Raw genomic sequence first — 576,716 nt, 5'->3', positions numbered from 1 at the left:
TATCTAGGGTGCGGGTCCTCTTCACAGAGTCCGACATGTTGCTCTGCCATGTTTCTCCAGTAGCCCAGAACAGACAAAACAAACACTGGCTCTAGCGAGGGCCGTTCTGGTTTTTACGTTACCTGAAGGCCACCGTAGTTCAGTTTATGCCTTCGACCTTCCTTCTTTTGTGATATTGATATTTTTGTTTAATGTACAGAAAAAAATAATTCATTCCTCCTCCATCCATTCATCCATTCACTTCACTCAATAAAGGGCTCTTGGATCCTTGTGTTTAATGTGTACATCAGCTAGAAGCTCTAAGGTCCAGTCAACCTTATACTCAGATTATGAAGTCTGTTTTTCAAATAGTGTGTGAAAAGTATTTTTAAACTAATGACTCCTCTCCAACACCCTAAAGATAACAGTTGCACTTCATGTGCTTTTCTGAATTTCAGAAGAAATCTGATTAAGATTGTGAAACAGGATGCTGACAGAAAGCAGAAGCATGTAATGTAGACCTGCGAAATGACCCTATCAATTCAAATAAAATGGTAGGAAAAGATATATTCTTACTTCAGATCTCTTTTGCTCTCAGGGATTGATCAAGGCAGCCTAGTTTATACCTCAAGCAAACATGAGCTCAACCCACATGGAGAGATATACATTATACAGCAGGATCATTGGTGGACATGAGTAGTTGTAGCTCCACTCCCTCTCAGGTAGTTGTCTCAACAACCCACAATTCATGCCTTTAATTGTTTGGGTACTTAGCACTTACTTTCTTTTTGGAGTTTCCCAAAGGACAGAGACTCTTTAATGTGGCATAAGTCTTAGCAAGAAATTCAGTAGCAGATTCTTTAGAGCAGCTTTTGCAGATAAGTTGATAATAAGGCATCTAACACTGAGGACACTGAGGTTATGTCCTTTGTATTTTTTATGGGAAACTGAGGGCTTAAGAATCCTTCCTTCGAGCTGGGTCCACCTTGTATCACCTACACTCGACAGGAGCTTCTTCAGCTGAGGCCTCCTGCACCAGATGGACTGGATCTCGATGTCGACTTGTCGGAGATCAGGAGCAAGACTAGAGAGAGGAAGAGAGGCCGCAGAGGAGGGGTCCGGGCCAGGAACAATCGGTGGGGGTACAAACCCGTGCTGCCCTCTGTTATTATGGGGAATGTGCGCTCCTTGGTTAATAGGGCGGATGAGTTGACAGGGTACTTGAAGTGTGATCGCCTATACCGACAAAGCAGCCTACTGTGTTTTACGGAGATTTGGCTGTCTGACAGGATACCAGAGTCTCATGTGAAAATGGAATGTTTTTCACTACACAGGATGGACAGAGACCCAGCTAGGACCGGCAAAAAACAGGGTGGAGGTGTTTGCCTTTACATTAATGATCGGTGGTGTCATCCTGGTCATGTTACGGTGAAGGAGAGAGTATGTGACGCGAACATTGAGCTGCTTGTGGTGAGTTGCCGACCCTACTACTTGCCCAGGGAGTTTTCTCATGTGATTGTCCAAGCAGTTTACATTCCCCCATCGGGTAACGCAATGCTGGCTACAGAGACAATATCGAGAGTCACCTGCAACACTCCTCTCCAGACGCGCTGGTTATTATCAACGGGGATTTGAATCACTGCTCTCTCTCTGCCACCCTACCCTCTTTTAAACAAATGGTGTTATGCCCTATTAGGGGCGATAAAACTATTGATCTGTCTTATACGAACATTAAGGAGAGTTTCGTTTCGAAGTTGCTTCCCCCTCTTGGACAATCGGATCATAACCTGATATCTCTGACATCCAGATATTCTTCTGTGGTTCGGAAGCAGCCGATTACGCACAAGACTGTGCATGTGTGGTCTGAGGACGTGTGTGAAACGCTCAGAGGGTGCTTTGATTGCACCGACTGGACTGTGTTTTTTGATGACGATGATGATCTGGACAGTATCTCTGACAAAGTTACCAGTTATATTGATTTCTGTGTCGAGTCTGTTATCCCATGTAAACGATTAAAGATGTTCCCTAATAATAAACCCCTGGTGACAAGTGAGGTTAAAGGGACTATTTGTAACTTTCAGAAATGCTTGTTAACAGCGACACCTGATCTTAATGATTTTAGACCTATAGCCCTGACATCACACAGAATGAAATGTTTTGAAAGGGTTACTCTGGGTCACATGAGTGGACAAGTCAGAGCCACAGGAAGGATGTGGAAGTAGATGATGCACTACTTTTTATGTTTCACAGTATTTACAGCCACCTTGAAATAACTGCCATCTCTGTTAGGATTATGTTTTTTGATTTTTCTAGTGCTTTTAATACTATTCAACCACACAATTTAGCTAACAAGCTGATGGATTTTAAACACCTCAACACAACCATCGCCTTGGTTTTAGATTATATTTTATCTAGACCTCAGTATGTTAGGCATGATAAAAAATGGTCTGACAGCATTTGAACTAAAACAGGAGCCCCATGAGGCCCAGTTTGATCTCCTTTTTTATTTACACTCTACACCGCTGACTACAGGCAGAGTCAGGCGTCTTGTCAAATCCAAAAATGTTCAGACGACACTGCTCTAGTGGGTCTACTTAACCAAGGCAGTGACCTGGCCTACAAAACAGAGGTTGAATCATTTGTCAACTGGTGTGATAAAAACTTTTTAAAACTGAATGTTGGGAAGAGCAAAGAGCTGATTATTGATTTTAGAAGGAAGAAGGAGGAGGTCTCCCAAGTGGTAATCAAGGGTCAGCCGATTGAGATTGTCCAGTCCTATAAATACCTACGTGTCTACCTGGACAGTAAATTAAACTGGAAAAAGAACACTGATGTTGTATTCAAGAAGGCCCAGTCGAGACTCTTCTTCTTGAGAAAACTTAGATCTTTTAATGTCAGCAAGACCGTTCTTCATGTTTTCTATCAAGGTATTTTAGCTAGTGTTCTTTTTCATGCCGTGCTCTGCTGGGGGGGCAGCATCACTGTGGATGATAAAAACAGGATCAATAAGTTGATCAGAAAGGCAGGCTCAGTGATTGGTCTTGCACCAGACTCACTGGAGGTCACTGTAGAAAAGAGGACAAGGGACAAACTTCAAACATACATGGTGTTTTTAACGGACTCAGAAGCTCATTCAGTGAGCGACTAGTGATGCCTCAGTGCTCTACTGAACCATTCAGGAGGTCTTTTGTTCCAGCAGCGGTCCGATTTTATAATGAACATTTTAGACATGGCCTAGATCCATGGTACCTCTCAACTGTTGATTATGTATCAAAGGTCTTCTTATGATGTTATTTATTTATTGGTGTATTGTAAATACTGTGTTTTTGTTGTTTGTTTGTTGTTGTCTGACTTGGTGGCAATCAAATTTCCCCACGGGGATAGATAAAGCTGTCTATCTATCTATCTATCTATCTATCTATCTATCTATCTATCTATCTATCTCATACTGTGGCTAAGGTTTGAATACACAGTGTGATTGCTGTGGAAACACTTGTTTAAGAAACAAAAGTGGAAAACACACTTAAGGTTTAAGTTAATATTGTTTTTGCCTTCCAATTAAAGTAAGAAATTACTTCCTTCTATTTTAAAATGGTTTCTGGGTGTGTTTATTATCTCAGAGGTATATAGCCTACATAGACTGCGGTGCTTATACATTGTGCTAAAGGGTTAGTACACTCAATCATTTGCTATTTTGTGGTTTCCTAATATTTAGTTACATCCAGGATGAGGTGTCTATAGTGACCCAAGATAAATAATGTTGAGTAAATCAGAGTTACCTTACAGAAGTTAATTGGAGAAAAGAACTCAGGGCCCCGTCTACATACATGGAGGGTAGACGGGCTAGACTAGCCTACTTCTCGTTTAAGAAGGATAAAGAGTAATTTAATGTGAGTAGACTCTGATGACTCATCAACTTTGGCTCCTGTTTTATACTGTATGTACAAAAAATAGGATTTTTTTTTAAATTGGCACAAGAGACTGGCATGAAAAGTTCAGAAACATTTTTCATTTATTTTTCATGATGTCATTGCAGGTCTCAAGACAACAATGGAGAGAAATACTACTGCACCTTTCTATCACATCAATACAACAGATGTATCAGATGCAAATGGCTCTTTGGTTGGGTGAATTGTGGAAACATTTCAGCCAAAGCCATACCGATCGATGTGTATTTATTTATTTGATTGATAATAAAGTACTGCCAGTAGTGTTTGGGGGAAAGTTTTGTGCTCGTGCAAAATGACAAGTAGTTTAGAATCTATCAGTTCCTGATGATAGAGGACATTTAGTTCCTCTACATTTCAGCGGAAATCTGATTACGAAAGTGTAACATGTGATTGCCCCACCATTTTTTCCACCTAAAAACTGATTAGAGATCTTTAGGCCCATGTTTGTTGTGTTCAACAAATAAATTATATAAATAAACAATAATTATTCTCAATAATAATCATTGAAAAAAGTGGACTTGCAGAACAACTGGAATTTGTCATGAGAATTTCTGAGAATTCATGATTTTTTGTCATGAATTACTGCGTGCTACATATGGTCCCGCCTCGATGACGCTGACGTCATATCAGGAGTCTTATTAGTAGCATGAGGCTTTACTGGTGCTGCAGACACATCCTCAAACGACTGATGATCATTGAGAAAGGTAACTGTTATCCTTAGAACAACAATATGGCAATATTCAATTTAATTAAGGTAATATATATACATATATATATATATATATATAGATGCAAATGATATATATATATATATATATATATACACACATATATATATATATATACGTATATATATATATACATATGTTTATACTAGCCTACTTCTCGTTTAAGAAGGATAAAGTGGTTTGATGTGAGTAGACTCTGATGACATTTTGATGACAACTTTGGCTCCTGTTTTATATGTGCAAAAAAAAGAGGACGTTTTTTAAATAAGCAGAAGAGACTAGCGTGAAAAGTTCAGAAACATTTTTCATTAATTTTTCATGATGTCATTGCAGGTCTCAAGACAACAATGGAGAAAATAACTACTGCTCCTTTCCATCATATCAATACAACAAATGTATCTCATGCAAATGGCTCTTTGTATGACGACGACGAGTATGATAAGTATGCAGAGCTGAAATACTCTGTCCGCATCATATCCTTCGTTGTTTACTGTCTGGCCTTTGTCCTTGGTGTGCTCGGGAATGGAGTGGTTATCTGGGTGACCGGGTTCAAGATGAAGAAAACCGTTAACACAGTTTGGTTCCTCAACCTGGCTGTGGCCGACTTCCTCTTCACAGCGTTCCTGCCCCTGAGTGTGACCTACATGGCTTTTGATAAACAATGGGCTTTTAAAAAGTTCATGTACAAAATTGTTTTCCCTTTAATTGTCCTGAACGTGTTTGCCAGTGTCTACATTCTGGTGGTGATCAGTGTGGACAGATGTGTGTCTGTGGTGTGGCCCGTCTGGGCCCGGAACCACAGAAGTGTACGCAAGGCGTCCTGTGTGAGTCTGGGTGTTTGGGTACTGGCTCTGATTTCCAGCATTCCATTCTTCATCAACAGAAACACTGAGCTTTTTTTTGAGGACTTGGCCATGGACATCACCCTCCTCCTCCTGGGATTTGTTGTCCCCTTCACTGTCATTGTCTCCTGTTATGCTGTGATAATCCATCGTATCAGAAGAAACCGCACCTTGGCCAGCCAGTTAAGTCGCCCCTTTAAGATCATCGCCGCAGTTATCACCACTTTTTTCCTGTGCTGGGCTCCCTTTCACATCATTCATTTAATTGACATGGTCAATTTCACGCTTAATAATCGTACATTACGTCTTGTCTTCACTATTGGTGATCCTATAGCAACCAGCCTGGCCTTTCTCAACAGTGGCTTGAACCCACTGCTGTATGTGTTCATGGGACAAGATTTCAAAGACAGAGTTCGAAAATCCATCCTGAATGTTTTGGAGAATGCCTTCCAGGAGGAGGTTTCTCACTCTCACACCTACAAAACGTCTACGGTCATCAGCAGAAGCAAAGATAAGTCAGTTAGTGACACTGTGGTATGAAGTTATCCATGATATGAAGAAACAAATACTGTAACTGTAAATGATTTCCACACCTGTAAATGTAAAGAACAGATCTACCTACATGGTTACTATGAGCTAATTATGTTCCTGAGGTTTTCCATTATTTCTTAACGCTTAGACAACACACAGTTAAACCACAGGAAAGGAATGGCCTGCTAATTCTTTGTATGACTGTGGTTATGAATATTGTCATATGTATGAACCTGTCTATCAAAGCTTGATTCTAATGTATTTCATTTTAGTTTTATTTGAAACTTGTTTTTACTCTTCAATGAATCTGTAAATGATAATAATGCAATCCTTATTTTCCATTATTAAAATATTATTTGGACCACCCATAAGACATACTGCTACATGATTGCACATCATTTCACTAGTGATACATATATATAATCATATAATGTATGTCTCACGCACACAACTCATCTGATAACACTTCATGATAATTTATCCAAACTATCAAGTTGCAAATCACAGAATTATGATTTGATCAACAGTCATTGATGGTCTTTCCATTTATCATTATAGACTGTTTTCATAATGTTAATTGACCAGCAGAGGGAACTGTTTTACATCTTAAAGTATATTTCAAGTCAACGTGGCTGACGCAGGTCATTTAATAGTGCCTGTTTGCATTAAAGAACAGTGTGTAGGGTTTATGGGGATGTGTTCGCAGAAATGGAATATAATATTCATAACTATGTTTATATCTAGGGTGCGGGTCCTCTTCACAGAGTCCGACATGTTGCTCTGCCATGTTTCTCCAGTAGCCCAGAACAGACAAAACAAACACTGGCTCTAGCGAGGGCCGTTCTGGTTTTTATGTTACCGGAAGGCCACCGTAGTTCAGTTTATGCCTTCGACCTTCCTTCTTTTGTGATATTGATATTTTTGTTTAATGTACATGTGTTGGAAAAATACAATCATGTGCACATTCCTAAGGTCATGACAGGTGACACTCATTGCCCTTAAGGCCTATTTCTGTTTCGGTGTCGGTCACCTAGTCAACGAACTTGTAGAGCCTATTTGAGGACAAGTAACCCTAAAAAGGACAGAACTGTCAGTCAGAAAGACAATGTGAGATATATGACTGTGAGCCTGCAAGCAAGGGTATAAATGTCACGAAACGGAGAGCCTCTGTGCTCTCAGCCTTGAACATTTATGTTGATGGTTGTTTGCCCACTTGCAAGTGTTTATTAAACCTTTAAAAGACTTTCTCTTGATTTTCGAGTCCTTCTTTACAGAAATTGCCTCCACAATTTGGTGTCAGAAGTGGGATCCTCGACGTGGACGACAACGTACTCAGTGCTGAAGGGGTAAAGCGCCAAACCCTGTACCTCCCCTAGCAAATAGGGTAGAGAAGTGGGACCCCGAGGCCTGAGGACGTGGTCAATTCACAGCAGGAGCTCTGTGAGAGAGTGAGACTCAAATCAGAGGTTTTCTTTTGGGTAAGAGATATTCCGCTGTGATCCTTAGAATTGATAATCAATATTTTCCTGTTTATGTTGGTTTGTCCTCAGGAAAGACCAGGTAGGAATTAAGAGGGTTCTGTATAACTGACGAGTTACTGGGGCAGATCCGGGATCGCCGGAGAATCGCTTACGGCCGTAACAAAGGAAATCCTAGGTAAAGAGATGGGTACCCAAAATAGTAAAATAGGAAATAGGACTAGTGTAAAACTTGGCCCGGAACCAGGTCCTGATAGTAGCATAGATAAAGGAGCCTCAAATGTGCAATATATGTTAAAAAACTATAGGCCGGGCACGGCTTGTGAATTCTAATCAGTCTGTGCAGTGTCTTAAGTATACAGGTGATCCTGACTTGGACTCGGCTCCAACAGCGGCCCCTCGCCGTTCGTTGAGAGAAGAGGCTTCCTCAAGCTCTGGTTCTTCAAGTCTGGCGTCCTCAAATGTAAAAAGCCCCTATCCAGTGCTTCCTTTATCACCATCAGCACCATCTCCACTACCTGTGACACCACCTTCTTATACTCCTACCCCGAATCAAGTGATGACACCAGCGCAGCCGCAAACCAGCACTTCTGCAGGAGGAGGAAACAGCAGCTTTTGCGACGACCAGCTACTGCAGAATCTTGAAGATAGTATGAACACTATACGTCAACGCCTTCAAGAACCTCCACCTATGCTACAGCTGCCACTGGTAGAGGTTGCGGATGGGTATGGGGGTACACAGACTTTGTTCAGACCATGGACCATGTCGGACATGAAGGAGGTGGCACAGAGTCTTCCACAAGTGACTGAGGTGGGAGGAGAAGACTATGGCACATGCAGAATGACTGATAACGGAGAAGCGGAAAAGAAAAGAAAGGAAAGAAAAAAAAAGAAAAAGAAATTATCAGCGATGAACTTCTGTTGATGCAGTTCCAAACATATGAGGGACTGCAACGAGGACGTGGCAGAGACCACACTGATGGTTGCTATAACTGCGGCACATTTGATCGCTGGGCTGGAGACTGTCCTCACAAGAGACTAAGGGAGGGGTCGGATTGATTGACTGTGGAGCCGGGGACAAGCAGTGATCAGACTTCCAATACAGCAACTAGTAAGAACACCTTTACACAAACACAAATGCAGATAAACACACCACAGCAACAGATTTAGCTTTTACAAGATGCCATATGATGCATACAGAGTGATGCCAGAGCTAACATTAAAGGTCAAAGGTCGAGACCTTGTATGTGTGTTTTGGGAATTACTTTGGCTGCTAGTGAAGCAGGGACTGAGATTGTTAGGCAGGAAAAAGAAAAGGCACAATTAGTACGACACAGTTCAGAGGAGTTGTTGTATGTATACCAGTTGACACTTACGGACACAGACCCAGGCTCTATAAATAGATATCTGCTTGACCAAGTGCAGACATATACAACTTGCATGCACACACATGCACAGACTCAGAGGATAGACTCTGCACTCCACTGCACAGCGCATGTCTCATAAGTGATGTTCTGGGAACATAAACAACTGGGTTGTTTTGGTCAGATTGCATGTGTGCTGTAGGGGTAACTATGCCAGATGAATTGCAACGGGCAGTTTTCCATGTTCACAAATTCCAGTCCTTATGTTTTATTAGCAAAGGCTCCAGATAAACAATGGGAGGACTTGGGACCATGGGTCAGGCGATGTAGAGAAGACCACCGGTGGCAGATCACAGAAACACCAGAGGTGTATTACAGTCCAGGATTTAAAACTTATAAGCGTCGCTGTCAAACAAATTTTCATGCCCGACGGGGTGTGCAGCTCGTGCCAGACGAACATATACACATTCTTATAAAGATATGTCTAATTAGATTCATCAGAGCTAGCTGATACTCCACACACATTATTGGCACAAAGTAAATACGATGTGTGGCTAATAAGAGTAACATCACCAGTGTGCGTGCACCAATATTTCCGGTAAAAAAGATCAGAGATGCTGGCCAGCCAGAGGAGTGGAGATTTGTACAAGACCTGCAGGCAGTAAATTTAGCAGTGCATGCTCGAGCACCCAATGTTCCTAATCCACATACTATTCTGTCGCAAGTTCCATCAACAAGCAAGTGGTTTTCAGTTGTTGATTTAGCTAACGCATTTTTCAGTATTCCTGTGCATGAAGGGTAACAATACTGGTTTGCGTTTTCTTTTAAAGGAAAAACTTGGACATGGACTAGATTGCCAATGGGTTTCACTGAAAGTCCATCAATTTATAATACGGCTTTAAAGGAAAATTTGGACAGTCTAATATTACCCGGCCGCAGTACATTATTGCAATATGTGGACGATTTGATGATTTCTTCGTCAATCAAACAGGCCTGTGAAATTGATACGAAAGCGCTGATGCAACATTTGGCAGACAATGATCACAAATGTAGCATAAATAAATTACAATGGGTTCAAGAGAAAGTGACTTTTCTGGGACATGTGATCACAGCAGAGGGCAAATCCCTCTCTCCCAAGCGTGTTACCGCTATTCAGCATATTCCAAGACCTATAACTAAAAAACAAGTTATGTCTTTTTTTAGGTATGACGTCATACTGTAGGCAATGGCTTCCTCATTATGCAGAATTGGAGGCTCCGTTGTCTAACATTGTGCATGGTAAAGGCCTGACAGCTCATCAAAGAGTGACATGGACTGACGAAGCAGACAAAGCTTTTGTTGTTTTGAAAACAGCTTTTCAGACTACACCGACCTTAGGACTACCTGACATGACTAAAACGTTTACACAGACTGTTGACTAGAAGAATGGTTATGTTACACCACTCACACACACGGTTTGGTGTAGAAGAGAGAGTTCAACTTTTATTAATTCACCGGCAGAACTGGCAAAACAAAACTAGCTGTCGAGCAGCACCGGGCACACACACTTCACAGAACCAGGGCTCCGTCTAACAACCGAAACTTCTTCTTCTTCGCTGGTAGTCATTTACGACAGAGAGTTTCACCCTGCCCCCTGCTGGCGGGTGTAATTATACATATTTAAACAAAAGACTGAATATCACAGCATATTACTGAATGACATATTAGATAAATGTAACTAGGAATAGATATATAAAAAATGATATATATCTCAGGTGCTACAATCCTCCCCTGCCAAATGAATGTTGTCCTCAACATTAGCATTCAATTTCAGTGCAACTCTGACTATAGGATGTAATACCAATACAACTACGTCATTAAGACAACACTTTACATTTAACATGTCATATAATGGCAATGGCTTTCACTGAAAGTTAGCAAGACGTAAATGTTCTTCAGTGCATTTGAACAGATTTTACCTTAAGTGTACATTACTATTGTATAACATGTGATCTCATCACACTGCTCTTAAATAACACCACAGTGTTTAAACTTAAGAATAGTCTTAACTCTGAGCAGTTGTAACAATATACAGTACTAAATTGATACTTTGAAACAAAAACATTTCTGTCACTTCGCTATACACTTCACATCATACACACATGTACCAAAAACATTCCATATGCATTACTTAAATATGCCATATCTTAATCCAAACTATATAGTTTATGACTAAACTTCTTTTCAGTTGCATATCCCATATGAGTAACGTTTTGAAAATATAAGCAATTTACTAAATGCATCTTTTTTTCCTCTTTTTGTTTAAACCAGGTAAGTGTAAACAACAATTAAATCACAGTAGATAACTTCACATTACTTTCAGACTCTTTTCTTCTGTATACTTTGTTTATCTCAGTCCTCATTGTCCCATGACATCCATACTGGACAGTAACTACTCAGTTCACAAACAGTCCATGTTACTGTATCTGTTCTTCCAGAATAATCTGCAACAGTCCATAATGAATTAACCCATTAAACCCATTAGCAGTCTTTCAGTAATATCCTGCGGGAACAAGAGCAGGATAAACCAGTTGTGTTCCAAACATCTGTGGAGGTAGCCAGGGCACACTGTATTGTCCATATACTGGTAACAGTGCATTTACATACAGCGGGTTAGTGTGAAGCCCCACCACACGACGAGTAGGCTGACCTAATGATTCATAGGTCAATGTCTCTTTCGGTCGTCTTTCCCTCTGTGACCTGCGTGGCTGTGTGTCAGAAGGCTCTGACTCCTGTTCGCTGGTCAGGTCTTCAGACTGAACAGTTTCTGCGACCTCTTGAGTGTCATGTCCAGCTGTGACATCTCCGGTAAAGTCATTGTCCACAAGCATTTGCGCTGGAGCATCCATTCTGAACTCCTCCGCTTCAGCGTCAAGTTCAGGCTGAGGTACTGTTTCAGGAGTAATGGGAGGTGCAACATTTTGCTCTGCAGACTGATGGTGATGGTGCCTCAGTCTATGAGCCCAGTAATATTCCTCCTCATCTGAACTCTCTGAGTCCTCTGATGTCTCATTTGGTGTATTCTCTTTGTGTCGCTTTCTTTGTCGAGTATGAGAATTTTGTCCTCCCAATATGAGCGCAGTTTTCCTGGTCCGCCACGCTCTGACATATTTCTCACAAGGACCCTGTCTCCTGGAGAAAGCACTGAACTTTGTCTCTTTTGGTCATAATACGTTTTTCCTCTTGCTGTAGTCTTTTGGATGGTTTTTGATGCAATGTCATATGCTTCTTTCATCTGCTGCTGCCATTTTTGAGCATATTCCTGGTGTGAATTACATCCTTCCTCATCATTTATTCCAAAGATCAAGTCAATAGGCAAACGGGGATTTCTGCCAAAAAGCAAGTAGAAAGGAGAATATCCAGTTGCTTCACTGGTTGTGCAGTTGTAAGCATGTACGACTTTACTCACATAGTCACTCCAATTCCCCTTTTTCTCCACATCCAAGGTCCGCAGCATTGACAACAAGGTGCGATTAAATCTTTCAGCTGGGTTCCCTTGTGGATGATAGGGAGTTGTTTTTGAGTTGGCCATGCCAGAGTATTTTTGCAGCCGTCTGAATAGGTGGTTCTCAAATTCTTTGCCTTGATCGTGATGTATTTTAGCAGGGAAACCGAATTTGAGAGAAAAATCATTGAAGATCTTTTCGGCTGCTGTCTTGCCTGATTTGTTACGGGTTGGGTAGGCTTGTGCAAACTTAGTGAAGTTGTCAATAATCACTAAAATATACTCATACCCTCCCCTGCTTTTTTCAAGGTGAAGATAGTCTATAGAAACCATTTCGAACGGTGCTGTTGCAGGTACATGACACATAGGGGCTCTGCTATGCACGGCAGGTTTTTTCTGGATGTTGCACTTACAAACTTGGGTAATAAAAAACTCAACGTCTTTTTGCATCCCAGGCCAATAAAACCTCTGCCTAGCAAGGTGTAAGACACGTTCTACCCCCAAGTGTCCCATTTCACAGTGAAAGTACTTGTACACAAGCTCTTTGTACTTTTCTGGAAGCACAATTGAACTACATTAGTTCATTATTACAGGACATCATCAAGTTAGTGCCTGTGAGCTGTCAGGAGAGAGGGACCGCTGGCAAGCTGCTGCCGCGCCTCCTCAGTGATTTGTTTGTTTATTTGTTTATTTGATTGTTTTTGCTTCAACTCGTCTGCTGCATAGTGCTGAGACTGTCTGCTTCTTGGCAGAAGTAGTGCAAGAGTTTGGTTGTTCATGTGTGTTTGGCGCTACTGTGTTTTACTTTACATCCGGTAGCTTGGAGCTAATTTCGCCGGTAAAGGGGCTCACCTGTATGGGACTGTCGGGTCTCCCCTGTGCTTACTGTGGCTGGATTCCCTGATCTGGCACACGCCTGGTCGAAGCTGTCTGCTGCCTATCCTGCCTGCTTTCCTGGGTTCCAAGTGATCCTGTGGTTCAGAGCACAGTGTGGTCTCGCCCACTGGCTAACCAGCTAACCTGCTAACCAGCTGCACGTCTCAGCGGCGTGTTTTGGTCTCCTCGCCCGGGTGTAGCCTGCAGCTCTGCGGCTATAGCCAACACACTCAACCGCTCCACCTCTACCTGGCTGGCTTCGTAGCCTCATCATCATCATCTGGATTACAAAACTCTTGGATTACAGACAACTCTCCACTTCATCATGTTGGGCATCAAACTCCTCATCTGGATCGCTCTGTGTTTCACTGTCACAAGCGGCACCCTGCCGCTGAAATACTCTGCAACGGAGCTGCTGTCTCTCCGATCCCACTACACGATCCCTCCAGCTCTGCTTCCACATCGGGACATCCTCAAACGACCCAGATACATGCATCGTGGATCAAGACGGAACTTTCAGTCCACCAAGCACTACTACTACAACAACAACAACAACAACAACAACAACAACAACAACAACAACAACAACAACACAAGCATTCCCTCCTCCTGGTCCACTAAGCCCCGCCCCCTTCGCACTGTACAGTCACCGTCCCCCCTCATTCCACCTTTGAATGCTTAGCCATACAACTCACAGGCTCCACACCCATCATCATTATCACCATCTACAGACCCCCAAAGCCCTCTGCCCTCTTTCTCACTGAACTGTCAGCATTATTAACCTCTGTGTGTGCCATGTCCCCTACTGTCATCCTTCTAGGAGACTTCAACATCCACATTGACAATTCTTCTGGTTTTACAAATGATTTCACCTCACTCCTTGAATGTCTAGATATCACCCAATATGTCAATTTCCCAACCCATAACAAAGGACACATACTTGATCTAATCTGCTGCACTGGTATCACCCCTCATAACCTCACTAATGCTGACCTCCCCATCTCTGACCACAAAGTCATTCTGTTTGAAATCTACGCCCCCCTATCCAAAATAAAAGAGCAACGGACCATCTCCTTCAGAAACATCAAGCATATCAACCCCACAGATCTCATCACCCTTATTAACTCCTCCCCCAGTCCTCCCCCATCCTCCTCCCCTGCTGAACTGGTGAATCACTACAACAACTGTCTCTCCTCTTCCCTGGATACCCTGGCTCCCGTGAAAACCCGCACAGTCTCCTTCACCCACACCGCTCCCTGGTACACCCCTGACCTCCGCCATCTCAAAACCACCGGCCGTCAACTAGAGCGGTTATACAAAAAGACTGGACTTTCAGTGCACATCCAACTCTGCACAGAACACCTCCACCGTTACAAGAACGCTCTCTCCACCGCCAAATCCTCCTACTACTCCAACCTCATCAGTACCGGTCAAGGTAACACCAGAACCCTCTTCTCAACAGTAAACCACCTTCTTCAGCCTCCGAGAACCCTCCCCCAAAATACCTCCACTGATCACTGCACTGCCTTTCTGGAATTCTTTGAAAACAAAATCAACACCATCCACCAACAGCTGGCCTCATCCTGCGCCTCCCCATGTGACCCACCCTGAATGGCAACCTCCTGCCAACCACTCATCAGCACCCTCCTTAACTTCACACCCACAATGGAATTAACCATCACTGAGCTCATCCATAAAGCCAAACCCACTACCTGTCAGCTCGATCCCCTCCCCACCATCCTCGTCAAAGCCTGTCTGCCCTCCATCTCCCCCATGATCACAAGAATAATTAACTCCTCCCTCACCACTGGTACTGTATCCCCCACCCTCAAAACTGCTGCAATTACACCAACCCTCAAAAAACCCGGTGCTGACCCAGCTGATCTGAACAACTACAGGCCCATCTCCAACCTCACCTTCATCTCCAAAACCCTTGAGAGAGTGGTCGCCGCCCAACTTCAGTCCCACCTCAACTCAAACAACCTCCATGAACCCTTCCAATCTGGTTTCCGCCCCAAACACAGTACTGAAACAGCCCTGGTCAAAATCACCAACGAATCTCCTCCGTGCAGCTGACTCTGGATTGCTTACCATCCTCATCCTCCTCGATCTCACTGCTGCCTTTGACACCATCTCCCACCAACTACTCATCACACATCTGACTGATATTGGTATCACTGGTGTTGCACTCACATGGTTCTCCTCATACCTCACCGACAGACAACAATTTGTAAAACTGGACAATCACAGATCAAGGTGTTCCGCTGTTTCACTGGGTGTCCCCCAGGGGTCAGTATTGGGTCCACTCCTGTTTATCATTTACCTCCTTCCTCTCGGCACTATCCTCCGTCATCACAATGTCCTATTCCACTGTTATGCCGACGACACACAGGTCTACATTTCAACTACACCCACTGCTGTCCTCCCACCCGCCTCCCTCACCGCCTGCCTATAACACATCAGGAGCTGGATGAGCAGGAACTTTTTAAAACTAAACAGCAATAAAACCGAGGCCCTGCTCATCGGCTCCAAAAACAACATCTCCAAATCTCAACCCACCACTGCTCAAAACCTCACCATTGATGGCTTTTCAGTACCATTCTCAAACCACGTCAAGAGCCTTGGGGTCACCCTGGACAGCACCCTCTCCTTTACATCCCACATAAAAAACGTCACCCGGACTGCCTTCTTCCACCTCCGCAACATCTCCAGACTCCGCCCATCCCTGACCCACTCCAGCATTGAAATCCTGGTTCACGCTTTTGTCACATCCCGAATCGACTATTGCAACGCTGTCCTATCTGGCATTCCCATCAAACTACTCAACAGACTCCAAATCATTCAGAACTCTGCCGCCCGGATCATCACCTGCACCAAATCCTCCGACCACATCACCCCCATCCTCATCCAGCTGCACTGGCTCCCTGTTAAATCCCGGATTGACTACAAAAACCTCCTGCTCACCTACAAAGCCCTCCATAACCTCGCCCCCACCTACCTCACAGACCTCCAGGAGTACGCCCCCTCCCGTTCCCTCCGCTCATCATCAGCCAGACTTCTGACTACCCCCACCTCACGCCTCAGCACCATGGGAGCCAGGGCATTCAGCTGCTCTGCTCCCAGGCTCTGGAACTCACTCCCCCCACACATCCGGCAGTCTGAAAATATCACATCATTCAAATCCCTCCTCAAAACCCACCTGTTTAAACTGGCATACTCTCTCTAGCACTCATCATCACCCATCTTATGTGTCTGTACAAATATGTCTCTGTCATGTCCTGTTGTTTTTATATTGTTTTATCTGTCTATGTTTTAATTAATTCTTGTAAGGTGTCCTTGGGTGTCCAGAAAGGCGCCACCAAATAAAATGTATTATTATTATTATTATTATTATTACAATTTGATTACAGGTTGCCGTTTTGCGCTTCAACAGACCCTCTTCAGAAACATACAGTCTTTTCCATTCATGTAGCAGTTGCTTAGTTTTTGCTGCTTCCATATGCATGATCCTCTTGTCTGGTTTTTCCCCGGACCTTTTCGACTGGAGTACATGGGATATGACAGGGTATTGCAACTGTGCCTGTAGTAACTCTTGCTGTGTTACTTTTATGTCTGGCTGATTATCTGCAGCTAACTCCTGAACATGTGGGCTGCATGTAATGGCTGAAACCCAGTCCACTTCGTGTTGTTTTTGTGTTGCATTGAATATTACACTTAAAACTTCAGGGGAGCACTGCTCTGTGCACTCGCTCATATAAGAGTCCATACTCACAGGTGTGCGGGACAGGAAATCTGCGTCTGTATTTGTTTTTCCTGGACGGTACTTCAGTGTTATGTTGAAGTCGGCAAGCTCACACACCCAGCGATGTCCGGTCGCATTCAGTTTAGCTGTGCTCAAAACATAAGTAACAGGGTTGTTATCACTGTATACTGTTACAGAGGGAGTATAAAACAAATAATCCCTAAACCTGTCTGTAACAGCCCACTTGAGTGCTAAAAACTCAAGCTTTCCTGAATGCAAGTGGTAGTTTTTTTCTGCTGGTGTCAATGTTCGTGAGCCGTACCCAATAACTCTGAGTTTGCCTTCTTGCCTCTGGTACAAGACTCCTCCCAGTCCTTGTTCTGAAGCATCAACATGGAGAATGAAGGGATCTTCAAACTTTGGATAAGCTATTACAGGTGGGTTAGTCAGGACATCAACTAGATAGTTCAAGGCTTTCTGGTGAGTGTCACTCCACACTATTTTCTGATGTGGGGGGAGCTGTCCTGCCCCTGCTGACCTGGGGTTACATCTGTTGAGAGTAGTTCATACAGGCATTTTGCATGACGAGAGAAATCTTGCACATAGCTTCTGTAGTAGGATCCCAGGAAACCCAGAAGTTTGCGCAACTCTTTAATGTTTGTAGGGGGTTTTGTCTTAAGCGCTTGCACAGCTGCGATTTCTTTACTGTCCATCTTGTAGCCTTCAGCTGAAATCACTCTTCCAACATAGCGTACCTCATTTTTGAATAGGTTACATTTGTCTGGCCTCAGCTTAATTCCCCAAGCTTGCTGTTGTTTGAGGACAGACCTCACATCCTCAACATGCTGTGTGAATGTTTTACTGTAAGACATCATCCAAGTATGGAATACATGTTTTGTCTCTGAGACCTTCCAGGCTCTCTTCCATACTGCGCTGGAAATCTGAAGGTGCGTTTGTGAGGCCAAATGGAATCCTGTTCCATTCGTACAGCCCCCATGGGGTTGAGAAGGCTGTGAATTTCTTTGAGTCCTCACTGACACTCCCTTGATGATAAGCTTTGCCTTGGTCCAGCACGCTGAACCAAGCATTTCCACCAAGGCCATCAAGTATCTCCTGTATGCGTGGTATGGGGTGCCTGTCTGGGATTGTCTTTTTGTTAAGACCCCTGTAGTCAATACAAAGCCTTAGGCTCCCATCTTTTTTTCTCACGCAGACCACTGAAGCAGCATATGGGGAGGTGGATTTGCGGATGAAGCCTTTGCTTAACAAGTCCTGGATGTGGTTCTTTACCTCCTCATACAATGGGCGAGGTATGGCATTATATGTTCTGGCTACTGGGATCTCATCAGTTAGCTTAATGTCCATTTTTAAGTTTTTAATGTAACCTACATCATCTTTGTGTCTGGCAAATGCTCCTGATTCCTCCCTGAGCATTTGTTTGACCACCGCTTGTTGTTCACTGGTCAAGTGGTCTACCTTGACAGGTGGATCCAGCAGTTTGTCCTGGGGATCATCTTGAGATGATTCTGTGGTGGAGCATGGTGGAGCCTGAGAATTTTCAACAACTACAGAATTAACCTGGTGTTCTTCTGAGTACACTGGGTAACAGTCTGTTATTCTCTGCATGCTTCCTATCACAGCTTTACTTGGCATTGTGATGTCATGTTGCGTGGTATTTCTCACATAAATGTTCACTTTACGTGAGGAACAGGAAACATTTATCAGTTGACAGGTGATTTTGAGGCCTTCATCCAATGACAAGTTCTCCTCAGGTTCAAAGAGCATTTCAGTTTTCACTTTGAGATTGGTTTTGACAGGACAGGTAATACACTTTATTTCCCCCCTTGGAACTACAACAGATGTGCGTCCTGTGAGGACAGGGTAAGTAACATTCTCATTTGTAGCTCACTGAATGAGGTTAAGCAATGTTTCTGCCTTTACTGACCCTAGTCTGAGTGAATTTCTGAGCAAAGCTACTCTTTCACTAGACTGAACCTGGTCCTCTCTGTTTATCAACATCTCCTCAATGGCATTAAATCCTATTATGGGCCTCTGCACTATGTCCCTGCTCACTAGTACTGGAACTAGTATCTCATCAGATCTTGCTGCTTTAGCTTTAGGATCACACAGACTGAAACTAACTGGCACCCATCCCTGAAAGGGGATTTCTGTGCCATTTGCAGCCCTTGAGTCCAGCAGTTCATCATCACTTAGCAGGTCACTGATGGGACGGATTCTTGCATCAGGTAAGTTTTGTGACTTCCATGTCTCACTCATGATGGACACTTGTGCTCCTGTGTCCCACAGGGCTTGAGTCTTGACACTGTTCATTCTGCACCAGACAAGACACTTTTTGCCTACCAGTTGTGCTACTTGCTTGCGTTTTGTACAAGGGTTGTGTGAGTGAGAGGGTTGGTCTCCTTTAAGTTTCACATTTGACTTTAAAGGTGCTGATGGGTGATGAGAGGGCAGTTTTTTTTCTTTTCCCCTTCACTGTGTACAGGGTTACAGGCTCTGTTTGAGGGTTCTGCTTTGGGTGATTTTGGGACTTTAATTCCGAGGTCATGGCACGTCCCTCCATCACAACCTCTGGTAGTTTCCCGACGGCTTCTGTCTTTCCCCTACTCTGCACCCTCTTGCCCAATGTGTGTCACTGCCGCACTTAAAACAATGATTGCAGTCCTTTTTGTCCTGCTGACATGCTACACATTGTCTCCTTGGCCTATTAAAAGCATCAGCTGGAGCTTTGGTATGGCCGTCATCAACAGTATTTCTTCCCCGCTGGACAGTTTGCACAAGGGATGCTACTTGACCTGTGAGCTCCCTTATTGCTGTGTTGCTCTCCTCCATCTTTGTAAATAGGGAGTTGTCTTTAATGGGTTTGTTAGCTTTAGCTGAGACTGGGGTTGTCAAAGTGTCATTTTCATCCTCACTCCTCTCTACTGTGCTCAGACTTGCTTTATGAGTGGCTTTAATTGTAGCTTTATTCTTTTGGGCTCTCTCATTTTCATACAACTGTGCTAGCTGCATTTTTTGAAGGAGCAGCTCATCACTACTGTTCCCATCCTGCAGATAAATCCTCATTTCTGCTCTTATGTTATCATTTGACAAGCCTGTCATGATGGACTGAGAACATTGGCTATGAACTAGCTCTTTGTTATATTTCAGGCCAGACTGGGAACGTTCAGATGCAAACAGGATCTTTTGCTGCAGGTCAAGTACTCGGACCAGAAAATCAAGTGCAGTTTCACCAGGTCCCTGTACAGCTTTTGTCAGTTGTTGGTACACTACTGTTGCATCCTTTTCTGCATAGTGTGTTCCTAATATTTGTCTGAGAGTGGCTCCATTTTCCCCTCTAAATAGCTCCTCAGTTTCAAGTCAGGATTCACAGCACGTATGAAAACCTCCATAATTTCCTCTTCTGGAAAGCCCTTCCTTAGACCACTTTCAATCTGGTGTTCAAGGCTGCTAAAGCTCAAAGTGTCTCTTGATGTTGACTCACCAACATGTCCGTTTATCCTGAAGTCCTTTCTGAATCCATTGGAAGCCAGAAAGCTGTTGCTGATGGAGTCTCTGTCTCTGCTTTGCGTCCCCTCGTCCCGCGCTGTCTCCCGCGCGACCAGCTGCTTCGGCGCCGGTATGAGCGGTGCGCGGTCTCCCTGCCGGCGTCCCGACGCAGGCTGTGCGGAGCGAGCCGCCTCCTCCTCCTCCCCCTCGTCGGCCGCAGGTGAAGAGAAGAGTAGCGCCGCTCCCGCGACGTCGGTCTCCGCTGGGTCCTCTCGCAGAGCTTCCAGTACATCATTCAGTTCCAAAAGCACAGACATGCCTTCATCTTCCCTCTCCAGAAAGTCCTCACGTTCACAAAACTCCACAATGTGCTTCACCATTGCACGGCGGGTTTTGTTTTTAATGTCCTCAGAGTCTTTGCCAGCAATGTTGCAGTACTCACGGCGTCGTGCTAGCTATACTTCAACTGTTCTCTGTAGCTAACGTTAGCTCACTTAGTTGACCTGCTGCTCTCACACGTGTCCAACGTCACCGTGTTCTTCCAGAGTTAACAAGTCCTTGAGCGAGGATACACCAGTGTATCCTGCACGGAAGTCTTTTACCGACCGACACGCCCCCTTATTGGATATCAGTCGCTGATTGGACGCCGCTGCTGATAGACACGCCCCCTTATTGGATATCAGTTACTGATTGGATGCTGCGCCGATCAGACTGATCTGATAACTTTACCTCTCAACATCACTGAGTTTTATACCGGAATGAAAACAGATCACAGATTAAACGTTTTATATTTTAGTTGTCTTCTGATTCACCATCTAGTTATAATCTGTGTTAACTGAAGCTCTGAGCAGCAGCAGAAGGACCTGCAGCATCTCTGCTTCACACAGCGTCAGTGAAGCAGCCTGACACTGAGAGGGGTTTATAACACCTGATGAACTGATTCAAAATAACTTTCCGTATTTTTTAGAATGATTTGTCTTTTTATGATCTGTTATTTCCCCTGTTAACTTTTATTAATGAAACTATTAAAGTCAGAGAGAGAAGGAGAGTCTGTCTGTCTGTCAGCAACAAACACCTTTTACATCATTTATCCTCATTTCCATTCAGTCACATGAGGCTGATGATTCCTGAACGTCGGGTTTGATATGAGTTATATCATTTACATTTTCCCTTTAGCCTAATAAATAATGTCCAGTGTTCAAAAAACACCACAGTCATATTCTGGGTTATGAAATAATTAACTCACAATCAGAATATCAATAACTACAGATGCTAATAATGAATAAATAATATAAAGTTATTGTGCCAGTAGAGATGTTTCCTGGGCCTCTAAGTAGTCCACAGTAGAAATACAGGCTGCAGCTTGCACTTGTCTTTATTAGTATTAGTACAGTTCAGACACAAACAGCTGTTAAAGTTGACTGACAGCTGATCCAGATGTGATCAGCTGTTGCTGTCATCAGAAACGGACGTTGCTTCACGTGACGCTTCAGAGGAATCGACCGTCTCATGTCTCTTAAATCGTATTTCCTCGTTTCCTCTCCCCTCGCATGGTTTCCTTGCGTCTCTCCATGCTTCCCTGGTGGGAGGGACTAAGACGCAAGGATGAGACGCAAGTGAGGGAAACAGGGATGCAATTAAGAGCTTTGGCATGCACCCCTGGGGAGGAGAGAGGAAACGAGGAAATACGATTTAAGAGACATGGGACGGTCGTTTCCTCTGAAGCGTCACGTGAAGCGACGTCCGTTTCTGATGACAGCAACAGCTGATCACATCTGGATCAGCTGTCAGTCAACTTTAACAGCTGTTTGTGTCTGAACTGTACTAGTACTAATAAAGACAAGTGCAAGCTGCAGCCTGTATTTCTACTGTGGACTACTTAGAATAACTTAGAGGACCAGGAACCATCTCTACTGGAACAATAACTTTATATTATTTATTCATTATTAGCATCTGTAGTTATTGATATTCTGATTGTGAGTTAATTGTTTCATAACCCAGAATATGACTATGGTGTTTTTTGAACACTGGACATTATTTATTAGGCTAAAGGGAAAATGTAAATGATATAACTCATATCAAACCCGACGTTCAGGAATGATCAGCCTCATGTGACTGAATGGAAATGAGGATAAATGATGTAAAAGGTGTTTGTTGCTGACAGACAGACAGACTCTCCTTCTCTCGCTGACTTTAATAGTTTCATTAATAAAAGTTAACGGGGGAAATAACAGATCATAAAAAGACAAATCATTCTAAAAAATGCGGAAAGTTATTTTAAGTCAGTTTGTCGGGTGTTATAAAGCCCTCTCAGTGACAGGCTGCTTCACTGACGATGTGTGAAGCAGAGATACTGCAGGTCCTTCTGCTGCTGCTCAGAGCTTCAGTTAACACAGATTTTAACTAGATGGTGAATCAGAAGACAACTAAACTATAAAACGTTTAATCTGTGATCTGTTTTCATTCCGGTATAAAACTCAGTGATGTTGAGAGGTAAAGTTATCAGATCAGTCTGATCAGCAGCGTCCAATCAGTAACTGATATCCAATAAGGGGGCGTGTCTATCAGCAGCAGCGTCCAATCAGTAACTGATATCCAATAAGGGGGCGTGTCGGTCGGTAAAAGACTTCCGTGCAGGATACACTGGTGTATCCTCGCTCATAGCTCCTCCGGCAAGCCTCCTCGATCCTCGATCCTCGCTCCTCGATGCACAAATAAGGGCTTTGGGACGGTCTTCAAAATGGCGCACCAGAACAACTTCCGGTTCAAGCGAGGATCGAGGAGCGAGGAAACGAAAATTAAGGCTGTTTTCGAAACCGCATACTATACTAGTAGTACGTACTGATTTGGCCAAAATGTAGTATGCAGTATGCGAACAAAAGCAAAATCTCCAGTATGCCAAAAATACCCGGATGACGTACTGATTTGGAAAAATTCTCCAGTATGCATCAGACCAGTCTACCTCGCCTACTGTATCCCACAATGCAATGCGCTGCGACAGTCACTTTTTGGAAATTTTTGTAATGGCGGAAATGACGGACGTCAACATCCTGGTGACAGCGGTGGACAGGGAGGAATATAAATGTAAAAATAGCATATTATTTTTAATATAATATAAATGTAAAAATAGCATATTATTTTTCTAATTTAATGTAAGGACAGCAATTCATAAGTGCTACTGTCTATCTGTAACGAACGTAATCTGTCCTACTAACGTTAACTTTACCCATAGCAAAGCCGTAACTTTTAAGTTTTTTTTAAGCTTTCCAAAACCGGAAGCCCGCGAAACTCGGCCTCGCGTACTACAAAATAAACCGATTTACGTTCCATACTGCATACTACTGAGGATGCGCAGTATGCAGTATGTACTGCATACTGCATACTGCGCTCCTCAGTAGTATGCAGTATGCGGTTTCGAAAACAGCCTAAGAGCTTTGGAACGCACCCCAGGGCTCCGTCTAACAACAGAAACTTCTTCTTCTTCTTCGCTGGTAGTCATTTACGACAGAGAGTTTCACCCTGCCCCCTGCTGGCGGGTGTAATTATACATATTTAAACAAAAGACTGAATATCACAGCATATTACTGAATGACATATTAGATAAATGTAACTAGGAATAGATATATAAAAAATGATATATCTCTCAGGTGCTACAGTTACATGACACCTGTGCTGCTTCAGGAACATGGAGGTAAACAAAGGCCGATAGCTTATTTTTCATCTAAGCTAGATGCAGTGGCAGCTGGACTCCCCAGGTGTCTTAGGGCAGTTGCAGCAGCAGAGAAGCTGTGCTTACATCGCGTGATTTTGTAGGATACCAAGATTTAATTCTCTTGGTACCTCATGCAGTTTCTATTATATTACTTGAACAGAAGACTGCTCATCTATCTGCAGCCAGATGGTTAAGGTATCACACTGTATTGTTGGATATGCCTAATATCACAGTAAAAAGATGTACTGTTCTTAATCCAGCAACTCTTTTTCCCACAGCAGAGGAGGGAGAACCACATGATTGTGTTGCAACAATAACTGAAGTTTGCTCTCACGAGAGGATCGGCCTCACGTGATCCAGCCACAGGCAAGGTTTTGGCAGGGTTTGCTGTTTTTTCACCATACAACACTGAATCACTTCCTTCTAGTTTTTTCTGCACAGGCAGCTGCACTTAAGGCTCTCACGCAAGCATGTAAGTATGCAGAAGGGCGGATAGTTAATATCTATACTGATAGTCGCTATGCTTTTGGTGTTGCCCATGATTTTGGCACACTGTGGAAACACAGACAATTTCGTACATCAACAGGTAAACCTTTTGCACATTATCAGCTAGTGGCTGCTTTACTTGATGCTATTCTGTTACCTGAACAAATTGCCATTTGTAAGTGTGAGGCTCATGCTAATACTTCTGATCCTGTTTCACAGGGAAATGCCAGAGCGGATGTGGCTGCTAAGGAAGCAGCTACTCTACCTCTTATTTCACCTCAACTTGTTTCTACTTCTCTGACTGTTGTCTTAACACCTTCTGCTGATTTACAGGAGTCACAAATAAGGGCCACACAAGTAGGGAAGGTTCTGTGGAAAAAGTCTAATGCTTGCTTCAGGAACGGTGTTTGGTATGGGCCTGATGACAAACCTTGATTATCAAGATGTCTGTTTCCGTATTATGCTGAGTGGACGCATGGGCGTGACCATGCGTCCAAAGGGAGGATGTAGGCAGATATACAAAGATACTGGTTTACTAAGGGGTTTTCATCATACGCACAGACTTTTTGTAAGAAATGTCTCGTTTGTGCTACACACAATGTTGGCAGAGGTCAACAAATGCCTATTAGTGCACATCCCCCACCGAACGGCCCTTTTGATCACTTGCAAATGGATTTTATTGAATTAACATTAAGTGAAGGCAAGAAATATTATTTGGTAATCATTGACATGTTTTCTAAATGGGTTGAAGCTTTTCCCACTTCTAGGGTAGATGCCAGTGCTGTTGCCAAGGCTTTGGTAAGGAAGTTATTCCCAGATGGGGAATACCATGTAAAATCTCAAGTGACAATGGCACACACTAGGTGAGTATGGTTTCATATGAGAACACACTGTGCATATCCAGTAGAGAAACAAAACCGTACAGGGCAAAGTGTTACAAGGAAACAGGTCCCAGCGGGACTAAGGCTCTTTCCCCTAGTGTTGATGTACAGACGTAGGCAAAATTGTTGGTACCCTTCCGTTAAAGAAAGAAAAACCCACAATGGTCACTGAAATAACTTGAAACTGACAAAAGTAATAATAAATAAAAAATTACTGAAAATTAACTAATGAAAATCAGACATTGTTTTTGAATTGTGGTTCAACAGAATCATTTTAAAAAACAAACTAATGAAACTGGCCTGGACAAAAATGATGGTACCCCTAGAAAAGATGTAAAATAATGTGACCATAGGGACATGTTAAACTAAGGTGTGTCCTGTAAATAGCATCACAGGTATCTTCAAACTTGTAATCAGTCAGTCTGCCTATTTAAAGGGTGAAAAGTAGTCACTGTGCTGTTTGGTATCATGGTGTGTACCACACTGAACATGGACCACAGAAAGCTAAGGAGAGAGTTGTCTCAGGAGATCAGAAAGAACATTATAGACCTTCATGTTAAAGGTAAAGGCTATAAGACCATCTCCAAGCAGCCTGATGTTCCTGTGACTACAGCTGCACATATTATTCAGAAGTTTAAGGTCCATGGGACTGTAGCCAACCTCCCTGGACGTGGCCGCAAGAGGAAAATTGATGACATATTGAAGAGACGGATAATACGAATGGTAACCAAAGAGCCTAGAACAACTCCCAAAGAGATTAGAGGTGAACTCCAAGGTCAAGGTACATCAGTGTCAGATTGCACCATCCGTCGCTGTTTGAGCCAAAGTGGACTTAATGGAAGACGACCGAGGAGGACGCAAATCATAAAAAAGCGAGACTGGAATTTTCCAAAATGTATATTGACAAGCCACAAAGCTTCTGGGAGAATGTCCTTTGGACAGATGAGACAAAACTGGAGCTTTTTGGCAAGTCACATCAACTCTATGTTCACAGACGCAAAAATGAAGCATCCAAAGAAAAGAACACTGTACCTAATGTGAAACATGGAGGAGGCTCGGTTATGTTATGGGGCTGCTTTGTTGCATCTGGCACAGGGTGTCTTGAATCTGTGCAGGGTGCAATGAAATCTCAAGACTATCAAGGCATTCTGGAGTGAAATGTGCTGCCCAGTGTCAGAAAGCTTGGTCTCAGTTGCAGGTCATGGGTCCTCAAACAGGATAATGACCCAAAACACAGCTAAAAACACCCAAGAATGGCTAAGAACAAAACATTGGACTATTCTGTAGTGGCCTTCTATGAGCCCTGATCTAAATCCTATTGAACATCTGTGGAAGGAGCTGAAACATGCAGTCTGGAGAAGGCACCCTTCAAACCTGAGACAGCTGGAGCAGTTTGCTCATGAAGAGTGGGCCAACATACCTGTCGACAGGTGCAGAAGTCTCATTGAGAGTTACAGAAATCACTTGATTGCAGTGATTGCCTCAAAAGGTTGTGCAACAAAATATTAAGTTAAGGGTACCATCATTTTTGTCTAGGCCAGTTTCATTAGTTTGTTTTTTTAAATGATTCTGCTGAACCATAATTCAAAAACAATGTCTGATTTTCATTAGTTCATTTTCAGTGAATTTTTATTTATTATTACTTTTGTCAGTTTCAAGTTATTTCAGTGACCATTGTGGGTTTTTCTTTCTTTAACGGAAGGGTACCAACAATTTTGCCTACGTCTGTATATGAGGGCAAGGGTCAGACGTAAATATGGACTCAACGCTTTTGAGATATTGTTCGGGAGACCTTTGAACACGGGGATTGGGCCCCAGCAAAGGTTGTTACCTAGTGCGTTTCATGTGAAGATGAAATGCTGCGTTACTGTGCAAACCTTATCACTGTGCTTTTGGATGTTCAAACAGGTGAAAGACGCTCTACCACATGAGGCAGAAGACCAATTACACAACCTGAAACCAGGTGACTCGTGGTGAAGGACCACAGGAGGAGAGGTTGGAGATCTCCCAGGTGGCAGGGTCCTTACCAGGTGTTACTCATCACGGCATCTGCAGTACAAATTGCAGAGAGAGCCACTTGGGTACAGGCTAGTCACTGTAAGAGGGCACCGGAACTGTTGGATCACCTCACCCCCACTGTGCATTAATATCTTTACAGACTATACCACCAAAAGCCACGCAGAGATGTCATCAGACAAGCCGTGTCATCCATTCAGACGGCTTGGGTGTGGCTTGCGTGGAGGAGTCAGCTTTTTGCTTATCATTAGCTTAATCGTGGTGCCTCCTATCTTGTGGAGCCTGGACAGAGACAACACGGTAACTGAAGGTACAACAATACCCTTCCTACATGCTCACAATCATACACCCAGTGGAAGCCATGGGGTTTCGATGCTGACTCACTGAGAGATGTGAGTCCACAACATCATAATTCCTGGTGGTCTTTCCTGAGATTTTTGAGCACAGGGGCACCAGGCACCGGGCTCATATTGGCGTTATATCGGCCTTTGGGTAATTTGAATCCATTGTTTAGTCTAACTGCAACCCATAACGGTTGTACAAGAGAAGCTGTTGAGTTTACAGGTCATATTAATGTCCGAAAATCTATTAATTGGGTAACTATTAAAGAAGGATGCAAAAGAGCAGCAGAAGCATATCTTGATGCTATGTATTACAACAATCCACCAGAGACAGCAATTAAGTGTTGGAAGATGCTTTGTGAAGAGAGTTTTGATCCACAACTTCCGTTAGAGATTAGGAATGTAACACCAGTAGAAGTACCAACAGACATTCAGATACAGGATAATGTAACATGTGTATACAATAATGGTATGGGACAGTACATGGAACAATCGCAATGCCAAATATATGTAACAGGTCAAATGGATGTAAAATGTATGCAAAGGGGGGTTGGACTATGGGTGTAGATGATACCACAGACTGAAATTTAACCATAAACATTGGGGATACAGACATTATTGCTAGCAATAGTTTAAGATATCATGTAGGACGTGGAATTGGATCCATGTATTCTAACTACTGGCAGTGTGGGAGTTCTACATATGAAATGTTAGCTCAGTTTCACACCATGCAGTCATATCATTGGCATATTTCTTTGGGGGAAAAATGGGGACTTGGTATTTTTCCATGGTATGGTGTAACATTTCTGGCAGATCACATTGATAATATAACATATACATTGTCAATGTTCGCAAATGAGACTATTAGGGGGTTTGAACTGTTATCAAGTAATGATAAATCACACAGGCTTACTTTACTCAAACATGAAATGGCACTAGATTTTCTTATGGCCAGGACTGGAGGACTCTGTGTAACCTTAAATTTGACAGATGAAGCATGTGTAACACTTATTCCTGATAACTCAGATAACATTACAAGTGTAATAACTGCTCTGGAGAAAATAAGAGATGCATTTGGACCATCTGACTCAGCAAGATACAGTTTCAATGCATGGTTGCAAGACAAATTAGGGCCATGGGGTGCAGTATTAGTATAGGTGATGATTCCACTACTGACTTATTTGGTGTTATTCTTTGTTTCTGTACCTGTGCTTTGACCTGTATGAGAGCATTGCGATACAGATGGATTGGGAGTGTAGTAGGTGGACAAATACAACAGTATGTGCATTTAAGACTTAATAATTTTGACTTGTATCCAATGACGGGCTGGACCCCACCGTATTACAACGACGATGATGTTGTTTGATTTTATCTTTCTATATGTTAGTTTGCTTATTCATATTTAGAATGTCGATATATATTTATATTTTCGTTGTTTGATTAATATGTATGTGTTAGAGTTGACGATGACCTATATGTATGTTTGTAATTTTCTTTGTTTTATGTGAGCATTGAATGCTCAAAGGGAGGAATTGTGTTGGAAAAATACAATCATGTGCACATTCCTAAGGTCATGACAGGTGACACTCATTGCCCTTAAGGCCTATTTCTGTTTCGGTGTCGGTCACCTAGTCAACGAACTTGTAGAGCCTATTTGAGGACAAGTAACCCTAAAAAGGACAGAACTGTCAGTCAGAAAGACAATGTGAGATATATGACTGTGAGCCTGCAAGCAAGGGTATAAATGTCACGAAACGGAGAGCCTCTGTGCTCTCAGCCTTGAACATTTATGTTGATGGTTGTTTGCCCACTTGCAAGTGTTTATTAAACCTTTAAAAGACTTTCTCTTGATTTTCGAGTCCTTCTTTACAGAAATTGCCTCCACAGTACAGAAAAAAATAATTCATTCATCCTCCATCCATTCATCCATTCCCTTCACTCAATAAAGGACTCTTGGATCCTTGTGTTTAATGTGTACATCAGCTAGAAGCTCTAAGGTCCAGTCAACCTAATACTCAGATTATGAAGTCTTTTTTTCAAATAGTGTATGAAAAGATTTTTTTTTTTTGAACTAATGACCCCTCTCCAACACCCTAAAAATAACAGTTGCACTTCATGTGCTTTTCTGAATTTCAGAGGAAATCTGATTAAGAGTGTGAAACAGGATGCTGACAGAAAGCAACATGCATGTAATGTAGACCTGCGAAATGACCCTATCAACTCAAATAAAATGGTAGGAAAAGATATATTCTTACTTCAGATCTCTTTTGCTTGCAGGGATTGATCAAGGCAGCCTAGTTTATACCTCAAGCAAACATGAGCTCAACCCACATGGAGAGATATACATTATACAGCAGGATCATTGGTGGACATTAGTAGTTGTAGCTCCACTCCCTCTCAAGTAGTTGTCTCAACAACCCACAATTCATGCCTTTAATTGTTTGGGTACTTAGCACTTACTTTCTTTTTGGAGTTTCCAAAAGGACAGAGACTCTTTAATGTGGCATAAGTCTTAGCAAGAAATTCAGTTGCAGATTCTTGAGAGCAGCTTTTGCAGATAAGTTGATAATAAGGCAGCTAACACTGAGGACACTGAGGTTATGTCCTTTGTATTTTTTATGGGAATCTAAGGGCTTAAGAATCCTTCTACATTTAAAAAGCATTAATAGACAAACATTAAACGTGTGGGAGGATTGTTACATGTGGTCCAGCCTCATGATGTCACATTTCATGAGACTTCATAAGGAGTCACAGTTAGACCATGCAGGGTCACTGGCGCTGCGGACACATCCTCATCTGACTGATCAACTTTGACGAAGGTACTGTGATATGTTAGCCTTTGAATTTAATTTAATCGAAAAAAATAGACTTTGAATAAAGACATCTGAAGTTGGCCATATCTACCCTGACAAACATTTTACCTGGAATTTAATAACAAAGGTATTAATTGAAATGACTGAATAAAGCGGGCCGACATATTTCGAAGAGTTTATTTATTTTCTAAGAGGAGAAAGACTTTTATATATATTAATATATATATATAAAAACACAGTTCAATTTAAGGCCATATCTACAAATCGTATCACATCATTATATCATTAGGGACTGTTGTTGACATCTATGTAAGGAAATAAAAGGAAAAAAAGGTTCATACTTTTTCTTCATGTTGCCATTGCAGGTCTCAAGACAATAATGGAGATGACCAATGCCTCTTCCTATCACATCAATACAACAGATGTATCTAGAAATAATGGCTCTACAAATATTGACAAGTATGCGGAGCTGAGAAAGTCTCTCCACACCTTGTCCCTCGTTGTTTACTGTCTGGCCTTTGTCCTTGGTGTGCTCGGGAATGGAGTGGTTATCTGGGTGACCGGGTTCAAGATGAAGAAAACCGTTAACACAGTTTGGTTCCTCAACCTGGCTGTGGCCGACTTCCTCTTCACAGCGTTCCTGCCTCTGAGTGTGACCTACATCGCTTTGGATTTCCACTGGCCTTTTGGCAAGTTCATGTGCAAACTTGTCACCACTATAAACTCCCTGAACATCTTTGCCAGTGTCTACATTCTGGTTGTGATCAGTGTGGACAGATGTGTGTCTGTGGTGTGGCCCGTCTGGGCCCAGAACCACCGGAGTGTACGCAAGGCTTCCTGTGTGAGTCTGGGTGTTTGGGTACTGGCTCTGATTCTCAGCATTCCGTTCTTCATCTTCAGGGACACTGAGCCGTCATCTAACAATGACGACATCATCATCTGCTTCACCAATTATGCTCTTTCTGATGACTATAAAACACCGTCTGTGATTCAGCTGGGACAGCTTCGTCATGAGGCCATGACCATGACCCGCTTCCTCCTGGGATTTGTTGTCCCCTTCACTGTCATTGTCTCCTGTTATGCTGTGATAATCCATCGTATCAGAAGAAACCGCACCCTGGCCAGCCAGTCAAGTCGCCCCTTTAAGATCATCGCCGCAGCTATCACCACTTTTTTCCTGTGCTGGGCTCCATATCACATCATTCATTTAATTGAGATGGTGAATTTCAGGCCTACTAATCGTAGTATAACATTGCGCCATGTCACCACTATTGGTGGTCCTTTAGCAAATAACCTGGCTTTTTTCAACAGTGTCCTGAACCCACTGCTGTATGTGTTCATGGGACAAGATTTCAAGGATAAAGTCTGCAAATCCATCCTGACTGTATTGGAGACTGCCTTCCGGGAAGAAGTTTCTGGCTCTCACACCGACACAAAGTCAGCGGACACGAGTCGGAGCAGAGAGATGTCAGCTCTTAATACTGAAGTTTAAGTCTGTCCATGACATGAAGAAACAAATGCTGCAACTGCACAAATGTTTTTTCATAAATGTAGCTGAATATAAGAATAACTTGTATTGCTTTTATCAATATATGCTGTGTTTGTATATGTAGAGAGAATATAGACTGTAAATGGCCTTATGGAACAGATTTTACTGAATATAGAATCTACATGGTGAAATATGTTTTCACACTGCAAGTTCATTTTGTACAGCATTGTCTCAACACACAACTTGCCTCTCACACCCACCTCAACCCAACTTTCTCTGCCATTAAGACGTGAGAAAAATTGGGCACAACGATAATCCCCACAGAAACCATCTTTTGGTTTATCTACACCATTTTGGGATGTATATTTTGCATCATTTCCTCTTTTGGTATGTGTAGTCATTTTCACATGGCCAACCACCCTGAAATGTTCATTTCTCATGGTGCACTGGGTACCTGAAAACCACTGATTGACATTGATCAACACTGTATGTGGCAACACCATAGAAACCTACTCAACTAAGTTTTGACTGATACATACCTACCGCATTCTTTGATAAACATGTTATTGTATATTTTTACTGTATGTAAGTCTAAACTTATGGTAATTGCTATGAGCTTGTTATGTTCCAAAAGCAGCATCCGTTTTTACTTGGATCAGTTTGATCTTTTGTTTTTTGTTTGCTACAAATTTGAGATACTTGTACTTTACTTGAGTATTTCTCAGAGCTAAATGTTGTTTTTACTCCATTACATTTGTCTGACAGCTTTACTTTTCATATTACATTTTTCAACAAATTCTCCTACTTCTTAAGCTAAATAATTTAAAAATCCTCTTGGATCAGCTGGAAAAATGCATCATCTCAACGCTGACAACAGGGCTGTTTATAAAGTAGCTAAAATATGAAACAACTTTTAGCATCATTTTATTGTGTATACAAGTTTTTTTAATAATCATCTATCATTTTTTGTATCAGTGTTATGATGTTGTTTTATACAAAATCCTACTATAATAAGATGTATTTGTGGAAAAACTTGACTCCAGTCAACTAGAATTGTGAGTGGGACCAAAGACCATAGCCTGCTACAGAGTAAATTAATTAATTAATTTAATTAATACATTCTGTAATATCCAGTAATTCAATAAAGCTCTGCATTAAATTGATAGTTAAAATCTTCGTCGTCAAGGGGTCTTAAAATTAAATAAAGAGTTAAATGCGTGCTGTATGGGGTAAGGTTTTCTCTTTTGTATTGTGCGTAAATACGTCATACACGTTTGCACCGTGCGTCATGATGTCATAGCTACACCATTTTAATATGCTCTGGGAGGGATCGGATAGCTCCGGCCTGCAGCGAAAAATAGTCATCCGCCACCGAGCAGTACCAACGGATTCCTGCATATAACATTCCCTGTAGAGATGTACCAGATTGTGTGGTAAGTTATGTCTTCATCGAGATATGGCGGCCAGGGAATCAAGCATCAAGACCGAGCCGTTTCATTTTCCCGCCGAGAAAGTGTGTGTGAAGCTGAAATATCTTGCACGGTCATTGCAACACAAGGAAACAAAGCCATCAGCACCAATAGGAAGTCCCTGGATGCTGTGACCCCATGCTCTCATGAGGAAGCAGACACTAAACAGACACAAAATGGCCGCCATATTGCTGTTAATTTTTTTTAAAACTATCAGAATTAGATCCAGCATGCTAGAAAACATAATTTGACACCGATATCACTCAAATCAACCAAGTAGATGAGTTTCTATGAGAGAAACCATTATCAGCAGGTCAATTTGGCGGCCATCGTGAAAAATGGCGGCCATCTTGGATTTTCAAGTGGCCAGTCGTTTATATTTGCTAAGTGACCCCTCGGCAATCATCATGCCAAATTTGGTGCTTGTATCACTATTTGCATGATTTTTCCACTATCCGCTCCACTAACAGGAGCTTCGTCTGAACTGTTTCCGACCTGGAAGCGAGAGACAACACATCAGGAATACTCAGAGTTCCTCTGGCATCGCTGGATAACCACCAAACTCCGTGATTATGCCCACGTGATGCCCTCGTGCTCGCGGACACATGCCTGTGGACTGGTAACATCTCTGGAGAACCACAGAACTACAAGAACGGTACCAACCATCCTGCTGAATATTGCTGTGTGCACAGTGTGTGTTTGGTCACTGAGATAAGTTACAGGCAAGCCAATTGATTTTGGCTTGATGTTGAAAATATAGGCGCCGCCCCCTTGAGCTGGCGACTCTGCTACCTGTGCGTCGGTGTTCTATGTTTTATGTGTTTTCTAACGTTTTTAAAGCCTTATGATTCATGATCACCAGCGGGATCAAACTCTGACGACGTGATTATGGCTGCACTAAATAGTCGCACTGTGATTTGCCTTCTGTGGCTTTAGGCAATAACTTTTTGGAGAGCCGCTCAAATATTTCAAGGTCAGGAGCGAGCTGGGTCCACCTTGTATCACCTACACTCGGCAAGAGCTTCTTCAGCTGAGGCCTCCTGCACCAGATGAACTGGATCTCGATGTCGACTTGTGACTTGTCTATTCATTTGTTGATTTTCAATGAAACCCTTTATACCCATTTCTTTTAGTGTATTTTATTTGGGAAAACTTTAAAGGAGGGTAAAAGGAAAAACACAAACCAATATTTCAGTTTCCTTAATTGTTTGTTAATATAGAGGCATTTGTTCATTATTGAAGAGGCATTTGTTCATTATTATTATTAAGAAGGCATTTTATTTTATATTATTATGTGGATGGGAACTGTTTTTCAGTCTTCTGACTCAGTACCGCCACAAAGTCAACGTGGCTGACGCAGGTCATTTAATAGTGCCTGTTTGTATTAAAGAACAGTGTGTAGGGTTTATGGGGATGTGTTCACAGAAATGGAATATAATATTCATAACTATGTTTATATCTAGGGTGCACGTCCTCTTCACAGAGTCCGACATGTTGCTCTGCCATGTTTCTCCAGTAGCCCAGAACAGACAAAACAAACACTGGCTCTAGCGAGGGCCTTTCTGTTTTTTATGTTACCTGAAGGCCACCGTAGTTCAGTTTATGCCTTCGACCTTCCTTCTTTTGTGATATTGATATTTTTGTTTAATGTACGGAAAAAAATAATTCATTCATCCTCCATCCATTCATCCATTCCCTTCACTCAATAAATGGCAAAATGGCTCTTGGATCTTTGTGTGTAATTTGCACACTACTTAGAAGCTCTAAGGTCCAGTCAACCTTATACTCAGATTATGAAGTCTTTTTTTCAAATAGTGTATGAAAAGATTTTTTTTTTTTAACTAATGACCCCTCTCCAACACCCTAAAGATAACAGTTGCACTTCATGTGCTTCTCTGAATTCTAAAGGAAATCTGATTAAGAGTGTGAAACAGGATGCTGACAGAAAGCAGAAGCATGTAATGTAGACCTGCAAAATGACCCTATCAACTCAAATAAAATGGTAGGAAAAGATATATTCTTACTTCAGATCTCTTTTGCTTGCAGGGATTGATCAAGGCAGCCTAGTTTATACCTCAAGCAAACATGAGCTCAACCCACATGGAGAGATATACATTATACAGCAGGATCATTGGTGAACATGAGTAGTTGTAGCTCTACTCCCTCTCAGGCATAAGTCTTAGCAAGAAATTCAGTAGCAGATTCTTGAGAGCAGCTTTTGCAGATAAGTTGATAATAAGGCAGCTAACACTGAGGACACTGAGGTTATGTCCTTTGTATTTTTTATGGGAATCTAAGGGCTTAAGAATCCTTCTACATTTAAAAAGCATTAATAGACAAACATTAAACGTGTGGGAGGAGTGTTACATGTGGTCCAGCCTCATGACGTCACATTTCATGAGACTTCATAAGGAGTCACAGTTAGACCATGCAGGGTCACTGGCGCTGCGGACACATCCTCATCTGACTGATCAACTTTGACGAAGGTACTGTGATATGTTAGCCTTTGAATTTAATTTAATCGAAAAAATTAGTCTTTGAATAAAGACATCTGATGTTGGCCATATCTACCCTGACAAACATCTTACCTGGAATTTAATAAAAAAGGCATTAATTCAAATGATTGAATAAAGCGGGCCGACATATTTCGAAGAGTTTATTTATTTTCTAAGAGGAGAAAGACTTTTATATATATTAATATATATATATATATATATATATATATATATATATATATATATATATATATATAAACATAGTTCAATTTAAGTCAATATCTACAAATCGTATCACATCATTATATCATTAGGGACTGTTGTTGACATCTATGTAAGGAAATAAAAGGAAAAAAAGGTTCATATTGTTTCTTCATGTTGCCATTGCAGGTCTCAAGACAATGATGGAGATGACCAATACCTCTTCCTATCACATCAATACAACAGATGTATCTAGAAATAATGGCTCTACAAATATTTACAAGTATGCAGAGCTGAAAAAGTCTCTCCACACCTTGTCCCTCGTTGTTTACTGTCTGGCCTTTGTCCTTGGTGTGCTCGGGAATGGAGTGGTTATCTGGGTGACCGGGTTCAAGATGAAGAAAACCGTTAACACAGTTTGGTTCCTCAACCTGGCTGTGGCCGACTTCCTCTTCACAGCGTTCCTGCCTCTGAGTGTGACCTACATCGCTTTGAATCTCCACTGGCCTTTCGGCAAGTTCATGTGCAAACTTGTCACCACTATAAACTCCCTGAACATGTTTGCCAGTGTCTACATTCTGATGGTGATCAGTGTGGACAGATGTGTGTCTGTAGTGTGGCCCGTCTGGGCCCAGAACCACCGGAGTGTACGCAAGGCTTCCTGTGTGAGTCTGGGTGTTTGGGTACTGGCTCTGATTCTCAGCACTCCATACTTCATCTTCAGGGACACTGGGCTGAAACCCAGTAAGGACGCCATCATCTGCTTCAACAACTTTGCTCTTTCTGATGACGATGAAACACCGTCTGTGATTCAGCTGGGACAGTTTCGTCATGAGGCCATGACCATGACCCGCTTCCTCCTGGGATTTGTTGTCCCCTTCACTGTCATTGTCTCCTGTTATGCTGTGATAATCCATCGTATCGGAAGAAACCGCACCTTGGCCAGCCAGTCGAGTCGCCCCTTTAAGATCATCGCCGCAGTTATCACCACTTTTTTCCTGTGCTGGGCTCCGTATCACATCATTAAATTAATTGAGATGGTGAATTCCAGGCCTACTAATCGTAGTATAACATTGTACCATGTCACCATTATTGGTGGTCCTTTAGCAAATAACCTGGCTTTTTTCAACAGTGTCCTGAACCCACTGCTGTATGTGTTCATGGGACAAGATTTCAAGGATAAAGTCTGCAAATCCATCCTGACTGTATTGGAGACTGCCTTCCGGGAAGAAGTTTCTCAGTCTCACACCGACACAAAGTCTACGGTCATCAGCAGAAGCAAAAATAAGTTAGTTAGTGACACTGTGGTATGAAGTTATCCATGATATGAATAAACAAATACTGTAACTGTAAATGATTTCCACACCTGTAAATGTAAAGAACAGATCTACCTACATGGTTACTATGAGCTAATTATGTTCCTGAGGTATTCTGTTATTTCTTAACGCTTAGACAACATACAGTTAAACCACAGGAAAGGAATGGCCTGCTTATTCTTTGTATGAATGTGGTTATGAATATTGTCATATGTATGAACCTGTCTATCAAAGCTTGATTCTAATGTATTTCATTTTAGTTTTATTTGAAACTTGTTTTTACTTTTCAATGAATCTGTAAATGATAATAATGCAATCCTTATTTTCCATTATTAAAATATTATTTGGACCACCCATAAGACATACTGCTACATGATTGCACATCATTTCTCTTGTGATACATATATATAATAATATAATGTATGTCTCACGCACACAACTCATCTTATAACACCTCATGATAATTTACTCAAACTATCAAGTTGCAAATCACAGAATTATGATTTGATCAACAGTTATTGATGGTCTTTCCATTTATCATTATAGACTGTTTTCATAATGTTAATTGACCAGCAGAGGGAACTGTTTTACATCTTAAAGTATATTTCAAGTCAACGTGGCTGACGCAGGTCATTTAATAGTGCCTGTTTGCATTAAGAACAGTGTGTAGGGTTTATGGGGATGTGTTCACAGAAATGGAATATAATATTCATAACTATGTTTATATCTAGGGTGCGGGTCCTCTTCACAGAGTCCGACATGTTGCTCTGCCATGTTTCTCCAGTAGCCCAGAACAGACAAAACAAACACTGGCTCTAGCGAGGGCCGTTCTGGTTTTTACGTTACCTGAAGGCCAACGTAGTTCAGTTTATGCCTTCGACCTTCCTTCTTTTGTGATATTGATATTTTTGTTTAATGTACGGAAAAAAATAATTCATTCATCCTCCATCCATTCATCCATTCACTTCACTCAATAAAGGGCTCTTGGATCCTTGTGTTTAATGTGTACATCAGCTAGAAGCTCTAAGGTCCAGTCAACCTTATACTCAGATTATGAAGTCTTTTTTTCAAATAGTGTATGAAAAGATTTTTTTTTTTTTAACTAATGACCCCTCTCCAACACCCTAAAAATAACAGTTGCACTTCATGTGCTTCTCTGAATTTCACGGAAATCTGATTAAGAGTGTGAAACAGGATGCTGACAGAAAGCAACATGCATGTAATGTAGACCTGCGAAATGACCCTATCAATTCAAATAAAATGGTAGGAAAAGATATATTCTTACTTCAGATCTCTTTTGCTTGCAGGGATTGATCAAGGCAGCCTAGTTTATACCTCAAGCAAACATGAGCTCAACCCACATGGAGAGATATACATTATACAGCAGGATCCTTGGTGGACATGAGTAGTTGTAGCTCCACTCCCTCTCAAGTAGTTGTCTCAACAACCCACAATTCATGCCTTTAATTGTTTGGGTGCTTAGCACTTACTTTCTTTTTGGAGTTTCCAAAAGGACAGAGACTCTTTAATGTGGTATAAGTCTTAGCAAGAAATTCAGTTGCAGATTCTTGAGAGCAGCTTTTGCAGATAAGGTGATAATAAGGCAGCTAACACTGAGGACACTGAGGTTATGTCCTTTGTATTTTTTATGGGAATCTGAGGGCTTTAGAATCCTTCTACATTTAAAAAGCATTAAAAGACAAACATTAAACGTGTGGGAGGAGTGTTACATGTGGTCCAGCCTCATGACGTCACATTTCATGAGACTTCAAAAGGAGTCACAGTTAGACCATGCAGGGTCACTGGCGCTGCGGACACATCCTCATCTGACTGATCAACTTTGACGAAGGTACTGTGATATGTTAGCCTTTGAATTTAATTTAATCGAAAAAATTAGACTTTGAATAAAGACATCTGATGTTGGCCATATCTACCCTGACAAACATCTTACCTGGAATTTAATAAAAAAGGCATTAATTCAAATGATTGAATAAAGCGGGCCGACATATTTCGAAGAGTTTATTTATTTTCTAAGAGGAGAAAGACTTTTATATATATTACAGTTTTTCTCGATTGTTTACACACATTTTCTGAAAGCATGCCTCATACTCTCAGAACTCTACACACAAATCAAAAAACACACACACAATGGGCAAAACCCCTCAATTCTCCTGCAAAATGAAACTTTACATTCAAAACAATGTTATTTCTTCTCAAAATGGTATTTTGTTTTCAAATGACACACACACACCATCATATGAATAGACATTTATAAGAACCAGTTGAACACTGATGTGCTCAATGTAAAACACTATGATGAATGGAAAACACTTCTTCTCCATTCATCAAATGACTTAGGCCTTTTTTGGTTCAGTGTTACACTTACTACAGACAGTACATACATAAGTGTGTTGTAAAATATTTTAGAATATTGTTTTTATACTCAGAACACACAAATACACGGTAACAAATATATTTTATTTTCCCCACAAAAACAATGTACACAGTGTACATCCCAACCAACACAAAGTTGCACATACAGTGGTCTACATACAAAACAACAGAAGAATTTACTGTATACAGTTACAGTAAAAAAAAACGAAAAAAAAACTATGCTGCATCCTCTCTTCTGTTTCGGTCTGGCCACAGCACCTCATCCACATCACAAGCAATGTTTGCCCTTTTATGCTAAAGCTCTGATTGCTAATTGTAACACTGTGTGACAGGTGTTTGCCCATGTGATGAGTCAGTGTGCATAGTAGGGCAATTGACTTTAGAATTTTGATTGACAGTGTGTTCCTTGTGAAAACGAGATTTTCTTCATGAAAATTGTGCCAAATGCAGAGAATTGTGTGTAGTCTTTTGAAAAAAAGTGTGTTTTAGAACTGCAATTTGAGTGTAAAGCAAGAATTGTGCTTGTAGTTTAACAGAATTGGTTCAGGGGGTTGGTGCATGAGTTACATGTTGTGGTCATTGTGTGTCAAGTACCAGTATTTGTGTGTAAACAATTGAGAAAAACTGTAATATATATATATAAAAACACAGTTCAATTTAAGGCCATATCTACATATCGTATCACATCATTATATCATTAGGGACTGTTGTTGACATCTATTTAGGAAATAAAAGGAAAAAAAGGTTCATATTGTTTCTTCATGTTGCCATTGCAGGTCTCAAGACAATAATGGAGATGACCAATGCCTCTTCCTATCACATCAATACAACAGATGTATCTAGAAATAATGGCTCTACAAATATTGACAAGTATGCGGAGCTGAGAAAGTCTCTCCACACCTTGTCCCTCGTTGTTTACTGTCTGGCCTTTGTCCTTGGTGTGCTCGGGAATGGAGTGGTTATCTGGGTGACCGGGTTCAAGATGAAGAAAACCATTAACACAGTTTGGTTCCTCAACCTGGCTGTGGCCGACTTCCTCTTCACAGCGTTCCTGCCTCTGAGTGTGACCCACATAGCTTTGAATCTCCACTGGCCTTTCGGCAAGTTCATGTGCAAACTTGTCACCACTATAAACTCCCTGAACATCTTTGCCAGTGTCTACATTCTGGTTGTGATCAGTGTGGACAGATGTGTGTCTGTGGTGTGGCCCGTCTGGGCCCAGAACCACCGGAGTGTACGCAAGGCGTCCTGTGTGAGTCTGGGTGTTTTGGTACTGGCTCTGATCCTCAGCATTCCGTTCTTCATCTTCAGGGACACTGAGCCGTCATCTAACAATGACGATATCATCATCTGCTTCACCAACTATGCTCTTTCTGATGACGATGAAACATCGTCTGTGAATCAGCTGGGACAGCTTCGTCATGAGGCCATGACCATGACCCGCTTCCTCCTGGGATTTGTTGTCCCCTTCACTGTCATTGTCTCCTGTTATGCTGTGATAATCCATCGTATCAGAAGAAACCGCACCCTGGCCAGCCAGTCAAGTCGCCCCTTTAAGATCATCGCCGCAGTCATCACCACCTTTTTCCTGTGCTGGGCTCCGTATCACATCATTCATTTAATTGAGATGGTGAATTTAAGGCCTACTAATCGTAGTATAACATTGCGCCATGTCACCATTATTGGTGGTCCTTTAGCAAATAACCTGGCTTTTTTCAACAGTGTCCTGAACCCACTGCTGTATGTGTTCATGGGACAAGATTTCAAGGATAAAGTCTGCAAATCCATCCTGACTGTATTGGAGACTGCCTTCCGGGAAGAAGTTTCTGGCTCTCACACCGACACAAAGTCAGCGGACACGAGTCGGAGCAGAGAGATGTCAGCTCTTAATACTGAAGTTTAAGTCTGTCCATGACATGAAGAAACAAATGCTGCAACTGCACAAATGTTTTTTCATAAATGTAGCTGAATATAAGAATAACTTGTATTGCTTTTATCAATATATGCTGTGTTTGTATATGTAGAGAGAATATAGACTGTAAATGGCCTTATGGAACAGATTTTACTGAATATAGAATCTACATGGTGAAATATGTTTTCACACTGCAAGTTCATTTTGTACAGCATTGTCTCAACACACAACTTGCCTCTCACACCCACCTCAACCCAACTTTCTCTGCCATTAAGACGTGAGAAAAATTGGGCACAACGATAATCCCCACAGAAACCATCTTTTGGTTTATCTACACCATTTTGGGATGTATATTTTGCATCATTTCCTCTTTTGGTATGTGTAGTAATTTTCACATGGCCAACCACCCTGAAATGTTCATTTCTCATGGTGCACTGCAAAGCCACTGATTCACATTGATCAACACTGTATGTGGCATCATCATAGAAACCTACTCAACTAAGTTTTGACTGATACATACCTACCGCATTCTTTGATAAACATGTTATTGTATATTTTTACTGTATGTAAGCCTAAACTTATGGTAGTTGCTATGAGCGTGTTTGGTTCCAAAAGCAGCATCCGTTTTTTTCCTGGCTTAGTTTGATCTTTTGGTTTTTGTTTGCTACAAATTTGAGATACTTGTACTTTACTTTACTCTCAGAGGCATATATTGTTTTTACTCCATTACATTTTTCTGACAGTTTTACTTTTCATATTATATTTTTTCAACAAATTCTCCTACTTCTTAAGCTAAATAATTTAAAAATCCTCTTGGATCAGCTGGAAAAATGCATCATCTCAACGCTGACAACAGGGCTGTTTATAAAGTAGCTAAAATATTAAACAACTTTTAGCATCATTTTATTGTGTATACAAGTTTTTTTAATAATCATCTAGCATTTCTTGTATCAGTGTTATGATGTTGTTTTATACAAAATCTTACTATAATAAAGATGTATTTGTGGAAAACCTTTTTTTGTGAGTGGGACCCGGGGCCATAGCCTGCTACAGAGTAAATTAATTAATTAATTTAATTAATAAATTTTGTAATATCCAGGAATTCAATAAAGCTCTGCATTAAATTGATAGTTAAAATCTTCGTCGTCAAGGGGTCTTAAAATTAAATAAAGAGTTAAATGCGTGCTGTATGGGGTAAGGTTTTCTCTTTTGTATTATGCGGAAATACGTCATACACGTTTGCACCGTGCGTCACGATGTCATAGCTACACCATTTTAATATGCTCTGGGAGGGATCGGATAGCTCCGGCCTGCAGCGAAAAATAGTCATCTGCCACCGAGCAGTATTAACGGATTCCTGTATATAACATTCCCTGTAGAGATGTACCAGATTGTGTGGTAAGTTATGTCTACATCGAGATATAGCGGCCAGGGAATCAAGCATCAAGACCGAGCCGTTTCATTTTTCCGTCGAGAAAGTGTGTGTGAAGCTGAAATATCTTGCACGGTCATTGCAACACAAGGAAACAAAGCCATCAGCACCAATAGGAAGTCGCTGGATGCTGTGACCCCATGCTCTCATGAGGAAGCAGACACTAAACAGACACAAAAGGGCCGCCATATTGCTGTTAAAAATTGTTTAAAACTATCAGAATTAGATCCAGCATGCTGAAGTGCTCAAGTCGTTTATATTTGCTTAGTGACCCCTCGGCAATCATCAAGCCAAATTTGGTGCATGATTTTTCCACTATCCGCTCCACTAACAGCAGCAAAGGGGATAGTGCAAAAAACAAGATGCATCAACTAACACAGTAAAAAAAAGAGCTAAACAAAGTGTAACAAAATTTGAACCATTTAAATAGAAGGAAGTATAAAAATAGGAGCAGTATATACAGTATTGACAATAAACAGACTATTTACAAAATTTCACAAGTGGAAAATGATATTGCACAGTGAGAATTACACCTGAGTAGTAGCTACTGACACTTGGTGTTCAGTAAAGGGCAGTTCTTGTCAGTTTTTGGTGTGTATGTGGTCTACTGGGAGCAGTGCTGGTTGTGGAGTCTAATATGGTCCAATATGGTGTAAAATTCTAGTATTAAGTCAAAAACTATCCTATTTTCTCGAGGTAGGACCACCTTTATCTACAGACCTGATGGCTCGTGGTAATCAAGTTTGCTGCTATGTTACAAATAGATGTTGGTCTGGATGCTCTGCAGCTCTTCAGCAGGTAAATGGTTGAACAGTTCATCGGAGGAATTGAGGGAAATAAGAAGTAACGCTGTAGTAGTGCTGGTCTTTTTAACATGACAGCTGATAGAAGCAGTGACAGTTAACCTGCAGCAGTAAGATGGCATTTACACCTCTAACCTTTATATTCCTGCAGGAGAAGGAATAGTTCATAGCCATCCACAGATGGCAAGAAAGTAAATACAGGGAACATTTTGGGAGACAGGGATTTACTGTTGTCTGTCCCAACATGTTACCTTGTACCACACCAACAACAGCAGCCAAATCTAACCTGTTAGAACATTAGAGAGCTGTTTGTGACTTCTTCTCACCACTAGGTGGTATATTGATTCTACAGAAGCATCTGGGTGCTGGATATAAAGCAGACTTTAATTTAAAGTGAGATCCTCTGCAATGTCAACCGTCTGTGCCGTTCTTAACTGCGTATTGGTTTAGGATGAATGAAGACAGGCGGTCTGTTTGAGATTAATATTTGAAGAATGTCTGTCAATGAATATATCCAATGCATTTTATTGAAATATAAGCTTAACGCCTGTACTGGGGAAGGTGTCAGGTCCATATAAGCTGTTGACATATGGGGTCAGAGATAGCCAATAAAGCATGAAGGAAAAGAGACATGAGCATCGGTCGATGATGGCTGTACCTCTTGATATTGAGAAGAACTCTGGGATTAAGTTTTAATATAACTGGAGTATATTGCTGATTACAGTCAAACTCCAAGATTCCCTGAGGATAACAAGAAAATTAGTTTCTAGAAAAATAAGGGAAGATTTAAGGACTAGTGGTAATACTCATTTGTGGGGTATAAAGTTTAAGTTTACATAAATAGAGCTCCTTAGATCTGGCTGCAAACAGCTTTAAAAAAAAAACGTTCCTGCGTTGTAAATGAGCATGCAGATACTGATGAGTTTATATGCTCCGTGGACAACAGTACCATGCAAAAAGTTTCAAATAAAAAGCATAATTTGTCCACTGACAAGGAACACAGAAACCTCAATATAATGATATAAGGGGTCCTTATGAATGTATACTTCAATATACTGAATAAAGACTTTTTTTTATACATGTCAATGTAGAGATGAGTCAACCTCTATGCAGAGGTTTCTCCTATTTACATACAGCTATTAGCTGCCTTCAGGGATCTAATTTCCCCTCAGGAATCAAATTCTTCTTGTTGTCTTGCATGCATATGCACTGTGGGGTATACTTTTTAAACCAAAAGTGCAACCAACCTGTGTCATCCGTTGGGCGTTTAAGCCACTCACCCTTGTGAGTCTCCTATAATCACCTCTTTGTTCTGACACTCACTCGGCTGGCAGCAGTTGGCAGCTACTGTCTGCCTCTCTGTTTTATTGTCTGTGAGACGCAGCTGCCAGGATTAAAACTTCACTCTCATCCATCACTCTTCCTCTCTTTCATCACCCTCTCCAAGGACATTCTCGTAGTTTTCCTTTTAAGCCAGAGCTGCAACAAAAGAAGAACGTTAGAAGGAAAAATGATTCTTATTTTAGCTTTTTGAAGACTTTTTTGTTGGATAATGGAAAGGTGAAATGCAAATGCATTCAACTATTCAACTACAGTAGATTCAAATGATTCATTTACTGTATTATTTCCTTAAACCCATATGGCACAATATTACAGACACAAAAGAAATATTTTTTTGACATGATCAGAATCAGCATCATCTTTATGGACCAAGTATGTGAACACTAACAAGGAAATTGACTCTGTTTTTTGTTGCTCTCAGTGTACAAACAGAAATATACATGCAGCTGAAACAAGGAGAACAAAGCGGACCTATAACATTTGACTATGCACAGATATGAATAAAAAGTATATATACAGCGGGTAAAATAAGTATTGAACACGTCACCATTTTTCTCAGTAAATATATTTCCAAAGGTGCTATTGACATGAAATTTTCACCAGATACTGTTAACAACCCAAGTAATCTATACATACAAAGAAACCAAAACAAATTAATTCAGAAATTAAGTTATGTGTAATAATGTGAAATGACACAGGGAAAAAGTATTGAACACATGAAGAAAAGGAGGTGCAAAAAGGTATGAAAGCCAAGACAACAGTTGAAATCTATCAGTAATTAGAAAGCAATCCGGCCCTTTGTCAGTGCAAATTAATATCAGATGGTTCAGTCCCAACTGATGGCCTATAAAAAGGTGTCTCATTACCAAGGTGTCACACAAGAAACATCTCATGATGGGTAAAAGCAAAGAGCTCTCTCAAGACCTTCGCAACCTTATTGTTGCAAAACATACTGATGACATTGGTTACAGACGCATTTCTAAACTTCTGAATGTTCCAGTAAGCACTGTTGGGGCCATAATCTGGAAGTGGAAAGAACATCATTTCACCATAAACTGGCAACAACCAGGTGCTCCTCGCAAGATTTCTGACAGAGGAGTGAAAATAATTATCAGAAGAGTTGTCCAAGAGCCAAGGACCACTTGTGGAGAGCTTCAGAAAGACCTGGAATTAGCAGGTACAATTGTTTCAAAGAAATCAATAAGTAATGCACTCAACCGCCATGGCCTGTATGCACGCTCACCACGCAAGACTCCATTGCTGAAGAAAAAGCATGTTGAAGCTTGTTTAAAGTTTGCTGCACAACATTTGGACAAGCCTGTGAAATACTGGGAGAATATAGTCTGGTCAGATGAGAGCAAAATTGAACTCTTTGGATGCCATAATACACACCATGTTTGGAGGACAAATGGCACTGCACATCACCCTAAAAACACCATACCAACAGTGAAGTTTGGTGGTGGGAACATCATGGTGTGGGGCTGCTTTTCAGCATCTGGTACTGGCAAACTTCACATAATTGAAGGAAGGATGAATGGAAAAATGTACCGAGACATTCTTGATAAAAATCTGCTGCCATCTACCAGGATGATGAAGATGAAACGAGGGTGGACATTTCAGCAAGACAATGATCCCAAACACACAGCCAAGGAAACTCTCAATTGGTTTCAGAGAAAGAAAATAAAGCTGCTAGAATGGCCCAGCCAATCACCTGACTTGAATCCAATTGAAAATCTATGGAAAGAACTGAAGATCAGAGTTCATAGAAGAGGCCGACGGAACCTTCAAGATTTGAAGACTGTTTCTGTGGAAGAATGGGCCAAAATCACCCCTGAGCAATGCATACGACTAGTTTCTCCATACAGGAGGCGTCTTGAAGCTGTCACTACCAACAAAGGCTTTTGTACAAAGTATTAAATAAATATCAGTAAGCGTGTTCAATACTTTTTCCCTGTGTCATTTCACATTATTACACATAAATTAATTTCTGAACTTATTTATTTTTTTTTTTTTGTATGTATGTATAGATAACTTGGGTTGTTACCAACATTTGATGAAAATGTCATGTCAATAGCATCTTTGGAAATATATTAACTGAGAAAAATGGTGACGTGTTCAATACTTATTTTACCCGCTGTATATATATATATATATATAGAGAGAGAGAGAGAGAAACCAACAACAACAGGACAACAGTGCATGCCTGAATGGAATTTTTATTTTTATTTTTAGTAGTAAATCTAGTGAGTAGTTAGAATCCTGATCCACACTCTCTACCAATATTGGTGGCGGTAAAGCACCAATGGTAAAGTTGTTTGCCAAACGCCATAAAACTCCAACAAAGAAGAAGAAGAACAAGAAGAAAAACTGGATATAGAATAGGCAAGCACCCAACTGGGAAATGCACATATTGTAATCAACCAGAAACTGTCGAACATGTACTGATACACTGCAGGAATTACAGTATCCAGAGGAATCACCTTTTACAGTCACTAAAGAAGGCAAAACATCAGGACTTTTCATTGTCAGGTCTATTATTCAGTTTTTAAGAGAAACTGATTTAGTTAAACAAATCTAGAGTTTTCATCATTATTATTATTATTATTATTATTTATTATTATTATTATTATTTATTATTTTATTTTATTTTATTTTATTTTATTTTATTTTATTGTCAGGTCTATTGGGGAACACGGCAGATAACATATATACTGGGAAATTATTCAGTTTTTAAGAGAAACTGATTTAGTTAAACAAATCTAGAGTTTTCATCATTATTATTATTATTATTTATTATTATTATTATTATTATTTATTATTTTATTTTATTTTATTTTATTTTATTTTATTTTATTTTATTTTATTTTATTGTCAGGTCTATTGGGGAACACAGCAGATAACATATATACTGGGAAATTATTCAGTTTTTAAGAGAAACTGATTTAGTTAAACAAATCTAGAGTTTTCCTCATTATTATTATAATTATAATTATTATTATTATTATTTTTAATTTATTTATGTATTTTTTTTTAAAAAAAAAAAAATTTTTATTATTATTATTTATTTATTTATTTATTTATTTTTTCCTGCCAATCTACTGCTCCACACTCCAGTCCAGTAGGTGACGGTAATGCACGAATAAACTGGTTTGCCAACCATCAATAAACACCAAAGAACAAAAAGAAGAAGAGGAGGAGGAGGAGGAAAAATAAGAAAGAAGAAGAAGGATGTTGAAGGTACACAAACAAACTTGTGCGGTTGTTGGCTGCAAGAACCAACACAGAAGTCTCCATCTCCCACCGCAGGATACGAAGTTCAAGTGGATCCACTTCATCTATGATGGAAATGTGCCTCTAAACGTGACATCCAGACCGTATGTGTGCGCAAACCATTTCACCTGGAACTGCTATACAAACGCGGGCCAGTATAAAACCGGATTTGCTAATACTTTGAGGCTCAAGGAAGGAGCAGTACCGACCATCAGAGACCCGACTACAAACCCTGAAGCTGTAAGCTTTACCATATAATGAATGTACAGTAGCTGCTGGCAGAACTACACATCTGAGATGAAGTTGTAACCTGTTAACTGTTTCCTCCTTACAGCAGGCCAGCACATCACTACATATCAATACAAAGAAGGATGCTGCCTGCCAGACCGACACAACACCGACACGTCATGTTAGAACACAACTGTCTTCCAGGACTCTGGGGCCTTACTACAGGAGTACAGGTGTGTAGCCTAGTATAAACAAGGTATAGTTCTGTTTGTACACTGAGAGCAACAACAAACAGAGTCAATTTCCTTGTTAGTGTTCACATACTTGGTCCATAAAGATGATGCTGATTCTGATCATGTCAAAAAAAATATTTTCTTTTTATTATTATTTTCTTTTGTGTCCTTAATATTGTGCCATATGGGTTTAAGGAAATAATACAGTAAATGAATCATTAAAATCTACTGTAGTTGAATATGATCATTACAAGTTGGACATCATTGTGAAGGTAAATAAACAGGCTTTCCAACCATGTAAAATACAATGGCAATTAGCATTGTATCAACAGAGAAATAATCTTTTTTTTCCGAGTTTATTAGGAAAACTGGCAAATTTTAATAACAAGCTGTTGCAGCCTTTAGTAGCTGTGTTGATAGTGTAAGATTTCTATGTGTCTTATGTCAGGTTAAAATTCTGTTCCAGGTGTCCAGGCTACTGTGCCCTGCAAAGACTCTGGTGTTGGCCCATCGAAGAGACCTCGTCTGGAGATGGAGATGGAGGAGGAGGAGGAGGAGGAGATGGAGGAGGAAGATGAGGAGTTGTTTGAGGGCAGCTCTTCAAAGGTGGATTCAGAAAAGCAGGATCCTACCTATGATCCTGCGGAGTCAGACACAGATTTAACAGAGTCGACAGACATGCCGTGAGTTACTCAATTATCCCACGTAGAATTTATTACAGGACTGTTGTTTGACTGCATTACTTTTAGCTAGGAATAGATAGATAGATAGATGGATAGATAGATAGATAGATAGATAGATAGATAGATAGATAGATAGATAGATAGATAGATGGATAGATAGATAGATAGATAGATAGATAGATAGATCAAGTCATATCATGACTCATAACATGTAGCTCTTTTTTGTTTCTCTGACAGTAGTGAAGCACCCAGTCCCGACCATAAGATCAAGAAGTTTATAGTGTATGAGAGCTGCATTATGGAGCTGTTCGAGGTGTGTCCTGTGTGCGTGCGGGCGTGTGATGTTCAGACCCGAAGGATCGGTACATTCATATCAGTGGAACAGCTGTGCCCCTATTGTCAGTACTCCCGACAATGGAATAGCCAACCCATTCTGGGAAGCACTCCAGCCGGGAACCTCCAGCTTTCCGCAGCAGTGTATCTCAGTGGAGCATCTTTCTTCAAAGTTGAGAAGGTAAATGAAGAACACTCTTTGACTCGTTGAATATGGCGTGTAATGTTGTTGAATTTGTAGCACCTTATTCAGATCAAATTATAGGAAATGCTACTACATATACCTTTCTGTTGTCAATTTTGTCAACCATTAGATCTTCAAAGCAATGGAGCTGCAGATGTTCCAGTATGACACCTTTCGTCGCCATACGAGAATGTTCATCGAGCCAGCTGTTGTGAACAAGTGGAAAACATCCCAAGATGTGACGGTACAGCGGCTCAGTGAAGAGGACAAAGTGGTAGTTGGAGGTGACATGAAGGCTGTCTCTCCAGGTACTTCTACTTTGAGGTTGTCATAAAAACATATGTCACACACTACAATCAATATATGTATAATACCATCCACTGACTCACGCAAAGATCATAACAATGTTTTCACAGGGCGCTCTGCAAAGTTTGGTTGCTACACCATGATGGACCTCAAGACCAACATGGTTGTTGATATCCAGTTGGTTCACGTGAGTGAGTTGAAATTAAATGTTAACAAGTTTTTACATTTAGTTTTTTTTACAATGTTTGTCCATGTAACACTTTAATAATTATAATAATTGACGTCCAAATCTGTATTTGAATGCATTGCGTTTTTTAAATATATATATCTATATATCTATATCTATATAGATATATATACAGTATAGGAGAAATAGTAATCCCACATTATTCATTATACATCAGCATTGATTACAACATAACCAGGCCAACAAAGCCAGGTCCTTTATTTTATATGCTGGCATAGGCTACAGTCTATTTATTTATTCATTTATTTATAGGCCTACATATTAGAGAATTAGTTTTATTGGTCACTGATGTGATAATTGCACATTTTGCCGCCGTTTTCACTTCAATAAAAAGGAAAATCCTTGAAGTCTGATTTTTGTCCTCATCTCTCATTAAACAATAATAGCAAAGCAAAGTACAATATGTGTTATGTTGTCGTTGTCTCCCCTCCCACTGCCATTTTAACACAAAAGCTTACCATTTTATACTCAGCCTACAGTTAGCCACACAGCCCTAATATATATATTTATAATTTTTTTGTTTTTTGTTTGTTTGGACAGAGCAATGAGGTCGGTGCAGGTTACCACAGGGAAAAAGAAGGTATGAAGAGGAGCCTGACATTGTTGGAGGAACGTGGTGTGACTCTGGATAGCATCGTCATTAAGCGTCATCCAAAAATACAGAAATTCCTGAGGGAAAGCAACATCACCCATTACTGTGACATCTCGCACATGGAGAAAGGTATATTTCCTTATGTTTATGTGCATGTTTAAAGAGGGGAAACGCACAAAAGCATGTGTTGACTGTATGGGTAATCAATGTTGACCTTCAGAAAACACATTGTAGCAATGGCCGGTCCACACACACGGCAGCTGTTAAATCAAATGCATTAGACACATAGCAATAGTCTGTATGATTGTACATGTAGTCTGAGTAACGTGAGAAACACGTTGTTTCCTTACAGTTATAGCGTAATGCAGTGAGACATTGTGTGTTTACAGTTGATTAACACATTTTAATTTTGATATGCTGCACTGCATTTGTAGGAATTTCGAAGCAACTGGAGGAGATCGCCAAGATGAAGGACTGTGAAAAACTACAGAAGTGGTTACCGTCTATCAAAAAACACATTTACTGGACTGCAGCATCATCTACCACCGGACCAGAGAGAGTGGCGAAGTGGACCTCCCACCTGAACCATGTGCTGGATATTCACACACATGAGGACCCCATCTACCCCCAGTGCCTGCATCCACTGCGCAAAACCACGGACCCAAATAAATGGCTGGCAGCAGGTGTGTTGGTCATATACAGACCAAAACTTAATCACACGACTCCTCTTATTTTAATTATCAATAACAAACATTCTATATTTTATGAAAGATTAGTGTACTCATTCATTTAATTAGGTTTTTCTTAAAATAATACTGTATTATGAGGTAAAATAAACATTTGTTTCCTCCTTTTTAAGGAACTCTTGCTTTCTACAAGCTGGAAAAGGTGATGACGAACAAGAAGATCTTAAAAGACGTCGCAAATCTGAGCCCCCACCCACAGACATCATCTTTGGAGGCTTTCCACCGCGCCATTCCTCGTTTTGCTCCTAAAAGCGTTAGGTTTCCATTTGTTGGATTGCTGTGCAGGTAAATTAAGCTTTAGTTATTTAGAACTTATAAAAATGTGTACAGTCTGCTATTATCTACATTTCTGATTTTCTCTTTACTCTACTTCAAGACTCTACCTGGCTGCCCTATACTACAATGAAAATGCTGACAAGGAAGCAGAAGGCACAGAGAAACCAGCGAAGACGTTCCGTAAGTGTTACATTCCTTTATTTTCCAAACAAAAACCTATGTAAAGTACATGTTGTATTTAGTATTGCACTTCAGATTTGTAACACCTTCAGTAAACAATATATACAGTACAAATTTAAACCTGGGAAAAATACAAACCCACATGTAAAAATGATAAAAAGGTAGACCAAATCTTTCTTTTTGTCAAATATTGCACAGGATATGTGGATGACTTGATGGACCTCATCTTTGACAAAGTCTTTGTGGACCCGACACCATACTTGAATGAGGTTTTGAAGATCCCCATCCCAGAGGACAATGAGGAGGACATCGGTGTCCCGGTTCAGTGAACGGCGATCTGAACCCTTCATAGCTGCCTTGGGTGTCAGGAAACTCCCTGACCAGCTCACAAAGCTTCGATAGTCCAGACACCGATACCAGATAAGGGCCGTAATAATTAGACAAGATATTTAGTCATGTAAACACCTATCTATGGTGTGTCTCCAACTCTTTTGTTAATATGTGTTCAGTGGATCATTGGGAATTACTTTTTCTATTTATTTTTACATTATTCTCAATGATCGATGCATGAGTTGTCATGTTATCATCATATGTTGTGACAAAACACTACAACTCTGCGTAGAGCAACTACTGATGAATGTGATGACAATAAATGCTTTACAGTATCTGTAAAATGTTTAATGAGTAATGTTTCATGAGCACTGTATTTGGTGACAAAAAACATTCGCAATGTACTCAATTATGTTCTGAATTTGGGGCATTCAACTATAATTTGGGGTGTGTTAATGGGGTATCGTGACCATTTTAATGTCTCGCTCACTCAAATAATGTAGGCAAGACTGCATCAAATCTTACATATTTATTTTCATGGACAGCACATTTAATCATACAGTTTTAACTACTGTTTGATTACACTGTATAGCCTAACCCAGTTTTACTTAAAGCAGCAGTGAGTAGACTTCAAACATCTTGTAGTGTACTGTTTAGCTGTAAAATGAGAAAGTTTGCTCCGGCTGTTGGGCGATGCTTGGTATTTCCTCAACTGATCTCATCATGGCTGCTTGGTCACAAACTTTCTTATTTTACAGCTAAACAGTACACTACAAGATGTTTCTGAAAACATTTAATGTGAGAAAGAGGCATTACAGAACAGAATAATAATTAATATTTGATCAGCACTGCGTAGTTTGACAGTTTGATCTGAGTTTGCGAGTGATTGACAGCTGCTCCAGCTCGGTTCTGATTGGTTGTTTACCTCCGGTCTGTGAAATCTTGCTGATGACATTAGGAGCACCAGAGGACACAGAGGCACATGATATTTTTTTTTCCGATTACCTGTCTCATGCACTACTGTCAGGATATAGTGACTGTTTAATAAGAATAACTTTTTAAAATTGCTCCATTTCTACCCACTGCAGCTTTAAGAAGTGCATGCCACTTTCTTATACTGACAATTCAATTTTTAATACAAAAAAAATCTAATATAAAATAATGGGCTTTAATAAGCTCAGAAAAATCGTCAAAGGAAAACAATTGGTTGGATTTGCATTAATCATAATGCAGCTCTGTTCATACATCCAGGCACATAGTGAAACATAACCCCACTTTGCTGTACAATAAACTAATAACTTTCCAGCCAGGTTTCCTTCAATGTGACACATACTGATTGGCATATCTAGAATCACACATTTGGTTAATGTGGATGATTTAATCAGAGACGGTTGCATAACAGTTGGTCTTGTCAGGCTTGTTTTTGCTCTCACAGCCACGAGGTTGTGTTTCCAGCTCTGTGTCTGTTATTGTGTGTTCCTTCCTGGCGCGTGAGGTTGAACACCTGCTGTGATTGGTGGATTCTGGACCAATCACAGCGCTCCGCACTGGTAACGGTTGGGGTTGGTTAGGAGGGTTTTTTTGCGCGAAGGTGCAGATGTTGGCGGTCTGAACACAGAAGAAGAAGAAGAAGAAGAAGGTCTGCTGCTTTTCAAGCTGAGGCACTTGACGGTGAGAACAAAGCTTTTATGCTAATGTTTAGCCAGGCTTTCACACCTTTCACACAAAGCCTTGTAGAGTTAAAGGTACATTTGGACTCTTGAAGTCTGTTCAGCACCACATAAGTCAGTTTATAGTATTTATTAGAGGACTTTGTTGGCCTCGGTGCAGAAACAGTAATGTTACTTCAAAATTCAAAAAAGCTCATTCAAACGCTGTATTTTAGGCACAACATCTTTCCATAACGTTTCACTATAAACCAATTAATTTAACTTTGTTTGTTTTGAGTCGATATTATGTAATAATGCAAGTTTAGTAAACTAACCTTAGTGGTCAGGAACTTCATTTTTTTCTTGTTCTTCACCATCATTATCATGTTTAATTACTTTTTCAAAGTGAGTGTTTGTGCCTTATTCCAAGTGTTTAATGAAGTCTCGTGCAGCATTTCTATCAACCCCGCCCCCGCCATTTTTGCAACAACACATGCTGCAGAAATGCATGTGTGCACTCTGGGGCACCCATGCATTTCTGTGTGTGTGCACTCTGGGGCACCCATGCATGGGTGCCCCAGAGTGCACACATACATTTGTGTGTGTTTGCACAAATGCATGGGTGCACTCTGGAGCAGTGGGGCACCCACAAACATCACCTTTTTTATCCCACTCCTCGTGATTAACTCGAAGCAGGGTCTTCTTGCCTTCATGCTGGAGACCCTTCCACTGTGTGTGACTATGAACATGTTGTACTTTTAGTTGAGGCATCAGTGAGGTGGAGAACTCGTTTGCCTGACAAGTCATGTCATGTATAGCTGCTGGCAATCGATTATGTAACGATATAACTGTATATTGTGCAACTATACAGTACCCACTGCTGTGTATATTTTAGGAGATTACTAATTGCATCCATGTGTCCTCAAATTAAACAAAATACATGGAGTAATGAGGTTATCCACTAACCCAGGGGTCAGCAACCTTTACTATCAAAAGAGCCGTTTTAGGCAAAAAAAAAAAGAAATCTGTCTGTCAAAAAACATTTGAGCATTGTGATGAAGGTAACACAGTTTATAGTCTAAGTATATAGTATATATAAGTATAAGTCTAATGCAGTGAGGGCCAAAGTGTAAATGTACTACGGAGTATTAGGGCCACATTGAGGGAAAAAACAGCTGAGATTTACAGAATAAAGTCAGAATATTACGAGAAAAAAGTTGTAATATTACGAGAATAAAGTCATAACTTTACAAGAAAAAAAGTCGTAATATTACGAGAATAAAGTCATAACTTTACAAGAAAAAAAGTCGTAATATTACGAGAATAAAGTCATAACTCTACGAGAAAAAAGAAAATAACATAAAATTACTACTTTATAATATTATGACTTTATTCTCATAATATTACGACTTTTTTTCCTCGTAAATCTATGACTTTATTCTCAGATTTATTTATTTTTCCTCAATGTGGCCCTAATACTCCGTCGTACCATATACCTACAACAATGATAAATAAAAATGAAAATGTAAACAAAAAACAGTTATTCATTTCCATTTTTAAAGATCCACAGGGAGCCACTGGAGAGGGGCTAAAGAGCCGCATGTGGCTCCGGAGTCGCAGGTTGCAGACCCCTGTACTAGCCTTACTATGCCTGAAACAATGTGTGTTTTGATTCTATAAGCCAAAGCAGCAGGGGAACTAGAAAACCTAACTGTTTTTTTAAAAGGCATGTTCGCATGCTTGACCGATTATCTAAAACATGAGCTGTCAGCTCCAGCACTGCTGAGAGGACATGAGCATGCTGCAAAAGTAGCATTCTTTCATATGTGGACTGTTGACTAAAGTGAAATAATTTAAGCTTATCCAATTTGTAAAATTAGACATGTATTGCTTGATAGTAATCTCTTTTTCCATGTTTTCTTTTAGTGGTATCAAAGAGGCAACATATCTGCTGAAATGGAAAGCTGTGGAGGTAGGTTTAAACTTCGCAAACAGTCATGTAGATGAGTAGTCTTGGTGTGCAATTTTACATTTAAAAAAAAAAAAAAAAAAAAGTTAAATTAAAAACTTTATACATCATTAACGCCAAATTCACACCAGCGAAGTGCGGCCTGCAGCGAGCTGCCATGCAATGTCTATGAAAAGCTGCAACAACCGCTCCTGAGCTCAGTGAGCTGCGGCGGTTGATTCTGCGGCGCAGTGTGGCATAGCTGGGAAAAGTTGAACTTTCAGTGGCAAAGTGTGGCCAGAGAGGACCCACAGCCAATCAGTAAACAGATTCTGTGACTCCTGTGACATGTTGACCTATGTTACAAAGAATTTCTTCCCGCCTGAAAAACATGAACATGCCTCCCGGCGGCAGAAACAATTAGCCGCACTTCACTGCTGCCTGGTGTGAATTTGGCATAAATGTCTTTTAAAATTCCAATGAACAAAAAAGAAAAGAAACAACAGCATAAAACAGCTAACCAGGAGTGCTTCTCACCAGAAAAGTATTGCAAAGCAAAGTTGTTATGTCATTAAGACCTCTGAAACCACCTGCAAGACTCAAACACGTTATTCAGTTCAATACAAGTAACTGGAGTCCTTTGATGTGGTTGGTAAAACAAGTTGCACAAGTAATCTGTAAAGCAGCACTCCTACATTGACTTAAAAACAGTCTTTGTTTTGTCACATCTTGTTTTCATTTCCCCTTCATTGGAAATGCAAAATGCTGCCACACAGCAGGGATAATTGTTCTCCTCTGACCTCTCTGGCAAAGCAGTGACCCCTTAAAAAAAGCAGTAGGAGGCCGGCTTGACCTCCTTTAATTATCCTCAGCCAGACAATGAATCTCAATGGAAGCATTATCTAGTGAAGTGCTGATATAGTTGATCAACAGTTTTGATAATCAGTTAATTATTTGTCCTTCATCAAGTAAAAATGGTTGATTAATTAAAATGTTGCTATGTTGTGACCTTGATCACACATCTGCAGACATCCTAGTGAAGGAGCTGAACAAGCGTGCTTCCGGTCAGGCTTTTGAGGTCATCCTGAGCCCCACAACCCCTGACGCCAAGACAGAATTTCCATTGTCCCCTCTCAAGAAAAAGGCACCATCGCTGGATGAGATCAAGAGGAAACTGGATGCTGCAGAGGAGAGACGCAAGGTATTGTCCGAAATAACGAATTGCTAACAGCAAACACTTTGAATACCACTAACTGAGCTGTAAAGCCTTGCACATAGATTTAGGATTCAGGTTCTTACTGCAGCACTTCTCTTTTGTCATTTTGTCAGAGCCACGAGGCTGACGTGCTCAAACACTTGGCTGAGAAACGAGAGCACGAGAAGGAGGTCATCCAGAAGGCCTTAGAAGAAGACAGCAAGTTTAGCAAGGTGACACAGGAGAAGCTCAATCAGAAGATGGAGGCGAACAAAGAGAACCGCACTGCGTTGCTGGCGGCTCGCACTGAGAAATTCAAGGAGATGGTAAAGCAGCTCCTGATGGCACATTAACCTATGTCCTGTTTAATGTTGAAATAATGAAAACTACAATATTGTGATGCTTCTGCTTTTAAACACCAACAGGGCAAGAAGATTGAAGTGAAGAAGAACAAGGACGCGATGACAGAAATGGAAAATTAATTTGTTCATGATCTGGAAAACAGTTTTTACACCTCCTAAGATAAGCTTTATTTTTTAAAACTGACACTTCTGCGATGTTGTTTGTTGTGTTGGTTTTGATTATGCTGTTAAATAGTTGTACACGGTGCTAGATGTGTGGATATAGTCAGATTATTCTTCGCTTGTAGTTTTCTTATTGGCAGCTGATTAGACTTGTTTTTGTGGTACAAAATATATTTTTTCATTAAGAGGCATTCCACTGTAACAAATTGGTCATAATACTTCATAGTGTTAAAATGCATCATATAATATTGTTCTGTTTTGTTGTTTGAATATACTGTACGATCCCAAGGTTTAAACATTAAAGTCTATAACCACAATTCCCTCTATTTTTCTGTCGTGATGTGGGGGGGGAGTTGAACACATTTGTGCCTCATGAATGTTGAAGATGAATGATTATATTTCTGTGTCATGTGATGTAGATTGACATAACTGGGGGGATACAGAGTAGTCATGTGGCAAATAATGTATTACACTTAATACTTTGACACTGCTGACACCTAGTGGCAGCCAGGTAATCTTAGTGATAGTTTTGTTTGTTTATTTGTTATCTTTTGTACAATTTGGGATTTTTAAAAGTGAGATGTGCTTGAATAGTAGCTTGTTTGTGAGTAAATTCCTGGTCTGTGTTTGTACAGATATAGCCACACACAAAGAATTATTTTTAAAAGATAGAAGTTTTTGCAGAGGCAACTTTTGAATGAAAAGTACTGCCTGATTTAAATAGCTGTTGTCATGTTTGGCACAGACAGTTCAGCTAAGACTGCATTTGGACCAAGAGTTTTGGGAAACATAGTGCATCGTTAAAAAAAAAGCTACTGGCAGTATCCTAATCAATGCAGCCCAAGCTGACAAAACATGTCATGATGTTTCTTGCTCTCTAAATCAATCACAAACCTTACAATTATTTGAATAAACCAGGGAAAAGATCACTTTTTAGTTTACCTTGCCGTAACCCACATATGAATGCAGTATATAATATATAATATGCAATATGGCCTACTGCAATTTTCAAAGCGCAGTATTTGTTAAAATCGTTATATCTGTTAAAGGCAAAATGTGTGTCAAAATACCTTTTTAAATTAAATATTGTGGTGCTGCAGAGATGTTCTGGCCTACACATATATATATACTACAGAAAAATCACATCATGAGCTGCAAAGTTTTGGGTAATAGTCAGAAACCTTGTCTTATGGGTTTTGTCCACACTTGCTTGCATCTTTCCCAGGCTTGCAGTCCATGTCCTGTCACCCATGTTGGAAATGTCACTTAGTGCCAAGGGGCATTTGCTCAATGTTGAGTTCAGAGAGGCTGCGTGTGTATTTGTGCTCAGGGAATTTTCTAAAGCTGCTCAACCTGTGTGATTGTTTAATTCATAGAGCATGTAGAGTAAATTGGGTACCAGGATTTTCTTTTATTGACTTACATTTCACTGATATGGCATTGTCTGTTTATGTATTAGAAAATGCAATTACATTTTTATTCAGTGAAATAGTTTGTATTGTCATCAAAGTCTCATTTAATTTGAAGGATTGAAGTGGTTGAATTCCAGAGGTTTTACGCTGCATCATTCGAAAGATACTGATAATTTGCATACTAAGTCACGCACAGCTGCAGTCATAGATCAACTATGTTCCTCAGCTTACATTAAAGAGGACCTATTGTGCTTATTTTCAGGTGCATGCTTGTATTTTGGGCTTTCTACTAGAACATGTTTAAATGCTTTATTGTTCAAAAAACGCTTTATTTTTCTCTGGCTGTGCTGCAGCACCTCTTTTCACCCTCTGAAACGCTCTGTTTGAGCTGCTGCCCCTCCCCTCCCGAAAAGCCCAGTCTTCTCTGATTGGTCAGCTGGCCCACTGTTGTGATTGGTCAACTGAACCAAACTCTTCCGACTTCCCACTCAAGCTCCGCTCTGACTAGCTGTGTTTGAGGGCGTGCCAAACTTACTGCTAGGCAGGTATTAAGCAAATGTGTTACTTGGTGACATCACCACGTTACGGAAGAAAAGGCAGGACTTCAATCAAGGTGTTTCAGGCAGTTCAGGAGCAGTGTTTCTGTGGGGGAGAGTAACTCCTTTTGGCCTGAAATTTGGGCTTTGTAACTTTGCAGACATTTTACATGCACAAAAAACTATATAACACATTAAAGGAAAGGGAAAATACACAAAAGCACAATAGGTCCTCTTTAATAACAAATAAAAAAATCTTACTGTGCTTAAATTTGGACTGCAGTAGAAACTCTGAAATCGTTACATATCACAACTTACTTTCACTGGCGTTTAGATTGTTTTCGCACAGTATAATAATGTTTGTAGAAGCATGTCATATCTACACAAAGTTGGTTGTGTTTGGACTGAGTCTGTTGCTATGCGACACACAGTGCTGCACAATCCCATCTTTGTCAAGTGTTGGGAAGAAACTACATCAGGCCAGAAAGCTGCTCGTCCCATAGTGCAGAGTTCCTCGACCGACAATACAGGGGACAATGGTTGGCTCCAGTCCAACATCCCTGTTTTGGCCTGTGCTGCATTTCTTTGGAATCTTGCTCGTGATTATGACTTCTCCTGGCTTCACCAATGTATCATCTGCTTCAATTAAATCAGCTCTATTCCATAATATGAATCACGCTCTGAGCTTCTGTTGACACTTTTTGCACTCCGAAGTTGGCCTTTTCTCAGGTTCTCTATCATCCTACAGTGGATAAATACCCCAAACATATTCAATGTTATTGTAGATGCCCCCTGAATCTGTCTCTGTTGGGAATATACACTTCAGGATGGTTTGAAACTGGAAACAATGAAGATCTTTCAGAAACACTGAGTCTAACAAAGGAAACGTTGTTCCTGAACGCCACACAACGGAAAGGCACAGGCAATACAACTGATGTGACCACACAAGTCAAGCAGACCTGTTTTGGTAACCAAATGAGACCCAGTATCAACTTAGAAGCCAAAATACTGACCAACAGATGTTGTCCAATTTAAGAACGTATATCACATCATGCTTCAATTCTAGCTGTGTTACGATACCAAGCATGAGTAACTATCTTACTCTTATTTGTATGTATAGGAACTTTAAATTTGTATGTGTCACATGAGTCACTGTCCAATTCATTATATACAGGCGTTGCATCTCAGATAGTTCTCAAGGTTTATGGAAAAAATATACATGTTGAAAAGAATACTATATGTGCAATTCCTCTTCAACCTTTGTTAAATCCATTTGACCTTTTTCCCTTTTATTTTCATGTAGCAGCCTAATAGACACACCATGATACATACAGGTGAGATATGCCATGTAAGCTTAACTACATTTATTCAAGTACTTAAGTACAACTTTGACATACTTGTGCTTTACTTGAGTATGTCCATTTCATGCTACTTTATACTTCTACTCTATACTCAGAGGGATAATTCAGATGGAAATATTGTATTTCTTACTCCACTATTTTTAATTGACACTTTTAGTTACTAGTTACATTTTAGATGGCTAGATCTGTTTCTTCCTATTTGTCTTCCTATAGGCACATTACTCTGAAGTGGATACTGTGTGTTTTCTTGTGGTTTTAATGTTTGCGTGTATGTTGCAAACTGCTACTTGATACTGCATTTTTGTTATATGTGTTTAAATGTTATATGTTTTAAATGTTTGTGTGTATGTTATCTGAGATACTGTATGTTTTGTTTGCATGTTTTACATTTATGTTTGTGTTTATTTTGTTTGAAACACTCGGTTGCTGCTGTCTCAGCCAAGGCTCTCTTAAAATAGAGATTTTCTAATCTCAATGATACTTACCTGGTTAAAGGGACTGTTTGTAAGAATCAGAAATTGGTTGAAACAGTTACATCTGTGGCTGTTAAGTCAACGAAAGTCAGTGTCCTGTTGCTCGCGCTCGTGAATGTGAGCAAGTATCCGTCAAAACAGTGAGGCAACACATCAGCTAAAACCACAATATCACTCTATATTTCACCTGTTTGGCAGTAATGTCAGCTGACCAGACGAAGGTCTCTCCATGAATCACTGCTGATCCTAGTGTAGGCTTTTCCTGCTCCAGGCTCCCGACCGCGGTCGGAGGGAACAGTGAAGACACCGGCACCCGGTCGGAGACGATGACGTTTCTCGCTGCGGAGCCCCATCACTTCACAAGACAAGGAAAACCTCTGTTGGTCTGGAGGAGCTGCAGCATTTATTTCTGCACAAACGTCCACTGTACATTCACTAGATTAAAGAGATAAACTAACTCTTCTGCAGTGTGTAGTGTGCGCGCATGCACGTGAGGTTGAGCGAACTGAGTGAAGGCAAGCGTGTGGAGGAGCAGAAGAGCAGAGGAGCAGAGTACAGCAGAGACTCCGGCCCTGGAGACCAAAGCTACGGTCTCCCCAGCGTCCTCCGACCGCGGCCAACACTGTTTTGCAAGACGGGCTTCATTAGATAGAACTTTGCGGTTTTGGTGCTTCCGTGTAGTTTGTGTTGGAGTCTGAGTCTGAACAGCGTAGCCACACGCGAGCGCGCATGGGACACCGACCCGGATTGATTTATACCTGTAAGAAGTTACAAACAGTCCCTTTAAATAAAGGTTTAGTAATAAATCTTACATAAGAAAACATGTGATATGCTTATATGATATGATGCAGTGCTATCCTACTAATCTACCCACTCTGAGAACACTTGATTTACAATATGCTGAAAGGTTATCATGGAACTTTTTTACCCAATGATGCCAAAAATGTTCTGCCTATTGCAGGTTTAATATTAAAATAGAGCCTACAGCCTATAGTGAGTTAAAAATAAGGTTATCATATATTAATAACTTCTAGTTCAATAAGACTAGTAACATTACGTAACTTCTATAAAAAGGTATACATGTTTGAAAAAAAAAAAAACAATCATGTGGTAGAAATGCCTCATGGGAGTGCCATACATTCAGACAGTTCAGTGGAAGAATTTCAGTGGAGAGCTGGTGGGCTGATCGGCCAGGCGGCAGCTGTGATTGGTCGTTGGCCGAAGGAAGGAACAGCACGCTGCTCGCTGATTGGCCGACAGACCAGCTCGTCACTCCGGTCCTGTCTCCTCCTCCAAGCAGCAGCTGCGCGGTGAGAGCAGAGCAGAGCGAGGAGCCGCCAGGCGCTGCTCTCCGTCACGGTTACATCGTCTCTGTCTCTCTCCACCTCTTCAAACTATGTTCTCTACATCCTGCACGGCTCTAAACCATTCAACCTCTAAACTCAAGGCTCTGGATTGATTCTCCCATCTGCAGGTACGTCTATTGCATTAGTCTGCTTCATTTCATCTCGAAAAATCCATGCCATTTTTTTTTTTTTCTCGGTAAAATGATGAAATGCGTTCAAGAAGATGCGCCTCAGACAGTTAATCATGAATGTGCAGCGGTGCTTTCTTAATTCAACACAGGTTTATGATGCACATGGAGCAATAAGCCTCGAAATGCAAATGTATGTCTGTATTAAAACAGACGCGTCTATCAGGTGCAGCTTCAGTGGGAATTCACTGCAACAGGCCCATTATTATTATTATAGGCCCCGTGTTTTAATTCATATACAATATTTGAAACATCCTTCCTGCTTTATATAGTCGAGCATTTTTCTTTTTTCTCCACCCATAAATATTTGAAAGGCTTTCGCAGCCCTTGCTGTAAACGGAGGGTGTGGACGTCGGATGGGGGGTTATGTTACGTAATGTCTTCCCATTCATCACTCCACGCCTTTTCCTCCCTGAACCTCGGCCTGTGTTCATCCCACACAGCCTGATCTCTGCTCTCTGCCTCCTCAACAAGTGAAGGCCAACACGAGCCACAAAACATCTGGAGATGGCACATAAAACTGCATTTTAACCCCTGGTCCCAGTATAGGTAGAGGGCGCTCATATTATTAGTTGTAGCCCCAAAAACCAAAAAGTACAGTGTGTTTATTTGTTTTGCACAATTTAAGACTATACAACATAACAACAAAATAAATGAATAATATACAGTGCAGGAAGAGGCAAAAAAACCCCACTGGGTTTATCTGAAGCCTCCACCTAGAGACAAGATTAATATAAAGAAATAATATGACTACATAATAGTGATAACAAACAATTAGGATTATATAATAACAACAATACAGTAAGTGTGTGTGTGTTGCGTGGAAGTGTATGGTAAGTGTTTGTGAGGAGGATATTTATTTAAATATCTATAAAGACTTCTTCAAACAACATTGTGAGTGGGAAAAAAATAAAAAAACATAAAAACAGATACATGGACAACATGGGGGAAAAGCAATTACAAGACAGCAATTAAATGTCCTTTTAAGCGACTTTTGAAACATTTGACAGATGAACAGTTTATTGATAGATGTGAAAAGCTACTCCATAATCGGTTCCCCTAAATCTTATCAAAAATTGACCTCTACTAGTGAGACATTCAGGAGGATGGAGTGTAGGCCAGTGATTCTCAAAGTGGGGACCGTGAAATAATTAGCTATAAATTATAAAGTGGTGCTATATCATGAAAAAGTGTATATCTACAGATGGGGACCATTTCCACCAATAAAAGAAGCATAGTGTGTTCACTACTCCCACCCACATTAGCTATGGGCCAATAGAAACTCTGATATGATTGTGACACAAAGTTCATTATTATTTTTTTTAAATTGAAGCACTTTACTGAAAGTCAGCTTTAGACTGGTGAGTTTTAAAGGTCCCATATTGTAAAAAGTGAGATTTTCATGTCTTTTTATATTATAAAGGAGGTTTAAGTGCTTTATAAATACTGTTAAACTATCAAAACGCTCAATATACGGAGAAATACACACAGCCGGTATTCATTAATTGTGCGTTTGAAACAAGGCGTTAGGATTTCTGTCCATTTGTGATGTCACAAATATAAAATATATAGATCATTACACGGTTTTAAACATAAACATTCTAAATGTGTCACAGTTTATTTTCCTGTTGCAGTGTATGTAAATAACATCAGCTGACAGGTAGTAAACATGGACCCAAACTGTTGCTTAGCAACGCAATTCCGTTGCAATTCCGTTGCAATGCGCTGAAACGGAGCGTTTCAGACAGAGGGTAAATACAGGTATATTCTGGCAGACAGTATGAGGAAAGTAAAGGGTTTTTTGAACATTACAGCATGTAAACATGTTCTAGTAGAAACACAAAATACAAGTATGAACCTGAAAATTAGCATGATATGAGACCTTTAAAGGAACAGAGTGTAACATTTTGGGGGATCTATTGGCAGAAATGAATATGATATTATTAAGTATGTTTTCTTTAGTGTATAATCACCTGAAAATAAGAATCATGGTGTTTTCATTACCTCAGAATGAGCCGTTTATATCTACATACGGAGTGAGTACTCATCACAGAGCCGCCCGCCATATTTCTACAGTAGTCGAGAACGGACAAACCAGACACTGGCTCTAGATAGGGCCATCTGCGTTTTTCATGTTTCTGCGTCAGCCACCGTAGTTCTCAAACTCGCTTGGCACACGGGAGAAGTTTCAGTGGTTTCAATCTGCAACCTCACTGCTAGATGCCGCCAAATCTTACATACTGCACCTTTAAGTGATTTAGTAGGACTATGACAGTCTTGCTGAAAGCTTTAAGATCAGTTATTTGAAGTGTAGGCTATAAATGCTGTCAAGCTGAGTCCAAATGTAGTTTGAATAAAATATTAACATTCAATAACGTTCCAAAATTCCCCACTGTGAGACTAATAAAGGATTATCTCATCTTATCTTCACATGATATAGATTGAAATGTGTTTTCTGTTTATCATATGAAACAGGTCTGTAGTATCTAGGTTGGAAAGTTTCGGAATACAAGTAGTTCCAATGCTATCCAAGAGTACAGATGGTAGTAAGCATAATCGGTGTTACGATTATGAGGGGGTCCTTGGAAAATGTTCTCCCCTGTGTAGGCTATATACTGTAGTTCAGCTTACTAGCCTACTAAATCTTTAGGCCTTTGTTTGTTGCAACACACATGCATCCAGATCATCAACAGGTCAGGTCCCAGTCATTTTCCAGTGTTATAATTTTGCAACTCTTTGAATGGAAATGGCTTTGAAGCAAAAGTCAGGCCTTTTGTCAACTGTCTTCTACCATTTATATTATAATACTTACCTTTAACAACTCTGGGTGTCTTAAACTGGATTAGCCAAAAACAGACACCTGTCAGGTAGGGGTGTACATAAATACAGAATATTGCAATGTTATATTATGTGATACTGTATCGATTCTCAAAAACACTGTATTGATTTTTAATTAATAGTTTACATGCAAAGATGAACTCAGGCAACACTTTATTTCATTTGCAAAGAGATGCACCCTCTCAGTGTGTGTGCCCTCTCAAAGTAGGGCTCTGATGTGGGATGATGCAGGGACTTTGATGAATGCAAATGCAGATCCCGCTGCTCTGATTGCATAAAAATAACTTTTTTACTCCGATTTTATGCATATGGGGGGGTGTTATTTATACTATGACAGTTTTCTTTCTGATGTAAAAATGTATCACCTTGCTTAAAGTATTGCAATGTATCGCAATATATTGAATCATAACCCCTTTATCGTATCGTCTCGCCAGATTCTTGCCAATACACAGCCCTACTGTTAGGTTATTTTATCCATTAATATATATATATATTTTTTTTGATTATCGCATCACCATCCACTCTGTTTTGCATTAAAAACTATTCTCAAATCCTTCCTACACCTCTTAAATATAGATACTTTAACAAATATTGACACTGTGTCCAGTTCTACACTTTTCAGGAAGTAATCGCCAATACTGAGAATTGAAAAAAGAAGGCGTCATTGGCAGAATTTATGACCACAAAAGGTCGGCTAAGGTCAGAGCTTTATTGCACCTGAGGGGATCCTGCGGTGTGCAACAGTCCTTCAGAGTGATGCGTTATGTTGTAGAGCGGATTAAAGGCTTGGGGACACCTTCAGAGACTCCAATCAGACGGTCGGCCTAACAAACACAACTACTGCCACCACTAATAATACTCATATCCAACAATTTGAGAAGAATCCATGATGTATGATCAATCATAAAACATCAGGCTAATTCACTTATTCAAATGAAAACACTTAAAGCTGCACTGATCGATACGTTATTGTACAATGGGCCAAAATGACTGATATGAATGGGGTCAAGCGCACAGGATTATCACTCAACACTGCAATTAATCTCTATGGAGCCTTTTAGTCTATCTATGGCTTATTCTTTTGGTTCTCTGGCACGTAACTCCACTTTCATCAACCTCCATTCCAGCTGCAGCAGGCAGCTGCTTTCAGCAATAAACCACTACCTGCCCAGCAGACACAGTTAGCGACTAACTGGTGAACAAAGCGGAGCGTTTCAGCTAAAGAGAGATATTTTTCTCCTGAGTTGGTAGAGACCAAAACGGAGCTAAAAAGAGAGAGAATACTAGCGTTAAAACAGTATGCTGGTATCAAGGTATACCGTGGTGTGAAAGTCGACAGTTATCATACCGTGTACATTTGCTGATCTATGGTATTGAAAAAACTGACATAAGTAAGTGTTTGTGAGTTAAAGGTACAGACAGGAGCAGCCTGGCTGCGCTGCACCTACAGTTAATGTTTAATTAATAATCTTTGGACATTATTTTAAGATCAGTTAATGTGCTGATTACTTTTGGAATAATTAATTAATAATAATAATAATAAAGAAAACAGTAAAAATGCTCCCAGAGTCACAAGTGACACCTTCAAATGACTTGTTTTGTTCGAACAACTGTACAAAAATAAAATAGAATCAATTTAGAATCATATAAAAGCGAAAACCAGCAAACTCTAGAACCAGACACTATTTGATGTTTTTGCTTGATAACTGAATAAATGATTCACTGATTATTTGTCTGTTCATTGACCAAACTACTAATCCACTACTCTTTGCTTTGTGGTAGTAGTAGTAGTAGTAATGCAGGAACTCACACACGTGCAGATGCACACAAACAGGCCTGGAGACGACAGTAGCTCAAAGCCAGACAGATATTGACTAACTGACTGTTCGCTCATTCTCCCCCCCGCCCCCACACTCCCTCCCCTCTGGCCTCCAGTTTGCCATGGCAACGGTGGTGATGGAGCAGATCGGTCGGCTGTTTATCAACGCGCAGCAGCTGCGTCAGATCCCTCAGCTGCTGGAGTCGGCCTTCCCCACGCTGCCTTGCACTGTGAAGGTGTCCGACGTTCCCTGGGTGTTCCGCGAGCGCCACATCCTCACCGGCTACCGGCAGCCGGACCAAAGCTGGCGCTACTACTTCCTCACCCTCTTCCAGAGGCACAACGAGAGCCTCAATGTGTGGACCCACCTGCTGGCCGCCTTCATCATCTTGGTGAAGTGGCAGGAGATCTCGGAGACGGTGGACTTTTTGCGAGACCCTCACGCTCAGCCCCTCTTCATCCTCCTCCTGTCAGCCTTCACCTACCTCTCCTTCAGCGCTCTCGCTCACCTCCTCTCTGCCAAGTCCGAGCTCTCCTACTACAGCTTCTACTTCCTCGACTACGTGGGGGTCGCGGTCTACCAGTACGGCAGCGCCCTGGCGCACTACTACTATGCCATCGAGAAAGATTGGCACACTAGAGTGCAAGGGGTCTTTTTACCCGCTGCGGCATTCTTGGCCTGGCTCACTTGCTTCGGGTGCTGCTACGGTAAATATGCGAGCCACGAGCTGCCAAAGTTCGCCATCAAGCTCTGCCAGGTGGTGCCCTCAGCCTTGGCTTACTGTTTAGACATAAGCCCCGTGGTCCACCGCATCTACAGCTGCTACCAGGAGGGCTGCTCCGACCCAGTCGTGGCGTACCACTTCTACCACGTGCTCTTTTTCCTAATCAGCGCCTATTTCTTCTGCTGCCCGCACCCAGAGAGCTTGTTCCCTGGGAAGTGTGACTTCATCGGGCAGGGCCACCAGATCTTCCACATATTCGTGGTGGTGTGCACCCTGATGCAGGTCGAAGCGCTGAAAACAGACTTCATGGAGCGCCGTCCCTTCTACGAGCGCCTCCACGGCGACCTCGCGCACGACGCCGTCGCGCTCTTCATCTTCACTGCCTGCTGCAGTGCTCTTACCGCTTTTTACGTGCGCAATCGTGTCCGTGCTTCTCTGCACGAGAAGCAGGAGTAAGAGTTGAGTAAAAAAAAAAAGAAAAAAAAAAAGAAAGTCTTATTTATTTTACTCTGTATTGACCATTCATTGAAATAATTCAAATGTTTTTTGTCAATGAAAGTTATCGGTTTGTGATAGTGACTTTTCATTATTTCTTCTCTATGTGATCTGCCAAACAGTGAGCTAAAAAAAAAACGTGATTAAGGGTGTGTTTTTGTGACTTACAATGAAGAAAAGGGAATCTTGTAATTTGTCTGTAGCGATACAGGTAGAACTTAAGCACTGCAAAGAGTCCCTGCATCTCGACTCTGCTCTGTTTTTAATCCGTTTTTAGTCATCGTCTTAAAAAATGTGGTTTTACTTCACCGTACAAAAATACACTTTGTGTCAAGGTGAGCAGAAAAATGAAGAGACTCGTTTCTTAAGATGCCTTTTACCCAGTGGTATTAAGAATAATCTGACTGTCTTAATCAAATTTTAGCATTTCAAATCATGCAAGCATTTGTTTTATTTATTAATATACAACACTTTGTATATTTCAGTCAGATACCAATTCCAATCCAAATTTAAATTTCTGGTTTTGACACGTTAATTATGTCCCTCTCTTTAGGGATCAAAGCAGGGATTTTTTTTTTATTTATTTATCAAGGCGCTAACATTGTGCCACACTAATATTTTAACACATTCTGGGAAAGTTGAGAACCCAATTTGAAAACCAAATATCGTACCTCTTATTAAAAAAAAATAAAAAAAGAAGGCGATCTTCTTTCTTCGGGTGATAACATTCTGTTGAATTATTATGTTTAAAATGAGGCTGGCACTCAGTATTGGCTAAGAGATGGATGGAAAGATTACTGATGTCTCTTTGTTGTTGTGACAATGTTAATCTTTTTTTATTCAAAGGGCTGGAAACTTCAGCTTTTGCCTTTTTCACATCCCATGATGTCAAAGCTTTTGCGCTCATTGTTTTCATTGATCAGATTTGAGACACAAAAGCCGCGTCTGACTGGTGTTCTGCTTTTGGTATGTTTTCGTTTTTGTATGATGAATATGTACGTGCCTCTATGCATGTCTTTTTTGGTATATACTGTGGATATTAAGTGTGTGAATGTCTATGAAAGCTTAGCCTTGCACTTCTTTCCTACCCTGTAAATAAGCTGTATTTCTCTAGAAAGTTGTTTGCATCCCATTTTCTCTCTCCACCTAACAGCACTCCGAGCTGAATGCATCGTTTCTCTGGTGGAATACAGCACATTCCTGTTCTGATGCATCCGTTCAGAGCGCCCGTTGTGTTCGGTGTCCTGCTGCCTATCAGACTTTTAAACGGCTATGAATACATAATTTCATACCGCTGCGCTGTTACACTGAAGAGTGTTTTTTTTCCTCTTAGTTTCATGACTTTTGTTATATCACACAGATATGGCTCACTGATAATGTTGCTTAGATTTTTACCTCACAAAATCTTTAAATGTCAGAAATGATCTATATTCATTACAGCACTCTCTGTTCACGATGGTGTTTAATGTGCCAATGAATCTGTTATTGCTTCAGTGATGGTACTACTGAGAGATGAATTCAGAGACAGAAGTTGATTCAAATGATGTCTTGACCTGACTGCGAACGTTACCGGTGAGATTTAACCTCAACGCCCCTAAATATGAACCTTCCTCTAACTGTCGACTTTGGCGTTACCGACCTGGTCTCATCATGCACTGCCTGAAATCAACACTGTATATACTGTAGCTGACAACACTGGCTATGTTTACATGCATGGAGGTATCTGCTGTTAATGTGGTTATTCTGGTTTTGTGTTGGCGTTTTGTTTTCATTAATTACCCGGAGAAACCTGTGCAAGGCACCTCCCCTTGTTGTGCATGGTTATAAATCGGTTGGCAACAACATTGAGGCTCATGCACAGGGGCTAATTTTGTACATGTGGTCTAATGCTTCATCGAAAGGCTTCATCACAGGCTGATGATTTCCAATTTGGCAAATGAAGCCTGTAAGTCTCTCACCAGGCCCGTCTGTGACATGAATTTATTGTCCCGACCACCAAAAGAACCAAAAATATCAATACTTTCTTTCCCATGTGTTGGAGATAACCTGGCTTTGTTCAATCAGGAAGGGAGCAGCAAGTATTTTTTTGCTAAATAGATTGTCGCAACGTGATACTCTGCCACAGATTATCAAAGTTGCATGCCAATGAAACCTGCCTAAGATTTGAACTGGAATACGGCTAGCAGCACTCTTTACTGTATAAGTGAATATGTGTGTAAACGTAGCCTCTGATGCCACCCAAGGTTTCCATTTATGAAAGCAGGGTGAGAGGGACCAGAATGTCTTCTGCCTCTAAAAAAAAAAAAAAAACTATGTGTGACTGACTGTACTAATATTCTGTTGTATTTAAGAAAATAAAGTGTTACAGTAACTTCAAATTCTCCTTTTTTATTTTTTCACAGGTTAAAGTGGAAGCAGGCAGATTATTTTTGGCATCATTGAGCAAAAAATCCATAATAACCTTTAAGCATATTGTAATTCAAGTGTTCTGAGAGAAAACTAGACTTCTGCACCTCCTCATGGCTCTGTTTTCAGGCTTTAGAAAATCCAGCCCGTGACGGGAGACTTTGGTTAATCACAGGTCATTTCAGAGAGAGAGAGCGTTCCCAATGGCTGTTCATTCAACGGAGGCAGCTGTCAATCACTTGTGAACTCCAAACGGTCAAACTAGGCAGTGCTGATCAAATATGAATCAATATTCTGTTACTGTAATGCCTATTTCTCATGGCATTATAGTAACAGAATATTGATTCATATTTGATCAGCATAATAATTTGACTCTTATTAGCAACTGAAAACCTCAAAGTTTAACCACTGCTGGATGTTGGGAGTTTAAATTAGGGCGGCACAATTAATCAAAATTTTTATCAAAATCGCAATATGGCTTACAGCAATTTTCAAATCGCAGGAGGCGCAATATTTTTGAAAGGCGAAATGTGTGTCAAAATACCATTTTTTTAAAATTAAATATTGTGCTGCAGAGATGTCCTGGCCTACACATCATATAGACTTAAGAAAACATCTTTGTTGGATAGAGATCACCGCAAAAATCACACCATAATCATTTCAATGTTTTGCAATGAAAATGAGAGTAATTGTGTAAAAATGATCATTCCCTCTAATATCAGAAATCATATTGCAATTACAATATCAGTCAAAAATAATCGTAATTGGATATTTTTTCAAAATTGCTCAGCCCTAGTTTAAATGGCACTGAATTCATAACATTTAAATATTTTACTCTGAAACTCGTCTGTATGAATTTATGTGGTATGAATTCCCCACGTTGAAATGACCTCAGCGTTGTGAGATTATATTCACGTCAGTCATGTGATCCAAGAAACTTTGTGAATTTAGGAAGAAGAATTTTTTTTTTTTAAATTGCAAAACTTTAAATGAAAGAGGGGAATTTAAATCATAAATAAAATCAATGGTATATCAAGATTAAGTATTTTGATGGTGGTTTTTGGCCTTTGTTACCTTCAACTCAGTGGAGCTTCATTGGGATTGTATTTCACATTTGGTCATTCGGGTCTATGCAGCATTCGCAAATTAAGTGAAATTTTAAATGAATTTGGTGAGATTGAAGTTTTATGAAGGCTCATTTTGAGTGCATGTCATCATAAATCCTGCATTTTATTCCCCAAATCACAAATGATTTATGCTGAGATACAAGATTGAACTGGAGACTGCAGACCTATTTGGCCTCTCTTTTCACTTTGCAGAAAATAAAGCTGTTCTGAAGGCAGATCTTTTTAACCCATACCCTCACCAGTGATGTTATATGGTCGCCAAAATATACGACAGGCAGTTCATTTTACTCTCAGACCCGGCTACTGGCAGAGTAATGGCCCAGGACTACAGGTTATGAGGTGGTAAATGTGTATAACGGACAGTAAAACAGGTCCACTGTCTAATGTAGCTATTTCTCAGACCTGTAATATTAGTAGTCATTCTTCTTCAACACCACCAGAGGGCAGCCTTGTTGTTCTGTAGGACTGATGCAGTTTGACAGCGAAGGAAAAAACTACAGCATGTTGAGAGGATTGTCTCATCTCAGTTAAAACTGACTCTGGAGAGGTATTTTGAGGTAAAAATGTATTCTATAAAAGCAAGAGATATATCGTCTTGGTTTTGCAAGAGGAACTAATAACAGTACTTTTGATCACAAGAGTAATTAATGATATAGAAGAAGTTAGTCACAAAGATATTATAGAGACATTTTTGGTAAAGGCATTTTCCTAATGTTGATTGTTGAACATAAAAAAACAGTTTATAACATCCTGTAAATCTGTTTAGAGGGAAAAGGGTTTTAGATGTACAATAAGTTCAACGGTAGCCTATTCATTAAAGCTGCAGTGGGTAGAAATGGAGCAAATATGATTAAAAAAGTCATTTTTATAAAACACTATATCCTGACAGTAGTGCATGAGACATGTAATCGGAAAAGAATCATGTGCCTCGGTGTCCTACGGTGCGCCTAATGTCATCTGCAAGATTTCACAGACTGAAGGAAAACAACCAATCAGAGCTGATCTGGAGTCTGCCATCTATGAGCAGCTGTCAATCACTCGCGAGCTGCGATCAAAAACTCAAACTAGGCAGCGTTGATCAAATATGAATCAATATTCTGTTACTGTAATGCTTATTTCTCGCCTCAAATGTCTTCAGAAACATCTTGTAGTGTACTGTTTAGCTGTAAAATTAGAAAGTTTGTGACCTGACAGCCATGTTGAAATCAGTTGAGGAAATACCAACTGGAGCAAACTTTCTAATTTTACAGCTAAACAGTACACTACAAGATGTTTCTGAAGACATTTGAGGTGAGATAAAGGCATTCCAGTAACAGAATATTGATTCATATTTGATCAGCGCTGCCTAGTTTGACCGTTTGATCGGAGTTAGCGAGTGATTGACAGCTGCCTCCATTGAATGAACAGCCAATAGGAATGCTCTCTTTCTCTCTGAAATGACCTGTGATTGGCCAAAGACTCCCGTCACAGGCTAGATTTTCTAAAGCCTGCAAACAGAGCCATGAAGAGGTGCAGAAGTCTAGTTATCTCTCAGAACACTTATATGCTGAAAGGTTATTAAAGTGGCAGTAGGCAGAATATTTTTGGCATCATTGGGCAAAAATCCATAATAACCTTTCAGCATATTGTGATTCACGTGTTCTGAGAGAAAACTAGACATGTGCACCTCCTCTTGGCTCGGTTTTCAGGCTTTAGAAAATCTAGCCCGTGACGGGAGATTTTGACCAATCACGGGTCATTTTATTGAGAAAGCGTTCCTATTGGCTGTGCTCCGGTCATGTGACCGGAACTTGGCGTTCCTTCACCAGATTTCATAATGGTGGCGGCATCACAAACTTTCTCATTTTACAGCTAAACAGTACACTAAAAGATGATTCTGAAAACATTTAAGGCGAGAAATAGGCATTAACGTCACATAATACTGATTCATATTTGATCAGCGCTGCCTAGTTTGACCGTTTGATCGGCGTTCGCAAGTGATTGACAGCCGGCTATCATAGACGGCAGCTGGACAGCAGACCTCAGATCAGCTCTGACTGGTAGTTTTCCTCCGGTAAGTGAAATCTTGCAGATGCCGTTAGAAGCACCGGAGGACACAGAGGCACAGGATTTTTTTCAGGTTACCTGTTTCATGTACTACTGTCAGGATATAGCGACCGTTTTATAAAAATTACTTTTTTTAATCATATATGCTCCAATATCGCCTACTTCAGCTTTAAAGATTTTTTGCCCAATGATGCCAAAAACATTCTGCCTACTGCAGGTTTAATGAGCATAAATCAGTCATTGAATAACAGTGGATAAGCAAGTGCTAATATTTAAATTAGATCATATGTTTATCAAAATTGGCATGGAGAAAGCCATTATGGCACTGTTGGCCTGTCTACTGCTGCAATTTGATGAATGTACCATTGTGTTGTTCCCACTGTCTTGGGTTACAGCGGCAAAAATGCAAGACAGATGGCTTCTCTGTATGCCGTACAGTACATGAGTCAAATATAGATACAGACAATTAATTCCTTCTTGGGCAAAGAGCTGTACATCGTATCTAGGATAACTCTCACAAGATTTATTTCAGCCCACAAAAACACTGTTTACAAGAATGAATCTTGCCATTAGGGGGCACAAACGATCTTCCCCGAACATATATTACTGATGCATCACAGCTCCTTAAAATGAACTTGCAGGTCAATCACGACAGTTCTTCATAAATGCATTTCAGTGATAGTGATGCCCTGCTGTGTGTAACATATCGGAATATTCATTATAAGCCACCTGCAGCCTGGATTACTAAACAACATACTGTTTGCCATTTCCTTTGTAAACATTTGTAGACTAAGAACAATATTACATGATTACATCTAATGTTATTCATGCAGATGTTCTTCTTGGAACAATAGCCGGAGCGGCGTCTTCCCCACACTGCAGCTTCGTGGGTGGCACATTATTGTTTGTATGTATGCACATGTATGCATGCCCTGTATGTGTGGAAGGACTTGCTGGTGTTAATGCGCACTTTTTGTTTACACGTGTCTATTTATTTGTTCCTATGTTAGTCTAAATATGTGGAAGTTTGTGTGGGTTTACATAGCATCGTGCCTTTCTGTTGATATTTGTCAGGAGCTTTGCTTATGATGATTAAGCTGGCTCGTACACTATGCATTCATATAAGGTAACTGTCTCATCAAGCTTCGCCTTCTGTCCTCTCTCCTACACACACACAAACACATACAGAATATTTCTACCCTGAGTAAGTGGAAATTAATATGCTGCACTAATTAGAATATCTCTCAAGTACATTTAACTGCAATGGAGAAGAATCATTGAAATTTAAGGCAGAAATGGGCTCCTGATGTACCTATCCTAGATGTGATTAATTCACAGTATTACACACTCAGACGGTCTTAAATCAAATGGCAGAGATAGTGATAATTGCCTTACAGCCTGCTTCCTGTCCTCTAACTATCAATTGCTTCTCCAGACTCCATCAATTTTCATGCGCCTGTTTCTTGGGCAGCTCGCCGTCCGTCTCCTCTCAGCTTCACTCCTCTCCCTCTTGTGTTATTGGTTCTCTCTCACTGCCGAGTTGTGCTGCAAAACTGTTGCTCCTCTCCACTCGTTTTTAAACGCTTCATTTGCTTTGTATGATTTGTATCAAGGTTGCCGAGGCAATATTGGGTAGCCTTGGTCTCCTATCGTGTTTTGTAATTAAAGGTTTGACTTGCTAGAGAGAACGGCTTTGTTCAGAGTTATTAAACCGCCTCCTCTTTTTGCCAGGTGACAGACAGCCAACTTCTTTTTCCATCTGCCTTTTTTTTTTTTTTGATGAACCTCTTCTGTGCTGCCAGGTATTTTGTTCCCACATCCTTTGTTATTGTGGCATTTTCATATGGTCTCTCGCTTTTGTTATTAAGTGGAGAAAAGCTTTTGGGAAAATCACTGTTATGAGGGATGTAATCGTATGAGGAACTGAACAAAGCCTTATCACACTGTAAATTAGAAATGAATCAAAATGGAAAAATTCTCCAGTCCCTGTAACGTACTCATAACTAATAATGGTATCGAGTCGTGCTCGTGAAAGTAGATAAACAGCAGGACTAGAAATATTTCTTCCACTAAAACCTAATTTTCTATTTGATACAGTAGTAAATCTCATTACAGTATAAACAATGGTCTATTTGAAGTATGAAAGGTGTATTGAAAAGACTTTGAGATGTTCATTTGGTCCTTTTAGGTCTAAAATGGTCAATTGGCCAGATAATATTTAGTGCTGTCTTTACACATATAGGCCTACACCGGATTCACCTAACGTCATGCACGGGTTTGAAAAATCTGTTATCTATGGGCGTTTTTATTGGAATTTAATAGTTGTAATCCACAGAAGACAATCCACAAATTTATACCATGATCTACAAATATTTCACTATCCACAAACATGTGTTTTTGTATTTGTGTTGTGTAAAGTCACATCCACACTCTGTGAATATGTATTTTAATTCCACATAGCAATAGGTTTACATGTAAAGTGATGTCTACACATTTGTGCATCCATGTGTACATGTGGAATGATATTTGCGCATTTGTGGATCACTTCCACATGTGGGTTTGTGGGCCTGGTGACGTTTGTAACTTCCCTCCTGTTTGTTTGGAGATTTATGTCCAATTTGTACTGCAGCAGATCTGAAGATATAATAATTGTAATTCACAGAAGACAATCCACAAATATGTACCATGATCTTTGTTTTTGTGTAGACTTATAGGGATAGTTTGAGGAAATTTGCTTTCTCCCCAGCACCTCTAAAACGAATCAACACATTATCCTCTTGAACCCTAGGCCTCTGGCTCAGGCCCCTGCTTGAAAATGACCCAAAAGAAATGTGAGTGTATTTCTGCAACTACAGGGTCTATTTGAATAATCTTGGTATCATAATAAAGGTAACGTTTGTGAGGTTTCTAAAGTAGTGTAAGCATCCGTACGTACAAGTACGTTACTGGGTATATGTAAATGAAAATGGAACACCGTATAAATGAAAGATTTCATTTCCACCTAATCAAATTGTACAATTTTAGAGTGAATATCCCTCTAGAATGATGCATTTGCAGCCCAAAACCCCTAGTAAACCATATCACAACATCAGAGCATTACCTGTGCATGGGATGATGCTAATAAAGTGAAGCAGAGCAAAGTTGGAGAGGTTTTAGTAGAGGCATGTTAAGGAGGAATCTTCAAATTGGACATTTGGGTACCATCTGTGCTATTTGAAATTTTCTCAGATAACTGTAAAACTCATTTAATTTAATTTACATGTCACTATAGATATTAATTCCATCTAAATACAACTGTTTTTGGCTTTGTTTTGAAAAATCAATCAATCAATCAGACCTCTATACATGTTTTCATTCAAAGAAAACCATAACTCATTGGCCTATTTGACCATCTCATGCCTGTATTGAAGGCCAAAGCCTTTAAGATGAATGCAGTACCACGATTCATCCACCAGATGAAGACATAGACTGTGTTTGCACACAGGAAGGCTGAGGATAGGCTGTTTGATGCTGGAGGAAGGCAGACTGCAAAATGCTCCTCCATGCAAATGAATACAGACATCTGGAATTTAATAAAAAATTAACCAGAGACATTGGTGTAGCCACAAGCAGCGCTGTTATGCCCTCAAACACAACTTTTGAACACAGAACAGCAAAGGTAAGACATCATTTACGGTTATGGCTGTATAAAAGTGGATTTTCTTTTTCCTTTTCTTTGGCTGCTGCTTCAGTGAGACTATAATACTGTTGGAATCTGTGGAGTCTCCGCTTTCATAATGGCATATCGCCTGTGTTAGCACCGCTATGCGTACATGCACCGTTAGTGTGTTTTTGCTGTGTGCTCATTTAGTTGCTTGGTGTTGGAATTGTTTCGTTTTGGTAAAAAATGGTTATCATGAGCTTTTAGCCGAGTTTCTTCGCGTTATGTGTTTAGCCTATGCAGGATGAATATGTTGCTACGTGTTGAACATGTCCTTATCTGGTGTTTTGTCGCCATGTGCGCAACTGCTCCCGGTACAGCGGTGACTGCAGGTTTTATGGGGGGCAGGAAGTCACTGTTTGCGACCAAGAAGTGTGGCACATAACTCCCTGTAGAGAGAGGTATTGATCTGCTCTTCTAACGCTCAGCAAGAAAGTGAATAACGAGATTATTTCCCAAAAAGTCAAACAATTCCTTTTGATCTACACAAGAACAATGAGAGATTTTTCAAAACCCTCACAGCTACAGAAAACCTGGCCTTCTGTGGTTTTTGTATGTCTATACTTCAAATTAGAAACACTTCACATGTTATATTCTGTACTTGTCACTTGAATCTCCTCTTTTATATTGCTTTCTGCATTGTGTCGATTGCCATTGCCATTGTTGCATTTAGCAACTAAAATGGGTATTGTACTTTACAGTGTTCGGTTTATTCTGTCATTCCCACAGCAGTGTTTCTCATCAGTTATCATACTGTGTATTGTTAAGCAGAGGACGACTCTGCAGTAGACAGATAAAGGCGAAAAGAAACAGAAGCATGAAATATGAATAACAGGGTAGATGATGCAGACTGTCTAGGCATGTAAATTGCGAGGCTCCAGCCAATCAATGGTTGTTTTACAATATTAATATGGTCCTTCATAAGTTACACTGTGAGTGTGTGCTTTGTAAAACCGTTAATGAGGCACTGGCTCATTGTATAGTCTAATGTTAATGTTACTTATAAAGTATCATGAGAGACTCAGCATCTGTCTTCATAATCTCATGTCCTTGCTGGCATTGATATATGCTGTAGCGCTCGTACTACAGCGCTGTCAGAATTTTCTACAAACGTAATAGATTCAGTCTGTTCCAAAGAGACATTTCTTACCTCTTCTTCATCTCTGCCGTAGCCTTGATGCTACTTGCTTCACCAATCAGCTCGCCCGTTGATCGGCCCTATTCATCATGAGCTGCTTGTGGAGATACTGGAGGCTGGCGGAGGTGAGGAGGAAGCACGTATGCCCTATCTGAAGGTCTCTCTCTCTTGCCAAAGCCCGTAGCCGCTCAAGGATAATGAATTCCCTCTTTCTGCCCCTTAACCTCTCTGTATACAGAAGGGTTACACACTCCCAACACATTATACCCAGATAACCAGAAAGAGGGAAACTTTAAGAAGCCTGGACATTGTGTTTTTCTCACAGCAGGCTGCAGCTTTGGGGGGTAGATAGACTTGTTTCGTGGCTTCTGTTGTTTGAATAACCTTTTGCTCACTTAGAGTCGAGACATGACATCCAGTACTCCATTCTTCTGCAGCACTATTCCTTTTCTATAAACTAAACCTTGCTTTGAAATATGATATTGGCTATAGTGTCAACAGTACAATACTGTGTTAACACAGGAAAATAAAGTATAGACTACTCGCTTGATTTTTTGAGTGTTTCGATGTAACTATTCTCCCACAATGCAATGCACCAAGGAAGCAGATGGTCTGTTCTTAACTGGAAAAAAAATTAAAGGAATAGTTCGACATTCTAGGAAATATGCTTATTCGCATTTTTGCTGAGCAACCCGATATCACGCCAAAGCGTGTAATAGACCTGGCTGTCCACCAGAGGATAGCATGTCAGTGTCACGTTTTGCCTCGCCGAGGCGTGAATATTACACCCGTATATGAAGGTGCAGTACCAGCAGGGGGCAACAAAACCACTCGCTTAGGTTTAGGCAACAAAACCACTTAACGCAGTGCCGGCTCTTGCCCTTTTGGCGCCCTAAGCGAAATTTGGCTTGGAGCCCCCACACCCAACCTCCCCACCGCTGCCAACACCCCAGAACCCTAACCCTAGCCCCGTAAATCGCAACACACATCAGACATCACAATGATTTTCAGAAATTAGGATTTTTACTGTATTTATTATGATATAAATAAACAATTGGTCTCTGATATTGTTGGCTTAAAGTCAGTGTCACTACAATTTACACTTTTAAGAAATAAGTGCGGTCAGGCAGATGAAAAAGTGTGAGGAAAGAGTTACAGGGTTGAAAAGTGTATTTCTTTCTTTCTTTATTTGTTCATTTGTTACCTCAATGCAGCCATATAGGCGGTGGCCTAGAGCGCCCCCCATAAGGTGGCGCTCTAGGCAACTGCCTATATGGCCTAAGCCTTAAGCCGTCCCTGCATGATTGGGCATAAAATAAGTACGTAAACTAAATAAAATATGTATGGAAACAACGTAAATAACATAAATAATTATGAAATAACATAAATATTAAAATCACATCACAAACATCACTAAAAAACACGTCACTAATGTAGCTTACAAAACAAAACATTGACGTCGAACACCGGTCTCCTATTGAAAGTCCTATGTTTGTGAACCATCAACCTCCCCTCCCACCTGCCATAAGCGATCTTTCTCTCTTCTTATTCTACGTCTCTAGCTCTGAGCGTAGCATATTTGGGCTGATGCATTTACATTGCAGTCGGTATAGACCTTAAATGACACGCCAAAAGCAAGAATGGCGTTCTTATGGCACGCTTTTGCCTTGAGCATTATCATGTCATTCACACACCATTTTCATGCATCCAGGCTGTGCTGAGAGTTAGATGAAAAAATCGATACCACTCTCATAAGAGTATAATGAGCCTATATTGCACATACTGTACACAGTCAGTGTGCCGTATGGAATTGGCACAGAGGATTTGCATAACTTGTATGACTGATTTAAACATTGAATAAATTATCGCATTGATGGTTATGTGCTCGTCAAAATGTCAAGCCCCTGATCCTCTTACCCAATGTATCTTTTCCTTTATTCACATTGTGCCTCACAGAGAAGTCTTTATGTTCCAATTCTGAAAATCCATCACCTGGTTAAGAGTCCCCTCCTCCTCCTCCTCCGCCGCCGCCACAGTATGAGTTTTCTCAAAAGACGCCAGATGGCTCGGGATCCTTTTGTTGAGGCCTATCTGTACACTTCCTTTGCTCATCTCTGTTCCTTGATACACACTATTCAATTACCCGTGCACCTGCAGCGCTAGATTCGATTTTCCAACAGAAGTGTTTGAACAACCTTTTCATGCTTGCTGCTATAGAAAAAGAGAAGCCATTTTGAGTTTCCCTACAATCACTAGTTTTAATATCTTTACAGTATATTGGAAGTTGGTATTGAAGAGTTGTCTTATGATGGAGCGGTTCAAATAACTTCCTGCTCCGAGTGAATGTTTAAAGTCTTTAGCGAGACAGAACAATGTTCTTACAGCAGATATACGGAGTTATCTATTTTCAGTTTTCAGTTGTAACTCTGAGTGTAATTCTTGGATTATGCAATTGGATGGGCTCAGTTATTGTTGTGACTTTTTCGGGGATTACATCCACACTGAGGATTAGTACAGACATTGTTAAATTGAATTTTGGGGAGGTACAGAGATGATAAAGAGAAATGGTGCTATATGGTGTATTGGCTCAGCATTGCTGAATAGACTTGCTCTTCTTCAAAGAGCACAAGACCTGAAAGCCGCTTGAAACTGGCAACCCTCTCTGATCCCTTTTCTACAGTCTAAACCGGCTTATTCAGCAACAGTTGAGCATCCAAGTTGTGCACAAAATGCAGAGGAAAGGCTGTCACAGCAATATGAATTGTGTGTACAGAGGCTGCAATAATGGTACAAAAAGTAATGTTAATATCAAGTGAAACTAATCACCAAACTGTTTTCTTTTTTTTTTTTTTCATAAATCTGTAAACAGTGAGAATAAAAATGCCCAAGGCTAACTCCAACCAGAGGCAATATGAACATAACACTACCTCCTTTAAAAAGAGATCTTACTGCTGTCAAATATGCTCTGATGAAGCCTTTAAACCATAAACACATCAGAAGTTTTGTCAATTAGTTGTAGATAAAATTCAACAAGATGATCAAGATATTTAACCCCCCGAGGGCCATCATATTTATATTTTTATATAACCCTTTATATGTTACTTGCCCAGCAGAGAGACAGATAAAGTTTGAGACTAGCTGGTGAACACAGTGGAGCATTTAGCAGTTAAAGATTCTGATATTTCCCACAGGAGAACAAAACAGAGCTTAAGGAGAGTGAATATTGGAGTTCAATTGTTCAGGTAGACAGAAATGTGGCTTGAAATAAATGCTAATGTTATGCCGCTAATGGATGTCTAACTATTTGAAACATTTTCACCATAATGTTAATATGTCAATGGTGTGTTTACATCTTGTTTCGCTTGTTACGCAAGTGGTCTAAAAAACAATTAATGCAGCTTTAAAGGTGCTATTGATATCGTTGATAACATTCAGCCTCTAGATGTCGCATTCTTCCTCCCCCGTTCCATTGCATTCACTTCACAACAAGTCGTTGCCAGGCACTTAACGTCAATGTCAGCCATTTATCCCTTTCTCCTACACTAACTGACGACCCAGAGATACCACGTGATACCAACGTTGTCTTACTATTGGCTCACAAGCCTTAGAAGTCAGATATCTTCCACAGAGATAAACAAAACATTAATTTTGGACCCGCCAATTTAAAAAAAAAATGTATGAATTCACAATCATAATAATTTTTTTTCAGGAAAAGCCATACTTTTAGGCATATATGTATTTATTAATTTTTTAAATATTCGTCTACATAAAAATGTTATCAATAAGACCTTTAAGGTTTCAGTTGTATGCTCTGCTGTGCTTTGTACCTGGATTATTTTTGTTGTCGGGGCATTCTTTTTGAAAATGACCACAAATACTGAAAAATCGACACAGATTACATGTTTGTATAACCTGCAATTATTTAGAGTCAATGAAACCTCTGCTAGCCTCCCTCAGGCAGAACAGCGGGGGGGTAAGTAATCTTGTAGTGATTGCCCATCATTGAACTGAACTCACTTCCTTTCATCATATTCAGATCGCAAATCAGGGTCATTTTGTAGCAATTACAAAGCCTTAGTTCAGGTTTTCTTTCAACTGTGCTTGTTTATTTTTCAACCTCGGTGATATATGGTCATTACTTATATCAATTATCGGAGAGTAACATGTAATCATCCTGAAATAGCCATAATCATTCAGGGATTGTTAAGCACAAGTGGTTTTGTACACAGATTGATATTGGTTTGTTAATTCAAAACAATACCTTTGTTAACTGGCCCACAATAACCTAAACCCCTAAGTCCCTGTTTACTTGTAACACCTCCCTTTTCTTATCTGTGGAGGAGGTGAGTTGGGAGTATTAACAAAAGGACTGTGAAGATATATAAAAAGAAGAGACACCCCCCCCCCCCCCTCCCCATGCCCATCACTCTGAAACAATGCATATAATGTGATGAGTGTATCTTGACAAAATCTAAATAGAAGTGTCTGAGGGAAAACAAGAAACGGGTGGAGGCAATCGCTGTGGCGTGGAGCTCCAGGCGCCATGAATCGACACAGGCTGATAGATGGCGCCCGGGCTGACAGCGCCGGCACAGTAACTAAATCACAGAGAGGAGGAGCAGGGCTGATAAAAACTCTGGGACTGTCACACTGTTTCTGATTAAGCTTCTCTTTCAGCCTCTCCTTTGTGAGAGAGCAGTACTTTTTTAACTTGGTTTGAGAGAGTTTTTAGAGATGCTGGACGGAGGTGACGAACTTCCTTCTCATCCCAATTAACCTGAGCTCTAAGCCTGCACTAGGAGTTTCTAGCATGATGTGCATTTAATGGGTTTCCCATACAATCTGAGTGAATCTTGATTTTATGCTTGATTTTTAAGCCTGAATTTGGACAGATACCTAAAGGAACATTGTTGTGTAATTATTAGTTTTTTTATAGACATGACCACCTAATCTCAGGAGTCTAATTACCAATTAGACCTGTTGAAAACATGCCAAAGATATTAATTTATTTATCTATTCAGGACTGTGAAAAACAAAATGCTGTATACTTGCTGATACATGAGCATAATGCAGTCTGGCTGCATACTATTAGTAGTCAATTTGAAGATTAGTTATGGTGCTATTTAGAATTTATTGCAGCACATTCAAGTCCAAATAAATCAGAATGTAGATTTTATGAAAGATTGATGTCATGCTCACTTCAAATAAATGCCTATGCTATGAAGATAACAGTGGTTTGCATTTCGGTGGAAACTCGAGAGTCCTCTAAACGAATATGCCCTTGAAAGGGACCACAATGTATTTCAAGCTGTGTGAAAAGCAACCCTTTGTGGCTTAACGAAGCACACACACCCACGTGCACTCGTGAGTCATCTCCCTCTGCTACGGATGACAGTTGGCTCAGCAACTTATATGAAGCAGCAAATAAGTAAACTTACTGTCCTGAAACCAGTCTTGGCAACAACATATTTCAGTTACGCAGCTGTTTATTTAAAGTAGTTCATATCTTCATGTATTATTTCCCCAAAAAAAAAAGTTTTACCAATCCCTCCCTATATAAAGACGTATAAGGTATGTATAATAAAGCAAATGGATATATTTGTGTTTATTCTTAAATATGCAAGTAATGTGATGATTGCTAAATGTATTATGTTTAAAATACAAAACTAATAGTTACAGAATTCTCTTAAGGAGAAACAAAACAAAAACTGTTTTTATGCGGCCCATGTTTTACATTAGGAGAGAATCTTTAGTGAGATGATGAAATTACATTAATTTTCAAGAAATAAACATGAAGTGCAACTTTATCCTCTTTAAAGGGGCAAATTTTACATGATCAGATTACTCGTCATGGGTAGTCCTACTCAAGGCCCTTACACTCCGGGGGCGTGACGAATAAACGTCACGCAAATGAGAAATACTCTCCTGCAAATATTATATGTGTAGGGCTTTTATTGTGAAAGGTAAGAACATAAAGAGTGGATCTGGTCTGTGTTGCCTTTGTCAAGGTTGAAAGGAGTAGTAAAGGTTGCCGTCTTGGTTCAGACTACGGAGCCTCCATGTTGTTGTTTCATAAATATAGGCGCGACTCAATCCGTTCCACACAATGGGATTGGTTGATACCCCTATAGTTCGGAAAAATCAACCTTGTTCCGGAAGAAAATTACGTCACTTTTTCGCTGAATAATATTCACGTTCTGTGTGACAGTACTCAAAAAACAACAGTTAGAAAAATATATTGACAAGCGAATTAATCGCACAAAAAATAAACGCTGCCGGTGTGTGACAGCCTTCAGTCTATGGAAACAGTTGTAAAATCTCTTTAGTGATTTCTGAAGGGAGCTTTTCATCAGGGTTATTTTTTCCAACAACCCTGATGATGTCATGGTGATGTCCTCACAGTTATCTCGGCTTGGACTTGGACATTGTTTTTTAAACAAAAGGTCTGTTTTACAAACTGGACATGTAGAGTTTGAAAGGCGCTGATGTTTAACAGGTGGTGCGTGTCTACCAAAACCTGCTATCACATTGCATTATGGGAAGTGCAGGATCCAGTGCTTTTGGAGCTTGACCCAAACTAGAGACTACAATTAATTTATCTCGGCCTCTGCTGCTTGGACTTTGACTATTAATCATTTTTAAACTGTCTCTCGCAAGTCCCCCTTTGGAATAGTAACACCAAATCACTGGAATACTCCTTTAGTCATCCAGCTGTAAGGAAATAAAGTCAGAGGTTCAATAAAATGCTACCGCTATGGCAACAACTATTTGTCAATAGTATTTTTGTGAATAACATTTGGACATTGTAAAACATTTGTAATTGTAGTGTAGTTCAGACTGTGCTATCACACAAATGGCCACTGCCCAAAAATCTCAAACGATAACATATATATCAGCACAGATGGGAATGCAGTTGGAACACATATACAGAGAATATAAACATATTAAAACCAAGTGAATGAGAGGAAGAACAGATGCTGTATTAATTTACTCGCTGTTAATCCAATACTCTGCGGCAAGCCACACACTTCCTCCCCCTCAGCGTGAAGGTCTGCTGACATGGAATTGGTATTCTTCTGCAGGCACAACTTTCTGGGGTAAATATTTATAGAGGGGAATGGCATGAGGTGATAAGGAGTAGGGGTCCATTAATGATAACACATGGGGAATTTAAACAGAATATTTAATCAAGCGCTAGTTTGTATCTCTGGGACAATAACATTTCAAAGCTTTTAAAGGCCCACCTTAAAGCATTCTGGCAAAGGTCAAGGGGGATTTCTACAAACTTTTATTCCTGGAGCAGCGAGGGGGCTGCTTTCACAGCCTTGTAATAATCATAGACGAAAACATGGCACATTTGTTGTCCCAGAATACAGCGCACTGTGGGCTGCCAGCCGAATATAAAATGCTATCTGAACACACACAACATTCAAAACAAAAAAAACTTGCAGCTGCACATTCTGATATGGATATATCACAGACAGGGCTGGAAATGATGTTTTCCTCCTAAATGTCTGCTTCCCTTTTCCTTCAAAACAACAAAACACTTTCTGTTTGAACCCTCAGTGGCGACCACAATGTGAGAAAAAACCCACCAAAAAAGGACATGGCAAAAAACTTGCGATTGACATCATTCTACGCTGCAGTGGTTTCAAAAACGCTGTCTCTGCTATTAATCCATCCTCCATTCAATGCTCAACACGGGAATAATTGTTCACTGCCATGTCAATACCGTTTTCATTTTACACACGCTAATAATTTTTCAGTCTTCACAAGGTGTGACAGGAAACACAGAGCCGAAGTTTGAAGGTGCAACAGGAATCAATACATCATTCAGATAACAAGCCCCCAAGCACCCATATTCATGGCTGAATAAGCCTGGAGTTTCACTTCTAATGTAACAGCTAAATGCAAAATTGGAATGGCAATGTGAATGAGTATCCAAATGACTGACTCTCAGTAGGTCACGGTTTAGGGCCTCGATCTGCATTGGAAAAAAAAAAGTATGTAAAAATGACACGTCTTTCAAAACTTGGAATATAATGTTGACTAAACTAAATGGCTTTGTATTCAACAATATGTTTGTCTGTGTTTGGATATATGATAGAAATATATTATGCAGAAACAAACCCACAGTCTGCCCTACAGAGACAGAGAGAGAGAGCAGAGAAAGCCGAGGCACTGAAGCTGAGAGAAAGAGGCTGACTGCAAACTGCATAACAGATAGAAAGCTTGTGATTTCATGTCGTTTTGTGCATTTTCAGGCTGATTGTTTTACCTAACAAATGAAGCTGCACTCTGCCATTGAAGAATATTCATAGGATTCAATGGAAAGAAAAAAGTTTATTTCGATTATTTTACAGTCCATTGGAATTAAATGTACCTCTGTTTCCAGATGTCTGTCTATCTACTATAACAAGTTATATCATAAAATAATATAATTAATTACGTTTTTATTTAGTATATGTGATTTAAAGGTAGCTTAACCTCACCAAATCATATGAATTCAGTCAAATTTCAGTCACTGCCAGTGGGAAACCTCCAGGTCTGAGAAGTGAAGCCAATGTTGAAGTGCCTTAAACGTGTATTCTCTCTAATAGCCAGCAGGGGGCGACTCCTCTGGTTGCAAAAACAAATCTGATTGTATGAAAGTCTATGAGAAAATGACCCTACTTCTCACTTGATTTAATACCTCAGAAAACATTGTTAACATGAGTTTATGGTCTCAATCGTTAGTTTCAAACCTTCTTCAATACAGCATGATGTTCATTTAATAAATTATGGTCTCATTTAGAGTTAAATAGACCATAAAGCAGGGCATGCTAAGTACAAGTAGGCCTATAAGCCAAGTATACTTAGACTTTTCTGTATACTTGTCAGTATGAGCCAAGTTTGTTAAGTATATCTCTGATAAGTACATAAAAAGTAAACTGAAAGTACTCTTATTTTAAGTTTAAAAGAAGTATACTAATAGCACACTTGACTTAACTTCTTTTTCGTAAGGATATTTCTTAACTCAATTTTGACAAAATATGTAGTTACTGTGTTTTGCCCATGTTCTTTATGATATAAACATCTGTGAATAAGGACAGTAAAATACAACATTTAAGAGTCTCTCATCTGTGGAGAAATGTGATCATTTCAGCAGCAAAAGAATACAACAGCGTAAAACCAGAGCTGTCAATTCTAGTGCATGTTAGATTATTATCAGGATCTACAAAAGTGAACTGATTGAGGACAACAAGAAAGAGTTTATTTAACCAGGAAAACGTTGAGTGTGAGACAGTATGAGCTTTAAAAAAAAAAAAAATTCAAAAGAGCTGCTTGGCAGCAAGGAGCTTACTGTGACAGATGGCTGAGGGAGGTAAGGGAATAGAGGAGAGCAACAGATCAGACCTGACTCGGGATTGAAAGATCGGAGGAAGAGAGTTTTTGGAACTCGGGATGAAAAATGGGTGATAAGAGGAGGGATCGCAGGACTGACTCCAAGCATGAATCATATAACTTTAATGACAGTTTGGAGTGTCCTGAGACACGCAAGTCTTTCTAGCGGTTTCAACGAGTTTCCACGAATATGAGTCATTTTATTAAGACGCTTAGTGAAGTACATTGTTGTGAAGCATTGAGTTCTCATGTTGAGCCTTGTGGCGATCAAAATGTGCTGCTTCATATCTTGAACCTAGGGGTCATTCTTATTTGCATGCAATTAAGAATTGCTTTAGTCGTGCAAAGAACGCGGCTGCTTGAAATCGCATAAGCTCACAGACGACTTGCCGCAAATATGATGGGTGGACCAGGCAACACGGAGCTTTCTGCTGGCTTAATTAACCCTGATCAAGCTTGCATTGTGTTCTTGTTAGTATAAATGGCACTGCTAGGGAGAATCCTGCAAGTACAAATGAGCCTGTGAAAGCTTCATGATGTGTGGGGGATTGGAGCGTAGCAATGCATAGTTATTAGTGTGCAAGTGAAAATGTCAAGAGAGAAAGAGTGAAAATGGGAGAATGTGCCACTTTGACAGTAAATGCTTGCATAGATACAACAATCCTTGAATTGTTTTAAGTTTGGAACAGCATGTTCAGTAATACATGCTGATTTTAAATGATTTTCCTCTAATAGATCTCTTGGTTTAGGGGGTGGCGGCACTCTCTCTCATTCTTGGCATGGTGCTCCTGACCCACGAGCCAGGCTTAATGAGTTTACTGCTTCATCTGTTTCTCAACATTCAACACTTAACACCATCTGTTGTGCTCGAGTACAACCCACCCGCAAGTCCAAGCCTCGCCACCTGATTCTCAAGCCATGTTAAGCTGCTCCGCCGTCCTCTTATCCTCTCGCTCCTCCCGAGGGAGTCTGTGTTTTTAGACTCCACGTTGGTGGATAGAAGGTTTCCAATCTTTCTGGTTCTCTTTTGGTATTCAATCTTGTCTTTTTTTTCCTCTCTACTCCCTCTCTGATGATCTCCGCAGCCTCCCCGAGCTTTATCTTTTTAGATAGGAGCAACTATCTGCATCATCTTCCTCCCTCTGTAAATTGTTTTTTTCCACACCTCCGCTGACTTGTTGTAAGCCATCAGTATGATTTAGTGAGTGATGCTTTGCAGATTCTAGTATCTCTGTAGTGAATCAAAGGGAGACTAACAAGGAGGGCAGCAATTTGAATATGTTTTTCTCCACTAAAATATGAGGTGATGTTCTAGTTTTAAGGGAAAGAAAGAAAGGAAGCAAGAATGGCAAGTGCAACAAGTTTGAAAACTGCGCTGTACCAAAGAACATAAATATAACCCCTTAAAGCTTCAATAGGCAGACATTTTTTTGGCATCATTGGGCAAAAATTCCATAATAACCTTTCAGCATATTGTGATTCAAGTGTTCTGAGAGAAAACTAGACTTCTGCACCTCCTCATGGCTCTGTTTTCAGGCTTTAAAAAATGTATTCTATGACGGGAGACTTTGGCCAATCACAGGTCATTTCAGAGAGAGAACGTTCCACGTATTTAGCGTTCCTATTGGCTGTGCTCCGGCTGTTGGGCGGTGCTTGGTATGTCCTCAACTAATCTCAACATGACTGCCGGGTCACAAACTTTCTCATTTTACAGCTAAACAGTACACTACAAGATGATTCTGAAAACATTTGAGGAGATAAATAGGCATTACAGTATCAGAATATTGATTCATATTTGATCAGCGCTGCTTAGTTTCACTGTTTGATTGGAGTTGGCAAGTGATTGACAGCTGCTCAGAGACGGAAGGCTCCAGCTCAGCTCTGATTGGTTGTTTTCCTCCGGTCTGTGAAATCTTGCAGATGCCATGTTTTGCCATGAAGCACATGTTTTTTTCAGATTACCTGTCTCATGCACTACTGTCAGGATATAGTGATCGTTTTATAAAAATAACTTTTTTTTTAATCACATTTGCTCCAATTCTACCCACTGCTGCTTTAATATGAAATCACCAGTGTATTTATAGAGTTAATCTGGACCAAAAGATACAGCAGTTACCTTGATGCACAGAATGAACGTTTTCAAATGGCTTGTAAATCACCGAGGCATTTATTGTAGAAGCAAGCTGTTATATGTGTATTGTTAATTTGTCTTGATTTTGTCATTTCAATCATGTTATGAACATTCTTTTCCCATTCTGGAGAGGATGCCCGAGCTCAGTCATCAGAGAGAGAGTGCAGTATCTTCTTATTTATTCTTTTAATTATCTCATCCATGGATCTGTTTGACCCCTTCTAATGCTGTAATTACTTAAATGACTTAATGAATGTACATTAAAGAGGGGGGTTTAGATGTTGTATGGGGACATTATGAAGAAAGAAAACAGCGTGCTGTAACCTCCACTAACCTTTCGGCTCCACTCCAATTTAAATCCAACTGTATAAAAAATCTGCTTTAGCGGGAGCTGAAATATATGCAGCGTAGTGGAGAGATGTTTGACGAGGCACTGGCTTTGATGTACATGCAAATATTTTTGTTTGAACACCTCCTACAGCTCCTGAAATTTAGGAAGGTGGCATTCCCCGTATAGGAGCTCTGCTATTTGAATAATGCAATAACATGCTGTCCAACCCAAAGATGCCATAATATGAATTTATAATGAGACGAGTGCCAGGGCCACTTGGTTTGAAATCTTAATACAGGAGGCACATGTAACAAAAGTCTCGCATCAGCACCAAAATTCAAAACAGAAAACAGGAAGCTGCTATCACTCACACTATGATTGACAGGTCTTTGAATACAGGGACTAGACAGCAACAGTAGAACACATCTAAATCTATTATTAGTAATGTTGAAGAGAGATGCATTAACAGGCCTAGAGATGTTTTAGATGGGAGTGGGTTACTGTTTTGGGGGAGGTCAGGAGTTTCCGTGTGAGGTGCTACTGTTTGTTTACACAATGCAAATTATATCAATGACAATCCAACCACTGAAATATCTCAACTGTTGGACTGATTGCCATGACATCTGGTACAGACATCAATTATGCCGAGAGAATGAACGCTAATTATTCAACCTATAATTATGTGATGCCCTGACTTTTTCCCTAGCGCCACTATGAGGCTGGCATTTGTGATTTTAAATGAAATGTCCCAAAAAACGATTGGATGGGTTGCACTGTCAATTATATTTCAAAGGAAACTTTTTTTCTCGCTTGTTTTTGACGTATCACAAAACGTTTCTAATCATAGTCTGCGTAGGTAAGAGGGATGGGTCAACACGTTTGTGAAACCAAACGTCAATGTTCACTTATTTGAATTTACGTCTGTAATTTAAATAACGCAACAAGTATGCTTATTTTCAGCCAAACCATGATGTTTGTACTAAACCTAACCAAGTAGTTTTGCTGCCTAAATATAACCAAGTATTTTTTGTTGCGGTTTTGTTTTGTTTCAGTATTACAACTTTAATCCCGGTGTTTAAAACAGCGACCATAATCTGGGAGAAATGACGTTGAAACGTGTCTAGAAGGTACTGTAAACCACAAATTGTGAAAACTGGGAAAAACATGCAAAAACTCTTGTAAGACTAGCTGCATGATGACCTATCCTAACCATAACCATTCAAGGTCAATGACTAACCTTAACCATCTTGCGAGAGTTTCCCAAATTGTGGGCTATACCTTCTAAACACAACCGTAATTGAGAATGCTGTTTAGTTGTAATTTTGTAGGAGACAGGGTTGGAAATGACGAATACATCTACATCTAGAAAGTCTTGGCAGTGGCAAGAAATAAATCCACTTCAGTTTTTATCTTGCAAACATGTCTAGGGAGAAATATTCCAAACTGAAGTTTCTCTTACTATCTTTTTCCAAAGATTTCAACCATATTCTTCAGCAAATTGAACTTGCTCAGATGTCACCATGTGACCTAAGTTTGGAACTTCAATCATGTCGTGATAACAAGTGGTATATGGGGGTCTCCGGTTCTTGCATTGCGTGTGTTGTTTCACATTGTGCACTGGAAATTGAGATGTTACAGAGAGCTTTAGAAGTCTGGCTTGCTTTTCTATCCACATTTTTACCTCATGCTGGAGTGCAGAGTTCAGTCACGTACACCTGGCTTTAAATAGTTCAGACCAGCATGGCGTCCGTTTTTGTTTCCCTTTCGCAGCTAAATGGAGATCTGCCACTGCTGTTACACCGAGACTCACTTTGCTCCTCTCTGTTTTTTTATGCGTTCACTTTCAAAGCTGTCATTTTGTTCTTCCGTAATTACTCCCGACAACAACCTGCATACATTAGCATAATTTCCTTGCAAAGCATTTAAGTGCCTCTTGTTAGCGTTGTGCAGCACTGCCGTAGCAAAGCAGAGGTCATCCTTTTCTCACAAGTGGTCTGTGTTTCCTACCTGCTATAGTCTGAGCTAGAGTTTACTCATGTTTAAGTATCACTTCATTTGGAAGATTTAAAGAATAGGGCTGGTAGTATTTCATCCTTTTGTTATAATCAACAAATCCTATGAGAAGACCAAAACCAACAAATTGACCTTTGTCTGTGTATCCAAACCAGAGATCTTCACTGTGACATAACCTTTGCATTGTGTGACATTTTAGTGCATATATTAAGGGCAGTTTATTCCTTTCAGCTCAACAAAGGCAGTGTACACATGGAATTGCATCTCTGAGCATGCTCAGTGTCGTCTGCACAACACAGGGCTATAGTCTCCAGGGATGAAAATCAAGTTGTTTCAGAATAAACTGCTCTGACCGTAATGATGGAATATGTCAACCAATACAACAGTATGGATTGTTGTATGTGTTTTTAATAGTTTTTGACTGTTGACTACTGATATTATATGACACATGAAACTGAGTTCACACAGTTGGCTCAGCACGGTCAGCTCAAACACAGCCCACTACAAAAGAACAAATCATTTTAGAGAAGCAATAGCTAGTTTACAGAGTGCACTATTTCCTGGCCTGTTGTATGACCAGTTTAGCACTTAAAAAATGCATTACACCCACTCGTAACACTTTGCTGTAGCATTTAAATTAGTCACATTGCACACATTCATACAGAGGATATATTAAAGCTGCAGTGGGTAGAAATGGAGCAAATATTATTAAAATATAAGTTATGTTTATAAAACGGTCACTATATCCTGACAGTAGTGCATGAGACAGGTAATCTGAAAAAAATCATGTGCCTCTGTGTCCTCCGGTTTCGTCCGGTGTTCCTAATGGCATCTGCAAGATTTCACAGACCGGAGGAAAATAACCAATCAGAGCTGAGCTGGAGCTTGCCGTCTCTGAGCAGCTATCAATCACTCGCAAACTACGATCAAACGGTTAAACTAGGCAACGCTGATCAAATATGAATCAATATTCTGTTACTGTAATGCCTATTTGTCGCGTAAAATGTTTCCAGAAACATCTTGTAGTGTACTGTTTAGCTGTAAAATGACTAAAACTAAAAAGAAAATATGACCTCTCAAGTAATATTTTATTGTCTTAAGCAACCCCTACTCATAGAAAATGTGTAACCCAGAGGCTATATGACTTGCCATTAAGAGAGGATTCTTCTCCTTCAGATAGCTTAGACTGAAATGAGAAGAAAAACTTGGAGCAACTCCTCATGACATACGGGAGGAAGGGCTTCAACACACACACACACAAACACACACGCACACAAAAGCTCAAACAATGCTGTTTAATTCAATTTCAAATATTACACAGACTCTACTATATTCTAAAGTAAAACCACACAAAATCTGTCCGGATGTTTCTCCCGTATGTCACAGATGCCAGTTCTCAGAAGCTATAGTTTTTTTAATGCATGCTAAAATTCCTCCCTTTTGCTCTGGCATTTTTAGTCATCACTTCTAATTCAGAACCAGATCCTTTACTTATCATCCTTGACTCGATGGTGAACCTTTATATTTATTTCCTTTTTCCTCATTACAGCAAAAAAGAAAAAAAAGAAAAATCTCACATACTGAAAGTGACTACTCACAAGGTCACGAGGATTACAATATGGCTGGAAGATTTTAATCAACACCTTACATTCAGAGAAGATGCTTCTATCAAATATGCTTTCTATCAAAAATAATGTGATAGAGTTTGACAAAGCCTTGTTAAGCACCTTGCAGCTGGAAATTAGAAGATAACCTTCATTTTACACATTTGTTATACAGTATGTGAAAGAATGTTAGTGGGTGGGTCCAGGTGACATGGTGAGAATATATATTGTATTGTTATTACTGTTCCTATGTTTTTCATAAACTGACTGAATGTTCTTTGGCATTATAACTGTCAGACTGAGTCACAGCTGAATCATTTTTAACTGTATGAGTCAAACTGCTCAATAGAAAACATATTTGTACAACATATTTCTGTGGCATATGTTATATCAGACTCGGTCAAAACCGAGTACATGGCTGGACCGTGAATGGTCAGTCCATGAATTTGTGGCTAAAGTGTTACACAAATAGTGAGTGGTCATGTCTATAATGTTAAATCCAGCGCTACATGTCCACCAGGTCCGGCGAGGACACTAGGGGACGCGCTGCTCCACTTAACTGGCCGTTCAAGCGACATTCATTGAATGCACCTGATTGGTCCCTGGTTTTCGGCTTGTTGTTTCAAACAGGAAACAACAAGGCGGCCTGCTCGTGAACTTTCTGTTATTCTGTCTAAACAATCCACAAACTTCTAAAAACGTTTTAAGCGAGAAATAAGCTATGCCACTGCTGAATCTTATTTCATTTTAGAACTAGGTCCCCTAGTATGACAGCTTGATCCAGGTTTTGTGACCCGGACACGTCGCGCTGGATGGGCTCATTTGCATAAAGGACTGCCTTTTCATTTTGAAAGCGCAACGGCCAATGAGGCCGACCAATCGTATAACTTCATCACTCAGTCACTCAGTCAGTGACAGACTTATGCATTTGTAGGGCTGGCCCTCTGTGGCCACACCAGCATTATCATTTAAATAGTATCAAATAGTACTATTCAGCAATGGTAGTACTTAATGAGCTGGAAATGTTTTTCAAACCATACTGTATCTGTGCTTCAGTTTCTTTAGTTGATCTCACTACTTCAAGATGCAGTGATTACATGACCAGAAAACCAGTTTTGGTTCAGATAGGGTGGCCCATTATATGCAAATCTCTCCACATGACACGTGGAACGAGGACAATGGAAACTTGCTGGCTTGGAAGCACACGGGACACATTGTGACCGACTTATTGAGTCTATCTTCAGCCAAAAGAAAAAAAATGGTAAAAAGAAAAAGAAGCACCAAACATACTGAGTGAAGAGGAATACATGTGATTGCCAGGAACTGTAGGAAGGAAGCCATTGTGTCCACACGTCCAGTCTCAAGGCTGCTTAAGTGTCTTTATGTCAAGTGTTTACGCTTTTATAACGAAATCGAGTGCAGTTTCCTTGAACTAATGCGGTTATTTCAACAATCATTTTGAAATTTTCACAGCTCTATTATGTACCTCCGAGTTGCAGGCTCTATTTTTTTGAAAAGCCGTTTCTTTTTAATATCAACCAGGTTGTGGATTCAGGTGGTGGGTCAGACACAAATCACTGAAGCGCTACTTATTACAGACAGTAAGGAAAGCAATTTTAGCTCGGGTGGCAAAAGAAGGATTGATAGACTTAAAAAAGATGAGGGATAGGGAAGAAGGTCATGTGTTGAGGAAATTGGGAAGAAATTGAAGGGGTGAAAGTGGCGAGGCAGATTCAAAGAAATGTTGAGAGATGGTTTGATGTGCTCTGCTGACAGAAAAGTCTCCTTTAAAGAGAGGGAAGTAGAGTGGCATGGTGTTGAGGGACATCTTTTAACTGGAGGAGTGTGAATCTGAGACGGAAAGCTTGGTTTAAACCTCCGTGACAGCAGGTATCCATCCTGCTGAAGCATCATTGACCCAAGCACTAAAACTCCACTAGCTCCAGGGAAGCTGTTTATTTCAGTCATTGTAGAGGGAAGTGGGACAGTGTTTTTGTTCCTACAAGAGATCTGCAGTAACTGATTGAGTATCATAAACAAAATTGCTGCTTATTTTCCAATTTCCAGTAACTTCCTGTGTGGCACGATGTTCGGTTAAGATAATTAAGGTATTCACATTGTGTTACAGAAAAAGTTTCCTGTCCAAACAGTGTTCACAGATGTAAAGCCAGCTGTTGTAGGGACTAAATGTGCATAGTCTCTGTTTTAAAGGTAGAAAAATCAAAGACAAGCTGCAAAAAACTTTCCACAGTATACTGTATCGTGCATCAACCCCCAGACTATCAGCAGTCACCCACACCTCAGTGACTCAGATGAAAAAACTAAAAAAACACTAGGAGCAATATACTTCCATTAGCAGGTGTTTACTTTTATAAGACCATATGTGACATTCCTCCCAGGTAGTTAAGCATCCTTTGAGCCATAATGGCAGTGCATCCTCTGAAGGAATGCTAACACATCCTGCTATGCGACATTTAACAGATTAAAAGCCAAAACAAATGTGACCTTTGGGAGGATTATTACATTTAGAGGCAGACAAGCTGAAGTTATGCCAGGCCTTTCTTCACACTTTGATTTTTGGTTATTACACTGTCACTGAGCACTCATCTTGTTTACTGCTCCTACTTGTGCCGCTGTTTTCTAAGGCCATGTCATTTCAGAGTGTTTTTCACAGCTCAGACTGCGATAATACATTAGGTTATAAAAAATATATATTTTCATGGTTGCATATTATGTGGCACATTTGTGCAGCGTGGCCCTAAGGGGGGTCTGCCCATTGTTCCGAAAGACCATTATTCCGAAACCCCAATAGTCCGAAAAAAGGCCCATTGGACCGAAAGCCCATTTGTCCTCTTATCCCGAAAACAAACGTCCGTTGTTCCGAAGGCCCGTTGCTCCGAAATTACACACTCTCCTTGCAACAAACAAAAGCACGCAACTTATTATTATGCAGAATAACGCCATCGGACCATTTTGATTTTTGTTTCCTAATGCATGACCTGCCCTACTCTGCCTCAGATTGGTTGGCTAGGTTTAGGCATTGGTTAAGGTCAGATTGTGCCTTCAAATGAAACTCGTGAGCTTGTGTTTACAACATGGGAAGTCGTGTAAACTATATGCTTGGCGTTCAAGTGGTTAAGTCGTGAGAACACCGCTGCCAAGCAATGGCCACATTAACGTTAGAGGCCACAGAGGCTAACAATTTAGCAAGCTAGCAAGTGGGTAACATCAATATCAACATTTTCCTCTGCCATATTATAAAATTACGAAGAAAAACAATATACGCCTAAAATTACGATATATTAACTTATGCACCGAAAAATTTACTTCGTCAACAAACACGTCACAACTCGTGAACTTTCACTTTCAGAAACTTTCCACTTGGTGGAATACCACAAGAGGGGGGCGTTCATATGGACTCTATAATAATCCGCTAGTTTAGCTGTAGACATTAAAAGCTATTCTGACCGCCTTTTCCAAGCAGATTCACACCATTTTACAGTTAATTATTGGCCTTTGTGAGCATGTTAACATGCTGAGGTTAGCTTTGAATTCATACCAGCATGGCTGTAGACCACTTATGTATAGTTACCTTTACGGTGTGATGAAACTCAATTCAGAAGTTCATAGACTTTTCATTAAATAGTCAAGAAGACAAAAGGTTGAGCACTCACTCCACTCTGCTTAGCTACCAGGCCGAGGGATAATTCATGTTCTACCAAGCTTGCTTTCAGCTCTGTTCCCTTCAGAAAGCTCTCATTATGACAAACAGATCGCGCTGTAGTTCAGAAGAGGACACTTTTTTTCTCCAAATTTACTGTGGAAAGGAACTTAAAGCAAGTTGACTTTAGCACACTGTACTCTCTGTTGCATCATTCAGCAGCTGAAAGCTGACTGCTTTTGCAAAGCGTTTATCGTGTTAGCTTTGACTTCAGCATAGTGGTGCTTTGAAAACGGTAGAGTGGTGTGTTAAATGCTTCATTTAAGGGTGGATGCCCCATAATTACCTCAAAATAAATAGCTGCCCATTCCACAGGTCTCTGTTGCCAGGGTGAGCTCAGTAAAGAACATTTTGTGCAACCCTCTCATTCCCTGAATCCACTGTTTGACCATAAAAAGACATGCCTGCCAATGCACGTTAACCTTTAGCATTTTAAAAGGACATTTGCTTGGAAGAAAAATGTTAAGAGGAAAATGAAATATTGTCACCTGTTCATGCAGGAAAAAATGTTATATTTGGTACAATTAGGATGCAAAATCATTGACTTTATGTTAAAGAACAAAGACTTCAAAAGAGTCTCTGAAAAGATGCAGTGAATTGCTATTTTTGTATTTGTTGGCAGCTCTTACCAGGCAACAGATGTAGGGTGAATCATTTTACCCTCCAGATGGTTCAAATCCTTCATTATATGTTTTAAAACCTGCTATCTCCTTTTGCACAATCTTCACCTCTACCCATCAAAGAAGTTCAATTATGTTTACAGTGCTTTAAATAAAACATTAGCTCCTCAATTAAGTTTGCATATAGACCTGTCGTATTTGAAAGGTATCTGAACAAAGAAATCCTTCAAGTCTTTTCTGGCACACACCACAGTAAAGATATGAAGTTATATCAAGTTAACTTTTACCTAAAAGAAAATAGTCTTTTTTTTTTGCATGCACTTACATGCACTCATTTGAGCCATTAGATACAAGTGCTGCATAAGCACAGACGATACTCGCATGTCTGAAGCAAAATGTGATTTTGAAATAACTGCATTCGCTGCAGCATCTGTATCCAATCCAGCTGTTGAGTGCCGGTAATCCAATAATGCTCGCACATATTCCTCCTCAGTGAGTCTTGTTTCATGTGGAAAACCACAAGTCGACAGATTGTATATCAGCGAACATCCACACAAACAGTTTTATAAGTCTGGGGTCTGACTCAGGTCTGTATTTGCATAATGAAATCCTTTGTTTATTATTAACTCGCGCATTCATTTCACCAAGGACCATTAAACAAGTACAAAGTAGTTAAAAAATGTGGAAGCTATGGTGCGGAATATAAAATTAAAATGCAAATGTGGCTCAATCCTGATATCTAGTCCTCCGTGGACCAATATAACAGCAGCCAAACAGGTAGCGTGTACTTGGGCTTTGACGTTTCTCCACGGCGACAGGCGGGCGGCAGAGGACCCAGAGGAACGAAGCCAAAGGAAGATGCGGATGATGACACTTGATTTCCTTTCATGAACGAGACTCAGGTGGGCACTGAAGAGAGCGTGAGGAGGAGTGGCATGCTGTATCGTTATTAGCTTCCTGCACAGATTTTTTGAACAGCTACTTGTGAACTTGTTGTGAACACAGACAAACAGGCAAAATTAAAGGTCAGGTCACTGAGGATTTGCTTGTTCACTGCATACATATTTATCAGGTTGCGTGTGTGTGTTTCCTCCACCACGTGTTCATGCACGTACACACGGACAAGGATTTAGTTTATCCTCCTCCTCATCATGTGCGTGCGATGTGCCTGTCACCTCCCTGCTAGCTCTGCCCATTCATTGTCTCCCAGAAGTCTTAATGTTATAAATCAGTAACTGCAGCGGCTATCGCAAGAGTGGGGCGATAAGTCTGAATTTGTGGTAGAATTATCTTTCCCCAGCTACAAAGTGATGTACTGTTGTTTCTGGGCAAGTTGCCAAGACAACGTGACTAGAGTTGAAGTGTGAGGCGAGCTTACATAACCACAAATCTGAGTCTGAGCTGTGTCAATACCATGTAGCCTAGTAACCCCAAGAAGACCTGAGCCAAAATTGAACTACAGTCCGTTTGATCTTTTCCCTGTAATGTTATGGGAGTCTTTTTTTGTAAAGACTGAATTTCCCCCAGAAGAAAAAATACTGTAGGCTAGACATGTTGCAAACAGGTCTTATTATCATGTGGAAACTAAGAATGTGTTAAGCTCATTTGGAGCAGAAAATGTGATGTTAAAAGTGAAATTAATTGCTGTTACATATAACATTTAAGAACAGAGGAACAGGTTTAATATTCAACTGTTCTTTGCCAAAAGATTCTCAGAGGGGTTGACTCTTTTTGGATGGAAATTGAAGACTTTAATGATAATTGATCTCCGCCCTCCTTGGAGTCCTGAGCTATCTACAACAAAGACTAGCAAATTACAGAATATCTGATTACAAGTAAAAACATTCAACCTGAATAATATCCCAAGTAGGTTTGATTTAATTTTAGTTTCATCTCCATATGATTTTTTTCTGAATTGAAAATTTGTGTAAGTTACATGACTAAACAGTTTAAGTTGGTGTGAATCCACTAAATGCTAATGTTAGAATGCTCACAATGACAATGCAAACATGCTGATTTCAGCATTTTCACCATTTTACTTTAGTATGTTAGTATGCTAGCATTTGCTCCCAGTTCAGGCTGATGGGAATATCACATTGGGTAACCTTTTAGGTCTGAAAAGTGAAGCCAATGCGGAAGTTCCTCACACTTGCATTCTTTTTAATAGCCAGCAGGGGGCGACTCCTCTGGTTGCAAAAATAAGTCTGATTGTATAGAAGTCTATGAGAAAATGAGCCTACTTCTCACTTGATTTATTACCTCAGTAAACATTATAAATATGAGTTTATGGTCTCAATCGCTAGTTTCAAGTCTTCTTCAATACAGCATGATATTCATTTAGTAAATTTTGGTTCCATTTAGAGTCAAATAGACCATAAAGCAGGGCATGCTTTAGGGCGTGGCTACCATGTGATTGACTGGTCGCTACCACGGCGTTGTCCGGTCTGGAGGTTGTCCGCTTTTTCGTCTTAGAACTTTAACCCTTTCACAGTGTGTTTGCAAGAACAACATGGCGACGGCCAAAATACCAAACTCGAGGCTTCAAAATGGCAGTCCACAAACCAATGGGTGACATCACTGTGACTACATCCACTACTTATACTGCAGTCTATGGAATGGTATGTTAGTGTTATTATTTTTGCAGGTGTCTGTTTGGTGATAAACCAAAATATTGGACAGATTCATATTTTGACCAGATGATGGCGCTGGATGAAAAGTCAGGGATCACCAAAGCTACTACAATTCATCCTGAGGGGGACATGAAAGTCTGTACCAAATTCCATGGCAATCCCTTCAATAATTTGTCAAGACATTTCTCTCAAAACTGCATATATCAACCTCATGGCGGCGCTAGATGGAAAGTCAGGGGATGACCAAAGTCATTAGGATTTATCCTCAGGAACCACAAATGTCTGTGTAAAAGTCAGTGGCAATCCATTAAAAACTGGTTGACATCATTTCAGGTAGGCCAACTGACCAACATTTCCATCCCTAGAGCCAGATTAGGCTAGTGTGGCAAGAAATTTAGGCTGCTGGTGCCTTGTGAATAAGATGTCCCTGATCCCAGCCTGAACTGACCCCTTTTCCTTCATTTTTAAGACCACCCACTCTCTGTCTACGATATGCACATTTTGAAACTCAAAACTGTTTCTGACCCGATCTGCTGGCTCTTATGTTGTGCCATGCCTTTGAGGAGGGTTGTATAGTTCTGCCAACAGATCTGTACACTCCTCACTGCACTTCACTGCATATGTTGCTCTGCTGATGTTTAAGTAGGCCGTCCTTTGGGTGAACTAAGTGTTGCCTGTGTGTGTTGCCAGGTTTGTAAAATACCAGAATGTTGTGGTTTGCGCAAATCCTCCGCTGCTTTTCAAAGACGCCCGCCACATAAGGGATGTTTGGGTTTCAACAAAGGCCCACTCAGGGTAACCACAGGTTCTCAAAGCCTGTTGGAAGCCTGTTCCCTAGTGTTAGCCTCAGTGTTTGTTGATATTTTCTGTGCTCAGCGGTGCAAGGTTCAAACCCCGGCCAATTTATGCTCAAGTGGATGGTGAGAATCAAACAGGAAGTGCTGGGTTGTGTAGGTGGTCTCTCTGTACCTCAACTTAAAGGCTCCCTCTTTCTTGAGGGGAGATTGCACAGTCCGTGAATGCCAAATTGTTGTTATTTAAGTGCACCTTTGTGAGAATGACGTCATCAACCGCTGTGTTGATGTGTTTTCTAAAGCCACCTGCAGGTTTTGATATTTTTTTAATACCCAAGTACATGAGTGAACCAGTGGCGTGGAGCTTCCCATCTGTATGTATGACAGTTTGTTGGAGCAGAGCCCTCTTCTTCTATGTTTTGAACAAGAACATGTAGTACAGGGGTTCGCCGGGGGTGAATGTAGATGATGGTACAGGATACAACTGATTAATTTCTGTTTCTTAAGTGAAGTGATAATCTGTAGGAATTATCTTCTTTTTTTATTTTAGTCAAGTGAAGTCAGTTTTATATAGTCCAACAGCACAAATCACAAATTTGCCTCAAAGGGCGTCAAATAGCGAGGCTTTATCACGGCCGTCGGAGTTTGATACCGCCACACAAAGCACCCTTTAGTGCAGGTATAAAATGCACCGGGCGTTACATTTGCTGTAATGTAAACCCATCCACGGCAACAGTAAATGCTCAGAGAAAGTGCGCCGGGAGTGTGGTGACGTAGTTTAAAGAGCGAAAAGAGACACAACGGGCGGGCAGAAGGTGAGGTGGATGGGTCCAAGCCGACGTTTGGGTGTGTCCCCAGCTCAACAAACACATTTGTGTTCGTGAACTGTAGGTCACGTTAAAATCAGCTGTTCGTCCGTGTCTCGTGTTCACAATGTTCAGTGTCATTTTCACTGTACAAATGTAGTAGTTTTAATATATCTCTTTCCTAAACCTAGCTATAGTGATTTTGTTGCCTCAATCTAAAGTGACGCCAAGGGTAACTATAGTGGTTTTAATGCCAAAAATAGCGTGACACTAAGGGGCGTGACCAAGGGGCGTGACCAAGGGACGTGACAAAGCGGCGGTATTTGACAAGTTGGGATGAGAACGTGTTGGCGCAGCATATGACATCCTCTAGCCTTAAACCCTTGAATACGATAAGGAAAAACTACCCCCCAAAAAACCCTTTACGACCAGGATGGTCACTTTCAGGTCCTCCTCTCCTGTGTTTGACAGGGCTGGTTTGAGCTGACCTCTGTGTCAGGGATGTTGTTTCACTAAATTGTCTGACTCCTGTGGCTGTGATCAGTTCTCTTTCAGTAATGTCTTATTAAAGCTGCTCTGCCACAGGGAGTATTCATTTTAGACCTTCCCCACCACTTGTCCAGGACATTGAGACAAGCATTCATTTCCTCCCTGCGGTGAGCAGTGAGAGGGCATATTACTGACCTGTGACAGTGACAGCATGCTCAATCAATGGCAAAGATCAGGTGCAAATAAAGACTCTGCAAAAACAGCTTTAACATTTTGACTGTGTGTTGTTGCGGATGACAACTAATCGTCTCGGAAAAATCCTAAATATGAAATACTGCCAATAGTCTCATAGTGTATATATTATTTCTACAATATAAAATACACATAGTGTGTGTAATATGATATACCAGTGGCTCTCCACAGCAAGGATCATGTGTGGAAAAGCCAAAAGATCAGAGGAGGAATTCAAATTCTATTTCCAAAGGGATTTTCACTGTGCAAAATGCAACTCCTTCAACATCCCCCCCCCCCCCTCCACATTGTCATCTCCCCTCAAGCCCGACAAATCTGCTCCAAAATCCTCCCAAACATTGGACTCACAGTCCCCGGCACTGTTGCCATGGAGGCCACCTCAATATCAAGTTTCCCTCCTCCTAATATGGTTACAGGCCTTATGAACAGCACATTTCATTATGCCCCCCCCCCCCCACCCCAAACCAGATTAAAGCTCTTTTGCCCTGGAACAACTGAGGGCCTCAACCAGCTGTAGTTTTTCACAGGGCAGAGCTGTTTGGATGTTCTGAGATGATACTACATCTTTATTGGACCATCATGTTTATCCAGTCTTTGTGAGCAGGGAAACGTATATTTCCATGTCTGTGAAATTACACTCGCCTAAATCCCTTCAGCGCTGAATATTGGCACTTTATTTTTAGTCCAGCTCGGTCTGTTCTCCTGCTTCATATGAGCCAACAACATTGTTACTCATAACAGCAGATTTACAACCAACAGCACTTACATTTAGAGACTATTATCACCAGCGTGAACCATTACATACCCTCTATCATGACTTTCCCCCCGTCATGCTTAACGCCCTCCTCTTGCTCCCTCTCCCTGCTTTGCCTCAGCTAACACCAACAAACATAAAGCTCGCAGAAACAAAAGCTTAACTGTCAAACACTGCCAAAATGAGCTCCCACACACTAAACAATGTCTTAGACTGTGTGTGCTGCACATTGCTGTATGGCTATGCATATGCAGGGTTGGCATTCCAGTAGGCGGGTAAAGTACAATCTACCGTAGTAGGCGGCTCTTATGGAATTCAAATGTTTCGTACCTCAAAGATTAAAGAGGGAGCTGATAATTCCAGTTTAGAGAGACGTTCAGATTAAGCCTCTTCCGTCTCTTTCCCAGTGGCTCTTTGCATTTTAGTGGGCGCTGGAGCCTGCAGAAAAACACAGGGTGAAGAGAGCTCAGCTGCCACTAACAGGACTCGTACTAGGTGTGAAATTCACAGTGGAAGACTTCTTGCGTGCGAAAAAACTTAATCATCATCCTTTTTATTGTGTGCACTTTTCTTTCCTCTAGTGTCCAGCTGATATTATTTCTTGGCTTCTAGCAGCACAGCTGAAGGAGACAGCTTTTACCGCTGGCCTCTCATTTGATATTCTTTGAGTCTGCAGAGAATTGCTAATCAATAAGCCTATCAAGCCTCTTATCTTTCAAGGTCACCGGCATCTAAAATAGACCACATCTCATACCCGCATCTTCCATATTTCATCACCGTGATTTTAATAGCATTTCTCAAATTTGAAGAAGGTGAAGTTCACAGGATGCAGTGTGCCGTGATAATCTGTATTCCTGCAGTATCCCCCGACTGCCATTGTAGATAGTTATCAAACATTTTGATACTTGTGAGTGAGACACTAAATCCCGACCAAATGAACCAGGGTCATTTATATTTTATTCAGATTTTAATGACTCGTGAGCTGAGGGATCCTCTTCTGAACGTTTTGATGAATATTCCATGTCAGTGGATACATAATATATCCCATTAATGATTTTTTAGCATAGCTCAACATGAGGGAAAAATGTATATCTTGCTGTTCTCCAAATCTCACCTGCTGAGATAGCTTGCACACCAAAGGGATCTTTTGGTGAGAAATAGATGGATGTGAAGAGGTGTAGAGTTACAATGTACACGGAGAGCCTCTCCCGTTTGATTTCTCTGTGTTATCAAGCAGCAGGGGGAGCTAGTAGGCCAGAAACTGAGTTGGGGAAGTTGGTTTTCTTGTGAACTCGGAGCAGCAGCTGAGGGTTTTCTTCTCAGATGTGGTGTGTGAGCTCTTCAGCGACACAAACACAGTTCCCTTTTTTTTGCTTTTTAAGTGCGCGCAGTGCACACAAAATACTAGAGGAAGAAAAAAAAAAATCAATTCCACCACAATTCCTCCTCTTTCGCTTTGACAGAAAAAGTGTGAGCTTGCCAGTGTGCCCACCTCTCTGTACGCTCATCAAATTTGGTGTCACACTTTTTAAATAGTGCTTGCTTTATGTTGCATAAGGAATAAGCCAAATAATAGGCCACGGCTCTGCCTTTGCTGTCACGAAACTGGGAATTCAGCAGCCGAACAATATAGCTGAGCAGTCCATTTCAGAGTGATCTCAAAAAATAAGCCACTGTCTGAAAATATGAAAAAAACATTCTTCACTTTGCCAGCAAAGATAAACACCTGACTCGACGGGTGGCTTTTGCATAGTCTATTGTTATGCTTGTCTTTTTAAAGGTTAGTGCAAAAGCTCTCATTAAAGTGCCTCAGTACTAACGCACCTTTTATGACAAGCAGCTCACATTTGGTTTGATTCTCCTCCTTTTTGCCTCGTGTTCTCTCTAGATCCCCCATGCAAAGAGCTACGTTGATGAAAATGTGCTGCCTGTCTCTGGACATACTCCACATTGTTCCTCTCACATTCAAGTGTCTGTCGTTTATCGCTCTTTTCTCTCTCTCAAAGACTTTCCTCGGGAACTTAACTGACTATAAATTATGTGTAGCCTAATGTGTTTTTAATGTTTAGGGCAATCGGAGCCTTTTAAAATTATTCTAAAGGAGTCTGCAGGGGAGATTTGAATGCTGTTATCGAAAGTTGGTCAAATGTGGTGAGTTCAAAGAGAGGTTTTGGTTTACAGAGTGCCTCTTTTTATGCTAATTGGTCCCTGTGAATATATCCTTTTAAAGAAACATTGGATCGATGTAAAATAGTTGGAAAGAGCCGCTAATGCACTGTAAATTTTATAATCCATTATCATTGATGGGGGCTGCAAAGAAGGCAAAAAATTTTGGATGGGAATTTCAGAAAGTATTACCATGCTACGTGTGTAAACTTGAACTACACAGACCACCAATAACATAATACTTTATAGGCTACTCGTAGTAAAGTAACACTTGACATCAGACAATATCTTAAAGGGGTACTCCCGGAATTTAAAGGTACAGTGTGTAATATTTCAGGGGATCTATTGGCAGAAATATAATATAATAGGAATATAATATTCATAACTATGTTTCCATTAGTGTATAATCACTGGAAACTGAGAATTGTTAACTTATAATGAGCCCTTTATGTCTTCATAGGGAGTGGGTCCTCTTTACGGAGTCCGCCATGTTGCTCCGCCATGTTTCTACAGTAGCCCAGAACGAACAAACCAATCGCTGGCTCTAGAGAGAGCCTTATGCATTTTTATATTACCTGAAGGCCACCGTAGTTCTCCAACACGCTTGTGAAACCGTGGTACCACCAGCCGCCGTCTGACTTCCGTTGCTCCTAAAGTTGTCATTATGGTAAGGATGGCCTCTTGGAAAGGGAGGAGAGAGCGGAGGGGTATTCAGTTGGTTGCAATCTGCAACCACACCACTAGATGCCGCCAAATCCTACACACTGTACCTTTTAAAAGGGTCATATCATGTGAAACTCACTTTTTCAGTGCTTGTGTGCATACATTTGTGTATCTGGAGTACCTACAAACCCACAAACTGGAATAAGACAACCCAGTCAATTTTTTTGTGGGCTGTCTAGATCAGAAAACATGTGATTCAAAATGCCATTCAGATCTGGCTCCCTTTCCTATGTCACATGCAGGCTCATTAGAATATATCACCCACAACTTGAGAACTACCTTTGCAAAGGTGCACCGTATTTTTCCAATCAGAGCAGACTGGGCTTTTTCTGGAGGGGGTCCTAAAGAGACAGAGGGTTAATATAAGTATATCCAGACAGACAGTATGAGAACATGAACATTTAAGCATGTAAACATGTTTTAGTAGAAACCCCAAATGAACCTGAAAATGAACATGATATGTCCCCTTTAGTATTACACCTCCATAAAGTTGGGGGGCTCACGAGAGGGCTTTTAGTCTCTAATAGGGGTCAAGCTCCAACAAACTGGATCCTTCATGTCCCATAATGCAAATCAAGAGTATTATATGCCTCTTTTATTAACCCCTCTGAAAACTCGTGCCTCATGTTTGTAACACATATGTTTCCGGTTATAAATTTCAAGTTCGAGTCTCAAGCCCAAAACAAGATAATCCCGCTGACATCACTATGACATAACCAGGGTTATTTTTTTCTAACTTTGGAAATCTCCCTACTTAGCCACAGCAGACATTGCACATCTGTTTTCACAGGCTGGTAATCCTCGTGACAAATAAGCTGAACCTTATGTGTCTTCAGCATGTAATTATTCTATTTGCCAATACCATGCGATTGACATGCTAAGATTTGTGATGATGCTGCACACTATAAACAAACTCATAAATCATTGGGAAAGTATTTCCTGGTTTAGCTCAAGGAGGGTTAAAAGAGGAGAAGTCACGGCATCATATTGTGTCATATCATTGGGGTACAACACATGAAATCTGGTCTGCACTTGCCGAAAGGGTCAATAGCTGGCGCACGATCATAGAACATATGGACGATTGATTTGTTTCGCTGAGGCGTCCGCAGTCGGCCTTGGGTCGTGTCAAATAAAGGGAAGTTGTCAATAGTAGCCTACTTTATGGATGAGAATTACAATTCTGCAATTATTGAAAAGATCTTTAATAAAAGTTAATTAATGCTTTTGATTTGAAAACATCCGAAAACATCTATCCGAGCGTACCCACCATCGACACCATCCCTTTACTTCTAGCGCTGTCTGCCTACAACATCGCAGCTCCAGTTACCCTGCGTATGTGCCATACCCAATAGCTCCCATGGGGTCGGAGACCGTGTCTTAGCCTTCATTTAATAGCCTTGGTTCAGCTAAAAGAAATTCCAGTCACTTTTTTCAGTGTGTGTCAGGGCATGTAGCATTATCATCAGTTTGTTTTGGTCGTGGTGTTTAAAATCACATTGTGTGAATGCACTCAGGGTTTTGGCCATCTGGATCCTAAGCACCACCGAGCTCCTTAGTGCCTTTGGTTTCCGTTGCTGAACCATCCCTGAGCAGCTATTGACAACCGAGAATGGCAGCTTTATGAGCCAGGAAGTTTGTTCCTTTCTTCTCGTGGAGGTAAAGAGAAAAGAATAGATATCATAATGAGATGTGCTTCATTAAAAAGGAGGCTAATGGCTGCTCTTTAACGCTGAGCCTGGGCTGCCTCTGCAGACATCAGTGCTCTACACTGATTGCCACTGCAGCCTCAGCATCACTTAACTTCACATTAAATCGGCCTGTGCTCTGTCTGCTTTGAACTGGGGCAGGAAGGAGAAGCCAGTCAGCAGATTAATGAAGGCAAAAGGACCTATTCTCTTTTCCTTCCAGAGTGACAAGAAATTAGAGACGTTTTAACGTCTAGAGAGAATAGAGGGTGAGCTCACGGAGGCTTTTGTGGAGGGAACGGAGAGAGCAAAGGGGAGGGAATTACTTTAATCCTCATGACTTCATGATTTCTCCTCGTTGCTCTTTCACTCCACAGCTTTGTCGAACATTTCTTTATATATCAGGAAGACTCGTCATTAGGTTTTATAGCGATTGTTATGTGATGAACTCCCCCCCACAGGTAGTTGTATTGAATGCAACAGCATGTGTCACTGTATAAATTGCACACATAAAGCATCCATTTTGGAGGCAACAGGCTCATAAAAAAGCTAATATTCCCCGCATGTTAACTCCAACTCAAGGCTCAAATCAAACCTCTTAACTGAGGGCAACAAAATGAGAAATGATCCGTGGAATCAATTGAAGACTTCAAAACTCCGAAATGAAGTTAGCTTATTCTTTGAAAAGATGGCAATATTTATTTTTAGGAAATTCTCCACAGTGCCCAGGCTATTATTCAAGCCCTAACAGAACAAAAGGAAAGAATACCGAGCCACTTTTCTTATCCATGATTATTTTCTCACACACCTTGGGGTAGATTTGACAGGAATGGAGAAACTCGCTCGATGATAGCACCTAAATCCCTCCAGACACCATTGTCTGTCTCATTCACACAGATAGCCACGGTTTCAATATTGCTTAGTGGGTTTTAGGTTTTTATCAGTGGTTGGAACACTGCTCTATTCACTGTGTATTTATATTTTCAGCATGAGGTGATGATCTATGTTAGATAGTGGTGCTTTATTGTTTCTAGGTTTCACACATCATACTGGTTTGAGCATCAAACAGATGTACTGTATTTCAGTGAAGTCAAAAGTCTCTTAAACCTGCAGTGGGCAGAACATTTTTGGCATCATTGGGCAAAAATTCCATAACAACCTTACAGCGTATTGTGATTCAAGTGCTCTGAGAGATAACTGGACTTCTGCACCTCCTCATGGCTCTGTTTTCAGGCTTTAAAAGATCTAGCCCGTGACTTGAGACTTTGGCCAATCACAGGTCATTTCAGAGAGAGAGCGTTCCTATTGGCTGTTCATTCAACGTTGGCAGCTGTCAATCACTCGCAAACTCCGATCAAACGGTCAAACTAGGCAGCGCTGTTCAAATATGAATTAATATTCTGTTACTGTAATGCCTATTTCTCACCCGAAATGTTTTCAGAAACATCTTGTAGTATACTGTTTAGCTGTAAAATGAGAAAGTATGCTCCGGCTGGTTGGCGGTGCTTGGTATTTCCTCAACTGATCTCAACATGGCTGCCGGGTCACAAACTTTCTCATATGAGACTGTTTTTCCTTACCAAATCTCTGCCTATATTTCAATTTTGTAGGAAAGATTTTTGTTTTGAAAAATGAACAAACAAGTATAGAAATTCATGGCAGCACAAGCACACAGTGAACAGATCTAAGGATGTACTTTTTGCTTAAAGCCAACTCAGCGATCTTTCTGAATGCCCTTGAGCCTGACAGCAGGCATAACAACCCCCTCTATCACACAGTGGTGTTTGGTTTATGCCCAATGTAAAGGACAGAGGAGTTATTGCCGTGCACACCTCCTGTATTGACTTGTGGCCTCCCACTGGGGGGGATGCTGGAGAATCACTGTTCAGCCACTTGTCTGGTGAATATTAATGTCGAAAAGGCCGGAAAGCAAATGTTTGGTAACACAAAGGAAGAAGAGCTATGACATATTAATCAAGTGTCATTGTGACAAATGCCTTTTTCTCAAAAGTGGATGGTGAAAGTAATTATATTCAAATGAGCTTATCATTCACGGCTCGGGAGATCAGCACCATAGCTTGTTCCTGCTTCACATGGCTTCTCTGCTGTGAAATTCCCAAAACCTCTTTCTTGCACGCAAATGAGGCTGCGGCTCCAAAGATGCTATAGCATAAAGTCTCTCTCAAGTGGTTGATGAAAAGAAACGCTGTGCTGCACTCTTTGTAGATCTGTCCAAGGCTTTTGACACTGTTGATCATAATATTTTGTTAGGTAAGCTGCTTTTCACTTCTGCTTACACCTCCTTCAAATCATATCTTTTGGGTTGAGTTCAGACTGTTGCTAATGGTTTCAAATCTCCAGATGGTTGATAAACGTGTACCACAGGGAGCAATATTAGGCCTATTGCTTTTTAGCATGTACATAGGCTACATTCATTATTCAACTGAACATGACATTGTTATTTTTTATGCTGATGATACCATCTTGTATGCCATCGGCGCAAACCATGGCCTTAACCAGATTACAGTCTGCATTTGACGATCTCCAGCTTCTTCTGGACTTTAAAAAGTTATATGTATGTGTGTGATGACTGCTTTGTGTGACTTAATTGTCTTGTTGTGATGTTGTATTCATGAACTTTTTTTTATCAAGTTTATCTTGTAAAAGAGATCTTGATCTCAATGAGACTTTTCAATTAAATAAAACTATAAAAATGCAACTCCTCTTTTTCATAATGCTGAATATTGCCTCGGCTGCTCCGGTCACATGTCGATGTGTCCTTGAGCAAGACACTTAACCCCAAATTGCTCCCGAAGGCTGAGCCATCGGTGTGTGAATGAGTATTTAGATCCTGATGGGTAAAGTTGGCTCCTTGCATGGCAGCCTCTGCCATCAGTGTATGAAAGTGTGTGTGAATGGGTGAATGCTGACATGTAGTGTAAAATGCTTTGAGTGGTCGGAAGACTAGAAAAGCGCTATATAAATGCAAGTCCATCTACCATTTACTTTCGGAGGTTGTAGTGGGCTCAGTTTTAAAGCTAGAGTGGAGATACTAGTATCATATAAAACCTAAGGAATCCATTGGTACCAACCATGTCATACCATGCCTCCAAACTTTAGCAACATTTTGGCAAGGAAAAATTGTCATGGCCATTTTCAAAGGGGTCCCTTAACCTCCAAAATGGATTCTATGGGTACGCACAAGTCTCCCCTTTACAGACATGCCTGCTTTATGATAATCACATGCAGTTTGGGGCAAGTCATAGTCAAGTCAGCACACTGACACACTGACAGCTGGTGTTGCCTGTTGGGCTTGAGTTTGCCATCTTATGATTTGAGCATATGTTTTATGCTAAATACAGTAACTATGGCGTTGATTGATTAACAATAATACATACATTTGCATAAAGCAATCATATTTTCACACTCACATGCTGATTAATTTTTCTCCATTTAAGGTACATTTTGTATATACATACACACACACAGAGAGAGTTAGAAGAGTTTGGCTGTAAAGTGCTAATATGTGCAAGTGTTAGTGTTATAGTTGGCAGCATAAAAGTGAAATAGTTCACATGTAGCGCTGTGATCCAAATACTCCAGAAAATAGTATGTAAATGAGGTCTTCATCCAGGCTAACAGTGCAGTAATGAGCGTTACTACCCACTGCAGAATGTAACACTTCCTGAAGCGTGGGTCACTGTGTGCTTTCGCCGTGGTGGAACTGTTAGAACACGGCTCAGCTGTCACAGGATTTGTGGAAACTTGCTCTGATGTGGTCCACAGTGATGTTGACATAAGGAAATAGCACAAAGAACTGCACAGACACAAACAAACACATGCAGACACCCACACAGCTGTGGGTACACAAGTGATATGAAACTGTCTAGGACCATACATGAATATGGAGAGAGAGAAAGAGAGAGAGAGCGGCGTGGAGGGACACTGCCTGTGGGGATCTGTTTTTCTGTTTGCAGAGCAGTTGAACAGCCTTTCCATGCAATCTTTTTTACATTATTCCACCAATTGTTATCAAGCATGTCCTTGGGCAACACATTGGGCTGGTTAACTACCCAATATAGGGCATAGTATACACGCTGACAGCACAATGCTTTTGCTTTAACAATGCTGCAACAATGAATATGCTAACAACTCCCTTTCTGGAAACAACAAAAACACTTGTTCAACTGAAAAAGCAATTCCTCAGGATGGCTTGTGTGCGTGTGAATGGCCCGGGCTGTGTGATAATCTGCCCTGTGGAAGAAAAAGCTATTTTTACACAGCTTTCCCAACCAACATGTCCGTAGCTTGCATACACCTCCTGACCCTACTCTATAACAACAAGAACGTTAATATCAATTTGCGTCACTTCATAACAATCTGCCATTATTTAACATGAAATTCTTTATGTTCCCCTTGCTATGAGCCCGGATTAAAGCTCTAACGACCACTCCCTTCTCTCATTAGAAAGCTCGCCCAGATACACTTTTCATCTGTGCCTGTCACACACTCCGACTCGCCTGTCAACCAAATGAAGATAGAGGGACCCTTGGAAAGGCTTTGTTGTTTTGCTTCAGTATTTGGGTTGTTTTGTTGCGTATGAGGCACACTGTTTTGATTCTCTCCATCATGGACTTCAGTCCCTTTCTCACAAATCTGAGTGTATGTTTGTGTGTGTGTGTGTGTGGAAGCTTGAGTGAATTGGTACATTTTTCTTAGATAATCAGGTGCACCGAGAAGCCACGTTGATGCAAATAATTGGTGACTTGACATTTTAGCAGTTGCATCCTCATTCCCAGGACACGTGAAATAAGCTATAATTTCCAGTGTAATAGAGAAATTGCTGTATATGGTAATTAAAGCTGCAGTGGGTAGAATTGGAGAAAATTATATATTCTTTTAATATTTTTTATAAAACGGTCACTATATCTTGACAGTAGTGCATGAGACAGGTAATCTGAAAAAAAATCATATGCCTTGGTGTCCTCCGGTGTTCCCAATGGCATCTGCAAGATTTCACAGATCGGAGGAAAACAACCAATCAGAGCCGAGCTGGAGCCTACCGTCTCTGAGCAGCTGTCAATCACTTGCCAACTCAAATCAAACAGTCAAACTAGGCAGCGTTGATCGAATATGAATCAATATTCTGTTACTCTAATGCCTATTTCTTGCCTCAAATGTTTTTTTAGAAACATCTTGTAGTGTACTGTTTAGCTGTAAAATAAGAAAGTTTGTGACCCGGCAGCCATGTTGACATAAGTTGAGGAAATACCAAGAACCGCCCACCAGCCGGAGCAAACTTTCTCATTTTACAGCTAAACAGTACACTACAAGATGTTACTCAAAACATTTGAGGTGAGAAATAGGCATTGCAGTAACAGAATACTGATTCATATTTGACCGTTTGATCTAAGTTTGCGAGTGATTGACAGCTGCTACCGTTGAATGAACAGCCAAGAGGAACGCTCTCTCTGAAATGACCTGTGATTGGTCAAAGTCTCCCATCCGGACTAGATTTTTTTAAAGCCCGAAAACAGAGCCATGAGAAGGTGCAGAAGTCTAGTTTTCTAGCAGAGCACTTGAATTACAATATACTGAAAGGATATCATGGAATTTTTTGCCCAATGATGCCAAAAACATTCTGCCTAGTGCAGGTTTATCTACAATATATGATGTGTCTCTATACTCAGTGCTGCTAATGATCTTATAAAAAACGGACAAAATGACAAGTCTCATTAAACATGCGGACGCTGCAGGTTTTTTTTGCTAAAATTCTTTCCTTTTCTTGGGTTTTGATGGCTTTATTATATTTTAGCCTCCACAATCAGATTTGCTCTGCAGGCCTAAGCATCACAAACTCAAAAACAAACATCCCTCTGAGGCGTCAGCTGTGCGTGATTTTCCGGATAACGATCAGACTTTGTAAGTGCTGAGTTACCATCCAAATGCATTGTCTTCTTGTGTTTGTGCATACAAAGGAAAATGTGTGTATTTATGGCATCTCCTCTGACATGGTTTTTAATAATTCAGTGATTGCCTTATGTAAATTATCCCGTGGAATCCGCTCTTCTCAACAGGAGGAACTATTTGAAAGATGAAGCCGCTACAGGCATTTTAAGATGAACAACAATTTCAGTGCAAGAACAATATGCAGAGGTGTTAAAATATTCAGCATAGCCCGCAAACAGTCTTTTGGCTGTCCCTGGGTTATTGTGCACTGAAATATGCAGTTGGTATTGGCGAAGGAGCAACTGCATAATGCTAACTCTAAGTACTTGGATGTAATGTCTTTACAGGAAATGCTAATATTGTCCAATAACTACCAGTGTACATTGATATTCTTTTTTCCAGAACATTTATGGAGGGAAAATGGGGACATAGAGTATACACTTATACCACATATCCCCACAAGCTTCCCCACACAAGAGGGTGTTTTCGTTATCTATTTTGCTTTGCTGGGTTTTGTAATGAATCACAATTCAAAGAGCTCTGCCTTGAATCAATACAAAGCGCCACGCCAGCACTATCTGTGCCTTATTACAATATGGTTAGAGCCATTGGAAATGAGTTCCCTGCAAGCGTCCCACTAGTTCTTTAAAAATGCATAGGATTAAGAGGGAATGGTGTGCTGCAGTATCAATCAAGCTCAACCAAGTGAGTAAAAGGACAGAGGGGATAGAAAATTTGACGCTTGACAGTTTTCCACCGAAGGTACTTTCTGAATACTTTGTGCCTCACTTTCTTTCTTATAGAAGCAGACAAAGTGTCAGTTCTGTTTGGGGTGTTGGCGGTAATGGTTGGTGGGTGGCAAGGTCATTATTTAATGCTATTGCAGCATATTCAGTCTCAATTTGACCAAGTGTGGGCTGAAATGTACATGTAGAAATGGAAATTAATGCTTTTGACCAGATTAAGGGCATCGAGACGTTACAGCAGGGTGGGTGTTATCTTCATGTATGAAAGGAATTTAAATTCAGCTAAATCTGTTTACATCAGAAAAAAAGGTGGTGGGCTTTTAAATAGGGGCTACATTTTTTTTTTTCATCCCGTCAGTACACTTGGCCAGTGGCTGAGACAGCACAGCTACTCATGATGAAAGCAAAATCCCCGGTGGATTCACGTCAGTGATGTGGAAATGCTCAAATGTGCTTCCTGTGTTATCTGCAGTACCAGCTGACACCTAGCACATAAAAATGTGGTCATGTAGCCCTTCAGAATCAGGAGCTTTGTGTGTGAGAAAAAACAGAGAAGCTTATTACACGTCTATACCACTTGATAGTCAGAGACTACAAACATGTGGGTGACTTGAAAGAAATCCAGAGCCTTTCAGCAACAGATGAAAATATTCACTTTTGATCGTTTGATGAAATTAGGTTATTTCTAGGATGTATACCCAAAAGGTTTGCACATAACCACTAGTAGAGTTGAAACAGCGTGATGATGACTTAAGCCATGAGAATAGTCAGCCCAGTCGTACAACATTTTGTGAAATAGCCATGAAAGTTAGTGTATTGATTCGTGTACATAGATGAGAATTTCCCACTTTTTTTGTGATGGTCAAAACAAAATCAATTCTTCTGTAATCCACGTAATTATGAACCGGGAAGTATAAAGAGCGATGAACGCCCAGTACGGAGGACGTTGAGGTGGATTGATGGGTCAAAAAACACCGGACTTTTGCATAGGAGACCGTTGTTCATACCCCGGGTGAAACCAGACGTTAACGTTGATTTATTTGTCACGTAACTTCCGTACTTAGTTACTACTACTTAGTTACTTAGTTAGTATTACTTAGTTACTACTACTAGTACTAGTTACTCCACTTCCTGAGTTATTTTAACTTAAACCGCAACCTTTTCCTAAACCTAACTAAGTAGTTTGCTGCCTAAACCTAGTTTATCTTTTCCTGAACCTAACTGAGTAGTTTTATTTTAAAAAGACTGTAGCCGACACGTCCGTCACATGTTGCCGGACATTCGTAGGTAAATACACAACAAAATACGTTGTTGAATGTCGTGCTGAGCGTCATGAAAAAAAGGGAAATTCGTGTCTATGTACTGGAATCAAATAGATTAAATTTTGAGACTATTTCACAAACTGCCGTGAGACTGTGTTGGAATAGTAGAGCAAAAGAGAACTGAAATTATGTTAATTTTGTGGTAAACCCTTTCACTTTACAAAGTGAATGTGTCTGCAGGGACGTAGAAGTTATTTGACTTCTGTGAAACCTAAAAACTCACAATATGTTGTGAGAGATTTAGAAGTCGGTTTTTGTAAGTCAGTTTTTAGAGATGCTTGCTTTCATAGAGATGTGCCGTCACTGACCCACCCACCACTGTTGTTTTTATTTACCTTCCAGGCTTAAGGCCGAGGAAATATATCTACCTCACTCATTTATTCAGCTGGGATTCCCTCTGTGAATAATCATGACATTTTCCTAAAGGTTAGAAGTAGGGAAGCCGTAACAGGCTTTAAAAACAGTCTGCCCACTACTGTCCATCTGTCTTGCAGAAGAGATCCAGGAATCTGACAAAAAAAAGCCTCACAGAAAAGAAAGGCCCATTAGAAATTCATTTTTATTCCCACTTTCTATTCACCTCACTTCTGCAGCCACTGAATATATTCAGGGCAGAGCATGTATTTTCATATGCAAAGCTAGTAACAGTTAATGTCACATGTAAAGATAAAATTTAATATAATGATGAATAATGACTTGATGATGTGAATGCTTGAGGTGGCAGGAAGATTGTAATCTGGGTCACTGGAAGCAGGAACATGCTCGTATCACCACCTGGATGGAGGGATGTGTTAATGATGATAACATTTCTCAGCACCTTATTAAATCACTTTACTGGAATATGCAGATGTGGCAAAAATCTTAAACTTACGCTCATTTCTCTGACATTTATTATATCGTTTTTACAATGTGTGGATAACCAACCATGATGTAGGGATGTTAGGTTGACTAAGCTCATATTTTTCACTCTTATCCAGTGATTCTTGTTTCCGCTTTCACTCCACGGAGCTGTGCAGTGTTCATCCATCTTTGACCCCGAACTCCCCGACTGTTCAGTAGTAGTAGTAGTAGTAGTAGTGGGTGAAGAAAGAGAGAGCATTATTGGTTCAATATACAAAGATTTATGGTTATTTTGAGGATTTATTGCAGCCACTTTTTGGCGATAATTGTGTATCTCCAGCATAAATACAAATATTTTAATTTATTATTTACGCATGAGGATTAAAAACATAAAAATCCATGTCAGTAGGGGCCGGAATCAAATAGTGCAACTACTAACTAATTAATACAAAATAAAAAATCATTATTATTGAAAGAAAAATTACAAAAAGCCTCATATAAGAGAAATAAAAGACTGAGCAGATGAGATTGATCCGTACAACAGAAGGACAATGACTCAGTACAGTTATAATACTGAAATTAAGAATAAAGTAGAACAAAAAAAAAACAAAAACAGTTCTGGGCGAAGTAGTACAACAGATGGAATGATTAACAGATTAGACTGATTGAGATGGCAACAAGGATAAAATGACTGAAATATCTAAAGAAAAGAAGAGCCAAAGACTACAATACATAGGCAAGATGATAACTGTGTATGTGTTAAATATGTACTGAATGAATATTTATAGCTACTCCAGTCTATTTTGTTCTCCACGGCAGACTTTTTAAAATGTTTTTGCTCAGAAACTCAGAATAATATACCAAAAATACACACCTAGAGTAAATGCCAGCCCAAAACAGGCAAATTCACATAGTGAGTTATACTTTTGGAGAGACAAACTGTGATAAGTCTGACATTATATCTAGGTTTAAGCTGAAAGGAAGGGTTTGAAACAGAGACTAACAGAGTAACATATTGCCTTAAAAACCCTGTCTTTCAACTCTTAACAGCACAACTCTACATACCAATCAGTCTTTCATTTTTCTCCTCTATTTCTACACTCAGGTTATATTTAATTTCCCCCAAAGTGCAAGCAGTAACTCGTGTTCCCTGGGAGTGAATAAAAAGCAGAAATAGCTGTATTGAGAAATGTTCACTCTCGCAAAGTAGGTTTGGTTTTGTGGAGCACGGTTTGGCTCTTATTTGAGATGCAGCTCTTTGTGTTCCAAACCACTTTTATTTTGCTGGCTTCAGGTGTGTGTGAGCGGGAACCTCAAAATTTCACTTTCATTCACTGGAAACCCATTCGGTGACTGTTGTGCAGCCAAACAGCCTATTAATAGTTCCCGTTGCACTGGCCTCTAGTGGTGGGATCAGACAACCCCGCACTGCTTCAGTGTTGTTCTCACACTCACAGGATGACTTGTGGTGTGTGTGTGTGTGTGTGTGTGTGTGCTCACAGGTGGAAGAAAGCCATGACTCCTAACGCAGTGAAGTTAAAACTAGAGAATTATTTGGCAGGCGAGCATATCTCCGTGGCAGCAGCAGAGGAAGATTAGATGTTTTTACCTCAGAAGGCACGTATCACACACACAAATAAAGATTGTGATAAAAAAACAAGACAAATTTGTACATAAATATAGTTTTAGTCAGTGATGGATTATAACTAAATACATTTACTCAACTTAAACCTGCAGTCGGAAGAATGTTTTTGGCATCATTGGGCAACAAATCCATAATAACCTTTCAACGTATTGTAATTCAAGTGTTCTGAGAGATAACTAGACTTCTGTTTTCAGACTTTAAAAAATCTTGCCCGTGACGGGAGACTTTGGCCAATCAAAGGTCATTTCAGAGAGAGAGAAAGAGAGTTCCTATTGGCTGTTCATTCAACGGCGGCAGCTGTCAATGGTAATCAGGTACATCTAATACAGGTAATGTGATGGAATTTTCCATCAATTCCTCTCTTATTGGTAGAAAGGTCAGAGTGTTTGTCAGAGTGTCCCTCTGTTGACATTCTTGGGTTGGAGTCCTGTCTAGAGGAGCCACCGTTATCTGTATAGCTGTGTCTGTATTGGAGACCGTAGAGCCAGTCGCTAGGGCAATCAGGGTCAGAGATGCCAGAGGAACGGAGTAAGTCAAAACATGATAAGGGGTAAGACACTGAGCACCGGGGAGGAAGGGCAGAGTTGTGAGGCCTTCACGCAGAGAGCATCTATTGTGGAGACCTGACAATTCTCCTTGATCAAGCTTCAATAAACCTTCTTTTGTAAGACATCATCAGCTCCGGACCTCTTCCTTCCAAAGATAACTTGTATATCAATTATTCCATCACAGGTAACAGGTACATTTTACTTTACATATGTTTTACTTTGCATGCTTGATACTTCTTCCACCACTGGGTTTGGTGTAAGTGATGAAGTTGTTATTGAGTTATTGTGTTTTTGGCTATTGCAGCAAATGACCCATAATAGTGTTTTGTCTTGCTGTAATCAGAGTTTGAATCCTATATGTCCCTAGTCCGCTGTTGTTCACATCTTATGTAATGAGTAAATAATTGCACTTTCAGAAGGAATTCACTCTCAGTACGTACAGCGGTGAGGTCGTCTGTCCATGTTTGTACAGGACGATGTGTGCTCGAGTGTCAGACAGGAGAGCGCTGGTTCTCTCTATCTCTGTAAACTCACTTTAATACCTGGTGTCTTCAGTGCTCCTTGGGACAGGATGGCAAACAGTGCCACAGATAGGAGGGAAGGATAATTAATTTTCTCGGTCCCATCTGGCAAGATTTTATTTTCAGCCATGGGGATTCTCACCAGAAATGCAACTAAAGGATGAGTTATCATCCCACCGCCCACTACTGCATAATATAGAATTTGAAAACAAAAAAAAAAAGTCCTTAGTCGCCTTATATAAATGTTTACATGACTGATTTTTTACAGTTTGCATTTGTGGAATTTCAGATGACAGTTCTCACAGACCAAAACATAGTGATGTAGGCTACAACTGCAATATCTCAGAGTAAAGAGGATGACTAATGTCAATCTATTTTAGAGAATAAATAATTCATTAGTTTTTACATTTTTAGTTTGTTCTTATTAATTTGTTGTCTAAATTGTTATTTGCATCATTTACTTTCATTTTGAAATTATATAACTGTAATACAATACAAATATTTCTCTTCTGTTTAATTTACTGCCCATATGGGTCATTTCATGAGCCTCGGCGCAGCTGGAGTTCATGAACTCTGTCACAGCTCAGGTTTGGCTTCTTTGAAAAACTTCAGTGATTCAGTCTGATAACACGTTGCCTACTGGTAAGCCTGGTAAGCCAAGCAAAGACTGTCACTGCAGGGCCTTGATCCATGCGCCATAAAACCATAAGTTGACAGCTCATTGCTGTAATGATGCTGTGTGACACATTAATGTCTGTGGGGTCTGTTTACTTCCAGGCTGCAACCTGCCAATAGGAAATATTCACACTGTTATGGCGCCCTGAGATAGAGAGGATTTAGTGTGAGAGGCGAGCGTGAATGGCTATGAGGAATGTTTGATTGACAGTGAGTGCTAACGACATCTAAGGGCCATCTGTATTACTCTGGCACCGACCATCTTACATGCCTGTATCTTACTGAACCTGACCTCTATTGGTTCTGGTGTGATTGGGCTTTTAATTCAGCTGGCGGCTGTGCAGCACACCGGTGGTCAGACCATGAGTTACAGGAACAAATGGCTAACCACATAATGAAACCTCATCTTCATGCCACTTAAACAGAGTCTGCTCCACTACGTTGGACACATGTTTTCTTTAAAGATAAGTGACATGCACGTGAAAGTTTGTATTAATACTGTTGTTCCTGCCCATGTTTGGCTTAATTATGAATTTCATGTTAACCAATAGAGATATATTGATTTTTTAAAGATTTTAAAGATTTGCAATATGTGTCAGAAAGCTTATAAGGGATATCTAAGACATTTGGAAACCGGGATGGAGCTATTTCCTGCAATGAACTGGTGATACCACAGTATGGCAGAAGGTGATTCAATTCCAGACAAAAACATGAAATCCTGTAATTTACCAGAACAGCAGCCCACCGTGAGACCTCATCCACTCTCACCTTATGCCATACTCTGCCATCAGATGGTGAATTGTTCTTTCACCAACCCCAAAAAGCCTCGCAATGTCACTGACAGAGAAACAAGCAAGCAAAAAACTTCCGCAGGCAGCATATGAGCGCCCAACTGTCCCAGAATAGTGTTGTGTACAGACATGTTCAGGCAATGAGCCCCTTCCTCCAAATTATTGAAAAGAAAAGGGTCAACCTCTGTGTCCGTGTATGCCTCTAATTGAAACACACTGCCAGTCAGAGCGTCCACACAAAAAAGTAAATAGTCCTGACTGCGCCTCATTTCTCCAGCGATCTCTTGACTGGAGGGCGCCATATCTAGTGAGCCTGGCAGTGTGGGAGCAAGACATGTATAGTCAATCTATGCACTCTGATGTCAATCAAACAATAGGCGAAAAGTTGACCCCATGACACACTTTAAATGACAGCCGACTCATTTGCATAAAGAAGAAGAAATGCATAAAGAAATGTGTAAAGAAAATAATACAAAAATAAATAAGTTTGAGGAAATAAATAGGGAGAAAATGCAATAAATAAATAAAATAAATAATATATTTTTTTAATTAAATAGGAAAGTAAATAAATAAGGAAATTAATACAAAGGTAAATAAATAAAGAAGTGAATTTAAACAGAAATATCAATTTATGTCACATTTTATCAATTCAATTAATTGTTTCATTTATTTAAAATATTATTTTTGGTACATTTAATGGCATATTATTTTATTTCTCAAGTTGTTTATTATTGTTTTTATTTTAATAGCTTCCATCCTCCATAGTTTCTATGTCATGATCTATTTCTTGGCTTAGAGCAGTGAAAAATTATATAGAAGTATTTCCCAAAACGTTCTTTAATACAATCAAACTAAGATGTCTTAAAATGTTCAGATGTAGCCTGCGAGCTTCAGAGAAAATCTGTCCAGCTTAGTATTTTATTTTCATAGAACGCCAGTATTCAGTACTGACAGATAATGACACTTACAACATGTGCTGCTTACTGTGTACATTTGCCATATTGATTGTGCTTGGTAGCCTATGTACACTGCGTAGTTTTATTTTCCCATGCCAGGTGGTTGAATTGGCAGAGGAAATATAGCAGCAATGCCAACATCATAAAACATTACATATCTCCCCTTTCCTTCGATAACACATTACTGGATTTGCGAACCCAGAAAGCACATTTATCTCTTAAGATTGTTGAGATCACCGAAGCAACCAACCTGCCAGATAACAGTAATTATTACAACCACAACGTCAACAAGGAAAATTCACACGGCTTTGGATGAATAAACAGCATAATCATTGGATTTTAAAGCCGCTTGGAGATGTATAGTAATAAACTAGGGACATATCCTTGGCAGGGGACATATCGTAGGTCATGCGTCCATAATCTCCTTTTGTCTTTTGTGCAGCTCCTCTCTCCTCTTACCTGAAATCCACAAATTAGCAGATAAGTGCGGGGACATTGTGAGCCACAGATTCTGGCAGAATGACGGTATTAGCAGCTGCCGTTATCTTGAAGTTCAATAAAGCATTGACAAGAGGTTTTCCATAAGTTATCTAGGGAGAGGCAGCGGAGCACAACAGGGGACATCAAGGGTGACAATGTTCGTCCCAGGTTTTCATTAAGATCTCTGCAGAAAAGCTACGCTTTGCATGGAATATAAGCTGCCTCCCTCCCGTCCTATCATGTACTGAAGCGTGCACCTCCCACTGCTTTTAGATTAACTTTGTATTCCCTCTTTCACTGTTGAAGCAAAGCCTTCATATCATCCCACCTGGCATGTCGTTAACTCCTTCGGCTGATAAATGCAATTCACAGCTTCCAGTCTTCCTAATTCAGCAATGCTGCACAAGTGCACAAGCTACGCCGAGTGAATAAATTAGATTCGGTATCGCAAAGTGGTGCAGAAGAAGAGAAACTTGAGAGCAGAGGTTCGTGGAATAGACTTCAGATCAGTGCTTATCTCATCTTGGATCCTCCTCACTGTGTTCTGTTTCTGTGTTTCCAAAAGATTTGGGTTTCATAGACATTTCCATTATTCTGTTCTCTTTGTTTTATAGTCTGTAGAGAGAGAGGCAGACCTCTTGATGATACAAAGCCACTGTTGTATCTACATGACTCAGATATTGGTGCTCGTCTCTTCTGCTGTACTCAGACGGAACCCCCTACATCATCTAAAATACAGAAATGATACGCTTGGATGATGAGGACTGGAATGAATCATAAAATAAAATAAATGAGGACAAATTAAAGAGATAAAAAAGGGAGCCCTTTACCTTATGGAATCAAATACATAGGATGCAATTAATTTAATGGCATGTTTCATGTCTCTGAATACATTTCTAATAGAAAAAAATGAAAAATCATTCCTCATCCAAAGAGCTGCCGTCGTTCTGCATCCTTGGGACTCAATACTGATCTGTATGACACATACACTGTAATGGAAGATATCCATCTACAGTATGTGATTCTCTATTAAATGTCATTTTCAATTAAAAGTGTGCCACTGAACATTACAACCCCCTCTTCTCATTAATGCTCTCATCCTTCTGCCTTTTCATCACCTTAAGGCCGAGGATGATTCTCGTATATTAACACTTAACGTGCAAACTATTAGGGGGCTTTTACATTAAAAGCTCCGGCTTACCGAGGTGAAAGAGCGACGGATCTTTACACTCTGCCATTTGTTCAACTGGGTAAAGTCCTCTGTCACCGATAATTAGACCTCAGAGAGCCGTATAAAGACCTGCAGAAGGGAATGATTGAACAGATTGCCAGGACCCCTGAAAGTGTTTGTGTGATGCCAGAGGGGTGTGTGTGTGCAGACAGACTGGCAGACGGGAAAAGCGGGAAGAGAGGAAGCCATTATCCAATATGAATCTTCATTTTTCTACCGCCAGCCTTCTGTCCGTATTCCACTCCAATGAATATCCCGCTGTTAAAACAATTAGACTGAGAGACAAAACACTGGTTTCAAAGGCATTACTCATGCTTGGCTGTAACATATTTTCCACTGTTTCGCTGCATATTTCATATAGACAAAGTCTTTAATTATGTACTTACACAGTTCACATGAAGAATCTATACCATATTGCACAAAACTGAACTGATAGTACTGTACACATCATACTAGTACAGTAGACAAAGCGTCTGCAAAGTGTAAGGAATTGTAAACAAACCTCTGTTGTCTCAGCATGATTGCTCAGGTCAATGCGAGGCTATCAGTCCTACTGAGTCCTGCGTTTCGGCCCTTCTCCTCCTAATGACAGCAGCTAGAGACTCTGCCCCCCCGATGACACGGGATGTGATGCGAGACTCCTGTTGCTTTATTGGACAGGTCCTATTTGTCTCAGAAAAGGGCAGTGGCTTAGCTGGAGATATGGCAAACATCAGATCAGGATTAGCACTAAACCTACTTTTGTCCAAAGATTTACCTTTGTATACTTTACATACTGTTTTACAAACTGTTACACCTCTGTGTGTGGTTATATATTATATATATATATATATATATATATATATATATATAGGGGCTGTCAATCTATTAAATGTACCTGTCAAAATGTACCTTAAAGGGAGATTTGTTAAGTATTTAATACTCTTATCAACATGGAAGTGGGCAAATATGCTGCTTTATGCAAATGTATGTGTATATGTATTACTTGAAATCAATTAACAACACAAAACAATGACAAATATTGTCCAGAAACTCTCACAGGTACTGCATTTAGCACAGAAAATATGCTCAAATCATAATACAAGCCCAACAGGCAACTACAGCTGTCAGTGTGTCAGTGTGCTGACTTGATTATGACTTAATTATGACCAAACTGCATGCATAAAATGGGCATGTCTGTAAAGGGGAGACTCGTGGGTACCCATAGAATCCATTTTAATTCACATATCTTGAGGTCAGAGGTCAAGGGACCCCTTTGAAAATGGCCATGACAGTTTTTCCTCGCCAAAATTTAGCGGAAGTTTGGAGCGTTATTTAGCCTCCTTCCCGAAAAGCTAGTCTGACACGGTTGGTACCAATGGAATCCTTAGGTTTTCTAGTTTAATATGATGTATGTATCTAGCTTTAAAACTGAGCCTGGTACAACCTCTGGAAGATTCATTGCATTAATGTGTTAAAGAAATTAGTGACGTTAAAACGAATTTATGTTATTATTGCGTTAACTTTAAAAGCCCTAATTTTTACTTATGTTTATATTTAAGCCCTTTTAAAGGGACTATTTGTAACTTTCAGAAATGCTTCTTAACAGCGACACCTGTGGCCGTGAAATCAACGAAAGTCAGCGTCGGGATCGCGCTTGCTCGCTCTCAATATACCTGAACGAGCATCACTCAAAACAGTGAGGCGACACACGTCAGCTAAAACCACAATATCACTCTATATTTCAGCTGCTTGGCAGTAATGTTAGCTGACCAGACGAAGGTCTCTCCATGAACATGATTTAGATCTGATCCTAGTGTTGGCTTTTCCTGCCTAAGTGCAGGCTGAAGCAACGGGGCTCTGCAGCGTGTCTCCCTGCTCTCTCCGCCCGCAGCCGGAGAGAGCAGAGGAGACACCGGCACCCGGTCGGTAACGAGAAGAAAACGTAAATCTCTGTAGAGCTCCGTCACTTCACAAGACACGGAAAACCTCTGTTGGTCTGGAGGAGTTGCAGTAGTTATTTCTGCACAAAGGTCCCCTGTACATTCACTAGATATTCTCAGAGCTAAACTAACTCTTCTGCAGTGTGGAGTGAACGCGCGTTCACGTCTAGAGGTGGAGCGAGCTGAGCTGTCGGAGTGAAGGCAAGCAGGCAGAGGAGGAGGGTACAGCGGCTACACGCGAATGCGCATATGTGAGCGCGCATGTGTGACGACCCGCTACTTTTATGCGCGTACAAAGTTACAAATAGTCCCTTTAACTGTGCCTTTTTATGCCTTAGATTATCATTTTGCTTTTACTTTTACCTGTGTGATTTCCCCTTTTATATATACATATTTTATGAGCATTGTTGAAGGAACCTGAGACCAAAGCTTTTCATTGCCAGTGACTGCATGCTTTTGACAAATGAAAAATAAAGAACCTTGAACCCTGAGATGTCTCCTGTATAGTACAGAAGAACATATCATTTCAAACTGAATAATTAAGGCTTTTTAAGTAGTTTGGTAAATTATTTTATATTTAAAAGAAAGACAGCAGTATCATATTTTCAAGAGCTCAAACTGTAACTATGAACCGCTTTACGATCTGGACAGAAACACTTTCCTGTAAAAAAGCAATTATCTCACTGCATAACTGCCATATATTAACATATAAAGAGGAAAATGAAAGGAAGACCTACGCTGGGGGAGAAACCAGTGTGAGGCCAATAGTTTGCAGTCTTGAAGTGCGTGTAAACAGGCAGCTGTGGGAGCACAATGGGAAACGATGGAAAAGTAATTTCATCTTCTGTCCCTTCTACCAGCAGTGCCACCGCAGCTCTGAGTGCCCCCTGGCACATTGATTCAGAGATGAAGGGGGAGCCTCGGCAGCGGCGCGATCCTAAACGCGATGACACAGGACTCTGTGGCTGATTCTTTGGACAGGTGCATGCTGGGTGATTTATGTGCGCGTCCTTTCGCAGGTCCCCAGGAGCAAATATTGACTGTTTATTTCTCCAAGCTCAAGGCAACAGGGAGGCAGCAATTTCTTTATTTTTGGACCTTAGATAAATTGAACCCCGCAAGATGCAAACGCACCTGACAGGGAGAATTTTTTTTTTTCAACCTACCCATCCCCCCACCTCTGCAAATGGAGAGGCAACTTAATAGCGGACATTATTGATTTGTCATTCCTCTTCTCAGACATCTACACAACAGGGACATTTCAATTACATAGGGGCTTTCCGATTGCTTCTCCATTCGGGTCCCCACCAGGACGGGCTACCTGCTGTTGATCAATGACAGACACCGACCAGTAGTCCTGTGTGTTATAATTCATGTATATGTTTGTGCATGAAATGACAACTTAAGGGACACTGAGGCAGAAATAGGGGATTGTGAGATAGTGAATCCAACCACCCAAATTCAGTATTTTTTTTTTTACATTTAATTCAAGTTCTGTGTGACAGCAAGCTTGACACAAGGACGTGGTCAAGGTTAAGCTAACAGGACATTTTTGCGATCAATGCCCTCATAGCAGAAAGAGAAAAATATCTGCCCTTTAAGGATATATAGGCTACTCAGAATCTAAAGATGCTGAACACACCATGTTCAATCCGGAGGGTCCTGTTTTTCCCTCTTTAATTTGCCCTTTACTGGGAAATGGACTGCACAGGTTTTTCTCAGCAAACTCCGCTCCCGGGGGAAATTGTGTTTAACGTTATCGGTGGGAGATACACCGGCTCAGTCAGCCAGAACAAACAATTATTGTACAGAGGGCAGAGCCGGGGTGTCCGGATGGAACCGGCCCGCATGCTTATATTACTGAATCCAAAAGTAATAGAATGAGGATTATACATGACTGAATAATGAGGATCAGAGGAGAGAGCTGCTCCCTTATTCAATATTACATATTAATATTTCACCTCTTTTCATTCTCTTTCACACCTGCGTGCGTGTGTGTGTGTCTTTTTTCGTGATTCAACATCTATTACTCTTTTGGATTTATAGACATTCACTGGCATGAATATTGTAAGTAAAGAGAAACTACATAACTGAACAGAGCAGTGTATTTCTCCTCTGGGCTCTGAGAACACGTGCGTTTTACCTACTGCGCTGGGGTGAAAAAGTCAAAGACAAACTGCGGTTGGCATTGAAAAGCCAGACGTGCATTGTTCACTCAGTGGTCTGCCCACTTTGATTTTAACAAATGGCTGCATTATGTTATTTTGGTACAAATCTTCCCATAAATCCATATACTTGCAGAGGAACAAGAAGATTTTCACAAACATGGTACAGAGGAAAATGCATCAAATACACTATAATAATGTTTTCTTGGCAACAAAGCTTGATTTTTCTTCTTTTATGCAGCTTTTTTTGGGGTTAATACTCCTCATGTTAATCAACAGGGAAGCAACAGACTAAATGATGCTCTTGATCATTAATATTCTTTGGTGTAATCCATGTAGACAAGGCAGTGCTCTGAAACTCTGATGTTTTCTGTTTTTTTTTAATTATAATTAACCAGGAGTGCTCATTAGAAAACAGAGAGTCATCTGGGAACCGTCACGGGTCTTTCCTCAAGGCCAAACGGAGGTAAAACGTCATGTGAGTCTTGATGAGTCACTAGCAAAACATAGAAACCCTGCAGAGGTTTTGGCAAGACGCAACGAGTTTACAGCTGGGCTACATGAGGACAGTAGAGAGTGCTTTTAGTGAAGAGGTTAAAACTGCAGAAGATTTGTGTTATAAGTTGGTGCCGGGGTATATTTTTATTTGAGTGAGTCACGCTATGAATTAAAGTTTGGATGCCTGTCCTCATTTAGGCCCAATATGCTACTAATAAGCATTGGCGGTTTAGTTATTTTTGATTCAGAACTGAATTTTGTTCATCATATAAAAAGTCTGGGTCATTCCTGCATCCCTCATGTTGGCAAAATTAGCATTTATAAGAAGTATTGAGTATTTATGAATGTGTCGGTCGATAATAAAGGTGCTCGCAGTAGCTGTCGCAGAAACTGCTTTATTTTTAATCGGCGGCAGCAGCGGGGCGCAACACAGATAATGACTGATAATTTTAGACTGACGCCCGATACCATTTTTTCTCCATTGATCTGTGTGTTCCCTGCTGGTGAAGACAGTGTATAATTCAGGGGATACAGTAAATACAGCTCTTATTGTTTCCCTCGCTGTGGTTTCTGTGGTTGTCATGGTCACAATCCGAGCTGCGGCGGCGAGTTGAAAAAGTTTAAACGTATTAGGCTAATGTATACCGGCATGTTGAGCTTCAAGCTCCATTCTTGACCTCAGAAATAGTAGTTTGAAAAAGTTATATATCCATTAGATTTCTTCTCGAGCTTTCAGCCACATCTCATGGCCTTCATCAGCGTACAGAGTCTGCTCAGTAATGAGACTGTAAAAGTCTTAATACTTCATTAATCAGTGGTGGAAGAAGTATTAAGACTTTTACTTAAGTAAAAGTCACAAAATTACAGTAAAAAATACTTTGTTATAAGAAAAAGTCCTGCGTTCAAAGTCTTACTCAGGTAAAAGTACCAAAATATTAGCATCAAAATATACTTAAAGTGCCGAAAGTAAAAAGTACTCATTATGCAGAATGGCCCATTTCAGAATAATATATATTATGTTATTGAATTATGATTGGCATGTATACATCACTTTAATGTTGTAAAAGTGGAGCTAATTTTAAGTACTTTATATACTGCTTATACATCATAATGTGTTAGTTGATTTATTCTTTTTGATTTTCTATTAATAATCTGAATATGCAAAGTAACTAAATCGGTCAAATAAAGGTAGTGGAGTAAAAAGTACAGTATTTGTTTTCAAAATGGAGTAGAGTAAAAGTAACATAAAATGTAAATACTCAAGTAAAGTGCAAGTACCTCATCACAGTACTTAAGTACAGTACTTGAGTAAATATACTTAGTTACATTCCACCGCTGTCATTAATAAATATGAGAACACATTCTTTGTTAAGCAATATAAGCAATAAATATTATTAATTTATTACACGGCTTTGTTGAATACTCGATCATGATTGGTCAATCCCAGCGTTCTACGGTGTGTTATTTCTTTATAGCAGATCGTTGCTATGGGCGCAGTTCTGATGTTGGACTCTGGCGGACAGTTTTTGTGTGAAATTATTGATTTCTTAAGTAAGTAGCTGTGTGATAATGTACAGCTAGCGGGTCATTGTTGTGTAATAAACCCCATGCAGGGTGAATGCACTGAATGCCTTCAGTGCGTTTTACTTGAGTCCTCCTGGCAGAGTCACATTAGCTTCCACTACATCTTAGAATCCAGTTTAATATCTCTTTAATTATATTTAAAGCCTTTAATGGTAACTTCCTAATACAACTCCATCAACAGCAGCACCACTTCTCTGAGTCCCTTTACTAAAAGACATTAAATGTTCTGCAGTCTGGTTTATATCCTGCTTTTATTGAGCGATTTTATTATTCTACTTTATTGTGTGTATTCGTAAAGCACTTTGTAACTGTGGTTTTAAGTGCTCTATAAATAAATTCTACCTTTTTTTACTTACTTCTGATTATAGATTTAGCTTTTCTTTTTCATGCCCCTCCAAAAAAAACCAGAACGTTTGGAAAGCTTTCTGTCTATTTTCCAGGAATGAGGCCTATTTGAAGGAGGCGGATGCTGACTAAACAGATACACAGCCAATCGCTGTTGAGAGATCACTCACAGAAATACACAGCAGTGACAGATACCATCTGGCCTACAGAGAGCAGTGCACAGACACAACATCCTACAGAGTGTTTTACCTGCTTTCTGTTCTCCTCTTTTCCTCCTCTCATCCTATCCACTTATGTAGCTTCTGAGGCGGCTACATCAAGAACCTGCAGATAATGCATCTACAGCCAATGTTGGAAGGGAAATTTGACACACAGAGCACTCTTCTCTTGGCTGTCTCTCATCCGCCTGAGTTGTATTTTGTATGTTTTGTATTTTTTTGCATCATTCCTGAGCTTTCAATCAAGCTGAAACCAACTGCAGACTGATTGACTCATTAACACCAGATAATACAACACTGATGTCAGTATTAGGTTTTCCAGTGATTTTCAAATCACTATCACTCTTCTCCTAAGATCCCTAGATTTCTCACCATAAAATAAGTTTGATGATTAAAACAATATTTACATTTGTTGTATTTTTATGATGGTATTCTCACATATTTGTTAGATTATGTGGTAATATCTTGAGTATAGCAACAATTTGTTTCCAAGAACAAAATGGGATGGAATGAAGCACAGGGTTTTGCATCCCATGTGAAACCAACTATGTGTAGTTGTCTTTGTTTTTTTTGTTTTTTTTTAATCATGCTTTTTATTGTTTATGTGTAGTTGTCTTTGTGCTCACAAGCATTAAGTTTCTCTTTTGGAACATCGTTATTTTAAGGCAAAACACAATGTTTTTCCCTAAACTTAAAGGAACAGTGTGTAGCATTTAGGGGGATCTACTTGCAGAAATGGAATATAATATTAATAAGTATGTTTTATTTAGTGTATAATCACCTGAAAAACAATAATTATTGGTGTTTTGTTACCTAAGAATGAGCCCTTCATATCTACATAGAGAGCGGGTCCTCTCCACAGAGTCCGCCATGTTGCTACAGTAGCCCAGAACGGACAAACCAAACTCTGTTAACTTTTCCTGCTTGGATCAGAGTCGATAACGTTAATCGCTCCCGTCGCCACCTCTCTCTCTCTCTCTCTCTCTCTCTCTCTCTCTCTCTCTCTTGCATCACCACTCATTTCCCACGTACACACACACTCTAAGCACTCTACTCTTACAACAACTGGCTTTAGAGAAGGCCATTCGCCTTTTTTTGCGTCGGAGACCATAGCAGTCCTATGCTTGGCACACGGGAGAAGTTGTAATCTGCAACCTCACCGCTTGATTCCGCTAGATCCTACACACTGTTCCTTTAACTAAATGGTTTTGTTGCCTAAACCTAAAGAAGCCTTTTTGTTTGTGTTCAAAATGCAACTTTTGAATTTCATTCAGTTTTACAACATGTTAGATCATGTTACTTTTAAGTTTTGCTTTCACTTTCACAACGTCGTAGGCCCCGAATGACCCACATCTATGGTGCTTATAGCGGTTGATAACGCCTGTTTAATGGCCTGATAACAGTTGAATTGGGTGCGCATCTAGGAACAAAGCATTCAGCTTTGTTGATTGGCATCATTTTTCTTGGACAATCAGTTGTAACGCCCAGTGATCTTTTGCACTCAATGCCATACTTATTAAAAGCCGCTATGCAATCAGTACTGCTCTAATTCAGGATGTGGGTCTACGTATCTGATTAATCCACTTAATTAGTGCATGGTCTGCATAGTTTATGCTTTGTTTATGAAATCTGAAACTATTTTGCCGGGTGAAAAGTTGATTTACTGCAGTAATGGCAATGTAAAGGCAGACTATCTATCTACAAAAGTAACACAGAAGCGTTGAGGTTTGGACAGGGGTGTCCTTCTGTACATTCAGGGGCGTAAATATATAGACAGTGCCCATGGGGAAGGGGTTAGGGGGCATAGAGCTAATAAAAAAAAATAGCCTATAACGTATTCAACTGTAAAATCCGACACAATTTTGGTAAATTATATATTCGCCTAGTTGTGTGCGTGTATGTATTTGGTTGTGATTTATTATTATCATTATTGTTGTTATTGGGTATATATGTGCTTCTATCTTGCAAAGTTAGTGTGTATGGGATATCATGTTTTATCGTGGGATGTGATACATACACACACTGTGTTGCCAACTTGGCGACTTTCTCGCTAGACATGACGACTTTTCAGACCCTTTTAGTGACTTGCTACTCAGAGTAAACTCTCCTCTGGCAGCAGCGTCTCTCCCTGTGTGCATGCAGGCAGTTACTATGGTTACGGGCATCAGTGACGCCAGGTCATTTTGTCGCGGCTTCACCCTGAATGTTTTGAGTGTAGGCCAGAAAATAATGTTTAATGTGAGCCGATGCGAAGAGAGACAAAAAAACTTAATGTGTGTGAATGGGGGAAGTGTAACTGTCACCAGTTACAGTAGAGGAGAGCATTCATATATTTTATATCACAATTCATAATTCATCAGAATTGAATATCTAACCATTTTACCAACCTTGACAAACTTTGTTTTCTATACTGCTTTCTGCAGACACATGTATAACTCATTACAAGGTCACGCGCTGAGGACAGTTTACTTTCCATCAGAGTAAAATAATAGAGCAAGGTTAGTGTGCAAGACACCGCTGTAGAATTAAGAAATAAAACATATGCAATTACCACAGCAAGAGGGGAAAACAAGCAGAACTGGTGAAGTCCTGTGTTCATGGTCAAACCCTTGTGTTTGTGTTTTTTAAAAAGAAAACTTTTTTGTGTGAAGCAGGAGATTGTCCCCCGGTGGCTTCCTGTGAGCCAAGGAGAGCTGAAGTTAGATAAGCCCAATGACTCCCACACTTCAAAGCGGACTCATTTGAATATTAAATCATACCACATCATTAATTAAAAATAGTGAGGAACTGCATGGGCATGAGTTTTCAGCAGCAGATGTTAAAGATGACGGCGAATGCAAGGCCACAGACAGAGAAGCACAGACACATAAAAAGAGGGAAAGAGAGACAGAGAGAGAAGGGGGGGTAGGAAAAACATAAACACGATAAACACTAATTAGCTACTCTAATTGAAGTGCACTCTTAAAGTAATTACCAGGCAGAGGAAGCAGTATTTACATTCATAAATAATTCTGACAGCACGGGGAGCCACTGAAGGAGGAGAGTCCCTCGTCTTCCCTTTGGGTCCTGGGAGGATGGGCCTCGCACTCTGTGAATCTGTCAGTCATCGACAATATCAACGATTAGATTTTACTGCTAATGGTTTAAGTACAACAGTTGATTTGTAGCCATTAAATCAGTGAATGCCTGTCCTGAAAAACAAAAATTCTTACACAAGCAGTTATTCGAATTATGGATCAATGTTGTCTCAAAATCATCGTCGGAGAAAATCATACATCCTCGTGGAGTTATCTCTTCATCATTAACTGGGACCTTATTCTTGTACATGTCTTAAGCCTGAAAACCATGGTCATCTCTAAGGTATCGACGGCTGCTTCCCACTGTTTATTGTTTTTTTTCCCGTTTGTACCCGCAACTGAACTTTTTAAATTTGGTGGAAGTGTTCTTTGGGCTTGCACAAATGTGTTGAAATTGTCAAACCATTTGGCTGAAGAGTGAGTTTTTCTTATCATACTATATCTAGTCTTTGGGCACATCTGACTATTTTTTTATTTTGCAATATACTCCATTAAATATTTATATTTTTGAATGTAAACTAAAAACCCATCTATTTAGTCTATGCAGTGTTTTACAATTTTAATGGTTTTATAATTTAAACTATTTTATATTCTATTTTAATCATTTTGTTTTATCAACGTTTTACTACTTTGAGTGACATTTGATCATTATGACATTTGTCAATTTATTTGTAAAGCACTTTGAAGTGCATTTGATTTGTTCAAGATTGATTGATTTATTATATTTTCAGAAAAAATAGTCGTCCCATGTGCCCAAATGCTAGATATAGTATGATAAGAAAATGGTTGTAACTCATAAACTACAAGGAGCGCAATGAAGCATTTGGTATCTATGAGCTCATAACAAGTTGAATAGCAAAGGTATGCACACATATGCAGTGTAAAAAAAAATCATATGGAAAACATTTAACAAATACAATGTTAGCATTTTTCAGAAGTCCTGACTATTTATAAAAGTGTGATTTTTCATGTGATCTCAAAAATGTCAAGACTTTTGTTTAATCAGAACAAATGTTGTGGCATTTTTCCTTATCATACTAAATAGTCGTTGGGCACAAATGGGTTAATAAGATAATAAGATAAGGCTCTTTGGCCACAGAGGCCGGGGTAATGAGTTCAACGCATGTTTCTGTCTTCTTCTAATAAGCCCATTCATTTACACAGTATAATCACCATCAACAGCCCCAAAGAGGGAAAGGTAAAGATTATATTTTACTGCCTTTTCCACTTCAGAGTCTTTAATAGGATATAGAAATAAATATCAGAAATGCAGAGAGGAAAAAGTAAAACATTTCAGTCTGGTTCGTACGACTGCACATGATGACAGCACCTCCCACCACAGACAGACCGAGAGACACACACACACACACAAACACACGCTGAAACTCTCCTGGAGACATAATTTCACATATGCAATGTCCAGCTTGGATGGAAATTATTACTGTTAAATGAGGAGAGCCGGAAAAGCCGGAGATGACACATCAATCAAATGGCAGCACGGAGTCTTTGTCTCACACATCTTCCTGTCAGTTAGTCAGCCCACCAAGACCCTGTGGATCTCAAAGTGCTTTTGTCATGAAGGAATATCGTTTTATGTGCCACACACGGTGGAGAGATGGATATATTTTGACTGTAGCATTGTTATTTATAGAGGTGATATAGCGGCAGAGAGAACTTGGATACATCTAGCCACTGGTTGCCACACAGTATCAAAGACATATTTCTGTGTTTTTAGCTATGACCTTTTCAGGATTGCTTAATATTGGGTTAGAAAGAGAATCTAATTAGAAAGTTAAAAATGTATTCAGGTCTTTTTTTTTGTAAAGGGTGAACTGCTGCAACGCAACCGCGTATAAATGCTATGGTAAGAGTTAGTGACGTTGTATAAAAAGCGAGAAAGACTGCTTATGATTGGTGAGGAGGTGGATGAGTCCAACAAACATTGGATATTTAACCAGAAGACCCATGTTCAAGACCGTTGTTGACTGAGGTTTTGTTTTATAAGTTATGTTAGTGAGGTTTGCCACGTCACAATTGTCACATGTTTTTTATTGACGTTTGAGATGTGTTTTTTGTAGCTGTGTTTCGTTGTTTCCATACGTATTTTACTTACTTTACTTATTTGAAGTCCAACCATGACGTTTTCCCTTCCCCTAAGTTAGTGGTTTTCCTGCCTAAACCTAACTGTGGACTTAATGGTAATGGTAGATGGACTTACATTTATATAGTGCTTATAGTCTTCTATGCTACATGTCAGCATTCAACCATTCACACACACACACATTCATACACTGATGGCAGAGGTTGCCAACATCAGGATCTAATCTAAATACTCATTCACACATCAATGGCACAGGCTTTGGGAGTAATTTGGGGTTAAGTAACTTGCTCAAGGACACTTCGACATGTGGACTGGAGGAGCCGGGGATCCAACTGACGACCTTCTGATTGATGGGCGACCCGCGCTACCTCTGAGCCACAGCCGGACGTTTGCGAGGCATAGAAATGACACGCGAAAAGCGGTGTATAAATGACGTACAAAAAGGCTAAAATGCATACTTGACAAGCGGAATGTCCGTGTAATGATGTGGTATTTATACGCCTTCTTGTGAGACCCTGGTTGACGTTTACTGTTGCCATGTTGGGTTTACATTGTAGTTAAAAGCCCGGTGCGTCTCATACAGGCACCAAAGAGTGCCTTGCATGGCCGTATCCAACACCGATAGCCGTGACAAAGCGTCAGTATTTGACGCCCTGGGAATGAGAACGGGCTGATCCATCCCTCATTAGCTGAGATATTTAAGTCTGGACCAACATCAACATGCATGCAGTTCCTGTCATGTAGACGTCTCTAAAACACTGGAGAAAGCAATTAGAAAGAAAACTAGAGACAGGGATTTATCCACAGTCCTGCAGACACCTTTTCTCTGTATTGTCTCCGCGTTAATTGGCCCCCAACTAAGTACCGTGATCTTTATAATTTCTTGAGAGACTTTGGATGTCTTGACTTACGTATTAATGAACTGGTTGTGAAGTTGAAAAAAACAATTCAATTGAACTGATTTACAAACTCTGGCTGTCTGCCTCCTTCAGTTAATTTGTGTTTGCCTTCTCCCCTCGTATATATGACCAAATTAAATCGTCTAATATGAATTGTTCTCATAGCTCCGGCAAATAGCACAATGTCTCCTCGACGGGGTTGTCCTACAGGAAATATCCTTCTATTAAGTTGTCACTTATAAGTGAGCAAGAACCGCAGGGGGGGAACGTTTTCTTAATCACAAAAGTGTATGCATCGGTCGATTCACACAGAGAAAAAGCACACGGAAGATGGTGTCCCGCTGAGGAACTAAGAGTCTGAGACATGCCATTACACATTCCTGGCTGTGCTCACACAGGGAATTGTAAAACAAAGCGTTTGAATTTACAGATTTTCATTCATTCAGAGGAGACGAGCTTTGGATGACCTCGCTAAATTATTAAATTTAAAAAGCTGACACATTCTGAGTATAAAGTTGCTTTAACTTTGAAATAAAAGGTACATTAATCGATAAACTGAAGAGATGTCCTTAATTTTTCTTCTTATGAATCGCACAAAGAAGAATTCACTGCAGGCTTTTCATCGGTCTGAGTTAATATTTAACGTATTACAAGTCTTGAAATGGTTTCTAATTAGCTCCTCTAGACTAACTAGCTAAACAAAGGGCAGCAATACAAAAAAGAATTAATTGCAAAGGACGTTTCAGCAATGTAAGGAGTGGAGATAATGATTAGCTAATGAGGGATTCTTCAAATGTCTGAGGAGGAAATTAATTTCACTCAGTGACAACTTGAAATCTAAAGCTGCACTTTGGTGAAGTAGAAAGACCACAGAGGGAGCGAGAGGAGAATTAACCTGCAGTCAAATAACGCTGACAGATTGCGACCTATATGCACATTATATCTATATATACCAAGGCTTAGTTAAGCACAGAGGGAAGAGGGAGCAATCTCAGGCTGCTAACAGTGATTTGGGTGCTCGTACTAAAAGTTTTATGAAGCATGAATTTCATTTTCTAATCTATTTGATATATTACCCCCTGTGGATCTCTGTGAATATGCGCACTGTGCGCCGGTGTTTGTTGTTTTAGCACATTTACTACAGCAGCCGTTTTAGACTCACAGGTTTTTAGGTTGATTAAGTGGCTATTTTTCTTCTTTTAGGGAGCTATTGGTTTCAGTTCATTTCAACAGGATACTATGGACAATTGACCCTTGCTTAGGACTCACCATCACTCTTCCCTGCGCTTTATGAGCATCCCACTGCTTTTTGCACTGGCAATGAACGTCTATCTTAATGCAGAATATTGTGTACGAATATATGAGGACATCAGTGGGCAACCTGCTGGTCTGAAAATTGAAGCCAATGTGGATGTCTTAAACTTGCATTCTTTCTAATAGCCAGCAGGGGGCGACTCCTCCGGTTGCAAAAACAAGTCTGATTGTATAGAAGTCTATGAGAAAATGAGCCTACTTCTCACTTGATTTATTACCTCAGTAATCATTGTAAACATGAGTTTATGGTCTCAATCGCTAGTTTCAAGTCTTATTCAATACAGCATGATGTTCATTTAGTAAATTATGGTCCCATTTAGAGTCAAATAGATCATAAAGCAGGGTATGCTTTAGGGCGTGGCTACCTTGTGATTGACAGGTGCTACCACGGCGTTGTCCGACCGAGTTGTCTGTGTTTTCGTCTTACAACTTTAACCCTTTCACAGTGTGTTTTCAGCTCATGAAAGTTAATTATAACATTTTTTGTCGCCTAAAAATGTCTTATTCAGCGTCCGGTTGTGCTTAGCTCCACCCTCTTGTGTCACTTCTGGTTGCAAAAAAACAAGATGGTGACGGCCAAAATGCCGAACTGGAGGCTTCAAAACGGCAATCCACAAACCAATGGGTGACGTCACGGTGACTACGTCCACTTCTTATATACAGTCTATGGAGGGCATACATACATAGCAGTTGAAGTGAAAAAGCTATAGTGGCCATAGTAGTTATGATGGAAGAAAAGGAGGAAGTTAGGTGATGTTATTATAGAGAGACAAATTCCTTAGAGGGGGGAGGTCAGGCTGGATGGATGGGTCAACAAACCACGGCAGATTCAGGTTTGTTTCCCATTTACAACTGACAGTCAACATTGTCTTTTTTAAGCATCACCATGATCATTTTATAACCCTTCAACCATAACGATGAAGGTCCCCTAACCTTTGCAACTTATTCATAGTTTTGTTTTTATTGGATAGTTGACAGTGAAGAGGTACAAACAGGAAATGGCAGGAGAGAGGGAGATAGTATGACCTGCAACAAAGGCACCATGTCAAAAGTACTTCTTACTTTAACCCAAACGACCTTTCCCTTAACCTAACCAAGTGTTTTCTTTTTGTTCATAAACCCAACCAAACTTTAACCATAGTGCTTAAAACTGATAACTGACTGTTTTATTTTTCAACAGTGATTTGTAACATTTTTAGGAGGAACAGACAAATGATGTCTTTCTGCTGATAGGAGCTTCAGATCAGCTTCTATGTGTCGTCCTAGACCAGTGTTTCCCAAACTTTTTTCTGGGGACCCACTTTTTAAAAAAATAAGCAACCATTGCAACCCAATTCAAAAACAAGAGGCCTCATCTATAAATAGTGAGAAGAGCGAATATGTGCGTAAATGAACATTCCTGTTTTTACTTCCTTTTCTGCATCACCTTAAATCAGACTTTTTGAAAAGAGATATACGATATATAAATCACAACTTTGTTTCAGTAAATGTTATTTTAAACATACTTTATAAATGAGACCAAATAAATGCATTTAGGTGGAGTTAACAGGCTCTCGTTCTTTTTCTCTCATCAGTAAAACAACCATAATGTACGCCAGCCTTTCATATTAGATTCAATGTTATAAGTATGCTACAATTATCAGAACAATACCAACATTCAGGATCCCTCATGTGGCTCAAAAGTGTACTGCAGATATAAATGTTAAATAAAAGACTATGGAAGAAATTCTGCAAATTTATTTGGCGACCCTAATTAAATATTTTGCGACTGAGGGCAAGACTGTTCTATAAACAAACAATGTATTTTATCGTTTAATTACAGTCTGGTGAACTCTCTAAAGGTGTGGTCACTTCCACCCCGTGAATATTTGCTCCGTCTACACTTCACTTCTATCAAAGCCCGCCTGACGGACCAATTCAAGCACGCCTTTCCTGTGTTGGTGCAATCTCCAACTGGTTCTGACAGACTCAAGGTTGATTGTGCAGATGTGAATAGTTGGCTGTGTTTTAAAAGTGGAAAAGTCATTATTCTAGCATAGATTTTTGATATAACATAACCTTGGTACAGGATCCAATAAGACATTCTGCACTACATACCAGGAGGCTGTTCTTTGAAAATGATGTCTCCGCAGGAATTCTTTTATGTTTTCAATCTTGAGAATAGGTCTTTAAAAATAAAAATAACAGCATGCTAATCAAAGGCGAAAATAAAATAATAACGTGAACACAGTATGTTCTGTCAGCATACAGCCACTAACGAGACATATTTATAGATCTCAACATTTGACAACTTAAACATATTAGAGGGAGGACATAATACGGGATCCAGCCTTGTCTTTTCATTTTAATGCAATTTGGTGTCTCAATCAGAGGAAATGCACTAAAACATCAAGTGAATGTTTCACTCAGATGAGAAAAGTAAAAGCTGCTTTTAATCAGTTCCCTCCACAGCAGCTCTGTGACGGTTTCATTACAAAAAAAAAAAATCTTCTTTTTTAAACATTATTTTTATACTTCTGGCAATCATTCCTCAGTTATGATAACATTTTATTTATCAGACTTATTTCTGATTTATGGGGATGCAGCAACAGACAGAGAAGCAACATGAGAAATCAGTCAGATGTTATGTCACTTATTCCAAATTGAAAACTAAAGAAAAACAATAAAGTTACTTCCCAAACAATATTGAAATAAGTCAATATAAAACTGCCATTAGATTTTTTTAGAGCTATATTTCCCCGCTCAATGTTGACATATGCTGAACTGTAGTTCAGTCAGCCAAGACGGATGGATTTTCAGCGTGTAGTCTCTGACCTCGTCAGTCCCCCTAAAAATACATTAAGATCAGCACTGAGGAGATTAGGGAATGAGAATAATTGAACTTTCTTTATATACATAAAACAGGTAAGCAGAATTTTGTATGTGAGGGCCGGGCACAAGACTAGCGGCAGCATAAACTATAGAAGAGAAGCTCATTAGTTTAAGTATAGACAATACAAAGAACAGTAATACAAGCTGGCACATAAACAAAGAATTTAGCTGAATACAAAGTTATGTGGGGAAAAAGCCAAGTTGAGTCTCTGTGACTCCATATGCTGTATTTGGGAGAATTACAACAGACAGATTTGGTCAAAATCAGTGCAGCAGAGGCCAAGATACCCTTAGTGTGAATTAAGAAAAAAACGTATGTATAATGCAACCATGCCCACGCCCACTTAGGAGACAGGAATACTATTTCAAACCATTGGAGGAGCTTAAAATACGTGATCTTTGTATAATAAAGTATCTTTGATGCAACTCAATAGTGTCTTTCATTAGATTGTTCCTGCCTGAAAAATGGCAATGTCTTTCAAACACTAATCCCTTGTTTGTAATGTAGGCTTTTGTAATTCTCCCAGACAACAATCTTGAAACACTAAATCAATAAACTCACTCATGATACTCAAACACGAGTGTTCATATGTCACAAAAAGGAGACACTCTCAGTGTCATCTGCTAACAACAGCTAGTGAGTGGAGTCACCGGTCAACAAAAGGTAATAAGTGGAATTGATTTGTCACACATACTGTAGAGATGCCAAGATAAGAAATACATTGCAATGCTCATTGGCATTGATATTTCACAACAATGTTGTATATCAACAGAATTAAAGTATAAAAATGCACCATTAAAAAAAAAGTCGACCATTACAAAAAAGTAGAGCCGAGACATCACCCAGCAGCAGATCTGTGGGGGAGAAATCAAACATCCAGCAGCCTCAGCAGCCTTACAACTACACACAATATGGTGTGTGGAAAGAACAACCTCAAGGATTTCCAGGATCAAGAGAAGCCCTTTTGTGCGCACTGACGGCATCAGTGACATAAGTTAGCTATGACGAGCCCCATTGAAAACTATGAAGGAGATCATAGGGTTGCCTTTTCAAGGCTGTATATAACAAATGGCACCATTTTTAATAAAGTAAGTTCTTCTTGAACAGAGGTGTTTTTCCAAGTTGGTAATAAGAATCCCGCAAGGGCCGATTATCTGCTCAACATGCTGGGGTACCTGCCCTCTTTATATATCACACTCAGTGTCATGCAGTACATAGCCTGTATACTGTACACAGGCAATATCACACACAATATCAAAATATCAAAGCTGCTATTTATTGTTTTGCTGTTTTGTGCCTTCATGTATTCTACTGTGTTATGATAATGATTTGATGACCTTGTGAAGCTGCAGTTAACTTATTCAGTTGCCCCAGTCAGTGAAAGTGTGTGTCACATTGTACAAAATGGACAAAAACAAGTCTCAGTGGGTCCTGCCCTCAAGTGTTAAACTGAATTGTAAATACAGAGTAAAAGAAATCGGAAATGGAAAACACAGACATTTAAATATGTATAAAGAAATCACAGATATTAAGCAATCAAATGATGAGAAATGAAGGTAAGAATACCTCTATTCAGTAAAAAAAGAAGGTAGAAGGTAAAAATCTTTTATGTGCAAGGCAGGTTGCTCGCCGTGAATACATTTGCAATTACAGTAAAATAGGTAATTTGTTGCACAATGGCTGCGGGAGAGGAAATCGCAAATGACTGCAAGATAAGGCAAATTGGATTAAAAATTAGTTTAAAAATTGTAATATTTTTGATGACACCATTTGTTGAATAAGATTTAAAACATCCGTCGGCTGATGCAATTTAGTACAACCTGAAATACATAATTGGTTTTTGTGCCTTATGAAATACAATCTCAAATATGCAGGAAATTTATAATCCTATAAAAGAAATAACAAAAAAGTACTGCAAATTGATAACTCCTCCAAGTATCTCACTTGTCAAACATATCTGGATTTGTTTATCGGCATAAATAACTCAAGCTCAAACCCGTCATACACCAGTGGTGTATGCTTTTAACTGAACTTCTCCGTCTGCACACCCTCTGCACACACAACTTAATCTTCTCCAAGGCTGTAGTGTATCCCACCAGTCATCTTAGCCCCCATGCAGGGCATGTGATTGAACTCTCCTGGGCGCATGCGAGGAGCAAGAGGCATGGAGCGCCAAGGTCCAGAAGCCACCCTGCAGCCTCCAGACAAGCAGGGCGCAGGTTAATGAAAACATCAAACAGCTTCCCTGTGGAGCCAAGATGAATAGAAAGCTGCCACGATGATCACGGCCCCCCCTCAGGATGCAGGCCTACAAAAAATGATCCGAACAAACAATAATCTGTTATTCAAGTAAACAAAAACAGCACATTTGTAGAGGACATATAGTACACCATACTTCATCTTCTTTATGCTCTCACACCAAATGGAAATGTACCTGATGAATTCATTTCCCACCTAGCTTTTGAAGGCAAAAGATTACTTTCTCCCTTAGAGGAAGAAATGTTTGGTGGGCTCTTCATGCAAATATATAAATAAATATCTGCCTCTTCTGAATTTCCGGTCCATTATCTTCAGCATCTCATTTTCAAGAGAGCGCTCTCATTTCTACGAAAGCTCAAAAAATGAAAGAAAATATTATCTGAATTACTTTCTTTTTTCTGTGCAGTTTTAATAGTGGTCCTAAAATGTCATACATGCACTTAGTGTATATTACATAAAGCATTTTTAACAAATGGAATCCAATGAATAAAAGCTATTGAACGTCCTCCCACCATATCGGTCCCACTTAATGGTGAGTGTATTGTCAGTATAGTTTGTACTGTGTATGTGTGCAGAGATGAACATTATGTCAAGTGCTGTACAGTATATGCTTTATGATGAGGAGTGCTGTGTGTGGCAGTCTTACAGACTGATTATCTCAGCATACAATTCTATATTGATGAATACATTTACAAAACAGCATTGTTTTTGTGTTTAAAATCGCGCTGCAATTCGAAAAATCTTTATATTCCAAATTTTATTTTCTATCTTTGCATAAAACAAACAAAAACAAACTGTCTGTCTTGTGATGGCTGACAAAAATTACAACTATTGTACACTACATATATGTGATGTAAGGTGCAAGACGTGTGCTTCCTCTGACTAAATGGGTACTCTGTTAAAGCCAAAGTTAGATATCAGCGAGGATATTTTGACTTATTTTGACAAAAGCAAAAAAAAAGAAAATCTCATTTGGTCTCATTTGACCATCCTTATGTTGGACTTGATCTATCAAAATGCAGTATTCTACATAGTTCACAAGAAATATGTGTCGCATTGTCTACCTACAAAGTTCAAATATAAGGCATGTAACCAAAGCAGCATTTAAAGCACTTAAGATAAAGATAACTATAATAAATCAGACATCTAAACAGTTTCACTTCATGGTCACACTAAAGCTGCAGTTGGTAACTTTTATAAAAAAAATACTTTTTATCATATTTGTTCAAATTGTCACTATATCCTGACAGTGGTACGTGAGAATCTGGTTCCTCTGCCTCCTTTTATTGTTCCTAATGGCATTTGCAAGACTACAGCGCGCCCAAAGAAAGACCAATCAGGAGTCTCTAATGCAGTTGTCAATCAGTGCTCATGAACTCTGATCAAATGGTCAAACTACGCAGCGCAGATCAAATATGAATCAATATTCTGTTTATGTAATGCCTATTTCTCTCCTCAAATGTTTTCAGAAACATATTTTTGTGTACAGTTTAGTTGTAAAAATTAGAAAGCTTGCTCCGGCCGGTGGGCGGTGCTTGGTTTTGTCTCAACTGCTTTCAACATGGCGGCCGGGTCACAAACTTTCTCATTCAGCTTTCTTTTTTTCTCAACAGCTAAACAGTACACTAGAAGATGTTTCTGAAAACATTTAAGGTGAGAAATAAGCATTACAGTAACAGATTAGTGATTCATATTTGATCAGTGCTGCAAAGTTTGACCGTTTGATCGGAATTCACGAGCAGTGATTGACAGCTGCGTTAGAGAGTCCTCGGCTCTGATTGTTTCACAGATTATAGCTGCTTCATGTACTTCTGTCAGGATATAGTGACAGTTTGAGCAAATGTGATAAAAAGTTATTTTTATAAAAGTTACCAACTGCAGCTTTAATCCCAAGGGGGTGAAAACATCAATAATGTCGACAATGATAATATGAATATTTGACCAGATGGTGAAATTATATGAGAAGCGGCCATGCTGACCATGGCATTAAAACCTCACAGCCTTAAAACATTTTTCACAGAAGACTTTTTGTAAATGTCACAGAAGAAAAGCACAGGTGTAATAAAACCAATGATAGCTGAATTCCATGTAGCTGCTTCAGTTTCAGGGTCCTGGTATTGTGCATGCTGCTGGCTCAATGTCACACTGTCATGGCTTACTGGGACACTTGAGGAGGATACAGACATCACTAATGTGATTATTAACATTTGTGCTTTTACTGTGACAAGTCAAAATGTGTACTGTGAATAAAGTCTACTGTGTTAATTGGCGATTATAAAAACAATTCATACGGTAGATTATAAACTAAATGTCTGATTTGTCAAGAAAAATCCAGATGTAATGTAACTCTAAAAGTGTGATGTCTGATTCATTAAAGTGATCATTATTTGTGCTTTGGTTATATAACATTGTATACAGAACTTCGTAGATGTCTTTTTTTTAGTGAGTTGTTCATCTTTTTTATGATACAGTCGAAGAAAGGTTTTATTTGTTGAGTTTAATGAGGGGTGACATAAAATCTGATCTCCATCTTCAAGTGACTCTCAAACTTTGTCAGATCAAGTATTCAAACTAACACAACCCTTTCATTTTTTAACAGTTAATATAAAATGCAGTTTGCATTAACATAACATTTTCTATACATTTAAAAAAAAAACTCTTCAACCTCTCTGCTGATATTCTCTCTATAAACATTCATCTAAAGAATGATCATTACTGTGAAGATAACTTTTTATGTATTTTTCCTCTTAATTTTTGTGCCAACCTACGCTATTTCAGACTCGGCAGTGAGGCAAGGTCACTTTGCAAGATTGTTATTAGGCAGACTCTGTAGAAGCACAGAAACAGCCATCGCTGATGCTCACAGGGACATTATTAAAGCTCAGATCATCACTTTCACCTTGTGGTTGCACCTTTGGGACAATTTCCCGCTGCCCTCTGTGGTTATTGGTCACTGCAGATTGTATCATTTCATTCGACTAAGTGGAAGTCAATCTGGAAAGCCTACTTTGGACCCCTTTGGCTACGGAGGAATGGGGAGTTATGTGAGCACAAAAATCCCTCTGTAACACATAAATCAACTCTGCAAGACACCTCGCTTTTTCTTAATTATTCCTATTAGCAGCTGAAGCGTCTGAGGCATGTATCACTGTCTTTGGAATCGACTCAGCAGATTGACCAGGATGTGAGGAGTGACTTCTACTAGCACGTGTGTTATCAGGAGGGAGAGGAGAAAGAGGATAATATTCATCCACGTCTTCCTTTGGTAAACCTGAGCATTAAGCGTTCTCTGTAATCCTTGTAATTAAGAGGAGTTTGCTATGAATAAAGAATAAAAGGTTCTCAATAACCTTCTTCCAAAGCCGTCCTCTACATGTCAATAGGAAGCATTAATACAGACGAAGCAGGTGCACCTGATACACCTCGGATAATATTGGTTTTAAGGAGGGAGAGGACAAGAAGTGCATGACAACTCTTTCTCTCTCCGCTGGTCAATGATCCTTACTCATGTGGAGCATGGCAATCAATAGGAACACAGAAGCTTCAGTTTCCAGTAGCGCAAAACTGATTCCAAGATTTATCTGGTTAATTAGCTGGAAGAAGAAAAAAAAATACTATAAAAGATGCAATCATCCCGTCCTCATCCTCGTTCTCCCCTTCACATTTTCTCTCCATTACATCAAAAGACTTCATAATTGCCTTCGAGCTCTCTGTGTGGAGAATACAAATAAACACTGGATAATGATGAAAAAAAGACAGGAAAACATGACCAGAGTCTCCTTAATAACAGTCACAAATTGGGTTGTTTATTTAATAGAAGGATTATGATTAAAATCAAGTGGTAATAGCATTATGAAATAGTTTTTGTGGCTGGATAGAAGAGGCAATTAGATGAGCGTTTTCTATGCATATAGTATCTTGTGATGTTAAAACTATTGTTGGAATTTATTATTTGTGGATTTATCTTATAATTTCATTGCCAGATATGCCAACGCAGCTGACACAGAACGTTGTAGGATCCTCCCTCTTAACTGTAGAATCATAATGCAAATAAATAAGCAAAACAATGCTTCTCCAACTAAACTAAATCCGATGTAATAATGCAATCAGGCCTTAAGATTGCAGATCGATTGCCTCCACATGGCTCTCAACATGGCATTGTTTGCTGCTATAATAATGCTCTGAATCCTGTATGTAGAGCCTTTAAGGATTTAGGATTGAAAGACTTCTTGAATCCTTATTGAGAGTGAAACAGCCAACTATATGACAGCTGAGCAAACTCCATCTGTTGACAAAGATCATTTTAAGTTCGGGAAAAATAAGAGGAGCTTGGTGTCCAATTGACCCCCGTAGTTACTGTTGTTAAGTCGGACAAGCTTGACAAAAAGAAACATATTTCAACATACCAAATCAGACAAAATCATGCAGGTTTACCAGAAAGGCTTCGCCTTGCTGCTCCACCGGTCCCCGCTGGGAGCCAACACTGCCACCACGCTGCTGGAGGCCCAGGCCGTAATGCTTGGCCTACTGGAGGGAAGGGAGGCACGTGGGGAACCAGAACCAGGTCGGGGCAGATTGTTAGACCCTGCTGCTGAAGTAAAATGAGAGAAAGGGACTTTGGTGCTTGGAAATACTACCGCTATTGTCCACAGGGACCACCTTTGAACAGACATAGAATATGAAAGTATAACCCCGCTATAACCCAATAGGAAAGGGAAAAGTTGGTTCCAAGCTTGCTCAACTGTTATTGGAGCACAGAGCGAAAAGGGGCGGGACTTAGGAAGGGTCGATTATCTTGTCAAATGTCTTCATTCGTGTGTTGTGTGATCAATCTACCAACCAGTTTACTCACAGTTTGCCACAGCTGAAAGCACTTTAAAGTCTCCCTTTGGAGTTCCTGACCACTAGTAGCGCTATGGAGCAATCTTTGTACGCAAAGTCCCCGTTTTGTTTGTATCGTGCACAAAAGGGGGGTACCACGAAGCAAGATTAGTGGGTTAGCGAGGTATGTTTAGCCTAAAGTCAAAGTTTTCTATGTCAGGAAGGTGGCTCTCTTTCAATTAACTTGGCTAGATCGCCATGATAACTTAAGCTGCATGCCTAACCTAGTTATGTTCAGAGTTTCAGAATGAAAACAGCTCTATAAAGTGTCTTTCATTAATCAACTCCTTCGGAAATAGCGTCACTCTTCTTGCCAAAGGCCGTGGACGGAGGTGACAGAACTGTAAGAGGTCCTCTTTCGAGGGAGAGAGAGAGTTTAAAGACCGAATGATTCCGTTGTTTTTTTCTGACGATATTGAGCGATACAGATTCTGAGCTGAGGGAATGCGTTAAATATGCAAACTCGTTGAGCCGTAACGTTAACGTTAGTAATCATTCTTCAGAGACTTTGAGCTCTGTCCATGCAATCCACAGTGGTTGAATGTTGAAGCTCGTTCAATCCACCACGGCTATACACCCAAATTAAACTCTTAACCTTAAATACGACAGTCTGATTAACCGGTGTTTAGACAGTCTCTTAGTAAACAGCAGCTTCACAGTCTGCATCCAAAGCTCGTTTTGATCAGCCTGACTGCAGTGGCACACATCTCTGCGTCATGACAGGCCTCTCTGGAGGAGTGTTTGCATCTCTTATAGCACCAAGGTGACTTCTGCTGTGCGCTGCTATGCTGAATGCAACCCCGTGATAAGATAAGAGAGGGGCATAGAGTTACTGCCCCAGAGATACAAGCTAAAGAGGAACCAGCTTAGTAAGCACAGCACTTCGGTCCTATCTAATGCCTGTGTGAGAATTTACTGTGGTGTCAGTCTATTCATAGGTTTGAGACCGTTTCCTCAGGTCTATCTGAGAATTGCATCGCAAACAGCAGTATAATGTAATGTCAGTCAAAAGTGTAGGTTTGGTTAGAAAACTTCACAATTTCACATTTTTTTGCTGCAGCATTATGCACAGATATGCACAGTGAATTCATTTTAAAATATTTGGTGACTAAACACTCTTTTTCAAGGTTATTGTAGGCAGTATAACATAATTTTAAAGCACTTAGATTGTCTGAGTTGGTGGTTTCTATATTGCTAAGTGCTTTTGGGTTAGAAACTAGAGTTAAGAGGGATAAAGACAAGTCTGTTTCTTGTCGCTGTCAAGTTGAAGCATAGTAAGGGACTGTATGAAAATGACTGGGACGTTATTAATATTATCTCCCGACACTCAGATCAGTTCTCCCACACAGCACGGGGATCAGCTGGTCATCTCACTGTTATAATATAATGCCAGCCGATTAGACTCTTGTCAGGCTATTAAATAGGCGTTATTGGTTGCTATAAGCACCATAGATGTGGGTCAGTAGGGGCCTACCAATATTAGGTTTTATCATCTGTTCAGATGATAGATCACCGAAATCAGGTATAAAAGAACAAAACAGCGACCTCTAGCGATAATGCTGCCAGGTCAGAATGTGTTGTGTTTTATTTATTATTATGTTTATAACAACATGATCAGAAATTGTCTGTGTGGCCGATCAAAATGTATTCATACAATATTTCTTCATCTAAAACACATGTCACATGTCATGAGTCATGGTGGACACTACACGCTTGGCACACAGAAGAGGTTTAAATTGGTTCCAATCTGCAACCTCACCACTAGATGTCACTAAATCCTACATACTGTTCCTTTAATGGAACAATAATGTAGCCACTGATGTGCACATTAGAAGTGAAATGGAGACACAGAAATAGAAATTCCCTGCGTTCTCTCAAAACTGACACTACCTTACCTTCAGCGAAAAGAAAATTACAATGCCCTCCCCCTTTTTCTGACCCCTATACTCCCCCATTTGTAATGTTCATAAACTCCCTAACAGCAGTAAAGTGCCCACAAACAAGTGCAAAATGTAGTTCTGTTGTATAATCAACTGTTCAAGTACATCAACTATTGTTTATGCTTTGCAAAGTACCACTCAGTACGTCAGTGAACGATTTCACACATTGTATTCAGCACTGAGATAGTGTGCTCCTCTGTGGCATGGTGTGACACTGATGATGTAACACATGAAGACTCAAGAGATGTTTTATATTAAAGATGGTATTTTGCTCACTAATTTGGTATGTAAGAAGGAAATCACTGTTTCAAACCACAAACTAGAGAGACGGCAAGAAGACAGTGAATCCATGAACGATAAATCAATGTCGTGTGGGGAGTTTACATTTAACATTGAACCCAAACGCAGAGTTACAGACAGGACAGGTAGTTTTTAAATAAAAGCGAGCTTTAATAAATCAAGCTGAAATAATCCGAACAACAGAAAAAACACCAGGCATCAAGAAAAAACAAAAATGCAGGGAGGGGAACAAAGTACAAAAGAACAAATAGAAACAAACAACAAAAACCAAACAGAGGACAAAACCAAAAATCACAAACCAGGGAAACACGAGGAACACCAGGATCAGGGCAGGAGGTAACAAGTAACACGGAGGACAAGGTAGACAGGGCTGGAGAGACAATCGAACCGACCAGGACAGAGGGGAACACACAGGCTTAAATACAAGACATGATTACACACAGGTGAAACAAATCAGGGCGGGGCAGACAATCAACAAAAGGCGGGAAAACAAACAAAGGTGGGAAGTAAAACCAGACAAGACACAGGAGGAGTGAATTACAAAATAAAACAGGAAACAGGAATGAGAATATAAAAGAAACCAAAACACAAACCAAAATCACATAAACATAACTAATAACAAAGACTGGCACAGCCAGAACATGACAATCAAGGGTATAGGGAGGTTTGATGTTTCATCTTCTCTCATCTCCTCCCACTCATTTGACTCTTCTCCCAATACATTTACTACAGGAAATTGAAAGGCCAAAAGCAAGAGTGTTGCCATGCTTGTACAGCAGCGTGCTAATGCTCAGAAAACAGTTTGAATTATGAAAGGGCTGAAGGGGTTTTCATCTGTGGACCCCCCTGGATGCCCCTGAAATCAAAACTGAAGGACCACAGCTCACTCACATTGCTGTCATTGTACTGAAGGGCAGCATTCCTCACAGTAAAGTTTGATTTTGTTGCTGCTGTGGCTGGAAGTAATTTTCAGCGGCGCAGCAGGAGGTGATTGGTACAATGGCCGAACAGAACATGTTAGCCTCTGCCTGACAGCTAGAGTATTGCTCGAAATTGCCAGCAAGTAGAGCACAACTGTGTCAGAGGGTAAGGTGCAGTGTGGCGGCAGTCAATAAGCCAGCTGTCTCTCGGACTGAACCAGAACATCCTTTTAGGATGAAACATTTTGTTCATGTCGTGAGCGTCTTGTTTTTTGGGATGGAAAGAAATGGCAAAGTTTGTACCAGTTGGAGTTGAGTTGGTCTGTGTAAGTGTAGATTGATATTAGCATAACAGACTGCACTGACAGCCTGTTATTAATTCATTTAATTGAAGAAAAGCAGGCCACCCAGGTGCTTAAGTGTAAATCAATTGTGATTGAAGTAAGGCTGTCAATCAATTAAAAATGTAATCGCGATGATTGTTCATAGTTAATCGCGATTAAACATGAATTAATCTCACATTTTTTATCTGTTCAAAATGTACCTTAAAGGGAGATTTGTCAAGTATTTAATACTCATATCAACATGGGAGTGGGCATATATTCTTGCTTTGTGCAAATGTATGTATATGTTTATTACTAGAAATCAATTAACAAAACAAAACAATGACAAATATTGTCCAGAAACCCTCACAGGTACTGCATTTAGCATAAAAAAAATGCTCAAATTATAACATGGCAAACTGAAGCCCAACAGGCAACAACAGCTGTCAGTGTGTCAGTGTGCTGACTTGACTATGACTTGCCCCAAAACTGCATGTGATTATCATAAAGTGGGCATTTCTGTAAAGGGGAGACTCGTTGGTACCCATAGAACCCATTTTCATTCACATATCTTGAGGTCAGAGGTCAAGGGACCCCTTTGAAAATAGCCAGTTGGACAGTTTTTCCTTGCCTAAATTTAGCGAGACAAGCTAGAATAACATGGTTGGTATCAATGGATTCCTTATGTTTTCTAATTTCATATTATAGCAGTATCTTCATCTTAGATTTAAAACTGAGCCTGGTACCACTTCTGAAAGATCGATTGCGTTAACGTGTTAAAGAAATTAGTGGCGTTAAAAACGAATTTGCTTTAACACTTTATCATCACATCAACTTTGACAGCCTTACTTTGAAGGATTTGTTGAAATTGTAACCACCATACAGTATAGTCCTGAGGATTGTGTTTCACTACCAACAAAACAACTGAAATAAATGAGTTACCACAAAAAAGTGTGATTTTTCAGTCGTATGTCTCACACTGTAAGTCAAATTACTATATTGTGATGCTCAAAACAAGATGCTTCTTTTGTAATAAGAAGAAAGAGCAAAAGGTTAGCTGTTAGACGCACTGTGACTGAAACTGTCTGTGGCCCAGCAGCACAGTGTACGCTTTTAAAAACGCATTAATGTAACTCTTAAAGTAATGACTGTCTCGGTCTGCATCTGTTTGCTCGTCTGTCTGTCTGTGAGAGGTGTTATCCCAGACACCTCAGTCATTTTAAGATACGGTGGGAGCGTGATGCATTTCCCCACTTTTTTTTTCTGGCATTTTCATCAAGATTACAATGACGAGCCCAAGGAAGCCGCTTTTACACATAGAGTATAACCAATGTGACATATTTGTTAGTGGTGTTACCTCCAGAGGGGCTCTGCATCAGTCATGAAGGATGACATGTTTACTTTTACCAGACGAGAGTTTTGAGAGCAAAGAGAGCTGGAAAGGAAACTGTGTTATACAAAAGTCTATTTTATATCGACCTCACAGTATTTCCACCTGTTCAGACTTTAGCATTCAGTTGGATGCCAATCTACAATTATATTTGAAAGGTTCACACATTTCTTGTCTTTTCCTTAAACCTTCAGTAGGGAGATTTTTTTGGCATTATTGGGCAAAACATTCCATAATAACCTTTCAGCATATTGTAATTCAAGTGCTCTGAGAGAAAGCTAGATATCTGCACCTCCTCATGGCTCTGTTTTCAGGCTTTAGAAAATCTAGCTCTTGACGGGGGACTTTGGCCAATCACAGGTCATTTCAGAAAGAGAGCGTTCCTATTGGCTGTTCATTCAACGGACGCAGCTGTCAATCACTCCTAAACTCTGATCAAACGGTCAAACTAGGCAGCGCTGATCAAATATTAATCAATATTCTGTTATTGTAATGCCTATTTCTCGCCTCAAATGTTTCCAGAAACATCTTGTAGTGTACTGTTTAGCTGTAAAATGAGAAAGTTTGTGACGGCTGGTGGGCGGTGCTTGGTATTTCCTAAACTGATCTCAACATAGCTGCAAGTCACAATCTTTCTCATTTTACAGCTTAACAGTACACTACAAGATGTTTCTGAAAACATTTGAGGTATAGTGATGGGCATTACAGTAACAGAATATTGATTTATATTTGATCAACACTGCCTAGTTTGACCATTTGATCGGAGATTGCGAGTGATTGACAGCTGCTCAGAGACGACAAGGATCCTGCTCGGCTGTGATTGGTTGTTTTCCTCCGGTCTGTGAAATCTTGCAGATGCCATTAGGAGCACCGGAGGACACAGAGGCACATGATTTTTTTCAGATTACCTGTCTCATGCACTACTGTCAGGATATAGTGACCGTTTTATAAAACTAACTTTTTTTAATCCTATTTCCTACATTTCTACCCACTGCAGCTTTAATACGAGAAAAACATATTTACAATACACGTCTTGACAAAAGACACACGCATGCAATCCACTAATAATTGCAGTGTCAGAACCCAACAATTGTGGTTCTGATTAAACAAACACAAGCGAGGTGCAGTCAAATGAAAGCTTGCATAGGTTGCCCTTCAGAAAAATACTTGAAAGTGTGATAATGACAAGCCTTTTGAGTTATTAGTGGATTTTATATAGTAAGTGCTCCGTGTCATAAAAGCCATTACCTATGTTGATCTCCTCCCAATGAACAAACAAACACCATGAAAGCAAACTTTCCAACCCCTTGATGTCGAGATTCTGTTTATGCGATGCGGTGGGTGAATAATTTCCTCATTCGTCAACCTCTTATTTACACAAACAAAACAGACGCACGGAGCTGCACAGCTGCGAAGCCTTTGCAAATCAACAAGTTGAATATTGGAATATTAGTTTTATTGTTCCTCAGAGCGGACTCAGTTTGGTATGCACAGGTGTTTACTGTGCACCAGTGAGAATTAAATGAGTTGTTTCACTCGCTTTATCTGGATTAAATATTTATCATGTGCACATTTGGAGGAACTACAAGACACACGAGAGTCAGCAGCCGACAGACACATTCTCTTTAAACGGCATTACTAACTAATTACTGCAGATACGCAACCGCTTTGCCTCGAATCATATTTCTTTGACTCAACACAAATGGTACAAACACGTGTATCAAATCAGAGATCAAGTCTATCTCCGACATATTCAACATAAAAGGGCGTGTAAATGCATTAGTGCTTCGCTCCACCACTCCTTTAGTGATTCTTCTCAGTTTCTCTAGTTAATTATTGATCTGAGCAGTGTTTAGAGCTGTGAATAATTAACAGGCCAGTGTTGTGGCTGTCAGAGCGAGAGCGATCACAGCAACATGTCAAAACAATATTGAGAGAAGTCTTAAATTATGCAGTGCTGCAATCGCGCTCATTTAGGTGTCCTCTGACCAATTTCTGCTGTATCAGTAAAGAGCTGCGAGCAAATGCTTCACACAACACAACACAGGACATGCGGTAACATAAGTGTCTTACATTAAATTGTGTTGCCTTTGAAAAGGGTGCACTGACACACACACATATGCCTCAGTCCACATTTTAATACGTGAATATAATTGACAACTTCCTTTCAATGTTCCTACCGTAACTGTTGAGTCTGCAAAGCCAATTATTATAGACTATTTTCCATTTTCAGGGATTGTTTTTTCTATCTTCTATCCAAAGGATTTTGGTTGTGTTTCATTGTTTCCCACACTATTAAGAAAATACAATATATTGATATAATATAATTACTAGTATAATTGATTTGAAAAATGTTCTAAATTGCCAGGCAGAAAATGTAGTTTTTTCAATTCAATATACCTCAAAATACATCCACCATCAGCACTAACACATGCAGATAATTAGAATTACTGCCTTGCGCTTGTATGCCCCTGCCAATCAGTCAAGTTTCAGTTTACATCCATGTCTGTCCAAAATGTCATCACTTCATTTTATCCTGTTATACATTTGTGTGAAATTGTCATAATTAGCATATAAGTTCTTGAGTTATGGCCAAAAATGTGTTTTGTGAGGTCACAGTGACCTTGACCTTTGACCACCAAAATCGAATCAGTTCATCCTTAAGTCACCGTGTATGACACAGTGGTGTTTAGGTATGCATGCTTTCTCTATGCCAGCCCTAACTGTTCAAAATATTAAATATACAAGACAAGGCTTTTTATTCTGACTTTCTAACATGTCTTTTTATTTGCGAGCAGGAGCTTCACAGTTTTGGCCACAAGCCCATCCACCTTCCAGAGTTGACAAATACAGCTAACACACTGTTAACCTCACTAAAGATAAAAACGATCCACAACACAACCTTGGTCTTCAACATTCAACAGGTTTTAGGAAAGGCAAGGCAAATGTATTTATATAGCACATTTCATACCCAAAGACAACCCGATGTGTTTTACAGATTACACAAGAAACAAATGATTAAAACAATAAAAGTAAGCAAGCAAATACACACAGAGGAGTAAAACAATAAAAAGAAAAGAACAAACAAACAGATAAACACACACAGAATAAAAACAATAATACAAACTAACAAAAAAATTGTATTTAAAAGGAAATGAATAAAAGAAGTGGTAAACAGGTAGATCTTTAGCTTGGATTTGAATGTAGTCAGCATTGTTTCAAGTCTCTTCTGGCAATTTGTTCCCCATTTGAGCAGCACAGTAAAGGCAGATTCACCATGTTTAGTTTTGACTCTGGGAACAACCAGTAAATCCAGAACCAGCTGGCCTGAGAGGTCTGCAAGGTCCGCACTCTGTCAGGAGATCTAGTATCTGGGATCAAGTATCTTGGACCTAAACGGTTCAGTGATTTATGGACAAGCAGTAGAATTTTGAAGTTGATTCTGTGAGAAACTGGTAGCCAATGTAGTGATCTGAGAAGCAGTTAATATTAATAGTTAGAGTTACAGTTAATATACTGAGCCTTTGTGGTCCTAGTTATAGTGAACCAAACTCAATCCAGCCCCGACAAATGAAGTTTAAAGTTTACAGTTCTTGTAGCTTACAACAGTACCTTTGCTCATTACTGTGGTGATCCACATACGTAAATGAGAATATATAAGACAAAGTGGGGATGACTGTCAGACACTTTATGTCATTTCTATACGCTAACCTTATACTGAAATCTTTTAATTTAAGACAGCTTCTTGATGCACACAAAGAATTTGCTTCAAGTCATGTTTTAAAATAATTTGCGGAGCGCGCACACTGTAAGAAAGCTCAAGGCATTACTGACTGATCTAATCTGAGCACACAGGGAAACAATATGCTGCCATGTAATTAATGGGTTTTCTTATAGCAGTATAAGTAGATTAATAGTCCTGAATAGAGTTAAAGCAACAGCATACTGAAGTGAAGGAAACCAGAGTTCCTGACTATTTGAGCTGATTTAAGGAGCTAAACAGGCGGCATTGTGTTTGTACCAAAAAGCATATGAATGACACAGTAATTTGTGAGTCATTTCATATGCAATAGCAACACTTTTGTTGCTTTTGGCGTCTCATGTGTACGTCATGTAGTCTGTACTGACTGCAATACAAACGCATCAGCGTAAATATGCTACGCTCAGAGCGTACTGACGTAGAATAAAAGGCGAGTTTGAGATTCGTGTTGTTGAGTTATTTCAAAGTTAGTGATGTTTTTGACATGTACTTATGTTACGTTGTTTATGTAAGTTTTTTACTTAATTAAGTACTTATTTTAAGCCCAACCACGATGTTTTTCCTAAACCTAACTAAGTGGATTTGTTGCCTAAACATAACCACAAACATTTCCCGGTAACGACATGGCATTAAATGACACTTCCCATAAGATTGGCTTGGTCTTTATTATGACAGAAGAAATTCTGTTTCTGACTCATACTGTAAATGAATACAGGACTTTAAAGGTATGCCGGAAAAGAGAAGATACTCTACAAGAATATCTGATTGATGAACTTGCTTCCTAAAAGGGAAGTATTCTCATTGTACATCTATATTTCAGTGCAGATAATACCCGTTATATTTCTGACATATTATTGAATGGTGTTCTTGTTTCATACCACAGAGTTTTCTCTCAGGCGAGTACAATTCATAGTGACAAACTGATCTATCTCTCATTTCACGTACAACCAGAACACTGAACACTTTGACGCTGATCATTTATATGAACGTCAGTGGCTGTAAGTCTGACGCGCTGCAGCTATCGGCGGTGACAGTCTCGAGGCAGCGTCATCCTAAAATGGAAATCAGACAGCTCTGAGAGCCGTCATCCTGCTTCGCTCCTCTCACAGACAACATTTAATCACACAGCAGATTGTTCTCGCTGTTCACTGTAAATACGTCTTAGAGTAGTTACCATTTTCCACCTTGTAATTACAGTGAAAAAGATGTAAACCTTACTGAACATAATAATTTTCCACAACACAGTTAGATTTAAAAGCATTTTTGTGTTGTATCTTCTTTTTCTTTTATTACTATCCATTATTTTTCTGATTCAACATAAAACTTTATTAAGTGTCTCCCAGTGAAGAATTAACGAGTTTGATGAGTTGAGAATATTGTTTTGACATGTTGTTGATGTTTAGTTGATGAGAATACAAAGAAAGTCCATTATCTAAACTGTGCACCAACACTTCCAGCATTGGTTGATGCATCATGAGTAATCATCAGTGTTGCCTACACGAGTCAAGTAAAATCAAGTAAACAGACCTACACTCAGTAAGTGGTGTTTTAGAGGGCACTTCTTGGCATTTACTTTTTCCCGCTACCTCCTTCCCTCGTGTTGTGTGTGCTCGTCTTCTTTCTGCAGGGCTCCTGAGTAGGTTGCACATAGAAAGTCTTATGCCAGATTTATTTTTTAGATGTCTTTTATTAGCAGCCTAATGATTCCCCTCAGCTCACCAACATTAAACAGTGTTTGTCTTTTGGGAGTTTTATTTTAGCACCTGGCATTGCCTGTCATCAGACCTGGCTCCAAGTATGTACAGTACAAGAAATTCAAGTATATGGTAAGACAAAATATTAAGATCAAATTGTTCTAACACAACCATGTTAGGCTGCTTAACTTACATACATGTTCATATTTTAAAGAGCATGTTTCACTTAAAGTTAAAATATAAGGTAAAAAGATTTTTTAGGATGAGGACTAATTGATGCACTTGGTAAACTTAGCGCTAAATGTTTCCAAATCCAATAAAGAGCAAGATAGAGTTGCTGTCTGTTGTGTCGGTGATACCTACTTTGATTTATAGTAATAGCTGCAATTTATTTCTAGTATTACATAATTGTTATTCTTTGATTACCTGACTTTATTTGACTCATGAAGTGCTTCTTACAGCTGTTCTCTGTATTTCTATGGCAGTTTTCTCTCAGCAGAAGCTAATCTGGAGGGAATAAATGGCAAAGAGTGAGAGCTGTACATCCAGCGTGTATACGGCATCCCCCATGGATATATAGGAAGACGAATAAACATATGGTTCCCAGCGGTTTCCTGGTGCCAAGCCTGCTGGTAGCTGGCTGCACAGATGTCTGAGCGTGGGGAGCGGGAGCGAGGCAAAGAGACCATCAGCCCAACCACCTAACTCGACACACTGACATATGGACTGCCTGTCAATTGCAATTATTAATTTGATATTTCCCAGCCCCATGAGCGTGGCACAACATGCTGCCCAGAGTCAGTATAATCAAATTACCGGAGCATAAGTAATGGCTGGCCATACACCACTGCTTCCCCTGACTCAACTTTTAATTCTGCCGTGCTGGCTCTGTGGGTAAAAAATAGGATATATTTGAATTGATAACTGCAGACAGTCCTCCAGAGGGGCGTGTTCATTGCTTGCTTGGTGGGGTGGACACACATTGTTTTGGGTGCAGTAACCATTGCTTTAGGGGTGGATTTTGCAGTTGAATAAAGTTTAGGGTGAGAATGATATTCTGAGTCCACTTAATTCTCTGGCCTTCTAATATCCAGGAAAAATTACACACCTACAGCATTGTATTACTTTTCATTTGTTTCTTTGTTTCTCTTCATATAATACCCTGCAGAATAAAGTGTTCAATAAGAACAGGAAACTTCATTGTAGCAGCACTTTTTAAAGCAAAGTGACATGATTCATAAAATGTCAATAACTAGAATTAAATAAAGAATGAAGAAACAAAAGGGCTAAAGAAGAATAAAACAGACAAAGACTGAAAATATACAAAACAAGTGAGACTAGCCAGGTGAACTTCACCTGCTTCAGCCCATCTTCCTGACTGTAGGTAGTGTGCCCTACTCAACCCGGTCTCACGGGAGGGAGTATAAACAACATTACACGGACATTCCGTGTATCATGAGTACACATTTTAGCCTTTTCGCGTGTCATTTGTACGCCACGCCAACGTCCGCAGTTAGGTTTAGGCAAGAAAACCTATTAGTTAGGTTGAGGAAAAATATCATAGTTGGGCTTAAAATAAGTACGTAAACTTAGTAAAATACATACGGATATAACACAACACAACTATGAAACACACCTCACAAACGTCACTGACAATCGCCATGTGACTCAATAACGTAACTTACAAAACAAAACGGCAGTCTCGAACACCTGTCTCTTGGTTAAAAGTCTTTGGAACCACCATAAGCGATCTATCTCGCTTTTTAGACTACACCACTAACTCTTACCGTAGCATATATTTGCAGATGCATTTACGTTGCAGTCAATGCAGGATACATGCCGCACAAATGACACGTTGAAAAATAAATACCTTGCGCATTATCGTGGCATTCATATGCCTTTTTGTGCGAACGGGCTGCCCTAGTATATGAGGGCATGTGTAAGGGTTTGTGGGTCTTAATCACATTTTTGCGTTCTTATTAACCGTATTCTCAATCTTTCCTCTCCCATAGTTTTGCAGAAGGATTTAATGGTTGATTCTAGCAGCTTAAGCCCCTCCGGGTATAGGGTCTCCATTGTTTTATCCTTCAAATCAGTCCAACAACTATTATTCAATTAGTACTACAACTCAAAAACTACCTTCCTCAACCCCTTTCAGTAATTACAGAACAACTCTGCTCACAGGTGATCCCTGCGCTTACTGCTCGGCACCCCATTGCTGGCATTTGGACGATGATCATTACTTGAATGAGTTAATGCAGGTATTTCACCTACGCTCTCACATGTTAGCCTTGTTCCGCTAGATTAATCCCAATCAATATTAATTAATGCAAATCAATGCAGTGCAATCTTTCTCACCCTCGGAGGAGTGGACCAAACTAATGAAATTAATGAAGTGCAGTGTTTGAGACTTCGGCCATCACCCTCTGGTGTTGTGCAACATCTGCTTAGTTTTTGGGCACAGGGCAGGACTAACAGTATAGTACACAGCTGTGCTTTGGGAGGGCTTCTTTCTCGTGATTAATGGTCCTGTTTCCCCTTTGAGGGTACACTCTCCCAACTAGAGGACAAATATTTATTGTACTAAGCCATATGCTTTTTGATGGAATTTAAATAAAGCTCAACAAGGAAGAACACTAATCAGAGCCAACAGATTAGCAGGAGACTACACCAAACAGGCAGTTCTTCTTGAGTCTCTAATACACATTTGACTGCCAAGGACATTACATCCTCAAGGGAAATACCCCCCTTAAAATTCTTGCCTGCCTAGAATTTCATTTTCCTGCTATAAGGTTTATCAATAAGTTGTTCAAGCATGCCCTGCTCTGCAAATGGAGTGATGATTACTTGTGCAGACTTCTAATTGCCTTGTAAATGAGAGCAGAATTACCAATACATCAACTCGAATCCAATGAACTGTTTGTTGGCTCAGAACCACGGAGTCTAGACAACCCAAATAATACAAAACTTCTGGAAAGGTCTAGCTGCAAGGTTAGAAATCCTATTTGACAGAGACAGTGATTAGATCACAACAGTTCAATATCAGCCCTTGTCTTTTCTTGTTAGTTAAGTTTCCTTTGATAGGATGTCAGCATTGGTCGCTCAAAAACACACGAAGCCTGTGACATCCTAACATATTGTTCGATTGTGAGTGTGAATAACACCCTGACAAGGTGCCAGACCCTCTTCACAGCTTCTGTTTCCGTTCATGGCACTTGACAGTAGCATCTGTCGCCATGTGTGGTACACTATAGGCCTACTGTACATTATTATACTGTGAGCGGATTCTTCTATTGTCTTACCATAAGGGACAATGTACATGTTCAAATTATGAATTTAAACAATCTATTCCTGTTCCTGCAGTTATCAGACAGATAGATAGGTAGTCTTAAAACATTAAGAACAATTACACAAAATTAATAGGAATATATAGATAAAAGCTAAGAATAAAAAATAAAAATAAAAACCCCAATTCTAAGGAAGCACAGTTATCCCAAATTAAAAGCTTGATTCATTTCAACTATATAGAACATCTTAAACATGAAAGATGAGTTTAAAAATCTAAACGATCTAATCTAAAAGATATAATAATTTAAAAAAAGATGAGTAAAAAGATTAAAGAAAAAAAGATAAATAATTTAATGGACTTGTAGTTAAGACATGTATCAGATTTTCATCGAGTTAGAAATGGTCCCACGTTGGTCTTAAAATGAAAGATTCTGCCGTATCACCTTGTCTAGGTTTATTTCACAACAATGACCAGTTAGCTGTACATTATCCCTTACATATATAACCAGTTTCAGGGGATTTTTGTGTTGTTTTATTTATTTTTTTGTAGAGGTGACATTCATTTCACTTGAGATAATTGTTTCATGTGGTGTGTTTTTATTGTTCACAAGGTACTACTTTGTATTTCGCTTAGTATTTCATTTGTATTTAACACACTTTAAACAATGCAACAGCTGGAACAACAGGGAAGTTGGAAATTAAAGAAATTACATGTCATGTTTTGTTACCAATGATCTGAAAATTTGTGTTGACTTTGTTCGTTTAATCTTTTTTTTTTTTGCCTCATAAAGATGTTCAAACGATAGAATTAAAGTTACCTGGTGGAGTTTTTGACCACTTGTAGCACTGTGGGAGTAATGTTCCCCATTTGTTTGCACTTGCACAAGGACACAGATGCACACACGAAAGCATGCGTGCCATGTGATCCACATCCTGCCATAGGTTTCACGCTACATAAAAGCATCCGAGCAAGGGTTAAATCAGCAGCAACTGGACTTGGTTTGGACTCTTGAAGACGTTTAACTTCTCATCCAAGAAGCTCCTTCAGTTCCCCTACTATTTAGCTAAAACTGAAGAAGCTTCTTGGATGAGAAGTGAAACGTCTTCAAGAATCTAAATTAAGTCCAGTTGCTGCTGATTTAACCCTTACTGGGATACAATGACCTGGATGACTGAGAACCTTCACAAACATATATAAAAGCAGTGAAGAAGAAGACTGCTAGCAAGCAAACATGGATGTAAAGAATGCATGATTTAAAATATTCAAAGAAAATTGGTTTTGCAAATGTTTTATGAGGAAGGAAATGCACCGGTGCTGTAATTTATCGATACAATGTTCACATCCTTTTTGTAAAATAATTAGTGAACTGTTTGTCATAACTTTTTTTTATTTGTCAACAAATATAATTAATTAAACATTAGTTAAACGTTTTCTGAATCTAACATTTCCAGGAGAATTAAATGTTCAGACTGTTGTATGTGTAGATAATAAAATAATTATTTGCCTTTAAGCTTTTTGGGCGTGATCTAGGCTATTGTAATCTAAGGTTCCAAAATGATGAATAGTTTTAAGTCAAAAACTTTCACATTCCCTTGGTGGAGGAAGACCCCCAAATCCAATATCTCCTCTTTTATTCACTGTAGAAATTCAGAACGTAGCCTAACAATGATCGCTGATATGCATGCCAGCATTTGAATAAAGAGTACTGGCACTTATTTTTTTCCCCTTCAAGCACTGAATGCAACCAAACATGTTTGTTAGACTTCAAGGACACACACAATAGTAAGAAACACTGAATGTAAACAGAAAGTTATTTGTTTACAAGAAATTTCCACAGTGTACCTTTATGTGGACCATCATCTCTTTCCAGGGCTGATGAATGAGTGAATGAGCGGGTAAAGTGAGTGAACAACAACAATCTCCTCTGCATGGTTATTGGAAATCTCTGCACAAACAGCAGAGGCAAGAAGGACTCATGCTTTCATCCGAACAACACTGCCTCCCAGATTCCTGGCAAGTCCAAATCCATGTGACAGTTTACTGCATTTCAACGCCTCCCACTCAAAATAAACAATAAGAAGAAATAGGAAAGCAAGCTCCCATAACATATTCAGTACGGATGGAGTCGGTTTTGTGTTGGCAATCCTTAAAAAATAGCTTCGCTGCAGCTGCGGGGCTTTCTTAAGTTTTACTTGAGTCATTCTTGTTTCTTTCTTTTATCAGTGGGACTTAAAGTCCTGCAAGTACAACGTACATACAACACTGCAAATAATGTCAGTAAACTCCAATGTGTGCTCCGATGTGTCTGCAATTCATTATTCTGATGCGATTCATCCGTCTTAGTCAGAGTGAACCCGGATTTGCCGTCTCCGAAGCACCTGGGAAGGGGGGGCCTCTTTTTAATGGGGGTGACATTTGTCATCGGCTGATGTGATTGATTAAGCTGATGAGCTCTCATTGAACGCTGTTCCTCAACCCATATGGGCTTCAATCTGGGCGTGGTTTCTTCCTCTTTACCTGCACCATCTGCTGCGCCGTGTCTGGTCCCCTGCACAAGTGTAAGACTTGAATTATTGAGATGGGGACATGTTGTTCTCCAGACACTGGTACCTGATGATAGCGTGCCATGTAAGCTTGGGTTGTTTACAACCAAGCTCAACTAGATTACTAAAATAGAAACATGCAAGCTGAAGCTCTTCTGTTTTTGATTATGCTGTTGTGATATATATTTTTTTCTATCCTATAGACTATGTAAAGTATCAATAGTTTTTTTTTTTTTACCATATAGTCTTCACTTCTAAAGCTAGTGTGTCTGTGAACTGATTACTAATGGAATTAAACGCTCTTTGTGTCCCTGCTGATTTTCATTCGACCACTATCACTGTTTGAACAACAGGGCTGCTGTTTTACATGGATGTTTGGACGCAGGGGGGACAGGAGAGTGGAGGACGCCATGCTGCGACAGTAAAACACCTTTGGGAAATTTTGTCAGACAAGGGGACAGCTAAAAGGGTCTCGATTCCTGTAATAGTTTGTGCCAGCCACTTCAAACAGTAAATAACTGTTCAGGCGGAGGCTTGAAGTGTTTGCAGTCCAGGCAAGCCTCTGTGGCGAGCATCATCATATTATCTGCTGCCGGGAAAACAGAATTTTCAGAGAGATGTTTTCTCTCTCGTCCTTTCGTATTTCATGAATTGAATGTCACTATTCATTTGCATTTAGCTTTGATATGGTCCTTGAAACAATTACTGAGCCTTTTCAGAAAAATATAAATTACAAGGAGAAGCACATATATAACTTCAAACAGAGCTACATCAATGACTTGATGATCTGCCTCCGGGGAGAAAATTGGCCATATAGTACAATATATGTGACGCTACGGGCAGTACAGTGTATTTTCAACCCGTGTCTTCACATGTGGTAAATGTGAGATATGGTAATTGTAGCGTTTGATTTGTCTCTGATGGCAGAATCTCCACAACCTTTATTGTGACAAGCTTCTATAGATAGTAGAAGATAATGGAGAACTGTGGGGAGGCTCAGATGAGATCAGTGAAGTAGGAAGTCAGCCGGAGATGAAGCGAAAAACGAACCCTTATTGTCACTCAGTGTGGAAAATGGATGGTAAATTGATTGCTTTTTACTTACACTGCTGTTCAAAAGTTTGTAATCAATATTGATGTTTTTCTTTTCCTTCGATAATAGCTATTTCAACAGAAATAAAAAAAGTATAATTCAGACACAAAATGTATTATTTACATTTGAAATAGTTTTGGCCCTAAAAGAAGACTAATTAAATGATTACAACTTCCATTTAGTCGATTTCCCAACCGTGTTGCATATCTGGAGAATTTTACCCCCAGAATACCTTCCATTTTGAATTTGTTTTCTAGTCCAGAAAAGCGTAAGTGACCCTTGATCATTATTGAACCACAACAGTGCAATTGGGCTCAAAATATTTTGGGGAGTCGTTTTTAAGGCTTTCTGCAGTCTACTCAGTGATTAGTCTGAATACTGTGATTTGTCAGTCTATAGTATGTTCATCTGATATTCCCTGATCCAGTTCCAGTAGTGCTAACCTTCTATTTCTATTGTGAAGTTTGAAGAATAGCTTTGCTAAAGCATCACGTTGCCTGTTAATTCCAGCTCGTTAAAGGCATCATTGTGTCCTTGACATTGAAAAAGGAACCTGTTCCTATTTAAATCTGAACACAGTTTGATGCTAAACTTCCAGCTTCTTTTACCAGTGGTGGTTTCTTCCATTCTTACTGAACTTATGCTCAAAGGGATCTTTGTCTCTTTCTGCCCTTTCAATTGTCAGTCTGGTTGTACAGCCAGTGTACAGCGTTTTGTTCTACAAAACATTACTTTTATTGCAAATTCTTCATACAAAATAACATCTATTTGTAAAGAGGACTTTCTACGCCCTAAAAGAATGAAATACTATTCAAAAATACGGAGTAGTCCTTTTGACCATGACCAAATCAAGCTTTTGTGGCAGGCGATTCCAAACGTCATCACGCCGACTCGTCTGCCTTCAGCTTCGTTTTGTATACTTGCATTCATGCGACCGTGGTGTAGTTCATTTATAATCTAACGTTAGCTTTTTACTTCTGGCGATTGCATTTACACTTCAAAAATCATAAAAGTGGTGTTCATTTGTGGAGATTATCTTGCTGAACAAAACGTGTAAGTATCATAAATGTTTGTTTGCCACATATCTTATTTTCTGCAATAATCCAAAACCCAATGGAAAAATCCCATCGCCTTTTTGTCGAGGGAACTAGAGAGATGCTAACTTCCTGGTTGGCCTACAAATATACGGCATCCCTGCAGCGCTCTATACTGCTCTTTTATTTTCTACCTTAGCGGAGAAAGCAGAAGCAACTTGGGGGTTCAGTGTCTTGCTCAAGGACACTGTGACATGCGGAGCCAGGGATTTAACTGCCAACCCTGTGATTAGTGGACGAACCACTCCGACTCCTGGGCCACAGCCACCCAATATACTGTACATACCTGCAGGAGGAGGCCGATGATTGATTCATCAAGCCTGCAAAATCAATAGTAACCTGCTCGAGTTGCCTCTCATCGCATCAAAGCAATAAAAGCAGTAAGCCTCATCTGACTCAGATGTAAACAACATAAATGTGAGGAAGATGGAATGGTAGGATCGGGGGAATACACAGGAAAACCGAATAAAAAGTGTTACAAACTTATTTTTTTAAAAACTAGATGTTTATGCCAGTGTTTTAGCACCAAGGAAATCTTAGGCATACAACAATACATTTCCAGGGCTTCACCTGAATGCATTTGTATAGGCTGGGCTGATCAATTGCAGGTGCTAGAACAAAAACACTGCGCAATATATCACTCTGCACAAACTGATTAACTTCCCTCCTTTGAACGACACACTCCACAGGAATGATAATTTACAAGTAGTGTGGTGCGTGAGAAAGAAGAAGGGAAGAAAAGAAGACCTCCTAATGAGGAGTTTTCTTGTCGTGATTTTAATTCATTGCAAGTGAAAGAATACTAAAGATCAAGATGAAATCCGATCATGTCTTTTTACAACTCTCCATTCTGGTTATTACCGTTGTTTCTTGTCGAAAGGAGACAGGCTTTGTAGGAAAGAAAACAGTTATCCTGGATGAAGGGGAATGATGAGGCAAAGTTAATCACTATCCATTGATTTTACTGACACGATCCAGCACAACTAAGCTGGCTTTCCATTCAGATAGAAAAGCAAATCAGTACAAAAAAACTGTCATATATTAGTATATAAGTTAGTTTGTGGTAAATCATAGCTAAGAGGAGAAACAAACTTTAAAGTGAATTTAAATGTTTGTGTCTATATTAGGGCTATCAATCGATAAAAATATTTAATCGGGATTAATCGCAAATTAATCACACAGTTTTTATCTGTTCAAAATGTACCTTAAAGGGAGATTTGTCAAGTATTTAATACTCTTATCAACCTGAGAGAGGGCAAATATGCTTGTTTCTGCAAATGTATGTATATATTTTTTATTGGAAATAAATTTACAACACAAAACAATGACAAATATTGTCCAGAAAATCTCACAGGTACTGCATTTAGCATAACAAATATGCTCAAATACACTACATTCTAAAAATCGCAAGTTGCATCATCAGAAGTTAGTTACATTAAAACAAATTTGCATTAACGCGTTATTATTGAGTTACATTTGACAGCCCTAGTCTATATGTATTACTAAACAATGACTGAATTACATTTCTCTTATAATACATACAAGGAGCCCCGAAGCAAAACCACACAGTCCTTTCCAGTTGTTGCTGTGCTATAAATTGTTTCCCTTTTGGAAAACAAAGTGCTTTTGTATCTTCACAGCTTGGCAGACTGTGCAGATCCTCTCCTGGAGTCGAGGCAAAGGGCAACATGTGAAGATGAATCACTGCGGCTGGGTCTACAGAGAAGCAGGCCAGCGCCGAGGTCAAAGAAACACCAGCTGCTACACAGAGTTGTCAGTTCCAAACCAGTAGAGCTGTTGGGGTGCATCCCAGTGTTTGTGACACATACAGTACTCATGCATGGGATTCTGCTCTGCCTTTATCTTCAAATCAGATGCAGACGTTGATTGTTGCCATGGAAACAGTGATGTGATGAGAGAGATACTTTTTTGAAGGTGTTTTTAATTACTTTTGATAACAGTCTATATACTCTGTCCTTACTTCACAGAGTGTGTAACATAACAATGTGCACATAGGTGTGAAGGGATTTATGTGTGAATGTTTTTTTTTATTCGTTTTATTTTCTAATTAGTGCAAGAGGCTTTTATTTTTTTCTCCACGGAGCAGCTGGAGGAGGCCGATCAAATGCAAAAAGATATGCACTTGAAGTCTTACTGTGGCATTTTCAAATATTCCACCAAATTACCCCAAGATGATGGTTAATGGCAGATGATCCTTTGAAGTGGAACAAAAGATAAGCCACTGATCCATGTCAAAGCCCCGTCCCCAAAAACACAAGAGCGCAGCTGAGATGCATTTTTTTTATAATATATATATATATTGCTACTGGCTCTTAAACAACATCCCCCTTAATATTTAATTTGTTGTCGGTTGACACTCTAAAAAACGCTATAAACAACAAAGGGAGCAACTACATTTGTGTGATTTCTTGTGCCTTAGTCATTCTAATCTCTAGGTAAGTAAGACAAGGCTATATCTCACCCAGTGAACTCCAGTGCTCTCATCCCTTCACATTTTCTTAGCCTTGCTGGTTGCTTGTGCTCACCCTATTCTTCCTTAATTCCAATAAATGCTTTGTGCAGTAATGAGGCAAATTCAGAGCTCCCCTGTTTCCTTTCATTTGCTGAGAGATCACAAAGCCAATGCATCACACGGGGGTTTCTAGCGCCCTCCCAGCTGGCCATGGCTAAATGGTGTTTTTGCTCTGCTGAACACTAATCCTTCTGTCAGATAAGGCCCATTATAGCAGGGGTGTAGCCAGCCCGGTTCAGTTTGAACAGACATTGAACCCATCTGAAGCAGACAGCACAGTCCTGCAGGGGACAGCAGTTCAATGCCGCTGCCGTGTTTGTGCATTTACAAAAACGGCGCGTGTCTTTCTTGTAACACAGCGGGTCGTCCCTTGCTCTCAATATTCAAAGGCGAGGATGGATTCATTACGGAACCTCGCTGGCAGAACAAAAAAGTGCTCAAAAAGAAGCTTTAAAGCACCCGCTGATGTTCCCACACCTGTCTGATATAATATGCGAGGCAGAATCAGATCCAATCACTGTTTATTATTTAACTTAAAACAGTGAAGTTGCTCATATTTCACGATAGACAGACGGAAATCAGGAGATAGAGGGAGTTTATACTGTAATGCATCAGCTGTTAGGCTGTTCTGACAGCACGTGGCCCATTATATGAGCTGTTATCCTCTACATCTGTACATTAGATTTTATTGCAAAATGAAGGTTGCTCTCGTGAAACTCATTTGGAAGTCAGCAGATCTATCATCGGCTCTCCCAGACCCAGACAGCTGCATGGAAATGAGGAGCCAAACAGATGCACTTTATTTGTGGGAGAGCATACAGGCATTGTTATTTTTTTCTCTCTCTGAAAATGAGGAGCCGGGCCTGGATGCTCGCAGCCTGAGGGGATGGAAATTTAACTTAGAAATGGCTCATATATCGAAGCCCGCAATCATTGGTATTCTTTGTAGTGTATTTTAACAACATACATCAGCCATTTCGCCGTTATGGTCGGCAATAGAGCATGTGCGATGCCATTAGATGATATTTTGTTGATAAAACCTCCCAACCCCTAAAGCCTCGGAAAGAAAACAACTAATTTGCCTTTTTTTTATTGCCGTAAAGCTGTTGAAGTATAACACTGTGAAAATACGTAATTAGAAAGACGACACACCCAAAAGTGCCGTACGTGACGTCTCTCTCTCTGAAGCTATAAAAAGAGATAAAACACATCAGGTAAGATAACGTTACATTTGAGCGTGGAACATAGCTAAGTTAGCTGTCTAGCAAGCCAAGGTAATTGCCATATGTTGGTGATGTATATCGTGTGAGACGAGAAATGTAGTTCACTGAGTGGTTACAAACAAAACTAAATGGTACTATGACAAACCTATGGCAAACTGCGACTTTCTTGACTTGCACAATTATCTTTTAAATTGACGAGCATCAGATGTGTGACTCATGGTACAATTCAAAATGGATCGAAAAAATATTTGTCTCTCGCTGTTGACTACAGTACATATTTTTTTCCGAAATAGATTAAAGATTCAAGATTCAAGATGTTTATTGTCACGCCGGTTATACAAGTACAATCATGTGAAATGATTTTTGATGGGAAGCTCCATTAAAAATAATAAGTTATATTACAATTATAAAAGGAAATACTTTGTACAAGGCATATTAAGAACATATACATTAAGAACATATACAGTACATACAGTATATACAGTATACGATATATACTAAGGTCCCACCGGAAGGGGAGGGACCGTCTTTACAATAGCTCATTAATATAGCAGCAAATAACTATTTGCAACGTAAAGATATAGTGGAGAAATGTCTACCTGAGCAGAGAATGAAGTCGCCATCCCTCCGTGTGTGTTGTAATCCGAGCTTCTCCGCTCTTTGTAGCCGGGCCGGCCGCGTGTGCCTTTTCGTGCACGACGCATTGTAATTCAGAAACTCTGAAGGTAAGAAAGTAAAGTGTATTAAACCAGCTAGATAGATAACTACTTACATCAACTATTTGCTAGCGAGCATAGACTCTAATGAGGATGTGAGTCACTGCAATGATGGGAGTGAAGCAGACGTTCAACTGACGTCAAGGTTAAGAAATGGTGTGGCCCACTTTAGCGGAGTCTGAAATCGTATCTTCCATGCATGAATATGGGAAATATATTGTAATATACCTATTGTTTTTTTTTTGGTACAGTACATTAACACCCAATAACACTGTGCTCACAGATTGACCACCGGGGGCGCTGTGGGACCACAAACATCGGCAGAGAATTGGGCTTGTCCTCCTCTTGCTGCTGTTCTGTCTCCTGTGCTGCTGCAGAGTCCTTATTAATGTCATCAAGGGTCTATGCTGTTGATCTTTCAAAGAGGTAACATCTTTCACATAAATCGTGGAGGAATCTTGGGAGTGTAATGTCAGGGGAATAGACTGAGAGACCGTAGGGAGATCTCAGAGTGACTCCTCCGCCTGCTCTCTCTCTCGACATCACACACAGACTCATGCAGCTTCTCTGCCCCTCCTATCGCCTGTACGCCAGCACTTCTATTTTGGTATGTTTGTGCTGTGTACTGTCTGATGTGGATGTCATTATGGGAGGCAACGGTACACACTAATGAGGTTTTGGGGAGTTCAATGTAAATCCATTAATTAATCTGTGTCTTTGCACAGGAAGCACAGTAACAAGGAGCCACCATGTTATTTACATTTGGTGCCTTATAGACTGGAGTTGTGTGATAGGCTTACTTCTTTTATGGTTACATTTTCCTATTTTTAGTTCAGAGTTTCCAATATTTCTTTGGTCAGACTGCCTCCACCTTGATAAAGGCCCTAAAACCAGGGACAAAGACAGAAATAAGTCATCGGCTATCTTTCTATCCCTAATGAAGTTGGATATGTTGTATTCAATAACACATTAGAATATTGACCAAACCAAGAAAGCACTGGTTGTACTTAATTGTATCCCTTAATTCTGGGGGAAATAATTGTTTATTTATCTTGACAGCGATTTTCACTGTTGACATCTAATCAAATATTTTAAGCTCATCAATACAGCGAGAGCAACCCTAATATTGAGACAGTGTGAAGGAGCCTGCAGTGGCTAGGAAGGTAATAGGAGGCAGACGCGAGAAACATTGCAACTGGCACCATGCTACACAGGTAGGCTAACCAAAATATGTACAAACAAAAGAAAATAAATGAACAGTTAACTCGGCATAACTGAGCAAAACTCAACTGAAAGTAGTGATGTTACATTTTGTGCCCAGGCTTCAGAGCTTGTGTCGTGTAATGCAGGAAGTTTTCTGTGAAGTGCGTATCGAGGCTAGTATCGTCTTAGAACAATGACGTCATTGAAGACGCCCGAAGCCGAAACACAGTTGAGAAATTATTTTCCCTGAATAAAAACGAATAAAGTCTCTCCTCTATCATTTTCTTATAGTCACACAAGCACATTCACTGCCGTCTGCCCAGTTAAACCACTGCCTCACATCTGTAATAAATCTGCCTGTTTTACACTCTTTGACCAATAGGTGGTTTTGTGTGCACATGAAGCTCAGATGAAGTCTCGAGAAATTAATCCTTTTGCAAACCAATTTGCTGGAGAGCTTCAATGCTTCATGAAGCATCATTACCAAACAGCAACTGCTTAAAGCTGAAGTAGGCGAGATTGGAGCAAATATGATTTAAAAAAAAAGTTATTTTTATAAAACGGTCGCTTTACTGTGACAGTAGTACATGAAACAGGTAACTTGAAAAAAATCATGTTCCTCTGTGTCCTCCGGTGCTCCTAACGGCATCTGTAAGATTTTACAGACCGGAGGAAAACAAGCAGTAAGAGCTGATCTGAGATCTGCTGTCCATCTGCTGTCTATGAGAGCCGGCTGTCAATCATTCGCGAACTCCGACCAAACGGTCAAACTAGGCAGCGCTGATCAAATATGAATCAATATTATGTTACTGTAATGCCTATTTCTCGCCTCAAATGTTTTCAGAATCATCTTGTAGTGTACGGTTTAGCTGTAAAATGAGAAAGTTTGTGACACGGCCGCCATTGTAAAATCTGTTGAAGGAACGACAAGTTCTGGTCACATTACCGGAGCACAGCCAATAGGAACGCTCTCTCAATGAAATGACCTGTGATTGGTCAAAGTCTCCCGTCACAGGCTAGATTTTTAAAGCCTGAAAACAGATCCATGAGGAGGTGCAGAAGTCTAGTTATCTCTCAGAACACTTGAATTATAATATGCTGAAAGGTTATAATGGATTTTTTGCCCAATGATGCCAGAAATATACTGCCTACTGCCACTTTAAATAGACCCTTCCATCAGCAGGAGTCAATCTAGGTTGTACCATTCAGTATATCCACTACCTCTCAGGTAGCCTAAGTGATAAAGTTATCCACTCTTTCTAAACTCAAAGTAGAAACACTTTGCATAGTTTACAATTTAAGCAGCATTTGCAACCATCCATAACAGATCACAATCAACATAAATAACTTAATTTACCTCCCCCCCCATACTTGGTCTAACCCAGTGACATCCCTGATGATGTCACTGAATACAGGAAGTGGTTGGGCACCTGCTCCTTTAGTCCCTGGAACACATGGTGGGCATGGTAAGTAGAAAATGATAATTTATGAAATGCAGAAGTATACCAATGGAAAATAACTAACTTAATACTGGTCCATGTTTTATTTTAACCAGATGTGGTAATGATATCTGAACTGTAACCAAATATGATACAAACACAACCAAACCCGGGATAGTAGCCTTTAATGTTTGTTACAGGTCAATGATGGAACTATGGTTAAAACAAACAAGAAACAAGCAGTTAATTAGTAAGCAATGTGGCTTTTTATGGTGAAAATTTTGTTAAATGGCGTGTTCTCTGCCACTTTGTCACAGACAGGTACAACTGCTGAACATACACACCATACATAATTCAGTTTACACATTAGAATGGATACAATTTACAACTCAAAACTTCTGTAGCTATCTAATTAAGCCAAAGTTAGCTCCATGAGAAAACATCATCTCTGGCTTTTAATGTTTCCAGCTGAAATGAACTGTGCTTTAACCTGTAACTCCGCAATATAATGTAGTAATAAATGCCCCTGGTCTCGGAAGTAACGCTGTATTACCTCTGTAGGTACAGTAGATTGGCTCATTAGCCGGATATGTTAATGTTTGCAGTTTACATTAGAGCAGACAAACTGAAGAGCTGAAATTCCCTTAAAGAACCATTACAACCCATAAAATACAGTTTTCACCTACCAAAAACTGATTACAGCTCCTACCTTGTGACTGGAAGTTTTTTTCTGTCTCAGAATGGTTTGATTTCATTCATGAGGATTATATCTGACAGATTATAGCCCAGTCCTTTTTACCTGCTGAAATTCCTTTAAAGGACCATTACAACCCATAAAAAACAGACAATGTTCAATCCATACTTTGACTCTTGTGTTTTTGTTATTGGAGAGGGTAGAAATAAAGAAGCCACGGTCAATACTCTTTAAATACAGAGTATATCGGTTTTAATGCAGCAGCCCCATGAACACAGCTTTAGCATGTGGAGAAATCCAATACCAGACCTGCCGTGCCGAATTTTGTGCTTTTCTTTCGGTGACTGTGTAGCTTTTGACTCCCACAAGGCCTTAATGATAAAAGTGCCATTTGCTTGGTTTGTTTTTTTCTTGCGAGCAATGCTCCCAGTCCTTCACTGTGTTTGACCTTTAATGAGATGATTTACATTTAGTCATTACAGCAACCAACATAACCATGTGCACAGGGTGCATATTTTAATAAACACGTCCTGTTTAAATGTCAAACAGATAAAGATACAATCAAAGGCACTTTCATCCAACATTATCCAGAGTAGTAGCCCCTGGTGCCTTGACATAACACAGCAGGCTTATCCTTGAATAGGATGTCAACTTCATCCATTCAAGTCATCTCTCCTCGTTTAGGAACAAGAGCAATGGATTAATCTTCTTTTGGTGAATAAATGAAAAGGTGATTTTCTATAAAGTAGAAATGTCTATAGAAGCATGTTTAATAAGGTTATACTTAAATAAATCCAGCTGTGATAAACTGTACCTACTTGAACTATAGCATCTACTCCAACTGTTACTTTAAGTTCAAACTTTCAGCCTGCAGGTATTCACGGGATGCTTTTAATTAAATCACTGGTTATGAATGATGTTTTCTTCTCTATTCATAAGCAAATCACTGAGAGCAGCAACACACATATTCATCATCAGAATAATTTTCATCGTACAGTATCAATCAATTGACAAAATTACTTCAAATTGAGTATAAACTGTGGTTAACAGGCAACTGATTTCTAATAAAGACTGTTTTCTGCAATCAACTTTATATAATGTGTCAGTGATTTGATTAGATTTACTGTATTCATATACAACATTTTGACATTAATTAAGTACTACGCAGTGTTGGAAATGAAACATCAAAAATATGTTGTGATTCGTAGTATCCGTTTCTTGCCTGTTTGAAGCTAGAGCCTTTTACAGCTCATCCTTGTATTTTTTGAGATTTTCAAAATTTTGGAGTCTGATGCAGATATTTTCAATTCAGATCAGGGCTTTCACAGAGACACAAATCCACGAGGGAGGATGGATATTTACAGAAACGGAGAGCGTGCTCATTATTTCTACTGATTTTATAAAAAATATTACAACATTTCCTTTCACTTGATAAGAATCTGAAGTACAATTAGCATCAATCATTATGTCAAACAGAAACTGTCCACACAGCCTGAGTGTAATCGCTGAATCAGGATTGTACAGAAGCTGAGGGCAGCTGTAGTTGCAGATTTATGTCAGATTATGATTGAAGTATCTCATTATCGTGATGTCGAATAGTTTTGCTCATGATCACAATTTAATGGTCTCATTTATGTGATAACATTAAGCGTTTTTTGTAAAATCACTACTTAATTAGGCAACAGAGGTTGCATTTTCTGTGTCTTACATGTACTATTAAAATCTGATGTGTCATTGTATTTCCTTTTTAGACTATCCACACTATGAGGATTTATCTGGATGGCAAAGTTCCCGTACAGCAAGTTGGTCTGGGATTCCAACCTCTTTGAGTCTGCATGGGTTTCCTCCCAGGGTACGAAAGCAAGTGAGGTGAAATATGTGTGGAAGCCTGAGTGGTTGTCTGTCATGAATGGAGTCAGTCCTGCAATGTCCAGGGTATCCTCCAGCTCTGAGCAGGAATTCGGCCCCTCATGACCAAGATGTTGGACGGATATTTGGCTTAACTTGGTCCTCACAAGGGAAACAACAGTTGTGAAACACATGTTCAAGCCATAACATTAGTATCTGAGTTTTTTTCCAAATGTTATTTATTGAATTTCCCAACAGATAATAGATTATTAGTAGGGGTGTAAGAAAATATCAATACACTTGAGTATCACAAAAGTATGTTTTGTGATACTGTATGGATTCTCAAAAACAACGTATTGATTGTTAATTAATAGTTTGCATGCAAAGATTTGTAGCAGACATTGGTTCATTTTGTGTTGTGTTGAAACCCCCGACCGCTAGATAGCAGTGTTATAATCTATCTTCAGCCATTTGACTCTCCCACTCTAATGTAACAATGTATGCATATCGTGGTGTGTTCTGTATATTATGACAGTTTTCCTAAAATTAGATTGAATTGGATACAAAATTTCCAATATATATCGCCTTGCTTACAGTATTGCAATATATCGCAATATATGTAAGGGATAATGTACAGCGAGCCGGTCATTGTTGTGAAATAAACCCAGACAGGTAATGCGGCGGGGTTTATTTCACAACAACCCGCTAGCTGTACATTATCCCGCTTTTCACACGGCTACTTACTTAAGAAATCAATTATTTGACAGAAAAAACAATCCTCCAGAGTCCGACATCAGACTACGCCCATGGCAACGGTCTGTTATACATAGCAACAGTCTGCTATAAAGAAATATCAGACCGTAGAACGTCGTGATTGACCAGAATCAAGTATTCAACAGTGTAATATTGAATAATAACCCCTGTATCATGATACATATTGTATCACCAGATTCTTGCCAATACACAGCCCTAATAATTTGTGACATGTCGAGCTTTAAATTATATTTTAAATAGATATAAAACTGAATAGATAAAGGGAAAAGGTTAAATGAATTATATAAAAAAAATAGGGTATATCTATATGTGGTATTATATATGTAGTTGAGTACACAACAGTAAAAGATGAAACTAGAAGTGCACTCTGAGAGCGCAGACCTCCGCCAAGGCAGGTTTCATGTACGTCGCTGCCCCCAGGCTGAGCAGAGTTATTCAAAAAAATTCCCGAAGCCGGATCATGATCCGGATCAGCACCAAAATCGAATGGATTGTTCATTGTGCCACACCCCACCCCTCCAAAAAATGTTATTCAAATCCATCGCGGACTTTTGGAGTTATCCTGCAAATGGACAAACCAACAAACCAATGCCGGTGAAAACATAACCTCCTTCTTAAGACTTTGGCCTTGGCGGAGGTAATAAATCATTTAAAAAAGTAAAAAATGCAGAATACTGTATGACAGCTTGTTAGGAATGGCAGGCTCCACGTCGTCTTAAAACTATCAGATGACCCTTTTAGTGTGGATTCATTCTTTCCAGTTTAACAAAGTAGAAAATGTCTCTAATCCAGGAATAATGGGTAGGTGGAGCCGATAAGAATCAGCCTGCTAGCTAAAGACTCTCAAAAGGTAGTTTTTCATATTATGTGTTATTCCTGGTGTGAGGTTGACTCCAAATAAAGCAGTACTTGCAGATGGTTTGACAGGTACTTCAAACCAAACATTGTGTAATGAGAAAATTAAGTCATGATGAGCTACAAATATTGCACAGGGCCAGTAAAGTCACAGATACATCATGAAGTGAGACAGCATGATAACAAGTGATAACTGAGATCATTAACATAATTAAGATGCCGTCCGGAGGGCCTTTTGTTGTTACAGTGCATCATAATGAGATAATTAAATCTTGTTTATAAAATAACAACAGTTGATATGTTAAGATAGAAGATCATGCAGTTGTAATTTGTGATATCAATATACAGGTAACATAAATTAACCTCATTTTCAGACTTTATTGTTTTCAACAGGGGTTCTGCATACAATCGTGGCTGCTTAATAACACAATAAATAATATAATTTGCCATCATCATGGGCTCAGAAATTCATTATTTTTATCAGTTTTTATGTGGTAAAAAGGTATGCAGGCATACAATAATACCCCGCACCCCCTTATTTCATACAAAATATCTACTGTAAAAGAGAAGAAAGACCTCATATGGTTCTTTTGCAGTTCAATAAACACACTGTATACGCCTCGCAGACTCTCTCAATGTTTTCTCCCTCAAATATATTCAAATGTTGCATATTGCATATTATACAACAATATTTGAAATTGAGTTGGGTATAAAGGATTATTCTAACTTTAGAGAAACCACGCTTTGTGATATTTCTGGGTAACCTGTCACTGAATATAATCTCTTATCTGTGATTGTGAAATTATTCAGTGAGAGGGGATTATGAAGTTTAATCTTAACAGGGATTTTCATGGTGAAATAAATTATTTTTCCTTCCTGAGTTCATCAATTCAAAATGATTTGAGAGAGGATTTCGCCACCTCTGAATGAGACAGGTATGAATGTAATAGTTCAACATCCTTTCAAAGAACTCTGTGATTATTTCCTGCCTCTGTTGCTTTCATCAGCTGTGCGCTCAGTTTAATCAGTCCAAAGTGAAGATGAATCCATTTTTGTGAAAGCTACACACGACCATTCATTTGGTTTATTATATGGTAAGACTTGTATTCAACAAATTCATAACACAGCCTCTATGTGTTGCCTAATAACTAACAGCAGAAATTATAATTTTAGATTTTAACCAGGAATGAAATTATGTGTTCATGTAAATGTGTTATGGTGTTAAATAATTTAGAGGCAGTAATAAATAGGGGAAAACTTTCTATAGCATAATATGAAATGTTCCCGAGGATGATTGATCTGTTTTTAAGCCTTTAACAGCACAACAACCCACCACTTCTTTTTAGATAAGAGTGGACTTAAACCTTTTATAAAGCCTATACATTCCATTATACTAATGATACACTGTACCAGATAAATGATTGGCTTGTCCAGTCAAGCAAAAGTGATTGATTTAATGTTTTAGCCATTAAATAAATTGCTAAATTTGCTTTACTGCAATGAATGTACGAAGCGGAACCGATAACAAGACTTTATGAAGGTTGTACGTGATATTAGACCACAATGCCAGAGGTCAAAATCGATGTTGTCCTGTATTATTCCATCACTGTTATCATCATTGTTCAGTACAGAGAAACGATCCGTTTAGCAATCAATCCGCTGTCCCAGCGCATCATAAATCATGTATGTATCATGCGTTGTTGATGCTGAATGTTAAAATCATGTTGGTCAAAAGACTCGTCGGTGCTGCCTGGCTGCTATCCATGTCTACAGCTGACACCCACGTTTCTACCTTCCTTGGGGAACAGTAGTGCGATTTTTCCACCACTGCGTATACACCATCTCCCCCCCCTGAGGAGCAACGCAGTGGCTCTTTATGATGTTGAAAGATAACCTTCGTGTATCTGGGTAGTACGCGAGAGGACTACACTTCAGACTGTCCGTGGTTGTATCTCCCGATCATAGCTTCCAGTATCAGATAACCAGGCTGCTTAAATTCCCAGCAGAGACAGATTTTTTTGCTAAAGTCACCTGGTCTGGATTTATCTCAGCTGGACCTGAGAATTTCTGGTCTTAATCTAAAGCCAGAATCAGCACGGCCGCATAATCTCAGAGCCATTCTCAACGCAGAGTCAAAGAAAACGCTCTAAAGAGCCCCTGGAGGAGATTCAGCAGGTGGAAATCCAGCTCCTGAGGGGAGGGTGTTAAATATGCTTCAGTGTAAGATTGTAGGATACACTCACTGCATATTGAAGTGTTTGGTAGATATTGAGAGACAGGAGGAAGATAGAAGAGGTGTAATTTTACTGAGATGAGAAAAGGGGCTGGGATTGTTGACCAAGCTCCCTTTTTGAAGTAGACATCCTCCGATCTCTATCCGGATTTTCTCTATAATCCTGTCTTTCAATTTAGTGCCTCAATCCCGTGTTCACTGAGGTAAACAACCTGGCCAGCCACAATTTCCTCTCTGTAGCTGGTTACACCCACCCCTGTCAGGTTCTCTCACAGAAGGATGCATGAGTAACGTGATGCTGTTGCATGGAAATGTCCCCAAACTTAGTCAAAGCTGGAAACATTATGAAAGAAAAAGTACATTATTATTATTATTATTATTATTATTATTATTATCACATATCTAAATTGCTCCATAATACCAACATAATCTGTATAGGCAAACATTTTGACTTCTCATAGTAGGAAAAGAACAGGTCTAAGATCTTTAATTGAGGTTCCATTCCTTATTAGATGTGCTTGGATGCACAATCTAGTACCAGGTCAGCACAGAGCTATATTGATAAATTGTTTAGTGTACTTTAACAGTAGCAACAAGCACATACAGAATGTATCTTTAATGTTTATTGACAACGTATGTGTTTTTCCCACAATAACAATTGAAAAACAACTTCTGCTCGTAGCAACAGAGATGGTTCAGAAAAGAGATAACGCACTGAGTCATTTTTCTGTATCTTTGTCACTCACATGGGTTTTGCCACTGCCCTGCCCCTTTAGGAGACTATGTCCTGAGTCTATTAACTCCAATGGAAGAACTGAACACAAATTCTGACTGATTCTTTCGCCCCATAGTCACCAAAGTAATTATTGGACCCGTTTTTCTCAAGCCACATATATTTATGAACATTCTGACACTAACATTACATCTTTTCAGACGGATAAATCAGGAGAAAATTAACTTTGTTTGAGACCTTTCTCTGTCTCAGCAACACACTCTCGCGAGATCTGGCAACTAATGTTCGCTGAAGCCCTAGCTAACAAATTTCCGTAATGCTAAATATGGCTGTTAGCTGTGTAAATATATAATATTACCAAAAGAAAATATTAATACATTTTGCAAATATTACCCAATCTTTCATCCATCCACAACGATATTCACAACACTTCCAAACGAATCGTAGGGGATGGGTAGGAGAGGCGAACACGCCGTGACCACGCCCACTTAGGAGACAGGAAGTGTATACCATTTCAAACCATTGGCAGAGCTTGTAATGTGTCATCTTTATTATAGAGCATCTTTGGTAGCAACTAAAGCGTGATTTAACTTCTCTACGGTTGTGTTTCGACACTTCAGGATCATGTTCTTTGTTTTTAAAGAAATAGCTCAACATTTTGTGGGAAAAACGCGTATTCATTTTTTTTGCAGAGAGTGATATGAAACTGATGCAATTACGCAGTAAATATGAAACTACGTCCAGCAGCTGGTTAACTTAGCACAAAGACTGAAAGCAGAGGGAGACAGCTAGCCTAGCTGTGTCCAAAGATAGCAAAATCTGCCAGCTAACACCTCTAAAGCTCACTGACAAACATGTTATGTCTCGTTTGATTCATCTGTACAAAATCTAAAGTGTAAAAACGACACATTGTGGTTTTATGGGGGATTATGTGCTGAACTATGTCTTGGCGGGGTGCAGTAACTTCCCTTTTGTTGTCACTGTGAGGTTGCCTGGCAACCAGCAGAGTATAGAAATACCCGACCATTTCCACTTACATGTGGTACAAAAATGTATCACTTACTGTACTGGGAAAAAAAGTGAATTCAATGAGACAGTGTTGATGGACGTGGTTTTAGTTGGCAGATATGATCAGGAGCTATGCAAAGGTAAGCCAGGTCAACGCACTCACTTCCTAAGTTGTGTGCATACTGGAAGAGCTAAGCACTGTGGGAAAGGCACTGTGAGCAGGAGTACACAGACTTTTCTGTCAGTATGAATTATACCTAAAGTGGATGTAATTGTAATACACACAGCTTGTTCTGGCGCCCACATAAGTAGCTGGGAAATGTTCCTTTACATCCTGAGTGTGCATCCAACACTCAGAAAACTGATAACGTGGCAAACTGTAATCACTGATCATTAATTACAAATAATTTCTTCAGCAATATCTCATGAATTAAAGTGTTGTGTTGCCTGAAGTCTGTTACAAAGACAACCTTTTAGTGAGGAGAAGGAGAACCAGAGGACGGAAGCATCAATGTAGCCTGTCACATACATCAACTTCCACAGTTTGCGTTCTGATACGGTGAGGCGGGGGTGTTGTAAGGTCATGTTGGCTTTCAATAATCACATCTGCGACTGGAGGTTGTTCTCTCTGAATAGACCTCAGATGCACATCCTGGAAGTCGCTGGGAGTGGGCCTGGACGTGCAGGGTGGCGGCGCAGCGATGGGAGACGGACTGCTTCGGTGATACCTTTGTACTGGAAAATAATAGGGGGATTTAAATTACTCACATCTATTCAGCTTGAGCAGCGATCACCTTGCATGTGATGTTTTTTTCTCTCTCTTCGTGTAATTTCCACCGGAGCAAATGAAAGCTTTGCTCGTTTCAGCCTGGCATTGAGATGGAAGAAAATTGCGGGTGATGGCGGAGCTGAATGCTGTGAGCCATACTTATGTCTACAAAAGAATATTGTATTAAATGCATCAGGATTTAGCACTATATACCATTCCATCTCTTGATTTTACTGTTCCCTTGGAAGCCAAGTTATTTGAGCAAAGTTCGCATAACGTGTGCTGTTTTGCTTTATTATTTTCTCCCTTACCACTGAATATAGGCCCATGGTTCCTACTGAAACCATTATTTAAAGCTCATTCTTTAGTATCAGATGATTTAAGATCACCTACTGTCAAAAATAATGACAAAATGAACAATTTCTAAACCTTATTTTGTAACGGTAGGCGTCACCCTGTTTCCTCATGCAGCACAACGGAGTTGGCTGAACCGAGAGACATAAACATTTTCATTTCTTTCGTGTTTGAACTGATAGTATTGACTTTGCCTTCAGTTCAGATATTCATATTGTTTGGGTTTGTTATGCCACCGAAAAGCTATTAAAAGTGAGCTTCATAAACGACAAAGCAAGAGAAACAGTGAGGTGAGTTTTGGTCCGAGTCAATGATTAAGAGTGAGCGAGAAAAAGAAAATTGATGATAGGCCACGGAGAGATTGCTGAAATGGGCAGGAACATATTAAGACAGAGAGGAAGCTGCAAGGAATGAGACAGGTTTTATTAAATTAATTTGGACAGGAATAGTGTGCAGAGGTTTTCTGTGACAGCTGATGAGCCTGCTGCTATAGATAGCTGCTTTGGTAGGGAACTGATCTGCAGTGAAGCAGCAGTCCTCTCTTTCTCTCTTTCCCCTCCATAGGCAGGCCTTAAAACTGACATTAAACTGCTGTCAGGTCACACTCACATGCAAGAGGAACATTCTCAGAGGTCAAATGCCAGGCTGCATCGCCTGTCAGACACCAACAGGGGCCGTCACCATGACAGGAGGAGAGAGAAGAGAAAGGTGCTGAGGGATCTAGGCAACTAAACACCACATGACAAAGTCGAAAGCAGTCAATCCATGTTAGAGTACAGATTTGTCCTTCATTAACTATGGATGTTTGAAGAAAAATGCTAGATCTGAATTGAAGAAAATGATTCTATCTGTACTTTTGTGACAATAATAATGCAAATTGCAAGATATCTGAATGATCCAATGACTGAAAACATCAAGCTGACAGAGCCACGTTTACCCGTTTGCATTTAGTCCACTATAATTAATGTGTCAGTCAAATTGTGATTTGCCTTCCTTTTATCTCTACATGTGCTGTTTGATAAAGGCCATCAAGCCAACATGTATGATGCTTTTTATTTTTTATTTCTTTATCTAATCTTACAGCAGGACTCAATCATGTTCCACATGCTGAAAATACCACCGCACAAAAGGGAACAGCCACCTCCAACTGTGACAAAGACAGTAAAGGTTAAAGTGTTAGCCATCCATCCAGTGTGCCAGAGTGGTAGAGTATCTTGTTTATTCCCTGCTGGTATTCACAGAGAATTCAAAGCCTCTGGTATATGAGATAATTTGCCCTTTTCTCTTCTCCTGCCATTTGGCCCCATCATTCTTGGTTGTCTTATCACTGACAGGAAGGACCAGCGCCCTCTCTCCCTCCATCTTGCACTTTCCATCTTCCAGCTCTGACCTCCAGGCGGATCTGCCATCTACTCAAAGGCATAAAGTATGTGCATAATTCCATAGTTTCCTCAACAGAAAAGTAGAAAAGGAGGTTTTACTTGTAGATATTGGCAGGTTGAAATAGATTGTTGACTTTTAATTATTGTCTAGAGCTGTTATTGATCAAGTTTGAGGGAATAAATGTGTCAGTTGATACAGTGTCATTGTGGAAATGTATTGGTGGACATTTAAACTATGACTGCATTTGCAAAGTATTACAAAATAACGACACATTTAAAAAAAAAAAAGGCATAGTAGGTGCTGATTGTCTTTTATATTAGACTGAGTAAATAATAAGAACGAACAGAACTACAAAATATCAAATTATCTATGGGAATTTGTGCCGCATCAGTTAAAAAACTTGTAAAGTATACTACAAAACAATACATATAGTACTAGGAATTATCAGTCAAACTGCATCGAGAGAGATCCGTAGTCTCAGGTTAAAACTAACCAACAAATAAAGTTAATAATAATTCTGACTATCTGAAGGACACAAACAATACATGAGTCTACAGCCATGCCAGCATGTACTTAGACACAGCTGGGCTTTGAGCTAAATGCTTATGTCACCATGCTAACATGCTCTCAATGACAACATGCAGATGTTTAGCAAACATAATGTTTACCATGTTCACCCTCTTAGTTTATCGTGTTGGCATGCTAATTTTGCTTACAACTAAATACAGCTGAAGCTGATCAATCAATCAATCAAGCTTTATTTATATAGCACCTTTCAAACAAGTCAAATGCAATTCAAAGTGCTATACAGATGATTGACAAAAATGTAGAATGTTAAAAATGGATTTAGAGACCAATGCACACCAAAACAACCAATATAAAAGTTCATTGAATAAGAAAGCAATAAAAGATGGGTATTTAAGATATTAAAAGATACATAAAATACAAGGAAATAAAAATAACAATAAAAATAAATAAATGAAAATTATGAAACTAAACAAAATAAGCAGATTGTATTAAAATAATGAAATTTTAATAAAATAGAATAAAAGAGATAACGATCAACAATTAAATGTTGATAAACAAAATATAGTAAAATAAACACTATAATGATGATGATAAATAAAATAAGTATAAACAATTAAACCATAAAATTATAAAGGTAACCAGCGTAAAGACTTTAAAATAGGCGTAATGTGTGCTCTCCTTTTGGTCTTAGTCAGCACTCGTGCAGCAGAGTTTTTAATTAATTGTAGCTCATGGGAATGTTATTAGTTTTGCAGGTATTTGCTCATAAGCGAAAGACACACTAAAATGTTGACCCGATGATGGTGCTAGAGATCCCCAAAGTTGTTAAAACTCTTCCATATAGGGACAATGTTTGTATCAAATTTCATGGTAATCCATCCAAAAGTTGTCGAGACATTTCACTCAAAACCACAAATGTAAACCTCATGGTGGCGCTGGAGGAAAAGTCAAAAGATCACCAAAGTTATGAGGGCTTTATCCTCCAGGGATCATGAAAGTCTGCACCAAATTTCATGGAAATCCATCCAATAGTTAGTTTTTCCAAATGTGGTGAATGACCAACAGACACATTGTTGCCATCGGCATTATAGTCACGCTGCGAGCATGACTAAAAATATAAATGAAATGCTGCACTCGCTGAGTTCCTAAAATCAAGCAACAGATTAAAGTCATTGTGCTCAGAGAGAAAGAGTAGCCAATGTGAAAGAGAGATTGATGGAGCGTGGTGGTCAGAACCATGCTGTGTGTTATCTTTAGTCCTGAAAGTGCAGACTTTTATTTTATCATATTACCTTTTCTCAGAAAGTCCAGGAAGCATGGAGATGTGGATAATAATAACTAGCTCCTGCTGAATAATAGGAGGTGATGAAATGAAGTCGGGTCAAGTGAGACTTTTTCAGGCTCAATCACGTTGGAGTCGGAGGTCAGATCTGCGAAAAAGGATAAGCGTTGACATCCTGCAGTCGCACTACACCGGGCAGAGAGAAAGCACCTCAGGCTGCAGGAGTACTCGGCTTTTATCGAGGCCGCAGTGATAGTCAAACCTGCTACCTGCCATTAACTGTGGCTGTTGTGCAGCTGCTGCATGTGCACTGAGAAGGTACAAGCCCATGCAGTAGAGTGTATAGTGTCTGCTTGCAGTTGTTAACAATAAGTATTGAAATCATCTGTTAGAACTTAACTTTCGGGAGTGAAAAGCATTGTTTCAACAAATTACTGTGGATGTATTGTGATACTGTGCTACAATGATACCAACATTGCTCGTAAAAAGTGAAAGAATTCTCTCTTTTCAGCAATATCCTTTTGTCGGTGTGACAAAAAACTCATGATGTCCCCACAAAAAGAGAGCAGATGATTCACTGTTGCACATACAGCATGAGTTGAATTAGTGTATTTTCTCATTAGGAACACAGGAAAGGCAAACATCTCTGTTGAATCACACTTTCTCCAAACCACCTATTGCATAAAACAGTAGTATTCCTCGTTAGAAAATACTCAAGGGCCCATAAAAGCACTACATGTATGCTGATTTCATAGTTGACATTTTGTCAAAGTTCTGCAGGGAAACATTAGCTGTTCACGGTCTATTGTGTTTCCTGCTGCTTTTGCGTCTATCTTGATTTGTCCCCCACAAATATTTAACTCTCCATTAATTGCACATATTTAACTGTGTACCTTTTCATTCTCTTGCCATTAAGCAATCATGCATTGCCTTGAACAAATAAATCACTGTTGTTTGTTAATGAACGCATTAGAATGGAACAGTAAAGCCGGCAACACCTCGGGCCATGTTTGTGTTCAAAAGGATGATTAGTACCTCGTCTGATTTTTGTACTGTACTGGAGAGGGAGCCGCACCAGCACTGCTCTGCCAATATAATTAAGGAATAATGGTACAACAGTAATGTCTTACAAGCCAATAATGGGGGCCTTCAGTCGATAAGAATTGATCTGGGAGTCACCTCATTAATGACTGAGGCTAAACATTATGGTGGTTTTGTCTTAGAGAGTCAAAGCAGCCGACTTGTCAGTATGAAAACCATGTTGATACACTGCAGACTGTCTTGAGTATCCAACTTGAACAGTAAATCCACACCAAATAGTAGTTGTACACTTTGTGCTTAAGGGGTCAGGTCACCCATTTTACACACACGCAAATGTGATATGTCTTTTTGATTTCTCCAACCACCTCAATACAACTTAGGCAAATTGAGCTCTGCTTGTGGTGCTCAAGGCATTAAAAATCATATTTAATTTGGGTCAAGTGACACTTTAAAGGAATAGTTAGAAATTTAGGGAAATGCGCTTTCTTAGCGAGAGTTACATGACGCTGGTTAGCTCAGCTTAGCTTAAAGACTGGAAGCTAACTAACAGTTTATATCTTGTTTGTAAGTCATGAAAAGTCTGGCCCTTAATCTATAAAATGGCAAATTTAAGTTTTTAGAGTTTGTTTTTTTGTACAAATTCAACAAACCATATATGACAGCCTGCAGTCACACAGCAGTTTGTGAAATAGTCATGACATTTATTGTATTATTTGTAGACACAAGTTACACATTTATTTCATGATGGTCGGCACAAAATCAATTTCTATAGTCCCCATAATTGTAAACCGGGAAGTATAAGTTCAGTTTTTATGCACCACATATTTGGAACAAGCTCCCAGAAAACTGCAGGACCAACTCCAAGTTCTTTTAAATCAAAGCTTAAAACTTTCTTGTTTGCTGTTGCTGCCTTTTATTAAACCATATAATGATCTTATACTGCACTAGGATTTTTACTCTTTGGTGTTATATTCTATTTTAGCTTCTATCCTAGCTTTTATTTTTAGCTTGTTTTTATTTTCTAACATTTAATGTTTTTATGTTTTTATATCTGTGTTAATTATGTCTTAATGTTCTTTTGCACTTTGTGGCAATGTTCTTGAATGTTTATGTAAAGCATTTTGAATTGCCCTGTTGCTGAAATGTGCTATACAAATAAAGCTGCCTTGCCTTGCCTATAAAGAGCAGTGAACATCGCATAGGGAGGAGTTTGGGTAAGACTTTCTCACAGGAGACTGGTGTAGGCTACGCACCCCGTGTAAAACCACAAGTCAAAGTTGATTTATTTGTCATGTAACTTCCGTATTTAAGTTAATGCACTTCCGAAGTTATTTTAACCCAAAACACAATCTGTTGCCTAAACATAGCCCTCCTGTTGTCTTCGGGTCAAATTGACCCGAAGACAACAGGAGGGTTAAACAGGCCAACTGATGATAATGAACAAGGCTATTATTTGACAATAATGTTTTCTTGTCTGGCTATTATTAATAATATGAGCATACTTTTGTTAATTTTTCATGACCTAATGTTGAATTTCTGTGGATTTATCCCTTCTGTTGTCTTCGGGTCAATTTGACCCGAAGACAACAGGAGGGTTAACTAAGTAGTTTTTGTTGCCTAAACCTGTAACCAAGTCGATCTTTTCCTAAACCTGACTGAGTAGTTTTATTTTTTAAAGACTGCAGCGGAAATTGACACGTGTCTCACGTGTTGCTGGACATTCGTAGGAGGATTATCAATGTGTTGGTACACAGTCTTACCTTCTCCCAGTGAAACAAATGCTGTAAATTCCTGCAACATGATATCAAATATAACCATTCATCCACAGATGACAATTGCCAGAAGCAGGACTGCTAACCTGCATTTGCATGCAAAAGCTCCATGTTGGTTTTGGCAGAGGCAACCAAGAGGAACCATCATTTAATGATTGCAGTTTGACATATTGCGTGTTTCGGTGCAACTCACTAATCCTCAGCATTGTAATTGTTGGAGGCACACAGGGTTGTCAGAGCATGGAAAGGCCCTGATTAGCTCTCACCTTACACCAGTCAGCTCTGTTCACAGCGCCTTTAGTATTGCCTTCTCATTAGTTACACACAAGACCCGAGGTGCTATACTTCCATTTAAGCTTGTTATTTAACTCCAGGGACGGGCCTCAGCTCCTTCACTGTTACGCCACGGCTGCTCTCAAACACAAACTAAGAATGTGTGAATGTAATGTAATGAACACTCAATCAAATAACACAAAAACATTAACATTCACTTATATTAAACTTTTTAGTGTCTACAAATTTGGCAATGGGGAGTCACAAAATTACCAACAGTGGTAGGTAAAATGTGAGACTTGCCTTGTACTTCAGCTTATCACAAGGTGCAACTAATTTCCCCTGTGGATAATGTGAATACAAATATAAACTGAAGTTCAGTGATGGCAACAAAATATTAACAGGATCATAATTATTTCTGCATATTGCCAAGGAAATAATGATGTCAAACATCATAGAAATGTAAAAGCAGATTGTACTGAGCCACCATGACATGTCAGCAGGTGCAGTTTGCTCAATTGTCAAATGTAAATGTTCAAATATTAAATAAATTCTCACCCATTTTACACAAGCAATTGTCAGAATTAACAGTTTAAATTGCTGTACAACATTAGAAATTAAAATTGCTACTGCTGCCCTTTCAAACTTGTGAGTGCTACTGCAAAGGTCTTTTATGACTCACCACGATAATCTGTACTGTGAGCCTCTGCTCCCGACTCGCTCAAAGTGCCACAGCTTGTCAGACTAAATGGTCAGGAAATATAAGGCCGCTGATAGAGGCCTGAGAACGTTTCCTCTCAATGGTCACATTAACGCAGTGAACCCACAGACGCATATTAGAGCAGGCAGTGGCACTGCATCACATCCTTTGTAGTTGTTGGTGAAAGGGCAGCCATCTCTGTCGTCTCAATGTCTTTATCCACATGAAATAATAATGTCACTGCTGCGGCGCGCAGAATAGAAATATACCAAGGGTGCAGACAGAGTTGTCACAAGGCTAAGCAACTCTAGCTATGCGTCTCACGACACAGAACAACAGGGAGAAGAGATTAAGCCAGACCACTGACTGCTTTTGTTGTATAGATTAACAAGATGTAAATTTCATGAAAACAATTCTGCTTAGCGTACTGTATGTGTGTTTTCTTTTAAAGCAGGGATAGACTGTAAATCATACAACTATGGTGTCAGCGATTTCCAGCCATTAGAAGGCCTTCAACTCTTCAATAATAGATAAGGCCTAATGGCTTCTTTGCTGCCGCTTCTGGCTGTGTTTGACATGTAGTGAGATAATGAATGTAAAAGAGTGCGGGGGACATGGGTCACATGGTTAACATCCTATTTTTGGTGCTGAAAATTCCCCCCTTATATCCTTTGACTTGTACCTGTCGGTGTGTTTTCAACATCACGTCACCCATTTCTAAAGAGCTCTATGAAATATTCAACATGCAACTAATCAATGCTTTAACATCTAAAGCCCTAGTGGAACATTTACAGTTAGTCATATCTACCAATATTCACAAATGAGTAGGGTGAGCACTCTTCTTCATGCATGAAGAGCAACAGCTTGTGTTCCTTTATTCATTTTATCGACCAACTGCATTAGTCGTCATATGATATGCTTCTGAGCGCTGGTCAGTTTTGTCTGTACTTATTAGGTTACAACTAGTAATAGCAGGAAAGTCTCCTTTCAGCTTGAAGCTCATTTTTCTCTCCCAGATAAAATACAAATTAAGACTTTGATATATCAGTTCTGAAATCAGGAATTTAATCAATACAACCAACATGATGGCCAGCAGCATGTTTTGGCCATTTTGAGTGAAATAGTGAACGTTGGGCACAGACTCAGATAAGACTATACTATATATAGGCTACTCCTTTCGCAGCACTGTAAATACCTCGCTCATGCATAGGCAAACAATACGGTGACAGCTCTGCTTCGACGTTGAAATGACAGCTGATTCCTGTTACATTGCCATGTCATGACATCCAGTTGCTTTTGCAAGCAATCCGTGTCTGACATGTAAAAAACACCTTGTGGTGTTGGCATCAGGTTACCTACATGTAAGTGCATAGTTTATTTTCACCAATAGACCTTTTTCACAGGAGACATTTTGACTTATCTCAGGTGTTACTAATAATGTTAACATTGTTCTATTCCAGTGTCCCAGTAAGCCGTGACAGCGAACCAGCATGCACAATACCAGGACTCTGTAACTGATGCAGCTAAATGGCATTCAGACGTTATTAATTTAATTATTTACACCTGTGCTTATACTGTGACATGTCAAAATGTCTTCTGTGAAAATGGTCTATTACCCAGTCAATTTGGATCCCTGGTTTAATTGTCTTTTTGCTCCACACTCGGGTTTTGAAATTACTAAATTGACCAGCTTGATTTTCCCCCTATCAACCCTGTCTCCTAGAAATTACATTTATATAATGCTAATTAGTTTTCCTCATTATGTTGTGATGAGAAAAGTAATTCCTGCCTGAACTGTGTTTGCACGAAATGCTGTTTTGAGCAAAGGATATTCTACATTTAAGGAGCGAATGTAATTCCTGGTTTGTAGGATGGTGGTCGGGGTGGGAGGATGGAGGGAGTGCAACACTTGGTCCCCCTGTGTGTCTAAGATGCTGCCTGGCTAGTGACCCCTTGCCTCGGATACACTTGGTCCCCTTGTGTCAAAAATGCCAAACTGACGTGAGAAGGCAGAAAATGGCCGGTTGAGTTTAACTGATTTGGCCCCTTCTCCCATCGAAACAAAAATCAGCCAAAGGTTTCATGCTGAAACTCGGTGGTCCTGGACCAGCCTCCAGCAACCTCCCCAGACCAGGGCCTCAGTCCCTCACCCAAACAGTCCAGCCCCAGACTAGCCTCTAGCATGCTCCCCGAGCCTAGGGCCAGCCCTTAGGCGCCTAACCTAAACCAAGTGCTGTGAGTCCCTAAACATAGCCATAAAAAGTTTCTTCATGCTTGTTTTTGCTATGAGTGGATGTTTTGGCAGAGACCAAATTAAATATATTGCCAGTCAACATTTTACTGATGGTATCAACATTGAGCGACGTGCCAGATATGTCGCATTTAAGTGTATAAGTAGTACATACATAGTGGTATATGAGTAGTATGTATTAGAATTAGGGCTGTCAAAGTTAACGCAATAATAATGCGTTAACGCAAATTTGTTTTTAACGCCACTAATTTTCTGCTCAATTTTAAAGGTAGAGTGAAGATACTGGCATCATGTAAAACTACAAAACCTTCTATTGGTACCAACCATGTCATACTAGCTTGTCATGAAGGAGGATAAATAACGCTCCAAATGTACGCTAAACTTTGGCGATTGAAAAACTGGCATGGCCATTTTTAAAGTGGTCCCTTGACCTCTGACCTCAAGATATGTGAATGAAAATGGGTTCTATGGGTACCCACAAGTCTCCCCTTTACAGACATACCCAGTTTATGATAATCACATGCAGTTTGGGGCAAGTCATAGTCAAGTCAGCACACTGACACACTGACAGCATGGTGTTGTCTGTTGGGCTGCAGTTTGCCATGTTATGATTTGAGCATATTTGTTATGCTAAATGCAGTACCTGTGAGGGCTTCTGGACAATATTTGTCATTGTTTTGTGTTGTTAATTGATTTCCAATAATAAATATATACACTCGTTTGCATAAAGAAAGCATATTTGCCCACTTCCATGTTGATAAGAGAAAAATGTGTGATTCATTTACGAATAATCATGATTAACTATGGACAATCATGCGATTAATTATGATTAAATACTTTAATCGATTGACAGCCTTAATCAGTATACATGTAATTTCTAGGAGACGGGGTTGCCCTTATGACCCTTGCGACTGCATCAACATCTGTTGAATTGAGACTGTAGACAACATTGAAAGAACACTTGAAATATTCACCCGTTCTCAAATAACCCAACCCTCACACATTCACTTATCACATCTTGACTTACAGTGTTTTTTCTAAATATCTTATTTCCAATTTTCTGCAGCAATTGACACAAGTTCTGTGCTTGATTGATTTCACAGCCGGTGCCTTCAGTCTGTGTGTACATGCGATAAGGCGGGTGGTTGTTAAACATGGCTGACATTAGTCAGGAGGTATGCGCTGAGATTGAGGTGAGGCAGTATAAACAGATCTCTGTTAATGGGTCCCTCCCTCTGGGTCCGCTGTGCACTGAGGCAGAGAGATAGCCACGGACCCTCCCATCCTCCTGGAACACCGCTCCAAGTAAAATTAGAGGCAGATTATTGATGAGCAATTCTCCTGGTAACACCTTACAATACGGTGCACAAAAATATGAGTCGTTATGAAGGAACGCGCATGTTAAAAAATCACCTGATAATTAATAAATCATGAGTAGTTTTTGAATAACTGAATAGAGGACTATATAGCAGCAAATGATGAGTTACTGAGTACAGACTGGGAGACATTACATGTATATTAATGCATCATTAGGTAATGATTAAATATCTGTGAATGGGAATAGCGAGCGCTTTCTTCATGAGTTGTTCCTTATTAACTCTGAACCAGCTGCTGAGGAGCACAAACTAGTACTTAATCATGAATTATTCTTTTTGTGCACCCACAAGTAAAGTAGTTCATCATACTGAGTAGTTACTAAGCAGTTCTTCATTACTTCGTGATTATCTGACCATTACTTACCCTTTTTGTTCATGAAGTTTGTGCCGCTCAGCTGCTGATGCATTAATAGTATCTCCCCTCTCGTCATTAACCACTGTATAGTCCTCGATTCACAGTTATTCAGGAACTACTCATTAACGATTCATTAATTATTGTTTTGTGTTTACTGTAATGTATTGGTCTTGATTTGTTCCTCACTTGTTCCCAAGTAACTACTCATATTTCTGTGTACTGTATTGTGTAGCGTTACTGTTTTCCTGACTCATCCAGTGCAACGATGGCCGCATTCTTCATTTCATCACAGGGATCATTTCAAATTGCTTTAGTTTTTCAGGTGCTTTTGATGATCACAGATTGGAAAAGTGTTGAGAACAGTCAGAGGCAGAAACACGAGAGCACTTTATAACCAAAACATGTCTGCTAAAATATAAAGCTGTTCTGTCACTAAACCTTTGCATTCAAAGTTTCTAGTTTTATCATACAAAAGGTATTAGAGAGTACCGGCATTGTTCAAAAACATCACAAACCTATTTCTTTTAAGCCCTGATTAGAAAAAAAGTGGAGACCAAAGCTTTATGTTATATAAATAAATCCAGCTATTTTGAACCAGAACCTTATTTTCCCAGTTTTCTTTCCATTATGACAATTGATTGGGTTCAAAACTTCATCATTCATGTTTCGTAGCTGCAAATAGCTGCACCAAAAAAGGTGATAAAACAAGCTTTTTCTACACAACAGACAGTACACACACACACACACACACTGTATTCACACACTGTATTCACACACTATTAAATAGCTTTGATCAAACTATTAGCGTTACAGCTGTCTGCCACCTTTTTTTCATTGTTCACACATTTATGCGTCGGCTGTCTGTTTATGCACGTGCATCAATCAGAAGGTGTAAAGTGAAAGTGCTCAATTGTACAGAACAACTCTTGTATGTTAATGTAAATATAATCATTAATGCTTGTCAGTCACTGTCAACGGTGGTTGCAATGTGTTAAGAAAACCTTCCACAATTTGTGATGCTTTTAAGGGGACATCAGAACCTGCCGAAAATCTCACACTAGGACTTGTATTTATCACCAGGAAGTTGATGTGAGATGTCTTTCCAGTTAGCAGCTTGTGTGAAAACATCTGATACGACATGAACATGACATCGGACATTCTGCCCCTAGATTAAAGCATCTAACCTCCACCGTTTATTCTGTTATTGACAGGAAATACTGCATGCTTATTATAATAATAATAATAATAATAATAATAATACATTCTATTTATATAGTGCTTTTCTGGATACTCAAAGACACTTTACACAGATAAAATGATAAAAAAAAAAACAAAGACATCATAAAAATATAAAACACACAATATTTATTACACATTAAAAGCAGTTCTAAAAAGGTGAGTTTTTATTTTTGATTTGAATGTGGACAGGTTGGTGCAGTCTCTGATGTGTTTGGGGAGTGAGTTATGCAATTAATTATCAACAACAGGATGAGGGCAGGATGCATTGCAAAGTGTGTTAAACTGCAATTTACAATTTGGCCGCTGTGTCCAAGTACAGCCTCACAGAGCTGCTAGCATGGCTGTAGACTTTTGATCTTGTTTACTTCACTTCCCTTTAGTCTTTGTCGTGCTGACCTTTTCTAGACAAACGGGTTACTATGGACACTTATGAACGACATATTAGACAAAAGAATTGATGTAATAATTACTGATGTAAACATATTATTACAATCCATGTAATACTGTGTTTTTGGTGTCTGTCATAACAGGCCTGTAATTACTGGCTGCTTAGTAACCAGAAAGGCATTTAGCCATCTGCACTCAAACCCCTTCAAACCTAATGCACACCCACTTTCATTTATGTCATCAATACTTTATGGTGGCAAACACAACCTCTGATAGGGGAAATTATCCCCAGGCCTGATGTAGAATGAATTGAAAATCCATAGATCTGCATATAGTTATAGCAATTATTTTAAACACTGGTCAACTGTGCAAAGATGAGGGAATGTGGAGGGGAAATTATGGAGTAGAAAGATATTTAAAATATTGGAAAGTAGAGAAAATTAGAAGCTTCGACCATTGCCAAGTAGCCCGGTACACTGACAGTCTCTGTGGACGCTCCACCGACAGCTGAAGGCGTCTGATAAGAAGTGAGCCAAGGAACAGCAGCAGAAAGAGAGGTACCAGGACTTAGATTAAGAGAGAGAGGGACAGAAGGGGGAAGTCTATGGAGCATGATGCTGCTTATTTGATAGAACAAAATGTGATTCAGTATTAGCTTGAATAAGCACTCACACAACTGTTTCTGAACGAGCAGAACTTTTACTATCATGCGGTATTGTTCTTTTCTACACCCAAAGGAAACATCTACTTTAAAAATTGGGTCAAATTAGTTTGAGATGTGTTTTGACTTTAATTAACTTAATTAAGAGGAAAATATGTTCTCTGACTGCACACTGAGGAGGAATCGCTTTTAAAAACATCAAAATAATGCATGCTTCTAGAAGGTGGAAGAAGACTGTGAAAGTGTATGCACTGTATACTATATCCATGACATATAAGATCTGAAAACATATCCCATTTGTAATTTTTAGCATAGTGCCTTGTGGTGCATTGACCGTGCCTATTTTTAGCAAAGACGGGTCGAATGGGAGTCAAATTGCTATCGTTGTTAGTTAGCGCCTTTGCTCATTAAAGCATATACAGTCCCTGAACTTGTTCTCAAATTCAGCCATCAGGGCTTTAACAGAGATCACATTAATCCACTCCTGGCTTCCCTGGTGACCTGTTAGCTACAGAATTAATTTCAAGATTTTAAGATTCATACATATCTGGTGCCCAGCTTAACAGAAATGTTAACCCCATAATGACCAAGAGTGCAGCAAAATAATATATATACACTGTTAATTTCCCAGTAAAATAACAGTAAAGAACTGGCAACAGGGTTGCCTTTATGTTATCTATGTAAATTAACATTATTATACTGTTGCTGAAATTTACAGCTTTGTACTGTTAATGAAAAATACAGGTTGAACTGCTTTTTTTTTTTAAATAATTTTACTGTATTTTACAGTTAATTTACTGTTTAAAGATACATTATATAGCTGTTTTTCACCTTCTTTTACATTATCTTACTGATTTGTTTTAGTGCATTATTTAGGTTGTATTTTTTACATACATTTTAATAAACATTATTTTTTGCCTAGATGAATAGACTTAGCAGGTTACAGACATAGGAATAGTCACATTAAATACAATTAAAGGCACTTCTTAGGAAAAAGGCTATAATAGACTTGTTGATACTTTTCCCAAAGTGTCTGTCTCTAGCTGTCTACAAGCACAGAATGCAAACCATAACAACATGTGAGTGAAGAACAATAAAGCTAATTCACTGATTTTACAATCATGTACAATGAACAAGCCTCACATGAGCAGATCAGGTCCCAGAATTAAAGAAATACTGCATGAAACTGTTACTGATGATACTTTAGACAGTTGATCAGCAGTAAAAGTGCTGTTTTTTAAGAATACATTATAGTTTTTATCAATAACAGGTTAATACTGTTGAAATCCTGCTGTAAATTAACAGCAATTGTTTACAGTGTATATATATATATTCTAATAATAATCAGAATAAGTAACATCATGGCATAGTTGTTGTGCTAAATGTGGTATTATTAATATAATTTCATATCTGTACTACAGAGGATAACACAACTCTTTATGCATGCATATTTGTGTTTCACAAAATTAAATGTTGTAGTTTATTCTGCCAGGTCTATCAGAAGTCAGGAAATAAACAACATCCACAAAGTCGGCCCACAGGCCTTCAATGTGGCCGTGGAGATTAGAATGCAAATTAATTAGAAAGGTGTTTTTTGTTGTTCACCCGCAATCTTCACCTGGTTTGTAGACGTCTGCTTCATCTTTCCCCCAATGCCTCTATGGCTGTACAAACAAAAGCATTTTCATTTTAATTGACGAAGTGAATTGTTAAATTCGGCACATGAAAGAGTGGAACCTTGTGTGGGCCTCTGAATTTGAGTATTTTTCTTTTGGACCTCCATGGAAATATGTGTGAGCATAGGTGGCTCGCATTATCAAGCTGAACATCCAACCAATACTCCCTTTCGGGCCGCCACAGCAGCTGCTTTAAATAACAGCTCCAGCACTGAAATAAACAAGAGCAGAAAGAATGCATTTGGGCCGAGCACTCCCATCTATGACGGAGCAGATGATGTTGTCCATGTGTTCACGTCTGACTGAGGGTATTTTGATCCTCATTCCTCCTGAACTGCTTTGTTTTTATTAACCATTTCCCTTTTGCAAGCTATTTTCACAGCTGCACTATTTTCTTCCCGTCTCCTCAATTTTCAATGTGGCTGGCTGCCATAAGAAGAATGAGCGGTCTCAAAGAAATTACCTTGGATTGGCTCCATGCAAAGAAATTTTTGTCTCTAAGAACGAAAGGTGTTTTCACACTTACTTTTGCACAAGATATCATCATCCTTACATGCTCAACCAGTGAAAGACACGTCCTGCTGTTTTATGGCACCTTTTCTCTTTTTGAGCTGTCGGCCTGGAGAGTGTTAATAAATGTTCATTTTCAACTGTTCAAACCTGTTTCCAAACAACGGCCGATGTGATCTCTCCACAGCCCTGGTTATCTCGCAGTCTTTTTTTGTGTACCTGCCAATATCCCGTCTCCTGGTGCCACTGTAAACTTTGCACAGTGCCCTGTACACATTCAGCAATCCATGCTCATCAACCCTGCCCACCTTTATTCCTTTAATCTATTGTCTACCCAAATAAGCGATGTGTCCCCTGACAGCAGAGTTTGTCAATAGGACCAACAGGGGGTTCGGGACTATTTCTGGGTCTCACAAGGCCACAAATTGATTGAAAGTTGGATCCATTTTTGTACCACCTTGCGCAACCTGGAGGAGAGCTTGCAAGTCAGCAATAGTACAGTTGACTTAACATTGTTTTTCTTACTCAGGGTTATGATCCCATCACAACGATGACAATAGTTTTTCAAGTTGCACAACATTCAGAAAGAGACCAACCCTTCTTTATTGTTTGCTGTATAGTCTGTGGATATGAAGCAGTGCAAAGCTTTGCCTGCAACAGTTTAAGGCCGTGTCTACACGTATACAGATATTTTTAAAAACGTATATTTTCCCCTCTGTTTAAAAAAAAAACAAAAAACAGATTTGTCCATGCGTCCTTTTCGTTTTATAAAATATCCCCATCAACGCAAAAACGACTCCAAAACTCGCCCTAATATTTACATCTCACCATAAGTGAGATCACACAGTGAGATTTTGTTGACCCCTCTTCTCACTCCCTTTGACTTCATTACAGTCATTTCGATAACAATTATTGTTCGTGGGGGGGCTGGGATTCATGGTCGAACTGCATTACCGTCATCACTCTGCTGTCATCAACTGTCTCTTTAAATGCATAAATGACGAAAGGTCATACAGGATTATGTCCATAGCCCTCCTGAGTGCTCCGAACCTCGGCTCCAATCTCCTAAAAGCACCTTCAATCACCATTCAGCCTTGACATGTTTAATGTTTTCCCCGCTTTGGCCTCCTGTGACTGGAACATTTTACAAATGTAAAGTAGTGAAAAGTCCTTCTTTGTTATTGTTTCTGGCACATGCTCATTACACAAAGCAACAATGGATGTGTACGAAATGAGGAGAGGACGTCATTGTTTCCCAAACGCTCCGTTTTACACGTCCACACCGATACAAAGTAACAAGAGTTTAAAAATCTGCACCTTGGAAGGCGTTTTCAAAAATATCCGTTTTTGTGACCCCAAAACTCATGTGGACGAGAGGCCAAAACGTAGATTAAAATATCCGTTTAAAATATCTGTATAAGTGTAGATAAGGCTTAAATCCTTAAACAAATAAGTGTCAGTTAATCTCCAGTGGCGATCTGCAATTTGCAACCAATCCTCTGCTTTGACTGTGCAGTGTGTTTGCATTTAGATCATTTTGTAAAGTAATTTTTCAGACTGTTACCCTTCCCATAGTGATTTTTTAAAGCAGCTTCACTTGGAAATTGATTATTTAGCTTGTTTAGCACACTGTGACAGCTAGATTTACAGCAGAAAAGTCCTATATAAAATGTGAAATGTTTACACCTTAAAAGAATAGTTTGATATTTTAGGAAATATATTTATTTTCTTTCTTGTTGAAAGTTTGGTCAAAGGATCAAAACCACTCATGTCTATATGATAAATAAGAAGCTACAGCCAGCAGCCGTTAAGCTTAGCTTAGCATAAAAACTGGAAATATGTGGAAAGAGCTAGAACTAAAAATCCAACTGAAATGTCAAGCTATTCCATTTGAAATCTAAAAAATCTTGGATGGAGTTTCATGGGATAAAATAGGAAATTAAAAGGTCCTAATGTGGATCTATTTAGTGTGAGACTGTACATCCTTGATTTACTTACTTCAAGGTTCAAACCTCTGTTTTTTCACTCTCATTTTGTTTTGTCCTTGTGCGTGACATGTATTTGTCTTCCACACAATGACATCTAGAGGGAACATTAATAAGGCGGTCATGATAACGTCGAACATGAAGTCTCAGGTGCTCGAGTGTTTCAGGCCCCACAGGTCTGATTTAAATGAAATTTGGCCAGATGATGCCTTCCGGCGCTGCCGTGGAAATTGAAATATTACACAAACTGCCTTAATGGGGATATTAAAATATGTAATTTTGAAAGGGCCTTGCTCTTCCACTACATTTGACATAGACATCAATTGCTACACATCCGATCACAAAAGATTATCTTTAAACTGATTTGGCCTAATAAAGTTGTATCTTAGACAATCTTTGGTAGATTTATGATGATACATGGAGATATCTATAAATCAATTTTTACAATATATTCCTATTTAGACCTGGGATGAACTCTACAAGGCTTTGAACAAAAAAACGGCATGCCTCTAATCTATAATAGACAGTATAATTAAAGATAATTTTGATAAAACATAAAGGTCATTTAGTAAGTCGAGGTGAAACTGCAGAAAGAAGTGGATTTTTACTGAAGCGTGTGTCTGAATCAATAGAGTACCGCCATATGTGACAACAAGTACAGTGTTTTCCATATTAACATTATTATTATTGAGGGGAAGCACTGTGAAAATGATAAATAATACAAGGATTAATTATTTCTCACCCATACCACCAAGGGAGAATCCCCATATGGAGTTTTCAGTGAATGAAATAAGCTCGCAGATGTTTCAGCATCTGGTTGATCCTTTTGGCATTTGCCAAGGCAGGATACATCACCAGGGGGGGGGACTGTACATGCTCTTTCCCCCTGTTTTTGCTTGCACAATTAAGCACTTCAAAGGTCTAGCGCTTAGTCTACACATGAGCACAATAAGAGCCTGACGGGCCCGCCTTCACCTCGCTGGTGGTCTAAATTGGTCGCCAGGCACGTCACTCACAGCGCTGGTGTTGTTTTTACCTTGTGAGTCTGTGTAGTGTCTTAATGGAAAGGAGGTCCTGAAGACACCTTCTGTCGCAGTTATACCACAGAAGCATTTTCGGTACTTTGCCAGGTGTTTATCTGTCTATCTGTCCACAATAGCGTCACAATCGCGCAAGATACAGCCATGAGTGTGTAGCTGAGATCAAAATGAAGGCTGAGTTGGAACATGGTTGTGGTCCAAGCAAGGGTGCCTGAAGTAGGGGGGGTAGGAAGTGCGGAAGGGGCCATTAGTCCCCCACACTTTTCTCAAATGTAAACATTAGTAAACATGAGTTTATGGTCTCAATCGCTAGTTTCAAGTCTTCTTCAATACAGCATGATGTTCATTTAGTAAATTATGGTCCTATTAAGAGTAAAATAGACCATAAAGCAGGGTATGCTTTAGGGCGGGACTACCTTGTGATTGACAGGTCACTATTGCGGCGTTGCCCAGTCTGGGAGTTGTCTGTGTTTTCGTCTTACAACCCTTTCACAGTATGCTTTCAGTTCATGAAAGTTAATTGTGACATTTTGGTCACCTAAAAATGTCTTATTCAGCGTACAGTTGTACTTAGCTCCACCCTCTTGTGCCACTTCTGGTTGCAAAAAGACAAGATGATGACGTCCAAATATCAAGATGGCAAATTCAAGACTTCAAAACGATAGTCCACAAACCAAGGGTTGATGTCACGGTGACTACGTTCACTTTTTACATACGGTCTATGGACCTCGACAGTGCTGTGCATGAGGGTTGTAGAGCACAGATTTATTCATACTTTGACATAAATTTGTTCTTAGAACATACTGAGAGTACAGATGTGCCATGGAGAATTGGATTACGCTGCAGGAGAGAACTGAGAAGTTTTTTTATGGATGTTTTGATACTTTATTTCCAACATGAAAATGTCCCTATTGGAATCCATTACAGCTGCTGTGAGGCTAAACTGACTACAGCCTCAATTCTTCATGAAGGAGCAAACTACAACATTTATAAAATAACATAATAGAACTTCTGTCATAGAAATGACATACACAAACAAACAGATTCACGGAGGCTTACAAGTTGTGTGTTTCACAGTACTTCACATGCATGTGAATACGTCTGGTTCAAAGGGACTCTCAGAGAGAGAGAGAGCGGCTGCATCAGTAGAGAGGAAGGAAAACTTCCACAAGATGGAACATGTCAAATTTAAGGATCCGGAGCATGACGGCTCAGTTGTACGGTGGATTCAAGAATTCTGACATGCCAAGTAGAACTGATAGATGAAGGTACAAAAGACAAGAATGGCACAATATGATGCTTTAAAGCAACACAAATTGCTCCCTTTCTTATCTCGCTTTGGCTACTAGACACCTCGAAGCGACAATAATATTGTGAGTGCAGTATAAGAGCGGCACAGCCAGCAGAAGGATTTAGTTCAACTCCTACTCTTTGTCATTTTTTACCAGAAAAAACTCTATGCAGCCCATTTGAGCTTATCATTTATTATAAATGTGATTTGTTTTGTCTCTGCTGTATTTCTTATGATGTGTAAATGTATGCATTATGTACAGACAGACTAACCCGCTGCAACAGAGAGAGAAATAGTTGAATAACCCAGTGCCATTCTTGCAAAAAGATCGATAATGAAAGTTTATTATACTTATTTAAATGTTATGCTGTACTTTATAACTTAACCTCTGCCTGATGAAAAACAGAGTCAGTTGAAATATATTCGTAAATAGAATCTTGGTCATAATCTGCAGTGAGATATTATGTTGTATGAGATATGTATTTAGTTGCCAGTGTTAATTTTTCAGTGTTAGTTGAAATCAGATCCTCACAAGTCAGTTCCTGAAAGTGTTGGTGTGTGGATTTTGATAAAATATTACTTATGTTATGACTAAATATACACTTTGATGGGTTGCCTATCTCAAGTTTCAAGTGTCTGGAAGTTAACTTTCATACTGTACTGAAATTAATGGAAACCAGTGGCTGTCTTGAAGATAGGAGAAATGGTCAGTCAATCTAAAAACTAAGTGTGGTTTGGAAAATGGCCAGCAGTAAAGAACATGTGATTTGTAATAAATGGGTTAAAACATTAAAAACAACAACAACAACAACAACAAAAAAACATTGGTATGGTCCTTTAAGTGAGAATAATTGCAATGGTGTTAATGCTCGTTCTCTAGTATGGGACTGTGAGGTGGCTGCCATCCTTTTGCTTCTTCACCTGTACGCAACATCTAAGGGCAAAAAGTCATCAGAGATCAGCACATCAGATGCTGCCTACCAAATGATGAAGATCATGAATTGTATTAAAGTATATTTCACTTAAGATTTCAACCGATATGTGGTTTTCAAGGACCAATTTTGAGATGGCAAGAGAGCCTGACTTGCTGCAGATTTTTTTCCTTCTCCAGACAGACTTGGTTTAAAAAAAGTTATAAAAAAGTCATATTATTGTATGTCAAAAAAAAGTGATAAAATAGTATATCGAAAAAAAGTGATAAAAAAATCCCAGTATGGAATGTCAGAATAACTCATAGTATAGTATGTCGGGAAAAGTGGTAAAAACTGATAGTATAGTATTTCGAAACAATCATAGTATAGTACGTCAAAAAAAGTGATTCACAAATCATAGTATAGTATGTCATAAAAAAAGTTGTAAAAAAGTCATAGTATAGTATGTCAAAAAAAGTCATAAAATAGTCCCAGTATGAAATGTCAGAAAAAGTGATAAAAAAAGTCAAAGTATATTACGTCGAAAAAAGCGATTCAAAAATCATAGTATAGTATGTTGTAAAAAAAGGTTATAAAAGTGACATACTATGCCATAACTTTTTTTTTGCTTGTTTTTCATACTATACTATGACTTTTTTCATATTCTTTTTTTGACATACTAAGCTATGACTTTTCTTTTGCTTGTTTTTTGACAAACTGTACTATCAATTTTTTTTACTTTTTTTTCTCGACAAACTGTATTTTACTTTTTTTTCGACAAGCTATACTATGAAATTACTTTTGACATACTATACTATAACATTTTCAGGACTTTTTTCGACATACTATACTATGACTTTTTTTCTTCTTTTTTTACATATTAAACTATGACTTTTTTGACATGCTATACTATGATTTTTTTTACATACTTTTCTATGACTTTTAAAAAAAAAAAATTCAACATTCCTTACTATGACTTTTTTTCGACTTACTATACTATGACTTTTTTTACATTCTTAACTATGACTTATTTTTTTACTCTTTTTTCAACACACTATATTATGACTTTTTTTACTCTTTTTTTCGACATTCTATACTATGACTTTTTTTTACATGCTTTACTGTGACTATATATTCTATATTATGATTTTTTTACTTTTTATACTATTACTTTTTTTGACATACTATACTAGTATGTCAAACAAAAGTCATAGTACAGTATGTCAAAAAAAGTCATAGTTTTACTGTGTCGAAAAATAAGTCATAGTATAATATATCGAAAAAAGTGAAAAAAAAAAAAAAAGTCATAGTATACTATGTCGAATAAAGAGTAAAAAAAAGTTCTATACTTTGACTTTTTTTACTTTTTTTCAACATACTATACTATGACTTTTTAAAAAAAAAAAAAAATTTCAACATGCTATGACTTATTTTTGTACTCGTTTTTCAATATACTATAGTTTTACTATTTTTCCAACATACTATACTATCACTCTTTTTTCAACATACTATACTATGATTTGTCGAGAAAAAAAAGTCATACTATACTATGCTGAAAAAAGAGCTATACTATAGTATGTATGTTAGTATGTTGAAAAAAAGTCATAGTATTATATGTCGAAAAGAAAGTTAAAAAAAATCATATAGTGTGTAGAAAAAGAATTATGGTATAGTATGTCAAAAAAAAAGTTTTTAAAAAAGTCATTGGATAGTATGTCGAAAAAAAAGTCATAGTATAGCATGTCGGAAAAAAGACATAATATCGTATGTTGAAAAAAAAGTAATTTTACAGCATGTCGACCGCATGGGATGAAATGACACGCATAAAGCCTAAAATGCGTTATGACACGCGAAATGTCCTTAAAATGTCTTGTTATTTAAATCCTTCCCATGATATCAGGTTGGTCTGCCTGTCCTGTCTATCCAATAAAGGCAAAAAAATCTTTGAAATTTTCAAGTGAAATAAGAGAACGCAACTTCACATTTTGTGACCTGACATTGTAAATACTGTATTTAAATGTAAATGTTATTTCGTTCCAACATCTGTTTGGCTGCTTCGCTTGCCTGTTCATAAATAACACTCCATTACCACTGTAGTTAACTAGTTAGCAGGACATGCTACTTTTGTCACAGCCCCATAAACACACCATCAATACCGAGCCTAGTTACGGTTGCTAAGCTATGATTGGATAATACCTGTTTGGGGGAGGGGTTTAGCATGCTGTCATTTAACCTAGACCAAAACACACTAGTGTCACATTATGATTTAGGCTACATACAGTATAACACCACATTACATTGTTATTATTAGGGATATCAGTTTCATTAGTTCTCCCAGGATTACATTTATCCTACCAGCTTGATAAATAGCAATAACATACCCCCAATTCAGTACATACAATACTAATAGCACACATTGCGTAGCGGGTCAATATTCAGTCGGAGGCAGAAAAGAGACGTTTCCAATTTGGTTAACAACATGTGTATCACTGATTATCTTTTGTCACTGTGTAATTAAACTGAAGCTAAACAAAATGAGAGTGTTGTAATTATTTTTAGTCTCTGCTCTTTTGTTTGAAAAAAAAAGAAGCTTTTATATTTTATTGCAGCACAAATGAACAAACATATAAAATAAGCCTGAGTAGACAAATTGCATGGTTTTCATCAGAACTGCTTCCCCTCAGGCATCCGTAAAATCTGCAAGGGAAACCTGGAGTTGTGCAGTGTAATGTAATGGCCGCAATTACGTTGTGTTCCGTTGTGTTTTTTGGCCTGTTCAGCGAAATTGCTTCACCCAGCCATCTGTTTGCTCTTTGTCTGTCTTTCTCTCTTTCCTACTCTGAGTCATTGAGAGTGGCTAATCACAAAGCTGAAATTTGGACCGGAAAAAATACAATATACAATTTAACAAAATTAAACACTGCTGGAGAATATTTCTAAAAAGAGAAAGAAGATTATGTATGAGTACGTGAAATGCTCGGATACATACCTTTTCATTGTGGTTTTATCTGTCTTTGTGAATTCCCCATCTTCAAGAAGATTAACGTAGTAGGAGGTTGTGGCCAGCAAGAGGTGGTGGCGGGTAAAGGTGAGTTTTTTCTCAAAGGTTTACCTATAAGAACCACAAATTACAATATGTGTTGATTATCATTAGAAAAGCTCAGCGCTCCTATCATTGATTATTCATGTTATGGACCAAAAACAATACATGCACTCACCCTATAGGGTGACCAGGTGAGAATGGGTGAAATTCGGGACAGGGCAATTGGGGGTGGTCGTGTTCACGTGGCCACGGTGGGCGTGGCCTCCAGTACATTACATTCAGTGTCAACAAACAGAAGTACTAATAATAGTAGCTTTCTTTCCTGCAGACTTTGCTTTGTTTGGATCTTGTAAGGCAGCAAAATGATCCACTCGAGTCAGTGAAAGATGGCTTTATTTCCTTCCATAAATGTTTTAATTCAACACCGTCATAACTATTTGTCATATGCGTTGTTGTTTATCAATTCGTGGCACTACTATACACGGCTAAAAAAAAACGACAACATCATTCATGTAGGCTACAGACATAGTGCTGCCCGTCTGTAGGCAACACCAAAATAATGTTTCACAACAATCAGTATTTGATGTTTTATGAGTTTATAACTAATCAAAACTTGGGTTTAGTCTAATTTTTGGGACCAAGAGGACAAGATTCAGGATGTGGGATAACCGCTCATAATTTAGGACGGTGCCAAATTTTTCGAGATATCTGGTCACCCTAACTCACACACAGACTTGTTTGTGTCACTTAGGACGACTGAATTGAATAAAGGTGTATTTTAACACTTGTGAATTCAACTTTTCTTTTCTAAAATGAAGATTGTGTTACTTCTTCTTTCAAAAGTTACCTACTCATGCTTTAAACAATGACAATTATCCAGAGTTTAACAATAATAAACAGGCAGTGGAGTGGTTAAGTCATCTTATCTCCTCTACAAGTATCCATGGTTTTAGTACTCTGTAATTTTGTTTTTCATTTTCAGTATTTATATAGTCCAATCGCTGAATTTAAATTCTAAAAGCCACCGCAGGAATCACTTCTATCAAAGGATATTACCTCTTTTCGAGAACCCTCCTACTCAGAGAATAGTGAGAGATCTTTTCAATAACTTAACCTTTGTTGCTACATGGAAGGTAGTAAATTAATCAGCCTCAGATCATAACCTAACCCAGTGGAAAATGGCTCCTATTTCTGTATTTCTGTTGTTCATTATCCTCACACAAAAATACTGGAGTGTATGTTGTGTGCTCTGTGTGTGTGTGCGTGCACACATATTTAATTACTGCACTTGTGCAGGTCTGCGCGTGCATGCATCCTGCCTGAGAATTGAATGTGTGTAGGTGTGTGTGTGTGTGTGTGTGTGTGTGTTTACTGATCATTCACAGTGTGTGCTGTAGAAATATAATGATTGCATGGGCAAGCGAGATAATATTATCTAGGATGTCCAAAAGACCAGGCAATGTCACTTGGTGGGATAAGTGTGAGCCAGCAATTGAATAGAGGTCCATTATTGCCAGCAGAGGATTTCTGATGATGTTTGTGAAAGCTATTATAACGCAGAAATTGAAAGAGCTGAGAGCTCAATACAGAGTGCTCTCTACCAGCTCCGGCTGTTTATGTAAAGCACTCCCCCATGGATAGAAAGCCATCCAGTGGTGTCTCACTTTGGAGAGGGGAGGGCAGAAAGAAAGAGAGAGAGAGGGAAAGAGGGAGGGAGGAAGAAAGAGGAGAAAGAGACATGTGCTTCAGTTTGCAATATATGATTTCAATAAAAGCAACATCATCCAGCCTGGCTTCAGACCATTGTACTAAAACACTCCTAATCAAAGTTAGACCCGTTTCAAGCTGCTGACAGCAGCTCCGTCACCTTTTTCTTCTTAACTGAAGTGGATCCTTCATCATGGCATTCGTAAAACCTTGCAACGGCTCTTCTCCTCTGCTGGTTTTTGTTCCTACCACTTCAAAAAATTCCCATCTTAACGTTTAAGACACTTCAGGTGGGCTGCTAAATCTGAGCAGCTCACCTAAAACAGTGAATATCTATAATCCTTGCATGTTTCAGAGTCGAGCTCAAACATTAATTTGGCTTTAGGACAAGTGACGTGAATAATTTAAAAGGAATTAAATAATGGATTTGATACAGGAATAAGGAGAAAGAAATACGTGTATGGCCTCCTCTCAAGTATGCTTGAATAAAAATGTAGTTTTCAATGCTATCTGTAAAGAATGGGATAAGACCTTCCTAGGGGATTTCAGCAACTGCTGGGGATTTGTACGCAGCTGATAAAAGCTACTGAGGATCATGTGGCTGTTTGGTTTCATCTCAAATCTCTGCAGATTCATTTCTCATTTGCTATTCATACCTGCGTGCAGAGACACCTGTTATTTTCCATGGCAGAGTATTTATCCTTGATGCCTTGTATCTACTCTACCACATGTACTGTATATATCATGTACAGTATATATCAACTATATGAATAAGGAAAAATATGGAGAAGAAATCTGTATTAGCCTCTCAGAAAAAGGTGAAATTGCACATTTTGGGGTGCAAAAGCTCAGGGGGCTAGGGCAGTAGATTATACTGTACATTACAGCAGCAACAGCACAAGGAAATGATCCCTCAACAGCTTCTCACCTGGGACTACTACCGGTTTTATTCAATGGGCCCAAACACTGCATTAACCTCAGGTCTTTGTAGTGATTTTTTCCCTCTTGCACCACCCGGGTGCCTTTACTGACTTTAGTAAGTACGTCTTTAGTTCAGGTTGAATCGGAGCACATTTGTACTTTCAACTTGGTGAAACTACTTCATACTTTCACAGTGAATCTAAAGGTATTGTGAAAAGTGGGCATTCAGTACTTCTGAGTGTGTTCAGTTGAAGCAAAAAGACTTCTCTTCTCTTCTCTTTACTGTACATTCACTGGAAATTGACATTTCAAACCCCTCAGGCATTGTGGCTATACATTATACGAATGGTCGTCACGGTCTGTTAGACAGGTTCTTCTATTGCTTCGAGGGAAAAATTTGTGGCTTTAATCTTTCACATGACCACTGTCACATGCCAGACACACATCCTGCAGTGTATATTGACAGCACACACACACACATGAATAAAAAAAAGTCTTGAATTTCCCAGGAGATCTCATACTCATGCATATTCCTATAACCTCTTGGAGGAAGGGTATTAGTCACTGGGACACCGAAAGGCATGAATAAATACCGCTATGGGTGAGCGGGTCCAAGGCCAGAGAGACTGACTGGCTAAATACAGCCGACAGTTTGACATCTCTCTCACTTGGACCAGGGAGCTACAAGGGGTTGGACGGTGTGTCACCTTTTAGTGCGAGGCGTATTGTAATCTGTATGTTTTTGCTTTTTTGCATCTTAACCTCTGCATGCTTTGAGAGCATCGTCATCCTGCTGTGTGTAGGAGTGATATGAATCTGTAAGTCTAAGTTGAAAGGCAACAGCATGGTGCATATAGGATATAGCTGACAAAGAAGACTATTTTAAAAGAGAGTATGGGTGCATTATTTTGTTCGGCCTGTACCTGCAGATGTCTCTCTAAAGAGGTAGACAATTTCACACTTGAAACAGCGTCCCATGAAACACAAAGAGGGAGGCACTCGGGCATGAGGGATGTGCATATGCACGGAATACATACACATGAACGCATAACTAATACTCAAGTTTTACCATTTACACAGTACATGTATGGGCACAGAATAAAGTAAAAGGTCCCTTTTATACTCATTGTGTAGTTTTAAGGCCGTGGGTCACTGTCTCTGGGAATGTCATTTGCCAGAACATTTTATGACGCTGTCCGTCGACCTCATAAGCCCCAGGGATGAGACAGAGAGGGAGAACTCATCTTTGTATTAAAGCTATAAATAAAATCATTGGACTTGTCATATTGTTTCAGACCTTTAGGCTGCTTGCTCACCCTGCTGCTGTGAAGGACAATTTTCTGGCTGTGACAGGTGTTAAAGGATTGTTGCGTACCCTCTAGCAGTCCTGAAGAAGCTCTCTGGACATGGGCTGCAGACCAGCGGGATGCTGTGACTGAGACATTGGCCCCTGATCAGGTGTGTCATCTGATCTGATTGAGCATAGAGTCTGTTGTACTAACATTCACAGACGAGCAGCCCCGCAGCGCTGAGCCACATGCCCGTACCATGGGGATAAAATAGAGTAACTGGGCAGAGTTCCTCCTGAACAGGCAGTTTAAGGTCAGCTACCAGTGGCTTTGGAGCTTTATAGCATGTAGCATACTGCATAGAAACTACGTTATTTAAGATTATGGGTACGCTTAAAGGAATAGTTCGACATAATACATGTTAGGTGAGAAGATTGATACCACTCTCATTTCACGTCTGTAAATGTGACGCTACTGCCACCAGCTGGTTAGAGAAGGAAACCGGAAGTGACACTGCAACATGTCATTTTTACACTTCGGTTTTTGTACAGATTACTAGACTAGACTTAGTTTCCCATCTTTATGCTAAGTTAAGCTATCCGGCTGCTGGCGGTAGCTTCATATTCATCAAGGGAATAAGCTTAGTGTGTCAGATCTGGCGGCATCTAGTGGTGAGGTTTCAGATTGCAACCAACTGAAATTCCTCTCATGTGCCAAGTGTGTTGGAGAACTACAGTGGCCGACGCGAAAACGTGAAAACGCGAATGGCCCTATCTAGAGCCAATGATTGGTTTGTCCGTTCTGGGCTACATAGAAACATTGCAGACGGTTCGATGAAGTAGATATAAGCGGCTCATTCTAAGGTAACGGAAACACAAAGATTCTTATTTTCAGGTGTTTATACACTTAAGAAAACATACTTATTACTATTATATTCCATTTCTACCAATAGATCCTCCTAAATGTTACACACTGTTCCTTTAAATGTCTAAGTTTTCCTTCAACAAGCCATGACATCATATGACCATAATCATAGTGTAACATAGGCCTACTCATAGGTGTGATAATGAGTGTTCCACTATATTCACTTTAGCTTCCGCAGCTAAAGAAACAGTTAGCTGATGGTATAATAATGTTGCTTTAAGCATTAACGTGGGTGTAATCAAGGTGTTGCTGTTTTAAGTGTTGGATGATTTATTCACACAAACATTGAGATTATAAAAGCATTAGGAATATTAAAATACCTGCAATGGTAACCTGTCAAAACCTCTGACCCTTGAAGAGCGTTCAGCTTCTGTGACAGCTGAAAAACACCACAGTGATTTTTAACAAAGCACATTTCTCAAAAAGCTATTGGAACAGAATTGGTACGATTTCAGAGATTAAAATGCAAACCTCCTCTCAATGACAATATTCCAACTCAACCATAAAGTCCATTATAGCAGCTAAATTATACTGTCTAGTTCAAAGAGTGAGGCTTTCAGTATCATAGCATGAAACACAATTTACCTGCTTCTTGGCAGTCGGTTATGGACATGAGGGTGTGCTGGATGGATCAGGGGTCTTCTTGTGTGATATCATCTCTCTCACACCGAGCAGAGGACCGGGCATCGACACCAGACAAGATTGCAGGGGTTGTCTGTCTCTCACACACTCTTCCCACCAGACCACTCTCCCATTTCCATAACAGGTCCCCTCAAAAGACCATCCTTTAGGAGGGCGGTTGAGCCAAAATCACTGTACCTCTATTCTCTGCCAGCTCCATTTGCTGTTGAGAAACGTGAATCTGGTTGCTGTCAAAAAGAGAAAGAAGAAAAGCACGTTCTGAGTCAATATATTTTTGCAGCATGGTTTTAATTTTGCAATACATTTAGGAGTGATCATATGCCTTAGGAATACAAGTATTTTAAAATGTATGTCCATAATGGAGCCCCTTGTCCTTTTAAAACGACTTGGACCACCTGGTACTCAACACCAGAATAGACCAGACTGCTTGAGGATGAGGAAACAGATTCAACAGATGGATAGCCTTCTTTCCACAGCATCCAAAGCAGATGGTGCAGCAATATCGACTCAAGGACCTCAACTTCAGTTCAGGTGGAAAACCAAAGAGGCTAGATTTCATGTGATTACTTTTTTTTCTCTCTCAGAAAGTTTCCCTGGCTTTTTACTTGTTTCAAACTTGTCTCTCATCACAATTTCTGACTTAACCATGCTTTGATGTTTAGATATTTGCTTCACAGAGTCTCCGAATACTTTTTTTTATTTTTTTTTATGATGCTTTCGTCAGAAGACGAATGGCTTTAGCCTACAGAGTTCACAAGAGCCGCCAGCTGTGGGTGGTAAAACGGGAAGATCAATGGGTTTTAACATTTATGCTGTTCCTGTTAATTACACCCCGATCTTGATGGAGATTGTGTTGGCACAGTCATAACGAGAGTTGTTTATGTCTTTGGTGAAGGGTCATTATAGAAGCCCTGGTTGGAGATCTATCCCCTTTTAATTATCTCTCCATTTGTAAAGTCCTGGTCACAACCACTGCATCATGCTGTCAGCCACACTGTTGAACTCTATGAGGATGGGGCAAGGTTAATTATATTGTTATTGCAATTGTAATATACTGAATTAAATCTTGTGTGAAGGGTAAATAAAACAAAACACAACCCCTGAGTCATTATACCTTCAAAACGAATCAAAAACCTACACTAAAAATGTATAAACACAAAATATGCTTAGATCAATTTGAATACTTGTAAGATTGTTTATTTTTTAATGCAAAATTATAATACCTGGCATTTTGGATATTAATTGACTTCATACATCTTGTTTTATTCTGTCAAGACAAGACACAATATGAATGCATAAAGGATTTGCATGCAGTTTCAGTAGCCTGTGTGCACAGTCTATTAGATGTGTGGGAGCAGATCTATGTGTATTTAGTCCACCTGGCCCTGATGGAGTAGGACTAAATGCTACCAGCGCTTTTTTTTTTACCTATGTGACAATTACTGTCTCCCAAAACAGTTGAGCAGGTTTGATTTTTTTTGACAAAAGTTGCACTTTATAGACTCTAATTGGAACTGCCCATAGCTTTTCAGGAATCCTTAATGGGATGTGATTTGGAGGCCTCGACAACTTAAATCCAAACGCGCACCAATCTTGCAAAAGTAAATGAAATCTTTGTCGCACGAATAGCCAATTAAATCTGTGTGATCAAAATAATGGATTATCTTGGTAGTTGGGTTGAAATGAAAGCATTAAAGCTGATTTCCCTTCAGATTTCTGAAGAATACAAAAGAGCATTTACCAGTCGTGCTGAGAGATGATGCTTGAGTAAAGCTAAAAGCTCCCCTGTCAGTGGCATGTAGCGCCATGTGGTGCCACTGACTGAGCTCATTAAAATCATTTGAGCCTTAATTATCAGGACAAAAAGCAAAAAGCATTGTTCAGTTTGATTTTGTTACTTTACGTTTATTTCTTGTATTAAGAGATTGTGAGATAAAAGTGCAAATATTTCACTTTAAGATACAATACAAGTCAATTACAACTACTGTCCACAAAGTGATTTGTGTTTTTTAAAGGGAAACTTTTGTGCTTTTTCCTTTCCTTTAGCGTGTTATATCGTTTTTTTTGTGCCTGTAAAATGGCTGAAAAGTTACAACGTCCACACCAAAGGGAGTTAATCTCCCCCACAGAAACACTGCTCCTGAACTGCCTGAAATGCCTTGATTGAAGTCCTGCATTTTCTCTCGTAACGTGGTGATGTCACAAAGTAACACATTTTGGCTAGCGGCTAGTTAGGCACGCCCTCACATTACTGCAAAAGAGGTGAAATATAGAGTGATATTGTGGTTTTAGCTGACGTGTGTCGCCTCGCTTGTTTTTAACCGATGCTCGTTCATGTGTATGTAGAGCGAGCACAAGCGCGCGCAACAGGACGCTGACTTTCGTTGACTTAACGGCCACAGGTGTCGCTGTTAACAAGCAATTTCAGATTTTTACATAGAGTCCCTTTAAAGTATGTAAACATGTTTTTTGTAGAAACTCATAATACAAAGTTGAACCTGAAAATAGGTCCTTTTTAATGGAGAGTACTTTGGTACTGAGATATCTTGCACTCCAAAATTACACTGTTACACTGTTTTGTAAAAAGAAAAAGAAAAACTCACCCTTTTGTTAGGTTGGCTTTTGCTCTGTTCAGTTATGGGAACACGCTGCTTAAATTGTCAAACAAGCACTGTTCTAAAACCAACCAGTCTAATGAAACTAAAAGGATTACAGCATGTTGCATCACGCTATAACCTCCCAACTAGACCTTTCAGTTGGATCTGTGGTTTCATTAGCTGCCATCACTTGCCTCCATTATCAAACTGTGACTTTATTATTAGTGGCAGTTACATCTACAAGCCATCAGCTCTTCCAGAGACCAGTGGTTGTTGCTGTGGTTCCTGCAGTGATTCAATGTTTATTTCATCTTTCTGTTGCAATGAGGTTGCTGTGTCAACCCAACTAAATTAGAGTACATGTATATTTTAAGTAGTGGAGCCCACTCGCTGGCTTTTGCTTTGAACAGAATCCTTTTCCCCTTTTGTGCTTCTGCACCACTGAAAGCTTATGTACTACACGTTTCTTTTGAGGTCACCTTTGCTTGCCACTCTCTTGCCATGTCTTGTCTGAAATTACAAACAAGGTAGTAGTAATAGCTAGAGTTTCCTGTTGTTCACCCCTCTCCCCTGGGGATAACAGTGTAACTGTGTAGCAATCCACTATGCCAGGACTCTATAATGTCTCTCTATCATGGTCTGTGTGGAGGCACCGCTTTCCTGCAGCGCAGATTGAGTTCAAGCCCTCGGACTACAAGCAGCGATTCAGGCCATCTCTTCATATTTTTCTCCAAAATGAGGAGTCTGTGTGATTGACAGGGTGTTAATAGTAAATGGATCAAACCAGGGATGTCTGTTCAGAGTAAAGGAAGCAGCCGCTGTATCCGTATATATTCTGACAGCGAAAACACACCTACTCTCTGGCCTTCCAAATACACTCATAATTCAAACTGCTCTGGCAGCGTTGCTCATCTGCTGCAGGTAAAGAGTGTCACAGATCAAGCTTTTAATAATAGTTATATGCAGAGGTGTGCAGCTACGTCTAATACATTTTCTATATGGGTATCATCTGAATGTTTCTAACACAGAATTGACTGTCAGTAGCAATCAGACTATAACTGATTTTTTTTTTCTAAATGTATTGTGTTCAAAAGAGGGGAAAGTGCAATAACTATTTGTAAGCACTATAGCTTTGTTTGCCTATAGTATATCTTGTGAACAAATTTAGACCCATCCTTATACACCAAAATCAGAACAATTATTGATTTAAATCATGTTATTGATTAACAAAACTACAACTCAGTCCTTATGTTCAGTGTTCACCTGGCCATTGATTCAGATGGAACAAAAACATTACCTCATCAATAGTTACCGGCCAATTAGCAGTCACCTCTGACATCATTATAACATTGATAACCGGAAAGAGATGTGAGAATATAGGCCTAAAGAGTCTTAAATATACAGGACTTGCCTTGTTTTAAACCTGAATCACAGTGGAAACCGACAATTACTGAAAAATGTGGCTGTATGTTGATTATGACATTAGATTAATCAATACAGGACTTTTTGTAAATGTGTATGTATACCAAAGGAGTTGACATAGGTCTCTCACCCAGACGCCATTGCATTGATCGAGATTTAGAAATGCTATTAGTGACAAGGCGTAAACTAAAATCTATTTGAATTTCCAATGTCAATGTGTAGCTATATTTGTAAAAGGTATCAGAGAATAACTTATTTCAAATTCAACTCATAAGGACTTTAAAGAGCCCTTTCCACACGCACTGAAGCCCATAAATGCCGGGTGCATTGCATGTCCACATTTGCAATGTACTGCGATTGAGACCTCAAAGGAGACCTCTGCAAATTTTAACACAGGAGACCTAATGTGTGACTGACAAACATCACAGTTACCCAGATAAATGACCCTGGCAATGTTTCAAAATCCATATGTGAAAGTAGCTTGAGATCACAGTCTCAAAAAACCCCATCAACGTTATGAAGAATTGTGCCCACCAGTACTTCCCCCTAAGGAGACACTGGTGCTGTCACACCTCACAGCGAGATTTATCGGCAGCTCCGTGAGAGGGTGTATGATTCCCTCACACCTCTCTCCTGACTCCGGGGGTCATTGACAGTGACTTATGCGAGAGGAGACAAAAGTGTCATGGGAAAATATGTGTGTCAGCTCGCATCAGGTCTGTTCTGCTCCCTTGGAACCCGATCAGATTTGAAACAGTAAAAAATCCCTGACAGTGATGCTATGATACCTCCAAAACCTGCAGGGCTACTATAAATATACATTTTTAAAGGTATGTAAGACCATAACAAAATAAAAACTCCTGTATATTATCTTCTGTATTTACATATGTATTGATGCTTTCTTCATTTAAAATACAGATATGGACTATAGTATATCAAAGATGCATACTGTAGGCTAGATGTCTGTTTTTTACATGTCTAAGCAGTAATAACAAAGTATTGTAACAAGTTAAATAGCTACGTCTGTGACGCCTCTGACGACTCATTATAGATTTTTATTATGGCTGTCAATTGATTAAAATATTTAATCCCAATTAATTGCATGATTGTCCATTATTAATTGTGATTAATCGCAAATTGATTTTTTATCTGTTGAAAATGTACCCTAAAGGGAGATTTGACAGGTATTTAATACTCTTATCAACATGGGAGTGGGCAAATATGCTTGCTTTATGCAAATATATGTATATATTTATTAGTGGAAATCAATTAACAACACAAAACGATTATAAATATTGTCCAGAAACTCTCACAGGTACTGCATTTAGCATTAAAAATATGCTCAAATCATAACATGGCAAACTGCAGCCCAACAGGCAACAACAGCTGTCAGTGTGTCAGTGTGCTGACTAGACTATGACTTGCCCCAAACTGCATATGATTATCATAAAGTGGGCATGTCTGTAAAAAGGGGAGACTCACCCCTTTGAAAATGGCCATGACAGATTTTCTTCGCCAAAATTTAGTGCTAGTTCGGAGCATTATTTGTTATTTGTGGCTGTCGCAGGACTGTGATAAGCCCGTCCAATCATTTCATTCGACATTTGAAATGATTAGATGGCCTGCCTGCCTGTCGGGTGTGAGCACTAACAATAGCCATGTTTGTTGTTTATGTTCATAATGATAATTTTTTCAGGGAGTGGCTTTGGAGGGAGGCCTGAAGGGAAGGGCTGTCATAGTTGCCGACTTTCTCGCTAGATTTAGTGACTCTTGGAGCTACTGCTGCTCGCTACATTCATTGAAAAAGAGTTGGCAACACTTGGCTCCATTTTTCGATTGGATCATTTTCAAATAGTTTAATCTTGGTAGTCGCTCAGCATTACAGACCCTAACCTTTAAGCCAACGCTAGCACCATGAGTAGGTTGAAAACTCCACCTCCAGCTGACTTTTTGATGTTTTCAGCTGACTTGTTTTAAAAGAAGAAGCCTATAAAAGGAGTCTTCTATATGCATTTGATGATACATGATATCGTGCTGAGGCTAAAGCTGCATGTCTCAGGCAAAAAGTTAGCATCCTCAGCAGTTGATAATCCATATAAAAGACACAGATTTAAAGAGACAGCATATTTCTTGTATTGCAGTGTCGAGTCTTGTCCTTGTACTATAAGTATAAAAAGGAAAAATATAAGATCAGACGCATTCATTCTAACCGTAACCCTGTTTGGCTGTTTTGCTGACATAGTTGGACTCTAAACTACAGTACATTTGGTCTCCTTCACCATAGAACATGTGATAAAGAAGTTCCTTTGGTCCATGTTAGAAAATGTAACTTTAGACGTAATTCAATCGATGGCAGACATATGAGTGGAAATAAAAAAGTGCAGCCTTGTGATTCCAATGTACCTTATATCGATCTCTCAGAATAAGGATATCCAAATATGCTGTCTGCTGCTGTGGTTTACACCACCTGTGTGTGTAGCAGGCCATGACAAGGATATCATTGCTGCATACTGTCATATATCCAGTTTACCACATTATATGCCCATTTACACATTAGTATTGTTGTTGTGCTTACCTTGTAGCATTGACCACTGACTGCAGTAGAGCTCTGCAGTGCATCTAAAATGCCATGTATTCCATTATTTTAAAAGCTTTCGTCATTGGTATCGCACAGCATGATAACCTGTTTGTGTTGACAAAGGAAAAACAAAGTACAATGTGTGTGCTCACATCAGGAGAGGGAAGGTTAACTGAGGGTGACCTTGGATCAGCTTCTACTGTCCTGCATTGCTTTGGTGGAAAATACAAAAATGACCTTAACATGAGTTTGGTGTGTTTTACTTGTTCATATTTGTTTTCCGTAATGTCATCCTTCAATGTCTATGTTTGTCTTAAAGCTTGGACAACGTGTACTACACACAACCTTTGAAACCCATCACTGTGGTCCTCTATAAATGCATCCCGCGCAAGAGAGCTACCCAGACACTAGGCCGGAGATAAATCCTACTCATTTCCTGTGTTGACAGTGTGAGGCTGCTTCCTTGACTCGGTAAAATTAACGGTCCAGAACGTTATTTTCCCATCCAATATGCTGCCATCAATCATTCTGTGTGCCTTCATCACTTTCAAAAATGATGTGTCCCTGTTTTCTACAAAAGCAAAGCGACCACTTTAGTCACCAGGCAAAGGAGTGATGACGAAAATTCACAAGTTTGAGAGTAAAATGAGTGGGATGTGTAACTTCTAGATGACACTTTTGAATTTCTGCCCATACAGGGATGAAGATGTACTGCACCAACAATCAGTTCTGGGTTAGGTGAGATGCTTTAATGAGAGTGTCAGGAAGTGACCGCAGGATAAACGCAGCTCAAAAATAAACTTGCAGGTCACATCTACAGGTTTCCTCTGATCAACTCTCTGACAAGTGCAAGATATGTGAAATGACTGCAGCTCAAAGCCTTCGGTGCAAATTTACCAAGACCTCATAAGTTGACCTCATAAAACGGATTCTTGTACTTGTAAAGAGAGTGCTATTCATACATCATCTGTTATATAAAGTGTCAAAGTATTAATAGTTTTGAAAAACAGAATCTTGGCAAAAGACAGAAGGCCTGCTCATCTCTTAAAATACAGGCATGAAACTCATATGGTGTTTATTTTGGTTTTAGGCAAACACGGCAGACACCAATATGCACATTTTACAAGCTTGTTTCTACATAATGTATTTTCATTGCGAAATGAAAAAAAAAATGTATATCAAATACACAGAAGCCCTGAGAGGCAAGTGAGACATTTTCAAGTTCAAGTGTATACTCATTTCGGCCACAGGAGGCTGAAGTGCACCACTACCACTAATAGGACTAAAAGCATTAATGTTTCCCTAACCGCAGAGCGCCAATTAAAATTTATTTCTAGCCAAAAGAAAGACATGACAGTAATGTTACAAAACTTACGGACACACAATATACATACCTTGTTTTTAGAGTGAAGGAGAAATCAAAACTCACCTGGAAGAAAACATGAATGTTTTTAGTCCAATTTAGAACATGGGGTAGTGCACTTCAGCCTCCTGTGGCCGAAATGAGTATTACAACAACAAATAGTGCAAAAAAATCACCTACCAAATTTTTTTTTCCAGCTGTTCTTAAGTCATAAATACACCAGAGAAAACAATTGTGACCAGACTTAGGGCATTTTCATATTAGGTACGATTGATTCTTAACGTGCCAGAGTACTATTGCCCCCCCCCGCCGCTCAGCATTCACATTAGTAAAGTCGTTCCGTACCCGAGCACACTTATGTCATCATCTATGTGTATTTGTCAGCTGTTATCTATCCAGCTATTATCAGCTATTCTAGTGGTGGAGCATCGTAAATCACTTCATTCAAACGTGACAAAATCCTCGTCATTAGTCTTTCCAACAATCACCAACTCTGGTTTGGTCGAAATAAACCCTTATTTCATTGAGTTTAATTTGAAAATATGCCTGTTCTACATCCTCGTTGTCTCTCTCGCTCTCTGCCGGCTGTGTGGCTCTCGTTCTTCGGCAGCAGACCATTAAAGCTGCAGTGGGTAGAAATGGAACAAATGTGTTTAAAAAAAGTTATTTTTATAAAACGGTCACTATATCCTGACAGTAGTGCATAAGACAGGTGATCTGAAAAAAAATCATGTACCTCTGTGTCCTCCGGTGCTCCTAATGGCATCTGCAAGATTTCACAGACCGGTGGAAAACAACCAATCAGAGCCGAGCTGGAGCCTTGCCGTCTCTGAGCAGCTGTCAATCACTCGCAAACTCCAATCAAACGGTCAAACTAGGCATCGCTGATCAAATATGAATTAATATTCTGTTACTGTAATGTACAGTTAGCTTTTACACCTGATGAGAACCGTACCCGAGTACACATGAACCGTACTCAAGACCACCTTTTGAAGTGGAACGAACTGGACTTTGGGGTCAAGTGTACTCAGATGCGGGTCCGGGTCCCCGATGTGAAAGCTGCCGTATAATATTAGCTGGAGTTGCACTTTTTCAGGAAACAAATCTGCATTTGAGATGATAAAGGTAGTTTAAATCATATAATAACAATTAGCGTCATGTAAGTTGATAGACAGTGGAGGAGGTATATCGTAACTGTAGGCTGTATCTACTCCTGCGTTAAGTATGGAGTTTCATTGCAGAGCGGGAAATTGCAAGTGCCAGGGAACAGACTTGAATGACATCAAGGAGGATGGTATGGTAAGGGAGCATGTAAAGCGCATCCTCATTTCACTTCTAGGCTGATGCTCTCTCACGCCCTGATCACAGAACAGCAAGGGCTGATGGGAGAGCGGATGGGTGGGGGAATGTGATTTGAGGGCATCAAGAAGCGGAACTGACAGAGACGGATTCACTGTGGCCGAAGCATGGAATTGCTTTTCCTTTCCCCTGGAACTGAGCTGGAAGTGCCTGCGGCTACAAACAATCTCTAAGCAGCAGCTTTCACAAAGCCCAAGAGCCAGAACCATGAAAGCTCAGAGGCAGGTGAGAAAACGCTGAACTATTTAGAACAAGAAAAAAAACAAAAAACAGGTGGTGACGAATAACTAAAAGTGAGCTCAGGTCCTAAGAAACTGTCGCGTCAACAGAAAATCCTAATTTGAACATATTGTCGGTCTTTTCTTGTACTATATCAGGTGAAAAGTGTGCATGTGTACTTGCTTTGAAAGTATTATGCATGTGTTACTGTCTCTGAGTCTGTGTGCACACAAATCACTGTTGTTATGGGTATGTGAGCGCCACACAGGGTTTGAGTGTGTGTTGTTGTAGAACAGCTAATTACGCAGGTGTTGCAGAGCTCCAGGATGGAAACTGGGGAGTGTTTCACTCTCTCAGTTTGACACAAGGGTGGAGGTGTGCTATTCAATTTACACCTTAACTTGAGAGAAGCTCCATGTGGATTTCTGTTGAGTTTAAATCAGACAGAAAGAAAATCAAAATTCACAGCCGTTTGTGTTTCCAGCAGTACACACAGTCACTGCTATCAACATAATTATAAATATAGTAAATTAACATCCCATCAATACACTCCACACCCCAATGTGTCACAAGAGAGTGATGTTAGGATGCAAAACATCATTAGAACCTATATGCATCAGTTGAAAAATACAGATTAATCTCATTTGAATTCAACGTGACAAACAGCTTTTCTTAATGGTCCAAACTCTTGGAGTTAACATTTGTTCTTAGGAGATCAGACGAGAGCCCCTGTTGTTTCACCCCTAATGGTGCATGTCTGGGAGGCGATGAGGCATTGTCGGGCTGAGAGCCTTGTCCTCGCGCAACCTGCTATTTATATTCAACTTGATTTTTTTTTTTTCTTTCTTTTCATCACTCAGTCACTCCACACACTGAAAGCGTAGAATCTCTCACATCCGGTCGGCGATGTTGTCAACACCTTTGACAAGGTAAAAGCAGGATCGGGTAACCAATCAGCATATTAAAGCCTTGGCCAGTCAAAACCACCGAACATGTCAGAGACTTTCACCCTGTCAACCGACAGCAGCTGAACAGAGTTTGCCCACAGTGGGAGCCGCGGTCAGGCATTCGTGTATGAGAAAGAGACACACAGGGAGCATTATCCTGTGCCTCTGTTGTCTGAAACGATTCAATGTGTTTGTGTAGAGTGAAACCTCCTCATTTGTCTGTGTGCATTTAATCTGCATCTGAAGCAGCCCCCTTGGTGAGGGCTATTACAGCCAGCTGACAAGAGCAGAATTGAAACTGAGCAGCAGTAAATAAATTCCCACTGACCTAAAGACGTGGCATTTTCTTTTATGAGAAAATTAACTGTACTAGGACAAGAAAAGAAGAAAAGCTGCCATCAGGGAGCGATGATAACAGGATCACGTAACCAGCGATTCTTCCATCCATAATGCAAGCACGCATTTGGCCATTCGTGGTAATTACGGTCAGTCGTTGCCACTATAGAGACACATGTCAAGCTCAATGCAACTTGCATCACGGTTCAATGTTTTCCTATTTTTCTTCTCATTCCAGCAGATTAACATCAAACACGCGGTTAGGGATGCCACAGAGCATCACTGAACTCCTTAAATAATGCTTAAGCACAGAGTCAAAGTCCAGTTATTGTTCACACCTGGGAGAGTGTGACTTTCCCTGTCGGTTTTTGTGAGTGCACTCTGATGTTTTCCTCTCTCTATATAGCTTCTCTGGCTCTCTTAAACCACTCTAAGTTCAACGTGAAGCAGCAGCTGTTCAAACAATACTGAAAACACAAATCAAAAGTCTATTACAGGGCCAATATGACTGATTTGTGCCATATTGCCGACGCTAAATTGGAATGCTCTGCATCGCTGTTAAAGTCTGCAGGTGCAGAGCAGGCCGGTGCGAAGGTGGCCTCCACAGAGGATGCTGTTCTCTCCACTGTGAGTGACACAACAACATCAAAAACATGTATCCGCAAGGCATGCCGTGACCCCGTCACCCCGGTCACACGGCAGAGCAGACAGCTGAAAAGAGGGCAGGCGAGACCTCCACTCCAGCAGCTGTCAGACTCCCACCTCTGCCAGTCTTCTAACCTGACGTACAAAAGGTAGAAAGCAGTGAGAGAAAAAGAAAAAGGACAAGGGGGCTAAAAAGGAAACAGTTTACAAAAAGGGAAACAGAAACAGATGGTGGGAGGAAAAGGTGAGGAGACTGGAAAAAAAAAATGAGGACAGAAAGGGAAATTGCAAGAGCAGGAGTGAAAATGATAAAAGGCTGCAAAGAAAAAAAAGTAGCGAGACAGTCAAATAGGGAAAACAGGGCCATGAATTATTCTGTTGTTATCCTGTCTGACAGCACTCTCTGAAGACTTTGTTTTTTTTTTGCAAGGAGGTATTCTTCAGGTACAGACGACCTGTGAAATGAAATATTAAAGAGTTCATATCTGCATGCGTGTAGATCCGAGGGCTCGGCCTACATGACACGACAGCATAATCCCCAGTGCTCTGTGGTCCAGGCACATAGTAAATGGAAAAGCCACGTAGAGAGATGAAGAGAAATAGCTCTTTCCACCCTCTAATTACATTTGAAGGTAATGAAAGACCAGAACATGGCACTGACAGTTGCTCTCTCTAGGCAAGAGACAAGACACTTAAACCCAGAGACCAATTTACCGTCTCGCTGACCTGCAGGGCGAAAAGTAAAACCAGTATGTCTCGCAGGTGTAGGGGTGAAAGGACAATCCAGTTTGCCAAATATCATTAAATGAGCAGACACAATAGAAAATTAAATTAGATGAGCATTAAATGAAAAAATGCTTCCAGAAAACGATGTGAAATAAAGTATTATGCCAATAGAAAAATAGTAATAGCAATATTTTGACATTTTTCAGAGATACGCTTATTCGCTTTCTCGCACTTTCATTTCTGTCAATATGAGGCAGCTTCTGCTTAGCTTAAAAGAAGACTTAATTGGAACAGATGACTTCCTGGAGTCTTGTCATCTCCGTTAGGTTGCCAGGTGGCTCCCAAGTAAGAAATAGTCTAAAAGTAACATCCCCTTACACTGCAATGTGTTGTTTTGTACGGATTAAACAAACCACATATAGTGTTAATTTGTGAACTTCAGAGGTGCTCATACTGTAGTTGGATGTTGTTACTGTTGAACAGAGCCATGCTAGCTGTTTGTGTATAATATTGACTTTTTATCACCATATAAAGTTGTCATGCAAAAGAGTCATTATTCTGGTACTATTCACTTTCCTATTAGCTCTGTTAGGTCTCCTACTCAAACTACTGAGGGAAATATCTAGCTCTTTAATGCTCCACTATGTTCACCAGCTAGTTTCTGACTTTGTCTTTTTGCCGGTTGTCGCTGGGCAGTGTACAGTGTTTTTTTTGTGGAGTTCTTTTTTGCTGAAAACAGCTGCCTGCTGCTCGAAACAAGGTTGAAGGAAGCAGTGGGACTGAAACAAAGAAGTACAGTTACAGGCCAGAATAACAAAGCCAAAAGATGCTCTAACGCTCTGTAGAGCTGTGGGAAACTGCCGGGTATAAGGGATAATTCTCTGTGGGTTTTATATTACAAGCAACCCCTTTCACATACTGTACTTTAATCAGGAGAGACAGAGTCTAGACACTGGTGGTGTTGGTGAAGGGATTTGCTGAAGATCCAGTGAAGGGAGAGCAGGACTGGAATATGATGATGACTGGAGGTGATGGGGTGTAGGCGGGTTGCATCGGTTCGTACTGAAATGACAACGGACGACAGCAGCAGAGAGGAGAACAGTTTTAAAATTTGATAGCAACGATATGATTGGCTCATGGAGATCGTGGCAGAATCTGGTTGGTTAACTAAGAGTGAAACGCCCGAAGTCAGCTGATAGAGAAGGAGCCGGTGAGAGAGACAGACAGAAAGATTGGGAATAAATGAGTGTAAAGAGGGTCTTCCCAACTGTACTTCTGCTTCTAAACAACAGTATAGATCATTTTATAGCTTTTTTATGGCACAGACTCTGCACTTTATCATTAAATTCATCTTTGATTGGCCCCTTTTTGGACAATATGTAGCCCAGCTTTGCTAACTGATCAACAACATAAACAGAATTGTTGTAGTGTTACATATTTTTTTTTTCAGTGTTTAATTGAATTGCATTTTTCTGCCCTCCCTCCGCAGGTGCAATGCAAATCAAATACAGTAATGTCATCAATAAAACACATGGGAGTGATTGCCGGCACGTTGGGAGTGCGACTATTCTCCAGAAGCTGAGGCGCTGAATGTAATGAGAAATGAGGACATCGTAAATGACACTACATAAGTGTGAAAGACAAAGTGTTGAGAAGGAGTAGTGTTGGGGGACACATTTTCATTGAGGATGCAGAGAAGTGTTTTCTCAACTATAGCGTAACATTACTCAGCCGTGGCAGAAGGAAGATAGGTTTGCAGCTACGGGGCTGCATGAACCGGAGGACGCAGGGCTCCGGGGATGTCAGTGGGAGGACTGGGGTTACAGCATCCTGCACTCGGGGGTGTCAGGTGTGGAAGAGAGATGAGGGAGTAGAGGACAACTGTTGTTCTCCCCGAGGTTAATGTAGTAGCCTACTATCAGTTGCACAACTGTCCTCCAGTGGCTGCATCTATTTCAACAAGTGCTGGAGGATGAAAGGGGGGAAAAAAAGGAGAGAATGAGGGAGACGGGAGGGAGGAAGGACGAGAGGGAGGATGATGAAACAGAGACTAGATAAACACTGTCACTGTCGGAAGTCTTTGCTTTGTTGTGTTTACGTTCCCTTGAAAGTCAGGTTTCATTTTAACCACAGTCCTGTTTTTGAATTAATGGTTTAAAAACACAACTTGTGTAATCAGTCGCCACAAACACAAAGGCAGAAATCAACACTTAACAGACTCGGCTGTGGCTATGTAATTATCCACTGTCTCTGACATAAGTGCTTACAGCTAAAAGAAAGACCTACAATTTAGTTTATTCGCTATTTCTTTAGACACGGGTTGGTATCTACGTGCAGTACCAGCCGTGTGCCTGGACAATTTCGAGATCTTTATTATTTTAAAAGCAATAAAGGGAGATGTTATTGATTCCCAGTGTTTGTTCACTACCCTTAAAGGAAATCAAAAAGACTTCTGTTGTTGTTGAAGTATTGTCAAGGATCACAATGAAGTATGATTGATGTTAGCCGTTGCTTGCAGCCCCATTTTTCTGCTCTAAATAAACCGACGGATAAATCCAGTTGCTAAGCCAGTCCCTCATAGGCCTGACCTTTTGATAAGCCCATCTCTCAAATTTATGGCAGCTTGGAAATGCTTTATTGCCACAACCTAGGAATGGTTCATGTTGACATAAGATCATTTACAAGCTTCTCCCCAGAACCCTCAAGGTTCAACATCTCTATATGTGTACTAACAACGAGAGATTATCCTTGGGGCGAAATAACTTCAGCCTCTGCTTCACCTGAGATTGTGGTGTTATCGTGAGAGGGTTGGTAGAGAGAGGTTTTCTGTGTTAAACCTTGATATTTCAGCACTATAACTTCCCAAACTTTATGCTTTTCCCGGATTTCACAGCTCCCCTCTGCCCTGTTATATTTTACGGTGGCCATTTCGTTCCAACCATTTTGTTTCCCTCCACTGGCTTAATTCAACTGTTGAATTCAAGGCCACAAAATGACACAGGTCAAAGCATCTTAAGTTAAAGGTGGCTGGTGTCCGTGGTGGAAGCAAACTACTGCGGGGTTCGTAACAGCAAAAGGTGAGGGTGATAAAGAGGAAACGAACGGTTGAGTCGCTCGACTGTCCTCTGATTCTGGTTATCTGTCTCTGGCTTCTTGTTTGCCTGAGTGATCCCGGCTGGAACCATCAGGAGCTCCCTCTCTTCCCCCACGTTCACGTGAACCATGACTTCCACTGAACTGAGAGCACGCTGCTGAGATAAGGGCTCCAGTCAGACCGACTGTGGCAATGGAAGCAGTGAGGAAACATGGTGGACAGAGCCATCTGGCCAGCTCCTCTCCGTCCTCGCTCTGCTGAGCACAAAGCTGGAGCCACCTGTCTTGTCTGCTGCACTATCCGGCAGAAGTTGAGTACCACCCAGGATAGCCAGACAAGATAATGTGTGTGTATGTGTGCACATTTCACCTTGTGCAATTTATAGGAAAAAATGCACAGGCAGAGGAGAAGAATTTCTCCTCGGAGAATAGCAGTCTGTTTACAAAGCTGTATTGCTTCTAAGAAACCATATAATACATTGATCCAGATCGTCCTCTCTTTTCCCTAAAAGCCTCTAACACTATTTCCATAAAGGATATGCCTCTCTTCTTTCTTCTTATTGACTGAGGCTTGGGCAAGGTCACCCGCAAAAGCGTTTGTGACAATATTCTCCCAGAGAATATTGGGTTTTATCTGCATCAAGCATTTGGCATGAAAGAAGAAACGTTTAATATTTAGTAAGATACACCACTTTTGCTTTGAAACATAACATTCGGCCAATGCTAAAACCTTCCAGGAGATTTAGCCAACAGCTTGCATGTCTCTGTTGCTATTTGGAAAACAAGTGAGCGGTGATTCCCAACCTGAGGTATACTTGTATCCCAGGGGGTACTGCTGCAATTGCTAAGGGGTAGATGCAAAGATTGTAGAGTAGGATTTTTAAAATGTATCCAAATACTTGTGTTTGGGGAGAAAATAGCCATACAAGTACAGATCTACCACCAACTTAACTTAGTTCAAACACCTTATCCATGTATTGCCATTGCAAGTGCATGAAATCTAGCTAGTAAGCGTGCAGAGATAGATGATGTACCTATAATTAATGGATAAAGAGGTGAAATAAAGTCTAAAAGTAATGAATGAATGGTTCAAATAGTTTGCTAAAAGTAATGGATAAAGGGCATGGATATATTAGAACTGGACATCGGACCCCAAGATTAAGATTAAGGTTAGGGCATTGACCTTGAATAGTTAAAGGTCCCATATCATGCTCATTTTCAGGTTCATACTTGTATTTTTTGTTTCTAATAGAACATGTTTACATGCTGTAATGTTCAAAAAACACATTATTTTCCTCGTACTGTCTGCCTGAATATACCTGTATTTACCCTCTGTCTGACACGCTCCGTTTTAGTTCATTTCAATGGAATTGCAACGGAATTGCGTTGCTAGGCAACAGTTTGGGTCCACGTTTACTTCCTGTTAGCTGATGTTATTTACATACATTGCAACAGGAAATAAACTGGGACCCATTTAGAATGTTTACGTCTAAAACCGTGTAATGGTCTAAATATTGTATATTTGTGACATCACAAATGGACAGAAATCCTAACGGCCTGTTTCAAACGCGCAATTTCTGAATACAGGCTGTGTGCATTTCTCCGTATATTGAGCGTTTTGATAGTTTAACAGTATTTAAATAGCACTTAAATGTGCTTTATAATGTAAAAGACCTGGAAATCTCACTTTTTACAATATGGGACCTTAAAGGTTAGGATAGGTCGTTGGACAGCGAGTCTCGCGAGAGTTATTGCAAGTTTTCGCAAATTGCAGGTTATCTAGACCAAAGTGGCTCGCCTGGCGCATGCGCAAAAAAAGTTTTCTAGCTTTCGGGTAACCTATGCGGCCCACTGAATATGTGCAGAGGAAAGTTTTACAAATATAAAACCTCCATGGATCAAAAATTCATAATAGAATGAGTCATAATCAGCCTTGTTTGCAGTTCAAGGTGTCCTGTTAACAGTTTTACAGACGTCACTTTTACAATGATGGTGGTCTATGGGCAAAATGCTTTTTGGGGCCGCAAGGGGATTTTTTGCTGCAATATCGTGAATGGCCACTGGAAGAAAATTGGAAGCAAGGCTGAGAGGCAGCGACGTATCCAGGTATTATTATACATCCATGATAAAGGGTTGAAATAATTAGCTAAAAGTAATGTAAATGGTCAAAATAGTATGTTAAAAGTTGTGAATACATGGTTGAAAATGAATGGATAAACTGTTGAAATAATTAGCTGAATGTAATTGATAAATGGTGAGACAAAAGAGGTTGGAAACCACTATTTTAGTGCAGTTATCCGCCATAGCTTGTCCTCCTTCCTTCCATCAGCTGACACTGCTATAGCTGTCTGCCCTCACTGCCGTTTTACAGAAACACCACATGAGAGTGTATCTAGTGCGAGACTCACCAGGGAGACCGCAGTAAGGCTGACATCCATCGAGCCTGTCAGTGGAGGAATAGAAGACAGGAAGCCCAGAGAGAAAAGACAAAAACCCAGTCAGATCTTGGCCTGATGATAAGTTACCTTACACCTGCCAGTCATTACACCATCAGAATTAAATGATAAGATTCCAATTACCTGCTCATTTAAACCACCGCTCGAATTTGAGTAGCAAAGGATGATGGAGCCTGCCGCTGAGGATTTCATGTTGTAATGGGCCTACTTTTCTGCAGATGAAAAAAGGAAATTGAGAAAATCTTGCACATTGTAAATGGCCTGCCTCAATGAAAAAGCTCCTTATCTATGCCATGTTATCTATAATGCATTCCTCCTTCTCACTACCGTGACAAATGAAAAATCTCATCTAAAAAGAACACTCGCATTTACCAACACACTCCTCAAAAGCTTGTTTTTAAGATTTATCAATCTCAAACCAATCTGAAGGTGAATCCATACGTCCTACATTGTCCTCAGCCCAACAGTAGGGGGATCTTGTCCTCTAATTAATCTGGCTTGTCCCTCAGCTAAACACTGGATCAGTTTGCAGGACTGCTGCATTATTCAACATAGTCGTGGGTGAGAGAGGAAGTCTGTGGTCTGGAGTCACCTTACTCTGGGCAAGAACGGCAAAGCGAAAGAGACGGAGAGTGATGAGAGGGAGAAATGAAAGTAATGGAAGAGGAGTTGAGGATGGGGGAGGTGAGAGGAGCAGGGGTGATGAAAAGGGGAAGGGGAAAGAAATAAGGTGAGGGATTAAAAAGAGGGCAGAGATCAAATGGTCGATGCGGTTCAAGGCGAAAGGGAACTGCTAAAAGACCACATCCGTATGAGAAACCGCAGGAGGCTTGTAGGCAGGAAGTCCAATGTCTAGCTCTCAGTTCTCTGCTTCTGCTGACAAACCAATCATAAAACCACACAGACTTCTTTAGCTGTGTATGCATTTTTCCACACGATGATACGTTGACAACACGTTTTTTTCCCCCCTTGTTCTTTTATTGTTGATCGCTTGTTATTCTTCAGAATAAACCCCTTTCCCCCCCGACCTCAAAATACATCCGTCTCCTCCTCAAATACAACGGTCAGGTCATGTACCATCGGTTCACACAGAAACACACAAGTAAAATCGACGGTACCCGCAGGGCAGGTGCCGCCGCTCGGTCATAATAAAGAGCTTTTGAATGGCAAAAGTACATTGCGCTCACACAGTCGTGGCTGCTGGAGAACATGGCGGTTTGACGTGGATTCTGAAATTAACTAAAAGGACATACAAAGCAGACAATGGATTCGTACAAGCTTTTGACAGACCGTCAACTGTTTTACTTGGGAGAGCTGTGGAATGAACACTCAGGGAGACTCAGTTCATACTCGGCTGTTAAAAGTTCTGGCAATAAAACTCACAAAATGGTCATTTACAGCACATTCACCTTCGTGGTTATGCAGTGGTTACTTACTGTACGTCTTTACTCTCGGCAAACATATAGTATATTATTCACATAGTATTCACATAACATAATATACATCTGTATGTACACATTCCTTCCACCCTCGAGTAACAAGTGTCCAGGCACTTCCTCCAGTGATACTGGGTCAGATCGCTGACTACACTGTAGCTACCTCATTCCTCATCCTCATCAAAAACAAGCTGCTCTATCAGCGAACCTGTGGGAGCCTGGTGATGTTGGTACATTGTTATGTTCCTCACATATTCTGGCACTCCCACCTGAACCAGACTGTGAGCTTGCGAACTAGCAGTAGAGTTCGCCTAGCTGCCATTTCTCAGTTTCCGTGGGCTTCAAGGTGTCTCTCCTTGTTTATTAGGGGCATGTCCTGGAGTGAAAACCTGCACTTAGAGGAGTTTCAGGAGATATAGTGGAGCATTTTAAAGGGCAATAATGGAGTGTAGAATAGATATTTTCTGGAACAAAACGTTAAAATAACACAAAGAGAATTGCTTCCTGGGTCACTTTTAGAGGCTGACTCAGATCACTGTTTGTATCACATGCCATCCTGCCTGTCGATTGATTCAGGCATTAACAGTTCCAGTGGTCTTCCAGGCATTGTCTGGTAGGTGAAAAACAGTGGATTGTGTTTGTCCATCAGGTCAGTGATAGCTAAAACAGCAGGGTCTGTGGGCAACTGTTTCTCACTATTCATCCTGTTTAAAATACCATTTTTATTCTAAGATACTAACCATTGTGAAAACACAAATCACCAGCGGTGACGCATTTTTTCCCTCTGCACAATTTGAATGCCCCTTTTTATGTATTTATTATATATAGTTACTTTATTTATTTTACACCACTAGGAACAACAACTAATATTCATGTCAAAATTGTCAAAATGAACCCCCTACCGCAAAGGGGTTGTGGTAAAATCCAAACTGGTTTAGCTTGCTGAGACAGTTTACAGTACAACCAAACGCCTCAGACAACAAAGGAGTAAAAGGAGTTACAGACTCAAACCTGTAACGCCGCACTGGTTTAGACACTTCACCACGGCATTAATGGAACATCGTTTTTCACACCACCACTATGGCATGTCAGTACATTTCTAACAGTTTTCTCCTCCGCTCCTTTTTCAATTCCCACTGGGTATAAAATACAAACAATCACTTTGGAGCGAGAACATTAGCCGATGCAGTACATACTGTATGTTCGTAGGCATATATCAAGATGAAGCAGTAGAGCAAAGTAAAGAGAGGATTCAAGTCAGTCAATGGGATTGGCACTGTGACAGTAATGAGATTTCAGTGGTGGCACCAGGCCCAGTGCTGTGGTCCCTGGAAACGTCCACCTATAGCACACATGGTAATCCAGCACAAACATTATGGCAAAATACAACACATTGCACTACTGTACAGTTGGGCTGCTCTATCCTAATGCTGCACATCTCTCGTTGCTGTTTGTACACCAGTATGACAACCTGCTTGATTTATTCAGCGATGTTGAATAAATCTGTCCTATCATCAGAGAATAAGGCAGTTTATGGTATGGTAGAGAAGTCGTGCCACAACCACAGTGGACTGCTGTTGTATGTAGCTCTTGAGAGAGAAGGAAATGCTTCCACGTTTTAGATAATTCTGCTGTTACTCTGGAGTTTCATCCAGCCCCCCCTCGCTGTTTGAACGAAACGATGAAACACAGCCAAGGTGACCCTTCTTCAGGATAGACAGGTCCATTTTTGTAGCTCAGAATGTTGTTTAGATGCTACATAAACCCTTAGCACAAAAAGAGCTTTAGTCCGGAGGCAAAGAGGACCAAGAAAAGCACAAAAAATATCAAAAGAGATAAACATCACCAACAAGGAGGAAATCACAGCTGTACATTAAAGGTTAAAAGTTAGAACCTTGACCAAGTTTTTTTTTTTTTTTTTATCCTGTCCTTCCTTTCCAGTCCTTTCAATGCCGAGTCCATAGGTCCAAACATTAAAGTAGAGGGGTCACTGGGTGGCCTTAAATCGAATCTCCAGCAGGTCGGATACCGCCGCTGTGGTAAACATTTGGTTGCTATCTACCTTCAAAGCAGTCCAAGTACTCCAGGACAAGGTCATAGCAGAATCGATACTGGTCCTGTGGAAGAATACAATATTCTTAAATGAAAAAGTGAAACCACAGGAGTAAACATAGACATATTCTTACCACTTGAAAACACAGTTTTATTTATTTGCACGCTCTCCTACCAGGGACTCCACCATGTTGGGTTTGCAGTTGCGTAGAGTTTTGACAGCATAGAAGATGTCCACCATGTTCTGGTACTGGATCATCTCAAGGAGAATGTTGCAGGCACAGAGAGTCCCACTGCGACCACCACCGTTACTGCAGAGGAGAAAAACATCTTAGATAGATACCTTGTCTTTATCATTTCATTTACATTTGTTTTTTTATCCTTTAACGCTGTATTTTAGCCATGCTTGCAGTGTGGCTCGAGGGACGGCAATGTTGACTGGTTGGTCCACCACTTTGGTCCAGATATGTGAAATTTATGTGAAATATCTCGACAAAACATATTCCACGGGATTGCCATAAAAAATTTGACAAATATTCATGTTCCCCAGAGGATGAATCCTACTGACTTTGGTGACCTCCCTGACAATTCCTCTAGTGCCACCGTGAGGTTGACATTTTTGTTTTTTAATTTGTCCCCTTTAATAAGTTGTATGGATTGCCATTCATGTTTAACATTGTACGGCAGCTGGATTCTCACGATGTCACAAGAATCACAGGATCAAATGTTATGTTCCTCTCAGGGTGAATTGTAACGACTTTGGTGATCCCTGACATCTGCATGTTAGCTTTGCCATTGTGAGCATGTTAGCAGACTGATGTTAGCAGTTGGCTTAAAGCACCACTGTGCCTAAATACAGCGTCACAGAGCCGTAGAGTGTGGCTCGGGTCACATATTTCTGTCCAAACCTGACCCGAGTCCGAGGCAGTAGTACCCGAGCCCGACCCGAACCCGACAGGCATTCAGTTTTTTATGTCTGAATCGACCCGAGCCCGACACAGTTAATGCAAGCTGAAGCACTGACTTTGTGTTACCTTGTCACACAATTGTTGTTACCATGGTTACAGTAATTACCATACAGCAAGAATTAGCCGAACACCGACAGTAGGTCCATCATTTTTAGATGTCAAGTAGGCTGAACCCGACCCGAACCCCAACATCATTTGTAAATATTTGTCCAAACCTGGCCCAAATCCAGGTTCCGATTGGTCCCATCAGGCTCGGGTCGGGTATCCACACTCTACAGAGCTGCTAGCATGGCTGTAGACTAGCCTTATTAAATGTTTTTAATTATAATTTGCGCACTTTAAAATAGCCTTTGTATTTGAAATGTGCCATATTAATGAGCTTGACCTGTTTTGCCTTCCATTAGACGCAGTACAGGTTCTGACCTTGACTCAGTCAGTACGATGCAATCCTGATCCCATATCATTATTGCATGAACAGCAGAGTAATTACTGTGTATATGCGTACAACAAATTTCAATATCTAAAAAATATATCTCCGTCTCCAGTGGGAGCCTCCTAATATGTTTAAGTGGATTCTGGAAGACAATAATACAGTAATAATAAAACAGCATAAACGGGGCAGAATATGTGTAATCTGATAACCCTGTTTTTGTGTTCGTGCTACCTCGTGAAAAACATTTGATAGAGTTCATACAGCAAATGCACACAATATCTCGATACAAAAATAGCGACATGAGAAAAGCTGTAAGGAGGAGAAAATTGAGAAATAACAGCGCCGTGTGGCATTTCCTCGGAAATATTGTCTTGGCCATCATAAATGAAAGGCAATATCAATAAAGTAGTGGAGGACAATCCACTTCCTCTCTCCTGAGACAATTGCAGGGAAGGTGGGCATGGAAGCCTCCGCAGCGTATACAAGCAATATTAAGGTAATCAATCGTCGTCAGTGCTTTGGCAGTCCTGGATTTACTGTAGTGAGAACCATCGCATTCTGTATTAAGCCATAATTGATTTGATCTCCATAATCTCTTTCCTGGTTGTCGTGGGTAACACTGTGTGACAGCGCTGAGTGATGTGCTTTTGGATGGGGGCGGTGGGGATGAACGTGTGAGGGGTTGGCAATGAGCTGGACGGCCTATTCATATTCATCAGCGGGTGTGCGCTCCGGGGGCTTAGGACAACAGAGGGGCACACAACACCACACACTGCACTACACCGCCGCACAGCGCATTACACCACAATTTGATTTTCTACATTATGAAAATACTACCATGGCACTGCATCTCATTGCACCAAAAACCACACAAACCCCCACAGAGACGAGACACGACACAGTCTCTGCCTCGTCAAACAGATTTGGTCGTGATGTACCATGTTTTAACTAGGGCTGTCAAAGTTGATGAGTGATAATTAACGCGTTAACGCTAATTCGTTTTAACGCCGCTAATTTCTTTAACGCATTAATGCAATTTGCGTTTTTTAGGTTGTAGCACTGGTGCACCTGTAGGCTCAGTTTTAAAGCTAGTGTGAGGATACCATATATGTCTCATGTGAAAATAGAAAATCTAATGAATCCATTGGTACCAACCATGTCATACTTACATGTCGTGAAGGAGGTTAAATAACGCTCCAAACTTACGCTAAATTTTGGCGAGGAAAAGCTAGCATGGCCATTTTCAAAGGGATTCCTTGACCTGAAAATGGGTTCTATGGGTACCCACGAGTCTCCCCTTTACTGACATGCTCATTTAATGATAATCACATGCAGTTTGGGGCAAGTCATAGTCAAGTCAGCACACTGACACACTGACAGCTGTTGTTGCTTGTTGGGCTTCATTTTGCCATGTTATGATTTGAGCATATTTTTTATACTAAATGCAGTACCTGTGAGGGTTTCTAGACAATATTTCTCATAGTTTTGTGTTGTTAATTGATTCAAATAATAAATATATACATACATTTACATAAAGCAAACATATTTACCCACTCCCATGATGATAAAAGTATTAAATACTTGACAAATCTCCTTTTAAGGTACATTTGGAACAGATACAAAAATGTGGGATTAATTTATGATTAATCACGATTAACTATGGACAATCATGCAATTAATCATGATTCAATATTTTAATCGATTGACAGCCCTAGTTTTAACATTTTTGTGATACTCCCCTCTGAGAATACATTTTGCGCTTTTAAATGTCACTCTTCAACAGCAGTAATTCCATGTCTGAGACCTTTTCAGAGAGAACATATTTCTGCCTCGTCTCCTTTTTCCTCTTTTAATTTACAGCACAGGATGCGTGTTGCTAACAGATTACTCACAGGCAGTGGACAACAGTGCGTCCTTCTCCACACTCCCGCTGCCATTTGTGCACTTGAGCCAGCAGATTGAGGAAAGCCTTCTTGGAGTCTGGAACATCTCGATACGCCGACCAGCGCAGGAACTGGAACTGACACACCACCAGCTGGCCCTCTTGAAGCTAGGGGAGGCAACAGGAAACATTAAACACATGGAGTCTGAGTGTAATCGTACAGTGCGCATGTGCACTTGTGTGTCTGTGTTGTGTAACATTGTCTGGTAGTTTCAGTGTTTTTACGTGTGCCAGTTAACACCCGTGTTTGAGTGCTCCCCCGGCTGCGTGCTGGGCGCTCTCAGCTGTGCTCACTCAGCAGAGTGACTTTGAGATATATGGGTCTGCAGGTGTAAGCGGGGCTCGGGTTGCGCGTGAGAGAGGTCCCTGTGTGTTCATAACCTTGTCCTATGGAATCTCACCTAATACTTAAGGACCAGCGGAGAACTGTAACTCATGCAAATTGGGCTGGCAAAGACACCAACGATGCATGGAGGAATTGCCTCAGCAGAGGTGGGATTTACACTGTGTACTTTTTTTTTTGTACCACTCTCATACCCACACATACATATGCTTACTTTGCACTTCCTTTGACTTTTACTCCCTAGCACTGTATATCATTGTCACGCGCAGGAAGCGTACGCACTAATGCACTGAGAAAGGGGCAGTGAGAGGGAGAGGTGTGTGTTATTTCTGTGTGATTTGATTCCTCCCATGCTGTGTTAAGTCGCCCTCTCCTTGACAGTGGTGTGCACCGAGTAGAAAAAAAACGGTGCCATGGGTAGAGAGGGGAGTGACAAGGGCAGTCAACAGAGGAGGTGAGGGTGCCAATCAAGACAGGAAGTTCTGGGGCAACGCGTGTCGTGCTGCTTCTAATGGCGTCGAGAAGACGCCTTGCATACAGATTCCTTCAATAATTGGTTGACAGCGATCCTGAGCAGAATGCATGCATGCGCTTATGCAAATTTGCAGGCTTAAACCATACCTGCATACACACACACTCAACACAAGTGTGTGTGTGAAGCCAAAATGATTCATACATATGCACACATGTGGAGAAAAGAAGTTGAGAAAAGACCAAAGTGACATCCCCTGTGCTCCCTCTACCATGACAGAGCTGTCAGTGCGTTTATTAAGCGAGGTCTTCCTAAATCTCTACATGCCGTATACTTAAAAAAAAAAAATGTGTGACAAGGTTTATGAACAAATGAAAAGAGAGTCTGCTTTTGCAGCTTGAAAAGAGTATCCTTCGACTGAAAATATGGCATGCATTATGATGATGAAAGTCCCCTTTTTAGTATGCCAACAGGCACCTAAGAGAGGGAAGACGCCTATCTAGGTAATGACAAGAAGAAATTGAAAAAGGAAGAGACTGACCTTTATTGCATGCATGTTAATGGGCTTTTCTTGTATGTTTTCCATAGAAATTTTTTATAATATGTATCATTCTTGTGGGAACATCTTATGGAAACAGTGGTTCAATTTTCTGGACTACTGAATATCAAACCAATGTCCTTTTGTAGTATGTATAATACAGTCTATGAATACGTTGATGTACCATTGTGCTCAAGTACAAATCTCCGGGCTATATTTCAGAGTGTATTTATTTTAGAGTATATTTATTTGACAACCCCTTCTGTCCTGTGAGACATACACTAGAGAAGAGCCGTTGTGTATGCACAATAAAGCAATATAGACAGATAACGATGCACAGGCACACACTGTGTAGAAATCCAGCATCAAGTGAAGCATCCAGCCTTTGAGTTTTGCGCACATACAAGAAGTTATATAGACATGCAAATCATCATCTGAAGGTTTCAGGTACACAGTATTCTTACAGCCGAGTCTATAGTGCTTTGACTTTGAGGACTTGTGTCAGGTTGGATTTTATACGCACATTACAGCTGGCAGCTCTAAATGTACTGTAGGTAAAATGTCACATCTGAATTACCGGTGAGGACCACACAGCTAATGCATTTCTAATGAGGTTCAAGTTATCATTTTGTGAAATACCACCGAGCGGAACAACATGTCCTGTGCAGGCTTTTTTTCAGAGCCGCAATGACTCACCCTCGTGACATTCTTGACCCGAAACAGACGAGTAATGACATCCTCATCTGCTGACATGGACAGAAACTCCACTTCCATGGGCCCGTACTGCTGTAAACCAGGCTCCGGCCAGTACTGAACACACGGCTACAGGTCGAGTGGGAGGTGAGAGAGAGAGAGAGAGAGAGAGAGAGAGAGAGAGAGAGAGAGAGAGAGAGAGAGATTTATCAGTGATTAAATGTGGCACACACAGTACTCGTACATTCTTCAGTAGTTGTGGCCAAAAAAAGGCCTTTTGCTCTCACAACCTTGGATTATCAAAGAGAGATGAACTTTAAGAAGCTCAAATGATGAAATTAAGCAAGTATGTGTGTGTGTGAGGGTGTGCATAGTATGCAGTGAACATAATACAGTTGAAGAGACATAGAGACACACAAGTATAATATCAGCAAGGACAGAAGTGGTGATAATGTGTGCCTACATAGAACAGGTTATGGTATCATACCGGTGTTAATAAGGGGAGAGAGGCAGCGCGGGGAGGGAGAGATGTAATGTGCTTAGATGGAGATTACAACAAGAGGGAGACAGAGTACTCCAGTGCCACGAATGAACTCTATAACAGAGTTCATAGCAAGATCTCGCAATGATCAACTTAAAAAGGCTCAATTTTCAGGCAAGACCCAAAAGAGGGCTGCATTGCACTGGAAGAAAAGAGATGAAACACATTTAAAGGGGAGCGGATGGAAAGTGGATTGAACAGGCTGACCTACAATTTCCGATTTTTTTTGTATTACCAGACTACACAGGGTGTTACAGAACAGCATGCAGAAAAGCTAACACAGAAACCCTAAATCTCTATATTTAATGATACACAATGATTTGATATTCAATATAACTTAGTGACATACAATATTACAGCCTGTCAAGGCCCTTTAAGTGTTCTGAGAGGTAACTAGACTTCTGCACCTCCTCATGGCTCTGTTTTCAGGCTTTTAAAAAATCTAGCCCGTGATGGGAGACTTTGGCCAATCACAGGTCATTTCAGAGAGAGAGCGTTTCTATTGGCTGTTCATTCAACGAACGCAGCTGTCAATCACTCGCTTACTCGGATCAAACGGTCAAACTAGGCAGCGCTGATCAAATATGAATCAATATTATGTTACTGTAATGCCTATTTCTCACCTCAAATGTTTTCAGAAACATCTTGTAGTGTACTGTTTAGCTGTAAAATGAGAAAGTTTGCTCCGGCTGGTGGGCGGGGCTTGGTATTTCCTCAACTGATCTCAACATGGCTGCTGGGTCACAAACATTCTCATTTTACAGCTAAACAGTACACTACAAGATGTTTCTGAAAACATTTGAGGCCAGAAATAGGCATTAGAGTAACAGAATATTGATTCATATTTGATCAGCACTGCCTAGTTTGACCGTTTGATCAGAGTTTGCGCATGATTGACAGCTGCTCAGAGACGTCAAAGCTCTTTTGACAAATATCTTTTGGTAGAATACTCTTATAATGAGTGCCAGAAAGCAGTGAATTACTGTGAATAAACTGTCAGCAGTGCTCAACTGTCTACCTTGAAATACATTCCTTTAGTTACTGATGTAAGAGGTGCATTTAGACAGACAGAGTAATACATTCTTGGACCACTTTTGTTCAGTTTTTGTGAAATACAACGACTTCAATAAGTTGGCCACACTACATATTAAAAAAGCAATATCTTTGGTGATTTAGTTAGTTAAGTAAATTCTCTTTTTTATAAAGGAGCTAAATAATGGACCCTTTAGAAGCAGTAGTGCCACTGCTGCTACTTATACTCAGTAAATAATGATCTCCAGCAGAGCATTATCCAAGAAACACTGAAAAAATGTTAAGGGCTGATTTTACAACAATCTAAGGGTAGACCTTGGACAAAAATATTCATAATTTAGAGTAAGTATCTGCTTTCCAAGGTTGTAATACAATGTAATACACTTTTCACATGATTAATATTTAAAGTTTTACTGTGCTAAGCTTGTAATGCATTTATGCCCTAAAAATCAAAAATCTAGATTCTGCATACGCTATTATCTTCAATGTCTTTGGCTTTTTGCAGGTGGTTTCTGTGATTCACTAATCATTCATACACATATTAATTATACAGGTGTTAGTATAATTAAACAAGTGTTAATACTACGCACGGTAATATGAAATTACGCACTTGAAATTGCCCTTGTAAGAGTTGTTAATGATACATTGATGAAAGCTGCTACCTAATGCTCTGCTCTGATCTCAGACACAATGGATTAAATAATCGTATTCAGAGGTTTAAGTAGCTCCAGGACTGTCTTTGAATGGTTTTGTTTGTCTACCGCAAATTGTGTTGTGTGTGTCGAAGGTCTTTCCTTCCTCGCGGGCAGCGTCCCTGTGTGGTGCACCCCAAGGGTCCATTCTGGGGCCAATCATATTCTCTCCTCCCATGTTTACCTCAGGCTACACTCTTAGACAACATGACATTTCTCATTTCTTTCCATTATTATGCCGATCATGTCAAGTCATACCTGTCCCCAGGTTGATGAATTATTCAGCAGCGTTACTGTTTATCTGCCATTAAGGGACTGGATGTCTGCCAATCTCCTTCAGCTTAACTCCAACAAAATGGAGATCTTAATTATTGGCTGAACACGTCCAGAGTCAAGTTGTACAGAGTATGTTGATCCTTCTGCTAAAATCGTGGAGTTACATTTGATCAGTCTGGAGCCCTATACTATATACTACTATAGGTTTGTTAAGTCCTGTTTCCCCCACCTGAGAAATAACTCCACAATTAAATCATTCATTTATTTTTAACGACACTCGGGCTACATGCATTCATTTGAATTACGCTTAATTAATGATCCGTTCATCATGTCTTAATCAGGACATTATAGGATAGCTCAATTTTCTCAACAGTTGGCTGCCAGACTCTTGACAAAAACTCTTTGATATGATTATATTTATATGCCTTAGACTTTAGGATCTATTGCTGATTTTTTAAAGCGTTTTTCGGTGTGGCACCTGATTATCTGGTATAGCCCTTAAAGGGGAACTACACACACTTTCAAAATTCATACATGTTATTCCTATGGTCTAATACAGTCCAAAAACTATTAGTAAACATGAACAACTCTCTCCCAAATCCAAAAACTAGAGTGCTAAAACTCAAACTTGTGATGTCATAGGGAAGACTAGAGCTGCTCCATAGAAAATGAAGGGGGAGAGATGTTCTAGATGACACTGAGAACACCCGGGAAAATATATATATATATATATGGGAACATTTTCGGTGTCAAAACTACAATAGAATAAAGCTCATTTGGTTATAAAAAACAAAACAAACATTGTGTGGGTCAACACAATCAGTCTCCCATTCATCGTCTATGGAGCAACACCACACTTTATACCCTATGACATCACAAGTTTGAGTTTTAGCACTCTAGTTTTTGGATTTGGGAGAGAGTTGTTCATGTTTACTAATATTTTTTTAGATTGTCTTAGACCATAGGAATAACACGTATGCATTTTGTAAATGGGTTTAGTTCCCCTTTCCATATTTATCAGTTTAAGCATCGACATAAGGGCTCCAATGAAGGCTCAGGATAGCAAAGGCTTTAACTGGCTCTAAAATGTCCTCTTAAAAATGATTGAGTTTAGTTATTTGTTCCTAGTGTTCCATTGTGTTTTTAGTTGAATCTTGAACTTGAATCTTGTGTTGTGTAACTTATTATTATAGCTTATCATTACAAGTGTTAAGGAAAGAGCAGCACAGACAAAGACATACAGTATGCTCATGAGAAAAAGTGGGACACCAACAGAAAAAAAACCCTGAGATGTGGCTGGAGGGTATAGTGCAAGCCTAGTCTTCAGAGATGTAACTTGAGGAGGGGAAGGGAAAACTGGGGCGGGTGTTATCTAGCCATGCCTTGAGATCAATATGGTCAGGGATCAAAGCCCAGCAAAATGGCAGGAAGGAACTAATCCCAAACACAGTTTAAGATACAGCAACAGCGAAGGCCGGTATGTCAAGAAAAGTCTTAAGTAAAGTTCAGATAACCTCCAGACTGAAAGTAAAAACTTGTGCAGCAAACAGCAGCTCTTGTGTGAGAAACATTTTTCCACGTATCTTTTTCTTTAGTGTCAACAAATCGATGGCAATAAAACACTATATAACATTTTGACCTTACCCAGGCAGAGTTTGACTGGTTGAGTTGGTTGAGCATGACCACGGCTGTGCAACCGTAGTCAAAGACCAGCCTCCAAAAGTCTGCCGTGGTGCCCGGAAGAGGGTGAGGGGTGACAATAAACGCAGCCTGCCGATGGAAGCTGTCAGCGAGGGCGGCGTTGATGTAATTGTTGCTCTCCCCTTCTGTCGTAACCAGGAAGGCCAGGGCGCGATCAGGCGGCAGAACGTCCATGCTGCGGTTCTTCTCTCGGTTTCTGGGCAACAGAGCGATGCTGCACTCTTCCACGTCCAGGTGGGGAGTCACAGAGTTGAGCGTCTGCAAATGGAAACGTTAAAGAGGTGAGATGAGAGCGAGGGGAGGTTGAAATGAAATTAAAAGAGAGAATTAAAAGAGATGGAAGGTGTGAGGAGTGAGGAGACACAACAGAGGAGTCAAAGATGGTATGATGGAGGAGGAGGAGGAGGAGGAGGAGGAGGAGGAGGAGGAAGAAACAGAAGTGAATCAGACAGGAGGAGGGAGGGGACGCACAGAATGCCAAACCAATAATGTTAATTGAAAGAATCTTTAATACTCTGAACATCACGTTGACAAACTGATTCAAAAGAATAAAGGACAAATTAGGCACACTGCATTATAGAAGGAAATGTAATGAAGTAAAAACTCAAAGGGAAATATTGCATACCAGTTTTCTTTTGAAGAACTCTCTGCTCATTTAGCCGTAATTACATTAGACAACGTGAAAAAATATTTTGATCATTAATACACAGCATCAATAATAGATCTGTGACTTGCTGATGCCAGTGCTACCGGTTGGTTGTGTGCAGTCTGCAGGATGTCAGAGTAAAAAGGCAAACAGAGAGCTCATTGGGCGGTGGAGAGGCTTTCAACAACAATGTCAGACGGATGAGTTTACAAGATCAAAGCGAGGCATGTAACATTTTCCTTTATGAAGAACTAACAGTTTGTAATGAGAGTGTCGCGCCACCTACAGAACAATTCCCCAATTCTAAGCAATACACATCTGTCATAATTTCTATGGATGGTATAAGGATAAAACAGTATAAAATTAAAGGGGGGAGCATGAGCCTTTTCCAGTATTACTTTGAAATGCTAAATCTGGAATCAATGCGGCTGCTGGTTGAGCTCTGCAGCGAGCGGGGGGTGAAGGGGGGTGAGGCAGGTAAAGCATGTGGGAACACAGCTGGCTCTCTTCTCTCCTAATCAACGTCTAATAAAATGCACTGAGACCGCATTCCTACAAACCAAGCAGAGGATTTCAATGACAGTCACGCAGAATCAAAAGTGAAAGGAAACAAACATCATCCTGCACACACGCACGCACACACACACACGCACGCACGCACGCACACGTTTATGGATATATACATGACACACACACACACGTCCATCCATTAGCCCATTCCTTTCTGAACTCTGTGTTGGTTTTCAAATGTCTATTGTTTATGTAACTGGCTGAATACCAAGCAGACTGTTTTGAAGTGGCAGTAGGCAGTATATTTTTGGCATCATTGGGCAACTCCTAATGGCTCTGTTTTCAGGCTTTTTTTTTTTTTTAAATCTAGCCCGTGACAGGAGACTTTGACCAATCACAGGGCATTTTACTGAGAAAGCGTTCCTGTTGGTTGTGCTCCGGTCACGTGACCGGAACTTGGCGTTCCTTCACCAGATTTTACAATGGCGGCGGCGTCACAAACTTTCTAATTTTACAGCTAAACCGTACACTACAAGATGATTCTAAAAACATTTGAGGCGAGAAATAGCCATTAACGTAACATAATATTGATTCATATTTGATCAGCGCTGCCTAGTTTGACCGTTTGATCGGAGTTCGCGAGTGATTGACAGTCGGCTCTCATAGACAGCAGATGGACAGCAGACCTCAGATCAGCTCTTACTGCTTGTTTTCCTCCGGTCTGCGAAATCTTGCCGATGCCGTTAGGAGCACCGGAGGACACAGAGGCACATGATTTTTTTTCAGGTTACCTGTTTCATGTACTACTGTCAGGATATAGCAGCCGTTTTATAGAAATAACGTTTTGTAATCATATTTGCTCCAATCTCGCCTACTTCAGCTTTAACTTAACTGAACAAATGTACACAACAGAATACAAGCAGCACAGACATACAAACGTAATACTCTAAACTGTGTACGATGGATCATCAATATGGTTGCCTCTAGTTGTGACTAATATGACGATATATATCATCAAAACAATATAAAAATGCCTATAATATATATTTTTCTATATTGATTCTATCATGATATAGGCGAGGCTTATATTTGTTTATTTTTTCTCTATAATTTCACTTAAAACTGTTATATTAATTTTGCACTCAAGTTCTTAAAATGAAAAATTACTTTTTATTTGTCACGAATTTAATTAACACGGGAGAACACAGATTTTCATATAGACTATTTATTTATTGAGTTACCAGAAAACCTGCTATATCGTGATATACTGTATATCGTTATCAAGATATGAAATGACCTATATCATGATAGAAGATTTCGGCCATATCGCCCAGCCAGTTTTGATTGTTTCCTCCATTACCTTAATATGGAAACCATTAGCTTTAAAACATTAACATCCATTAATATTACTACTGCATTATTATTGCTAGTGGTAGCAGTAGTACAAGTACAGTAGTAGTAGTAGTAACAGCAGTAGTGTAAATACATGCAAAAACAAATGAAATTCTATATCTGTGCCATCATTAGTAATACTCTAGTAGTATTAGTAGTACTACTCCAGTATTAGAAGTGCTATTATTAGTAGTGCAAGTAGGTTACATTAGGGTAAATTAAACAATTTTGTTGATGATATTTGATAAATTGCATTATAAATGCTAGTGTGTTCTTGCTGCATATTTTACCAAAATATATATGTGCTTAGAAAGTCGATCAAGGTCATGATGTTGCCGTCCAGCTAAAGACTGACCTGAAACTCCTCCCGTAGCTGCGAGGAATTACTCTGGGAATCCACTCGCAGCATCTCTTTGTAGGTGACCGCAAACTCGTTCACCAAGATGGCGGTCTCTCCGCACAGACAGGCCTCCAAGATGGCATCATGGATAAAGATATACTGCTCCTGAAAGGGCAACAGGTAACATGATTAAGTGCTTCTGTGTGTGCAGGCATGCATGTGTATTCTGGTTGTTGTGTGGGTGCAAACAGCTAAACATACATTACAGAGGAGGCAGGTTGAGACAGAAACAGATTAAGAAGATATGTAGATGTGAGTAAATAATCAAACAATAACAAGAATGGCAGAGATTTTTCATAACCTTGCTCTGAATTAAACATGTGCTATAATGTCGGTGGTGCATGAAAGCTGTTGGAGAATAAATACATATTTCTAGGTAAACAAACACATGCTTTGTGCATTTAATTAGAGCACCCCTGCAAATAACTACAAATGTAATAAACAGCTAAGTCAATGCTGGATTTACATAATAAGGGGTGAATATGCAAATTATCTGCACATCTAAAAGAACAGCACGTGCCTACGCAGCACACTGAGAGACAATGCAAGTCTTTTCTCTAAAACTATTGCGATGACCTTTACATGAGTCCCAGAGGGGGAGTATAATAATACACCCTCCCCTCGCGCTTTGAATTTCCAAACAACAGGAGGGAAAAACTAATGTTTAAAAAACCCACTCTCCACAAGTTTTCCAGTGGAGACGTGTTACCATATTATGACCAGTGATATATAACTTCCTGAATATGTGCAAGGAAAAAAATGGAGATATTAGACTTGAGTTTGAATGTGAAGTGGTTTCCTCGCTGTGCGGTCGACCTGACCTCTGTCTGGATCATGTTGATTCGTCGAGAGCAGAGGGTTTTGACACAGTTGTAGATATCCACGACGCCTTCACACTCGGCCATGTCCAACATGACATCCAGCACAATGTAGCAGCCGGTGCGGCCCGCCCCCACACTGCCACACAGAGGACATCTTTCATGAGGAACTATACACTGAAGGCATTAAATCATCAGACTTTTGAGTTAGTAAAAATGTTGTTGAACATTTCTCAGGACACAGCATGTCTCCTCTGGAGCACAAGTTGTTGCACTACATGACTGAAAAGAGGATGAGAGTTATCAAGGACAGCTACAACGTACGAGGCGAGGGTCATGCCACAGATGGAGTTTGTTACGTTAGTGCTAGCATTAGCAGTCAAAGGGGCACTGTGCGCCACTGTGCTAGGTGTTATTACACTATTATCTTATAAGCGTTGTGTTCGACTAGGGTTACATTTTGGCACGATGCTGTTCTGAATCTGAATAAACAGATTACATCTTGAATGAATCTCCTTGGCGGGCACAAAGTCACATTTTGGAGTCCAGTCCAGTCTTTATTTAGCATCTTATAACCAAGGTCTTTGCCTTTGAAAATGTTTAACTCAGGGTGTTATATGAATCTCAGAAATAAGGTATTTGTGTGTAAAAGAGAACAGAGACATGTGGCAGCTTGTTTAGAAAACCTTACCCTAGTTTGTGTTTTAATATTTTTTTTACAGGACAAGTAGCGGTGCCGTGCCATTGTTCCATTGCTCACAAAATACAAACTCTCCTGCAAGGCACAGAAGCACATGGCTAATTAATATGCAAAATGACGTCATCTGACCTTCCCGGTTGCAATATTTCTTTTTCCTACCATGGCAAAAGGTCGTGGCTAGAAGGTAACACGCAAATTGCGAAACTCTTGCAAGATGGTTAAGGTTAGGCATTGACCTCGAATAGTTAAGGTTAGGATAGTTCGTCGGGTTGCGAGAGTTTTTGCATGATTTCGCAATTAGGTTACCATGTAGTGACTCACCCTACTATTCTTATTCAATATTCTTACCCTAAACCTAATTAATCTCACTCCTCATGCCTAAACCTAACCAACCAATCCAACAAAGGCAACGAGTCATAAGAGGCAGAGTGGTCACCAGTGGAAAAAAAAAAAACAGGATGTTCCAATGACGCCATTCTGCATGATAATAAGTCATGTGCTTCTGTTTGTTGCACGAAGAGTATGTATTTTCTGAGCATATGGGCGTTCGGAAAACAATGGTCAGTCCCCCAAAGTATCCTAGCTAGCAAGGCTAACGAAGAGTAGCCTACCAAAGCAAACGGCTGCCTCCGTCGATCATGTGACCCTCACTCTGCACGTCGTAGTGGCTCTGAGCCTCCCAAAGGAGAATACTACCTATTCCTACTTGCCATACTCTGAAAAATTAACCGTGATAACATTCATATTTCCAATAAAAGTTACCGTTGGTTTGGTTTTTATAACACTACAGGTCACAGCTGCTGCTAAGCGTCGCATTACCTGCAATGGACCACAACGGGGCCAGCGTCAGGAGGTGTAGACGCTTTCACTCTTCGTATAAAGGCCAACAGTCCAGTGGCGTGATAGGGCACCCCGTGCTCGGGCCAGGATGTGAAGTGGAACTGACGCACCTCGTGCTTGGTTGAGTATCCTCTCTGTCAACAGAAACACGCTACACATTAGCATTACATGTAAAACACTACATGTAATGCTGCTTGCATCCTAACCATAGTAGCCTGCAGGCCCTTATTTCATCCAAGACGTGCTCCCATCCATTCAGAGACATCCGTGATAGATGTGACAAATTTTTCGGTTCAGCGTGAGGACAACCAGGACATTATTTACGTAGGGTGTAGGGTCTTCTAGGACAGTTAGGCCTCTGGGCATCACATGTTAGTAGCAGCTGCAGTGTGACAGACACGCGAAAAGGAATTACTGAGGCTCTTGGAGCTCAGGGAGGGCTGGGAGTTTTTCTCCTCTCTACTGGGAGGCTGCCGCAGTCACACAGCAATTTCTTCCTCTGTACAGAGATGACAAAGTAAAGCGACGCAAAGCAAAGATTTGTTGAAGACAGAAATCCAAAAAAAGGAAGGAAAAGAGCTATGGAAAAACAAGCTGTCACCAGCTTCCAAATGCGTGCAGATTTAAATAAGCAGCAGCATGTGTGCCCATGGAGAGCGAATGTGACAGCGTGATGATAATGCTGTGTTTGTGCCACTGTCACTCCAGCGTTGCTCTGAGCCCCTCCAATGAGAGATCCCCCAGGAGATTGACAGGATGGAGGCCATCAGGGGCACAACACTGTAGCAGCTACGTTGGAAAGATGGCAAGGCATTCACTTCGCTACTGGTGTTAATTCCTCTCAGTTTAACATGTGGCCCCCTCATACTCATCAGCACTAAGTCCTGTCAAGTATTTAATCCCCTCTATTAATGTACTACTTCTAATTCTAAGAATATCACAACGAGTAAAAAGAGATGGTAGGCAAACAAGGCTAGGCAAAATGTAAATCTTAGATAAACTTACCCTCTCCAAGGCAAATGTGCGAACTGTGTATTCAGCCAGTGTCTCTGTCTTAAGCAGACTGATTTTGATGTCACCATACATCTCGCTGTCATCAGGCCAGTATTTACAGCATTTCACCTGTTTAAAAATAGTGAAACAACATAGTTAAATTTCGTGTTGACATTCTTGGAAAATGTACCTGTAAAACTGCACAAATTAATCTGTTTGATAGTGTTGTGAAGGTTGAATGTCCATTGTCCGTCCTGCCGATATTAAGGATAAACCTAACTTAAAAAAGGTTAATACGGTTGACCTTAAAACATCCATCCTTTAACACACACTTTCAACAAAAAAAATCTGTTCTTTTAAAGACAATATGATTCAATGCTCCTCAATTTAACCTTCTGAGGCTTAAAGTGCCCAATTTTCCAAAAACAGCTCCCTCTTAAGAAGCAATTTCTCTAAATCTCCCCCTCTTTGACAAAGATATCTAAAGGAAGATACCAGAAGATACCAGATAAATTACCTCCATTAAATGTGCTGCAAGTCCATTCTCTGCTACTGAACAATGCTGTTGGGGTGATTTAGGACGCTGCATTACAACTGACTACAAGGTTCAACTGTTGAACAAATGACACTAGATGCCATCTTTGCTTCCGAACGTGCAGAGAGTAACGGCTTGTAGGTTTAAGTTAGGGTCTAATGGATGACTCTAAGTGACACCCTTAAAGGTAGGGTGTGTAGGATCTGGTGACATCTAGTGGGGTGGTTGCAGATTGCAACCAGCTGAAACATCTCCCGTGTACCAAGCGTGTAGGAGAACTACGGTGGCCGATGCAAAAATGTGAAATGGCCCTATCTAGAGCTGGCGTTGGTTGGAAACATGGCGACAGGCTCCGTGAAGAGGACCAGCTATATGTAGATATAAATGGCTAAATCTAAGGTAACAGATACACAACATCTCTTATTTTCAGGTGATTATACACTAAAGAAAACATACTTATTAATATTATATTCCATTTCTGCCAATAGATCACCCTAAATGTTACACACTGTTCCTTTAAACCTTTCCTAAGGGTACTTTCCATCATATTTGAAATTGAAGCATTAAATAAAGCATTCAATTGTAATTAATTAAACATCTCACAGGAATCATTGTAACACTTCATTTGACGGTAATAGAGATTCAATATTTCCTGTGTCATTCTAATTCATATGTAAGTGATAATTATACAAATATTAAGCAGTTAATTTTTTGATTTAACTAGAACAAATTGATACTGGTGTGAAATTTAATAAGTTGAAAATGTACAAAGGTTACACTTCAAATGCCGTGGAAGAACAAAAACAATCTGTTCCTGTGCAGATATTTCATCTCGGAGGGCAAAGAAAAGAAAAGCACAATAATCACATAATGGTGGGAAGCATAATCAACAGCAGGTCGGCAATCATTTTCACCAAGACAAGGCACAAAGGAGGTAATTCTGTTAATGGAGGTGTTATTTGGATTCAGCCACACGGCAGGACCAGTCCTCATTTGTTGACTGTTCCCAGAATTGTTGGTACGGAGAACCAAATTGGATGTAGGGCTACGGTTAGAAAAGTGGTGTTATTTTAAGCATCCACTGAGAAATACATTTCTCTTACGTGGACCGAAAAGGATGGGGTGCTTAGAGCAGAATTCATATACTACAGGTATTTATGTGAGGTGGATAATAACAGTACTACAGCATAGCCATTAAACCTGTGGAGTCATGCGGCAGCCCTAGATGTGTGGCTCAGACATTTTTATGCCTCACAAGTATTTCAAAACACATTTTATGGACCCTAATCATTATAGTCGCAATTTCATGATGTTTTCAAAACAGACAAATAAGGGACAATCCATGTAACAATCCTTTAAAATGCATTTGTTCAATGTATAGTGCGCAGAGACTTTGTGGAGTTTGGCTTAAAGTATGTTTTTTCAAAGCCACCAGTGCATGAAATGGGCCGGTACTCACTGGGACTGAGTACTGAGTACCGGTACGGATTTTTGTCCACAAGTAACCTTAGGGAATGATTCAATGCTCTTCAATTTAACCTTCTGAGGCTTAAAGTGCCTAATTTTCCAAAAACGGCTCCCTCTTAAGAAGCAATTTCTCTAAATCTCCCCCTCTTTGACAAAGATATCTAAAGGAAGATACCAGGTAAATTACCTCCATGAAATGTGCTTCAAGTTTCAGTTTGGCCTAAAGTATGTTTTTTCAAAGCCACCAGTGCTTGAATAGGGCTGGTACTCACTGGGACTGAGTACTGAGTACCGGTACGGATTTTAGTCCAGTGTTTACAAGTACTAAGCGTAAATAAATGCAGTTATGCCCAATGGTACATGTCCACAGCCTTCGTCCTTTCCACGCTTCACATTCATTGTCTATGTAAGCAGCAGTGCAATGCATTCTGGTAGTGTGGCGGTGCGATTTCGAGAGATAGGGCTTCATGTTGGCCGCTCCTCATTTGCATAAAGTCGAGGTCTAGGCTAGTTTATGCAAATCAGGGGAGTCCGACGCGACTCGACGCCTCTGGAAACTCCCGAGAAACTTTTAAACTAAACGTTGTCGATCTAAAATAAAAACAGCATGGCTTATTTCTCGCATAAAATGTTTTTCGAAAACAAATTTCGGGGAGCTATTTTCGTGATAGAAGAACGTTTCTAAAGGAGACGGCATGTTGTTTCCGGTTTGAAAGTTGGGAGCAGCAACCCAAGAGGGAAAGCGTTTGTCCAATCAGATGTGTTGTATCTAGTGACAGACCATAAAGTGTCCAGTGCTGGGAAGCGAGACGATCCCTCGCGATAAAAAACACCCCTGTGGACGCAGGCGAGACATAAGCTTGCATGGGGGTGGTGCAGACAGCTGCGTAGATTAAAAGGCGATTTCTGAATGCTGCAGCTGCTGCTGCTGTACCTGTGGCGTTAGTAGCTAGCGGCACCAACACCGAGGCCTCCCCCGTCAGCTTCCAACTACTGTGACGGCGGTGACACATTGCACCATGGGCACAGTGCACCTGACTGCTGCACTACTGGGTTTATAGCCTTCAACGGCAGGTTTTATACGGTATTCATCTGCTTCTATCCAATTTTGAATGTCAAAAAAAGTATGACAACAAAGCACTGAAGGCCTCCATGTTTTCAGGCGTGAGATAATGGAGGAAGTTCAATAAATAAGTTCAGTTGTACTCAATTTATGTTGAATTGACACACTGTACTTCAAGGTGTCACTTGATGGGACTGCATCATTGGAGCTGAATAAAATGCAGTCTTGCTCATAAATCATGGACTTGCCTACGGTATTCTGTCTCATTCAATTTAATCTGTATGCCAACAGATATCATACTTTCAGTTGGTTTTATTATAGCATATATGCAATAATATAATAATGTGCAATTTGATTTGTATAAATAGCCACATATACAGTTTTTTATTAACCAATGTACGCTGTATGTAATGAAATGCAGAAAAATACATTTGAAGTGGGATATGTAACTGAGATATGTGTATAAATATAGATATATCCAAGACACGTGCAATGATCATGTTATGAAACTGATATGAAAATGTTTTTGATCCAACTCAGGCACTGATTACCACAAAGATAATATAGTGCAGAAAGTTAGTTGTGAAATATGCTTGTTCACTTTCTTGCCGAGAGTTTGATGAGAAGATTGACACCGCTCTCAGACAAGAGTGGTATTGATCTTCTCATCTAACTTTCAGCAACAACAAAAAAAAAGCGAATAAGTGCATTTCTTTATGTTGAAGTCTCCCTACTGTTTGCGATTTCACATAAATGCAGGGCACCCTCACCAAAATGATCAGCATTTAGGCTGCCGTTTGCATGCACAGCAAGCTCCTGTGAGATCTATACTTGTGACACACATAAAAGCCTTTTATATAGACACCAAAATGTTCCCTATGGTGAATGAGGGATGTTTCTGAGCACTGAGTGGTGACAGGAGGGGAGGAAGGGGGGAGAGCACATCACTTACCCTGCCAACCTCCACCAGCTTAGTTATCATGACGATGCTGAAACAATTTTCCTGCCACACCATCCTCCAGAAATCATACAGAGTCTCCTGCTTGGGTCCTAGTGGGAAGAAATAACCAAGATAGAGACAAAAAAAAAACAGCAGCATCAAAGCACGCCCTGCTCAATATGAGGGAGTTCTCGCTTGTTGTGAAATCTCGTATTATTGCGACCTAAGCGTCCTTCCCGAGACGGCGGGGGTACTGATCTCTCAAGATTGCGCTGTCAATAAAGTTATTGGGAATTCCAAGCAGAAGGGAAGGGGCGATGAGCGACACAACAACAGCAGTAGCTGATGATGAAAGCCCGGGGGACCATCAGTCACTCACTGTCATCTGAGGAGGAGACGTTTAGGAAGCGAGATACAACTTTAACACGAAGATCACGTAGGAAAGAAATGCTCAGAGAGACAAAAACACTGCTGACGTCTTTTTTCTTCCTTGCCGGTTTCATCTCTCTAACAGGGGGGGGAATGAGGAGGAGTTGCTGGTGCCAGATAAGCAGATGAGCAGACCTTGGGTGACTTTGTGATGGGAGCTCCCTGGAAACTGACACTCCTTAGGGTTTAGAAACAGCAGAGGGAATGTTTTTAACAGAGTCCAACTGTCCATCAGAGGCGACTTTATATTTGAGGGTGAACCAAAGGTCCTCTCCACGACAATGAACATGCCGCTCCGCATGTCATGGAGATTGAGAAGCTATAATTAATGTGTTTAATTATTCACCTCTTCTTCTCATGATTAATTCAATGACATCACAAGCACAGCTTTCACAAGTTGTTAGTCATACTATTACCTTTGGATTGGCCATAAGAGATGTTTTTTTGGCAAGAAGGGACTGTGCATGAGAAGGCTCACTGGTTAGATCATCTTCAATTTATTACATGGCGACAAAAAGGTGCTCACTGTCCTGCATGCACACACACACTTGCACATAAACACAGCCTATAGCCTTGCCGGGATACTCACCCTGAGTGGCGATGAAGTGGTTGGATCGATGGTAGCCCTGAAAGAGAGAAGAGGGATGACATGCTGAGTAAGCCATCTGCGCCTCGGGCACAGCTGTACGGGAGGGTGTCTCTCTGTCTCACCCTTTTCCCTTGCTTTCCTACTGACCCACTGCAACCGTGCATCGCGTTTTGCAACACTGTCTGACCTATCGCTGACTTCAGGCCACGTCTTTGCCCTCACACACTCCACAGAGAGTTTGGAGCAGTTGAGGCAAACACATGGTAAATACTGCGTCTTGACAAGCTGCTGATAAATTGCAATGAAATGTGGATTCCCGACAACGAGTCGGGGCTAGCTAGCTGAACAATGACTGAATCCCTGTGACAGTTTAATAACGGTATGATAAAGAAGCTGAAGGCGCGCACTCTTCAATTTCAGGTGTCCGATTTATTTATCAAACTCTCTCTCAGAGCGCCGTCCCATAAAACCAAATCCATTTTCATTGAACATGCAATATGTGCTACATCTGGGAGGATGGATTTAACCAACATGTCTTTCCCCAGAAAACTTCCCCCCTTGAGTTCTTCAGAATAGAATACACAGGTTTCACAGAAATGCATGATATCATCAGCAACATAAACCGTTTTCAAGGCTAAATCTGATACGTAGAGTGAAGTATTTTGAGATCTTTTATATCAAAGGATGTGACAGCCTTTGATATAGATGGCAGACATTTTCATACGGTGAGTATGGGATGAATGTGAATGAACACTGAGATGTCACCTCTACAGCCTTGAGGGGAACAAACAAGACAAAGACCACCTTAAGGACTTTGTGAACACTTTAAGGACGAGCAAACTGTTCAAAAGAAGTCCTGAAAAATACGCACCGCCTATCTAACCTTTCAAAGTTAAGGAGGTACCCGCCTCCGAGACGCAATTCTATGAAAACATCACCTAGGAAACCACATGGATGCTGTGGTTCTGGTCTTTTTTGAGAGGAGCAGCTGGGAGGATAATTGACGCCCTAATTACCTTACATGACTCTGCGGAGTTGAGGAGGCAGGTCGGGAATAATTTGAATAAACTCCCGAGCCCATCAGCTCTCATCAAATCAACATGATGGGACAATCCATGTTGATAACATGTCATCTTTTTGCAGAGGGCATCTTCCTAATGTGTCGAGTCTGTCCATGTCGCTGATGGATTGCTAAACTGAATTTCATCCAGTCATGTAAAACGGGGACATGTTTGAAATGGAGATGGATGACCAGCGCTGTGAGGCCTGCTATCCACAATTCCTCTCTGGCCTCTACGGCCATACACTAACAGCAATGCTACCACTCCTCCACTTAAGACGGTCGTCATAGCAACTAATCTCCCTGAGTCTTGGCCACTTATGAGAACCAACAAAAACGGCACGGTGCTCTATCCGGAGAGGACACATCTCCTTGTGTTTCATCATTAGCTACAAGGGCTTGTTTCTATTTTTTTTTTTTGGTGGGGGGGAAGGGGGAGGGGGGGGGTTGCCAAATGTGCACAAACCTGAAATGCACTTTCACACCTTCGAGCATTTGTGGATAGAGGAGAGTGGAAAGAGAAGAGGGAAGTGGGAAGAGAAGAGCGGGAATAGAGCGATGGAAGGCAGAAGAACGAGCAGTGAAGTACTTACTTCCCTGTTAATCCGAATCTACAGGGTCCAAGGCCGAGGAAGTGGGGAGGGGAGTAGAAAAAGAAGACATATAGGCTAGTTAATGAAAGAAGCTTTTGGTAAGTAGGAGTTATGGTTACAGACAGGTGGGAAGAAGTGTGTGTGTGTGTGTGTGTGTGTGTGTGTGTGTGTGTGTGTGTATGTATGTGTTTTTATGTAAGTGCAGCAGGACTGGGCTTTATGTGTTAGAAAACTAATTTTTGAAGGAATTTAAGACCTAAAGCCATCGTTTTTTCATTTACTCTAATGTATGGTTTGCTTTTTTTCAAATGAAAATTACTTTTCTTTACTGTAAATTTTCTTTAGGGATTTTCGATTTAAAGAATGTAGAAAAAATACTTTGATGTGAAAAATCGGTGGAGCTCCCATTTCTTAATAAAATGTAATATTCATGACTGACTGATTAAGCAGCAGAGTTAAAGGTAAATGTATTATTTATTTGTGTGACTGTGATCAGATTGATTGATAACAGCAACATTAACAAACAGCCATCAGATTCTGATCTAAATGCTGCTCAACTGACTGCTGCAGTGAAATACGTGACATCCGCATTTTCCAACCTGACGCCGCCCACTTGCAAATCAGTGAGAAAAGCAAGGAGGGAAAATACTAAATGTTGTAATCTTTGCTCTAAACTGTAAAACCGTTCTTAAATGTGTTCATGCTTGTAGTAAGAAGCGGATTGGGAACACTGAGTAACAGTAGGACACTGTGTGTGCAGTGGTGGAATGTAACTAAGTACATTTACTCAAGTACTGTATTAAAACCTGCAGTAGGAGAAAGTTTGCTCCGGCTGGTGGGTGGTGCTTAGTATTTCCTCAACTGATCTCAACATGCCAGGCTGCCGGGTCACAAACTTTCTCATTTTACAGCTAAATAGTGCACTACAAGATGTTTCTGAAAGCATTTGAGGAGAGAAATATGCATTACAGTAACAGAATATTGATTCATATTTGATCAGCGCTGCCTAGGTTGGCCGTTTGATCGGAGTTTGCGAGTGATTGACAGCTGCTCAGAGACGGCAAGGCTCCAGCTCGGCTCTGATTGGTTGTTTTCATCCGGTCTGTGAAATCTTGCAGATGCCATTAGGAGCACCGGAGGACACCGGATTACCTGTCTCATGCACTACTGTCAGGATATAGTGACCGTTTTTTAAAAATAACTTTTTTTAATCATATTTGCTCCATTTCTACCCACAGCTGCTTTAAGTAAGGTTTTGAATGCAGGACTTTTACTTGTTGTGGAGACTTTTCACAGTGTGGTAATAGTACTTTTTACTTAAGTAATGGATATGAATACTTCTTCCACCCCTGTGAGTGTGTGTGTGTGTGTGTGTGTGTGTGTGTGTGGCCATGCTACACCTGTCAGTAGGACCTTGTTACTCTTTAGAGGCAGCCGATATGTAAATCAGCAACAGCCATGACGCACTGGACTGCTCTACATTTGCAACAGGCACAGGAAGCTGTCAAACGTATGCAAAGCTCTGCACCTCTTCAGGCAAACACACACCACAGCCAAGCAGAGACTCGGGCATCAAGTGACAGAGAAAGAGGAGACAGAGAGCTCGCACTTCCTCACCTCTGTTTTGAAAGCGCAATAATACCTCAGAGGAAGGAAAAACTTTTCCATTTAACCTCTGGCGAAATAATCACAGGCTGTCCAAAATATGCTTCGCCGAGGCTGAGTAGTTACCATCCTGCTTGCCAGGTCAGCCTTGTCAGGGAGTGACATCACTGACACTGACACCGTAGTGGCTGCTGAGTGGTGTTTTCCCTCTAATGCCTGCACCTCTGTGCCCTAAACGCTAATGGAGACTCTCACGATAACTACAGTCCTAACAGCGGGCCAGGTTTTTAATGCCCTCTTGTTGTAATGAACTCTCTAAAAGCATCTCGCCACCACTGGCCATTCTCTACAGAGAAATAAAAGAGACGGGGGGAAAAAAAGCCCTGTAGTGTCAAGCATTTTTGATCATATAATTTGGTCTAAAGGAGAAATCCACCTAAAAATCAGTTGTCAACTCATTCAGCTAGTTATTTCCCTCACTGAAAAATATGTTATTATATAGTCTCTATAAAGATGTTGACAGAAACAGGATCTTTCAACCTCTTATCAGCCTCCAACAGGACTGGGAGTACAGCAGCTCGCCTCAACTTCTCACCGAGTGGCATATTTACTTTACAGTAGTCCCAATGAGAGACGTGCAAAATAAATCTTGTGAGATAAAGAATCAGATTGCCAGACTTCCTCGACTTGACATGACTCAAATGAATAGCAACACCTGAGGGCCGTGACTGCCAATTCACATGGGAACCAAAATACAAGTTTCTATCTACAAGTATGAGGTAGTAAAATCTTTTTTTTTTCAAAATCTGGGTCGATGTCTTTCTTTAAAAACTTCACTGCTGCCATCTACACTTCTGCTTCCTGAATAAACTCATCTAGTTTTTTTATGAATGGGAACACGTATGAATGAGACTGTGTGAGACACATTAGCGACATATACATGTATTTCATATGATCAGTGAGAATGTTCTGCATGTGTGGCAGACAGTTAAGGTGAACGGTGGAAAGGATCAGCTCCTCTAGGCCCATCCACAGATTGAATGACATCAATCATGTCTATTTAATTTCGGGGGATTTTGTTGCATCTTACAAAACAAAAGGTTCATTTCCTCTGCAAGGCATTAAATGCATTCATTCCACTCTGTTTTAATAAAAGCCATAGCGGAGGTAGTCTGGGTCAGGGATTCGGTGCAGCAATTGACAACCATGGCAGCTGGCAAAAAAAATCACTAGGAAGGGCGTTTGATTGGATGAAAGCTTCCAGGTGAAAGTGGGCCAGCAGACTGGTGAGCTTACAGGAATGAGAGAGATGGACTGTGGCTTTGCAGGGTGTGAGAAATAGAGGCTGACTATTTGTATCCCGTGTTAAACAGAGGCAGAAAAACAGGATTAGACTTACATCAATGTAGTTAGCGTTAATGTAGTCTGAGTTGGGGTCTCCCAGGAGGGGGTGGAGCTTGACTCTGTGGCGGTCATCTGAGACAGATTAGAACAAAAGAGCAGAGCATGGTTGAATGCAAAGTTGCCACATTATTTTATTTCATTTATACAGGATAAAAAATGAGTTGTGGTGACTTACATCCCGACAAGGTGTCATGTCTCCCTTTGGTTTTGTCCTTCTTCTTTGTGCAGTCCCAGCCATCAAAGAAGCTCTACAGACAGAAAGAGACAGGTCCTCTCTTTATTAACCATTCAAATATCTTAGATAAACATTAATCAAAGCTTCAACACGTCTTTTCTTTTGTTTTATGTGTGATGCGGAAAATTGCATTTCATGGCTAGCATGATAAAAGCCTATCAGCACATCAAGCACGGCTAAGGAGATCAAGAGCCATTGTGTCCTACGGAGAGGTTTAGTGGTTTATACACGATATGTAATTAAACAAAAGAGTGCCACGCACAACCCGGTGGCTATATTCCTACCGGGTTAAATGTTTTGTGTGCACCATCAATGAGCGTATCAAGAGATATCCATCAAAAATAATCCCAGAATTGAATTTTATCACAGCGGAGGCTCGTGGAGGTAATGGTAGTTACATAACATCCTATAACAAACATAACATAACAAATTGAACAAGCAGCGATCATCCAATTATAGCTTAGCAACCGTATCCAGGCACGGCAGGTCCGTCTCAACATGTCGAGGTCAGAGTCAGCAACAGGTTTATTGCCAAGGAAGTTTTCACATACGAGGAATTAGCCTTGGTATTTTGTTGCATACTGGTCACATTAAACACAGAGAAGAGAAGAGAAGAGAAAAACAAGTACTGAAACAGCCAAGAATCATAAACATGTAATGGAAATTTACAATAAAAATATGTAAAATGTATCTGTTTTAAAATGCTGTACAGTGTTTAAAATGAAGAGGATGGAATGGTTCCTCAACTGGTGAGGATGCTGACTTTTTGTCTGGGACATGAAGCTTTAGTCTCTCAGTAGCCATCAAGTTCATATGGAAGACTGCTTTTACAGGGTTTTCAGATTTACAAGGGGTCAGCTGGAGACGGTTCCTGGAGCTCTTCCAACTCCAGGAGCTCATGATAGCTGATCAAATCTGCCGACGACAGCATAGAGTATATAGCACAATTTCAACTGGCAAAATTTAAGCTGGCAAAATCAAAAGGTTTACTGGCTAGAAATGTGAAGTCTGCTTTTGTGTATCTTTGTCTGAAATCAAGGATTCATTGTTTCAGAAATTACAAGAACTTCCAAATGTAAAACTGTCGCATTATCATTATGACTTGCATATGTGCCGTGTGAGAACTAGAAAAATACAGAAAAGCAAAAAGCAAATGCTAGCCTCTTACAGGAGGTGTACATTCTTCCAAAAATGAGATGAAATACTGTTTATGAATACTGCTCTATAACTTACTGAATTGTTCTTTTTCAGTTTATGACTCACTGTACAGAGATCAACAGTGATCGCCCACTTTTTGAATGGCTCCGGTGGTGAAATGCCCAATCATGGAACTGATTGAAGCATGGAAATAAATAAATCGTGACCATGAAACATTTGATTCAAAGCAAAAAAATAAATAAATAGAAAAACGGGAAAAAAGGCAACGGTACGACTGTGTACTGTACATAATTATTTTAAGAGCGAAGGAACTACTCATCCCATAAGCCAATGCGAATGGCAGCTCGCCACCTCTGGAAACTCCCAGAAAACTTTTAAACTAACCGTTGTCGATCTAAAATGAAGACAGATTCAGCGACTGTGTGACTTATTTCTCACCTCAAATGTTTTCAGAAACACATTTCAGTGAAATATTTTCGTAATATAGAAGAAAGTTTCCAAACGAGCAGCCATGTTGGCCCAGTTTGAAATCTGGGAGCAGACCATGGAGCGTACCTATTGCCGTTCGCGGGTGCGGTAAACATTTCCATGGTAACATCAAGCACCACCAATCCGAGATGTCGCTGTTACACTTAGGATTGTTGGTAATGTAGTACTTCTCCGTGACATTGCAAATAAAACATGTTTTTCTTAAAACAAAATTGATATCATATGGACTTGTGGCTTCTACAGGAGCGTATACCATCATTTCACAATCTTGTAGCTCGTAGTAAGTTTACTTTGGATGGTTATGACATTATGCCTGATAATCAAAACCCTTGATTCCGAATATGAATGGGATTTTTACTTCCGGAGCCTCACTGTTGAGCTCCCTGGTGAGACGATGGTAATTAGAGTGAAGGCAGAGGAACTGTCTGCCACCTGCTTGGTGGATGACTGCTCAGCTGTATTATAACACATCATACTCAGCAACACATCTCCTCATTCCCTATCATCCACCTCCCTGCATGGATGCACTGGCGAGCGCTTACTCTCACTCGACGTCATAAGCCACTTTTAAGTGTCCACTATGGGGACTAAATTATTTATTTATTCATGGTTTATTCGACAGGGACGTGCTAGTTTGCTACAACCGTCCTTAGAACGGGTCTTACGAAATCAAGAGATTAGAACAAGGTAGGATGAGGTAAATTAAGTCTGCAAACAGTCCTTTCAGATTCATGAACAAGAGCACACACACACACACACACAAACATCCATACCAGTCTACCCCCTGTGGTTTTCAGCCACTAGGGGAATATGGTGAAACCCTGCCCAAGTATGCATGCTGAGCAGGGGATTACAACGCAGTTCTCCCCACAGAGAGCCAAGAACCAGCCAAATCCTGCCTGGGATTACACCCTCCTCCTCACTTTTTCCTCCTCCTTCCATGCTCTCTCTCTCTGTGTCTCACTCCCGGGGTTCGTCTCTCTTTCTCTGAATACCTCGTTCTCTATCTCTCTTCATCACTTCTCTCCCCGTTCCTCCCTCCCTTATATTTTTTGACACTAGACCTCTGAGCTCTCTTTGTTTCTCTGCTCCCACCACTCCTCTGCTCAACCCTCCAGAGAGGAGAGAGGAGCAGGGAGAGGAAAAAACACAGGAAGAGAAACAGTGAGAGTGAAGAGAAACAGCTCAGACCTGTGGAAGATTGATTAGAAACCCTCATTGGCAGGGATCAGTGGAGTGGGTTGGTTAAGAGGATCATAAAAAAATCATAGACTGTATATAAGAAGTGGACAAAGTCACCGTGACGTCACCCATTGGTTTGTGGACTGCTTTTTCGAAGCCTCGAGTTTGGCATTTTGGCCGTTGCCATCTTGGTATTTTGCAACCAGAAGTGCAACCAGAGGGTGGAGCTAAGTACAACCAAATGCTGAATAAGACATTTTTAGGCGACCAAAAAGGTTATAATCAACTTTCACGGACTGAAAACACACTGTGAAAGGGTTAAAGTTGTAAGACGAAAACACAGACAACACCCAGACCGAACAACGCCGTGGTAGCGGCCTGTCAATCACAAGGTAGCCACGCCCTAAAGCATCCACTGCTTTATGGTCTATTTGACTCTAAATGGGACCATAATTTACTAAATGAACATCATGCTGTATTGAAGAAGACTCAAAACTAGCGATTGAGACCATAAACTCATGTTTACAATGTTTACTGAGGTTATAAATCAAGTGAGAAGTAGGGTCATTTTCTCATAGACTTCTATACAATCAGACTTCTTTTTGCAACCAGAGGAGTCGCCCCCTGCTGGCTGTTAGAAATAATGCAAGTTTAAGGCACTTCAGCATTGGCTTCACTTTTCAGACCCTGGAGTTGCCCGCTGCATAAAATGAGTAAAATGAGATGAAGAAAAAAATGACACAGTCAAGTGCAGTCCTGAACTATTGACACACTTTTAAAATGTTAACATCTTGATATGCTATCAACTTATATAACTAACATTATTTATATCCCCACAATAACAAGGAAATGGTGGACTCCACAATTTCCCTTTCAGGATCACCCAATAACTGTTACGTCACCTCGCTTTGACCTGTAATATTTCCACCCACATAATTTGTAAAATACCAAAAGCGGATATGAGATTCATAATCCCACCACATTCAGTCAAAATCCAATCACAGATGTCTGAGAAGTGATAAGATTGGAACATTGAATGTCAAACAACTAAAATAACAAACAAGCCTGATTCATGCTGCCACAAAGGTAGCATGAGGTAGCTGTTGTTTTTTAAAATAAGCACAGTAATTCAGCTGCCCCTGGTGCAACTTAACTTTGAATCAATGAGTTCATCATCCTTGCTAACCTCAGCCTCAGGTCACAAAGTGGTATAATGAAAGTTTTGAGCTCTCCAGTAAAGCTCTGCTGTTGTTTACTCGTAAGTTTCCGCAGTGGGAATATGACTGTAGTAGTGACAGTAGCTGCCACGCATACAAGCCCCTTTACAACTCACTGTAAATTCTTGATCAATGTTTTTACACAACATAGGTATTCTTCAGGGAAATAAGAAACCTATACCTGCCGGGGGAGTGTAATATGATACTCCTCATCATTTTCCTTCATAATGCAGAGAGACACTCCATCAAAACACATACACTAGCAAAGAGGAAAAAAAAACAAAACAAAGAGGTGGGTATTGATTTTTTGAGTGGAGTGTGTTTTGCCCGTGAGGGACAGTTTAATGAGTCTACAAGCAGAGTTCCAGAGGGGGAAAACCATGAACCACAGACAAAAGATGTTTTCTCTTTTCATGAATGCCCCGGGCTGTGGGTGACAGGGATGGACTTCTCCCCCGGGTGTGATCTCAACTCTCAGCCACAATCGTTCCACTGGGGAGAGGTATTCAGAGACCTGGGCCCGTCATTATGTGCCCTGAAACATACAGCTAGAGATAGCAGCCACTGCGACAGCAGGAGGGGGGACAAGCAAATGCTCTGCCAAAAAAAACTGTACTTACGGTTCAGTTCAGGACTAAAAACTCCATGGTGCATTGGTGCAAAAAATAAACTAACCAAGCAGTGATCTGACAAGGAAACTCAAGTGATTTACAACAAGCAACAGTGGTGGTGCAAGCAGATTCTGAAGCGGATATCTTGTCCCATTGCCTAGGCTTGCCGCGGTAGTCGGTGTTACACGGTGTTCGGGCACACACCGATTACATTACGTACCCACCGCCCAAACCATTGTTTCGCTTTTTTTTTACAGATATAAAACCCATTTAGTTCATTTTTGCATATCAGCACCATCTCATCAATCCATAGTTGGACGACGGACGCTACAAACTGAAAGTGAAAGTGTCTGCTCCGTACAGAATCTCAGCTCAGAGTAGCAGGAGCCGATTTCACACTCACAGGTGACATAATGGTGTCACGGTGCCATAATGTGTCTGAATCAACGTTAATTAGGAATGCAGAACCACTAAGACCAATATGCCATTAGATCTGATTTGGACTTTATTTACAGATTTACACGTTTTGAGGATCTGATCATCAGCAGGATCATTATGGAGCATCATCAGACCTCTGCTATATGACCACATCTGGGATGCCCCCCTAACAACATCTAGCTGTCCTCAAGGTTATGAGAATTGTCCTATGCATCACAGTCTGATGGTTACCTTCACAAATTATAGAGCATTTACGTTGCACCATATATTGCAGGGGGGAGGTAAACACTAACATTGCAACAGGGAAGAGGTTATTTGGAGGTGACAGGGCATGGGAACATAGAGCTCTCATTTCTCATGTTTCTCCCTCTGCACCCTTTTATCTTCTCAAGCCCTCCAGACTCCCCTTTCCTCTCTTCGCTACCCCACAATCTGTTAGCGGTGGACAGGGGACTCGCTAGCTAGAGCACCACCAGAGACGTTTAACCTCATCAGGCCTGTCGCCGTGACAGAGGTCTTCTTTGGGCCCAAATCAGGATGATTTATTCATACGCACAGCAACAGTGTGATCCAGATGCCTTTTTCACCTCGCTAATTAATTTCAGTGGGTGGTGAGGAGGGCAGCACGGATGAAGTCAGGGGAGGATTGATGGCCTCCCACACCACTCTCGCAAGAGTCACCTAACATGGCCTCTCTAAGCTGGCAGTTATCCACAACATGTGGCAATTGCACATTCTTACTGACTAACAGCCAATAAAGATACCCAAACTACTCACTTGTTAAGCACTACAAACTTCAAAACTTATCTGGATGAGCCCCGGTGGCCGAAAAAGTGGAGGCGCTGACCCCCAACCTCTCGGTTCTGTCTTGACATGTGTCCAGTAGTATCACAAAGTGGTGAGAGGAGAAGACACTGTATTCATGCCAGAATCCAATCTGTTGCTTGAAGAAAATCAACTCACAGCTCTGAGTTTGAGTGCATGGGCTTGCAGCACTTCACGCAAATAAGTTTTGTTTGGGGATAATAAAGTTGATCAATCAGTCACGCAGCAGTTCCCTCAAGAATCTCAGTTTCCTCTATGTGGGCCTTGACATCAGTCTCTTCCACGGTGGGCACCTCTCACTAGTGTACCTTCCTCTATCGAGTATTAGGGCTGTGTATTGGCAATAATCTGGCGATACGATACGTATCATGATACGGGGGAAACGATTCAATATATTGCGATATATTGCAATAGGCCTAATGTAAGCAAGGCGATACACTGTGATTTTTTCAAATCTAATTTTAGGAAACCTGTCATAGTATAAAGGACACATCAGAAATACAACATTTTAGAATAGGCAAAAATAACACATTTATACTACATGCAAAAAAACTGCATGTGATTATCATAAAGTGGGCATGTCTGTAAAGGGGAGACTCGTGGGTAACCATAGAACCCATTTTCATTCACATATCTTGAGGTCAGAGGTCAAGGGACCCCTTAGAAAATGGCCCTGCCAGTTTTTCCCTTGCCAAAAATTAGCCAAGCTAATTTGGAGCGTTATTTAGCCTCCTTTGCGACAAGCTAGTATGGCATGGTACCAACCGATTCCTTAGGTTTTTCTAGTTTCATATGATGCCAGTATCTTCACTCTAGCTTTAAAACTGAGCCCGCTACAACTTCCGAAAGATCGAATAGCTGCCGGGCCTTATGGCGGGCCGTCGGATTTTTAAGAGGTTAAATAAAAATCGATACAGCGTTTTGGAGAACCGATACAGTATCACAACAAATCATATTATGATACTCATGTGTATCGATATTTTCTTACACCCCTATCGAGTATACGAGCTCAGACACTCCCAGAATCTTCAAGCACTCCCTGCAGCACAAAGCGTTTGTCTATAAGGTTTAGAACAATGTTAAAGTCAAGCAATCTTTCTGAGGAAAGCCTGGGTGCTGATCCGCCTTCCTCCCCGGAGCACCCAATAGTGTAGTGTCCTCCTCAACTTTATCGAGAACAATGCTTTCACTTCTTTAAGCACTACAGCCTTTTTAACTTGCCAGTTTTCTCCGCTGTGTTTAGAGTGCGCAGGTTAACCAGGCATGGAAGTACATCAGTGTATAGCCACTGTACCGGACCTTATGGTGAGGAGGGAGCTAACCCACAAAGCAGAGCTTTGTCTTTTGTCTTTGCTACAACCTCCCCTATGGCAACAAGCTCTGAGCAGGAAATGAAAGAATGAGATCATGGATACAAGAGGCTAAAGTAAGTTTTCAAGCCACGTGGTGGCCGGCCTCAGTAGGGCAAGGAGCTTAACAAACTTGGGGGACCTTTACACCTGGCATTTAAGTGCGTTTTGGGTGATCAGATTGCAATCGGATAGTGCTCGACCACATGACAGTACAGCTGTAAATGCACCCAAAACGCATTGAGGACGGATTGTTATCTGATCAGACAAACCACCTCCGGAGGTGGTCAGGGACGCATTGTAACCACATTGAACACGAGTGGAAATGCAAATGTGTTTTCAATCCACATACAACAACTACATGGACGGAAATATGTAATTTTTTGAGCGATTAAGTAGTAATCAACAGCAAATATTCAAAGCTTCGGCCGGGTGTGCAGCACGCTCTCAGCGTTCCTCCGGTCACTGTATTGCCGTGACCAAGAAGGAGATCACCGCCACCGCTCTGTCTGTCCTCTCTCCTTCCTCCTCTATTTCTTCCTCTCCTTCCTCTTCTCCTTCTTCATCTCTGTCCTCTTCTCTCCTTCCTCTCCTTCATCCTCTCTCCTTCCTCCTCTATTTCTTCCTCTCCTTCCTCTTCTCCTTCTTCCTCTCCGTCCTCTTCTCTCCTTCCTCTCCTTCGTCCTCTCTCCTCCCTCTCCTTCCTTCTCTTTCCTTTCTCTCCTCTCTCCTTCCTCTGTCCTTCCTCCTCTCTCATTCCTCCTCTCCTTCTTCTTCTCCCCTTCCTCTTCTCTCCTTCCTCCTCTCTCCTTCCTCCTCTATTTCTTCCTCTCCTTCTTCCTCTCTCCTTCCTCTCCATCCTCTTCTCCTTCCTCTCTCCTTCCTCTCCTTCTTCTTCTCCTTCCTCCGCTCCTTCTTCCTCTCCATCCTCTTCTCTCCTTCCTCTGCTCTCCTTCCTCTCCTTCGTCCTTTCTCCTTCCTCCTCCCCTTCCTCCTCTCTCCTCCCTCTCCTTCCTTCTCTCACCTCTCTCCTTCCTCCTCTCCTTCTTCCTCTGTCCTTCCTCATCTCTGATTCCTCCTCTCCTTCTTCCTCTCTTCTTCCTCCTCTCTCTCCTTCTTCCTCTTCGCTTCCCTCTCTCCCTCTCAACGTCTTCTCTCCTCGTCCCTCTGTGCTCGAGAGTGTAGGCGCACCTCAAACGGCTGCGTATTTAGACCAATGTACCCGCACATTATACACCTCGTCTTCGGCAGTGCTCGGCTGCAAGCCTGTGCGGATGCAGCCTTCCTCTCAGCCCTTTCAGACAGAGCAATCGGATCTCAATCGGATCTCAATGTGGACACTGGAGACAAATATTAATGCCATGTGTAAATGTAATCAGGTTAAATCATATCCAAATAGAATCTGGATATGAGATTTATTTTAATTCCAGGTGTAAAAAGTGTCTTTGTGGCTTGTCGCTGCTCTTCCACACTAAGAGGAAAGCTCTTGGCAACTGGTAAAAAAGATCCCCGGGTCAAAGCTTAACAGGTATGCTGGCATGCTGGATTGAGAGGATAGACATGTTGAGAGATGATTCCTTCCAGCTGCCATTGAAGCACCAACAAAGAAGAAGAGAGCTTTCTGCCTCGACCTTAACCCAGCTGAGCTGTTATGAAACGGTTGGACTGGATGGACGGATGGCAGGCTTTTAATTTAATACTTTGTTTTTGGATTACATACGTAGACAAGTAACAGCAAAGCACCTATTATTCATATACGATAACTGGGAGTTTCAATGAAGACGGTGACCTTGTGCATCCTGGAGAAAAGCAGGCAGAGCTGCTTTATGTGTAAATGTCTCTGACTCGATTTCAATGAATCTCAGGTGCTCCGCTTGTCTAAGTTGCTTCTGCCACAAACAGTTTCAGCGTGACACCCGTGTTTCCATAGATACTGCACGGAACACTCTAAAAAACTGTCAACCTCGATGCAACAACAAATATAACTTTCAAAATGTTAAATAAATATAATTAAACCACTTTGAATTTAAGTACAGGTGAAAAGGCCTCAAACTGTGACATTGGATTATGTATATCATTGCAGTTTGAGTGCTCCTGCCTCAAGTTATCTCTTTCGCTGTATGTGAGGAATGAATGGAGCAATTAAACTCACGTTGTTGAAATTATACTGAAGGTTAGTTATTTACGAAGACACGTTGTGAATACAGACACAGCAGGTACTTTGTTTTGCTATTCATTTCATGTTGTCAGACTGTAATAGCTGTCGAGTGCTGTGTAAGAGAGGAGTGTACAGTAATAGCGCCCTCTCACCTCATACTCCTGTTTAAAGCCGTAGCCCTCGGCAGTCTTCATCTGGTTGATGTGCTGGAGAAGGTCAGCAACTCGGACGGCGGGATGGAGCTGCCCTGTGTGGTACGGGGAGCCTTTACGTCCACACTGGTGCCTCGGGGATCCTCCCAGCAGGCTGCTGGCCTCGTTCACCGAACTCCGAGCGTCACCTGCACCAGATACATTTGCAATTTCAGCACGACTCCAGCTGAAAAATGCATGTACAAGACAGGTTACGGTCTAAAACATTAAACTAGTCTTGGTTTGGGATGACACGCGCTGGTGTTACCATCACGTATCGGTACGCACTCTGCCTATACTGACAGTACAGTATATATTACAGGTGTTTCCCTTTGATAAGGCTTGTCAGGGCAGAGATGACTTCATAACAGATCTTGTGTAGACGTGACAGCCAGCAGCTCTGTCTCAGATGACGTGTGAAGCAGACCAAGATCTGCACCAGCTTCAGAGTAAACACATCTGTCGTTCCCTCTCCGCGAGACTGACGAGGAGATCCAGATGAAAAGTACTGACAAGCATCACAAATCATTTCTTTCGATTCAGTCAAATATGTTACTTGTGCAGTTCTCCCATTTTTTGTGCATCAGCTGCAGGCGGTGAACAGATGAAGGTGAGTTGTACCAAAGAACATTTTTCACACCGGATGATTACAATCTTTCAGAATGATTCAGACATTTATGGAGTGAATGAGTGACGGTCAACAAGATCACAAAGTGAGGGAGGATGTACGTCATGTTTGAAATTGCAGTGTGTAGTTGTGGTTAGCTGGTAGGTTTGTACACACTGTACTGTATGTGTCTTTTGTCTTACTGCGTGTGCCGCAGGTGTGCGCATCCATGAAGGAAAGGGCCATTCTTTCATCCTCCTGTAGGGTGCTCTGGTCTGTGAAACTTCGCTCCATGGAGCCCATATGGCTCTTCTCCTGCCGGTAGGTAATGGGTGTCTTATTCATGTTCACTGGTTTCCTATTTATGGATAAAGAAGATGAAGAAGAAGGAGGGGGGGATTGCAATACAGGAGAGGTCAGGTAATAGACAGATAGAGCCAGAGAGAGGGAGAAAAAGGAAATGTTATGTTTAGTGAGAAGGTAAAGATTGAGAGAAACAAAAAGAAAAAAAAAAAGGTGATAACGTGGAGAAATAGTGAGAAAAGAATTGCTTTATTGCTTTTCCCTCTACAGCTTATGATTGACAGCCAGAGCCCAAGCATGTATATGATGGATCACAAAACGATGGGAGAGCAAAGAGGTGGAGTCACTTACGGATAGTAAGAGTAGTAGTCCCTTCTGGCAAGAGTGCAGGAGAAGGAGAAAAAAAAAATCAAGAGAAAGAAGAGATGTGAGATGAAAGCAATGTCAGCTGAGGCCAGAATGCATTGATTACAGTGGAAAGGAGATCCATCCTCTTGTGTGCTCGGCTGTGCGGGCGGCCATATGGCGCATGCGATCGTATCAAGCAGGTGCTGACGGACCAAACCACAACGAGGCAGAAAAACGTGTTTTTCCTTCTATCGAATAAGTGTTACACTTCGAGGACTACACCACGTGGCTTCCTGTCACAGTAGATTTAGCAATCAATTCTCTAAAAGAACAAACTTCATGGCGGCTTAGCAGAAGGAACCCGGGCTAATGTGCAGAGTAGTGGTGACTTTCAGAATCAACGTTATTCAATATTAGCCTGGATGCTGTGTCAGCCATTTAATAATGATTGCTGGAGCCCCTGAGTAACTTCCCATTTGGCATGGCAAGTTCTTTAGATATCAATTTATCTTATTTTAGTGCGGCAGGTTAAGCCTTTTTTGAGACTTAAACTCAGCTATTGCTATATAAATGTAGAGGTGTAGATGGTGTACTGTAGACCTGTGGGATCATTGGCTAATAATCTCTAAAAGCACACCTTTTCCCTCCCAATTACCATCTCATTTTAGGGTCAGACCTCTGCTTGGTGTGCGTAATTAAGTGGCTAATTGAATTGCATCCGCCTTTAATTAGATACTTCACACTCAGATGGGCTCCGCAGATGAGGGTTTGTTTGGTCCCCCTGGTGCGTTATGAGGGAGCGAAAACAAAGCGCTGGCTGTTGGTCCAGCATCTTCCCTAAACAAGCATGACCTTTTCGAAAGTTCAGCAAGTATAAAAAAACTGATTACTGAACTGTTCCAAAACAAAACATAAAGGGTAAAACAATGTGGGAGATGCGGTGTGATTGTGCATAATGAGGCATGTTGTGCACTCAACAGTCATCAGCAGACGTTTACCCTTTCTTAATGATGATGATGACGGCACCCAGCAGGAGGATGAGGACCACCAGACCTCCGGCGCACACCCCGAGGATCAGTCCCATCTCCTCCGAGTGCTGGGACACCTCCAGAGCCTTGCGGTGATCCTTGCAGGCCGCTGGGAGCAGAAACGTGGGTTCAAAAAGGCAGCACAATGCAAATACAGGACATAAAAGAATGAAGGTTGAAGGTGTCGAAGAAACGATTCACAGGAATTTCTAAAGCAAAGGGTGTGAAAAATTTAATGCAGCGACGGGAAAATTGAAAATTCACAGCTTTGAAGAACTTATCATTCATGCACACAAAACTCACAAATGTAGACTTTTCATACGACACTACAGACATTCACACTGCTTATCTTGACTACTGTGGTGGGGCTCCTCTGAATTATAATGGTCTTCTTAACGCCAAAGCTACATTTCAATAACAGTGGTATTTTTCAAATAGCTGGTGAAGATGAAAGAGACGCGCGAAATAAAGAAGCGACGCCTTAAGCAAGGCGGACAGCAATTGTCCGTGTTGTCCAACCCAACAAACCTCAGACATTCATGATGACAATTTATGCTTTGACAAGCAAAATGATTGGCTTGCAGAATACGAGTTTGGCTGTCTGAGAGGTTTTCAACCGGCTATTTAGGCTGCTCGAGATTTATATTGATGTTTACAGAAAAGGAACGGCGATGGGGAAATAAACAGATAAAATATAAATGGGTGTAGAAGAAGAGTTTCACGAGAGTTGCAAATGTGTCAGTGTAAGACGGGAAACTCATTTGTTAAGATCCATTAGTCATGTACAAAAAAAGGCTTTTAGAGCTTGCTGCAGAGTTGTACAGTGACAGTGCAACAATAAACTGACACCTTGTGATATGACACTAGTACACTTCTATGGTACATGCACTAAACCTTTGAGGCTCGTTTTTATTCATTATGGAATTAAATACTATACTTTTCCCTGTCACAAGTCCTCCACACAGCCCAGTATAATCTCAAGGTGCCCCGATGTCTGATGGCCACTGGAAAGGTCGTTATCATAATAGCTGGTTATTCATTTCTCGGGCATTAAGCTTCATACTTATGTAAATGGTGCAGCGGGCCTTTCTTTGTCTTGTTCTCGGGGTCCACTGATCTAGTTTTCCTTGTGTGTGTGTGTGTGTGTCAGCCTGTCCTCCAGGCCTTGAGAGGCCCTGAAACTAGCCCTTCTCAGTCTATTGGAACAGCTCAACCTATCTGGAGAGCGCTAGAAGAAGTCAGAGCAGGCCTGGGGATAGAGCTCTATCTCGCAGCCTGCTGGGGGAAGAATCAGATCTGGGGCAGGGAAAATGAAAACAGAGCCATGTTATAGCCCGACTAGCTGCAGGCCTCCTGGCTGTTTTCATTTTCACTTTATGGGGTGCGTTAGAACCCTCGTACTAAAAGATGAAAGTAGCACAATATTTCATTATTTGGCAGGGATTTTTTAATCAATGATGGGTGTTTTGGCATATCTGAATAGAGAAAATGAGTCACAGGCTTGGTATTCGAAAAGAACTGTTCCTTCTGAAAACTGCTTTTTTGTATTGCTACCGCTACGTAACATGCTGTTCCAGAAATGTGACATTTCAGTGTGCGCTGTGTACAGACACCACATCTGACAGGTATACTTTACTTTGCAGTAGCGAGTAGGAGACGGTTTAGTCAGACTGAATCAGAGATGATTTTTTTTGTAGTTTCTATTCGCACACAGGGACACGCTATCATCCAAAGATGCCTTTATGTCTGTGAGCTACTGTAACTGGAGATAACATGGATTATCAACCCTTCTCAAGGTGCTCCCTTCAAAAAAATTAAAAAAAAAAACAGCCACAAACTCGACACCTGCTGTTTATTTTATGCTGCGACTTCATTTATAATTACACGTACAAGTGAAATACAGGGGTGCGTTATATTGGCTAGAAATGTAGATGAGGAGGTGAGGAATCAATTTCAGTTTTCTGACGTTTCGGACAGATAAGGCGGTTTTGCCACATTTAGCCTCGAAATTTCTATTAAGCCAAACACGAGCATGAAATAGATTTCCACATGAATCCATGCACCTGCCAGCTGCCCGATGCTGGAAATTGGCACTTAGAGGAGAAATGGAAGTCTATTGTTGTGTTGAGCCTGCCAGAGGATCCTTAATTAAACTGTCACCTGGAAGTTGAAATGTAATCTCCAGCTTTGTTATCCAAGCCAGAATCATTTGCCTCCACTTTGCTTGTGATGGGCTGCTTGATAATAACGGCTTAGGACCCGATGATGCGGAGGTTATGTTAATGGTAGAGGGATCGCACAGATGGCAAAGAGCAACTTAAAAAAAAAAACTCTGACCTGTTGCACCTTGAAATTGGAAACCACCCTGAGATTTTCTTTCATATCCTTTTTGCCTTTCCGGCTTTTTTTTTCCGTTACATCATCATGTATGTGCATGATGTAACGCTGGCAATCTTTTGAATCACTTCTTTCCATTGTGCACTTTTCTCTCTCTCTTCCCTTCTGGTCTTCTATTTTTATTTTATTGTTAATATCTTGGTGATGTTTTATTTTAAATGTTAGAGCTCCATTGTGCATTTTCTTTACTTAGTGTAAAAAAAAAAGAAGGCATGCGCACTGTAAAGCCCGTTGGTGTGAGAAAGCATAATTAATCAATGCCCAACCGGGTGTCTGTGTGGGGCAGATGGAGTGAGACGCTGAGCTGAAATGGCTGGCCTTGCCTTTTGGCTTTATGCTTGAGGAGAGCCTCATCTCTTTCGTTTTGCGCTCACAAAAAGAGGCCTTCACCAAAAAAAGACACCCCGCCAAGACAATTTACTTGCAAGGCTCTGCTTACTGTTGCGGCGCTATGATAACTATAAATACATGACTTTTATTCACCGTGATCTGACAGTGCACTACAGCAAGAAGGGCTCTCCTGCCATCAGGACTTAGAGTCAATTTCCCTGCCCTTTTCATGTCCCTTTGAATCCAAAAAGCTGAGGTACAGAAGAGGAGGAGGGGGGGCCGGGCTTTCTCATACTGATAGGCCAAGGTAGCTCCATCTGGAAGTTTTGATCTGAAGGACCCTTCTGGACCTCGTTGAGGTCAGCGCCCTCAGATGTAGCCGTCTAGTGGGCTGCTGATGAGAACAAAGAGGCTGCCTTTGATATACTGTGTCCCAGCGTCTGCCCCCAAACAAACAGGATGAAAGCCTGACCTCTAATCCCCTCCCTGCTTGTTGCCCTTTTCTCAGAGGACCGCTGCTAAACAACCAGGAGGAGTCGGAGAAAAAATTTATCCAGAATCCCCATCTTTGTACTTGAGAGAGAGAGAGGTGAATAATGGTGCAGCATATAGACTAAACCAAACAAGGCTGTTAAAATCACATTCTTAATTTCTTATCTCACAACAACGAGAGACATCGCACGGCACGATGCAGGGACATTCATTCATTCAAGGTCACAGTGTTCGTGGGAGGAGAAATAGTCATGTTTGAATTACCTTTGCGAGCGATGCGGATGCAGTTTATTCTGGATTCCTGAAAGAGAAAGAAAACATCAGAGGGGAGGGTGTCGCTTTGCATTTTGCATAAAAAAGATAAAAGAAAAGAGGATGATGTGAAATACTGAGCTGAGACACACACGCATATATCACGTTGAGAATATGACCGCCGCAGCAGATAAAAACACACTCTGGATGAACATTAAAACCTGATGTTACAAAGTAAACAGGTGAGGACCACATCTGGAACCACAGCGCTGTCTCCCCTCTCTGCTGTTTTTCTACCCTCTGATTAAATATTCACATGACTAAACATGAGTGGGTTGCACTACTCTTCTCTAAAGAAAGCATAATTTACTTTATGACAGAGACACAGATAAACCGCAGGAAAAAAATGATTCAGACTAAAAGGACAAATTACCTCTGAGTTAAGAGTCCTATTGACAATGTGAGATTACAAAATGTTTCAAATCTGAGAGCTGTGGTGAAGTGTTGGAGAAGGAGATTAGAGATTCTTGTTGAAGGAGAAAATATGAAAGTTGAAAGGGAGAGAGCATAATTAAGAGGAGGGATTCAGACCAATGCGCCATTATAAAAAGGAATTAATTTTATTCAAATTTCAACTGATGACATCTCAGTATTATGAAAAGGACCTTTGTCAAACAGCACTAATGAGATCCAAGACTGTAATCCAATTCCATCCTGCCACCTCTTGGAGGACATGCGTTATCAAATTAAGATTTACAGATGCTAATTCAGGCATTATGGGACAATTATGCAAATTTGCCCATTTCGGAAATGAGCAAAGAGCACTTTTCTCAAACTCCAGTTAAATTGCTTTTTTTTTATTATTGAAAATCCATCTCAAACTGACAGACACTTAAACAAGTTCTTAACATGATGGTTTGCTCTGTAAATACAGACTGCAGACAAACATGTTGACTGTCATTTCATTTCCATAATCAAACCGCACAGATTCAGAGAATGGCAGAGTACGTTTACCATTATCGAATGCTATTTTTTTTTTTTTTTATTTTGTCCTCTTTTATTTATATGCCTTTACTGTGAGTTAACAAAAAGAATAAGAAACATTTTTTTACAGTACATCATGGTAAAAATCCAATGTAACAATCGCCAGTACATTGCTCTTTCATTGAATAACTATTCCAATTAATTTTCTATAAGTTTCTCTTATTTTTTAAAATTTTTAGGCTGTTTATTATCAGTGGTGGAAAGTAACAACATTTATTCAAGTACTGTACTTTCTGTGCTTTGTTGACATAGCCGGGCTGGCCGTGCGTGCCTTTTAGTGCATGTTAATGCATGTGAACGTGCCCCACTGGCTGGCTTAGGGCCGCCGCTCTGCACTGCGCTCATATGGCGGTTGACCACTGATAACGGCGTCCCGGCAGACGGCGCTGTTACGGAAGCGTAGCACCCACCCTCTGGTTCCCCCCCAGGTTAACAATGATAGCTCAGTCAGCACTGTTGCCGCAGTTTGCACTGTTAGTGCTGTTAGCACTGTTGGCAATAGAAATGCTCTGAATTTCATATTGAGGACCTTTAATCTTTATTGGTGCTCTGCAGTATAATAGAATTTATCTCGATTGCTTTTGATTATCTGCTCGTTTCAATTAATAATCATTAATCAAAATGCTTAAAAGTGCATTTCTACTGTATGTGTCTCCAGAAACGCTGACTGGTGACTTTGAGCTTTTGAGACTGACTCAATTATAGGAAACATTTTCCATCAAAAAAAGCTGATTCATCTGAACCTGCCTCCTGTACGGAGACGGCATTTGAAACCTTACATTCAATCATTACAAGCTTTGGCAAATTAAGACAGAGCACGTTTGCATCCGTTTACTGTAGATGATGAAAAAAAAGAAGAAGAAGAAATAGGCTGTTGTGATGGATAGACGCACATTTCTGTAACATCCACATCTGAATGGTTGTGTGCCGGCTCAGCAGAAGAGTTAATAGGCCAGCTCCAGATTGTGGGACACACATCACACGTCTGGCCGTGCTGCGCCAGTCACGCCAGAGGGGCTGGAGCTTCCTGGCAGCTCTAAATACAAAACACAAATGCCAACATGCAACGCGGGGCTCCACGGCACACACTCAAGGTTTTACAGTGTGTGTGTGTGTGTGTGTGTGTGTGTGTGTGTGTGTGTGTGTGTGTGTGTGTGTGTGTGAAGCTGGGAGATGTAAGCGTAGATGTTATAAATGACTATGTGGTGGCCTGCAAAGCTACAGTGTGTACCCACAGTCTTTCAAGTACCTCTTTAGATGAATCCATCAAAGCAATTAGAGAGGCTTGACAGTCCCTCTCCAGATAATTAGCATGGGTAAATGCCAAATATTATGGGCCCCATATACTGTTCACACTATTCCCACTGCTGCCACTGTTGTAGAGGATTAGATGCGACGTTGCTTCCCACAAACACATTCCAGACAAACACAAACTTAAACAGACCACACAGACTTTGATTCACTGCACAATTAAATAATAAAATAAGTATGCTGACAATTTAGATTATATTTTAATAAGGTGTTCAGACAGCAATTTCCTTAGATGATTGCCAAATATGACGACTCTATTACCACCTCCATATACAGAAACCCTTATGAGCGATTGTTTTATCCAAGTAAATATGTTACTGCTTTCAATGCCAGCTTCCCTTGCAGTTCAACAGCAGGTAACAGTTTGTTTTTTTCCCTTCTTCCACAATGTGTGAGCAGGCATAAGGTAATTATATTTCCCTCTTCTGTATACAATCCAAAAACGACTATAAAAATACCCCACAGTACATGAATATGCTGAATGCATTCATGCTTCCGTTCCGTACAAAATCACATTTAAAATGCTAAAATTCGTTTTTTTTGGCCTACATTTTTGTGACAGAGTGAGCACAGTGTTAAAATGTAAAAAAGGCCTGAAATGCATAATTGCACACGGAGGATAGGCAGGAAGACAAAACACAAAAAAAGAAGATACAAAATAGCACAAAAAACACATTATGCACTTGCAGCGTTCCAGTCCGTACAAGCTGCACGAGCCAAACCTTAACATCTGCTCTGTGGGTTTTAATAGGCGCTCTCATTAACACGTTTTAATAATATCATTAACAGGCAAGAGAAGGCATCAGTGTCACATTGTATTATTTGTTGGTCTGTTAGTTTCATTGCTGCTATGTTATGCTTTTTTTATGCTATCTTGCTTATTGTAATTAGCACTTTCTCATGTTTCAGTCCGTGTTGTCATAGCCCTGCTGCGATATGTCTTCTGTGCCCCGCTGCTGATTGGTTACACGCCCAGCAACTATCTGCACCTCAGCTGTGCTGAACCGAATGCATGGAGCTAAATCACAAGCTTTTTTAGCTGACATCCAGAGTAAAAAAAAAAATGTATTGTGCTTAAAAAAAAAGGAAAACTTCACACCCACAACAAAGACTTTGACAAAGGTGTGATTTCGGAAATACCAACCCTAATAAAGCAGAGTATATGCAATTACAGTAGTATGTTTTGTCGTTTTCTTGACTTAAACAACAGCAAGACTACTCACAAAATCCAACAGAAGAGTCCACATAACACCTGTTTTAACCTGTTGTGCATGAATTGGTTGTATGTTTAAGAATTGATTTTAAAATTTGAATGATTACTTTTAAAGCACTGATGGGGTTGGCGCATCTGGCTGACCTACTAACCCCTTACGAGTCTGAATGCAGCCTGATATACTCCGGCAGAGGTCTCTTAGTTATTCCTAGGGGAAGGCTAAAAACCAGAGGAGACCGAGCCTTTAAAGTCAGGGCCCCACGACTCCAAAGCGACCTGCCGGAGGAGATCACGCAGACTGGCTCCGTTTTGTCTTTCAAATCTCTTTTAAAAACACACTTTTTCAGAAATTGCTTTCTCTTAATCGGTTATTCTTCTGCCATTATTCTACTTGTTGTTACTGTGTGTTAGTACTTCATACCTTGCGTGTCATTTTTTAATGAATCAACTCTATTTTTATTTATTACTTCCTGTTAATTAGTGTTGCTTTTTATGCCTTTGTAACTTGAAAAGTGCTATATAAATAAAGTATTATTATTATTATTCAAACAACTTGTGCGGCCATGAAAATGAAGTTCCTGCCCTCCCAGCACACTGTTGTTCCTTCAAGAGCAATTGTTTCACCACCATCATAGGACTGATGCCCAGATTTCAACGCAGACTGCTGCTACTGTATTTTCAGACGAAGGCAGCAGTGTTTGAGCGACTGGGGACAGTGTTGGCTGTGTGATTTGGCACAGTGTTTCCACTCATTGTGGGTCATGGATGCTGGCCTCCTGCCAGGCAAAACAAAACCTAATCCCATCCGCCGGTAAAGCCAGGCCTCCCCTATCTAATCCCATGCTTAGTAGCCTAGTTGTGTGAAGTGCTCACACTGCACTACCTCCGTGTATTTCTCCACTGGGTTGGAAAAAAGATCCTACTGGTGTCCATGGGACTTTAAACACAGACGGGACTCGAATAGTCAAACAGACCAGTAACCCAGCTTGCGTGTATTTATTCCCAAATGATGATTACACAAGGCTGCGTTACCTACGGCAACGGTTCTCAGCTCCGTTGCCACAGTCTGTGAAGATTAAAGCAGCAGCTTTCTAGCTCTGATCATCTGCACCTGTGCCCAATTATCTTTAAGTAATTGCCTCACCCAGGTAGCAGCTCTTCCTGTAATGGAATTTGGGAAGGTAATGTGGCGTCCTCTGGGTATGACGGGGAGACCGGAGGGCTTTGTGTGCTCGAGAGCGGTGAAATGGATGGAAAAAACAACACAACAGTGCAAAAGAACATACTGCTTCTCAAGTAACAAGGTCTGCAACCCAGGATTCAGAAAGCTTCTGTTACGTGGACACAATATAGAAGCTGGTTTACTTTGGTCTACACTCACTGGCTATTTTCACAAACACTCAACTGATTAGGTTCCTAATGACAGAGATGAGTAGATAAGGACATTAACGAAAGGGCCATTGAACGAAGGACATGAGGTAACAGGAATAAACCAAAAGAAATAGGACAGAATGGGAAAAGCATCAAAAAATAAAAGCCGAATGAAGTGAAGTGAAGTACGTTGTTGACGCTGAGTAATTCCAGCTAATCACAGCTTTGCTAGCTGTAAGTAATGCATGCAAGTAATTCCCCGCTACACTGCCAGCTCAATATGTTTTCATCCAGCAGCCCCAGTCACACCACAAATACTCTTTCAAGGATTGTGAGCACAGACAATGCCAACTGTTCTACAGAGTCAACCACAGCATTAGTAAATACAGATACTCATTAACAACTCTCAATGAATCATTAATGTCTGCATGAAGTGCTGCCAGAACTGCTGCACCACCAGGCGGGAGTTAACAGTCACTCACCCCTCTGAAGTTGCTCATAGCCTGGAAGTAGATAAGGTAGCTCTTGCGTGGGTCCAAAGGGCTGTTCCAGTAGCCGTTGTAAGTGTGATTGTCGCCCACGGTGAAGGGGCTAGCCTCCGGGAGGCTGCTGGGCGGCAGCTCGGCGGTGTAGTAGTGCGGCGTGCCGCGGGCCTGCGCCTCACCGTGGGACATGGGCAGCGGGAAACACTCCTGGAGCCCCAGCTCTCGCTTCACTTTCTTCACCATCTCCTCTTCAACCACCACCTGGTACGTACTGCACACAGAGTGGATGTGCATCTTTAATAAGCCATGTAATGCATGTCTGTCCAAAATGTCATCACTTCATCATTTTATCCTGTTAGACATTTGTGTGAAATTGTCATAATAAGCATATGGATACTAAAAAAACGCGTTTTGTGAGGTCACAAGGACCTCTGACCTCCAAAATCTAATCAGTTCATCCTGGAGTCGAAGTCCAATTGTGCTAAATTTGAGGAAATTGGCTCCAGGAGTTCCTGAGATATCACATTCACAAGAATGGACCGGACAGATGGAAGTACAGACGGACAGACAAACAATGCAAACAAATAATAAATAATACAAATAACACAAAAAAAGATCTAATATGTACATTTGAGATGATTTCCTCACCTGACAGGTGCCCCTCTGCCCTGGGCGGGTCGCAGCAGGACAGTAATGGTGTTCTCTGTCTCGCTCAGGGGGGACGGCATGTCTCCGTAATCAAACGTGGGCGCTGAGTACACAGAAACACTGAATTTACATGTCCACACACACACATACACACACATTTGGCTTATAGGCCACATAAACGTGCTCAGCCACTCAATATCTCGTGAAACTGACACACCTTTTAGAGCCGTCCCTCTCTCAGTGCTAATATACCCAACACCCATATCCTCATATTCAGTACACTGTTTGAATTTCCCCTCTGGTTGTCTTGGATACGAGTCCAATTAAACGTTATGTGTGTGACGCTAAATTGAACGGGTTTCTAATTTGAAAGGTTCTGGCTAAAGTCGTGCTCCTCCCCGGAGACGTGGTGGCACATTTCTCTTTAATATCAGTAGTCAATTAGTGAAGGGGAAGCAGAGCAAACTATTCGTGAGGAATCAATGATTATCATATTAAAAAGCTGTTTTCTAATAGCGCAGCAGAAAAGAGCTGACGTCAATTAAGGTGAGGCATTAAGGGAAACCAAATGTGCATTTGTTGACATTAAAGGTCTGTTGAGGTTTGTAAAAGCGTGTTTGATGCCTGCTGCCAGATAGAGTCTGTTTGAAGGATGATTGTGCATCAGCCGCGGCGGCGTACGCACCTGAACGTGCGTGTGAGGAAATGTGTGTAGCTGGATACTCTGCGGTGGGTATTGCTTGAAGATGCTGACAGTAGTAGCTGTTGAAGGTGTTCAGTGTTTGCTGGCTGTCAGTGCCGATTTGAGAGACGCTCAGTGTAAGTGAATGTTCTGCACCGTGGGCCAGTGGAGGAGGTTGAGCATGATCTGCAAAGACTTTTGGACTCCATCTGCGGTCTGGCTTTGTGCCAGCGTTGTGTCTGACATACAGCCAGTAAGCAGTGATTGTGCACTAAATCTATAATTAAACAAACCGGGCCTCTCTGTAAAGAAGGAGTGAGTAAATGTGCGAGGCAAGAGAGGGTGGGAGTGGCTGCGCCTGTGCGTTCCTAAGGGGTGTAATCCCATCCCTTAACAAGCACAAATGCATCATTAAGAGGAAATAGAAACACCGTGGCTGGATTTCTATCACCAGTAATAAGCTCGGAGACTCTCGGAAGTGACATTCTGGTCCCGAGAATGCATCTTTCTTTATACATAACACACAGCAGTGTCCCCCTCTGCGGTGTTCCTCTGCTTCCTACGAGTTAATTTATGTCTTGAGGACTGCGGGATGACAGTGTGTCACTTGTTTTGGAGAGGCAATGGAAAATAGCTCCTACACTGTGGGAGCAGTAGTTTTGCCTCCGCGAGAGAAGAAAGATGCCGAGGTCAAAAGAGAGAAAACTCGGCTCCTAATTATAGCACGCAGTGGGTGAAGTCTGGCGTTGTACCTGCATGGTGCATCAGTGATAGGCGGCGATGGCACAGCCTCTACATGCCTGCTTCTATTTTCTATTTCACAAATTTTACGGGCAGCTTTCACACTCCCTCGCTCAGTCAGTCAGTCAGTCAGTGGCGCTAATACCTGAGATGTTAGTGGTGATTTCAGTGAGGGCGGTCTGCCCGAAGCCCTTGACTGTGCGGGCTCGAACTGAGATGAGGTAAGTCGTCCCCGGGTGGAGGTTGGAGAACATGTGGTAGGTCTCGTTCTTCATCTTGGACACGGTTCTCCGCGGTCCTGGGACGTTGATGCCTGGATCAGACGACTCAATGCTCTGGTAGCTTATCTGTTGGAAACAAGATGGTCTCGGGGTAATATCATAAAAACCAGAGTCACCCCAGCACTGATTTTATGCTTCATTATCGTAGCGGCTTTAGAGTTTCATACTGATCTGTAGAGGTCATTAACTCAAACGGCTCTGTCGTAAGATGTAATTTTAATGTTTGATTGATATGATTCACTTCACTCAGTAATTAATTTGCTTCTGTAAGTCAATGTGCTAATTGCTCGTGTGCTTTTATTGTTTTAGATGAATAGGACTTGATTGGCATTGGCACTGTTAAGTCAAAGTCATACAAGCAACCTGGAGTTTTTTCTAAAAAAGTATTGTGAGTGGTAAATGCTTTTTCTGATTAAGTAATGCATTATAAAAAAAGGCCATGGACTGAGGACGCCACGCAGTAAAAAAGTGAATTCAAGTGTTTCAATCAATAGCGCTAAGTGTTTATGAGTTTAATTAACTCTTATTATCACTCAAGAATTGCTGTTCATGAGTGTCCTTTAAAAGTGAAATATTTTATAAAGTTTTTCCTCGAGAGGTGATTTTGCCTCGCCTCCACGCTGCTCTCATGAGAGTTCCCACTTATACTCTTAGAAATAGTGGAGAGCTAAATGAGACGACCTTACTGCAATCAGACAAGGGTGAACGTATTAGGATATACAGTACATTAAAGCTAGGACGGATCCACTTCACTGAAGGAATGAACACTCACTCACTGTATCTGCTCATATGCATGTAGTACGCATGCTGAAGATGCCACTCAAGTCAAACCAAAGGCTTTGCTGATTATCATAGAAGAGCTTAATGCCTGCTCACGCCTCCTTAGTGTGAAGATAGAATTATGAGCCATCCAGTGACTAAACACAGACAGACCTCTGTGTTTCCTCTACAAAGGCAGACATGAAAGATGCCCGACGGTGCACGGAGCAGTGAGGAGGGCCTGCAGGACAGCATGGCGGTCGATGGGCTCAGGCTGAGTGGTCAATGGTTTAATCTGAGAGAAATGAAGAGGATTTCCACAGCTCTGTATGAAGCTTTCCACGTCAGCTGGGAGAGATCAACACGCTACAGGGTAAAAAAGAAAAAATCCTGTGCAGCCTCCACTTCACATGTCAAACCACAAATCCTATTTAATAATATCCTTGAGGCGACGTCGCAAGAGAGGCCAAGGAAAGAAGGCTTGAGGATAGGTAGGCAAGCCCACCGGTGGCTCACCACAGACAGAGTGTACTATACAGTAAATTCAAAATCATTATCTGGTTAAACATAAGGCCTACGGCACAACAGAGGCATGTAAGTTATCTATTAATAACACGGGCCTCTATTTTAATGGCACAAGACCAGCGTTTAGTGGTAGTGCTCGGCCATGCGCACATAGTCGGCGAGAGCTTATCCGAGCATTTTTGCTCATAATAGGCATAGTGCACAATGAGCTAAATGTTTGGGTAAGGTTGAATAGACGATAAATTGGAGTGGTTTGGTGATTAATGTCTGAAGTGGCACTTGAAGAAAATGGTTTACCAAATAGAGAGGAAAGTATTTTTGCACTGGGCAGGAAAACACCAAAGGAACAGAAACATTTCAATTATAGGAGATTGCTAACATTTTATAGTGTTGCTTGAGATTCAATAAATATTGAGTCTGAAGTGTTACTGGACGTGCTGTTTGAGTATTTCAATTAGAGCTACAGTTAAAAGTTCAAGGTAAAATCGACAAACAACACGTACAGCTGCCGAAAACCCAACATAGTCGAGCTGGCCAAACAATCTGACCACGAGGTCAATTTACCGTATAGCTCTTCTGGAGCTTTCTATCATATCACACATCTTCCTCAGGTGTTCAAATTGAAACTTTTCTGTGCACTTAATCGACTTCTCTCCAATGGTGGCGTAAAAAATTGAGATTAATTTTAGTTTTTATTGCCATGTCCGGCTAGCTAACTACCTTCAGTAATCAAGGGGAAAAGGGTAGCATTAGCCAACTACATTGTGTTTCAGTTACGTAAAGAAATAAAAGTCATGATAGCATTGTGAAGTATTTCCCAACTGTTTGGCAGCCAGTCCTGGATGCTAAATTTACTAATCCTGCTGTGGCGATAGCATGACGTTGCCTTTGTTGGTTGGATTGGTTAGGTTTAGGCATGAGGAGTGAGATTGGTTAGGGTTAGAGGGTAAGAACATCAGGGTAAGCCAATCAGAGGCAGAGTAGGGCGGGTCATGCCGTCGCCATAGTGGGATTCGTAATACCACCAAAGAACGTATATTGCCAAGAAGTGAAAGTCAACTGGTCGTTTCATTGCAACATCAGCGCCCAGCAGCAGAGCTACGCTTCTGACATTTTGGTCTCAAAGAGACTACCAGACGCTGGTAAAACGTCTGCCTATAGAGTGACGAACAAAAGTAAAACTAAATTATTTCTAATCTATTGTCATATTCTACCGAAATGGCCTGTGTTGAACAATAAAATATTATAATTATAATAAGCATTCTCAGTCCTAAATGGCGGTCCCGGAGTTTCGTCTCTTTGCTTCTATACTTTTTGATACCGCATCCTGCCAGCTACTACTGTATATCATAGTTCGGGCTAATGTAAGCGGCTCTGTCCTGCTCGTCATTGGATTAGGGGAAGTTTACAGTCCAGTAGCCCCAGTAGTAGTAGTAGTAGATAGCGTTTGTGGTTCGTCCTCATCCTAAAAGCCTTTCCTTTAGTAACCTCAAAAGTGAGAAATACCATCTAGCTACTGTATATGAACAATGAAGCATAAATCTAAACATCTATCTTGCTCGTCCAAGTGTGCAAATTAAGCCAATAATGAAGCTGATTATGCCAACCGTTTTTAAAGTGACAGAGATATTCGACAGTGTCTCACCTCATACTGGGTAATGAGGCCATTGGGCTCGACGGGCTCCTCCCACTTCAGGAAGATCATGTCATCCAGCGGGGTGAAGGTGAGCGACTCTGGCGCGATGCCTCCGGGAACTATAAGAAATTGTCAGAGCAAACATTCGTCGGGGAAATTGAAGTGCTAATCCCACAGTGAGCTTCTCCTGTCAATATCACAGAAGTGACTGTCACAGTGGCTCAGAACAATGCATCACATGAGACACCCAGCCAGAGAGCAGCACAGGCACAGAGCATCAGATAAGGACACGGTTAATTTATGAACTGCATCAATTATGTAACCATAACACAGGCAAGAGAAAGAAAACTTAAGAAGATTATTATTATTTTATATCAATCTTCAGTTGAAATATATTGATGAATATGTCAGACGCTTGCTGGTACACTTGTTTCTGAATGGCAGCAAGGGGACTACCAATGCCTGAACTTCAATATTAAACTCTGTTAACAGTTTTTTGGGCCAGTCGGTTGCAGCCTCAGTCCCCGTGGTCTGTGTGAGCGTTGTACAGAGGGAAGATTGTGATGTGAGATTCAGGCCTGAGGCTAAAGAGCCAAACAGCTGAGTCAACTGTTATGTTTGAATTGAGTTAATCTGGAGGACAGCCCATTAAAGCTTTTAGAAAAAGCATTCATAATTAACATGTACTGTATGTATACATACATATATGTATCTTTTATCACATCAGGAAAATAAAAAACTTTCTCTTTTGATCTTTTTCTATCTTTCTCTGTACTGTATATATCTCTTTCTGAAAAATCGTGTTTGTTTTGATTTTTTCACGGCCGAATTGATTTCTCCCTCAGCTGCCATGCAGACGATGTGCTGCGGCACAAAGGAATAATAGGAGATAAGAAATAAGCACAAAATCCTATCTCAGGGTTGCCAGAGACTCAGATATAATGTTTTCTCTTTTATGTTATTTTCGTCTGAAAATGAAATGGATCTTTTGTAATGCTGATTCAGCCTCCGTCAGATGGTCACCCTGTCTGTATTGTGTTAAAAGAGGACAGAGGAGCTGGCGTTAATGTTTGGGCAGCTCCTCTGAAATATTAAGCAAATTCACCTCATATGAACCAAAACTGATGCATGTGTGAATTTGTGTATTTTATCCACATGCGGTGCACTTGATTTATGTTGAAAAACACCGTAAATCCTCAAAACCAACCATCACAGCGTTAGCTAAATGTGACAGTAAAGTTCTGGTTGTGGGCAGTCTCAGGTCTGGATAGTCTTCTGCCTGACATTTGCTATGAGAATAGTTAAACAATTTGAGGTATTCTGGTATATTTTAGACATCACACTCCTCCAAAACCGCTCTCTAAAGCTCTCTGAAATGACAATGATAACCCCAGGGCTCTCTGATTATAAGGTTAAGAAAGTAAAATGCACACGACGCTTTGCCAGACTTAAACCCTTAACTGCATTTTAAAACAATAAAACACTGCATTGCCAGCATTTCATACGCACCACACATTGTTGTGACCACACATTGTAACATAGTATATAATATTATATATATATATATAATTTTGTGTACAGTAAGGTCATATTCTGTTTTTGTTTTTTTTTACAAAAATAGATAAAAAGCAAAAAGAGCAAAAAGCAATAAATAATAAAGGTGTTGTGTAAATACACTATAGTTACCAGTTTATTAGGTACACCTTGCTAAAAGTAATGCATACAACAGTGCTGCAATATATCCTTAACCTCGCAGGTGAACTAACTGAAGGTGAAGTTTTCACCTTCAGTTAGTTTCGCTTTCGTTAGTTTGATTGACAGATGGTACATCCAATCACCTGCCCAGTATTTTGTGACCAATGACGTCTTCTCAAATGTGTCTGTGTAACAAACCATCTGATAGGGTCAGGTTAATATATCCTACCTTAATGAACGTTATAATGTTTTTTGTTGAAACTGTAATAGAGAGGTGTTGATTCGACTGTATGGTGATTTTATTGGCTGCGGATTGTGGTGCTGTGGAACTGTATCGCATTATACTGACAAGTGTTTCTATTATTTTGTCCACCCCATTAATATCAATGAGGGGAGGCTAAATAACAGAAACGCCAAACTTAAATATTTTACAGCTTTAATAAAAGGTCTGATTTATCGCAAGACATCGTAGACTGTTTTCGTTTTAGCTAGGTTTGCCTGACACCCTGGTAACTCAGTGTATTTTAGTGTTATGGTGATGATTTCCTCAAAATCTTTACTATTTTGAAAATGACACTTCTCATGTTTAGTTTTTCTGTCCTCTGCTTCCATACTATCTTTTCTGTAACATCCTCCAGAGACTTACTGTCCTCCTCCGTCTGGAAGTTGACCTCTCTGCCCTCTTTCTTCCCCTCTGGGTTGGCCAGTGACAGACGGACATGGATGCCGTGGTAGGGTGGCAGATCACGCAGCGTGAAGCGTGAAGCGTTGTGCTCCACTGCCAGGCACTCGCGCACCGTGGTGTTGTGGCCTCCGCCGCCTCCCGCCGTAGTGTAGCGGTAGCACAGGGACACTGAGTACGTGTGGCAGCGTGTCAGGTTGAACGCCAAATTCTCCCACTGCAGAGACAACTGCCTGGACTGGAGATCTGTGGCCGTGAGGCCCCGCAGCGCACGCATCGGCTCTGGGGAGGAGGGAGGAAGATTGAAGGAAAACAAAAAAGAGAGAATTGAGTAATAAAGAAAGCTAAGGCAAAAACAAGCAATGTCATTAGGGATGTTCTGAAGGCACAATACTGAATTTGAGAAAATGAAACCACAGGTAACTTTGTTTTATTGTGAAATATTTGATTTCAGACGGAGCGCCGAGCAGATGACAGTGTCACTGGTGTCCCAGGACTACCCTAGCAGTTTTTCACTTGCTCCCCTCCCACATGCTGCCATATTGCCCCGCCACAACATGGAGGTCACCAGTTTGCTGCCAGCGCAACACGCCCACATCCCCCATGGCAGAGCGGGAACTCATGCCAATTGCGCTAATTAATTGGACAGGCTGTGTGGGTTGCTGTCGCACTCCCACCAGTCCCCGCCTCCGTGTCGCTGAGCAAATTGACTATCCAGTAGTTCTTTGCCCCAAGGTTTAATCCACACACAAAAATGCCAGCGCGATACAAGGGCATTCACTTCCGCTGGTCACTTTTACTTCTGGGTCATCGCGATGGCCTGTCGTATTTTTAGAAGGCACCGAGTTAATTCTGGTCACTGCCGGGTTAACCCCCGACTTTCTCTGACTGAAAGAACAACAGCTCTGTCTTTAACATCCTCCTCAAATGTAATGGCTGGCTGAAAGACACAGAGAGCCTCTATGCACGGACGCACAGATCAGCCAGTGTTCGGGAGGACGTCCGAAAAACTGAAGAGAGGCTGAGTTAAGCCAAGGACATCCTCGGTATCAATGGCGGCATTTATCAGTGGCCATTATTAACACAGTCAATTCCTTTTTGTCAAGCAATATGCTACATAATGTATTGTATTGCTTTATTCTTTTAATAGGGCATGGTGAGTAATGGGCCGGGGAGGCAGGGAATGACAGCAGAGATATGGGGTACAGGGAGAGATCAGTGGAGTTTGAGGTTACTGGCCAAGGTCTTCATTCCCTCACTGACTTGCACACTCAGTGGGATTCCTGCTGCAGCACAGATTAGTGCAGGGAACTTAAATAAGGCAGCTAATGCATCACTGAGCAGGGGCTAATGCACTAAAACAAGAATTATCTAAGAAAATGGATTTTAACGTAGCTCTGCAAGGACGCACAGTTGCTGTATAAAATAATTATTTAGCCCTATCCCTTTACCACTCTCTTTTTAATCTCTTCTCATCTTTTTATCTATTCCACATGTGCACATGTTCAAACACACATAAATTAACATGCTGAGATCCAACAGCCCCTATGCCCAGATTCTTATGCCCTTAGAGCAATTCTTTAAAAGTGAAATTTTATGACACGTCCAATCTATACTGAAGGCTTCTGCAGTCACCAGCTTTCTCTTTTAATTTGCTGTCTGGCATCTCACACTAGATGGAAATATGACCGGAGCATTGATCAGAATTTCGTCCAGGCTAATGTGGCGGCAGATAAATGGGTGTGCACGGTAATCGCAAAGTAGTAGACTGCACCCAGCAAGAAATGTTAATGTTCCATTGTTCATTGTGGCTGAGGATTGTCTTAATGGTGCAATTGATAGTCTGCACAGTCTGAGAGCTAAATAAAGAGAGGCATTTAACCGCTGAGTTGATGAAAGCGCCGCCAAAGAGGCCACAGTGTGCTCATTGTGGCTTTTCTCAAAGTGGACATTTGTGCCAGCCCCTTCCTCCTTGCCTCGTCTTATTTGTGTGTATGCCGTGGGCACCCATTCTCTGGCACCCCGTGGCGTGAAAACTGCAGCCGCCCCAACGCGGCCAAAAGCCCAGAGCACCATGTTGGTCCTCGGAGATTGGAAGTTAGAGTAGATGTGACAGGTTCTGCTTTGTTATCTCCCCTAAAACTGTGAGCCGGGACAGCAGCAGGACGGAGCAGGGTTGCCTAAGATTGCATGCATCCGCGGAGGGCGATCTGCACTGACTGTGTCAGACGGGAAAACTAAATTTATACGGACAAGCACGCCTGTACCCATGTGCAAGCAAAAAAACACGAGCACACATAAATCCAAACACCCCAAATGTGAACATGTAGGGAATTCTGGCTCAGACTGGAAGACATGATGAACGACGTGCCAAGAAAGGCAAAGCACTTGTGCTCCTAATGCGTCTAATTTTAGTCGTGCTCCAGTGTTGGCTCCCTCTAACAGACCGAGAGCATCATGGGCCAGGGCTCTCCAGAAGGTTCAGTGACCCAGCAGCAGGTGGAAGCCCATTAACGTAGTTTGGGGACCACCTGCAGTACAAATGCTCGCCTCTCCTCTGTGATTTACTTGAGGGGCTTCAAGCTGTGCTAATGCACCGTGCTGATAATCACAGCAATGGCTCATCAAGCACACCTGGATGGCCATCAGAGCCAGGCAGAGACCATGTTCACATTCACGGCCATTAGTTTTACAGCACCCGCACGAGGACGGCTCGGCGCCGCGAGGTGTATGTGTACGCCGGGCGCCGGGTAGCCAACATGTTTGGGAAGGAGGGGAAATATCCAGCATGACCATGGAAGAGTGACATTAGTCACGGTGGCGAGACACAGCTTCTGGAGAGGAAATTCACTTTCCTCCTAAATACGGCGACGGTTCCAAATTTCCCTTCTGTTCACTGGATAATTACCACCTCCGTGAAATCACCGCAACACCCCCACCATCTATTTTCTCCTGCTTAAAACCTAATCAGGCCAACAGCAAGGTTGCACGATCAGGATTCAGCGGTGGGATGTGGGGGTCAGTGGGGAAAGTGTAGACCAGATGGTTTGGGAGGTTGGGTCAGGAGGAGCAGTCTCCTGCAGGGTCAAGAAGGTGAGTTACACAAGCTTACTGTAAAGTGTATAACACAGCAATACGTAAGAACACTGGTAGAGCCATGCCGGAGTCAATCAGATGTAGCCGCTCTACAAAAAAAAAAAAAAATCACATTCACAGCTTCGCAGCAAACCTAACGAAAAACTACAAGACAGAACGACTGGCAGAATTAATTTCACCTACGCTTCCTCTGTACTGAACTAGTACTGCATCTAAACGCCCTGTTTAACAGCTCAGCAAACACAGCAGTATTACTTATCCCACACATGGTTGAACAAGCTAATGTCACAGTGGTTGAAATGTAAATACATCATTAAAGGCTGAGTTTAGTGACTTTCACAAACACTGTTACCAGCAACTGTGAAAGCAATTTCCGTACACTGCGAATCGTCCTCTCGCTTCACCTCTCACACGTTCACTCTCCTCATTTTTACTGTCTCACTCTCTCACTTTGAAAAACTACCCTTTCTCCCACACACACACTCCCACGCCGCAGCCTTCCCTCCACTCTTCCCTCTTCCCTTTCTCTCGCTATCGACTTATTCTGCTTTTTTTTTTTTTATTGTGAATTTTCTGTGTCTCTGGAGTTGGGGCGGTGGTGTGCAGGGTTTTGGAGGAGGGAGGGAGGGCTGTGAGCTCACTCATGGCGGCCCTGATGAATGGGAGGGTGTCTTTGGCTGTTGAGAGAGGAGAGTGGCTTTAATATGTCATTGGAGAGGGGGCCAGGGAGGATCTACTGAAGCAGGGTAGGGAGATGTGTGAGGGATGGTGTGTGGCAGGAAGAGACCGTTGGGCATAGAAAAGAGTGATGACCATGGAAGACTGAGATCCACAGACTGCCTTTGGGGTAACACAAAGCTCTCCATTTCGTGTGCCTGGGAGCGCTTGTGCACACATTGCAGATGCAGGCAGCGGTAATGACTGCATCTGCATCAACACAGTACTCTTTGTGCTATATATCTGAGCATACATTTGAAAGTAAGCTTGGGCGTGGCTTGCTGGTTTCCCGCTCATCTCCCTGGGTGTTCTGTGTGTCTGCACAGTGACAGATGACACAGATGTGAGCAGGGAGAACAAAATGTTGAATAAAAAAAAATTAATGACAGATAAGAATGAAAAATAATATACGGGAATATTAGCTGTTACTGTAGCTTGGGGACTTTTTTGCTGCAAAGAGGAAGCAGAAAGCAAAGAGCTGAAACAATTAGTCTATTATCATATTAATTGATCAATGGGAAATTTATCAGAAACCACTGTATAATTAGTTAACTGTTTCTGACATTTTTCAAGCAAATACCCTGGTTCCAGGTTGTCAGATGTGAGGATATATTGCTTTCTGTTGTTATAAATGACAGTAAGTTGAATCTCTTCTAGTTTTGGACTAGGGCTGTGTATTGGCAAGAATCTGGCGATACGATATGTATCATGATACTGGGGTAATGATTCAGTATATTGCGATATATTGCGATACTGTATGCAGGGTGATATATTGCGCTTTTTTAAGTTTAGAAACACACCATTTTAGAATAGGCCAAAATAACACAAATATACTGCATGCAAACAACTGCATGGTTTTTGCTCCAAACTGCATGGGATTAACATAAAGTGGGCATGTTTGTAAAGGGGAGACTTGTGAGTAGTACCTATATTGAAACCATTTTCATTCACAAATCTTGAGGTCAGAGGTCAGAGGTCAAGGGGCAATTGTCATGCCAGTTTTTCCTTGCCAAAATGTAGTGCAACTTTGGAGCTTTAATTAGCCTCCTCTGCGTCAAGCTGTATGGCATGATAACAACAACTGACTGGGCCGGACCCGACAGAGGACCGTTCGATTTTTTTAGAATTGAAAATCTATATTATTTTGGAGAATTGATACAATATTGCACAACCAAATAAGGCAATATTCATGTGTATCAACATTTTACCGCCCTATTTTGGACTGTTCTTTGCATAAAACAAGAAATTTAAAGGCGTTACATTGGGTAATTTATCATTTTCACTACTTTCTGATATTTATAGATAAAATATTAATCAATTAATATAGAACATAACCTGCAGATAAATCTAAATAATCCTTATAATGAATATGTGAATTAAAAAAGAGAGTATATTTGTCATCGTAATGTATGATTTAATACCATTAACAGTGTGTATACTGTACGTGTGTACTGTGATTGATATGGCTCCACCGCTGTCACCTACCAATTCTTGTCCATTTATTTCTTGTCCATTTATTGTACGTGCCACAAATGTCTATCCTCTTCAGTAGATACCAAAGAAGCCCGCTTCAGGCTAGCCACTGTAGTCAGCCAGCTGTTATCTTTTAAATAACCGTCAAAACAATATTGCCGTGCTGGCAGCGAAAAAAAAAAAAAAAGTCTCCCTCTCAGTTTCCTCAGCTCCAGAGTTCAGTGATAGCAAATTTGCCTTTTCTTAAGAGATAAGAGTATGCGGTGACTGAGTCCGAACTTGTCTATCAGCTCCACTCTGATTGAATTTTAGCAGATTATCGTGACAGATGCAGCCCCATAATGTAAGACTCTGAAGTTACAGCGCGTGGCTGTTGGGCATCGGTACTTTCATGGAATTCATTAATTAAGAGCAAGGAAGATATTTAATCTAGATTAAATCTGTAAGCCTGTGCAATTTAGAAAAATCACAGAGCAGCGTCCTGGTACAGGTTGCATTGAAGACCCTGCTGCCCCCTTGCTTGTGGTTTCTACCGAACAGCCAGGTGTTCAACACACTGAATTCCCTAATCCAAGGCTCTGGGGGACTGCATCACCTAAACAGTGCACACTGTAATTCCCCTAAGCACTACACACTGCATAATGGGTCCATTCAGAGGATTGTCTCTACCCAATAAAGAAAAGAAACATCATATTTGGCGAGACAAACACAAAACCCCAAACGGGAATAGAGTGAATAGACTATTTTCTCTGCAAACATGACAACGTACTACAAGATTCAGATACAGCTACAGATTCCTGCCATAGAAAAGATCCAAGTGATAAGGCAAACAATACTCCATAATTCAGCTTAAAACAAATAACATACGGGTGAAAGCTGCTTTCAGCTTGCAATGCAGAAGCAGCTACTGGCCAGCGAATAGCAGTTTGCAGTAAATAGCACTTTCATGTCTGGAGTCAGGCGTTAAAATACGCCGCTCTGTTATATAAATGAGCGTGTAGTCAACGATGATAGTTATATGGTTGTGTTATACTCGCCTGAATTTACGCTCTGAGCTCTATTATCTAACATGGCCTGCAATCCACTGATGCTATATGACCTAAAGTACAACACTCTAATACATGAGGTCAGCAGTTTCCAACCTGGGGGCCTCAAGATGAGTCTGAGGGGGTCACAAGATGATTAGAGGGATAGAAACTATTTTCTATTTTCTTTTTTCTTGTGAATTAATAATACTTTCACCTCTAAAAACCCTTAAAGAGGACCTATTATGCTCATTTTCAGGTTCATACTTGTATTTTGGGTTTCTACTAGAACATGTTCACATGCTTTAATGTTCAAAAAACGCTTTACTTTTCTCATACCGGCTTCACTGCAGCACCTTTTATCACCCTCTGTCTGAAACGCTCTGTTTGAGCTCAGTCTGCTCTGATTGGTCAGCTGGCCCCCTCTGTTGTGATTGGTCAACTGAACCAAACTCTTTGGACTCCGCTCCAGCTCCACTCTAATTAGCTTTGTTTGAGGGAATGCCAAACTAGCCACTAGGCAGGTATCATGCAAATGTGTTACTTAGTGACATCACCACGTTACGGAAGAAAAGGCGGGACTTTGCAGCAAATTTCAGGCAGTTCAGGAGCAGTGTTTCTGTGGGGGAGAGTAACTCCCTTTGACGTGGAGTTTGTAACTTTGCAGACCTTTTACATGCAAAAAAAACAATACAACACACTAAAGGGAAGGGGAAAAAAACAAAAGCATAATAGGTCCTCTTTAAAATATACACTATTACCATAACTTGTCACAAGGGATCTCAAGTAGACAATGCTTCATTTTAAGGGTTCACAAGTCAAACAGGTTGGGAACTACTGCATTCACGCCCTGTCCAGTTGTGCAGTGTGTTAGAAGCTCACCTGCACACTTGGTCCTGCTCACGAGGGGCGGTCCGGGCGGGCCAGTTCCTCCCTCTCCGGGCCGGGTCAACAGCACGCTGATGTGGTACTCCGTGTCTGGATCCAGGTGCCACAGCTTATAGGTGACCATGTTGACTCCGTGCACCTCTGACCACGGAGACTGGCTGGCGCGGTACTCAATCTCCTTCCTGATAATGGGGCCATCTCCCAGGATAGAGTTGGTGTTGAGCTGGATGATTAGGTAAGTGGAGCCGGCGCGGAGCAGCTGGGGCGGCGCAATGGGGGATGGAGGTACTGTCAGAGGAAATGAAAAGCAGTATTTTTCGGTTTTCCAGTTCAAACACAAGTTTGTATTGGTAAAAGCATTTGCTAGCGGGCCCAGAGCGCTGCTGCACAGTCTAGGGAGGTAAAGTTGGGGTATTAATTTTATTAATCAGCTGCATACAAACAGATATTTCACGATGTTAAAGCCCACTGAGTCTTAAATGAGTCCCCAGAGACTGCAGAATGTGAGCGGGTCAAACTGCCTTCAAATAGCAGATTAGTCATACCTATTAACAAGGAATTCAGAGCCTCGCATACATTTTTAGCAAAGTAGTGAGTGAAAAAACAGCTGTGCAGGCAGTGCATTGAATGTGTATGATCTCTGTAGCTGAAGGATTAAGTGGTGTACATCTTTTTCTCTAACTGAGTGTTCTGTCCTCACAGCTGGTAACCATGATGAAAGAGGAGACGCTGCATCACTGTCGGAAAAAGATTGCCAACGCGAGGATTAATTCCAGAGCCCACCGGTCAAATGTCACTTACTGGCATATCCAAGCCACTGAACAATTACATGGGCAACAGTGTGAGGGAGGGAAGGGAATGCAAAAGAAATGAGGACAAAGCATGAGAAAAGATCAGAGTTAGATCTGTGGCTGTGACTAATCCTTCATCCTGCAGAGGCGCCTCTGTCTTTTATGGCGCTCCTCTCTGCGAGCTTTTAACATTACCAGCGCCTCACCTCTACTCCGTACTGCTTCCCTTGGCCTTGGCTCAGCCTGCAGCAGCTCATCTTTGGGCTTTCAATGACTGTATCCATAATGAAAGGACACATTCAGGCCTTAGGCTAAGCAGCCAGTGAACAACTCACTCATTTCTTTCACAGTTTAAGTTCACAGCTCAAATTTTTCTCTTCATTTATTTTTGTTAACTGAATTATATTTAGTTGCCCTTTTCATTGATTCCCTCTGTATACTCAGCTATTCTCAAACTAAACATTGCTTTCTGTTTCATTAAAGGTCTTACTGAGAACATTTTTATGTCGACGAATATTTGACAAAAAAAAAAGCCTTTAGAAAGGTGCTTTTTTTGGTGGGTTTTTTGGCAGGTCCAAAATTAATGTTTTGTTTATCTCTGTAGAAGATATCTGACATTTGGTTCCCATTTCTAACAAGGTTTGTGAGCCAATACTAAAATGATGCTGGTATCACGTGGTAACTCCGGGGTCATCAGTTAGTGTAGGAAAAAAGGATAACTGGCTGAGACTGACGTTAAGTGCCTGGCAACGACTTGTTGTGAAGTGAATGCAATGGAATGGGGGGTCGGGGGGAGAATGCGACATCTAGTGTCTGCATGTTATCAATGTTATCAATAGCATCTTTAAAGATTTCTATGCACTGAGATTAAAGCTTTAACAGGGGGTAAATCTCTGAAAACACACCTCCAAATGTGCTCAGGATCAAATTGCAATATGGGGCCATAACAAAAGCCAGAGCCGTATATACAGTACAGTACAGTACCTTAAGGAGAAAGATGGAAATGTTTTATTCATTATGTTGCTGTCCTCTATGGGCTAATAAGAGAGCTTCATCATGATTCCTGCATCCAATTTACGGTCCTGAAATTAGTGGTTCCAACTCATTAAGGGGATGATTAGGCTCTTCTTAGCAGGGCAGTAGGGGGAAAGGGATTTATGAAAGTCTCGTTAAGGACTCGGCTTCAGCTCCTGTGAAACAGATTACAGGGTTACAGGCAGTTGACTTGAACATGCCTTACAGCCGGCCATCACATCACATCTACTTGCAGAATGAGCTGTGCCATAAATAACGTCTTTGTCCTGATGATTATAGACCAGAATTATCGCATTGCGGTTGTATGCGGTTGTATGGTGCACTTTAAATCCATGCCAGACTCATATAATATGTGCAGTGAAGACTTTGAAGGAATTTAATAAAAATATATTACATTTATTTTTTGGGCAAAATAGATGTTATTACCATATTGAGATGTATGAATCCAGTGAATACTTTCCAGTGAGAAACATGACATGGTGCAACAATAACCTCATAAAGCTCGATATCAGCAAATCCAATGAGCTTAATGTGGTGGTCCCAGTGTTGTAGTACACAAGATCGGTCTTGGTCTCGAGACCGGCCTCAAAACCAATTTTTGAAGGTCTCAGTCTGGTCTTAGAATCTACTGCATTTTTACTCGGGCTTGTCTCGGTTTCAGACAAAGAGGATTTTATTTCAAGACCTGTCAAGACCACAACTGTGGGGATACCACTAAATTGTTATATGGCAATAAAAGAGGTGAATGAAGAGGAATCTTCATTTGTTTGCCATGGGTGTTTCATGGGAATGTGAATCTTTCAGATCAATTTGAGGAGTGCCTTTGGTTTGTATGATCCACATTTCATCGCAAGTGTATCATACAGTGTGGGACTCGCACTGGTCTGGTCTTGGTCCTGACTCGGTCTCGCCCTTCCTTGGTCTCGGTGTAGGTGGTCTTGACTACAACACCGGGTGGACTACCAGAGAAACAGGAGACCCCCGGTCCTGGTTAGGGAAGTGGGTGGACTCATACAAGTACCCTGGGGTCCAAATCAATGAACTAGAATTACCGCCTCATGGTTGAATGCCTCCGCCAACCAGTCAAATTACAGTTAACATCCATGTTATCGTCTGTCCAAAATGTCATCACTTCATCATTTTATCTTATTAGGCATTTGTGTGAAATTGTCATAATTAGCATATGAATTCTTGAATTATGGCCAAAAAACATGTTTTGTGAGGTCACAGTGACCTTGACCTTTGATCACCAAAATCTAATCAGTTCATCCTTGAGTCCAAGTGGACATTGTTGCCAAATTTGAAGGGATTCCCTCAAAACGTTCCTGAGATATCGCATTCACGAGAATGGGACGGAGGGACAACCCGAAAACACAATGCCTCTGGGCAACGGCTGGCGCCGGCGTGGAGGCATAAATAAGCAAGGAAATCAACAACCGCATGGATACAATAATACTTATTTGCTGAGAATGTGAGCACATTAAACGGGATTTCATGACCTTCTATGAGCGCTTTCACTGACTCTTCATTTACCGGCAGCTGCTGGTGAGACGGTTTATTAACATTTTGGCAAAAGGGCTCCATGTTGCACTGTGGCAATCGGCCTGTGTCATAGTACTAAAGTGAATCCATGCTTCCATATCAATCAAAGGGATTTACTTCATGCTTTGACAAAACAATAATGAGAATCTACAGCCATGCTAGCAGCTCTGTGATGCTGACACAGCGATGGCGGCAGAATGCTAACATCAGCATGCTAACATGATCCCAATGACAGTGGTAACTTGCTGATGCTAAACAGGTATAGTGTTTACCATGTTTAGTGTGTTACACATTTACTAATTAGCACTGAACACAAAGCACAGCTGAGGCTGATGGGAATGTCTCGGACCAGATGAAGGCACTAGAGAGAAAAATATATTGTAATTCATCCTGATGGGGAACGTGAATGTTTGTACCACATTTCTTGGTAATCCATCCAATAGCTGTTGAGACATTTCACAAACAACCTCAAGCATTCATCCCCAGTCATTTCCAATGATGAGATTTTATTAGGGTCGCCAAATAAATTTGCAGAATTTCTTCCATAGTCTTTTTTTTTAACATTTATATCTGCAGTACACCTTTTTGCCACATGAGGGAGCCTGAATGTTCGTATTGTTCTGATAGTCGTAGCCATTGAATCTATGAAAGGCTTGTGTACAGTTTGATTGTTTTACTGACGACAGCCTGTTAACTCCACCTAAATGCATTTATTTGGTCTCATTTATAAAGTATTTAATATGTATATATGTTTTTTAATAACACGTGCATAAAACAAAGTTGTGATTTATCAAATTCTCTTCGAAATGACTGGTTTACCTATTCAAGATGATGTGAGGTGATGCGGAGATGGCAGTAAAGATGGTCAGGAACGTTCAGTTATGCACAAATTCGCTCTTCTCACGATTTATAGATAGAAGGCCTATCGTGAATTGGGTCGCGATGGTTTGTCATTTTTAAAAAGTGGATCCCCAGAAGAAAAGTTTGAGGAAAGTCAAGGGATCACCAAATCATTCAGACACATCATCTAGGGATTATGAATGGCTGTACAAAATCTCATGGCAATCCATTCGACAGTGATGGACAGACCAACAAATTGATCAACAAACTGACGTAAAGACCGATATTGCCCTTTATAGAGCGTGTTTTACACTCTAACTCTCTTCTGGCCTTACATCAGTCATTTAAAAAACATAATATCATACAGTAGAGGACCATAGAGGAGCATACAGTACAGGACAAGGAGATTGGGAATCTCTCATATCCTTATTTCCCTGTCTCAACCTCCCTTTGCTGAGGGCTGGAGTTTCTTATGCCATCAAACCATCCCACAGCCATGTCATTACTATGCTGTCAAAGTGGTGTCAGGCGGTGGGGTTGGAGTGAGTAATGGGTGTGAGGTCACCATCTGTGGTACGTGATATGACAGGGGCTGCAGGAGTCCAAGTCAAGGGAACAGCTCTTTGACAGAGAGCTGAAGAGCTGAGTATGGCAGCCTATTTGACAACTCCAGCTCTGAAAACAACACATGTCGGGGAGATTGCATTTTGCCATCCAAAGAGCCTTCATGTGTGTCGAGCACCCGCACTATTTGTGTTTTGTGAATTTTATGGAAATCAGTTTTGAAATAGGGGTCTGTGATTTCCACAATCATGCACAAAAGATGCCCTATGGCTAATTTGGAATGTGTTCACACTAGTTTGTTCATCACCATTTGCTATGATCAATTTCATTTTTTAATTCTCCTCTGAATCACACGCAGTAATCTGCTGTGACCGAGAGGAGCAGAAAATCCTGTTATCATGAAAACAGCAGGAAAACACTGATGGTTGGGGATGAAAGAAACAGAAGGCGGGGAGGAAGAGCAAAAAGAGAACAATAAGAGACAAAAGAAGGGAGGGTGTTTACCTTTGACGACGAGTTCAGCAAAGTTTGAGACCCCGGAGCCCCTGGGGGACTGAGTGACACAGCGGTAAAGGTCTTGATCTGTTCGCTGGACGTTGTCTAGCTGGAAGGATACCACAAAGCGCCGGTGACTCAAGTGCTTGACTGATGCCGTTGTTAAAATGTCCCCATTGTGTCTCTGGAAAGCACGAAAGGACAGGGTCAGAGAAAACAGGATGGGTCATCATGTCCCTCTCTCTCACACACACACACACAGGTACATGTCATCTCATACAGTGTATCATGAGCAACAGCTACACACACAAACACACACACACAGAATAAGAAGCAGCAGAGGCTGAGATATCTCGACTGTTATCATAGTTCCTAGTATGAGTCAAGCTCCCAAACCCTGGATCCTACTCTGCCCATGATGGAACTACATGTGTATACTCCATCAGACCCTTCCTGCCGGGTAAATGCCAACATTGTTCAAACTCCATGCCTCCAGATTGTAACGCAAGCCTCCGCGGCAACAGACGACATTATACAACTGTTTTCACAGCATTCATGAACTAAAACAGTTTCTTATCAGATCTTGGTTATTAAAAGACATAGGAAGAAAAGAAATGTTAAACCTGGTTGGTAAAACTTTCTGTTGAAATTTGGACCAAAGAAAAGGATGTATGCTATAACAGTATGGATCTGTTTGTTTTTGTTAGAGTGATCATGCGCTGGTTAGGCCACTGCTTTCCTATGGGGAGAACGGTGCTGCCCCAACTAGGCCACCGAGTGCTGCGATCAAAGTTCAAATTATTTCAACTTTGACCTCGGCTCCCGCTGACCTTTCAAAGCGCAACAAATTAGAACAGCTGTTGTTTTTGCCGGGAAAGAGTGAATGGCATTCCTTGCGCACTTTTTGGTGACATATTTTACCTGCTGCCTCTGCAAGGCTCTGTGCCCTACCTTGTGGTGAGTGAAGAGCAAATGTATTATCATGTGAAGGCAGCTTAAGTGTGTTTTATGTAATGGCGTATATCTGAATATCTGAATATGGGTCAATGACACTCATTTTCTTTCTGTCCATATGGTTTCGTTAAATTCAAAATGGTTAAAATCTTACAATAAACTTACAAATTACTTGCAAACATTGTTTTTTTGAAGATGATGGCAAAAATGTCAATGTGGTGTAACCATAAAAACTTGCCAAACCAAATAATTAAATTTGCTTAGAAAAAGGGAAATGCTCAATAAAACACCCTATCAACTAGTTTGGCATAATCTTACATTAGAACTATTTTATAGCAAATAAAAGTAATGGAACGCCGTTGTTCTGAATATTATAATTAATTTGGGGGAATCATGTCAGTCAAGTCAACTTCCTGAAGAGTCAAGGTGTTGTAACCACCATTCAAGGAGCCATGTTGTTAATATTGTGCAAGAAGACCATGCAACAGGAAATTATATCACAGAGAAGGACCCCTGATGACCGGAGTGATTTGAATTGTATTGCTTCAAGGTGCAAGTCTATGTTTTCCTGGTCTTTCCATTTTCTTGTCCTACTTTCCTTTTCTTTTTCCTCATTTCTCTCCTTTCTTACACACTGTGCCTACATATTAGTTATATTAACGTTGTTAAAGTAGTACTATTGTATGTCGTACATACTGGTGAGTTTCCTATTAAAAACATCCAGGTACATGCATCATCCAACCTCCCCTCATTGCCTATTAACTAGCCCTTGTATGCAGTTATTGCTCAGTGAACTCCCGAGACACTGAGCCAATAATGTAACAAAACACGCTTAAATGATTGTTATCTGGGTCAGTTCTTATTAGAGCTGTGTGATTAAAAAGGAGGATTGTCCAATTGTGTGCAATTTAATTAGAATGGCAGGACCATGTCTCTGATTTAATCACGCAATATGACAGTCAGACATGCTTTAATAAAAACAAATGAAATCTTGTTAAAATAATAGTGATTAAGGGAGTGATACATGTCACGAGGGTTGTCCCTTAATGGAGCCCATCTACAACCTCAGTCGTCCTTGGTGGGCAATGTTATTGAACCAAAACATTTAACTGCTCAGCAGTTAGATTTGGGAGACAGATGGGCTTTGATGCATTAAGGTTTAATCAGTTTAGTAAATAGGCTAACGGATGAATAGCAGCGTGTAGACTCTGGGTTTTGGTATAAAAAAAAGAGAAACAGCAGAAATGGCTTAGATAAAACTGCTGGTTTTAGCATAAAGCAGAAAGAGAACACAAACAAAAGTGAGTTGGGGCAGAAAGTGGGAACAGATAGAGAAAAAAGAGAAAAAAACTAGAGTGTGATTCAAATGAATGTTGCATGATGCACCTTGCTGTTGCACCGTGAGAGCCATTTCTCACATTGTTCCACACCATTAAAACCACTAGCACCCGTCAGGTCCACGTAGCCTCAACGAAACACATTGAATCTGACATCTTTTCACGTGTTTTCAGGCCATTCTCTTTGTGTGAAATGGTGGACATGAATCCTGATACTCCTCCTTTTGATGTGCCAGTTTTAACAGAATCCAAAGCATGTGAGCATCCTGGGATTAACAAGGAGACCTCTGGGTTACGCTAGGCCATCTTGGCTTCTGTTGTGCTTCTGATTTGGGCCTTCAAAAAAGCCACAAACCACACAAACCTCGGGGCCGAGCCTTCGCAAACAAACACATAAACACACACCCGCTGATTAGGGTTAAGCGGGCGATTAATCTTGTGACCACAAGGAAAGAAAAAAAAGAATCTCAATCATACACTCCTCCACTGCATCCTCCCTGTATCTTTCTTACAGTATTTTTCACTACCTAGCCTGCGGATTACAGAAAAGGAGGCAGGGGAATTCAGGATAACTCAAATAAGCATGAGATCACTTCATGTTACGTAAACAATCTGGCTGTAGCTAATTGGCGAGGAAACGACAAAACGATCTGTTAATCTGGCAGGCGTGTGCAGCCAAGACTGTGCTGCAGCTGGTACGGCAGACACAATGAACACAAAAGGGCACAACAACAGAAAACAACAGTGATACGAGTTCATATGAAGAAAACAGCTCAGACAGACATGTGTGACGCAGACAGGAGGACGCTGGAGAGGACAGTAAAGGGGAAAGGAGAGGCAGGGAAGGAGCATTCCAATGGCCTGGAGATCTCATTACAGCCGGCGCCTGTACGGTTATGCCAGCTAATTACCCAAAGCATTTGTCTTCATCCTCGTGTTGTGACCAAATGGCTGGTTTGATAAAGCGTTCAGAGAGGTGAGAATGAGGATGCTTCAATTACATAAATCACACACCTCCCAGTTTCAAACAATACAGTCGGTTTGCCTGAGGTCAACCATGATTAACGCTAGCTGTAGTGGGTGGTAAGATTTTGGCAAAAGCAGTGAATGTGTGGCCGCGCAGCAATTGCAGCATGAGGGGAAAAGAATTGAGCCCTACAGCACCATGACGTTCGGTCCTTTAATCAGGGCTACATAAAGAGGAGGATTTTAAGACCACAGAGCTATTCCCCACCAGAGGTAAGGACTGCGTGGCCCGTCTGACCTTCACAGAGTAAGCCATGCTAGATGAAAAGAAAGATATCTAAAACACAGCACACGATTTGAATAGAAACAGGAGGCAGTGAAGAAAGCAGAGAACACTATGATCCTATAAGCAATGTAACTTTTCAAAGGCGGTGAAGTGAGGAGGCTTCAAGGCCTTCACAGCCTTCACAGCATTACAGACTCTCTCTACAATCTTTATTTAAGCACAAGCATGTCTGGAACACGTAATGACGCAAAAACAGAGAAAACCTTGTTGCGATTGCGATGGTTGTTCATTTATGTTAACACACTCCGCTTAAAAATGCTGTTATGTATGTAGAGACATTGGATGCATTTTGGAATAAAGTCTTCAACTACGTATCAGTAATCAAACAACAACAGAGGGACGCAAAGAGACACAAAACGACCACAAGGACACACAAAACGACTACAAAGAGATGCATAAGGACTACAAAGAGAAGCAAACAACCACAAAAAGACACAAAACAACCACAAAGAGACACACAATTACTACAAAGACATGCATAAGGACTAGAAAGAGACGCAACAATACTACAAAGAGATGCAAAAAACTACAGAGAAATGCAAAACAACTAAAGAAGGATGCATAAGGACAACAAACAGATGCAAAAAGAACTACAAAGAGATGCAAAAAAACACAAAGAGACACGAAATGACTACAATGAGACACAAAATGACTACAAAGAGACGCAAAAGAACTACAAAGAGATGCAAAAAGACCACAAAGACACACAAAACAACCACAAAGACAGGCAAATTGACTCAAAATCACTCAAAACTAAGAGACAAACGACGCCTACGAGGATAGACCAGAGACCACAACACTCTGTTTTGTGTCTCCTTCAGTCTGGGTGTTTTGCTGTTCAGTAGGAGGGCTGAAGAATCTTTCACGTCTGTGCCCAGGAGCCAATGTCTCGAAATCTGTTCGTGACCTGAAGTACCTCTAAAATATAGAGGACTGAGTCTATCGAGAGTGAACAGTAACATCCTTTTGTACGGTTTGACTGTTTGGGAGGTGAAAATACAACACTCACAAGCTCCTAACTCCGCCATTAAACCACTGACCTCCAGCAAGAACTTCTCAGCCTCTGATGCTCTTCCAGCAGCAACACACTGGAAAGTAGCATTTTGCCCAGCATTGACCTCCTCATCTCCCAGCCTGGAGAAGTGCGGTGCCTTATCTAAAGAGACAGACAGAGAAGGAAACACAGTGAGATCAAAAGAATCCATTACCTTTCAGTCATTCACAATGTCAGTCAGCTACACAAGATAACATTTTATCAAGGCTTTTTTTATTTTTTCAAAATACATAAACAGGAATTTCAGGCATTTCTGTTTGAGAGAACAGAAAGCTTTATCCAATGTTTGCCCATAATTAATTGGATAACATAAATGTGCACCAAAAAGGCAGCAACAGATTTTCTCAGTTGAAAGTTTTGAAGCAGCACTAAACTTGAGTACTGACCTTCTATACTAATTTTGTATTCAATTCGCTGTGCTTCATTAGTGCTACGGTTGTACTGATGCATATTAAAGCAGCAGTGGGTAGAAATGGAGCAAATATGATTAAAAAAAGTTATTTTTATAAAATGGTCCCTATATCCTGACAGTAGTGTATGAGACAGGCAATCTGAAAAAAAAATCATGTGCCTCTGCATCCTCTGGTGTCCTCCAGTGCTCCTAATGACATCTGCAAGATTTCACAGACAGGAGGAAAACAACCAATCAGAGCCGAGACGGAGCCTGCCGTCACTGAGCAGCTGTCAATCACTCGCAAACTCCGATCAAACGGTCAAACTAGGCAGCGCTGATCAAATATAAATCAATATTCTGTTACTATAATGCCTATTTCACACCTCAAATGTTTTCAGAAACATCTTGTAGTGTACTGTTTAGCTGTAAAATGAGAAAGTTTGTGACCCGGCAGCCACGTTAAGATCAGTTGAGGATATACCAAGCACTGCCCACCAGCCGGAGTACAGCCAATAGGAACGCTCTCTCTCCGAAATGACCTGTGATTGGCCAAAGTCTCCTGTCCCGGGCTAGATTTTTTAAAGCGTCAAAACAGAGCCATGAGGAGGTGCAGAAGTCTAGTTTTCTCTCAGAACACTTGAATTACAATATGCTGAAAGGTTATTATGTGATATTTGCCCGATGATGCCAAAAACATTCTGCCTACTGCAGCTTTAAGTTTAAAGTGCCTTTATCCTTTAACTTATTATGTATGTCTTTTCTGATTGCTCATAGCAGTTTGCAAAAATGAATTTACAAATGAAGCTGCTGGAATAAAAAAAGTCAAAAGGAAAAAAATTGAATAATTTTGTGTGTTTGTGTATTTGCGTGGAGGATAGAAGTTGTTGCCTTGCTTTCCACCTACGGATTCTCCACCGCACATCAGAACTTTGTGTGGACATGTATTGTATGCCCATTATATAAAAAAAGTTTTTAAAATATACTGACACTATATTAAGATATTAAGACACAAACTGTGTAAATGAGGGGGACAATCTACTACCATATAACTAGCAAACAAAAAACAAAATCAATTTAGAGGCATTATATACATGAGCAGAATGTGGGAGTGAGGCTGCAGACGAAAAGCCACAGAGTAAGCATCAGTCCTCCACGACTCGACTAATAATGTCCCAGCATGCTGTGTGGTGCTGCAAATGAGTCAGTGTGTGGGAGTAGCCCTCTCACCCGACTCTGTGATTAACAATAGTGCGGTGAGAACCGGACCCCCTGCAGAGCCAAATCACCGGGTAAACGCCGGCAGCACCGCCTGCCGTCTCTGAGAAATGGGGTAGGACAAGTCGACATGTCACTCTGGATGATTGACAGGAAGAGATGGCAGAGCGGCAGTGAAGCCGAAGCATCGGGGAGAAGCAAATGTTTGGGTCTCACACATCTCCTGCTTGGTCTTGCGCAACACCGTGTTGCTATCTAGCAGGAAGGAGAGGGAGTAGTAAGGGGAGAGTGTTTCGCATCTGTACCCCACAGGTGGCCGTGTTTCCTTTGAATGACTATCCCTCCTAAGGTTAATTCATAATTCATGCCTGAGAGCCAAACATAAACAAACACCGGAATGAGTGTGAATGGGGGGAAAAACGGCCCTACAATTGGCAAGAAGTGCGGTGTTATAGCGCTAAATGTGTCAGATCTTATCCTCAGGACTCTTTAGCGTGATAAATATTTTATTGGAGTGCAACACTGGTTTCAGAGTCAAAGACTAAGACTCAGGAGGGAAAAAAAAGAAAATGTCAACCATGCTTTATCCAGAATTCACAAAAAGGAACTTTGCTGAGCTTATATTAATTGTATTTTTTTTTACTATGCGACACTTCTCTTCGGTTTTTCACTCCTTCTTTCCTCGCGCCGTTCGCTGCCAAGTAACGCGGTCTGGCCGTGTGCCACATCATAAGGCTTGCTCAGGTCTTGATGAGAGTCTTAATTATTTAATGGCCACAGTGGGAGCATTCAGAAGATGCCATCTGCTGTCTCGGGGAGAAACAGGGTGACTGACTGGGTGGTAACGCATATACAGTGGGGGTACGAACCGATCTCACAGCCGGCGTTCGCTTAATAAAATCACCACTGGTGGTTTCCTCTGTGACATGACATGCCTGAGAAGTCTCCAAACACTGTTGTGATAACAGCAGGGGATGTATAAATATTAACAGGGAGATATCTCTGAATCCCCCGTGAGAAAAAAATATCCATCAAGCTTCGTGTCAGTTATATACTGTATATGTGTCACTTGGCAGCAGTGTGGAGCACGGGTGTTAAATGTGTTATGAGCCCTCGTGTTCAGCAGTGGGTTGCACATGCCTCAAAGTGTGACACTGAGAGACTTTGTCCAGGTATTAAGCTCAGGGGACTTAGTGAATATGTTTTACACGAGGTCCTCAGGGGCTAACAACACAGTGAACCGCTACCCTCAATGACACAAAAGGCGCTCCGCTGCAGGGAGCTATTGCTTACAAGGAACTGTGAAGATTCTCATAAAGCTTTGAAATCTAGTGCTTGATGGGCAAAAAAACCCGCCTCTGTTCACAGTGACTTATGACAAAAAAGCTACATCGCACTTCCAATCAGGCCGGAGAACATGAAAGTCTTCAAAGAGAGAATTTAAGATTTCACTGATTAACAAATACATTTGTCAGTCAAACAAGGCTGGAGGCAGGAACGGCAGGTGTGTTTCAGGTGGAAGGGAGTGTTGGCATTTGGGTGTCGCAGTGTGTTTTAATAGCGCTGCTGTTGTCGCAGGATGCCTCAGGACAACCGAATATAAAAGGTCGATCAGTCATCACTCTTCTCCTCATCCTATTCAAGTTTCATGCTGCTTTGAAATCCATATTTCCCCCAAAACCACTAAACTTTTGTTACCCCCCCCCCAAGCACCTTCTGTAATTGCAATTCATTGTCACAAGTGGCACTTACAGCAGGGGTAGTTGAGCACCATGATGTCATCTATGGCAATGTAGCCTCGCCGCTCTCTGGAAACCGTCGCCTCAATCAGTACCTGCGAAAAAAAGTGAAGTGAATAGATTTAATTCATAACCAGAACAGCTAAAGCATACACTTACGTCCCACTGTGACTAAACGAATGCCCTCAAAGTTGAAGTGTATGAGCAATTTTCTAAAGAACATCGAGGGCTGTGTGAATCCTACACACCACATGGTTGCACATCTGCTGACCCAAAACACAATGAGAGAAATAAGAGAAAGACAGAAGCATAAAAATAGAGAGATGGATAAGTTTTGCCTCAGTCCGCAGGGCCAAGAGAAATAATAGCTCTATCAGGAGGCACACAATGTGGCGCCTGAGTCATGAGCTCCACTCTACATTCAGGGCACAGGCTGCTGTGAAGCTATAACAGCAGATAATACAGCTTGCACAGGGCCACGAGACTCGAGGGAGGACAGAGCTCCATACCGTCCTGTGGAACAATAAGCTGGATGAGCAGCGGGCTCTCATGAAACCTAATCAATATCGAATCACCATCCTCAGTAATAGTGAGAGAGTTATGAGACACAGGGGTGATGTTTGTTTTCAGAGCACCAAGGACAGTCTTCCATGCACACGTTTGATCGAAGGCCGGCTTTGAGTTATTGTTTCTCATAATCCTCTGACCAAATGATTACAACATGGTTCCTATCACTGGCTCTTGATTTTTACTGAGGCCGCCGCGCGCACACACTCAAATTATCTTACATCCTCTGAGCTGCTTTAAATGTGTGTGTCTGATGTCTGTGTTTACACGTAGGCGTAGCTGAAATGGGTTGTGCAAGGTTGGAGCTCATTCTTCTCAAAGTTATGTAACTGAATCAAGTTATAGTAGCTTCAACAGGGAGTTTTTGTGTTGTAGAATTATTATACTGAGGCTGGGCACCTGAAACATGATAACAAAACAGAAACTTGTTTTAATCCAGTCGACAGAATAAAACGTTGGCATTGTACGTTTCTGCAAACCACGGATACGTTGAATATCAACATTTCTGACGCAAAAATATGTTTCATATCAAAATTTCTACATACATGTATATCAATGTTATAGTGTTTTAACCGCTCGTGGCGCTTTTGGCATTTAGAAACTGCATTCTCAATTACGCTTTAGGTTTAGGCAACAAAACTACTTGGTCAAGTTTAGTAAAAGATCATGTTTTGGGTTAAAATAAGTAGCCAACGTCACTTTTGGTTTCACATGGGACACGAATACCTGGATGAAAGTCCTGTGGACTTTGATAACGAATATTGATATGTCAAAAACAAACGTCATACAGGAGGAAATATGTTCCCTCAAAATGTAATTGACAATGCACTTTCATAATATGGGAGCGTCATTTTTAGGAGACCAGGCTGCTTGTTGCTATGAACATGAAAGTTAATTCTTGACGTTGGAGACAGTAGTTTGACAAAAAAAATTTTACGGTCCAACAATTAGATGGTCCAAAGATTTTAACCCATATCTTATTGTCTACCTCAGCGAATGGAGTTTTCTTTTTATCTTTCATGTGATGATGATATGGTTGAAAGCGGACAAGTGGACCTTGAGCAAAGATTTTTTTGGAGAGGAGACTTTTTTAATACCTCACTTTGAGGATGAATTTTCTACAAAATCGTTTTCAAATACTAACTAAATTACATCAGGTCACAGGAGGGGTGCCTTCTTACTGTGCATGATACATCTTTTTATCCGAGATATTGGAGACCATAGTTTGACAAAAAAAAAAAATATTTTGAAATATTTTAACCACAACTTCACATTCTTCCTCAGTGAATGGAGTTATGTTTCAAACTCCATCCACTGAAGAAAACCTTGAGATGTGATTAAGCTCAGGAAAAAGCTAGAAAGTGACCCTTGAGGTACATTTTTTTTGTCAGGATACTTTTTTGATACCTCACTTGAATATGAAAAGGAATTTCTACAAAACCCTTTTTCTTTTTCACAAAATGAGCCAAACTTCTCAAATGCACAAGTCATATAACTCAATTACTAGGGCTGTCAATCGATTAGAATATTTTAATCGCCTTAAAGGGAGATTTTTCAAGTATTTAATACTCTTATCAACTTTATCAAATATGCTTGCTTTATGCAAATGGATGTATATATTTATATTGGAAATCAATCAACAACACAAAACAATGACAAATATTGTCCAGAAACCCTCACAGGTACTGCATTTATTACAAGAATTATGCTCAAATCATAACATGGCAAACTGCAGCCCAACAGGCAACAACAGCTGTCATTGTGTCAGTGTGCTGACTTGACTATGACTTGCCCCAAAACTGCATGTGATTATCATAAAGTGGGCATGTCTGTAAAGGGGAGACTTGTAGGTACCCATTTTCAGGTCAAGGGACCCCTTTGAAAATCGCCATGCCAGTTTCTCCTCACCAAAATTTAGCATATGTAGTTCACGACAAGCTAGTATGACATGGTTGGTATCAATGGAGTCCATAGGTTTGTCTAGTTTCGTATGATACCAGTTTCACTCTAGCTTTAAAACTGAGCCACAACCTAAAAATCAAAAATCGCACTGATGAGTTAAAGAAATTAGTGTCGTTAAAACGTATTTGTGTTAACGCGTTATCATGTTAACTTTGACAGCCCTAACAATTACATCAAGACAAGTTACAGTACCTTCCAACCACTGATAATCCGTGTTGTACAACAACATTATGACATGTATGACAGTATGAGTATCAGACATTTAATGCCGACTTTTGGTATCCAACATGTCGCACATTTCAGGCCAAAAGTATCAAAGTTTGACACCCAGACCAATAAAACACCCAGTTTATCTTCACCACCACAATCCGCTTGTGTCTGCACCACTAATTTAAGAGTCACAACAACATCTCCGGGACCTCTGGCCCAAATTCGAACCTTCCACAGTCAGCAGGACAGAGATAGTCCCTTGGACTCGGAGAGGAAGACGTGTGATTACAGCAACAATTGGTGTGACAACAACCTCGGCCATGCACGACCCCTGAAGGCACCTGCACCGACACATCGTGATGGGATGTGAGGAGATTGGGGTCAGCTAAAAGACTCCTGACAGAATGAGTCGCCAGAGAGAAGAGAGGGGAGGCAAGAAGGTTGACAGAAGGAGGAGAGGTGAGAGGGAAAGCAGGAGGAGAGGTCCTGGCTGCTGGGGTCTCAGTGTTGGAGAGTGACCCTGCTCTGCCTATAGCTGGCTGCTCTCCTCCGGCTCAGGGCGGATAATCTCCTTCTGCCAGAGTCAATTTTCCCGTTTGTTCCCAGACACCGCTGGAACCCGAGTCGGAAAAAGCCACCGCTTTTAAAAGGGGATATTAACATTTCCTCTTTTCATCATTTCCACTTTACCCCTATTTCAAATGGTCCATTTTCTTTAAAAGCCTGAGCGGGATGCTCTTCTCTCATTTCACTTTCTATCCTTCAATTTTTCATTGTCTTCCTTTATTTCTTTCGCTGTCCATCTTTTTCTCCTGCCGCCCTCCCTCCCTTCCTCCTACTCTGCAGCCACATAAACATACAATATTTACAGCAATGATTAAAGCACAATATCCTCCAATATGTCGACCTGAATTAGCTGTGTAAGCACACACGCCGCCACGCCATTAGACTAACATCAAAATTAGCCAGAAACACTGATTAGACTTAATGGTATACAAGGAAGGGAAAAAAAATGTCTTGAAAGTCTAATTGAAGGTGTTATTACTCTCTGCTGAGCTAAAACACTCAATAAGAGATTGATTGCTGGTTAATCCTCAGTCTTCTTGGCCATTAGGATGGGAGGTTATTAAGAGGGAGACATTCAGAGCATTTGTTTCAATAAACAACCTCCCTAGATTTTTATTGAAAGCCACTTTCCCAATGAAACTTTCTATATGCATGTACTTTATTCTAATGAATGGCTACTTTACTCCCAAAAGATATAAAAATGATGCAGGAACCATATTCTGAAGGAAAAAAAAGTGTGACATGCAGTGATTTATGACCGATATAAAATGCACATTAGGATAACATATTACATTACCCTGCAATATTGGCTTTTAGAAGCAATTGTTATGTATACAAATCAAGAGATGATTTATCTGTCTCTATAAAGCAGCTTCTACCTTTCCCACTCCAGTCAGGAGGAGACACCATTAGACACAGAGGGCTTTCACTCCCCATTAGACACAGTCATAGATAAATGACTCTTTAAATATTCACAGGCGAAAGGTCACGTGCTGAAGTAAATCTGTTCAGGTGGAAAATGCCAAAGGATAACAGTCTGTGTCTGAGAGTGTGGTTTAAATCTTAGGAATCTCAATGTGCTCTCTACAATATTTCACAAAAGCCTTTTGCATAGCCACAGGCTCAGCTGGCAGGACCCTCAGCAGACTGCGGTGGGGGAGAATAGGACGTATTATCAGACAAAGCTGAGACATGAGGATTCTCATTTACAAGTCTTTGATGTAACTTGTAACTCCTTTTTCTTAAACAAATTAGTCTAATAAGGAAACAAAATGGCATCATGGGAAACGTTGTGAAGTGGGCTAGTCTGATTTAAAGCTGGGGACACACTAACCCGACATCAGGGAACTAGCGGCGACAAAGGGCGCCTGTTGGGTCACCACACGTTGCATTTGTCGCATTTGTTTTGGCCGACAAGTTGCACCCGAACACAACGCAAAGACTACAGCCGATGGCCAGTCAGCACAGATTCGTTCTCTGATTCGTTTAATCTTAACAGCCAATCAGAGTGCATTCTCTCACCAACGGGCGGCTCTGCCAATTCAACATGCTGAATCAGCCAAAAAACCTCCAACAAGGGTTGACTAGAGCCGGCGGTGCGGGACACACCAAAAAAACTAGTCTGCTTGGTGTGTCAGGGCCTTAAGAGGTCAAGTTAAACAGGATAGAGTTGTGTCCGAAATGCCATACTAACATTATATTTTATATAATTAATATTTAGAACATTAAAACAGTATATGAGATGTTTAGCACGTCCACACACAGCATACTATTCCCAGTGAAATATTACAGTATGCAAACACTGGACACTATGCCGGCATAAATATCCCACGATGCAATGCAGTAGTGACGACAACGTTCATAACAGACATTGAAGAGCTCTGTAACGTCAATAATGCTTCGATATAAATGTAAGTATAAGATTCCACTTTGCTATAGGCGTAATAAAATTAATTCAGACTTTAATTCTCACAAATCATCGTTTTGGTCTCATGAGGTTGGCACGGGTTACCATGGTTACACGTCTCCAACCGGCAAAGGAGGCTCTCAGGAAGTGACGACATAAATCACTGCTCAGTGCGTCCGATAAGATCCTTACTGCTGTTTATTCACACAAAAGTATGTCGAATGATAGTACACATATTTAGTATGTAGTGCATAGTATGCGATTCTGGACGCTGCCTAGATGTGCACAGAATGTGATAATCAAATCTGTGCATCTACAATGTTTCTTTGTCTTTCACAAATTCAAATTGTTGTGAAATATACTTATTCACATTCTTCCCGAGATCAGGATGAGAAGATAGATACCAATCATGTTATATGTTGAGTTCAGCGCTGGTTAGCCTAGCCTAGCCTAGCTTAGCATAAAGGCTAGCATCAAGTGAAAACAGTTAGCCTGACTCTGCTCAAAGGTAATAAAAAAAAGCACCTCTAAAGCTCACTAATTAACACATTATGTGTTGGACTATTTCTTGACAGGGCGCAATGATTTCCTGTCGTCTTGTCGTCACTGTGGAGTTACCCAGCAGGGTTTTTTTGTTTGTATCAATGTACATTTGACATGACATGTGAGTATTGTATTAAGAAAGACTTGAAATAAAAATCAAACCTAACCCTTAAAGCAACAACACCAACAAACACAACAGGGAGGATGTAGTGAAAGAGGGGATAAATAATATATTATATGCAATATCAACATGTGGGAAAAGTAAAGAAGTAAAAGAAAGAGAAAGCACGTCTGAAGAAGATTCTGACATTTGGAAGGAGACGAAGTAGAGAGAAGAAAGTGAGAGACGGTAAAAAGTGTGGGGGGGGGGGGGGTACATGTCTCCTGCTCTAGTTGGCAGTCTTGGAGGGCTGGATAACATCTTTAATATTTGATAACAAGGTTCTCCAGCTATTGCAAACACTTCTACCAATAAGAGTCAGAGAGAGAAATATGGCAATGTACACCAGACACACACACGACATCTTCAATCGAGATATCTCAAGGTGATCTTGCTCTCTTAGATTTTCATCCCCAAAATCCATTGAACGCCAAATCCCAATATCACAACTGTGATATTAGGAAATGATGTGTGTGTTTAATGTCTGTCAACGCTGATATTAATGTAAAGGGCAACCTGATCAGGGAAGAAGATTGGGCTAAATTTGGTTTTCAGCACATTAATTCTCTTAGTGTCTGTTTTTAATTACATTCTCAATGACATTTTCAAAACAGAAACAGTGTGTTATGTGTGCTGTAAACACGGTATTTCATTACACCCGAAATCGTGAAATGAGCAGCCTTGATAGTAATCTCACATCCGTATCTGTGCGGTGCAAAAGGCAACGCTGACATTTTGTATCCCTGTGCTGTAGGCAAGGAACTGTGAGCTCTAATATGACCTGAAATCTAATAAGACGGAAAAACCTGCGGATTTGAAAACCCTCTCTGAAATGATGTGTGTTCTCCTGGGATTTATTTTACGATAAGAAGTGCCTATTCTCCACCTCTGCTTCAAAAGAGTGCTGTGCTATTTTAATGGCAGGGTAAATCTGCCTATCTATCACTTAGAATCCAAAGTGATTGTATTAGACTTGCTATGGAGCTGATATAACCCAGAGCCTTTAGTGTTTAAAGTCACACAAGCTGCAGCTAACGTGCTTTACAGCTAAAAGTCCCGGGTGAATTTCAACAGACCCGGGCTGTAACAGATTCCCATTGCGCTCCTTTGTGTTGCTCTGTTTTCATTGCACTGTTGCTGCTTAACAACAGAGGATAAGATGCTATTAAAGAAAACATTCAGCCTCACACCTCCTCGTTTACCCTTTTCCTGTTGTGTCTGTGTAAAGGAGAGCGGTGACGTGTTCCGAGGCAAGACCCTGTGTCGTTGCACAGTGATGAGCTTTTTGAATGCGGAGGGATTAGCAATGTAAGCTGTGGTATATGTGACTTCGAGGGGGCAGTTTGTTTTGTTCTCTTTGTACTGAGAAGCAAGCTCAGCTGAGTCAAAGCAAAATGTGAAATGAGAATGAAAGAAAAGAGGAAAAGCTTTGATTCCTTATAATTAGACACATTTTCTCTAATGATGCCAAAACCTGGTGACCAATACCCAATATTAACAAATTTAATCCAGTAAGGCCACCTCCAGGTCTGAGAAGTGAAGCCAATGTGGAAGTGCATTAAACTTGCATTCTTTCTAATAGCCAGCAGGGGGCGACTCATCTGGTTGCAAAAAGAAGTCCGATTGTATAGAAGTCTATGAGAAAATGACGCTACTTCTAACTTGATTTATTACCTCAGTAAACATTGTAAACATGAGTTTATGGTCTCAATCGCTAGTTTCAAGTCTTCTTCAATACAGTATGATGTTCATTTAGTCAATTATGGTCCCGTTTAGAGTTAAATAGAGCATAAAGCAGGGTATGCTTTAGGGCGTGGCTACCTTGTGATTGACAGGTCGCTACCATGGCATTGTCCGGTCTAGGAGTTGTCCGTGTTTTCGTCTCAGAGCTTTAAACCTTTCACAGTGTGTTTTCAGTTTATAAAAGTTAATTGTAACATTTTTGGCTGCCTAAAAATGTCTTATTCAGCTTTTGGATGTACTTAGCTCCACCCTTTCGTGTCACTTCTGGTTGCAAAATACCAAGATGACGACGGCCAAAATACCAAACTCGAGGCTTCAAACGGCAGTCCACAAACCGATGGATGACATCCAAGTGACTATGTCCACTTCTTGTATACAGTCTATGGCTGGTAGGCAGATGTTGTCACCTTAGGACATAGCCAGACTAGCTGGTTGCAAAAAAACAAGATGGCAAAGGCCAAAATGCTGAATTCAAGGCTTCAAAACGGCAGTTCACAAACCAATGGGTGACGTCACGGTGAACTACGTCAACTTCTTATATACAGTCTATTTTTTTTACCAACAAATTAGGTAAATGCGAGGTTGTTCAAGATGTTCTACTAAAAGGCTGTACTGTACTGTCAATACTAATGTAATTGTGAGGCCCATCTCCTTCTCCTGTACTGTTTGTCCTGTCTTCAGAGTCATCCACTCCTCCTCATAAGCCCATTATAAACCTCTTTCTTCTAACTGGAGCCTCTCATTGGAGGCCGCGGCACAATTCTGACTCACCTATGAGCCATTGCTGTGTCCTGGGATGCTTACAGGACTGTGAGACAAGACAGTACACAACTCCAGGAGGGGGGGAAGAGGAAGGGAGGACGAGGAGAATAGAACATTCGATAGCAGTTTACAGAAAAAGAGAAGGCAGGTTAAGACACGTTATTATTACATTTATGATGTATCTGTCCTGATGTGGTGAGACTAGGGCAGAAAGTGAAAGAAAGAAAGGAAGGCTGTTTTATTATAACAGAGAGATCACAGCTCAGCTCAGCTCTCACTGCATCCATTAGCAGCGAAGCGCTCCGCAGCAAAAACACTCGAACACTTTCAGCTCACTAGTTGTTAAACATTCATCATAAGAGCAACAGCTATTTAATACATTTAATAGGGGTATTGTAAAAGTAATGATTCAGACTGAAAATGTCAGGAAAAGAATTGGACAGTGAGGACCTCGTTATTTGCTGCACAATTGAGCTAATGAACAGTTTCACTGGCAGGGATCCTAGCTGGCCTGTTTACGAGGGGCAAAGATCAAGAGAAGGTGTGACTGGCAGTAGCACTGATTAGCTCCCAGTCCTCCTGTATACTGATTTGTAGCTACTGAGATGAGACCTGAAAATACAGTACATTAAAGAGTCAAAGTCTGTAGCCTCAGCTCCACCAGCATCTGTAACTTCATGGGTTTTCCCCATAGAGGGTGTATTTCAAAGGTATTTCTAAAAAGGCTGGGAGTCCCTTAGTATTACAGTATGTTCTCATTTTAAATACACATCAGTGACTGTAAGGTAGAAGGAGGACTATTTTGTCGGCATTTAAATTCGATAAAAACATTACACACAGGAAATCTTGCACATTGAGTCCAATGCGTTTTATTATTTAATATTAATTATTTGTTATTTTATCTGTTGCAAAAATTTGCATAACAAGACAAAACTGAATTAATACCGCTAGTCCCAAACAGGGCGAATGAATGGATGACATTATCAAGAAGCTATTGTTTAGCTGCCTAGAGCACAATCTCTACCATCTAATCTTTTGTTTTGCAACCATTCCAAGCTGTTCTGCAATCACCTGCCATAATTTATCTTTAAATTCAGCATCTCTGTATTCCTTTATTTCTTTATTGTAAAGTGCTTTTTGCTGGGAGACGAAATGAATGTTTATCATGCCATTCTGGATGATGATGTTTGAACAGACGGTGGCTCCGAGTGGTCAAAAACCCTCGTATGACTTTTGACAGATGAGAAAAAACGCAGAAAATCAAACGTGTTCTGAAAACTTGAATGACAGACGTCGGAGTCGGTGCGTAAACGAGATTGACAAAATGTAAATGGTAATGGTAAATGGACTTGCAATTATATAGCCAACAACTTTTCCAACAAATCCCATGAGGATTTGACAGGGTACCAGTGGCCAAGATTTATGGGATATGGTGTCTTTTTGAATAAAACAAAAATAATCTCAATTTGCCCTTGGCCAAAGTGCCAAGTATTATTATTCAAAGGAGTATTTATTTGTCTTAAAATAATGAGAATAAAGCCTGTAACTGTATATGTCCTTGTGAATGGACCAAAAGTTCCTCTAAGATATTTGTGTGGGAGTGTTTCTGTGTGTATCCTGTATGTCTAATGGTCTACCTTATTTTTAGAACAGTGTCAGACTACATCTAGCCCTCTGTTTATACAAAGCACTATCTTTTCTTTTTACATAGTGAAGGTCAGATCTCGCAGAGCCCGATAGAATTTTAATTAAGTCAGGGGGATTGACAGTTCTTGATAAAATGCACACTAGTCAACTTAATTGCTTTTTGACAGGTCCGCAGAGTTGGCAGAAAAAAAAGAAATTGGATTAATAGATGGATATCCCTCGTGCTCACCTGACTACGCCATCTACAGACCGCAGCACATCAGGCGCCAACAGTAGATGCCAGTCAAACGTCTGTCTATAAGTAGGTAATGACACGCCATGCAAATTGTTGGGAGTCGGCTGAATACACAGTACACAGGCCCCCAGTGGGTGAAATATCTACCAGGCATGCCCACAAGAGACCTAGTTAGGGCCCTCGAGCACTGACGTTGGCTACATTCACAAGGGAATCAATGCTAATTAAATTGCAAATGCAAGTAATTAACACCAGATTCACCTCGAGGCTAAAATGAGTGGTGATCAACAGAGACTCACTGTGTACCATTTTTCATCTGAACAAGATGTCGGTCCATGGGTCTGCAGATCTTAATCACGGAAATGAGACTGTTCAGCTCGTAAGAGGAGCATCTTGTTTCATTAACACGTCATGAAATCACAGACACATTAGTCACATCATCATATGTGAGGGTGAGGAAATCTCGAGGCGAGAGCGACAGAGTTTGTACCTGGTATTCATTAGGCCAGAAGGTGCTGACAGCCAGCTCGACTTGGTGCCACTGCTTGGCGTGAGACCCCGACGTGTTCCACACTGGATTGCCGACCGGACCCCCGTTGACTCGCACATACGCCCGCAGGGCCCCCGGACTGTGGCCGTCACGACTGTACAGGAAGTAGCTGAACTGGACACAGTGCGTGTCGTTTTCACTCAGCGTCTGCAGCATCAGCTGAGCGCGATGACCCCCGGCATGCTGGGAGGAGTTCACCAACATATAGGACCCTGGAAGGGAGCAGAAAAAGGCATCAGTTATTTATAGTATTCCAACTTTATGGGTCATCGCAACAGTGCCATCTGTTAACATTTTCATACATGCTGCCATTGGAAAGGAAGCTTCAGAGATCAACTCGTGTTCTGAAAGATATAAAAAGCAAAATCGAAGCATATTTTAACTGGAAGGCATCAACTGTTTTAGGCCTTAAAACATTCTGATCTTTGATTCATTTTAAATCGTTTTGTTCCCTCTACCCCAGCTGTCATATACTGTATGCATCAGAAACAGACGTCATCCACAAGTTGTGGCAGGGAAGCATTTAAAAAGTTAACAAGCAGCTTAAATGCCTGCAGTGTTGAATCACTTTAAATTGGAAATTGAAAGCTGCCAAACAGACAATTGCACTGCGTCTGCACTGCGTCTGCACTGCGTCTGCAATGCCCGTCTTACCACAGGCAGTAATAACTTTTTAGTCAATGTTTTTTATTATTATTATTCATAGATTTTTATATCAAATGATATTCATGTTATTCTACTATTAGTTTACTGTGTTGTTTCCTTTGAAAATGAGAGCCATTAAAGAAGACGTAATGTACTATAAGTATGCATTGTGTATTATGTACTGTAGTAAGATTTACATATTGTAAAGGGATAGGAGGTACCCAATATACATTGACTATTAAGTTAATCAGTTAATAATTTAAGTTAAACTTTCATTTAATTTATAAGATTAAAATGAACTATGATCGATGCTATGAAGAAATCACAAAAAATGTGCATAATTTAATAATGTAGCTGCAAGAATATGACAAAGAGTATAAATTATTTACACCAGTCTTCATATTGTGAATATGTCCATAGCACATGTTTTTCAATTGTGAGTCACAGAGAGGTTTGTGTTGAGCATACTCATATGAACCGAGGCAAACATGTCACAAAGGAACATATCTGCTTTTAACGACTCGAAGCAAGGGCAAATCCTCGAGAAGGAAAGAAATGGAAGTATTCTCCTGAAAACGTATTGTTATATGTGTAGACGGTTGATAACCAGAAAAGAAATGTGCCCTGTTGAATGAACAGACACAATCGGTGCTGGCTGAGGCACCAGTGAATACTAGAGAGAGAGACACAGAGAACAAGTGAGACGTGGAAGAAAAAACCGACAGACTGACTGAGCGAGAGAAAAGAACCGATGGCAGTTTTCCCTCTGCAAGGTGACGCCGAGGTACGAGATTCACAAAACCCCCCCAAAGCCTCCTCTAATCAGGATAACATAACCCCATTGCCCTTTGCCTAGCATCTGTCCCGCCTTGAGTCTGTGCCCGCTAACGTGATTAGCACAACAATGTTGGGAAACCTTCCTGTGTACTCACATAATCAAGCCTGTTGTCTTTGCACGCCAAGGTCTTTCTGTTCAGAAAACGAGCCCGAGAGACCAGACAGTCACAGCCTTGGGGCCAAGACATTTATTCTCCACTCAGATGGAATAGCGTGTGAATGCTGAGCAGAGAATTATTTACATCCCACAAAGCCTGCACCTCTAAATTGGGAAGCAACCCCAAAGTTATGAGTACAGAACTTTTACTTGCTCTTCAGGCACAGAAAGAAAGTATGGCAACACTTTACTTTTTACAGGTCCCCAAATTTCATGGTAATTAGGTGATAATTAGCAAGTAACCTATTTGAAATTTCTTTAGAATTATTGCCAAATTACCCCCAATATTTACCTCAAAATTGATCAAAAGCTACTTTGTTTGGCTGTCTTGACTTGGGCCTTGACTCTGGACTATTATTATAATTATTTTATATACATTATAAATGTTATTTAAAAATTATATTTATTATATTTCCAGGAAACGAATACAAAGTTAATTAATATGCTTTAGAAGAAGAAGAAAGAAACCTTTATTTGTCATAGACATACAGGTACATACATGAAATTTGACCACTGCATTAAACCCATCCTAAGTATTTAAGGAGCAGAGGGCTGCTGTAAGCCCCCGGGGAGCATCTTGGGGTTTAGTGTCTCGCTCAAGGACACTTCGACTTGCAGACTGTAGAAACCGGGGATCGAATCGCTAACCTTGTGGACCCGCCCTACCCACTGAGCTACAGCCACCCCAATTATTTCCAATGTCTGCTGGTAAATAGATAATAATTAGCATAATAACTTATTTGAAATTTCTTAAAACACTCCCTGAATCATTACATTAGCTACCAGGTTACATTTGTGTAGACAATAAGTCACACAATGGTGAGATTCGTGCCTGATCAGGAGTGTCTTCTATTAGTTTTCACCTCCGATGAAGAGCAGCGCACAGCCCGGTAATTTGGCAGTAATTCCAAAGAAATTTCAAATAGGTTACTTGCTAATTACCAACCAATTACCATGAAATTTGCTGTCCTGTAAAATGAAGTGTTACCAAAAGTAGCTTTTGTCTTCCTCTCCATTGCCTGTGTGCAAAACAAGACACCTGATGGAGTCATCTGCGTCTTCGCCGGCACCACCCAGCTACGGAGAAAACACTAATTACCTCTTTAACTGCAAATAAAGACAAAACACCTAAATTTGCAGGCTGATGTTTTACATAATGAGATTGAGATTCACAACCCTCAACTTAACCCCGAGCTATAAAGAAAGTTAAACTGAGGAGCGCAGAGAAGTAGGGTTGGTCATTATCTGGAGGCTAGAGTAGCGGCCTTTACTGCACAGCCCCATTGCCCTGCAGCCCACTGTCAACGGCCGCTGATTTGTGTTGTGTCCCGCGCTGAGGATCTCGGCTCTCTCATTTCGCTTTGCTTAATTAGATCTTTCAGAATCTGTCTCCTCTCCTGCACCCTCCAGGCCCACAGGGGACTCGTAAAATAATAGCAAAGGGCTGAAGTGCTTCAGCCACACTGTCCTCACTGCTGGTTATATCCCGGCTACCTGCCCCTTGTTTTATATATAGACACCATTAACACCTTTCTGTTGACTTTGCAAGTTGCTATAATGTCACGTGGGGACACATGAAGTGGCCACTCTGCCGCCCTCTAACCTCTTTTGAGATGCAAATCGAAGATAGGTGAAGTCACATAATTAATAAGGTGCTGTATGCGAGTGCATGTGATGTATGAAAATGAAAAGGTCCATGAATTAAACATAGTGGCAAATTAAATCGAGGTTTCTGTGCAGTGATCCTGATAAACTGTGAGATAATCCATGGCAGCCCATTCGATATGGACATTATGCATCATTTTAGTTCATGTCATTTGGCAGCGTCTTGCTTCTGGAGCCAACAACATGGTTTTTAAGACAATGTTTGTATCTAAGGAGTGAAAAAGGGTAACGAATACAAAACAAGCAAATTATTCGTTTCAAATTCGTTTTGCCGCCACAAAGTTTTTTAACGCATTGACGCAATCTATCTTACGGAGGTTGTACCGGGCTCAGTTTTAAAGCTAGAGTGAAGATCCTGACATCATATGAAACTACAATAAATGTAATTTATAGTGTTGTTAGATAACTGCTAGACCGCACTGTTAATACAGCTGCATGCCTCCCTTTGTGTGCATCAATAAGGAAGCGCAAACAGGTTCTGAAAATGTTGTTCTTGAAAGGCTAAACGCCAAAAAATATGGATTGAAGCAGAATATTTCGTTACACTCTGCTAAGTAACAAAAAAAATATATCTTTTTAAATAGTTCAATACAGACTTTTGTATAAATTATCCAGTAAGTGTGTTATTATGATTTTAAATACACATGATCAAATCTAATTTTGCAAATCTCAGAGCAGACATATCCTGGCGACCCCCTGTGATCTTTAACGGCCAAATGAATAGATTTTATAAATTTACTGAATAAAGAATTATGTCTTTGTATTCTTGGATTCAATACATACATTATGTGAAATAAGAGAATTTAGAATATTTCTATTTTCCATTTTCTCATCAAATACATAGGGCTACAACTATTTTGATTAATTGATTCATTGGTTAGTTCATAAAAGGACAGGAAATAATGAAAATTCCAACGTCTTAATATATATATTTTTTTATTCAATTTCAATGAAATAAAACAAGTAAAAGAAACAAATTCTACTTCAGTGACGGACTAGTTAATATTAACTTTAAGGTCAGTCAATTTATCTCTACCTTGAGACGGGGACACTCTGAATAACATCTTCAGAAGAAGCTGGGTAGATGGAGAACTTGTTACGTTAAATTAAATTAAAGGTCAGAGTGGCTGTTGCTGCCACACTAAGTAATGACACCGTTCTGCCACTTACAAACTCTTAGCTTTATCTGAAAAGTACTCCTCAACTGAAAGTTATTATCATTAAGTCCATGGTGGTACGCTTTGACTGTAACCTTCAGTCATGAGCTCCAGCCTTCAGAAGTTTGTATTGAAGGATGCTCTTTGTTCTACAGCTGTCGGTTCAGTGGCACTGGTGGTTCAATTACCCTCTTGTGTAACAGGTACATCCGAGTTCATTGGAAAACTGCATTTGCCAATAACAGAAATGCTTTGCTGTTACTGAAGGCCATACACTTTTAACTCAATAGGATACTGCTTATTCAATTTTCTTAATAATGTCTATCTTCCGATACATATTTTGTTATAATAAACCTGCTGATTTTGTTCCTATTCATAATAATCTGCTGAGTGACTTGAATAAATCTGAAATGTATATGACTGTGGATGATATTATATGATATTTTGGTGATAAAAACATTTCCACTCAACTGGTTTCCAGCTTATTTTGTGGCTGCCCCCTCTTTGTGGATTAGTCGACTAATCGATGTTTTGGTCAAGGTTGACTAAGATTACTTTATGCTTTTTCATGCTGTATGACTTATTTCTAAGAAACTTATGAGCACATCTCTGGTAAACACAAGATTTAAAGTGGTGCTTTTGTGTGATTCTTTGTGGAGAAACTCAATTTTACAGATCTGTTAAAGAGTGTTAATCAACTATGAATTTATTTGGTCAAGGACAGACCTAGCATATTTAAAAACTTCTTTCATAATACCCAAACTGCTCTCATCAATGTCACCAAAACGTGTTTGTTGCTGGTTCTGGACACTTCTGCTTGATTTAATCTCCACTTTTGACAAGGTTGACCACTCGATTTTACTTGCCAGTATGGAAAAATAGCTTTGCACTAAGGGCTAATCTCTAAAATGGGCTTGCTGCTATGCTAGCTGGAGCTTTTCAGTTGTTCTCTGAGACGTTTTTCGACACCTGCCTCCCTCACCTGCGGTGTTTCCCCAGGGTCATTGTTAGGGCCACTGTTATTTTCCATCCATATGCATATACACAATTTCAGAGACTATTCTTCTTGCAACAAACCCTGGCCATTTATTATCCAATATAAATAAAATCGTCTGGTATTTTTTCTATAATGTTTAATTCTTTTGTTTTGCAAATCAAGTGACTTAGTATAGTATCGGTTCCTCCAGCTGAGGACCATAGCCCAAAATAAATTGCTTTTAACACTCACAGATTTACAGATTCACCTCTAGCTTATTCAAACTGTAGAGGACAAGAACACCCCCAACACACACACACACACACACACATACATACACACACTCCTTTCTGCCTGTAAGTTTTGGAATTGATTTTAAGATTTGGCTGATAACTTTTAACACTCTACATGGTCAGACTCCCAGGTACATTATAGATATGTCAATCCCACAAGAGTCTGAGGGCAGCCGAAGATAGAGGTCTCCTGGTTGTTTCAACAAATTGCCTGATTACCAAGAGGTGCCTTTTCAATCTCGGGCCCTGTGGTTTTAAACTACATATATGGGTATCAGGCTATTACCAAACCAAACTTACCTTTATCAGATGGCTCTCCTGGTTTAAGTACGTCACATGCACAGATCACATATTTCATTGTATACCTAGCTTTTATGTTGTTTTATTTGTCTTATTTCTTTTAGGGCTGTCAAACGATTAAAATATTGAATCCCGATTAATCGCAAATTAATCACACATTTTTTATTTGTTCTAAATGTACCTTGAAGGGAGATTTGTCAAGTATTTAATACTCTTATCAACATGGGAGTGGGCAAATATGCTTGCTTTATGTAAATGACAAATATTGTCCAGAAACCCTCACAGGTACTGCATTTAGCATAACAAATATGTTCAAATCATAACATGGTAAACTGCAGCCCAACAGGCAACAACAGCTGTCAGTGTGTCAGTGTGCTGACTTGACTATGACTTGCCCCAAACTGCATGTGATTATCATAAAGTGGGCATGTCTGTAAAGGGGAGACTCGTGGGTACCCATAGAACCCATTTTCATTCACATATCTTGAGGTCAGAGGTCAAGGGACCCCTTTGGATATGGCCATGACCATTTTTCCTCGCCAATATTTAGCGCAACTTTGGAGCGTTATTTACCCTCCTTCGCAACAAGTAAGTATGTCATGGATTCCTTATTTTTTTTTAGTTTCATATGCTGCAAGTAGCTTCACTCTAGCTTTAAAACTGAGCCCGGTACAACCTCCAAAAGATTGATTCCGTTAATGCATTAAAGAAATTTTGCGTTTGTGCGTTATTATCGCGTTAACTTTGACAGCCCTTGTTTTTTTCCTTTCTTATCTTATGATATTATCATTGTTTTTCTCTGCGTCTTATTCTGTTTTCATGTAAAAACGTTTCATATTCACATTTGTATTAAAAGGTAAATGCTGGAAAATAAATGAAAACAAAAATCAGATCAAACTTTAGTGTTTAGTGCCACTTTGCATGCCCACCCTGCCCCCCCCCCCCAAATCCCCCACCCCTCCACCCCCCACCCCCCACACACAAGACAGCACCTTTCATGAATTATACTCAAAAGAACCGTGAAATCTGATAAAGTTCCATCCATCCATTGATGCTCCTCCCAAGGGCAAAAGAACATCCATAACAAGATTAGGACTGATCCAGCGCATCATAATTCATAAGGAGCACTGCTGGACTACAACCTGAGTCACAGGCTGTAGATGACACTATCTGTGTCAGACCACAACAGACCGAGAAGGGAAAAGAGGGCGATAAACAGAGGGTGGGGTTTGGGTTGTGCAGCATTGATACACTAAGTGAGTTGGTAACATGGGAGATGGGGAAAATAACACAGGGGAAACAACATGAAAGCAGAAGGCGAACACGTAATTTTTGTATTTATTTTCCTCCTAAAAAGTACCGAGTTTTTCTCTGTGTGACCCATTCAGCAAAACTTTGTTCCTGTGACATTCAAGGCCAGAGTCCAAGTAATCTCAAATACACAACAAACTAGAGGGAGCAGAGGTCTGAATATAATGGGATCAATGGCTGTGCTGAGGTTTAAGTCGTGTCCTTGATGCTGCTTGTTGTATCATTACCGGCCAGCTCTCAGCACATTGGCCTTGATGCTCGTCTTTTCATCATGCGCCTTCATTCTGCCCTGTGCTCTGTTCTGAGAAGGTCATGAGGGATTTCAGACTCAATCTCTGAGGAGCTGATGTCCCAAAACTGTCTGTTTATTTGCCGCTGTCCGCAATAACCTTCAGTACAAATAAATAAGTAAATAAATAAATAAAGTGGAGCTCTGGCCATTGCCCTGAAAGGCGCATTAGTGTTGTCATTTCCCTGATGTTTGGTCTCCCTCTGAGAAAAACCGACTCGCAAATGTAAAATTGCCTCATCATGTAGTGAAACTGCTCACAGGGCAATGAGAGCTCTCAGCGGAAGACGCCGCAATCGCAGACATAAACACTGTGTCGCTAACACCAGACGTTAATGTGTTTACTGCCCATCGCTGTACAACTTTGGTTGTTTTTTTTGTCTGACCTTATGGATAATTCAAGGCAAGCCTGTAGTTATGTAAAAAAAACCATAGATGGAGGCTTTGATAAAAGGAAACCCGTAGAGAGGATGGACAAGTTCCCTTCCTTAATGGAAGATCTCACACAGGGACGGCGCAATAACAAGACATCACACAGACTTAATCGACTTATCACAATGACACACAATGACAGCGTTCCTACTGGGAATCTGAGGCTGACCTTATACTCAAAAAGAAAAGTAGCACAGCGGTTTCCTCTAAACAACATCAGCAGTCATTTTCCGCTGGCAGATTTTCTTAGCTGTATAGCTATCTAGTTAATTAAGCTAACGTTAGGATGAGGACGATGTGTTTTTGGCTTTGGTTAAAGGTGCAGTGTGTAGAATTTGGCGGCATCTAGCGGTGAGGTTGCAGACTGCAACCAACTAAATCTTCTTCCGTGTGCCAAGTGTGTAGGAGAACTACGGTGGCCGACGCAAAAATGTGAAAACGCGAATGGTCTTATCTAGAGCCAGTGTTTGGTTTGTCCGTTCTGGGCTACTGTAGAAACATGGTGGCCGGCTCCGTGAAGAGGACCCACTCCGTATGTAGATATAAGGACTCATTCTAAGGTAGCGAAAACACAACGATTCTTATTTTAAGGTGATTATACACTTAAGAAAACATACTTGTTAATATTATATTCCATTTCTGCCAATAGATCCCCCCTAATAGATCCTGGCTATGCTTTCCGCAAGGATGGTTGCACAGATATGAGCTGACATGGAATCGTGATGAGAAAACGTTTATACTCTGTGCGGGTTTCTCCTCGCGGCAAACCAATATTCTCAAAGCTCCTCAAAGTTCTCTGTTTTCTCCGCACCATCTGCGTCCACGTAGTTAGAAAAATTGGGATGTGCACGAACAGGTGAAAACCTGCTGCACGGCAATGGCGTAACGTCACTTTGGCCGTGCGGACACTCGCGGATGGGGCAAGCATATATTACGCTTAAATGTTATACACTGTTCCTTTAAAGAGGCACCAACTATAAACTCTTAAAATGCAGACCGTCACACCAAAATGGGCAATGCTGTGATGTTACAAAACCTCACGTAAATCAAACATAAATGCCATACTTTCGTTTTCAAAATTAAAATTTGACATTTACTAACAGATCATATGTCTGCTCACACACACACATACTCTCACACACACACACACACACACCATAATGTTAGACGTGTTAGAACATCGTTGTTGGCAGCATAGGAGCCTTCTCCATTACAGGTGGATCAATACATGTAGAGCAGCCAACCAGCTTTGCATCAGGGCATGAAAGACTGACAGGTTTCCATTCCCAAGGCTGACACCCCACCTGAAGTGCGTAACCTAATCTCATTTTCACCCCCCACACTCTTTCTATCATTCACAGCTCCGCCTCCGTCATACTCATTCTCTCATGTTCATATAATTTTTCATTATCATCGCCGTCATCCATCAAGCAGCTTCTCCCTCTTGTAACTTTAAAAAATATTCAAAGCAGTGTACGATGGGTATTGACATTTTCTGTTCTTTGAAAACTATCCGCCCCTCTGGCTGTGGTATTTTCTCACTGACCAGAGATAAATTTCATATGACATCTCCTCTGTCATTTATTTCTAAACCTTAATAATAGAACAGTATTCACCTCATCATCTTATCATTTTTCATCTGAGCACCGTCTATCCTATCTGGATTTTACTTTAAAGCATAAAGCACCCTGTGTCCTCATTTCTTGTCTTCACTGTGCTCCCTAATTTAAAAGGCAAAAAGGTGACAGAAAGGAGAAGTATTGAATTAGGCTGTAAGGCGCCACGGGGCACTTTTAACCTTTTACCAGTGCTTTTTTCCTTTGTCTACACTCCTAACAACCCATCCTCAATTTCTGCCATTCAACTATGTCTTATCATTCTAAGCAAGAGCTGTAACTGGTTTCTCTGCGGGTCTTTATCGCCTCAAGTAGAGGACCAGTAGACCATTACCCACGCCTCTGGGGACAGACTGGTGCGCAAGGGGTGGAAATGGAGAGTAAGAGAGAGGGAGTCGGGGGGCCAGCCAAGGACTGATGTCGGAGCAGAAAATAAATGAAATACAAGTGGTGCTATTGTCGAAGTAGCCTGTGTGCCTTCCAGCATTTGAGAGAGATGAGGCCACGTCAGCAAGTGTTGTCTTCTTTCCAAGGAGAGAGAGGCGGTGGGTGGGGGGGAGCGGGGGAGAAGGTGCATTTTCTCAACAGTCTGCTTGCATTGACCTTTTGAATTGTCCTCCAGGCAGTTCAGGATCAACTGCTAGATTTGCCCAGGAGAGAGGCGGATGAGTGGACACATGAGAAAAGAGAGAAAGGAAGGAAGATGTACACTTTTTGTACGCCCTTGTCTGTTTGTCATCAGCGAATACAACTTCCATAAAACACACATTTATTTTGGGCTGAAAAACAACTCCCTTGTTCACTCATTCAAAACGCCCTATTCACAGTAATATACACTGAGTAGTTAACTCTATACTGAGCAGTAAATTGAGATTTCAGACCCTGAACCATTGTCATTTTGTGTAGGTGTAGGTGTAGTGCACTGCTGTAATTAGCATTGCATTATGTGACTGTTAGCAGCAGTAGTGTATATGGCATGGACACTGCTTTTCCAGAGCACTACATCGAACATGACATTCACACTTTTGGACACTCAACTTGACAGTAAATATAGTGCACTATAAAGTAAACCCAGGCAGCTGTGCTTTTTTTCCTCACACACAAATTGCTGCACGCAAAATGAGTAACCTAAATGTTAATTTCAGGGGGGCGGTTAACCGGGGGTTAAGGCAGTGACCGTGAACCGCAATGTCCTCGGTTTAATAGATTTTTAAAAACTCGACAAGTGTGAAATATTTCTGTGTCATTATACTGCTGGAGCACAAAGTATTTCTAACACAAAGTGTGCTAATCAGTAAAATCACCCACCATAGTCGTGCATATACTCTCAGCACTGCGTGGTGCTTGGTTGACCAACCGTGCTGTAGATTAAACCATATAAGTCCTAATAAGGACAAAGCATTTTGGAAATAGTGGATCTACTCATTTCTAAGTGTCAAGCCATATCAACACAGGAATCACTCAGGATTAGCGAAAACATTTCCTGTGCAGGCATAGGCGACTGTGTGGCACCAGCTGTCCATCCCAACCACAGCCAGATAGACAGAATAGCACCGAAAAAAATCCCTCACATACTTGCCCAGATCTTGACCTCATGACTGGAATTAGTAACTCATTCAAAGAGATTAGTTCAGCTTTAACTGACAGAAATGTAAATGAATAGAATAATTGCAAATTTGTCTTTTAATGCTTTCTGGACTGTTAAAATTCACAAGACCCCCGTTAAAACTGAGCAGTGATGAAATGGAACTTCAACTTTGCCGTTCGCTCCAAGAAGTGATTCATAGGGCAGGTTCTGCAGCAGGAACTAGCAGAAAACAACGGGCTATATACATCTGTAATATTTGGTCAAATCGAGCACATCTCACAGTAAACAATTACAAAGAATTACGACCTCGCAGTCGTATGCCGCCGCCAACCAGTCAAGTCGCAGTTTACATCCATGTCTGTCTAAAATGTCATCACTACATCATTTTATCCTATTAGATATTTGTGTGAAATTTTCATAATAAGCATATGAATTCTTGAGTTATGGCCTAAAACATGTTTTGTGAGGTCACAGTGACCTTTGACAACCAAAATCTAATCAATTCATGCTTGATTTGTGCCAAATTTGAAGATATTCGCTCAAGATAATCCTGAGATATCACAAGAATGGGACAGACATAAGGTCAGAGTGACCTTGACCTTTGACCACCAAAATCTAATCAGTTCATTCTTGAGTCCAAGTGAAAGTTTGTAAATAATGTAGTTTGAAAATATTCTCACCAGGCATTCCAGGGTAAACATTTTTCATAGTTTGATTGGATGTAATGCAAAAAGTTTAACGGAGAGCAGCTATTCGATTTCCATCTCCTTGCTGAGTTTACAGGAGCTTGCCACCTTTTGTTGCTATGACAGCGTGTGTGCGCACATGACAACCAGGATAAGGTCACCCCTGGGGCTCTAAAGGTTGGTCAGGGATGTAATGAACCATGTGGTCAGGCTATAACCTCCATCGCAGACAGACAAACTAGATAACCAAGAGGGCCCTGATTAATTTGGTCTCCATTCGGTCTGTGGAAAAAAATAAAAAGTTGCTCACCAATGAGCCATGCATCACCATTAGCAGTCTGGTCAAAGTGCAAGCCCATACTGCTGTTCTGCAGAATGAACATGTTATAGGGCCCTCCAGGCCAGCAATAAACTGTGTTTAGCCGATTGAGACTGGCATCATAAATTAACTTCGGGATAATCAAAAGGGAAGTGTTTATAATTGAGATATGGAAAGACTACGGAGAGAGCATTTTAATGTTCGTGTTTATTGCTCCAGTCTTGTTTTGCAGGACAGCAATCACCTGCAAACGCCTATCTTATTTGCATCTGTGCAATGTTACTATAAGAATTTGATACATTTGGGAGCGCGCAGCTGGCGGACGGCTGTGATATACCACGCTGGTTAGCTGCCTCCTTCTGCAGCACACTTGCTGAGAAAATACACCCTCTGAACATGTGGAGAAAGAGGCTGGGACCTTGTTGGTCTCCTGCTGAGCTGTGGCTCCAGGGTGTTGCAGAAATCCATAAAGTTCGCCCTTTAGCACTCAGCAGCACTTTATCAGCCAGTCATCACCCTCGGAGAACACATCACACGGCCATGAAAGACAGGCTTTCTCCCTATAGTGCAATTAGCCAAGAGCTTCCATAACAGCAAATACAATATTGATAAGTGCTGCGCTTCACTATGGTTCATAGGTCTTTTTATATCACCATACATCATGATCAATAGATAGGGTATTTTCTCCGTTAAGTGAGTGAAATACATAGGGCTGTGACTAATGATTATTCTCATTGTCGATTAATCTGACGATTATTTTCCGGAATAATCGAAAAATGTCAATCAGCGTGTTTTACCAAAGCCCAAGATGACGTCCTCAAATGTCTTGTTTTGCCCACAACTCAAAGACATTCAGTTTATCGTCATAGAGGAGTAAAGAACCCGGAAAATAATCACATTTAAGAAGCTGGAGATCAGAGAATTTTGATTAATCTAATAATTGACAACTAATCGATGAATCGTTGCAGCTCTAGAAATACACTGCCGTTCAAAAGTTTTGCAATCGCTTGCCAACAAAAGCTCGATTAAGTTCAGTCAGATGGTTGAAAGGACTACTCTGTATTGTTGAATGGCCTTTCATGCTTTTAGGTTGTAGAAAGTAATTGTTACAAATAGCTGCTATTTTTTTGTATGAAGGTTTTCAAAAAAAAAAAAAAGAATGTTTTGTACATGAAGAACAAAACGTTGTACAATGGTTCAACCAGACTGACAACTGAAAGGGCAGAAAGAGACAAAGATCCCTCTGAGCAACAGTTAAATAAGAGAAGAAGAAATCACAAATTATTTGTAGAAGTAATTAGAAGCTTAGCATCAAAATGTGTGCAGATTTAAATAGTACAGGTTCCCTTTTCAGTGTCAAGATCTCAATGATGCCTTTAACAAGCTGGAATTAACCGGCAACGTGATGCTTTAGCAAAGCTATTCTTCAAACTTCTCAACAGAAATAGAAGGCTAGCAGGGTTAGCACTAATGGAACTGGATCAGGGAATATGAGATGAACATACTATGGACTGACAAATCACAGTATTCAGACTAATCACTGATTAGACTGCAGAGAGCTTCCCAAAAATATATAGAGCCCAATTGCACCGTTGTGGTTCAATAACGATCGAGGGTCACTTACGCTTTTCTGGACTGGAAAACAAATTCATAATAGGAGGTATTTGGGTGGAAAAATGGTTGCAACAGTATTTTCTGCTGTCATGAAACACTGTAGGGACATCAACTTAATGGAAGTTTTAATCATTTAATTATTCTTCATTGGGTGTCTGCATTATTCAGTTTTATCTCGAGCCAATATTGAAGGAAAGAAGAAAAACATCAATTTACAGGCGATATATATCAGCAACCGCCAACAGTTTGTACTATGAGTTCTGTAACTACTGGATTTTGCATCAAAATCTAGTGTTTGTGGACATTATTCATAAATTAACATTTACATGATATCTAATTATGTGCATGTTAGATTAACCGCTGAGCATATGTTCAAACTCAGGTGCAATCCTCCAACGTTTACGGCTCCAGACAATACACATATGGCTCGCCATTGCTGCCCTATATTTAACGCCTGCAGGGTATTCACACATTCCTCTGTGAAACCTGCACATTTAGCTTCACCGCAGCATCCAGGCCTTGAGGGCTTCATCCCAGTTAGCGGTTCCCCCGAGCAATACTGCTATAGACGGAGAAGAGAAAACGCATTGTCCCCCCATCATGACAGTACAGCTAAATGCAAATCAGAATTTTCTGTATTTCCTCAACTGTTGAGTATAGGTTTAGTGTAGAGATCCGTCTGACCTTCTCTGATGGGATGCTTAAAACATTATCTTGGCCTTAGCCTTGACCTACTCTTTGTCCTGCCTCTCAGCACCCCAGGAGGAAGAAGATAAAAAAGAACGAATTAATGGGGCTCCATTAATTTGTTCCCTGTATGCCCATTCTAACCAACCCTGTCTCCTACTAAATTACTTTCCCATACGACTAAACGGCATTCTCAATTACGTTTAGAAGGGAAATGATTTTCTCCTGGAATACTGTTGCAGTTTTAAACAGTTTTAAACACGTGATTAACGTTGTAAACTGAAACAAAACAGACAAAAATACTCGGTTTGGCTTAAAAAGACTATGTTTACGTAAATTAAAATAAGTGAACGTTGACTTTTAGTTTCACACTGGACAGGAACAGCGGTCAAAGTCTTGTGTTTAATTGCTCTAACCATAGACTGTATATAAGAAGTGGACGTAGTCACGGTGACATCACCCATTGGTTTGTGGACTGCTGTTTTGAAGCCTCGAGTTTGGCATTTTGTCTGTCAGCATCTTGGTTTTTTGGCCATCGCCATCTTGTTTTTTTGCAACCAGAAGTGACACGTGAGGTTGGAGCTTAGTACAACTGAATGCTGAATGAGACATTTCTAAGGCGACCAAAATGTTACAATTAACTTTCATGGACTAAAAACACACTGTGAAAGGGTTAAATATGTAAACACGGACAACGCCGTGGTAGCGACCTGTCAATCACAAGGTAGCCACGCCCTAAAGCATCCTCTGTTTTATAGTCTATTTGACTCTAAATGGGACCATAACTTACTAAATGAACATCATGCTGTATTGAAGAAGACTTGAAACTAGTGATTGAGACCATAAACTCATGTTTACAATGTTTACTGAGGTAAAAAATCAAGTGAGAAGTAGCATCATTTTCTCATAGACTTCTATACAATCAGACTTCTTTTTGCAACCGGAGGAGTCGCCCCCTGCTGGCTATTAGAAAGAATGCAGGTTTAAGGCAGTATTGACTTCACTTCTCAGACCCGCAGGTTGCCGTTAAACGTAATCAGTGACAAAATACGTTTCCCTCGAAATTCACAATGCAGTTTTGTTTTATGAGAACATAATTTTTAGGAGACAGGGCTGTTCTAACAGAAAAATTAAACTAAATTTGACATTGCTGCAATAGAAAGACAACCTGTTCAAAGTGTTTTCCCGTCTTTTTCTGATATAGTCTGGGGTGATTTCTAGCCCCTAGGGCACTAAAACAGAGTAGAGAAAAAGAATGAGAGAATAAATAAATAAATGAATATTAAATATCTCGAGGATGACATTGCAAATCATACCGGCTAATGAGACCTGAGCTGGAAGTTTTTTTTCTCACTGGACACAGAGGAAGAGACAGAGCAGCTTTGTGTCTGCGACATTCAGGGAGGGGGAAGACAATCCAGCGGCAGGCTTTTCTGATTAGATTTTCATTAGCCCCTTGTTATCAATGACTGATCCCATTAACAAGTCAGCGTGGCGACATGCCCCTGTGGTAAACTGAGAGGCGCCAAGGGATGGAGGGGCGCAGCCGCATAATAACGCACGCCATGGTGTGGTCATCCGTCTTGACACGAAGCTAATGAGATAGTCACGAGAGGAAATGAATGGCGGTTGGCAAATGCTGACATGCTTGAAAGTCTTTTGCAAAGGAAAACATAATTGTCATACTACGTGTACTTGAAGGATATTTGTAGTTTCTAAAGCTCAACCCGGAGTCAACATTGTAGTGATTTAATTGTGTGGCTCTAGGCACACTATATCCCAGGATATTAGACTCAACAGTGATAAATCAGCATAATAAGCCATTCAAGCAAAACAACCCTATACACAATCCGCTCGTCTACACACGAACACGCAAACAGATAGTTTGCGCACACGCGTATACACCTAATCTTGAAATTCGTATCACAGTGGTGTCAACAGATGCAGCTGAATGGCCTTCAGCATGCTTTTTAGTAATTACTTGTTTAAAAGAGCCTTCACCAGTGCCATCAGCAAAGTTGTCCACCCACTCTCCATCCCTCCCAAAAACACTTTAGTCCCAATAAACTCTGCTAGCTTTTTTCCCTGGTGGATGTAAACACACTTACAGTGCTCCAACAGTGACAAAGCGTCTCTCCGGCTCTGCAGATTTGTATTGTAGGAGCACATCGTCACGTCCGCAAACACTGTGTAGCATTTATTTAGTCGCACTCCCTGAATGAGCGGTGTGAACAATAGCGGGCAGCATGGAGCTGTATAGAAAACCGAGATTGTGTCCACTGCATCACGGGAGGACTTTAGAGGCTGATGGATGGACAGGTGCCAAGCTCAGCCTGAGACGAGGCCACAGTCTAGTGGCGGATAGATAAATCTGAGGCCGACACTGATAGGCCGCGGAGTCATCATAATGACAGGCAGGCTGGAGCCAAAGGCAGGAGGCTGCAGTTACGCCCATCCCAGAGGTGTAATGTGCTTGTGATTAACTGTCAATCCCCCCACCCCCCACACCCCGTTTGGTGGACGTTCTATCTCAGTAAGAACCACTCGTCATTGTGACAGCTACTGTAGCCCTGACCTTGGCCTCCATCAAGCATACTGCAGACATTTTCAAAGGATTTCCAGGGATGTAAACAATAAAACAGAATCATTAGAGGTGTGTTTCTTTGCAGGTACAGTACAGTCAGGTTCGCCACCCTGGAGGAGGTAGGACTGTGCTCTATGTGGGCCTTTTTATGTCACAGTAGGAAAAGCACAGGTGTTAATAATTTGCTGAATTCTGCGTAAATTAAGTTTCAATTAAGCATTTCAAACAAAAACACAACAACAGCATGGCTGACTGAGCGGCTACGTCAAATCGCTCAGCTCCAGCAGAAAATGTTTGCCTTCTGCTGGTATTGTGCATGCTGCCTCACTGTCACGCTGTCATGGCTTACTGGGAATGAACAGAGCAGTAACACCTGTGCTTTTTTTTTTTCTATGACAAGTCAAACATGTCTGCTGTGAGAAAAAGGTCTATAGCTCAAGGATTTTTTCTCACATATCATCAATCACAATCAACAGGTAACACAGCTGCTTTTAGCTGACAGCTCTTTCTAAAAAACACAATGTCAAACCTCACTGTCAAACATTCTATTGGAACTTTTTTTCTTCAAAAATTTAAATGTCAATATTGTTTTTTATCGCTGCGAGCTCCACAAACAGGATTCTATTCATCTCTATATTGAATGGGGTTGAAAGGCAATTAGTGTGAAAACACGTGCACATCTTTCTCGTCCAGGTGATGAGTTCAAAAAACTGTAACTGTGATTTTGGCCTCCCAAGGATTTACAACACTGTAGAAGGCTCACTTTACATGTTTTACTTTATTACACCAGAAGAAAAAAGTATAAAGTTTCAAACCAAAACTGACTCTTTGTCACGTATCAAGCCTGACCAAATAAAACCCAAACTATGTGAATGGCTCAACCGTCCTTACTGTCTTTCAGAGGCTGTAGCAGGTTCAGTTTTAGAGCTAGAGTGAAGGTACTGATATCATATGAAATAATCCATTGGTACCAATACTAGCTTGTCGGGAAGGAGGCTAAATAATGCTCCAAAGTTGGGCTAAATTTTGGCGAGGAAAAACTGGCATTGCCATTTTCAAAGAGGTCCCTTGACCTCTGACAAGATATGTGGATGAAAATGGGTTGTATGGGTACCCACGAGTCTCCCCTTTATAGACATGACCACTTTATGATAATCACATGCAGTTTGGGGCACAAAACCATGCAGGTTTTGAATGCAGTATAAATGTGTTATTTTCGCCTATTCTAAAATTATGTATTTTGAATATTTCTGCATACTGGGGTCCCTAAACAGTCTTGAAATTACAGAAATTGGGTATCACTGTAAAGCTGAGACTCTTGTGCATTTCTGCCTTTAATCGAGAGCAAACACTGTAGAGAGACAGGAGACATTGGGAAGGAGAGGGGGGAATGACATGCAACAAAAGTCCCCGGTCAAAATCAAACCATGGACATTGTGGTATGAACCTTAAACATTATCTAAAGGGCACCCATCCAACTGAACCTTTTTTAACAGTGCCTCTGTTCCATTGTAGAGTCCCAATATGCCATGGCTGTGAGCCAGCACGTACAATAGCAGTGCCTTTTTAACTGACTCAACTAAATGGAAGGCAGCCATTTAACAGTAATTAATTACAGCTGCGCTTTTCCTCCTATGACATGTCAAACTGTCGGCTGTGAAAAAAGGCCTATTAAGTCATTCTTTATCGACCCTCGGAGGGAAATTTCTCCAACGCTTTTGACCCATCCTAACCGCCGGGCAGCATCACTCCCAACACCCAAGCGCCACACAGAAAATGCTAAGGTTTGAACTCTCACTGTGAAACGACAGCGCTAACCACTAGAGGCACGGCGCTGCCAGTTAACACCAGCCGAGGAGAAAAATCTGCCACTGCATATGCAAATGTGGCGAGGAATTCAATATTCATACTGTAGTATTCTCGAGATAAGCACTGCTCACTGTGGTTGTGTCACTTGATGAGAAAAGCCTGTTGTTTGGAAACAAACACCTTCTGTGTGTCTACATGGTTGTGTGGCAACAGGACAGAATGCTATGGAAACTGTGACCACTGATTACAACACCATGTTTAAAACAATAGATGCTACATTTGCACTCAGAGATAACCAGAACGGGCGCCTTGTGTTTGTATGCTTCTGCCAACCAGTCAGTTTACATCCATGACTGTCCAAAATGTCATCATTTCATCCTGTTAGACATTTGTGTGAAATTGACACACGTTGACAAAAACGTTTTGTGAGGTTAGTGACCTTGACCTTTGAACACCACATTCTAATCAGTTCATCCTTGAGTCCAAGTGGATGTTTGTGCCAGAGGTAAGGAAATTCCCTTCAGGCGTTCCTGAGCAGGCTGTTCTCGTACATCGTTCGTAGCTATACCTACGAAAAGTAATGCACTGTAATTTGTATATATCCCACAAAATCAATTTGTATGTAATCCACGTAAACGTGAACCATGAAGTATAAAGAGCGACAAATGCCGTGTAGAGAGGAGGTCAGAGTGGATGGGTGGGTCAAAAAACACCGGACTTTTGCCCAAGAGGCCGGTGTTCGTACCCTGTGTGAAACATGCAACTTCCATACTTAAGTTATACCACTTCCGGAGTTATTTTAACCCAACAATCGTTTCCTGAAACTTAACCAAGTAGTTTCCTGTGAAGATAGACATTTATTTTTGAAGAGACTGGAGCGGAAGTGTTTCTGGACATTGGTAGGAAAACGGACGAAAAATGAGTAATAACTTTTCTTAAGATATCATACGAACTGTTTGAGGATACCTGAGATAACGCTTTAACGAGAATGGGATGGACATAAGGTCACAGTGACATTTGACCACCAAAACCTAATCAGTTCATCCTTGAGTCCAAGTGGATGTTTGTGCCAAATTCGAACATGTTCCCTCCAGGGGTTCCTGAGATATCGCGTTCACAAGAATGGAACGGACAGACGGACGGGCGGACAAAAACATAAAGCCTCTATGGGCATAAATGGCCATCATCTGTTGTTTGCTATCAGTATCCTCTACTGCTGGAAAATCACATCTGTATACAACAGAAAAGCTGAGCCAGGTAGAGAAGCACTTTTTTTTTTTCCACCATGAAAGTGTTTTCTGTTTTCCAAAGCTTGGCAGAAAGTGTGCTTTTCTTCCTCTGTTTTTGTTTAAGGTCCCATCGATTACTACCTCTGCCGGCTGAGAGCAGAGAGAGGTATTTTTTCTGGCCCTCTTTGTGCTGCCTGTCTGTGGTGTGACATCCTTGTCCTGACAACGAGACTATGTGAGAGGTAGAAAAACATTCAGAGGAAAAAGACAGAAATGCAGTAAGGCAACACAGCCAAGTAGTCGCTGAGCCTTTGTTTTCAACACACTGCCTCAGGTACGCAACTATGCACACTAAATACAATAAAGCATGATTAAAACAGACACAGAGGAAACAAATTTGGACTCCATATTCCTCGTGACTCTCTTGCTTTCTCCTCCCTTCGCTGCGTGTAATCTGTTGCCCTTCTGCTTTGCTTCCAGTTTGCTTTTTTCTCTCACTCTTGAGATTAAATTCAGTTTTGCAGCGTTATTCTCTATTTATTTCTCTTCTATCTGTGTACCTTGAGGGAATTAATTAGAGCTGGTCACAGATGATGGGCTAGGCAGGGTCCAGTATTGTTGTGATGTCTGTCTTCCAGCGTGGCACCAGCCTCTCGGACTGGCTGTACCTTCAATGCGTCGTGAAACAAGCAGTTATTTATTTACTTAACCTGCATTTTCGATGCTGCAGCGTGTCCCTGTAAATGGCCCGTAGAGAAATAAGAAAACAATCACTTCTGAACATGAGCATATTGCGTTCCTCTTGCACTGTCAGTATCCTGTGGAGCCGTCGTCTGTCGGGAATTTCATGCATGCAGACTTGTGGTAAATTTACACAATGTCGATGTAGCCAACTCTGGTAGTTCTTACAAAGCTCACTTTAAAATAATCAATAAATCACAGCGCGCAAACTCTTCTCTTTTTTTTCCCCTCCAAAACTCTGCTAGTTTTTAAATCTCCACGGACATCTCAGACTCTACTTCTCCTCGCAGTCTGCCAGGGCTTTATCTCGTGCTTAAAAAGGATCAGAAACTGTCAACTGCCAAACTCTGAAGAGCAGCAGCATGGCCATTAGGCAACCGTGGAGGCTGCTGCGCTCGCTTCCACAGGGTTTGCGAGAGAGCAGCTCAGAAAAGCCCTGCCAAGCCCCGGCCTAAGGGAGCTCCTGCGAGCTCAGGGCCCTACTTCTGCCTCTACATCGAGGCTGCGCTCATCAGCCAGTCTGTCTGCAATCAACAATAGAACCAGATGGACAGAGACCGAGGAATCCGCCGACCGACTCTATAGAATATGCAGGCCAGAAATACAGCGCTCAGAAATAACTTTATAAAGCCACGAAGACCTTTAGTTTCACGGGTTTGAACAGGTACACAGGCAGAGATCTACTTGGTTTTAACCTATTTCTATCCAGAGGAGGTTTTGTTAAGCCTTGCATTTGCACACTCGCACATATGTGCTCTTTTACTTTCGCACCATGACCCTTGTTCGCACCTGGGGGCTGCACAGAACAACCTCCGCAGACCAACGAGGTTGTATTCCCTGTTCAGATTTTCTCAGCCAGTCTGGAGACTTCCTCGCCACAAGGACGTTTCCAGCATGTACTATTTCATGAAAGCACATTCATTCAGAGTGCATGAGAAGAAGAAGAAGAAATATTTCACCCTCGTACTGTGTGGCAAGCAAATGTAGTCATGTAGACACATCACCTTTATTGCTTTAAGATGTTAATAAAATATGAAATGTCATATGAGAGCAGTTAATTCAAAATGTATAATTAATTCTCTCTCGGTGAGGTGGAGTCTAACATCAACCAGAGGATTATTTATATTTGAGAGAGAGAGAAACGCTGGAGGGGGAATGACTCTGTGTGGTCCAATCTGATGCAACGCTAGTTTGTTTTGCAATTAATGTACCTGACAGAGCTGAGACTGTGCCCACTTTTGTCACACAAGTTTTCTTAAAGCTTTACATGGTGGAGTGGAGGCAGATATTTGGCACGCACGCCTCTGATTTGCCCATCAACTCTTTGTGGGTCATAATGACAGCAGATTCGTATTTCCTCATGGGTTTTGTACCATATGCTCAGGTATCACTTTACTCTCACTCAGCGCGTAATAAGCTACGACTGTACAATAACACAGCCCTGACAAACATAAACTGCTCTGTCATGACGATTTTCAGTCTGATCAAACCAGTGATCCTTCAGTTAAATTTTGCTGGGCTTTTACTCGACTTTGTAATGCAAAAAAAAAAAAAGCACCAGTCCCAAAGTAGATGGCTTACTACCAAAAAGAAAAGCCTTCTCAGCCATCTGCTTGCTGGTGTGTTTTGTGTTTAAAAAAAGCTGGAGGTCTGGTGAGACCAAATGCCAAGAAGAGAGCAGACTGTACATTTGTGCGTGGTGCTGCGGCCCGCTGTGCGTCCCAGGGCGCGAGGTCTCCACGAGATGAAGCACATGAAGCAGAGCCGCGGGGAAGAATAGCAAAAAAAGGACAAGCCTGAAAGCCAACGGCATTACAGACGAGCCTTTGAACCGGGGAGGGGGCTAAACCTTCACGCTTAAGACGTCACAGGGAGGATTTACAGCTGCACCCACCCTGCCTACTGTAAACAACCATGCATGGACCATGAGTCCATCCACATAAACATACTGTAAATACATTTATAATATCTCCTGCAGGGTATTATTCTATATCCACACACTCACACACACATGCACTCACAAACACAGGCAACAGACACAGTAATTACACTGTACCCAACACACACACGCTTATATGCAAGAGCTGATTTAAGCTTTTCCTCGTCTTTGAAGTGCTCGTCTGCTCCTCTTGGTAGCGTAAAGAGGTTCGACCCGCTAAAGCCCGTGGAAACAGGATTAGTCTAGCCCCGCTTCCTAATTAATTGTCGGGGCGTTTGGCTAATAAATCTTGGTTATCTGGTCCTCTAATCGTAGCAGGAAACCGCACGACTCTGACCCCGCCGCTGGAATTTTTTAACAGTCTGTGCTTTCTGTAATCAAGCTCCGAGAAATGCGGAAGGGAATATCTGCTTTATTTTGCTCCCCTCCTAATTCAATTAAAAAAAGATAGGCCAGTGCATTGCGGAAATTGTTGTGCATCGTTAGATTAGTCTCTAATTGGCTGGCTGTGTTCTGCAGCAAGTTTGGCGGTGTGTGTTTTTTTTAAGAACTTTTCTTGACACGGGGTAGCAGAGGACGGGATTACGAGGAGAGACAGTAACTCTAACAAAGAAAAAGTAAAGTGACTGACTGCAGAACACTTGAACTTCAACTGAAGAGCTACACATTGTAGCATACTGTAGCATTGGAGTGTCTTGAGACTGACATAGCTACTAGAAAAAAAAAAAATGACGCCCTCACACCCAGAGGCATACATGCCGACAGTGATCACAGGTTGTGGGGTAGCGTTGGCTGGTGCTCGGCTGCTCCTCCTGCCCTGCAACAGACAGCCTGGCTCTCTGGAGGATTGCACACGAGATCTTAGTCTGGCACTCGAGGTCTGTTGCAGCACGTCTGTGTGGCATTTATAATGCACCAACCAAGAGCTCGGGATCAGAACTGCCATGTCATCTCATTCTCAATATCATGCTACAGCCGGGTGTGAAATAAAACTCAAAGAGCAAGGCGGAGATGGAATATGTTGAAGAAGAAAAAAAGAGGAAGTGAGCAAATGAGTGAGAGATAAGCCGCGGAGGAGTAGAGATACGAGCGCAAACGTGCAGTTCGAGGACAGCCTGAGACTCTGTGAAATGGAAAATGTGTGTGTGTGTGTGTGTGTGTGTGGGTAAAAATAGGGGCATGTGATCCGACTCCTCTGCTCCCAAAGAGGCCTCAAATAAATTAGGTTAAGCGATGTGCAAATCCCGCAGCTGTTTGTGGGAGCGTTTTTGCAGCCGTGTAAGGGGCATCCAGCTGAGCATCACAGACCGTCCCTGCCACCTCAAAGAGAACACATCAGAAGATGAGAGGAGCGGCTACGCCTCCCCTCCAGGAATCACGTGAAAGACTTTGAAACGTTATGTTTCCCACAAGTTGGATTTCGGATATTCGCTGTTTTCTCTGCAATGAAAAACATTACAAGCAAAGCGTGTATAAAAGAATATGAGTTTTCCGCCGAAGTTATGATTATGGCTTTTTCTCTATTGCTCCCTTTAGAGAGCGTGGCCCTTAGCAAGGTGACAAGGAAGCAGCCCACAAAGCAGTGGGAGCTGGAACTTCATAATTGTACTGTCACAATAAAACTGATGCAGAGCTTCCAGATTTTCACTTTATGGCATTATTGCCTCAAAACTCACATAAACTGGCACAAAGCAGCTGATTTCTCCGAGCACGGCCGCCTCGTGTTTTCCTCACATAAATCAATTACTGTACACGCAAAAACATAAGTCAGCATACGCGTGATGGTGTGCATCCGAGTGCCCGTGCCAAGTGTTTTCATGCGTGCGCTGCGTTTGTGTGGCACCAATTTGCAGCGCGTGCCATCGTCCGATATTAATATCTGAGCAAATGCTGTCAGACAGCTCCTAGTGGAGAACCCCCAGCAGTCATTAGCCGTAACAACCTGGGAGTGTTCCTCGGAGGGACATGCTCTTCACTGCGATTACAAACAACACAGAGAATGCGGGGAACCACGATGCCACGACGGAGCCACCTCTCCAGCGTCTCTGATGTTTTTTGTTATGCTACAAATGAGAGTTTTTTTTGTGTGTTTTTTTCCAGAGCAATTTTGAGGCTTCACGCTGTGGCTCGCGCAGACATCTGCAGCCACATTTTGATCATGATCGCAAAAAGACGGTCGCTGTTTTATGCCCTTCTCGCTTGATAATTGCAGTCAATATTTCTAGAGGTAGGAGGTACTGAACAGATTTGATGGAGGCAGTAAAAGCAGTAATGACTGGGAGTGTGAAAGAGGAATAGAACAAAGTAATCCTACAGAAGCTATAAAAACACACAAGGCACTCCTCAAAATGAATATCTCTCATTTCAAAGGCTGCTGAATCAACTATTGGAATACATATAATAGGATGATCATACATTCTCTTAAGCCATTTAAGGATGATTACGTTTTGAGCAAAAATATTTATTTAAATATGTAAAAAAAAAGTCATAACTTCGCTGCAGTTAATTCGTCTTTGTTTCAGTCCACTGTGGTGTCTCGTCTTCATCCAAGCCTTTCATTCAGTAATAACTCATTTGAAAGGCAATAAGCCTTTCATATGTGTTAATGGAGAATAATAAAGTTTGGCGAAGCTTGAGAAGCTAATTGTCTGCAGTCTGGTTAAAAGCAAAGAGATGGACAGCATACTAAACAGACTGGCACATGAGAGACAGTCACATAACAGACATTTAGATCCTTTTCAGATACCTCCGTTAAAATATCACCATCCAAACAGAGTATGTTCCATTTAGTCTCACTTCTACCACCTATTTCCACATATTCCTAGCCCTGTCCTCATCAGATATTACAGGTATAATATGCAAGAATTAACTAAAAAACAATATATTGACTCATACAAAAAGAATCCCTCTCAACCATCACTTATGCACCACTAGAAGTGTGTGGCGGTGTCTGTTTCTGCAGAGACCCTGCCAACCTTGAATGCAGTGTGTTTACAAATAGGAACTGACAACGGTTATATATTATACCTTTAAGAAAAGCGGCTGGAATACAACCGATTTTTCAGAAATCCAACTTAATCAATTCCAAGTATCATGTCTGTGCTGAGGATGGTTTGGTAGGATTTCTGGGTACAAGCTTAACTTATCTAAGAGCAAAGTGTTCCCCATCAACAATGTTGTCCAAAATCTATCATACTCACATTTTCCATTCAAGTTGGTTGGAAAGTCCTTCAGATACCTGGGTGTGGCCTTGACTTGTTTAAAGGAACAGTGTGTAGGATTTAGTTACATCTAGCAGTGAGGTTGTAGTTTGCAACGTCTCCTGTGTGCCAAGCGTTTAGGAGGATTACGGTGGCCGACGCCAAAATGCGAATGGCCCTATCTAGAGCCAGTTGTAAGAGTAGAGTAGGTAATTTGGAGAGCAACAGATCCAGAGAGTGTGTGTACGTGGGAAGTGAGTGGTGAAGCAAGAGAGAGAGAGAGCGGCAGCGAATGTGTGAGAGTGAACAAGTGAGCTAGTGGAGCAGAAGACAGAGTTAGTGTAACTTTGAGAATATCAAGTGAATGAACAGTGGGAGCTCCTCAAGACCAACAGAGGTTTCCCGTGTCTTGTTTCCCGGCGGCTGAGTGGAGTGACGTCTGTTTAAATATATAAGATATTTATATATCACATATAAACGTCTCATTCTAAGGTAACAAAATCACAACGATTCTTATTTTCAGGTGATTATACACGAAAGAAAACAGACTTATTAATATTATATTCCATTTCTGCCATTAGATCCCCCTAATTGTTACACACTGTTCCTTTAAGTTGAACTTCAAACCTCTATTTGAACTCACCATCAATGATTTTGGTCGGTGGTCCCACCTCCCTTTGCTGTAGAAATGAATATTCTCCCTCATTTTTATTTCTTGTTCAATGCATCCCTATTGTCATTAATAAATTGTTTTTTAGACAACTAGAAAGATGAACCACCCGTTTTATTTGGAATAACAAACCTCCTATAACTAGAAAGGACCTTTTGCAAAGACCAAAACAGATGGGCGACATGGGACTGCTTAATTTTCAGTATTAATACTGGGCCTGTAATGTGCGAGCTCTCTCTTTCCGAGGTCACGCCATTGAATGAAATGATCATCCTGCCTGGTTGCAAATTGAGCATCATCCTACCTCTCCTAGGTGCGCTGTTATTCTCTTCCCTTCCTATTCCATCAGTATTCGATAACACCAATCCTGTTGTAAGACAGTCCCTTAAAATCTGGACTAAAATAAGACAGCATTTTGGATGGCATGGGAATTCTCTCCTTGCTCCCACCATTTCCATCCCTCTCTATTAGATAGCTCCTTTGAATTATGGACTCGTAATGGCATTATAAAAATGAAAGATCTTTGTATTAATGGCACGTTTCCCTCTTTTGAATTACTGCGCACTAAATTCAATCTGCCTCAAACCCATTTCTTTCGATTTCTACAAATCCGTAACTATATTAGATCCAATACAACTACCTTCCCTAGTACACCTAATGGCACCCCAGATGGAATCTTTGTTTTCTGTGGACCCTTCGTCTAGGGCGGTAATATCATATATATATATAACTATATGTCTAATCAATTAGATATACCCCTAGAATTTCTGAAATCCGCTTGGGAGGAGGATGTGGGCATTGTCTTAATGGAGGAGCAATGGATGGATGGGCACAGAAGGGTGTGAACGCAGCATCTATATGTACCAAGCATGGTCTCGTACAGTTCAAGGTGTTGCGTCTTCTCCATCTTTTAAAAGGTCCCTCTCAGTGTATGCACCCGCTCAAAGTAGTGCTCTGATGTTGGATGTTACTGTGATGAATGCAGATCCCACTGTTCTGATTGCATATCGCAATATATTGAATCGTGACCCCTGTGTCATGATGCGTATCTTATTGCAAGATTCTTGCCAATACACAGCCCTATTTGGTACGCAGTGAACTCACTATGGATATGGCCAGAGGACGCACCCTATTTTTTCCCCTGATAATGCTACTTTGCGAACAACAACTCTGTGTTGAAATCGGCAGAACGAGAGCAAGTTAACGTTCGCTGTGAGCAGCCGGTAAGCGGCACAATCCTGCATGGAGCTAACAGGGAGTTGATGCGTACATGCTCTATTCAGCAGAAATGAATTCTGATGTAATCATGATGTGTTCAAATGTAATCTTGTAAAATGCAGATTTTGGCAAGAAACAAGTTGTTTGAAGGATATGTTTTCAAAGCAATATAAAATAGAGAATAGAGAGGGAATTATGAACTGTCTGACTTCCTAACAAAAAACAGAATGCAAACAAAGTACATAGGATTTATTGTTTTACTTTTGTTTTTTACCGTGGTATTGAATTGGTATCGAGAATCGTGGAATTTCACCTGTATTGGTATCAACCACTAAATTTCCGGTATTGTGACATCCCTAATTTGCATGCAGTGTCTATTGTTTGTTAACTAAAATACCAATAAACTGAAAAGAAAAAGAATAGTGGGGAGAATGAGGATGATAACGAGGAAGATAAAGAAGGAGATGCCAGATGTGATACAGACTATTTATATCCAGGCAGCCGGGCCGATCCCAGTAAAAGACAGGCAACAAATGCAGACGGAGCCGTGGACCCCCTGAGACCTGATATAATATATTACTTATTGTGTATAATTCAAATAGCCATCCATCTCCTGTTAGTCATTCCGCTTGCATCAGGCCTTTCACATTCATTATCATATCAGTTAACACAATTTAATGCAAATGGCTCCACCCAGAAGCCCGTGCCTACATATCAATTACTGACAGAGTGTTGTGCACGACAAGACTTATTATGGTAACACTGCGGAATTAAATTGCACCTGAGAGGAAGTATGTGAATGAGAAAGGCAGCAATGGATGAGAGATGAAGAGGGGACGCGAGGGAGGGGAAATGAAATGTTTGGTCCCCCACCTTTTATTCCCTGAAGGACCTTCATGAGTCTCCAAACCAGATGCCAACTCAAGAGGATCCTACGTCTCAAATCAATGTTATTCCAGCACATGGAGATGAAATAGCCTACACTCAGAACCCCTCCTGGCAACTGGATTGCCACCCACTATGTCTGAGGAGGAAAATACACTGAAATCATTAAGTCTCACAGCAGACGATCAATGACTGCATGCAAATTCAGCTCATGCTATTTTACAGGGATGTTTTATCTTTGCCGTTATTTAGCACCAAATTATGGTGAGGATGCTTAAAGCATATGCTGATGTTTCAGTCCTAAATGATACATCCATCTCTTACTCAGCCACAGTGACAGCTGATATAAATATGGAAACAGATAGATTCAATGATATGTTTTAAAACAAAGCTAATAAATATTTTTACAAGTCAGACAGAAGTGTTATCAAATGCTTTATGGTTGTGAAAATTTAAAGAGGGATGCTGCATGGTTATGTAGATGCTTTGACAGAGCTGTTGCACAGCTGAGGCCACTTCGTGAATGCTGCAAGGCACAACCAGTTTTCCCAGTGGGACCTCTGAAGTATGAATCAGGGTCCCAGAGGGACACGGGGCACTGCATTTATAAGCAGACGGTGGTTACCTCACACTCCCACGGGAGAACACTACAACATTTTATTTCCCCTTAGAAAAGCAGTCAACCTAACAATGAAAATAAAACAAAGCGCTGAGGAATAATGCCATTCAAATAGCAAGTCAGCAAAATAGCAAAATGAGTTTAGTGCTATAAGGGCCTGTTTCTGTCTAGAATTTTAATAAACCGGGATGACTCAAGTTTTGAACTTTTTTCATTAAAGAACTGCCGCACTTTGCTCTAAGTAGAATATTCTGTGTAGGCACACTGTATCTGTATCTGCTGATAAAGCCTCTACATATAGGTACTCTCTTACCTTCTTGCAGCTGATATGCTCTGCTCTCCCTTACATTGACTATTATTATAATGCCTTTTTCTGTTTTCTTTCTGCACCATAGGGGTGTTTCCATTTTGATGATGCCACCATGTCATCATTGTCAAAAGTTGGGGATGTGAACTAAACCGGTCCTGAAGCAAACCAGTTTATTATCTCTCAAAATCAACCTGCTAAAAAATAATGTTGACAATGGGAAATTCTGCAATCAAGTCCATGAAAATGCTTTTTAGTTTTGCAACTGAAACTACATTCGTTGTCAGTATGGCAAAGTATTTAAACAAGTCAACATTATTTTTGATCTGTAATCCCAGTCCCTGACATAAGACTCGAACATGTGACATGCCCATCCACCATCACTTCAGTAATCTCTCATCACGCTACATAAATGGCACACTACATCCTGCATTAGCATTGTTGACCTGCAGAACCGTTCAATAGGAACATAGCTCCTAGGAGTGCACTAAGCTCTGGCAGCTCTTTATTCTGCTATGTGTGAAGCTTAAATTGGGAAATTTGGTATTTTTTCTTTATTAAGCCTTTATTTACTTGCAGAGCTACATACAAAAGGTATCGGTTTTATGTTTACAGTCATTTATGGGGCACAATCCCATACAAAATCAATTCAAAAGTGCTGTACAGTGCAACACCTTGCAATGACCCAACAACAATACATTGTCAGTATTATGATTGCACTGTTTGATTCTATATTAATTATGTCCTTGGACCAAAACCAGCAGTGATACCTTGTAGCCACTGATGATTATGAAGTAACTCACAAACTACCTACCAGGGTAGTTTATTTCCTAGGCATTAAATGCACCAAGCATATAACAGAAATTAGATACTACATGGTCAAGGATTGCTGGTGTTTGGGGGAAAAGATTAAGTGGTAATCAATCATTGTACATCATGATTAATTGCAAAAAGAGGGTTGACAGTATTAAAATAAGTGAAGTTCGGGGCTGCCATCCTTAACTATTCTGCTTTGAGCGAAGACGAGCCACAAGAGCTGTCAAGAATGTGAATATCTTTTAAATTAATGAATCTTTATCAAAGTAACAAATCTCCATACATCTTGTTCTGACATCTGCCTGTGTTCAAGTACTCACAAAAGATCAGAGACGCTTTTCTCTCTATCACAACTCATGCAGCCCAGAATGGGTCATGAATGAGTTGTTGTGATATATGAACGCAGAACTTCTTCTCCTCCATTTCTAATTCATGTGTATTGAGAAAGCTAAACATAGGCCTGTATGCAAACAGCATTTTAAGAAATACATGGACTCTATCTGTGCCGGTTTCAAACAACTTGGCGAGGCCCACAAAGTCTGTGATCTGTGAACATTCAGAGAGAGCTGAGGCAAAGTGTGGCCACGGAGGAGTAGAGGAGTGCACAGAGGTTGGGAAATGTCCAAAAACACATCCTTAAACTATACACACCGGGCACACATACAAAGCGTATTCCAATCTCAGGATCACCAAAGAGGGAATGTGTGATTAACAGAAAGAAGGAGGATATCAAAAGAAGAAAGAAAACTTCAAATATTTAAAGAACACGTCCAAAGCCAGCAGGCAGGAATAGAAATGTCTTTAAAGTTAATTCAAGTGTTCACATTTGATTCACAAAGATGCTTTAATGCTGTTAATCTTTTGCTTACTAAGAAAGTAACAGAGAGCCTTAGTTGGATTAAGGGAGATGAAATTCGGGACAGTTTTGCAAGCATCCCCGTGACCAAATCTCTGAGCTCTGAGATTACACTAACTTCGCAAATCAATATTAGCTGTATACATATTAGAATCTATTAGAACTATTTATCATTTATAGTCTGTTTTGGTGACAGTTTAAAAATGAACAAACCCTGAAATTGTGATTGGATCTTCTGTGCGCATCTAAATGAATTTTGTGTTTCATTATATGCACAAACTTTTGTTTGTGTGTATCTTTATTCATTTATTTGTTTGGACATTGAATATGATAACTAATCTAAATTAAAATGTAATTAACTGTATGAGTCTTACACTAGCATATCTCTGTTGTTGGTTGAAACCTTAACTTTCCCAGAGGAGGAAGAAAAAGTGAAAACACAAGCAGCATGGCTCCATACATGGCAATGTCGGTCTGTCAGTCCACGGTTCCACCACTTTGATCCAGAATGAAATATCTCAACTACTATTGAATGGATTGGCCCAAAATTTGGTACAGCCATTCATAGTCCCCAGAGGATAAAGCTTACTGAAATGGGGATTCCCAGTCATTTCCTCTATAGCGCCACCATGAGGTTGACATTTTTGTAATTTCAGTTTTGACAATTACTGGATGAATTGCCATGAAATTTTGGACCGACATTCATGGTTCCCAGAGGATGAATCCTAATAATTTTGGTGATTCTCTGATTTTTCGCTGCCATGGCGCCCACCACAAGTCTTACAACTGTTGGATGCATTTCCATTAAATTTCATTTGGTAAGCTTCATGTTGGGGAAAACGTGGGATGACTGGAGATCAATTACATATCTTCTGAGACTGTCCAGTAGTGCAGGGATTTTGGCAAGATATAAAAAAGGAGATTGAAAGAATAATGAAAATTGCTTTCCTAATAGATCCTGTATTGTTTTTACTTGGAGAACCATCCCCAAAATGTAAAGCATAAATACCAAAGATATATACTATACGCATACTTCTACTGGTTGATAGAAAGATGAGAACTGTAAATTGGAGGTATTTAGTTCATATTAGCTAATATGCAAATACAAAGATGGTAAAAAAATATATCTGCTAAACATCAGCATGTTAGCATTTCCATTTGGAGCATGTTAGCATGCTGACATTAGGATTTACCTCAAAGCACCACAGTGCTAAGTACAGCCTCACAGAGCCACTACCATGGCTGTGGACTCTTATTAGATTTTATCCAAAGGTTTTCACAAATATTTAATAACAAAGGACTGTGAATTTTCCAAGAATGTAATTGTTCAAATTAATGAAAAATGTTTAAAAAAAATCACTTATATCGGAGTGGCAAACAACAGCTACACTACTCACTTGTTGATGTTATAACCCTCCTGTTCAACTGGCTTTGCTATTCATTCCTCTACAAACGGTGGTGAAATTGTTTAAAGAGCAAGACAAACAATACATCTCCCGCTACTCCAGTCTGTCAAATAGGGCCAATTATGTGCGAACAAAATCCAAAATTTCCCCAATTCATGCAGCAAAGACGCTCCAGCGTAATTGCGGTTGTCAACCGCGTGGCCTTTTTCATGAGCTGAACCATTATGCTTCAAGTGACCGGCCACTTCATCTCACCTGAGTTAAGGTGACTCGCCTAGAAAGTCTATTTGGCTACAATCCCGAGTGTGCTTGCCGAGCCTCAATTATGTTGTTAAACCCGCAACCTTGCACATAAAAGCCCTCTAGCTGTCCCTCTAAAGCGACACTAATTAGACGGGAACTACAGCCAAAAGGGGGCTGCATTACCATTCCTACCTATCACCTGGTGTCTGAGTGTGGGTGAGCAAAACACGGAGAACAAAAGAACTGGTTGTGGAGTAGGCACCGGTTAGACTGCAGGCTTCAGCGACTGGCACAATGTCTGCTCTGGAAGCCGTTCCCAAATGTGTCTCTATCATTCACATTAATGATTCCTTTCTACCTTGTTGAGAAGGCATAAAGGGAGCCGGTGTTCGCTTCCCTGAATAACAATTTAATTAATTTGTTATATTTTAAAAGCTTCTGTGTAGTGGCGGGCATTTCTCAGATGGTTTAAAAGAAGCTTTCAGACACTTATATAATGCATCAGTGATCAATAAATATGATCTTCGTTGCCTCGAGGTAATGAGTCGTGAGCAATTATCCCTGTGAGCCACGGGTGTCCGGTCCTGAGCCACGCCAGAAGACTCCGCAGGTTTTCATTCCCACCGAATACTACAGCTGCCGGTCGCACTAATTAGTTCCTCCCTCTCTGACCGAAGGTGTGTTAATTAGTGGAATCAGCTGGTGGAACGTCTGGCTGGAATAAAACCCTGCAGACTCTTCAACAGCACATAACCGGACTCAACTCTCTTCGAGGGAACAATTGTCCTCTGTAACCCAAGTCAAATGATAAATTTAGCTCTCTAGCAACATGATGTTAAAAGGTTCTTCCGCTCGTCACGAACAAAAGATGCAACACCATCCCTGCAAGTACACAACACACCACTTTATCTCATCCCTAATTTCATTCATCATCGCACAGTTTTAGCCTTGAAGCCGAGCTTTTCCTGTAAAGCTGATACATATGACTTTTTTTAATTAAGATTTACTCAACCATGTCTTCAAGCTCCATATATCTGCTCTCCCCTTTCAGGTCATTTTTTTTTTTTTTTTCAAAACATGAACAGAAATATACTTCATCACTTTAGAGAGAAATGGTTATTTTTTTCCAAGCATGTGAGGACTTTCTGAAAAACAGGTTTTTGTTCTTTGACATGCTGTGACACCGTCATGAGGTATCGAAATTGCAATTTGAAAGAGTGCAATTTTTGAGTTATATATTTACACAATTTACATAATTAACGGTGTCTTAAAAAGCTGTCGCAAGTGAAATCTTAATCTAATCTGTTGCCAGTTAAAGGCAGGGTTGATGATGTTCTCCAGTATACACTATTTGTTATATTGGTTGAAATGGATCCATTACTTATGAGCTCTGAAAAAGGACCGGAAAAGAGCCGTCATCTGTAGCTGCTGTAATCCTGTAAAAACTTCTACCAATCACTGCCTCGCGGCCCGCTTGGAAAGAACCAATCAGATGCCTCCCTGCTCGTGATCTACCCTTGGCGTGCACCAGCCTGAACTCAAAGCGCAACGCCGCCGCAAGTTTACCGGAGAATGGAAGAGAAAACTCAGCCAAAAGTAGCACTGCCGCGGTTACTTGTCATGAGGTAGCGTTGTTGAGTTGAGGTGCTCTCTCCGCTCTGTGTCTGTGAAGTAGTTACGATGCGGCGGTGCTTACATAATGGCAGCCTTCCAATAAATCAAATGCTCTGATAAAAAAAATAAAGAATTCAGTGACCTATCTGTCGCCGTCCCAATACTAACATACCAGCTTTACAGCTGTAATTACGTACAATAGTCATATCCGTTGTTTATTGTTTGTTTGTATATTCATAATGATAACGTTAGACGTTCCTTTAAGGCAACGCACCGCAGGTGTTGGGGCTGAGACTTTTTCAGTTGGATACTTTCAAAATCTAGCTTACTCTGCTGGTTTCTTCAAAGTTGCCTACCACAGATTTAATTCTGTCTTTTTCCTGGTTAATATGTTTCTGCATTCTGTGGACTCTACAAGAGTATTTTGTGGAAAAAGAAACTATCATTTGGTGTCTTTTTGGTGTTTATAAAAGACCGACGAGTCTGTTTTTTTTACATAAATGGTGTCAGTGAACGCCTCATGTCATGTCTAGCTCGGTAGTTGTCGATGATTGCAATATTGGTCCGCAAAATGGCAACTAGATAAAATCTGACGGATGGATATATCTTTAATACATTAGCATCGCAATGTAATGCATTTATGTTGCTTAATACAATGCAAATAGACTAAACAGCACCTGCCTTCTCCTCAAATAAAATAAAAAATCTACAGGAAACCTGGAGCAACCATTTTTCTCTACAAATAAAGCTGCAAATCTACAAGCTGTAAAGCATACTATCTGTCTAAAAATGCACAGAGTTATAACAGCAAAACTAACTGAATTTGGAGTCTACAGTAAATGGAGACCTTTTAAATGAGATGATATATATACACCGCATATATATGGTGAATGCAGGCTGCCAGAGGGGAGAGGTGGAGGAGGAAGGCAGTGTAATAGAGTATTAAACCAGTGGAGGATGGCTGGTCAGCTCTGATAACAGCGCCTCTCCTACAGCAGATGTATCTGTCTCCTCGCTCTGCCTCATCCTTTCACCGACGCAGATGAATCTCGGGTCGCTGTCAATGACACACACACGCACTCGTGTGCAGTTGGTCTGCGGCGTGTGCGCCCGGGGCCAGGCAGGGGCGAGAGGTGACAGATAGTGAAGGCCAGAAGATATGACATTGCCCTCCATAGCCGACTAGAGGAGGATGCCGCAGATACAGATGGAGGTCTGTGTGTTTTACTGTATGAATTAGCTCCGTTAAGGTCATTACATTGAGCCTGCTGCTACAGTATGGGCCAATTAACCAGGCCCTGAACCCAGGACAATGCTTAAAGCCATCCTTCATTGAAGTCTTAACCTTCCTTAGACCTGAGGTCCCATGGGGTATTTATGTAAGGATCTATTGTGCTAGTAGCTAATAAAACAACCAATCAATTGACTTTGTAGCTTGCTGCAATGTGATGGACAAACACGCAGATGGAGCTGGATCCGAGCCTGCAGCACGATCCATTTTTTAAAAGTTACCTTCACTGTATGTGTGAAGCTGGACAGCACAGAAGACATTTACAAAAAAAAAAAAAAGATAGGGAGTGAGGGGGATTTGCAAGATTAGCATGCAACACATGCTGAGAGAAAAAAACATATTTCATCTATTTCAGTACTGTCAGAGAATTTCTGTATGACTCAGCTGGAAACTAAAGCCCCAATTTCTGCACATCCAAGAGACACTGTTTGTATCGCTGCTGAGGTGGACTACTGAGCGAATGTTTGTGTGCTCAGTGGCACTTCGACAAGAACGCACACCTTGCACAGCGGGTTGAATAGGGAGCCTTTCAGCAGCTCTCACATACTGTATACCAATCACTGAACTTAAAGGGGAACTCCACAGATTTTACATATCAAAGTCTGTTTACAGGTCTCGGGGAGTAGTACTGTATATGTGAAAACAAATGTGTAAAGCCTTTTGTGGCTCCGGAGGGAGCTGTGTGGAGTCTGATAAAAAATGCCTCAAGTTGTGTCACTTGAGTCAGCGTCGGCTGCGGCTGAAGACTACAAGTCTGAAAATGAGAAAAATCTGGGGAGTTAGAAGGAAGTGAGCTTACTACACCTCTGTAGCCCGATCCTCTTCTCTGCTTGAGGCTAGCGGTTTGTGGCAACATTAGCCGCGAGTCCCTTTTCCGTACACGTGCAGGCTTGGTTTGACTCGGCGCGTCAGCCCAGTAACGCAGGGATTTGCATCTCCATTACAACAGGGATACCCGCCTGCGTGTGTGTAACCATCGTTGTGACTAGTGGCCCCCAAAGCGACTGTAAAACGATGGAAAAACACATTCCATTTCCTATATTCTTCACAACAAAAGTCCCCCGCTATTTTTTGCTGCTTGTACTCTTCCTCCCTGCAGGGTTAGTAGAGTTGTTATTATTGAAGAATAGCTGCTAACAAAGCAGCTATTCTTACACGTTACTTTGTTATTTAAAAGCTTTTATTATGAAGCAGCAAAATCAGGAAATGTTGGGTTTTCATCAGCAGCAACCTAACAAGATCATATACAACTGAAAATGTAAAATAAAGCAGATATCTGAAAGTATAAATGGACGCAGGAGAGAAACCAAACCTCAAATCACAGAGATTCAGTTAGAAGCTACAAACGTACTGAGAGCTGAACAACAGAGACTTTTAAAAAAACGTCTCTCTCGTGTCTTACACGGAGTTGAGTCTTGCTCGCAGCACACGCTTGTTTGAGGGGGAGAAGGGAAGGGGTGTCGTCACGGATTGGCCGTGGTCAGCGAGATCCGAAACCCACTTGGAGGCGGATTGCGGTTGGAGATGGTCCATCTCGGGCGCTGAACTCGAAGCGCAAAAAACTGGTAATAGAAGCACAAATCAGCGCGGCATGGTTTGACTCAGGGCGGCCAAAAGTGCCAATGGAAAAGTCCTATAACATAGCATAACACACCTCAATCTGTCGGCAGTCTTGTTGCATTGTGGGTAAAGTAAGCGCCGGGTTTGGGCAAGGAAGAATCATAGAATTAAACAGACAATAGCTCTTTTCCTGCTGCATCATTTTTCAGACTTTTTTTCCAGTAGTGTTATAGAAGTACAAAGCTAAATCAGTAAGGTAGTCTCTTAAAGGAAAAATCCGCCCTCATATTAGGTTGTGATGTTCACAGAGTTGATGAATTGATGTTGAATGATATTTTACTTTTTCAGTGCCGCCACTTTGGTCAACTATCTACACTTCAGGTGGTGTTTTGATGTGCTTCTAATAGCCTCTCTCTACCGCAGGAACCAGGTTCAAATATGTGCTCCTCAGCCATAGTGATCCTGAAAAAGGCTACGGGTTGAACTTTCCAATTACTCAGCAGATTGTCACTACTGTACTTTGTAGACACGCGCTCTGGAGCGCTCAATCTTCTTTTCCACCTCTGCATGTCTCCTTTGCATCCATTTAAACATTTGTCTCAACAACAGTAGATAAAGAGAAAGGCAACTCTTTGTTGTTATTTCTTTGTGGGTGGAAAAACAATGCTGTACTTCTTTAAATCAAACTAATTTACCTAATCTTCAGATACAGTGAAAACACAAACAGCAATGCCCAAAATCAGCTTTAAGTTCCTGATTTTTACTAACGAAGCTGCCGTCACTGTTGTTATCTCTGCCTCTTCTTTACTGCATTTCTCCACGCTAAGTGTTGAGTCTTTATAGATGCGTATTTGCTTCCGGTGGGAAACTGATGTTTACTATTTATGTTTCAGACGTGGAAAAAGTTCTGCTATTAATCATGGCTGTAGTTACGCTGGAAATATCTGGACATCTCACATGTTTAATCTGTTGACCTGTTCGGAAGAATAAGAAAACCTACAGCACCGAACAAGGTGAACAAAGACGGCATGATACATTGCCATTTGCTACTTTTTAAGCTTGCTCAAGTATTTAATGGATTTTTCCCTTAAGGCCACGCTGCTACACTATAATGGATATTGCAGCGGACCCATAACTTTTCAAGCTAATGAATCTGCCTTTCAGAACGAGGCACACCTGACATGCAGACACATTCTTCTTTACAAGGTCATCATCTTGCACGGCTGACTTGTTCATATAAAACTACGAAAGAATTTAAGATTATCAATAGCGAACCGACATCTACGATGTAATTCAAAATAAAAGGAGAATGTGATAAAAAATGGGCCATTCTTATTAAGACCTCACCGCTTTCTATCTCGCTTTTTTCACCCCCAAGACGATTTTCTCTTTCATGGGAACGGTAGTCTCTAATTTCTCCTGGGAGCCACAAGCCGCAGCTATCTCAGCTGTGTTTACTAATCTTCCCTCGACACCAGTTTCTCAGCCCCACAAAGTTAATACTGGTCCAATGTAAATAGCCTTATCTCATAAAACTCGTGTTATCCCCCCACCTTGGCTGCCCAATGTGATACATGGTCAGGGCGGATTAAGCAGAGAGAGGGGGAAAAGATGGGCGGGGAGTGGGGGGGGGGGACATTTCCTATACCAGCATCTGCAGTAAGATTATCCACCTCAAATAACACAGTTAAAATGTCAAGGTGTACCTGACGAAGGAACGCCGCCGTCACTGTACAATGACACCGATCACATGAAGAACATGAGTAACACACTGCTTCCAGTGTGGGGCTGAAGGATGAGCAGATAATAAATTAAACCGAATTTGTCTCCCGGTTCTAAGAACTGATCGATCGAGAGATGATGCCCGGAGCCTCTCTCGCCTCTCTCGCCTCTCTCGCCTCTCTCGCAGATTACAGTACCTGCCTCGTTCCACCTGTGCTGGTCTGTTCCACTGAAGGCCCCCAGTCACTGGAAATGCCATGGCAGTAAGTTTTAATTAAACCCAAAGGGAAAAGCATTAATTATCTCATCGCCTGCCTTGAATTGGCTGGTGGCTACGGGCAGATCCTCACTCGAATGATGATGCGGAGGTGAATGGGGTGCGGTTTAACAGTCTAGGATTAAATTTGGGATTTCTGAATTCTATTTTGATAGACCCCAATGGACATGACAGATTCTTTTTGTCCTACAAACCAAAATCACAACTATGTGGCTTTTAAAAATAACACCATTTATCCCTGCGGGAAAGTTTTTGAACTTTTACAAAAGGCTACTCGAGTCGATATTTTCCAAAAGGAAAGCATTCCCTGAGGCCTACAATTATTTCTTTTTAAATGATCTACAGTATCTGATTGTGTCCTATCTTGTCATCCTTACATCTGTACCTCTAAGCTTATCTATCTTTATATCTGCCACATTAAGTGTCAGTCATTTCTTCAAAAGCTTGTAAAAATGACTGCCGCCACTGAACATGCAAGTTCTTTCCCTCCCTTTTAAATGCATGTTTTTTGTCATGGACTGGTCGAATTCTCATTACCATATCACAGATTGATTGATCGGTTTTACACCGGAGGGAGGCCGGTTCCTTAATCATATTGCAAGTTTCCATAGTAGAAGTATTTTCAGCAGAGAGCAGCCCACTGCTGCCACTGATATTCTGCTGAGGAGCTGAAACAGCACTCTTCTCTTTGTCAGATCCCTGTAGGTATTTGTTAATGCAGAGATGGAGGAGCGCCTTATAAACTATGCATGCTATCTCCCTCTGGCAACCACCAGTAGAGAGCATGATGGCAGGAAAATGCTGGTTTCCATTAGTCCTGTGAGGCTGGTTAACATAAAATTATCCTTGGGGTTAGCGGGAAGCAGACAAAACTGGGGGGAGTGCTTCATTAAAGCTGGTGCATAATAGTCGCTGGTCATCTGATTTGCATACAGTCGTACTTTTTTTTCTGATATGTCGGCCGCACAAACAAAAGTCCACTTATTTCTAAGACAATTTAAAAAGAAACCAAAGCGCACACCAACTGCTGGCATGTCTCAAAAAACAGCCTCTGGTCTTCTTGTACCCCATGAACTCGTACACTCTGAGTTTCAGATTTATAACAAGCCAAGCTTCTGGTCAGCTCCGTCTAATCTGCATGCCCACAGACATCGGATCTAACTACACAAAATGGCTGCAGCCTAAAGAAAACAGAAGAGAAAGGACCACTCACCTCGCAGGAGGTCAGAGCTGGCGTAAGGCGAACTGTACGTCCGAAACAGCAGCCAATCGAAATCGTCCTCCTCCCCCTGGGTGAAGTCACACAGATTGGGGTCTGAATCCTCCTCGAACGTGCAGCCAGCTGCTAGGAAAACAAAAAAAGAGGAAAATTAAAACAATAGCCATCAATGAAAGAAACATTTTTGTGTTTTCAGTTTTAAAGAGGTAGATTTACCTCGCAGATGACTGAGACACATTAAGGACATAAAAGACTCGGGCTGCAACTAACAATCATTTTCTATTTTCACTCCACTTTTCAGTATTTCCATTTGAGAGGCTAGAAACACATAATTTATGCTCAAAAATTATAAAATTAATCGATGATCACAATTCTCGCCGCAACCAACATTTCTTAAATATTGTAGCACAGGCTTGGTGCTTCATTTTCTGACTTCCTCTGAACCTCCTCCTCTCTTGGAAACTGGGAGAAAAGTCATACCACCAAGATGTCTTCATTCTGCACTATAAATGTACACTTGATCCACTGACAATGAAATGTGCCCTGCGGCCACACTGACCGCCTCCCTGCCCTTTCAGACCAAAGCAATGACCCGTGTTTACCATTGATGCGAACATGTCAACACAACGGACCCGACCGGGCTTTGCAGCGCTGCTGCCACCAGGGTTTTACACAGATCGGATGCTGCTCAGCTGTGGTATAAAAGGCTGCACAAGGGTTATTATAATAAATATAGTGTTATAGATTAACATAGTAGTTACTGAAGGCAACTTGTAGCAGTCTAAGACAAATATTCCACTCTTTGCAATTGTGAAGATGCTATAATATGAATGTAAAGCATGAGTTTGAATTGTCAATATCAGCCAGAATGCGAGTCCGCTATCCCATGTCATACACACGGGTTTAAATTGTATTAAATGAAATGTGCTCACATGTGCACAAATATGCTCTCAGATCAACAACAAATCAAGCAATGAGCTGTAATTACTTCAGACTCGCACAAAGGAACACAAACGCTGGCAAAAAAAAGCAATAATTGCCCCCGCATCTGAGCAGAATTACCCCTCCTATAAAGCATCCACAAACAAGACTACATATCCCAAAGCCCATTCACAAAGGCGAACAAATAGTAATAGCATTCGGGGAAAGTGGGCACCCTGGGGAATGTAGTGATTATCATAATACCTCACAACCTGCTATTCCACGCGCCAAAAAGCTAATTTTTTCAAATTATATTTAATAGCTATGGCTTTAATGGCCCTTGGGTCCTGAATAATGTGCTTCAGTTCTGCATCTGTTGCCATATTTCACATTAGTCCATCGGTGTGAGAATTACAGTCTAACAGTGGGCAGTTTGAACAGCCCAGTCATAAGACCAGAGCCTGTGTCAGTAATAATTGGAGCAGGACAGCACGAGACACGACATGCTAATGATAGGCATAACCATGAGCAGCTCCTGAAGGTGACCCGCGTGGTCTCCGGCTTTATTGCTGCTCATTCTTTCCTCTAATCTGCCATTAAACAAATGGTCTCAATATGACAGGCTGCAGACAAAAAAAACGCCAGCCTCACTGTATGAGGATTCATAATTCTCTTTTTTACTACCGATGTATAAGACAGCCGCAGCTTCCCGTCATTAACAGGTTATTGCCACTGTTGGACTGGTTTGGTATGTTACAGGCCAAATAAAATGGAGGACACATGAAAGACTATGATAGATCTGGGTGCCATTTGAAAGTTTGCGATGCCAAAATCTGGGTTTTGGCACCAAAAAATTCAGTAAAATATTAGTTCTCAATTCATCAGTGTTTAAAGCTGTCCTTAAATCCTGATTCCTGAGTTAGAAAGAGAAAATATCTCATTCAAGAATTAGTAAAAAGACCACGCATTCAATGCCAACTTTTGGTATTTGATAGTTCTCTTTACTCGCTGCTACAAACACACTTCAGTTGATAATCAAAAAGCATCAAGGTTAAACCCAGCTCTCCTTTCAGGGACGATAGATTGCTTTAATTCCACTGCGCTGCGTCAAGCCACGCATACATGCATTTTCAACTGCAGGGGGATAACGACGCTGACCTGCACCATTGTGCTCCTGCTTGGTACCACAGTGCACGGAGACCAAACACTGACAGTTTCCTCCCTTAAACCAAGCTGTGTCCTGTTATTGGCTCAGTGTGGCTATGAAGACTACAGAGAGAAAGCTCCCACTACTTTTGAAGCTAGTAACTAAATGTCTGTGGTTTGGAGTTTCGTTTCCCTTCTACATTTCTGCTTATTTTATCACTTTCCTACGGCTGTATTGGAGCGGAGTTAAAGGGGCAGAATGAGTAGGATTTTCTTAAAAAAACACAACAATGTATAGACTGATACAAAAACAATCCCTCTCAATCACCACATATGACCCACTAGAAGTGTGTGACCCCGCCCTCTGCCTGTATTTTTTTTATTTTGCTGTATTTGGGACGTTTCTGGGCGTCAACCTCTATAAAGACGTTGTGACCAGGTGCCAGATCGTGAGCACACATCCAAGAGGAAGCCACAAAAATGGCGATCGCAGCGGTGTAACACCAAGCGGACAAAGCTCATTTCAAAATGAGGGTGAATCTGGGGTTGGCTTTCACGCCTGTGGTCAGGGGCGTTCGATTCTATTTACAAATCTCAACCAACAAATCCTACTCATTCTACCTATAAGTTACTGCTGATGCAAACTGAACATTTCCTGCTGTTGCTTCATATTAGTTTTCGCACCACTAAACAGTCAGACTACAGAAAATGCGTCGTATTCAGGACTTGGCGATATGGCCAAAATCTTCTATCCCTATATGGGTCATTTCATATCTCAATAACGATCACGATATAGCATGTTTTTTTGGGTAATTCAATACATAGATATGAAATAACCACATGTTAAAGCCTATGTTTGTATACTTCTGTATGAATTAAATACTTGATAAATAAGTATTTTTCTCATTTAATTAAGAACTTTACTGCAAAATGATCAGATTTTTATGGGAAATTTGAGGAAAGTATGTGCTTCTACTATCAATTTAGTAAATCTGTATCACGATATCTCAATATATGATTTCATTACGATATGATTCCATTGAAAGACGATAAATTATCATATTGAATTATTGTCCAAACCCTATTTTTCACTTTAGCCTGACTTCATTAGCGGTGCGACTAATCAATAAAACAATTGGTAGTTATGGACATATATGGCGTTATTTGATGAGTGAATTTGCTACGGGAAGAAATGGCAAAAGAAAGAAACAGTGAGACATTGTGCTGGTTGAATGAAGAGCTGAAGACGATCTTACTGTGTGCTCTTTGTGACAACCAGCAAACCTCTTGAATGTCATTAAGGTGAATAAAACCTTTAAGCTTGCCGTGATGTGAGAGCAGCATGAGATGCCAAAGACTGCTGGTTTAAAGGGTTACAGTTGGTCCAAGGTGTTGGACTTTTCTCTCCAGATGGTGTATTTACCGCAGCACAAACACACTCAGGGTGCCCTTGCCTACAGCCAACCTATTACATCATGCTTGCACCTCCAGTGATTATACGATAACACCGGAGCACATCTACCATGGTGTAAGCTCGGCCCATTGGGTGATAGTAGCAGCAGCCGACCAGCAGGGGAGGGAGTGTGTGTTTCTCCCTCTGGGTTTGATTTATTGCCCCGTGCTGGGCTGTTACTGCACAGATCTGCTGCTGAGGCCAGGGGTTAATTGTCCCACACTGGGGTCTATTTCTAATAGAACAGCCAGAGATATGGGACCTGACACATCCAAACGCTGGCACTATATTATTCCCCGCTGCTTCGGTAAATGAAGCCTGCAGACTCCTCCCTACAAGAGTCTCATCATCCAGAAGAAGGAAGGCCAGCGCTGCCTGGGAATGTCATCTCCTCACAGCACACCGGGAGGGATCCAGCTCATCTATCATGACAAAACACACTCCCTCCTCAGCTCCTTCTGGAGGACCGATGGGTGTGTGTGGTGTCAGCAGCCATTTTTTACCTGAATAATTACAGCATAATTTAGTGCAATGACCAGTGCAAAGTCAGACGCTGCCAAGATTTTATGGCTGAGGTTAGGACATGTTTCACAGTTCGGTCTGTTGTTAGCTGGTATAAATCAACCTCCGCTTTAAATATATAGCTTTGTAGATTTCATTTCTTTATTCTTATTGTAAATACATAATGTCACTATTCTGTGCTTGGAGAAACAAATTCTGGGAAACAACTTAATGCAAATTATAAATTATTAGGGGTGGGGGAAAAAAATCAATACATTTTGCGTGGCAATACTGTATCAATACATGGATGTCAAGTATTGATCTTTTATTATATAAGCTATTAACCTCTTAACACCCGGCCGTTATTTTGTCTTTCAGAGGCTGTAGAGGCCTCAGTGTTAAAGCTAGAGTGAAGATACTGGTATCATATGAAAGTAGAAAACGTAAGGAATTCATTGATACCAACCATGTCATGTTAGCTTGTCGGCAAGAATGCTGAATAACGCTGCACAGCTACGCTAAATTTTGGCGAGAAAAAACAGGCATGGGCATTTTCAAAGGCATTTTTGACCTCTGACCTCAAGATATGAAAAATCTGATATTCACAGATGTTGACAAACTGCATAATTTGCAGTTGAAAAGAGGTAACAAATTGCCATATATCTTATCGCAATACTCAGCATATTGTATAATGTTTAAAATTGCAATAAGACTGTCTAAATCATCAGTTAAAGGAACAGTGTGTAACAATTAGGGGGATCTATTGGCAGAAATGGAATATAATATTAATAAGTATGTTTTCTTTAGTGTATAATCACCTGATAATAATAATCGTCGTGTTTTCGTTACCTTTAGAATGAGCCGTTTATATCTACATAGGGAGCGGGTCCTCGCCACAGAGTCCACGCCATGTTGCTCCACCATGTTTCTACAGTAGCCCAGAACGGACAAACCAAACTCTGTTAACTTTTCCTGCTTGGGCCGGAGTTGACAACGTTACTCGCTCCCGTCGCAGCTGCTCTCTCTCTCTCTCTCTCTCTCTTGCTTCACTACTCACTTCACACGTACACACACACACACACACACTCTACGCACTGGCTCTGGTCCAAAAGGCTCTAGAGAGGGCTATTCACGTTTTTGCGTCGGCCACCGTAACTCTCCAACACGCTCGGCACACGGGAGAGGCTTCAGTTGGTTGCAATCTCCTCACCTCACCTCACCAGATCCTACACACTGGACCTTTAAGTATCGTGATAATATTGTATCGGGGGGCCTTTTGGGATTCCCACCCATATAAATTATATATTATATATCATTAAAATGTTTGTGTGACTGCTAATCCATGTGTCTGATCTACTTGCCAGGCTTGCGAGCATTTTTAATGTATAAGGTATACGCCTACGGAAAGAACATGCTGTGACTCTTCTTGGAAGTAAAATGGAATAACAGATAAATATTTATTTTTTTTACAAACAAGCCAGGAAGCACTAAAGATGCAGTAGAAAACATTGCTGAAACAGCTCAGCAGTGCCAAATCAACCCGCTGTGGTGCCCTGCATGCAGTACAGCCCGGCACTGTTGGGAGGAAAACCCGAGAGAGAGAGAGAGAGAGAGAGAGAGAGAGAGAGAGAGAGAGAGAGAGAGAGAGAGAGAGAGGGAGGTAGGAAGCGAGAGGACGGGGGGCGATTTACTGACTCTGGCAACAGATATTTGTCACTTTTTGGGTTTGTCACTCTATTTAAACACTAATCTCAGTGTTTACTGTGAACCAACACACATCACTCCATAAATAAATTAACACACAACCTCCCTGACTTTATAGCAAACCGAAATAAACTTCAGATTTACACTTTGGAAGCGATGAGCCACACTGTCAGAGGATGGATGCTTTGATTTCATAAGGACATAAAAGAAAAGTGGCAACTTGTTTACCAGACACTCCAATTTGCTGCCAGATTCGTGAGGGATACGTAAAAATGCTCCCTAGTTTTATACGTGCAGTTAATCAAGGCTTTGCGTCTCTCTGTGCACATATCAGTTGTTAGTGTCACATGGAGCCCTTCATGTTAGATTTGGTATCTCTCTCTGTTTACTTGTATAATCCCTCGCCTTGCTGTCTAATTAGAGTGTCAGCTATGCACAGTGAATATTGTCAAAGCCTCTGCTTATCCCCTGTATTTGCATATGTTTTAAGCATAAGGTCTATAAGGCCTAAGCTTATTTAAGGTGTTACTATTCCAACAACTTTCCACTTGAATAACTCAAACACAGCAAAATAGGAAGTGTATGAAATTCAAAGAGCCCTACCCCACAGTGTCAAAAGCAGTTGTTGATATTTTAAATTATAGAGCCACAGTCAAAACTACCTAAATCAAGAGTGGACTGTCTTCGAAGTGCAATCTCAAAATGTACACTTCTCAAAGAAAAAGAATGATCTGTCATTTAATACAGAAAGCAATCATTTGATCTGAAACACTGCAGTTAATCTTTTCACTGGCTTCTACAAGATTTAGTACAGTGAGTGAGCAGAATAAAAACAGCAAGAGTCCAACACTACAGGGCAATACTTGTACAGATTGTAAATTAGCAGCACTTGTACGAGGGCCAAAACAGCCTCACAGAGATAGTAAAAAGCTGTATGTGAGAATACTGCTGTAAATTAACTCAAGTGATAAAATTAATTACCAAATTCTCGGGCCGCTGGACAACAGCTTATTGGGGGCATAAACCAATAAATATCTTTAATCCTTGGCATGTTACAAGACCCGTCCAGGTCTGTGCTGCAGGGTCCCACCTGCAAATTCGTTTTAACGCTACTAATTTCTTTAATGTATTAACGTAATCAATCTTTTAGATGTTTTGGCGAGTAAAGATATTGGCAACATATGAAACTCGAAAACCTAAGGAATCCATCGGTAACAACCATGTCATACTAGCTTGTCGTGAAAGAGGCTAAATAACGCTCCAAACTTGTGCTACATTTTGGCGAAGAAAAACTGACATGGCCATTTTCAAAGAGGTCCCTTGACCTCTGACCTCAAGATATGTGAATGTAAATGGGTTCTATGGGTACCCACAAGTCTCCCCTTTACAGACATGCCCACTTTATGATAATCACATGCAGTTTGGGGCAAGTCATAGTCAAGTCAGCACACTGACACACTGACAGCTGTTGTTGCCTGTTGGGCTTGTTTTTGCCATGTTATGATTTGAGCATATTTGTTATGCTAAATGCAGTACCTGTGAGGGTTTCTGGACAATATTTGTCATTGTTTTGTGTTGTTAATTGATTTCCAATATTAAATATACACATACATTTGCATAAAGCAAGCATATTTGTCCACTCCCATGTTGATAAGAGTATTAAATACTTGACAAATCTCCCTTTAAAGGTACATTTTGAACAGAGAAAAAATGTGTGATTCATTTACAATAGCCCTAGCAAAAATATAAATTACATTCAATGGATACAATCCTCTGTCACAGACTATGGAATTTTATATCACAATGTCAATATATCATTTTCTGAAAAAAATCAATTGAGAAAATGTTCATGGATAAAAAAAACAGATGGGAATGTCTGTTTTTGGCTAATCCAGCAAGTTAAATACCTAACAAATACAGATGCTTCATCACATTAATGCAAAAAACTATATACAAATCCGATATTACCATAAAACAATGCAATGGAATAAAACAACCAGAGATATTGCAGCAAAACATTCCATGGTAAAAATGTTATAGCAAAATCTCTGATGGAGAACACACTTTTAAAGTCTCACACTGTACATCCTCACATTAGACAACCCTACATGCAGTATGAATAAGTGGAAAAGTAAATGCAGTAAACATAAAAGAATGTACAAAGAACGTGCCACCTGTTTGTCCACTTTAGAAAATCTACAAATCACTGAAGTAACTCGCAAATTGTGCGTTGTAAGCAGAGTCCTTTATGATGCCTTCAAATAAAGTAGTATGATCAGTGACGTGCTGCTGTTTGGTCTAAATGGGGCAATCAATGATTTAACTGTTTCTGCAAATAAAGGTGTCAGAATTTAAAAGATCTTTCTGGCTGTTTTAAACCAAGACCTTATTGACCTTGGTTTCACTGTAGAGTTTCACATACTGTAGCTCTAAGTCACTACATGCACTGTACCTGCTGCAAAAAACATCTGCAAGTTACCACCAAGACTCTGATCTGAATGTTTTTCTCAGCTTTGGACTGTACAGTATGGAGCACCTTCAAGTTTTTAGAGTAAGAGGGGTATTTGAGCATTCTAACTCATGTTGCATATCCATTTGTTCGTATGCAAGTTTCATTAATTTTGATGTACGCAGGTCTCATCACAGTGTGGTGCCGCTGTGTTAATATAATGTATTTTAATGCACAACAACCACTGTGCAATCCAGCTGCACTGCAAGCAGAAAACTAAGGCAAGATAACATATAGTGCGACATTTTGGGGAAATAATCTCGCTTTCATGTCGAGAGTTGGGTGAGAAGATTGGTACCATTTGTGTTTGTCCATTAAATATACAGTATAAGGCTACAGCAAGAAACTCGTTAGCTTAGCCTAGTATAAAGACTGGAAACAGCCTGCCTCTGTTGAAAGGTAAACCAGCCAACCGGTATCTCTAAAGCTCACTAACAGTTATATCATTTTTGTTCAATCCAAAGAAAAACAAGAGGACTCGAGGAAGGGAAGTCACCGCGCTAGCCAAGAAAAAGTCAGACACACAACCTAAAAACAACTCTCGGCAAGAAAGTGAATATGTGTATTTCTGAAAATATCTTGCCAGGTGTTGCTACGTAATGTAATTGTACAAGCTGGCTAAGTACTATTATCTAAGTTTGGCAAAGACGCGTTATGTTTTCAGTTGTAAAGTTGAAGCAGGAGAAATGTTGAGCCTGATTGTTTTACCAAAGGATCAGAAAATCGAAAAGGGTGCAGTTTATTTTGAAAAATCGTATCCGAGCCAAATTTCCAAACACAATGTCTTTTGTGTTTGCGGAAGACATTTTTTCACAACACTGTTTTGACAATACATATAAAAAGAAAGGAAATTAAGATCCAAGTTGGAAAATAACATGTGCATGACAGGTTCAGAGGAAAATAAAAAAAATTAAGTAAGAGTGATGACACACAGCTGTACTCATGTGGTGCTGGAAATAAAAAGCTCCAGTCCTTATTGTCTGAGACGATGTCTGAGAGGTGGAAACCAACGAGCCAATTTCAAGACACAGCAAAACACTTAAACCCCGCACTCTCATTTATCACAAAAATAGTAACAGCTGATGTATGCCGCTCCAAAAAAAAAACATTCACAACAACCTTTTGCTTTAATGTCAACTCCTCCTCAGCCTCTGCTCCTTAATTATCTGGCAGCCAGGATGGGTAATGAACATCAGAACCTGTGAAGTCAACTGGGAAATGCGGCGTGATGATGAGGCACGGAAGCTTGTCGCATCACCATCAACAAAAGGGGGGAACCAAAGCATGCTGGGGGACGGCCCGTACCTGAGAGCTCCTCCACTCCACACAGAAAAGCCTCATCTGAGTCTGGGTGACTGAGTGTATGGCTGGTGGGGATCCAGGTGGGAGCGGGTGAGTAATACTGGAGGCAGTTAGGGGGAAGAGAGTGGCTGATTTGCATTGCACTGAGTGTGGCCCGATGCATCAGCAGGAGACAGGTATATTTATTCTCTACAGAGGCTCTCCTCCCCAGCACTCCCTTGGCTGCCTCTGAAAGCCATCCATCCCCACACCTGAATACGCAATGAAATCATCTCTCTGCCTCCGCGGGCATTAATAACTCAACCCAGGTGGCTAGATGGGCCCGGTCACACAGAGAGAGGGCCAGGAAACAGAATGAGAAAAGAAAGGGTGAACAGGTACAGTAGAGGTGTTCCGAGCTTCAGGGTAGACGACACTGAAGGATGCTGTAAGGAAATATTAAAAATGAAATCATACTAAACCTAAAATTACTGGACCTTATGGTTCCTTTTCTTTCAAAGAAGGACGACCCTCCCAGCATTAATATTTGCTTCTCTTTGTATTTAAACAACACCCTTCTCTCAATATCTTACAATAAAATGACACCGTTGAAATGGTAACTCAATAACTAAAATTGCAAAAAAGAAAGTGAGATAGTGTTCTCAAATATAAAACTTTAAAGAATCAAAATCGATGCAGCAGAACCTGAGATTTCATCTTTTTTTATTCCACACATTCCTCTTCCTTGACAAAACCTGACACCTACATTGCCCACAATGCAACTTGACCGCTGACCATAAACTGTATATAAGAGGTGGATGTAGTCACTGTGATGTCACCCACTGGTTAGTGGACTGGCCTTTTGAAGCCTCGAGTTCGGCATTTTGGCTGTCGCCATCTTGGTATTTTGCAACCAGAAGTGACACGAGAGGGTGGAGCTAAGTGCAACCGAACGCTGAATAAGACATTTTTAGGAGACCAAAAAGGTTATAATTAACTTTCATGAACTGAAAACACACTGTGAAAGGGTTAAAGTTGTAAGACAAAAACACGGACAACTCCCAGACCGAACAACGCTGTAGTAGCAACCTGTCAATCACCATGTAGCCACGCCCTAAAGCATACCCTGCTTTATGGTCTATTTGACTCTAAATGGAACCATAATTTACTAAATGAACATCATGCTGTATTGAAGAAGACTTAAATCTAGCGATTGAGACCATAACTCATGTTTACAATGTTTACTGAACTGAATAAATTAAGTGTGAAGAAGGGTCATTTTCTCCTAGACTTCTATACAATCAGACTTCTTTTTGCAACCAGAGGAGTCGCCCCCTGCTGGATATTAGAGAGAATGCAATTTTAAGGCTTTTCAGCATTGGCTTCACTTCTCAGACCCGGAGGTTGCCCACTGGCCTCAAACAGAGATGAGGAGCGGGCTACAAAGGTCTGGTAAACTCCCCCAGATTATTTTTTTTTCGTTTTCAAACTTGTAATCTTCAGCCCCAATCGACGCTGACTCATGTGACATCACTTGAGGCAATTCATCAGACTTCACTCAGCTCCCTCTATTCTGTGTTGTCAACTTTTTTCACATATGCAGCAGGCTTGTCGCAGTAGTACCAGTGTTACACGGTGTTCAGGCACACACCGATTACATTACTTGCCCACCGTCGTTTTGCTTTTTTCATAGAAATAAAAACCATTTAGTTCATTTTCGCATATCAGCGCCGTGTTATTAATACACAGTCAGACAACGGACGCTACAATCTGACAGTGAAAGTGTCTGCTCAATACGGAGTCTCAGCAGGAGACTGCAGGAGTCAGATTTCAGACACACCGCCAAACAACGTTAGAGATCAAAGTAAGCGCTCTACATATATTGAGCGCCATCTTTTCTTGTAAAATGTCCAGTGTATTATTGTCACAAGTTTATGAACCGGTGGGAAAATGTCCTCGCACCATGACATCCCTAATATGCAGCAGTACTCCCCGAGACCTGTAAATGTTCTTGGATTTGTAAAATCGGTTTATATGACACATTTAACACTTGGAAATATGTAACTTCATTTAGCTGTTAAACTGATGGAGCTACTGTAGGCTAGTGACAAATACCTGTGTGGAGGTATTATCCCTCATAGTAAAGATACACATCTATTCCGTTTCTCAAAACTCGGATGAGAAAAAGTGAAACGTTCCTACTCTCCCTTCAGCAGAAAGAAAAAAATACATACAGTAACTCTCCCGCTTTTGTGACCCTTCCCCCATAATTTCCATAGAGTAATTCAAATGAAGGAAAGGCACACAGTTCAAGAACATTTGCTTTTTCATCTTCAGATGGCGAACAATGACACAAAGGATTCCTACAGTTGTATTCACGCTGAATCCTAAGATACCAGTCAGCCACGATTCATCTTAGAAATTAATTATGCCTTCACTTTAAAGGGCTGGTAGAATATTTCATCCTCGGCAGAGGGTTGATGATAAAAGTATCTCGCGTGTCAGTAGAATAGTCAAAGAGTCAAAAATGTTATTCTTCCAATATCAGCCCTTTCTGTGCTATTCTGAGGGAAAGCAAGGACGTTAAGACAAAAGCAATCTGAGCTTGTTGTCTCGTGTTTCTCCGTCTCAGAGAAAAAAACATCAATTATTCCACTTCCCAGTTCCTGTGGGTCTCCTACCCCCCCAGAGAAGGAGAAATCTCAGTTCACACTGCTGATAAGGAGTTAATTATCATACTTTTTTTTCACAATGTTGGTCTATTTTGAGTTGATGTCTTTTTCAGGTAGCACTGGATTCCTTTGCATTCATCTCCACTTTGCGTTTCGAGACACAAGTGGATCGCCTGACAATGAAGGCCCCACATAACAAATCAGTTTAATTAGCAGGAGGAAATCGCTCCTGTCTGCTGGCTTCACTTCCAACATCTGTTTCATTTAAGGCTCTATCCCCATGAATACTCTTTTACATTTGAGAGACGTATAAAAGAACTCATTTGCAACTGTAAGTTCAAAGCAAAGGAATAGTAACTACAGTGTATTTACAGAGTGTAGTGGAGTAGGTCCTGGACAAAGTGAAGGACTATAAGACACGTGTCTCTTGGCTAGAACACACGTTTTACTTCAGTGAGGACCTGAGGCGACTGCAGCAAAGGGGCTCTTATGAAATGTAAAGTATTGTGAACATGAAGTAAGATTTGAAATGTTGCATTTAGCCAAATACTGCGTTGTTTTGATTCAGCACGGTGTTAAAGTGATCGATCGATGAACTGATTAGTTAATCAATTGAAAAGGAATTGGCGACAAGTTAGGTAATTGATTAACTGTTTGAATAAATGCCAAACATTCGCTGGTTTCAGCCTCTAAAATGTGAGGATTTGCAGCTTCTTTCTGGTTTATATCATATATTGAGTTCCTTTGAGTTTAGACCTGAGCTGTTATGGATTGAAAGGATTTGGCGATTCGATATATATCACGATACAGGGGTTAACATTCAATATATTGTGATCCTGTAAGCAAGGCGATATATTGCAATCTTTTTCATTTAAGTTTAGGAAAAGGGTCAGAGTATAAAGAATATACCACCAAATGCATAAAATCTGAGTTTACGTTTTGATGCAATCAGAACAGTAGGATCTGCATTTGCATTTATCACAGTCCCTGTAACATCCAACATCATAGCACTACCTTTTGTGCAATCAGAGCCACTGTCTACCACAAATCTTTGCATGTAAACTATGAATTAAAAATCAATACATTGTTTTTTAGAATCAATACATTATCACAAAACATAATATTGCAATACTAAAGTTTATCAATGTTTTTTATGACTGATTAGTCCATTCATTGGTAAATCAATCTACAGAAAATTATCCAGCAATTGTTTTGATAGTCCATTAATCATCTCAGCTTCTCAAGTGTGAGAGTTTTCTGCTTGTCTTGTCATAAATGATAGTAAACTGAATATCTCAGGGTTTTTGAACTGATGGCCAGAAAAAAAAGAAGTATTTTGAAAAGGCCAACCTGGCCTCTGGGAACATTTTTTAGTATTTTCTGACATTTAATGCAAAAAAAAAAACAGCAGATTAATCCATAATGAAAATAATGGTTATTTGCAGCGTTAGATGTTGCCTTGGGCTCTGGGAAATTGTGATGGCTGTTATACACCATTTTATAGACTAAGGTTTAATTGATTAATCAAAAAAAGATTGATAGATTAATTAAGTTAGATAGTAGCAGCCCTAATAGCGTAACATTCAGCCACAACAGGATGGACTGCACACCTGAATAGTATTTAAGATTTATAAAAGGTCACTGGTTTCACTTTTACTTACAAAGTTATTGAATTAAAGGGACTCTATGTAAGAATCAGAAATAGCTTGTTAAATCAACAAAAGTCAGCGTCCTGTTGCTCGCGCTCGCGCTTCTGCTCGCTCTACATAGACATGAACGAGCATCGGTCAAAACAGTGAGGCGTCACACGTCAGCTAGAAAGCACAATATCACTCTATGTTTCACCTGCTTGGCAGTAATGTTAGCTGACCAGATGAAGGTCTCTTCATGAATCACTGCTGATCCTAGTGTTGGCTTTTTCTGCCTCAGCCTCCCGACTGCAGTCGGAGGGAACAGGGGAGACACCGGAGTTTTGGTCGGGGACGATAACGTTACTCGCTCCGGAGCCCCGTCACTTCACAAGACACGGGAAACCTCTGTTGGTCCGGAGGAGCTGCAGCATTTATTTCTGCACAAACGTTCTTCAAAAACGAGCATGAAAAAAATGCATCAGTTATTAAGTGTAGATGTTTTCAAGTGAAATCAAGTGGAAAAGTGAGAATTTTTTTATAGCCATACACCTATTCTCCATGCCTGTCATGTCAGTGATGATAGATCAAGGTCTATAATATGTATTATTATTCACTAGATATACTCAGAGCTAAACTAACTGTTCTGCCATATGTGGTGTGCTCGCATGCACGTGAGAGGTGGAGCGAGGTGTGTGAGTGAAGGCAAGCAGGCAGGCAGAGGAGCAGAGACTCCGGCCCTGGAGACCAAAGCTACTGTCTCTCCTGTGTCTTCTGACCACGGTTGGAGGGCTGAAGCAGGACGAGTTAACTCTGTTTTGCAAGACGGGCTTCACTAGGTATAACTTTGCGGTTTTGGTGCTTCCGTGTAGTTTGTGTTGGAGTCTGAGTCTGAACAGCTTAGCCACACGCAAGCACGCATGGGACCCCTACCCGCAATGATTCATACGTGTAAGAAGTTACAGTACCTTTAACCTAAAAGGCCTTTTTTCAGTTTCATCTCTTTTCTTATTATATATCTAAAGATAATTTGCAAACAGTTAATTTGCTAAATTGGATTTCTATGACTCACACATGTCAACATTATTTTTACCCCGACTGCTGATGATGCAGCTGCAACATATTTGTAAGTAGTATTTGAGTGTATCTGAGTCATGTCCTGCACATGGTTTGTTTACGAAGTAATCTAAAAAAAAAGGTAACATAAATCTGTTGAGTAATTTCCTTTGATGAAAACTTAGAACCCGATCCAAAATATTTCCTCTGGAAAACATGATGTCACACGACAGTTTTGGCCCTCATACTAAAGGGAGACAAACACTACACGGTGACACACCTCGCTTGTGAAATAATTGATGTCTTTAATTTAGATACTAATACGTTATGACCTAATCATAATGATTCATAATCCATTTTAGTTTCATGAATCATAATATTATTACATTCTCTGCACTATAATGTAATTCAAATGTGCTTAAGAGGTGATTATGATGTGTCAAAGAAAACATATTTAATTGTAAATGTATTAGTCACTAGCGTTAGCACCTCCAGGTCCCTGTTTAAAAGGTTGCAGCAGTGGAAGATATGCAACTGAAGAGAGTGTTGACTTGAACATTTCCGCCTGTTAACACTTCATGCATGTTGTTGTAGCAACTGAACGGCTAAAGTAAATATTTGATTCATTCATGGCTGAGCAGCTACACTTAGAAAGCTACTTCCTGGTTTAGAGATGAGCCATTATTATGTGAATTCTATCAAACCGCCTGCAGTGTGAATGAGCTCAATGACCTCAAGGTTCATTTAATGGTCATGGGTACAGCGTCTGAATATAAAGGTAGAATGAAAAGCAAGATTTTCCTTGAAAAAACAATGTATAGACTCCCTCTCAATCCTCACTTATGACCCTCTTGAAAGTGTGTGACATGTCTGTATCTGCAGAGAGCCTGCCCTCTGCCTGGATTTTCTTATTGTAATGTGTAAGGGACATTTCTCGGCATTAACCACTATAAAAAAAGTAGTGACCAGGTGCCAGATTGTAAGCACACATCCAAGAGGAAGCCACAAAACTGCGCTATGAAAAAGCGGCAGAAAAAATGTGAAAATATAGCGAGGCGAAACGGCAATCTGGTGTTGGCATTCACCCGCTGGCGAGCACTGTAACCCTAACCGCGGTCAGTGGTGTCGCTGAGCTGGGGAGGAGGGGCTAACTTTGAATGTTGTGTTTACAAACCGCAATTGACAAATTCTACTCATTCTGCCTTTAAAAGGCGGGTCCATCTGCGCTCTGTTCCGTTTTTTTCCAATGGAAACGTCCATTCAGCTGTTGCAAAAAGCAGTTTAGTAGGTTACCAGAGTAAGCTTATCGATGCTAATCAATAAGATTCTGAATAATGTGAATGCCAGCATTAGCTGAGTCAAAGTTAACTGTGCTAAGTTTGGAAATAACGTTCGGATTTTTTTAAGTGGGGTTGTATGTGTACTCCCGCTTTCTACGATGTAAAATTACTGTTTTTGTGAATGTAGTCTGGTGGCTTATATAGAAGAGAGCGATATAACTGTTTCAGTTCCCTGTCAAAAAGGGCTGTCTGACGGCCAGGTAAAGCGGCGGTGGATGGGAGCAGCGGAAAAACATATTTAAAAAAAAAAAAATAGATATCTGTTTAAGTGTACGCTATAGTTAGAATATTTTCACAGCTTTAACTTTTCACTTGTAACTGAAACTGTTACATTGCTGTCTTCAGAAGCCACAAGACCAGACTCTAATCACAAAAACCACCATCAGGGTTAATGCATATATATGCATATATATATATATAGCAGTGTCATCGTCATCATGCAGGAACCTACGTCAGGTCACATGGGAAAACGTTTTTATAAGGGCTTGGAAAAATAGCATTTTGAAGCTAAAACATACATACTTTGACCAAAATTTGAATGTTCAGATTTGAATACATAAGGAACCTGAACCTCAATAACAACAACAACAACAAAAAATGATGGACCCGCCCTTTAACATCCATAATTATTTCGGGTAAACAACCATCTCCCACACAGACATAAACTCTTATGTCCCACCGATAAATGACCTCAGCCAACTCCATGCAACTCGTGACCAGCTGAGCCAACTCCATTTGACTGTGCATCCTAATCAAACTGCCTGTAGCGTACTCACCGGGAAAAAAAAAACTGGTGTCTATCAACTCTGCTAAACCACATACCCCGTAGCAGCTTCACCGCTCTGCTGCCTGTCAATTCCGCTAACACAAAGGCAGCCAATTGCTGTCTCCACAACCTGCAGCCTTTCAATTCCACTAACCCACATATAGGATCACATGAAGGGAGGGAGAGGGGAGCATTTCACTGAGTATTTCAGTTCTCTCTCTCTCTCTCTCTCACAGCCCATTGTTCCTGTTGTGCATGCAGCATAAAATGTGTGTGTTTTGTCTTTTTCTTCTTCTTTCTACATTTGGCATCAATGAGAAAGAGACAAAGGGCAGATAATTTTACCCTTTTTTCCGGGTAATTAATCCCTTATCTCGAACCAGTTTACCAAATTTACTCAACTGAGAAATGTGACCTTTGTTCACTGGCGTTCAAAATGTTGCTGTGAGCACTAAAGAAGAAGTTGTGCTCCATTTATCACCAAAACACCAACAAACAGCACAGCAGGCACACACAGTTTTGTGGAAAAATATAATCCTACAAGCTGTGTCGAACACACACACACACACACACACACACACACCAGAGGTGATTTGCATGTGATGAAAAAAAAAAATTATGTAAACATTGAAAATTAGGAAGCATTCACAAGCAAGTTTTTCTTCTAAAACCAGCCAGGATTTTAATTGTTTAATTACCAGTGAAGCTGAAGTGTAGCTTTGTGTCTGCTGAACCTGTGCATATTTTGAGCATATTTTTTTAAATTCAATTTCCAGCTTTCTCTCTGAAAAGTGTTTTAAATATTCAGAGACAGCAATCAAAGTTGGGGGGGAAAAAAACACGCATCGTGATTATTCATCAAGAGTTTAACACTCAAAAGCTACATCCGGACGGTGAGGGTTTGATCACATCTGAGTGACAGCAGCACATTTGATTGGGGCACAGAAATACACCTTTTTCTAAATGAGCCCTGTACACTTCAAACCAGTGAGAAAAGAAAAAAAAAACAGCAGATTAAGAAAATATAGGCTTTAGAGGTGAATCACATTAAACCTCAGGTGCCGGTGAAAGGTTCAACGGGACCTGTTCTAAATCACAGCTAATCTAATGCTAACTGACAACAGCATCCGCTTGTGTGAATCTATCACATTAATGAAAGCGAGAAATCTGCATGACAGCAAATGCCACAAACATCCAACACAGTGTTGATTGAGTCAAAAAAACAGGCTGCTAATTAATTAGACGGCACAATAGTGTTGGCTTGTCATAAGCTGAGGAGTATTTAAATAAGTGTGGTGACTCCACAGCTAAGCAGACGTAAGGGGCGTCCTCCCGTTTAGACGTGACATTTTAAGGGATTATCGGTGAAGAAATGTAGCGGCACCTGTGCTGCTGGCACACAGAGGGGGAGACGAGGTGTTAGCGACTGGCACGAGTCTTCACGGCAATAAGCAGGTGCATGAAAATATATATTCACTAAACACTAAAGATGTATAATCAAGGGGAAAAAAACACAGTGTTGCAACATATTTAATGCCATTTTAAAATCAGGGCACAAGACCTTGACTGTGTCCAAAATCCATCCCTACATAATGAAGACCCGAGGAAAACAAGCAGTCAGAGCTGATCTGGGATCTGTTGTCCATCTGCTGTCTATGAGAGCCGGCTGTCAATCACTCGCAAACTCCGACCAAACGGTCAAATTAGGCAGCGTTGATCAAATATGAATCAATATTCTGTTACTGTAATGCCTATTTCTCGCCTCAAATGTTTTCAGAAACATCTTGCAGTGTACTGTTTAGCTGTAAAATGAGAAAGTTTGTGACCCGGCATCCATGTTGAGATAAGATTGAGATGTCTTGACATGACCGGAGCACAGCCAATAGGAACGCTCTTTCTCTGAAATGTAATTGTGATTGGTCAAAGTCTCCCGTCATGGACCAGACTTTCTAAAGCCTGTAAACAGAGCCATGAGGAGGTGTAGAAGTCTAGTTTTCTCTCAGAACACTTGAATTACAATATGCTGAAAGGTCATTATGGAATTTTTGCCCAACGATGCAAAAAATATACTGCCTACTGCCACTTTAATAAAGAATTTTTATTGCAAAATCAGAGTGCCTTGGATGTTTTCCAGACTGCCATCCTATACCAAAGACTTCCTTTCAAAATAAGTAATTTCCCTCCCTACTATACAGTGCAATATCTTTACTAGGGTACTATGGTACTAAGCATCACGATATGATATTATATTAATTCTTTGGACATGAAAACAATATTTGCTGACGTCACAAAGTCTGCCACGATACAATTTTTCAATTCAGGGGCCTGCGATCGATATGACACAATATCAGATTTCATATATATTTAACACAACCAGTTACATTTAAGTCAACTCACAAAAGAGAAACTAAATTATGATTTGATAATTGTATTACTGGGCTCTTCCAGACATTTAAATGAAAAGTTATTCTGTTTAACAAAAAGAATAAAAATAGACCTCCTGTTGTTCACTATAAAGAGACACATTTCTCAAATACAAAGTACAAATGTTTTTTATCAGTTAAGACTTTCAAAATAAAGGCGTATCTTAAAAATTACTATATGTGTCATTTTTACCCTCAATCATTCCCACAATAAAATGAAAACGTTGCGGCCATAGCACGTACACTATTTCCTGCTAACAATCCCACAATGCAATGCGTCACATTTTATAAATGCAAAAGGAGTGTGGTTTCAGAGGCAGCACTACACTCTTGAAAAAAAGAAAAGAAAGGAGTAAACTAAACACACCTTTCTGTTTGTGTGTGAGGAACCAGCTTCAGTTCCTGTAAAAACAGACAACCTGGTACTCCAGATGGCTCTGTGCACTCACTAGCTGTCCTATGGGGCAACTTCTAAACAGCAATGCTAATCTGACTGACAATGATGTCAACGAGGGAACGAGCGAAAGGAAAATGGATCAAATGCTTCGGGGGGCAAAAAGTCAAACTCAACTAAAGAGACACGCTTATTCACCTTTTAACAGTTTCCTCCTCTCCCTCCAGCTTCCAGCTGCTCTGCCACCCTTTCTGGGCTGCCACCCAGCCAGCCGTCAACGTCCACCTCGTCGTCTAGTATCCGGGCAGCTCTTATGAGCACATGCTCCTTTGGCCTGCTGTGGTCCTACTTCCTGGTGCAGCTGCCACCTGCCCAGTCGCGTGGTGCTTTGCATCAATCTCACTGCGGCTGGAGCCAACTGGTCAGTCCAGTGCGTGCTCATATATGCATGCCTCCGAGTGTCTGCATGCGCGCTTCTGTCTGTAAGCATTCATTTATATGTGCGATATACGCCACTGCTGCAGAGACACGGCGCAGACAGGCCGTCACTCAAACGAAGATGGACGTGTAGAGAAATGGGAATAGACGTCCAGCAATCACACGCGAGGATGTGCTTTCACACTCGATCTGTAGAGAGACGGCCACAGAGGCACCAAATAAACCTAAAACCGTCCTAACTGCCATGGCACTCTCTGTTAATTCTGATTCCTTCCTCCATTCTCGAGAGGCGAGGGAAGGATGTGATTAAATTGACCTCAAGTCTAAGAGGGTTCTGGTAAATGTCACCGCTTGCGTTTGTGGCTTTCAACTGTTATTGGTTTAGTGCTCGGCCACCTAACCTGCCCTGAACTGGTCCTCCTGCACTGCAGCATCCACGTCTGAAAGATCCAGACTGAAAAGACTTTGTTAGTTCAGCTGGTCCTTGCAGCAGACGTGGTTTGTGTAAAAAATCAGAATCCAGCGCTGGCCAGCCTAGCAGCCCACTGATACTCTACATCAATCTGTGGTTTTGAATTTTTGCAGTCATGATGAGTTCCAGATACACGATGAGAAAAACACCAGCATTACGTAGAAGCCGCGGCTGATTTTTGGGTCACGCTGTGTGTTTTCAGACATAATAAAGAAGCGTGTATGAGTGTTTTTCCATTGGTCTCTTGGGGACTAATCAGTGGCTGTCTGCTGTCGACACCATGTGAAGAGAGAGAGAGGAGAGGATCGGGGTGCAGAGGGCTGGCTGGGTGCGTCAGCGACGACGAGCGGAGACGAGAGGAGGACAAAACCATGTTCAAGCCATGTTAGGCCGAGTGGAGACGGCAGGAACAAAAAGCCTTTTAGCCATGCCTCAGTCGCAGCGCTTTGAAGGCGGACTCAAAGCTCTCTGAGTGGAAAATACCATTTTGAACAAATTTCCATTATGTCCCATCTGACACACGTTAGACGTTATCAAAAAGCCATGAATATCCAATTCGCACCCAGAGAAATTGCATGGACAAGGAAAGGCCTTTTTCATAAAGAAAATCTTCATACTTGTTAAGACAAACCAAATATGATTGAAGGTGATAATGGCGTGTAAATTGAATATTTAATATTTCATTGCTGTGCTGCAAAACAAAAACAAAACAAAACAGTTTGCTACAGTGAGAGCTATAGAGAGTGAAAGAGACAAAGATCACAAGGAGTGGCACTCTCTCTATTGGACCCCAGCCAACCTGTAGGGGACAGTGTTTGAGGTGAGAAGTCCTGGGGGGAACAGAGAGAGGGAAGGCTGCCAACGTTTCGCTGTTAGAAAGCTAATTAAACTATTGGCTCATTGTGATGGAGGTGAGGGTTGAAGAATGGAGCTCGAGCTCACCCCGGGAAGCACCTCTGTAGCTTCGGACACATTTTCCACCGAGTCACACAAACACACGCCGTCCTCTCTCCCTCTCTTTCTTTTCCTACGGTTCAGAATTAGCTTTTCGCCAAAGAAAAAGCAATTCCAGGAATCCCTGTGCGGCTTCAATCACTGTGCCCTGTGTGAGCCGTGATGAGTTCCTCGTGTGTGCGGAAGACGTTATAAAAAGGAGAACACAATGCGCCGCGACGCAATAAATTCTGCCCCCGAAATCGGTGGCCATGCTTTGCATCGCACTGGCAGCCTGCAGCGCAGTCTGTAGCAGGCATCTGTGTTTTTATTGGACTATGAAAGTGGGAGCGTCTACACCGCCGACTCTGAATGACGGCAGCAGCTGTCTTTGGCTTTGAAGAGGTGACACGAGAGGCTGGAGGTGAACGGACTTGATGACTCAGCCACTTCTTTTTATTTTGCTGAATAATATTGAAATATAGGCATTGAAATACTTCCAAACTTTAAACAGTCTCAACTGTTGAGGGGGGAAATTCTACAGGTAGGAGCTCAGCACATTTTGTCAGAAATTTTTTCTGCACAACATCAAATTCAACATGAAAAAAAACCTCCAAGAATACAGAGAACGGTCCCTTTGGGCCCCGCGAAGCATTGGTCCCTGTACGCTCAATTTCTTTGAGAAATCCTGTAATTCTGCTGCTGAAGACAACTTAGCAGATCCGAGAAAAATTCTAAGAAATCTGCGGAATAAGGACATTCTGCTGGCAGGCGAACAGTGGAGGATGGTGAGCAAGGGGTTCATTTGTTATATATGGCTGCAGGCCAGAAGAAGAAGGGCCGTGCACACTAATGTGGACCCTGACTGCACATCCACATTCTTCAAAAGATTTGGCTTCTTTAACTGACTGCTAAAGTTTAAGTGGTCCAACACGGTGCATGACTCCTGAGTGGAAACCAAAGACTTTTTTGGCGGTTTATTATTGATTGATATTTACTAGAGTTGCAAAGATTAATCGATTAATTGAGTAGTTGTCAACTATTAAATTAATTGCCAACTATTTTGATAATTGATTTATCGGTTTGAGTAATTTGTTTTAACGGCACTAATTTCTTTAACGCATTAACACAACTTATGATTTTTAGATTGTAGCAAGCTCAGTTTTAAAGTTAGAGTGAAGTTAAATCTGAGGAATCCACTGGTGTCAACCATGTCATACTAGCTTGTCATGAAGGAGGTTAAATAACGCTCCAAACTTGCACTATATTTTGCAGAGGGAAAACTAGCATGGTCATTTCCAAAGGGGTCCCTTGACCTCTGACCTCAAGATATGTGAATGAAAATGGGTTCTATGGGTACCCACGAGTCTCCCCTTTACAGACATGCCCACTTTATGATAATCACATGCAGTTTGGGGCAAGTCATAGTCAAGTCATCACACTGAAACACTGACAGCTGTTGTTGCCTGTTGGACTGCAGTTTGCCATGTTATGATTTGAGCATATTTTTTTTAATGCTAAATGCAGTACCTGTGAGGGTTTCTGTACAATATTTGTCATTGTTTTGTGTTGTAATTGATTTCCAATAATAAATATATATACATACGTTCGCAAAAAGCAAGAATATATGCCAACTCCCATGTTGATAAGAGTATTAAATACTTGAAAAAATGTCCCTTTAAAAAGGTACATTTTGAACAGCTGTGCAATTAATTTGCAATTAATTTGCCATTACCTATGGACAATCATGCGATTAATCACAATTAAATATTGTAATCGATTGACAGCCCTAGTAATTCTTTAAGATAAAAAGTCAAAATTCTCTGATTCCAGCTTCTTAAATGTGAATATTTTCTGTTTTCTTTACTCTTCTATGACAGTAAACTGAATGTTTTTTAAGTTGTGGACAAAACAAGACATTTGAGGACGTCATCTTGGGCTTTTGGGAAACACTAATTGACATTTTTCACCATTTTTCTGACATTTTACAGACCAAAAACATTTATTAATTGAGAAAATAATCAACAGATTAAGTGACAATGAAAGTAAGTGTTAGTTGCAGCCCTAACATTTACTATCTCTTTTTTTTAAGTCAATGAAAATGCCAAACAATATACTATAACAGTTCATTAGAACACTTTTTATGCTCCAAACTACATATAAGCCTCTTCTCATGGTAAAAACATGAACCCATGCACATGAGTTCCACGATGTGTATTAGCAATGTAGCAGCAAACATTTCTTAGATAGTCGTCGCCTGTGGCGAACTCTCTGATCAGCTGCGTTAATGCAGGGTGTAACCCTGAACATTAGCAAAGCCAACATAAGAGCATGCAGAGCCTTCAGATATAGCTGCACCCTGCTGTGCCTCAGTTGGTTAGCCTTACTGATGAAGAGCCTGCAGGCTACTTCCATCTCCTCCTCGCATATACAGTCGTGGGACCCATGCAGAGTGAACTGGAGGTCACGCAGCCACAGATGGCCGCGAGCTCAAACTCACTGAGAATTGAGTGGAGGGATTGGGATGGCTGTGGAGCAAATTTGTCTTCTACTCTGAGACTTGGTGTTTTATCAGTGCTGGGCATCATCTTCAGCTGTCATGATAAAGGGCCAACTTATGCTATGCATATGAGACAAACCAATTCATCTGTATGTATCCATTTTTCATTTTACAGCTTAAATTCATCTAAGATGACCCAGTTCTCCGAGTACTCAGTATTCTCTTTCGAGCACTGACAACCATAGACATCAAACACCAAATGAAATGTCCACAATCAAATATGGAGCATGTTGAATAATCCAAATCAGAGAAATATGACTGGTACGCTATTTAACTTCCAAGGCCAATCGTTTGAACTCACATTTTCTTTTACAAATAATGGAATAAAGAATTGAATTCTTCATTTTTGGTCCGTGTAATAAGAGACTTTATGCTTTGAGACAGTACCAGTAGCTGAGGAAAAATATGACATTTTATTCGCAAAAATATTTCAAAAGTGAATTGAAAATGAATTAAAAACTCCCTTTGCCACATCTCGGCTTAGAAGAGGGATCATTTTCCACAGGCCCATAAATGCACCTCAAATACATTTCCACGGTGGCACGTTGTAAAAAGGTTTTAGCTGCTTTCAAAGACCTATCCGATTTAGTAAAAGGTCAATATATAATCCAATCCTTTCATGAGGTTTTTACCCTTTTATAAGAACTGCACTTTTGTGTAATAATATCTTCCATGAAGGTGCAAACTTGTCTCTGTAAAGGTCTTGAAAGGGGAAATGAATTGTCAAGAGTGAGGAGACATTGTCACTCTGTAATAGGGTGTGTACGTTTTTGTAATTTGCATCTAAGCACAGTGATCAAAATCTATACTTTGAGATGAGTTTTAGAGTATTTTTCAAACAAACTGACATCATTGGAGGAGTAATTTTCCTCCCAATCTTCACATTAGGACTGTTTCAGCCTCATCACACAGCCAAAGTAAAATGAGTTAAGGGTCTTAATCAGGGCTCAAGTAGTTTTAGACCTCTCGCTGAGAAGATTAAAGGTAGAAATACCAGGGGACACCTGGCATTAGACTGTAGTGGGTTGCTGAGCGGCTTTTTTTTTATTTTTCCTAATATCCGATTGTCTTGCGTATAGGTGGAGAGTCCCTGCTGGTACACTCCACATTTTCTCAGCATGCGTCTGTCTAGCTTATGCTCAGGATGAGGTTGAGAAAGATCCATTTGTCTCCTAATTATAAAATCTAATTATGCTGAAATTGGACTGCTATTGTTGTGTCTGGCAAGATCTATGAAATTGCAATTTTGCTCTGAAAGCAGGTGTCGACAGAATATGTCTTTCATAAACACGGGAGTCATTCATAGTGTTTGTGTTAATTGTTTATGTCCTGTGTGCACATGCATCTCTATCCCCTATTGTTCCAAATGATGTGTGTGTGTAGGCATAATTGGTTGTTATTAATGGCTCATCAATATACATCATTCAGCCATCGCTGTGCAGTTTCAGTCAGCTGAAAGTTGGAAAAAGTAACAACATTGTAAAAAAGTTTGACCGGAAACTGATAAATATCTTCCTGGTCTAATTATCAGCACCAGCGCTGACAGAAAGACGTAAAGTCCAATAACTTCCCAAGGGGTTTTCTCTGAAGGTTAATTGCTCTAGGAACTCTGGGAGCATGTCTTAACATCACTTTCATTTGCTTCAACATAATAAACTACACAATAGAGCTGGGACGATACACCTATCTCCTGATTCAATACTATCACAATACTCGGGTGCCCGATTTGATGTGTATTGCGATTTTTGTGTATTGTGACTCTATAAGTATTGCGATTCGATATTACGATTTATTGCGATTTTTGTTAACTTTTTTAACCCTAGACTATGGGAAAAAGTTGAATCATACACTTCTAGGGACTTTTACTTTAGAAAATATCTAAATTAATACAGTAAAAATGTTAGATTTTTAGCATGTATGTAGTCAGAGATGTCCCAAAGTCAAATATGTCAGTCATTGTCATGCATTATTGATTTTTTTTTCGACAACCCAAAAATCAAAGAATAAAGACAGACTCAAAAATTAGTGGTATTGTCTTTTTAATTTATTTTTTAATTATTTTGTATATACAGTTCCCTTTGTTAACACCTTATTTTGACAACCTGACGTAGTTCTCTTTATACATCCTGGTCAGCTTTTACTATAAATATGACCACGGAGATGTGATGTGCAGGTCGTATCCACGTGGAACCTCCGCCGCTTTCTACTTTATTGTTTCGGCTTGCTGCTGCTGACAGCGGTTTGTTTTGGTTGACGGCTACGGAACGGCTACGGATACGGAACGGATACGGAACGGATACGGAACGGATACGGAACGGATACGGAACGGATAGGACGTCACATTACTCAGACTACAACAATAAAAGCAGTAACTTCCTTGTACCCCTGCGTAGACACAAATGAAGCAAATATATAGATTCTGGCATTATAAAATCGATTTCAAAATCGTAAAAAAACAATCACGATACATAGGTGAATCGATTTTTGTTTGGCCACCCCTACTACACAATGAACCTTCAAGTGAATCCTTGACATTTAAAAGGACTAAAAGCATATCACTAAAAATACCTTCACTGTGGTAGTCATGAGAGCGAAAGGACTTCCTGTCAGAATCTCTCTAACGAGACTTTTTGGAGGAGTTGGATCTCTCCAGCTGCCATCACAGACTGTGTGAGCCTCCATTTGATTAACGCTGCACACAGAAGGATGCAGACTGATCGGATCCAAACGCGATGTCTCGGGACTGAGATGTTTCCATCATGATGTCCTCTGACAACATAATTATGCATTGTATCTCACTTCGCACGGCTCGCCAAACCACATCAGCTGCAGCTCGGAGTCCAGCATCCCGGCAGCAGCAGCGGAGTGGAGGGACGTGGGGGGGAGGGGCGATGTGAGGGGGGGCTGGATGAAGCTCGAGGCAAAGCAAATGGAATGCAAAGGCAGTAGATTGGAGACCAGGCGCAGAGGGGCCTGAATAGGGATGTCGGAGGGAGCGCCAGTGGTCTTTCACTTTGCATCAGCGTCAGATTAAGGGCACTGGCAAGAGGAGCAGGAACTAAGGCACCGAGGGGCAAGGGTGGCAAAAGAGTGTGGGGAGCAAGGGGAGGAGAGTGTTAATCCTGAAGCCAGCGCTGCCACTGCACATAACTGGGAGGCCGATTTAGGGACCGGAAACATGATGAGAGATGATGAAGAGAAATCTGCCTCCGAGAGAGAGAGGATTGGGCCTCTACTCAAAAGCACTATAATCAAGTGACATCATGTTTTCAGTGACAAACAATACTATGAGTTCGAGCAGAAGCCGTATTTATCCAGCAATACTTGAGCGGAAATCCATGTGCTTTAAGCAGATCAAAAAAATAAGAGAGGAGGCTTGAGTCGTGCTTTGCAATTACTGCAAAAGTGCTGTTCTCTAGTTTGAGATGTTTTTTCTGGATGTTTTCATTTTGGTGCGTAGGAGCTACATGTCCACTACAAAGAGAACAATGGATGACTGTGAAATTAAATGCCTTGTGATTGTGCTGCAAACCAATTTCCCCGGGGGCACGAGTAAAGTATCTATCTATCTAACTGTGAGGCTAAAAGTGACCCACTGTGTATGCTGCCGTACAACAAGCACTGACTATAAAATAGGGATGTACTTTGTACGTAACTACTGAAGAAGCAGAAGCAGAAGCAGAACAAGAAGAACAAGAAGAAGAAGAAGAAGAAGAAGAAGAAGAAGAAAAGACGCAATTGTCCAATTCAACACAATTCATAGCCTGTAAAAAGCACCCTTACTCAATTCAATACACTCAAATTCACAAAAGGATCGTGCGGCTTTTGCAGCCACTAAACCTGCACAAATAAGACAAAAAGAAACTGTGGAATTCTCAAAGCACCCGCAAAGGGTGAAATGCACCTCTAACTGCATTGCCAAGCAAATAACGCCTTGGTGTTCCTGTGCTATTTGTACATATTTATATGAGGTAATGTGCAGACGTTTGGCACAAAATTGGCCCCTTTCTATGCAAATGAGCCTCAGAACAGTCCAATTCACAAAGACCAGCGCTAATAGCCACACACAGTTAAAGTGAAATTATTAGCAAGTTCAGAGAGTTGGTGGTAACTGAGGTGCATTTATTGGAAGGTAAAAATGAAGGAACATGGATCTAGGCTGTGTGACAGTATTTACAAAAATCTGTGCAATTAGTTTAGTTCACAGCTTTGAGAAATTCAGTACTAGAAATCTCAGAATGAAAGAAAATACTGAGAAAGCAAACAATGAAAGGACTTATGAACAGTCAAAATGCAACTAAATGCTCTGCAGTCACCACCTGCCGTAAAATATTTCACTGTTCACAAATTCATTTTATCATGTTCTTTCACGCTGCATTTCGTCAAGAAAATGAATGGAAACTCATTTCAGAAAGACAATTCAATGAAACTTTCTGTCCTGAATATTAAGCAGATAATATCCACGATGCAGCAGTGTGATAGTGTAGAGGATTAGACACTCTCCCTCTGGATAATCATGTGCCTCTTACTCTACTAAACTATGTCTCTTCTGGGTTTTTCAACACGTAAGAAAACAGAATCACAGAATATCACGTCAGTCAAAAAAATGGTACATCACTTTTACTGCTTTATCCTTCCCAGATGAGGCAGCTGGGTTGCGCAACACCAAAGAGCGAGTTATCCCCTATGATCCATTTGGCCACTTCTCCGAGGTCATTGTTGTGGAAGCGCAAGGGGCTCCCGGCGTCAACCCTGCCGCAGCCAATAGGGGATGCTAGGTGAAAGGGGTGGGGGGTTCAAAAAGTGGCTCCTTAAATCTCCACCTCCATTAATCACACTTTGCACGCCCGTGGCCCACCGAGCAGTGTGACAGTGACAGCGCTGAGAATGATTAATACTTAATGCAGCGTTTAAGAGAATGATTTATGCCATCTGTTAGTGGATGACATGCTGCAGAAGTTGGCTTCACCACTCACACACACACACACACTTGTCAGCGAGGATTAGGAGAATGATACATAACTTAATCTCAGGAGCAGCAGGTCACCTCCAAAATTAGGCTGATTTTAGACCACAAACACAAAGGGGTGAAGTGGGCGTGAGGGGACGACGTAAAGGAGGTGGATGTGCATAACCTCAGCATCAAATTAATTGGGGCTGGCCATGAATAGTACACAACTAAGTGAGGTAATGCGTTCATCCAGGTATAACCCCGAGCCAAAAAATTGTTCAAACCATCCATCTATTTTCGGCCAAATGTCTTGCAGCTCTTCGTGGGGGATCCCGAGGTGCTCCCAGAACCAGGTGGGATACATAATCCCTACGGTGAGTTCTGGTTCCAACCTATAGACTGACGGTTTGGCTCGAAAGACACAACAACTAACCATGATATCTCTATAAATATATTTATGATCAAATTGGCACATGTTCTATTACACAGACTCGTGACAGTTATGGAAAGTTAGTCACATTTCCTCCTTCACTCACGATCCTCCAGCTCCGTGACTATTTCATTCAGAGCAGCTGTCAATCATGATGTCTCACCCCCCCTTTTTATAGCATCAAATAACTAATTAAAACCAAACTTGTCCGAAAAATGAACACTTGAACATACATCAGCGTGATAAGAACTTCCTAAAATGACAGAAAACCATGTTTGGGAAAAGTTTATTTGAGGTGTGCTTTGACTTTTTAGTTTGGCCCATGTCCCATCCGCTAACATGGAGGGGACGAGATATATGACCTGTACCGCAGGCAGCCACCAGGGGGCGATCAAAATGTTTTGGTTTCACTTTTGGGGAGCTGTCATGTCGTCTATCTTTATATACTGTACAGTCTACGGTCTAAACCAGCATCCAAATCAGATGCCTAAACCTCGTCAACCACCTCTGCCACCTTTCAGTGAGAAGGAGCGGCGGTTCTACTCGGAGCTCCTTCCAAATGTCCAGGCCAATTTCAGCCACTTGTATCCATGATCTAAAGCTGCATTCGTACTTGTCGAAGAACGTTAGCAGCAGTCATGCCATAAATACAGTGTGACAGTTCAGCAGATGGATGTATCATACGTGACAAGGCCGTGTCACGCTTTAATTACATCCCCCTCAGTAACTGTGTTTGCATTGTTTCATTGATGTGTGATGTAGAGCATGTGGGGCAACACATTTATACACACTTATAGAATCTGTTATCTGTGATAGACAACAGGGATCACAGGGAGCAGAAGGTTTGGAGAAGAAATGGCTTTGACTGCATCTGGGGAAAACTAGTGCCACGACTTTTCTTCAATTCCCTAACCCAGAAATGATCGTCTTTACAAATCAACATTCTCAGAAACCCACATGGTCAGATAGGTGAAGGTCGGTGCAGCATCTGCAGTGATGTTTAGCGGACTGAAAGAGCGGAGCGTGACGCAAGCAAAGCTCTAAATTTACCCGTTGATCTATGTTCCAAACTTCACCTATCTATCTACAAACCACCATCAAGTGGTTTATTTTACATTTTTAATTGAGATCCCTAATGGTTCCAAAAGATACCAAATACGTAAGGCTGAATTTGGAGGAAATGTGTATAAAATTCAGCACAAGACATCTAGAGCATTTTCCTTCTGATGAAATGGTGCAGCCACGAAACCACATAGAGTCTTGGGTTTGAATATTTCATTCAATGGAAACCTCATACGGCTTCAATTAAAAGTTAGAACATGCTGATGCAGAACATACAGTACATGATGCTGTCATGATGTTTCCCAAATCAAAGCGACTTGAGGGGAAATAAAAGGAAAAACCCTAGACATTGAGGGGTTATTAAAGTGCTCTTAACTCTATTGCACTGTGACCAACAAGTATCTGATCTTGATTGCAAATGAGCGGCGTTATCTCTGCCTGCCTGCCATCCCTCACTCCCTTCCTCCCTATTCCCTCCGTAATATCTACATATTCAAACAAACTGTCAAAGCCCCCAAACAAACAATTTGTTATCCACCAGAGCTTGCATGGTTAAAAATACTCTGCATCTAATCTGCATAAAAAGTCAGTCTTTCGTCAGACGTTACCGGCTTCCTCCTTCCCTCTCCTCCTCTGTTCTTCACAGAGCTATCAGATGACAAGGTGAACACAAGGGTAAGCAGTTCGGTCACTGCTTTGAATCCGTCTATTCTGGAAGGTTGCACTCTCGTTTCCCCGTTTGATGTTCCTGCTGTGAGTTAATCGACAAAATCAGTCCTTCAGCAACACTACGGTCTTTACTTTACAACCCAATAAACAGCCTGTCCAAAACTTCACTTCAGATTAATGTTAACATTGCGCTTTCATACGACAAAAATGTTTCATAATCAAGATCAAAAAGAACATTACTGTATTCAAATGCAGAGGAAATGTGTCCTTGGGTATTACTATTCTCAACCCAACCGGAACCCTTTAGGGACCAGAGAGGGGATGTTTGTCAGTCACGGGCGAGCACAGGCTTGCCTATCAGCAGAACGACAACGGCGATGGCGTCCAAGAGCGTGGGAGCAAAAATGTGGAGGAGAAAAAGCTTGATGCTTTGATAAGAAAAGAAAAAAACATGCACAAACTAATCTAAAAATGAAGCAAAATGATCCAACAAAACCTCACCTTTATCCTCCAGAGCTATTGCTTTTACAATACCTTCAACAAATGGCTAATTTGTTTATTTAAACGAGAGATGCAAAATGCAAATTGAGGTTTAATAAGCCAAAAACAACAGTCTGTGATTTGCTGGAACAAGATACTTTATCCAATTAATTTATGGAGTCTTGAAAATGCTACCCTCTGCACCTAAGGTTGTTAGCCAGAATGTGGAGCTGTCTGAGTTTAAATATATTACGACTATTTATAAGTCTGTAAAAGACTTATTTTTCCCTTGACCTATTTAACTTTGCTTTTTTTTTTTTTTTGCACCTCTGCTCTTCCCCGGTGCGAGCGCCTCCTGTCTACAAATAGAAGAGAGGAGAGCATGAAATAAAAAGGTACTTAAAGCAGTGAGTGAGTAGTAAGATTTTTATGAGAGAAAATCACACCACGGGAGTGCACAGCAGGATTCATTTTACACAAGCAGAGGAGATGTCAAACAATAGTAACCTCACATGTCTCATTTTTCCAATCACAAGCGATGCTCGTGTCTCATTAGCGTCCGATCGCACGCACAGGTTCTTGCATTCGTCGACTGAGACATCATCAAGGTGGATCTGCAGACGGGAATCGGGAGAAGCGAGCTACTCCACCTTTGGCCCGCGTGAAACATCTCCCAATATGAATTCTAATGATGTGAGAGTTGTAAAAACGACGAGGCGCGGCAGTCTGAAGCGAGCTCACTCGTACACGCTCATGATTGATTGATTGATACACAGTGGTAAATCAAAGAGCGGGGTGCCTTTTCAATCACAGCCCAAGTCTTTGAACATAAATAACAGCAACCATCTTGCCTGTGGCAGCTTCAGCTCACTATAAACGCAGGCACTTGGCAGTCTCTTTGAGACGCAGACAGAATTCTTCGCAAATGTAAATTTATGTACACCCCGTTTGACACTTTCCACTCTTGATTGGTTTGTATTTTGCCTCCTTCTCCTTCCCACTCATTATCAGAGATGATTATTTCCAGACGCAGATGAGGCAATGACGAAGACTAGCGGGTGGAACGGGGCCGCGAGGGCGCCGCTCACCCTGACTCGCGCCCTGGCAGCCGCAGATAGCCGGCACGTAATCCCTGTCTTCTGTTGACAACAAAGAGACACTGCAGCCATTCACCTGAGACCTGAGCCCATCACAGGGCCTGCACAGGTACAGTAATAACAAGCCCGCCAACTGCACACTGAAGAGGGAGCTTTCTCCAGAGGCAATTAGCGCTGAAGAGCTTTGTCTGTTCTTTTTTTTCTTGTCTGTAATTTTAGCAGCAGCTACCAAAAATTACAGAGCCCTGGAGAAATAACTGCAGAACTTAACAGCAATTTAGTCGTGCTTTCTTTTGAATATTAAAAAAAAGAAATAACTGCCACATTTAGAGCATTATTTGTGATCTTTGTCTCTGCATTAAGTTCTGTTCCGCTTTGAAGCGAAGGCGTTTATGCTTCTTGAGAGCAACATCTCACCATTTAAGAAAATGACAGTCTGCCAGCCATTAATGCACCCATCAGTTCTGAAGACACAGCCAACAAACATTTACTTCCAAAGACTTCCAATAACTCTGGTTTGTTGTTGTTGTTTTTTTAAAGAAAATATATTTTGACAATGCTTTTCAGGATGTTTGCCAGTCCTCAAAGCATGAAAGAGAAAATGAATCAGAAGCAATCCCTTTTTGGCAGGGCTGGGTCTTTTAAAAAGCAGGCATTCGAGCACAGAAGTTGCTCAGACAAATATATATAGATAAGGCATAATAAACACACTTAGAGCTCAGTGGTGTGTATTTACAAGCCTGTTCAGCTCTCAGAGGCTTTGCTGTTTTTGCCAATCAAATGTCTGCGAGAGAATCTCAAACTGGAGACAGACCGCATGATGATTCATATGTGGGAGTGACGCTTCTACCTACTGCTAATGAGAGCTGAAATATACAAAAATAATTAATGGGCAACAGTTTTGTACAATTATTGGCACACTAAATTGAGCCATTACCATGTCAAAAGAGGTCCAGACTCCATCAAAATGTTCTTTTATGTATCCCTATTTGCATATTTCTTTGCTTTCCGTAAAACTGATTCACAGTTTGCACTGAGTCAGTTATCACTTCATTGCCTCAAACTGGGTCATCATATCTCCAGGCACAATTACAACCAAAAACCTCAGCAAGACAAATTCGCTGAGCCACTTTTATGTATGAACGGCGAGCTGTTCGGGGCAGGGACGGGGCGGGGATAAAAACACTAAGAGAGGGCGGAGAGGAAGCGTTGTGGATCATGCGGCAGGACTAACAGGTCGATAGGAGACAAACGTATGTCTAATAAGCCAATGATGAACCCGGAGAGGTCCCTCTTGTGGGGGCCGGGCGTTCTTCTAACAAATGTGTTATTGACTCCACACTAGCAGCCCGTCATAGAAACACACTCTGCGTCTGAGAGGCAGGAAGAGTGCGAGAGATGAGACATGAGAGACTGCTGCAGGCGGGTTAAAGTATCGATCATACAATCCACTTCATGCCCTCCAGCCAGCTACGAGGACATAATTGACACGCAGCGGCGTGACAGCTTGAGCATCAAGAGGAATCAATTCAACCAAACATACTGTTTGGATATGTATGTATGAAAGAAGTTCCGTAATAACCGAAAATACAATTACAAACACTCCAATGTTTCACAAAATGGAAAATCGATTGTCATAACAGCTACTCTTGTACCTGCAAGTATTCACTGGATGTTGCTACTTTTTCAACAGTCAATACACAGAATAAAGGGCTGCAACTAATGGCTATTTTTAATATTGATTAATTAATGTCTATTGCGATTTCATAGCGCCCAAGGTCACGTCTTCAAATGTCTCGTTTTGTCCAACCAACAGTCCAAAGCCAGAAGATATTCACTTTACTATAATGTAAGACGAGAAAATGCTGCAATTCCACACATATGAGAAGCTGGAACCGACAAATGTTGGCTTTTCTCTCCACCGACTAATCATTTCAGCTCTACACGGAAGCGCACACATCCTGGTGACTAAAATAACTCCTTCATGAATTTAGATTACACTCATTTAATGATAAGTGCTGTTGTAGTTTATAAACGTTAAATGAGTTACAGGTAATGAAGACAAAATAGCAGAATTGCTTCCAGATAGATTATTAATGTGTTGGCTCCAGATAGTGCACCACCTATAAGTGCACCACCCATGTATAGTGCTTGCTTCCTAGAGGGGTTAATACGAATCACCAACAATAAGTCAGGACCACATTAAAGCCATTTCATCTGCAGTTATTCATCAAAGTGATTCAGTAATATTAACTACCGCTATGCAGTTGCATGCCGTGCATTATGGATATGACTTATGGAGCTCTGAGGCTGAATTACAGTCACATGTCACAGAGTCCAGTGAGTCAGGCTGCAATGTACCTGTGTGTGTGTGTGTGTGTGTGTGTGTGTGTGTGTGTGTGTGTGTGTCTGTTTTTTTTGTGTGTGTGTGTGTGTGTGTGTGTGTGTGTGTGTGTGTGAGATGACTGATGACAATAACTGATTCTTTTGGCCACTAGGGGGCAGCAGAAACAAGCTGCAAACACAACACTTACATATTAACACCTTATAAAGTTGATATTTGTGAACTTGTTAAGCAAAGAGTTGTTTATCTACACATCCAGCGGATACAGAACAACATTAGCATTCATTTTGAGTCGTGTTTCTGGCCATCTGATGACTCTAAGGCTGCATTCACACCAGATGAGGCGGGGTTGTGCGGCGGTGTGGGAGAGTCCCTTTGATGGCCTATTAAGTGTGATAATTAACGCCTTTTGTTTCCTCATGGCTGGGTTGTACAAATCTGGATTGCCGGTTACGTAATTGGCCACCACAGCGTGACGTCGAAGTTGCGTTTCTCCAAAAGTTGATTCTCTTTCTACTTTTCCGCTGCAGGCCGCTGCGTTTTGTTATGCACCCCCTGCGGCCAGCGCAGCCGCAACCCGAAAAAACTACCCCCATTCAAAATGAATGGGATAATCTGCGTTTTTCGCCAGGTCCAATATTCTCTTTCGTTTAGCTCTGTTTTTGGTCTGTATGTATCAACTTACCTACCTCCCTATCTATTTATCTATCAATTTATCAACTTCACAAAAACATCTGTCTCTTTAGCTGGAGAACATAGTAAAGCATTGACTTTGTCTGCTGCAGCCCGCAACTTTACTGCTCTGGTTCACTGTCAGGGTCCGTTTTGTTTTCTAAAAAATGACAGTACGGCACCTACATAGCACCAAACGGCAGAAATACTAAGTTAGCAACTAGCTACTGGACGCAGTAAAGCATTTAGAGTGAGATATTTCCCTCACCCAGTGGTGGAGACCAAAACAGAGCCAAAAGGAGAGTGAATATTGGACTTAAATTTGCCAGGTGGACAGAAACACAACTTCAAATGTTGCTCCATGTCTGCTGGATGTGTAAATAAGATATTACTTGCTAACAAGTTCGCAATATCAACTTTGTATGTCAGGGTTGTGTTTACAGCTTGTTGCACTGACACAAAAGTGGGCAAAAAAATCAATGCATGTAGCTTTAAGATAACACAGAGGCACTTAGCGCCATGTTGTAATTTGAGACCTGTGAAAGCTTCCCACAACTGTGATTGACCCCTGAGCACCTACAACTCACACACACAACTGTATCACCAGGTGCACAGCGTGTGTGGAGTCGTAGGTCAACCAAATAGCTTCAGTGGTATTCTAGGATGAGTTCAGGCATGTGTTTCAGTCGAGTAAAGGTCTCTAGGTTCTCATCTTGTTTTTTTCTGCATGTCTCATTATGGAAATTTGTGTTTTTGTATGGCTAGTGTAAATGGAAATATCCACACGGGATTGCCGTCTACGTTTCTCGTCAATATTTTCTTTATCTGTGCATGCATGATCAGTCTATCTGTGTTTGTCTTTCTGTGTTTGCATATACATATATAGAGTTATGAGCTTGCCTCCATGCTGCGTGGGGTAGCAGGATTGAGGGGGAGTTTGTGATAAATGTCCTGTTTGGTGCTGACGGAGCAGGTCCTGGAAAGCTATACGGTCCCAGGGGCGGGAGGCTAATCACAGTGGGTTCTCTGGAGCCCTTCTGCCTCCGAATGACAAACAGCTGTAACCCCCACTCAGGAGAAACACACACACACACACACACACACACACATATCAATGACTTCATTTCTACTGTCCCGAACGTTAATTATCGAGTTAAGTCGCATCAAATTTGTCTGTAAAGCCCTTTAACAAACAAGTTGATCTCAAGGTGGGGGGGGAGAAAGAAAGGAGAAGAGTGATAAAGTCATATAATGATTCGGTGCAGTCACGACACATCCTTACAGTTGGTAATAAATTCACGCACTGATTCAAAAGCATCCGAATGGCTTTGAGAAAAAGTAATCAGTGTTTCCAGCTTTTCATTACCTGAAATTTAATTACCTACAACCACCGGAGTAATGAATGTATATGGATGCTTCGTTTAGCCCATTGTGAAGCATTTTGAGAGTTTTCCACGCTTATCCTCCTGACAATATTTGCATTTGTGATCAGAGCTGATACTGTGTGTAGACACAGTTCTGTTTAACAAAGCATTAATTATGTAAACTCAACAAAAGCAAAGCCGGTTCCCCTGGCCTCTGTTTTCCCTCTCTCTCTCTCTCTCATTCCCTTTTCCCTACATCCATCCATCCATCCCGCAAATCACAAACACGCGCTCAGACGCACACAAAGTGCAGCGAGGCAGAACAGATCTGGCTACACAGCCCGTCAATCTCGCGCTGCTTTGTGGCCTTGCTGCGGGACGACGCCGGCTCCTGCCCGGTCTTGCTGCTGGTGTTGATTTGAGGCTTCACACGGGACGGCTTGAGATCCCAGAGAGCAGCGGCTGGAAACATATGAGAGGATGAGATAGGAGGAAACAGAGAGGGAAAGTGGAGGAGGAAAGAGACAGGGCGAGACGAGAGCGAGGGATCTTGAAGATACGCTTGTGCCCACCAAGCACCTCTTTTTCGGCTCCGGCAGCACTAAACACATGCATATGAAAAAAGCTCTGGTCGGGGTTATTGCTGAGAGAAACTCGTGAAAACTCGTCTGAAGTGTGGCGCTGTTTTGCAGAGAAAAATGAAACATTTTCAACTCCAGCGCTCCGTGTGTGCCGTGGGCGCTAAAGACATGCAAAGTTCTCGCCGCTGCCAAGAACATGCCAAACACATCGGAGAATAACGTGAAAAAAAAGGGAGGCGGCCGTGAAACTAGAGGCCCCCCTGTGAACAAGTAGCCTAAGGGTGTGTGGGGGGCTGGCATGAATAGATCAGGTGGATCGAGATGTGAATGGGGCACCGCATGAAAAGAAATGACGACAAACGGAGCCAAGGCTTGACGAGTCATAATAGCATTACCACCTCTACTAACCCCCATGTGCTCATTCCTCCTCAAGGTAAGAATGATTTTTGCTGAGCACGCCAGAGCGAGTTAAAAGAAGCTACGAGGCCCAGTGGAGAATGCACAGTGCAGCTGGGAAACCTCTGGCAGATACTAAAGGAGCTCTCTACGATATCTTCATACTAATCCTGCTCCTTCAGGCACAAACTGAACGCACCACTCTGCTCCAGCACAAATGATGTGTGCTACACCATCGCTGAGATAACGGCTTTCTCTCTAACTATAAGGGTGTGTAAAAGATAGAAAAAAAGACAGAAGGAGAGTGTGTATGCATCTGTCTGCGTGAATGTGTATGTTATGGTACCTCACTATGGTTATGGCGTATAGCAGTGGGCCATTAGGTAACATCTTCTATCAATTTACATCAGAACAGAGATATACAGCGTCATGGTATAGTTTTCATTTTCTGGAAACCAGACGACAAAATGTCTTTTTCATAATGAACAGAAACATGAATTATCAGGTGTTTTTCACTGGGTATTAGGGTATGTTAATTAATTGTGCATTTTTCTTGTTTTGTATGTGTTTTGTTGAGTTTGTGTGACTGTTGTCAGACTATTAAATAGGCGTTATCGCAATAAGCACCATAGATGCGGGTCAATAGGGGCCTAATAAACCCAATAGTAGGTTTTATCATCTATTCAACTGGTAGATCACCAAAAGAAGGTATAAAAGAACACAACAGTGACCTCTAGTGACCGTAGTAATTATGGCAGGAGCAGAAGCAGAAGTCAGGCGTTGCTGTATAAACAGCGTGAAAGACACAGGGCTTTCACCCAGGAGGCCGGAGTTCGCATCCCGTGTGAAACCAACAACGTTTAGTTCTTTGTGTTCACAAGCGTAAAGTTTCACTTTCACTTTTGAAACGGGACAAAACATGACGTGTTTTTATTGCTTAAAGGGACTCTATGTAAGAATCAGAAATTGCTTGTTAACAGCGACACCTGTGGCCGTTAAGTCAACGAAAGTCAGCGTCCTGTTGCTCGCGCTCGCTCTACATAGACATGAATGAGCATCGCTCAAAACAGTGAGGCGACACATCAGCTAAAACCACAATATCACTCTATATTTCACCTGCTTGGCAGTAATGTTAGCTGACCAGACGAAGGTCTCTCCATGAATCACTGCTGATACTGTGTTTCCGGCTTCAGCCTCCCGACCATGGTCAGAAGGAACAGGGGAGACACCAGAGTTTTGGTTTCGGTTCTGCAGTGTGTAGTGTGCTCACACGCACGTGAGAGGTGAGAACAGCGGGTGAGAACAGGCGGGGTGTGTGAGTGAAGGCAAGCAGGCAGGCAGCGGAGCAGACGCTCTTCACTAGATATAACTTTGCAGTTTTGGTGCTTCCGTGTAGTTTGTGTTGGAACAGCATAGCGACACGCAAGCCCGCATGGGACACCGACCCGCAACGATTTATAAGTGGAAGAAGCTACAAACAGTCCCTTCAAAAATAAAAAAAGATGCAGTTTTGTTGCCTAAACCAAAAGAAATATTTTTGTTTGTGTTCACAACATGACGTTTCATTCAGTTTTACAACGTGTAAGAACGTGTTGCTTTTAAGTTTTGCTTTCACTTTTACAACGTAGTAGGTGTAGCACGCCCTTAATGACCCACATCTATGGTGCTCATAGCGAACGATAACGCCTTTTTGTTGGCCTGATAACATTGAACTGAGTGCTATTTGTATGAAGGTCCATCTAGGGAAAGGAGTTGCAAACTAGCTTAGGCTATAACTAGTGATATGTGACATTGTTGATGCTGTATTTGTCCCTATGTAAAAAATAAGCATGAAGTAAAACAAATCCTGATTTTTTTTTTATTAATCAAAGAATTACTTAGTCTATAAAATGTTTTAAAATAGTGAAAAATGCCACAATGTACCAGAGGCAGTGACTTCATCAAATTGTTAATGTCTTAAGGTAATTTTCACATTTGGCATTTTTGCTTTATTAGTTGCTTAAATAATAAATCTTTTATCAAAACTGTCAATTAATTTTCTGTCGAGCGACTTATCAATTCATCAATTAATCATTTCAACACTATTAATCATTTAATTGATAAAAAAAACTCCTGTAAATCCAATATTGCCATAAAGCAGTCCAGCTCATGGATTGAGACAGAAACCCTCTCTCTGTATTCCTGTTCTGGTAATTTGACCCTATTTGCAGTCAGTAGAAAAAAAAGCCAATCATGATCACGTGACCCTTCCTAGTTATTTTTCAGTATGCAGATCATTTTATCAAAGGCCCTGGAGAGAGGGCAGTGTTTCTCCACACAGGCAGCCGAAAAGGTGGCACAAAAAAAACAGGACCTGCGACAGGAAGCTCTCCGCCCTGCATATACTGCTAGAGGCCAAAACAATGTGAGTACAGTGGCTGCTGAGATAATAACATAGCGTGGTGTGTTATGAGCTTTCATGTTGATATAACCACTAATGATGTACCTGAGTGGCTGTCTTTTGTCTGGTGCCTAGTGGCTCTGCTGTAAACCCCCGTGCCACACACGGCGCCATGATAATGGAGATGACTGGAGGAATTTTCGAAAACTATAATTTCCCTGAAATTATAATCTGCACTCGTAAACATATATGTGTCCATGTGCTCATTTATCCTGAAGCATCAAAATCTGCTGCTGCCGTCTCTGCTGAGCAGTGAGTGACCGAGGAAAGAAAGAAAGAAATTAGCCCCCAAAAACACTCTTCCGGAAATCATCGCACAGGAAGGACAACCTCATTTTCATGAGCGCCGTGTTTTGTCTCTTTAGAGCCAGAGGTTGCAGTCAGTTCGGTTTTCCTCATTTCCCGAACACATTTCATCAAAGCGGCAGCGCGGCACAATCCCACCGAATCTGGCCTGTCAGCTCCAGACTGACAACAACAGGGCGGCTGTCGGCAGGACGTCTGAGATGGTGCGTTCTCTCTATCCCTCGCTCCCTCCTCTCATCTCCATGTGTCTGCATTTCTCCAACTTCACCTGCACCCCCCCCCACCCCCTTCACACTTCTTCTTCACCTTGACCAGGATACATGACTGGGGAGCTGACAAGCCCAGGCATGTGTGTGTGTGTGTGTGTGTGTGTCTGTTTTCTGAAGCATTTGTAGGTCAGGAAGAATTGCCTCGCCGGGAGTCTGACAGAAGGCTTAGGAATACTTTTTAGCCTGGACTGGCAGTAAAGCCTCGCTTATGAATGTTATATGATAGTAGCCTGTGTGTGTGGCGAATACAGAATTCGCAGAATATCGGCACATTCACGGAGAGAGAAGAAAAATGTTCTGATTCAACAGGTGAGTGCAGACACAAAAGCTATTACAATGCATTACAGGATAAGAGGCGAGACTATTCATGAAAGTGGCCTTCGCGACAACTCCCTCGAGTGATTTAAAGTGTTTAATCTGACGTACGCAGCTTCACGCGGACGGCTTAGACAGTTCTAATCTAACGCGCCCAAGGAAGCAAAATTCCTCTATTTTCTGGTCAATAAAGTCTTAGAGAGAATGAAAAGACTGCAAAAAGTGGCCATGAAGATATGGTTAGTGATTGTGTTTGCAACGAACCGCTTCCTGCGAATGGTACAAACTTATCTCGCTAATTCCACTGCCCAAGGTGCACCTTAGGGGCACGCCGAGCGCCGACACATCTGTAAACCCGCGCCGATTCCATCAGCTAATGTGGAGAGTGAAGTCAAGAGGTGCTGCGGATCAATTCAGGTTAAAAGAGGTTAATGTTGTTTGCCCTCGGAGTAATGAAAGGGGCGAGTGTGTGACTGTGCATGACTGCGGATGTTTGTGCATATTAAAAGATATGGCGACAGATATTGTAGATGCAGTCGGAGTGGAAAGAACTGATAGTTACACTCTGCGGTTGCGAGGCAGGAATTTTAAAACAAAAAGGGACTAAGGGGTCAGACGACGGGTAATGTGTGCCTGAAATCTTACAGAGAGGCTGCTAACTGTGCGTGCACATGGGCATGCATTAAAGCAAGAGTGTGACTTCCATCAGCAAAATTATAGAAAGGAGTTCCTAGACCGCTACCTGCTCATTACCTGAAGATGAGCCACTTTGCAAATTACAGAGCAGCCAAATGTCCCAGGTGTATCAATTGACCCTCCTTCTCTCCCTCCCCTTCGCTGCACACACCGAACCACACATACAACCACATACACACACACACAGACACACACTCCATTAGTCCTAAAAAAAAAAAGATGCACAGATTTTTGTTCCAGGTGTGACATTTGTACCCGGCGCCGCTGTCGCCATCGAGACTTGGTTAGTATAATCAAGTTAATCTGTGCGGCGGGAACTGGCTAATGAAGTTACCTTCTCCCATCGCCCCAGGCTGGGAAATTATGTCTCTGCCGGAGGCCTTTTAACCTCCACATGCGCGCATGTTTCCCCCCTGCAGCCTCCGGAAACGCACACCTTCACACACCGGCTTAATGAGCGCCGGGGGAGGCAGGCAGACGCACATACTCAAAGACAGGTCTGCTTTGAGCTGGCGCTGCTCACCCCTGCCTAGAATACTGAGCCCTTACCCTGAAACACTGAGCATACTGTAGATCCCCGAGAAGCCCTAAGGCTGAGAGGACAAGGACAAAGATGGAGAGGGGAAACACAGAGCCGGGTGAAACACACGAGGGGAATGATGGAGCAATGAAGACATAGAGAAATTAAGAACAGAAAAGCACCTTGACACAGTGAAGGATGTGAGAGACGTGTCTTTTAGAAACCCAGTGATATCTAAGTTTTACTTCATGTCCAGTTTGTGACAAGAATCACGGGACCGGCACAACATGGGGGACTGATAGAGAGTACTTTTTTAATGTCTTATTTTAAACCATAAAGCCCCGATACTACATATTATAACCCAGACAAAAAAAAAGTGGAGTACAATGAATCACAATGACTAAACTTAGCTGAAGAACGAGAGCAGCAGACAACAGCTGTGAGAAGGCAGATGCTTTCCATGTTTGTCTTCCGGTAATTCAGACTCAACACTTTTCTGCAGCTGCTTCAAAATAAAAGCCTTCAAGACAAACAAACAGATGGCGACTGACTACTGAGAAACAACTGTCTCAGGTGGTGAGATACACGCACTAAAATTAGCTTAATATTGGGTCAAATCTACCTTCAAGTAACTGCTTTAGCTTCATGTTTAGGTTGGGAAAACCTCCTTGTAAAGAAACTATACTTGTCTAGAGCAGATGGCAAATTGGCACCATTAAAAGTATGCAGAGTTAGCTATTAATAGTTCCTGTTCGCAATGTACCCACACAGACGTTATAGATGATTATCACCAGATTACTTTGATACCGAAGAACCTAAAAAAACATGAATATTCTCAGGCAAGTTCTGGAGTTGGAGCGGCATTCATGGACGTTCATTAGTGATAGACATCTCAGATAATTATATCCTCCTATATATATGTTTGTCTGTGTGTTCAGCTTTGACTGAGTTAGACTTTTGACGCAAATTGCAGCAACTGGACGTTAATGGTTTAAAGTATTTTGACTCCACGAGCTGCAGCTGCCGACCATGTTGATAAGCGAGCTCAATCAGTCGGCCAAACTACAATAACCAACCTTCAATTGCAGGCTTTCCGCCCAGCGTATCACAAGCCCGGTGGCACGCTGGGCCTAAATTGACTCCCCGCTGGGCCCAATCATCGGGGAATTATGTATTTTTAAGATGTTTTTTAAACTAAAATGTTTTACAAGTAGCATACTCTTTGAAGGAATAACTCAGTCCGTAGGTGGGTTGCTTAAGCATTAGCAAGTGTTGGTGTGCGGTCGAGAGAGTGAAGCATACAGCTTATTGATTAAACACTGGTATTGGATTGGTACTCTGTATCAGCCGATATCCAAAGCCCAGGTATCGCTATCAGTATCGGGATTGAAAAAGTCGGATCAGTGCATCCCTAATTTATCCTCCTCTAGCAGCATGCTTTGACTTTTTAGCTGCTTAATTTACCCCCCTCTAATGGACCATTTGCTCTTTGACCTTCTGCAGTCAAGCTGCTGGACCAAAATCCATCTATTGACAACTAATTAAAAATGAAAAAAAAACATTTAGAAATACCTTACTAAGATTTGTAACTGCAGATATAACTATCCTAAAAGGGATTTACCCAAAGATTTGGGGTATTAATTGTTTATAACTGCTCTATAAAGCATTAGTAAACAATGAATTAGTAATTACACTATTAGTTACTTATTAACCCTTTATAAATAGGGACTTATCAGAAAGTGGTACCAAGATTTCTAAACCTATTTTTCTACGGGATTTGAGTAAGAGCACATAATACTGTCACCACTCATGAAAAACACATCTCCTTCTCAATAACTCCTGAACTTCACCTTTCACCCACACCTCTCCCATTATTCATTTTTAACCAGATGGTATCAACCACAGGTGCAGACGCAGGCATTTATTGGAAGTAAAGACGAATCTTTCTTCCCGATCTCTGGAGAAAATAACAGACAGACGGACATGCCGATGTTAAATCCTTCTGCAGGAGTTCGTGGCGCCACAGGGACTCACTGGACTGGGATAAATCCTCCAGTTCCATGGTCTAAGCACTGAATGAGCCCGTTCCCCCAGGAGCACATGTGCCTATCCAAGCCAGCAGACAACCAGTGAAGCGAGGAACCCTCCTCTGAGAGGTAAAACCTAGTTAATTCATCTGTCATAATGATAGTCTGAGCCACCACGGCATCTCCGCAAACCGCTACTGAATCCCAATCTGCTTTCACAACCCAGAATCAGACACTCACTTCCCTATCCCGCCTCAGAGAGAAAGAATTAAGAAGTCAAGATGTCTGGGAGGAGTTTTTCTCCTTTTGCTTTTCCAGTTAGGGAATAAATGAAGCCAAGTTAGCCAGACAAACACATTCCTGTCTGCCTCCTGCTCTGGCAGCGCTGCGTCAGACGTGACTGAGTTAGGCCTCCATGCTGCGCAGTCCCTCTGATGGGATTAGCTCTTAAAGACTGTGGAAAACAATTCCCTGCTCCCTCTGAAACCAAAGTTGAAACAAAGCACTGCCCTGTCCCCGTCGCGCACTGATAAGTCTGCCAACTATCCACCTGCAGGAATGTTTTTCCAACACAGGGCAGAGCTGATAGCAGGAATAAATGCACAGGTTCACTGTAAATAAGAGTAATGTGACGCATTAGGTGGGCCATTTGATGTAACCTTTCTGTGTTTGGATAAACCCACTCCCTACATTGTTATTATTCACACTGGCCTGGTTCCACATCCTTTTCTAAAGGGCAACAAATGGCTTCACTTGTGGTGCAGAGCGTCGGGTTACCTCTGCATGCGGATCACAATAAAAAAAAAGGCTGGACGGACAAAAGAAGAAGCTATTTTACCGTTCTCTGTTTTCACATGCCAAACACAGGCTATCCATTTCAACAACCGTGTTTTTCCTAAAGTAGAGGAGGGCAAGGACCCGAGGGTATCGGGGGCCCTTTTAGTTCTGCATTACAGCTCGTTCCCTCAGTTAATGAGAACATTAATTACATTCTACGAAAATATCTAAAAAAAAAAACAGCCAGAGAGAGTGTGTGTGCACAAGAGAGATGAACAATCATGCATGTTTCATTTTAAAAAGGTGCTGGTGTAAGGCAAATATGCGTCTGAACACTGCTAAAATACCCCCTGGGAGGTTGTACAGCAAAATATTACCATTTTCTAATTAGGTTGAGACAAATTATAACAAAGTTTGAATGTGTGAGGAAGGGAGATAAAGCGGGGAAGGTGAAGTGCTGCGCGGTGTGAGTAAACAAAGCTATCTGCAGTAAAGCCTATTAGCGCAGAGCGAGGGATCTCGGCATCAACAGGGCTCCATTGTCAGCTGTCTTATTGTCACATGATACCACTGCTAAGCAGAGTAATACCCATATTAACCACCATTCTCCTAATGCCTTTTCTCCTGTCCCCCTGTGATCAGCCTACTTCCAGCCATAATCCCGGCTCTAAGCTGATTCTTAATTACCCTGGCTGTCTGGGCAGACAAAGGCCAGGGACCGACCTGCTCCGAGGTCTCTGACACCCTGTGTACTAACTCTCTAAACACACAAAGCCTGTTTCGATGGCAGAGAACCGGCTTTCTGATCTTTTGCACTGCGACGTATTTATCATGAGAGGAATATGTCCTATGCTAATTTTTGTTCATTAGCATTTTCACACCGTGGAGGAATAAGGCAAACAAAAGCTCCGTAATAATCCACATGGCTGTGATTTATGGAAGTTCAAAATGGCCAAAGGAGTTCAGCAAATATTTACATATAATCAGGTGGGAGCAATCAGCAATCTGCCCCTTCCATATAAAAACACACACCTCGGCACTCGCCAGTATGCGTGCTAACACCCACTCAGACACCCACACGCGTACACACAAGCAATTATTGTAATCTTCTGTTTGTGGTTTTGAATTAAGCTCTTTGTTAACGGCACCCCGTGGGCTCCCTGGACATTCTTGCATATTTCTGGCTCGCGTGTGACACGGAAAATGGTGCGCTGCCTTCGGCTGCAGAGAGTCCACGCTATTTGAAAATGGCATGAAAGCTTTTCTGTCCACATTAGTCTTTCCAGGGCCGCTCTCAAAAAAAAGTTTGCCGTTCGTATTTAAAATGCCAAAAACAATAGAAAAGACCGTGGAAATCTCCTCCGCTGGGCCCCTAGAGCCGGCAGCTTTACGGTAGATCACATCGCAGCGGTGGTGTCAGCGTTTTTGAAAAGCTCCCCGTTTCGCATGACGTCGGGAGACCAGCGTTTTTAAGAATCATCCACAGGAAGCGTTTTCAAAAAAGGTCAAATTTTTCCATAGCCAGCTTGGCCAAAAACAGATGCATTTTCAAACACATCTACGTGAGTGTGGACAGGACTGTGGAAGGAAACATGAAAGGCCCCTCAAACAAGGCTCTGGGTCATGTTGGTTGCCCACTTCAATCCACTCGTAAGCCCCTCATCTCTCGGGGCAATCACCTCCCCATTCCCAGCCTCCCCCCCCTTAGCTGGTGGGCCAAGTCAGACGGCCAGCGCAGGAACAAATAAAGGTCTTTCAAACTGTTTGACGAGCTGTCTCTCAGGAACGCCGAGCAGCTCAGCAATCACCAGGAGGACGACCCTGGAGGGCCCCGGAGGGCTGTGGAGCGTGCCCGGAAAGGAGGTTTTGTCCACACCTGGTGACAATAAGATCCCCTCTCTGGGTCTGTATAAACGGACCTAAAACATCATAGTGCATATGCCGGCATTATGAGGAATCGTAGCCGTTTCTGAGCAACACGACAGTGATCTGAAGATAAAGGGCACATATTTCCTTGGTCAGGAGCTATCTCTCTTCATTAGCGTCCCTGCAGGACTGACTCACACACTGTCTAAACACACTGGGCAGCAAAAGCAGATTCATCTCTTTGCCCTCAGGCAATTATACTACCTTGTCAAAAGAAATGAATAATAGACACTGTTTTCAATGAATCAGCTGCTAATGAGTGATTTGAATCGTGCATATCGCATACCGCGACACCAGGGAAATGGTAAAGAGGAGAAAAGCTGAACTGCTTGCCCCTGAAATGTCTTACAGCGATACAAAGTGTAACAGCCGAGGGGTGGGGGGTGGAGAAGGGATGTTCTTTTATGAAGAAGGTACTCACGATCCCCCGAGCAACTGCTGCAATAGCGGCACGTCAAAGTGGGGAGGATTGTGATGGGAGGTCATGTAGGATCGAAAGGAGAGTTTCAAGAGGAAGAAGACAATAAGCTGACTGTGACAGGCCGTGTTTGAGAAATCAATAGGCTCCGCTTTTGCTCTGTCTCACTTCAACACCTGAAACAGAACAAAGCGCCGGAGCTCGGCCGAGTTCCCCAACTCTCTCTTCGCGAACATCACTTGACAAGAGCTTTTCAACCCCGCCGGCGGTCAGAAGCCAGCGTGCTGCCGGCATATCATAACACGCCACCGTACTCTGCATATCCGCTGTTTGTATTTACATTTAAATAGGATGCCCACACAGTGCCCCTGCAGTCCAGAGTAGAATAAGGATTACATGCATTCTGCAGTAATAGCAAAAATTACAAAGCTGCCAGACTACTGTGTCAATTTCTTCACATGGTGCTGTGATGAAACTGCATGCAACAACAATCACGTCGCTCTCGTGAAAACAATGCAATTTCCAGTTTGGGTGAATTTGGTGTTTTCACATCAAATAAAGATTTTGTGGACTTTAAAAACTCCAGATGAACTCCTTGAAAAGCCCGTTATGGAACAGTGTGTAACATTTAGGGGGACATAATGGCTGAAATGGAATATAATATTAATAAGTATGTTTTATTCTAGTGTATAATCACCTAAAAAAATACAAAAAGTTAAGTTTCGTTACCTTAGAATGAACTATTTATATATACTTAGGGAGTGGGTCCTCTTCACGGAGCTGGACACCATGTTTCTACAGTAACCCAGAAGGGACAAATCAAACACTGACTCTAGATAGGGCCATTTATAGATAGTCAGCCACTGTCGTTCTCCTACACTCTTAGGAGTTTAAGTTGGTTGCAATCTGCAACCTCGCCGCTAGATGTCGCCAGATCCTACACACTGCACCTTTAATGTCCCCCAGCCAAAAACAAGGTTACTCAACATCGGACTCTTGCTAATAAGACTTTAAAACCACATGCTTCATACATGTTATATGTGCTCAACAGGTTTGGAATTTGTTTGTTTGGATTCACCGCCAGCTGGCACCTGTGCTACCACAGCTGCCGTGACCTACCCATAACCCACCAGCAACAGCAGCTGTCGCAGCTGAGTGCCACCGCTGTGCCATGCGACTGTACTGCAAAGGAAAGGGAGACGAAACACCTTCAATTCAACAGCAAACGGGGGGACGAACAATGCACGCTATACGCTGTATAACGGAGATGGCGTTTTGACTCAGACTTCATGCTGTGAAGGCCTCGAATACTACGCTCTTTTAAATCGGCACACTAGCCATTATCCATGCTCTGCTACACTTTAATGCTCCTCAATCTCCACTGTCCTAATAAAGTTTATGTGAAAGAGTGTCAGTCCGATAAGTGGGAGACACATCAGGGTGATAAGTGTTCGGGTTCATGGCTGGGTCTCCGAGAGGACATTTTTTTTTTTTGCCCAATGGGATCGGTCGAACCAGAAATACCATTTCCCCTTAGAGAGCAGGCAGCGTGGCACAAAGAGCAACTGAAGCCTGCATCCATTACACCACCGGGGAGAAAAATGTCCTGAAGAGACTGTTTTGACTTTTAGAGGAGTGTCAGCAGGTTCAGATTTCACCGGAGGGGGGTTTGATATGCAGAGAGGACTGCAGGCGGCTCAACAACAGGTCACATCTCAGCACTGCAATCCTGGCCTACTCCTGAACCCTGACTCCTGCGACCTGAGCATTTGTTACACACACTACATACAACCGACAACAGAGGACCGGGAGAATCTGGCTGTAAATGTGTTGACATAGGAGAAAGGTAAAGCGCTGAAACACGGCCAGTGGGCTAAATATAAACTGCTCTGGAGGCTTTCTTTCCTCTGGGTGGGGGATAAGGCGCAGTACTCGCAGCATCAGTCTTCCAGACCCACTTTTTGCAGCCTGGAGCTCGCTACCTCGGGGAAGAAAACGCAGGCACTTCAACTCACAGCCCTGCTTATTCCTTTGTTGGATAATTGCACATCTGTGCGTGTGCTTGAGCTACTTGCAGTCTCACACTCCTTCATATTCCAGGCTATAAACACCGGCCCCATCTGTGTTGAATGATGAATTTCTCCGTCCATTATTCAAGTAAAACATATGCTTTTTAGTGATAATGAGTGTAATAGTCCTGTCATTTCAGACCAGTACATCAAGAGGATAATTTGTAGCTTATTTGTAATATATACAGCCTTCTTATGGAAATGAGACCCACTCTTTCATGTTTGAGAGGATTTCTACTTTTTTTTTTTCCTTGTCCTTTGCTCTACAACACAATGCTGCTAACATTTCTCTGCTGCAAAACCCGGCTCCTTGTAGTGCCATTACGTCATGCAAGTCTTGGCTGGCCGGCTGGATAATTCGCACTCCTACATCAAACTTGCCGACCACAGACGGGATGCCGCTTTGATCAAATTTAAGTAAAATGGACTTGCCGGAGTTTGAAAGATCAATACCACATTAATAACACCTGGCCGAGGGAGCCGAGGAGCCTGCACTCTGGCTGTCGCTGCGGAGTGGAAAAGGAAGAGGCGGGCCAAGGCAGGCCACTGACTGGAAATCTCTCCGTCTTCTTGGCATCTTTTCCAGGACGCTGGAAGGTCTCACAGTTCCCCCGAAGAGCCCTAGAGTGGCGGCAGCTCCAGCCCCTGCTAGCATCAGTGCCAGGGCTGAGTCACTCAGTAGCACTGTGGGACCTTCCTTTGCATGGCGAGACTTTCGTGCCTCATTTCCAGCTCTTGCAGGCAAAGACACTAATGAGCAAGGATGCCGATTACACACACACACAAAAATGCAAAAGCCTGGCACACACATGCATTCATATGCTGTATTGTCACGGTTCCCTCCGAGTGGTTTGTTCGTTTGTTGACCTGCAGGATTGGCCAGACACGATGGCAGAAAGGATCCTGCTTTTGGGCAATGCCCTCTTCTCAACCTGCTCTCTCTGTCTCTGCTCCAGAAACATGACTCGCAACCTGCACTTGACCTTTCCGAAGAGCAAACAATCCTGCGCATGACTAGGCCACAACTCACAGAGTCTTCAACAAAAAAGAGAGGAAAAAGTTAGGGCTGATTTAGAAACAGAACATGTCATAATTAAAAAAGGAGAAATGCTCAGCAGGATTAATTAAGCACAACCGTCACAAGATGTGTGTGTGAGCTGTAGTCGTATAGAAAATGTCTGCACACTCAGCACAAACTAAGGTGAGATGCATCACGTAGAAAATGAGAAATGAGAGCAGCTCAGGAAGAAAGAGGAAGCCCCTGATTGGGTACGCGCTTGCCAGTGATGAGGCGTACCAATCACGGGCGCTTGGCATTAGGCTGAATTCTTTGAACACACACACTAGATGGATGCGTTTCATCTCCCGTTCTTGTGAGATGAGTAAGCCAATCGAGGGGCTGGCTCTCCTCCACATAGCCTCCACATTACAATAGATCAGAGGCAGAAACTGGAAGAGGCACACTGCAGAGCAGAGGACTCCTCTCATCAGCACCCTGTTAAATCACTCACTCGAGTGCTGGAGGCAGAACGGATACACGAGCCCAGCGAAAGTCCTGCTGCGGCCTCAGCCAAAAACAAAACACCCCGACAATGTATCTGAATAAATCCCTATCCGTGCTTCTCAGCTTCTCTCCCTGAGAATTCTTTTCGTTTTTCTTCCCCATCCAATCCCCGCCATCCTCGTTGCGAAGTTTTTCCATCTGCTCTCTGAATTACTGCCCGTGATCCCGCAAAGATGGAAATCAACCAGCCTTTTCAGGAGTCTGATTTAGGCCCAATCCCTACCGCCCCTAACCCTCTATCCACAGATGGTGTCCTGCCGCCTGTAGGGAACACTTCCACTTTGTGGATTTGCTGCAACTCTGTGGCAACATTTTCTACATGATGGGTACATTTTCTTTTCCCTACAATAATTCACAAATGAATATCAGGCTCTTTTTCCCCCCATTCAGTTAGATAGTGAACGCATCTAATGCATTCTCAAGAACCAATATGCACTGTATCAGCTACAAAATAAGTGCTGTGAGATGGATAATGTAACAATAATGGCCTTTTGCAATAAAAAAATGTATTTAGCAACAAGCATATTTAAATAGCGTACAGACAATTCTTTTAAAGAAATATGTCTCATATTAACAATTGTGTAATAAATAGGGCTGGGACGATACACCTATCTCCCGATTCCATACTATCACGATACTTGTGTGCTGAAATGTATTGCGATTTTTAAGTATTGCGATTCTACAAGTATTGCGATTCGATATTACAATTTATTGTGAATTTTGTTAACTGTTTTAACCCTAGACTATGGGAAAAAGTTGAATCATACACTTCTAGGGACTTTTATTTTGGAAAATATCTAAATTGATACAGTAAAAATGTTTGATTTTCAGCATGTATGTAGTCAGAGATGTCCAAAAGTCAAATATATGTCATTATTAATTTTTTTCCAGCAACCCAAAAATCTAAGAATAAAGACATTTCCCTCACAAATTAGTGGTATTTTATTTTTAATTTATAATTGACATGTAATGTTTTATACTTCTGGTGAATATAATCCAATCAATCTTATTTCCATGAATCATGAATCTATTTTTTTCCCCACTCCTAGTAATAAATAGTTTTGCCCTCTTTTAAGTGGAACCTTCTCTATATCCTGCGTAATCTCTTAAGTGTTTTTCCTCTGTCTGTTTTCTGCATGTATCAGCATGTCAGTGCACCTGTTATGTGCCTGTTATGTGTATATATGCCTGTATATCTGAGCGGGTTTTGTCTAGAAAATATCAGAAAATAGTGGAAAATGCCCAAGGTGTTATCTTCAAATGTCTTGTTCTTTCTGACAAATCATCCAACACCCAAAGATATTCAGTTCACTATTATGTATGATAAAGAAAAGCATCAAATCTTCACATGGAGCCAGCAAACGTTTGCTTAAAAAAGTACTAAAACGATTATTTGATGATGCAAGTGTAATTCCTTTACACTTCTGGTGGTCCTATGTTGCGTTTCCCAGCGCTACTGTCTCCTGATGTTTCTGCAGCAGTGTAAACTTAAAGCCCTAAAGCATTATTCATTCCATGCCATGCTTTAACTAGACAGTCTGGGCTTCACAGACCTCTTCATCTCGATCCAAGTGTTATCTTATTCAGCGAAATAAGCAAAAAAGGATATTCTGCCTTAACTTTAGATCAAACCCGGGAAAATGAGTCATGAGACGCGGGATAATTACACCACTCAGTTGACAACATTTGCTGCTAATAGAGGAGACAGATGGTGAACATTCATTCAATTCCCATAAGAGACAACAGAGGAGTGAAAGTGTCACATTGGGCTCTACGGGGGGAAAAAAAACAACAACACGTAGGGATGCAGACGGAAACTGGACTTTCATAACCTCTTTGTGTCTGAGAAAATGTGATTTTTTTTCCTCTTATCAACCTCACCACAGTCAGGCCAGTGCAGCAGAGAGCCTCTATATTTCATAGCCTCTAATAATTTCACTTCCCCTGAACTGACAGCCGGGACAGCGTAAGCAAGAAAGAAAATATGGATTACATCGAGAGGAAAAAAGGCAAGAAATCCCCAACGGGGTGCAGAGACTTAACTGTTATTAAGCATTCAAGGTCAAGGTGCCACACAATCACAGCAATAAAGCCAGGGTGTTAATCAAAAGGAAACACAGTCAAGCCTGCATTTACGCTCCTTAATTTCCTCCTATAGGATGCAGGCAGGTGGAGAAGCATGAAGGGAGTCAGGCCGAGGGGATCAGAAGCCACAAAAACTAGCAGCGTTGACTATTAGCAGCTAATGGGAGGGTAAACACGCAGCTGGCGAAGGGCTTGCAACACTCCAGTTAACAAACTCAAAAAAACGACCCCATGTAAATTTCCGTTGACAGCCGTAGTGGAGCGTCACTGTTCCATTCAGCTCTTTTAATTACCTGTGTGAGATTTAATCCTTCATATGTCTCAGCCCATTCCTCTTAATGATCTGCTCCATTCAGCTCCTGACAATACACATTCTGCTTGCATGGTTTCGCTGCTGTTGCTGTTGTTGTTGTGTCTTTTACAATGAGTTGTGCATATACTGGTGTCCCAAAGCTCCGGAAGCACTGCCAGTGAGGAATGCAAATATTAGCCAATGTAAGTCAAATGATCTCTCAACATGATCAGGCTTTTCGTGACAAACAGTGTGCCACATTGCCCATTTAGCCCCAGTGTCGAAGCAGCCTGCCGTGTAAATGTTATCGATATTATCCTGGTTTTATGTTCTACAGGGGTAAAAATCTGCATATATATGGGTGCGTGGGGTGTCAGTGAGACAAAGAGACTCAAACAGGCCCAAGTCCTTTTGACAAAAAATATCCAAAAATACAGCACTGTAATTACATTGCATAATGACTAATAGAATTCAGTGGAATAAAGGCAGATTTTGAAAAAACATGAATGTGGATGAATATGAAAGGGTCTGTGTCATTCCTATGAAAGATATTTATTTTGTACCACTCTGTCTCTTCTGTCTCTTTCCATCTCTCTGACATGTGGCTGATTTTCAAAAAAATGGATGGATTCATTTATCCTACTGGATAATGAAAATGAAAAGCAAAAATTCTAAAAGTAATTTGAGAAATTTCATGATTTTGAGTATTTAATCTGATGTTATAATCCAGCTTGTTTTGCACACAAAACAGGTAAAACAAAAAATGATTTTCAACATGTGAACATGTGTCATTATATATAGAGAGAGCTGATCAGTGAGCATGTCTTCTACAGCTATAGGCAAGCACAAAGACCATGCAGAGGCAGCTCATCACATCATCAATTAAAACTATTTCCCCACAGTGGAAAGGCCATATTTGAGGATATTATAATAAGACATTTTTACCACTCTGCTTCTGTCTCTTTCCATCTCTCTGACATGTGGTTGATTTTCAAAAAAATTGGATGGATTTATTTATCCTACTGGATAATGAAAATGAAAATGCAAAATTTCTAAATGTAATCTGAGAAATTTCATGATTTTGAGTATTTAATCTGACTCTCTCCATGTTACAATCCAACTTGCTTGTACACAAAACAGGTACAAAAAATGATTTTCAACATGTGAGCATGAATATGTCTTTTACAGCTATAGACAAGCACAAAGAAGACCATGCAGAGACAGCTCATCACATCATCATTAAACTATTTCCCCACAGTGGAAAGGCCATATTTGAGGATATTATAATAAGACATTTTTACCACTCTGCTTCTGTCTCTTTCCATCTCTCTGACATGTGGTTGATTTTCAAAAAAATTGGATGGATTTATTTATCCTACTGGATAATGAAAATGAAAATGCAAAATTTCTAAATGTAATCTGAGAAATTTCATGATTTTGAGTATTTAATCTGACTCTCTCCATGTTACAATCCAACTTGCTTGTACACAAAACAGGTACAAAAAATGATTTTCAACATGTGAGCATGAATATGTCTTTTACAGCTATAGACAAGCACAAAGAAGACCATGCAGAGACAGCTCATCACATCATCATTAAACTATTTCCCCACAGTGGAAAGGCCATATTTGAGGATATTATAATAAGACATTTTTACCACTCTGCTTCTGTCTCTTTCCATCTCTCTGACATGTGGTTGATTTTCAAAAAATTGGATGGATTTATTTATCCTACTGGATAATGAAAATGAAAATGCAAAAATTCTAAATGTAATCTGAGAAATTTCATGATTTTGAGTATTTAATCTGACTCTCCATGTTACAATCCAGCTTGTTTGCACACAAAACAAGTCATGTGAGCATGAATATGTCTTCTACAGCTATAGACAAGCACAAAGACCATGCAGAGGCAGCTCATCACATCATCATTAAACTATTTCCCCACAGTGGAAAGGCCATATTTGGGGATATTATAATAGGAAAATCAAAAAGCATCACAATGCAACAATCCTCATTAATGTCAACTTTTAAAGGAGCCACTTTACTATGCAACCCAACATCTGCATGGAGCAGCTCCAGGTGTTTTTGGTCTGTGGATGTCACCACGTTGGTTTAGAGATTCACAAATATCTACTAAATTGCCTGAAGGTCGTGGGAAATGACCGCTCTGAATGAACTGATATCTAACTTTGCATCACAATGTCAAACACCTTTTAGGCTACCTGGCGCCTTTAAATGTGCTTAAGCGATAGCTGTAGGGAAGATTGTGTTGTTTTGGAGAAATGGGGGCTTTTCCCAGAACAACCATTACGCAGTTCTACTAATAACCACAATCACTAAGAAAACTTCAGTTCACAAAGTTATTAAAGCATGTGTTTCCATCATCTGCTGAGAGGGTTAACATGGTGTCATTAGTAAGTCATGGGAAGCGGCCGCAGAATAAACGCAGCAGCGTGTTTTTCGGGGAAAACAAAGTTGGCACCTTCAACCAGACTCGCTCCGCTTTTGCGCTCAGTGAAGTTTCATCCGCATGTAAAAACTTCACAACTGCGTTTCAGAGACAAAAGATGAATCTGCAGCTTACCTGTTGGCCCCTCGATGCCATCGGCGTAGATCTGAACAGTCAAAATCAACAGGAAGGCGCAGGTGTTCATGGTGTAGCTGTTTTTAGTCCACTTTAAAATGTGCAGGAGGAAATCATCCTCCGTGAGGTCCAGGCTGCGTTTAGTAGTAGCAGAGCCGAGGAGCCATCTACTCCTTCAGTTCTCACTGAGAGGAGTTTCACAGACACCGGAGGAGACAGGGCACAGCTAGTTCTGCAAACTGACGTCAGGGTAAACAGTTCAGGGGAGAGATTTCTTTTCTCCAGCACACTTTCCTTCCCAGCCCTCCACTTCTTCTCCTGGTACACAGCATGAGCCGGGCGCCTCCAAGCGGCCGAGAGCTGCAACGACACTGAGGTGCTCAAACGGCGGCCAAGCAGAGAGCCAGACTGGGTGTGTGTGTGTGTGTGCTGGTACACTACTTGCATCTTTTTGGGGACCATGAGGAGTTTTTAGATGGTGGGAATGATCATCTTTGGGGAAAGTGTGGGCATTTTGCCTGTCTTTACTTCTTCAAACTGTTGTTTGAGGTTTTAAACTGGATTTTTTGAGGTAAAACCCTCATCCACGCTTTCGTCACCTCCCGTTTGGACTATTGCAATGGAGTTCTGTCCGGGGTTCCCAGCAAAGCCCTGGACAGGCTCCAGTATGTGCAAAACTCGGCTGCCAGGGTTCTCACCCGCACCAAGCCCTGGCAGCACATCACCCCCACCCTCATCCACCTCCACTGGCTCCCGGTCAAGTCCCGCATCACCTACAAAATCCTCCTCCTCACCTACAAATCCCTCAATGCCCTGGCTCCTCAGTATTTATCTAACCTCCTCCACCCATACACACAGCCCAGGAACCTTAGATCCTCAGGCACGGGTCAGCTCTCCATCCCTCACACAAGAATGCGAACTTTTGGGGACAGAGCCTTCAGTGTGACAGCCCCCACACTTTGGAACTCTCTCCCCATAGAGCTCCGCAACGCACCATCTCTGGACACCTTCAAAAGACTCCTCAAAACCCACCTCTTCACCAAGGCCTATGGCCCCTAGCTTCTGTTACATTTGTTGTGTTTATTTATGTCTTTGTTAAGCGTCCTTGGGTTTCATGAAAGGCGCTATATAAATCCAAGCTATTATTATTATTATTATTATGAAGATCAGAATTAGGTTTAGGTTTAGGTTTGGGGTTGTGATGGTTAAACCTGCAGTGGGCTGAATGTTTTTGGCAAAAATGTCATAATAACTTTTCAGCATATTGTAATTCAAGTGATCTGAGAGATAACTAGACTTCTGAACCTCCTCATAGCTCTGTTTTCAGGTTTTAAAGGCTTTGTAAGAATCAGAAATGCTTCTTAACAGCGACACCTGTGGCCGTTAAGTCAACGAAAGTCAGCGTCGGGCTCGTGCTTGTGCTCGCTCTACATAGACATGAACGAGCATCGGTTAAAAACTAGTGAGGCGACACACGTCAGCTAAAACCACAATATCACTCTATATTTCAGCTGCTTGGCAGTAATGTTAGCTGACCAGACGAAGGTCTCTCCATGAATCAATGCTGATCCTAGTGTGACGCGGCCGGAGGGAAGAGGGGAGACACCGGAGTTTTGGTCGGAGACGATAACGTTTTTCGCTGCGGAGCTCCGTCACTTCACAAGACACGGGAATCCTCTGTTGGTCTGGAGGAGCTGCAGCAGTTATTTCTGCACAAACGTCCACTGTACATTCACTAGATATTCTCAGAGCTACTAACTCTCCTGCAGTGTGTAGTGTGCGCGCATAAACTTGGGAGTGGAGCGAAATAACGAGAACGAGCGCGGCGTCTGAGTGAAGGCAAGCAGGCAGGCAGCGGAGCAGAGTACAGCAGAGACTCCGGCCCTGGAGACCAAAGCTACGGTCTCCCCCGCGTACTCCGACCCCGGCCAACACTGTTTTGCAAGACGGGCTTCACTAGATAGAACTTTGCGGTTTTGGTGCTTCCGTGTAGTTTGTGTTGGAGTCTTGTCTGAAACGAGTAGCCACACGCGAGCGCGCATGAGACACCGACCCGGATTGATTTATACGTGTAAGAAGTTACAAACAGTCCCTTTAAAAAATCTAGCCCGTGACGGGAGACTTTGGCCAATCAGAGGTCATTTCCAAAAAGAGAGAGCGTTCCGATTGGCTGTGCTCCGGCTGGTGGGCGATGCTTGGTATTTCCTCAACAGATCTCAACATGGCTGCCGGGTCACAAACTTTCTCATTTCACAGCTAAACAGTACTCTAGAAGATGTTTCTGAAAACACTTGAGGCGAGAAATAGGCATTACACTGACAGAATATTGATTGATATTTGATCAGCGCTGCCTAGTTTGTAATATTCCTGTATTTTTTCATATCATAATTTATATAGCAGGAAAAAAAAGTAATGCGACGTCAGTTTTTTCCATCATCGTGCAGCCCTAATTTGTACATTAGCAGGGATGTAGCACAGGAAGTGAAAGCAATGCTATTTAAATGTGAAAGTGCAATAAAAATATGTTGTCGCTAAAATCAGTGAATAATAGTGATAAATAATTATGATCTCGATATTGATCGAAAATAATCTTTTTGGGCTTAATCGTGCAGCCCTAAAAACAAGTGTCTAAGAGTGTGTTGGTGTGTATCTGTGGAGAGGCAGAGACAAGGTGCTGATCTCTTTCTCTGCCTTTTCATCCATTTCGCTTTCATTTTAGACATTTCTTAATATAATCTGCCCAGCAGCCCTTAAAACCTGTCATCATGCACCCAGCAGCACAGCTACAGCATTATCAGCCTGACAACAACAGGTTGCGAGACTACTCATTATTAAGTAATTTGTCACCTCTGTGTTAACAGTGATATTGCCGTTCTCACATTTTAACATCATATCAGCTATCTGAGGTCTAATTAATCCAGCTATGAATAATCTTTACTGGGAAAAAAATAATGTTTTTGTCATAATACTGCTGTTTTACAGCTGAGGTTAGCCACATATTCACACAGTGCAGACGGGTAAGCATTGCCTTCACACCTCCCCATGACAGGGTGCAAAGCATATTTCTCCATAAATTAGACATGTCTGTCATGATGTGTGCATTGAATTTGCATTTATTGAGGTTACTTTTTTCTTCTCTACACACACCTTGTTGCAGAATACCTGTCAGAAATCGCTCTCAGATTTTTATGTACAGTGTTGTGCAAACATATTTGATTATGAGTTGTCGGACACTAGCGCTGCAAGGTGTCTTCTCGTATTACAACATCACACAGGCTCTGATATTCACCTTTGAAATTCTTGCACAAGTGCTGATGCTGCAGCCGCGGCTCTGCTTGAACCAAGCTGGTGTCACAACATGGCCGGGGCGTTTAGCTGTGGTTCCAAGAATCCCAATCGGATCAAGATGCCATTACGCAGGCTACTCATCATTCATTTTGTTGTCGTGTGAGAACATTAAAGCTGTGGATTTAATTACAGGGGGGCCAACAGACGCGTCTAAGGCTTCCAACATGAGTGCACGCCTCAGTCTCTAATGTTGTTAGCCCCGGATGACAGATGAACGATGGATTGCTCAGCAAATTACTTAATCTAACCAAAAGGAGCACAGCCTATGTCGAGTTTACACCTGTAATTACACCTGCTTGATGCATGGCAGCCATTTTTGCAACTCGGTATTCGAGGCACAGAGTAGCAATTTATTTAAACTACAGAGTGTTTGGCCTGAATCCGTTCGACTGCATGATAGTATAATTTGCAGTGAATCTAACAGGATGTTGCAAAACACCGTTCAGCAAGACAGGCGTCTGCATGATGCCGACAGCTGCACTACGATGAGAGTCATTTTATTGGCAGCTGCCAGTCATGACCCCTCACAGACAAATGCATCTGCACAGGCAGCGTGGTGCATGAATTTATAATAACATGTTATTAGTTCTGAGGGACGTTGGCAAAGGCTGGCTATCAAACCATCACTGTCCGTCACACGGACGGCCTTTTGCATGCAGCGTGGTGCTTCAAAAGTAAATGAACAGCTGCTACACTGCCTGTCTGTGAGGTAAAACTGTGAAGAATAGTGGACTTCAGGCCACACACCAAACAGCGATATCACAAACGTCAATTTCAATCATCCATCAAATAGAAAATGATTGTTTGACATCAGTGATTGTTGTGTGACCACAAGAGGGATTGCTTTTAACCAATCCCGACCGACTTTACTGTCTTTCAGAAGCTGTAATGGTTTTAGAGCCAAAGTGGAGGTACTTTTATTATTATGAAACTACAGAACTTAAGTAGTGCAGCCATGTCATGTGATGATGTTAGTCCCCTTAGTAGCCATTTCATATAGTGAGACCATATTTTGAAATTTGACTTAACTGTATAAAATGACCTGTTGTGACCTGTAGGATAATCACAGCCTCATGAAACTTTACAACCACAAACTAATGCCCTAGAGCATTCAGAAGATGGATGGCTTTCCTAGGTAGATTTACAATAAGGAGGTTTCTGAACAGTTTGCAGAGCAGCAACCCCCGGGATCCAATCTCCGAAAAAACGCATTTCTTGCAGAAATCGTCAAATGTCAAAAGTTTTTGACGCCAAATCACAGCATGGCTTTTTCTATGGTGTTCCTCAAGGTCTTGGTGTCGTAATGTGGTATTTTGGAGGGATTATTGATCATTCTTATCAATTCTTGAGTGGTAAAACTGGTTAAATCTAGCACCAAATCTGTGTTACAAATGGTATCAACCCAAAACATAATAGAGCATGGGTATGGCCATCAAATACTTCTATCATAATGTTCTAAGCCTTTCCTGTATATTCTGATTTATGACTAGAACAACTTGACACACAGTGCTGAGCTGCTTCTCAAATTAATCTTCAGGTTCCCAGCTTTCAGATGATGTACACCACTTCTATGTGACATCTACTGCTGACCTGCTATCTCCCACCTGTACCCCCCTAAAAAAGAAAGAAACGGGTCTATGGTGGGTCTCAGAGGTTTCAACAGTTTCTTGTTGAATTACCCTTTAACTTCTGTTTTTTTATTAATGGAAATTTAAAAAATGTATTGACGTCAGAGGTTTGCTGAATCTTTTAGAAAGATGAGGAGGTGAATAAAACCTCAGATTAACATTAATATGTGACTCAGTAGAAGAATAAACAAAACAAATCTGTCTGTATATCTAATATATTGGCTTTCTGCAGCGAGCACTCTTCCTATCTGTGCTGTCACAACGTCAGTCAACTACCAGCATTTTACAATTCTTATCAACAATGGCGAGGTTAGCTCTTGAACACAAGCTTCTGTTAAAATATCAAACATAAAGGTTTTTATTTAAAATGTGTTCATTATCTTACATGGTCATTTGGACCATTGGTGTCCTTTTCATCATACTCTCATGTGCATTACATATTTTGTCCTTTTCTATGATAAAGAGAAAGGGGAAAGATTATGTATTTGCAGCACATGTTAATAAAACCCCGCATAAAGCAACACATCAACAGTCACAATACTTACTTTATATATAGTTCTCACTGTCAAAAAATAAGAAATGTCTAGTGCATAGATCTCAGGCACCATAACAAGGGCCTAAACACAAGCCTGAGTGAGACATATTTCACAAATTATATAAAATTCAATACACAAGTCTAACTCACAAAATGCTCAATTACAAATAGTATTAGAAATGAATTATAAAAGTATGAGGGAAAATTTGCCACAAAGACCTGAAAAAGTTGAAAATTACTTTTAGACGAGGGAAAATGTTTTCACCAAAGATCATAAATATAACCAAATATTATATTAACAGACATCCGAGAGGCATCTTAAAACTTGTGTTTTATCTTAATACTTACATAGCACTGTTCCTAATACGATATTCAATAGACAAGAGAGAAGTCTGTGTTTTAGGGCTGCAACTAACCATTGTTTTTATTATCAATTAAACTGATGATTATTTATTGCTTATTAATCATTTCTAGTCTATAAAATTGAAAATAGTAACAAAAAGAAATGCCCAGTGCAATTCCCTAGAGTCCAAAGTGACGGCTTCATATTGCAAAATATCACAAATTCTGTTCCACCAACAGTCCAAAACCTAATAAACCAGCAGATATTCACATTTGAGAAGCTGGTGCCAGTTAATTTTCGCGTTGTTATTGTTATTAAAACGTTAGAAACGTATGTCCAAAATATTCTTCTTCAATGTGTCTTCAATGCAAGAACAAATCTGTGTCTGTAACACAAACTGGAGTAACCGCAGTATCAACGCGTTCTCATCCCAACTCCACATATACCGACGCTTTGTCAGACCCCCCGGCGTCACTTCTCGGTCGCAGTAAACACGTGCTCAATGTGGTGAAGTAAACAAAAACACTTGCTTAGGTTCAGGCAATAAAACCAATGAGTTAGGTTTAGGAAAAACATTGGTTGGGCTTAAAAACTACTACGTTTGTACAGTGAAAATGACACTGAACGTGGTGAACACAGGAGACGAATGGACAGCTGATTGTAACGTGACGCACGGGACACAAACAGCGGTCTCCTGGATGAAAGCCTTGTGTTTGTTGGACCCGGCCCCTACAGCCCGCCCTGAGTGTCTCTTTCGCTCTTAAAGCTACGCCACCACACTCCTGGCGCCCTTTCCCTGAATCTTTAATATTGACACAGATGGGTTTACGTTGTAGTTAATGGAAAGCTTGGTACGTCTCATACCGATGCTAAAGGGTGCCTGGTGCGTCGGTATCTAACGCGGACGGCCGTGACAAAGCATCGGTATTTTACGCCCTGGGAATGAGAACGGGCTGGCAGTATAAACTATATGAGCATAAACGTTCAGTCTTCAGGTCCCATCAGGCACATCCCCTCTCTTAGTCCAGCATCCCTTTGGGATCGTCTCTCTCCCTCACTTACTTTTATGTTTCTTTGACACCTTTCTTCCTATAACCACCTTTTCAATATCATGCAACCCCTCTGTCTCCTCTACATCCTCACCTCTAAGGTGAGGGTCCTCATGAAACTTAACAGTCCTTTGTCCAGGCTCTTTGTGGATCCCTGAGGTGTCCTCTCCTCCCTCCACGCCGTCCTGCACCAGCCTGCGAAGCTTCTCCCTTTTCCCCGTCTCACCGAGCTCATGCTCCCCGTCATCGTGGCCGTCCCCGTCCGTCCTGCCAACTCCGATGTGGCGACGCTGGCCAGTTGAGGCGGAGAAATGGGTGAAGAGCTGAGCGTAAGACGCAGCACATAAACCGGTAACAGAGAGCGGCTGGATCACCGGGCTTGTTTTGACTGGGGACAGCAAGCGGCTGTTTGACGGGTTGTGACGTTGAGGTCGCAGGTGTTTCAAGGATAGAGTTTTGTAGGAGGTGCTTTTATCACAACCCTGCTTCCTCCGCTCCTCCAAAATCTCATCCAACACTAAAGAAAAAACAGGATATTAGTGAACACAACCCACTGGGATATCACTGTATATGTACCACATGTTGCCTTCAACAGCTTTCTCACCGTAAACATTGTTATGGATTTTGTTCTCTTCATCCTGGCTGCGCTTCAGGTCCAGAGCTTGCTTCACTGAGTCTAAAAGGCCAAACATCTTACACAGGGAATTAAGTATGACGGCATCTGACGAAACAAAATCAAGAAAGTCTTGAATGATTAATATGATTGTCCACATCACTTCTAAACCACTTTTTTTTTTAAAAAAATCAATGTTTCCTTCTCAAACTAGATTTAGCTGGTGGCGCCTTTATTAAAAATCATTCTAAAAATTGATTTCCATTTTTTTTACTTGACTGACATTTGCCTAAATTTAAAGCAATTCTTTTTCACAGTCCAGCGATTAGCCCTCACCGGTCTCCTGCAGGTTGGCCCTCTCACTGCGAACCTCCACTCCTTTAAGAGTGGCTAATAATTCAGTCTGGAGACTGGACAGGACCTCCCCCATCAGCCCTGAGTCTGCCACACCCTTCCACAGGCTCAGCACTCCATCTAGAGAAGGTCAATTAGGTGGGACGTTATTATGATATGTGGGGAACTCTATGTGTGTGTGCATTTTCACATAAAAATGACAAAGTGCCACGGAGAAACAAAAGAAAGTGGTATTATGGAGGTGATTTGTGTGTGTGAGCTGTGGAGTTGGACGGTAAAAGACATTGGACACGATGGGAAGAAAAGACAAAGCAAACGAAATAAGAAATGTGGGATAAATGAGACGAAGTGTCGGGGGCTGGAGAAACAATGAAAAAAGATATAACGAGATAGAGGAAATGGAAGAGGTGCAGAGCGCTTGGAGAGAGGATGTTAAATGGGTGATAGAGGTAGAGATGAAAGAGCAGGAAAATGGGTTCGAAAGAGGAGAGGAGAGGAAGGAGGACGGGGCAGATTGGAGGGAGACTGAATATTACTTGGGATCTGTACAAACTGAGCCAAATAGAAGTTGAGCATATTAGAGTGATAAAATGTCAGAGGTGCTTGATATCTTATCTTGAAAGAAATGCGTCCACTTTCATGTTAGCTTAAATGTCTGTCAAGATAAATGCAATACACCCACGGAAAATATTCCAATCCCATTTGAAGCTAAAGTCATGTATTTCTCCATGTCGGGAATGTATACTAATAGAAAGAAGCACGTTTCCGGAGATAGAGGAGCGCAGTTATAGGCTGAGTACGATTCCAGAGAGTTGTCAATTTGTTTTAAGCCCCGTGACAGGCAATACCGCTTGTGCAGCGAGGCGCTGCAATTTGCCATTCACACAAAAGATCACTTGAGGCTATTTTACCTACTGTGGTCCAGCTGGAAGGACGCCTAATCAGGTCACCTTTAAAAGCCCTTAAATCAAAGCTGAGGTCGCCGCGAGAGAAAAAGGCGCACTTAAAAATGTCAAATGCCGTCGATGGTGATATAAAGGGATGTGACTCTCCGTGCCTGTTTGGTGGTCAGCAACTTTTTAAGGTCAGTCTGCAGGAATGGCAGAACAACTGCAGATTCAGAGGTTTCATTGGCTCAATGTATCAGAGATGTCAAACAGCAGCGGTGGCTGAAAGAGGTAAGACACAAGGGACTGACGAACTGCGGGTAGACTGAGGTTAATATTTACAGTTGTCTTTGTTTTTCTGCTGTTTTTTTTATTTATTATTCATACAATGATGGTTGAAATTTGAATCTGAATGTTGCATTTATTTTCCTCATCAGTTAAAGGGTAACTTTGGGACTAACGGGGACAACAATTTTTTTAATCGGTCCAGTATTGAGGGATAACACGGTAACCGGCAGCAGCAGAACAATCTATGAGGGCAAGTAATGTAACGGAAATAAAACGTTTTTGTTACCGTTCACTTGATCCGTTTATTGTGTCCAAGTCCCGCTCAAGGAGAAGTCTTGTTGTGAAATCTGAATATCCGTATACTCTGGCTCAAATAAATACGGGCGCCTATCAAATTGAAACACCTCATCCACATTGTCGAAATCATCTAAATATTCAGCCATGACATTGAAAATCTTTTAGATAACACTAAGCTACACTTTCTGTACTCCAACACAACAAACTCGGCCCGGCTGGCACTCACATTTCCACCGTTGTCTTCCAGCAACACGTCTCCTTGTGAGATTTCAGAACAAGACATCTCCTTCAGCGAGATTCTTTCCATAATGTTGTCAGACACTTATAATAACAATCAGAGCCTGTCATGGCAAAAACAAGCACTTTTAGTGGACGTAAATGGAGGTGCCAGCTTGCCCCAATAGCACCACGTGGCAGCCGTGAGCAGCTGGCGTCTACAGCGCTCGCCCTCAATACTGGACCAATTTCAGAAATTGTTGTCCCTATTAATCAGTTAGACAGAAAACATTGGAAAACAGGGTCCAGGTTAAAAAACTCCTGAAGTTACCCTTTAACATTTTAAGGGCCACCTCGTTTAAAGGACATGGTTTATGAATGCGTGACCTCCGGAGGACTGAAGGTCAGTGGGCTGAACCTGTGTCTCCTCCAATAATACAGAGATATATCATACACTTTCCAAATTTACCTCCAGGATATTGCCCTCAGTCAGCTGACAAAGCGGTTAATACCAGACGTAATGCTACTTAGAGTGGAGGTTATAACATGGCTTCCACCTGCCAATACAAAACTGCAGTGTACCACTAGATTACAGAGCTTTTTAACAATGTGACATCTCCTATAAAAATCACAGTGGAATACTGCAAGTGAATAGTTTCCTGTTGTGTAGCATATCTGTGCAAGTATCACATATTACGCGATGAATGCTGCTTATTTTCTTGTTTTCTTTTTTTTTAAATGTCCAAAAAAAGTTGACAGATTCAGCCTTAATAGTCAATATACTCTATTTTTGAATCTCCACACCCACTCTTCCTCACCCTGTTTAGGCTGTTTAACACACACCCATATATCCTTTCTTATATTTACCAGGTGTGTCGGCCCTCTTTCTCTTTGCAACATGTCCGTTGGCTGTTGTGGGATTCACATCCCGGGCTCGACCAGGGCTCCACTCTGCTGCTGCGCTGAACTTCTCCTCCAGAGGTTCCTCCACCTCTGCTGCATCATGCACAGCCTCTCCTGAAACCACCACAAAAAGGCAGATACTGTAAATAGAGTGCATAAGCATCTCATATTACTATTGAACATGAGTAGGCAGAGGGAACACTGCCAAGGACATCCAATTGTTTTTTCCCAGACTGTTATATTTCTTCTGTGCGGTGGTTGCTAAGTAAGGAAACTGATGTGTTTATTAATGTTCAGCTCATTTGCTAATTATTTATCGTCCTTGAGCTCCAACAGCATGTGTCAGAAATGACTATTCCTGTTTTCACTATTGCAGATAAATCATACCCAAATGTTTTTGTCTGCGTCATCTCAAATGTATAATACAAAAAAAAAACAGCAGCCCAAGCATATGTGGGAGGAAAAAAATACTTCACACTGTAAATGCCAAGTGAAATCTACCTGTCAGGGGAGGCACCTGTCCTCCAGCAAGGTCAAGAGCCAGACATGACAGGCTTGGCTGCACCGAGGTCCCCGGAGGAAGCCGCGTGCTGTTGATCAGCACATCAAATTTAGTGCTGCGGCAGGTGTTGCTGCACACGGTGTCATGCTGGTAGAAATCTATCTGGCCAGAGTCCATCATCTTCCTGCGAGGGCGAGAAAGCAGGTTAAGAGAACACAACAGAGTATCCAAGAAAAGCGTCGATTCAATTTGTTGAACTATCTCAATTGGGTTTGTTTGACACAAATCCCATTGATTTGACCTCTGGAGGAATAAAAGATGAAAAGATATTGCCCGTTGAGTCAGTATATTGACTCACAGTAACGCTGAGAACAAGTGCAAACACGATAAAAGGGGTGAGAAGTTTCACCCAGCAGCTTGCTTGTGTGTTATTTGATCCCGCTATCATAATAATGCTGCTTACCGACTACCTCTGGAATGTACTGGCAAACCCCAGTGCAGACAGACTCGACGCAAGTGCAAATTATATGAATGAGATACTGCTGTTGACTTCATTAGATTTAGGTGTTTAAAGTCTGACACTTTAACCCCAGTGCAGCAAAAGTAATTAAAGGTCATGTAGATTTACAGCATGGAGAGGACAGACAGACAGACAAATAGTCTACCTGAGCATTACCCCTCCCAGTCTGATGGCCCTTTTCCAGTCCTTCAGAGTGGCTTTCCCTGCCAGATGTACAAACTGCTTGGGACTGATGAGCTGGCCATTGAACTGCAAAAGTAGAAGAAGAAGAAAACAACGTATGTTTATGAAAGCTATTTATGAAAGCTATTATAAGTATGCAAAGAGGAGACAGATATCATGTCTGGTTGAGTGAGGAAGCTTTAACTTACTTTGACACACCTGACGTTGATTCCAGGACACACAAACTTCTTAAATAGTAGAACCGCTCTGCTGTCTCCACAGGTGATGGGGTAGCCATACTCAACCTCCTCTCCTTCTGCTTTACTGTCTTCTAACAATCACGAGCCAAAAACACAACCACAGTGTTGAATTTGATTATACACTCAACAGCAAAGCAACAAGTTCATTAATCACAGTATAATTAAGGAGGACTTATTATGCTTTTGTGCTTTTTCTGTTAGCACACTTAGTGTGTTATATAGTTTTATTGTGCATGTAAAGAGGTCTGCAAAGTTACAAAGTCCAAAGTCCACACCAAAAGGAGTTACTCTCCCCCACAGAAACACTGTTCCTGAACTGCCTGAAACACCTTGCTTGAAGTACTGCCTCTTCTTCCTTAACGTGTTGATGTCACCAAGTAACACATCTGCATAATACCTGCCTAGGGGCTAGTTTGGCATGAGAGCGAGCGGAAAGTGTCAGCTTCGTGCAAAGCACTGGAACAAAAACACTGTCACATCACCGACTGTATAATAATAATGCACTTTACGTGCCTAGTCTGATAGTCTGTAGATATGTAGCATATAGATAAGATGTATTTTAATAAAATACAGTAGTACTGACAGAATACAGTAGAGCACAGACGCCGTTTCCATGCCGTGAGGCAGACAAGCGCTTGCATCTGGCTGTCTTATCACATGAGGAGCACAGTGATCTCACGGATGCTTAATGTGAACAGGACATATTTGCGTAAACACTGCTAAAAGAATGTGGTCATATGTGGTCCAGACCACCTCTGAATGTTATCTGAAAGATCGGATCTCAATGCGTCCTCAATGCGTCATGAGTGCGTTCACACCTGTACTTAGAGCTGTCCACTTGTGATCGGATCACTCAGGACGCATGTTAATACCATTTCTCAACAGGGTCAAACAGAGTGTTTCAGAGGCAGGATGAAAAGAAGCACTGCAGCACAGCCGGTGTGAGAAAAATAAAGTGTTTTTTTTAACATTAAAGCATGTAAACATGTTCTAGTAGAAACCCAAAATACAAGTATGCACTGGAAAATAAGCATGACATGTGCTCTTTAAGTATACTGTATCAACAAAGTGGGATCGCCTCACACCCAGCATTCACAGGAATACATTCCTGTTGTTAATGTTAATGTCAGCAGTGAAGAGAAATGTCTGCGTGCATAACGTACCATGATGTGTCTCTATGGCCAAGACTGTAGTACCAGTGTCAGCAATGTCATTGTTTATCCTGCAGAGGGCGACACAATTCTCACATTTAACAGAATAATTATTTTATGCAATAAGCTGAGGCTTCTGAATTTAACAGCAAAATATGTGAATAGCTACTGCATAGCAACAATTTTAAAGTTAAATGCTATTCTTTTTCTCAACATAGCTCACTGTCATATCGTTTGATTTAAACTTTCATTAAAATGAATACGAACAGCATTGATGTAGAACAGTGATATAAGATTTGCTTAGGAAAGAAAATATGGTAAAAATCTCCATGCACATCTGTACAAATATGTTTATATGTTTATGTCACACAGCACATGTTAAACATCTACTGGCCCTTTAATGATCAAAGCCATGATGTTACCCGTGCAGGATGGGCTGCAGGTGCAGGATGACTTGAGTCTTATGGTTGTTGCCACTGGATTCCCCTTCCTCCTCCTTCACCGTCATGAGATCCCCTGAAGACACGGTGACCTCAGCATCCGCCATCACCGCCTCCCCGCAGAGCTGCACGCAGAGAGGGCCGAGCACGCATTTTAACATCCAGATCACACACACATACATGCACGCAGTGGTGCTATTTAATGCACACACTAGTCAATGAAAGCCTCCCCCCAACAGTCTTTCCTGGCATGCAACTGTCATAGACATGAATCCATACTGGGCTTAAAATGACATAATCCTCATATGGGCAAGGCCTCGCTTCCCATATTGCTGTTGAGAATGCATATGATATAATGGGACAAAAGCTTGCAGTTTTAATTAAATTGTAAGATTTGTAAAGATGGTGCAGCAATATAATAGCCACAGTGGATATAAATGTTTTTTTATTATTATCATTTAGAGTGAAATTCTCAAATCAAATCATAATCAGCACTGTGTTATCCAGCCTTGCTGCATTTAGGCCACTTCTTTTACCACAATGGGACCAATAAAAGACTTGTTGAACAATTGTAATCTGCAGAAGTATTGTTGTTAACAGGGTCATATTAAACATTAAATTAAATCATTAAATCCCAGTTATTTCTTTGTGTCTGCTAACACAATGTTAAGTATATCCTACACCATTTCTGAAAACATTAGTTAAATTATGAAGTAAATTAATGCCAATATAGGTGTCGAAAAAAAAAATAATAAACTCATTTTAAATGGGTGAAATGTCAATAAAGTGTCCACTGCACTACTATCTATGGTCATTATTTATTTGATTTCATTGTATTTTATTGTATTTTTTTGTTATGAAGCACTTTGTAACATTGTTAAGAAAAGTGCTATACAAATAAAGATTATTATTATTAGGAATTGGAGTAGAAAAACAATTGTGAATTTCCTCCTCTGTAAACAATTACATTATTAATAAATAATAAACTGCATTAATTCTAGTATGATTCTGTCCATAATATTTATTCTTTCAGTCTTACGCAAGCAGCAGCTGAGACAATATCAATAGCACAGACAGAAATGGAGAAGAAATGAACAAATGGTGGGTTAATTCCATGGTAACGAAAACAACGTGTCCATGCATTAAAGAGTACAATAAATGGATCCACATATTCCACACTATATCAAGAAGTAAATTACTGGCAATATAGGTGTCGAAAAATAATAATAAACTAATTTTAAATGGGTGAAATGTCAAATAAAGTGTCCACTGCACTACTATCTATGGTCATTATGTATTTTATTTCATTGTATTTTATTATTTTATTGTATTTTTTGTTGTGAAGCACATTGTTAAGAAAAGTGCTATACAAATAAAGATTATTATTATTAGGAATTGGAGTGGAAAAACAATTGTGTATTTCCTCCTCTGTAAACAATTACATTATTAATAAATAATAAACTGCATTAATTCTAGTATGATTCTGTCCATAATATTCTTTCAGTCTTACACAAGCAGCAGTTGAGACAATACCAATAGCACAGAGAGGAGAAATGAAAAAAACTGTTGTGTTAATTCCATGGTTCCATGCATTAAAGAATACAATAAATTGATCAACATATTCCACACACTATATCAAGTAGCCCTTGTTGGATCACCAACTCCTACACAGACAGTTGCGTGCCTTCCTCACCCTCCTTCACCCACTCACACTGACGTCTGTCCGCGCGGCAGCACGCACACCCAGCGCGCTCCTGTCCCACAGAGGGTGCACAAAAACCCACCAGGTCTCCACTAAAAACTGTGAAACACACTCACTACTTCACAACGTATTGTCATAGTTTTACTTACCGTTGTTACAGCAGGGGGTAGCTCATCCTGCTGCTTGTCAGAGACGCAGCAGAGAGCATGCGCCGTGCAGCAGCCCTGCTACACTTCCTGCAGCGAGCAGTATTTCGCCTGAGAAGCATCTGTCCCGCTGTCACGAGAAGCGGTGAGTTCGCACGCGATGTGTAAATCGGTCAAACTGCTTGTATGTGCAAGCGCACGGCACGGCACGGCTTGGTTTGAGCTCTACCCTTCTGACTCTCATGCTGGAAGATTTCATGCTGCAGAAACATGTTTTTCACCCCCAAAAGGAAGTCATTAAATTGTTTTGTTGTATTCTCTTGTGGTAGAGTTTTAGACTCAACAATAACACGTTGTTTCAGCTGCTACTTGTGTGGCCTAATTATGTTGGTTTGTCATGCAATACACAATGTTCAAAACACAGTTGTGTTTTTGCTGTTGCCGGTATTTCACCAGCAGGTGGTGCACTTTGCACTTATATTGATGTTTAGGTGTGTCGATGGCCCAGTTCCAATCCGCTCCCTATACACCCTCCCACTCATAGTGTAGTACACTCAGCTGAATTAAGTATCCTTAAGGTGTAGGGCAGGGGTCAGCAACCTGCGGCTCCGGAGCCACATGTGGCTCTTTAGCCCCTCTCCAGTGGCTCCCTGTGGACTTTTAAAAATTAGTGGAAATGAATAACTGTTTTTTGTTTACATTTTCAATTTAATTTATCATTGTTGTAGGTCTATGGTACGACGGAGTATTAGGGCAACATTGAGGAAAAAATAAATAAATCTGTGATTACAAGCATAAAGTCATACGTTTACGAGAAAGAAAGCCGTAGTATTATGAGAATAGTCATAATATTAGAAAGTAGTAATTTTACGTATTATTTTCTTTTTTTCTCGTAAAGTTATGACTTTATTCTCGTAATATTACGTCTTTTTTTCTCGCAAGGTTATGACTTTATTCTCGTTATATTCCGACTTTTTTCTCGTAAAGTAATGAATTTATTCTCGTTATATTACAGTTATGACTTTTTCTCGTAAAGTTGTAAAAAAAAAAATTCCCCCTCAATGTGGCCCCATACCTCACTGCAAATGTTTTGCGACTCCAGACAGTTTTTTTTGCCTCAAATGGCTCTTTTGACAGTAAAGGTTGCCGATCCCTGTATTAAGAGAATTATTGTTATTTATTTAATTATATATTATTATTCCATTATTTATTTTTTCACTCACACAAAAGTATGTTACGCGATAGTACAACCATTGAGTATGTACTGCATAATATGCAAATTCGAACGAACGCAGCATTTCACCTTTTGCTTTCAAAGGTCTTTTTTATTAATTGTCAATAATTAATAGAACAGTCACTATACAGGGAAAGTTAATTTTTGTTTTTCTGAACAACACTCACCCGTGACACAACACATCAATCAATCATACCTGACAACAACATACACACAGACAGCCACAGCTGACCACAAAAGACCTAAGTAATTCTCAATCATGGATACATAAAATTCAAATTATAGAGAATACAACACAGGGAGAGTATCCGCAAATAAGTCATGAAATAATAATAATAAGAAGAAGAAGAAGAAGAAGAAGAAGAGAAAAAAAATAAAAGTAAAATGTTTTAATATATTCATACATATATATATACATACATATACACATACATACATACACATACTTATATATACATATATACATACATACACATACTGTACATACATATACACACATACATATACACACATACACATATACATACACATACTTACACACACATACACACAAATACATACATATATATATACATACATATACACATACATACATACACATACTTATATATACATATATACATACATACATACACATACTGTACATACATATACACACATACACATATACATACACATACTTACAGACACATACATACAAATACATACATATATATAAAAAATATAAAAAATAAATAAATAAATAATAATAATTTATGAATAATAATTTAAGCATTTCACCTTTTGAAATGATAGCAAAATAGCCTCCACAGAGGAGCATACAGTATAGCGATATGGATCCAGGTTCAGTGTTTCCATCTTATCAAACCAGAGTAAATCATTAGTATTCCTGTCAAACGTCTGGTCTCAGATCAGAACACACCTACTAATCAGCCCAGCCCCTATTCTGGAATGGAATGCTCGGGATTCCATGATTGACAGCGACGGAGAGCCAATGAGAGGTCGAGTATACGTCTCGTGGCCAATAGTAAACATCCAGTAGAGCTACTCTGTACTATAACTTTATTTTACTGAGGCTTAGAAAGCTGGAGCCATCGGGGCTTTGCACCTTACTTCTTCACGTTGGAGCTCTGGAAATCATGCTAGGAAAGTGCGAAAACATCCGGGATGCTGTGAAGTCTGTTATTACCGTGTTCTGGATCACTTTTAGCGTCTGTTCCGGAGGAGTTAACAGCCAGGAGGGTAAGAAAAAAGTCTTGTTTTGATAAGATAAAGAATGTGACGCGAGATGTCAAACATCTTGTTAGCTGTTGTTACTATTGGTCTACTATTACAACTACTCCTGGTCAATAGCTTATAACAGAGTACTAATACTTAGTTTAAAAGCACTGGCACCACAACCTTTGCATCCATGTATTCTGTAGTGCACACTTCCTAACCGTTTTCATACTGTATGTTCTGCTGTCAATTCTACTTTTAAAGGTCTGAACCACAAGAACCCTACATTAGTCTAACTAAACTGGGAAAAAAAAGTTTGGAAACTTGTGTTTGGTGGATTATTTCTCTGTTGTTACAATACTAATTGGACTTAATCATCTTCTGATGTGAGGAAACCAAAGCCCCAGAGACAGACAAAAATCAACAAAAAAGATTAGTGGTATGGCTGAGTGTTACAGTCACAGCTTTTCTGTTTGTCTGTGTGTATGCAAGGTCGCTGTGATTCATACTACACATGGACTTGCCTGCTGTGTGGAAAAAAAACCTGTGGGAAAGGTAAACTGCTAGTTGGGATCAGTAGGTAAACATGCACAAGGGAAGAAGAGCATGTAAAGAATGCTACCATGACATCACCTTTGAGCCTATTTGAATTTTTTGCCACTAACCTAAACACATATAATATAAACTCGGGAAAAAAAGTTTGGAAATTTGTGTGTTGGTGGATTATTTCTCTGTTGTTACAATGCTAATGGTCATTGTATTTTACATGAATGGAAAGCCTGTTTATTTACCTTCACAATGATGTCCAACTTGTAAGAATCATGCATTTGTGGGATGAGCAGCACAGCTGATTATGTGGGTAGCGCCCAAGAAAAATGTGCCAAAATGCTCTGCCAATGGTAAACAGTAACAAACAAGACATATTGGCTATTTTACAATTATTAATTTAATACACCGTCAGGAGCCTCAGTAGCGGGAGGAAAATCCATACGCAGCCACAACAGCCTGCCAATATGTCTTGTTTTTGTTCCTTGTTACTGATAGAGAGTTCAATCATCCAATCCACCAACCAACTCAAAACAAGATTCATTACCAACAGGAGAATACACTGTTTTATGGCAGAGCATTTTGGCAAATTGTTCTTGGGCGCTACCCACATAATCAGCTGTGCTGGCTCATCCCACAAATGCATGATCCTTACAAGTTGGACATCATTGTGAAGGTAAATAAACAGGCTTTCCAACGATGTAAAATACAATGACAATTAGCATTGTAACAACAGAGAAATAATCCACCAACACACAAATTTCCAAACTTTTTTTTCAAGTTTATATTATATGTGTTTAGGTTAGTGGTAAAAAAGATTGAAATAGGCTCAAAGGTCGACCACGTGATGTCATGGTAGCATTCTTTACATGCTCTTCCCTTGTGCATGTTTACATACTGATCCCAACTACAGCAGCTAATACCTTTCCCACAGGTTTTTTTCCACACAGCAGTAAAGTCCATGTGCAGTATGAATCACAGCGACCATACATACACACAGACAAACAGAAAAGCTGTGACTGTAACACTCAGCCGTACCACTAATCTTTTTTGTTGATATTTGCCTGTCTCTGGGGCTTTGGTTTCCTCACATCGGAAGATGATTAAGTCCAGGGTCAAGTACTTATTCTGAATCACTTTTTTTTTTGCTTCCTGGCAAGTATTGCAAGAGCTTTGGTATGGCCAGGGTTTAGGGTGAGGGGAACATTTCAGCCACGGTGTTGTAACGTTGTGTGATTGACACACAAGACAGGATAAGGCAAGGTAGTGACAGGTAGCACAGGTGAACATCCTGTCTGCTAGTGTGGACCTGTAAAGACCTGCCAGCAAAGCCTCAAGTGGAAAAAACAATGTTGCTGGGCTGCTTGACTGTCTGCTATCCTGCCACCCAGTTTGACTTTCTGTAATTCACCCTCTAAACTTTTCTAAAAACTGGTCAGAACAGGCCGAGCACGTATCCCGTCTCTGTGTGAAACCAGACTGGCCCGGAGACAGACTGTGGGTGGAAGGGTTCAGCAAGCCTGGGGGGAGATTACCGGCCACCCAGAACCTCCCCAGCATCGCAGCCTCTGTGGCCTCCCACCGGAAGGTGACAGATCCACGCTCTGTTGCCCGCGGTTACAGTGCGTCGCTGTGGCATTTCCAGGGAATCCTTTGGGGACTTGAGGAGGGGCAATAACATCCAAAAGGTTTATGGTATTAGGAGCTAAAGAGCTGTCGGGAAGCAGGGCAACGGCCGGTGTGATGCAGGATGTGTGTGACACGGGGTGAGAGGAAGGTTATTCTCCTGTTTCCCCTCAACAAACTTCCACCAGCCTTATAAGGAAGACAAGGACAGGGGGTGATGCGTAGGCTTAGATGGACCCTGGTGCCTTTTTCAAGTTTTGACCATTCTTGGAACACGTCATCGCTAGACATTTTGCGGGTAGGTTTTGAGCCTGCCGCCCCCACAGCACTTATCTCCTGTATGACCACTGTGGGAATTGACCTTTTTTCTGGGACGGGAGAGGGTCTAAATATTAGTGTTTTCCGTTCCCGTTAAAGTGTTAGTCACAGCGACCGCAGGTCAGAGGATGTAATGAATCAACATTCAAGCAAAACAGTGTTCCCTGTTGATCAATTTCCTTGCCCTTTTATCTCAAGAACAGCATATCTTTACATACAAAAAGTACACAATTTGTATTTAATCTCAGAAGAGTATCTTTTGCAATAGTGCCCAGGGTGTACTAGTGTTTGGAGCGGAGTATTTCCGTGTCAGACAGTTGTGTCACCTCTCTGTTATGATCGGAAGAGTATAAACATGCCCTGGTCTGCTGTGCATGTTCAGAAGAGACTTATTACTCATCTGTTCCAAAACGGTGCATTAACAAAGCCCTTAATAATCTTTAGTTAAGAGAATTAATGACAGAGCTGTCTGTGATTGTGTGATTTTGACTTTATTTAAGCTTGGCCATACTCCGCAAATAACTCTTTGCCTGACACAGGTGTTTGAGAAGTGAAATGTATTAGTTATAAATACTTTGATATCCATCAACTGTGTGAGAAATTAATATTTCTTGTTAGTCAGTACCTGTAAACTGGACTGACATTACACTGTACACCTGAAGTAATTGGGCAATTAGTCAATTAGTCAATCAACAGATGATTAATAGGCTTTTGATATTAAGTTAATTATTTTTAAATCATGCTAATAAGAATGATAAATATGTCAATAATTCACTACTTGTCAGATGCGAATATTTGCTTGTTTCTTTAGTCTTCTATAATATTCAACAGAAGACCTTTGGGTTTTGAATTGTTGGTCGGAAAAAACAAGTAATGGTAATATGCCAGCTTGGGCTCCTGAAAATTGTGCCATTTTTCACTATATTGTGAATAACCAAATGATTGATAAAATAAGATTACTCCATAATGAAAATAGTTATTTGCAGCCCTCGTACACTGTAAGAAGTGAAGTTTTGTCTGTTACATTAATGATTTAACTTTAATACACTAATAACTTTGACCTTTTGCTACTGTTGAAAACTGAAAATGGTTTAATCCTCACCTCATGGCAACTTAAATTCAGTTGTTGTCTAGAGTGATGAGCAAGAGAGGCAACAGAACGCACAAAACACAATAATTTTCCATTAATTATGGACCTTTACTGCGTGCACACATGGCGTCACTCCTCGTGAATGAGCACCCTGCAATGAGTTACTTACAGCCTCATATAAAATACTACAGACAATCAATCAAACACCTCTCCGTGCCAGGGGTCAACGTCCTCCGCCGCAGGGGATCTAACCAAAAGGGAAATGCTTAGGTGAACTGATAACACCGAGTCCTTTCCCATGCTCTGCAGCTATAAATGCTTACAACATGTTTGTTAAATATTGCAAAACTATAAGATTACATTTCATAAAGATTATGTAAAACTTTGATACCACAATTTCCATCATAGTAGAATGCAAAGTCATTACTTTACACTAAGAGTTTGGTACACGGGACGTCAGACCAGAAAAAGGCAAAGGTATCCAAAAAACACGTTATAGGCAAGATCTAAATAAAAGATTGGTCTGAAAAACACCAACTAGGAACAAAAAGACTGGACCACTCACTAGAACAGAAAAGACAAACTGACACAGACTAAATCCACAGTGAGAGGAGGGTGATATTGAGGGACAGGTGAAAAAAATCAGGGCGGGGTCAGACAATCCCACAAGGGCAGGAAGTGAAGTATCTGAAATGAGAGTCTAATTTTGGAATGAAACTGTCCCTAAATGTTGGATCTACCTTGTGAACTGCCGTCTTTTCTCCCGTCACAGCCTCCCTATAGTGCTTTGTATTATTTCAGGTAATGGCTGTGGACATTCCCTGCTGGGCACAGAGTCTGGCACGTTGGCCTCGCAGAACTACCCAGGCACCTACCCCAGTAACACCTGGTGTACGTGGAGACTTCGAGTGCCAGAGGGGCGAACGCTGCGACTGCTGTTTGGGGATTTTGACGTTGAGAGCAGTCCCGGCTGCAGGAATGGTTCTGTCGTGATCACAGACGAGAGCGGAGAACCCAGTCTGGGTAAGCTTGTTCACCGCTGATGGAATACAGTGTGTGTGTTTTTAAAAGCATCTCAGGTTGATGTCTAATCACTGTGTCTTAGACACTACAGAAGTGCTCTCCTGTCGATTCTGAAATACCTGCTGATAGACTTTTAATGCCCCATGTCATTACTTACGCTCTCCCGGCCGTGATTGAGGAATACACACACGAGGACATGCCATTCCTTTGACACATTGACAGAAGAGGCAAACCCAATTTCGCAACAGACACATGCACGTTCTCCAACCAGGTGTATCAAATCGTGTCTGGAGGGCATCCAATTTTGACACGAGACCAAAACGAGGGCTGGGAGATTCAGGAGATAGAAATATTCTGTTAGGCTGCCTTTTGTGTTTATTATTATTATGGGATTCCTCAGAACCTGGCTCATGATTTATGTATATGTAGTTTTCTCTGCTGGGGAGGTGTTCTTACACGCAGTCTACATGACTCTGCTCTCGACTATACAGTTGTCGGCATGGGATACAAACATGACAGGAATACACTAGTGGAGTTAGACTGACTTAAATCATCTACATCTGTTCATATATGCTGACAAAATGACTAGAGCTCCAACAATGAATCGATTAGTAGTCAACTATTAAATTAATCGGCAACTATTTTGATAATAAATTAATGGGTTTGTGTAATTATTTAAGAAAAAAACAAGTCAAAAGTCTCTGATTCCAGCTTCTTCAATGTGAATATTTTCTGGTTTCTTTACTCCTCAATGACAGTAAACTGAATATTTTTGAGTTGTGGACAAAACAAGACATTTGAGCACGTCATCTTGGGTTTTGGGAAACACTGATCAACATTTTTCACAATTTTCTGACATTTTATAGACCAAACAAGTAATTGATTAATCGAAAAAATAATCAACAATGAAAATAATCGTTAGTTGCAGCAAAAGGGACTGACAGTATTTCACTATTCAAGAATGTAATTTTGCTGTTTGTGCAGGCATCTGTATACATTATGGTATCGTGGGAAACAACATGTATTTGTGTTTGTTTGCGTTGTCTACAGGTCCAGTGTGCGGGAAGTTCGATACATCACAGAAGAATGTGACGCTTAAAAGCAATGAAGTGACGATAACCTTCAGGTCAGGCCCGCACCGCTCTGGACGAGGGTTTCTACTGTCCTACGCCACAGACCAGTATCCAGGTATGGCATCTGTGACTGGTTGATTACTATTTGTGAAGTGAACTTACATGGTTCTATAAGTATATATTCATAAGTAAATGAATGTTGTTCAGTTATTACTAAGAGGCTGAGCACGCAGCTCAGCTTTACAAATGCCTGATTTATATGTTTGAATTGACTTTTTCAAATTTAATCATTTACAAGTTTACACTGGTGTAATTTTAACACCGACGTCTGTGAATATTTGCCCTTGTGTATTGTGTGTTGACTTGCAGTTGCGAGTCCATGAGTCACTTCTTATTGGCATTCGTCCTCCATCGCTATCTTTGCTCTGGCGTGTTTGCTCAGAAAGCAGGACTCCTTCTCTCTCGGGCTGAATGGAGCGAGGCCTCAGGCTTCAGTCTGTCGCTTGGAGTGGCTGGATTTCTTTTTTCTTTTTTTTCCTCCCCCTCCTCTTCATCCGCACGTTAACCACTGCAAGCCCACTACCATCCCCTGTGTTTGTTACAACCCAGAGGCAGCTGATTTAGCAGCATATTTTTAACTCTTTCTACCAATGCAGCAGCAGATTGCACACATACATGTTTCTGGATCGTACAGATTCAATTACAAAATGGTACAATGGTTACGGTTCTTCCTGTGTATCATTTTAATAACCATGTGGACTTGTTTGGTCTGAATGCTAGTCTATACTTAGAGATAATTTCCTTTTCTCTGGATGAAGTCACCCGTACTGTACAGCGTGTATCATAGTTTCCTGTTTTTTACTTGAGTTGTTTATGAAATCCGTCAGTGTCTGTCTGGAGCTAAACCCGTGTTCAGACACACAAACCACTGTCTGTTAATTGTGATCACACGAGGGCCGTTCACTGTACTCGTGAACTGTGACAAAGTCACAGAAACAAAGGCCTTAGTCACATCAACAGCCATGACCGCTCATCCCCTAATATAGCACGCGTAGGGCATGCTAGACCGTCTCGCACAGAGTCTGTTTGTGTGTGGTTGACTGAATGGCGGGGCGTATTATGTAAGCCCTGAGCTACTGGGTCCCACACCATACTATTCAAGTCCACCAATACATATTTAAGTTTGAATTAGTTCTCAGGAGTGTTGATTTGAATGCATATCTGTCTGTTTCGCTGTTACAGATCTCATTTCTTGTTTACAACGAGGATCTCATTCTAGCTCGCAGCGTTTGAAGTAAGTGGTTGACCTCTACATTTCCCATAATAGACTCTGTTTTCGTAGCACAGTGAGTGTTTCTCACGGGTTGTTCTGCTGTTTCTCAGTGTGTACTGCCCCGCTGGATGTAAGAACGTCACAGGGGATGTTTGGGGAAGCTCTGAACTGGGTTACAGAGATGTAAGTAAGCCACATTTCATTTGGCCCAGCTGTATTAGGCCCTCTTTTCTGACTTCATGTCTGAACGTGCTCCATGTGTCCCCCTCTGTTTTAGACCTCAGTCCTGTGCAAGTCTGCAGTCCACGCCGGAGCTGCATCTGATAGTCTGGGAGGTCGCGTCACTGTGAACCGTGGGAGAAGTCTCACACTTTATGAATCCACCTTTGCCAATGGAATCCTTTCAAAAATGTGTGTCTGCTGTTATTGTACTCAAAATGAGAGATCACATTAATGTCATAGTGGATGTTGAGCTCCGAGTTTGATTTGATGTAGATGCACTGACCTTTTCAACTGTCCTCTCTTGACAGGGGATCATTATCTGAAAAGAAGCTGCTCTTCAGCCAAGGTATGAGCCATGACATGGCATTTATCACTACATGTGTTTCTACATGTTTTAACCCATTCACTACCAGCAAGACATTGTTTACATTCCTGCTGTCCATTTTCAAGACATGCGGTCATATTTTTGAATTTTATAAAAGTGATTTTACCACCTCCCTGACATCCTTGAGCTTCTTTTTCTTTCACTATGGTATAAAAAAATTAACTTTTTGATCACAGTGACCGCTAGTCTGCAAAAAAAACAAATGCTCTGCAGTAAAGTATACATGCTTTGTAGTCAAGTGGCTCATGTTGCTGTATATAAAAACACTCTGGGTTACATAATGAACTACTTTCATTGGTCCATCTTGTCCTCTGGTTCCTGAACAGAATGCAACAACATCCTGAGTGTTTCTGGTTTAAATGCCTCATCTTTCTGGGATAAAAACAGCCAAGAGTACGCAATGTTCTGGTCCCCCAGAAACATGGATCCCAGCCATGAGTTCCTACCCTGGGCGGCAGACGGTAATGATCTGAACCCGTGGGTGGAGCTGGGGCTGAGTGATAGAAGCACTATCACAGGTAAAAAATCTTCAAATTTAGCATGTTAAAGTATGCTTATTTAAAAACATTTAATATACTTTAAAGAAGCTGTTTAAAGGGTAAGACTGATGATATTTTCTATATTGTTTTTTATTGTCAACAAATTCCATGAAAAGACCAAAACCAACAATGAATTTATCCCACTGAAAAGTATTGTGTGTGTATCCAAAGCCTGATCTACAGTAGGTCATTGCTCTGTGCCATTGACCTCCATTGTTGTCCAAAAACTATTAAAACACATCAATGAGTCACACAGTTGCACTGGTTGACCTGTTCCCATAATGAAGATGAACATTGCCACAGTAATTCATTAATCCCACATACACCATCCTGCCAGTTAGCACACCAAATGTGTAACAATCCACCTCTGAAAATAGTCCCCAACAAATGCACTCTTCACTGCTGTTTGAATAACGTTTAATAAACTTTATATTAGGGACCTGTTTTTAAAGATTAAGATCTTCAGTATGAATCAATGAGCTTAGGGAATAGACCGGGTAGGGAAGTCAAAAAGTATTGAGAGGTGGGCTGACACATTTAGTCTTTTCATGGGATTTATTGACAAAGAGAAATCTATGTCGTCAGACTTATCCTTTAAATGTTTAACTTTAAAATTGTATTACCAAATTTCAACAAAGTCTTATCAGTTTGTTTTTTGATGTCCACAGTAGGGGTGTAAGAAAATACCGATACACTTGAGTATCGCGATGTTATGTTTTCTGATACTGTATTGATTCTCAAAAAAACACTATAGATCTTTAGTTAATAGTTTACGTGCAAAGATTCGTGGCAGACGATGGCTCAGATTGCACAGAAAGTAGTGCTGTGATGTTGGATGATTCAGGGACTGTGATAAATGCAAAATGCAGATCCCACTGTTATGATTGCATACTTTCAATTTACTCAGATTTCATTTATTTATATGGCGTTGTGTTCTTTATACTCTGACAGTTTTCCTAAAATTAGATTTATAAATTCTCAATATATCATCTCGCTTACAGTATCGCAATGTTTTGAATCGTAACCCCTGTATATGTATCGTATTGCCAGATTCTTGCCAATACACAGCTCTAGTCCACAGTGTCTTACTGTATTATGTTGAACTAAAAAATACGTGCTCTTTTTTCAGGAATAATAACAACGGGATCAAACGAGTACTACATAGAATCCTTCAGTCTTTTTTTCAGCAAGGACAGAAAAACTTGGAAGCTTTACAAAGGTGCTCTCAGCAAGGAAAAAAAGGTATGTGTACTCACTGATGTTCACGTGATGGTTCTCATCGAGGCTCCAACAGAGTCTATGCTGTTGACTTCCTGGTGTTTTTCTCTGTGATTGAGTAACTCGGTTGCTATGGTTCCCAGATGTTTCAGGCCTACACCGATGGCCACCTCAGGGTCCTCAACAGCTTTTTCCCTCCCGTGGTGGCTCGGTTTGTCCGGCTGCAGCCGCTGAGCTGGCATGGCCGAGCTTCAGCTCAGGTGCAAGTCCTGGGATGTCCTGTTGCCAAGGTCACACCAAGGTCGCGCTCACCTGCTGGTGGGTATTCTCACTACTTACTCAGAATGAACTTAATCTGTTTACATGATCTATCTAGCAGCTCATGTGTCCTGATATCATGATGTCTTACTTATCCAACAGAATATCCTTCCATCAAAGTTAACGTGGGTTCACCCCAGACCAGCCCCGCTCCCACTCCCACAGAGGGCCCGGTGTTAGTGGAGACAAGACTGAGTGTGTACACTTTCTAATTTCACATGTGTACAATGAGAATTAATGCCAGTCTATAATATAATGTAAAGAATATAAGAAGAATATACTTTGAAGAATGTAAAATGTTATTTTTCACATTAAGGAACTGCATATTTGTTTTGTTATGTAGCGCTCCTGTAGACATATAAATGATGTCAGAGTCGCATTTTGATGAGTCAGATAACAGAAAGATGTCTACGGAGCGCCATAGTTTTTGAACTAGTTAAATATGTGCTTTTTATTGTTTCCTACTTCAGTAAACAGTTAAAACTTACCTTGGAGATATTGTTTTAAACAGAGTTTATTTCTGAATTTTGTTAATACAACTCTGACAATCCATTGCACAAACATGTTTGGACTGATAGATATCCCACCCACCCCCCATCCCCCTCTATATATATACATACACACACCTTGAAGACATATTTAATTTGAGTCAAGCTCATTGCTTCTTGTGTTGAGTGTTGATTTTTGGTCAGTCGACGTTACAATACATGTTAGATCAGTGAAAACAATGTTATCTATTCTTCTCTCACACTCATAAACTGCATTCCTTCCTCACACTTGTACAACTGTTATGTTTACTCACTCAGACACTTATGTTCCTGTAGGCTCCAGTCAGCCAGTGATAGTGGCGGTGGGAGTGGTCCTGGGGCTGATAATGTGCGGCAGTTGTTTGTTGGCTGGAGTCTGGTGGAAGAGAAGGTACTGTATTTTAAGATAGTTGAAGTTTTCATAATTTAATTAACTGTATGTTCAAGTACAGTTTACTTTGCATACTAACAGAAATGGATTTACAACACATAGAATAATGCCACTATATATTAAAAGCTATTATTTTATTCATGCCTAAGTACTTTCGGTGACTGGCAAAGATGCATATTGCATAATTGTATTTTTTTAAAATAGTTTTGCCTTAAAAATGCCTGAAAGGATGAATCAATCATTTGAATAAATCAACAATTAATCTGCTGGCTGACTGACTGACTAATCGCTCCAGTGGTCATACATTTAGCACACTTCAGAAACTGTATCTAGTACGTACAATACTTTTAATTCTTTGTGTTCATCTCCTTCTCCATATAGGAAAAAAGAGTCACAAATGAAGTACTCCTTACCCCCAAGTAAGTCAAGTGCTCTTTATCGTTCTCCAGTATTATTCTGTTAAAGCGCCTCTGACTATGTGTGTCTGTGTGTCAAGTAGGTTGCCAGAGTTTCCAGGCAAAGAGTCTCTCCTGCCCTCAATCAGAGCTCATCTCTTACCCTCTGGAGCGAAATGTCCATGATGCTCTACCTAGCCCTCCTCTTAATGGTGAGACTTCATAGAAATATGTTTGACTTTTTTTAACTGCTGTGCCTCAGGGTTACTGCTGTTATTATCAGCTTAGTCTTTTCATCGCCCATTCAGAGTTTACTGGTGATCTCAAGTGGTGAGCTCTGCCCTCCCTCCTCCGTCTTTCCTGCTCTGACAGTCTCTGGCTTCAGCGGTCAGTTTGAGGAGCTCATGCCAGGCCTGACAGGCAAACAGCTCTCTCCACGGGCTGTCCATTCTTTCCCCCGGCTCAGCCCATCACCCAGACGCAGTATAAACATTCCTTTCTTTGGTCCACGGAGCCTCTCTGAAAGAGACCCTTTAATTGGAGCTCGATAAAGAGCGCTCAGCCTACACCCCCCACCACCGCCACCGCCACCACCACCACCAGTCCCCCTCTCCGCCTCCCCCATCCCCTCCCCCAGCGAGGGGGCCCTTCAGTGAGAGGTCCAGTGATAAACAGGACAGAGGGTCAAAGCTGAGACAATCAAAGCCCTCACTAAAGCCCGTCTAATTAAAATAGCTCTGGCTCTGAGGCTCCCTGTGGGCTCTGGAGTTAAGGTCTAGGCCTCCCACACCACAGCCTCTTCTGCTGGGGCGAAGAGTAGAGTCTGGTGGGATCCGAGTGCCACGCTGTCAGCCCCCGTCCCTGTGATTAGAGGAGACATTGTTGGTGGCCAAGCAGCTCATGCAGGGGCTCACCATAGGCCTAGAACGAGACTGCTACTAAGTAGAAGAGAAGCATTTCCCACAAACTGCAGATGCAAATTGATCCTAAAAGAGTTTTGGTCGTGTCTAGATGGTAACCCACAAATTGCGAAAACTTGCAAAAACTCTCGCTCGCTGCCCGGCAACCTCTCCTAACCATAACCATTCAAGGTTAAAATATAAGTGGGGATGCACCAATATGTGTTAAAGCTCATAAAATGCCTGATATTTCTGTCCCATGTTGGCTGATCCTGATAAGAGTCTTAAAGATATAGAACTAAAACGGGTTAAGCTTTTCTGAAGTGCCTGTTTGAAATGTGCGTAGAGGTTCTTTCTTGACCTTGAAAAGGCCTACTACACTGTGCAAAACTTCCAAGCTCAAGGTTCATTTGGGAATAGCTAAGTAAGTGAACCTTGAGTTCAGAATTTGACCACAGTATTTTAAAGGTACTTTAAGGTAATCAAATGGTTTTACAGATTATACTTTAAAGGTACAGTGTGCAGGCACCAACTGAGTACCTCTCCGCTCACTCCTCCCTCTCCAAGACTGCGGTAACGTGAGTGCAAAACCGTGGTAACGCCATTCGCCTCGCTCAGAGGTCATCCTTACCATTATAATACTACTTTAGGAGCAAGTCAGATGGCGGGTACCACGGTTTTGCACTCTGCGGTTCACATAACCTCAGTTTCACAAGCATGTCGGAAAACTACGGTGGCCTTCAGGTAACTTAAAAAAGGCCCTCTCTAGAGCCAGTGTTTGGTTTGTCTGTTCTGGGCTACTGTAGAGACACGACAGAGGAACATGGCGGACGCTGTGAAGAGGAGCCGCTCCCTATGTAGACATGAAGAACAAACCTCCCAGCCCCTCCAAAGCTCCTGAACCTAAAGTGTAGAAAACACTAGGGACCAGTAACGTCCTGTATGTGAAAGGTTAATACAAGTAATACTTTTTATTTTAGCTAACACCCAGTTGCATCTCAAATTAATAGAAATACAGTCTCATTGTGTTTTTTCCCAATGTATTTCTCCTCCCAGACTATGCAGAGCCTGCTGTTGCAGCTATTGGCCAGAAGGTTGGGTCAACATTCAGACCGTCCTCAGATGAGGGCTACACCACCCCCTTCGCCTTCGGCCATTATGACACTCCTGGCAACCTGCCAGAGTACGCCGAGCCTCTTCCCCCGGAGCCCGAGTACGCCACCCCGTTCAGCGAGCTGCCCTCCGAGTGTCTGACGGGGATCCATCACGGCAACACACATGGACCTCCTACAACAGCACCATTAAGTACCAGGACAACATCCAGCCGCACTCAGTATGACTGCCCCTCACACAGAATGCTGTCCAATGGCTACTGCACTCCCGCGCTACACGCCAACGGCCCGCGGCCGGTCAGCACGGTCTACGCCGAGCCCAAGTCATGTGACTCTTTACTACAGAAGCACACTTATGAGGAGCCTTTGTGAACACAGTAAAGCTCAGACATGGAGATAAAAAAAGACTCCTGAGCTAAGATGTGTGTTTTGGGACCGGAGGACTGGACAGTGCTGTCCAGACAGTACTAACGCTGACAGAGCTGAACATCCAGTGAGGGATGTACCTAAAGTTGAGAAGTCACTTTGGACCCCGACGCATACATACGAGGGCACACGACTCAGAGCACGCACAATGATCTGAGAGCCATATGCACACGAGTATTTCCTTCACAGGAAGTTATGTAGTTGTACAGCAGAAGTATCCTGTGATGCACAAACAAAATGCAAAGGTTCAGTCGCGTCTCAGAGATACCGTTTATTGAAATGTTTAATCACAAGCTGCACTTTCAGAAAACACATACAGCGATGTATGCAGAGTATTTAACAAGTTCATGCAAAACAAAGTGGATTGAATATGTTACTTGTCCTCACAATGTATAATTTCAACATGTTTTGTAAAAAAAAAAAAAAAAAAATACATTGAAGAAGCACTCTAAATGGTAACAAAGTGGTTATTGCTATGATTATGTTTAACCACTAGGTGGCTCTCTTGAGCTTTAAACAGTAATGGATTGTGTAATTATTTGTCTGCTGGTTCTCACTCCTCAGATAATTGTCATCCATTTATAACATACATAGTAACAAACAAACATTGGTTATTAAATAAATGCTTGGATTGTAGTATAACACAGAAAGGCACAACAGGCAAAGGTGGTGGAGGACTCTGAGCCCCGGGGATTCAACCGACTGCAGTGTCCTTGAGCAAGACACAAAACCGTAACATTAAAAAAAACTACTCCAGTACGTGGCCTTGATATGTGTTAGGCTTTTGCCACTGTACAGCAACTTAACGTTACTTACTGTACTCCCTACTTTTACTTAATTTTCTATGCCATGCAAAGTCCATTGGATTTTCTTAGATTTTTGTATGGAAGATACAGGTCTTAAACAGATCACATTACTAAAGAACTTAATTTTTAATAAACTGATATGACATTGCTGTTGTTCACACAAGAAGATAGAAAATTATACTTTTTCCTATTACAAGGCATTTTAATATAATAAGGGTCAGGTGACAGCCGTTGTGTCTGAAAATATGACTTAAAGACCTTCCAAAATGTCAATTTTCTAGAAATGCTTTTTACAAGCTTTGTGGTGTCACATTTAGCGATGAATTCGCTAACCTCTTCCACGTCTGAATAAGGCACAATAAAACAACTGTATTAAGAGAAATACTTAACAAGTTTGCCTGGTGTGTGATTGAAGCAGGTGTTAAAGGTTATTTTAAAATAGACTCGAAGCCTGTTAGCAGTAATGAATCTGCACAGACAGGCAGCTGGATACATCGCTTATCGGTTGACATTTTTCAAATCAAATCGTAAATCTAAAAACCTGTTGTGAAAACGGGCACGATTGAGCTAGTGCTATATCAAAGATTTTTCAAATTGAAAAGAGCTATACTTACCTACAGAATATATTGCACACATAATTTCAACACTTGTTTTTAAACACTGTTTTACTCTGGTGTTTCGATGTTGTTTATGTTCAGCCTGTTGTAACGCACCAACAACTGGGGCTGCCCCCTCTTAGTCAATTAATCAACTAATCATTCGTTTTGGTTTTAGTCGTCTAAGATTTCTTCAATTAGTCGTTTTTTATGCTTTTTTCATGCTGAATGACTTATTTCCAAGAAACGTATGAGCGCATCTCTGTTAACTCAAGATTTAAATTGGTGTTTTTGTATGATTCTTAAGTGGAGAAACTCAGTTTTACAGATTCGTCGATTAAATCTAATCGAGTGTTAGTCGACGAACAATTTCTTTGGTCGACAGCCCTCCCAACGATATTAATTCACTCTCCACCGTTATCACGGACCGTCTCGTTTGTGCTTAACTCTTTCCTCTGCCCCTCCGCCTCTCTCTCCTCAGAGGAGTAGTGCATCACTGTCTGGTGTCTGTTCCTTGATGGAGCATCCTTAAAGCGCAGGCCACAGTCTTCACATGCATAGAGGAGCCCCTCTCTGCTGCCACCCGGGTTCGCTCCCTCTGACTGAGATTTGCTCTCATTACCAGGATGAGCAGCGGTCGACGCAGGAGGCTCTCTCGAATTTGGAGCTGTATGTGAGTTGCTATCTGGTGTATTTAGCCCAACGCTGGCTGGGGGAAAAGTCCTGGGACGCCCGGGAGGATAACCCCGGCCTGCTCCGGCTTCTCCGGCGTGTTCGGGGGCCAGTCCGTGGACCGTGCGGTAGTGGAAGCGGATCCCGGAGCGGTTGGAGAAGCCTTTCCCGCAGAAGCTGCAGATGAAGGGTCTCTCTCCTGTGTGGATGCGCATGTGGATCTTAAGAGCTCCTGACTGGGTGAAACATTTCCCACACTGGCTACAGCAGTAGGGCTTCTCTCCTGTGTGGGTCCTCTGATGGGCCCGGACCCCCGCCAGGTGGGGAAACCCCCTGCCGCAAAATCCACAGGTATACGGCCTTTCACCAGTGTGAATCCGCCTGTGGATCTTCAGAGCCCCCGACTGGCTGAAACTCTTCCCGCAGTCAGAGCAGGTGTAGGGCCGGGCACCGGTGTGCACGTTGAGGTGGATGCGGAGGTTGCTGTGCGAGTTGAAGGCCCTGCCGCACTCTGTGCAGAGGAAGCCGGACGGTTTGAGGGCGTGCTCGGAGCGCTGGTGCTGCAGCAACTGGGACGGTCTGGAAAAAGAGGCAGAGCAGTGCATGCAGGGATGTAGCGACAACATGGTCGTAGCCGGCCTGCCTCTTTCCTCTTGTTGTTGTTGTGTTTGTCTGTGCTGGTGGTGGCAGGCCTGAGTACAGGTGGGAAAGGAGTGCTGGCAAGGCAAGCAGGGGAAAGTGCCCGAGAGCTGTGGAGCATGAGAGCGGGCGAGCTGAGGGCAGGGTAAACAAGAGGTCATAGGACAATGGTGGTGATGGAAAGGATGATGGCTGTGAGAAAACGGGGAGTCCGTGCCTTGCTGGTGGCTCAGTATCTGGCTGCAGGTTTGTAGACTGCGATGGCAACACAAGCAAGGAAACACAGAGAGGTGGGACACGGAGCCGGAGGACGCTCTTGGAGGAGGAGTGTGGTCTGAACTCTGAGTCCCTTTGTCTGCATCCTCCCTCTGCGGTCTGCCGGACGCCCTTGTCTCCAGATCAGAGGTGGTGCTGCTCGGTTCGGGGGTGTCCGGTAAGCACATGCTGAGGCTCACCGGAGCAGCACTGCTGAGGTCTTTGGGCTGGCACGCTGCATCCGAGCGCTGGGACGAGGACAAAGATTGTCTGGCTTTTAAAGTCTCAAAGGAAGAAGTGGAGTAAGGGCAGCCAGGGCAGGTGCAGGCATTATGCACATCTATATAGAAAAAGAAAAATATGAATTACAATGAAAATTACACATGAAAATTATTAAAACAATCTTTATTTTGTGGGCTGTCTAACCTTCTCTCCGAGCTCTGGTCTCTCCCTTCCTCTGTGGGGCCCCAGGCTGGATCTGTCCAACCTCGGACTTGTCCCTGGCAGGTCGAGGAGGTTGTTGTTGTGGAGGTTCAAGTGAAGCAGCTTTGAACCGCAGAGCATCACCACCACCTCCAGCACCACCACCACCACCACCAACACCACCACCTCCAGCAGCAGCAGCCACGCCCCATGCTGCGTTCATCAGCACATCTGGCTGATCCTTCAAGGCGTTTCCAGATGTGAGGAGGTCACCAATGAACTGATGCATCTCCATCCAGGAGCACTGAGCTCTCTGTGAGAAGTACAAGGCAGAGTTTCACAGTCTGAATGCATAAAGTCCAGGTTACTGTGTGTTTGACAGTAAATAAAACGCTTAGCTGCAGACATTGGTTCCCATAAGGTGGTCTTGTACTCACAGTGTCGCTGCTCTTCTCTTTGTCCATAAACAAACCAGTGTTGTCGTCGGATCGACGGCTTAGCTTCAAAATAAACTATTTCAGTGTTTCACTTCATTTCTCTGGGGTTCAACACAAAGCAAAAGCAACATTAAAATGCACTTTATCTATTACATTATTAACGTTTCATCTCTACTGTGACCTACTCTCGTTAAAACCATGGTTAAAGGTTAAAATGCCCAGCTAGCTAGCTAGCTAGCCAGCCGTCTGTCTGGCAAACATTATACTTCCGGGTCCTTTAATCACGTGATGCGAGATTTTTTTTCCACTTAAAGAAATGTAATATTCACTTAAAAACATAAACACACATGAAGAACGAGACATGAAAAGAAACATAAAATAAACATGTAATAAGAATAATAATGGAGAAAATAAATTGATAAATTGTTATAAATCTGTTGATTTACAACAATAACAATAATAAAAAAATATTATAAGATGAAACGAATGATCCAGAAAACAATTACATTTAGGCTGCAAGGTAAAAAAAAAAAAAAAGTTTTTAAACTTTGGAATCCAACAGCATATTATTAAGTTTTCCAATTAAAAAATGTAATATTCACTTGAAAAACATAAAAACACATGTAAACGAGACATGAAAAGAAACATTAAATAAACATGTAAAAAAGGATGGTATATAATCGTTCGAATAATCATGGGAAAAATAATAATGGAAAAAAGGTTTTAAGTTAAGTTTAAGAATAATAAATGGAGTAAATGAAAAAAAAACGACCAGATAAATTGTTATAAATCTGTTGATTTACAACAATACAAAATATTATAAGATGAAACGAATGATCCAGAAAACATAACATTTAGGCTGCAAGGTAAAAAAAAAAAACTTTTTAAATTAGCAAAAACTATGGAATCCAACAGCATATTATGGTGACAGAGATACATTTCTAAAATTATAATCAATAATAAATCTTGTAAAAAGTTTGTTGTGTGAGAACAAACCCAAAACAAGTGTATCAGTGACTGTGGAGTGATATTTGATATTTGAAGTTTTCTGATTAAAAAAAAAGTAATTTCCCCAAATGAATCTTTATATTTTTAAAAGGGAAGTTATGTAATCATCACAGTTGGACCATTATCACAATAACTAGACTCACTAATGAAATGCAAGCGTACTACACAGTAAATCTCCATATATGGAGAGCTGTCTGTGTAATGAGAATTATCTGCTAAATATGATGGGCTATAACTCAGTGAAAGCTAGATATTAGACATTTTAAAGGAGAGTCAATTTCTTTAATTGTCGAATCTAATTATCTCTATCTATCTTGACGAAAAAAAAGGATTGAAGTCATCAGTGAACTGTAGTTTCCAGAGAAATACTTACCTGACTCTGTGGATGTGTTGGCTGTGTTTCGAGGATTTCCCTGTTTAAGTTGAGACACAAGGCAATCTTTTGGATTAAGAACAAAAAACCGAAGTAAACAAGATATTAATTGATCTCGCATCAAGTACAACGGTTTATTTGCCTTTTAAAAAACATCAAAAGATACCTGCAGACTGTAAAGATTCAGCACATGTAAATAACAAGGTGACTTAATTTCATATTATTGATCAGTACCCTTATTTGCATTCATTAAATATTCAACATAAGACTAAACGTCAAGTGCCTTCACACAAAAATGCACATCATTTCAAGTTTCCAGCCAAATACTAAGAAATCCAGTGTTTTCATTTGACTTAATACACATTAATAATCCTAAGGATTCAATTTCTCCACACAAAAACAAGTAAATAATAGGTAGAAAATCAGGAAAACATTTTAATTCTTTGAGAAATCCTGCACGATATTGCATAGGCTTCATGACATTTACAGTACCCTTGTTGCTCCGGTGGCCCAAGCCACAAGCTTTACCCAAAATAAAAGAAATGCCACGATGAGCACGAGCTGGGAATGTTTTGTTTAAATTACAGAAGAAACAAAAAACAAAGAAATACACGAGATTTCGTCAATTCATAACAGTGGAAAAAGTAGAAAAATTCTGCTTTGTCATACAAGGGTATGATGGTAGATATACTGATTAGACAGAAATATATACAATATTGAATAGTATATCGTTCTGGCTGTAGAATAACACCTCCATGTTTACATGGCTACGGGTACAGCAGTAGGTGTGTCCTTTGCAGGATTTAGACACGTCCTCCAGTCGGGAATGTGACCAGTGATGGAATTTTATTCTTTTTTATTTTGCCCTCAATGAAAATGTTTATTTCTCTACATCAGCAGGGCGGGAAGTGTCAACCTCCATCTTAATTTCTTTCTCTGTCAGCTGGCAAGATCTGGATGACCACAGATCACAGTCAGGACCAGGAGACTGAGGCTCTTTCTTAATGTCTATTATCAGTCCAGAGGATGTTGTATTAACTTTAAAACTGGAGAAATCCATGCCATCCACTTTAAACTGCTTCACTTCAGTGCGTGTATCCGTCTCTCCTGGATTTGTTTTCTTCTTTTGTTCTCCTGAGATTTTAAATTCTCCCAGCTCCTTTTTAACGGGAAGAAGAGGAATGTTGTTCAGAACGAACTTAGACAAGCTACACTTCTTAGACAAATCCAGAGGTGCTTCCCACTGTGGATCCCGTTTGATCCCAGTTACCAAATTCAGGGGGGCGTTTAGCGGCGCTCCGAGAACGGCATTCACAGGCGGGAAAGCCTCTTGAGGCGGGCCCTGAGTAAGTGGAACTGGTAGTGTCGGAGAGATTTCAGAAGGGAGTGTCAGGCCGTCTGCTTGTGTTGCACACACAGGAAGAAACACGACAAGTTTAACACCTGGAGGCGGCTGTCTGTTGAGGGTTAGCTTCCATAATCCATCTGATGGACCAGAGCCAGAAGACACCGCCTCCGTCACAAGTCCTGGACTACGACAATCCTTCACTGGTGCAGCGGGGCTGTTTGAAACTGCAGCCGGGTTGTTTGAAACTGCAGCCGGGTTGTTTGAAACAGCAGCCGGGTTGTTTGAAACAGCAGCCGGTGTGGCGGCTGTGTTTGTTGCATTCGATGAGTCTGGTTTTGCATTGACCTTTTTTGTCTCAGACGAGGAGCTCTTCGAGGCCGGGCGTTTCTTGGGAGCACTCTAAAATGAGAAACGCAACAAAAACATCCCAGTCACTCAATGAATTATACTAAACACAAGTGTGACATGCCAGTATAATCAAGCTGGAGAGACCTATAACTTGCTTGAGGTTAGATTTCAATCACAGTTATTCTTCTAACATCACATTTACCAGCAGGAACTGGCTTGTAATGTCTTTGTTATTGGTGGTTTAATGAATTTAAAGTCCCCTTCCACTCAAACATGTTTTGCATAGTGTTACTTAACTTGGGTGTTTGCAGAGTGATGCATATGCAGAGTTTGACATTAGAAGGCTGTTTTTGAGGGGAAAGTTTCTCTGTGCTCACCTTCTCCGCCGTGTTTCAGTTTGAGGCGAGTACATGCAAGCAGGATCTTGTGACATCACAACATTTTCATCGGTGAAGTAAGTGACATCTTGTGTCCAGCAGTTAAAACTTTTGAAATATTTGCTCCAGCACTTTTAATGGGGTAATTGGGACTCTTTTGTGATAAAACCACAACTTAAAAGGATAGTTTGGGTGTTTTGAAGTGGGGTTTTATGAGGTACTTATCCATAGTAGGTGTATTACTTAAAGTAGGTGACCAACACCGGAGCAAAGCAATACAGTGCTGTGGACGGGGACGGCAGAAAAACGTATTTTAGTCACAGCGTTGTATTGCTTTGCTCCGGTGTCGGTACTCCTGTCTGTTTTTTCCAAACTGGGGGCGTGCCGACCGTCATCTACTGTAGGTAATACACTGACTATGAACAAGTACTCATAAAACCCCACTTCAAAACACCCGAACTATCCCTTTAAGGATGACCTTAAATCTCATATCTCAGCAATTTCATTTTCATATAAATTTGAATAATTCAAATTTGATTTGTATCATGCTGAACGGAAACCAACAGCTGCATGTAGGGTAGGGTATGAATTTAAAATGTAATACTTTAAAGATTAACCTAACACCCTTTGAAAATCTTGTTTTTGCCGCCTTCTAGTAGTTTAACTCGTCACCTTGCTGCAGTGATTGTGCAAGTGTGCTACAGGACACAGTGACACACACTGTTGTGTGTAAAGCACTCTTCAGTGATGCTGGGTGTGGTCAGAGGTAAAACGGATTTGAAGCTTTCAATCAGTGAAATACTGCATTTCAGTTACTCTTTAAGAAAATGGCGTAATGTAAATGTTTGTTTCTTTATAGACAGACAAAAATATTCCTTTTAAACTTATACTGTAATGCCCCCACACTTACCGCAGGCTGGGGTGTCTTTCCACAGGTCTTGAGGTGGCTGTCATAGTTCTGCTGGTGGGGGAAGCCCACTCCGCAGCTTTGACAAAGGCAGGGCGAGTTGCCGGCGTGACCGCCCATGTGGGACATTAACAGCAAGGCCGACCGGAAACCCTTCCCACACTCGGCACACTTCAGCACCCTCTGGTGAGCGCCGGCATGTTTCTTCAGCTCATCAGACGTGTCAAATCTCTGCCCACACTCCAAACACCTGATCTCGTCCCCTTTGGGCTCTTGGTTGCCCCAGCAGCCGGTGTCCTTTTTGTGCTGCTGGAAGTCCTCCTGGCTGAGAAACTCTCTCAGACACGCCACGCAGTGAAGGCGCTCGGGTTCACACTTGTGCTTGCGGTACAGCCTCGCCAGGCGGAAGTGGCAGCGGCATCGTATGCAGGTGTAAGGCAACAAACCGAGATGGGAGAAGCTGTGTCTCAGGAGGGCGTTCTTCTTCGTGAAGGTCATCGGGCAGTCTGTGCATTTAAAATTGCGATGGCACGTCGTCTTCCGGTGGCGCGCGAGATATTTCGGAGAGGAGAAATTGCGGCCACATTTATCGCATACGAGATCCAGCTTACATTTGTGCGACTGCACGTGAAATTCACACACCTTCAGGCAAGTGAAAACACGTTTGCACAGGTCACACTCGTAAAACTCATTCTCAAAATGAGTTCTCGACAGGTGGACTTTCAGATCGTCCTGCGATGCGAAGCTCTTCAGACATATGCGGCACTGGAGGCGATCCACTTTGGTCTTGGTGGCGTGCGTGCGCAGGTGGACGCGGTAGTTGTAAATCTGGCAGAAGCGCTTCCCGCATTCGGCACAGCAGTACGGGCGCGCTCCGGTGTGCAGATTCATGTGGTCCTGGAGCTTGAATTTGGAGGGCAGCTGGAGGTCACAGACGCTGCAGGGGTAGTTGCCTGAATGACTCGACTCTGTGGAGAAGAAGGCAATTAAAAGTGTGCCAACGGATCGAAGTTAGATTGGAGATGCAGGAGAAAAAAACTGAAAGAGATAATCATTAGAAGTAATTATGGATCGACATATCAGCGTACATTTGGGGCCACCTTATATCTGTTATAAAAGCTAAGGCTGGCGATATACTATATTTTGTTATTGTAAATAAATCCCATGACAATACCAAAACCAACAATTTTCCAACCCACTCAGCCCCAAGCCCATTCATTCCTACTGCATAATAGATCTTTAAAAACACGTCACAAATTTACACTGTTATGTATACACTAAAACAGTCCAGGGCACTGTTGTTTTTAGCAAACGCTACTTAAAGATCGGGTCAACGATGTTGGAAAGCTAGCATAATTTGAAAGTAGCTTCGCCTCAGGAGCTCCGTCTAAACCCACCCCTTCCCCTCGGGCTCCTTCCAAGGCAACGCAGTGATTGGTAGACGTTTCTACAGGATTACAGCAGCTACGGCTTTTTTCCGGTCCTTTTTCAGAGCTCATAAGTAATGGATCGCTGTCGGGGTGTAAAGATCATTTCAATCAATATAGCAAATAGTGTATACTGGAGAACATCGTCAACCCTGCTTTAAGCAGCAGTAAACGGTGCATTTGTAGGGGTCTATTTTCAGCAGTGGATGAACACACATTTGGTGCTTTCCGGCAGCAGGATAGTGTATGTGGGATTAAAAGTACAGTGCGTAGGATTAGGCAGCATCTAGTGGTGTGGTTGCAAATTGCAACCAACTGAGTACCCCTCCGCTCACTCCTCCCTTTCCAAGACTGCTGTAACGTGAGCCACCGAGTGCAAAATCGTGGTAACGCAGTTCACCATCCTTACCATAATAACACTACATAAGGAGAAACGGAAGTCAGACGGTACCACAGTTTTGCATATGCGACCAAAAATCTGTAGAGTGCGACTAAACCTGACATTTAACAGGTCTGTCTGTGTGTGTATCTGTCAAAAAATGCCCTATACTCTTCCTCAAGCAACATCACAACTATAAAACATACCAGTAATTCAAAATGAAAAGAACTAGAGTTTGTTTTTTGGCTAGAAAAATGCTGCAGTGCCCATTACACCTGTCCCCGGGCCTGAACAGCCCAGTCAGTGCGTGTGTGTGTGTATGTGTATGTGCGTGTGTGTGTGTGTGTTTGCACGTGTGTGTGTGTGTGTGTGTGTGTGTGAGAGAGAGACGCTGTATATTTAATAACACAAGACAACGTTACCACTAATTTCTTCTCTGCTCTGATGATCGCCAAACAGCTGATCTGCTCGTAGCACATCTCTCTCTCTCTCTCTTTGTTCTTTTGCCAGCTGTCCTTCAGGCATTTGGCAACTTTTACTGTGTTACTTTTAGTCTGGATTGTGTGTTTAAATTCTTTCGTATTTGTCTGATAATATAGTCTGCATTTGGTTTGTAAAATGTGCCGCCCTTTCATGTGAACACGCTCATATCCAGACTGAGAAACCCTGGGTTGATTTACTGAGTTGATAACCAGCGTCGTATAGGACCGCTCAGCGAGATCTCGTTTGTTAGGGTTAGTTAAGCCAGATAACAAGAAACTACCCCGGGTATGTTGAACTCGCTTCGTACTAGTACAGGCCTCTGGAGTCTGCCGTCACTGAGCAGCTGTCAATCACTCGCAAACTCCGATCAAACGGTCGAACTAGACAGCGCTGATCAAATATGAATCAATATTCTGTTACTGCCTATTTCTCGCCTCAAATGTTTTTTAGAAACATCTTGTGGTGTACTGTTTAGCTGTAAAATGAGAGTCTGTGAGCACAGCCAATAGGAACGCTCAATAGGAACGCTTTCTCTCTGAAGTCTCCCATCACGGCCCAAAGAGATTCTTAATCTCAATGAGTACTACCTGGTTAAATAAAGGTTAAATAAAAATAAAAATAAAAAAAGATTTAAAACATATTGTATCTTAAATTATGGCAATTCAACTAAAACTTACAAACTGTAAACAATACACTACTATGTCCTTATGAGAGTGAAAGTGAATGAGAGTCATACCATAGTTTAGTCCCTCCTCCTCCTCTTCCTCATCCTCCTCTTCATCGACCTCCTCTTCCTCATACACCACTGAAACCTCACTGTCATCCGAGTCCTCCACATCAATCTGCATCTCTGTTGAATCCTCTTGTGCATCATCGACATCTTTCTCTCCATCGTCATCCTGTTCAGTTATTAGCTGTGGAAGGTCTCCTCCGGCTTCAGCCGCTGTGGGACACTCGAGAGTGTCTTCTTTGACAGCTTGTTCAGCAGGACTTAAGGTTGTACAAGTCTCTGACAGAGGTGAAACCACTGTGGGTTGTTTTGCTGCACCTGCTTCTTTACCATCAGCTGACTGCTGCTGGCCTCTGACCAGCAGTCTTTGTACCTGTGTGGTTGACAGTGAGGTGGGAGGGTGACTGTGTGAGAGGGAGACATCGGGTGATGTGGACCGACATGGTGTCTCTCTCACTGAGGTCTCCAGAGGCTGGAGGATGTCTGGGTATCCCAACTCCGTTAGCTGGATATCAATGGTGTACTCAATGGACATGGCTGCTGGCTGAGGAGTCACAACAAGTAATGAAACACACACAGAGAGGCAGGTGTTATATATAGAGTTCAAGTTTAAAGGTCCCATATCGTGCTCATTTTCAGGTTTTCAGGTCATTTTATATTTCTACTAGAACATGTTTACATGCTGTAATGTTTAAAAAAAAAACTTTATTTTCCTCATACTGTCAGCCTGAATATGCCTGTATTTACGCTCTGTCTGAAACGCTCCGTTTTAGCGCATTTTGACGGAATTGCAACAGAATTGCGTTGCTAGGCAACAGCTTGGGTCCATATGTACTTCTTGTCAGCTGATGACATTCACATACACACTGCAACCAGGAATAAACTGGGACACAATTAGAATATTTACGTTTAAAATTGCGTAAAAGGTCTAAATATTGTATATTTGTGACATCACGAATAGGCAGAAATCCTGACAGCTTGTTTCAAATGCAGAGTTTTTGAATACGGGCTGTGTGTGTGTTTCCCTGTGGAATGAATGTTTCAATACTTTCACAGTATTTATATAGGACTTAAGCCTGCTTTATAATAAAAAAAACATGAAAATCTCACTTTTTTATAATATGGGACCTTTAAGACACTAAATTGAACAGTGACATTTCGTCTTACCTGTCAGGTGACTACATCTGTGGTGACTCCTCGGGTTTTCTTCCTTCTTATATTTTTTATAGAGCTAGCCCAACAACTTTTCCTTGTGAATTCATGTGTGCCGCACCTTAATACGCTCCGTCGGGCACCTCAGCTCACCTGGTGGGAGGAACTACAGTGATGATGTTCACAGCGTGGCTTCACAAAACAAGCTCGCTGTTAGCTTGTCATCCTAAAAAAAAGGCAAACGAGAAGCGAAATGTGAAGGAAAAATAACCCAAAAGCTTCTCCTACTCGATGTGAAAATAGAGCGTCAATAATTAGGAGATTAGCTGGCTCATATAGTCCATGTTTGTATAAAGAGAGGAGACATAGCCCAACATAACCCGCTCATAAAGGAGAGCTGGAAATGAGGAAAAACAAATGAAGCACCAACCAGAGAGAGGAGAGGAGAGGAGTGTTGGAAGATAGTGCACCCCTGGTGGTCCGGAGTGGTATTACACCACAAGCACATTTATTTGCCAAGTACACACACAAGGATTTTTTTTTTTTTGCATCTAAAAATGGAAAAAGGAGGGTATTCTTTTTAGCCATATCATTTTATGTATATGATATTTTGCAAAGATAATTATCAAATTAATTATGTAAATCTCATCTGCCAGATGCCATCTGATTTTTCTGTAAATTAACCCAAAAAGAAGTTGCATGAAAACAACCTACAAACACGTGTTTGATAGTTTCCCCTTTAATAAAACAGATATATCAACATACAGTCTGACAGTTGCCATCATGCATGATGAGGACTTTCCGTTTTGATTCCAATTTTACAGGTAATACTTCAGTCATTTTATACTGTTATTACTATCACACTATCTGCAAAAAATACTGAAAGTATCCAAAGTAAAAGTACTTATTGTGTTATATTATCACTTATTATATTATTTGATTAATACTACTGATAACTATTAGTGGCCATTTGTCGTAAAAGTCAAAATCGAACCTAAATCAAAGGGCCACTGACATACCATGGGTATGTGGTATACGCAGGCACTGTGTTTCTTATGATTTATGTCTCCAAAAACTTGCTAGCAAACAAAAAAACTAAGAAATCATGGCTATAGCTGCAAAGTATTAAAAAAAAAAAGTGGTTTAGAAAATTACTAGATATTATCATCAGCACATATTTCATGGATCATTAACTTTGGCCATTTTGTAGATACTAAAGAAGAGACACAAGATAACAGCATGTCCTAAACTATAAAGGGAGGACAGCTAGATTGGTGTTCCTGGATGAAATGTTCCATATTCAATCGTTCTAATAGTTTCTCGCTTAGCAAACAGCGAACATCTGAATCTTGTGACTCTGCATTAGATGTGAGAACAAAGACGAAAAGGCAAGTTATTTCTTCAGCAGCCTCCCTTGGGATAGCATGTTTTATTACATTTTTGCAGTGTCCAGACACATTGCAGTGGGGAGAGAAACAATCCAATCAGTGAAAAACACATGATATACACAGTTTCTGATGGGACTCTAAGGCATTAAAGAGTCATGAGTTCCATGTAAGAAATGTCTTAAGACATGAAATATCATTCTAATAGGTGAAAAATTAAAAGAAATAATTTTTACCATAGACAAATCAGGATTATAGTGGATCATTTCTGCCCACATGCCAAACACTCCACATTGAATCTGGAGCACTAAGCCAAAATCAATTTTTTTTAGCAGAACATAATCATGTTATTTCAAAATTCTTCCTCAATGAGACATAATTTAGAGGAACATAATCAAAATATTAAAAGTAAAAAAATGCACAATATGAACCAGAAGCTGTACATAAAACATTTCTTTTGACAAACTGTCTAAACATTCAAACATAGTATCTCTACTAGGCATCTAATTTGCTTTAAAATATGTACTTACCCAATTTGTTTTGAAAAAAAAGAGGAAAAAAACATAAAAAAACAAACCTTTTTTACCACAGTGAGTTGAACTCAAGACTAATAAATTCACACCACACGCATTTCAAGCTTAAAAAACGGAAACAAATCATTAAAAAAATTAATCAAAACAGTTTTTTTTTTTTTTTTTTAACAAATAAACTATGTTTTGTGGCAAAGGGTGTAATAGATTACATTTGGTTAGTCAATTTAAGAGATGCGTCTGTTTATCCAAAATTTCAACAGTTCATAATCAAACTCAACTTCAAAACCAAAACTTGCTAAAACATTATTTTTAAAACCATTCCAAACTCTGAAGCATCATCAGGAGCATCAGCTAAAAGAGAAAAAAAAGACAATTCCTGACTAAAATCTTCAAAAACCATACACTTTCTGCAAGGTCCTCATGTCTCAATTATCTCTTTGCACTTGGGTTTTCAGGCTTTTCCTCCGGGTGGCTTTTCTGGTGAGCTTTCAAGGTGCGCTCGCGGCCGAAGCTCTTCCCGCAGGTTGGGCAGGCGAGGCGGCCCACGGCGTGAGCCCGTGACATGTGGGCGTCCAGCTGCTCGGGACGGGCAAAGCTCTCTTCACATTCTTCGCAGGGATGGGCTTTCCGTGGGGCGTGTTTCTCCTTCTTGTGAGCACGGAGCTGAATCAATCCAGGGAACGCGAGGTCACATTCAGGACAGGGGTGCTGACGAGCCGGAGGAGCGGCGTCCGCTTTAGGTTTCTTCTCTTTTGCTGCAGCCAGACTGTCATCCTCAGGACTCTTCGTATCTTCCGTTTCTGATTTCACTGCTGCTTTAGGAGGACGGCCACGCTTTGCTCCACCTGCTTTTCCTTTTTCCTCTGCTGGAGGTGCAGCCGGCTCTGATGTGCTGCTGGCCTTCACCACCGCCTCCTCGGGCGCTTCTGCCTCGTCCTTCTTTTTCCGCTTTCCCTTTTTCTCAGCAGCTGCCGGGTCTTCAGCTTTGGCAGGCCGTCCTCGTTTCTTGACGGATGAAGCGCTGCCGTTGCACTGCTGCCCTTCGGGGTACTTCTCCTGGTGCGCTATCAGCTCTGGTTCTGTTTCAAAGCCATTACCACACTTCTTACAGCGGTGGGTTTTCGTAGAGTCCTCCGGCTGTTCTGCGGCCTCTACCTCTGGGCGGGGATGCTGGGTCAGGCGATGAGTACGCAACAGTCCAGCACTTCGGAAGGTTTCATTGCAATCTTTACATATCATCTGTTTCTCTGGACACACCTGTCTTCTGTGGGCTGTTAGCTGCAAAGTTGAGACGTAAAAGAAAAAACATTTAGTATGAACCAGAAGGAGGTAATTCTTGGTTTTGGCATTCATGGTGGCATTTAGTTTTAATACTGCCAGGGCCAATTATTTTCAAGCACAAACATTATACTCACTTCAGAGAACGTTTTAAAGCACTCCTGGCAGTGCACGCATTTGAAGGGTTTGGCGTCCTTGCTGTGTGTTGGCTGGTGCTGTGTCAGTTCCTCAGATGACAGAAATGATCGGTCACACACATAGCACGTGAACAATGTGTTTCCCTGTGAAGAAATAAAAGAAGGGCCAAAGTTAAAATAATTCCAGACCAAGAACTACTTGTAAAATGTTAAACCCAAGTTTATCAGATTCACTTTATTCGCCAAGGAAAATTGAGGTGCAGGAGTTTGTCTTGGGTGACTCATAACTGAAACAGTAACAATGTAGAAATTGAATTGAAGTAAAATGAAGCTTAACTCAATATATATATACACATTTAAATAAACACAAATCTCAATTTCACTAAATAACTTACTCAAAACACAAGCTCATGTTTTCTTGCACTACAATGCCATTAACTTTCCACTAATATAAAGGATAAAAGACTATGACAAATTGTACCTTTAATTTAGTGTGGGAAAATTACTAGAAAATAATGTATGCCTAAAGCATAACAAAATCCTGTTTCATTAACTATTTGAGTACTTGCAAGCACAGGAAAACAACATAAAGATCATAAAACGCAGTGTCATCATCATCATCATCACGTAGGGTTGACAACAGATTGCTTATGAAAATCAGTCATAAACATCAATTAAAAGTATATTTATATGTAGGGGAATTTTCCATTTCTATTGATTGAATGAACTGCTATTGTGAAGTGTACCTGCTGAAGCTGCTGCTTGTACTCTTCCCGGTGGCTCTTCTTCATATGCCTTTCCTTGGCTTTGGCACTGCAGAAGGTGATGAAGCACTGGAAACACTGCAGGTTTTCATGCTGGTCTGGAGGGACAGGAGGAGATCATGCAAAGACAAAGTTAATCTTTCAGTGACTTTTCAGCAAATGGCGTTAAACAGTTGTGACCATTATACCACTTACAGGATTGAACGGCTGGTGCAGGAGGTCCATTCAAAATGACGGGTTTGTATGGTACTGCTGGCTTTGCAGGGGGAGCTTCAGGAGGTGGATCTGGCAACCCTCCCATCACTATCTCCTCTATGTTCAAAATACCCGACTCCATCCTGCCTGGTATACTGGGTGCTCTCAACAGGCAACTCACGACAAAACCTTCCTAGATGCAATTAAAAAACAAGGCAGAAACAAAAAACAGAAAGTGAGGTTACACATCACGTGGAAATAGCAGTTTTGGTTAAAAACAGGACCACAACACTGTACCACTGGTGCACTTTACACTACACATCCTATATACCACTTTATAGACTGCACATATGTACATATTACATTTATTTATTTATTGACGAACTTCACACACTATGTTCACCCATTCATTCTGTATCTTTTATATCTCTATTCCTGTTATTATCATTTTTGTATACCTTTACCTCTCCTTTGTTTCACTTTGTTTGCTGATGTTGCTGCTTTGACACCTGAATTTAATAAAAGGTTCATCTTATTTTATCTTAATCCCACAGATTGTGCTAAGAAACAGTTATGATCAACAGATGACAAATAGAACAAATAATTCAGCTGATGTTAAGCTGTCAGGGTTAGGTAACGATTTATAGGAACCACAACGTTTATAGCAGGGGTGCCCAATATGTCGATCGCGATCTACCGGTCGATCGCAAAGGTAGTGTGGGTAGATCGCATGGCATTAAAAAAAAAAAAAGTTCTGGAACTTACTCACAGAGGAAAAGTACCCCAACATGAGGAAATGTGCTACCTCCTTGACTGCATTATTCGGCTCCACTTATTTATGCGAGTCAGCCTTTTGCCACATGAAGATTATTAAGTCCAAATACCGTTCCACCTTGACTGATGATCATTTGGAAGTGTGCTTGAGGCTGGCTATCAGCAGCTACTGTCCGGACTATGCATCCCTGGCTGATTCCATTCAGTGCAAGTCATCAGAGTAAGGTAATGACAAAATGTACAGAGTTATATTGTACAATATGGGTTCATGCAGTTATGCAAGGTACACCAACATATATTGTACATATAAAGAATACTCAATATATTTATAAATAAATATATGTTTTGCATTTTTATAGTAGGTAGATCATTTTGACTTGGTCATTTTATAAGTAGCTCGCATGCTGAAAAAGTGTGTGCACCCCTGGTTTATAGTATAAGGGTTATTTGTCTATTATAATATTAAAAATAATAATAATAAACTTTCTTTGTATAGCACCTTTCCAAACATAGTTACAAAGTGCTTTAAATAAGTTAAAATAGTGCAAACATCAAGATAAAAACAATACAGAATAAAAACATAAGCCAAAATAAAATGTTAAACATAAGACTTTTATACAAAAAGTCAACAATAATGAAATTTAAAACAAGGGATTGCTATAAAAAGTCATAAACATCAATTAAAAGTATATTTATATGTAGGGGAATTTTCCATTTCTATTGATTGAATGAACTGCTATTGTGAAGCATACCTGCTTCAAAGGTCTATTAGACTATTAGTCCAGTTAACACAGAAAGTGAGGTTACACATCACGTGGAAATAACAGCAGTTTTGGTTAAAAACAGGACCACAACACTGTGATAACTAACTAATCCCACACATTGCGATAAGAAACACAAATATATCAATATCATGTGCAATACTACTTTTTACATCCTCATGTGTAATATCACTGTTCATTGTGTGCAATATTACTTATTTTTCTGTTTGTTAGCTTACTTTACCTTTTTTATTTGACTTATTATTTACTCATTTTACTAAATGTATCTTACTTAATTGTTTGTTATTCTATTAGGCACTGGTGCTAGAAATTAGTACTTATTTACTTATACTCTTGAACTTGTTGTATTTTTGAGTAATCTCTGGCACAAGAATTTCCTTCTGGATTGATAAAGTTACATCTGATCTTATCTTATCTTATCTTAAGAAACAGTTATGTTCAACAGATGGATCACACCATTTAGCTGATGTTAACACCGATGTATAGTAACCCCAGCCTTCACAGTATGAGAGTTATGAGTGTATTAGTGCAGTTATCTCATAACACTGTTTGGTCTCATGTTGGCTCTCTGACGTTACGTTGCCTCCTTTAAGGCCGCTAGCTAAAGCTAACTAGCGCCATAACAGCCTCCGAGCATCCGGCCACCAGTTGACGGGTTAAAAACACCTTTACGGGTATATATGGTAAACGCTAATAATGCACAACATGTTTTAGTGTAATTTATGAACACGTGGCTAACGCGGATGATAAACTAGCAGGCTACCGAGCGCGGCTAACGCTAAGCTAACTAGCATGCTAAGCTAGCTAGCATGGCGCTAACAACACCAGGCTGTCATTCAAACGGGACCGTGCAGACTTCAACGGTTCCGTTTCACACATCACGGTTTAACGCGTTGTTCGCACGCTGCCGCGTATCAACACGGTGCACGGTAATACATGCAGTAAACTGTTTAGATAACGTGTGTACAGAGAGGAGTAGAGGGTTACCTGCTGGGTAGCCGCTCTCTGGTGGTTGATGGTTGGTGGTTGGTGGCTGTTAGACTGAGAGTTTGACCTCAGTAGAAATACAACACACAGAACATAGATCAGATCACACGCTGACTGCTGACTGCTGAGAGAGAGCCGCGGTACAGCTAAGATGGCGGCCGGGCAGTCTGCAGTGTTCATTCTCTTCAGACATGAAGGGCTCAGCAACCTGCAGCTACTGTTCATAAATACATCATAATAATTATCTTAATACAGGGCTCAGCAACCTGCAGCTACTGTTCATAAATACATAATTAATATAACAATATATAAGTAAATAAATAATACTAATTATCTTAATACAGGGCTCAGCAACCTGCAGCTACTGTTCATAAATACATATTACTAATTATCTTAATACAGGGGTCAGCAACCTGCAGCTACTGTTCATAAATACATATTACTAATTATCTTAATACAGGGGTCAGCAACCTGCAGCTACTGTTCATAAATACATTATAATAATTATCTTAATACAGGGCTCAGCAACCTGCAGCTACTGTTCATAAATACATTACAATAATTATCTTAATACAGGGCTCAGCAACCTGCAGCTACTGTTCATAAATACATTACAATAATTATCTTAATACAGGGCTCAGCAACCTGCAGCTACTGTTCATAAATACATAATAATAATTATCTTAATACAGGGCTCAGCAACCTGCAGCTACTGTTCATAAATACATCATAATAATTATCTTAATACAGGGCTCAGCAACCTGCAGCTACTGTTCATAAATACATCATAATAATTATCTTAATACAGGGCTCAGCAACCTGCAGCTACTGTTCATAAATACATAATTAATATAATAATATTTAAGTAAATAAATAATACTAATTATCTTAATACAGGGGTCAGCAACCTGCAGCTGTTGTTCATAAATACATAATGAATATAATAATATTTAAGTAAATCAATTATAATAATTATCTTAATACAGGGGTCAGCAACCTTTATTATCAAAAGAGACAATTTAGGCAAAAAACAATAAAATAATAACATTTGCAGTGAGGTATGGGGCCACATTGAGGGGGAAACAATTTAGATGTTGAGAGTAAAGTCATAACTTTACAAGAAAAAGAAGTCGTAATATTACGAGAATAAAGTAAAAATTTTACGAAAAAAAGTCAGAATATTACGAGAATAAAGTCATAACTTTACGAGAAAGAAGTCGTTATATTACGAGAAAAAAAGTCGTAATATTACGAGAATAAAGTCACAACTTTACAAGAAAAAAAATAGTAATATTACAAGAATAAAGTCATAAAATTTACGAGAAAAAGTCATAATATTACGAGAAAAAAAGTCGTAATATTACGAGAATAAAGTCACAACTTTACGAGAAAAAAAATCTTAATATTACGAGAATAAAGTCACAACTTTACGAGAAAAAGTCATAATATTACGAGAATAAAGTCATAATATTACGAGAAAAAAAGTCGTAATATTACGAGAATAAAGTCACAACTTTACGAGAAAAAGTCATAATGTTACGAAAATAAAGTCATAACTTTACGAGAAAAAGTCATAATATTACGAGAAAAAAAGTCGTAATATTACGAGAATAACCTCACAACTTTACGAGAAAAAGTCATAATATTACGAGAAAAAAGTCATAACTTTACAAGAAAAAGTCATAATATTACGAGAATAAAGTCACAACTTTACGAAAAAAAATAACACGTAAAATTACTACTACTATACTACTATACATATATATACTAATATTACGACTTTATTCTCATAATATTATGACTTTATTCTCGAAATCTCAGATTTATTTTTTTCCCCTCAATGTGGCCCTAATACTGCGTCGTACCGCCGTACATTAGACCTACAACAATGATAAATAAAAATGAAAATGTAAACAAAAAAAACAGTTATTGATTTCCACTAATTTTTTTATAAATCCACAGGGAGCCACTGGAGAGGAGCTAAAGACTAAAGGTTGCTGACCCCTGGTTTAGACTAAAACATTCAAATATAAAAAAATAAGCTAGTCAAGCTGTTCAGACAGATGTTGCCACATCTGTTAATATACTGTATTAGTGTAATAAAATGATGTAGAAACTCACAACAGGACAGTTATATGTGTATGAACATGGATTTGAACTCACCTCCTCTTCTATTCAATCTGGTTCTATGGTTGATCTACGTCATATGACGCGAAACAATTTGAAATTGCTTGTTCTCATTCCCTGTTAACTTCAGTGTTTAGTTCACCTTGTTTATAATAAACACAGAGGGATAAGTTAGTACAACCGAGAGTCTAAATTGTAGCCTATTTTACAAAGTCAACTTCTCACTTGTCTCAAGGTTCTGAAGTCCAATTTTTAACTGTTTGTACAATGTTCTCTGAAATGATATCAGTAGTATTTGGTATAACATATCTCTGCATAGGAGTATGTGTATATATTCAATTTAGAGTTATTTCTATTATAATAATACTTAAGTAATTGTATACAGTTATTGCCATTACACTAGAGCAGGGGTCAGCAACCTTTACTATCAAAAGAGCCATTTTAGGCAAAAAAAAAAAAAAAAAATCTGTCTGGAGCCGCAAAACATTTGCAGTGAGGTATGGGGCCACATTGAGGGAAAAACAAATCTAAGATTTCGGGAATGAAGTGACAACTTTACGAGAAAAAAGAAAATAACAAGTAGAATTACTACTACTATACATATATAAACTAATATTATGACTTTATTCTCATAATACTATTAATTTTTTTCTCGTACATTTCCGACTTTATTCCCTAAATCTCTGATTTTATTTTTTTCTCAATGTGGCCCTAATACTCCGTCGTACCATCGTACCATAGACCTACAACAATGATAAATAAAAATGCTCTGATAAAAAAAACATAAGCCCACCCAGGTACATGCTGGTCCTATACCTGCCTACCTACATATATAACCTCGGGTGTCCACAGTGTTACCAAATTCAGAAACAAAAAAATCAAAAATACTTATTTACGCCAAAGCTAAATATACTAATCAAGAAAAAATAATTACACTAAACAAATATCTAGCAAAAGAAAACACTAGCAAAAATCTAATTGAAATAAAGCAAACATCTATAATAATAATAATAAAAAAATACTTATTAGTGAAACAACTAAATAGGCCTACTAACAACAATAACATACAGTAGCTCCTACAATTATTAATACTGTGGTAGCCAATTCTAATTTCTTTATGCTGTCTATTACTGGTTTAATTTATACAAGTGCACCATATTTTATCTAAACTGATGTGGGTAAAAACAAAGCAAGTTGTTCTCTGAAATGATATCAGTAGTATTTGGTATAACATATCTCTGTATAAGAGTATGTGTATATATTCAATTTACAGTTATTTCTATTCTACAATTATCTTAGTGATTTTCACCACCAATGCACAGTATCAATACATATCGGAGATTATTGGACAGTAGGAGAAGCACACACATAAATTATAAAATGAATGATGGCTGAATTCCATTTAGCCGCTTCAGTTTCAGGGTTATTGTGCACGCTGCCGGCTCGCTGTCACGACTTACTTGAATAGAACAGAGCTTTCGTTAATGTTTTTATCAAAAAGTCAAAATGTCTGCTGTGAAAAAGGTGTATTGTGCAAACATTTGTCGGCAGACTTAAAAAAAAAAGAAGCAACAATGTGTTTTTTCATCTGTCTTTTATTGTTTTCTGAAATTCAAATAAATAATGTTTAAATTCATAGAGCTAAAAACGAGCTCATCATGGAATGTAAATTCAGTCAGGTAGAAATAAATAGTAAAAAAGAATCATGGTAATTGCAATGTCAAAAATCATATTTTGTGCTTCTTTTGCAGCACAAAGTGTATGGCTATGCATATTTTTTGACATTTCCTTCGGAAGGCAATTTCATTTTTACACTTGCTTAATGAAATACACATCACAAAGCATTTGCTTTTCAAACACAAATAATCCTTCAAAAGAATACCACCGCCAGTGAAAGGCATCATGGAAGGACAGTTTTAAGGACAGAGGAGATAACTATTTCTTGCTGGGTTTTCATACACCGAAAAGGACATTTACATTCTAAATCAGAAAGCAAAATGTTGAGAAATAAAGGGTAAGCTCTGAAGTGGACGCTACTCTTCTCCCAAAGTCCCTTGATTATGGAAATTCAAAAAGCAGTTGTGGTTGCGTGAGATACAAAGAAAGACGCAGCACTTAAGGCATAGCACTCGAGATGTTCTCTGACAGTCCCCAAAGCGACACCTGCCTCCTTCTCCTTCCCCGAGCTGCTCTGGCCAGTGGCCTGAACCGTCGTACCGCGTGGCTGCGTCGGGCATAGGACTCTCCTCCACCAGGCCAGGATTGGGGGTTTCATTTGTTGCATGAGCCTTCTCTTTGGGGGGTTTAGGGGGAACTGAGTCCTGGGTATCGGAGCCGCTGGAGCGAATCAAAACCTTGGACACCTCCAATCTGAAGGCCATGAGAGTCAATGGTGCAGACGCTGTCCCGTGATCCTGTCTGTATAGGAGCCAGGAGTTGACCAAAGCCAGATCTGTTAGGTACCAGAGTACCGCCTGAGGCCAGCAGGTTGGGGCCGAGGCAGTGAGAGGGATGGAGTAAAGATTCTGCAAATCTCTGTTGAGATGAGCGGACATCTGGGCCTTCTCAAAGTTGTCAATGAGTGACGCCATGTTCCTCTGGCCGTTTCCCGCCGTAGAAAGTATGAAGCCACAGTGTGATCTGCGTAACATCAGCTTCCCGTCTGAGCTTACGAACTCATCTCCGATCTGTCCTCGGGCTCCTCCGACCCGTCCTGCGCCGTGAACCCCAGCGGCTAACAGACGCTCCAACATAGCAGGCGTGGAGAGTTCCTGTTTGCAGAGAAACACCATGCTACCTTTGGGGACCATTTTTTCAACAGCATCTTCTTTGCCGGACAGACCCAACTTGAGATCCACATGTAAGACCAAACCGCCAAATCCAATTAATGTAGTGCAATAAAGAGACAGTTTCTTATTGTTCATCTTCCCAGTCAAAGGAAGTGGATATTGGTCAACCGCATAATCACCCTCTCGTCTCAGTGACTGGCACCCGGCTTTGAAACGGCACAATAATGGCAGAGCCTTCCACAGCGGATCAGTCTGTGTTTTTGAACTGTTGAGCTCATTTGGCATCTGCCCGTCACTACGCTGACACGTTTCACTTTGCCTGCTTGAGAGAGTTTCACCTCGCTGTGCATTTTGAAAGTCACTATCATGTCTTGTTCCCTGAACGTTACTGCTGACTGGATCCTTCGCAGGAGAGGCAAGCTTCAACATGCGAGACAGCTCGAGGAAACGGGAAAGTGGCATGGCTTCTGCAATCAAGGGCACCTTAGTCAAGTCTTCCCAGTAGAGCCTCGGACTGGGAAACTGAAAAATAGCAAGAGACCAAATAAACTTTTAGTGGTCTTGCGTCTAACTAACAGAGCCAAGTACACATTCAAAATACGGAGCACAAACCTTTAAAGTTCCCATTGCGATGTGGATCCCAACAAACTGTGCAACCTCTCTGGCTGTGACAGGTTTGGGCATGTTGGAGAGTTTATTTGTGCAATTGGCAATTTCTTCCCAGGTATCCCATCCAAAGTAGTTGGAGAAGTAGTCGATGGGCTCTCTGGTCCTGTTTTCCTCTCTTGGTGCTTGGAGCTGGCTCGTTGAAGGTGGCAAACTAAGGGAGAAAAAGAAAAAAAACAACACGACACAATGAAACATAATTTCTGCAGTATGACAATACTATTGAATCTTAATAAAATAGTAGACAATTTTTTTTTTTTGAGGACTAAAAAAAATGAAGATGTACTGTACTTTTGGGACATTTCATCTGGCTGCTGCGCGCTGTTTGTTTTGTTCTTGTAGAAATAGGCCATAACTTCTGCTTCTGAGTCAAGCTGAGGATCAGATAATTCAAAATCACCCACATCCTCTTCATCAGAACTCTGGAGGAGAAAGTCCCGGAGGTCTGGTGGATGCTTCAACTCGGCATCTGCCTCAGCTGAAAGATCAGATTATATATAGAAGAGTTATCTACAGTATGATCAACATTTTTAATAATAGTGTAACGACTTTAAGCAAGTAGCTACAAGTACAGGTCATTTTCAAACAGAAAACAAACCTTGTCCATCTGCAAAGTCACTGGCCCTCGGTTCTGACAATAGTCCTCTCACTCTCATTTCCTGGTAGTCTGGTGTAGAGTGGCTCCCTTCATCTGTTGTTAAGAGATTCAAGATTAAAATCTTCCTATAATCTTTTGGTAAAAGGAGAATATCACTGGAAAAGGCAATGACTCACTTAAATTACTATCTGTTGCTTGATGTTCTGTCTGCAGAGCATCCGTTGTTAAACTCCCACTGTTGGTCTGAACAGCTCCGAGCAGAACCTCCCTCTCCTCCTCCTTCACCGGGTAGAAGATACACTGGTTGGTGTTGAACTCAGGCGTGACGCAACCCTCGTCCATCGTCGTTTCCCCACTCTCCATTACTGAAAGCAAAAAGCCAAAAACATCTATCTCTGAAAAGATAAAGCCCTTTACAGATTGTCAATGCAGTGCATAAAGTGGGTTTACCACCACATAGGCCTATTTAACTTAACTTTTTTTTAGGTTTTTATATCATTCTGTAGCTTTCCAGTGGTGTTCCTTATGTATTCAAATCCAAACATTTACATCTTGGTCAAAGTTTATATGTTTTAGCATCAAAATGGTATTTTCCAAAGCCCTCCTAAAAACTTTTTCCCATGTGACCTGACGTAGGCTTCTGCATGATGATGTTTGACATACATATACATATATTTTGTATCCATAGTCAGTGTAGAATACCTACAGTAAATCAGATGGCGGTCGGCACGCTCCCAGTTTGAAGAAGCAGACCGGAGTACTGGCACGGAGGCTAAGCAATGTACTACTGTGCGCTCACCACCTTACTTTGTATCCGAAAGTCACACAATAACACAAACAAACAAACTGATTGATGCAGTGGTAGATCAGCAACTCCCGTGTTCTGCTAGTTTAAAATGACTGTTTTTGTGAATGGAGTTTGGTCTAGTGGCGTACACTTAAACTGATATTGAGTTTTTTTTTAGGTGGCTAAAATAAGTTTTTCTGATGTTTTACCTCGCCGTCAGACAGCCCTTTTCAACTGGGAACTGAAGCCGTTATATCGCTCTCTTCCAAGCCACCAGACTCCATTCACAAAAACAGTGGTTATACCTAGCAAAACACAGGAGTATACATAAAACCCCGCTTCAAATATCCGAACTAACCCTTTCAGTTATTTCCAAACTTTGCACAGCTAACTTTGACTCAGCTAGTGCTAGCGTTCACATTATTCATAACCCTATTGATTGAAATATTGTATAATACATCTCTTCCCTTTGTATGAGATTAATGTTTTTTGTACATGGTCCCTGACAAATTTAATAATAATAATAATAATCTTCCAGTCTATGGCACAGACGTGAGTGATATTGATCTTCTTATTGAACTCTCAGGAAGAAACCAAACACACTTCACCAAATGTTGAATTTGTAATAAAATGTACCTACGGTGTGGTGCAATACGTACATGGACTGGTGGTGTTTTCATTGTTGACTGGCTCCACATTCCATCGGATGTGTCTACTGCCCGGCGTGGCCTGGGTCTCGTTCAGCACGAGGCTGCTCTCCTCCTTCACCAGAACAGTCCTTATATCACTATGGTGCTGCGGTTGCACACTGGCACTCTGTTTGTTTTGACAGGTAGGTGCAACCAGTGGTGGATCTGAGATGTTCTCCTCAACCTTGATCTCCTGGCTCCCGAGGGCTTCATTCTCAGCAATGCTGTCCAAACCCTGGAACAAAAACAAATGTAAGTTTGCAATGTCGCATTCATTTTCCATAGTTAATGTATGGTATTTGTTGGTACAATTGGCATCTCACCTGTTTGCGATTGATCCTCGATGTCATCAGGCACGGCTCGTCGTCAGCAGTCACTCTCTGTCCAGAGGCGATGACCTTCTCAAGTATGATGCCTGGAGACTGGTCAGACTCCCTGTCGTGTTCTTCTCCTCTGTGCAGTCTTCTTGGATTCATTATCTTCTCAACACTAGGGGTAACCGACTCCAGCTCAAACACGACTTGCTCTTCAGGAGATGCCTCTAATGTAGAGGACATGGAAGGCAAAGATGCGACAGGAGCAGTAGCTTTGTTGACCTCAGGACTGGTCTCTGGCTTAGAAGTCTTTGTGCCGGTGTCGCCTTCGTCATTCATTTCTGAATCAGAGCTGATGGGACGTCTTTCGTAAACTACCTGACATCCATCCTGTTCTTTCTCCGGTTCTGCTCCTCTGGCGGTATCTCCAACTGAAACTCTCTTTGATATCGTGTCCCGTTTTAGACGTCCTGTTCCTCTTCTCCTACCCCTTGTAGCATTCCTCGAACCAGCTCCTTTCCCTCCTTCTCTTTTCTTTTGGACTAACAGTTCTTCCTCCTCTTCTTTGATCTCCACTTGATGAGTGGAGCACGACACAGTGTGTGAAGTTAGGCTTCTTCCAGTTGTTGTTTCATTACTATCTTGCCCAGGTAGTTTGTCAGTGCTTCCACTTTCAGAATTGCAGGTTCCACTTGATTCATTTTGGGGAACAGTGTCTTCATGAGGGGTTGGTTCATCTCTCTCATTCTGCTCCCCAACAGTGACTATCTCGAGATGTAAATCCTCCTTGATGTCTTCATCCGTGGTACCCTGGACTTCAGATTCGGAGCTCAGATTCCTCGGCATACCTTCTTCTGGCTTGTCCTTATCTGATGCCAAAGGCTCTCCTGACTCCGAACTCTTTGTCTGAGTAGAGGCACTTAAAGGGGGTTCAGATGTGAAGTTTGGAGGGGTCTCACTGGTTTTCATTTGATCAGATGGTGAGTGAACTTCTGGAGAGGTATGAGATTGATCAGCTGCTTGGGTTCCAGCCTTATTTTCATAGGCACTCGCTTCAACATCTGAGGGTGGAACAGGTAAGGATGGGGATGGAATCAAAGCTGGAAAAGAGACACTTCGCTCTCTCTCCTCTAATGCCATCTCTGCAATCTCAGGCTCAGTATCCCAGTCTGTAGCAGCATTCATAACCCCAACAACCGTGTCATGCTGTTTTGGAAGCTGGTAAAGATCCAACCTGGAGACGCCTTCAAAGATGTTCCCATTGGTGTAAGTGAGACCAGGACTCTCTACGATATGCACCAACGCCTTGTGCTTCTGAAGGGACGAGACTTCGCTAAATCTTTGCCCACATTCCTTACACTCTAAGGCACGCTTGGAATGAGAAGTTATCACTCCTTCGGTCTCTACTTTGGGGGAAGATTTACGTTTCCTTGTGGTCTTTGGCTTGGCGGCCAGCGTCTCAGGTGTTTGACGGGAAACCTGTAGCGAGGACAACAACGAAAGAGCTTTCTGGCTCTTTTTGGGTCTTCCTCCTTTTTTCTTACTTTCTGCTTCACTTATTGAATGTTTGAGTTTGTTGTCTTTACTCTGTTGGGACGTTGTTTGGGCCTCCTGAGGTGAAGCCTCCTGTGTCTGGCTTGATGCCTTTGAAGGGTCTAACTTGTAAACTTTCAGTTGAGGCTGTTTATGACCTTTCAGTAGAAGTAGTGCGTCTTGCGTTATTTGTGGTCCAGGTATGTCTGCGCTTGTTTTTGGATTGACTTTTTCCTCTTTTGCCAGGTTTTTCTTTCGCTTCCCATCCTTTGCATTCTTGGGCTGATCTTTTCGCATTATTTTTGTTTGTTTTTTCTTTTTAAATACAGGCGAGGGTACAGTTGTGTGCTCACTTATGGGCGTCACACCCTCCCTGGCCACTTCTTTTTGCTTTTTATTTTTCTTTTTTCTTGTATCCCCTTTGATTTTTTGGACTTGTGGGTCCTGGGTTGATGAAGGTGATTTTATTTCAGCGGTAGATACCAAATTTCCCAATTTCTTGTCCCTTTTTCCCTTCCTTCCCTTCTTCTGTAACGGTGCCTTTTTCTCTGAGAGATTTGTTGTTTTACCTCTTATCCCTTCTTCCCGCGTTGGCTGACACGGCTGAGATGGCTTCTTCTGTTTCTTGTTTTTCTTCTCTTTGCTTTGTGGACCAAATTTAACAACAAGGCGAGACTTTTTTGTTCTTTGCCGTTTGGCAGGTGTGGCATCAATTTGTAAATCATCATCGTATATGGATCCGACCAGTTCTTGCATATATCCTTGAAAGATAAACGCCCTCGTTGGCTTTCTTTTCCGCACTTTCACCAGTTCTTGAGCCGACATTACATTTACAGGTAACTCTGACATCTGTGGCACCTGCTTGGTCTCTAAGTGTGATGGAACCTCTTCTTTAGCAGGCGGATCGTCTACTTTAGACAGGTTCTCCACCTGCTCCTGACCCTCTTTGCCATCTACCAGCAATTTCTCAGACGGTTCTTGTTCAGACGGTTCTTGTTCAGCTTTTTCCTGTGTCTTTTGTGGTGCAGCTCCATCCATCACAGGGTGGCCCTGGTCTAGACTTACTGTTTGCATCTGTGAACCAACCTCTTCTTTGAGATTACATTCAGATTCACTTGTCGTTTGTGTGAGCGTGTCTGGTGGAACAAAAGGGCAGGACGGAAGGCCCTGTTGCTCTGTTTGTAAAGGTGTCAGCTCCAGCTCAACTGTAGTCATAAGTGGTGGGGCTGACAGGCTGCTCTCTTGCCCATCTAATAAAGCCTGATCTGCAGTCTTCTCCAGGTCAGTGGTTGGTACCAGAGAGGAGGACGGGATTTCATTTTGTTGCACAGTTTGGGATTCTTCCAACTCCACAGTTGGTATGAGTTCTAATATGACTGTTTGCTCAAGGTTTTGCTCTTCTTCATTCTGACAAATAATTTGATCCATAGGATCAGACTGAATTGCACTAATGTTGGGCTGTTGAAGGATCTGATGCATCACCTCTCCCTCAGATCTCTCTGTATGTTCAGTCTGAACGTATCTTAGCTCTATATTTTCACCTACTGCTAAGTGGGAACCTAGTTCTGAGAAAGAGGGGTTTTCCAACTGTTCATCTGGCGTAATAGGTTCCAGTATAATTGTTTGCTCCATTGAATCACATGGGTTATTTGAAGGGTCCAAATCAATTATCCTCGATTCCGTCTGTTTCAGTCCCATAAAATCTATCTGTGGTGGATTGAGATTCAAATTCACTGTTTCTGCTAGTTGCGATATCTGCTGCACTTCCAGTGGCAGAGCATGAGGTGGCACCTGCCCCAATATGACAACTTGGTTTACTTTCTGCACATTTCCCAAAGATTCAATAAGCCTGCGAATCTGCTCTGTGTCAATATTGCCATCAACTTTTTGCAGAGGTCCATTGGGCCCCATCTGTAGTAACGCTGATTGACAAATAGATATTGGAGTTATGATGGGTATACTTTGTTTAACTTGCTGCCCAGCTGGGAGGGCCTTACTGGCTGCAGCAGGCAACAGGTTGTGCTTAGTTTTCATGTGATGTAGCCGCGTCTTGGTACTCTTGAAAGTGGCCTTGCATACAGAACAAGGATACTTTATTGGAGCAGCACCTAAAGACAGTAAAGGAAGACAGTTGTGATGCATTGTAGTAAATCATGTTAAGCACAATCTATGTCCTAAACCTGACAGATATAGTTTGTTTCCTACAATTTTATCATTTTTAAAAGGTGCACCGATTTAGGAGCCGAAAGACAAAAATGTGAAGAGGACAATAATTATAATTTTCTTTGTTTATCATTTAAGATTATTTTTCTAATACAACAGCAATATTTAGAGCGCTTTCACCATCCCTAGAATAAATAATACATTAACTTAATAATAACCTTTTTTTTAAGTAGACTAATTAATGCCAGGGATTGTCATTTTTGATATGTATGTATTGGCTACAAAGACATTAAAATCATTTCACATACTACACTTTGTACTGATATAAACTAAGCAACTCCACTGTATTATTGAAAGGCTGCAAGAGCCCCTGATATATCTAGCATTTCTAATAATTTTATAATACTGTATCAGATGGCAGAGTCTAGAGATGCTTTAAAATAACTGCTAGAGTCAGCAGGTAAAATGTTTACCATGTCCACCCTCTTAGTTTAGCACATTAACATGCTAACATATGCTAATGAGCACTGTAAGCAACAAGTCCAGCTGAAGATGATGGGAATGTCATTTGTTTTACACGTATTTAGTCATGAACCAAAGTATTGGACAAATTGAAATTTTGACCTGATGATGGCGCTACATGGCAAGTTAAGGAATTAACAACATGATTACAATTAATCCTGAGGAGGACATGAATGTCTGTAACAATAGTTGTCAAGACATTTCCCCCAAAACCACAAAAGTCAATATCATGATGGTGCAAGAGGAAAAGTCAGGGGATCCACAAAGTCATTGGAATTCATCCTTTGGGAACCATGAATGTCTGTACAAACTTCCATGGAAATCCATAGTTGTTGAGATATTTCAGTCTGGACCGACAGACAAACCAACATTGTCGTCCCTAGAGCCATATTGCTAGCACAGCTGTGTAACATGATAAGGCATCCGTAACAAGGACAATTTTTCTTACCATCATCTTTCTTCGGTTGTGCTTTAGCTGCGGCGTGTCCCCCATCTCCTTCAGCTCCCTCCGGCAAGTGTGACACCATATGTTTCTGCAGAGCTTTGGGCATGGTGAACCTCTTCCCGCACTCCTTGCAGACATACGGCCTCTCTCCAGTGTGCGTGCGGCGGTGATACTTCAGCAATGTCATTGTTTTGCACGGTTTGCCACAGTCAGTGCAGGCATAACCGTCCTGGCCAAAGTGAATTTTTTTATGATGGGTGAGCTCCGACGACTTTTTGAAGGCCAGTGCACAGATCGGACACTTGAAGGGTTTCTTCTCCGTGTGGGCTTTCTGGTGGACCATGAGCTCTGTGGAGTTTGTGAAGTGGCGGTCGCAAACGTAACAGGCGAAAAGGGCGTTCCTCAGTATGCACTGTTCATATTCCGCTGGGTGGCTCAGCTTCAGGTGACGCTCTTTGCTCTTGTGATCGCTGAAGATTATGTGGCACTCGATGCACTGCAGGGAGAGCTGAGACGCTGGAGGGAAACAGGGCAGGAGGGGGAGAAAGGTTACATGTAACATACATCCATATACTTAGAATAGAGGCAAGTATAAAGGTATATACAAAGTATAAAGGCTTGCAAAAAGAAAAAAATTTGGCTTTGGAGGCACCTTCATATAGTAAAGACACAGCAAATAAATGTTTGTCTCGGCAAAAAAAATGTGGAGGGAGACCCTACGACTTCTACAACTTCCCCTTACCAGCAAGTACGGATGCACCAATACTGAATCGGATATCGGGCCGATACTGACTCAAATAGCTGGATCAGGTTTCGGTGACAATGGAGACAATCTATTAAATTCAATTCTATGTTTATATACTATATACATTATATACTGGAATTTTAATTCCTGTTTAAGTTTTGACCAATATGTTGCTGCATTAAAAAGGCTTATAGCTGAATTGTAATCCCTGTTAATTTTGACGATGTTTTACCAAGTTGCTGGTGTAAAATGTATTATTTCAATAATAAATACATTTATATATATATATGTATTTATTGGTCACATTTTGTTTTACAAAGTTAGGAAAGCAATGTTTAAGTCAAGCCTAACACATTGATGAATGATCCCAGTCACTTCTACACAGTCAGTCACACATCTTATTAATTAAACACTGGTATCAGATTGGTATTCAGTATCGGCCGATACCCAAAGCCCAGGTATCGCTATCGGGACTGAAAAAGTTGGATCGGTGCATCCCTTCCAGCAATATAACGCTGCATTCATTTATTGCCACACTTGGGAAACCACATCATTACTGTCCTCTGTGCTTTGGAGCCTGCAGTATAGTCAGATCAATACTGGATTTTTTGAGGCAGATATAAAAATAAATATATAAGAGTGCTCTTAGCAAACACATAAATGTGCGTACCAATATTTATGCAATAAGCTCATATCGGTCAACACATCAGCCCAGACAAAATATTGGTCTAGCGTTAACCTGCAGTGTTTTGTTTGGCTGCTATTGAACACCAGAAATTATTAACTGTACAAGCTTAACTAAACTTGATCCTGTAGCAGTGTGGTAAAACAAAACTTAAAAAGCTTCTATCTTGTAAAACTACTACTACTATAAAAATGACAGTGAGTTCCACAATAATATTTGTACACTGTTAATTAATAACTGTAGTCCTAAATTAATAATCAAACACCAAACAGGTCTCTCAATCCTAGCCTGGTTCAAAAAGATATAACATAGAACAACACAAATATGAGGTAAAAAAAAACCACTCACATGTGAGAGGCATAACTAGTGGTTTGGTCATGTCCATTTTTAGAGGATCCACCATGGCCTTCTTGGAAGGAACGTATTTCCTCCCATCACGTACACCTTTGTCCGGTTTCTTTGCCTTTTGCTCATCACACCGAGAATTTGCATGTTTGTCAGGTGCCGGTTCTGTGGGGGCACTTGGCTTTGAAGCAGAGTCTGTCTCCGTCCCTGCAGTGATAACTGAGGGCTCTGTCAGTGGCTGGACAGCAGGCTTATTCACTGCCTGTGTGACTGCCATACTTGCAGGTGTTTCTGCTGTTTGCACCCCAATACCATTCTCCTGTGGCGTGCTGCTTACTCTTTCTGGAGTAGCTGATTTATTCTCCCCTTCTTCTTGTGCATCTGGTTCAGTCTTTGCTGGCTGATCTTCAGGCTCGGTGTCCAGTGGTTGCACCGTGGTTGCTGTGGTCACAGAGTTGGGCCCGCTGTTGGACTGGGTCGGACTCTGCATGGCTGCCTGCCCTCTTTGGCTTCTCAAAAGCACTTGTTCATGTGTTTTCTATGAAATCAGGTGCCACACAGAAACACAGAAAGACCGTTAATTACATGGGTAAAACAACACATGCATGCACACTTAACACATACATGCACACTTACTGGTATCTTCAGTAAGTGTGCATGTATGTGTTAATTACATGGGTAAAACAACACATGCATGCACACTTAACACATACATGCACACTTACTGGTATCTTCAGTAAGTGTGCATGTATGTGTTAATTACATGGGTAAAACAACACATGCATGCACACTTAACACATACATGCACACTTACTGGTATCTTCAGTAAGTGTGCATGTATGTGTTAATTACATGGGTAAAACAACACATGCATGCACACTTAACACATACATGCACACTTACTGGTATCTTCAGTCAGTGTGCATGTATGTGTTAATTACATGGGTAAAACAACACATGCATGCACACTTAACACATACATGCACACTTACTGGTATCTTCAGTAAGTGTGCATGTATGTGTTAATTACATGGGTAAAACAACACATGCATGCACACTTAACACATACATGCACACTTACTGGTATCTTCAGTCAGTGTGCATGTATGTGTTAATTACATGGGTAAAACAACACATGCATGCACACTTAACACATACATGCACACTTACTGGTATCTTCAGTAAGTGTGCATGTATGTGTTAATTACATGGGTAAACCAACACATACATGCACACTTACTGGTATCTTCAGTCAGTGTGCATGTATGTGTTAATTGCATGGGTAAACCAACACATACATGCACACTTACTGGTATCTTCAGTAAGTGTGCATGTATGTGTTAATTACATGGGTAAACCAACACATACATGCACACTGACTGGTATCTTCAGTCAGTGTGCATGTATGTGTTAATTGCATGGGTAAACCAACACATGCATGCACACTGACTGGTATCTTCAGTAAGTGTGCATGTATGTGTTAATTGCATGGGTAAACCAACACATGCATGCACACTTAACACATACATGCACACTTACTGGTATCTTCAGTAAGTGTGCATGTATGTATTAATTGCATGGGTAAACCAACACATACATGCAAACTGACTGAAGATACCAAACAAACCCATAGCTTTCGACCATTCAACCGTATTTAACTGCTGAGTCTTTGCAGTGTTGGGTGTTTTAAGCAGTGAGCAGCAGACTTGTTATCTACAAGGCGACAGCTGGTGGAGCAGGAGATGAATGGGTTGGAAACGTTTGTATTACAATAGAAGACCCACAGACATGGAGGGCAGCACTGGAGGCTGATTTAACCCAGATTCAACACTTTAATTTGTATGAGTAGTGAATGAATAGAGTGCTTTAACATGCTGAACCACCCCTCTATAATAATAACCACAGAAACACAGGTATAATGGCAGCCCAGTTAGCTTAAATCCACTGATTTGAGGGTGGAAATCAGGTTGCAATGGTTCGCATTTCCGACTCGTTACAGCGTCAAAAGAAGCTTCATATTCACTCGCTTTCTACCTCCCTCTTGTTTAACTACACCCTGTATATCTGTCTGCATGCAGGAGGATGTAGATTTAAGGTTACCTGAGACCGGGTCGTCCGCATCAAACATCTCCTCCTCCGCGTCGCTCCGCACAAAGACAACACTGAGGCGCCGCAGACAGCGTGACGTCACGCCTTACCAGGGCCGCAGAGGATCATGGGAGTTGTGGTTTTTCCCCCCCAAACAATGAGTCCTCCACTCATCCGGGAGTGTTGTCCTCTCTGATAAAACACTAATCATCAGCATACTAACCGATACATTTAAAGATCAATAACTATTACGCTACATTCTTGATTTTGTGAATTATACATTTTTCTTTATATTATAACTTGATTTTCTTTAAAATCTCTTTATTAGGCTATTTTACTTGTGAATTATACCCTTTTCGTAATCTTTATAATCTCATAAGGCTATTTTTGTTGATTTTATGAATTATGCCTTTATCTTTAAAATCTCATTATTAGGCTACTTTTGTTGATTTTATGAATTATGCCTTATTCTTTATATTATAACTTGATTTTCTTTAAAATTTCATTATTAGGCTACCTTTCTTTGATTTTATGAATTTTCATTTTTTCTTTTTCTTTATAATCTCATTATTAGGCTACTTTGCTTAATTTTGTGAATTATCCATTTTTCTTTATAGTCTCATTGTCAGGCTACTTTTCTTGATTTTATGAATTATACCTTTTTCTTTTTCTTTATAATCTCATTACTTCTTTACTTGATTTTGTGGATTATACCTTTTTCTTTATAATCTCATTACTACTTTAATAGATTTTGTGAATTATACCCTTTTCGTAATCTTTATAATCATATTATTAGGCTATTTTTGTTGATTTTATGAATTATGCCTTTATCTTTAAAATCTCATTATTAGGCTACTTTTGTTGATTTTATGAATTATGCCTTATTCTTTATATTATAACTTGATTTTCTTTAAAATTTCATTATTAGGCTACCTTTCTTTGATTTTATGAATTTTCATTTTTTCTTTTTCTTTATAATCTCATTATTAGGCTACTTTGCTTAATTTTGTGAATTATCCATTTTTCTTTATAGTCTCATTGTCAGGCTACTTTTCTTGATTTTATGAATTATACCTTTTTCTTTTTCTTTATAATCTCATTACTTCTTTACTTGATTTTGTGGATTATACCTTTTTCTTTATAATCTCATTACTACTTTAATAGATTTTGTGAATTATACCATTTTCGTTATCTTTATAATCTAATTATTAGGCTACTTTTCTTGATTTTATAAATGATGCCATTTCTTTATCTTTAAAATCTCATTATTAAGCTACTTTAATTGATTTTGTGAATTACTGTATACCCTTTTCGTTATATTTATAATCTCATTATTAGGCTACTTTTATTGATTTTATGAATTATACCTTTTTCTTTACAATCTCATTATTACTTGACGCTTTGGCAATATTGTCCTTGTTTCATTCATGCCAATAAAGCATATTGAAATGAATTAAATACAGTAGGAATTACATGTCATCTGTATTCAAGTCAAATGTACTACTATAGTCCAAAAAAAACCATCTAATTCTCAAAACGGATTATATTTCACAGGGTTATTTTGTGATATAAATCCAATAGTATACAGTTGAAGCAGTATGTGTTTGCCTTCAGCTCTACTTTTCAGCATGTTTAACAGTGCTAAGAGGCACATCTTTACAGTTGACACCATTTAGTTGAGGTCATCGTATTTTGTTTTTATGACCAACTGTCATTTTCAATACAAGCAGTACAATACGAATAGAAACAATACAACAAGTAGACAAGAAATAAGAATGTCATAAATTATATAATACAAAATTAAATAAAAAAAAAAATGAATAATATTTAAAATAATATAATAATAATAATAATAATATATCCTAATCAAAAACAAAAATAAAATGAAACATACAATAAACAATACATTAAACAATCAGGTAATCACAGATGGTCCAACATCTGAGAGGGATTAAGTTTATGGCCTTTAGGTCATTGTATTTCTATGTATATACAATATATAGAGGTGTTGGTAATAACGTTTAATCTAATGCATTTATGCATTAGATTAAAAATTCAATTGTAATTTTCATTTATTTTTGCAAAAAAAAAAGCAATTAATCTATCGTCCACAAACTCTGCGTCACTTGAGTCTCAGCCATGTCTAACGAAATCCTCATGTAGAACTGAAAAGCAGAGAACTAGTCTACTAAGGCAAACTGTAACAAGATAAATCAGAACCAGATAATCCTCGGGTTTTTACCACCATTCAGCAAAGGAATGTCCATGCAACAGCAATGCAGTTACTACTAACAATTTAAGTCTTTTTGATCAAATAAAATAACATCCTTATAGAAAAAATATGGTAAAATCATCCCTGGGATGCAGCTGAATAAGGCTGAATAAGACTGAATAAAGCATCCAGTACTGTATCTCCTGGCAAAAATAAGTAAAACAGCCAGTTGGTGGTGCTATTGCAGCATGTGATGTAGGATCTTCCACAAAAGGGATGTAAAATGTTACTGTAAAATCCCATTATTGCAGTCCCTGCAAACCTCCATAAACCATATTAGAAAGCACACTATAATGCACCATTAATGTTGACTGTTCATATCTCAATATCTTTTATTAACATTTACATATTTAATGAGATACTGCATTGCTTAAATATGATTTGTACCTTTCTCTGTTATGTCCTCTAGCTTTTAATGCTTGTATTTTAAACCATGGTAGATATGTGCTATGATGTTTCTTACACAGACATCCGCAGTATTCATACCCCATCCATTACATATAGTAGTGTAGAAACTACCTTAGGATTAGAAACTGCTCAGCATGGCAAGCTGATCAACTATGCATAAGCTCATGATGATAGGATTTATAATTAATGAGATTGGGTGGAAGTCTCTTGAGCTCCATTAGCTCTCACTGTATTAATAACTCAGCCATTATACTTACAGCACAAACTCCATTAAAACTTCAAACTGCTGATTGTGGCAGACCGATCAACCATATATAAGCTCATAGTAATGATTTTTATATGAGCTATAAAACGCACAGAAGTCCTGCACCCTTACTGTTGCTGTCATTCATTAATAAATATATAATATGAACACTTTCAAATGTCTCAGCTCTTGCTATCATATCTTAAAGTGGCAATCTCAAAGATTTTCATTTCAATAAATCTGTTAAATCACCATCTATAGCCAAATGAGGTAACACAATGGTGATTAAAGTACTCTGATTAAAGTATTGCAATATTTATATATTTGCAGTATTATGAACTGCAGGTCTGTGGTGACATTCCTGGAAAAAATGCTGTTGTATACACACACACAAAAATTTAACTATGCACCCAATTTCTATTCTATTTCTAATTTCATGTATCAACAAAAAGTCTCCAGATTGCTAAACTCTAAAAACAATTCAACTGTTTTCACTGAAATAGTAATTGATTGACTGATTGCCAGCTTCTAATAACACTTCTCATGACATGACATGTCTTTATTTTAAATTTAGTTTTGGCACTTTTGGAAAAGGTTGTCTTAAAGGTACAAGTTCAGAAAAGTTATTTGTAAATTGCTTTCAAAAATAAGTGTAAAGCAATAAATTCATAAAACATTTAAAAACATACTACTTATATGAATATTTCAATAAGCGCACAGCATATGTAATGTTGGTAAAAACATGCTGGGAAAATGCAGTTCCTAAGAGCATTCTGAACTCAGACTGTAAGACCATAAATTTCACAGTTAACATAAACATTTCAAATGTGTCCCAGTTTATTTCCTGTTGCAGTGTATGTGAATAACATCAGCTGACAGGAAGTAAACATGGACCTAGCCGTAATCTAGCAACGCAATACCGTTGAAACTGTCTGGCTCAAAGTGGTTCCAATCACAACTCACATTTGACCCCAAATATTTCCCTTCAGTTGTTTAAACAGTGATGGTGATAAGAGTCTCTCTGCACACACTGCATTGTGTAAAACACATTCTTTCCCCCCCCCGCACATAGAGACAAACACTAAAAAACATTTTGAATGCATTTCATTTTATTTGGTTTTACAAGTAGAGGTACGTAGTTTTGTTTCAGTTTTACATTTTCTTTCCCTTCATGACAATGTTTTGATATACCTAGTTTTCATCTCAGTTTATATATCAACAATATACATTAAAAACATGTAGTGTAATCTCATAGCATCAGGCATGAACTGTTACTATGTTGTAGATACTCATTCATCTATCTCTCTGGGGATATTATACTTTATTATTACACGGCTTTGTTGAATACTCGATTCTGATTGGTCAATCACGGCGTTCTACGGTCTGTTATTTCTTTATAGTAGACTGTTGCTATGTATAACAGACCGTTGCTATGGGCGAAATTCTGATGTCGTACTCTGGTGGACCGTTTTTGTGTCAGATTATTGATTTTTTAAGTAAGTAGCCGTGTAATAAGCAGGATAATGTACAGCTAGCGGGTTTTACAAATTCATCAACAATAATTGTTAGCCCTATAATCATATATCTTTAACAGCAAGCAATGTAAAAAAATAAAATGAAAGGTCAACAAAGGCACCAGTGTGAGAAAAATAAACCCTTCTATGAGCCTTCATCCCTCAATATCCTCCTGTGGTATCGGCAGCTCCCCAGTAGCATGTTGTATATAATGAAAGTGCAGCTTTTCCACTTCATCAAAGCCCATATAACATTCAACACACTCCCATTCCAAATACTTGTGCTCCCTGCTCATGTTTGTCTCCTCTGACTCGCTCTCGTCCAGCTCCTGTGGCTGTACGGTTTCTGATTTCAACCCATTGGGTGGATCGGATCCAGCCGAGCCGGGTGGTTTCGAAAGCTTGAAGTGATGCACGGGCTCTCCACAGTCCGACTCTTCAGAATACGCACCATCCACAGACTCGTCAGCATCGTCCGACAGCTCTTCCATGTTTGTATCCATTTCTGGCTCCTCTTTGACACTAGCGAGAATAAGTCTCTTCTTCATAATCGCTCGCTTCTTTGCCATAATCGCAGAATTCTTGAGCCCCAGAGGCATCCCGCTGGACCCGGCATAAACTCTAAGATGCTTTCTTCGGTGTGAAATGAGATTTCCAACTTGGGAGAAGCCCTTCCCGCAGAATGTGCACTGGTAAGATTTTGCTCTAATGTGGGAGTTGTAGTGGATCCTGAGCTCATTGGACATGCTGAAGCTCTTGTGGCAAATATTGCAAGTGTATACCTTCCGATTGTGATTCCGCAGGTGTTTATCTAGCAACACTTCATCTTTAAAGCCTTTGGCACAACTTAAACACCAAAACGGTTCCTGTTTATGGCGATCGACGTGAGCCCTCCATGCGTTTATAGAGATGAAGTCTTTGTTACACTGATCACATCTGGGAGCTTCTGTTTTAAACGGCCTGTGAACTTTCCGGTGACCAAGTAGCCGTGCACGCCTGATAAAAGACATCCCACATTCTGGACACTGATATTTACTCAAACTCTGCTCACTGGATTGTGGACTTTTTCTTGTTGACTCGTTTTCATGCAGCCGTTGGTGTTTTATGAATGAAACCATGTACGTGTAAATCTTCCCACAGACCGAGCAAATATGAAACTTCCCAGATTGCTTCGTCATTGGGCGTTGTGTTAAGCCTGACGGGTTTGTTCGCAATGAACTGCTCACGTCACACCCATCTGCATCACCACCCGTGTCATCACCTCTATTTTCTCCATCGTCTGCTCTCCCAGAATCCAGTTCTCCTGCAGGATTCATGTTGTCTCCTGTCTGAGCTTCTTCTTCTTCTTCCTCCTCCTCCTCCTCCTCCTCATCCTCCTCCTCCTCCTCTTCTTCCAGGGCATGCTGATGCAGGTGAGTTTCGAAGACGTCCCAGTCTGTAAACTTCAGTCCACAATCCGTACATGCAATGCTGCACTGTTTGGCTAGAAAAGAAGAAAAAAGGACCAAATTAGACATTTTACAAGCACAAATATTGTCATTTCTGGTACTATAATTGGAACAGCATCAAGTTATTATATAGTATATAAAATAAACTAGCATAACTCTTCTGATTTTATTAATAAATTATTTTTCCTGTGTTGTTCCAGCTGAAATTTTGCAGTCTGGTAACAGGTAGAAAAATGTTACCTCGGTTTAATGGCAGCAGGTAAAACTTACAAGACTGAGTTGTGGCTCTTCTCTTCGTTCACAGATGCAATTACGAGTCAAATGTTGAGTCAGGTGTTAACGCTTCATAAAATGGTTTCAATCTCAGAGCATTGCACATTAAAGAAAAATATTAGTAAGTCTCCAGTTTATAATTAAATTTTTAAATAAAAGACAGAATGAGTAAATAAAATCATTATTTGGTGAATTTGAGGCTTTTAACGCATCAGTTAACTTGAATTTGATTATAATTTAACATTACAAAAGTCTATTAATATTCTGGCTCCATATCCATAATGTGCTATGTATGAAATGATTACAATGTAAAAACTTTTCCATGAAGTATTTAATGTAATTGACTAGCTATGGTTTGATTTCTAGATGTAATGCTGCTGAATTCAACAAGCTCTGATAATAAACCAATACATGACCAGTACTAATTAGTCAGAAGATGAGTGCCAATCACAAAACAGAAATATTAAAGAGGACCTATTATGCTTTTGTGCGTTTTCTCTTTCCTTTTGTGCATGTAAAAGGTCTGCAAAGTTACAAAGTCCACTCAAAAGGGAGTTACTTTCCCCCACAGAAACACTGCTGCTGAACCGCCATGCTTGCATGCCCACAAACAAAGCTTTAGCATTAAAGCATGTAAACATGTTCTAGTAGAAACCCAAAATACAAGTATGCATCTGAAAATAAGCAAAATAGTTCCTCTTTAACAACGACCACGAACATGCAGGTTGACCACACTGAGGTTGAATGAATCACACGATCCAGTAGTTCACTCAAAAATGGATCAATTTATTTTTAACTTTTCAGAGCACGTTTTCTTCTTTGTTTCAGAAACAGCAAGTTAAACAAGTAGTTAAAGGGTATATTGGTCATCTAAGGAGAAAAAAAAGATCATAAATTAATAAAGCAAAGTAACATCTCTTGTACAATACAAATACTTTTTCCACTTCATAAGGGATACAGTAAACTAACAACTATCCTACATGAACAAAAGCGCTACTTTAGTAATGAAAAGTCTTTCCACAACATAGAAATATAACACTGAAAAAGGGAAGAACATGGGAGCTTATACATCAATTAATGCAATTCTTTGATTGTTAAATTTGTTCATGGTAGTGTTTGTGGTATGTTAAACATTTTTTTAACCAATTCACATAAGCAGTGCACATTGTTGAATTTCACATATCTCTGCCAAACCTCTGATATTCAAAATGACACAAGCAATATCAGTATATGTTAGTTGTGCAGAATTATTTCAATGTTTTCATAAACTTTGAAATAAGTAGTGTGTCAGCTATACTGTTAATTTGGAGGAAAAACATGTACATGCATAAATGTTTCCGATTCATTTTTTTTTTTATCTATCTAGATATGAACTACTTCAGCCAGTAATCCCCAAAGAGGTTCAACTCATGACAGGTCTATTCAAATAAAACAGGGACAAATTAAATGGTGGCTCAAAACTATCACTGTAACATCTCAACATAACTTTATAAAAGGAGTTATTCTTAAACATTTGTACATATACTAATCCAGTGTAAAGGAAAGCCTGAGAATAGGAAAATAACCTAAGGAACTGTTTTTTGTGTTTTTTTTTTTTTTTTTTACATATAAAGAATCTCAAATAATATATAAACAACTACGGAAAGCATGTTTCTACTTCGCCAAAACAAATATCTAACAATGCATTTTGTAGCTTAACATATTTAAGTAGTTTGGCAACCTCCAAAAGAAACAAAAATCCACAATCTACAGTGTCTTCACTTCAGTCCTTTTCAGGTTTTACACGCTCTGCGGGCATGTTCCATATAGTGCTGGTGCAAATCGGTTTCTTGACAAAAAGTAGTTCCACATTCAAGGCAAGTAAGGCCATTGGTATCTCCTGAGGAGACAGCAGCAGGGGCATCATCACTCTGCCTTTTGTAATCACCGATACATTCCTGGTGATGATCGATGAGGTCCTGTATTTCACTGAAGGTCCTGGGGCAAATGGAGCAATGATACGAGTCGTTGTTGCAGTGCTGAGTTTCGTGTTTCTGTAACGCAGTTGGTGAGAGAAAGGCTTTGCCACAATGTTGGCACTTATGGCTACTTTGCGACTGGCTGTCCAGTGTCGAGGATGGACAGGACGTCCCTCTGGTGTCAGAAAAAGGGGTGTTGGGTTTTAAAGGCTTTGAGATCATAGCAGCGCTGAGCCTGAAGCGAACCTCGTTTGGGAGGCGACAGCGGACCTCGTCGTGCCAGGCGAGGTGTTGCTGCAGCTGATTCTCGGTCCAGAAGCCGTGGCAGCACAGGGCGCAACAATAAGGCCGGCTCTTCGCCTTGGTCTTATGGGCTCCCAGTTGTTCCTCCGTCTGGAAAGCTTTCCCACACTTATCACACTTGAAGAGGCATTTGGCCGTGTGCTCCGACAGGCGGCTAAGAAGCGGGGAGCCGTCACTCGCCGTGGTTTCAGGAGTTTGGATCTCCAGTTTAGACTCGTGCTTCATCTCCAGGCACACTTTCTTATGGTCAAGCAGGGCGCCTAGAGAACTGCACTGCTTCCCACAGTCGAGGCATGTGACAGATTTCACAAGTGGGGGGTTTGATCGAATTTTCTTCTTTCCTCTGCCAACAGGGCTATTTTTCACTGTCACTGTAGTGTTGTCTTCTGTCCGTTTGACTTCACTTCTTGAGGCGACGGACTCTGTTTTTATCCTCAAAGGAACCTTATTTTTACCTCTTGTCCTCTTCGAGTGGGCCTGCCATTTGTGGGCACGCAGACCTCTTACTTTAGTGAAAGTCATAGAGCAGAGGGGACACTGGTGAGCTTTTGGCTTCAGTGTTGATGACATGGACTCACTCCCATTCAAGTTGACATCAACCTGTTCTGGGACTTGGTCAACCAAGTGATGATCTGCAGCTTCCAAAGTGTTGTTATGCTCATGTTCATAGTGGGCAGCTAGGAGTGAACGTTGCTTGAATGTTTCGCTGCATTCTGGACATGAAAACTTGACACTTTTGTTTGTCTCAGTTTTGGTCTGACACTGACGATTAAACATCTGGTGGCGCTGGAGAACACGATGGTTAAAAAACTGTTTGCCGCATTTGTTGCACTGAAAGGGTCCATCCTCAGACCCAGATTTCAAATCATCGTCTTTTAACAAGGCCCGTGAAAGTTTCTTTTCTCTGTGCCATCTTTTGTGGGAGCCGAGGGCCGAGTTGGACATGAATCGCCTCCCACACTCTGAGCAGTGAAATGGCCCTTTACTTGGCTCTTCCTGTTTAGGTTTTTTATTAAGCATTACAGACATGGCCAGTTTTGCTTTCGCTACAGATTTGTTACCCTCAGCGTGAATTCTTTTATGAAAATTCAAAGCTCCGACCACCGAAAAGCTTCTGTCACACTTTTTGCATTTGTATTTCAAACTAGTTGTACTCGGGTTTTCCAAGTTGCCTTTATCTGTTTGAATTTCCATCTTTAGCTCCCCACTGTCCGTTTCATTCTTTACTTCAGTATGTGCTGTTGTTTGCTCAGAGCTTTCCTGTTTGACATCCATGCTATCCTTGTGAGTATCGTAGTTTTCTGAGGGTTCTTCTGTCTTACAATCAACTTGACTGTCTCTTTTAATGCAAAGTTTTTGATGAGCCCTCAAAGAGGACTTGTTGTTGAAATGTGCAAGGCATGTCGCACACTGCAGATCCTCTAGCGTGACGGAAGATCTCGGCGATGACGGCGAGTGCCCGGTCTCGTACCCGTGGCTTTTCAGGTGAAACTGAAGCGCTTTGGCCCTTGAGAACAGCTTCCCGCAGTCAGGACAGCTGTACGTGTTCTTTTTCAACTGCTCAACCTGATGCTGAAAAGACTTTATGGGTGGCGGGAGTAACTGGTCGTTATGCACAACCTGGTGTCTGAGCAGGCTGGAGAAAAGACGAAATGACCTGCTGCATAGTTCACATTTGTGATTCCCATTTTCATGTTTTCGCATGTGTAACGCCATGGTGCCCTTGTGACGGAACTTTCTACCGCACACCGGACACGCAACCTTGAAGCGTGGGTGTCCGTTAACAGAGTGCAAAGATCCTGTGACACCTTTTTTCAGCCTCAAATCTGTACACTGAGTCTGACTTTGCTTGTGGTGGGAGTAAGCTCCCAGAGACCAAAAACCCTTCCCGCACTGCTCACAATGATAAATCTTTGGGCCTAGAAGGGTTTTCTTTGGATTGTATTCTTTCTTAGCGTCTGAAATATTCTCCTTTTTTTGCGCGGAGCAGTTTCTCATATGGTTAAACAGGCTAGCAGCATGCGAGTAAGACATCATGCAATCTGGGCATTGAAATAGTTTTTTTTTGGGATGATGCAGCTGATGAGAAAGTAAAGCAGACAAATGTGAGAAGCATTTACCACACTCATTGCATGCCAGGTTTTTCTTCTCTAATCCCTCATCATCATCACCATCATTGCCTGTGTTTTGATTCTTGTGTATTTGAACGTGACTGCAGTGTGCTGCGTAGCTACTGGCCTCGTGGCCACATGTGTCGCATGTGTGAACTGCCATTGACTGACCTTGAGTCTGCTGTTTTCTCTTACGAACGCCGTGCCACATTCTGTGAACACGCAGCGATGAAGCGCTAGTAAACCAACGGTAACACTCTGGACATTCAAATCTTTCCCCTGTCGTTTTATTCCCGACTCCGCTCGCTATCAGGGCACACTGCTCGTCGGTTTGCTCAAAGTCAATTTCTACAATTTTCAAATCCATCTCTGGTTTTGTAACAAGACTACTGAGGGAAACTCCAGCGTTGCCGTCGTCTCTTACTTCCTGATCTGATTCACACAGCAGCTCAAGATCAGGGTTCAGGTCTTGGACAGGCTCGTCCTCAGATTCACTTGCACTGATCACCTGCACATTAAAGTCCCCAGGGTCATAACCTTCCACGTCTTCCTCATCAGTTTCATTTACATGCGAGTCTTCTTCAGCCATACTGGTAGGAAGAACATTCTCAGATTCCTGCTCAGTCTCTTTGCTCTCGCTTTCCAAAGTTGTCTGTTGAGGTATCGGGGAGGTATGCGTCGGAGCCTCCTTCTCCGTTTCTTTGAAAACATCCGTGTGATGAAGCTCATGGGAGTGAAGTGCTGAAGCCCTGGAAAACTTTAGCCCACAATCTTTACATTCAAATGCCTTCTTCTGTAGCTGACACACTTGGTGAAGAAACGACTTTGCCGGGGTCTCATCGCTGTGCGCCGTGCGCTGATGCTTGTAGTAGAACGTTAGAGACATAAATACTTTTCCACATTCCTCACATGGGAACCTTTTCGCAGAGTCGTCCGAGTGATTAGCGTGCCACCGCTGATGGTTGAAGAGGGCGATATGGCCATTGAACGCCTTTTTGCACTCAGTACAGTAAAACTCATTGGAGCTTTTCTTTGGTTTTTCTTTCATTTCTTCTGGAGAGCACTGACTTTTGCGGCTAAATCGCTGATGCGTTTTAAGGCGCATTAGAGCAGTAAAAGCTTTACCACATGAACACGTAAAAGTTTTTTCAGGAGTAACATTCGTCTGGTTTTCACCGGGCTTGGCTCCGGCTATTGACTCCTCCGTGTGAGACGCATCTCCTGAACTCCTGTTTCGTGACTTTACTAACTTTTCCTCGTGACAGCGACGGTGTGCATCGAGAGCTGAAGCGCGAGAATAATTCCGCCCACAAGACTCGCACTGAAATGCCTTCTTTTTCAAATGTTCAAGGTCAGTAAAAAGGGATTTGGAGGCTTGTCTGTGTGAGCGCTGATGGTTGAGAAAGTGTCCGATGACAAGGTAACATTTCCCACAGTCTGCACATTCATAGGAGTGTTGCTTTGTTGTCCCAGAATTGATTTGAATACTAGACTCCTTTTGGGAGGTTTGACCATGGCTCTTCTCCATATGCGATTGGAATTCACTTGGTTCACTAAATGATAGTGAACACAAAGTACAGAAATTAGCTGTTTCATTGTCCTTTTCTGCATCGTGTAAACCATCCAACTGGTTGTCTAAATACACGCTTTCTTGCGGGTGCTGATGGCGATGCTCCAAGTATGCTGCCTCCTCCCTGAAGGCTTCTCCACAATCCCGACAGCAGAAAACCCCAACCCCTAAAAATAGAAAGATGAAAATAGGAGGTCAAAGCCACTCCTGTTTCCAGAGAAAGAAAAGCAGGAAAAAAAAAAAAAAAAAAAAAGAAAAAAAATCACAAAACACAGGTGCAAATCATATCTTTATTTTAAAGGTGATTAGAGTTTACAGTTTGGTTCTAGAAATAACAATACCCATAAAAATACTCTTGTATTACAGAGGGGCTAATACATACAGTGCTTAAGCCAAATGTCCTCTTTGAAGTTCAATCATTCGGTTATTTGATAGGATTGCTCGCTGCAGAATGTGTTGCATTTTTAAACAGGCAAATGTTACCAAAGCATCGCATTGCACCACATTGCAATACATTGTTGTGCTTCACCAGAGGGTTGTGAAAGAAAAACATTGATTTTCTATTTTTGTATAGTCCTGTGTGAATTGAATACTTGCCAAATCAAAAGTTGAGTGCAGAATGAACATAACAGTATTAAGTGAAATTATAGAAAAAAAAGAATTAAATATAGGCCTAGCCTAATATCGCAATAGAAGCAATATAGGAAAATAGATACGTCAGACATTTTTATATAATTTTGACGATATATATCATTATATTGCTCAGCCCTACGCCAGCCCTATTTATAAGGGTACAGAATTACTTTAAAAATGACAGTTATATCAGAATTTACTCCATTTTAAACACTGAATCAGAGAATTATATCACTAATGTTTATCAAAGCTGAAGTTGCATTGAACTGTAAAGTTTGATAGGTGAACATCTGATTTAAAAAGCTAAATGTATGCCCATTACAGCTGTTTTTATTGGCAGAAAGGCACCAGCAGGTGGGAGAGGACGCACAACATTCAAGATATTGTGATACTGCCTTCAAGTGGCACTTGGCCGTCATATTTTTGACACAGAAAGTTAAGTACACAATATGCTTGGAGTTTGTTGTTTTTGCATTGCCATGCCAAAGAAAAACAAACTCCCTCTCCCTGGTTTCATCATTTTTAAGACTGTCAGAGTAATTAACAACAATCAGAATACTTTTTATTTATTAATTTCTAAATCTGTGGGATGTTCATGTGCACTATTCCCATAGAGAGTTTCTAAGAATTAAAGGTTAACACAACTCCATTTCAAGTTATTATGTATAATTAAAACTCAAAGGGTGCTGCTTAATCTCACCAAAACATCATCATATGGGGCATTTAGGTAATGTTGTCCTGACAGGAGTTATACAACCTTGTCAAGTTCTTACAAAGAACACACATATACTTAAGTTACCATTGTCCATCATATCCTTATAAAAGGATATTTAATAGTCACACACTGTCACTAGCTACGGAGTTTATTTTAAACCATTTGTACCCATCATTACCATTCAAAATGTGATATAAAAGGTATATTAGTTTTTCATACACAAGTACTGCCTGAATACAGTATAGCCTGAGCTACATTATCAAGAAATCAAGAGTTTGTTTCTGCCAGTCAGTGTCATGGTTTGGATCAGGGATATTGTCATTCTAGGAAGCTAATAAAGCTTAACAAACAATTAAAAAGTACACGGATCAGAAATTCAAGGTAAAGATTGTTTGGTTGTTGCTAGATGGTTGATAATGACAAAACAAATACCATGCGAAAGCATAAGATGAGTAAATCAAAAGTGGAGAGAGCCTGAGATTGAACCTACGGCGTCATACATGTAAATCATATGACTTAACTACATCCTGTGTGAATGTTACTAAATGTATAATAAAGCCCCACAATGCATTGCCTCTGTGTGATGTGCATCACTTTTAGCTTTGGGAATAGACAACAACACTGACTGTTCATGAACTCATCAGATTTCAAATATCTAGAAAATGAAAGGATATAATATTCAATTTGCTCTATGGTGTGTGGCTCATATAAAATACTAATAATTCAGGTTAGCTTTTCATTTCTATGGTTTCTCAGCTTGGCCTGTTCACATAATAAATATTGTCCAATAGCACTACAGTAAAAGCATCACTTCATGACTATACTCCTTGTAATGCATGTCTTATATTATGCTTAAATGAAAACATGCTTAACAAAATCTGTTACTGCCAATTCATAACCATATACTGTAGCCAGGGTCTAAAATTAGGTTTTTTCCTCACGTGCCACTGTGGCAGGTCACTGAACATTTCTACTAGCCACACAATTGTTTTGTCTGTCACTTCTGAAATCTTTGTAGAACGCTTTAGAATCGTAAACACTAGGGCTGAGTATTAGCAAGAATCTGGCGATACGTATCATGATACAGTGGTTACGATTCAAAATATTGCGATATTGTAAGCAAGACAATATATCGCGATTTTAAAAAAATCTAATTTTAAGGAAACTGTCATAGTATAAAAAAAAAACACACTGCCATATGGATAAAATCTGAGCAAAAAAAAGTAGGATTAGTAGGATTTACATTTGCCTTTATCACAGACGGTGCTTATCTTTGCAAATAAAGTAAAGTATTGACTGAGTTAATCTTTGCATGTAAACTATTAATTAGAATTCAATACAGGGGTCTTTGAGAATTAATACAGAATCACAAAACACAATATTGCAATACTCTATATTTCCGTCCACCCCTAGTAAACACTGAGTCAGTGGTAACAGACAGTAGAAATATGGATCATGTAACCTTAATCCCTGACTATTTTTAATTTAGGAATTGCTTTTTAAAAATTATATTTCTTAATATAAGGAATCTGCCATGGTGGCAGGTGGCCTGAAAGTTTTACCTGCCACAGCCAACATTTACCCTGTTATTTAGCAGGTGCTAATTTCATTCCCTGCAGACCACACTCACAATAAAGAGTTCATATTGAATGCATACTTTATTACTGAATTTGAGGAGTGACTTGCCAAAATGCATTTAACTAGCTTAGGGTTAGGGTTAAGTAATTCATGTTTGCTGTGTCAATAAAACAAACAAACAAATAAAAAATAATTAAAAACAATATATTGCAATATCAAAGGATAAATGTAAAAAAACAACAAAAAAACAAACCCATGAATTAGAGGAGTAAATAAAGAGTTCTTATTGAATGCATACTTTATTACTGAATTTGAGGAGTGACTTGCCAAAATGCATTTAGCTAGCTTAGGGTTAGGGTTAAGTAATTAATGTTTGCTGTATCAATAAAACAAACAAACAAATTAAAAACAATTAAAAACAATATATTGCAATATCAAAGGATAAATGTTTAAAAAAAAAAAACAAAAAAAAAAAACATGAATTAGAGGAGTAAATAAAGAGTTCTTATTGAATGCATACTTTATTACTGAATTTGAGGAGTGACTTACCAAATGAAAAGGGTTAACTTAGGTGGCATGTGCTAATCTCATTCTCTGACTGTAGCTGTGAATCAGCTTGTTCTAGGACTGTGATCAATAAACAGCACTGAGCATCCTTGAACATGAAATAGCCAAAAAGGCCAGGTAACAGTGCAAGTTAATGCAACTTTATGCTAATTGTTATTTGCCGCATCTATTGTGCAGTAAGTATTATATTGTCATGTCACTGTGGTGCACGTTGCTGTGCGAGGTCATCACGCCTCAACACACTGCTGCTGTGTGCTAACACAGCTCAGATGTAGTTAAGTGACCACTGCTGGATACTTACTCTCAGCGGTGTCCTCAGCCGATGGACCGACGTTGTCTTCGGATGCTGTGTCTCCATCCTGAGGTCTGTTTTCAGCCTCGTCCTCTCTGATCGCAGCAGCTCCGTCCATCTTGTAGTCTTTCTCTGTGTGCTGCTAGGTTGCTAGCTTCCTCCAGCTAGCTCGAGCTAGTCAGCTTTAACAGCCACAGTTTGTTTTAACTTGTTTGTTTCTTATCAGTAGTCAATCAGCGCAGAGCCGGGGTGAAAAAGAAAGAAAAAAAAACAGTATGTTAACCTAGTCTGTTACCATATAATGTTGTAATATGTCTCTTTAGCAGCAATGCGACCATGAACACATGATGAAGACACACAGCGCTGCTGGCTGCGTGGCTGCGCGCGCATCCCCTCGCCGGAAGAGGATTCTTCTTCCTGTTTTGTTTCCTTCAACTTTTTATTTTTATTTTTTTACTTTTTATTTTTATTGAAGATAATTTATTTACAAACTTTAAGGCATTGTAATCTAAACTCAATACTTCTAACACGCAAGGCACAATTCAATAGGAAAGATAATTTAAGTTATAAAAAATATATATATATGATATAAATAAAAGAGGGTAAAAAATAATTAAAGGGACTATTTGTAACTTTCAGAATATCTTGTTAACAGCGACACCTGTGGCCGTTAAGTCAACGAAAGTCAACGTCGGGCTCGTGCTTGTGCTCGCTCTAAATAGACATGAACGAGCATCACTCAAAACAGTGAGGCGACACACGTCAGCTGAAACCACAATATCACTCTATATTTCAGCTGCTTGGCAGTAATGTTAGCTGACCAGACGAAGGTCTCTCCATGAAACAATGCTGATCCTAGTGTTGGCTTTTCCTGCCTCTGAAGCAGCGGGGCTCTGAAGCAGCGGGGCTCCGCAGCGAGTAACGTTATCGTCTCCCGACCGCAGACGGAGTGAACAGGGAGACACTGGCACCCGGTCGGAGTAACCTTTTTACATACTGGTACTTCTCTTAATGGTGTTGTCCATGGTCAGACCATTTAAGAGAATACTGCATGTACTGTAAATAGCTGGTCTATCTCTTGTACTACTATTAGTTCTGTAATTCTCTCTCTTTATTTGTTTTTACTTATTTATATGTGTATGTATGTATATATATATATATATATGCATATACAGTATATATACATATATATATATATGCTTATATATGTTCTTTCTTCCTTTTCTATTATTTTTTTATTTTTTTAAATTTAAATTTTCTTCACTTGTATTTATCACAATTGTGTCTACTGTTATTTTGTTATCATATTTGCTAAGTTTATTCATGCAATTATCTCACGTCGAAAGGGGGGAGATCAATGTGTATTGCTGTCTTTATTGATTGTGTTCTATTGTTTGTGGGGGGAAAAAGGGGAAAAAAATTATAAATATATTTAAAAAAAAAAAAAGAATATATTAATAACATTAACATTGGCACCTTAGGTTGACTATGACTTGCCCCAAACTGCATGTGATTATCATAAAGTGGGCATGTCTGTAAAGGGGAGACTCGTGGGTACCCACAGAACCCATTTTCATTCACATATACTGAGGTCAGAGATCAAGGCACCCCTTTGAAAATGGCCATGCCAGTTTTTCCTCGCCAAAATGTAGCTTCCTTTGTGACAAGCTAGTATGACATGGTTGACACCAATGGATTCCTTAGGTTTTTCTACTTTCATAAGATGCCAATATCGTCACTTTAGCTTTAAAACTGAGCCTTTTACAACCTAAAAATAGCAAGTTGAGTTAAAGAAATTAGTTAACGTGTTAAAACAAATTTGCATTAACGCGTTAACTTTGACAGCCAAGTATATTCACATTGTGTTTTAATCAGTTTCTAACAAAGAGGACCAATATAGTTTTCCCCTAGACTGAAATACACTGAAATAACATAGCATTGAGCATTATAAGAATTATGTATAATGTTGTGAATAAGTAAGATTTGATATATGAAGGATTCCAGTCCCAATTTACCACATTAATGAAAGTGACTCTTCTCAATCACAATTTGCCTTCATCAATCTTGATGCATACTTTCTGTACTTTTAATTTTCCGAAAAACAAATTCAGAACTACCCAAAACCTTTTCATTCTTAATTGTAATGTGGGAGTGACATGGAGGGTCCACGTCATCCCCATTTTACTCCATTCTCTTCACAAACCAAATGTTGAGGGGAAAACATTTATCATTCAGAATATGAAAACTTTAACCAGGATTTAATCTTTTTGTTTGTCGTTTCTTTTTTGCATTAATGAGTCCTCTATTAACCTTCAACATTTTAGTTGAAGGTTAACCCTGAATTAGGTTTACCCAACAATCAAGGAGCCTCACAACATTGTAATCAAAGGCAAGTTTTATTTAATCCAATATGTAGACATCATGGGAAAATCCTATTTCTTTCCATGCTAAAACAGTGGATAGAGGTAGAAGGGCACATGTTTTTTTAAACTTAAGACGCTGAATGTTAAGACGCACAGGGACGGTTCTTTTTTTTTTACAAATTATGGACCGTGTGTTTATTTTACAGTAGTAATGAAGATTTTCAGTCACTTATTGGGCACCAAAGCTACTCAAATGCCCATCGTCATAACAGAGAAAAATGGGATTCTGTACTTGGCTAAATCTACAGTAAATGGAATGAAATCATTCAGTATTCACAAAAAAATACATTGCATTGTACTCAAAAGTGGACTTAATTTTTTTTATAAATATGGGTACATTCCAATCTGAAATAGTCATTCTGGTAAGAGATACACATTACATGGTACTCATCAGTTTACAGTAGGTGTTACGTACTTTTAAAAATCTAATTATAAAGCATATATCAGTCATGACACATTGTCAGAAATTAGCTGAATTTGACTGGACCGATTGGATCAAAACATACATTTTATATAATCAGTTTTAATGTTTCGTCTTGCCATTGTAAATAAATATTAATGACAAAACATCACATAAATCCAAGTTTAATTCCTTACAAAAGTCACTATTTGACAACAGTGTCATCAGTAATTGTGTAATGACGCTTCTTTCTCCCTGTTCCCTATAATCACTGATAAATTTACAGAAAACTCTTACTGTGAAATGACCTTTTACATGTAATCGTCACATTTTGTTTACAGATACTTTCGCTTTGACCAAACTACTGTAGGGCTGCACGATTAATTGAAATGTTATCAAAATCGCAATATATACCATGTTAAATTAAATTATATTGTGGTGCTGCAGAGATGTCCTGGCCTACACATCATATTCTACAGACTTAAGAAAACGTCTTTGTTTGGTACATATCCCCGCAAAAATAGCACCATGATCATTTTAATGTTGTAAAAATTATTATTCCCTCTAATATCAGAAATCATATCGCAATTGCAATATCAGTTAAAATAATCACAAATAGATATTTTTTCAAAATTGTGCAGCCCTAGATTACCATGATGAGAACTTCACTCGTGAGATATTTGGACCCAGCCATTAACACTGTAAATACAAGTGCTTCCTAACAGGGTCATAGTGTATGTAGTCAGCTGTCCGTTGTATGCTCTGACACGTGTAACCTGTGAGCACAACAACCCCATCCTCTCCTCCTCAGAAGCAAAAACATACATTTCTTTACGGTATCTTAGAAAGAGTTGCTCTGTGTTTTTGGGAGTGAGGTCACATTGTTGAGTCTACCTTAAGCACAAACTAGGCCTAGAATACCAAGACAGCAGACATGCACACTGTACTCATAAAAGGCACACAGTATACTGTACATGAAGAAAAAACACAGTTAAAATGGTTCAGGACATATGAACAGAACTATAAAAAAGTACTAATAATATTATCTAAATCTAAATGCCATTTGCGATAAATGAAACGTAGAACCTCATTAATGTGCACCCCTCAGAAGCTGCTTAAACCGGGAACTAATTTAATGGCACGTGTATACATACACCCTCTACAAACAAACAACACTCTGTGCAGTCTTATTTGGAGCTGAACAACTTTGGATGTGATTCAAGTGTGCAGACTAAAATCAAGTCGTCTTTTTTTTTTTTCATAATGCCCATCCACTCAACTGGTCAAACTGCACAAGTGAGGGTCAAATAAATGAGGTTCCACGGAGTAAAAATTATTTAAAAAAAACAAAACTCTTGTTGCTAGTGTAGAAATGTCAAATCTCTCCTTGTGCATGTTGCAAGTAATGCATTTGTAGATCCAGCTCCCGGGGAAGAGAACACCCGCATATCATGCACTGGAGAAGCCGCTCTGGGGCGAAAGGCAAACGGGCTCCGAGTTTGTGAGGTTCTGTCCGTGGGGGAAGCTGAGGTAGGGACATGGTCTGTGTTATGTGAGGCCTCTCGCTCATTACAGCCTGCGGTGTGAAAAACATATTTGGGTGTGGAGGTCTTGACAGTGTTCCAACTGCGACAGAGTGGAGAGGGTGTGGGCCGGGCAGAGCGAGGGGAGGGAGCGGTGCAAGTGGAGAGGTGAAAAAAGGAGAAGGCTGATTTATGATTATTTGAGTGCCTGTAACCATCGGCTGTTGCTGCAGCTCCTGCCCGTTCCCTGGTTTGAGTTGCCCGGTGAGCAGCGTTTGATTACTTTGGAAGCCCCATACTGGTGTTCCCAGCCCCTGGCTAAAACGATGAGGCTCGTACTGAATGGAGATGGGAACCTTCTGTGTCGTCGCCTGACTCTGCACTACACTGGCCCAGGCGGATGACACCTGCTTTTGCTGCAGCTGAAAATCTTGAGCGTTTACTAATTTCTCAGGGTTTATAGTCTTTGGAAGTCCTGGTGGCGTTTGTATATCCCACAAGGTGCTACCTACGCCGTGAGAAACAGGAGTTGAAATTGGCATAGCACTGCTTTGGTCTATTTGAGCTGAGGTGGACACACCTGCTAAGCCTGAGACCCACTGCTTTTGCAGCTCGCAGCCGTTCCATGGCTTCTCTGGCTGGCTAACAGTCGGCGGTATTACTTGATTACTCATGTCCCACACTGTGGCGTCCTCTTTTTTAGGAGGTGTGGATGGCTCCTTTTGTAACGACACTGGGGCGCCTGCCCACCTTGGCAGCTGAAGCTCTCCAAGCTTAATTGGAGAGCTCTGTGAATTTGCCAGCAGAGAAGGTCTGATGCTCCACAGAGCCGCCCCGTCTATGTACGGAACAGAAAAATCATGTTGCAAAGAGCTTGTGGAAGCGAGCACCGTGGATGTGGGTGTACAGCTCCAAGTGATGGGCAGCTTGGGCAGCCTGTGCTGCTCCATCTCGCTCACTGTCGATGGGCTGGATTTTTTTGGCACGGCTGCCATGAGGGAGCTGACAATAGCAGCTGCGCTCTCTTTCATGTGTGAAGACTCTGAGCTCTGAGCAGCTGTGGGGCCTGACTGAGTTATCAGAGGGCTATCTGCCCAGCCTGGACCTCTCTGATGGTGCTGCTGCTGCTGCTGCTGCTGTATGCCCGGCTGTGTTGAGCTGTCAAACTGTGTCTGCTGTGGAGTTGCGATTTGCGGCTGTGACGATGGGACCGGCATCACCTCTCCACCGTCCACCTTCCACTGCACCGGTTGAGTGTGTAGCTCTGACAGCCACGGCTCCTTCGGCTGCGGCCTAGCTTGTGCATCCATGCGAGGTGAGAGCATGGAAGGCTGTGGCTGGACCGGCCTCCTGTGCAATTCAGCATCTCTCGGTGCAGAAACCGGATACGGAGACTGCTGAGAGTGAGCGCTAACCATCCCATGGCCTCCTAATGCTAATGGCCTAGACCAGCCCCACATGAACCTCCCCCCTCTCCTCCCCCTGCTGCCCCTGCCTCTCATCCTAGCACCCATCGGGAACAAATTAAACTGGCTGAAACCCTGGCGCTTGCGAGTGTGGATCTTCTGGTGCACCAGCAGGCTGCTAAACCAAGAAAAAGTCTTGTTACACTCGTCACAGCGATGAGGTCTGTCTCCCGTGTGTGTGTTCATGTGATCACGGAGCAGATAGGCTAACCCGAAGCTCTTGTCGCACAGGTCACACTTGTGAGGTTTGTCGCCGTTGTGTGATAGCATGTGGTGCTGCAGTTGGGTCTCGTCGCTGTAGCCTTTGCGACAGCTGGTGCAGCGGAACGGTTTTTCCTGATGCAGCTTCTGATGCGTTTTCATGTTCTGCAGGAAGGCAAAGTCCTTCCCGCAGTCCGGACATTTGTATGGCTTCTTGCCTGTATGGATGATGAGATGTTGCTGTAAGTAGCTACCGAATCTAAAGCCCTTGCCGCACACTTTGCATTGGTAAGGCTTGTCCTTGGAATGTATGCGCATATGCAGCTCCAACACTGAGCGGTGGCGGAAGGTTTTTCCACACTCGGCGCACTTGTACGACTTCATACTTATGCCATCGCTTCTCCATTTCGCCTGTACATTATCACTGCTTAATGGAGTAAATAGATTTTTAGGTGGTGTTGCCACCCTTTGTGCTACAGACTTGTGGGCACTCAACAGATGCATATTTAAACTTGATTCATCACGATAGACAGATGGGCAGTGGGGACAGACGTGTCCTTTTTCCCAGTTCTTGTTATTCTCCTTTGGTGGTCTGGGGGTTCTCTCCAGCGTCTCGTACTCAGCCTCGTGAATGAGCATGTGGGCTCTCAGGTTAGCTGGCACTAAGTAGGTCTGGGGACAAAGAGGGCAGTTGAATGTGCGTTTCGGGTCCTCGATCTGGTTTGCGTTCTCTTTTCCCGGCCCTCTCGCTGCCTCCTGTGCGGGTGCAGGTGCTGGGTCCTGCTTGCTAGGCTGCTCAGTGGAGGAGTTGGCTTCGCGCAGTCTATGCTGGCGGCAGTGTGCCTTCATGTTCTGGGCAAAGGCGAATGTTTTACCACATTCAGGGCAGTGGAAGGGCTTCTGGCCTGTGTGCAGATACTGATGCTGATGGAGGAGGCTGCTGTACTTGAAGGTCTTACCGCAGATGTTGCACAGGTGAGAGCGCGCGTTGTCCGTGTGCTTGCGACGGTGGTCTTCCATGACGGAGTAGTGTTTGAAAGCCAAGCCGCACTCTGGGCATTCGTAGGGTTTCAGGGCGCTGTGACATCGCTGGTGGCAGCGCAGGGCCAAGCTGTTTCGGAAGGTTTGGCCGCACTCTTGGCACGTAAAGCTCTCGTTGGAGTGGATCAGCATGTGCTTAGTGATGCACACCTTAAACTGGAACTCTTGGCGGCACAGGGGGCAGTGGTAAGGCTTATCTACCGTGTTGAAGCAGTTGTGGTCCCGCAGCTTATCCACCGTGGAGAAGATCATGTCGCATTCCGCGCATTTAAAACGCCCCTCCGCCTTCGCTCGCGCCTCCTTCTCTTTGTGTTCGTTTCTGTGTTTGATGAGGCTGCTGCGGTGCTGAAAGGTAAGGCCGCACTCTTTGCAGGTGAGGGGCGTGAGCTCGTCCTCGTGCGCGTGGAAGTGACGGTGGAGGTTGAAGGTCTCGCGGCGGGTGAACCTCTTACCGCACTCCTTGCACACCAAACGGCACTTCCTGGGCTTCGCCGTCACATTCTCTACCTCTTCATCAACCACATCCACTATCGCGTCCACTTGTTCTTCTCCCACTGGCTCCTCCTCAGCCTGTCCCTTCTCTGGCCTCTTCTTCTCATCATCAGGATGTGATGTCTCCTCCTCCTCTTCCTCCTCCTCCTCCTCCTCATGGATCTCCTCTACATCAACTGTAATGTTATCATCAACATCAACATGTGTGTCCTGCTTCACCCCTCCTCCTGCAACATCATCATTGATGTCTGGAAATGAGAAAAAATCACAATAATAACTTTAAGCAAACAGAAAATAAAAACATATATGTTGTTAATGTTAACAAAGTGGACAGATGTGCATCATAAAGTGCACATCACAAGGCTGCTAGGTGACTGTTGTTATGGTAATTAGCAGAGTTAGCTATTGGACTCAGGTTAGCCTTGGGGGGGGCTAAAAGCTAACAGTAAAAAATACATTAACAACATACCACACTTATCTTCCTCCTCCTTTTTGTGTGTTTTCTCTTCTTCTTCGTCGTCGTCTTCTTCAGGTTCAGACCAGTCGAAAGACCTCTTGTCGCTGCCACCAGGAGCCTCGGCCATTTTTGCAGGCGACGTTAGCACCTCGGGTGAGTTACATGTCGTTTTCTCCTCCTCTCCAGCTCCAGCTCCAGCAGCACTGGACTCGACAGTAACCTCAGAATGGCTGGCTATACCTCCACCACCTCCTCCTCCTCCACCACCACCTCCTCCTCCTTCACTGTGTCTCTGCTCCTCCACGGTGGGTTTATTAGTATGTGCTGCTGCTTCATCGCTCTGATAAAAGCTGCATCCTGACTCCACCGACTCGGTCCCAGATGTTTCCACCTCCACCGCTGGGGATTTCTGTCGTTTCGGAGACTCCGACGGGTCTACGGCGGCCATGTTTCCCCCATGCACCCCCTTGTCCAGACACACACAGGGATCATGCTAGCAGAGCCTAGCAACAGACAGCCTGCACAGAGAGGAAGCACACATCCGGTCGGTGCTTTCAAAATAAAACACTCCATCACCACCTGAACCATGCAGACCATCTCAGGTCATCTGGATCAGGTCTGCTTAGTGTCCCCATGCAGAGTCAGAGCTAAACATGCCTAATAGAATAACAATTAAGTAAGATACATTTAGTAAAATTAGTAAATAAGATAAGATAAGAAAAATAAAAATAAAAAGAAGTATTATTGCACATGTTGGACATTAATATTGCACACAATGATGAGTGATATTGCACATGTTGGACATTAATATTGCACACAAGGAACAGTGATATTGCACATGAGAATGTAAAAAGTAGTATTGCACATTATATTGATATTATATTTGTACTCAGTGTCCGGTGTTTTCAGCTATAGGTGTACATATGAGCAACACTGTCTCTACACTGGCTCCCTGTCTCTCAGAGAATTGATTTAAAAATACTCCTGTTGGTTTACAAAGCACTAAATAGTGTATGGTTAATGTCTGCTATGTTATGAACCATCCAGACCTCTCGGGTCATCTGGATCAGGTCTGCTTAGTGTCCCCAGAGTCAGAACTAAACATGCAGAAGTTCATCATCATCATCAAATATTTGGAACAAGCTCCCAGAAACCAATAAATAGAAGGAAGTATAAAAATAGGAACAGTATATACAGTATTGACAATAAACAGACTATTAACAAGATTGCACAAGTGGAAAATGATATTGCACAGTGAGAATGAAATGAAATTCCACCTGAAAATATTGCACAGTATGGATTTCACCTGATTAGTAAAAATTATAATGATATTGCACAGTCATTATACGGTATAGTGCAGTTATTGTCAGTTTTTGGTGTGTAAGTGTAAGTGGTCTACTGGGAGCAGTGCTGGTTGTGGAGTCTGACAGCTGCAGGAAGGAATAATAATAATGTATAATATATAATCATAGTTAATGATATACATTATTGAGATGTGCATTATGGATGCATCTACAGTCTGTGATAAGACGCAACATAAGCATGCCACTTACATGCAGCAGTATCACATAATAGTCTATAATTTATGATTTAACACTCAGGACACATTCTAATGCAAATATCTGGAACAAGCTCCCAGAAACCTGCAGGACCAACTCCAACTCTGAGTTCTTTTAAATCAAAGCTTAAAACTTTCCTGTTTGCTGCTGCTGCAGTAAACAGGGAATACATAGCTAGCTATCCTAGCTTTTATTTTTAGCTTGTTTTTATTTTCTAATATTTAATGTTTTTATAACTGTTTTAATTATGTCTTAATGTTCTTTTGCACTTTGTCGCAATGTTCTTGAATGTTTATGTAAAGCACAACATGCAAAGTCTCTCCTCAGAGCTTATGAAGAACTGAACATATATGATGATGACCCCTAGAGCTACTATGGAAGAGTGCAGTCTTATTATTATTTTATTTATTTATGCATTTCTTTTTTTGTTTTTTTGCTTTCAAAATAAAACACACCATCACCTGCCAACTAGCTCATCATTTCGGAAAATTTAAGATGTGAGTTGGGTCTGTCACAGAAAATTGTGTCAGACCCAACTCACTTTTTAAATCAGGAGTACCAACTTTTACCTTCCGGCAGGAGATATAGAGTCCCACGGTGCAGAATGAACCGTTACAAACATTCATTCTTGCCTATTAAACTTCTCAACAACTCCTAACATAAAGCTATCATAATGACAGTGCAATATGTTAAATAGGGACAATGTAATATGTTAAATAGGGACAGTGCAATATGTTAAATAGGGACATTGCAATATGTTAAATAGGGACATTGCAATATGTTAAATAGGGACAATGCAATATGTTAAATAGGGACATTGCAATATGTTAAATAGGGACAATGTAATATGTTAAATAGGGACAGTGCAATATGTTAAATAGGGACATTGCAATATGTTAAATAGGGACATTGCAATATGTTAAATAGGGACATTGCAATATGTTAAATAGGGACAGAGCAATATGTTAAATTGGGACAGTGCAATATGTTGCATCTGTGTAATATTGGGCTATTGTCTGTGCAATATGGACAAGACGGTAGACGGTGCAGTGCACTACCTGGGTGCAATACCTGCCATGGTGTGTGTGATAGTATGTGCCATTGTGTACGTGGACTGTGTATGTGTTGAAACATCTGTTTCTGTGGAACTGTTTCTCTGTCTTGTGTGGAATCGTTTATTAATGTTGTTGATGCTGTTTTAATATAGTGTTTGTAACTGCAGTTTGATGAAGTCCAAAAAAAATGTCCCCATGGGGGCAATAAAAGTATATCTTGTCTTATCTTATCTTAAAATATAATTAAATTATACATTCCCCTTTCTACTACTACTGCTACACCAAAACACTCTCTTCACAAATCAATATATCCTCCTGGGAACCGAGTTCAAAAGTGTCTTCCAATTACTTTTTTTTGTGATTTCCTTCCTGTTTAGGGTTAAAAGAAAATCTTAACAATTTAGGCTTGTTAAACTTTATCTTTATTGTCCACTCTAGCGGACTACAGGACTATTTCAATGTGAAAAGACTAAAAAAATGAACAGATTATGGCTGTAGAGTGATATTAAACCAAGAATACATTCAAATTGATTAAAAAAAAAGCAACACATGCCATATCACTGGAAAGCCTAGGATGTCCTCTTTACAATACACCAGGGGTTGATAGAGTAGGTCAAAAGAGTAAGAAGATATGCATGTGGCCAAAAGTCCACTACAGAGGACACATGTCAATGGGCTGGGTCTCAGGAGGATATAGTAACTTTTTTTTATATGTGACAAATCCAACAATAAGTGATCAGATGGATTTATTTGCAGTCCATGTCTGACTTTTATTAAGTTACATTTCATCAGAACAGTCGCTATCTACAAAATATAGATTGTGCAAAACTACGTAGATGATGTGGCCATATGCTGTTTCTTTGCAACTATCTACAAAACACATCCATCGTACTGCATGCAAGATTAGAATAAATAGCCCCTATACATACGTGTATGTATGCTTTTGAAATTTCACCAGAAACATATGAATTAAAGGCTGGAGCCCACTGTGATGTTAATGTCGGAAGGTTTTCTTGTCTTTAAAAGTCTTTCAAATGTAACACTGTTGTCTCAAAATGCACTGAACAGAACACAGTCTACCTTTATTGTCCAACAAAAGCTGGAAAAGACGAACTTTTCCATGAAACTGTTAAAAAGCACAAGCATACATTAGCAGGTAAGTACAATAGCTGTATAACTACCATATATGGTAACAACTGCAGATTACAAGTACTTTATGACAATGTAGTTAGTGTATCAGGAGACAGTACTGGACTAGTAAGGGCGTCATGAGCTCCGCAGCTCGGCTGCAAAGCATGTACAGTGACATGCATGTTAAACATCAGCACCTACAGTGTGTTGTTGTCTGGGTATTGAAAGTCCCATCAGTCAAGTTGTCACTCCAGAGAGCAACTGTTTTTCAGGAAATCTTTTAGCGTATGTCTGAGGAACCAAGCTAAACGTTAAGGCCACCCTATCATCTCGTGTCAGATTTTCTTATCTGCTTCAGTCCTCTCTGAAGACAAACTTAAGTGCAAGCTGGATTTCTGATTTGAAATGGGACATAAATCTCCACCATTTTTTACAGAAATACTGTAAATAGAAAAAGAGCATAATTTCTCGTCACATTTTTAAAACACCATATACGCATGATGTGCACTTTGAAGTGCCTCCTCCTCAGCGCCGTCTTCTGCGCCTGTGATCGGCAGCTCTTCCTCGCCGTGGCCTCTGCGCGCTTCCGTTTGTGGTGGCGGGTGGATCAGGGGGAAAAGTGCCGTTTACGTCAGGGGACGATGGTGCAGGAACCACCGCCGCGACTGACTGATTATTTGACTGCTGGGTGACTTGTGGCTGCTGTATTTGTGTTTGGTGTTGCTGCGATTGTTGTTGTACTACATGTGGCTGCTGCTGCTGATGTTGTAGTTGTGTTTGCAGTGGTGCTTCAATCCGCTGTTGTTGCTGCTGCAGTGGTTCAGTGTGTTGTAGCTGCTGTTGAGGAACTGGCTGTGGCTGTAAGTGCTGTTGAGATGTTTGCGACTGGTGTGCTTGTTGTACACGATGCTGCTGTGGCTGTGGTTGTTGTTGGGCCTCAAGCACTCCTAACAGCCTCTGCAAGAGGACATTGTTTTGTTGTAGACTGACTGCTAATGCCTCCTGCGAAGCGACAAGTGTTCTCATGTCTTGTCTGAAACCATCCCCAAACTCCCGCAGACTCATATCGACCCGATTTCCCAGTTGAATTGCTGCTTCCCCTAACCCTCGCAGCTCATCTTCCAGCCACGAGCTGCGCGGAGGGGCTTCAAGAGGACCCTGCTGTGCTCCAAGCGAAGGCTGAGGACTACTGGGCTGAGGGCTGCCATTCAGGAAAGGGGCACTGTAGAGGGGGGAAGGAGGCAGCCATCGTTCTGATGGAGGGGGTGGTCCTATACCCAGACCTAGTCCTAATCCCAATTTGTCCTCCATGCTGTTCTCTACTGGTTCACACTCAGATTCTCCCATTTCTCTGTCACGCTCAGGATTGTCCTCATCTTTCTCCAAACCATCTCTCTCTGATCCTTCCACTCCTACACCTGCAAAAAAAATATTGTAATATCGAGTAGTTGCATTTATACAATCTACGAAGAAAAAACAATTAGACAAGTTATTTTTTACCTGTGTCAGAATCAGGGAAGCATGGGAAACTGGGCTTTGGTCTGCTGTTTTGCTTTTGCCTGGCTTGTTGAAGCCTGGGGCTAGTCTGGGAAGGACGGCCAAGCATCGAGGCCCCTCTGCTGGACGGCAGGTAACAGCTGCGGTGGCGAGCATCCGCTAGCCTGCCCCCGTTGCGTCTCTTCAAGTCGTCCCAGCGCTTCTTCACCTCCCGAAGGGTGCGTGGGACTCTGGACACGGCGTTGACTCTCTCTAGGATTCCTGCCCAGATGCGCTCTCTCTCCCGCCGCCGGAGCCTCCCCGCAGGACCAAAGAGCTCTCCTTCACACCGAGTGACTTCTGACACCAACACCTCCAGCTCCGCTCCGCTGAAACGACTCTTTCTTTTTCCTGCACCGCCAGCAGCCAGTGCAGCTGACATAGCTCTGTCTGTAGAGAGAGAGAGAGGTGAGAGAACAGCCCGAAAGGGAAAGGGAAAATATCAAGTGAAGCTAAATATAGTGTGAGGAAGAGAAATGTGCAGCAATTTCAGTCTTATTTCCACTCTGCTAAGCCCAAAACATATTCAACTATTACTACTTTTGGAAAGGGATGGAGCATTAAGAGCAAAATTGATCTCAATCTTCCTTGAGTGATTACATTGAAGCTAAATGTTTCCTTAGTAAAAACAAAATGCTGTAGCTGTTTGCAGACCTGCATACGTAAAATGTATTAATGCAGATCCTGGCTGCGCTTTTCTACACTGCAGATAAAATCATTTTACGACGTTGCCATTAGGAGCCACATGCTCTGCAGAAATTTACAAATAAATATGCAATCCTATGCAATGGGCTTAATGTCATTCAGGCTTACTTTGTTCAATGGACAAGAGGTCGTCTGAGGACATGCCAGGTGCCATGATGTTGGGATGCACCACTACCACGTTGAAGGGGAGTCCACCAGGTAACCCGGTGCTCTGGTCGCAGCTGCCATCCGAGTCCTCATCCTCCCTGGGGAAGCCGTTTTCCGAGGCTCCCCCTCCAAAGGGTCCCTCCGGAGACTCCACTTTGATGTGCATGGGAGGTGATTGCTCGTACAGCAGCCCCCCCCTCCTCGTAGTACTCAGTCATGGGTCAGACCTGATTTACAGCAGAACTGACTGGCGGGCCAATTCTGATCCTGGCAGCTGCTGCCCCATTTAACTCAAGTTCAAGGTGTAACTGAACCTGCTGTTAAAGACATCTTCAGTACACTGTATCAGATGATTATAAAGCTGCTTTGACACACTGATTTCTTAGGAAATAAAGAGTTAAAGTACCCTTAAATACTGTTTTATAACAGTATTTTTCAAGTGTATCAAGTCATTGTTGCAGCTTAGTGAGAGATATACAATCATATTGTCTGATTAGAGCATTAAGTCTTTTATGCAGCCACTTAAATCCATTTCTGTGAGTTGCATGTACTCTGATATGTTACTGTAAACATACACACACGGTGTAGAAACACCTGGAGCAGGCTGAGAGCTACATCTGACCATCCAGATGTTTACACACAGACAGATGCACCTTCAAGGCAGAGATTCGCCTCCAAGAGCTGAAATACAACAACAAAACATAACACTGCTTACAACCGTGAAGCATGACAAAGACTTAAACAGCTGTGTCTTATTTGCAACACTGTCGTGGACGTCTGTGTTCTGTCGCATCGATGCGCATTTTGGTCTGCACCACATCCGCAATGGTTGCGCATCCCGCATACATTAAGGTGCTGATGTTGGAGCTAGCTGGTAGCTTTAACAGAGACTATTAACCACAGTCTGAGGTAAAGCTGACAGCCGAGCAGACATGGATGAGAGAGCAGACGCTGTTGTGTTTCTTACCTCATGATAACTGCACATGGGAGGTGGAAACCAAACCAAAACACAATTGGTGCAGCTGTTTAGCTCAGCAGCCGATACACAAACCGGAGACTGTCGCGTGCTAGTGATGTCACTCAGGGGGGTTTGCTCAGGACCAATCACAGTTTGGAGATGTTGAGCAAATGTACTATAGAAATATTATATTTGGTTGCTCTGATTACAGTGATAAAGACAGTAATGTATTCTTTCTTTTTAATCTAATTTTAATTCTGTGTAAATTTACCACAAAAAAAGCCTAATTTCTTTGTATTTATGAAAGAAATGGATCTATATCTGTCAACAATTTCTTCCTCACAAAACAAAAAAGCAATGAAAACAATGAATGTATGCAATAAAGTTTTTAAGTGAAATTATTGTCATACTCTCGCGTGGTCTTTTTTTTTATTATTATTTATTTAATTTTATTTTTTATTGTGTTTTCTTTTTTTTTTTATTTTATGTTGGTTTTGTTTAATTTCTGTTGTCCTTTTATGTTTGGCACAGCTCTTTGTTTATGTTTTCGCTATGCTTCTTTTGTATGTAAATGTGTTTAATGTTTTCTGCTGTTACTATGTATACTGTAATTTTGAAAAAAGAAAAAGAAAAATTAAAATCAAAGTTTGGAGATGTTGGAGCAAATGTACACCAGTTTATTTTACAGGTCCTGGCAAATATTTCTTTATAATAATAATAATAATAATAATAATAATAATAATCCTAGCTAAATATTTTATTCATAATTCTGAATGTATTTTATTTAATTTATTTAATTTATTTTATTTATTTATTTGCACATATATAAAACTGCACAAAATCCAGTCAATGAAAAAAACTAACAACAAATGTGTCAGGAGAGGTCAAGAAGCGACAGGCTTATACAAATGACCTGTACCCAACCCCAGGAGAAAAAAAAAAATAACAAAAAAGGAAGAAAGATCTAAACTTACATAATTTTAAAAATACAACACAAGTTAAACAACAACAACAAGAAGTACACAAAATGTGCAGAAAAAACTAACCAAACAGTGGAAAACAATCCAATAAAAACAATGAAATACATACAAAAAACAGTACAGAAGAAAAAAGAAAATGTATCTAAACATATCAAAAGATAATTAGACATCATGAATTAAATGTGATGATCATTTCCTTTTATAATGTTCTAAGGATAACGAGCTCTTGATAACATGTATTTTGGTGTTCCACGATATCTGAGGGAGTACTGGCCATGGTTTGTTTTGTAAAAAGGCAGGTGAAGATGATTAACCTGTCTAGTATTTAGCAACAATAAACCTTGTTTAGGTGTTTTTGTGAAGGATGTTAAACTATTATGTACAACTCATTTTTAATTTGACCAACAAAAAGGCTATTAAGACTATTCATTTCTGTTTGATTCATATTATCCCAGATTTTTGTCTAGTGATTTGTACGCCTGGCTGTTTTGTGTTATTGTTTAAATTGTATACTGTCCTCTGTGTACTGATTTTGTATTTTGTACTCTTGTTAATAAAAATAATAACAATAAAATAAAATAAAAAAAACCCAGGTCCTATAGTTTTATTTCTATTTCTTAGAGAGGAACTGATAATAAATTCATAGGAAGATATGAATAATTTGGTCCTAAATACAAAGCAATACACAGTGTTTTTATTGCTGCACCAGAAATAAATTATATCCAATGGAGAGTCTTCAGTTGATGTAAAACACATGACATTTGTCTAGAGGCAATTAAACATATAGAGAATAAAGTCTCTAACCATGAATTCATATTTGAATAAATCCATTTTAAATCAACACATCTGGTAACTACAGGATAAACTCAATACAATAAGCAAAATCAAATAACAGTCCATGTATTTTTCCTCTATTTCCCCTATAATCTGTGATATTTTATTAAAGGTCCTTCAGACAAGTTTCTAGGAAATTACCAGGAATTTCACCAAGATTAAGATAGCAAATCATTTGAGGTTGTGAATATAACAATTACTGACAATGCAATATGTTGCATAGTGGTACATCTCCCTATAATCACTTGTTTATGTCATATGTCACTGCAATTATTTAATTAAAATTCATATAATTATAATTAATATAATAACGAAAACATGATAAATGGTTTTGTCTGTCTTTGTGTTGCTTTTTTTATTCAATATTTAATACATATGTATTACTACTACTATTTGATACATAGTAAGTAATATAAAGATAGCAGGGTTCAGGGCTGCACATTTATCTGTATCTGTCAGATTAAAAATGAAGGACTCATGGAAATCCATATGGTCTTCTCTTTGACCATAATGCTGTTTCCCAGGTGGGATAATGTTTGATCATTGTGCAAGGTGCATGGTGGAAAAATCCTTGAGAGAGCGTTAGATAAAGAGCCGTCTGCCTGAAAATTAACCCTATGCATCTGATCCTGATTCCTTTTATTGTTACATCTCAATACACAGGTATAAGAAGGTAGAATTATTTTTGTTTAGGCTCCTCGACATAGCAGCATAATAGCAAAAAAAAGTACAAGTAAAAAGACATTAAAAGGTAACAATACAATAAAATATAATAAAACAATAATATAAGTAATGTGCATATGGTATATAGTGAATACTGTGCATATAGTGTACAAATTAAGTGTGTAAGGTGCTATTTGTGTAAATGTACCAAAGTGTATGCCCTATATTTACACAGTTACGTCTGTGTGTGTGTGTGTGAGTCTCAGACAGACAGACAACAGGTATATTTTAATCATGCATTGGATATTTACAACAAAAATGAGTTACCCTATGTATACATACACACTGTATATGCATGTGTTTGCTTCTGTATGCAAGTGTGCCAAAATATGTTAATAATAATTACTGTAGTTTATGTTTATGTGTCATCACAATATCAATTAAAAACAGCACGTCAAACAATCTCAGAGCAATATTTGAGGCCAACTATTGTTCCCCCTTGAAAAAATAGAGAAATGAACTTGACATGAATACAGTATTGATATATACAGTAATGAGTGATAGTAATCACATTTGTTGTATATTTGCAATTAGACTGTATTAAAATAAGCAGTCTTTTTAAGTGAGTGTTTTGTGAATCAGGAGAACAAACAGGAGACAGACAGGATGATAAATATCTTTAACTGGAAGTGTGGGTGAAAATATAAACATAAATACAGACAACTTACATAGACAAATGTTTAATATGTTGTCGTGATCTGTTTCCGTTTCCAAATTAGTTGGTCACTCGTAAATCTTCTTTCCTTGCAAAGTGTGACGGACACATTCAATCTCAGAGGGCAAAAACAGAATATAATTAAATCAAATATTTTGTTTTCTGATACAAAATTTATGATGAAAGATTCACCAAAGTAAAAAAATATATATATATATTTAAGAACATAATTATAAAAGTGTACTTGACATTAAGTTAAGTATTTTATCCACTCTATTTAACATACTGAGTGACATATTGAGAGAGTTTGTTTTGGTACATGAACATTACTTTAAGTACACGGCACAAATGCCACTCCAGTTGTACACCACGTCCCACTCAGTTTTAGTGAAAGGAACATTTGATCAAAGAAGCTTCTTGTAAACTCAACTTTTAGCTTTTAAAACATGATAATTCTCCAAAATGTGTCTCCCACTTTAAAGCCACCTTCATGTTAATTCTGATTGTCATTTTGATGTAATGTGCTTTAAACTATCCAAGGCTCTTGTGGATTCTCTATATAAACCAAGTCTTCCCTTGACTTGAATTCCTGGTACTTTTCATAATATAACAGACTGAAAATTGATGTACCTTTCTTTGAAGCGTATTGTTTTATCTATAAATAAGGAGTATCTATTTTGCCTAAATATGATTTAGTAAAACCACACCAAATGAAAAATAATTTGCTTTGAATAACAATAAAAGAGATGAGTAATAGTGAAATATATTTCTAGATAAATACATGAAATCACCCCCCTGTGTTTAAGGGTTTATGCATACGCATGTGTTTGGCGTGTTGGTGGAACCAAAGAACACATTATCAATATGTTGGCTCTCGTCTTCCAGATGTGTTTTCACATACGTTTCCCAGCAAGATAAAGGTACAAAAAATGGGAATATGTGTCCTTGGCCAGTCAGATAGCAGAGGGACAGAGTGGGTTTAAAAGGCGACTGTAGTGCAGCTGGGCTGACACCGAGGCTGAGACTGACACCATCATGAAGGCTTTCATTCTTCTGGCTCTGTTCGCAGTGGCATGTGAGTGTGACGACTAAACCAGTCTTACTTACATTACTCTTATATCTATTTTGTAACAACAGGGCTGAAGAGTTATTTACTTTAAGATTTCTTTGAAAACTGATGTCCCGCAATACATAAACTCTGGTAAATTCTCCATCAGATGCCGCTCCCATTGAGGATGACAAGATTGTTGGAGGCTACGAGTGCAGGAAGAACTCTGTGCCCTACCAGGTCTCTCTGAGCTCTGGCTACCACTTCTGTGGAGGCTCCCTGATCTCCAGCACCTGGGTGGTGTCTGCTGCTCACTGCTACAAGTCGTAAGTGCGCACTTTTAATTTTAGGTTCAACTGAATATACTGCTAAACAGACCAATTGCCTCATTACAGGTGCAACGTCACATTACTAACATGTAATTTAACCCTCTTTCTCTCTCTGTCTCTGCAGCCGCGTCCAGCTGCGTCTTGGTGAGCACAACATTGCCGTCAATGAGGGCACAGAGCAGTTCATCAACTCTGCCAGGGTCATCCGTCACCCCAGATACAACAGCCGCAATCTGGACAATGACATCATGCTGATCAAGCTCAGCAAGCCCGCCTCCCTGACCAGCTACGTCCGCACCGTGTCCCTGCCCTCCAGCTGTGCCAGCTCTGGCACCCGCTGTCTGATCTCTGGATGGGGCAACACCCTCAGCTCTGGAAGTCAGTAACACACTGCAGTCACATCTGGACAATGTTTTTAGTGCATGCTGGGGTATGAACATTCACATGTATTGTTTTTCTTCCTCTCTAGACAACTACCCTGATCGTCTGAGGTGCCTGGATGTCCCCATCCTGAGCGACAGCAGCTGCAGGTCTGCCTACCCTGGACAGATCACCTCCAACATGTTCTGTGCTGGATACCTCGAGGGAGGCAAGGACTCCTGCCAGGTACTACCAGCTAAAGTCATCATCACTGTTTCTTAGAGCGGACACACCAAACTTCAGAACACCTCTGCTCACATGTTGTCCTTTCTGTCTGCGTCCTATCAGGGTGACTCTGGCGGCCCCGTGGTGTGCAATGGTCAGCTACAGGGTGTGGTGTCCTGGGGTTATGGCTGCGCCCAGAGGAACAAGCCTGGAGTCTACGCCAAGGTCTGCAACTACAACTCCTGGATCCGCAGCACCATGTCCTCCAACTAAAGTCACCACACAGACATCTGTTAAAGGATAGAAAACTGTATATTCCTTTGAATAAATAGAAAAACAAAGCTACTTTCTCTATTTGACTTCTTGGCAGAGCACTACATATTGTACTCAAACTCATCATTTTGTTCGCACTATTAAAATATGCTGCAACAGCTCGTTAAATTACTTTGAAGTAAACAAACCCCAAATGTGACCTACGGTATTTGCCAGGATTCATTGTGTTGATTCACAAATTAGGGCTGCAACTAACGATTATTTCATTGTTGATTAATTTGTTGATTATTTGTTTTGATTAATCGATTAGTTGTTTGATCTATAAAATGTCAAAAAATGCTGATCAGTGTTTCCTAAAGCCCTAAATGACGTCCTCAAATGTCTTGTTTTGTCCAAAACCTCAAAGATATTCAGTTTACTGTCATAGAGGAGTAAAGAAACCAGAAAATATTCACATTTAAGGAGCTGGAATCAGAGAATTTAGACTTTTTGTCTTACAAAATAACTCAGTCTCAAAATAGTTGGCGATTAATTTAATAGTTGCCAAATAATTAATCGTTGCAGCTCTATTCACAAGCTACTTCTCTTGTTAATCAATATTAAAAGGATAGTTGAACCTTCAAATTAACCTAATTAGAGCTGCAACAATTAATTGATTAGTCGTCAACTATTAAATTAATTCTAAACTATTCTGATAATCGATTTATGGGTTTGAGTAATTTTCTGGTTTCTTTACTCCTCTATATGACAGTAAACTGAATATCTTTGCGTTGTGGACAAAACAAGACATTTGAGGACGTCATCTTGGGCTTTGGGAAACACTGATCATAATTTTTCACCATTTTCTGACAACTAATCAATTAATCAAGAAAATAATCAACAGATTAATCAACAATCTAAATAATCGTTAGTTACAGCCTAAACCTAATATTTAGGATTTAAGGATCTCATGGTTATCTTATAAGAGGAGTATGGGTGTTACTGAGCTAAAAATGACAGACATGATCACATATCAATACAAAAATGACCTTTATTGGTTTTAAGACAAACTATAGCATAAAACCATATACAACAGAGCAGGGTGTCCATCTGGGAAACATCTTTTGAAATGTTTTTTCATGATTCCAACACAATTCAAGCCTGGTATTGAAGCACAGAAATGTAGTTTTTCAAAGGCAGTAAAAAAAAGAAAAGAAAGGATGTTCAACAACACCCCTGTTGGTATTTCAGGTGTGGAATGTGCGTTTGTTTAGTGCATTTTCTAGAAAATTTAGCATCACTTGATTTCAGCCATTATATTACAAGTCCACGAGAGAGCAAAGTCTTTGACAAACATGTGCGAGAGTAAAGTTCACTTTCAATGTAAATACGAAATGCTGATTGATACGTGTCCTTGTTGGAGTCCAGAGCAAAACAAATTTGAAGTCAGTACACGTCAGTTTGTCTGAAACATTATGAGGAACAGTTTCCTTTGTAGAAGTCAAGAAAAAGCCGATGCGTGATTTGAAATGCACGTTTGAAATTAATTCACAGTAGTCATAAAGTGAATCCACTCATCAAGATGACGTGTTCAAGATTTGTAAAACTATACAGCTACATGATGTGTTATAAAGTAAGGATTAAATAAGTTCTTGGTCAGGTCTGCCAAACAAAATTTTCACAGCAATACGGAGTTCATAACTCAGTGTGACGTCCACCCTTCTGATCAGTGCAGGGTACTAGAAAAAAGACGCCAGGAGGTGGCAGGGCAACGAGGATAAATGAGGGCTCAGTGGTTATTTCACTTTTAAATCAATATTTGTTTTAATTTAAAACTTATTTTCCATAATCAGCCATTTACAAACAGTCCAATTTCTGTTTTCAAGTGCTTATTTTGTTGAGATTATATTATCCCAGGGCTGCTTCTGGCTCGGCATTAATGCGCTGAATGTACAAAATATTTTGTACATTATTATTGGGGGCATCTCTCTGACATGTTCTCTCTACCTGCATCTCTTCTGTTCTTTTTGATGGACAGAAATGTAATCACAGAAACTAAAGAAAGTCTAGTGGCTTCTAGCTGAAGTTGCCTACATGAAAACAGAAAGTGTCCCTATTATTTTGTACATTCAGAGTGTATATTTCAGAATCTGTAAACTGTCAGGCATGACAGGTTGAATACATGATTGTAAACAATTTTTTCAATGCGTTTAATTTCCCGTACCTTTACCAGGTGTGTAACTGATGTTTCTACGTGTTCTAATCTAGGACTACAGGATCCCCACATGTGTTAAACATGATGATGAAAGTATCTCCGTTTAGGTTATTACACCTGGCCTCTTGCATGCTGCAAATAATGTTGATAAAGGTCTGAAATGGCAGGATATGCGTCACCACACACGGCACACTTAACACCGTCTGCAGACGCCTCATGTGACACGCTGGCATTTCCGCTCACGTGTCTTTTCACAGTTCTCAAAGGAGTAATGGGTTTTCTAAGTGCATTAACATCTATTCTGTCACGACTGGTTTCTATATCTTGAATCAAATGTGTGCTGCTGGGATGCTGACCCAAATCGAGACCATTACTTTGGACGAAGGAAATCACGGGCAACTCTTGAATTACTGGGTCTGGACATTCGGATAAGGCGCCCAGAGGAGAGTGGTTTTCCTCAGGATCTGGACGTAGAGTGGCTATGTGGTTGTTCGTGGGAGGGCTAAACATTTTCTTGTTAGACTGTGCAGTATGGTCGTCTATGAATAAGTCAATATCGGAGGAATGGCAAAGCTGGTGACTGAACAGCAAATCGAGAGTCTTAAATCTACACCCGCACTGCTCACATTGATAAGGCAGAAACACTTTCTTGGGCCGGACCTGAATCCACTGGAGCTCCGGGTGCTCGCTCATGTGTTTTCTGTACCGCTCCACAAACCGGAAACCTTGCCCGCACTGAGGACAAGTGAAGCGTCCGCGTCTCTGTCGATGGACTCTCTGATGATGCCACAGTTTATTCCAGCTTTCTAGAGTCTTGCCGCAACAGGCACAGGTGTAACTTTGCCCCGGCGCGTGGGTGAGCATGTGGGCTCGGAGCCTGCCCATGTGTCTGAACAGTCGCCCGCAGCTCGGACATAAATATTTCCTGGGGTCCGAGCGGTTGTCTAGTTTGTTTAACTTTGACACGAGGTGTGAGAGATGGTGATCCGGTATGACTGTCGACTGGAACGGTTTCTTTGAGTTAGCGAATCGATTCTTGGGGCCGGTCTGAGACGTTTTTTTCTGTGTTTCCCAATTTTCACCTGCGAGAGGAGAAGCTGGATTGGGTCCCGACGAACACCTGAGTGCAGGCACTGTGTACTGTATTAATGACACTGTCTTTTCACCTTTTATCACAGAGCTGGAGGCGTTTCTCTCTCCTCTGCACTGACCGCGATGGGCGCTATATTCAGACAGCACGCCAAACAGCTTGTCACAATACAAGCAGCGATATAGCTCGGCGCCGGTGTGGGCTCTCATGTGGCTGTTGAACTCCTGCAGATGGTCAAAAACATTCTTGCAGATGTGGCACGTGTACGTCAGCGAAGGCCTAACGCGTCTGTTCGGTTGTAAATTGTCGCTGTTTGGCGAAGGTCTGCAAGTGTGATTTTTTGCATTGCTATAATGAGTGAATGATTTTTCGCAGCGAGTGCAGTTGTAACGCTTCACGGACCAGTGCGTGAGCTCGTGAACGCGCAAGAAATAGGCCTGACCGAAAGCTTTGCCACATATATCACATTTATAAGGCTTCTCTCCCGTGTGGACACGCACGTGTCTTATGAGGGCGGACTGAAACGGGAACGTTTTACCACAGTACTGGCACACTTTTTTCTCTCTCTTTTCTTGGGAAACGGGTCTGTGAAGTCCCTGACTGCTTTCATGCTCGTTCCCTCTGTTGCGTTTTTCAGATTGGTTGCTCTCAGAGTCCTGGTCCGACACGATTGCATGGGTCTTCATATGAGAGGCATACTCCGAGCAAGAGAATTTGATCTTGCAAAATGGACATTTTTGATATATGTTGCTCTTTTTGTGGGTCTTGAGATGGAGATTTAAGTTTGAATTTTTGCTAAAACCTTTGCCGCACTCGGTGCATTTGAAAGGACGCTCGCCCGTGTGAATGCGTTGATGGATGACGAACTGAGAGAGGAATTTAAATGTTTGACCACAGTAGCCACATTTCACCACAGTTTTCCCCCCTTTTTTAGTGTAGCTGACATTTGCGTTAGCCTCCATGTCCTCGTCACCACAGTCTGTGCTTTGTTGAGTGTCGTCGCTGCCTTTGTGGCCCTCTACAAGCTGCTCTCTCTGTAACAAAACGGTAGTTCTTCTCCTCCTTCTCTTGCCGCCTCTTTTGCGCCTGAAAGTGCTGTTTGGACCCTCAGTTTTAAATGTGGTGTTGGCGTTGCATCGTAAAGATTTGGGACTATTTGACTTTGACACAGGATTTAATTCATTCAGCTCTAACTCAATATTCTCAGCTTTCACAGCACAGGGGACTCCAACAGGTTTAGGTGGTTGTTCAGAGGAGGTTACGACGTCCGTGCAAAAGAGCTCTGTATTCTTCTGGGGGAATTCGAGACTGCTTTTCAATTGCGACTCCTCGCTGCCATTCATGTCGGCCGACTGTTTTATTTTAGGGTCGTCACTCTGAGTAGGGTTTACCACGTTTAAACCCTCTGAAGGAATAACTTCAGGCTGGGAACTCAGTTTTCTTAGTGGTAATGCACTTTCCTTTAGTTCTGTCTGCGGCTCTTCTAACGGGTAGATTTGACAGCTCCTTCCATCTGTACCAGTCTCTTGTTTGTCAGAGTTTAGTTCCACCTTCTTATCTGTCTCCCCGCAGCCTGTGTCGTTGCTCAACAGCGACGAGGCCTCCTGGGAAACATCCAGTCTGAACACTTTAGCTGGAACTTGCTGATCAGCCACTTTAGCTCTTCTTCTTCTTCTTTTAAAACCTTGGAAGCTCAATGTATTACTACTTTCTGTAGGAGTCACTTCAGTCGGCTTGGGGTCCAGCTTGCTATCAGATTCAGGCTGTCCGTCCTGTGTCGAAGTGTGTTGTTCAGTTCTACTCCTCAGTCTCCCTGCAAGACCGCTAACATTAGCAGGAGTTCTGGGAGAAGCAACCTTAGCAACTATAGCTTTATAAGCTACCATTTCTGATTTTTTTGGTCTTCCTCTTTTCCTTTTTGGCAGCACAGGGACACCATCTTGTACTTGTACTAACGGACCGTCTCTTGGCAAAGGTATCGTCGTGCTGATCTCCTTATGCTGAACTGCATCAAAACCAGCCGAGTCTGGATCTTTTTTGTCTTTTGTCGACAGCGGTTTTGATTTACGTGGGCGGCCGCGTTTCCTGCGGCCCTCCACAGGCTGCCCGCGGCTGTCGGTTGTAGAGCTGCACACGCTCGCAGGTGTCATTTGAGACGTTGCTTCCATCCCTACCTGTGACGGCGTGTGCTCGCTGTGTTGACAATGTGTTCCACCTGCTGTTTCAGAGTTAACACGGCCATCAGACTCCACGTGCCCCCCCGATGAGTGGGATTCAGGTGCAGGTTGGGTCAGTTCTGTTGCTTTCATTTCCTCTCCCCACCTGGAGTCCAGGTCTTCCACACTGCATCTCTTGTCGTCAGGTATCTGTGGGAGAAAAAAAAAGAACTGCATTTGTCACAAATGTAGTGATGGTGTTGTTGCGCAAGTCTCCTAAAATAGTATAGAAATAAAGACGTGCAAAAAACGGATATCAATATTAATGCCTTATAATTTGTTCTATGGTGTTAAAGTCTATATGTATGCAGTTAAATCCTAAACAGTCAGGTGTACAAGACCACATGCTAATAGAATAGGAATGCAAATTAGGGTTACTCCAGAAATTGTGCTGTATAATGTAATATACATGTCTATTTGTCTCTCTCAATAAAATACCTGCTTGCAGTCCGAAGGGGCATGAATGGAGCGAGGATGTGATGCCACAGAAGTCAACTCAGAGACGGTATTTTGGTCACTGCTTCCTCTGCTGAAGGACATTTTACTCCCCATGTCAAGAGTCTGTGGATTAAACGGTGACAAGGAGGCTGTAACTCATAAAAACAGCAACATGTATTCCTACAGCAATCACGTCACAATACCTATAACAGACCTGACCTATTATTATAATTGCTGGCCTGAAAAATCACAAATGTGCATCTCTTACAGTTGCGCGTACACTGCATGCCAGTGGCTATAACTTATTTGCCCACTCCCTCCCATATTGATAAGAGTATTAAATACTTGACAAATCTCCCTTTAAGTTAAATTTTGAACAGATAAAAAAACGTGTGATTAAATTGCGATTAATCACGATTAACTATGGACAATCATGCGATTAATCGTGATTAAATATTTTAATCGATTGACAGCTCTATTAAAAAACACATGGACATTTTATGGATTATGACATATCATTACAGAATTATCTGCTTATTAATGATATAAAAGGAGCTCTTTCACCAGCAGCTATAGCATTAAAATGATGCTTTCACATTAAGGCACCAGAAATTATAATAATCCAATAATATGATAAAAAAAACAACAGTTAAAATATATTTAAGTAAAATAGCAAAGTGGGCAAGGACAAGGCAATTCTGCATAATCAATACTTTAACTTCTGGAACATTTTTGCTGATAATGTATTGTATGTATTGTATTTTTACTTTAGTAAAAAATCCTCATGTATGAGTTTAGTTTGTATTTTTTGCATTGCAATACTGCTTATTTTACTCAAATAAAGCATGCAAATACATTTTCCCATCTCTGTTCATACCAAATCACACGTTACATTGACTTAAAAGCTAAACAGTCCGGTGTACAAGACCACATGCTAATAGAAAAGGAATGCAAATTAGAAAATTACATATCTTGACAAATATATATATATATATCAAAATAGAATAAAACTGTATAATAACGTTTTATTTCCAGCCTTTAGGAACTGCCTCCATCATTTAGATGCCATAGGACCAACATAAACATGACACAATGATTCACTTCACACTTAAATAGTCAAAATGCAATATACACTACATATTCAAAAACATTACCAAAAAAAGGAACAGAAAGATAGTCCTTAAATAATCCCTCAGGTTTAAAAGTTTTTATATAGAAAATGCATCAATATTTCATATATATTTATAATGTATTGTATTTTTACTTTAGTAAAAATCCTCATGCATGAGTTTAGTTTGTAGTTTCGCATTGCAATACTGCTTATTTTACTCAAATAAAGCATGCAAACACATTTTCCCATCTCTGTTCATACCAAATCACACCTTACATAAACTTAAAAGCTAGTGTATAACTTCTGAACCTGGTGTTGCAAAGTTTGCAAAAGATGCATGAATGTAACAGATGGGTAATGCAAACAAAATCACTCCACTAGCAGTCTAGACAGACAATGGTTGCTTGCAAATGTCATCTCCCCTGCAGACACATTTCATCTGATGGAGATGGAGATGGAAATGGGAGTCTTTTCTGGTGCATTGAGCATTAAAATGGCTTTTTAATTAATGATTAACGTTATTAATGCTCACACACAGAAAGAGACACAATGGTGTGTCCCAGCTTGGGTCACTTATGTATTTTAAAACACATAAAGTCATCTTCAGCATCCAGCTACCAGACATCATCAACAACAATAATCAATATTTTAACTTCTGGAACATTTTGCTGATAATGTATTGTATTTTTACTTTAGTAAAAATCCTCATGCATGAGTTTAGTTTGTAGTTTTTGCATTGCAACACTGCTTATTTTACTCAAATAAAGCATGCAAATACATTTTCCATCTCTGTTACATAGACTCAAAAACTAGTGTACCACTTCTGAACCTGGGATTCATACCAACACTCAAGAGTATGGTGTTGCAAAGTTTGCAAAGATGCATGAATGTAACGGGTAATGCAAACAAAATCACAACACTAGCAGTCTAGACAGACAGACAGTGGCTGCTGCTAATGTCAGCCCACCTTTCATCTCCCCTGCAGACACATTTCATCTGATGGAGATGGAGATGGGAGTCTTTTCTGATGCATTGAGCATTAAAATGGCTTTTTAATGAATGATTACTAATGCTCACACACAGAAACCCACTGAGACACAACGGTGTGTCCCAGCTGGGGTCACTTATGCATTTTAAACACAAAAGTCATCTTCAGCATCCAGCTATTATCATCATCATCATCAACACCAGCATACAACAATGTAGGCGTCATCTTCCAGTAGGCCACCAGCTAGCTCAGGTTCTCCACCATTAGAGGCCATACAAACCTAACCTTCAACACTTTATTTACAGCTAATAACGCTCCTGTACGGATATTTCTCAATAACCAAAATGTGCTGGGCGGTAAGGTTAGTAAACACAAAGTGCTTGCCTGCGTGGGAGAGCGAAGCCTGGTCTCTGCGTAGCCATTCACTGACCGCTGCTCAACTAGATAGCACTGGATAGCTGCAAAGATAACATATGTAATGCTCTGTCGGTAACGTGGCTGGTTGGCACTTGTTTTAACAATCGTGCACAAGTCTGGGAGCTGATAATGTTAATGTGGAGCTGGCTTTTCTCTTCTTTCCAGAGCTGTTAGCAGCAGCAGCAGCAGCAGCAGTGAGCCACTCGGGTATCCACGCACAAAGCAGAGTGGATGCTTTCAGGCGGTGTGGGAAATTTGGCAATTATGAGTTGAGTTCAGAAGTAAGTGAGTGGTAAAACACGACACTAAAGATGTTCAGTTTTTATGCAAAAGATATTTAAAAATCCTCTTGGATCAGCTGGAAAAATGCAACAGGGCTGTATATAAAGTAGCTAAAATATCAAACAACTTTTAATGTTTTCATCTGCACCCTTTTACAAGATCATTTTATGGTGTATGCAAGTTTTTTTTTAAATAATCATCAATCATTTTTTTTTAATCAGTGTTATGATGTTGTTTTATACAATATCCTACTATAATAAGAGATGTATTTGTGGAAAAACTTGACTACAGTCAACTAGAATTGTGAGTGGGACCCAAGGCCATAGCCTGCTACAGAGTAAATTAATTAATTAATTTAATTAATAAATTCTGTAATATCCAGTAATTCAATAAAGCACTGCATTAAATTGTTAGTTAAAATCTTCGTTAAATTAAAAGTTAAATGCGTTCTGTATGGGGTAAGGTTTTCTCTTTTGATTTCTAAATACTCCTGCTGGTTTACAAAGCACTAAATGGTTTAGGGGCCAAAATACATTTCTGATCTTCTGCTATGTTGTGAACCATCCAGACCTCTCAGGTCATCTGGATCAGGACTGCTTAGTGTCCCCCAGAGTCAGAACTAAACATGCAGAAGCTCAGTTTTTATGCACCAAATATCTGGAACAAGCTCCCAGAAACCTGCAGGACCAACTCCAACTCTGAGTTCTTCTAAATCAAAGCTTCAAACTTTCCTGTTTGCTGCTGCTGCCTTTTATTAAACCAGATAATGATCTTATACTGCACTAGAACTTTTACTCGTGTGTGTTATATTCTATTTCACCTTCTATCCTAGCTTTTATTTTTAGCTTGTTTTTATTTTCTAATATTTAATGTTTTTATAACTGTTTTAATTATGTCTTAATGTTCTTCTGCACTTTTTCACAATGTTCTTGAATGTTTATGTAAAGCACAACATGGAAAGTCTCTCCTCAGAGCTTATGAAGAACTGAACATATATGACGATGACCCCTAGAGCTACTATGGAAGAGTGCAGTCTTATTATTATTTATTTATTTATGCATTTCTTTTTTTGTTCCAACTCTTAGTTCTTTTCAATCAAAGCTTAAAACTGTCCTGTTTGCTGCTGCTGCCTTTTATTAAACCAGATAATGATCTTATACTGCACTAGAGCTTTAATCTTGTGTGATATATTCTATTTTAGCTTCTATCCTATATATTTGATTTTCTAATCTTTAATGTTTTGATAACTGTTTTAATTATGTCTTAATGTTCTTTTGCACTTTGTCGCAATGTTCTTGAATGTTTATGTAAAGCACTTTGAATTGCCCTGTTGCTGAAATGTGCTATACAAATAAAGCTGCCTTGCCTTTGGTGATACACGTTCAAGGGACATGAAGCTTGGAAGCTGGAAAAGTGATGTACACCACCATTATTATTAATTTGTTGGTCAGACAAACTACCAGTAATATGCTCGACTCTTCTCCAAGTTTAGTACCACACATAAAAAGGTGCTGCTTGGTCTTCACATGTTTAGCAGACGTTTTTGAGATTACAAGCACACAAACAGCACTTGAACGCCGCATCCACGTTTAGGAATATTTACCTCATCATTAATGGACACAACAGGGTCTTGTTTTTGCTTTGAGATCAGATGGCTCCATGGATGTATAAAGACAATAGCCCCCTCTGCTGGAGATTATTAGTGCTCCAAGATAGACAATAGACCCACTACATCACTGAGGAAAAAGGAGACTTCCACTATCAGAAACTGAGAATAAACTCTGCAGGACAGATAATAATGCACTATACTCACTTTTAACAGTCTCTTCTGCACTATACTCACTTTTTTAATAGTCCTGTATCACAGCTGTTACCCTGCACTATATTCAGTTTTAACAGTTTCCTTCATCTCCTTGTATTTTTATATCTGGTATATTTTTTTGTACTTTGTACTACTAACTTTTTTACTGCCTTTTATTAACATGTTTTGCCCTATGGAACTGTGATGCTGGAAACTTCAATTTCCCTCGGGATCAATAAAGTTACTCCCCCAAAATATAAGGTCTACATAAGCAGACCTAGCATTGTGGAGGGATGTCAGTTTAAATAATAGTTATTTGTGGAACTGTAAAAACAAAAAAGTTGGTTAATCAAATACTCCACAACATACCAATACTATAATATATTTTAAAGGACACAATGGCATTGTTGCCAAATCTTTACTTGTCTATTTAATTTTTAATTCTACTTTATGTCATCATTTTAGGATTCAATATTATCACTTATTTTACTGACACTTTTGTTTCTTACTTCCACTCGCTGTACTTTTCAGGCACCATAAACTGAATAAAGATGTAAGAAAAATTAAGAAATGAGGCACCAAATCAATAGATAAAGGAAAAAAAAAACAAGCCTAGTATTGTAGAGGAATGTCAGCTTAAATAAGTTATTTGTCGAACTGCAAAAACAAAACACTGTGCTGTACTGCACAGTAAACTGTTAAAGTATTACATATCACACTGCTATCAATTGAAGTATTTGTACTGCTGTTCATCATGTCAATAACCTCGTTGATAATATAACATGCTTTTATGCCATGAACACATACATACAGTGAGTTTGAAAATATAGTTTAATACAACATATACTGTATAGTTAAAGTCTGACAAAGCTGATAAGAACAGATAAGGTATTGTGGTCAATCTCAACAGCCTCACAACACATTATATCAGATCATACTAAACGTATTTTAAAAAAACAACAACAAAAACTAGGAAAGTGCCTGGTTATCCCGCCGAACATGGGTAAACCATGCACATACATTTTGAAAGGTAACTTGATTGATTTACATTTTCTACAACAATCGCATGGGGCACCGATATTGGACTTTTTACAGTACTGACAAAAGAAATCCAGCTTAATTAAGATGCATGTTTGCCGTCACTAGTCATCCTACCCTACTTTATGTTTAATAGTTTGGAGAAAGCCAGAAAGCGCTGTGTTCCTGTACAATGAACCTTTTCAAGTAGATGCTGTTCGAACAGCACTGACTTTATGCAGTTGGTCCATAATTAACATAAAATGTGACATGCAAATTGGATGTGCCTCTCTGGCTTTGTCAAGTCTTAATAGGGACCGATGAGGTTACTTGGTAAATCATCTCAGCGGGTTTGTCTGGTCGGCTTTCAACTATGTAACAATCATCGTCCATACTCGCTCCTGTTTTCCCATTCACGGGAGCCGCCTCTTGCCCTTTGTCCAGACCGATAGCCATGACTTGGTTTATCTTCATGTTGCCAGAAGTTGGAACCCCAAGTTTTCTCTCACCATTCATCTGAGCAGGATACGGGCTCATCGCCGGTGTCACCCTCTTCAGCTTGAAATGCCGTTTGCCGCCTTGCACGTGCGTCGCCATGAACTCCTGTGCTTTGGCACACTTGTGCCTCTGTAGCAGCTGAGCAGATTCAAAAGGAAGATAACAGACTCGGCATGCGTACCCGTTCGATGCGGAGGATGCCTGCACTGGTTTGCTCGATACACCTGATGCAGATTGTGTGGGCGTCTTCAACAGCGCAGAGGGAGTGACAGGACGCCCTTGAGTGCTTTTACTGAACGCACTGAGAGTTGGACTCCTCACCTGCAGGGATGGCGAGACATGAAGCCCCCGATTGCTTTTATTGTATGTACTCATTTTCTGGTTTTGCAACTGCAGGGAGGAAATCATAAGAGGTGCCCGACTGCCTTTAGTGGCTGCACTGGGATTCTGGGAAGTGGGCCAAGACCCATGAACACTTGGACTCCGCGCTGCCATAACTTCATTTGGCAACTTCATATTCAGCGGTCTCGCAGTGATGATTCTGAATTTGCTAGTTAGGGTGTTGGGTCCCTTACAAACATGGTAGCGAGGCACCATCTTCTTGCTGGAGAGCAGCAGCCCACATCCTATACAGCCAGCAACTTTATCAGTGACATGTAAGCTGTGGTGGGCGATGAGAGTGGCCGCCGTCATAAAACACTGCCCACATTTAGAACATGTGTAAGGCTTTGTCTTCTTAAATGTGCGCATCGTTCGCAACAACACGACAGGCTGGTAAACTGTCCAAAGATCCACTGTGGGTGCACCTACACCCGCAAAAATATTCTGCATGTCTTTCTCACGGGGCTTTGGGAGCAAAGGTACTTGTGACGGTGAGCGGTGCAACTGAGGCACTTGGGAAATCTGCGCAGACTGCATGGGAACTTGTGGCATGCGAGCTGATGTAAAGGGTGACTGCATCAAAGGCTTCGCTGGCAAAGACATTGATGGCGCACTGCCCAATCTAGGCGCCTTCCAGACAACCTCGCCGGCGTGTATTCTTTTCAGCTGCTGTTCCTCTTCTATGCGCTTCTCAATTCTGCGCTTCTTTATTGTTTCATGATCAAGCACTTGGTGTCCTGGTTCATGTGTAGTGCTGTGTTCCAGCATGTCTTTGTATTCAACAAACTCGGTTCCACATGAGCAGATGTGACTTGCAGCAGTGCAATAGTGTTCCTCCAGGCATTTTCGATTTGCAAATATCTGCTCACAGCTGAAGCAAAACCGTCCGGCGTTCAGCAAGCCTCTGCCTAAGCCGTCCTCCAGGACATTTTGCCTTCCTCCCTGCATCATCAGGCTGGGTATGGATGTGTTCGCTGTTTATGTGGAGCCCTCTGGAGCACCTTCGCTGTTGGAGACAGGTGTTGGAGTTAATGCAATCATAAACAGAATACAACTAAAATGGCCAAATATTCAGTTCAGTTATATATCATTATTTAATGGTGAGTGATCATACTATACAGTGGAAACCTCTTATAGTGATCATGTCTGTCCCACACACGGGACGAGAGAGAGCTGACAGACAAGACGATGGCGGAGGATTTGATGTCGAAGCGAAAAGCAAAAGCGCCTATTTGGCAATATTTCAGATTTAAACCCAATGCTATAAGGAGAACCATAATGTTAATGAGGTAATCGCCATGAGGAGGACGTAGCGGTCACAGCTGGTGTGCGCGGCAGAGCAGCGCCGGGTGGAAACCCGCGCTCCCACAGCGAAAGCTCGACCGGAGTGGCCAGACACACAACCATCCGACGTTAAAGATCAAAGTAAGCGCGCTACACATATTGACCGACATCTTTTCTTGTAAAATGTCCGGTGTAATCGGTAACACCAATGTTGTCATAAGTTTATTAATCGCTGGGAAAATTTCCTCACTGTCACATCTCTAGTTATTGCCAGACAAAGCATCATGAAAGTAAAAAAACAGAAAGAATTACTATAGTTTTAAATGTTTTTACATATATTGTCATGTATAAAAAGACCCAAAATGAACACTGTAAGTGGAATACTTTCTACAATAAGTGATATTGTTATTTATTTATTTATTTTAGTGTTATTTAAACAGCATTGTATAGGAATGATTCTGTCCCAAGTTTAGACTGCATAAAATATGGATGTAGTCTCCGTGACTTCACCTATTAGGTTTTTGAAGAGCCGTTGTGAAGCTCAAAGTGGGTGGCTCCGGCTGTCGCCATCTTGCCAGCGATGACACAGCCTAACTCACAGTTAATCCAAAAATAGGCAAAGAGGTGGAACGTCAGTGTAGCTGAGGCGTGCCTGGGTGACACCACAGAGGAGACAACTAGCAGCTCGTCACCTGGTATGGCACCCACCTGTCACTCAAAGCGGCCACGCCCTCATTATGTCTAACTTTAAGCCTTAATATAATTTAAACGGGTGAGTTATATAAAATTTCACCTCTGTACAGTTGTCATGAACAGGGATAGCTATACAGGCCAAAACCGTTTTGGTACCCGGCTGTAAACATGTTTATCTATGCTGTAAAATTGGGCTTTTTAAGATGGGGTCTATTGGGATTGACATGCTTTTGGAGCCTCAAGTGGTCATTTGAGGAACTGCAGTTTTTGGCACTTCCGCATTGGCGTCACGGCTATTGAATGCCGGCTGGGACACGTGCCCTGTCTCAATTTGCGTACTTAAACTATTTTGAACGCATACATGTATTCACACTATGAAGTATGGCAAAATGCAGTGCACTCTAAGGATGTTGTACTCAAAACAGTCAAAACGTTAAGTGTGGAACAATGGACAGTTCTCATTGATACCAACTCGGTACCAAAACTCTTAAAATGTGACGGTACTCGTTTTCTTCAGTACCGAACGATGCCTGTAATGGTCATTTGGTACCGGAGCGGAGGTACTGGAGATGCGATTCTTCCGGATCTAATGGAGGCATTATACGCTTACAAGTGTTCTCATCTACCGTGAAACGAAGGAAGAAGAAGAACGCCACAACAGCACGGAAAAAAACAACAACACAAGACGTGAAAGATGGCAGCTGCTGCAGCGCTACCTCCGCCTCAACTCGTTGAGAAAACAAATAGCAAGAGTCGGGTATGGAAGTAGTTTGCGTTCGAGGCGGATTTACAACGAGTAATAATAGATTCGCAAAAAACAGTCTGCGGTGCAGTAACGGTGCCGTCGTACTTTTCTTTCCAAAGGAGGAAATACTTCCAATTTAGCAAAGCACCTCAAAGACAGACATCCAGACAATATTGTTTGTTTTAAATACTTGAAGGCTACATGCCACTGTTCTGTTTTGCAATGTTAATAGACGTTTCTTTTCATTTATTACTTAAAGGCTACATGCCTCTGTTCTTTGTAATGTTTTAATAAAAGGAGTGCGTGTTGAATTACATGGCATTTATTGTTTTGTTTTTTTACCGTGGTATCGAATTGGTATCGAGAATCGTGTAAATTCACTGGTATTGGTATCGACTACTAGATTTCTGGTACCGTGACATCCCTACTCCCAATCACACCCCCCATGTGCTATGATAGTGCGCCACCTAGTGGACACGTGCAGACCAGGTTTCTACTGCGCATGTGTAGCAGCACCTCGATGATATGACGCGATATGGCGCCGTGTCATCTCCACTGTTACCCTCCTTGGTTGGCTTTATCTCTCAGCATCATGGTCCACCAAGCATGTTGATCCACATATAAGCGGTTGATCACCTTCATCATCACTATAAGCCGTTTACACTGCATCTGCATCAGCTGCATGCTAACGTTAAGCTAAAGGAGAGAAGACTGTCGGTTAAAGCTTCATTTTAAACATTTCCTCGTCTTTGAAAGGAGAGTACACATCCATGAGACGAGCAGATAACCTCTCAACCAGATTATTTCTACATCACGGGTGGTGAAATAACGTTACACACCTCAGAGCATGCTAACGTTAGCCTCACCTAGCTAGTGGACACTTACCTTCACATGGAAAGAAAGCGGTTGCTTAGTTACTAGTCTGGTTATATATCCTTGAAGCAAACACTAAACAAGCTGCTCGGTGGTCGTTTGGTTGAGACAGTCGGTATGGGGCTGACTAGCCGGTGTTTTAGAGGATAGTCTAGAGGCAGCTAGCCCGTTAGCCTCACCGACAAACAAGAGGAAAGACCCGACTCTTCTTCTACGCATGGCGCGCTTCTGCAGAGAGACTTCCGCGTTCTGCGTCGTCATAGTGACACCTGTCGGCTGGAGGTCATGATTCACCTTTGATGGTATTACTGCAGGTAGATCTACTGTACTGGGGGACTTAGTCTTTATTACACAAGAGACACATAAATAACATTACCTTGAGCCTGGCAGTCCATTCTTGACCTTTTATATATATATACATATATATATGTGTATATATATTCATGTATATGTATATATACACATATATATATATATATATACACATATATATATATATACATACATACATACATATATGTATGTATGTATGTATATATATATGTATATATATGTGTATATATATATGTATATGTATATATATGTGTGTATATATACACACATATATATACATATACATATATATATACTTTTCTTAAGTATATATATATGTGTGTATATATATAATACACATATTACACACTTGAATTAACCATTTTTTTCAAGTGTGCTATTAGTATACTTTATGTACTTATGTATTTATCAGATATACTTAAGAAAAGTATACTTGGCTTATACTATACTTATAGTATAAAAGTATATATGTATATAATTAAGTATAAAAAGTATATAGATATACTTGAATAAGTATATCTATACACTTATAAAAGTGTATAGATATACTTATAAAAGTGTATATATACACTTATAAAAGTGTATATATATACTTATAAATGTGTATGTATATACTTATAAATGTGTATGTATATACTTATAAATGTGTATATATACATACTTATAAATGTGTATATATACATACTTATAAATGTGTATATATATATAATTATAATTATAAAAGTATATATATACTTATAGAAGTATATATATATATACTTCTAAAAGTATATATTGTAGTATAAACCCTATTTAACAAGTAGTTTACTGTATATATTTTAAAGAGCACTTTCATAAACTATAAAGTGGGCTGCATGTATATACAAGTATACTTGCAGTATAAAAACTATTTAACTAGTAGTTTACGGAGAGTATACTTTAAAGTGCACTTTCATTAACTAAAAAGTGGGCTACAAATAAAACTAGTAAACTATCAGTACAATACTTACACTTAAAGTATACTTTTATAAATTAAAAAGTGGGCCTATTTAGTCCCAAGAAGTATTGAAGTAGTAGCCTGCACTTACAAGTATAAAACTAGTAAACTATCTGTGTATTTAGAGGCATGGGCGGAGATTATATAAAAGTGTTACATATAAATTGTGATATAATCTTTAGGAATTTAGTTAATACACTGCACTTTTTCCTTTTTACTGTGTAAGGGACTTCGGGTTGTTATTAAATAAACTGACTTGACAAACCACAAGTTTGGAAAAAAATCATTTCTTACCTTTTTTTTTGCTTTCGGTTTCCTTTAAATCTGATTTATAAAGAATACAATTATCAGGCCTCTGTTAAGATGGAAAATAAATGACCATTCAGTTGAATCAACACTTGTGGGAAGACATTTTATAAGCTAGTTATCACTCCAGGACTAATGTAATCAGTATTTTGCTTGTAAAGCTTACTTTTTATGAAGACCATGGCTAGATTAACCTGCTAAGAGCTGTGGTAAAGCCCCCTGTTCCTAATAAACTCTGTGCAATAAGTACAGTTTTCTATGCTGGAATACTGACAAGAGTGGTAATTTGATTTAAGTACAAATACAAAATGAGATTAAATAATATTAAAATTAAAAATTTGACAAAGATGGTGTTTAAAACAGGGGCTCAAGATCAGGTAATAAACTATGAGCCACCTTAAGGCCCTTAACATGTCAGCTGATTCTATGCTTTAAATTGTACATACTCATATATTCATAGACAAGCTGAAAAAAAAGTGGAGCTTTTTGAGGCCCCGGGGCTGTTGATAATCCAACCTCGACAGTGACACTATATTTCATTGATTAGTTTGCATACATAATCTGGAGGCAAATGTATATAATTAACTCTAAAATGCACACCATGATCTTATTGTGAAGAAGTACTTCTAAATTAAAGCAACTGTGAACTGAAATCTTGTGAACATAGCAAATTAATTATTCATCACTTTATATCTGGTCTCCCTGATGATCCATCTAATGGAAAGACAAACATACCTACAGTTATTGTGCATTAATATAGTAATAAAGGCCCGATAATCAAAATATGTCATTGTGTAGTAGCAAAAACATGTACATACTGTATTTGCCTCCCTGGCTCTTTCAGCTTGGATTTGTGTCTAACAAGTTCTTTCATATTAAGTATACTATTTTCTTGTGGATTAGATATTTATATTAAATGAGAATGCCTGTCTCACAAAGCAGGATTGTTGGTTATCTGGATAATTGTGAAAAGCCATTACATAAACCCCCAGACAGCTGTAAAAAGAGTTATTCCTGGCTTGGATATAGGTCCCATAATCACACAAAATGATGTAACATACTTGTTTCACATACTGGTATGTTTATTAACACCAGGAACAACAACGAGCTACATCACAAACTCTGTCATAAAAGTTTGATTATCAAATACTCAGAAACACTTACAGGCTAATGAGACTATGCAATATAAGGGATTAACTGGATAAAACAAATTGTACAGTATACCAAAGCTTCTTTTTTTACAGTGGCGAGCTACTATAACACTCTCAGAGTTGCTTTAAAAAAAACAACAAAAAAACTCATGTGGCTGTACAGTGTCAAAAAAACAAACATAAGTAAAATACAATTGGCACATATGGAAAGAACGAACTATGCTAAAATGTGGTCTGTTCTTAAATGCACCGCTCCCCTGTTAGCCATTTTTTTCAGAAAGTGTCATTAAGAAGTCAGCTGCTCTTGTGTTTTTGGCTTGGTGTCTCCAGCCATGATGCGATGAATCCTCCTGCGGTGGTTTTTGAGTGATTTCAGGTTCGGGTATGTGCCCTGGCAGACGTCACAGCGATATAAGTCAGACTGTTTCTGAGTTTTGTCTGTTTTGTGAGTCAGCAGGTGTTTCTGCAAACCGTCCATGGTGCCAAACCAGCGAAGGCAAGCAGGGCAACGCACAGGCTTGACGGCGGGCTTGCAAGCCCCGCTCCTCTGGTGAAACATCAAACTGATTGTGTTCGGGAAGTCAGAGTTGCAGTTGGAACAGTGATACGTCTTGGGCGGGTTTGCGGGATTTGTGGCCCGTACACCCTTGCATCGATTCCAGGATAGGTGCCTACGAAGGGAACAGCGAGTGGAGAAAGTGTTGCAACATCGCGAGCATACAATCCGCTGCTGCTTCTTTGTTGTATTTTGAACCGGCTCTGTGCGATGCTGCTTCGGTTGAGGCTGATGCACTGGCTGAGATGGCTGCAGCTGAGGCGGCTGTTGCTGAAATCTAAGCAATAGAGGTTGTGATGGCTGTATTCCCTTCAGCAGCTGGTGACGAGGATGCATGTGGATCTGCAGGTGAACTTCGTAGTCTGCCCAGGAATTAACAGTCTCTCCACAAGTCGGACATGTGTAGGATTCTCGTGCATGCTTCTGCAGATGCTCCAGGAGAAGCCTTGGAGATGTAAATCCGACCCCGCATTCGCACGTCACCCTCCGGGGAAGCACCGAGGGCAGCGACATGATGCCCCAGTTGCCTCCATCATCCTCCTCGGTTTGACAGTCTGTTGCAGTGCCCGACATACTCTGCTGCGCAGTCCCGCTACTATCCACCTGTCCACCATCTGCAATTGTTCGTTGCATCTGACATTTCCTTCTGTGAACCATCATGTTATCTTTGCGGTTAAAGGTCTTCCCACAGACAAAACAATCAAACATTGGTTTCGTATTGTTGGCAGTTAGAAGAGTGGCACCCTGACCACCACTCTGTGCTACAGGCCCAGTTACACGCGGCCTAAATCCACACAGCCGTAGATGGCGCCTCAAAGTAGATGGGCGACTGTAGGTTTTCTGACACCTGGTACAAGGGTAACGTTTTACACCATCACTGACAAAATAGCGCAGGCTAGGGGGCGCCGTTCCTGCGGACTTCTTCACCTCTCTGTCGTTACCTGCATCTTTTGTAGAGTCAAGCACCTCCATTTCATCATCCAAGGGCATTGTCCACTCCCCTTCATCACTGTCTTCATTATCAACTGTGGCTGAATCCCAGCTAGTGTTTTCATCTCCTTGCTGGTGCGAAGTCACACACAGAGAGGCGTTCTCGTGCTCCTCCATCACGGGAGATTTGGGGTAGAATGGTGAGAAGCTTTTTGCTGGAGGAGTCCAGGCCAACTGCTGCTCTGAATTTTGAGAGGTCACCTCGACCTTGATGCGACCAGTAACTTCGGTGCCCACGGCAACACTCTTGTTGAGTAGAGATCCAGCTTTAACATCTGCATCCGTTTTGGCTTCACTGTTTGATCTCAGTACTGGCATTCTCTGAATGGAGGGATTGGCCTGCGGAGAGGGGGCTGAGCCTGGGCCCTGGCACTTGTGCATTTTGAGGTTCCACCTCCGTGCGTAGCTGTGCTTGCACAATGGACAAAAGAAAACTTTTTTTGAATTGTTTAGACTATGGAATGGCAATATTTTTTGGCCAAATGGTATCTTATTTTTAAAAGAGCTTGATGGCTGCATGCTCTTGTTTCCTAACTGAGGGCATACGTGATTGTCAGGTAAAGGCAGCCGCCCAATGATCAGCTGTTTGCAGCGACGACAACATTTAATCCTCTCTTTTTTGTGCAAGAAATGATGCTCTGTCAGCTTGTCCAAGTTTGGAAAGACCCTTCGACAGCGGCCACATTGATATCTCCCAAATGTGCCATTACTGCCATGACCAATGAGCTTTTGACGAGTTTCAAGAACCACAACAGGTGAGAAAGTCTTAGTCAGAGACACAACCTTCTTCTTACTGGACTCAAGGACTTTGCTGATGGATGGAGCTTTTGTCTTTATACCAGGTTTTGCAAGCAGCCGCCTTAACTCTGCTATCGAGAGATCGCTGGTCGGGGGCACCTCAGTTTTTGCTACTGGTGTTATATCAACCGGGACGACTTCTTGTTTGGGGGTAACTGTTTTCACTTCACTGTTTTGATTCGGAGACAGAGGATGTCGAAATTGCTTCATGTATGCTGATGCCAACAGCTTCATTAGGGAGTTATTTCCTGGCAAACTTTTACCCTTTTCGCTGCTGAGAACAGAATTTGTTTGGTCCTGCAAACAAATGTCCTCTACAGTATCTGGTATGTGCTCTGCTGTGGCTGTTATGTTCTCAAGTTGTTTCTCACTGTCATTTTGAGGGGGTGTACACTGGCCTTGAGGAGTGGTTACTATGGCAATGCCATCCTTCAGGCTTACATCTGCTTTATGGTCTGTTAATGTGGGTAGTTCGACAGCTGGCAACCTTGAGGTAGAGGGGCAACTAAGGACCAAGCCTGGCTGAGTCACAATTGGAATGAATGATACACGCTGGGTGGGAAAGACGTCATCGCACCCTGCTCCACTAGAGAGAACGCTATTACTATCTTGCAGTGGCTGTGGTTGAGAGTCATGTGAGCGCTTATGCTCCAGCATAAGATTGAAGTCCTGAAACTCCTCTCCGCAATCACAAATATATAAAGAAGGTGACTCAGGCAAGAGTGTTGGTGGACTGGGGTGCTCGCCGGATGAGTCCATAGTTGCAAACAGTGTGAAAGGTGGGCTGAAGTTAGGCTGTGCAGGGGCAGGAACCTTGGAGAGTGCACTAGCATGGGTTGCCTGATGTACTAGCAAGGAGGCCAATCCAGTGAAGGTAGCTGAACACGCCACACAACGATACACTTTGGGGGATGAAGTGCTTCCTTGTAACCCGAGCATCATGGCAGCCAAACGTACCAGGCAATCCAGGTGTTGTGGTCACGCAAGGAAGTGTCCTGTAAATCACACACAACATAAACAAACATGATGTCACCAAGTGAAAATGGACACACAATCACAATTTTAACATTGTTTCCAAAAAATACATTTTTCAACCTTAAAACTTTCTACGCATTCCACTGGCATACCTGTATACTAGGACTGCAGCTATCGATTATCTTTGAGTATTCTACAAACGATTCCATCGATCAATCGGGTAAGCGGAAAATAAATACTTTTTCTCTCTTATTATTAAAGAGCAATTGTAAATTTACAAAAGAGAAATTAAGACGGGTCTCTTAAAATGAACAACTAATTGGTTTCATTAGAAAAATCTATATAATAATCCATACAATAATTTCTGTTGAAACTAAACCCATTTTGTGCATTCAAGTGCCATATTACATTCTGTTTTTTAAATAAAATATTTTCTGAAATGCAAACAATATATTTAAAAAAATAATTTCAAAGCTTCGATACAAAGAATTTGCGTCGATTTTTAGTAATCAAATTACTGGAATTACTCAAAGAATCATTTCAGCCCTACTGTATACACCAAAACAATTCTCATTCATTTCACTGTTAAAAGCAGTTACTTTTTTAAACATGGTCTCAATTGTTGGAAAACAAAAGGAATGTAAGCATGAGAAAACTAGAGTTATTTTGTGTTCTTTACAAAAAAAAAATTTGTATTCAAATATATGACGAGCAATATAGTTTGTGTAATGAGGTATTCCAATTTGCCAATCCTACAAAACATTGTTAGGTGGGGTTTTAGCAAACATGGTTCAGTTGGAACAATGCCTAGGGCTGCAAATTTTAAGAAACGGCCATGCTTAGTGGTGCTGCCTTGGCCGACATTTTATCCCAGCATCCAACTCCACAGAGCACCTGAGAGATGCCCTGGATTGCAACATGAAGAGATGCAGCCCCGCCTGCCCGTGGCCAGCAAATCCATCTGGTCTTTCTGCAGAAATGGGATCACATCCCACAGCTGCAGATTTACGCATCATTTCCACTGGCTTTGTGTAGCATGCTTTAGCCTCCCCAGGACCAGGTGCATTTCCACTTTATCCTCACAGCAGGGAAAAAAATCATGCAGACCTGGCTGCGATACAGTGATCTTGCCTCCGAGCAGGGCCAAACCATGATGAGCTGTGTTGTTGATCGAAACCAATTAGCGAGACATGTGAGACTAGCCTTCCTATGTCCATGTAACGACACATCAATTTGTATATCCGGTTAAATAAAGTGGGCAGTACTTGATTTGTATTTTATTTTAATTTAATAATGCATTTTTGTGATATTAATATTTTTATTTATATATTTTGATAGTTATCTTTGTATTTGGTGGTCTTTTCTTTGTGTGATGCAATGATGTTTACTGCCAGTGCATTGTCTTTATGGAGTATCAGGTGTAAAATGGGTGTTTTCTTTAATTCCACTTGGATGATGACTAGGGATGCACCGATACCGGATCGGATATTGGGCTGATACTGACTCAAACAGCTGGATCGGTAATCGTGACAGTGGGGCCAATCTATTAAATTCTTGCAACAGTTCTATATGTATACTATATACATGATATACTGAATTTGAATTCCTGTTTAAGTTTTGACCAATTTGTTACTGCATTAAAAAGGTTTACACCTGAATTGTAATTATTGATCATTTTGAAGATTTTTTTGCCAAGTTAGCAACTTAGCAAAAAAATCTTCACATCACATTAACGCAAATTTCTTCTAACGCCACTAATTTCTTTAAAGCATTAACGCAATCGATCTTCCAGAGGTTGTAGTGGGCTCAGTTTTAAAGCTAGAGTGAAGATACTGGTATCATATGAAACTAGAAAACATAAGGAATTGGTACCAACAATGTCATACTAGTTTGTCATGAAGGGGGCTAAATGACGCTCCAAAATTTTGTCGAGGAAAAACTGTCATGGCCATTTTCAAAGGGGTCCCTTGACCTCTGACCTCAAGATATGTGAATGAAAATGGGTTCTATGGGTACCCACGAGTCTCCCCTTTACAGACATGCCCACTTTATGATAACCACATGCAGTTTAGGGCAAGTCATAGTCAAGTCAGCACACTGACAGCTGTTGTTGCCTGTTGGGCTGCAGTTTGCCATGTTATGATTTGAGCATATTATTTTACGCTTAATACAGTACCTGTGAGGATTTCTGGCCAATATTTGTCATTAATTTGTGTCATTAATCGATGTCAAAAAATAAATATATACATTTATTTGCATTAAGCAAGCATATTTGATCCACTCCCATGTTGATAAGAACATTAAATACTTGATAAATCTCCCTTTAAGGTACATTTTGAAACAGATAAATGTGTGATTCATTTACGATTAATCAGGATTAAATATTTAAATCGATTGACATCACTAATAATAATAATAATAATAATAATAATATAACGTTATAATCACAATTTATAATTATAATAATGCTGGTTAAGTTTTGCTCCTCTTGAAGGTGTCCTTTTGGGGCATGTTTGAACCCCTCTCTCTTTTCTATTCAACACACACATATTCAAAATTATAAACGTTTGATTTAGTTAAAAAAAAAAAATATCACAGCATAAACATAAACATGTAAATCTAAACATTTTAAGCTGTCATGCACGGGAATGAGAGCCTTATTTGCGGCTTGCATTATCTAACTATACACCACAAGCCACCAAACATTAAGTGTACCTGAACGCAACACCACACACTGAAGGAACCCTATGCCAAGAAATAATAATAATAATATAATAATAATAATAACACCAGGATATTGAGGATCTCAAGCTACAATAGCTTGCTACTGCAGAGTGACTACATTGCAAACGAATGGGATGTTGTTTCACCAATAACACACACACATAGTATCGTTATTACAAGCTCTATTATGAGGATCTTCTCACATGAGCACTATTCATCTGCTACCTTGGTATCTGACGCTTCCATGCATAACACCCAAGGTCTTGTTGGGTTGCTAGTGAAAGCTAACCAAGGGGGAGGTGGTCGGCCACGTTACCGGAGAAGGAAGGCCGGAGAAAAGCAATAACTACCGCTAACAATCCAGCTACCATGACCTACTATGGAGCAGCTTCTGCACACAATCACACACCGTGTGTTACCTTCACGTACTCACCAGCCTCAGGAGCTGCAGCAGCGTTATTCCTCAATGTGAGACTGGAGAAGATATATTGGCGGCTCCAGCAGATGTGTCCATGCAGAGAGAGACGCGGCTCAGCTCAGCTCAGCTCGGCTCTGCTCTATGGAGAACAAATGTGATGCTGTGCCAGGAGAGGAAGAGCACCGAGCCGAGCCCGGAGCTGCAGCTGCAGCAGGCGCGGAAAAGGAAAGACACACAGGAGGTCTAACACTGCGCATGCGCGTTTCACTCAAGCGCCTCTCGGAGAAGCGGTGCGGTGCGGTGCGGTGCGGTGCCAGATGGGCAAGATGCGGGCGGTGCGCAATGGCTGCTGCGCAAAGGTTTGGCGCTACAGTGGACAGTTGAAATTGCAGGTCATGTGAGGCGCTCTGTGTCTGAATTAAACAAACTGCAGGAAATAATGCAGACATTTTTATTGAGCATTACACAATCAGCAATTTTTGTTTGCATTATCACAATTTTAACCAGATGTCTAACATAAAATGCATTATTTTTTCCAGTGTGCTAAGAGGGTCCAACTGTAGACCTCAGTCAATTACCTTTTTTTTTCAACCCCCCTCATAATATATATATATATATTTTTATTTTTAAACAATATTTTTATTGAATTTTACATATAAACATATATACATATATATGCATACAGACAGACTAACAATATTAATAATTAAATTATACAATGAAATGTTTAGTCAGAATTTCAAAGAAAGAGAGACATGACATTTCATGTATTTCACATATCTAACAAAGAAAACAAAGAAAATAAAAGATAGAAAATAAATAAATACCTCAAAGAAGAAAAGCAAACAAACAAACAATTATAATATACAATATTTTTATTGCTGAAATTGCATACAATAATATCTGTTGAAACTAAACCCATTTTGTGCATTTAAGTGCCATATTACATTCTGGTTTTTAAATTTAATTTTATATGAATGATGTAAACAAATTGCAGTAAATAATGCAGAAATTGTATTGAGCATTACACAATCAGCAATCTATTTTTTTTGTGCATTATCACAATTTTAACCAGATGTCTAACATAAAATGCATCAAATTATTTTTTTCCAGTGTGCACCTGGTGCTAAGAGGGTCCAACTGCAGAACTCAGTCAATTACCTTTTCTTTTTTTTTCAACGCCCTTATAATATTTAATGCATTATTGTCTTTAAAGGTTCAGGCACACCTGAAGATAATTAATATAAATCTAACACTAATAAGATAAGATAAGATATTCCTTTATTAGTCTTGCAGTGGGGAAATTTGCAGTGTACAGCAGCAAAGGGGATAGTGCAAAAAACAAGATGCATCAGCTAACACAGTAAAAAAAAAAAGAGCTAAACAAAGTGTAACAAAATATGAACCATTTAAATAGAAGGAAGTATAAAAATAGGAGCAGTATATACAGTATTGACAATAAACAGACTATTAACAAAATTGCACAAGTGGAAAATGATATTGCACAGTGAGAATGAAATGAAATTCCACCTGAAAATATTGCACAGCATGAGTAGTAATAATGATAATGATATTGCACAGTCATTATACAGTGTAGTGCAGTTATTGTCAGTATTTGGTGTGTAAGTGTAAGTGGTCTACTGGGAGCAGTGCTGGTTGTGGAGTCTGACAGCTGCAGGAAGGAAGGACCTGCGATAGCGCTCCTTCACACTCTTCGGGTGGAGCAGCCTGCCGCTGAAGGAGCTCTCCAGTGCTGAGATGGTGTCCTGCATGGGGTGGGAGTCATTCTCCATCATGGATGACAGCTTAGCCATCATCCTCCTCTCTCCCACCACCTCCACTGTGTCGAGGATTCCTGATCACTCTGTCGAGTCTCTTCCTCTCCGCAGCCGAGATGCTGCTGCCCCAGCAGACCACTCCATAAAAAATGTTTGATGCCACCACAGTGTCCTAAAATGTTAATTTGACAAATTGAAAGTATGAAACATATATAAGAAGAGATATTGTACAACTGCTCCCGCCAGGACTGGAAAAAGAAACATGACTGAATGACTTTAACATTACATTTGTCCCTGAAGCCCTGTGGCTAAAAGCCCTCTTCTGGCTTATTAGAGAGCTGTGAAGTGGTTGGGATGTGCTGTGTAGTTCATAATTGCTACTTGCCTGTATAGCATGAGCTTCATGTATCAGTTTAAAAGGCGGTGCAGTCAGACACAGACAGGTAGAACATATTATGCAGAAAGGTTCTGCACTGAGGACTTGAGCTTTTATGGTGCAGCTCCACATATTAATAGAGGAAATATTTTAGCATGTCAACTGTAAGGTTGACCATGGAGAGAGGGAACTACTGCAGTTTCTATATGCAGTCTCAAGGCTTGTGTTTGATCAGTCACCAATGGATAATGGCCAGAAAGCACTTGCACCCTGAATGGCCAGGCATTTCTCATGGTAGGCTACTATACCCCGAGGGAAACAAGATTATGGTCTGCTTCACTAATATAAGATACAGTCCAGTCACATCCAGTAACCACATTGTCCCCAGCTACAGCTCTTCAGCATGGGGAACAGTGGGTTTCTAACTGTAAAAATGTGATACTGATACAGATCAAGCTGCTTCCTATTCTGCAAACCGGGCACATAATTTAACATTGCCTCACTGACTTCCTCAACCGCTTGATTAAAGTGAGTGCTACTGGGATGAAATAAGACTGCAGCTGCTGGCTGCTCTCTCTCTCTGAAATGTGGATCTTGTAGTTCACAGAACTTGTTTTGTTTAATTTGATGAAGGCTGAGCCACTTTCCCAAGAATTTGTGCTCTGATATTAGCAACAGGACTCCCAGCACCTCAACCAGGCTGAGCATGAACTGTATATCTACATTTTCAGGATATGGAGATTCATATTCTTTACTTTCCCAGACTACTCCCACATCTCATGCAGCTCCTCTGGGGCAGGTATTAAGAGGTTTAACGTTAAGGACCATATTGCTTCCAGGTCTTTTCAGAGTTAGACACTTGATGGTGTGATATTAATATTCATAACATTCATATTCGGTAACTGTTCACTGAGTGGAGTGACACTTTCTCTGTTTCCTTACAAGGGCTGCTCTCAGGTCCTCTCTCCTGATCAAGTCCAGTGCATCAGTGGCAGGCAATAATGGATTGGTTGAGAGAGTCACTGGAACTGAAAACAACTCTCGTCTTTGATGTGATTTCCCTTGTCTTACTCAAATCAACTGCAAACGTCTTTGTAAAATCCATTAGTGGGGCCCACATCACTGGGACTGATTCACAATATCCTTCTGGGCCAAGGTTACAAGTAAAAGTATATGATATGGTGACCAAAGCATCCTCTTTCATAATCCTATGGTTATGCAGCATCTATGAGGGGTACTCCAGAAATAAATAAAAAAGCCAATTAACCAAACCCTTTCTCCTGCAAAGTCAGGAGCTCCTACATTTTCTGGTCCGAGAAAAGGACTCTCAAAAAACAGGATTACTGTATCTGTTACCATGACAACTAATGGCCTGAAACTAACCTGCTATGACAAGCTCTGTGGGGCTGAGCCAGTGCTGAAGCTGTGTTTTTCTTCACTATCAGTCCTTCATCTCATTATGCTATGGCCTTAAGTCAAATATATGAATAATATATATTTTGTATTCATTGTTTTTTGTTCATAATAAAGTGATCACAGCTTGATATGGTTAGGATTACCTACTTACGGTATATATGGCTCAGGTTTGTATTAGGGATGCACCGATCCAACTTTTTCAGTCCCGATATACCGATAGCAATACCTGGGATTTGGGTATCGGCCAATACGCAGTACCGATCTGATACCAGTGTTTAATTAAAAAACTGCATGCCTCACTGTGTGGAAGTGACTGGATCAGGCTTGACTTAAAGATTGCTTTCCTAACTTTGTAAAACAAAATGAAACAAATAAATACATACATAAAATTTTACTAAATTGTATTAAAATAATAAAATCGTACACGTGCAACTTGGTAAAAAAAATCTTAACAATTAACATGAGTTGCAGTTCAATTGTAAACCATTTTAATGCAACAACAAATTGTTCGAAACCTAACAATTCCAGTATATAATGTATATAGCATACAAAAATAGAATTTAATTGAATAGATCGGCCATATTGTCACCGATACCCGATTCAGCAATTTGAGTCAGTATCAGCCCAATATCCGATCATGTTTCGGTGCATCTCTAGTTTGTATCATTGTTAATCTTTGCAAGGTATTTACATTTTATTTCTGTATTTTAATAGAACTCCGTTTGTAATGAAACCCCAAAATAAAGATAATCTTAGACCAGAGAGACTGTGGGCATTTTCACCATTAAATCTACTGTCAAATGGCAAACAGATACAAGAAACAAAAAGGCCACCACATTTAATACAGTATTTTGTTTTTGGAGAGGTTGAAGGCAGAAAACCAATTTTAGGAGTAGACAACCAAAGAGTTTAAGTTTGCCTAGCCTACATGTCTTTAAACTGTAGGAGGAAACCCAAACAGACACATGAAGAACATGCAATCTCCACACAGAAAGGCCCCAGGCGTCTGCTTGATTCAAACCAGGACCAACTTCCTACAGTGCTAACCACTGATCTGCCACACTGCCCTGTATGGCAACTATTTTGTCATCTACAAAGTGGAACCAGCTTTTTGCGTTTTCTAGAAAAAGCAAAAATTCTCTCTCTCTCTCTCTCTATATATATATATATATATATATATATATATATATATTCTAAATGTTCGAAGCTTCCCTATGTGTTGTTTACAGTTATAAGTTGATTTTTAGCACTTTTAATAACCACCGAACTGCTCTCAAATCTAGGATTGTCAATACATTTGCTTGCTGATGTACAATATTACACAAAGTATTTACTGTTTTTGTTTGTGGCAGTAGTATTTACTTATTAAAAAGTTTCTTGATTCCTCATATTGAGTACATAAATCTGGATTTCAACATAGCTCAAATTTGTGCAGCTTTTTATGACAAGCTTTTTTTCTGTTAGCTTCCTCCAAATTACACAGAAACACAAAGAAAGAGAGACCCAGAAATAGATTTTCGAGTTGACTTTACTCCTTAATTGAATGCATCAACTCAAATTTCTTATGAAAGTAACATCCTCGGGTTGTGAAAAGAATATTCAATTAGAACATATTTTCGAATGCATGTACAATAATTTGCAAAACTAACTTGCAACTTGCAAAACTAGCAACATGAAAAAAATGCAACCCATGATAAATACAGGGAAATGTTAAACTGAAAATTACAAAATTATCTATAATACATGAAGTCATAGAAAATACCATTCGATTAAAATGACCAGTTTATCTTACATTTTATCAACAAAACTGACTAAACGCTATTTCAAAATAAATGTCAAACATAAAAGGTGATCATGTTTGATAAAAAAAATGTCAGCCTTTATCCTAGACTTTTCATAAACATTTTATCCCATCATGCATCGCCTGTATTCCTCACACAGAATGTTAAACAGCTTTACACAATTTTGTCATAGATTTACAAACACTGTCAAGAAACTATGTTGCTAATTTACTGTATACAAATCCCGTATTCGAACAAAAAATATATACAATGTAAATAGAAACGCAGGAGAAGATGCTCCATCATAGTGACATGAGCCAAGATCATTGTTAGTATGTAACAAGGGCCAAAAATACAAATTGGATCTAAATTGTGATAACAAGTGGAGGTAAAGAGTCAGATGTAAGGCATGAAAGGGATTTCAAGTTACTTTAGCTAGATATTCAAAGGGAAGATAAGGTAGATGGTATTCAACAACTGTTACTGAGAGGACCCAGCATGAGTCTGTTGATGTTCCTCCAGTAGGTGAGGGAAAGCGAACGCTTTGTCACACTCTGTGCATTCATATACAACTTGGCCAACATGACTTTCTTGGTGCTGCTTCAGATGAGACCACTGGCTGAACGACTTGTAGCACATATCACAGCGGAACTTTCCAACTTCTTTTTCAGCGTGTAATCTCATATGCGATGACAGCTCTCGTGCTGTATTAAATTCGGCGTTGCACTGGGTACATTTGATCTTGCTTTCGGCTGATTGAGCCGCGTTTTTTTGACGATGCCTTCGCTCGTGCTCTTTGAGGTACCGCCTCTTGGCAAACCTATTTCCACATTGCTGGCATTCGAATGGCTTCTCATTTCGATGTTGTTTGTTTTGATGCTCCAAAAGGCCACTTTTTGAGGAGAACTGCATTGAGCAAATGGGGCAATTGAACAAGTCCTCTCCGGTGACGTCGATCTCCTCGTCCTCTCCTGCTGCTTGATAAGAAGCTGGAGGGGATGTCTTGGCTGATGGATTTGAGTGTTCGGCTTTCGCTGTTGATTGTTGTTGATGGGAACAGTGGTGTTGGCGGAAAACGTCGCTTCCCAAAAAGCTCTGGCCGCACTCTGTGCATTCAAATTCAGTAGCTGATTTCACAAGATGGCACTCGTGTTCTTCTAGCTTACTTCTAGAGGGGAATGTCATTTTACAAGTTTTGCATTCAAAGGTACTGTCAGAATGCGTGGGAAAATGACAAATCAACCCAGTGGCACTGGCAAAACACCGATTGCAAACTGGACATATGAAACCACGTGTACCGTCAGTGGTATATTTAACTTCTGCCGCAGTATCATCATGGTTCTTCAGATGGCTGAGGAAGCGCTGAGAGGTGGAAAAACTATTGCTGCATTGATTGCATGGATATTCAATATTAGACAAAGATAGTTGATGAGTGGCCGTGTGCTTTTTCAGGTGAGATGCATGCAGAAAATGTTTATCGCAGTCTGAACAGGAGTATGGTCGCTCTTTGGCTGCCATGCAGCCATGCTCCGAGAGCTGCTCTGGGTCTACGAAACGCTCCCCACAAACACCGCAACGATATTTAAGTTCTTTGGGAGATACTGATGAGCTTTCAGAGAGGGTAGCAGGCTTCTCATGTTCTTCTTTTGAAATCAAAGGCGGGGGGAGGTCACCTGACTTAGAGTGGCTTTTCCGATGATCAGCTCTACTACTCTTGGAGAGAAACACACGATTGCATATGTCACAGGGGAAGTTCTCTTCGCGATGGGTAGACATGTGCTCTGCCAACTGCAAGGGTCCTGTGAAACTGAAATCACACTTGGAACAACGGAACGGACGGCTCTTTCCATGAGTATGCTTGTGTTTACGCAGTGCAAAGAGTGAGACAAAACCAATGCCGCATGCCTGACACTGAAATTCAGACTTGTGCATTCGTTGATGCTGCTGCAACTGGGATGCATGGAAAAAGCATCTACCACATTCTGCACATTCGTGTGGTTTTTCACCCAGGTGACAACGCTGATGGTCCTCGAGGCTTTCCGATGTTGGGAATGTCTTGCCACATACGTGGCATGGGAAGTACGGCGCGGAGTCCGAGTCGCTGTCCTCACTGCCGGCATTTTCATCCTCATCGCTTTCACCAGTTGTACTGACTTGACTGCTGGATTGCTGTTCAGCGCTGCTTTTCTCCTGTATAGTTTTGCCAACATTCTTCTGTTCTTTTTTATGCCATCTTCTATAATGTCTTGCTAGTGACTTTTTGACTGAATAGGCCTTGTTACAGAAACGACAAGTAAACACATCATCTGGATGTTCTTCTTTGTAATGATTACATAAAGATGGTCTTGTCCAAAACCTTTGATTACACAGTTTGCAAGTAAAAGGCCTATTTGGGTCATGACATGTTCTGTGGATTTCGAGATCAGATATGGTATCAATAAGCTTGGAGCAGTCAGGGCAAGGGTATTTCTTATCAGTTACATGTATCTTCATGTGTCTTGTAAGATTTCCTGCACTAGCGAACACCTGCCCACACTTTAGACATGCATTGCGCTTTTTCGCTTGTTCTTGTCTTCCATGGTCTTCAAGGTGACTAATGAGCAATAAGCCATCTGTGAAGCTCTTATCACATTCTGAACATTGGTACTGCACAGCTTTTTTCTCTTTACTTGAGCTGCTCTGCACCTGATTTCCTTCTGAATTTTCTGGGGATTCATCCATCAAGTCATCTTTGCAGGAGAAGTTGGTCTGCAAAACCCCAGTGCCAGTTGATTCGGAGGCTTCTTTGAATACCAGAACAGAGTCATTAAGCACAAAATCAATCTCTGCTTTCAGAGGGACCTCCAACTGTTCTGCTTGGCTTTTCTGTGAAATGCGTCTGCATTTCCTGCTGTGATTACGGAGAAGACTTTTATTCCAGAAGCCCTTCTTGCATGTCTTACAACTATAAGGATGCTCCATTGTGTGTATACGCAGATGACCAGTTAGTCCAGCTTTATTTGTAAAGGACATATTGCACTCTGGGCAGGGAAATGGATTGGGGACCTCACTGTCAAGAGCTGTATCTAATTTACAGATTAAATTTGCACCATCACTAAGCTGTTTGTCACAACTGTCATCCAAAGGCTCTTTTTTGATGTTTGGTATATTTGACAGATGGTGCTGTAGGGGAGCAGTGGACATTGGGGGAACTTTTGTTTCCAGCTTGTGTGCATTTAAAAAATGCTCTTGAAGCTGTGAAAATAGCAAGAAACGGGAACTACAATATGCACAAGAAAAGCCTTTTGGTGGGCTTTTAGAGGCTGACTGTTGGCTTTGGCAAACTGTGGACTCTGATGATCTTGGTGTTGAAATGCATCTTTTTTTGGTGCACTTTGCGGCATGACGCAGCACATAATCCTTCCTTATAAATTTCAGACCACAATCATCACAGGCATATGGCCGCTCTCCTGTGTGCAGGCGGGTGTGCACGTTCAGTTGCCAGGTGTTCTGGAAAGCACGGGGGCAAAAGCTACATGTGTATTTGTACTTTTTGTTTAAATAAGGCTGGATTCGCTGTATAATAGTACTTCTCACCCCTTTAAGCGAGTTTGTCACATGTTCTGTTGGTTGATTAGTTTCCAGTGATGGAGAAGCATTTGGTTCTCTGAAGAGCTTTCTGCACTTAACCATCCTCCTATGCTTTTTCATTGATTTTTCATGAGCGAATGACGAGCCACAGCGTGTGCAATTGAATAATTTTGCAATATGGAACATAGTGTTATGACGGGAAAGTTTGGACTGAGTTGAAAAGCTCCTTGAACAGACTTTGCACTCCAATGTCTCCTGCTTTTCAGTAGGATCCATACCAATCTTATTTTGCCAACCCGTGCCAACATAATCTAAACTGATTTTGGGTATGCAGACTTGCAATCGCGTTTTTTTCCCTTTACAGCGACCCTGGTGTACTTTCAGGTGATCATACCTTGAAAAGCAGCTGTCACAGGCTTTACAGCGATAAGGATTCACTTCGTTATGTGTCAAAATGTGACGCCGCAGGCTTCGTGACTTCATGAAAGTTTTGGTGCAGAATTTGCACTTGAGCTGTGCTTCACCTTCTGCTCGGGGCTTTTGTGCTCCCTCTCTGAGAGAAGGCATCTTTGATGATTGAGTTGCAGAAGCATCTTTGACTTTTGACTGCCCCTCTTCGTTAACACCATCACAGAAAGCTTCGTGCTGCAAACACATCGTCTGACTTCCATAACAGTGTCCACAGTACATACATGCATAGGGTTGCACACCAGTGTGTGAAACAATATGTCTCAGGAGTATCGATCTGTACCTGAACCTCTTTCTACAGTGAGGGCATTTAAAGTGAAGCATCTCGGTTGCTTTTGACTTTACAGGCATTGTACGAACATCTTGTCTTGTCTGTGAAGTGCTTTTACAGACATCGCCATTAGGAGATGATAACTCAGTGTTGAGCACTGTACTCCCTGTGCAGTTCTTCTTCTGATGATGATTTAATTTTGTAGATCCAAAGTACTGCCCACATCTTGAGCATAGAAGCAGAGTGTTTGCCTTGTGGCCATGGTGATGATTTTTCAGGCGGATCTTCTTACTAAACGTCCGTGGACAATAGGAACACTGATGTGACCCCTTTGCCTTAGTGTCGGACTCCGTTGTGACAGGGTGTCTGCTTTGAGCAGGTAAACACTTCTCACTGTGAAGTTTAAGGTACAAGTAGCGGTAAAACTGTCTTCCACAGTTGGTGCAGGACAAAGGTTTGTCTCCAGTATGTTTGACCATGTGGCGCAGCAAATAGCGGCGATTATTGAAATTATGTTTGCAAAATGGACACTGGTTTGACGAGGACCCAGATATATGTGTAAGACAATGTTTTCTTAGTACTTGGGCATCATTAAATACCTCTTTGCATAAGGAACACTGTAGCTTCTTTGGTCCACTCTGCTCTTTCACAGATTCCAAGGACGGCTGTGGTTTTAATGGTGGTATCTCTTCAGGCTGACTTGCGTCTTGTGACTTGGTCTTGTTTTCTCTTTTTTTGTGGGCGTCTAGATGCCTAAGGAGATGTGCAGGATACTGGAACTGCAGGGGACAGTCTGGGCATCGAAGCATTCCCCTTTTAAGATGTGTGCTTCTGTGCTGGATCAGTTCTCCAATGGTTGGAAGAATCTTTCTGCAGACAGTGCACTGTATCCTCCTCTGGTGAACGCTTCTATGGCCAATCAGATAGGCACGTTTCTTGAATCTTTTTCCACAGTCCAGACAGCGGTACGGTTTTTCACCTCGGTGATTGCGCACATGTTTCTTCAGTGACTGTGGCGTGTTGAAACATCTTCCACAAAAGTTACAGCTCAGGGCAAGACTGCCATTTGCTTCAGTTGGTTCTGAGTTATGCTTGCTGTCTTTAGTCTTTGTACTACTTGAAGTTGCTGGTTTAGACAAGGTAGAGAAAACTGAATTCCTGTACTTGAACATTTTGCCAGTGAGTTTAAACAGCTCATGTTTTTTCATATGTCTGTACTTTCCAGAAGCATGTCCAAAAACTGCTGGACAAAGATTGCATTTGTAAAGTGGTACGAACTTGAGGGCTGTTAAAGCTTGGGGTGTTTGTTTTTTCTGTTCATCTTTCTTTGTCTGTGTTTTCTGCTCAGTTTCCTTTGTTTGTTTCTGTTTAACATGTCCCTTTGCATTTGCCCCCTCTTTTGCAAGCCGATTAACACATTCTCTGAGGCAAAATGCTTTGATATGTCTAAATCGGTTGCCTGGTAAAGTGAACTTGACATTGCACAAGGGACACCGATATTTACCAGAAACTTTGTCCTTGCCACCACACACTGAATTTCTGACACAGTCACGCAAATGGCGAGCCCTGTTGTAGGAGTACTTGAAAAGCCGTGGACAGATAGGACATTTATATTTTGTGGTTGTCTCATTCTCCATTTTTGGGGTTTTCTCACCACCGTGTTTTGTGGTTGATTTGTGGCTCTTTCCCTTGTGTGTGTTGTAGAAGTGCTTTTTAGCCTTGGTTTCAGTTGAGAAGCTTTTACCACATATATTACACGGATGAGTTTTAACGATGTCAACAAGCTTTACGTAACATTGGGGCAGATTTGGATATGGTTTGTTCCATACAAGGTCCTTTTGTGGTGGTGCTTTTGTTTCTTTGATAACGGCATCAGGATTTGTAAGTGGACGTTTTGTTTGCTTACATCTACCAGGTACACTCTTGTGTCTTCGCAAACTACTAGACTGTGCAAAATACAATCCACATCCATTACATTTATAGGGTGTTTGGCCAGTGTGAGTACGTACATGCGTGATATATTGAGTTAGTCTTGCAAATATGAGTCCACACCTAGGGCACCTGCGGCCGCGGTGATATTTTCTTTTCTTCCTTGGGCTGGAATCAGAAGAGAGCCGAGGGCTATCTTTGGTTACACAACACACATGTGTTTCTGCTTTTTCAGTCCCCATCTGGTAGAGATTACAAGTCTTGCAAAACTGGAAATTGTGCACTGAATGGCAACGATGGTGGTGTTCAATAAGATGATCAACATTGTGGGTTGTGTGTTGGCAATCTGTGCAATGATAAGAGTTAGTTGTTCCATTTATTGACTCTGAGGTCTTCAATACTACAACAGGCTGCAAACGTTTTCTCATTTGTGTAGATGATTTGAGCTGAGGTGCTTGTCCTTCTGAATAGTTCATACTGTTACTCTCAGGTCTGGCCAAAGAAGTGTCAAGTTTTGTTTCATCAGCATCACATGAAGAATCTTCTCTTGACAGAGGTTCACCATAGAGCACGCCAAGCATGGACGGCTTCTCTGCAGATGTGTCCAACTCTTCAGACGACTCTCTTGCATTTTTAGCATCATCTCTATTAAGAATTCCAGGATCGAGGGCCACTGGACTTTGATGGAGGGGCTGTTGCTGATCTGGAGAAGAGGTTTCATTTGTATTCTCTGCTGGACTTGTCCATTCCTTTTCAAGACAGGGATTTACGTCGGTGCTCGAGGTGCTTGACTGTGAACCCAATTCTAAACCATTAGAAACACTTTGCTCCTTATTGACACCAGTCACAGCCGGATCTCTACAATCTGGCTCTGTAGAGGAGGTTGTGGCTTTCTTCACTGGTAGACTTGTCCATTCCTTTTTTAGACAGGAATTTACATCTGTGCTTGAGCTGTTTGGCTGCAAGTAGGATTCGACATGGCTAGCATCACCTTGCTCGTTCTTGTCACTAGTATCAATAGGAGGACTGTCACTAGTGACACCAGGACCATTACAATTTGGATCTGGAGAAGAAGTGGTATTTGTCTTCTCTGCTGCACTTGTACATTCTTTTTCTATACAGGGATTTACGTCTGTGCTGGAGCTATTTGGCTGTAAGCAGGATTCTGAATGACTTGCAAAATTTAACTGATTCTTGTCATTGGCATTGCTCAAATGACCATCACTCATCACAGCAGGGCTCTGACAACTATTGTCCTGAGCGACACTTTCGCAAGACTGGTGCTCAGATGACCGCAAACAGGATTCAACATCATTACTGTTACTTTTTGAGGTACTTGTGCATTCCCCAAGCTCATCAGTGGCATCCTTAGAATCAGACACTTTGATACCCGGTGGAACCGAAGATTGAGAGGTATATGACTGAATTTCTTTCTCCTGACAGTTGGTTTCCACATTTTCCTCTTGACCATCAGTGGAGTTGGGATTTGTGGATGTCTGCTCATCAAAAGTCTCTTTTTCTAATGAACTTGATTCTCTTCTTTCCCGTTTTAGGACTTCACTTTTGTCCTGCTTGTCCTCTGTCATATTTCTATTTTGACCATCTGGGGAGTTGGGATTATCATTTCCTTGGTCGACTGATTCCTTAACTTCCTTTCGTAGGACTTTTTCACCTGAGTGATCTTGCTCATTGTCCAATGTAGTCATGATATTTTGAGCAGTTGCAGCAGTCCGCTCATCCTCATTGCCATCCGGGCACTCTATTCCATCAGCAGTTACGTTTTCATGGCCACTCATTGAGATGTTTGAATTTTTTCCTTGAGTGAGATCTCTCTCTGCATCCTCCTTTTGTTTCTGATCTAGACAGCCATCATCATCATTTCTATCCTCTACAGTCTCGCTTCCTGTAGTAGTCACCCTGTAAGAAGTAGTAGAGGTATGATTGTGTCCCGTGTGAGATTTCACATTCTTTCCTCGACTTTTCGTCTTGTTTTGTGCACATTCAACTGTGTTTTCTACTGCCATCACATTTGATGTACTTGGCAAAATTTCATTAGCCTTTAACATATTAGGGCACAGACTCTCAGTCGGAACCATCATATTTCCAGTATCAGTAAAAAGCCATTCTGATGAGCTGGGTTTTGTAGCAACATCAGTTTTAGGTTTTGGAACTGAATTACTTGCCATGAATTTACAAGAGGGCCTTGTTTCCCCCACATCTGCATCAGAGCAGCTACTGACATCCGAGTAGTCCTCAAGAAATGATGTAGCTAGCATTCCACAGTCTTGCTTAAGTTCTTGTAAATCTGTTGGAAAAGATGAAGGAAAAGATTCTGATGTTGATAATCCATCTGTGGCAAAATCTGAGATATCATTATTTCCACATCTTGGCAAGTAATCTTTTTCCATTTGTTCTCCATCAGCTTGCCATGGCGTTTCGTTGCAGTATCTTTGATAAAGACAGTCTGAACTGGGATTTTCCAAACTGGGATTTGAGTAATAGTTCGTGTTGAGGTTTGAGTTTGTTGCAGGGGCTTCGTGAGAAGCCACTGTGCTGGGGAAGTCATGTCCAATGAAGTTCTCTATATGCTCCGACTCTGATGTCCTCCTCAAAGTGCTTGGATCTGATGATAGCGGTGGAAGGTTATGGAAGTATGAATCCCACCCATGAGCCATTCTCTGCAAGGATTGGAAGCTAGGGCTTGTTTTGCCCAATCCTGAAAACACAAAGAAGCATAAAATTACAAAAGAAAAACTACAACCATTATCATATTAAAAAAATTACACAATAGGCCTACTTGAAAAGAAAATTCTGACCTTTTCTTGGACACACAAGGATTAGGAATATCCAGGATGATGTGGGTTACATCTGAATGGAAATCTGGAAAAATATATATTCATTAATATCATTATTATGAACATTTTACAAGCCACTAAAAAAAAAAAATCTCATTTACAATTGCTAGGTAGATTTACAATTTACTGTTCAATCTGTGTAGAGTGTGGATGTTGAGATGTGACTAGACATAAATTCCCTACGTAAATTCCTTTTACAGAGTTTTAACTTATAGTAGTGGAGGGGTTTGTTTGTCCCTGTGAATCTCGCAACTATGTGGTTAGGTGCAACCGTTCCTGGTAGGGTCCACCAGGACAAAATTGGTCTCAGACAAAGGGTTCTACCATGAGTGATCAAGAACCTGACAACCGGTGATCCCCTTTCATAGCAGGGTCAGGGTGGGGTGGTCAAAACAACATGGGGTCGCTGCCATGTGGGCTCACTACCCCAAAAAGACAGGGCAAGGGTGCATTACTAGCAAGGGAGTGGGCTAAGGCAGAACATACACATTAATGACGCATAGCTACGGGAACTAACTTTTGATGCGTGAAATATAAGAGAAGAAGCCGGAGTTTGTGCAAAAGGTGGTGCAATACCAACTAGAAAAAGGTTTGCTCAGCTCGACGCACAGTGTTTGACTATGGCTGAAAAAATTGGTTGCTGAGGTAAATTATCATCCAATATACCAAACATTTCCTTGTTCCAGCTTGTCAAAAGTGAGGATTTGATGCTTTTTTCCTGTTTTGTATAATTTTTGGACTGTTAGTTGGACAAAAAAAAGCAATTTGGAGGTGATTTGAGCCACATATGGCCACATTCTTTTAGCAGTGTGTACGCAAATGTGTCCTAGGCCACAACAAGGACCACCTACTGAACTGACATCCCTCTTAGATCTGCGGGGTCTTACTGCGCTCCTTGTGACACAAGCGCTTGTCTGCCTCGCGACATGGAAATGGCTTCTGTGTAATACTGTATCCTGTCGGTACAACTGTATTTCTCTTTATAGTCTATAGCAACATATTAAAATATATCTTATTTACAGACAATCAGACGAGGCATGAAGTGTATTAGTGCCTGCTGTTGTGTTTCTCATGTCACAGAAACCACTGAGAGAGAATCTGGTGTTTTGGATGTTATCTTAATGTCGTGATGTGTCAGTGTTTTTGTTCCGGTGCTCAGCACAAATCTGACACCTGAAAAGCAAGGTGCTGCTTTTGCCAATCACATTCATGGAAGCACACATTTGTGTTAGATTACTTTTTCTGTATTTCTACTGTTTACAGCGTGATCAACACGATGAAAGTTAAGTAAGAAAGTATAAAGTCCCAGGAAATACAAAGGAAATTTCATACTAAAAACCACTTACTTAGGCTAGCTCACATTAGTATTGTCAGGGGCAATGATAACAATGAGTTGAAAATATCTAAACCTATCAGTTGGAGTCTCAACGATATAGGCAATGCTTTTTAATAGCTTATGTCAGTTTACACACTGTTCATATAATATTCTTTGTTTATCTGGCTTTTTTTTTTCTTGGATGGAGATGCTGTTCCTTCTTTCAAAGATCTGCTTCATTAAACCTTTGCAATCAATTTAACAAAAGTTTTCAGGACTAGTTAAAGCAATAGAAGTAACAATTCTGCATTTCAGGTGTTAATTTAATGGAATGGAATCCTTAAGATATTTCACATGTATGAAATTTCCTTTCAAACAAGCATTTCTCAATGACAAAAAAGAGAACACACTCACAAACTTAATATTAAAAACGTTTTGTACCTAGTGTTAGACGTCTGCTGGCGTCTAAATCTTGAAAGACATCAATCCTGGCTGCCTGTAAAAGGGAAAGAAATGCAATTATTATTATTACCATTATCACTTGTTTTGCATTTTGTTTGTGCAAGATAAAAAAATGGCATCAGTGGCTATTGCTCCTGACAAGAGAAATCAAGGCTTGTGTCCGTGAAATGGGTAAGGCTGTTCTAACTTACACAGGCTTTATCCTCTACTGGACTTTATGGGTAATACTCTCCTCCAATCACAAGCACACGTTTGCCCATTGAGATTTGCATAAACGTGGCCGGCCAATCAGGAATTGTCCTCCTCCGCTACTGAGCCTACAGCTCTGTCCCCCAATTCTGTCTCCGTACCCTTCATACAGAACAGCGAGGCGGAACAATGGTGCAACAGTCCCACATTGAACAGGAAGTGTGAAATGGGCTAGTGTTTGTTCAGTGTGAAAAAGCAAAGACGGCATAATGGCGGATCTTCTTTACGGCAGTATTGCGAAATCTCTGTGTGAAAGGGGCTCCTATGAGTGCTCTGAGGTAACAGGCATGTACCTGCGCACCAAGCCATCTGTCATAGCTTCAAGTACTGGCAGACTCCTTCACCACACAAGCCTAAGCTTGCAAATTTGGCAACAGAGCTTGTTTGTGAAATGCATTCTTAGTATGACCAAATGCCATTTTATCTTAAAATACAAGCATACCCTTAACTAGTATTCAAACCATCCGTGTTTTAATGTCAAGTCTATGAAACATTCCTAGCCCTAGCTTGATATATTTTCCTTATTTTATTCTTTTCTTTCTATCAGACCAACAACATCACCTGCTTGCCGGACACAGGATCTCCACACATGTACATTCACAAGGGGCCTTTCATTTTTAAAATACTGCAAGAACTCAGTAGTTGAACAAAAGGTGTTAACTTTGCGAAAAGCAACCAGCAGATCATAGGCAATGTTCAGACCTGGTATTAACATAAGTGGACAGCTCTAAGTACAGCTGTGAATCTAATCAAGATGCATTGAGGACGCATTGGGGGGCTGTGGCTCAGAGGTAGAGCGGGTCGCCCTCAATCGGAAGGTTTGATTCCCAGCTCCTCAAATTACATGTTGAAGTATCCTTGAGGAAGATACCTAACCCCAAATTGCTTCCTGATGGGCAGGTTGACACCAGTGTGCGTGTGAATGGGTGAATGCTGACATGTAGTGTAAAGCATTGTGAGTGGTCGGAAGACTAGACAGGCACTATATACACACGTAGGCAAAATTGTTGGTACCCTTCCGTTAAAGAAAGAAAAACCCACAATGGTCACTGAAATAACTTGAAACTGACAAAAGTAATAATAAATAAAAATTCACTGAAAATGAACTAATGAAAATCAGCTATTGTTTTTGAATTGTGGTTCAACAGAATCATTTTAAAAAACAAACTAATGAAACTGGCCTGGACAAAAATGATGGTACCCCTAGAAAAGATTGAAAATAATTTGACCATAGGGACATATTAAACTAAGGTGTGTCCTGTAAATAGCATCACAGGTGTCTTCAAACTTTTAATCAGTCAGTCTGCCTATTTAAAGGGTCAAAAGAAGTAACTGTGCCGTTTGGTATCATGGTGTGTACCACACTGAACATGGACCACAGAAAGCTAAGGAGAGAGTTGTCTCGGGAGGTTAGAAGGACAATTATAGACAAGCATGTTAAAGGTAAAGGCTATAAGACCATCTCCAAGCAGCTTGATGTTTCTGTGACTACAGTTGCACATATTATTCAGAAGTTTAAGGTCCATGGGACTGTAGCCAACCTCCCTGGACGTGGCCGCAAGAGGAAAATTGATGACAAATCGAAGAGACGGATAATACGAATGGTAACCAAAGAGCCTAGAACAACTCCCAAAGAGATTAGAGGTGAACTCCAAGGTCAAGGTACATCAGTGTCAGATTGCACCATCCGTCGCTGTTTGAGCCAAAGTAGACTTAATGGAAGACAACCGAGGAGGACGCAAATCATAAAAAAGCGAGACTGGAATTTGCCAAAATGCATATTGACATGCCACAAAGCTTCTGGGAAAATGTCTTTGGACAGATGAGACAAAACTGGAGCTTTTTGGCAAGTCACATCAGCTCTATGTTCGCAGACGCAAAAATGAAGCATACAAAGAAAAGAACACTGTACCTAATGTGAAACATGGAGGAGGCTAGGTTATGTTATGGGGCTGCTTTGCTGCATCTGACACAGGGTGTCTTGAATCTGTGCAGGGTACAATGAAATCTGAACACAATCAAGGCATTCTGGAGCGAAATGTGCTGCCCAGTGTCAGAAAGCTTGGTTTCAGTTGCAGGTAATGGGTCCTCCAACAGGATAATGACCCAAAACACACAGCTAAAAACACCCAAGAATGGCTAAGAACAAAATATTGGACTATTCTGAAGTGGTCTTCTATGAACCCTGATCTAAATCCTATTGAACATCTGTGGAAGGAGCTGAAACATGCATTCGGAGAAAGCACCCTTCAAACCTGAGACAGCTAGAGCAGTTTGCTCACGAGGAGTGGGCCAAAATACCTGTCGACAGGTACAGAAGTCTCATTGAGAGTTACAGAAATCACTCGATTGAAGTGATTGCCTCGAAAGGTTGTACAACTAAATATTAAGTTAAGGGTACCATCATTTTTGTCCAGGCCAGTTTCATTAGTTTGTTTTTTAAAATGATTCTGTTGAACCACAATTTAAAAACAATAGCTGATTTTCATTAGTTCATTTTCAGTGAATTTTTATTTATTATTACTTTTGTCAGTTTCAAGTTATTTCGGTGACCATTGTGGGTTTTTCTTTCTTTAACGGAAGGGTTCCAACAATTTTGCCTACGTGTGTAAGTGTAAGTCCATTTACCACTGAGATGTGATTGCTAAGACCACATTCAGAGGTGGTCTGGGCCACAAATGGCCACATCCTTTTAGCAGTGTGTACGCGAATGTGTCCTGGGCCACATTGAAGGACCGCCGACTCAACTGACGTACCGCTTGGATTTGCAGAATCTCACTGCGCTCCTCATGTGAATAAACAGGCAGACCCGAGAGATTGTCTCTGCATCGCTGCATGAAAACGGCGTCTCTGCACAATTAGTGTATCCCGTCACTACAACTGTATTTCCTTTATAGGCTATTGCAACTAGGCACGGGGAGTACATTATTATCATACTGCCGATGATGTGTTGGTGTTTTTGTTCCGGTGCCCTGCACAGAGCTGACACCAGCCCACTAGCTGTCATCCCCGGCTCTGAAGCTCTGTACCCTGCTGTTGCCTGACAAAGGTAGCGGTGTCTGTGGCACTGCACGACGGCAATCCGATCACAAGTGAGTCACTCAATGTGGAGACACATTCTAATGCCAGGTGTGAACAGACGTACTTGGAGCTGGCCACTTGTGATCGGATCACCCAAGATGCATGTTAATGCCAGGTCTGAACAGGGCCATATATAACCGATCTTTTATTTTTTTAAATGGAGCTGAAAGAGACAAATTTGAATTTAAATGAAATCGTAAATGGAGTTGGGTGGAGTATATTTTAAGAGACAGAAGAGGTGGTAGTAATTTACATTCAAGTGTCCTTCATAAAATTACCATTGCTTCCAGCTACAATGCCTCATCAACACTTCTAGTCTTAACATGTGATCAAGCTAACACAGATGTGGATCCTCTGAAAACATCAATGAAACAGCCACAGAGAAACGATGGTAGTACTGACAAAACAACTAATCCTACAGGCAAATCAGTGTGAAGGTCATCTAAAATTCCTAGGAGGCCTTTCTCAGAGCGGGCATTTTGACTTGCTAAATGGTGGAGTGACAGGCATGTAAACTGGCTACATTTCTTTTAGGTTCCAGTGCTAGTGTTTTGTGCATGCTGGGTCTGTGGAAGAGCTTACTGGCACAATACATTGGAGCAGAGATATCTTTGCATTCATCTCCCACCACCTCCTTTTCCTTTTCTGACCCCTATACTGGACAACCACATCCATCACCACACCAGTGCACCTGTTAACTGCAGATATGCTCACAAAACAACCACAACTCCAACAGATCCAAGTCTTTCTTTCCAGTAATGTTAAACAGTATGTTGTACGACATGTACAGACAACACATTTAAAGACTTATTTTTAGGTTCATACTTGTATTTCTGGTTTCTACTAGAACATGTTTACATGCTTTAATGTTCAAAAAACACTTTACTTTTCTCATACCGGCTGTGCTGCAGCACCTCTTTTCACCCTCTGCCTGAGCACTTGGTGCGGATTTTGGGCTTTGTAACTTTGCAGACCTTTTACATGCACAAAAGAAAACTATATAACACACTAAAGGAAAAGGGAAAAAGCACGAAAGCCTAATAGGTCCCTTTAAAATGGAAATAAACGGTTTATGTAAAGGCCCTGACATACCAAGCAGACAGTTGGCCAGTTTGGGGGCAGACTACCACGACCTGCTGGTATAGAGTTATTTCATCTCATGCAGGAGCACAACGTATGTGGTAGGCGGCTGTTGGCTGTAGTCTTTGCGGTGTGTTTGAGCGCAACTTTTTGTCCCAAGACACAGGTGACGTGACCTTCATCGCCGCTAGTTCCCTGATGTCAGTTTGGTGTGTCTGGGCCTTAACAATGCAATGCATGTAATAACGGGCATTAGACGACGTTGTGGTCGTCAATCATCAATTAACTGCTCTACAATGATGAAAGGCATGCTGGAAGAGACATCGTGCTCACATGTGCAAGGTACAAAATGTCTTTGTAAGAACAGATATGCGCACTGTGTTGGTTTGTTTCCAGCACACTGCACAGTAACTTATGGGTGTCAGCTATCAGCAGAAGAATAGGGCAAACGAGCTACCTCCGTAAAGAAATCAAGCGCAAGTATGCCACAAAACCATCAAGCAAGATGTTCTATGCAGTCAGGTAAGGTAATCCAAGCTTAAACAGCATTTAGAAACACCCCTCCAGCTCACACCACTCCAACAAATGCACTGAAACCACTGGAGATTTTTCAAGAAGACAGCATTTTCATGAAAAAAAAGAGCAGGCACTCTGTGCAGCTTATCAATCTACCCCTCCTTAAACATCTCACACTATTGCCTTATTGTGCATGCAGAGCTCTTGACATAGTCCTGACCTGGATCAGTCCGCTGCTGATTAATTGAAAACCATTTGTCTGATAATATATCATACAGTGGGAGGTACACAACATGTCTAATGACAAACAATTTCCCACAGCTTGCATAAAGGCAAATGACTATTACGCACTGAAGAAGCATAAATCCACGGGGAATTGTGCCGTTTGTGCAGGAAGGTGACATTTTAGGAGCACATTATCTCCAGTGGGGCACTGTCCTCCACTTCAACTGCATACATAGCAGGGCTCGCACATGCAAGGGCAAATAAACATTTTCATTGGTTGCACTAGTGCACCTGGACCCCCTACTTGTGGCACCCTTCTGACCCAAAGTATTGGGTGGAGATGGCCTCATCTGACTTAAAAAAATAACATTTATCTGCACCTTTATTTAAGTTTATAATCATTTACATAATGTTTTAAGATAGTACCAATGTGTATGAGAACTGACGAAAAAGGTAATGCTTAAAATGTATTATTGTGGCCAGGCCTGGAATTTCATTTTTTGTAGGGACTATGTTGTAATTTTTTGAGGGCATAAAGGCCATCAAATAAAACAATGATTTCAAGTCCATGCAAATAATGAATTTAACTTGAGGGTTAAAGATGGATTTTATTTCTAATAAATTATATACTACTATCAGTGATTAAATTAAGAAATAAAACTATTTATTTCATAAAATAATTTATTGGTATTTACAAATTACCAATATTTCTAAGTTGTTTATTGGTGTTATTTCCTACTTTTTTGTGCTATAGCCTACAAACAAAGTAAATACCAAGGGATCCCTCTTCTGTTGCTCTTCATGAAGTTTCTTCCATTTTTTCCCTACCTGTACAGATTGTAAAGCCCCCTGAGACAAATTATATGAAATGTGATTAGTGATATTGGGTTATACAAATAAAATGTACTTGACTTGAATACCATTAAAAGCCTAGTTATCAACGACATGGATCAAAGATTTGTGGTGGTGTTTTAGTTATTAAAAAATAAATTCATCCTCAATCATTTCTATTATATCTACATTTCACCTAGAGTGTCAGTCAGCAGGAGGAGAACGCTTGCATTTCTTCTCCTGCTTGAAAGACTGCAGGGTAGAAGGAGAAGGATTTGGGTGCATCCCCTCAACCAGCAAAGGACACTCGGATACCATCAAAAATAGTCTAGGTGCATTTTTTCAGCAAAGCAGAGCTGAAAGCTGCAACTGAAACGCACTGCGTCACCTCTGGTGGAATCACAAGCATTGTCTAGAGTTGCCGCCATCAGCTCCGGCGGCCGTGTAGCAGCCAGAACACGCCGCAGCTGCGCCCGGTATCAAACTATTGTCGTTATAGCCCGGTTTTCCAGCAGTTAATACCGGGCTTGAAATCAAACCCACCACTGATTAGGTGTGTAATGTTTCACTTGATGTTGCCAAATCTCAACAAAAGACACTGGTGTCTAAAAAACGTATTGACAGAAAAGAGCCAGAAAAGAAAACGGCAAAATTAGCTGGGGCAGTGGGAGCGGGGTATTAAGTTCACTGTGGCCAATGGGCATACGATTTTACAGAAGGGCATCAAGGCCAGACAGAGGTGCTACGACGGTCATGGCCGCCAGTGAAATTCCCGTCCTGCTTGCGGTGTTAAAAGGCGTGGTGAAAAATTGTGCACCTAAATTATGGACTGGTGCAAAAGTTAGGCAACAGCCCTGCAAAGGTTTCAATACTATGGATTCATGCTTGGATTCAGTAGGAATGATGTGGAATCAGTGTGTTGGAATAACAACTGATGGCACAACCTGCATGACTGGACAACAAACTGAGGCTGTGAAGAATATTCTGGGAAACGGAAACAAAACTATTGCTTTTTGCACAGAGAATCCTTAATAGCCAAGGACATGGTGCCAGTGCAACATGAAACTCTTAAAGATGTTGTCAAAGTGGTGAGCCCAGAGGACAGAACATGTGTGAAGACCCCGACAGTTTTTGGTACCGCAGCCTACAAAAGGTCTGAATCAGACAAATGAAGTGGGTATCTTCCAAAATTCCCCTGTTTTTCCACAGACAATGTTTCCTTGTTGAGCTGCAGTAGAAGGATAGATTACAAGGAGGGAATTTTGTACTAAAGATACACAAGGTGGCACAGGTCAAAACACCTTGTTTTTCATAGAGGCACACACACCTGCAATGTTTTTTTCAATTGATTTTCACTTAACTTGCACAACTCAATTCAAGCACAACACTGTAAAACATGCATCTTAACTTGTCTTAGCGATGTTGTGTAGTTGAAGTGACAGTTGAAAAAACAGAGGAGCTGATCGGGCTTCAGCACACGACACAACAGCTGACTGGGCAAGGTGAGTACTGGTTGCCATGGTGGCAGAGCTTCCTGCTTTCAGTTAAAAGTGGCACCAACATCATACAATTTACGCATCTCCCTCCCACTTATTGAGTGCTTTGCACCTGCTGCAATAGTGACTGGACTGCTTGGAGTGGCAGAGGCAGTCACTAAAAGGGTGCCTTTGACACCTGGCAGGGGTGTGTAACAGTCAAAAGCAAACACAAGGATCCAGAAGAACCATGTAAGACAATAGAATATCTATAGGATGATGTATATATATATATATGAAGCATCTAATAAGATGAGTTCCCAAGAAGAATGCTTCATTTTGATCTGAGAATTTACGGCATTTTTATATGAGCAACTACGTCTACATGGTGTGCCACACACAAGGACAGAAAAGCATTAAAAGATACTGTCTTGCAGAAAACGAGCCCTCGCCAATCTCCTGGGTAGACACAGAAGAGTACCACCTTCTCTGTGCCCTTGCTCGTTGCAGTTGAACTGTGACATGCTATTTTCCCTCAGTATCAGCTCTGGTTTCGACTGCTAGGATTGAAGCAAGTCAGTTAGTGCACACTGTGTCCTGGCCTTTTTATTTATATATATATATAAATATAAAACTGCTACTCAACTGCTAACTAACTCCACCTCCGTTGTTATAATGCTACTGGGGTACGGGTACTGCTTGGGGACGGTATTTACAGGAGGGGATGGCGAAATCAAACTGCTGCAAAGCAATTAATACAGCATATAAACGTCATACAGCTTTTTGCACTATTGTTCAACAGAATGGACTCTAACAAAAGAAAACACTGCACACACCCAGATGAGAAATGCCAACCACCGTCGCCACTTGAACCAGCAGTAATAGCTGATATAATCGCCGTCAGGGGAAGGTTACACAGCGACATGCACATGTGACATGTGTTGCGTTTATCAAACTGCAGTGACTAACAAAGCCTTTAAACTGATGCACCCATGTGATAGCAGCACAGGCACCTTGTTTCTGCGGGAGACACAAATGCTAAATGGGCTACAACTTCCTTGGTGGCAACAATAATAAATAAGGACAACATAACTAATGTTACCTAGCCCAACATCAGCCAAAGCCAGGCAAATCAGACCACACATGGATTACCTACTAAATGGCGAGTATTGCAATAAATACCAAATATGGGCAGGTGCAAAATCCACATAGTATAACACATAATGTAGTGTATGTCACTTCTGATTATGATTTAACTTACTTGTTATGTTTGATAGAGATATGTTTGTATATTTTCTTCTAACAAAGTGGGCCAACATCGCCCGTTACAGGTGAGCTTTGCATTCACTAATTTTCATTCCTCTTTTTTAATGGCTTTTTTTTAAAAATCACTCTGGAAAGCTGAAACATGGTAAAAAAAAAAAAAAAAAAACAATTTCTGAGCAAAATTAGCATCAATCCACTATTGCACCTGCCAGTAAAATTTAATAATTTTTCATTTAAAAAGATATTAATGTTTAGTTTTGATCGACAGAGAGGTACTAATTTAACTATATGTTTATTATTGAGGTTGTAGTTTGCAGTGCTGTTGAACTGGACTGCATTTAGGTATTTCTAATATTTTTTCCACCCCAGTTACAAACATGAGGGGTCAAGAATATTAGACACACACAGAAATATAATGCAGTTCAGTGCAACACCACAACTAACTACAACCTCAGTAATGTAGACATTTGGGCTGTCCCCAATATCATTTTTTGGGCTTCGAAGCTTCGGTGAGTAATACTCAAAGGTATTCAAAGCTCAGCTTTGCGGCACAGCAAAGCAAGCTGACATGTTCTTCTGTCTGTCTGTCTCCATTTCCACCATTTCAGTGCCCGGGACAGTGCTCTACACACAACAAACAGTGACATCCGTCTGAAAATTACTAATAATAATGAATGTTGAATAATGAATAATGTTATGGGATTATTCCTTATTTTGTGGGTTATTTGGGGATTTATACATTATTCTTATTATATACTCATATGTAAACAAAAAAACTAAGCATTTGAATACTGATTTTTAGGTTGAATACCATGGCAAAGGTCGAAGCTTCGAAGCATTCAGGTCAGCTGTAGTAGACATACAGTTGAATTAACAGCTATCTGAAAGTTTGAACAAAAACTGTCCATTATAAGCTTAGGAAAGGTAGAATATGTGGTAGAGCTGTGCATTAGATTGTATAGGTGTACCTAATAAAGTGACCAGGGAGTGTGTATGGTTTGACAACAAGTTTCTCTTGCTGAGGGATCATGGGATATGTTGTTAAAATGATCCTCAAATTTCACAAGGAATTGCAGTTTGTTTCTCTCAATTTATGGACGGATAAACCCTTGCTTTCATTTTACAGACAGATTGAGAAACACTATATGACAACAATGATGAGGGTAGTGGATCGGAGACTATCCAAAAGAGGGGGGACTTAAGCAGCTTTCCAACATGTTGTCCCTCTCTACCAGCAAGGCACCCAGGGATGCAGACCTCTGTCATAGATGGATATACTGGGTTAAATGTTTTTTCCCACGCAACTATGACTTTGCCAGAGGATTAGGGACTAGTATCAGAGATATATCATCCAAGATAATAAAACAGTTTACGTAAAAAATATCTATTTGGAGCAAGATTAAAGGACAATTGACTTGAGGGTGACAACTTTGTTGTTGTTTAAAGCAATTAAAAGACACAAGCAAGGGACTTAAATGATTACCAGCAGGTGTACAAAAACATTTTCTTGCAAAACATATGTTTTATCCTCTGCGATAATTTGGACATAGATGAGCATTTTTTAATAGTAAACGACCATGTATGACCAACCTGGATATACTGGGTTAAATGGTTTTCCCATGCATCTATGACTTTGCCAGAGGATTATAGGGAATAGTGAATTGATATCAGAGATATATCATCCAAGATAATGCAACTGTTTATGTAAAAAAATCTATTTGGAGCAAGATTATAGGACAATTTACTTGAGGGTGACAACTTTGTCGTTGTTTAAAGCAATTAAAAGTCACAAGCAAGGGACTTAAATTATTACAAAACCTGTTTTTGTAAAACATATGTTTTATTCTCTGTGATAACTTGGACATAGATGAGCATTTTTAATAGTAAACGACCATGTATGACCAACCTGGATATACTGGGTTAAATGGTTTTCCCATGCAACTATGACTTTGCCAGAGGATTAGGGACTAGTGGATTGATATCAGAGATATATCATCCAAGATAATGGAACTGTTTATGTAAAAAAAAAAAATTTGGAGCAAGATTATACGACAATTTACTTGAGGGTGTCAACTTTGTTGTCGTTTAAAGAAATTAAAAGTCACAACCAAGGGACTTAAATGATTAAAACCTTTTCTTGTAAAACATATGTTATATTCTCTGTGATAATGTGTGCACATAGATGAGCATTTTGTAAAAGTAAACGACCATGAATGACCAACATGGATATACTGGGTTAAATGGTTTTCCCACGCAACTATGACTTTGCCAGAGGGTTATAGGGAATAGTGAATTGATAGAGATATATCATCCAAGATAATGCAACTGTTTATGTAAAAAAAATTATTTGGAGCAAGATTATAGGACAATTTACTTGAGGGTGTCAACTTTGTTGTCGTTTAAAGAAATTAAAAGTCACAACCAAGGGACTTAAATGATTAAAACCTTTTCTTGTAAAACATATGTTATATTCTCTGTGATAATGTGTGCACATAGATGAGCATTTTGTAAAAGTAAACGACCATGAATGACCAACATGGATATACTAGGTTAAATGGTTTGCCCATGCAACTATGATTTTGCCAGAGGATTATAGGGACTAGTGAATTAATATATCATCCAAGATAATGCAACTGTTTATGTAAAAATCTATTTGGAGCAAGATTATAGGACAATTTACTTGAGGGTGTCAACTTTGTTGTCGTTTAAGGAAATTAAAAGTCACAAGCAAGGGACTTAAATGATTACAAAACCTGTTCTTGTAAAGCATATGTTTTATTCTCTGTGATAATTTGCACATAGATGAGCATTTTTAACAGTAAACGACCATATATGACCAACCTGGACAGCTCTGTGCTGCTGCTCCTGTCTTTATTGTGATATTGTTATAAGATGCTGTGCTTTTAGCCAGCCTGGACATCATCAAAGTTAATGCAACTGTTAATGTAAAAATCTATTTGGAGCAAGATTATAGGACAGTTTGCAGAGGCTACAAATTACTTGAGGGTGACAACTTTGTTGTTGATTAAAGCAATTAAAAGTCACAAGCAAGGGACTTAAATAATTACCAGCAGGTGTACAAAAACCTTTTCTTGTAAAACATGTTTTATTCTCTGTGATAACTTGGCATAGATGAGCATGTTTTAACAGTAAACCACCATGTATGACTGAGCTGGACAGCTCTGTGCTGCTGCTCCTGTCTTTATTGTGATATTGATATAAGATGCTGTGTGCTTTTAGCCAGCCTGGATGGAGGTTCAGCTAACCCACACAAAGGGAAAGCTGCAATCAGCTCAACAGAAACATAAACATCCTCAGCAGCGATCAGGTTTGTGTCTATATAGCCACGTGTTAGATCCATTTAACCCTGACGCTGGTTGATGTTCTGGCTGAAGCTAGTTAGCAAGCTACCTTCAGCTACTAGCTCAATGCTATCTAGCACTGATATGACCAAACAGCTAAGCCTCCTCTGCAGCTGGTCTCCTCTTACCAGATCAGTGTTGCTCCTGCGTGCTTCACCTCCGACTCCTTTTGTGGCTTATCAGCTACATGCTCTGCGTTTTAAATCACTTCCAAATGTCCGCTTTCTTTGTCAACACACGGAGACTGTCCTCCTTGAAGACTGCTCTGGTATTTCCTGGAGAAACACCGTCAGGAGATGTCTCTTCTTCTTCTTCCAGGACTGTGAGTCAATGAGAAAACAACCCCTCACGACGGTTGCTACACGGCTGCGTGTTGTGCCCTGTTGGTAACAGCAGCGTTAGAGATCCAAGTCCGCCTCCATTATCTTTATTTGCGCATTTTTTTCAGACACAATGTGCCCGGAATTGTGCGTACGTTATACAACGGTCTGGTTGCGACCAATAACAAGGTGCGGGGACTCCGAGAAACCCGCCTCCTGCTCGTTGTATGGCTGCGGCAGCCAGAGAGCCTGACGGGGCGGCAGCACGACTCCTTCCGGGCGACCAGCACCGCGGTTACCTCCTTCTTCTCCTTCTCCTTCCTCCTGCTGCTGCTGCTCCCCCCTACTCACTACCAGGCACTACGTGGGCTGACACTACACTGATGAATGAAGTCCTCAGAGGGGCTCCAGTGCTCCCCTGTGCAGTTTCAGTACCACTCTGTTTATGTTGCATGTGTATGACTACTGGGGGTGGGCTCTCAATCAGTACGTGCCTCCTACTTGCCTTACTGGACTTTAAAGGGTTAAGTTGCCATACCACCATTTTGTGTGCAAAGACACGCTGCAAAATGGCGCCACCTCGTTTTGGTCTATTACAAAACCCCCTTTGGCTGAGGGGGCACACAAGAACCACTTCCCATGGAGGGAAAAAAAAACACATTGTTCTGGAGAAGAAGAAAAAAAACCCCAAACCTATATTTTTGACATAAAGGGTGAACAGGATCCTCTGATATTCTGTGACCAGACGATTACTTTCTTATAGTGCATTTTGCTTTTACCTCGGAATGTGCAGATCACTGGGGAATTGATCCTAGGTCACTGAATTTACAACAAAATGATGCAAATTAATATGAAACAGCTTTCTGACCAAGTCAGACAATATTAGCGTATACCTCTCAACCTATCTGGTCCTAACTGCCTTGTGGGATTTAGGAGCCCAACTACGTGGGCTGATACTACACTGATGAATGAAGTCCTCAGAGGGGCTCCAGTGCTCCCCTGTGCAGTTTCAGTACCACTCTGTTTATGTTACATGTGTATGACTACTAGGGGTGTAAGTACGTGCCTCCTACTTGCCTTGCTGGACTTTAAAGGGTTAAGTTGCCATACCACCATTTTGTGTGCAAAGACACGCTGCAGAATGGCGCCACCTCGTTTTGGTCTATTACAAAACCCCCTTTGGCTGAGGGGGCACACAAGAACCACTTCCCATGGAGGGAAAAAAAAACACATTGTTCTGGAGAAGAAGAAAAAAACTATATTTTCACATAATGGGTGAACAGGATCCTCTGAATATGTCTGATATTCTGTGACCAGATGATTACTTTCTTATAGTGCATTTTGCTTTTACCTCGGAATGTGCAGATCACGGGTAGTTGATCCTAGGTCACTGAATTTATAACAAAATTATGCAAATTAATACGGAACAG

At 40.7% G+C, this 576,716-nt stretch overlaps 22 protein-coding genes and 1 long non-coding RNA gene across 47 annotated transcripts; 10 read left to right on the top strand and 13 right to left on the bottom strand.

The window, feature by feature from the left end:
* Positions 1-662: 662 nt before the first annotated feature.
* On the top strand, positions 663-6,390 carry LOC119496508 (chemokine-like receptor 1). Of its 2 annotated transcripts, none has more exons than XM_037783860.1 (2): positions 663-1,449; positions 4,991-6,390. In XM_037783860.1, the coding sequence occupies exon 2, from the start codon at positions 5,005-5,007 to the stop codon at positions 6,037-6,039; it is 1,035 nt and encodes a 344-aa protein (XP_037639788.1). In that variant the 5' UTR covers positions 663-1,449; positions 4,991-5,004; the 3' UTR covers positions 6,040-6,390. The 2 variants fall into 2 exon arrangements, with proteins under 2 accessions (XP_037639788.1, XP_037639787.1); XM_037783859.1 differs by lacking the exon at positions 663-1,449 and adding an exon at positions 4,512-4,633.
* Positions 6,391-30,687: 24,297 nt separating this feature from the next.
* On the top strand, positions 30,688-32,660 carry LOC119496586 (chemokine-like receptor 1). Its single transcript, XM_037783987.1, has 2 exons — positions 30,688-30,736; positions 31,096-32,660. The coding sequence occupies exon 2, from the start codon at positions 31,110-31,112 to the stop codon at positions 32,220-32,222; it is 1,113 nt and encodes a 370-aa protein (XP_037639915.1). The 5' UTR covers positions 30,688-30,736; positions 31,096-31,109; the 3' UTR covers positions 32,223-32,660.
* Positions 32,661-36,125: 3,465 nt separating this feature from the next.
* LOC119497309 (chemokine-like receptor 1) lies at positions 36,126-38,032 on the top strand. Its single transcript, XM_037785340.1, has 2 exons — positions 36,126-36,174; positions 36,574-38,032. Exon 2 carries the CDS (start codon positions 36,585-36,587, stop codon positions 37,695-37,697), a length of 1,113 nt encoding a protein of 370 aa, XP_037641268.1. The 5' UTR covers positions 36,126-36,174; positions 36,574-36,584; the 3' UTR covers positions 37,698-38,032.
* A 1,468-nt stretch (positions 38,033-39,500) lies between these two features.
* LOC119497577 (chemokine-like receptor 1) lies at positions 39,501-42,655 on the top strand. The gene is made up of 2 exons (XM_037785804.1): positions 39,501-39,549; positions 40,871-42,655. The coding sequence occupies exon 2, from the start codon at positions 40,885-40,887 to the stop codon at positions 41,995-41,997; it is 1,113 nt and encodes a 370-aa protein (XP_037641732.1). The 5' UTR covers positions 39,501-39,549; positions 40,871-40,884; the 3' UTR covers positions 41,998-42,655.
* Positions 42,656-48,749: 6,094 nt separating this feature from the next.
* LOC119497554 lies at positions 48,750-53,534 on the top strand. Of its 2 annotated transcripts, none has more exons than XM_037785771.1 (11): positions 48,750-49,092; positions 49,187-49,313; positions 49,780-49,996; positions 50,237-50,510; positions 50,644-50,821; positions 50,930-51,006; positions 51,607-51,787; positions 52,093-52,341; positions 52,518-52,689; positions 52,781-52,860; positions 53,059-53,534. In XM_037785771.1, exons 1-11 carry the CDS (start codon positions 48,811-48,813, stop codon positions 53,187-53,189), a joined length of 1,968 nt encoding a protein of 655 aa, XP_037641699.1. In that variant the 5' UTR covers positions 48,750-48,810; the 3' UTR covers positions 53,190-53,534. The 2 variants fall into 2 exon arrangements, with proteins under 2 accessions (XP_037641699.1, XP_037641698.1); XM_037785770.1 differs by having other exon boundaries at positions 48,753-49,092; positions 50,234-50,510.
* A 1,209-nt stretch (positions 53,535-54,743) lies between these two features.
* On the top strand, positions 54,744-58,823 carry stmn1b (stathmin 1b). Its single transcript, XM_037785838.1, has 5 exons — positions 54,744-54,861; positions 56,766-56,811; positions 57,816-57,988; positions 58,117-58,308; positions 58,408-58,823. Exons 2-5 carry the CDS (start codon positions 56,796-56,798, stop codon positions 58,462-58,464), a joined length of 438 nt encoding a protein of 145 aa, XP_037641766.1. The 5' UTR covers positions 54,744-54,861; positions 56,766-56,795; the 3' UTR covers positions 58,465-58,823.
* A 4,715-nt stretch (positions 58,824-63,538) lies between these two features.
* Positions 63,539-72,070, top strand: paqr7b (progestin and adipoQ receptor family member VII, b). Its single transcript, XM_037785813.1, has 2 exons — positions 63,539-63,762; positions 68,596-72,070. Exon 2 carries the CDS (start codon positions 68,602-68,604, stop codon positions 69,658-69,660), a length of 1,059 nt encoding a protein of 352 aa, XP_037641741.1. The 5' UTR covers positions 63,539-63,762; positions 68,596-68,601; the 3' UTR covers positions 69,661-72,070.
* A 160,600-nt stretch (positions 72,071-232,670) lies between these two features.
* Positions 232,671-418,485, bottom strand: ptprub (protein tyrosine phosphatase receptor type Ub). Of its 7 annotated transcripts, none has more exons than XM_037785731.1 (31): positions 418,131-418,485; positions 361,595-361,726; positions 320,764-321,035; positions 309,985-310,066; positions 306,610-306,725; positions 301,976-302,150; positions 296,694-296,987; positions 289,465-289,782; positions 287,133-287,242; positions 284,068-284,269; positions 282,500-282,602; positions 281,849-282,122; positions 276,440-276,476; positions 272,927-273,065; positions 271,932-271,955; positions 271,481-271,635; positions 270,632-270,819; positions 260,993-261,065; positions 260,813-260,889; positions 257,809-257,826; positions 256,156-256,192; positions 255,150-255,247; positions 251,145-251,261; positions 250,119-250,273; positions 248,603-248,738; positions 247,737-247,886; positions 244,777-245,091; positions 240,595-240,720; positions 238,496-238,653; positions 235,378-235,513; positions 232,671-235,267 (listed from the first exon to the last, which is right to left on the bottom strand). In XM_037785731.1, exons 1-31 carry the CDS (start codon positions 418,198-418,200, stop codon positions 235,205-235,207), a joined length of 4,350 nt encoding a protein of 1,449 aa, XP_037641659.1. In that variant the 5' UTR covers positions 418,201-418,485; the 3' UTR covers positions 232,671-235,204. The 7 variants fall into 7 exon arrangements, with proteins under 7 accessions (XP_037641659.1, XP_037641660.1, XP_037641661.1 ...); XM_037785732.1 differs by having other exon boundaries at positions 361,595-361,723; XM_037785733.1 differs by lacking the exon at positions 257,809-257,826 and having other exon boundaries at positions 418,131-418,484.
* Positions 321,859-340,465, top strand: LOC119497610. The gene is made up of 4 exons (XR_005208948.1): positions 321,859-321,872; positions 322,927-322,938; positions 337,665-337,667; positions 340,324-340,465. It is a non-coding gene; the product is annotated as an uncharacterized LOC119497610 (long non-coding RNA).
* Positions 418,486-423,448: 4,963 nt separating the features above from the next.
* Positions 423,449-433,621, bottom strand: LOC119497565 (glucocorticoid modulatory element-binding protein 1-like). Of its 2 annotated transcripts, none has more exons than XM_037785787.1 (10): positions 433,478-433,621; positions 431,609-431,751; positions 431,199-431,257; positions 429,985-430,106; positions 429,759-429,862; positions 429,093-429,277; positions 428,556-428,705; positions 425,983-426,120; positions 425,638-425,754; positions 423,449-425,550 (listed from the first exon to the last, which is right to left on the bottom strand). In XM_037785787.1, the coding sequence occupies exons 2-10, from the start codon at positions 431,731-431,733 to the stop codon at positions 425,039-425,041; spliced, it is 1,512 nt and encodes a 503-aa protein (XP_037641715.1). In that variant the 5' UTR covers positions 431,734-431,751; positions 433,478-433,621; the 3' UTR covers positions 423,449-425,038. The 2 variants fall into 2 exon arrangements, with proteins under 2 accessions (XP_037641715.1, XP_037641716.1); XM_037785788.1 differs by having other exon boundaries at positions 429,985-430,103.
* On the top strand, positions 433,340-449,738 carry si:dkey-34d22.1 (discoidin, CUB and LCCL domain-containing protein 1). Of its 7 annotated transcripts, none has more exons than XM_037785763.1 (15): positions 433,340-433,619; positions 440,308-440,529; positions 441,580-441,717; positions 442,845-442,896; positions 442,986-443,058; positions 443,153-443,286; positions 443,406-443,443; positions 443,809-444,000; positions 445,151-445,263; positions 445,383-445,557; positions 445,660-445,752; positions 446,364-446,475; positions 446,857-446,894; positions 446,972-447,082; positions 448,826-449,738. In XM_037785763.1, exons 1-15 carry the CDS (start codon positions 433,535-433,537, stop codon positions 449,251-449,253), a joined length of 2,004 nt encoding a protein of 667 aa, XP_037641691.1. In that variant the 5' UTR covers positions 433,340-433,534; the 3' UTR covers positions 449,254-449,738. The 7 variants fall into 7 exon arrangements, with proteins under 7 accessions (XP_037641691.1, XP_037641694.1, XP_037641695.1 ...); XM_037785766.1 differs by lacking the exons at positions 433,340-433,619; positions 448,826-449,738 and adding exons at positions 435,728-435,950; positions 447,179-448,353; XM_037785767.1 differs by lacking the exons at positions 433,340-433,619; positions 448,826-449,738 and adding exons at positions 435,730-435,950; positions 447,179-448,352 and having other exon boundaries at positions 446,975-447,082.
* On the bottom strand, positions 449,566-453,383 carry si:ch211-79k12.2 (uncharacterized protein LOC568844 homolog). 4 transcript variants are annotated; one of them, XM_037785775.1, is made up of 4 exons: positions 453,136-453,383; positions 452,879-453,011; positions 452,702-452,848; positions 449,566-452,615 (listed from the first exon to the last, which is right to left on the bottom strand). In XM_037785775.1, exons 1-4 carry the CDS (start codon positions 453,160-453,162, stop codon positions 451,114-451,116), a joined length of 1,809 nt encoding a protein of 602 aa, XP_037641703.1. In that variant the 5' UTR covers positions 453,163-453,383; the 3' UTR covers positions 449,566-451,113. The 4 variants fall into 4 exon arrangements, with proteins under 4 accessions (XP_037641703.1, XP_037641704.1, XP_037641705.1 ...); XM_037785776.1 differs by having other exon boundaries at positions 452,882-453,011; XM_037785777.1 differs by having other exon boundaries at positions 452,885-453,011.
* Positions 453,384-454,621: 1,238 nt separating this feature from the next.
* On the bottom strand, positions 454,622-462,089 carry wu:fe05a04 (zinc finger protein 628). Its single transcript, XM_037785752.1, has 4 exons — positions 461,683-462,089; positions 460,522-461,059; positions 457,500-458,464; positions 454,622-456,263 (listed from the first exon to the last, which is right to left on the bottom strand). The coding sequence occupies exons 2-4, from the start codon at positions 461,048-461,050 to the stop codon at positions 455,397-455,399; spliced, it is 2,361 nt and encodes a 786-aa protein (XP_037641680.1). The 5' UTR covers positions 461,051-461,059; positions 461,683-462,089; the 3' UTR covers positions 454,622-455,396.
* A 971-nt stretch (positions 462,090-463,060) lies between these two features.
* Positions 463,061-468,705, bottom strand: LOC119497567 (zinc finger protein 574-like). Of its 2 annotated transcripts, none has more exons than XM_037785790.1 (5): positions 468,503-468,705; positions 465,960-466,152; positions 465,747-465,862; positions 465,001-465,144; positions 463,061-464,863 (listed from the first exon to the last, which is right to left on the bottom strand). In XM_037785790.1, the coding sequence occupies exons 1-5, from the start codon at positions 468,680-468,682 to the stop codon at positions 464,015-464,017; spliced, it is 1,482 nt and encodes a 493-aa protein (XP_037641718.1). In that variant the 5' UTR covers positions 468,683-468,705; the 3' UTR covers positions 463,061-464,014. The 2 variants fall into 2 exon arrangements, with proteins under 2 accessions (XP_037641718.1, XP_037641719.1); XM_037785791.1 differs by having other exon boundaries at positions 465,960-466,148; positions 468,503-468,629.
* Positions 468,706-472,206: 3,501 nt separating this feature from the next.
* On the bottom strand, positions 472,207-485,143 carry LOC119497538. Of its 2 annotated transcripts, XM_037785726.1 has the most exons (11): positions 485,011-485,143; positions 483,223-483,448; positions 482,914-483,117; positions 481,139-481,651; positions 476,482-480,113; positions 476,129-476,393; positions 474,859-475,047; positions 474,683-474,775; positions 474,376-474,562; positions 474,031-474,238; positions 472,207-473,940 (listed from the first exon to the last, which is right to left on the bottom strand). In XM_037785726.1, the coding sequence occupies exons 1-11, from the start codon at positions 485,029-485,031 to the stop codon at positions 472,663-472,665; spliced, it is 6,816 nt and encodes a 2,271-aa protein (XP_037641654.1). In that variant the 5' UTR covers positions 485,032-485,143; the 3' UTR covers positions 472,207-472,662. The 2 variants fall into 2 exon arrangements, with proteins under 2 accessions (XP_037641654.1, XP_037641653.1); XM_037785725.1 differs by having other exon boundaries at positions 482,914-483,448.
* A 3,870-nt stretch (positions 485,144-489,013) lies between these two features.
* On the bottom strand, positions 489,014-501,388 carry si:ch211-261d7.6 (zinc finger protein 208). Of its 3 annotated transcripts, none has more exons than XM_037785730.1 (4): positions 500,894-501,355; positions 495,701-497,266; positions 489,502-490,919; positions 489,014-489,276 (listed from the first exon to the last, which is right to left on the bottom strand). In XM_037785730.1, exons 1-3 carry the CDS (start codon positions 501,000-501,002, stop codon positions 489,592-489,594), a joined length of 3,003 nt encoding a protein of 1,000 aa, XP_037641658.1. In that variant the 5' UTR covers positions 501,003-501,355; the 3' UTR covers positions 489,014-489,276; positions 489,502-489,591. The 3 variants fall into 3 exon arrangements, with proteins under 3 accessions (XP_037641658.1, XP_037641657.1, XP_037641656.1); XM_037785729.1 differs by having other exon boundaries at positions 489,014-489,292; positions 489,496-490,919; positions 500,894-501,354; XM_037785728.1 differs by lacking the exons at positions 489,014-489,276; positions 489,502-490,919 and having other exon boundaries at positions 491,923-497,266; positions 500,894-501,388.
* Positions 501,389-503,261: 1,873 nt separating this feature from the next.
* On the bottom strand, positions 503,262-509,471 carry zgc:66448 (uncharacterized protein LOC327401 homolog). Its single transcript, XM_037785739.1, has 2 exons — positions 508,900-509,471; positions 503,262-508,678 (listed from the first exon to the last, which is right to left on the bottom strand). Exons 1-2 carry the CDS (start codon positions 509,333-509,335, stop codon positions 505,083-505,085), a joined length of 4,032 nt encoding a protein of 1,343 aa, XP_037641667.1. The 5' UTR covers positions 509,336-509,471; the 3' UTR covers positions 503,262-505,082.
* Positions 509,472-512,250: 2,779 nt separating this feature from the next.
* si:ch211-261d7.3 (involucrin) lies at positions 512,251-516,152 on the bottom strand. Its single transcript, XM_037785784.1, has 4 exons — positions 515,988-516,152; positions 514,982-515,701; positions 514,133-514,558; positions 512,251-514,050 (listed from the first exon to the last, which is right to left on the bottom strand). Exons 2-4 carry the CDS (start codon positions 515,184-515,186, stop codon positions 513,158-513,160), a joined length of 1,524 nt encoding a protein of 507 aa, XP_037641712.1. The 5' UTR covers positions 515,187-515,701; positions 515,988-516,152; the 3' UTR covers positions 512,251-513,157.
* Positions 516,153-520,112: 3,960 nt separating this feature from the next.
* Positions 520,113-521,477, top strand: LOC119497595 (trypsin-3). Its single transcript, XM_037785829.1, has 5 exons — positions 520,113-520,245; positions 520,388-520,544; positions 520,672-520,925; positions 521,017-521,153; positions 521,256-521,477. Exons 1-5 carry the CDS (start codon positions 520,206-520,208, stop codon positions 521,403-521,405), a joined length of 738 nt encoding a protein of 245 aa, XP_037641757.1. The 5' UTR covers positions 520,113-520,205; the 3' UTR covers positions 521,406-521,477.
* Positions 521,478-522,417: 940 nt separating this feature from the next.
* Positions 522,418-530,425, bottom strand: si:dkeyp-84f3.9 (zinc finger protein 629). The gene is made up of 3 exons (XM_037785740.1): positions 529,827-530,425; positions 527,344-527,466; positions 522,418-527,055 (listed from the first exon to the last, which is right to left on the bottom strand). The coding sequence occupies exons 2-3, from the start codon at positions 527,455-527,457 to the stop codon at positions 523,711-523,713; spliced, it is 3,459 nt and encodes a 1,152-aa protein (XP_037641668.1). The 5' UTR covers positions 527,458-527,466; positions 529,827-530,425; the 3' UTR covers positions 522,418-523,710.
* Positions 530,426-532,754: 2,329 nt separating this feature from the next.
* Positions 532,755-537,731, bottom strand: LOC119497561. 2 transcript variants are annotated; one of them, XM_037785782.1, is made up of 2 exons: positions 537,446-537,731; positions 532,755-534,839 (listed from the first exon to the last, which is right to left on the bottom strand). In XM_037785782.1, exon 2 carries the CDS (start codon positions 534,787-534,789, stop codon positions 533,260-533,262), a length of 1,530 nt encoding a protein of 509 aa, XP_037641710.1. In that variant the 5' UTR covers positions 534,790-534,839; positions 537,446-537,731; the 3' UTR covers positions 532,755-533,259. The 2 variants fall into 2 exon arrangements, with proteins under 2 accessions (XP_037641710.1, XP_037641709.1); XM_037785781.1 differs by having other exon boundaries at positions 532,755-534,844; positions 537,446-537,728.
* Positions 537,732-540,106: 2,375 nt separating this feature from the next.
* im:7147486 (zinc finger protein Xfin) lies at positions 540,107-546,974 on the bottom strand. 2 transcript variants are annotated; one of them, XM_037785748.1, is made up of 2 exons: positions 546,662-546,974; positions 540,107-543,538 (listed from the first exon to the last, which is right to left on the bottom strand). In XM_037785748.1, exon 2 carries the CDS (start codon positions 543,483-543,485, stop codon positions 540,486-540,488), a length of 3,000 nt encoding a protein of 999 aa, XP_037641676.1. In that variant the 5' UTR covers positions 543,486-543,538; positions 546,662-546,974; the 3' UTR covers positions 540,107-540,485. The 2 variants fall into 2 exon arrangements, with proteins under 2 accessions (XP_037641676.1, XP_037641677.1); XM_037785749.1 differs by having other exon boundaries at positions 546,676-546,974.
* Positions 546,975-551,740: 4,766 nt separating this feature from the next.
* znf1035 (zinc finger protein 1035) lies at positions 551,741-575,653 on the bottom strand. Its single transcript, XM_037785724.1, has 4 exons — positions 575,095-575,653; positions 562,861-562,915; positions 561,066-561,129; positions 551,741-560,965 (listed from the first exon to the last, which is right to left on the bottom strand). The coding sequence occupies exon 4, from the start codon at positions 560,922-560,924 to the stop codon at positions 552,492-552,494; it is 8,433 nt and encodes a 2,810-aa protein (XP_037641652.1). The 5' UTR covers positions 560,925-560,965; positions 561,066-561,129; positions 562,861-562,915; positions 575,095-575,653; the 3' UTR covers positions 551,741-552,491.
* Positions 575,654-576,716: the final 1,063 nt, after the last annotated feature.

Source organism: Sebastes umbrosus, chromosome 11 (genome assembly GCF_015220745.1).
Source record: "Sebastes umbrosus isolate fSebUmb1 chromosome 11, fSebUmb1.pri, whole genome shotgun sequence".
In the NCBI taxonomy this organism is placed as follows: domain Eukaryota; kingdom Metazoa; phylum Chordata; class Actinopteri; order Perciformes; family Sebastidae; genus Sebastes; species Sebastes umbrosus.
This window is presented reverse-complemented; position numbering and strand designations above follow the sequence as displayed.

Bases quoted from the DNA above. Each gene is read 5' to 3' on its own strand.
- LOC119496586 (XM_037783987.1), top strand. From the start codon at position 31,110: ATGGAGATGACCAATGCCTCTTCCTATCACATCAATACAACAGATGTA.
- si:ch211-79k12.2 (XM_037785774.1), bottom strand. From the start codon at position 453,162: ATGGACAAAGAGAAGAGCAGCGACACT. The intron at 453,012-453,135 runs GTGAGTACAAGA...TACTTCTCACAG, and splicing joins AAGAGAAGAGCAGCGACACT to AGAGCTCAGTGCTCCTGGAT. The intron at 452,616-452,701 runs GTTAGACAGCCC...TTTTCTATATAG, and splicing joins GACCAGAGCTCGGAGAGAAG to ATGTGCATAATGCCTGCACC.
- ptprub (XM_037785731.1), bottom strand. From the start codon at position 418,200: ATGAACACCTGCGCCTTCCTGTTGATTTTGACTGTTCAGATCTACGCC. The intron at 306,726-309,984 runs GTAAGTGCCACT...CTGTCTCTTTAG, and splicing joins GGTGCTCAACTACCCCTGCT to ATAAGGCACCGCACTTCTCC. The intron at 271,956-272,926 runs GTAAACGTCTGC...CACTCTTGCCAG, and splicing joins ATCATCATCATTAAGAAAGG to AAGGGACTACTACTCTTACT.
- LOC119497567 (XM_037785790.1), bottom strand. From the start codon at position 468,682: ATGAACACTGCAGACTGCCCGGCCGCCATCTTAGCTGTACCGCGGCTC. The intron at 465,863-465,959 runs GTAAGTGGTATA...CTGTCCCTCCAG, and splicing joins TGCACCAGCCGTTCAATCCT to ACCAGCATGAAAACCTGCAG. The intron at 465,145-465,746 runs GTACACTTCACA...ATTTCTTCACAG, and splicing joins ACAAGCAGCAGCTTCAGCAG to GGAAACACATTGTTCACGTG.
- LOC119497309 (XM_037785340.1), top strand. From the start codon at position 36,585: ATGATGGAGATGACCAATACCTCTTCCTATCACATCAATACAACAGAT.
- zgc:66448 (XM_037785739.1), bottom strand. From the start codon at position 509,335: ATGGCCGCCGTAGACCCGTCGGAGTCTCCGAAACGACAGAAATCCCCA. The intron at 508,679-508,899 runs GTATGTTGTTAA...TCTCATTTCCAG, and splicing joins GGAGGAGGAAGATAAGTGTG to ACATCAATGATGATGTTGCA.
- si:dkeyp-84f3.9 (XM_037785740.1), bottom strand. From the start codon at position 527,457: ATGGGGAGTAAAATGTCCTTCAGCAGAGGAAGCAGTGACCAAAATACC. The intron at 527,056-527,343 runs GTATTTTATTGA...TTTCTCCCACAG, and splicing joins CCCCTTCGGACTGCAAGCAG to ATACCTGACGACAAGAGATG.
- znf1035 (XM_037785724.1), bottom strand. From the start codon at position 560,924: ATGGCTCATGGGTGGGATTCATACTTCCATAACCTTCCACCGCTATCA.
- paqr7b (XM_037785813.1), top strand. From the start codon at position 68,602: ATGGCAACGGTGGTGATGGAGCAGATCGGTCGGCTGTTTATCAACGCG.
- im:7147486 (XM_037785748.1), bottom strand. From the start codon at position 543,485: ATGATGCTCGGGTTACAAGGAAGCACTTCATCCCCCAAAGTGTATCGT.
- si:ch211-261d7.3 (XM_037785784.1), bottom strand. From the start codon at position 515,186: ATGCACATCAAAGTGGAGTCTCCGGAGGGACCCTTTGGAGGGGGAGCC. The intron at 514,559-514,981 runs GTAAGCCTGAAT...CTCTCTCTACAG, and splicing joins CCTCTTGTCCATTGAACAAA to ACAGAGCTATGTCAGCTGCA. The intron at 514,051-514,132 runs GTAAAAAATAAC...TTTTTTTTGCAG, and splicing joins CTTCCCTGATTCTGACACAG to GTGTAGGAGTGGAAGGATCA.
- stmn1b (XM_037785838.1), top strand. The intron at 57,989-58,116 runs GTATTGTCCGAA...TCATTTTGTCAG, and splicing joins CTGCAGAGGAGAGACGCAAG to AGCCACGAGGCTGACGTGCT. The intron at 58,309-58,407 runs GTAAAGCAGCTC...AAACACCAACAG, and splicing joins CTGAGAAATTCAAGGAGATG to GGCAAGAAGATTGAAGTGAA.
- LOC119497595 (XM_037785829.1), top strand. From the start codon at position 520,206: ATGAAGGCTTTCATTCTTCTGGCTCTGTTCGCAGTGGCAT. The intron at 520,246-520,387 runs GTGAGTGTGACG...ATTCTCCATCAG, and splicing joins GGCTCTGTTCGCAGTGGCAT to ATGCCGCTCCCATTGAGGAT. The intron at 521,154-521,255 runs GTACTACCAGCT...GCGTCCTATCAG, and splicing joins GAGGCAAGGACTCCTGCCAG to GGTGACTCTGGCGGCCCCGT.
- LOC119496508 (XM_037783859.1), top strand. From the start codon at position 4,576: ATGAGGCTTTACTGGTGCTGCAGACACATCCTCAAACGACTGATGATC. The intron at 4,634-4,990 runs GTAACTGTTATC...ATGTCATTGCAG, and splicing joins ACTGATGATCATTGAGAAAG to GTCTCAAGACAACAATGGAG.
- LOC119497577 (XM_037785804.1), top strand. From the start codon at position 40,885: ATGGAGATGACCAATGCCTCTTCCTATCACATCAATACAACAGATGTA.
- si:ch211-261d7.6 (XM_037785728.1), bottom strand. From the start codon at position 501,002: ATGGACGGAGCTGCTGCGATCAGAGAGGACGAGGCTGAAAACAGACCT. The intron at 497,267-500,893 runs GTAAGTATCCAG...TTCTATTTTTAG, and splicing joins GGCTGAGGACACCGCTGAGA to GGGTTGGGGTTTTCTGCTGT.
- LOC119497565 (XM_037785787.1), bottom strand. From the start codon at position 431,733: ATGGCGGATGCTGAGGTCACCGTGTCTTCAGGGGATCTCATGACGGTG. The intron at 431,258-431,608 runs GTAACATCATGG...CGCCCTCTGCAG, and splicing joins CTGCAGCCCATCCTGCACGG to GATAAACAATGACATTGCTG. The intron at 425,755-425,982 runs GTGAGGGCTAAT...TTGTTTCGTCAG, and splicing joins GGCCAACCTGCAGGAGACCG to ATGCCGTCATACTTAATTCC.
- LOC119497538 (XM_037785725.1), bottom strand. From the start codon at position 485,031: ATGCGGACGACCCGGTCTCAG. The intron at 476,394-476,481 runs GTGAGATGCCAA...TTTTTGTTCCAG, and splicing joins CGAGGATCAATCGCAAACAG to GGTTTGGACAGCATTGCTGA. The intron at 474,776-474,858 runs GTGAGTCATTGC...TCTTAACAACAG, and splicing joins AGCAACAGATAGTAATTTAA to ATGAAGGGAGCCACTCTACA.
- LOC119497561 (XM_037785782.1), bottom strand. From the start codon at position 534,789: ATGATGCAGGGAGGAAGGCAAAATGTCCTGGAGGACGGCTTAGGCAGA.
- LOC119497554 (XM_037785770.1), top strand. From the start codon at position 48,811: ATGTTGAAGGTACACAAACAAACTTGTGCGGTTGTTGGCTGCAAGAAC. The intron at 50,511-50,643 runs GTAAATGAAGAA...GTCAACCATTAG, and splicing joins CTTTCTTCAAAGTTGAGAAG to ATCTTCAAAGCAATGGAGCT. The intron at 52,690-52,780 runs GTAAATTAAGCT...CTCTACTTCAAG, and splicing joins TTTGTTGGATTGCTGTGCAG to ACTCTACCTGGCTGCCCTAT.
- si:dkey-34d22.1 (XM_037785760.1), top strand. From the start codon at position 435,848: ATGCTAGGAAAGTGCGAAAACATCCGGGATGCTGTGAAGTCTGTTATT. The intron at 443,059-443,152 runs GTAAGTAAGCCA...CCTCTGTTTTAG, and splicing joins CTGAACTGGGTTACAGAGAT to ACCTCAGTCCTGTGCAAGTC. The intron at 445,558-445,659 runs GTGGGTATTCTC...CTTATCCAACAG, and splicing joins AAGGTCGCGCTCACCTGCTG to AATATCCTTCCATCAAAGTT.
- wu:fe05a04 (XM_037785752.1), bottom strand. From the start codon at position 461,050: ATGTCCATTGAGTACACCATTGATATCCAGCTAACGGAGTTGGGATAC. The intron at 458,465-460,521 runs GTATGACTCTCA...TCTTCTCCACAG, and splicing joins GGAGGAGGGACTAAACTATG to AGTCGAGTCATTCAGGCAAC. The intron at 456,264-457,499 runs GTAAGTGTGGGG...TTCTCATTTTAG, and splicing joins GAAAGACACCCCAGCCTGCG to AGTGCTCCCAAGAAACGCCC.